The following is a 576,716-nucleotide window of genomic DNA, read 5'->3' as shown; positions in this document are numbered from 1 at the left end:
TGTCAGCTATGTGTGTTCGAAATGGGCCATCCTCAAGCAGTGTGGGGTTAAGTCTCCAGGTAGGGACTGGTGAGGGTACCTTTCCCCAGTGTAGGTCAAGTGTTAGTGGTCGATGGTCTGAAAATGTTTTAGCAAGGTAATCCGATGTGACACATTTAGCTGTGACGGAGTTGGAGCATACAAACCTATCTAATCGGGTATGCAGGTTGTGTACAGGGGAGTAGCATGAGTATTCTTTGTGTGTTGGATGCAGTGCGCGCCAGATGTCAATCAACCTCCAACCCTGGAGCCATGTCCCAAACGATTCTGACAATTTGTGTATCCCAGTCGCCTGAAGGGGGGGGTGTGATCTGTCTAGTGCCACATCTAGTATCATGTTCCAGTCACCACCCAATATCCAGGGGACATCTACCCAGTCCGCCAATGCCCGGCCCACTGCAGCAAGAAATCTATCTTGGTCGAAATTCGGGGCATAGATGCTGCCCAGGACTACCACCTCCCCGTCCAGGGTGCCCCTCACCAATATATAGCGCCCCTCGTCGGTTCGTCTCTCTAGTTCCACAAATGGAGTGCCGTCACCGTGGCGTACCCATATCGTGGCTCCTCTGGAGAAGGCAGAGTATGTTGTGGAGAATATAGTACCCCTCTATTTCTTCTGTAGTAGGAGTGCCTCGGAGTGTGTTGTGTGTGACTCCTGTAGGAACACTATGTGTGCCTTTTGTCTAAGCAAGAAAGCATGTACTCTGTGTCTCTTCTGAACCGCCCCCAGCCCTCGCACATTCCAGGTGACCAGCCTATACTTTCCTCTTTCGTCAGCCATATCCCTCTGTAGGTGTCGCAAGGAGTGTTCCCATATGTCTTAGCAAGTGATTCTTCTGTGTCAACCAGGAGACGGTTCCCTCCCTATCCCAAACCCCAACTTTGGAGACGCAGCCTCTAAACCCTGCTGTGCCGAACCATAAACTTTGAAACGCAAGTAAACAGGTTACGGTGCATACGCTAGTGGGGGGTCGACCAAGCATGTGCCGTGTCCATAGAGCCATACTCGGTCAAGCCGCCGGCTCAACGGCGCCGCCGGGAGAGTTCTCTTGAATTTGCTTAGTATATGTGGCCACGTCTTGTGGAGGGGGGGGAAACAGAGGGATAGGGGAGGGGGGATAAGGGTGGCCACTTCCTAACACAGTCAACAAGCTGCAGCCATCTGTCTTAGGAGTACAGGAGGTGTATGAACCTCATCCTACAAGCCATGTACATAAAAGTCCCCTTCCCCTTCCGAGTCCAAGCCACATAGTGTTCGCCAGCAAAATAAGGACCACATACATACTCCATGCAAGCATAATCTCTCCCCTCCCCCAACTCCGCCGCCCCCCTAGTTTATACAGAAAAGGATATCATGTTGTACTTAAGCCTCAGGTCTTGTCCATAGAAGGTATTATTCTTGGGCATTGTCTATAAGTTCGTCCGCCGCTCTCGGTGTCACAGTCGGGAACAGCACCATACTGTTGTCCGAGTCCAAGTGTATAGTGCTATCCTCAGTGTCCGTGTTAATTGTCTCTCGGTCTCCTCTGAAGGAGCCCACCGCTGCCACTGCATCATCTTGTCCTTGCTTCTGTTGGTGGGCAGTAGGTTTGCGCTGCTTCGGGTGATTGCGTCCGGCGCCGTTCCTGGTCTCCTCCTGAGTCGAGCTTTCTTTAGACCCATTGTCCGGAGAGTCCAGCGTCGGGTCCAGATGCTCCTCAATCTCCATCACTTCCATCCATTCCTCCACGTCGGTGGGGCTTTCAAAAAAGTGAGTTTTTTTGTCGTGGATCACCTTCAGGCGCGCAGGGAACAATAAGGCGTAGCGCAGTTTTGCCCTCTGGAGTCTCTTTTTGACTTCATAGTAGGAGGACCGTTGTTTCTGCACCTGAGTGGTGTAGTCCGGATAAAGTGATATTCGTTTGTTCTCCCATTGTATGACCGATTTTATTCTGGCCTGGCTTAGTAGTATGTCTCTGTCCCGGTAATTTAGGATCTTGACAATAAGTGGCCGTGGTGGTTGTCCCGGTTTTGGTTGGCCAGTTGGGATCCTATGAGCTCTCTCCACACAGAAGAACGGTGACAGTCCCTCAGAGGCGACGTTATCTCGGAACCACTGTTCCATGAATTCCGTTGCACGGGACCCCTCGCTTCTTTCCGGCAGGCCAATAACGCTGATGTTATTGCGTCGATTACGCCCTTCTGCATCCTCCACGCGTTCCATCAGGGATTTTACTTGATGTTGGATCAAGTGGATGGAGTCCGTGTGTTCCGCCACCGCCGGGGCAAGATCAGCTATCGTCAGACCCTGATCTTTGACTTTATCCGCTAGTTTCTCATGATCTGCCTTAAGCAAGGAAAGGTTGGTGGTGAGGGTGCCCATCTGCATCTCCATTACAGCCCTGGAGTCCCTGATCTCTTTAAGTATGAGATCTAGTTTGTCGCCTTGCTGGCTCTCCGAGACGGTGGAGGTCAGTGTCAGCGGCGCAGAGCCCCACGGGTCCGCATCCAGAGTGGGTCCCGTGAGCGCTCCCTCCTTGCCCTCCACATTTTTCACGCCTTTTCGCACCATGGCAGACGTCAGATGTCCGCTTGGCGTCAGGGGTGCGTCTTAGGGCAAGTTTCAGCCGTTCGTTATGTACCTTACTCCCTAGTAGTCGCTCCGCAAGCCTCCCGTAGCACACACACCCGGGAGCAGCCGCTTACAGGTTCACAGTGATTCCGCGGGGGGCCGTCTCCCCCCTTTTCCAGGTTATAGGGGCGTCGAAGCCTTCCACAGTATCGTCCACCGCTAGGTGATATGTCGCTCCCCCCAACAGTCTGATTCCGGCGGTCAAAGGCCGGCAGCAGGATCGATTGGTCACCGCCTCGTGTGTCCTCCTAGTCGTGAATAAACGAGGTGGCAGACGTAGGAGGGCTGGCCGGTGGTTCACTATTCGTGGTGCTTCGGGGGTGTCATCCGTGTTATCTCAGGTTCCGCCGACACCCTAGGCCCCGGCTCACCGCGTGGAGACAGGCCCTGTACCACCCCAGCTCTGCCGCTTCTCAGTCGTGCGATCGGGAATCCGTAGCAGGGTCCGGCCCCGAGCCCATGGGTCCCCGCTCACCACAGTCCGCCTCCTCCTACATTCTGGGCATTAGTTGCATCCGAGGCCCCGGCTCACTGCGCAGCGCAAGGCCTCAGGGGCTCTCCCCTCTCTCCCTCGGGCTTCTCACCTCCAGTCTCGGCGGATGTTCAGTGGGGCAGGCAGGGGGAACTCCAGTCGGCAGGTACTGTCGGCGGTGTGTTTAGGCGGCCCCCTGTGCCTGTGTCCTGAAGCCCCAGCCCGCAGCACAGGACCGTCTATAGGCTCCTTCTCCTTTCCCGGCACCAGGCTCCTCAAGTCACCGTCCGTACCTCTCTATATCTGCAGGGGTAGGATCTCCATTGCAGGGGTCCGTCTCCGGTCCGGGAGGTTCCGCCGTACCGCCGTCCTTTTTTTTTAGCTTTCCGGGCACACTCCCTACTCGAGGCCCCGGCTTGCGGCGTGGTGCTAGGCCTCAGAATCGAGCACGGTGTAGCTCGGGAGCCCCTGCCGCCAGACCTCCAGGATGATCAGCGGGGCAGGCGGGGGTCTTATCTTCAGGATACAGCCGTCCTCGGGTGAGAACGGCCCCTCTGCGTGGGCTGCAGGATGTTTACTCTCCCGGCGGGACCGGAGCTCTAACAGACTCCGTCCGCCATGATGGCCTGCTAGCCACGCCCCCCCATGCAGCCACTTATACACAAAGTGAGACACTGATACAGATATTTATATATTTAAACATTACTCGCTAATACATGTATTCAGTAAGATACACTTAATAAGTCAGTTATATAATCAATTTTACAAAAAAAACTATCATTTAGACACTTATTTACCCATTTATTCTTCCATCGACCTTTAGATATACATGTATAAAAAATATTTATTTATCAGAAAGACACACATTCACTAGATGATGTCATCATTGATGTCATCAGTGATGTCATTTGAGATGTCATCAGTGATGTCATGAGTGATGTCAGTGACCATGTCATGAGTGATGTAATAAGTGACATCATCAGTAGTTCATTGCGGGCGCGCGAGTTATAGTTAGCTGAACTAACTATAACAGAGGAATTTCAATGGTTTTGTATGAGAGAAATGTCCAGCTAACTATAACATGGGTGAAACCTATAGTTTTTTCAGTGAATTTCTAAGGTTTTTTAAATGCTAATTCCTAACTATAACATGGCTGGAACATATGTTTTTTTCAGTGAATATATATATATATATATATATATATATATTCACTGAAAAAACCATAGGTTATAGACCATATATAGTTAGGAATTAGCATTTACAAAACCTTGAAAATTCACTGAAAAAACCATAGGTTATAGACCATATATAGTTAGGAATTCGCATTTACAAAACCTTATTTTACTCACACAAAACCATTGAAATTCCATATATAGTTAGTTGCACTAACTATATATCGCGCACCCGCAATCCACTGCTGATGATGTCACATATTACATCATTCATGACATGGTCAGTGACATCACTGATGACATCACTGATGACATCTCAAATGACATCACTGATGACATCTCAAATGACATCACTGATGACATCACTGATGACATCTCATTTGACATTACTGATCACATCACTGATGATATCATTCATGTGATAATACGATGAACCTCTTCAGACTCTAATATAACCTTAGATACAATCAGTGTAAACAGACACTCACAGACTGTCACTCATCCATGGAGTTACTCACACACCTAGTCAGTCAATCAAAGAATCAATCACACCTCCATTTCCCCAACTATACAGTTATACAAACTTTACTTATTCAAACATATACTAACACATATTAACTCTCTTATACAATCCCTGATACAAGTTCACAATGATCCATACAGCCACTCACACATTCACTGGCTCTTATGCACAGTTATTTATATATGTCAACTCTCACATGTACTGTGTTTTACATATGTACTTACTTTGACATGTAGCACTGAGATATCCATTCACTCACCAATACACTCATGCACACAGTCAACCGCCCATACAGCTGTTTCCACATGCACTTTTGAAACCATACATCTAGTGAATCAACTGCTCACACATCTATGCACAGAGTCATACACCTCCCAGCCACCCACACACACACTCAGTCTCCCATACGAATACTTGGGCAACCAATCAATAACCCATATAGTTACTCATATAGCTACTTATCAACACATGCAACAGTTTACAGAACAACAGACATAATGATGCACAAATTAAGACAGTTTAGTCACTAACCCATGCACTCAGTGAGACACATTTAATCACTCACTCATACAGTCAGTCATGCACCGACTAAATCCTTCATCCAGACACTTATACATCCACTCATTCTTCAATATGTAAGACATATTTTAACTTTACAGAAACATACAGTCACTGGATGTTGTCATCAGTGATGTCATCAGTGATGTCATCAGTGATGTCATCAGTGATGTCACTGACCATGTCATGAATGATGTAATATGTGACATCATCAGCAGTGGATTGCGGGTGCGCGATATATAGTTAGTGCAACTAACTATATATGGAATTTCAATGGTTTTGTGTGAGTAAAATAAGGTTTTGTAAATGCGAATTCCTAACTATATATGGTCTATAACCTATGGTTTTTTCAGTGAATTTTCAAGGTTTTGTAAATGCTAATTCCTAACTATATATGGTCTATAACCTATGGTTTTTTCAGTGAATTTTCAAGGTTTTGTAAATGCTAATTCCTAACTATATATGGTCTATAGCCTATGGTTTTTTCAGTGAATATATATATATACATACATATATAAACATATATCATCTGTATATCTATATAAATACAAACATAAATGCATGCATACATATACTTATATGCATTTTAGGGTTGTTAGGGCGTTTTCGTGTGTATTATGTTGCTTTTTTAGGGCTTTTGGGTCAATTAAGTAGGGTTCCCGGAGCCTAGGGCTGAGGGGCCGGTTCAGTTTCGTGCGTATTGGTGTTGGCAAGGTTTTGAGGGATTTTGGCGGTTTTTGGTCGAGATTTGGCCGTTTTATGGCTTTTTTTGTGTTTGCGGGGGGCGCGTATTCGGGTTGAAATTCGTCCCCGTTCCAGTGGATGGATTGGGCTGATTTTTGGTGAGATGTTAGGGAATCGCTGGAACTAGTGTCCAGCCAAGTTTGAAGCGGATCGGAGCAGTGGAAGTGCTTTAAAGAGCAATTTTTGTGCGGAGTAGCGAATTGTCATGTTATTCAATGGGAGTTTTTGGTGCGCATGGAGAAGGTGAATTTGGGGTGTTCCAGTTGCGCTAGAGGGACGGGGCTTGGGTGAGCTGTAGGGAGAGTGGATCGGCAGGTGTGCCGAATTTTTGGGATTTGTTGGCCGAAGGGAAGGGTGTGCTTGGGCAAAGTCGATTTGGTGAAAACGGTGCGTTATTTACATGAAAGTTGAAAAAACACTAATAAAAGCAAAGCTAAAAAGCCACCTCATTACAAACAGAATGGCTTTAACTTAAACGAGGGCGAGATCTATTGCATTTTCAATGCTTGTTTACTTTGGTTCCATCAAGAAGGCATTCAGATGTGTCACACATTTGCCATAAATTCTGAATGTTAGCACTCTAGTTGCACATTAGATCACTGTAGTAAAGCTACTGCTCACCAGGGACGTCTGCTGCTGGTATTCAAAGTGCATGTTTCAGTCTGCATGTCAGAATTTTTTTAATGAAATAGAAGAGGATTTGAGAAGTCACTCAAAATGATCCCTAATTTTTCTTTCTGAAGCACTAATCATACTTTCTATGGCAAAATTAACCCCCTCATGTTGTTCCTTTTTAAATTGAGTGTTTTCAGACTTACCACTTCATTCCAATCAAGATGGCTTCTGGTGTGCCATACTTTTGTCATAAGTAAGACTGTTAGCGCTCTAGTTGTTCTTTAGAACACTCTGGGACATTCTGTCATTGGGCTATACTTGGGGTACATCTGGGTGATATTTGGGCTACATTTAGGCTCTTTTGTCTCTGGTGGCCATCTTGCGAGACTATGTCAGAATTTTTTAATGAAATTGAAGAGGGTTTGAGAAGTCACTCAAAATGTGCCCTAATTTTTCTTTCTGCAGCACTAATCATAATTCATCTGGCAAAATATACCCCCTCATTTTGTTCCTTTTTAAATTAAATGTTTTAAGAGTTACCACTTTATTCCAATCAAGATGGCTTCAGGTGTGCCATACCTTTGTAATAAGTAGGACTGTTAGCGCTCTAGTTGTTCTTTAGAACACTCTGGGACATTCTGTCATTGGGCTATACTTGGGCTACATCTGGGTGATATTTGGGCTACATTTGGGCTCTTTTGTCTCTGGTGGCCATTTTGGGAGACTGCATGTCAGAATTTTTTAATGAAATAGAAGAGGATTTGAAAAGTCACTCAAAATGTGCCCTAATTTTTCTTTCTGCAGCACTAATAATACCTTCTATTGCATAATATACCCCCTCATTTTGTTCCTTTTTAAATTAAATGTCTTAAGAGTTACCACTTTATTCCCATCACGATGGCTCCAGGTGTGCTATACCTTTGTAATAAGTAGGACTGTGAGCGCTCTAGTTGTTCTTTAGAACACTCTGGGACATTCTGTCATTGGGCTATACTTGGGCTACATCTGGGTGATATTTGGGCTACATTTGGGCTCTTTTGTCTCTGGTGGCCATTTTGGGAGACTGCATGTCAGAATGTTTTAATGAAATAGAAAAGGATTTGAGAAGTCACTCAAAATGTGCCCTAATTTTTCATTCTGCAGCACTAATCATACTTTCTATGGCAAAATATACCCCCTCATGTTGTTTCTTTTTAAATTAAATGTTTTAAGAGTTACCACTTTATTCCAATCAAGATGGCTTCAGGTGTGCCATACCTTTGTAATAAGTAGGACTGTTAGCGCTCTAGTTGTTCTTTAGAACACTCTGGGACATTCTGTCATTGGGCTATACTTGGGCTACATCTGGGTGATATTTGGGCTACATTTGGGCTCTTTTGTCTCTGGTGGCCATTTTGGGAGACTGCATGTCAGAATGTTTTAATGAAATAGAAAAGGATTTGAGAAGTCACTCAAAATGTGCCCTAATTTTTCATTCTGCAGCACTAATCATACTTTCTATGGCAAAATATACTCCCTCATGTTGTTTCTTTTTAAATTAAATGTTTTAAGAGTTACCACTTTATTCCAATCAAGATGGCTTCAGGTGTGCCATACCTTTGTAATAAGTAGGACTGTTAGTGCTCTAGTTGTTCTTTAGAACACTCTAGGAGGCTGCAGTAGAACACAAAGGAATCAACTGACAGTCTCTGTCCTTGTTGGATGTACATGTTTTACTGAGAATGTCAGACTTCATTTTCACATGACTGAGAAAGATAATGTGAATTTACAGAAAATATGCTTTCAGTTTAGCTTATAGATCCCCTTCCAAACCACTGTGGGAAAATCATGAGATATTAGTTTTCTTTCAAACAATATTTATGATATCACAGCAGAAGGTTTTTTCACATGGTAAAATCACCTTAGAACCCACCACAATTCCTAAAACGAGTATGGTACCATCAACAAATGATTTATAATGTAACTAAAGTCCTAAAACCCTCTATTAACTACAATGCTTTTTAATGAGGTGCTATCATGTATATTGGTCCCAAGATGGCTGCCAACACTTCTTGGATGAAGTGCTGACAGCCAATCAGATCAGATGTGTGGTTAGGCTCCGCCCAGATATATATATTTTTTTGAACCTAAATTACTCAAAATCCACTGGAGCACATATATTGAGACCTAGCAAAGGCACATCAGGCTAACAGTCCCTACAATTTTGCCAAGTTTCGTGCAAATCCATTCAGCCGTTCGAGCTAAAAGTGAGGCCAACCGCCCTATGGAAATTAACATGGGAAAAATGCGTTTTGGGACCCCCCTTTTTTCTCGGCCCCCCCTTGATGAAACCCCCCCAAATTGTCAGGGGCTGCTCAGAAACAAAATGTTCCATTTTCCTGAAAATTTCAGCCAATTCCGTCCACAAACGCCAAAGTTATTAGACATAGAATTTTCAAAAATCCCATAGAGAAAAAATCCTAACTATATATACCTACTGGCGACCGCCAGTAGGTAATATATATATATATATATATATATATATATATTTATATATATATATATATATATATATATTTATATATATATATTTATATATATATACATATATACATATATATATTTATAGATAGATAGATAGATAGATAGATAGATAGATAGATAGATAGATAGATAGATAGATAGACAGACAGACAGATAGGGATAGATAGATAGATAGATAGATAGATAGATAGATAGATAGATAGATAGATAGATAGACAGATAGACAGACAGATAGACAGATAGACAGATAGACAGATAGATAGATAGATAGATAGATAGATAGATAGATAGATAGATAGATAGATAGATAGATAGATAGATAGATAGATAGATAGATAGATAGACAGACAGACAGATAGGGATAGATAGATAGATAGATAGATAGATAGATAGATAGATAGATAGATAGATAGATAGATAGATAGATAGATAGATAGACAGATAGACAGACAGATAGACAGACAGATAGACAGATAGATAGACAGACAGACAGACAGATAGATAGATAGATAGATAGATAGATAGATAGATAGATAGATAGATAGATAGATAGATAGATAGATAGATAGATAGATAGATAGATAGATATAGAGAAAGAGAGAGAGTCAGACAGACAGAGAGAGAGAGATACAGAGAGAGGATTCATGTTGTTTTCACATTCAGTTCAAAAAACCTAAAAGTGCACAAGCATATACACATACAACACACCTCACATCTGCATAAAGTGAAATGAAAAAAAGAGACACAAAATTAAAAAGAAAAAAGTAATTTTAAAATGTTAATTTAAAATTCCGAAACAATGGCACAGATATATATTAGGCTAAAAGTGCTGCAACCCAACATAAAAACTCAGAAATTATAGTAGGAGAAACTGTGACATACAACCAAAAAAGTCTATATAGTACTTGCATTGCCTCAACATCCTTGCATGAATACTATATATGAGTCATAATGCACTACCCGGATAGTGATTCAATTCTACCAAAAGTTAAGAGCAGAGCACCCAGAATGAAAACATCGCCTTTCATAGTTATGATACCCCCTTAAAATCCTTTCCCCTTTGTGAATGGAAAAAAAAGTTTGTTGAAGAGTAGGAAGTGGTCCACAGGACCACTGCCCTCTTCCAACTCTTAACAAACAAAAACAAACATGAAAGCTTAACTTTTAGGTGCAGTTCCATTTCCTTGAAGAAAAGAGAGCTGCATTACAAAAAAGGTTTACTTTATTACAAGGCCTGCTGATCCCTGCAGACCACCATCCCTGGGATGGCCTGGATAGTGAGCCACAGTTTGCAACCTACCTCATTAATATTCATGTGGTTGGATTTCAACCTACTACAATTAGGATTTTTACGAACAAGTCACAAAAATAATAGTCACAATTTGTGACCAGTGTTTTGTGGTCAGATATATGTACATCTGGCCTTTAGTAAAGGTTGGAGCCTGTGGGGTGAAGTACTTTATGCGCTTTCCTGCAATAACATTTGCTGCAATGAAGCCTTGTTAAAAAAACATTTCAGGCTTTATGTATCATCTCTGGTTCTAAATACTTTTAATTCCCTCACCCTCTTTACCCTTGTAAGCTAAACGCAGATTATTGTTACCACTGAGATTTACTTCATTGAACATTCCTCCAGTACCCATAATCAATATGTCTACAATGGAGGAAGGCCATTCTAACACGTTCCTAACTTATGGAACAGACTTCCTAAACTTTCAAAAAACAAAAATGAACACCTCTCCTTCAGGAAGAAACTTAAAACATTTTTTTTTGTAATCAGGTCTAAATCTCTTCTTTTATGGCACTCTGCAGCTAGCTGAGCTTGCTGTATTGTTTTATTCCATAGCACTGGAAAACCCCTCGCTGTACAATTGTGCTTTATAAAAGAAATGAACTCTAGCTCTGGGATGGAGGATGCAGCATGTCCTTTGCCCCTGCTAGGAGCTGTTTAACCCACGGAAGACTGTGCCATTAGCTGGACTCAGTGCATGCTGCCTCGGTAAATGAAATTCTAAATTAGTGACTAGTCTTCCAAACAACACAGGAGAGTTTGCTTCCTGCATTGGGGGAGGACATCCTGGTACCTCTAGTAGTTAGAACAAGAGTCAAAAATGGAAATATATGAATGCCATTATGTCTTTATGCCTACCCAAGTAGGTAATGATACCATGTTATATTTATAAGCTGTCTCTTCCTCAAACATGTCTTAGATATTGCACTCACACACTGCCATTATGTCTTTATGCCTACCCGAATATGTACTGTATGAGGCATTGCTAAAATAATTTCTATATTGATAAGCAATGCCTGCCTCAAAAAATATCAGCTACTTATCCCAACACTCTCATATGTTTCGCTTTTGTACGTACCTTCTTTTTGCCTGTATGCCTACCCCATATGTATTATGTAAACCAAATAATGTCTACTATGTAAACACTGTGAAGGTCTCTGATGCCTGTGGGTCAAGTCTGAGCTACATAAAACTCTACAATTAATATAAATAAATGTGATACACGGTATAGTTCCCTTTCACTGGTGCAGTTAGAGGTGTGCAGCCGTCATGCCTAATATGTGGTGTCTAGCTGGTGAAACATGCTAATATGGCATCTGCCCTTTTCATTAGTGGCAGTTTTAAAAATAGAAGTTAATTTCTTAACAGAAACTATTTTAGGGCCGTGTGTTCCCTTGGCCAATATGAGTACCAAAGTATTGCCTGACTGGAACAAATAACCAGTTTCAAATCGGCTCAATTAGTCATATCTACTTGAAATTCCTTTAACATGAGTTATTGCCTGTGATCTATTGTCTGCCCAGATACGTAGGTATGAGCTAATAAAAATGTTTGTGAGATAAGCACACTAAAACTAAAGAGTTTCAGTGGAGGGTTTCGTTCGTTCAAATAACTTTATTAAATTCAGTTGAATCATAAAAGTTTGCATACATACATTAAATGGTAAGAATAAATAATCATAATAAAAATAAAACTTTGTACAGAGATTAAACATACAGTACACATATTATCTTTCCTAAGTCATTTTACCCCAGCACAGGTTCTATCGATTTTAAAAACCTCCTATCGTTCTACAACACATTTATACGAGATAAAAACAAAAACTGAAATCACTTAAAACTTGAATTCATTTTAAAGTTCATAGCGTTTCCTGATTGAAAAAGCAATTCTAAAGAAGTTAAGCTTAGCCCTGCAAAAAGCAGAAGTAGATAGTGGCCGCAAGTAATTAAAACCCTCCTGACAAGAACAGGGACGGATTTCCTTTAAAACGGGCTTGGTGAAACTGGGTCTTTATAAAGTGTGCAAAACAGCATAAAGTGCATTGTGGGGCTAAGTTATTACAGGAGTTAATCAGAGTTAGATAGGACACTTGTAACCACGTTGCCAGGAGATCTGTTGAAAAACCCTCATAAACGCTGTGTATTCGAAAAGCAGTTTATCTTGATTCTCCGCCCCACACTAGCGTTATAGCATTATTCATAGGGTTCGACAACATGCACCATGCCAGCCTCACCCGAGGCAGTCTCTGGTATAACGTGGCAGTCTCCAGAGATCTCCAATTGTAACCCCACAAACAGGTTTTCAATGATTAAAATTAGTCTCCAGACAACATCCGTAATTTATTTTGTTGTTGGACAACTAACTAAAAAGAAAAATAAATGGGTATGCTATGCGGACCGGGTAAATGAGTCTCAAGCATATCACTTTTTATTCACAAACGTCGACATGTTTCAGCTCTCTTGGCCCTTAGGTCTATGGAACCTTCGTGATATTAGTCACATATCAGAAACAGAAGCCCCTAGTTCTTTATGATGAACACTATGACATAACACTTGATTACCGCTGTATGAATTCCATTGAAATATCGATCAGTAATAATTAAGCTTAGGAGACACATGCTAAGCTGAGTTAATCTGTTTTAAATGCAATCCGAATGAACTACCAGACCTATCAGTGAGAAGCGAGTTACCTAAACATTAGTCCGTTTTCTATCTCTATCACTGACTTTCCTCCACTTTCCATAATGTTATGTATAAAATTGAGATGGTTACTATTTCACCACAACGCTTATGCAAAATCACTAAGGGATCAGCGTTGAACGAATTTGATCATGCGATCATAGTAGATATTTAATTTTTTTCTAAAAAAATTTCTATAATTGATTATTTTATTACATGATAATTACGCATTTCTGGAACTGTGTTAAAATAATTTGACTGATGTAAAAAAGCACACTAAATAATAGTCAGTAACCGCATCCAAGTTTCCGAGTTCTGGTGAGTCCTTTTTCGATGACCACACACACAACTGTAGAAAACCCCGTCGGAAGCATGGTTTCCGCGTCCAGAGGGCAGAGCCAGCACAAGACGCGGAACCTGCTTCCTACGCGGGTGAGAACAGCGAGATATGCTCGTTTTCCGAACAGAATTCAGAATTCACACCGGGTACAGTAACTCGATTCCCCCTTTTTTCCATACATCTAGCCTGGGACTAATAAGTTCGTTCCCTCTGAGGGAGAATACCGACCTCGTCCTGTAGGTAAGAATACATCTCGTGTAAACAAGCGCGTCCCAATACAAATACCAGCCTTAGTTCACGTATACAATAATGCGGTCTTGTGTCTCTGTGCCTGTTTTCCTTTTTTCTTTTTCTTTTTACCTATAGGTTCATTGAGAATCCACCTATATTTGCAGGTAACAGAATACATGCCCAGATTTAACGTTAGAATCATGACCTGCACAGTGTATTACAATGGACTTTGTATTAACTTTGAGAAATAGTACACGAAGTAGTTATTAGAGCCACCAGTATTGTGATGATATATCAGAAGGGCATTTGTTATAATATGCACAAGTGCAAGTGAGACGCTAACAAAGACTGTGTGTACTTGTTGAATACCACCTCCTATTGAACACCATTGCTTCTCCTATCTAGCACCTAATGTTGGGAGTGCGATTCCCTGACATGGAAATCTGTCATTATATTAAGAAGTCATAAAACATTAGCACTTCCATCCACTACCTTAGACATCTACATCCAGGTAATATCGTTCTCTTCTTTAATTCGCCATGAATACCTCCTTGAGCAGTATGTGAATGTTATACTATGCATGTAAAATTACATATGCATCTACCACAAAAGAATGAAGCCACCCCACAATTATTCTTTTCTGTTTTAGGTGGAAATAATTGAACCACAGAGGGTAAGACAAATGTTAGAAACCCGCTTAATACTACACAAATTGTGCTAGTATTTTTAACACTTTATGTTAATTGTTGTTTTGTTTTTTTTTCCTGGCGAAGGCTCCATAGACCTAAGGGCCAAGCGAGCTGAAACATGTCGACGTTTGTGAATAAAAAGTGATATGCTTGAGACTCATTTACCCGGTCCACATAGCATACCCATTTGTTTTTCTTTTTAGTTAGTTGTCCAACAACAAAATAAATTACAGATGTTGTCTGGAGACTAATTTTAATCATTGAAAACCTGTTTGTTGGGTTACAATTGGAGATCTCTGGAGACTGCCACGTTATACCAGAGACTGCCTCGGGTGAGGCTGGCATGGTGCACGTTGTCGAACCCTATGAATAATGCTACAACGCTAGTGTGGGGCGGAGAATCAAGATAAACCGCTTTTCGAATACACAGCGTTTATGAGGGTTTTTCAACAGATCTCCTGGCAACATGGTTACAAGTGTCCTATCTAACTCTGATTAACTCTAGATGACTAGGGGAATTGATAGGACAATCATTCCTCCTCCCTCTCTTTGATAATCACGATAAGTTATTACAGGGACAGGGGGTTAGTCTCTCACACCAACCTGCCTGTTTGGGAAAAGCCACAAGAAAGTGCAATGTGCAAAGACGGAATCTAGTCATAAGGAAACACGATTGAACATGCGTAGTAAAAGACAAATAAAATTGCTGATGGCTTAGAAATGCACAATCTGGTATTCCACAACCCTGATTAGACATACTTAATTCAGTGCGATATGCATTTTTTATAACCAGTTTCATGTTAGATTGGATACTATCGGGATAAGCGTAGTATTTTTCTAAGCCTATTTTATAAAAAGTTTCTTTGACATAATGAAGCCAAGGGAGTAACATTGTGTCATCAAGATTCATACAGTCTCTAAGGATACTCCTTGAAAATAATAGGTCCTCTGAAGTCCAGATTTTATGGCATGACACGGAGGCCAAAAGTATGCAAATTCTCCTTTATTGCCACAGCTCAGCAGTAACAATGAGAGAACATAGAAGATATGAGCATTCTAGAAGATGTATAGCGCTCATGAGCACACAGCCATCATCCTTCTTTGTTGCTGCTTCTCATACAGATAAGTATTCGCTAGTGTCTTCAACGACATCATGATCCCGTTTCAGTTGATCTAGTTCAGGTGTTTAATTTCCTTTCTGAGCTTTTCGCTTCTGGATCAGTTATAGGACCGTTAATGTCTATAGGTCAGCAATAGCTGCGGGTCACTCCTTAGTCGAAGGTGTATCTGTTGGTCAAAGCCTCTTAACCAAAAAGATTATGAGAAGCATGTGTGTTCTCAATCCTCCAACTCCTAAGTACTCAGCCTTGTGGGACGTAAGAAACATTTTGTATCTTATCTCTTCATGGGGAGAGAACGGTGTCCTCTCGCTCAAGTGTATTTCTTATAAACTTACCATCTTGCTTTGTCTAGTCTCTTTTAGGCGAACTTCGGATGTTAAGGCCTGAGGGAGTTTGTTTTTATCTTAAAAAAGGACCAAGACAATGTCTTCTATCTTCTATCCTTTCTTTGCAGAGAATGAAAGTTTGTGTGTTGTCAAATGTCTTAAAGAATATGAAAAAAGGACTATCAATTTAAGAGGTACTGAGACACAACTCCTTATCTCCCATAGATCTCCCCATAAACCAGTTTCTTCTCCCACTCTCGCAAGATGGGTGAAAGAAGTGATGAGTGAATGTGTTGTTGACATTTCGATTTTTGGTGCACACTCTCTTAGAGGTGCATCAGCTTCTAAAGCCTTTATGCTTGGTGGTGGGCTTCAAGATATATTAAGATCCGCAGACTGGTCTAATGAAACTATGTTTAAAAAATATTATTTTAGACCTATTTATAATGTGATTGACAATGTTCTCAATTCCCTTTGAACTTGCATAATGTTGGCCTCCGTGTCATGCCATAAAATTTAGATTTTTCACAGCCTGCTGGGCAGAAAATCTGGATTTTATTAAACACACAGAGGCCAATATTATCCCTCCACTATTCGCCCCTCCCTAGGGGTTATATCTTTTAACATTTTTTATGTCTTCTTTTTTTCAGAATAAGAATTTCCTACATTTGTTTTATGGAGATGTTTCGCTGGACGTATTGCTTCAAGTTAAATGTTGTTGACCTTATTCTTTTGATTCGCAGCATTGGACAAAGAAGGATGATGGCTGTGTGTTCATGAGCTATATACATCTTCTAAAATGTTCATATCTTCTATGTTCTCTCATTGTTACTGCTGAGCTTTGGCAATAAAGGAGAATTTGCATAATATTAGCCTCCGTGTCTTTAATAAAATCCAGATTTTCTGCCCAGCAGGCTGTGAAAATCAAAATTTTCCCAATAAAATCAATGGGGCAATATTTATTCTATCTTTTACATAATGCAGGCCCACTTAAGAATGACAGAAAAGTGTTGAAGAACTGCTAGGAATCATCAACAATCTTTTTAAAAATGTGTTCTCTAAAATCTGAATTTGGGAACTTTTATGGTATCCCCATACTCCTGCCCCAAATGTAGCTACTGACAAACATTTTGATTTGTATAAAGTTATCATTTCTGCTACCGGCTTATGTCCAAGCTTGCAAGCAAAGAGAAACAGCCCCTCTATTAGTCTGTTAGTTTGTTGGACCCTAGTCACAATTAGATGGTCCCAATTCAATTTATTATTAAAAACATTCCCCAGATAGGTAAAATTTGGCACCTTATCAATGATTTTTTCCTTCACTATAAATTTTCTTTTTTTAGTAAATGATTTGCTAAAATGTACTTTTAGGTCCAATGCCATCATAAATTCAGCAAAAGCATTTAAACATTTTTGAAGGCTATTGGTCGTTAAAGTCATCAAGACTGTATCATTAGCATATGACAACAATGGAACCCGTTTGCCTCCTATACTTGAGAATTCCAAATATTCCAATCCATTTGTATATATATTGAATAAAAAATTGGCCAAAATGCAACCCTGGCGTACCCCCTCAGTAGAAGCGATGGGCCTAGTCTTCTCTCCGCCAGGACCAAAACTAATAGCTAAAGTGGTAGACACATGTAGTCTGTGCAACAGGGCAATGAGGGGTTCTTTGAAACTCATATTTTCCATCAGTGTCCACAACTTCCCCTGGCTTATTGTGTTGAAAGCACTGGACAAGTCCATGAAGGCCAGGTGGATAGATTCCCCGGCCCTCAGGTACTTGCCCATAATCATGGACAGGTTGCGGCACTGTTCGTTTGTTCCCATCCCCCTCCTGAAGCCATATTGAGTATTCGATATGAGTCCAGAGGCATTGGCCCAGGACTCCAAATGAGAAAGGATTACCCTCCCCATAACCTTGCAGTGGAGGGTTTACTTTTTACATCGAGGCTATCACAAAATGCCATTTAAAGTGAAAACAGTGGAGCAGTGAAAAGTAAAAAAGTAAAGAAATACATATACTAACTTAGTGTGAGCGGAAAATCCGTTACGCTCGCGGATTTTGCGGATTTTTGGGAAATCCGCAATCCGCGAATTTTGCGGATTTCCCGCAAAATCCGCAAAAAAAAATCCGCGAACGTAACGGGTTCAAAAGTTGAACCCCCACTCATGCAACTATTTTACAATGGCGCCAGCAAGCTGCCAGCGCCGATGTAAAATAGTTACAAAGTTAGCTTGCACAGGAACCACTATATAAAACGAAGCAGGTGCTGCTTTATTTTATCTAAGTGCTTCCTGTGCAAGCTAACTTTGTAACTATTTTACAACGGCGCTGGCAGCTTGCTGGCGCCATTGTAAAATAGTTGCATGACTGGGCACAGGTCTGCAGCTCACTCAAGGGACCCCTGCGCCCTTCGGGGCGATTGCATAGTAACACACACATGGTCGCTCGAACTAGTTGATGCTCAAATTCAGTGACTCATTCATTAGCCCAAAAACAATCGTGAGCGTCGTCGAGGCTGGACAGGTGTGCCTTCTTCCCAAATCTACCGTGGAAAATCAGCTGTGATGCTGGATAGCGTTTTGTACAATTTCGCAATTTGCGAAATTGTACAAAACCCTCGCGAACTTGCAGAAACCCGTGCGAACATAAAAAAAAAAAAATCCGCAAATTCGCGGGAATTCGCGGATTTTGCGGATTGCGAGTTCGCAAATCCGCAAAATTCGCGAACGCGAGATTCGCAAAATTCGCCCATACTTAATACTAACATCATAAAAAAACAACTTTGTTTTGTGTAGAAAATATAACGACTTAAGTCAATGCAGGTTTGACAGAATACTCCATATATTCCAAGCCCAATTTAGTTAATTTTCCACCTTCACTTCACATATCAATGCATATTAGCATTTGTGTGCCTGAATCGAACCAGTGTCAGTGATTTGTTAAATGAAGCCCAGAACTCTGTGCACAGTATTAGATCTACTCTGGGGCAGTCCCCTTCACCCTGTCGGTGGCTACTGATTGTAGGCTTTTTCTGGGCAATAAGATTCACCTTGGCAAACGGTTCTTCTTTGACTCTCCCGTTCTTTCAGGAAAATACACATGGAGCCTTCTGCTGTCGGACAAAAGTCCACAGGTGTCAGCATCTGTTGTGCACCCTGTCGATTACCACTTCCAATCGGTTAATGTTGTTTTGGAGCATAATGTGGACCTGCACAGTGGTCAAGATCTGCCGACCCCACTGGTTAGTTGATCTTGTTTCAGATTGATGTAACTGAAGTGACCCTTAGGGCTTACTATACCGGAACCAGGTTGGTGGAAACAGGATTGACAATGGATGGCTCCTGCCTGAGACAGTGTGGGCAGAGATGCCTTAAGACCTTTAGAGGCCCAAAGCATGTAAAAGATTTTGGTGCCCCCATATATATCTAATTCAAAATATAAACAATAATAAACCATGAAATATAAATGTATTTTCCAAAATGAAACTAAACGTACAGTAAGATGGGAAATAATGTTTAATTTTGTTAACTTTATCTGTAGGTTCAGCTGCACCATTTGCAGTTTTGCACCATATGATCCATTGTAAATCTGGCAATGGAAAATTTCTGTGCTGCCCCCTTCCCTTGATGCCCTAAGCACGTGCTTATTTTGCTTAATGAGTAATCCAGCCCTGGGTGTGGGGAGGAAGGCACTCTCCTCTATACCATCGGAGACGCATCCAGTGATTCGAGTATTCTTGAATGAGGTCCTTTCCTGGCTCAATACCAAGCGATGCAGGAGTGTTCTGGGTCCAAATGCAAGCAATCATAATGCCCCCACACCTCCTAGGTCGGTATTAAAAGACAGACATAATACGGGTGCAATCAGCAGCTCTCAACCCTGAGCACCGGTGTTACTACACCTACTACACCAATGTTAGTTATATTACTACTTACAGATGTCTGAGCTCCTCATTCTACCCGTCTTTTCCCTTCTCATCTCTATCTTCGTCCACTCTTCCCTTTTCACTGTCTCCTCCTTACCCCTTCCGCTTGCTCTCTTTATCTCACACTCTCACTCTACTTTTCCCTATTTCTCCTCTGATTTCTCTTATACAACTATATATATATATTCTTCTTGTACCACTTTCCTCCTTCCTTCTCTCCTCCTTCTAACTACCTCTCTCTACTATATCCTACCCCTCTCTCTCTTTGCCCAGTTTCCATTTCAATTCCCTATCAAGTCTCTATACCCTGACTTCCTTTCACATCATATCTTGTATTCGCTTCTCTTTCGCTCTTCATACCATTCTCTTGGAAACCCTCCCTTCTACCTCTTACTTTTTTCCCTATTCCCTCATGCTTGTTCTTAATTTATTTCTCTGTCAATCTTACTTCCTTCGTCCTTCTCCCGCCTTTTCCTATCCTTATTTCATTTGACATTTTCCTTTTTTACCCTCATAGCCTCCTTTTTGTCCCCCCCCAATAAGTCATCTTCTCTTTTCCTTTTCTCTCTGCCCTCTCAATTTCTATCTTCCCTGTCACTTTCTCTACAACCCATCTTCACTTTCCCTTTATACTCCATATCTACTTTCCCACTCTCCCCTCCTTTGTTTTTGCTTCATTTTAGTTTTTTGTATCTAGTCTCATTTCCTCTTCCATAATTTCTTTTTCTTCCCAACCTGTACCATTTCTGCCTTCTTTGTCATTTTCTTTCTTCCTGGCTCAATCTTTGCTTTACTGCACCTCCCCCACCAGAGACCCTCTTAGCTTCCTGGGAAAGAGTACACACAGCTGCAGGCCCCATTAAGGTAGTGGCATAGAAAATACTGAGTGGGCCTGTTAAATGAACTGCAGTTGATTCATAGTATGCTGTCCCCGCTCACACCTCAGGACCCCATTGTACTGCACTGACTGCCTCATTGATGTATGCCTCAGTGGCTTAATACTGTCATGGAAACTCTTCACAAGCTACTGAATGAATTGTAATTACATTTATATATGGCTTACTACCCCTGACAAGGTGTCGAAGTGCATTTTCGGCGAGTAGCACTCTACTCCGTAACCATAAAGGATTAGTGTTGAATTAGTATAGTGAAATATGAAAGTAATTTGAGTGGTGGATAGGTTAGTCAGTTATTTAGATTTAGAACAATAGCAAAGGGAGATGGATATTAGTCGGTTCTTTGGATTGAGAAGGATAGCAGTGGGATAGAAGAGGGAAAAAGGTTTGTATTTATTTAGCGCTTGTTACCCCTGATTGGGTATTAAAGCGCTTTTTTTGGCGAGTAGCACCCTACTCCGGTTCCCACAAAAGGATTAGTGTTGAATTAGTAGAGTGAAATATGAAAGTAATTTGAGTGGTGGATATGTTATTCAGTTATTTGGATAAAAAAAGGGTAGCTGCGGGATAGAAGAGGGAAAAGGTTTGCATTTATATTGTGCTTGCTACCCCTGATGAGGTGTTTAAGAGCTTTCTTTGTGAGTAGTCTGTTATTTTGATTGAAAAGGATAGTGAAGGATAGAAGAGTGAAGGATTTAGACTTTTTTTGAACGTCATAGCAGTAGGTGGAGGCTAGGGATGAGTAAAAAGGGGTGTGGAGTGGAAGAGCCAGATGGAAGAGTTTAGAAAGGCTTGTTTTGAGGAATCGGTATAGTAAAAGAGGTGTCAGATGATGCAAGGAGTGGTAGAGTAGGGTAGAGTCTAGAAAGGGTTATTTTGGGGATCATAGTAGTGTTACGGGGGTTAGTATGAATGAGAGTGGATGTAGAGGATATTTTGCTAGCGGTATAGGGAGACAAATAGGGAAGCACATTGGAAAGAGTAGTAAAAAAGAGATGAGTCTGAGATTTGAGGTAGAAGATATTATTGAGAGAGGCGTAGGGTGAGAAATAGGGTAGTGCATTGGATATGCTGAAGTAGAAGAAAGTAATAAATATATAGACCCAGAAGTACATGGAAAATATATAGATGCATGAAGTAAGTATGTGTAGATTAAAGATATTGATAGAGGTATAGGGTAGTGCATTGAATATCCTTTTTATGAGAAAAGTAATAACTATATAGATTTATAAGTACATGGAACGTATATACATATATGCATAAAGGAAGTAAGTATATGTAGATTAAAAATTCATTAGATGACCTCTGGTTTTCAAGTGCTGTACTTTAAAACTTTATTTTTTTTAAACATACTTATTCTACCTTTTTATACAAATCAATACACATATATAGGCACATATCTATGGTACAAATAAATGCTTATCTAGAGAGGGATATGCTGTATATTTATGCTTGCTTATGGTGCTTACATGGGGAAGAAACAATTCTTGAGTAGTTTTCTGAAGATAAGGTTGTTGTCCGTGGATCTTATGTTGGGGGGTAAAGAGTTCCATAGTTTGGCTGCTTGAACAGAGAATGATATGCCACCAATGTTTTTTTTCCTGTATCCTGGGATTTTGAGGCGAGGTGCCACTCTAGAGCAAAGGCTCCTTTGTTGAAGGTGTTTGGTGATTTTATATCGACTTATCAGTGGCCCATTCCATGTATCGCTTGTGGGTGATACTAAGCAGTTTGAACGTGGATCTTCTGGCAACCGGAACCAAAGCAGGGCTTTCAAGGCAGGGGAGATGTTGTCTCGCAGGTGGATATGCAAGAATAGTCGGGCAGCAGAGTTCTAAATCCTTTGTAGTCTTTTCATGGTCGTTAAAGCTGATCTGTTGTAGAGGCTATTGGCAGAATAGAGTTTGGACAGAACAAGGGAGATGGTAGCTTGGACCTTGTGTGGAAATCCCAAATGGGGAAGATTTGCTGCAGAGTTTTTATAGTAACAAAGCTTGATCTTGCTAGTTTGTCCACTTGGGCATTTATCAATAGATTGGCGTCCATGGTCATTCAGAGGTTTCTTACTTTCTTCAATACTTTACTTGGTGATCCCAGTTCATCATGCCAGGTGGCAAGCGGCTAATAATGTTTCCAATTGCCACACATGAGTATTTCTGTTTTGGAAGCATTCAATTTGAGATGACTCATCCATTGATCCACGGCTATGAGACAACTGCAAATTGGCGACTTTCCAATGTCTTTGGGGCATTCCAGTTGAAAGTATTTGTGTGTCATCTGCATCGTTATAGCACCTGAGGTGAAATTGATTGATCAGTACTGGTAATGACTTCATGTAGATGTTGAAAAGCATGGGCGAGATGATAGAGCCTTGAGGGGCCCCATAAGAATGTTTTCAGCTCCTTTTTGAATTACCTTCTTCATGTATCTAGCCAAGGTAATCCAGCAGTTTATTCCACAAATTAGCTGCTTTAACAGTAAAGGAGGAGCCACTCCTCCGCTGTTTCTAAAAGCCAGGAGCTAGAGCTACAACAGCCTCCCAGGGCAGTATGCCTTTATGCAGTTAAGGTACCTGGGTCCCCTATTGTAGAGGGCTTGGTGTGTTAGGGTTAGTGCTTTATACCTAATACGCAGATTAACTGGCAGCTAGTGAAGTTTACCCCGCAAAAAATTACACTGAAGTGTATTTCGGAATTTTGTATATTAAGCAGACTGCCATATTCTGCACGACCTGTAAATGCTGGATCAGTTACTCCGGGCAGCCAAAGTACAGGACCTTAGCGTAGTCCAATCTGGATAAAATCAGTGAACTGAGCACTGTAATTTGAGCCCTGTGAGGAAGCAGGCGAAGAAACTTCCTGAACATACGAAAGAGCTAAAACCAGGATTTCAGCACTGTTGACACCTGCGCTCCAAATGAAAGCTGGGTATCAGACAGCACTCCCAGGTTTCTAGCCACCGCCGTTGGAAGGGGCAGCGGGGGAACAGTGTAGAGCCAGGCCCCAACCCAACCAGGAAGGGGATCCTGCCCAAATAATAAGACTTCTGTCTTACCAGGGTTGCACTGCAGTCTATTGGTCTTCAGCCAATCTAGCAATGCCACCAGACAGTTGGCGATTGCTGCCCTCGCCCTCTCCGGTTCCCCACCATACGTGAGCAGGAGTTAGGTATCATCAGCAAACGAGATGACCTTGATATTAAAGGATTCCACCAAATCTGTCAAAGGAGACATATAAATGTTAAAGAGTGTAGGACTAAAAGATGAACCTTGCAGCACCCCCCATTCCAGCTCTTAACATCCCAAAGCATGGTATTTCATCCAAACCACCTGCTCGTGACCTTCAAGGAAAGAGCCAAGCCAACTCAGCGCCTTTTTGGAAAGAGCTGTGCCTGAAGATGGTGGATATGTGCACGCTTCCTTCATTGTTGCTGTCTTGGGTGAATCCGCAAATCTCCTCGCCCAGGTAGCCCCAGACAGCTTCTCTAAACAAGGGAACATGAAACCTGCTCAGCATGCTGGGAGCACAGCAAGCCTCGGCTTGCCCTGCAAAAAAGGAGCTGCACTCAGTGTGGTTCTGGAGTACCCGTCTATGCTGGAAGGAAGCCTGCAAAGACTGCTGCCAAATATATGAACCCTGCATCAACTCTAATTGGCAGTTTGGAGCTGGCCCAGCAATAGAGCCTATGGGATGGAGCTCCATGCCAGCAATTAGAAGCGCTGCACCTGAAACAAGTCGATCAGAAACCTGTTGTGGCTCTCTCTCTACGGAAGCTGCACACCACAGGTACCTTCCAGGGTGCTAAGAAAGTGTTCCTGCTGCCTGCAAACTGTGGAATTGAAATTGAAATTGAATTGAAATTGAAATAGCATTTGTATATTGCATGGCTACCCGAAGGCATCCCAGCGCTAGCAGTCGCAGCAATGAGGTGTTCAGCCATTTAGGGAAAAAGTAATGTTTTTAGGGATCTGCGAAAAGAGAGATGGTTGGGTTCTGTTCGCAGGTGGGGGGAAGGGAATTCCAGAGTCTGGCGGCATTAAACGAGAATTGCCGACCTCCACTTCTGGCCTTCCTAATCCTAGGGATAATGGCCAGGTTCATGGTTTTGGAGCAAAAGCTTCTATTGGGCTGATAAGACTGGATGATACTATGAACAATGGGGGGTTCCTGTTTTGAATAGAGATGTATGGACAATACACAGGGACTTGAACTTAACTCTCTCCTGGACTGGCAGCCAGTGGAGTGATTTCAGGGCAGGTTTGGCTGAATGATGTTTAGGGATGCCCAGTCAGAGTCTTGCAGCCCAATTTTGCATGGTCTGTAGTTTGGAAAGGGTGGCAACGGGGGCACCCATATAGAGAGCATTCACATAGTCCAGACGGGATAAGACAAGGGCCTGGACCATAATTGTCTTGCCTGAAAAGGCAGGCGAGGAGGAACCTTACGAATCATTTTAAGGACACCATAGCATGAGGCGGCCGTCTTCCGTGCTGAGTTTTAAATGTGAGTTCTTGGTCGATCCATGCACCCAGACTCTTTAGCTGGGTCCTGGGAATGGGGCTGAATCTAGGGAGGTAGGCCATATTTCCTTTAGGTCAAGAGAGAGAGCGATTGCCCAGGATCATGATTTCACTCTTTTCCCCATTCAACTTAAGAAAGGAGTTGCTCATCCAGCTCGCGATTTCTTCCAAGCAAGAGCGAAGGCAGGGAGGAGAGCTTTCCGCTCTATTAATCCCAATCACCAATTGCATGTCATCTGCCTAAGAAGAATGCACCTCAGCATCACTGAGTAGCCCTTGTGACCTTCAGGATCTCTCCTGCACATGACTAACTTCTGGCTTTCCCTACTTTTATAATTACAAAATTGCCTAATCTTGTATTTTTCCGCTGTGCCTAACTTGCTTTCTTGCCCAGACTTGTTTTTGTCCCCTGTGCCTATACTTGCTTTCTTGCCCAGACTTTTTTTTATTCCCCTGTGCCTGTTCTTGCTTTCTTGCCCAGATGTGTTTTTATTCTTGTGCCTGTACTTGCTTTCCTGCCCAGACTTGTTTTTATTCCCCTGTGCCTAGACTTACTTTCTTACCCAGACTTGTTTTTATTCCCCAGTGACGGTATTTGCTCTGTGCCTGTACTTGCTCTCTTGCCCAGACTTGTTTTTATTCCCCTGTGCCTGTACTTGCTTCTTGCCCAGACTTGTTTTTATTCCTCTGTGCCTGTACTTTTTTTTCTTGCCTAAACCTGTTTTTCCTTCCTGTGCCCAGTTCTCCTGCGGCCCCTGCCCATTTTTCCCGCCGCTGCGTCCCTGTGATACCGCCCCCTGCAATCCCATTCGACGCCCGCTCCCGCCTCCCAGCTGCTCCTCCCTCCCACATCCCCTCATATGGAGGCTGCGCGCAGTGGCCGCGCCGCTGGCGTGCCGAAGGCGCACCTAAAGGCAAGCCTATCTGCACCCGTCCGCACCTGGACCATGCTCAGCGCCAGGACCCCTGGACCTCACGAATGCCACGATGCCCGACACAGCTACCATGCCAGAACCCTTACGCACTCAACACAGGACGATCACACACCTGCTTCCTGGCCACCCCGAAGCGAACCCACAGAGCTTTCACCTGCCGAAACTGCAGCTTCACAAGCATCCGCCCCACCATGCTGCCGACCAGGAAAGAACCCAACAACCTCAGATGCATCCTTCTCAACACCCGCTACGCCCGCAAACACGCCGTTGAACTCTGGGACCTACTCGACTCAACCTCCCGAGACGTCGCCTTTCTTACGGAGACCTGGCTGAACCCCGCCTCGGCACCCGACATAGCCATACCCGTCCCAAAAGGCTACAAGATCACCCGCAGGGACCGCACCAACGGAGCAGGAGGAGGAATTGCCATTATCCACAGGCACACTCTCAGAGTCTCGACCAACACCGACGACACCCTCAGCACCGCCGAACACCTGCACTTCCAGATCCACACCGACCCCAATAACACCCTCAGAGGAACCCTCATCTACATACACCCGGACCCCGACCACTGTTCAGCGACTCCATCGCCGACTTCGTCAGCACACACGCCCTCGCCTCCACATCCTCCTCGGGGACCTGAACTTCCACCTCAAGAACAACAACAACACCACCTCCACCACCCTGATCCACAACCTAGCCAACCTCGGACTCAGACAACTCGTCACAACACCCACCCACTCTGCCGGTCACACTCTTGACCCCATCTTCTCCGCAAGCCCCCACGTCTCCTTCAAACACCCCCGAACTCCACTGGACCAACCATTGCTGCATCCACTTTACCTTCAAGAAACCCATTACGCACCACCACACCCAACAGATGCCTCGCCACTGCTGGAGCAAACTCACCGAAGACCAGCTAACCACCACCCTCGCCCAGAGCCTACCCGCCGACCACTCCAACCGCAACCTCTGACAGTGGATCAACGACTGCACCAACAGTGGAGAAGTGTGGCTCACTGGTTAGAGCAGGCAGACCCTGAAGCACAGGTCAGACCCAGGACCAGGGTTCGATTCCCGACGCTGCAGGGTGTTGAGCTCAAATGTCCACGGACTCGATAATTCTCGCTTCGGTGCCTGACCTAATCAGGGGTTCACACTCTGCAACTCTGGGCATTAAGCTTGCTTAATCTCTACAACGGCCCCCCGCGGCGGGATGCCTGGCTTTCACCTTGGGGATGCCCTGTAGGGGCTATCTCACAGGGAAAAACCAGGACGGGTTCCCAAGGCAAGCGCGGAGATACCCTTTCGGGGGTCGATTCTGGCGCTATATAAGAAATGTAATAATAATAATAATAACACCCTCACCCCGATCAAGAAACCTTCCAACAGTCACACCAACAAGAAATCTAGCTGGTTCACTGAAGACCTCCGGGCCTCCAAGCAAACCTTGCCGAAAGCTGGAGAAGATTTGGCTCCGTGAACGAACACCATCACCTCATCAGATCCGCCAAAAGGGCCTCCTTCAAAAACCGCCTAGACAACAACGCGCACAACAGCAAAGAACTCTTAAACATCGTGAAGGAACTCTCCAACCCCAGCTCCAACACCAACGACGTCCCACCCTCGCAAGACCTGTGCGACTCGCTGGCCACCTTCTTCCACCACAAGATCGCAGACATCCACGACAGCTTCAACGCCTCGACTGCCCCGACAACCACTGAGACCTCCGCCCCCATGACCACCATCCGCACCAACCGCCTGCTCTCCTGGACCAACCTCAATGACGATGACACCATCAAGATCATGAACGCCATCCACTCCGGATCTCCGTCAAACCCATGCCCACACCACATCTTCAACAAAGCCAGCACATCCATCGCACCACATCTCCGGAAAGTCATCAACACCTCCTTCGTGACAGCAACCTTCCCGGAGAGTTGGAAGCATGCCGAGATCAACGCCTTACTCAAGAAACCCAAGGCGGACCCCAAGGACCTCAAGAACTTCTGGCTCATCTGCCTGCTCCCGTTCCCGGCAAAGGTCATCGAGAAGACCGTCAATGAACAACTGACCCGCTACCTTGAGGAGAACAACAACCTGGACCCTTCCCAGTCCGGGCTCCACAGCAACCACAGCACCAAAACTGCCCTCATCGCCGCCACCGATGACATCAAGTCCCTGCTGGACAACGGAGAAACGGTGGCCCTCATCCTCCTGCACCTGTCAGCCGCCTTCGACACGGTCTACCAGCACACACTACGAACACGCCTCCACAATGCTGGGATCCAAGAGAAGGCCCTGGACTGGACCACCTCCTTCCTCTCCGGCAGAACACAGAGCGCCCGCCCCCTTCCGCTCTGAAGCCACAAGATCATCTGCCGCGTACCCCAAGGCTCATCCCTCAGCCCAACTCTGTTTAACATCTACATGGCACCGCTCGCCCACGTGGCACGTCGGCACAACCTCAACATCATCTCCTACGCCGATGACACCCAGCTGATACTCTCCCTCACCAAGGACCCCCACACCGCCAAAACCAACCTTCACGAAGGAATGAAGGCCGTCGCTGAGTGGACGAGGAAGAGCCGGCTGAAGCTGAACTCGGACAAGATGGAGGTCCTCATCCTCGGATCCACCCCTTTGGCCTGGGACGACTCCTGGTGGCCGATCACACTGGGAACCGCTCCAACACCCACCTACCACGCACTCAACCTACGGGTCATCCTCGACTCCACCCTCTCCATGACTAAACAGGTCAATGCCGTCTCCTCCTCCTCCTGCTTCAACACCCTCCAATGCTCCGCAGGATCTACAAGTGGATCCCCACTGAAATGAGAAGAACGGTCACTCAGGCCCTCGTCAGCAGTAGGTTGGACTACGGAAATGCCCTCTAAGCAGGTGCCTTGGCCAAACTCCTCAGACGGCTCCAGCGCATCCAGAACGCCTCTGCACGCCTGATCCTCGACATCCCTCGCTGCAGCCACATCCCACCCCACCTGAGAGACCTGCACTGGCTCCCGGTCAACAAGAGGATAATCTTCAAGCTCCTCACCCACGCACACAAGGTACTCCACAACACCGGACCAACGTACCCCAACAGACGACTCAGCTTCTACACCCCCACCCGCCAGCTCTGCTCTGCCGACCTCGCCCTCTCCACTGTCCCCCGCTTCTGAAGAGCAACCTCCAGGGGAAGATCGTTCTCCCACCTCGCCGCCTAGACCTGGAACGCCCTCCCCATCCACCTACGGCAGACCCAAGACCTACTGACCTTCAGAAAACTCCTCAAGACCTGGCTTTTCGAGCAGTATCAGCATTCCCCACCCCAGCGCCATGAGACCCTCATGGGTGAGTAGTGCGCTTTACAAATGATATGATTGATTTTATGTTTGCATGTTTTCTTCAATCCTCTGAAATAAACATATTGAATGCTTGATTGACTAGCACCTCTAGTATAGATCAGGCATGGTGTGAGCCTGCGCCCCCACCAGACATGGGCCTGGTCTCATAGAGTGCTCCAGGGCCACAATAGGGATTCACACTAAATCTGGCAGGCTGTGGAAAGTTTCGGCAAACAGCAGTTCCTGAACCCAGGATCACAAACGTATGTTTTTTGCAGAACATTGTGTGAACTTTTGGCCCCTCTGAGCTGAGAATACCAAATTGTTACAGTCGGCCCAAACTCTTGTCCTCTTCTGAGAAATTTTTCCCGAGTCATGTCAGTTGCCCAAAGGCTGACTCTAAAAGCCCAGAGTCATACCTCCTGAAAGTCCAGAGAGATGACAACACGAGCAGGGAGAAAGGCAGGCCTCACTGTAGCCATCCAGTCGCTTCATGTCACTGGATTCCTTCTGTCTAACAGGTGGCTGGGCCAAGGGTACTGGAAGCTTTTTGACCAAAAGCTACCTCGAAATCGGTCCTGATGACACCCCCCAAAATTGTGAGGCACTAGAAGGACTTTTATAGCTTCGAAGAACCATAAATTACATCCACTACATCCAGTGGAAACTCTGTTACCAGCATTTATACAACTTTTATTAGCTTTGATGTGAAATAGATTCGAATTTGGTGTTGTTTTGGAAAAATAAGAGAATAGGAGTTAAGACCTTTTAATGCTCAGTACTATGGAGCATATTTACAATGAAATGTCAGAGCACAGAGCTGCGCTGAAAGTGGAAGTGCCGCACTCCGACATTTCCAAAACGCAGGGATGCCCCGTATTTACAACAATACGGCGCACCTCTGTGTTTACGCTAGTGCTAAAATTAACTACCTATCACCAACACAGGTACTCATGCACCATAATTATTTATGTGCAGGAAAGTGTAAAGGTGTCCCTTCCTGCACATAAACAAACAATGGTGGTTTATTACTTCTATGTGTGCAGCATTCTGCAGCACACATATAAGTTTCAAACTGTCCTTATTTAATTATTTTTTATGTACAGGAAGGGACACTTCCTCCACATATACAGTCATTCATGGCAGAATGCAGCACACATAGAAAAAACAAATACGAGGAGCACACATAGAAATAAAATTATTTCTCTTCGTATCGCCATTCTAACACCTGCTCTTGCACGGCGTTAGTTTTTGGCGCTGCCTCAGATTTACACCTCCTTGTAAATCTGTTACAGGGTCAAAAAGCAATGGGTGTTGAGGAGGAACGCTCACAGCAACACTCATTGCATGCCCCTTTCACACAGATACCTGCGTGAAAGGGTCCCATATTTACAAAGCGGTATTTAGCCACAAAAAGTGGCTTAACGCCCCTTTGTAAATATGGAGAAGGGCATTGCGCCACAAGAACATAGTAGATAGTGCCATCCGGTACCCCTGCCTTCTAACGGTCAGTCATGAGCTTTATTTTATTGCATTTTAAAATATTCTATCACTATTAACTTTTATTTTTAACTTACCCGCTCTTTCCTGGCAATCTCGGTCTCTTGGACATTTCCTGCTTCCCTGGCCCGCCATGCACAGATTGGCTCTATTGTTGTGAAGGGAAGCAGGCACTGGGAGCATTTTGGGGAGGGGGAGAGGGAGAACTCTGGCAGTCAGCACTCTAGTGTCTCAATTAGACACTCCTACAAAAGCGCCATCAGTTCACGGACGCGCCGCTGACAAGCCCGTCTGCGCCTGTCCGCATCCGAACTATGCCCGGCGCCCAGATCCCTGGCCCTCATTAGAGGGAAAAGGTAATAAGGATTAGCTACCCCAAAGAGTCACTATTAAAGCTAAGAAAGAGCCAGAAGGCCCCCTCCTGCATCACATTCCCGTTTCTGGACCTTCATGAGTAGCAGAAATATTTGTGCCTCATGTGGCTTTTGTATGTCCCACTGCCAAAGCAATCCTCGGGCTCATATAACCCCTACACCTATTTCTGATTTAAGACATACCGGCCTCACCTTGGAAGAGAGATATAAAGGCTTCCTTGTAAGCGCACGCAAATTGGGCCCCCTTTAAGGCAGTCTCACAAAAAAGACTCTCACCATCAGCCCCTTGGTACAACGACAGGCTTAGGTCACTTAAGCAGGCGTGTAGCCACAAAGCGGTCATGGAGGAAAAACCAAGAAGAACAAGAAAAAATGTCATACAGAAAAATCATAAAAAAATACAAGCTGGCTCTAATTAAGGAAAAATCCACATATTGCACTCATAAAATCGTAAATGCCTCATCTGCCAGAGAACTCTTCAGGATAGTGCAGCAGTTCCTTACCCCGCAGTCCAGAGATGAGCCATAGGGCTCTCAACTATTTTGCAATCAGTTAGCAACTTCCTTTCATTCTAAGATTATAGGCATCCATGCTGGGTTCCAACTAACCCCTAATTTGTCCACGCAGTTAAGTTCTACCAGACAGCCTCAACTGACACCTCAAGGGATGTCAGCACAAATAGTTCAAGAGACCAAAGCTTTATCTCCTTTTCCAACTCTCTCCCAACTCTCTCCCCTCTCTCCCCTAAGATGGTGGAACACTATCTTCTTAATACAAACTTAGGGTCACCTCTGGAAGCCTGCCCAACAGCAGTTCTTCACCTGGCTGCCAGCACTGTGGCTAATTCACTTTTCAACCTAATGAATTAAAGAATAAATTGATCATATCCGGGTCTTTTTTGAAGGAGGCAATTATAAGGCCCCTCCTAAAAAAATCGAACCTGGATAGCACAGACTGCAAACATTATCGTCCAATCTCTCTACTTCCTTGTCCAGCAAAGATTCTTGAGAAGCACCTTAATATCCATCTGATGGACATTGCAGAACAGCAGCATTGGCTGAATGACTCCCAGTTCGGCTTTAGGAAACATCATGGGATAGAAACTGCACTGATCTCAGCCACAGACTGCATCATGCGGTTAGTGGATGTAGGACTGGGTGTGGCTCTGATACTGTTGGATCTATCAGCGGCATCTGATACCATCTCGCCTATGTTGCTATTGGATCAACTTCAAGGCCTGGGTACCTCTCACCAAGTCCTAGCCCTTCTGTCTTCATTCCTTAGGGATAGATCTCAAAAGGTGAAGGTACAGCACTTTTACTCAGACGTCTGCTCCCTGCGTTGTGGAGTGTCGCACGGCTCATCACTGAGCACCACACTTTTTATTAATCTTTATGTGCCCCTCCCCCCCCCCCAGTTGTTTCAGGCATTCGGGATGAAGGTAGTGTCATATGCTGATGGCACTCAAATTACTGTGTCAGTTCCCAAGAATGCATGCTCGTTAGCAGAGAGTGTTTCACGATGCTTTTCGGCAGTGGCAGAATGAATGTCCTGTAATTTCTTAAAACTTAATGGGCAAAGACCGAAGAGCTGATTTCTGGTGCAGGATTGTCCATCTAGAATAGTAGCTTCTGGCCATAATCTTTAGAAACCTGCCCAACCCCGGGAAAGAAAGCTAAGAACCTTGGAGTTCTGATACATACCAAAATCACAATACCAAATCAGGGGTAACTGTTCCAGGGGTGGAGGTGCTGCCAGTCACCTACACACAAGGAGGAGAAGAAAAACTGCAGCACCTCCACCCCTGGAACAGTTACCCCTGATTTGGTATCGTGATTAGCATTAGGAGCACGGGCACTGGACCACAATCTGCTCCTAGTCTTCACCCCCTTACTTGTTGAGACATACCGAAATCAACCTCAATGCACAGTCGAATCATACAGTAGCAACGTGCATCTGAATTATAAGGATGCTTAAGAAAATCTTTCCGCTTATTCAGCAGTAAGCGCGTAAGCAGGTCGCTCTTGCCCTAGTCATGTCCAGACTGGATTACTGCAATTCACTATATCAGGACTCTAATAAAAACATGCAGCACAGACTCCAGGTGGTACAAAATGCGTTGGCCAGACTAATACTAGCTATCCCTAGGTGCCAGTCTGCCGTCATGGGACTGGAGGCCTTACTCTGGCTGCTGATTAGAAAGTGCATTATGTTTAAATCTCTCTGCATTGAGCTCAAGGTTCTTTATCTCCCTTGCCCAATGAGATTAAAAGCTATGTTTAGATGGTACACCCCAGGTAGAAACCTGTGGTCATCGCATCACTACCAGCTCATAGTGCAGAGACCTTAAAGAAATACATTCGGTGACAGAGCATTCTCAACGGCGGGCGGCGAGTAGACTCTGGAACTTCTTCCACAAAGCCTTAGGGCTATTTGTTATATTCTTGTTCATTACTTTTCTTTTGTTATATTCTTGTTCATTACTTTTCTTTTAAGTCTACTGCTATGGTCGCATGCCAGTGCATGAGACATGTTTATCTTGAGAATGTTCTTAGTTCTAGAGTTTGTTAGCTAGTACTGGTGTCTGTTGGAGCTCAGTACAGGCTGAACTTGGATATTGATGGATGTCATTCGTGCTGCTAATAAATCAAGACTCTTTTACCTTAAATTTGACTGGATTATTACTACACTAGTCCTCAGTTGATGCCCTTTAGGTTAGGCAATCAAGACCTGGCTATACCCTCTTTCGACTATTACTTTACATCTAGAGGTCTAGGAGGCCTCCTCCGGACAGTTGTCTACAGCACCTTAATGCCTTTGGGTCAATATTTGCACTCAACAAATTTCAAATCAAATCAAACGTCACGCCACTAAGTTTCACAAAGAGTACCTTTTGTATTTAAACAAATGTATTCTTTTCTCAGCACCCCTAGGGCATCTACACATACTTCAGCTTCAACAATACAGACTTTCAAAACAATAACCAGCTATAGAGCTATCCGTGTTGCTGAACTCCCAAACAGCACTAGCCTGCTGTTTCCTCTGATAGGTGTTCTGCAGAACTGGACCTGGAATGGTATCCCCATCCAGCTATTTAATTGAACAAACTTTGAGAGGTCATATTTCTCTTGAAGCATTTGGATGACAATGAAGAATATACCACCATTCTTATCCATTTCACTGTACTTTATCTGTTACGATGTATACTAAATCATCTATTTTCCGCTAATAACCATAAATGGTTATTCTTATTTATTTTTTGCATAATAATTGTGTTAATGAAGAAGAAAAAACACCTATGACTCTCTCCAATGCACTACTCTGTCTCACCCTATATATCTCTCAGTATTTCCTCTTCCTCCACTCTCTGACTCATCCCAAACCTTATTCTACTACTATGATCTCCAGAAATAAACCTTTCTATACTCTTCCACCCTCTATCCCTCCTTGGCTCACCCGAAACCTCATTTTACGACTATAATCTCTCAAGCAAAGCTTTCATAATTCATCCCTCATGTATACCTCCTTTGACTCATCCCAAACTTTATTTAACTACAAGGATTTCCCTAATCCCTTTCTAAGACTTTTCCCTCCTCCATCTCTCCTTTTACTCATCCCAAGCCTCATCTTACTACTATGATTTCCCAAATAACACTTTCTAGACTATTACCTCTTCTATCCCTCCTTTATCCTATTCAATCCATCTAACAGACCTACATGTCCACCACTCGGATCAACATATATTTCCCTATACTAATCCACCACTAATCCTTTTTGGGTTCCAGAGTAGCGTACTACTCACTGAAAGGTTTCAATGCCTCATCAAAGGTAGTAAGCGTTATATAAATACAATTACAATTACACTGCATCTAACACCCTCTCCTGGGAGCTAGGCCTTGTTTGTTTGACCCAGCTAACCAATGAGGCTTTGGAAGCTCAAGCTTTTGTCTCCCAGTCAGTATCCTGTTCATTAGGGTACACATGAAGCCTCATCTTTGATCCTGTTAGGGGGACTTTTAGGGGTCCCTTGAACTTCAGGATTTGATAAAAACCACAATTTCTTGTGAAAATGGAGTTCAATAATTTTCTGACCCGCGCTCCAACTGCATAAAAAAATCAAACCTATGGCAATTTGCAGCGCAAGGCACCATTGTGGTTCCAATAGCCTCTTAAACTACATCAGGTTCATTACAAGTTGTTTATGCTGAAGTTATGAGCAGAGTTTTGCTGCAATAGTGTGTGATGTCCTTAGGAAAACAGTAGGAGCTCCGACAGTACCCTGGTATCTTAAGACCAATGCACATTAAAATCTGTGACAAGACATCTCCATCCTGACTTTCACAATACACTGATATTCAAGTAATAACATCCCCAAGCTCCCATGGGGTACTTGTGTCCTGGCCTGCTGTGTGTACTGTTTACAACACCCTAAGGCACCCACAGAGCTCTCACAACACCCAAGTGATGTAAATTGTACAGTGCCTTGATATCCCTTTGGAACATTATCGACACAATTACAATGCACCCTGATTTCCACTTTCATTTTGACTTATTATACATGTACTGCACAATATAGAGACAAGCATTCAGCAATGTGAGTTGAAGGGCCTTCTATTAATAATCAATACAGTGGTTGCTTTTCAGTACCCATTAAGCAGGGCCACTGCAATTTTGTGGCACGGTAGGAAAAAATTATGTAGGAGGGTTGATTAAATTATGCGCAAAAAACAGCAAATTATGAAATGTAATGAGAACCAATTTGAAGTAATATTACTTCACTATTTTGTCATTTTTACACATGTTAACACTGATGGGCAAAGGTTTAATCTCATTAATATCAGTTTAACACCTAAGTACAGCAAACTTGATGGTGACCTGCCTGTGCGTGACAAAAGGCCTGCCACATGTTTGGTACAATTTGTAGTAACCTTTGATCCATTTGAGCTAGAATTTTTTTTGTGTTAGAAACAGCAAATTATGCAGAAGATGATAAATTATGTGGAAAGTGTTAAAAATCCATAAATATGCGGGAAATGCCATGGTTGAAGGATTGCATAAATCCAATGGCCCTGTCAGTAAGTAAGCAATCAGAAAGGGTTTTATGGAAGCAATTGTTTCCTTCATGTTTCACTGACTTGCTGGAGCTCAAGGTCAAAGGTTTGAAAGGGGAGGTGGAGCTGGAGCAAAGAGAACCTTTCACAGTTTCAGCTGGACACGCCCCTTCAACTTTCCTGCCAAGGACAGTGCAGGAAAGACATACATCTTTCACTGCATGACAGAGGAAAAATTATTACATATGTATTTGTTCTGCTCTGGCATCCCTTTCTACGAGGGCCCCCTTTAGAGTATCCCGAGCGGAGACCTTTATTTGATTATTTATCATGGCCCAATACTGTCCTTCTACATGATCTCATGATAGGGGACAAACTTCATGTCTATCAGGCAGTGGTGACTGGTGAAATTTGACAGTGGAGGGGCGTAAAAATTGTTCTTGACTTTCACAGAGCAAATGAGTATTACTGAATATAGCCTTATAGCCGACGTAGCAGTCTCTAGCAATTAAAGGCCCGCACCGAAGGCAAGGGCCTTTAACAATGGAGCAGGCCTTTTATAGACAGTAGAGCCCGCTACGGAGGGCTCTACGGCTTTTAGAACATTCCGCCCATAGAGGTCAGAATGTTCTAATTTGTAAAACAAGCCATTGGGGATTGAAATTCCCTTGAACTCTGTTAGGCCTTTGTTCACAGCAACAGCTGTGAACAAACATTGGAATGTGGATGCTCCGGGCTTCTACCAGCCATAAGAAGCCGAGAGCACTCCATTATCTTCAATGGAGCGCTCAACATGCCAATGCTTCTAATATAAATTTCTGATGGCTACCTAGTGGCACATCATGGGTGCCTTTGGCATAGGTCAGTCCAGGAAGATGGGGCCCTTCCATCACTTGTTTCTTTGTATAAAAAAAACACCCACAGTTTGGGGTGCAGAATGGCCCTCAAAAACGTGGAGTCAATGCCACTGCATCAGCTGCACTGTTTACAACTACGCCCTTGTGGCTGCTGACTCCAGCGTGGCTAGACAGAGTCTTCGGCGTGAACTGGCATAAATCTTGCATTTAGGAAGGGCTGTAGATCTAAGTTCTATTAGAACATTGGAATGTTGGGAGCTCCATTGAAGACAATGGAGTGCTCCCTGCTTCTAAGAGCTGGTAAAGGCCCGCAGAGCAACATTCCAATGTTTTACAAAGGCATCTCGGAGCTCGAGGGGATATAAATCTCCACGGGCTTCTAGAGTCCTTTGTTTTCTTTGTTAGAACATTCTGCCCCCTAGTGGCAGAATGCTCTAATAGCCTTATAGTCCTTCGTAGCAGGGCTATACTGGCTATTACCGCGGGAGTGGGCCTTTAATAGCCGGTATAGCCCGCTACGGGCTATAAGGCTATATTAAAGTCCCGCTCCCTTGTTGAAGTCCATCGCCTTCGGCTTGGGCCTTTAACGCTGGAGCAGGCCTTTTACAGCCGATATACCCAGCTACGGCGGGCCATAAGACTATACTATATTATTGGTTTTTACATTATAAGTAGTGCCAATGGAGTTATGCGCAGGGGACGAGCAAATTATGAGAGAAGAAAAGGTAGCTTATGTGACATAATGCTGAACTTTTTGTGATAGTATTACCTCATTGTTTTGTTTTATTTTTACATATTAACAATATTTGGGCAGAGAATTTACCTCATTAGTACCGGCCTGACATCCAAACACAGCGATAAGCTAATAAATCAAGGAACTCTCATGTCCATTTCATTTTACAAAAAATCCCTAGAACAAATTAAATGTTTACATGTACCAAATGCCATCAGCAATTAACAACCAAGAGTAGAGGTATACATCCATCACCATTTTTTTACAGAAACATTTCAATTCAATTCAGTAAACTTTATTTGGTCGTCAGACCATAAAAGTACAAAATGCATATGTACATCCCAATAAAAATGTTAATATGAAGACATTCATAAGACACAAATACACAACAAATTATCTTTAAAAACATAGTCCTTCACATAAGTCTAAATCTGTACAATAAATGCTTTTAGAAGCTACTAGCTAGCCAATTTGAGATACCCAATACATAAGTGCACTAGATTATTTAAACTGTATTGCTAGGAATGATATGCATAGACTGTTACAGTAGTACTTCCACTAGCACAAGGCACGTAAAAATCAAGATCTGAGTAATTTCTCAGTGGCTGACCTGCATGATAATTGGGCTTGAGTTCCACCACCAGCAAACCTGCGGGGATATATCAGATTATAGGCCTGTTAATGTAGTGGCAAAATTAAACTCTGGACCTTCCTTCTGATTCCCCACATGTGGCCCAGGAACTTTGCAACTGCGCACACAAATAATGCTCTGGTGTCTGATTTGAATAGGAAGACAGAGGTCAGCGTTGCAACCAAGTACTTTATTTCAGGTACAGGTTGGAGTGAACCCGACCAGCGCAGCCAGGGGAAACCGTCTCTCTCACAACGGCTGAGGCCAGAACGCTGGGCTCGAGAACGCTGCCAGGGTCGGATTGGGATCACAATTTGGCCCGGGCACTGACGAAAAAAGTGGCCCACATTCAAGGGGCGTGGCCCACAATTAAGGGGCGTGACCCACATTCAAGGGGCGTGCCCTTTCATGAAATACCATTTGGTTACACACGTCAATGTCCTTGAATATTAGATGTAAATACATTAGGAATTTGGACAAGTATGGTAGTGCACTGTCCAGTGTCCAGCTGATAGAGGGCATCAAAGATCAGAAATTGTATTATAATTCAAATCTGTTCCGAACAGGGGTCCAAAAATATGTTTGGCCCAGGGCCCCCAAAATCCTTAAGATGTTTGGCACAGAAATGAATTAAAGTGATCAATCAATCAATCAATCAATCAATCAGTGACACTTATAAAGCGCGCTACATACCCGTGGGGTCTCAAGGCGCTGGGGGGGGGGGGGAGCCGCTACTGCTCGAACAGCCAGGTCTTCAGCTTCTTCCTGAAGGAGAGGTGGTCTTGGGACAGGCGCAGGTCGGTCGGGAGGGAGTTCCAGGTCTTGGCGGCCAGGTGGGAGAAGGACCTTCCTCCTGTAGTCGCTCTTCGGATGCGGGGGACGGCATTCTTGTACAGGAGACACGGGTGGGAAAGGTGATAATGGCGCCATGCTGAGCAACTAAAAAAACAGCAAGGCCCCTGTCTGTCACAAAATTATTCGAGCCCTTCAGGGAAGGAGCACCTAATAAGCAGCGAAGCCCCTGCTATTACTAACCTACTCAGCCCTCCCCAGACCTTCAGCTCAGGAGCACATGAACAGCAGGGAGGCCCCTGCAATTAGTAAATTAATCAGGCCTCAGGGCAATGTCCTGGCAGGGGAGCACAAAACACAGCTGCTGGGTCATCCATGGTAGCCAGGGGGAGGCTGAGGTGAAGATGGTGCAAGTTGCAAAGTTCACCTGGGCCCCACAGCAAGACCCATTCTTCCTCGCCCACTATTCCCTCTGCCGTTTTTCTCTAGACCCCGACCCGCCATCTTGTCCATTCCCTCGTCTTGTACCCTTCTCCCTCATTTCTCCCTTGACGATCCTCAAATGTTTCTTCCCTTTTCTGATCTGCCTTTTCTCCATACCCTTGTATCCCTCCCACCCTCCCTTGGTGCTGTGACTGCATCCCCCCTCCAACCCCACTTAATGGAACTCTGTCTGAGAAAATCTACTATGTGTGTATATATATATATGTATATAGAGAACTCTAATCACTAGTATATGCAGTAGACCTTTGTACTCTCTACCATTCCTACGTGACTCTTAGATTATATCCATTTGTTTCTCTTCCTTGAGTGACTTTACTACTTGTACATTTCCAATTTTTCTTTCTGTTTGTATCTCTTCCTTGTGTGACTTTAAATCTTGTACATTTCCAATTTTTTCTGCTTGTATCTTTTATGTAATGCATGTAATCCTAAATCCTTATGTTTCGCAACTGATTCTTATGTAAAGCGCTCTGACACCTTCTGGTAAAGTTTGCGCTATATATAATCGCATTAAATTAAAAACAAACAACAACAAAATAAAAAACTAACACTGTTTATGTGCTGCGTGGGCCCCAAGGGGGCCGAGCTGAAAATGGCTCAAAGACCTGAGCAACACCTGGCCCCAAGGGAGGCCGATTTTTGCAAACAATCACCCCTCCCCAGCTACCCTCAGCCTAATTGCTTTGCTGGGCAGGGGGTGAAGGAGAGACCACAGCGGATAATCACTGCACAGTGAAGCTGCATTCATTTCTCTGTCTCTGTCTCCGTGCCCTCTGTGGGCCGTTTTTTTTCCTCCCCTTTCCTAGTCTACAGAGATCACGGAGACAGAGAAATTAATGCAGCTTCACTGTGCGGCTGGGAAAGGGGAGAAAAAAAACCGGCCCACAGAGGGCACGGAGATACCGGCCCTTCGGCCGATGCCCAAATGCCCGCATTGCCAATCCGCCCCTGAACACTGCGCATGGTCTGTCCACGAGCCCAGATAGCCCCGCGAGCCACAGCAGAGAGAGTACGGAGGCACGCAAGTATTACAGAGAGCCAAGGCCTGCGCACCTGCTCAAGGGCCTACAGCAGACTGAGTCACTCAAGTACAGCCCGGAGCTCCTCACAGCTATGTGTCCCTTTAGAAATCCATCTGCAGGAAGGAGCATGCAGGACAGGTCCCTGAGCTGTTGTGCTCCATTGGGCGTAGATTTACTGCCACAATAGAACGTAACCCAGCCAACCCCGATGCCACTCTCATTATGTTTACTACAGTAGAGAGCATAAGAAAAGCTTCGGGATTGGCCAGGGCAGGATTACCAAACGCTCCTCTGGAGACGGAGTGGCTGCGATCTCTGCACTCCACAAGGCTTCCATTCAGCTAGCTTCTGAGGTGTAAAGTACGCATGTCAGGCTGCCCGTTAAAAAGGAATCAGTCAGATTAGCATGCGCACTACAATTATACGGCAGAAACAGCCTTCCCTCGTTGCCATAACAATGACGCCATATCCATGCCTCTTTTCCTATTACACAATGGCCTGGTCCACACACTATATCAATTAAACAAAGGTGAATGAAGGTAATTTGAAATAGTGGGGCACTGCTCTTACACCGCTATAGGCAAGCCACCCCTTCTATCAGGTATTGCCAGATTCTGCACAGCAATGGCATTTTATTTTAAAGGTATGATGAATGCTGTTGTTATCCATGCCATTCTGTTGGCGTGCAAATGCATCGTCATGCGGGTACAATACCTGTACCGAAAGAGTAATAATATTTAAACAGCAAAGTCATACATTTTTTTCTTCCTTATTAATGACTCCAGCTGCAATCTTCTTCCTACAAACTATTTTTGTATAACTACAGCAGTGCCGACGTATAAGGATTAACATCCCAAACTCTTCTTCAGAGACCGAAACGTACTGCCATTCATAGAAAAGGCCTGGATTAGCGTCTGAAATCACTATCTTGCAAACTTGGCAGCACTGCATATGAACACTAGATTATTTAGGTTCCAAAGGTCATCCATTTACCAACAAAAACACGGACGCAGCGTATACATAATTGTAAAACATTAATACATTAGAAAAATCCTGATAAAGCAAATAATTTTGAAATCCTTTTCCCTTATTGCGCAAATTCAACTTTCCCTGAACTATGTTCTAGATCAGCAAATGCCAGTAAAATACAAATCGTCATTCCTTAGCGTGGCATGATTTTGCTACATGAACTATGCAACTAATGGAATGTCTCCACATAGAGCAGGAAATGGGTGGTAGCTGTTGGAAGGGGTCAGCGAGGGGTGGGGGAGAAAAGTGCGAGAATTAGAGCTAGAAGTCACTGTCCCTCCAACTGATGGACCTGGCAAGGTGTGCGAGCACAAGCTACTGATTTTGGAAGGTTTCAGGTAAAAAAAATCTAAATCAGATTGATGTGCTTCTAGAGACATCCACATCAGCAAACCTTTCATTGATGGGGAAGGAATGGAAAGAGAGAGAGATTGGGAGAAATGGGTGGGCTGGTAAATTAAGAGCGAAAGAGGGAGGATGGTAGAGCGAGATTTGGAAAGAGAGAGGCACTGGGAAAGAGAGCACGAGAAAGTGAGTGGGGGGCATTGCTGACCGGCTGAGAGCCATTGCTGTGAGGGGAACGGCCAACACAACATCGAGGAACCAAGAGCTGTGAGGAGAACGGCTTGAGCGCCAGTACCGCGAGGGCAGGGACTACAATCCCCAGGTGCCCCGGCGGTTGTGGCGCATCAGTGACGCCAGCGCTACGCCTGGAGGCGCGTGAAAAGGCCGGAGCGGCGAGCACAGAACGGGGGCATTTTTGACCGGCTGAGAGCCATTGCCGTGAGGGGAACGGCCAACGCAACATTGAGGAACCAAGCGCTGTGAGGAGAACGGCTTGAGCGCCAGTACCGTGAGGGCAGGGACTACAATCCCCAGGTGCCCTGGAGGTTGTGGCGCGTCAGTGACGCCAGCGCTGCGCCTGGAGGCGGGTGAAAAGGCCGGAGCGGCGAGCACAGAACGGGGGCATTGCTGACCGGCTGAGAGCCATTGCCGTGAGGGGAACGGCCAACGCAACATCGAGGAACCAAGCGCTGTGAGGAGAACGGCTTGAGCGCCAGTACCGCGAGGGCAGGGACTACAAACCCCAGGTGCCCCGGCGGTTGTGGTGCGTCAGTGACGCCAGCGCTGCGCCTGGAGGAGCGTGAAAAGGCCGGAGCAGCGAGCACAGAACGGGAGCATTTCTGACCGGCTGAGAGCCATTGCCGTGAGGGGAACGGCCAACGCAACATCGAGTAACCAAGTGCTGTGAGGAGAACGGCTTGAGCGTCAATACCGCGAGGGCAGGGACTACAAACCCCAGGTGCCCCGGCGGTTGTGGTGCGTCAGTGACGCCAGCGCTGCGCCTGGAGGAGCGTGAAAAGGCCGGAGCGGCGAGCACAGAACGGGGGCATTGCTGACCGGCTGAGAGCCATTGCCGTGAGGGGAACGGCCAACGCAACATCGAGGAACCAAGCGCTGTGAGGAGAACGGCTTGAGCGCCAGTACCGCGAGGGCAGGGACTACAATCCCCAGGTGCCCCTGGCGGTTGTGGCGCGTCAGTGACGCCAGCGCTGCGCCTGGAGGCGCGTGAAAAGGCCGTAACGCCTCTGGCCACGCGAGTCGCGAGAAGCCCGGGACAAGGGCGGGGCAGTCTGTGCAGTCCGGGCAGAACGAGGCAGGGCTGGGCCATCCCCCTAAGAAGTAAGATCCACAAACTTTTATATTATATTGTTCATGTCATTTCGGTTTTAAAGTTAAATACGGAAGTACATAGAAGTTATAAACTATTGTTACTGTTTTCCTGCCTAATACCAGCGGGTGTCCAAAAGATATTGTTAACGAAGGGGACAGCACTCCGTTACTAGCAATGGCTAAAAGTAAAACAACCATGGGCAATTACCTAGTGAAAATTGTGAGCAAAATCAACAATGATAGAAGGAAGTCGCTGGGGCGGGACAATCTACCTGAGACAATAACGGCTGTATCAGATGCCAGTGGCGGATCGGACTTAGTCCCACCTTCCACTACTGACGTCATCTCCAGTACTCTTATAGTGGAACCCCAGGAGGCAAACATGATAGACCAGAATACTTTGGATGATGACGCACCTGATGACCCTATGGATCCTATAGATGTTTCCACTCACTGCTCACCGGCCAAGAGAGCAGTAAGAAAATGTAGGAAAACAGCGTCCAAACGGGGAGGTACACACCTTAAGAGAAAGCCGGATACAGCCAGGAGGAGTACTCCCAGCCATAAGGGAACTATGACCACTGACATTGGCATTAACATAAACTCCGATCTTCTAGATCATATTTCTAAGTTGCTGGAAGTCAAACTAGAAGTAATTGTTAAGCCCCTAGTGGCAAAAATTGATGCCCTTACTACTGAAGTCTCTAGACTGGGGGAGCTTTTAAACCAGACAACTAATGGTGAGAACCCTATAACGAGGGACAGGAATGTTTCAACTGACAATGCTGTACAGCAATTAACGGTGGGGGAGTCAAATATGGCTACAGCTAAGGTGACAAGTGTATTGGATGGTCAATCTACCCAGTCCAAAGTGACCTCAACAAGTATGGAGGGGCCCTCTATCCCAGTAAGGAGAATACGACCAGTCAACCTCCCACCAGCTTGTGAACCGTACGTAGTTGTACTTTCAAATGTTCCATTTGTACACCCAACCGAGTCTAATTTCCGCCAGGAGTCACACGACTCACTGAAACATAAAACTGTTTCCTGGCTGAACAAAAACGGTGGGTTCCCGATACATTTCTCCGACCAGATACTATCAACTAGACGAGCACCGTGGATTGGAAATGCCAGGAAAACTTGCAGGGGTGATTGTGTTATCGTTAATTTTAGACACCCCCAGCATGTCGCGACTGTATTGCTTAAAGCTGCCTCCTTGAAGCAGGGTGAGAATAGTGTGGGTGTACACCCCTTGGGATATTTCTATAGCCATTTAGACAAGGCCCCCCAGCGTAATAATCCACCAAGGCCCCTTAATTCTTATAGGAGTCCAATCTTTGAGATCACAACGCACAACAGATATCAGCCACTGAGTGCGATGGATCAGAATGATTGACTCCCATTGACTGACAGAGTTTGTTTGGGGACAACTTTAAGCAATGAAGTAGGCAAACCTACTATTAAACTCATTCTTAGATACTTTAGGACCAAATGCCCAAGTAATAGTAGGAGGGGATTTTAATTGTAAATATGAACTGGTACTGGGCCTGGACAACTTACTTGAAGAGCAGGACACTGCAAATGATATTCCAAACTTGGATGTTAACGGGCCAGTTAAATGCACTGTAGCAGTAACCCAAATCTTTCAGTTAACTGTAGGTCATGAATTAAGAGCTTGTAATGGCCGCCTGCAGTCGGATAGACCAGCAGCCCCAACTTTCTGCAAAGCCGATTGCAAGACACATATAGACTTTATATTGTTCTCCTTGAGCTTATGGTAGTTACTCATTGATCTAAAAATAGATGCCAGAACCGAGAGTGACCACCTCCCGCTCCAATTATGGTTAAATTCATAACCCTTTATATCCAATCGAGATGAGGAGGTTGCACGAAATAGTTCCTCAGGGGAGCCACAGATATCTAATAATAGACGTGCACTAAGATGGCCCAATATCCTGGCTAAAGAAGATGTAATGATAAATATCTATAATACCTTTTCTGATACTGTCACATCTTGCAAGGAACACTTATTGGGTAGCCAGGATGTCTTAGATCTACACTATAAACTGGTTGATGCTCTAGGCCCCCTCTTGAGTAAAGCTTGCAAAAGGGAAAAGACCCCAAATCACTTAGAGTTGGTCAACCCCTGGTACAATAAAGAATGTCGCACAGCAAAGTCCCATCTCATTCAGGCTGTTAAAACTAAAAACTCCCATTCTATAAGAGAATGTAGACATGCTTATAATAAAATTTTGACCCAAACGAAAAAAACTTGGGATGTTGCATTGTGGGAAGACTTACTAACAGCAGCCAAATTAAGAGATCAAGGCACCTTTTGGAGCTTAATATCCAAAGGGAACAGAAAGGGTAGATCACCCAAGGACGTTTATTTAGATGAAAAAACTTGGTGCAACCATTTTGCTAAACTTTACTCAGAAGATGAAGAGGGGTTGCCCACACAAAATCCAGAGTACAATTTAGAGCTGAGCATAGTGCCATTAAGTTTTAGTATAGAGGAGACTATGCAGGCACTATGGGCTATCAAAGAGGGCAAAGCTCCAGGACCGGATAGGATTCCTGGAGACCTATTAAAACACGATGTGGAAGTATGGGGGCCATATATTAACTTTTTATGTAACTCTATAGTGGCTGGAACGCCAATCCCTGAAAGTTGGAAAGGGGCAGAAATTGTAACAATATTTAAAAAAGGGGATCGTTATGATCCTGGCAATTACCGCCCACTTAGTTTAATTGACCTTTTACAGAAGGGTTTTGCCAGGCATATTTTAAACCGACTCATAGAATGGATAGATGAGACTCAAATATTATCCAAATACCAGGCAGGGTTCAGACCAAAAGTTAGTACAGTAGATCAAGTGTTCAGGTTCACGTGCATCTGCTGGAAGTACATTAACATAAGGAAGGGCAGTTTGTATGTGGCATTTATAGACTTGTGGGCCGCCTTCGACCTCGTCCCACGGAATCTTCTGTGGATTACATTACGAGACATGGGGGTCCCAGGCGAGCTACTTAATGAACTCATTCGATTACACACAGAGAACTATGCAAAAGTTAGATGGGGAAAGGGTGGTGAATTATCAAAGCCCATACCTGTAAGCCGTGGTGTGCGCCAAGGATGTGTATTGGCACCTACGCTATTTTCATTGTACGTTAATGATATACCCGCGTATCTAAGTGACTGCGACCACGACTCTCCTAGGTTAGGAGATGAGGCAATCACGGCATTACTCTTTGCCGATGATACAATCCTCATCTCACAGACCCCAAAGGGCCTTCAAAATCTGGTGAATTCCTTTAATGGTTACTGCGAAAAGAAGGGGTTGGAAATAAACTCATCTAAAACAAAATACATGTCAATAAATCCACAAAAGTCTTTCAGGAAGAATTTGGCCTTAAACAATCAAAAATTGGAATATGTGGGGAGTTTTAACTACCTAGGTATTACACTGGACAGCAACAGTTCATGGAAGGGACACCTGACAAATAGTAGGTTGGCTTTCAAGCAAAACTCTATGCCCATTCTAAAAGTGCACGGAGCTAGTGACTCTAAAGCCATCACACTGGCACTGGAAGTCTTAAAAGCAAAGGCCCAATCGGCTGCACTTTACGGTGCTGAGGTCTGGCGGCATTGCTGTAAACACAATTTTGAACGGGAAGAAAACCACTTTGTGCGCAGGCTACTAAAAATACCGACTAGAACCCCCCTAGTTCCAATAGTTTTAGGTTTGGATCTTAAACGGACAGATCATCAAGCAGCTCTTAGGCCACTGTTGTATTGGGTAAGGGTATGGACAACCCAGGAGTTGTGTAACTATAAAAATGGATTGATAGAAATTACCCAGATTGATGAGTACAAGAAAATTGCATGGTTAAAACACATTGAACTTTGGTGTATCAGGCTAGGGCTGTCTCATTTTTGGGACGAACCGCAGAATATGACTTCTGTGTGTAAAAAGATTTTAAAAACCACCTATTGGTCTTATGTTAATGACGAGCCATCTCACTGTCCATCTACTGGTATACTGACTCAGAAATGTATGTCCATAAAAGACAATGCTGCATTCGAATCGTTCATGGATGAGATAAACCCACCACTAGCAAAAACCTCATATTTGCAATTCAGATATGGGGTATTAAAGACCAATGCTCATACATGTAAATGGGGAGGTAGCAATGAGGATGGTATCTGTACCCTTTGCCCACTAAAGGCCAAGGAAGTTGATGCCCATCTATTGTTTTTCTGTTCCGCTTATGCGTCACCTAGACAGCGCTGGATAAAACCCTTGTGAAAAAATGTGGGTGTCAGGACGTACAAAAAGTCTGAGCGTATTATAAGGTCTAATACCTCACAACTGGTGATTTTTTGCATAAGCAGGTTCTTATTCAATGTGTTCCTTATTAGGAAACGTCTTGGACATAAACTATAATGTAATATTGAAATCTGCAGTCTTCTCCCACAATGCTAAATAACGCAGAATGCACTGAGTTCACTTTTTGTATAAATTGTGTGGTTTTAAAGATTTTAATCTAGGCTTTTAATCTGGCTTTTTATAAGGAATTAACCTTTTTTATGGTTTCTATTAGATTTTATGGAATATGCATAATTAATTGCAAAGAATTAATTGTTACTCTGTCCCACTATATTAATTGTAATGTGTTATGTGATCAATTGTTGTTAAAGGCATTTTTTATTTTTTGTTTGTAAATGGTTTTTCTTGTCTGTACTTCCTGCTTTTATGGCTATATTAGCCGAAATAAAGTTGAACTGACTGACTGAGTGAGGGACAACGAAACAGACTGTACTGAGAGATAGAGACACCGATCTGCTAGAATAAAATGTCTGCACAGCGCATGGGAGGTAGGGTGGAGACTCGAACGAGGCGTGGCAGGTGAGAGTAAAAGACCCAAATCCACTGCATGTTTCTTCCAAATAATGCATTGCGGCAGGATCTGAGTTTACGCCAGGGTTGTTATTTCTCTTATAGGTCTTTAACAGGCACGTACAGTCAACGAGACAGAAGTCACTGCCTGTCTACGGGAGGGAATCTATTGAAACTAATTGGTGCCTTGCATTTTATCGAAACAGTTCTCTGGTGGGATTTCCCGCCCTTGTAGAAGGACTCTCAGTCATCATTCCATGCACTCAGAAAACGATAACAGCACATACGGACGCACACCAAGAAGATACACACATAAGCACCTCACTCACAGCGCAAATGCAAGCACAGTCAGGCATCACCCGCGCACACCACGCTCAGACCCGTGCACGCACACACATGCAGAGGCGCACTCACATAACCCAAAAAGACACACTGAATGAGGACAATAATAGACGCGCTCACACAGAGAAGTCAATAGATGCACACATGCACTCGTGCAGACTCACAAATATACGCAAATCACGAACAGACATGAACACTATGCAATATACACAAACACATTCCCTGTTGAGACAACAATAATCTCCCTTTCTCTCTCTCTCTGCGCCCACCCCTCACCCCACAAATTCCTCTGGGACTTTGCACCGCAGACCTAGAATTTTCTCCATGAAGGCTGCATGCAGCAGCCTACACAGAAAAAAGGGGGAGTGTGCATGACTGCTTTGTTCGGCCCTGGAGCTGACCAAACAGTCAGTACCCACAACAGTGGGTAAGCCACTCCTCCCTGCCCTCGAGAAGGATCACCCACCCGCCCTCCCCCAATCAGGTACTCCAGGCACTTCTGCTTGCTCGCAGTGCGAGAAGCAGAAACATAAAATGGTAGTTTTACCATTATATGTTTATGCTTCTCGCATTGTGTGAAAGCAGTGGGGCGATGCCCCGACGCCCCTATGGAGGAGCTGCCACTGCACATTCACCAGTTTGGTGCTACTGTCAGGGCCGAAGACAGTTTAAAATTATATACATGTATAACATCACAGTTGGTAAAACAATATGCAACCCCTCTTAATAGTTTTAACAAGGATTCTCAAATGTAAACCTTGTTACCACAGGACTTGTCAAATGGAGGTAGCAAATACCAAAATCCTTGCCAACTACATTAATCTGTCAGATTCCATGTTACTATGGGCCAGATGTAGGTAAAATAGATTTACCTATTTTTAATTACCAAATTTTACCGATTCGGTAATTAAAAATCGGTAAATCTAAGGGGTGGATATGTAGGTATTCCAGATGTGCTGGAATACCGATTCAGAAGAATTCGGTATTTACCGATTTGGTAAATACCGAATCGGTAATGCCCATTTATTCCTATGGGCTTTGAAGCCCATAGGAATGAATGGGCATTACCGATTCGGTATTTACCGAATCGGTAAATACCGATTTTCACAAGGGTGCAGGGGGTGTCACTTTGACACCCTCAGGCACCCCCAAAACAGGCTTGGGCGCCATGTGGCAGGCATACATGCTCTAAGGGCAGGTCTGCCTGTCACATGGCATAGGTGTGCATGCACACATGTGCATGCACACCGGAATCGGTGTTTTACCATCAAATTGGATTTGATGGTAAAATACCGATTCAGTAAGGCCTCTGGGACTCTGAAGAGCCCCACCTACATCTAAGTCCCTCAGAATCGGTAAATTTACCGAATTTTTATTTTACCGAATCGGTAAAATTACCGATTCGGTAATTTTACCGATTCTGTAAAATAATGCCCCCTACATACCTGTCACCCATTTACCGATCGGTAACGGCCAAAATCGGCCGTTACCGCTCGGTAAATGGCCTCAAACGGCCACCTACATCTGGCCCAAAATTCCTGTGTACAGGTTTTAACACAGTGTAATAACAATACACCATACTTATGTCTTTCACCACAAATAACTCAGCCTTGCAGCCTTCGTCAAGTATTTTTTGTAATAAGCAGAACAGACAAGGGTTCTGATAGAAATGATTCTAATTTACCAAATAGCCTGTAGCCTAGCAGTAGGCAACTTTTTGCTAGCCGAGGAATACAAAGATCCCAATATAACTTAAATCAAAGGGTATATGGAAGAGACTTCTAGGCTGGAACAGGCTTCTATCCGCAGAGAAGAAGGTTCTCAAGGAGTAGAGGAGTACGAGGACGAGTTAAAGCAGGTATGGATTTCTAGGGTGAGTACACGGACTACTGGTCATTTGAAGCAATTCATACACATGTGGAAGAAGATTTTGTGAGACCCTTGAATACTGGAAAAAATCCAGTGGTTCAAAATATATTTTATGGAGGTACCTCAGCAGAAGAGAGAGCCAAGAGAATTTGTGTTGAGCCAAGATCAACAGTTGATTGTAGATTGGGAGATAAAGTTGATGATGGAGAAGGAAGCAGTTTTTCCGGTTTGGGAGGAAAGCAAAGGTTTTGTGAGGACTTTGTTCCTGGTAGAGAAAAACAATAAAGGCTGGAGACTGGTGATAAATCTGAGGGAGTTGAACAAATTCTATGTTTAGAGAATTTCAAGATGTAGGGACTCCATCTTTTACAAGATATGCTATTGAGGGACTATTGGCTGGTGAAATTGGATCTAAAAGATGCAAATTTTAACAATTTCAATGGAGAGTTTCTGTCTGTCTTTTCTATAGTTCAGATGGAGAAATCAACTATATCAGTTTCTGTGTTTACCCTTTTGCCTACCTTCTGCACCAAGGTGATGAGGGCAGTAGTGTCCTTTTTGAGATACAGAGGTATTCAGATGATAATTTATTTGGGCAACATTTTGCTGATGTTGCAGTTTGGAGGAGTTGCCAAAAGAGTTGCCTATGGTGAGGAATATATTGAGGAACGTAGGGTTTCTTATAAACAAGGAGAAATCAGCTATGCTTCCAGATAGCTTAACAGTTGGAATTTCTAGGTTTCAGAATAGATATGGTTCAGGTGATGCTTCCAGGGAACAAGGAGAAAATAATAAAGAAAGAAAATGCTATTGTTACAAGTAAGGAATGTCACGAAAAAGGATGAGTTCCAAGCACTGCTTTATTGGCCATCCACTCTCCTCACAGTCTGGCGAAACACACCAACATTCTAAGATGAGCTCTAAGGGGAAGAGACCAAGGGAAGTGGGAAAGGAGCGGTGGAAGGAACGTACCAAAAGAGAAAAGAGGAAACAGAGGATATAACACACCTCCATTATTTATCTACTGAAAAACATTGTTAGATTTGGCAACCTTGTCACAACTCCACAAATGTCCATTCTCGAGAAGAACCACATTGTTGAACGTTTTAGTCACTCGACAATGAGGGTAGAGTTTGCTTTGGCTGTGCAAATCCTTCAGGCTCCTCTTAATCTGTACCACATCACCTACTCTACACTTAGGAGGTTTTACTTTTTGTCGTATCAGTCTTTATACTTGTCTTGGTGAAGTTCAACCTTTTTACCAACTTCTTCAGGGTTGTGATTCACCACTTTACCCCTACGCAACCAACTAGGGTTAAGCTTTGTACAAGGTTCTCTCCTCCTGAGGGAAATATAAGGAGACACCCCTGATACCAGATTGAGCGAGGTGTGATATGCCCACAAACAGTCACACACGGATGTTTCTATGTCATGACCATTTGTAGTGGCTAATTGTAAGTGTTCCTTAATAAGTCTATTGGTCCTCTCGATCAGGCCATTTGCCTTGGGGCAATACAGAGCAGTCTTCTCATGTTTTTTGTTCAGATTGGTTAAAAAGTCCTTCATTGGATGCGGTGTAAACTGTACCCCACTGTTTAGACCTTAATCTTTTTTCATGCCCTTTTCCCATTCTTCTTCCCTTAGGGCGGGGTCATTCACCACCATTATAAGACTGTATAACATTTCTTCGGGCTGTTCTGTTTGTAAGAGTGCTCTTGACAGGAAATCAGCAATATTGTTGTCCTCACCAGGGACATATTCCACTTTGAAATTGAAATTTTCCAGGCCCAGAATCCATTTTCCTATGCGGGGAGCACCGTTTTCCATCCCTTTAACAGTAAAGATGAAAGTAAGTCTCGTGTGGTCCGTCCCAATGGTGAAATTCAACCCCCAAAGGAAAAACTTGAAATGCTTTACTGCCCAGAAACATGCCAGGGCCTCCTTTTCGATGACTGAGTAATTACTCTCAGCCCTAGAAAGGCACCGGGAGGCAAAAGCAATGATCTTTTCAACCTTCCCGTCTCTTTGTGAAAGGGTGGCTCCAGCCCCTTGTTGGATGCATCTGTGGTAAGAATTGTCTTTTTATTGAGCTAAAAAGTTCCTAGCGCTGGTGAATTTATGATCACTTATGTTGGACCTGCCATTCATATTCCTTGTTTTTTTAATAGTTCCCGCAAAGTTTCACACTTTGAAGCTAAGTTCTTAATGTATTTGGCCATGTATTCCATTACACTGAGGAATGATTTAAGTTCATCCTTATTTTTAGGGTATGGAGCTTTCCTCACAGCACTTAGAAGGTGGTTTTTCGGTCTAAACCCCTGCTCAGAAATGGAATGTCCAAGGTAGTCGACTGAAGTCACTCGTATTTGACACTTGGATTTATGCACAGTCTACCCCGCATCCATCAATTTAGTGAAAACGTCCTCGAGGGTACGGTTGTGGTCTTCGACTATACGTCCATACACCAGGATATCATCCTTGAAGCTCATAGAATGGTCCACATCCTTAAGGATTTGGTACATGATCTTCTGGAAGATCGCCGCTGTGGATGCCAACGCAAAAGGCATCTTTTTGAACATGTATGCACCTTGAGGGGTTATGAAAGCAATGAGGGGACTAGAATCAGGGTGCATATCTATTTGGTGGTAGGCCTTGGACAAGTCAATAACACTAAAGTATTTTGGCTGACCCATGCTACTGAGCATCTCATTTATGTTTGGAAGTGTGTACCTGTCGACCCAAATGTTTTCATTGAAGCTCCGTAAGTCTGCACACAAACGGATGCCTTCTCGATTAGCCTTGGCTGCGATTACGATGGGTCCCAACCATTCTGACATGTCAATGGGTTGAATGATACCCAAGCTACACAGCTTGCTCAACTCTTTCTCTAAAGGCTCCCTCAGTGGGTATGGCATTGGCCTTGAGTTTTATCTTTTGTTGGAAGTCATGGAGAAGACCCAACCTTTCCTCGAACAGTTTAGGGAAATCCTCACATAAGTTGTTACTTGGCAGGCTCTCAACAGTCAGCAATACTTGATCTTCATTGTTTGGATCCAGGATGATGCCAAGCTGTTTTTGGTGCTGCCACTCTAGCAGGTTAGATCCTTATTCTCTGATGTAAGCCTTGCCCAAAATATTCCTCCCTTCGAACTCAATCTGCATCTCTTTCATTACTAGGTGGAGTATGGGCTCTTTGCTGTAGCTTGTAGGGGATATGTCTGGTTTCTGCAGTGTGCTACTTTTCTGGTTGTCTATGCACTCAAAATCGCTGCAGTTAAACAGTGTAAATGGGGAACATTAGTCAGCGAACATGGTAACAGATTTACTATTTACATAACATCACATTTGGGATAAATTACATTAACACTTCCTGTGTTATCTTTTATCTCTAAAACGTACTTCTTCTCACTGGGCATGACACATTTTATTTATTTTCCTAAGGTACCTTCTATACCCTGCCCTCCCTGTTGTGGGGGTCACCTTTTCTGCACACCCTTGCAAAATGTCCCCTTCTATTGCACTTCTTGCAAGTAACACTTTTGGCTGGGCAATGAATGTTATTTGCTAAGTGATTACTGCTACCACACATGAAGCATCTGAGATTTCTTTCACTACTAGGAGTTTAGTTGTGCAAATTTTCCCTCCCTTTTACTTTGAAAATCTCACTTTTCTCTTTGTCTTCCTGAATATTAGCTACTATATCAGCTGTGAACTTCATTTCTTTAATGCACCTTGCTGTATGTTCCACTGATTGCGCAATGGCAACTGCCTCTCTAAGACTTGGGTTCCTGGCTAACAGTTTCTCTTGAATACGCAAATTGTTGGTGCACCGCACAAGTTGGGCTCAATTAGAGAGTCTGTGAGGTTGCCAAATTCGCACAATTGGGTGAGGCCCCTCAAGGCTGCAATGTAATTGGTTACTGACTCTTGTTTTCCTTGGGACCTGCTGAAAAACTACATTCAGTTTGTCCCCAAAATGTGCCTCCAATTTGACCATAGTGCTAGCAAAAATGTCCATACCCTCGACTGCTTCTCCTCCTTCATTCTCAGGTTCAAGCAAAGTCTCATAAACTTTGCGCCTATACACTCCCAAATTGTGAAGAAGGATGTGCTGTTTGCGCATTGAACTAAAACGTTCCCCACCAATTGCAATAAGGTATGATTCAAACAATTTGACCCACTCCTTCCAGCATATTTCTGGCTCTTCGATCTCATTTACAAAGGATGGGGGTAGGCTCATGTTCGCTGCAGCCATTATGCTTGTGGCAAGAACTGCCAATAAAATCCAGGAAAGTATGAAGAAGAAAGTCTTAGCATACAGTGTCTAAAAGCGTTAAATAGAAAAAAACTAGGCAAACTAAAACTTCAAAGTTCGTACTATGATCCAGGTGGAAGATGCAGAGAAGGAAATATGCACAAAATAGGTAAAAACCACAGTTTCTATGCTAGTGCAGCGTTGCAAAAACTATAGGTAGGAAAGAGAAGGCCACAAACATCACTTAAAGGTTAATAAGTCCCCTACGTGTCACAAAAACTAGGGGAACAAACGACAATAAAAATTGCCAGTAGAAGCCTTGCTGGGCTGGTGCAGGCAAAAAAAAAAGTACTTACAACCTTATGGGGGGGTGTATGTTATTTGAAATCCTGCATTAGCAAAAGGCTTCCTTTTTCCCTTTGATAAAGAAACGCCCACCTTGTAAAATACGGGTGAAAGCAAAGGAAGTGCACTGCACCAGCGCTGACAGGATTTTTGGTAAGCACGCACCAGGGAGCAGTGTATTCAATGAGTCGATCCGGAACTCGCTGACGAGAAGGGGAAGTTACAAGCAATGTACGCACACTGTTGACAGGAAACGCTCCGTTGGAGTTAAAAAACGAAGTCAATGGCTCACTGCAACCCCGCACGCCGATCAACAACCATCACCCCTCTTAGCGTCAAACCGATGGGCAGCACACAGGCTCGCTATGTCGCCACGTCAACAAGGCTCCTCGACTCCTCAGGGCTTCAGTCACTCATGATGAGGATGCAAATTTCTCTGCGATCCTCTCAGCTCCAAAAATCGCCTCACCTTCTGCATGGACCCAGCGACCATCCACAGTCACGTCAGCTGATCGTACACCATTGCCTGCTGTAATGGCAAAATGAGGGGCAGTACATAGGCTCGCTTGCACAAAGCGTTGACAAGAATGCCAGGTCAGATAAATTCTACTCTACTCTCCTCACAAGACATAAGATCCCTCACAATTTGATGAGGAGGCACTCAAGGAATGTTGCTTTCCCAATCTGCTGCCGAACAGCTAGGCACTTCCACAGTTTGCAACCCAAAATGAAGGGATATGGAGGACAAAACAGAAGGATGTCCTCTCACAATGCTGCATTGATCACCAAACCGCAAACCATCAGCAACACAGCTTCATCACTCTGCTAAATCCTAGCAAGGATTGACAGCATTGCCACAATAACACAGGCTAGTTCTTTAAACTTCTTTCTTTAGTTATTCTTCTTCCCCTGTAGTATTAGCATTTGGAGAGATCACACAGAGGGCAAATTGCCCAAACTGCCCCCTTCGCAGTAAATCATCGCAAGTGTAAAAAGTAGGGAGAGCAAGGAAACAGGATGAGTTCCAAGCACTGCTTTATTGGCCATCCACGCTCCTCACAGTCTGGTGAAACACACCAACATTCTAAGATGAGCTCCAAGGGGAAGAGACCAAGGGAAGGAGGGGAGGAAGGAACGTACCAAAAGGGAAAAAAGGAAGCAGAGGTTATAACAGGTATGTATTGGGAAAGGTGTTTCTATCTTTATGGGATCTGGCAAGGATGATAGGTTTCAGGAGAACCAAGACTATGTCGGATTCAGGCTTTTTTTTATCGAAAGTTTGATCAACGTAATAAACTTTGTGTAGTGGATTGCGTGCAGGAGTAGGAGAGCAAAGTTTTGGAGTACTGACCAGAAGGAGTGAGTGAGCATTATCCCAACCACTCTTTCAATAATATAAAAAAAAGTTTGTAATATGTAGTTGGTTCTAGAGATATTTATTAATGTTGTTTGGTTACAGGATATTGTTATTGTGATTTGTGTAAGTTTTTGCTTGAATTGTCTATTGTTTATTTTAGACAATGCTCATTGAAGTGCTGGGGATGAAGAGATGGATTTGGGTTCTGAGTTTGGAAGAAGAGAAGACGGGAATCTCTCTGATGGTCCTCACATTTAAAACAGGGAGAACTTTCTGAGTGGAGTTTATTTATGGGTTAAGGAGATTCTAGTTCTGATTTGTTAAATTGTAGAATGTAATGCAGTTCTTTAAAGTGCTGCAGGAGTGGCATTAAAATGTGTTACTCTATAATGCTAGCCTCCGCGTCTTTAATGAAACCTCAATTCTCTCCTCATTCAGTTGTAGAATTGCCATTCTCACAGCGCATATCTGCTCAAGGGTTTGTCAGAGAGAATAACCAGCACCAAAATCCTTGCCTATTTTGTTACATGGAATATCCAACATTCCACGTAACAATAGACCAGAGTAGAGGTTTTACTACAATAAAATACTATATGTTACACAGGCCTATTTATTTTAACACATGCTTTTCACAATTAATAAGTCAGGTTTACCGTCTTGTATATAACTTTTCTTAACAGATCATACTTATGGTAACTGACAAATGGCATCATTGGCTTGTCACCGTAAGGGATTCATGCCTATTCTATTGAGTATAAGCTTTATAACATGGCATAAACCCCCAGATGCATCAAGCACCCACTCTGCGAATTCCAATTTGCGAAAAATACAAAATCGCTAATTGGAATTCGCCGAATTGGAAGCATAAAAATGCGATTCACAATCGGCCGCAATCGCCGTATGCGAATATAAAAAAATCGCAAAAAAATCGCTGAATCGGCTGTTTTCCCAACCCGAAATTGCGATCACAAAAACGGGAAGTCGCATTTTGAGCACAATGATGACATCACAACCAGGAAGTAGGCAGTTCCCTTACTCATTTGGAACACAGAGCTGGAGAGAGGAGTAGGCACAGCACTGAGCTCTAGGAGACACACCCTGCAGCCCCACAACAGGACATACATTGAACCCACAATGTCCCAGGATGCAGCAGGATGCAGCAGGATCCAGTGAAACTGGCCGGAAGAGGAAAATCAAGTTCTCTAAACAGGAGCTGGTCCTGGAGTACCTGATTGAGGGAGTCAGCAGGGACCATGACAAGCTTTTTGGGAAGCTTTCCAGGAAGGTGCCCGAGGCTGACAAAAGGCGCATTTGGCTGCGCATCAGGGCGAAGGTCAACGCCGTAGGAGTAACACAGCGGTCAATAGATGACCTTAAGAAGAGGTGGTATGACCTCAGAGGCAGTGCTAAGGAGCACATAGCAGAGAGGCTGGGGGAGAGACTGGCCACGGGAGGAGGAGACTCCACAGTTGCCGCCAACACACCACTGGATGACTTGGTTGAGGACACCATCAACCCTGCAGCCTGCGTGGGGGTCACTCAGCTGGACACCTCCAGACCCACACAGCAATCACAAGGTAAGAGCCATACAGTTGCGACCCCGTCCCCTAACAATGCCCATGCCAGCAGAGCTAGCCATTTGATAACCCCAGTAATGCAGTCCCTGCACATCAGAAACACCCCATTGCGTTGTGGGACCTGTAGTGTGACAATGTTCCCTGATAGCCACACACAGCCAGAACTGTCAAGTGAAACATATCCCTAAAGCCAGTCAGGGAATGCAAGCCTGCATGCATGTTGCAACATACCATGTGCAAGATTCATATCATTAATCATGCACCCATTCACATCACAGGTGCTGCAGATGCTGAGACCTCAGATAGCGAGGCACTCCATATCGAGGAGACTCCAGATGAGACGGAAGGAGAGAGCCATTCAGCCCCACAAACTGGACCGTCACATACACCTGCACCTGCACCAGTACAACCACCTTCCCAAACGGACAGGGCCACCCCTGCAGCAACAGGAGGAGTGCAACTACCCCAGGCGTCGCGCATGGCAGTGGAACAGGCCCCACCACCACCCAGGAGGCTGATACGCCACACAGCCACTGTGCGGTTGCAGGCAAGCGGCCGGTTGAGGCAGCAGCGCACCGTGGCCACACAAGCAGACAGGGAGCAACAGGCCCAAGAACTAGGGCTAGGAATTGAAGCCCGGATGCTAGCTGTGCACCACAAGCAGGCACAGCACATGGCAGCCATGCAGCTGCAGCTGTACAAGACTGCAAGCAATATAAATCAGCTGACAGAAAGTGTGCAGGAGCTAACGGCTGCAGTGAAGGAGAACAACCAACTGATGGTGGCGCAGCAGGACATCACCCGCAGACGCCACCGCCAGCTGCTGGGCCGCCTATCTGCATACACCCGGTCAAACCACCTGATAGGGAACGCAACATCCCAACTGTCGCTCAGGTCACTGGCAATGCAAATTCAAATGGTACAATGCTGCCAAGATGTAGCAAGGGCCCTGGAGCAGGTCACCACCGCAGTTCAAAACCAACAGGTGTGTGGCCATGGCCATGCAAGGGGAGGGTGATGATGCCAGTGAGGGCACTTCAAGCCTGAGCAGCCTGTCTGTGCCAGTGCTACCAGAAAGGCACCGCAGTACCGGGGCCAGTGCAGCATCACGGTCGGACACTCCTAACGTGGACTTGGAGAGGCGACAGGGTGCGTCCGGCAGGAGGCGCCAGTGACTGACTGAACATTAGCAGCAGTGCAATGCTGATGTACCAAGCATGCCTGCTCTGCATACAAGAGGCTGTGTGACGCAATACAGTTGTTATGTTTTTTTAAAAATCAAAAAACATCTAGATCTTGTTCAACATAGGAATAAGAATTTATTTTGAACACAAATCGTCCTCATGTCATTATTTCATATGGCATGCATGAGTGCGTGTTGTGTAAGGGGTATGGGTTAAGTATGAGCGGAAAATCCGTTCCGCTCGCGGATTTTGCGAATTTTCGGTAAATTCGCGATCCGCGAACTCCCGCGAATTTACAGAGAATTCGCAAATCCGCGAGCGGCGGATTTTTCCGGGGGCAAAAGTTGAAGCCTGGCCTTTTGTAACTATTTTACGATGGCGCCCGCAAGCTGCCAGCGCCATCCTAAAATAGTTACTAAGTTAGCTTCAACTGGAAGCTCTAATAGATAAAATAAAGCAGGTGCTCGTTTTTATCTATTAGAGCTTCCTGTTGAAGCTAATTTAGTAAGTATTTTAGGATGGCGCTGGCAGCTTGCCGGCGCCATCCTAAAATATTTACCATGCCCTTCCTGTGACTCATTCATCAGCCCAAAAACAATCGTGAGCGTCGTCGAGGCAGGTGTGCCTTCTTCACAAATCTACCGTGGAAAATCAGCTGTGATGCTGGATAGAGGCTTTTGCATCCGTGACTTTCACGAGCGCAATACCCGTGCTGTTTCTGTGACCAGGAGCTTATTTCTCTTCATCTGCTAAACTGATCTTTCTCTGACCTTTTATACACACTAGAAGCATGTGTGAACTCGCATGGTAGCCCTGCCCGTTTGGCCCCGCCCACACACTCGCGGTTTGCACCGTCTTCCCGCCATTCACCCACTATGATGGACAGCTCACTCAGGGACCTCATGGTTTTATTTGTGTATTATGTTTCTCTCCCGCCGAAATAAATAAATAAATAAATAAAACATATATTTAGTTGCAATTCTGAGAAAGTCTCCCATAGCATAGTATACCCCCTCAGCATTACAAGGCCCGTAGAGGCCCAAGTTCCACCCTGTGCATCGATCGTAGAATCATTCATGTATTTCTAGGCACCAAGCTCCTCGCTGCAGTGAAGCGTCCTTCTAGAAGCTTGGCCAAAGCTTCAACACGTCTCAAAAATAAAATTTAAAATAAACCGTGACAGCCGCTTGTCTGTGAATAAGTGAAGCCGCAGCAGATGGGGAAGGAAAGGTGTGTGGGGCGCTTGCTTTTGCATTCGGTTTCTTAGGCTGGCTGTTCTTTCTTGTGGCGAGGTCAGTCACGAGTACACGTCAAGCGCTGCGCGCCTCTGCCGCGCGCTGTCTGAAGGAAGTCTCCCTGCAACCGTACCTATCCGCGTGCCTATTCCCTCGGCAGCACTGGCGAGCTGAGATTCCAGCTGTAAATTATTAATCTGTGTATTGCAGCTATTTTATCTGGGGCTGGATACGAAGAACTCTGTTTGACTACATCACCTGGGAGCTGAAAACTGTGCTTGTTTTCATTGCTCTGCAGCGCCACAGCTAGAGTACAGGATGTCTGCCCTGGAGATACCGAAATACCAACTTGGAAAGACATACATATTAATAGCTTGGATATAAATGCACTGAAACTGGCAAACAAAGTCTTGTTAATGAGTAAAACAAGGTATAACAACTGGGAAATAAATCGGGGCGATTGCATAACACACATGGTCGCTCGAACTAGTTGATGCTCAAATTCAGTGACTCATTCATTAGCCCAAAAACAATCGTGAGCGTCGTCGAGGCAGGTGTGCCTTCTTCCCAACTCTACCGTGGAAAATCAGCTGTGATGCTGGATAGAGGCTTTTGCATCCGTGACTTTCACGAGCGCAATACCCGTGTGTTTCTGTGACCAGGAGCTTATTTCTCTTCATCTGCTGAACTGATCTTTCTCTGACCTTTTATACACACAAGAAGCATGTGCACTCGCATGGAAGCCCCGCCCCAAATCCGCGGATCCGCAAATCCGCGGATTTTGCGGATCCACGATCTGCAAATCCGCAAAATCCGCGGATCGTGGATCCGCAAAATCCGCCCATGTCTAGTATGGGTGCACTAGAAATAGTTCAGTGTGATGTTGTTACGGCGCCTGTGTCCTTCTGCAGATTCTCCCCGCGTGCATGATGCCCATGTGCAGGTGGCAGGTTGTCCCCCTCCGACTCACTACCAGACACCTCCACAGGTATCCTCCGCTTGGTGGCAATATTGTGGAGTATGGCACACACGGCCACAATGCGGCAGCAGACCTCTAGCTGGTATTTGAGGGGCCCACCAGTCTTGTGTAGGATGCGGAATAGGCTCTTTAACATCCTAAATGTCCGCTCAATGACATTTCTTGTGTGAATGTACGCAGCATTGTAACGCCGATCCTGTGGTGTAGCAGGGTTCAGGTATGGGGTGAGGAGGTACTCACGGAGGCCGTAGGCGCTGTCACCTGAAGGATAGGAGCAGAGGGTCAGTGCCTGTTATGCGCAGCTACATGGTCTTGACATACTGTATGTGGGCATGTGTACTTACCTAGGAGATGTCCTTCGCCAAAGTCACCCCTGGCCAAGCGGGTGTATGCCGCTGTGCCGGAAGATGAACGAATCATGCGTGCTCCCCGGGTATTGGGCCACAATGTCGGTGATGATGGTCTTCGCATTGCAGACCATCTGGAGGTTGAGTGAGTGGTAGGACTTGCGGTTCCGGTACATGTATTCTGTATCTGCGGGTGGACAGATGTGGATGTGGGTACAGTCAATGCAGCCAATTACGTGGGGAAATTGGGCGGTGTTATAGAAGTCCAGTTTTGTTTGGGTTAAGTCCTGTTGGGTTATTTGGAAGGTTATGTAGTGGTGTATCCGGCTCAGCATGGCGTCCACGAAACTCCCTAGGCAGCGTGACAGTGTGCTCTGGGATATCCCCCCTGCATATGCAACTATCCCCTGGAAGCTACCGGAGGCCGGGAGGTGCAGGCAGCACAGGACCTGGACATGGGTGGGCATTCATTGGTTCTCCTTGTTGGGTGCTGCATCAGGGGGTCAAGGTCTCTGATAAGCTTAGTTATCATTGGCCCATTCAGCCTGTATTTGGAGTAGATCTCCTCTTCAGTCTGGCCCAGGAGTGTTATCCGCAGCCGGAAGATGCGCTGCTGGATCCTGCGTCGTTTCCAGGCTGCAGCCTAGAGCCTCAGCCGCCTTGCAACGATGTAGAGACCTGGCATTGTGAGTGTCCTCATGCTCCTACTGTGTCTCCTTAAGTGTGTTTGATTTACCCCGCACCTGTTTCTTGTTTGAAATTTTTTTCCCCAATTGTACTTCATGGTTACCACCTGGTTTGACTTGTCCTTAAATTGCAACTCGCATTTTGCGATTTTGGTGTTTTTCACAATTTGGGATTTTTGATGCATTGGATTTGCGATTTATTTGCGAATTCAGAAAATCATTCGCAGAAAATGTGGGTAATCGCTGTTACAGTTTCGCAAGGGGGGTTCCATATTGATTCTGCAAATTTATGTTTGCGAATTCGCAATTTGATGGTTTTTTGGTTAATGAATTGCGGGAGCTGAAATAGCGATCGCAATAGCTGTTTCGCAGCTATTGCGATCGCAATTTCGGTTGATGAATCTATGCCAAAGTGCAATACAAGCACTCTTTTTTCAGTGGAAGCACAAAACACCTGCTTAAACAAATTCTGTACTTCTAGTGAATCAATATGTATGAGGAGACAAAGCCCATCTCTAGAAGTGTTTCTTAAAGCTTTTTTACTGTGGATTACACAAAGTCAACGACATATACACTATCAAGCCAGACCTAAAAAGGAGGCAAATCAAACAAACACTGGCGAAGCAAAAGAAGGTCTCGTCTTTATGACCTATTGGCTTTGATTTTGATGTCTTAGGTTGGTTCTGTGCAGCATCAGCAAAAATCACAATGCTTTTTAGCGATACTATAAAGTCTCATACAACAACAAAAAGATGCTAAGACTAGCTTTGGTGGGTGGGCGATTAAAAATAACAAAAAAAGCTGGGGTAGAGCCAGAGGTGACCCGTGCCAGAGAACAGAAAAGCAGCACACGAGCGAGAGAACAAATGGAGAGACGGTTTTGGAACACAGAGTGCATGGGCGTGTATTTGGAGGGGGGTGGGGGCTTTAAATACAACTGAGAGAGCTTGATACTGTGTGCACACTTCTTTACTGTTGAAAGATTAAGAAACCAGTAACTCGCTAAATATGGAAAGTGGAAGAATACAAGTCAGCCAATTATAGGAGATATTAATGAGGCTATGTTTCATGGGAGGCATACATAAAAGATGAAGGCAAGGGATTTAATAATAACCAAACTACCGAGGGTGACAACAACGTCAACCAATGGTAAGCAATGGGTGGACAAAAAGCTGTCTGTGTCCTTTAGCTGGTAGGTGAGAGCTAAAAAGGAATGGAATCCCCATTGAGCAATCTCTTTCATGACATAATGAAGAGTTCAACTCTACATTTGCAACATATTAAATTGCTCTTTGTGCTTGAAAGTCCACGTTTAAATTTCAGTTCAAGAAAATGTGCAGTGAGAATAGAAGCGCAATAAAAACAAGAAACAATGAGTCATTATTCAGCTTCACGCGTGCGAGGCCTCACCCTGCTCATCCTGCCATTATTGAAACATTTTCCCACTCGGTTACTGCCCTCTCTGGGGCTGGGATTGCACCGGATATTCATTTGCAGTGAAGTATGTTTTACTATCTTTGGGTGTTGAAAGAGTGCAAGGGTTGTCATTCAGAAGCTCTCAGGGTGAAGTTAGGCGCGGCTAAAAACAGGTGGATAAACAGGAACTGTCAGAGATTAGCATGTCACACACCTGAACAATGGCAGATGCTCCTTCACGCCAGCACAACTACCTGTAACCGCACCTCCCAGGCCTACCTCCGAGGCCGCTGCCTCAATGCTTTTACCATTTCTCCCATAACATCATCAGTCTATTTTAAAATTAGGAGTACTATTAGCTCGCCACCATCTCTTCATTTTGACCATTACACACCACTTGAGAAAAATAGTAATCATATGTCTTACTAAATAATGTTCAGGTATTATAGTATTACATAGTTTTTAGATAAAATAATTATATACTTTTGCGACAGGAATTCCCCCTGCACGTATGCAGGTGTGTTCTCCTGCCCAACTGACTGAATGCACGTGTATCTGATATATTGACTATGATTTTGGCCCTAGTGTCACACTAATCTAGCCAGTGCACAGGGGCCTAGGCTTGTTCTGCTTCCCCTCCAGGTCACAGAACAGATTAGGGACCGCTTCTATGACTGGGAGGGGCATGCCAAGCAAGCTCTCATAGTGGGCAGAGGATTGCCGTTTCTATCCAAGGTGGAACACATAAAGGGGTGGTGGCAGTGTACTGTGTTTTGAGATTGACAGTGTCTCGGGCCCTTTTTATCCGAGTCAGTGAGAGAGTGGCCTACTGGTCTCTTGTGACTGGTTCTGCTGTTATGTGAATACCCAGAAGTTTCCTCTGACAAAAATATGTAGGCCAACTTCCTCGGCAGCAAATGAAGAAGGCATATCTGATAACTATGATCCTCTGCCTGTGGTGGACCCATCAAGTGAGCGTGCCCTAAACAAGAAGGTCTAAAGACCAGTTTCCTACCTGCTCTTAAACGGAGGTAAGAACCTAAGTAAACAGTTACTGATCAAGCATTTAACTTGTGGGGAAACGTAATCTGTACCCGAGTCCTATTAATGCCTCTACCATAGTTTTGATGGAGGATAGCTCCAAAGAGGGTCACACAGGTGGGATAGAGCACAATAAGGCTAAGGTATATAAAGCACACAAGAGAATTTAGATATGGTGTACCATCCTGTTTGTAGGATTGAATTGTTTAGTAGTGGGTACTGCTGTTTTATTAACAAGTACTTTCTTTTTCCAAAAGGCAAGCACTGGGCTGGACATTAAAGTTATTGTGTCTGTTGATTGTTGAGTTCTAAGCTCGACCCCCCCCCTCCCCCCCCAAACTACCGCCCTTAGGAGCCTGTGACCACTCGCCTTCACTGCCCGGAGAGTCCACTATGGAAAGGATTCTACTTGGCCCAGGTTGCAGTGCCATAGTAGAACTCTGGCCATGCTGAACAACATTTATGTTTACACCTCTGATCTGAAATTTCAAGCTTGAGAACTTTGCATCAATAGGACTAAAGGAGCTGGAACATAAGAATACATCATTGATACTTATTTCAGTATCGTGGTTATTGTTTGTCTTTCAGCATCTTCAGACAATTGACCCACGTTAGTCCTGTCTATAACTTAGGGGCAGATTTACTAACACTTAGTTCCAGGTTTGTGCTGGAAAGCAGCCCTAAATCTAAGCTCTACTTTGCATCAAGGGGCATATCATGGGTGGTGCAACAAAGTTCCCATGCAACCACCTATGGATTTTGATGCAAATCTCTATCAACATTGGTAGACAATGATTTTTGTCAAATAATGACAGCTCTTTGAAGCAAAGGTAACTTTGAGAAAAGTTCTTTTCCTCCAAAAAATTTCCCAACTTTGCATGTGTGTACAGCACATATATAAAGTGGGGAAAGTGTTAAACTTTGTGAAAGCAAAATATTTTGTATTGGTAGGATACTATTCCGGTACAAAATCGGTTCCATGTTTAAATATCGATAACAAAAATATAGTTAACAAAAATATAGATGTAAAAATATCGACTACAAAAATATCGAATCCCTATACTTAAACAGGTAAGTACAACAATATCGACTCCAAAATATAGATGTAAAAAATATTGGGCCATATGCATCAACACATTTCCTCATAGACACAGAATAGGCAAAATCCTTTGATGCATCTGGCCCATAGATGTAAAAAATATCGACTTTAAAAAATAATGTAACTTAAATTAAATAATTAAATAATATTAATATTATTAACAAAATAAATTAAATTACATTTATATTTTAACTAATTATAACAAATAAACTTAATTTAATGAATATAAACACAATAAATGTGTACATATACATATATTTTCTTAATTACATTTTCTTATTATCTTTATTTAATTTATAAACTTTAATGAATATATAAAAATAAAATAAACACATATATAAAACATTTTGAATAAAAAATAATATTCTATATTTAATTAACACATTAAAGTATTAAAAATAATAATACATACATTTAATAACAAAATACAAACATTAGTAGTGAAAACATTTGATAGCGAAGAGGTAAAAATTACTGTTCGCACTCCAGTGAGTGCACCAGTAGGGAAAGTGTTGGATAGCGAAGGAGTAAAAATTACTATTCCCACTCCAGAGAGTGCAACAGTAGGGAAAACGTTGGATAGCGTAGGGGTAAAAATTACTATTCCCACTCCAGAGAGTACAACAGTAGGGAAAGCGTTGGATAGCGTATGGGTAAAAATTACTATTCCCACTCCAGAGGGTGCAACAGTAGGGAAAGCGTTGGATAGCGTAGGGGTAACAATTACTATACCCACTTCAGTGAGTGCAACAGTAGGGAAAGCGTTGGATAGCGTAGGGGTAAAAATTACTATTCCCACTCCAGACAGTGCAACAGTAGGGAAAGAGCTGGATAGCGTAGGGGTAAAAATTACTATTCCCACTCCAGAGGGTGCAACAGTAGAGAAAGCGTTGGATAGCGTCGGGGTAAAAAATAGTATTCCCACTCCAAAGGGTGCAACAGTAGGGAAAGCGTAGGGGTAAAAATTACTATTCCCACTCCAGTGAGTGCACCAGTAGGAGGGAAAGCGTTGGATAGCGTAGGAGTAAAAATTACTATTCCCACTCCAGAAAGTGCAACAGTAGGGAAAACGTTGGATAGCGTAGGGGTAAAAATTACTATTCCCACTCCAGAGAGTGCAACAGTAGGGAAAGCGTTGGATAGCGTATGGGTAAAAATTACTATTCCCACTCCAGAGGGGGTAACAGTAGGGAAAGCGTTGGATAGCGTAGGGGTAAAAATCACTATTCCCACTCCAAAGGGTGCAACAGTAGGAAAAGCGCTGGATAGCGTAATGGTAAAAATGACTATTCCCACTCCAGAAAGTGCAACAGTAGGAAAAGCGCTGGATAGCGTAGGGGTAAAAATTACTATTCCCACTTCAGAAAGTGCAACAGTAGGGAAAGTGTTGGATAGCGTAGGGGTGAAAATTACTATTCCCACTCAAGAGAGTGCAACAGTAGGGAAAGCGTTGGATAGCATGGGGGTAAAAATGACTATTCCCACTCCAGTGAGTACAATAGTAAGGAAAGCGCTGGAACACAAAACAATAAAAAAAACTATCAATTTTTTTTTAAATGTAATTTCCAATATAAACATAATTAATATATACATTTAAATATATTATTATTAACAAAGATAATACAATTAATTAATTACACATTATTTAAAACTATAACATCCACCACACACACCTAAAATTAATTGCACAATTACATTTAATATTTACTAATTAATTAATGAAAATGAATGTATTTTTATTTTATTAATTAATTAATTACCAGCTTTCACACCATATACACTTAAAAACACCACAACATACACCTACATTTAACAACACATTTACAATTAATAATTACTAATTAATTAATGGTAATTAATGAAAAAATTATTTATTAATTAATCAATAATAAATTAACTAATTACCACCCTTCGCACCATTTACACGTATGAACTCCCCAACACACACCTAAAATTAATTAAACAATTAACATAATTAATTATTAATTGACTAATTGAAATTTATTAACTAATTATTACACTATTATTAAATAATTAACACATTAATTAATCAATTAATTTTATATAATTAAATTACTTCCCACCCTATTCCCCTATAAACCCACAACCCGCTACGGAAGTAATAACACAAAATTAAACATAAAAAACATTAATGACTAATACAATTCCAAAACATAATAAAATAACAAACAATTCCCATTTAAAACACTAAAATACATAACATTATTAATAAATCGATATTTTTGTAAACTATATTTTTGTAAACAAATTTATTACAACTATATCATTGTTATCGATATTACTTACCTGTCAGTCGATATTCTGGTCAAACTATATTTTTGTTGTCGATATTTGTTCCACTCGATATTTCTGCGGAGATATTAATGTCAGACGATATTTCTACGTCGATATTACTACTCTGCACCGGGATGAACAGCACCTCACATTTCTCCATGGGAGCATGTATTATGGCATGTTTACGGATGTAAATATAGAATGCGACCAAACAGTGTTCGGTCGCATCCTGACCAGAGGCCGGTTGGTTCCAAGACGGAGACAGTGTTGGGCCAACTAAAGCCACCCGACATCGTAATTCGGCCCTTAGTGTACGTAGGGCATGTTCTGGCCAACTAGAAATCTCTAACAGGGATACTCCTGATTGAGAGGAAGGACAAGTGTCTACATGCAAATATAGGGAATTATCATTGGTGACCAGTAGAATATTTCCCTTGGGTACAGAGGATTCCCCTATCAATTATAACTTATTAAAATCAAACCCAAATCTTTGTTTTAAAGCAAGTTCAGTGGAATCATTATCACATGAAGTATGCTGCAGGGCTTCACAAGGATAATGTATGTCCTGCCTGCTCTTCAACATCTATCTGCGCTCTTTAAACACACACCCTGGAAAACAGATCTACAAGTCGGGTCAACATCACCCTGTCCCTGAATAACATGTTGAATTGGATAGAGGGTTTCCTTGGTCTATCTGGAACTAAATCAGTGGTTTTTAGTACTGGGCAAAACAGAAATCCAGGCTCCAATATTTGAATGACCTTCCAGCTTAGACACACCAACTAGCATTGTCCTGCAAGTAAGAAACCTGAGTCATTTTTGATTCAGAGTTCTCCATCATGCCCCAAATAAAAGTTAAAGTCACAGGTTTCAACCCCAATTCTCAGCTACTCTAGAGAATCCATCCATTTATTTAACCAGACCACTGGATGGAGTCAGCAAGCGCCATAGCTCAAGTAAAACTAACTATTAGACCATTGAATTCACGGGGCTAAAGAAAAAACTGGCACTGGTTAGACAAATTGCAAGCATGCCTTTCATTGCATTTTGTGTGTTTCATGTACCACCCTAAGTGGGAACGGTATGCCCAAACATGGATCCTGTGCTAACTGTGCCACTGAAACCAAGCTACACCTGACTGAAGAGCCCAGAGCAGGGTGAAACCATCTTGGGTTGCTTGTGCTAGGTGAGGACCTAGCCTGGCAGTTCAAGCTTGCCTGTTCCTACTGGTACAGGGTCACAACTGATTTACATATGGCGGGGTCCAAACTGAGGTCAACATAAGAACGAATGGTTGGTATGTTACCCCAAGCAATAGCCAGTAGTTAGACAAATTGCAAGCATGGCTCTCATCACCCTTTGTGTGTTCAACATTCAAATTAACATAACAGATTCTAAAAGAGAGTTTCTCCTGCCATGAACTTGTCTTAGCACTGATATCAATACAGTCAAACAGAAGTAGTCTCTCGAGGTAATGGCACAAAGCTTGCTTACTTTTTATTCTGCTTTTCACACTGCTAGGGAACCTGAATATGCACCTTGAGGATTTGTGAGCCTGGGTGAGGAGCTTGAAGGTGATCCTCTTGTTGATGGGAAGCCAGTGCAGGTCCCACAGGTGGACAGTGATGTGGCTGTGGCGGGGGATGTCAAGAATGAGGCGTGCGGAGGAGTTCTGTATGCGTTGAAGTCTTTTCTGGAGTTTGGCCATGATTCCTGCGTAGAGGGCATTGCCGTAGTCCAGCCTTCTTGTAACGAGGGCCTGTGTGACCGTCCTTTTGGTGCCGGTGGGATCCATCTGTAGATCTTGTGAAGCATGCAGATGGTGTAGAAGCAGCAGGAGACGACAGCGATGACACCTGCAAACTGATCTTTAAAAAGCTCTGAAAAAATATCAGCATGCTGTCAGTACGACCCGGAAGGATGACCTTGCAGATAAGATTAGTCAGTCCTCAAATTCCTCCAAGTAACTCTATACCACCATAATGTCCTTTTAAAAACTCGACACTTCAGGAGCAGGCCCTCCTCCCTCAGAGGCTCGCTGTGAGCTACTTTTCAATTATTTCCTTTGAAAAATTAGGTTTATCTACTACGCTTCATCAGGAACATCAGATCACACCAACAGGGCCAACGTAAAGACCATAGCTGACAGCACCAAGGTCGAGCTTCCTACTTTTCCACAATTGGGTAAAGAGGAAATTCTATCCATAGCAAGCTTGGTGAAATCAGGCTCCCCTTTCAACCTTACTACCCTAGAGATCCTCCTGGAGGGGTTTGCAGGGGTGCCATTCTCTCAGCCATCTATAGCTCATCCCTGAACGCTGGAGCATACCAGATGCATGAAAACATGCTATTATACAACCCTTAATAAAGAAATCGTCGCTGGACCCGGAGCTGGTCAAAAATTAAAGGTCTATCTCCTACTCCCTGGTGTCGGCAAAATCCTAGAAAAAAAGATTAATAGCCACAGCTCGGAGAGCCACAGAGAGGCATAGAGTGGTGTGGAGTCCTGGGAATCTAACAACAAACTACACCCCACCCAAACAGGCTGTTGGCCAGGTTGCAGCACTGAAACAGCGCTCTTGATGGCCAAGTAGAAACTCAAAAAGGGCCTTCATTGATGCATATCAGCTGCATTTATTCTTATAGATTTAAGCACAGCATTCGATATGGTATCCTATCCCACTGTACTTTGTTCACTTGAAGAAGCTGGAAACACAAGTAGTGCATTAAAATCTGGGCCAGACTGGTGATGCCGGGCACTGGGCAATCCCTTGGGAGGCTGGAAGGGTAGGGGCCGGTTTTGTCCCACAGTGGCTGATTTTTTTTGTGTGCAAAATTGGCCCCCAGTAACAAAATCAGAAGACCACCATGACAGTCTGCACTCTGCACCAAGCCCAAGCTCATTATGCTGCCAGCCTCGCATTCTCCTTCCGGGATGGGGCCAGCAGCAAGTACACTGTAGCAGCGCAGCCCCAGCACTAAGCATGGGCGGAAAATCCGTTCCGCTCGCGGATTTCGCGGATTGTCGGTAAATTCGCAATCCGCGAGATTCGCGAATTTCCCGCAAAATCCGCAAACGGAAAACCGTGAACGGGGATTGGGTCAAAAGTTCAAGCTGACTTTTGTAACTCTTTTAGAATGGCGCCAGCAAGCTGCCAGAGCCATTCTAAAATAGTTACAAAAGTCAGCTTCAACAGGAAGCTCTAATAGATAAAGTAAAGCAGGTGCTGCTCAAATTCAGTTACACAATCATTAATCACCCCCAAACTTGGGGTGATTAATGATTGTGTAACTTAATTTGACCTTCAACTGGAGCACCTGCTTTACTTTATCTATTAGTGCTTCCTGTTGAAGCTATTTCTAGCTATTTTAGAATGGTGCTGGCAGCTTGCCGGCGCCATTCTAAGTGGGGCTGAGGGCAGAAGGGCACAAAAGTGGGACAGAGGGCAGAAGGGGACAAAAAATGAGTGGGGCAGAAGGGCACAGAAACAAGTGGTACAGAGGGCAGATGGGCATAAAAAACAAGAGGGTGGCAGTGATTAAGCAGGCAAAAAAAAAAAAACTGCGAAATTGCAAAGCGCCTCGCGAACACCCGCGAACACGCAAAGTGCCTCGCGAACACGCAAAAATAAAAAAATTCACGCGAATTCGCGAATTTTGCGGATTGCCAATTCGCGAATTTGCGAATTGCCAATTTGCAAAATTCGCCATGCTTACCCAGCTCGTTCAAGCGTCACACTTGCTGAAGAAGCCTGCACTGCTTTTATAAAAAAAAATATTAACTCCACCCCACCCCCTGCGCCATCATTCAATCTAGTAGTGCGAAGGCACTACAAATTTGACAGCCCTGGTGGTGGTTGGTCTGCCCTGCCCCAATGCTCCCTGCTCTCGCTGTCACCGGCATGCATTTGCATATTATTTAATGCTTATGCTCCGTGCAGCACACATAAGCATTAAATAATATGCAACTGCATGCTCCGACTCCCCAGTGGTTCTGCTACAATGTGCAGGTGCCCCTCCCTCCCATCCCCTCTGTACCCTCTTCCCCAACGCCTCCTCGAGTTTTGGACCGTCACTGTGTTTTACCTTTCTTAAGGCTTCTGTGCCGTGACAGACAGACTGTGGGGGGGGATTTCTCCATTGTCACGCCAGGAGGATAGAAGGCGGCACAAGCAGAGCGGACTGGTGGTGAGTATGACCCCAGCTGCTAAGCTTGCATTGTCTGACTTTAATCCAACCACTGTTGCGGTCCCGCCCACTTTCCCTTTATCTGGAAGTGCGCCGAGCGGACGCGCGCAGTTGAAAACCTCTCAAGAAACGCTACAGGCACTGGCAAATCGCTCGTGTTTTTAACTTGCTATTTTAACTTTGCTAAATTTGCACAATTTAAATTGTACTGTATTACCTGTTTCTTGGTGTCCCTGTTCCGTCGAGGCTTGTGCCGTTTGAGCGGAGGGCTAACACCACCCCCTACGAGCGACTCACTTCCTGGAGTTAGCAGGGTCAGCGCTCTAGGGTCATCCGACCACTGTTGCGGTCCCGCCCACTTTCCCTTTATCTGGAAGTGCGCCGAGCGGACGCGCGCAGCGGCTCGCCAGCGGAGCGCCGAAGGCAAGCCCGTCTGCGTCCGTCCGCTCCCGGCCGACTGCAGACACCAGGTACCCTGCACCTTTTTCTCCCCATTGTAAGTTACTCTCCTTTCCGGCCCTCTACTCCCCTGGACTAGCTATCCACAATGGGCATTATCCGTTACACAAACCAGGAGCTCCACTCCTTAAATACAGACAGGCTGACCTCCACTGCTGCCCACTTTGTTAGTAACAACGTAAGAGATAGGAAAACCAAGGCAGCAATGAAACGCCCCACCCCACGGCCTCACATATCTTGCATGTACTGCAATGCTAGATCGATGCCTAAACATGCCTTAGAAATAATGGCACTCTTGGACTCAGACAGTCCTGATGTACTGTTCATTACAGAAACCTGGTTACAGGAGTCTTCCTCACCAGACATCTCAATTGCCCTCCCACTCCCCTATAAAATACATAGGCTTGACCGCCTGGGCAAGCAGGGAGGAGGAACGGCAATAATCTACAAATCCAATATTGAGCTTCACATCAATGACTCCTATTTAGAATGCTGGGGTGAAATGTGTATCGTCACCTTGACAATAGGAAATCAAGAGTCATGGAAAGTGGCCCTCATTTATAGACCCCCAAACGCCAAAACTCAATTTGTAGAGAAGCTCATTGAAGCTATTGCACCTTTTGCTTTGGCCACAGAGAACTTTCTCCTGTTGGGAGACATAAATTATCATCTGGACCAAACGCACAATCCCCATACTGTGGACCTCACTACCAACCTTGATGCCTTACAGCTGAGCATACTCCTGACAGGCCCAACGCACATAGCGGGACATACACTGGACTTTATATGCACAAATTCCCCGAAAGTTAAAATTATACAAATTGATCCAGTCCTGTGGACCGACCATTATGTTATTAAATTTTACATTGTGTGCCCTCAGCTCGAACTTCGGAAAACCACCCAAGTAAAACTGAGTAGACCGTGGAACAAAATCACCCTAGAATCCTTCTCTGCACATTTTTCACCTCCAGTCATTTCCGACAAGACTGACCCCAATACAGCTGCCAGAGAGCTGGAATGTGCAATAGTCTCGGCATTAGATCACAGCGCCCCTGCCCGAGCATCAAAACCTTCTACAAAAAACTCACCTTGGTTTACGCCAGATCTGGAACGAATTAAGCACACAGCTAGAGTAGCTGAAAGGAAATAATGCCAAACTAAAGACTCTAATGACAGGGTTTAATACAAAACCGCCCACAGACAATATATGAAAGGAATCGCTGAGGCGAAGAAGGCATATCTTGGCAACAGGATATCTCTGGCATCCAACTCACAGAGAGAGCTATACAACATAGTGAAAGATTTCACCAACCCCACTGCTAGCCAACAGCCACTCGATGAATCTAAAGAATGGGTAGAGTCTGTGGCAGCATATTTTCATGACAAAATTAATGAAATTCATAAACGCTTTCCTCAGTTACCCCCAACCTGTCAGGCAATCTCGTCCACCAGCAACTGCAGTGACCTCAACAAATCTACTCCCACACTCAGGGAATTTCCATCTTTCACTGACGCACAGGTGGAGGCAACTTTACTACATATGAAGTCGGGATCCCCTGGAGACCCGGCCTCTCCACAAATCTTATCTAAAGTGGCTCCTGCTCTGATCCCAGCTTTAACGAAAACGCTAAATCAGTCCCTACTTCACTCTTCTGTTCCACAACATTGGAAGGAAGCAGTAATCAGACCAATCTTAAAAAAACCCTCTGCAGATCCAAATTACTCCCTAATTATCGGCCCATCTCGCTCCTCCCCCTGTTTGGTAAGATCATGGAATCCTTAATAAACAAACACCTCATATCACATCTGGAGACAAACAAACTCCTGGACCCTTCACAATCAGGTTTTAGGGCGTTCCACAGCACCGAGACTGCCCTCCTTGAAGTTGTGGATAACATAAGATTGACACTAGACTCCAACCAGTCAGCCATACTGGTCTTGCTTGACCTATCTGCGGCCTTTGACACCATCTCGCACCACATTCTTTTAGAACGTCTGGCTGAGATTGGTGTTGAAGGCTCCGCACTTTGCTGGATAAAAAACTACTTGACCAACAGACGGTCCATGGTCCATATTGGTGCCCACTCCTCCAACTATTATGACAACGATAAGGGCGTCCCACAGGGATCCATATTGAGCCCTACGCTCTTTAACCTGTATGTATCCCCTCTTGCTAAGGTCATTCGAGCACACGGCTTTGGAACCGGGTCCTAAGCGGATGATACGCAAATACTGATCACTATCAAACAGAATCCGGACGTAACCAAAACAAGCTTTAAAAACTGCATGGTAGACATTGATTGGATGACCAGAAACTTTTTAATGATGAATGCAGGAAAGACGGAGGTTCTGCTGTTTGGAAAGGCAGATAAATTCTGGTCCGATGATTGGTGGCCAACTTCCCTTGGCCCATGCCCCACGCCCAAATCGTCAGTAAGAAATCTAGGGGTAACAATAGACAATAAACTATCAATGTCTGAACATATTAACAAAGTAGTAGGCACCAGCTACGGCCTCATGCGTAGCCTGAGAAAAATCTTTAAATGGCTCCCCCTCTCAGCTTGTATGCCTCTAGTTCAGGGACTTATTGTTAGTAGAATTGATTACAGGAACGCACTCCTGGCTTCAACAAATACGACCTTGCTGGCCGGCCTATAGGTCCTACAAAACACCGCTGCCAGATTAGTGCTTGACCTTCCTTCCCGCACCCCCTCATTACCCTGCTTAAAAACCTTGCACTGGCTCCCAATACAAAAACGAATTAAATTCAAACTATGCTGCCTGGTCCACAAATCCATCAATGGGCATGGCCCAGCTTACCTAGAACAAAAACTTAAGGTCTACCACCTGGCGAGATCACTAAGATCATCCACCAAGTTCCTCCTAAGTGTCCCCAGAGTGCGTACCACCAGAAATGGTGACAGAGCCTTCAGTAAAACAGCTCCTGAAGCATGGAACTCCCTGCCCCTCCAGATTAGGATGGAACCTGACTATCTGAGATTCCGCAAACAGTTAAAAACATGGCTCTTTTAGATCTGCCTATGCCTTGTCTGGGTTTCTATAGGACTTTCCTCTGCAAGCGCTCTGAGACCTTCAGGTGATTTATGCGCTATACAAATGAAAAAAAAAAACAACAACAATTAATGTGTGCCATTGCTATGCTTTCTGGCCAGGGTCATAGGAGCTGGATGTAGGGATGCAGGGGCCACTGCACTACCCCCAAAATAATCAGGGCAGGAGTTCAAAAGGTTAATGGGCAATAAAGATGCCTTTACTTTTTTGTTTTAATCTTGTCACATTTGCTGTGCATTCAAAGACCGGTCAAATGTCAGGCTAGTTCATCTGAGGAATTGCTATTTATTCTTTTTAAATGGGGAGTGGTTTACTTTTATTTCTGTGACCGCAAAGTTAGAGGATATTGTATAATAAAATATCTGTAAAGGAACTGCTCAAATATTTCAAAGTATATCAGCATTTAGAAAAGTGAAGCATATTATTTTGTTATTCTGAAGTGTGATGAAAACAATGGATCAAAATAAATCAAGACACTTACTTGTTGGTGTGCAATTATAAATATTTTCTGAAACCCAATTTCCACACATTATCGATTGAATGTTACATAGTTTTATCAGTAAAAATGCACGTCAGTGTTTCTTTTGGCAATTTCAATGGAACATGGGCTGTCTGTAAATGTCAGTGGTACCATAGCATGTTTTAGTAATATATTTGTAACAGTGGTCTTCAAAATGCTCTACTGCCTACATTCCACACCCTCACCATCTCCGCAAAGGATGGGCAAGGCTCATTTGCTATGCTTGTTCTTTGTGTGATGCTTGGACTTTTCACAACGTGATGTAACATTGATGGGAGCACCCAAACTCTGAACATTGTTCCGGCACCACTGGCCTGGGTGCCTTTTTGTGACATTGTCATGCTTTCTAGCCTGGGTGAGATGTGACATTTCCATGCTTTCTGGCCTGATTGCCATGTGTGATATTTCCATGCTCTCTGGCCTGGGTGCTTTTGTGTAACATTACCATGACTTCTGGTTTGGGCCCTTATGTATGACATTTCCATGCCTTCTGACCTTGGTGCTTCCCTGTGATATTTTTGCATTTTCTGCCCTGGTTGCTTATGTGTGACATTTCCATGCTTTCTGGCCTGGGTGCTTATGTGAGACATTTCCACGGTTTCTGGCCTGGGTCCTTATGTGTGACATCTCCATTCTTACTGGCCGGGGTGCTTATGTGTGACATTTCCACAGTTTCTAGCCTGGGTGCTTATGGTTGATACTTTCATGCTTTCTAGCCTGGGTGCTTATGTGTGACATTTCCACACTTATAGGCTTTGGTGCGTATGTGTGCCTTTTCACAGTTTCTGGCTTCAGTGGCTTGGGGGTTTATGTGTAAATGTCCATGCTTTCTGGCCTGGGTATGCACTGTACAGGGGCTAGTCTGACTTTTACTATGTGTTCTCTGATTCACTACTCTAGTCTGTCTATTTTTGGTGTTCTTTGTAAGAATATCTATGGGTATGTATTACTGGGTATCCTGGTGCTCTTTAAGGTCATCATTTATTATGCTTTGAAAGTTAATACAATTAAATATGTAATGAAAAATTTGTTGTAAGATGCACCATTTTGGCCTTTTTCTCCAAAACTTTCTTGGGGGTAGAACCTCCCCAAATCACCTCAGCAGTGGTCAGGCTCGCTCAATGCGCTCACTATGCACCGTACAGGCGACTGGTTTGAGAAAAGTTGCCAGGGCTGCTTTGGGTTCAAAGTCCATTTAAAATGTAGGGTGGCTGAGGGCTCCTCCCTCAGCCCTACGCTTTTTAATTTGTACGTCCGCCCCTTGTCTGATAACTTAACCGGTCCTCATCGCTGGGTGATTGTCCACAGCCCAAACAGAAGTGAAAAGTCTGGGTGTCAAACTAGATGGCAATCTTACCATGATCTCCCGTGCAAGGAAGCTGGCAGCTAGCTGTTTCGTCCTCCTTAGAGCACTGAGGGAGACTCTAAAATGGCTTCCAATGGGCCTCTTGCAGAAAAGTGGCCAAAGGCCTACTACTATCCTGCCTTGACTACGGCAATTCCCCCTATTTACGCAGCTCACTCTCTGTTGTCAAAAAACTGCAAGTCATTTGGAGCGCTTCTGCCTGAATGCTACTGAGTATCCCTAAAACTCAATCAGCTCGCCCAGCTCTTGCCACACTTCACTGGCTGCCAACAAGCAAAAGGTTCCAATTCAAAGTGTTTTGCACTGCTCACTGTGCAAGGCACAAAGTAGGCCCTCTCCAGAATTAGAAGAGCCCAATGATGGGACCGCTCACTCGCTTATCTTACCCCCAAACTTTGAAACACATTACTGCTAAGTCTCAGACAAAATGATAATCTACTGAGCTTCAGACAACAACTTAAAACCCATCCATTTGCCTAAACGCTCAACAGTCAAGTAAAGTGCCCATAGCACTGGGAAGCCTGTTCCGGGTGGCCATGTGTTCAATAAAAACCAGTGAATAGAAAGGAATAGAATTTTATACAAAGTTTGCTCCGAAGGTGATAGATTTGTTTAAAAAAAAGGCAAAAAAAATGGTTCAAATAGGAATTTCAAATTAATTTTGGGAATAGTGAAGAATAAGTACACAGTACCTACCCCTTTGCCTCTTTGAAATACCATATTAGAGGGAGGCCAAATGGGGGGTTATTAGAATGAATGTTGCCTTTGATATTGCGTTCCCATATCATATGGGGAATCAGAGTAAAGGCATAACAACATGTCCAACACCAAAGAGTCCACAGAGTATTCTACAGAGATTCCGCCAACAGGACCCTAGATGTGACCACAGGCACCTTTCAATTTCTGCTGTGTCAAAATAAGTCCGCTTCTGGAGCAACGCGAAGAGTTTAAGACTGGAACACAGAGGCTGACAACTGTGGGGTGTTTTCAGGGAGAAATCTTTTTTTTTTTACAGAAAGGACACTCTAACCCCCCATCACAGCTTCTTGCTGCCAGTGATCCTCCAGGCACTACTGTAATACCTCCCTTGGAGTACCAGACAATGTCTTGCAGGAAAGTCTCAGATTGACAGAAGAAACCCTCAGATTTCCCATTTGTGGGTCCAGGCAGCAAGGTCCCAAGAAACAATACTTTTCTGGATGGTCCAGGAGCCAGCTGTGCCAATTAATAGAAATGACCAGATGATGTAGCGGAGATGATGTGTCTGTCAGTGAGTGGCAGCTTCCCTCTCTCTTATCAGCTGTATTTTATCTGCCAATCTTCGATGTAGGGACGCACAAAATCCCATTTCATCACGAATCCCAGCCATACACTTAGAGAACATTCCCGAAGCGGACTTCGGCAAGAATGTAAGACAACTTTGAGACAGCCTTAACTGGACCAAAAAAGTGACTCCCAGTCCCAGGAGATCTGTTGCGCAGAGTGTAATGACCTGCCTGTCAGGGTGTTCTGTGCTCCACTCTCAGAGTAATGACCTGCACGTTATCATGTCCTGTGTACCACACACAAAATGGGTGTTGGAAAGTGGGTTATTGGTAGGGGCAAATGTAGGTCCGCCACTGGCAATAAGGCCATTAACACATGGTAGGACTCAGCATAGGTTTTAGAAAATTATTCCTATGCTCAACCCTTGGTAGCCTGGCTGCGAGCAGACAGGCTTAACTTCAAAGACAGGTATGTAAAGCATTTAAAACACCATTTCAGTAAATAATAAAGACACAACACAAAATAAAAATCCAACAGCAATTGATAAAAATAGGTTTAGGTAAGATTAGTCACTTTCTAGTGCTTAGAAACCAACAGTGCCCCTTTTAGTCATTTTGTTTTCTCTGACAGGGACAAACCTTCAGAAATTGTTCTGGAGAATCTCACCACTGTGTTGTGCCGCCTTCTCCAGCCTGTAGAGTGTTGCATTATTTTGTCCCAGAGTGCATCAAATCTTCCAAATCCATTATGACAGATTTTTCCAGCAAGGAGATAAGAGCAGGCTAAACACACCCCTAGGGTGACTAATTTACTCACACCCCCCCCCTGCATTTTTTTAAACATATTTTATTAAGTTTTTTATCACCATACAATCCAAAATACAATCCTCATCCTTGTAGTCCTCAAATATGACTCCATATTATCCCCAACTAACCCCAAATCCCTCCCGCTCCTGGCTGTTGGTGTGGGCACATGCCAAATGTATATATCACTGCATAATATTAGTCATTCAGGTAATGTTCAGAATACAATTCACATATTAAGTATCACATGTACTGTCCGCATACATTAATCCTCATCATTCACCTGCGAATCCTGCAGAGCCTGCACTAATGCCTCCCATGCCCTAGCCATTTCCAGAGCTTTCTCATTACCAGTTCGTTTGGCCTGTCGCAATCTAATGAAGCTCTCACTGCTTTCCCATTTACATAGTTCAGTTCTACACCTCTTGCTCAACGGCCCATCTCTTGATTTCCAGTGCCAGGTGATTTCCCGCTTAGCCAATAATAGCCCCAGGTCAATGAATTTACCAGTTATTTTGGTTTTGGTTGTGTGTGGGAACCAGTGTAGCAGGCATACTGCCATATCATAAACGAATTGTCTGTCAGTTATGTCGTTTAGGAGTTCTCCAACCTCAGCCCAATATTGCCCCAAAAATGGGCAGTTCCAGAGCATGTGCTCCAGTTCCACACCCGGTTCCAAGCATCTAGGGCAAGCCACTTCCTGGACCCGGAAGTATTTCCGAATCTTCCCTGGGGTCAAGTAAGCTCGGTGCAATATAAAAAATTGCACCTGCTGGAAACGTGCATTCCTGCTCCCTTTCCATGTCCTTTCAAGAATGTGGGCCCATGCTGTATCTGGTATTGATCTGCCTATTTGCGCCTCCCATTTTAATTTCAAACCATCTAGCGGTCATAGTCCCTCATGCAACATACGAGAGTGAAGGCAAGTGATCGCCTTAAAGGTTCCTGCAGCCATTGCAACATATTGACAAGCCATGGTGGTCACTGGTTCCACCTGCCCCCCCCTCCCCCTTCCAGTGCTTCCGAATTGCTGCTGTTATCGCTGCATAAATCAGGAAGCTACCATCCGGGAGGCCGTACCTCTCCTGCACCGCCTGGAAGGGCAGCAGCCTCCCATCCTCGTAGAAGTCTCCCACCACTTGAAGTCTCAGCTGTTCCCATTCCATAAGGGAGGACCTGTCCCCACCGTGCGGCAGTGCCGTCAACATCCCCAATGGAATTTCCGGCGCATATGGATGTGCCACCCTCGCTTTATGCTGACTCATACGCGGATGACACGCAGCTTATCCTGCTGTTGGATAGGGAGCTGCCCGGAGCAGAGGAAAATCTGAAAAACTGCCTTACGGCCACATTTGAGTGGATGAATAGCAATCACCTCAAGTGTAACTCCGGGAAGACGGAAATCTTGCCCTTCGGTCCTCAAAACGTGTTTTCCCCCAAACAATGGTGGCCCGAGGATGCTGAAGCTCTTCCCAACACTATCTCTTCTGCTCGTAATCTGGGCATCAAGTTTGATGACCAACTGTCATTTAAGCAGCATGCGGTAGGTGTGGCTAGCACGTGTTTCCATATTATTAGATCGCTTAGGAAGTTCTTTGATCTTCTTCCTTTGGCAGCAAGGAAAACAGTGGCAGTAGCATTGATAACATCGAGACTGGACTACTGCAATAGTCTGTATGCGGGAACTAATAAAGCCGTGCTCCACAGGCTGCAGTTGGTCCTGCATGCTACTGCCCATTTGGTACTTCGCTGGCCTAGAAAGTCATCTGCCTCGGCCGCGCTTAAGACTCTCCATTGGTTAGCAATGCACAAGCGTATTTTATTTAAGATCCTTGTTATCACCTTTAGAGCTTTTCAGCTACAAGGGCCCAGGTACTTGTCCAATGGCTTCAAACGTTATCAGCCAGCTCGCTGCCTGAGGTCTGCTAATCAAAATCTATCTTTAGAAGTTTGATGTAATTTTTTTACTATGCACTTTTTATGATTGTAAAAACACAATCGAAATAAAGACTTTTGAATTGAATTGAAAATCTATTGGTAACCCCCAGATTCAGACTTGTCACTAAAGGTGGGAAATCTCTTTTTGTCCTGGGCTCCAGGGCTAGGAACAAACTGCCACCCCAGCTTCGGCTAATGTCTAATGAGAGCCACTTCAGGAAGTCCCTGAAGACCTGGGTGTTCTCCCTCACTGACGCTGCCTGTAGGGCACTGGTGTAAAGTGTGTAGTATGTACTGAGCTGCCTCTAGTCCACCAACCTATTCCAGCTGGGTTGGTCCCACGCGCCAAGATGCTCCATGGAGTGGTAGTAGTGCTATACAAATGTGACGTTACATTCCATTACACCTGTTCCAGCACAGCCTCAGAGTTTTCTCCTCCGATGTTAAATCCCTTAAGTGCAGTGTCTGTTGCACGACTATGTAAGAAAGGATATGCCTTTGTATCCCTGTGCCTCGCAGTTGTTCAGGGCCTCAGAATTCTGCTGCTACGTTTTGCGTGAGCACCTGCAGCTGGGCTGCTAAATAATAGAGCTCGAAGTCAGGGACTGCCATCCCTCCCTCAGCCTTAGGCCTCATCAATGTAGTTAACGCTACTCTCCTCCTTCCATTACCCCACAAAAAACCAACGGTCAATGATCGTAGTTCTTTAAACATGCGCGGAGGGATCCAAATAGGCAGAGTCCGGAAATAGTAAAGCAGTCTGGGCAAGGCCACCATTTTAAGGAGGGCTACTCTCCCTACTACCGAAAGAGGGAGCGAGGACCAGAACGCCATGCTTCCCTTCAAGGCTCTAATACAATGCCCCACATTCCCTTCTAGCATATCTGTGGCGTCATGATAGATTCGAACCCCCAGATATGTGAGACATGTTGGCTCCCATTTCATCTCCTAAAACAACGACGGCAGTTGCGCATGTGGCTGCATCGGGAAGAGGCAAGTCTTACGCCAATTCACCTTAAGACCCGATAGCTCTCCAAATCGTGACAGCAGGGACATTGCTCCCTGCAACGCGTCCTCTGTGTTTTCCAAAAATAGGAGCAGGTCATCTGCATATAACGATATGTATTGTGGTACGTCCCTTAACCGTAGGCCATGGTAGTACTGCCCTGATCTAGCTTGCACTGCAAGTGGTTCTATCGCCAAAGCGAATAATAGTGGGGACACGGAGCATCCCTGTCTCGTCCCCCTCAGGACTGGATATTGGATGGATATCATCGCTCCCAACCGCACCCTAGCCGTTGCCGAGGTATACAATACCATCATCCAGTCCCCAAGGTGCTCCCCCAGACCGAATCGCTCCAGCACTCTTTAAAGGAATGCCCATTCCAGACTATCAAAAGCCTTTTCTATATCTACTGACAGGGCTACCGGTAGTCGCTCTTCTTGCTGGCTTTCTCCCATAATCCGTACTAATCTCCGAATATTCGAAGATGTATTTCTAGTGGGAATGAATCCCGCCTGGTCAGCGTGCACTAGCGAGGTCATATACGGCAATAATCGGGTTGCTAATACTCGGCTCAGGATTTTATAGTCCGCCGTCAGCATAGACAACGGTCTATAAGAGGTCACATTCGCATCCTCCCTCCCTGGTTTTAAAAGGGGGATAATCAGTGCCTCCCGCATGGACGTGGGTAACCGGCCTAATACCTTGGCCTCGGTGTATACCTCCAGTAAACGGAGTGCCAGCAATCCACATACTGTGCATAAAATTCTATGGGCAGGCCGTCTGCACCCGGTGTCTTATTACGAGCCATGTGCTTGATCGCGCACCGGATTTCAGGCAGAGTAATATCCTTCCCCAATAGCTCCGCCTGTTCTTCATCTAGTCGCAGAAGTGGAATACCCTCCAGGTATTCATCTATGTCAGATTCATCCACTCTCAAATTACATTTGTACAGGGATTCATAGTAGGCTAGAAACCTTGACAGCCCCTCCTTCTGTGAGTAAACCATGACCCCCTCGGCCGTCTCTATCCTCAAGACCGGGGCCCCCCCTCGGGACTGGGTTCCCCAGCCGTGCTAGCAGCGTTCCTACTTTGTCCCGTTCCGCGTGGGCCTTTACCATGTAATTTTTGTAATCAAAACATCGCAAGCGCTCTATTTCGACGGCCGCTGCTTCCTTCGCTTCCATAAGCCTCGCCTGCAGTGTCGGAGTGAGGAAAATGGCTGTGAATGGATCAGGTTACTCCCATATGCAAATGCCAGGAGAGGGCCATTGAGACCTGAAAAATGTAGTGAGTGCAGATCAGGAAGCACCAGGCCTGCACCGTCTTGTTGCAGTGACCCTGTATGCTTGAGGGCGCCACTGTTGAATTTAATATTGTCAGAGCGTCGAGACTTGTGTCCGCCTTAATCGGCGGCCCTGTATGCCAGGAGAGGTCACTGTGGTTTGGGCAATTGCACCGGAGTCTGCACCCATGCCCCTCTGCTCTCTGTTCACCTCCCAGTGTCTGTGCTTCAGGGACATCGTGGAAATGACCAGAGAGCCCAGGGACTGAGTGCAGATGAACAGAGAGCCCAGGGACAGAGTGGAGATGAACAGAGAGCCCAGGGACAGAGTGGAGATGAACAGAGAGCCCAGGGACAGAGTGGAGATAACACAGAGCCCAGGGACAGAGTGAAGATGAACAGAGAGCCCAGGGACAGAGTGGAGATGAACAGAGAGCCCAGGGACAGAGTGGAGATGAACAGAGAGCCCAGGGACAGAGTGGAGATAACACAGAGCCCAGGGACAGAGTGAAGATGAACAGAGAGCCCAGGGACAGAGTGAAGATGAACAGAGGCACCAGGGAGTGAGTGGAGATGAACAGAGAGCCCAACGACTGACTGGAGATTAACAGAGAGCCCGGGGACTGAATAGAGATTAACAGAGCCCAGGGTCAGAGTGCAGATGAACAGAGCCCTCAGGTACAGATTGCAGATGAACAGAGCCCCCAGGGACAGAGAGGAGATGAACAGAGAGCTCAGGAACAGAGTGCAGATGAACAGAGCCCCCAGGGACAGAGAGGAGATGAACAGAGAGCTCAGGGACAGAGTGCAGATGAACAGAGCCCCCAGGGACAGAGAGGAGATGAACAGAGAGCTCAGGGACAGAGTGGAGATGGACAGAGTGCAGATGAACAGAGAGCCCAGGGACAGAGTGGAGATGAACAGAGAGCCCAGGGACTGAGTGGAGATGAGAAGTGCGCACATACATTGGGAGGGGGAACAGGATGACATCGGGGAGTGAAGCTGAGATAACTGGCACTGGGTGGAGAGCAGCAGAGACCAGGCAAGCACTAGGGGAGATGAACAGGAAGCACAGACACTGGGAGGTGAAGAGAGAAGCAGGGAAGCACTGAATGAAGTAGAGCACAGACACCAGGCGCGTGGTGCAGAGTGCAGAAACCGCCGGATGCATTAACAACATTATGTGAGACATTAGAGAACGGAAGTTCATGGCGTGGGGAAGTGCAGGGTGTGAGGGACGGCGAGGCGTGCGTCGGTTCAGTGTGGCTGCTGCAGCACGCCACGAAACTCCATGGTATGTGATTTAAGAGAGCACGCAGGGGAACAGTTAACTTGTCGCCGCCAATTCAGACGGATTAAAAAACAAGAAAATCTGTCTTCCACCATGAAATATTATTCCTCCCATGCAGTAAAATTAGAAATGAAAATAAGACCCCATTGACTCCCCTGAAAGGGACAAGGACCGGGAATATAGTTACTTTACTGTTTCCCACAGCAAGGGGCCAGCCGTTCGCGCTTTTTGGATCAGCAGATCACGGTCTTTGTGGTGGAGTAGTCTAGCCACAACGGGTCTGGGAGGGCGGCCCTGCAATGGAGGTCGCGCCGGGACCCTATGCGCCCTTTCTAGTGTGAAAAGGGTGGTCAGTCCCTCTGGCGCAACCACTGTCTTGAGCCAGTTCTATAAGTAGGCAATCATGTCGGCCCCTTCCGTTTTTTCTGGAAGACCCACCACGCGTATATTATAGCGTTTGTTCCGACTTTCGTAGTCCTCCGCTTTCTTCTCCAAGACCACCACGCGGTCCAGAGCGTCCGCCATATTGGATGCCAAGGCAGCGTGAGCCGGGATCAACTCCCGGAGGGCGTCCTCATTCGTCTTCACCTTATCTGCCAATTTCGAGGGGTCTGCCCGCAACAGTCTTAGCCCAGTCGCCACCTGCGTAATATCTTGCTGAAGGACTTCCTTTGATGCAGCTATGGCGTCTAGAATCTTGTCCAGCTGTTGCTGGATTCCTGATTCCGGTCGTGCGTCCGCCGCCCCCTGCCCTGCCGTGGTTATGTCATCCATTTCCACTGTCTCATCCATCTTGCCTTTAGGCTTCATCCCGGCCAGCCAGCCACTCCCCTGCTCTATACAGAGCTCCAACGTCACCTAGGATCTCAATGTATAGGTGAGGCCCTACTTAATGCGTTGTAGCAGTCTGCGGGGGGCCCAGCCAGGAGCGTGAAACAGTACCAGTCCCCACCGGAGTGATCTCTAATTGCGTTGCTGCCCCAGTATGCCACTGATGCCACCAGTCCCAGTGGGAGGCATGATTGCGTGTGTCCCCTGTATTGCGGTTCTACTAGCAGGCTCAGGTCACACTATACCAGTAGCCCAATCCGGCAGTTTAACGCCACCTTGTTCTAATCTCTGTGTTCGTGCTGGTCGCTGCTCAATCACTCACGAGGCCCCGGTGTGAGGTAAGCCCGGAGAACTCACGGGTCAGCTCGGGACGTCTCCTCCCTGTGCAAAGTTTCGCAAAGGGCCGCCGCACGGCCCCGGATAGCGAGTTTTGGATGACGCAGGATGTCTTTTCCTCACCCCTAACATGCAGCTCACAGGGGGGGGGGATGTTCATACCGCTCTTACTCCTGCACAGTGCCAATGCTGAGCCACACTCGGGGGACCGCTACATATGCCGTGCTCCCCTTCCCAGGTGCATGTAGCGCCGTGCGCCCGATTCCTGCCCCACCTCTGCAGCACAGGATACAGGCACACCACACCCCACTCACCCAGGCTCAATCGGGGACCCCTCAGTGGCAGCACCTCCTCTCGGGCGCTGGCTGTCTCTTTGTCGCTCCGCACTGCGGTGCCCCCAGCGACCTCAGGACGTACTCAGCTCCCGGCAGCTCCACCACCAAGCGGTACTGCGGGCCCCCCCGGGCCCCTGGAGGCACGATCTCACCACAGCTGCACTCTGACGGTGCCCCAAGCACACTGCTCTGCGATGTGCCCCGCTATGGCTCCGTTTCAGCCGCCGGTCCTTCGCTCCGCCGCCATTTTCAGAGTTCAATTTCGGGTTTGGGTTCTATTTCGGGTTGATGCGGGTCCCAGACCTCAAATCACGGGGCACACCGCTACCACCCGTCGCCTCTCCTCACAACCGGAGCAGGTCCCCAGCGCACTCTCATGCTCAAAGTCAAGTTATGACCGCTGCGGGCCCCCAATGAGCTCCTTACTACAGCTATTTAGCACCATCGAGGCTCCGCCGCCATTTTGGCAGTCCTGGTCAGTCGGCTCCGGATAATCAATTCGCTCCTCGGGCCGTGCAGAAGGCTCCCCCTGCTCCGCTCCTAAGGCTCCGGATGTCGTGAGCACTTCAGGTACCCGATTTACTGGATCTTATATGCGGTGGTGAGGGATAAACAGGATTTTTGTAGAGATCAGGCACGGAGCTCCGGGCCCACGCCGCCTTTCCCATCGGCGTCCAAGCCATGCCCCCACTCCCCCCCTGCATCTGCTCATACCTTCCTTAATCCTACCTAAGGTGGGAAGTTCATAGCTGTAAATGACAATGGCCTCTGCTCTCCCCTTTAAAGTGCATAGTTTATCACCCCTCCCCCTGGCCTGGCATTACTATGTAACAGCACACTGCCCTGCCAGCAGAGCTGGTTAACCCCGGGGGCTCTTTATCACCTCTTCAAGGCAGCCTGGCTAATCCACTTAACTCTGACCAATCAGGGCAGACCACTGGAAGGCTGCATTTGGACCTACAAACAAGAAAGTCTTATAACTTCTTGTATGTACACTTTAGGAAAAATTTAACAGTATGATATTGTTGGATTTATTAATACCATTCTGGGAAGTCTTGGAATGGCATTTCTATCCCTCTCCTATCAATAGTTATTAATCAATAATTTTCTACCATGTTAACCTATGTAACAGGTGATTTGCAATGGGAAAAATGACTTGGGTCATTTTTCAAGCACCAGGACTTACAAAAACATATTTTATAAGTGCTTGCCCTATATCTACAGGAACGCCACCCCATGTGTAACTAAAGGAGACTTTAGGGGTTCTGAATCTGTAGAAATGTTGCAGATTCTAACTCTACAGTGCTCCTAGCATCAAAGTCGAATTTGAGCAGCACTTTAGCACAATGTGGGGAGTACAATGTGAAATTTCACTTTATCCAGGCATATAAAATCACATTTTATAAGGATGTACCTTATAAATACCTGACCCCCACCCCTGGGATACCTAGGGGAGATCCTGGGGGTCCCTAAGATGCCAAAACATTGTAGGTTATCCATTTTTCAAGTTCCCCAAACCCCAAAGTCGAGTTTGGACACAATTTACTTTTTATTAAAAGCAGTCCTGGCACCCAGTGCTGCTTTGAAACTGACCTCAGGCTTCAGCAGTGCACACATGCAAGTGCAGAAAAAGGCTGATGGCCTCTAAACAGCCATGCCCCAGGATCCAGGGGAAATCTAGGTAGTTTCAATTCCCCTGCCCCAATATATACTAGGGCTTATAGGGTAGGTCATGCCAATTACAGGGGTACCCCACCATACCATTGTGTACCTTAGTGTATGTAAGTGTTTAACCGTATTCTAATGTGTTTCTTCAGCATAGCATTGGCCCTGGACCTGGTTAAGCAGAGCCCAGAGTCAGTCAGAGCCAGTTACCACCAGCATCAGTCAGCAAAAAGTTGGGGGGTGCCCAGGGCACAGGATGACTTTGCAACAATGGGGTTCCCCATTATAAAGCCTTGATCGAGTTTGAGTATCATTAGAACTTCCACTGCGCTGAGATGCCCAAGGGTAGTCACAGGGCTCTATAAATCCCATTAACATAAACATAAACACTGGTCAGCTCCTGCTGGCGCTGTGTCGGTAGGACGTTACCTCTGTAGATTCTTGCTCCTCCTTCAATAAATCAACTTCTGCTAACACTATCCAGTGTACCAGCTTTATTACACTGGCGACGATCTTGAAACAGTTCCACTGCCATCTTCTCTGCTGACCTGCTTAACACACTACATTAACCTCAGCTTACTGCAAGACCACTCTTCATCTGATCTGCCTCATCTTCAAGGTACTGTGATTGTGAGCGCTCCCTGCCGGCCTGCGTCCTTCGCTCACTAAAACGCATGTTGATGGCCACCTTGCAGTCAAAACTGTTGAAGGGTGAATTAAACTCTGCTGTGGTGGTCTCTAGCCGCTTAAACACAGGTTGTCTAAAAATAATGAACACGGGTGTGAAACAAAGGTCTTGGTTGAAGTGGCACTTCATTAACACAGCAAAAATATATTCATTAATTTAGAGAGAATAATGAAATCCCAATTTCAATCAGGCAGAAATAGCAACACAAAATACGTATTCATAAGTGTTCACGTGCCAAGAAGGCAAACCTGAAATGAGAAAACTAACCATTGAATAATTAAAATTTTTAAAGTACATTATATGCAATGAATTGGGAGAGGATAAGAAACCGAGAATGAGAGAAAGACTAAAAAAAGGAAAAATGTTTATCTAGCTTGGGTTCTACCACCTGAGAGTAGGCTTTGAGGTCCAATGCAGATATACGGCCGGCCGGGTACCCATGTCGTGCATGGCACTGCAGAAGAGTTCTGTGCTCAAACTAGGGTGCAGGCCTTTTATACCTGTTTAATGCAAAACTGTTAAACCACATTGACACAGGTACCTGACCGCAAGCCTACATTTATGCTGCCAAAATCCTGAGAACACAGAAGTGGTATCATAAGAATACAGAAGTGTTATCACAGTGGACAGGTGTGTGCTCGAGTGGTCAGCAATGGTTGACTGCAAGGAGCATTTTTAACGTACGTTTCTCTGAAAATAGATAAGAAAGCGGAACTATGAAACAGGTGTTGTCATGCCAAGGTGTGTCTTAGTTTAGTTTGAGCAAGCTTGGAAAGTTTTCATAATATAAAAATAAAGCAAACAATACTTATGAAATAACGAAAATGTACCAGCTGGCCCGGTCTTGTAACTGTGGAAAGTTTCTGTGGTTGGCCAGGCTGCCTCGCAGTGCTGGGCTCAAGAGAAATGCATGTATTGAGATTAGTGGGGCCTACTAGATTTTACTATTGAAGAGGATAAAATGAGGCAGCGGCCTTGGGCCTATATGCAGATGTATCAAGAGAGGTGTGAGCTACTATGGCACTTAGTGACTGTGTAAGGTAAAAATTGTCATGATAACACATCTCCCAGGTTTTAACTGGTGGGGCCTATATAGGGGGCTTCATGCTGCAAGGGTAGAGCAGAATGAAATGTTGGGATTTTATATGGTAAAACGTGACCCTTCTTTATTTCCCTCCTCTTGTTAATTTTTTAACAAATTTCTCACAGAGTATCTTGATGACCCTTCCCCTAGCTGTGTCATTAACACAGCACTTGTATTTGCCCTGTTGTTGTTCCCTTATTTTGATATAATTTCCATCTGACCTGTTAACTATTTCGGGATATTCTCCATCTGACCTGTTAACCAGACATTCATATCGAGCAGCTGTGTGGCCCTCCCTCTTGGTGTATCTACCTGGGGGAAGTGGGGGAGCTGTGGGTATGTCATAATGAGCGTCAGGTGCTGTGAGCTCACCCATTTCTAATTGAGTCCCATTCCCGTCCCCTGGAGCATTGTCCATGTCCTCATACTGTGTTTTCTGGTAAACCCCTGTGCTAACGTCGTTCATACCTACTACCTTGGTGCCGAATTTTTTGACACACTTAATTATGACCTGTACACCGCAACAGACCAGCATCAACACGCAGCAAATAGGTAGCCACATTTTCAAGATAGCAGACAGCCATGAAGGCATCCAGTCAAAGTTAACCCAATTACTAAAAACGTCTGCTTCGGCACCTCCCTCCTCACGCATATTTTTCCCAAAATTGTCCAAGTCCTCAATAGCCTTTGTGAGCGTTCCGTTGTCTGCTTTTTTAGATGTAATGAAAGTGCAGCAGGATTTTCCTATTTTAGCACCGTCCATAGCGGTCAGTTGGTCTAGAACATAGTGATGCTCTAGAACCATGAGTCTCAATAGTCGTAGTTCTTCTTTTATGGTGTTGAATCCGTCTCGGGTGCTGTTAACGAGCTTCATAAGCTCGTAGCGGGTCATCTGCAGCCACCGGGCATTAGCTGATGTTTGCCATATCGGCCACAGGACCCCGAAAAATTCCTGGGCGTTGTTGAAAAGGCGGAATTCCTGAGGAACTTCGCAAAAGGCGTAGTTAGCAAAATCTTGAGTACTCCTTCGGTTCCGGTGGAGCAGGGTGACATCACCCGTCATTGGATGGGTCTGTACGTGGGAAATATTGGATGCCAGGACAACCAGATGCAATTCATGCACAGTGACCATGGTGCATAGGTTGTTCCACTGAAGAGGTAACTGGAGATAAAGGTGTTCTCCGCATGCCCAATAGATGTCCATGAGGCTGGAGGTGCCGTCTTGGAGGTCAAAATTAAAGATAGTGTTGTTGCATCCGGTGTTGCGACCCACAGGAATTGTGCCATTGTCTAGGAAGCAAAGGAGAGGAGATTTTAGCTTGTATGCTCTTTTCCATTTGTATGTTGTGCCCTTACCAAAGGTATACCTTCTAGTTTCTTGTGCCCAAACCTCTTGGCACTCAGTGTCAACATCCCAATCCGTATCCCCATCCCAGTCTGTCACTACAAAAGGTGCTCCTAAAGAAGGTGCCTTACAGGTCAGGTTGTGTGGACCCTGCCATTTGCTGTTAAAATAAATATGGGCCCCAAAATGTAGCACAGTCCTGTGCTGACAAGGGCGTTGAGCAGTGTGTGAGCCTTTGCTGTCTATTCTTGGATCACATGTTGCTGTGGGTGATGGAAAGGTGAAATATCCTAATTTCTCAAAGCTACGCTCCCAATGCTGTATTATTGGGTTAGGTATTTTCATCCTATACGTAATCTCCATGTCCCTCTCAAATTGTCGTTCGTCAGTCACAACTCTGAACGTGAGATAATTATGATCTCATGCCGTGGTGTTTACAAACACAGTATCAAGATCTGCTGACAGGAGCTGGATCTGACCATGTGTATCGCAGAGAAATAAGTGGAGGAGACATTTGGCAGTCGGTGGTGGGATTTCTTGGGGAAAAAACAATGTGTCCGCGCCTACAGCATGTGGTATGTGCACACACTTAACACGACTCCTGTGTGACCTTCTTCCCTACTGTGGTCATGTCTTGGTACCAAATGTTATTTAACTGCATGAGTGCTGCAGCTTTTCCCGCTGTGTGCTGAAAATTAAAAAAAAACGCGTTACATCACAAAGCCAGCTCGTCATGCGCGCAGCGCAGGTAACGCCCATGACGAGCTGGCTTTCTCATGAGCACTGAAGGGGTTAACAAAGCGTTATGGGCCCCATGGCCGCTTGCTGTGTGGTCAGAATTTGGGGAATGGAGGGCAGGCATGGGATGCTGGACGGCACTGTGGACAACCGTGTCGTGAAGAGCGGTGGCCCAACTTGTTGCCGTCTATTTAGATCCTGTAGGGGTGCGCCGTTTTAGCAGATAGACCCGGGGGACTGCAAAAGCAAATCTACATGTTCTGTGCTGGTCTATTTATGTCTGCCGGAGTTGTGGGAGTTGCGGTAGCGGGTGTTGTGTTGGTGGCCTGAGAGCGGGGGGCCTACTGTTGGGTCCAGGGTACTGTCCCATGTAGTATCCATGCCACACGGGACGGAAGTTGAGGGTCCGGGTTGCCTATAATGTGTGTGTATTGCTGGTGTTACTGTCAGGGTGTGTTGGACCTGGTGTGTTGTTTTGTGCATCGTGTCGGCTATGGGTGACCGCGGATACAGGGGGTGGTGTTGTAGATACCAAAGCATTGTTGCTAGCTGCATTTTGAGGAAATTAAACCTTTACAGTGATGAAAAAAAATGTACCAATTAAATGTTGCTAGAGCCACTCCAACAATGATACACAATAGTAATACAGAAAAAAAACATATCTTTGCATCGCTGCTGCTGTACTCATCGTCCTCATTGACAGTAGAAGGGAAGCTGCTGTCCTCATTCAGTGGGACCAAGGGCATGTGTTTTTCTTTGTTTAGTCCATTGTCTGGTGCTGCTGAGGTGCAGGGTCGAGTCTGATATCGCGGCGATGGATGCATGCCTTCTTTTCAGCTATCCGAACGGCAGTTGGTGAGGAATCTGTCATAGCTTAAAGACCTTAAAATGTTGGGTCCTTCCAGCGTCAGACATGGTTCCGGACAAATATCAAAGTTCCAGGACGGATTGGTGGGAGCTCAGGATCAATAGGGCCCTTCTCCTTCCGCTTGGATACCTGGGTAGAAAGGAACTGCGCAGTGCGGGTTAGTGCACACAAGTAATTATAGAGCTCTGCTTTAACAATCTCAGAGGATGACTCACTATCTGTTTTGGGCCTAGTAGAAGGGACAGTTACATTTGTGGATCGTCCGGTGACAAGCTGATGTGGCATGAGGTGTTGATCTGAACTTGGGGAATTTCTTACTGCAGAGAGGGCAATTGGGAGGCAGTAGAGTCATTTCTCACCAGTTGTGGTGCTTATTTTGCTTATTTTAATTTTGAGCAAGCCGTTGAGGCGTTCACAAATGCCATTGTCATAGACGGTGATGCGGTCGTCAGCCCTATGGTTGAGAGCGGCAATGAGTGCCACTAACTCGGCTGCTTGGGCTGAATAATGTGGAGGTAATGCAATCTGCTGTACAATGTCTAGGGAATTAGAGGACTCATGCTGTTGGGCCTTAACCACTGCAGCTCCTGTGTACCTGACCCCTGTTTCTTGATCAATGGTGGAGGACCCGTCGACAAAATATATGGTGCTGTGTGGCAAGGGGTTCTCTTTTGCTGGTCCTGACTCATCTGGAGAATATGTGGCACAATCATGAGTGTCATCATCCGAGGCTGCAATGGGATGGGCAAAGAACGTGGCAGGATTGACTGTGTGACATTTGACAATTTTGACAGAAGGCAATGATAGTATGACTTCGTAACCGGACACTCTTTGCGTTGTCAATATTGTCTTGGCTTCTGAATTATGGCAAAGACGGCATGTTCAGTGTACAGTGTTAATGGGGATCCCATGACAAAGGAAATGCTTTTCTCTACAGCGAGAGCTTGCTCACATGGACAATGGCCTCTCATGACAGAATCCAACATGCTGCTGAAGTGGGCTTATGGCCCATGGGATATTTTTGCATGAGCACTGCAGTCATGACTTGGCCGTCACAGTGAGTGAATAGGTAGAATTCTTTTGTGTAGTCAGATGAGCCTAACACTGGTGCGTTTATTTCATCTTTTAACTGCATAAAGGATGCCCTCATCTCAGGTGTCCAGTCTACTTTGTTGTGTCTGTCTTTGGCCATTTTAACTGCTTTCAACAAAAGGGCTGTTATTGTTGAGAAATCAAAGACCCATTGGAGGACATAATTCACTAGCCCTAGGAATTTCTGCATGTCCTTGACTGTTTGTGGCGCAGAGGTGCATTTTATTGCCTCAAATCTGTCTGGCGTGACTCGTCTTCCTGATGCTGACAGTAATTGGCCCAGATAGTGAGCCTCTTTTTGGCAGTACTGAAGTTTATTTTTGTCCACTTTGTAACCTCTTTGTGCTACGGTAGTAAGTAGAGAAATGGTGTCCTTCCTGCATTGTTGTTCTGTGGGACTGCAGAGCAAGATGTCGTCGACATATTGCAGCAATGTGCTGTCACATTGGAAGTTGGGTAAATCTGTTTTGCTAACCCTGTTAAAGTCGCTGGGAGACTCACGATAACCTTGTGCTTACCTTCTAAACGTAATTTTCACATTTCTGAATATTAAGGCCAGTAGGTACTGGTTGTCTGGGTGTAGGGGGACACTTAAAAATGCATTTTTAAGGTCAATGACGGAAAAGTACTGTGCATCCGGGGGGACATTTGTGAGGATGACAGAGGGGTCTGGGACAATGGGAAACTCTGGTACGACTATGTTGTTACCAGCTGGAAGATCATGAACTAGCCTCCATTGGTTGGTCTTGCCCTTGCGCACCGGGAAAAGACAGTTGTTACAAGTAGAAATTCAAGGATATATGACTCCCTGATCCAGCAAGGCTTGTATGGTGGGGGCAATACCTTCCTCTACTTCTTTAGATAACGGATATTGTCTAATTCTGGGTAGGATGGCACCTGGTTTCAGTGTTATTTTGAATGGTGGGGCAGAGTGAATAAGGCCTATGTCATTTGGGCTTGTAGTCCACAGGTGTGCCGGGACTTGAGCCAAATCTGCTTTACGTACAGAGTCATATTTTGTTATGGCAGTGGGTGTTCTCATTTCCACCGTCACTGAGAGGGGCACTTCATTCATATAGACGATCTCACTTTGTGAATAGTGGTCCGGGGATCCAAAGAGTTGGTCATCTGAGATATCCCTGACTAAGCCTCCTGGCTCAATGAAGATGCCACAAGCCCAAGTACGAGCATGATCATCACATGCTTGAAATGCTCCATATGTAGGTGTTATATCAAGGGCGCAAATGTCGAAGATCAGGTGCTTGTCAGATATTTGCAAGCTTGACACTTGGGACCTGAAAAGGAACTCTTTCAGTAGCTGAACAGTGCAACCTTTTAGTTCTGGAGTGGTGGCAACGATTGTGTGGACTGCCACAGAAAAGGCGTGCTCATCCACTGGCCGTGCTCTAGCCTGACTGCTCAAGGAGGAGTCTACAGTGACTGCCATCATTCTAGCCAGTGGTGTACCTGGTATTAAACAGATCATTGTTTCGTTCTCATCGTAGTGGATGACCATGTTTAATTTTGCCATGAGGTCACGTCCTAAGAGATTCACTGGAGACCGTGGTGAATAGAGCAGTCGTTGTTCCACCACATGGCCTCCTATCTCTATGGGCAGTGGTCCGCCTGAAATGCAGGAGTACGTGGCGCCTGTGTCAATGAGAAAGCTGTATGTTTTATTGTTTATTGTGACCAAGATGGTGGGGTCGTCTTAACCGTTCATAGTGCATGATAAAACTGGGCACACAAGAGTTGTCTGTGGGCTATCCTAACCAGTGTATCCTCCTGCTTGGTATTCCTGGATGGTGCCTTGTGTGAACATATTATTTGGGGTGCTCACCATGCCTCCTTGGGGCACAGCATTTTGCGTTTGGGGTACCACCTGATATGTAGGTGCCTGCTGTTGCTGTTGCATTGGAACTTGCATCTGCAGGAGTGGTTGCTGGGTTTGGGCCATCATGGGTGTTTGGAGCTGCGCTTGCTGCATGTTTTGCTGCTGGACTGGTTGGGCGTATTAGTATAGCATTTAGGGCTGGAGGGGCTGTGGATGCATCTGCTGTTGCTGGAATCGTGGCAGTGCTAGTTGGGTGGGACTCATGGACTGTTGATTTTGATCCCGAATTCTAGTACGGCACTCTCTTTGCATTTGCATATTTTCTGGCAACAGAAACAGGTATCTCAGCCTTTTTTCCAACCCTATATGCCACAATATGGTGGTTGGATCAATCCTTATAACCAAGGTATGCAGCAGCCACACCAAATGGGCAATCAACACATGCCAGACAGGAGAAATCAACACCAACCACAACAGCCTTTTTTATCGAGAGGCCAGAACCAATCACTCGGACGAAAGAAAAATCTAACTTGGAAAGACCAACAGCCCAACGTACAAACGCGCAGCATGTCATCAGCCCAGTCAGGCACGAACAAGAAGAATCACTGATCGTTAATCTATCAGAGATGACCCTGTCTAAAGACCAAACCAATGTCCTTAACAAAGGATTAGGCTTTGTCCCCACTCCACCTGTAGACAGCTTCAAACTGAAATGTGAAATATCAGAGTTTTGCAGGACATTGAAACTGAAGGCCTTCTTTTCGGACATGGAACTAAAACAGAATGAAGGAGATACAACATTGAGGAAAAAATCTACATTCAATCCACCAATTGGCTGTGTCCCAATCGAAATACAGACATTCGAACAAGCCTTTTTGAAAGGGATAGACAATTTTGAAAACAAAAAGAGAAAGACCTTCCAAAACTTAAGTAAAAGAGAACGCCTAGCACTGGAGGAATTACAACACAACGAAACCATAATTATCAATCCGGCGGACAAGGGGGGGAGGAGTAGTGATTCTAACAAAAGAAAGTTATGACCAACAATGTCTCGCCCTATTATCAGATACGAAATTTACAAGAGACTAGACACAGATCCTACGGACAGATTGCTTAATACTGTTGCTATAATGATCCACGAAGCAGAAGTCAATATGTGGATTTCCAAAAAAGAAGCAGACTTTTTAACACCTAAAGAACTAAGAACACCAGTCTTTTATTCACTACCCAAGACCCACAAGAAACAGTCACCACCTCCGGGGCGCCCGATAGTCTCGGGTATCGGCTCTATATTAGAGCCTCTATCGAAGTTTGCGTGTGAATACTTAAAACCACTTGTGCAAAAAAACCCTACTTATCTAAAAGATACTCGTGACCTTTTGATTCAGATTGCTGGAAGAAACTTGGACCCAGACACTATGTTACTTGTAGGGTTAGATGTAAAATCATTATACACTAGCCTCCCTCAAGATGATACACTACAGATGCTAGAAGATCTCCTATTTATGGAAAATTGGACACACAATACCCCCAGACACTTTGTATTGGAGTGCTGTCGCCTAGCTCTAAAGGAGAACTATTTCGAATACAATGGAGACCTTTTCTTTCAATGTCATGGCACTTCCATGGGCAGTGCTTTCGCCCCTTCAGTAGCTGGACTGTACGTGAGCCAATTTGAAAGCCAGTATGTACTCAATGACAACAACCCTTACATTTCCAGTATTATATACTGGAAACGTTATATTGATGATATTCTACTGATTTGGCAGACTGGCAAAGACCTGAACTTATTTATGGAATGGCTGAAAGGTCGAGACCGATGGATAAAGTTCACCTTCACCTCAAGTAACCAAAGAATAGATTTCCTGGATCTTACCATATTTACCCATAACGGAAAATTGGAGACAAAAACGTTTACAAAACCAACTGCAAAAAACAGTCTCTTGTCTTACAAGAGTTATCACCCCAAACCTTTGCGGGATAATCTTCCCTATAGCCAATTTCTTAGGCTAAAACGCAATTGCAGCAAAAACAGCGATTACATGCAACAAGCACAAGAATTAAGTCAAAAAATAAGAGCTAGAGAATATACATCTTCGACCATTTCCAAGTGCCGGAAGCGAGCCAGTAATCAACCAAGAGAGTGCTTCCTACAAACAAATCACAAAGAACCAACTCAGGATTTAGTTACTTGTGTAACTACATACTGTCCAGCAACCTATGAGGTCCAAAAACTGATCAGAAAAAATTGGCGCATTATCTAATCTGGCAAATACAACTGGCCAAAACCAAGGTTCGCAAATAAACGCACGAAGAACCTAAAAGACGTGCTGGTACATACACGCCCAGTCAACAAGAAGACCATGTCACAGATCAGAGATATCAACATGACGCCCATCACTGGACATTACCCTTGCGGAACTTGTTTGGTGTGTAAACTCACAAACACGACAAAAACACTACAACTCACAGAAACCCTAGTATGGACCCAAAGACAACATACAAATTGCAACTCCACACATGTGGTATATCTGGTGACATGTCCATGTCAGAAAAAATACTTGGGCATGACCTGTAGAAATGTTAAGGTGAGACCAGCAGAGCACAAGAGCAATATTAGGTTGAAGAAAAACACCACCAAACTGTGCTCACATTTTGTAGAAGCCGGCCACACCTGTGAAGAACTGAAATGGACAGTTTTAGAAATGCTAAAAGACAAAATTATCAATGCAGAAAAAATATTGTTTGAGAAAGAACAAAGGTGGGTGAACCGTCTCCAAACACACCTTACAGGTCTTAATGACAATATACCCTGGCACCAATTCACATAAAATCCCTGTTAATACGGTTCTCTTAGCAGTTATCCCTACCATACAGTCAGTCTATTAGGCCATGACACCAGAAGGCAGGCTTAGTTCCCTCTATTAACATCTAGAAATTTCAAATGACGAATATTAAACCTATACTCATACCTCTCCTCCTTTTCACGCAACGCTCTGATTTTGTTGGGTAGGACCTTATATTTAACCTTCTTTGGGTCCGTATTATCACCTATTCAATAGGAGAATATAAAGAGACTAACGCTCCCTGCGATTTGTCACATCTCAAACTATTTGGCCATCCCACACGACATCATTACAAGTTAAACACCATCCGGAAGTGTCGTAATTTACAAACGCACATATTCAGTGATTTATAACGTTCAATATAATCAAACAACTAGTTCTGCCATCGCAAACAAAACATTGATCATTACCACATCAAACGTCAATTGTTCTCAATGTTATACATTCATATATTATCCTATGACAGACTGAGTATATTTCTGATGTAACACATAAAGTTTGAGGAATTTGAATGCGCGGCAAGACACAGTCCTATCTCTATTGAGATGCCGTATAAAATATGCAGTGGGAGCGACTGCCCCTGATCCAGGGGCAGAGCCAGCACAGGATGAGGAAACCGCTCCAACCCGCGGGTAAGAATGGCGGCGCTGTAATATCAACGCAACAAGGTATGTCGACAACGCTCGGCAATTTGTTAATCGAGGTCCCTCTCTTTATCCACTACAGCTCGGGTTTAATTCACCCTGGCACCCTGATGACGATTGTTTTCTCCCAAATGAAGGTATTTCCTCCTTTTCTGAGATTAGCGTGTATGTCATGTTCACTCTTTTTTTTATGTGCCACACGTTTATATACACTAACTACTGATACGCTATTGATCGCATAACGAAGCTTTATGAAGTGGTCACTTTTCTACTCTCGACCCGACCGACAGAGTCTGTCTTCTCAGTCTATTTAGTTTATTGGGCGTCAAAACAGTTACATCGATTGGGAGAGATATTAATATCGCCTAACATATAACGACTAATGACCACGCCTACATTGCCGGTGAGGTCCTAGTAAATTACCTCACATTTTGAATTAGTTGAAGGAACTATCGACATGGTCTTCAGGCCGTGTTTGGCACTTTCACAGCTGCCAGTCTTTGTCCGCCTTTGAGACACTTTGACTCATAGCAAACTGATGAGTACATTAACTATCTATCAAGTAACGATTTCATGTGCCAAAACAATCTGATAGTATAACTATTATCTTCAACTTTCTTTCATACAAAGAGCTCCAAGTGATACCGATTAGGCACAGCTGCCCCTCCCATTGGTCCCACCCTTCCTTTGTTTGTAGTGCTTGAAATACAAAGCAGTTATACAAGTTCAATGCTCTGTAATAAGAGAATACCAACAGTGCTATATTATACAACCCTTACATTCAAAATGTGGATGTTTGTTCTATTGTTTCTTCTTCCTTTTTTGTTTCTCTACTTTAGGAATTAAATATATATGAAATCAAGTGCTGAAAATTACATACACTTTTTTGAATACTACACAATTGGTGTAAGTATTATTCTTGTTGTCTTGTATGTCCTGACGAATGCTCTATAGACCCGGCTGGGCCAGAAAGAGCAGAAACATGTCGACCAGAGATATAAGGTGATCCAGTAACTTGATTGACCACTATATCAATTTTTTTTTAACAACACTACCTCTCCTTGTCACATTAAAGTTTTTCACTGGAGAATCATTGTTTTTTAAGTAAAACATTCTCTTTCTTCTTTTTTCACCGTCACCTCTGGGGGTGTCTCACATTCTCTCAACACTGCTACCCAGACCAGAGGTTGCCTCAGGATGAGGCTGGCATATAGCACGATAATTGGACACCCGATGACTATGCCATAACGCTGAATGTGGGGCGGATAACAGATATATACCGCATTCAACATCATAGCGTTTATGAGGGTGTTCCATTATAACCAATGGTTATGAAGCTACAAGTGCCCATTCTCCTTTTTGATTAACTCAGCACTTACCCTTTGTGTCTGTGCACTGCGCAGTTAAAAAAGATGACTGTCAGGGAAGGAGACGACATTTACAGACAAAGCGCAGTTTCATGGAAGAAAATAATACTACACCCAATCCATGCAGAATGAAGTCGTGAAGAGAAGACTAAGATGTGAACTGGCAGAATTCTGTAGGAAGATCAAGCTCAAAGCCTTTTTTATGAACAAAGAGAACCATACCCCAGAAAGTGACACCAATCTCAGGCCCAAATCGACATTCCGCCCACCAACCCACATGGTCCCCGTAGAAATACTGGCATTTGAACAAGCAATCGTGAGAGAGGTGGAAAACATGAGACCCGCCGCAAAACCATTTTGTTAACATCACGAAACAAGAACAAAGAGCAATTAATGAATTACGGAAAAATGGGGACTTGATAACCAAACCAGCCTACAAAGGGGGAGCTATTGTCCTCCTGAGCAAGCAAGGATATAAAAATCAGTGCTTGGAGCTCCTCTCAGACAAGAAATTCTACAAAAATATTACAATTGACCTCACAAAGAGACTACAAAGAACTGTCGAACTGATGGTTGAAGAGGCTGAAACCAACCAATGGATCTCGAAACACGAGGCAAACTTTCTCAGGACAAAATCACACAGAACACCCTATTTTTATTCGCTACCCAAGACTCATAAGATCAAGGTTCCGCCACCTGGATGCCCGATAGTTTCGGAGATTGGATCTGTCCTCTAGCCCCTATCTCAATTTGCAGACCAATTCCTAAGACCAATAGTGCAAAGAACACCCACTTACCTGAAAGACACAAGAGATCTCCTTAACTTACTGGAAGGCCAAACATATGATGAAAGAACAATGCTATTGGTAGGACTCGATTTAGAGAGTCTCTACACAAGCCTACTCCAACAGAAAACCTTAGATCCTTTGGAGGACATTGTCAGAGAACTGGAACCAAAGGACCCCCAGACACTTTGTGCTGGATTGCTGCAGGATGGCTCTCACTGAGAACTATTTTGAATATGAGAGAACTCTGTTTGAACAATGCCCTAGCACTTCAATGGGCAGCACATTCACCCCGAGTGTGGCCGGGCTGTATGTGAGCAGCTTTGAACAACAACACATACAGAACCCAAACAACCCCACCCTCACACAAATGAAATTTTTGCGTTGATACATAGACAACGTCATTATGATCTGGAAAGACTCTCAAGAAGCACTACAGAAGGTCCTGAAATGAATAAACACCAGGGATGAGTGTCTGAGATTTGCATGTTCATCAGATAAAAGACAAATAGACTTTATGGACATCACAATTTATACTGAAAACAGCACACTTCAAACAAAAACTTTCTATAAGCCCACAGCAAAGAACAGCATACTGTCTTACAACAGTTTTCACCCCGCCCACTGAGGTATTACTTACCTTACAGTAAATGTTTGCACCTTAAATGGAACTGCAGCAAACTGAAGGATTACAAAATACAAGCCAAAGAATTGGAACATAAGCTTTCAAAGAGAAACTATTCTGTCAAAACAGTAAGAAAGTGCCAGAAAAAAGCAAGGAACTAGCCCAGGGAAGACCTACTGGAGACCATCCCATTGGAAGCACCAGTGGATCTACTAACCTGTGTAACAACATACAGTACATCCACGAACACCGTGAAGAAAATAATCAACAAAAACTGGAGGATTCTCACATCAAACACCCTAAAGTGGCCCAAACCTCGATTCGCGAACAAAAGAACGCGGAGCATCAAGTGCTTTCTTGTACACACAAGACCAGCACCCACTACAAAAAGAGAAACCTTAACAGCAGCATGGAACCTAAGCCCAATAGTTGTACACTACCCTTGTGGCTCCTGCTCAGTCTGTAAACTTACCAAAATAAGCAAGACTCTACAACTTTTACCTAATCTCACATGGCCGTTGCGTAACCTCACAAACTGCAACACAACACACGTGATTTACATTATTGTGTGCCCCTGTGGATGAAAATACATAAGGGATGACGTGCCACAAAATCAAACAACATATTTGAGGGCATAGAAGCAACGTGGCATGCAAAAGAGCAGCCGCCATGGTGAGCAAGCATTATATTGAGAGCAACCACGACACTGATGATCTGAATTGGGTTGTCCTAGAGACACTATAGATGAAGTCACACAATGCCGAAAGGATCCTCTTTGAAAAAGAGCAGCGTTGGATCCATCGCCTTAAGACAGATATAGAGGGATTGAACGATAATATCCAGTGGCACTCATTCAAGCGAACACATACGACACGAACGCTAGTCAAATCCCCAATACAAGACAAAACGGAATGACACCGTCACCCCTAACACATCACACTTGAATACTGAAGCAGGGCGTTCCCAAGTGCATGAAACAATGACCATGCCCCTATTAAGAAATAAACTTATAAATTGTTACACTATATACTAGCACCTTATCCATCTATGTGCCCTTAAAATGTTGGACTTATCAATCTTGATGTATGTTTCCCCCAATAACAACAAAAAGAACATTTTGGCTAAATTAATATTGGTGTAATCCCCAATACGGAATGACACAGCCGCCCCTAACCCTTCACACTTGAATACTGAAGCAGCGCGTTCCCGAATGCAGTATACAATGACCATGCCCCTTATAAGAAATAAACTCATGAACTGTGACTAGATGCACGAGCACCTTATCCACATATGTGCTCTTTCACTGACCCTCAGATATTGGACTTTTTTCTTTCTTGACGTATGTTTCCCTCAATAACAAGAAAAGAACGTTTTGGATACATTAATTCTGAAATCCATTTGACTAATATTGAACTAAACCTAACTAACTAACGGTGATCGTCAATGACAGTCTTTCTACTATTGCCTCAACAGAGAGTGCCAACCAACTATGCCAACCGCTGCTGCTGTAAAGAATCCTACTTCGATTTTTACTCTCACTGCGGGTAAAAACGAGCTCTGGACGGACCCGCGTCACCCGGGGCACCGCGTACAGAGCCAGTACAAGCAAATGACTTGCAGGAACCAGTGAGAAACCACGAGGAGACTCTGCCGGCGTTGCAGGCATTATCAGTAAGACGTAATTAACCATCCCTTTTCATCCTTACAGAATTGGTTTCCTTAGCTCACCGGCACCCCAAGGAGGCCCGGCACTACGCTTACAAGGTAATGGGGGCACTTATGATGTGTAAACAATTAGCCACTGTAACGGTCCCGAGCGCACCAGTTCCCTCATTTAACATGCATTGACAGTAAGTTTACCGATTATATGTACCAATGCAAAGTAAGCCTAGACAGGAACTCCACATGTGTAGGGGCACTAATGTTTGATGAATATGGCAACAACCATGCACCGATTCCTCTCTGATAAACCTGCCCACTACCACCCCCTTGGTATACCCGTCCAATGCGCAATTTAGACACAATTAATCTCAACCCGAATATGGTGGTTTGAGTTTTTTTGACGCCACTGTCTTCAGCAGATTCTAACATGATAATACCATTATGTAAGATATCAATATGCAACTGCATCTTTCTTTTTCCGTTTAGGTGCAGATGCTACAGGTCTGACCACATACTGCAAGAGTGGTGAGTACACCTCTCTGTTAGGAGCCATAATGGGCTCTTATTGATACACCTCGGTCCAGACGAAAGCCTCTAGAGTTTCCAAGGGGCTGAAACATGTTGACCCTTACAGTGCGGTAGATTAGTACCTAGATCTAAAAACGCACCACTATTGTTTTTAATTTTCCACATCACTACTTCTCGAATAAAATACCTATGATAAAAGTGATGTAGGGAATTTTAAATCAAGACACGAGAGCACGAGCACACCCTCTTTTCTCATTCCTGACCACTACTGACAAACCAGTAGGTCTTCCTCCAGGTGGAGGTCAGCATATTTACAAAGGAAAAGACCCACTGATGATGCGGAAACAGTACAAGTAAGCGGAGAATCAATATATACTGCCAACGGCCTGTGTACTTGTATGAGGGTTTTTATGACGGTTCCAACACGAACAAACACCCTGGTGGTCCATTCTCCACCCTCTTTGATTGGTTTACTAACCATTGGAAGCCGAAAGGCTCACAGCTTCTCTTTCCCTTCTCATTGATTACTATAAAGGCAATAGCACCACAACTAATTATGAAACCAATACAAACCCAACCAGGACTCGAACCTGGAAACACGTAAATGTAACTTGAACGCACTTGGACTCAAACCATGAATGTCTTCGGACTCAAACCGGGATACCCACAATACAAAAAAGGTAACCACAAGAAGTATTCAACGAAAACCATGTAACCACAAGAAGTATTCAAAGAAAAGCGACTAAAATCTAAAGCAAAAGGTGAGCACCATGACCACACACAGACATAGAGGGCGGTGATCGTGGCAGGACAGAATGCTACAGGGGACCAAGGAGCAGGCAGAGGTACCCCGGAGGGCTCAACCCTCCCGACCACACACCAGAGACTGGAGTAAACACAAGGGAAAAAAATAAAAAGGTCCCTGACTTACCCAGCAGCTGGTGGTGAGGAGAGGCGGGGAGAGGCCGGGGACAATATGCCAGAGTGTGATTTGTCCACTCCGCAGGCAAAAGCAGTCCGCACGTGTTTTCGTGGTCGCCAGCTGCTGAAGGGTGAATTAGACCCTCCTGTGGTGGTCTCTAGCCGCTTAAACACAGTTTGTCTAAAAATAATGAACACAGGTGTGAAACAAAGGTCTTGCGTTGAAGTGGCACTTTTATTCATTAAGTCATTAACACAGCCAAAATGTATTAATCAATTCATTAGTTTAGAGAAAATAATGAAATCCCAATTTCAATCAGGTAGAAATAGCAACACAAAACACGTATTCATAAACGTGCAAGTGCCTAGAAGGCAAACCTGAAATGAGAAAACTAACCATCCAATAATTACAATTTTTAAAAGTACATTAAATGCAATGAATTGGGTGAGGATAAGAAACCGATAATGAGAGAAGAGACAAAAAAAGAAAAATGTTAATCTAGATTGGGTTCTACCACCTGAGAGTAGGCTTTGTAGGCCCAATGCAGATATAATTCCGGCTGGGAACCCATGTTGTGCATGGCACTGTTGAAGAGTTCTGTGCTCAAACTAGGGTGCAGGTCTTTTATACCTGTTTAATTCAGAACTGTTAAACCACATTGACACCAGTGTCTGACCTCAAGCCTACAGTTATGTTGCTAAAATCCTGAGAACACAAAAGTTATGTTATAGTAAACTTGTAGCACGCACTAATACTCAAGAGTGTCCTGGCGCGAAGTAGAACAGTGAACTGATGGAATGGAGCCTGTTAACAAAGTTGCTTGTAGAGGAAGGTTTTCAGTTGCTTTTTAAACAGGGTGAGGCTTTGAATCTGCCGTAAAGGCAAAGGCAGAGAGTTCCAGAAGGTAGATGCCTTAACAGACAAGCACTGGCCCCCCAGCTGCATTCTGCGGAAACGTTGGATCGCCATCCGTCTAAGGGAAGCAGAGCGCAGCGGTCTGTTGGGGATATAAAAGGAGAAACGCTTTCTGATGTACAGTGGTCCCAGCTCATGCAGCACTCTATGAGCCAGAAAGAAAGCCTTGAATTGTACTCTCTGGGCCACAGGAAGCAAACGCAGGTTGCATAATTGCTGTTTAATGCAAGACCTTCCCGAGATGTTAAACAGGAGTCTCGCCGCAGCATTCTGTATGATCTGAAGCTTATGTAGTAGGTACCCAGGGATACCAACATACAGAGCATTGGTGTAGTCTAAGCGGGAAAGGATAAGAGCCCGCAGGACCATCTCCTTGGCTGACCTTGGAAGCAGAGGAAACAACCCTCTCAGTGCTTTAAGGGTGCCAAAGCAGACCCCAGAGAGTTTCTTGATTTGCAACCCAAATCACGAATCTTCCTCGAACCAGATCCCCAGATTTTTTGCTGGGGCACCCACCGAGTTAGGATAAGGATAGTCAGAGGGCCATAACAACTCCCTGAAGGAGGGCGGAAACTGGCCGAATAAGAGAATCTCGGACTTGTCCTTGTTGCACTTGAGTTGTGCCTGCACCAACCACCTAAATACAGCAGAGAGACAGTTCCGAGCAAGGTCTGTGAATGAGTCAGAAACCTCCCACATGAATAGAAGCGGAGTATCGTCTGCATATGCATTTATTTTTGCACCCAATTCCTCCGCCAGCGTAATCAAAGGGGTCAAGTAGATATTAAAAAGCAGCGGGTTCAGGGTGGAGCCTTGTGGGACCCCCGTAAGCATTTTCTTGGCCGTAGAGGAAAAGGGGGGCATCGATACATGTTGGGAACCATCTTCCAAAAATGATTTAACCCAATCCCAGGCGGCGCCAACTACGCCTATGTTAGAGAGGCGGGCAAGGAGTAGATGGTGGGGCAGAAGTACCGAAGGCGGCAGAGAGGTCCAATAAAATCAGGGGCGCTCTGCCGCCCGCATCCAGGCACTGCCTAATCGCCTCGGCCACCTCCACTAGCGCAGTCTCAGTACTATATGTTGCCCGAAAATCGGATTGCGCAGGATGGAGAAGGCCAGACGTCTCCATATAGGCATCCAGCTGACGAAACATCACTTTCTCACAGACCTTTGCCAGAGCCGGCAAAAGAGAGAAGGGGCGATAGCTGACAAGTTTGGCTGGGTCAAGAGAAGGTTTCTTCAGAAGAGGTAGAAGCGCCTTGAGACCCTACGGGTATGTAGCGCGCTCTATAAGTGTCACTGATTGATTGATTGAACCTGCTTCCAACTCCCAGGGACCATGGCAGCCTGTATAGATAAATTGATAATCATACTGACCTCCAGATAGACCATTTCTGCAACCTCTGCCAGCACTCTGGCTGGACACAGGTCAGATGGAGACCCTGATTTGAGGGATTTAAGAATGGCTAGAATATCCGGTCCTCTAGCCCCTATCACAATTCGCATACCAATTCCTAAGACCAATAGTGCAAAGAACACCCACTTACCTGAAAGACACAAGAGATCTCCTTAACTTACTGGAAGGCCAAACATATGATGAAAGAACAATGCTATAAATAACCCTCACCCACCAAAAGGTCCCTTGGTGGCATGCTTCATCATCAGGTTCTTTCTGCCCCGCTGTGGGACAGACAGGGCGTGCTACAACCTACGGAGACGTGGGAGCACTTACAAGTGAAGTGAACTATACGTGTTTGATGTGAGAGTGGAAGGGTCAGTAAATAAGTGAGTTTAAAAATACCTGGCTGCGTGGAATACTAAACTTTAATACTCCCAATAGCTGGTATTAATAAAAGTAGGGGGGAAAGGAGGAAAAAGTGCTATAATTGGCAGTTTCCTTACAGGTCCACACGTTTTGAAGCCTACCCCTAAGCTTCTCTTCAGGACCGAGTATAATGATCCCTTGTGCCACTCTTTCTGTTCCCTAGTGAGATAAGCCTGATCAATCTCAATGGCTAATATGCATCTAGGTCAGCATGCATTCATCAAAATACCTACTTGGTATTCTTAAAAACGGGAAGGATAGAGGAACATAGTTATTGAACATAGTATATATTTTAACATACTAGAGACATCCCTTCACCCCGCTTGTGAAAGGTCTAGTAGTGATATATTTTTCATTTGATATTATTTGATATTTGATATTTGTGGGTATTGGTAAAGCGCAAACTTTCGCTCCGGAAGGAGCATCTTGGCGCTGAGCATGCGTGTGGGAGATAAGTGGTGAAAGATCTAAATAGCTGCCAATACATAGGTATCTGATTGCTGATATACCCATGTCTTCAGCTGTTTCCTGAAGAGACTCTCAGTGTCGATCAGTCTGAGATTTACGGGCAAGTTGTTCCAAGCCCTTGCTGCCAGGACTGTGAAGGTTTTTCCACCCCTGGTTTTGTACTTGAACCTCGGGATCTTCGTGAGGTTGGCCCCTGAGGATCTCAGACATCGTACGGGGTTGTAATGTGTGAAACGATTGACAAGGTAATGAGGACCTGTATTTTTCAGGGATTTGAACACTAAGTAAAAGTTTAAAAATAATTCTCTTATGAAGTGGCAACCAGTGGAGGGAGCTCAATGCTGCTGAGGCCGAAGATTTTCTGGGGAGTTTCAACACTAATCTTGCAGCCGCGTGCTGTATACTTTGCAACTTCTTAAGGCTGGACTTTTTCACTCCTGCCATTAATCCATTGCAGTAATCGAGTCGGGAGAGTATTAGTGCTACCACAACCGATTTCCTAGCGGTGATGGGGAGGAAGTCAAAGAATTTCTTTAGAGATTTAATTAGTCCAAAGCAGCAACCAGCCGTAATCTTGACGTGATCGTCAAAGGAAAGGGATGCATCAAATTGCACGCCCAGGTTGCGCGCAGATGACACCGCACTAGGCGGGGCCTCTGAGTCTTTGGGCCACCAATCTTTCGGGCAGAAGGATACATTTTTACCCAATGGTATGATTTTGGTTTTCCCACTGTTGCATCTCAAGTGGTTTTTATTCAGCCACTGGAATACCTCGGTGAGACAATTCCGAAATCTCAGCTCTGTATCCATGCAGTTTTTGTCAATGGAGACGACAAGTTGGGTGTCGTCAGCATATGACGTGACAAGGATCCCATGGGACTCTATCACAGCGAGGAGGGGTGCCATATAGATGTTAAAAAGAAGTGGGCTTAATATGGACCCCTGCGGTACACCCGATGTAATGGGTTTTTCGCTGGATAGGTAGGGACCCAAGGACACCGATTGGGACCTATTGGACAAGAAAGATTTTACCCATGCCAAAGCTGTGTCTGTCACGCCAATCTCTCGCATTCTATCAATCAGGTTGACATGAGAGATAGTGTCGAACGCTGCTGTTAGGTCAAGCAGGATGAGGACGGCTTGCCTTCCCTCATCCTGCAGGAACTTGATGGAATCAGAGAGTTCTATCAGAGCCGTTTCAGTGGAATGACCGGGGCGAAACCCAGATTGCTGGGGATGCAGGATGTTATGATTCTCCACAAATGTTTTTAGCTCCCAATGTACTATCTGTTCAGTGATTTTTCCTAGAACAGGCAAGAGTGAGATGGGGCGCATGTTGGTAAGATCTGTTGGAGATTTATTCTGCTTCTTCATCAGGGGTTTCACGATAGCCTTTTTCCATTCATTAGGCACTACTCCTGAATCAAGGGATGTGTTAATGATCGCGTTGATGTTAGGGTTTACTACCTCGATTAGATGGTGCAGAATGCGAGGAGGACAGGAGTCGGTTGGTGCTCCTGATTTGCAGGCCAAAATTGCCTTGAGGGTCTGCTGGAGGGAGACAGGTTGGAAGCTGCAAAGGGAAGGATGGTTGTCAGCTACCTGATGAGGAATAATCAAGGGGGGCAGAAAGTCCTTTTGAATATTGGCGATTTTTTCCACAAAGAAATCTGCAATTTGGTTACACAGAGTTTGAGGGAGGAATTTCGGGCAGAAGAGCTTTAGGGTGGGTGAAGGATTTAACTATGGAGAAGACGGTTTTTTGCTTCTGGTGGGCTTCATTGATGGCCTTTGTGTAGTACTCCTTTTTAGCCGCCTTTATACTAGAAAGGTATGATTTCCTCTGCTGAACATAGAGGGCTCTTGAAGCCTCGTCATATGTTTTCCTCCACTTCCTTTCTTTTATTCTACATAGTAGATGACTCTCAGTTACGGCCTGGGTGTACCATGGTGCATTTAGTTTCCTTTTAGGACACTTCACGCGGTCCCCTTTTGGATCAGATTTTTCCGAGATAATTTGATCCATCCAAATGTGAAAGTTGCGAGAATCGACCGATACATCTCCTATCAATTTAGGGGCCTGTGCCAGTGGTTGGGAGTCCAGCTTAATACGGTCGGTCACCTTTCTCCAATTTATCGTGAAGGAAGGTTGAGGACGCTTAGTTATGAGTGAGGCATGAGCTTGTTTCTCGATGTCAAAGGGAATGAAACTATGGTCAGTCCAAATTTGTGGGATGGGGGGCGGGGGGGGGACGTAATCATAGTGGTTAAGTTGGAGCAAATACCGTCAAGATTATGGCCAGCTAGATGGGTGGGTGCGGTAACTAGTTGAGCCAGTCCAAAGATATTTAGAGTGTGTTGGAAACAGGTGGCGTGAGGGTCAACGCACGATTCCAGTTGCAAGTTCATGTCTCCTAATAGGGTGAAGTTGGGGTAATGTAACATAAGTGACCCAAGAGCTTCATCTAGGGAGTCTAGAAACGGGGTGGCATTGCCTGGAGGGCGATAGATTAGTCCTCCCGAGAAAGAGGTGGAGGCGTTAATTTTAATCGAGAAGCCGATGCTCTTACTTTCTTTAAGGTGGCCTAGATCAAATGTATGGCATAAGAAGGACTTTTTAATAATGAATGCAACCCCACCTCCTCGCCCAATTGGCCTGTCCCGCCTGAAGATAGTAAAATCCGGAGGGAGGGCAGTAGCCAAGTCAGGATTGGAAGAGTCGTTGAGCCATGTTTCGGTTATAAAAAGGACGTCCAGGTCGTGACACGTTATTAAATCGTGTATGTCTTGGCAATGGCAGGACAAGGACCGGGCATTAATAAGTCCTCCCTTAAAGTTATTAGAGCTGTGCCTTGGGGGGGCAGAAATATTATGCGTCTCTGTAGGTATTTCAGGGGACATCCATTTACAGTGTAAACATGAAAAGGGGCCCCAGAGAAGGTCAATAAGGGGACATCCCTTACACGGTTCACCGACTTTAGATCGTAGTGCCAGTAATTCCTTACTGTCGTACCTGATGGTCAGTGGATGTTGGCCGGCGTGCCCTGCGCCCGACGCGATCCTGGCGCGGACGGGCGCAGACGGGCTTGGCTTAGGCGCGGCTTCGGCACGCGTCCGGCGCGCCCGCTGCGCCAGCCCGCTGCGCCGTCTGGCCGGCCTACACATTATATAGGGAGAAAGGAGGTGGGAGGACGGCGCGACTAGAGCGCTCTCCCCGCCTCACCAAAGATGGCGCCCACCGCCGCCGAGTGTCGGCTGGAAAGCGGCTGGGCAAAGTGAAGGGAAGTCAAAAAATGGTCAGAGTGTCAGTGTCAGCTGCGCAGGGCTGCCAGAGCGTAAGTGATTAAAATGCAAGTGTCCAGGAGGGGAAGTGAGTAGTTAAAATACAAGAAATACAATGAATATTAAAACAAAATACAGTTTGCGCTTACTCTCGGCTTCCGCCTCAGGAGTTCAATGTGTCTCTGTCTCGCGCTCGCATTCAGCGCGATTTAAAGACTCGCATTCAGCGCGATTTAAAGACTTCGGCGGTGGGCGTGGCCTGTAGGATGGGGGCGTGGCCAGTGAGCTCTGTGGAATGGCGGCAAGATGCTATGGCCCGCTGCAGCTCTGAGATCAGCTGCGCAGGGCTGCCAGAGTGTAAGTGATTAAAATGCAAGTGCCCAGGAGGGGAAGTGAGTAGTTAAAATACAAGAAATACAATGAATATTAAAACAAAATACAGTTTGCGCTTACTCCCGGCTTCCGCCTCAGGAGTTCAATGTGTCTCATGCACAACAGTTCATAGTCATTGTCACATGTGTTGTGCTGCCCTTTATATTGTTCTGGTTGCGACGTACAAGACAATACAATACATATAACAAAAGACACACACTCGAAGTGAGTTTTCATATGCCAAAGATCGGTGCTGTTTTTCAATCCATAGGTGCTGTGTACCAATAATTAGCTATATAGGGGAGAAAACATGCAGTAATAATGTCTCAACATATTATAGAAGATTAATAGGTAACATACATTTAGGTCACCTAATTAGGGCCCCAAGAGCTTCAAAACGGGAGAGGAGGAGTGCTTGTAGTCAAACACTGTGGCTAAAGGAACGATTCAGTCAAGGTAAAAGAATATATATATATATATCTCCAAGCTCGTAAAGTGTCAGGATCTGCTGCTCAGGGTATCGGTTATGCCGTACTCACTTCGTCAAAGTTGCTCTCTCACCCAAAGGAACACTGCCTGCCTAACTTGGGTCTTCCGACTTGGCACACAAACTAGAGGCTTTAATGATGAGATTCCAAGGGGTCAAATCTAATAGTCTACTTCCATTTAGCTATTACGAGTGAAAAGCATTCTTATAATGCATTCCTTTACCCACAGTGTTTGAATACAAGAGCTCCTCCCTTCCTGTGTTGAAGCTCACTGGGCCCTAATTAGGTGATATGATTGGGGCCCTGAGTAACCAAACAGGAACCAGCAGAAAGACCACTTAGTGGTGAATCTTACCGACCAAGACCTCACCATAGTACAAAAAGAAATCCTGGAGAAAGGATTGGGTTTCGTACCCACGGAGAAACTAGATCAGTTCAAACTTCTCAAGGAGATCAATGAATTCATAAGGAAGTTGAAACTGAAGATCTACTTCAAAGACTAGGAACCACAAACAAAAGGAGATGACGAGACAGGTTGAGGGTAAAATCCACATTCAGCCCCATGACAGTCTGTTACCAGTGGAGTTACTGGCATTTGAGAAGGCAGTCATGAAGGAGATTGACGAAATGGATCCAGATGAACACCTAATTTTTCACAATACCACCAAAGAACAAAAATAAGACATTAGAGAATTGGCAAATAACAACAACAGTCATTAAGCTGGCCGATAAAGGAGGACCAATAGTGATCCAATCCTCAAGCATATGACCAGGTATGTCAACACCTCCTACAGGACCAAAGGAACTACGAGAGTCAATTTGGATCGAAATCACGAGTATGGTGGAGGAAGCCGTCTCCCACAATTGGGTATCGACTAAAGAAAGGGAATACCTCATTGCAAAGTCACCAACTATCCCCTATTTTTATACAATACCCAAAATCCACAAGAACCTATCCCAACCTCCAGGACGACCCATTGTATCAGGTATTTGGTCTTTCTTAGAACCATTGTCTAAGTTTGCCAATGCTTTCCTGTGTCCACTGGTACAACAAACCGATACCTATTTCAAGGGCACAAAATATGTCTTGAAGCTCTTACATGACATGAGCTTTGACCCAACGAAGGAATTGCTAAAGGGCCTGGATGTAGAGAACCTCTACACTAGCCTATCTAATGATGAGACTTTACGCATCAAAGAAGATATCCTCTTTGAGATTGATTGGGAGTACCAGACCCCACGGAACATAGTCATGGACTGCTGTAAAATGGCTCTTACTGAAAACTTTTTTCGATATAGAAACACACTCTGCCTCCAGAAACACGGGACTAGCATGGGCAGTACTTTCGCCCCCAGTATAGCCGGTCTATATGTCCATCACCTTGACTCGCACAAAATTCTCACTCCTGACAATCCTTTCCAACAACACATCAGGGTATGGAAACGTTACATAGATGACATCCTTGTCAACTGGCATGGCGATAAAGAAACGGCCAACAGATTCAAGACTTTATTAAATCATCAGAATCTGTTCCTTAAATTCACCAACACCATCACGTACAATGAACTTGTATTTCTGGATCCCAACATCTTCCCTAAAGATGGGGGCTTAAAAACTACCACACAATCTAAAGCAACAGCCAAAAACTGCCTTCTCCTTTATGACAGCTTTCATCCCGACACTTACGGGATAATCTTCTCTACGGCCAGTTCTTAAGACTGGGGAGGAACTGTTCTGACATTAAGGATTTCAAAACCCAAGCTGAAGAACTGCAGAAGACATTAGTGAAAAGGAACTATCCTACGAAAGTGGTGGAGAAAGCACTGAAACGCGCCAAGAACAACAATAGGGACAACCTACTTGAACCCACACCACAAAAAAGTTAGGGAAGGCAGACCTATTTGCATTACAACTTTCAATACTTGTTCCAATCATGTAACCAAAATAATAAACAAACACTGGCGAACACTCAACTGTGGATATTTGATCTTCCAGAAACTGATGTACTCGCACAGAGAAGGGAAAAGTGTATGTGACTTAGTTGTTTATACAAGACCGCGAAAATTGACAGGTAGTGGAGTGCCCAACACTCTGCTTCCACCACTCAAGGGTCATCACCCCTGCGGTCAATGTAGCATTTGCCATATAACTAGAATGACTAACAACATTACCTTTAACAATGACACCAAATGGGAAAAATGTATGCCTTTAACAATGACACCAAATAGGAAAAATGTAGATCTACCACATGCAATAGCAAAAATGTGATCTACATGATTACATGCCCTTGCGGCCTACAGTATATCGGGATGACCACACACCCTGTGAAAGTCTGCATCTGTGAACACAAGAGTAATGTGAAATGCAAAAAAGCCACAACAAAAATGTCAACTCACTACCTAGAAACCAACCATACCACACTAGACCTACAGTGGACAGTCATCGAACTGGACTCAGAAGCCACTTTTCAAAAAGGAACAACGTTAGGTCTTCCGCCTTGGCACACACACCAGGGGCCCTACTGATGAGATTCCATGGGGTCAAATCAAATTATCTCCTTCCATTTAGCTATTATGAGTGAAAAGCATTGTTATATGCATTCTGTTTCTCACGAACAGCAAAGGGCTCCATACATGATCTATCCGTTAACACTGGTTTCAGACACTGTCCTATTTCTCTGCTTATGTTTGGTAATGAGGTAATTCAACAAAGCACATCCAAGCATAGAAACTTTCAATCATAAACCAACACAAGAACCTTGTGAGACTCAATCTGTTTAAATGTCAATACCTGCTGCGCCAGGAGTGCGGCCTCATCTCTGGGGAACTAGTATGCAAATACTATCACGGCGCTTCCAGGCTGTGGAGGCTACGCACCGCCCGTTTACTGTTTCAGGGTCTGCGCGGAGAAAACATGTCTTCATGCCTGGCGCAGCAGGTATTGACATTTAAACAGACTGAGTCTCACAAGGTTCTTGTGGAGGACAACAAACAGGCCCCCGAAATGCGACACAAGCACCTAACCCACTGGAGGGACAGTATCGGTGCAACATGAAACTACAGGTCCCAGCAGGCAATATCAAACGGAAGTAAACGGACTATTAAAGCGGCACACCTGAGGCCACTTATTCAGCATGCAGGGGACAATGTAGCAGGCACACAACAAGCTGCTTGTGCCGGCCTCTGAAGAAAGGAATGGAATTCCTGAAACGCGTCAAGCCAGGGGGCTTCAATGAGGTGTGACGCAATCTGTTTCAAGAATAAAAGTGGTGACACCTACCTGCAGAGGAGTGCGGCCTCGTCTCTGGGGAACTAGTATGCAAATATATATATATATTTTCTTTTACCTTGACTGAATCCTTCCTCCTTTACCTACAGTGTTTGACTACAAGCGCTCCTCCCCCCCCTTGTTGAAGCTCAAGGGGCCCTTATTAGGGGACCTAAATGTATGATACCTATTAATCTTCTATAATATGTTGAGAAAGTATTGCATCATGTTTTCTCCCCTATATAGATAATTATTGGTACACAGCATATGTGGATTGAAAAACAGCACTGATCTTTGGCATGTGAAGACTCACTTAGAGTGTGTGTTTTTTGTTGTATGTATTGTATTGTCTTGTATGTCTAAACCAAAACAATATGAAGGGCAGCATGAGACACACGTGAGAATGACAATGAAATGTCATGCATTAAATATATCACTACTAGACCTTTCACGTACAGGGTTAAGGGATGCCTCCAGTATATTAAAATATATATTATGTTCAATATCTATGTTCCGCTATCCCTCGACTGGATCCGCTCCTTCCTCTCCGGCAGAACGCAGTGGGTCAGACTCCCCCCTTTCCACTCGGACCCTACACCAACCACCTGCGGAGTCCCCCAGGGGTCATCCCTCAGCCCTACGCTCTTCAACGTCTACATGGCTCCGCTCGCCACCATCGTCAGCACCCACGGACTCAACATTGAGTCATACGCAGACGACACTCAACTCATCCTCTCCCTACCCACTAAACTCAACACCACCAGAAACAATTTTCGAGAAGGCATGGAAGCCGTCACCAAATGGATGAAAAAAAGCTGCCTTCAACTAAACACCAACAAAACAGAAGTACTCACACCCCGATGCCTGGAACAACACCTGGTGGCCCCCGCCCTCGGAAGTCCGTCCACCCCCATGGACCATCCACGCAACCTGGGAATCATCCTGGACTCCGAACTCAAAATGGACCACCAGATCAACGCCGTCTCATACTCCTGCTTCCACACCCTCCGCAAGACCTTCAAATGGATCCCCCTCGAACACAGAAAGACCGTCACTCACGCACTGGTCACTAGCAGACTCAACTACGGCAACGCACTCTATGGCGGAATAAAGAAAAACCTCACACGCTAGCTACCGAACATCCAGAACTCCGCCGCAAGACTGGTCCTCAACCTGCCAAGACACTGCCACATCTCTCAGCATCTGCGCACACTCCATTGGCTCCCCACCGAAGCTAGAGTCACCTTCACGATCCTCACCCACGCTCACAAGGCCTTCCAGGACACCGGACCAGCATACCTGAACAGCGGACTCAAATTCTATGCACCACAAAGGACCCTACGATCAGCCCAGCTCTCCTACGCCATGGTACCCCGCACCAGAAAGACCTGATCAGGCAGGCGCTCCTTCTACCTCCTTGTGGCCAGAGCCTGGAACGCCCTCCCTCTGCACCTCAGACAGACATCTCTCCCCATCTTCATAAGAAACCTCAAAAGCTTGCTCTTCGACAGACCCCCTCCTTGATGGACTGGAACCTGCTAAACCCCCCTCCCCAGCGCCTTCACGGGTGAGTAGCAGCGCTTAACAAACGTGTGATTGATTGATCCTTCCAGGTGGTTTTTAAGAAGAATATCAAGTAGGTATTTTGATGAATGCATGTTGACCTAGATGCATATTAGCCTTTGAGATTGATCAGGCTTATCTCACTAGGGAACAGAGTGGCACAAGGGATCATTATACTTGGTCCTGAAGAGAAGCTTAGGGGTAGGCTTCGAAACATGTAGACCTGTGAGAAAACTGCCCACTGTAGCACTTTTTCCTCCTCTTTTCCCCCACTTTTATTAATACCAGCTATAGGGAGTATTAAAGTTTAGTTTTCCACACAACCAGGTATTTTTCAACTCACTTATTTACTGACCCTTCCACTCTCACATCAAACATGTATAGTTCACCTCACTCGTAAGTGCTCCCACGTCTCCGTAGGTCGTAGCACTCCCCGTCCAGCAGCGGGGCAGGAAGAACCCGGTGATGAACAATGCCACCAAGGGGCCTTTTGGTGGGTTAGGGTTATTTTAAAAACATGTGGTTTTCCCATGCAAGAAACCGAGTATTTCTCTTGGGCTTAGTCATTTTCTAGTAAGGGTAGCACAGTTCTTTGGATTTGAGAGTGGACTCTAGTTGTTTTTTTAATACCTTGCAGAGGAGGCTGAGTCCATGACTTATTGTACCTCTTCACTCCCCTCTTTGTTTTTTGGCACCTTCCTGAATTGCGTCAGGGAGAGTAATTTCCAGAGGTGGATGAGCAGAATGTTCCATGTCTTTGAGGTGAGGTAGGAGAAGAACATTCCTCTGGTTCTGGTCTTGTGGATTCGTCGGACAGTAGCCAGGGAAAGCTGGGCGGAGCAGAGGTGTCGGTTGGGTAAGTGGAATGTGAGGCGGTGATTCAGGTATGTGGGTACAGCATTGTAAAGGGCCTTGTATGTGTGGGTGAGGAGTTTGAAGGTTATTCTTCTGTTGACTGGAAGGCAGTGGACATTGCGGAGGTGTTGAGTGATGTGGCTGTGAGAGGGCAGTACCATCCCCGGAAGGCCAGGAAAAGGAGACCAGTGTCCTTTGACAACTCAAAAGTTATGCTCTTTCCAGACTATCCAGCGGTCATAAAATATCAGCATAATTCTTTCTGTGTGGTTAAAGCAAGGCTCTGAGAGCTTAAAGTTCCACACATGTTGCTGTTCACTGCGCCACTCAAAACTGATGGTGACTGGTCAGTCCATGTTCGTCAGTGATCCCAGAGGCCTGAACACGGGGAAAAATTAGGGAGGCTGCCACAGTCAGAAATCCAGCCAGACTCCAAGAACAAGATGTCTGCCTAGGAAGAATAGAGTGAGACAAGAGGTCCTGGGTGGTCCTATCCAGGTGCAAACAACAGAAAAATGCAATGACGCACTGGCAACATTGATTAAGGCAAACTTCTCTCAGACACAGAGAAGCAGTCTGCCCCTCCAGCAACTTTGAAGCGATTCGTGACAGCGGATTTATAGTTTCTGCAGATGAGCTTTACCACATCAAGCCAGGACAGGCGAATGACTTAAGGTCGTCATATATAGTTGATCGGCTTGTTGAGGCCTGGAGATATAGTAATTTCTTCTTTCATGCGATAGACCGGGCATATGCAAAAGACTTGTACACTTGCAGCTCCCACTGATGTTCAGGGTGGCCAGCAGGGAGGGAGGGCTGCTGTGGGCTGGTAACCCCTCCCAATTCACTCCCCTAAGACTGGCTATGTGCTGCAATGGCTGTGTTTGTTAACTTCCTATTTACTGGGCAAGAGCTGCATGTCTGTTTGAGATGCAGGGAGACTAGTTTTTGTTAGCATTGTGGGGCATCATACAGTTCTAGGCTTGGCCTTGGAAGGAGTGTTCATGAAGGGGTTTCAACCACCCAGCTGCAGGCTATAGGGTTTTTATAAACAGCAACATTTGGGGCTTAGGGAACACATCTAAGACACATGCTATAACAACATACCTGAGAAGATGGAGGATACATGTAGCACTGCTACAGGAGACAACTCACGCTGCAATAAGGGGCAAAACAACAACAGAAATGAAGAGGACAAGTTCATGTCACTGCAATATCCGCTGAAGCCAGGCGAGTCATGATATTGGTGCCAGGGGTTCCAGTTACAGAATGTAACGTCCACCAGGAGAAGTTGCTTGTTTGCCTATAAGGCAGGCTGGATGGTAGAGCAGTGCATATAATAAGTGCATATAATAAGCCTATATGCTCCCAACACAGGTCAGTCTGCACATTTGGAGAATCTGTGCACAGTCCTAGCCAGATAGCCACAAGACCCTTTCCTTATCAGAGGCGATTTTAACTCTGTCCTGAACACCGAACTGAATAGGCAGCACCCACTGGTGCATGGAGCACCAGTGGGTGCTTTCACAGTCTGTTGGAAAGAGAGATCTATTAGAATGAAAATAGTTCTACTAATCCCCCATAAATGCACTCCCCCACACACAGATTTCTTTGCTACACCCACCCTGGTACCCTATATTGATTGGGGATGGAATATCTGCCTAAAACACCTTTGGATCATCATCCACTGTTGTTGATCTTACAGTAGGGTGTTTGACTTAGATACCAACATGGCGATGGTGAATGTCCATTTTGGACGATGCACTCTTTAGAAATAGGGATACCTTCAAATCATATATGAGGGGGATGTGCTTGAAATTCAAGGTCGTATTACACAGGGCCCTGTATAGCTCATGATCGTAGAAAATGAATGGAAAAACAGAAGAGAAGCTTCTGGCCCGCCTTACCTTTTGTTCAGTTTAGTGTAGTAGCAGCATGAAACTCTAAGGCTTTCAGGAATATCTAGGCCGCAGCCAGTCAGAGGGCAACAATACTGGTAGAGTACTGGTACACCTGGTCCAGATCACATGCCCACATAACATTTTAGGTGTGCTCCGTAAAAGGGGTCAGATCACACGTTTGACGACATAAATTACACTTTTTCTACTTACTACTGAGTTTTATACATAATGCATGCATCTTGGATTGATGCACAGATATACATAAGGCAGGTGGGACCAGTCTGTCCAGGAAAGCAAGTGTGGAGCTGGACTCGCCCATTCAGTCAGAGGAGATTGCACAAGCATTGATGCAGTTACACACAGGCAAGATCCCAGGTGGGGATGGACTGCCCCTGAAATTCTATAAAATGTTTCAAGGACAATTGAAGCCTACACGGGGATAGATGCCGCCGACTCCTTGGGGAGTGGTGGAGGTGCTCCCAAAAGCAGACCAGCGCCGGTTCGAGGTTAGTTTCTACCACCCAGTCTCACTTCTCAACTTTGATTGTAAAATCCTAAGGAAGATCCCGGGCAACAAGATGCTTTGTGCACTAGCCCTCTAGATACATCAAGATCAATGTGGGTTTTTTCTCCCAACTGCTGTACTGTCCCCAATGTAAAGCGGCTATTTCGCATCCTTAGCAGCATCAAACATAGACCCACTGAAGCTGCGGTGACCTCCACAGATATGGAGAAAGCTTTTGATTCCCTTGAGTCCAACGTCCTTTGGTTGGTTCTGCACCATATGGTGTTTGGCAGTAGTATCATTAAGTGGTTGCAACCTCTTTATGTAGCTCCATGGAATGGTGAGAGTAAAAACTGGAGCATAGCCTATGATGTATGGGTGTGGTAGCGTGGAACACAACAGGGGTGCCCTCTCTCTCCACTGCAGTTCATGCTGGCTATAATGATCTTAATATGCCACGTCCAGTGTTGGCGGACAGACTGGGGTCCTCATTCGTGGACACACACACATCTTACTATATGTGGATGACATTATATAATTCATGCAAGATATCTTAAAATATGTGGATGACATTATATAATTCATGTGAGAACGCTACAGGCTTGCCGGTGCCACTTGAGGAGCTCCAAAGGTTTGGGGCATACTCGGGCATCCACACAAATGCTGCTAAGTCCTGCCAATTCCTGCTGACAGAGTTGCACACTGGGATGTTGACTTTGATGGAAGTACTTTGAACTCCCTGTGCATCACAAAAAATTTAGGTACATGGGAGCCACAAATGCAGTAAAGTCTTGTCTCTTCCTGCTGACAGGGTAACACACTGGGGTGTTGACTACGCTGGAGGCCCTTGGGCTACCTGTGGAACACATCATTTAAGCACAAGTAGGCCAGTGTATTACTCAGTTAGCAAGAAGGGCAGGCATGTCTCTGATCTCATGTGAGGAAACAGTTTCAGGCAAAATATATGACTCCAGTCACCTTATTGCAATTGTATTTATATAGTGCATACTACCCCAGATGAGGTGTCGAAGTGCTTTTCTGCAAGTGGTACACTACTCCAAAACCCAGAAAGAATACGTGATGGATTAGTATAGGGAAATATGAGCTATTTGAAAGGTGGACATGAGAGTCTCAGTTGGATTAAATAGGATGAGGCAGAGAAGAGTATAGAAAGTTATTTGGGAGGTTACAGTAGTAAGAGGAGGCTTGGGATGATCCAAAGGAGGAATACATGATGCCTTTTGCAGAAATGTCACAGGCATTCCTAACTCATCCTGCACTGACTAAGGTCGCTGCACTCATGTTGGATGGGGGGGCGGGATGTAGCGGCCAAAGGTTGCACAAATACAAACCCTGGGGGCAATGAGGAATGGCGGACGTTTGATTACATTGGCTTAGACAGCCACAAGGACTGCCAGATCCAAACATTTTGCCCTCCTTGATGGCTAAAGAGGACGACGAATTGGGTGAAGTATTCACTGATTCAGACTTGAACCAAGCACTACAGCTGGTATGCCACATCCCAATTAATGCTCATGTCTCAATTTTACCCTATTCAGTTTTATACACAAAACGTATTTGACTCCTGCACGGCTGCAGGCCATTTATCCAGCGACAACTCTGACATGACCCAGGTGTGACTAAGAGGGGCCTGCATTTTTCAAATGGTGTGGTCTAAACAGGTGCTAGGGCGTTGGTTGAAGGAAGTTACTACTTAACGGAGTGGAGGGGGAAGAAGGATGTAGGTTCACCAAAGATTTGTCTACAAGGTCTCATGACCAGAACCAAAGGTAACAGGTCTAACACTAAGTTTATAGACCTGACCCTCTCCCTCCTAAACGCCAGACAGCTATGAAATAGAGGATCACCTAGGGCTCCAGAGTTGGTGAAATTGAAGGCATACCGATATTGTATAGATGTGTATTTTAGATGTCAGACAGCATATACAAAAAACAAATGGATGCTCAATTGAGAACCACTACTCAGGGCTATGAGAGCAAACCAACAAATTTTACAGACCTTTATTTCAAGGCTCAACCGCTTGCACAATGAGTAGCATGAAGACACAATTTTTGTAAATGGTCTTGTTAATTCTCTGTTGAGTGCTCATAAATTTCGACTCGCACCAAATGTTCCACAAATATGCCAGACCATAACAAGTGTGCTAGCTGGATGCTGTCAGAGGCGAGTAGGGACCAGGTTTCGGCAGGGGGAGGAGAGTAGTTTGACAAGTTGCTAGGTGTCACTGGGCTCTGTAGGAGTGCAGTAATAATGTAACAGTTCACTGTCTAGATCATAACCTGTGACTGATGTATCGTTGTTGGACTTGGCCCTTGCTGCAGGGTCATCCCAAAATCTTTTCCCTACATTATTCCTTTTTTTTGTGCTGAATTTGTTTTTGTTGGCAGTAGGACACTGTGCACTTTGCCACCACGTACCAGTGCTAAAAGTGCTTGGGCTCTCGCCTTAAAACATTGCAAAACTGGCTTACACCCAATTGACACTTTTAATTTACTTTTAAGTCCCTAGTAAAGTGGCACCTATGCCCAGCGAATTAATGCTAGTTGGACTACAGCATATATGACCACTGACTTAAGTAGCACTTTAAACATGTTTCAGGTCTGCCATTGCAGCCTGGGTGTGTGCATTTTTAAACTGCCATTTCGACCTGGCAAATTAAACCTTTTTACCAGGTCTAAACCTTCCTTTTTAATACATATAAGCCACCCCTAGGGTAGGCCAGTTTTTTGTTTCCCAATTATAGGGTCTGAATTCGTTCCTGATCCCCTCCTGGGTTATGCTAAGGACATACAAAAGGGAGTTTACAAGTGCACTGCTATTGCTTTACTACTGGCCTAGCAAGAGATTGCACTTAATTGGGACAGTCAACGCTGCCCAAATTTTGCGGTCTGATTAAGCAACCTGATATATTGCGATTCCACCAGCGAATTTTATGCCATGTTATAGCCTCCTTCAGCCCAGCCTAAAGGTATCTGGCAGCATCCGGAAATATCTGCTGTCCCTGGAGCCCACGGACCCAGACCAACCTGTGTTGCTCGGTAACTATGTGCGTGCCCTGGCTGTATCCCACTATATAACTATATACCTGCTGTAACCATCCTCACCCATGTTAAGGCTGCCATTCCCCCCCTCACCACTACTCCCTTTACTACGTTGATTCATCACTGTAGGAGTGCTGTGTTTATGGCCACTGCCGGCCCTTCTGGATATATTGATGCATTATTACTTTTCAGTCACCCATGACGTGGGTTATTCATTTGTATGTGTTTGTGGCTTAACAAAACTGATAACGTTTAAAAGAAAGTTTGCAATTCTGGGAATACCACTTTTAAAATAATGCCATTTTCATGCCCAAGTCATTTAGTGCCTGTAGCATGTCTCTGGTCACATGACTGGGTGTAACTGACAGCTGAGATTTCTTTATTCCGCCTAGACAGCCACACACAATAGGGAGCTTAGGTGTGCTGGATATGCCATCTTTGTCAGGATGGGAGGGAGGAGTTGGGCACAGCCTTACTTACACATCAATAGACCATGTCCTGCCTCAACATATAGGGCTGCACATCCACTATAGGGCTGCACATCCCCTTTAGTTAGTTTGGAGTCAGGACAGTGATGGCAGGATGCCTGAAGACTTCAAAGGAAAACGTCTAGAACCTTGTCCCCTCTTCAAAGGCACATCTGTGTATAAAAACTGGAACCTCAGACACCATTTCAGTACACTTTTGGACCTGTGGATAATCGGTCAGGAAGAAAGACTATTGTGCTGTTAAAAGGACTGCCAATCAGCTGGACTGCTGCCCTCTTGCCTGGGCTTCCTGGTCTGTTCGCTGCTTTATCTGAGCCTCAGTGACACAAAAGGCTCCCCAACCAGCTCCTTGACCCAGTTGCAGAGAGTTCCTAACACCCAAAGTTGTGCCCGTGAAGTCCTGGACTCTTGGTGTGGCTCATAAGCTCTTAAAATCAAGCATTTGGACTCTTCACAACTGCACCTCTCACACTAAAATTCAGCGCGAGCCGCCACCCGCCTCTTTGCACAGCAAACATCGATATCCTGTGGAGGACTGGTAACGTGAAGCCCCAGCCCTCAAGTCCACAATGCTCAGCCTGCTCTGTGTGCCAAACCGACGCCCACACACGCTTTTCCCCTTGCTCCCCACAAGTCTCTCCAACAGGAGTGAAACTCTTGGCACAAAACCTGATGAGGGAAATGTTTAGCGGGGCTTATCTCGGACTGTATTCAACCTGTGCTCCATTGCAGTCGGCTTCCGGTGTCTACTGATATGAATTTTGTAGTTTTGGTCTTGTTTTATTTAATTAACCTCTTTTCTTGAAATATGGTGTGGGATCTTTTTGTGTGGTGTTGTCACTGTTTTACTGTTTGAAGTGTGGCACAAATACTTTATACATTGCCTCGGAGTTAAGCCTGGCTGTTCTGTGCCAAGGGTTTGAGCACAGGTTAATTTGGGGTTTGCTTGAGCCTTACTCCGGCAAGGATTGTGGTTGCTGTTGGACTACGAGTCATACCCCAGTCAATCACTAACCCAATTTCTTACAATTGTCAATTATATTTTAATATTATGACTGCATACTTTTTGTAATGTGAAGCACAAATATAAAAATCTCGAAGATCAATAGGGGAAAAAATAAATAAGAAAAGAAGCCATATAAGGGGCTTGAAATGTCTTACTAAAGTTGAATGCCACAACCTTTTACATTTCTGCAAGGGATTCTATTCTAGCCTTTTCTTGTATTAGAAATAATCTACCCTTACAGCACGCACAAGTCCTCGACCTGGAGATAAACATCTGGAAAATCTTAGTTAAGTATCTCATGGTCCTGATACTGGCTGAAGTCACAATTCTTGTGGTGGTCTTCATGTGAAACAACTGCCCACAATGACTACAAGATGTGAAGAGACCTTTCTTTTGTTTGTTCTTTTTCCCTAGAACTGTGCTGGTTGGCAAATAATTTTTGACTCTAGAGTGACTGCTATGTTTTTCTTTAAATTGGTGCTCTGGGTGGTTAAATGACCCTGAATGGGTATCACATTGCAGCGGATGCTGAAACATAAGGCTAGCTGTTCAGTTCTATTAGAGTTTTAAGTAAGTCCCCAACACTCTTGAATTAATGGCAGGAAAAATGGGTTGCTCTCCTTGCTATTGGTTTTGAATTTTGGAGAGGGCGTTGACTGTCATTAGCATAGGATTGGAAGGACTTGGCATTCAGGATGGAGGTAGGAAATAACCGCTAGTAAGAGAAAGGGCAACCCTTGTGGAGGACGAGGAAGATATCCATTACATGCTACCACTGGAAGGCAATGGAAGAAGATTACTGTAATGTAGGCCATGTCAATGTCTAGAAGGAAAAGCAGGTAGTTATGATGGGTTATCGAGCCCACCTAATCGCGCACTGTTCACTTAGCGCTCCGCGCTTTAATTATTTATCACACACATTTTCATTGACTTATGATTATTTTTATTCTTGTTTTCAGATTATTGATCTTGTGAATCTACTTGTTTGTTATTTTCATTTTTTCATAACACAAGCATATAATACTTTTACTCAATTCACATTATTATTAGTACATTTTTACATTTTCAGTACTTTCGCTTTACATATATTTACAATCAACATGAATAAACAGTGAGCCCAATGCATTTCGGCACCTCTGTGGTGCCTTCATCAGGGGCGGGTCTGAAATGACAAACATGTGAAAAGTTTATCTGAGATTCTTATGAGAAGGAGTTCATGGGGGTGCGAAACTAAATTCTATAGCAATGTCATACCTGGTTGCTGTGTTAGCTGATGTGTATTGATGTTCGCCTCACTCAATGTGAATCAAAGAAGATTTCTAGAAATGATGAAAAATAGCCTATATAGGTTATAGGTATATGCCTCTAAGTGTGCTTTGTAATAAATATGAAATGGTCCGTTGGAATCATACCTGGACTTGATAATCAGAGCTCTTGTGGGGACAAGAAATGGATAAAGTTGTGTAAGTGGGCACAAATACTAGTTTGTCATGTGTTTTTTTCTCACTTGGCTTTAATAGATCCTCTCTGTGCATTGTTTGTACTTTGCAAAGTTGTTTGTCGAGTACGTCTGCAACTTTATCCACCAAGATCAGAGATATAATCAACAAGAGATGGGAATTGTTAGCAGTCGAACCTGATTTTCATGGGATTTTCAAAGAACTGCCTGTACATGCATATACAAGAGGACCAAACTTGAGGACAAGGTTAAAATATAAACAACCTCCTATATGTCCAGTCACATACAAGGGGACCACAAGATGCTCAAATTGCATTAATTGCAACAATGTGATCACAGGAAGCAGTTTCACCCATCCAACCACAGGCAAATCGATACAGTTGAAACACACCAGTGATTGCAACTCCAACAACGTAGTATATGCCATCAAGTGCCCTTGCGGCAAAATGTGCATAGGCAAAACGGAACGTAAAGTAAAAATACGTATCACTGAGCACAAAAGCAGGATTCGCAACCAGAATCTGACGTCACCACTAGTACTACATTGGAGAGATGAAAAACACACGATTTCACAATTAAGATTTTTCGTCATTGAAAAAGTACAAATGAGGGAGGGGATTGATAACCACCAGAGATTAATGCAACGCGAGCTATTTTGGATCAAACAATTAAAAACCTTAGCCCCTACAGGGCTTAATGACAAATATGATCTCTCATGTTATCTGTAAAAGCTCCAATATAAAGCTAAAAACTATGTCCCAACAACAGTCAGCATAACTTAGTCCCTCGTAAATATCCTTTTATACAATAACAGTGGAAAGCCACTAAGAATATCCACTGGTGGATAGATAGTGAATAAATCATCGACTATATGTAAAATAACTGCATCTCATGATAAATGACTGTGTTTATTGCACTTTCTCTGGTTATTCAATGTGAAGCATATCAGGGATGCATTTAATCATTGAACAGTCCATTCCACCATAGAGTACACTGACGGTCACATAGGTAAACTACACACATCATAGAATACCGCATACTGAATGTTTCAGAGAACATCAAGTTTTTTCTAATACTGTCTGGATCGCGAAGCATCTTTCACCTTTTATTAATACCCGCCGTTTCTTGCACTAGATCCTCATTAACATTTATTATAATCCGGGGACTATACTCGAGGGTCGATCGCCCGCTCTTAAATTAGAGTTCGCATAATACGTTATCACAATTTACATTGTTTCTTTACATCCAGTAATATTTGATTATTGGTTTATAGTTACAGGAATACGCTTTTGATTAACGTATAGAGTTAACGGACAAGGGTGTTACATTAGACGCTTATCCATACTAACATGGCGCCCGCTATCACTAACATTCAGGCTTTAGACATTGCTTCTAGTCCGTCGTTGATGTTCCCAACTCCGCTCCTGCGCGGAGCTCGCGGTGTTTTAATGGCATTTCCCCGTCATTCGGATACTCAAGACAACCGAGAGGCTGCGGCACATTTTATAGGAAATAACTTTCGCAATACAGGTACGGATTTTTTGAAAAACTTAGCGTATTACCACGACCGTATGAGGTCCCCTACAACGTAGTAACATAGTCTTTTTTCACCTCTCAGATTATCAACACGGGTGAAGATAAGGTAAGAACCGATTGGTCCGACGCTTGAGTATTTGTTTCTTGCATAGTGACATATTCATTTCTGACAGAGACCATTTCTTGTCCCCACAGAGAGCTCTGATTATCAAGTCCAGGTATGATTCCAATGGACCATTTCATATTTATTACAAAGCACACTTAGAGGCATATACCTATAACCTATATAGGCTATTTTTCATCATTTCTAGAAATCTTCTTTGATTCACATTGAGTGAGGCGAACATCAATACACATCAGCTAACACAGCAACCAGGTATGACATTGCTATAGAATTTAGTTTCGCACCCCCATGAACTCCTTCTCATAAGAATCTCACATAAACTTTTCACATGTTTGTCATTTCAGACCCGCCCCTGATGAAGGCACCACAGAGGTGCCGAAATGCATTGGGCTCACTGTTTATTCATGTTGATTGTAAATATATGTAAAGCGAAAGTACTGAAAATGTAAAAATGTACTAATAATAATGTGAATTGAGTAAAAGTATTATATGCTTGTGTTATGAAAAAATGAAAATAACAAACAAGTAGATTCACAAGATCAATAATCTGAAAACAAGAATAAAAATAATCATAAGTCAATGAAAATGTGTGAGATAAATAATTAAAGCGCGGAGCGCTAAGTGAACAGTGCACGATTAGGTGGGCTCGATAACCCATCATAACTACCAGTTCATAGCACAGGAGTGACTACCCTGATTAATCGTTGCACCAGTGGATAAATTGAATAGTTGCAAAATACAACGGAGTGCTCCCCACGCTCTTCATCTCTTTAGAAGGAAAAGCAGACATCTCCTCTGTCAGCAACTTTATTGGTGTTATTTACATTTTAAGAAGGGCTGTTTTTGGGCCATATCAACCACAAAAACTGGACAGTGTGAGGTCAAGTAGGTCATTGCCAAAGTTGGAATAAGCTTGACCTCAATCCTGAATGTAATGGAGAGATCTGAAACGCGCCTGTGGTTGATGGTGATTTGGGTGTGGGTAGTAGGGTCAAGGCTGTCTTAGCTGCATTTCCAGATTTATTTATTGCAGGAAGGATTTTACAAAAATCATCAGTAGTTTAGGGAAAGATTAGCAAGACAAATAGATGATAAAAGTGAAAGACTCTGATCGCCGAGAACTTTGTGCTGCTGCCATCCTCGCCCTAACCTCGTGGATCGCAGACTGCCGAGGCACTACATCCACCAGAAGGCAGTGCGGTCTCGCGAGAAGAGCAGCGAGAGGACCCGCGCCAGCAGATAAAATCGTCAGGGAGCCCCTGCGGCGCTGGATGCGCCTGCCAGTTTCTGGAATCCTGTTACCTCCTGTTGTGCCTCCATTGCCTTGTTGCCATGCTGCCCAGAGACCCTCGTGGAGAACTTTGTGTTTCTGCCATCCTCGCGCTATCCTCGCGGACCGCAGACTGCTGAGGCACTACATCCCCCAGAAGGCAGTGCGGTCTGGCTAAAAGGAGAGCTGCGAGACGACCCGCAGCTCTCCTTTAAAATAGTCAGGGAGCCCCCCGCGGCACGGGCTCGCCATGGCCCGTCCTTGGCCGCCATCGGCCAGAAGAGGCTGGGATGGGACATGGCTTTTGGTTCCTTGGCGGAAATATTTATGCCTTTCTGTTTGCGGTAAATAGTAATACCATCGCCTGACTATATATCCGGCTCCTCGTTTTTTATCAGAACTACCAATGCCGGCTTATTGACATTGTTATTGATCGACTGGTGTGGGGGGTTTTAGGGCTTCTTGAGATTGTGGCCAGCTGAACTCTTATTTCCTTTTCTTTTTTTTTGAATACTGTTTATTCTTGTTATATTTATCATTAGTGGAGGACTTCCTATTCGTTTTATTTTTTATCAAACGATTATTGTGCAGGAGACTTACGTGGGATTAAGACCGTTTTGTCATTAGGACAGGTGGTGCATTTTTGGATTTAACATGGGGAAAAGAAAATTACAGTGTTCAAATAAAGGCCAAAAATCAAAACAGGCTAAGGTAAATAGTATGTCCCTAATGAAATACTTGTCATGGGCAGTGGGCGTTCTAGAAAAGCAAATTTTGAATGTAAATGAAGCTTTGAACAAAGAGCCATATAGCACGATCGACACTAGTAAAGCTCACTCTTCCAACCATAGCCCGTCTGAGGGGCCCTTAAAACCTAATTCAACAAAGACCCCTGTGGAATTACAGAACGGTTGTGTATATTCATCCTTACCACCATAGATTCATGAGGCCCCCCACCCCAAAAATTACAAAACCTTATTCGAAGGTTAAGTCTACACACGCAAAGGATAATCCACCCATTAATATAGTTAAAGAACGTGCAAGCCCTGTTAAAATCAAAAGTAAAAATAAAGGCCAAGCAGAAAATAATATGACTGGAATCACAAACGTATTATTAGATTTAACCACTTTTATTAAAGAGTCCATTGGTACCCTGGCAAAAAGACTCGAAACTATCTAGTTCGACCTGGCACTAATTATAGGGCAACTAAAGGACGTACAAGAAGAGCCAGAAAGGGGTGGGGCCTAGTTAAAAACTATAATCAGTCAACAGTTGATTGTGCCCCCAGTTGTGGTATAGAGTCTAGGGATATGGAGATATCTAGTTGTTCTGCAGGTCCTAGTAGATACTTACACCAGCCCAGGAACACGAAGGACTCGCAAACAAGTGTCCACACTAAACTACGTTAATTTAAATCTTCCACCGGCTGCGGCTCCCTTTACAGTGGTTTTGACAAATGTGCCTCTGTTAAATGATGCAGATAAAGAAAATTGGATGACGTTGAGGAATAAATATTTACATTACTTAGGGACAAAAAGTGGTTTGACTCAAGATAGGTTTGATTCTTTCAAAATGATAAGACGGGTTCAATGGGTGGGCCCCACCAGAAAGTCTTTTAAAGGGGATTGCGTAGTACTATCTTTAGGCTCCCCTGTGCTAGTGCAAGAAATGTTACACCGAGCGGGCACAAATAGATCCTTGATCGAGGGTATCAATGTGCTACCATTGGGCTTTTTTTACATTTGTATTCTCTTTTAATTTTATTAATTTTTAAAATCGAATAAAGCATTTTCTGATCTGATTATGCTAAGCTTTTTAAAGAGGACCCAGGTCGCAATCTCACCATTAATGTGCTAATGATCGATTTTATTTTCAATCATTTCTTTCATCCGTCAGTAGGGGTATCTGAGCTGTTAAACATGCAGAAAAAAATGAACCTTTTCTGGTGAAACTATTGTATTATGGAGCACATGAACCTGAAAGATAACCAGTAGAAAAACAAACAGTCAAAGAAAAAGAAAGAACACAAATATTAACCACAATGCTGTTAAAAGGATTATCCAAGTAGCTTTTATTTTATTGCTACTTATATCTTCAGCGGCTGAAAACAAAAAAATATATTCAGCTGCTAACCATCTGACTAAGAAGAAACAAATGCAGTCCCTTCTGAATTTATTCCAGAACACACTGCAACTAATCGAGGGAGCGAAAGGAAGACTTAAAGATCATAACTTTAAAACTTAAATATTTATAATTTTGTTTACACTGAGTCTAGCTCAGAATGGTAGGTTTTAGGGATTACAAAACATTGTTCTTTTCCCCCCCATCAAGTATAACTGGGAGCCAAGGAGCAGCACAACATAAACCATCTTTCTGCTTCCATGATGCCTCCAAACCAGATTTGGTTGAGCAGAATCAGGCGCAATCAATGAGACTATTGCCAGTTTTTCCATAGGTCATTAAAAATAGTTTGATTATGTCAAGTAGATTCCACACAAGACTGACAGCTTGAAAAAACAACATTCAGTTAGTTCTCAAATGTCCTAGGGCGTTAAACTGTGTTGCCATCTACAGTTTATTTGATTGTATTTTATTGGTGAAATACATTTAGACAAGGGCATCTTTAGTTGTCAAATGTTAAATACCGTTAAAGAGACCATCTGGCAGCAAAGAGGATGGAACTAAATATCTTTCTAGTCCATCACTATGGGAAATATCTACCCTTAACAAGGATCCTACATCTCTCATTCAATAGTGACCAAAAACTACACTGACCTTGGCTGGAGAAGGCTTTAGCAGGAACGATGTCACCAAACACACACTCCCCATGGTAAACTACACTGTCTTGCTGCCTGTATGAAGAGCTGAGAATTAACCTTCCAAATGAAATACTACAGCGGTAAAGCAAAAGTTCAAATGCTGCCCATATTTCCAGTATCTGATAGATCTGCCTAACAAACAACATAAACCTGGACAGGCAAACAAAAGTAGTGCTAATTCTCTCTATCAACCAAGAAGCAACAGAGAAAGTTTAAGTTTAGAGCGGCTGCATTCTTTAAAGTCATTAGTATCCAATTCAGGTTCAAAAACAGCACCTGATCATCAGCTTAAGAGACGGTCACTATAATGATTTACAAAGCAAGGCATTGTAAGGTGACCTTTGTGCCAGCTTTCCACTCAGTCAAACATTGCTTAGTATGGTGGAGTTACGCTCCCAAAGAGCTACAAAGGGATGAATTACAATACATTAACATCAGTTGCCAGGCATGTGAGATCTAAGATCAGGAACAACACATAATGCTGCTCAGAAAGCCGTGTAGTGATTAATGCAGCGAAAACTCTCGGCTGTGTACCAGTGAGAACGTGCAGGCGGGAGAGAATCATGGGTTCCTCTATATCTGAAGACTAACTGATGATATTTCTGTGCCAATATACTGTTAAGACTGAGGATTTAAATGCATAAACATAAAACATTTATGATAATTTAAGCTGGCCCTACACTTCAAAGCGATATACCTATTCCTCACCTGGAAAAAAAGGCTGTTTCCTATTTATGCAAGCACAAGCAATCCTATGTCAGCAAAGTGCCCGGATACGATTTTTTCGGGTTGTAAGAACATCTTCTACAGTATAATAAGTCTGCTCCAACTAGAGAAGCCGATAAAGTTCCTTGGCCTGATCCTCTTCTAAGCAGACGTCTGGTTGAGGAGGTTTGGTATGAACAAGGTGATTTGCTAAGGTATCCACATCACCCTTATCACCATCATTTAGAGGCATTTACACTCAATCATGGCATGATAAAAACCGTCCGGAGGGAGACTGTTGGAATGCCTTTTGTATATCAAGGCACACTTAACAGTAGCCTTCACGCTGGAATAGTTTGCTTTAAATGCCAAATACAACCCCATTTAAAGTCTTTTATCAAACAAAAACATATTAGCAGCTATCGCCAACAAATGATTCTGTGCACTGTGATTGATTGCGATGTAAGCATAGCTTAATCTGGTTCAGTGAGCTAAAGAGAAAACCCAGAAGCGTGCACACAGCATCATTGCAGTGATATAAGCATAGTAAGGCAGATGTCAACATATGCCCAGAGTAGAACAGAGCTATAGTCTTTTTGAAAAGCCAAGTTGTAAAAACAAAGGCATGTCCCAGTAGTTCAATAGTGGAATTTTAACGAAGTGTTCTTTCTGGGGGAAAAAGTAATAACCACTTTATTATAAGGCTGTAGTCTCTCCAGGTGTAAAATCTCCCTCCCACCCCTGTTTCTTCCTCTCCTCCGGAGAGGGCTAGAGTTAGCTTCGGAATCCAAAGATGCCCTTAATGTAGCCTGTCAAGCCACTCTTGGCCTTCTGTTCCACTCTGTCCTCCAGGGGCGGTAGTGCCACATGGTTCAGGGCCAAGTCGAAGAATAAAGGCTTGCAGGGAATGGGCTGGAAATCCGGGGGGAAGTGCACCAACTTTGCTTGCTTGCCAACTAGAGTACTGTCCAGCACAAAGTTTTCTAAACGTTCGGCCAGAGGCTGCACAGGGGGAGAAAAAGAGAAAAGTATTTCAGCACACAGTAAAGAAAACACAGGTAAGCCAGTGCCAAATGAAGGAAATAATAAATTAACCTGTAAACCTATAAAGCAGCACCTTGAACTGAATGCTGCTAAGATATGGCTATGCAACTGTTATTTTAGTTTTTCTGGCTAAGTTCACTATTTTCACCGTCTGCAAAGTTTCCATACAGCAAGATCACCGTCAATATAATCAAATACATCAAATCTGGGAACTGTAGGCAGAAAATGTCACTACAAATGTACCATTGTCACTGGAGCAAAACATTTTCTGCAAAGCGTATCTTCTACATAACCATTTTTTGGTGTGACATATAGACACTTGAGAAATAAATTGTCAAAGTGAAATGTTTCATATGGATGCAGCAAAACAAAACACATTTTAGCTTTATGAATTTGCCTAGGAGTTCACTATAAACCTTTGTGAAGGATATACATTAAAAACAAAAAAATCACAGAAGGTCAATAAGAGCTGGTTGTATATTGATCATTCGGGCAGGTGCGACTTCCCTAGGAAAATACTACTAAAGACCAGAAGCAACATGAAGGAACTCAAGCAACACACATAAGGGTCGTACAAGGACTAACTGCCAACAAATATACCAGCATAACAAGGGAATTGGATACACATAGTAACACAGTACATGACGGATAGAAGACACTGGTCGGCTTCGGTAAGCTTAGTAACATGCAGTGCAAGTCATACAGGGAGAGGATGAGTACTGTTACATATAGCTGTGCTGCAGTTTAAAAAAGAATCAATGATTGGTAGAAAGACAGTTGCAGCGTTTACTCCACTTTAGGTGACTGGGCAAAACTAGCAAGCACTGTGGTGGTATAAAAAACCTGGAGTTTTGATAAGTCTGCTCATTCAGGATCAGTTGTCACTGACATAGACCATAGGAACTGCCCATTTCTATCTATAGTGGTAGAAGTGAGCAAGTGGACAGATGCACTTTAAAATGAGGCAATGCTATACAAGTCAATTCAAGTAATCTCTTTACTCAAAAATAAGTTCAGACCAACTTTGAGCAACGCATATAATTACAAAATGATATTGTAATGAAAAAATAAATTAGCGACAGTCTACCCTAAAAGAAAGGTTCACGGTTCAGAAACACATTTATTTAGACAATTGTCCATAAAACATTCTAAAAACACACTTAACAATTAAAACCTTTGAATGACCCCCCTCGCTGCCCCGGCCCCCAACCCATTACATTTTTAAAATTCAGTTTGACAGATCGTAAAAACCGAGCAATCCCAACTGCCACATCTAGATGTCGCATCTCAGACAATAACTCCACCGCTTTGTTCCTATGAAGAGCATCATATTTAGAAAACAGGTCTTAAAAACTTGATTTGATTTGCGAGATAAAAGTCGCAGTCCATAAGAAAATGTATAAGGGTATATTTAACTTTCAAAGGGCAGGGACAGAGACCACTATTATTCTGCACCCTAGTCCTAGGTAGGTGTGATGAGTAGATTGGATTACATCCCACCCGAACCTTTAAAAAAAGACAGCCTGACCAGAGTCATGGCTGTCTTTGAAGCACTCTGATACAGAAAAAAAGCTTTGATCCATTATGTGGCATTTCCTTAACGGAGGCCTGCACATCACCAGAAAAACCTGCGACGAGTGTCGATGCATACCGTTAGACCATTACACTGGTGTCAATGGCATGGCCCACACAGCCTGTTGTGTCCAGACCAGCTTTCATCGTGTACTTAAGTCTTGTCCTGTCCATTATGGATCATTTGTGCAAACGAATTCCTGAATTTCTTAGGAATGGTGGGCGAAATTTCTCTGGATTATCCCAGAAGAAGTGTGTATACTGCCTCAGGAGACAGATTGTTCAGAGTCCTCAATGCTAAATTGGCAGATGAAGAAACTATCTTGCAAAACATATGAATGCGCTTAGATTCACCGTCTGGCAGGGCAGTGAGGGAAGGCATTAGGATTGACCTGGCTAGAGGAAAGTTAAACCCCCAAGGTCTCAGGAATTGGATGCTGGGTCCCCAGGAGCAAGCCTAGGATTCCTAGGTACAGTGCAACTCACTAGCAGAGCAGAGAACAGCTTAGATCAGTCAATTCCTCTGTCAGAGCCTCATTAAAGAACAGAAAGGTCTCTAAAGTCGCAGGACAAGGCAATTAGTAGATTTATCTTGGTTTCTACAATCGGAAACGGAAGGTTCATCACTTATGCACCTTTATGGAAGGTGCGGATCACCACCCTAAAAAAGATGCTCTGTAAGATGGCCATATTGGGGAGTGCAACTCGGTCACAGACAACAATCCAGGCCACTAGCATTTTTCGCAAGTCTAAACATATAACTGTATCCGCAGTGCAACGAGGAAGAAGTACATTTTCAATTTCCTCATCATCATCATGAGACACATTTTGAAGGCCCTGGGTGGTGTCAGAATACATTCCAAATAACACTGTTAGCCTTCGGTTGTAATGGTGTCAGAGTAGCGGCATTGTCCTAGAGTCTTCCCAGACCAGGCCTGCTCCTTAATTATTTCAAGCTAAAGTCGTCTCTCGATCTGAAATATGGATCAGAGTTGAAACCTCTGGAGCACAGAGTAGCATCAGAGCAGTCAGAATCAAAGTGGCCTTTGGCTCAAGTGTAGAGGTGTGGGCTGGTGCATGCTGGGAGGGGAGCAGCGAGGCCAATCTGCGCCAGGGCAGGTCTTTGGGGTCTGGAGGTGCTCTAGATAAGCCCGAAATTATCTAAAGTAGTTGCATCATAACCTCCTTGAAGGCCTCGACCTGCTGCAGTGTCAACAATTTCCAGAGAAACTCAGGGTGTGTCAGGACCAGCCTTGGGATAGGCTCAGAGTAAGAAAGGGGGGCAGTCACAGATCCTTCAAGTGCCCTCTTTGCGATCTCTCCCTGGAGCGAGAGACTATGCTTATGTTAAGACTGGACTAGGGGGGGGAGAGAGGGGGGGGGATAACAGGGAAGGAAAGAGGAAGAGAAAAATGTGAGGGTGAGTGAATGCACCAAAACAAAGGGGGGGGGGGGGGTGTATTGAGCAGATTCCCAATGGAAAGGGCAAGGCTTAGATGAATAAAAAGGACCTGCGACAAATACCAGACGTGAAAATCAATTCTTGTTAAGAAATGCAGTATTAAAACCAAATTAATTAACTTGGTGAATGTCATTCATATGTAAAACACATAGAAATTTACTTTGTCAGGAATATTTGTCAAGTCTTCTTTTAGTAAGGATCACCCTTCCCCGCTGCAATAGGAGGCGGATGCTGGGTGCGTTTGGGACTAAGGCATTCAGGATCATTGCTGTGCTTTTTTAATCATTCGTTACTTGCGCTGACCGATAGTGCTTTTTAAACTTTATTTTTAATTTCATCCTGTGTGCCTGCATTAGTGCTATCGCGTGCTGACTGCGAGCGCGTTTGGATAGTGCTGCTTTGTTCCAGTTAGCGCGCTGACTGCTAGCGCTGTGTTTCTCTCGTCTCTGCCTTACCTGACGGCATACCTCCCTTCTCCCTGCTCTCTTCTTTTTTTCCCACCTGAGGCGAATTAGCCGGGTGGTCTCCTGCCCCTGACTTTTGCACCTTTCTCACCGCACTTCCTCGCCTTGCTGGGTGGCAACAGCATCGCGGTGGAATTTCACTATCACCTTTCCCCATACCTTGCTGGGCTGACTAGGGACCGCAAGGCATGCTGGGACTGGTAGGCTGGGAGGCTGCAGCGGCCATCTTAGGAAGGATTGCTGACACGCTGGTCGGTCGACCAGTGGGGCGGTCTTCTTACCTGTAGCCTGGTTGGTATAAAACTAGAGGCGCCTTTTTCCGCACAGCAGACGCGCGGTGCGGGCGCGCCTACTATCGCACCAAAGGAGCGCCTAAGGAAAGCCCGTCTGCGCCCGTCAGCGTCTCGGAAGCGGACGGTGCTCTTTTACCACTCTCTATTCGGTCGTTCTTGCAAAGTATAAGTACCTACACCTCTGCGGAGCTTCTTTCCCTACGAGGAAATGCAGGCAACTGTCATAAAAACTTTCCTGGGAAGTATGCCTGTAAAAAACGCTGCTCTGCTTGTGGATGGGGCCTGGCTGGACCGCCAGCTCTGTCTTCCCGCGAACCGCCCAAATCTCTATCCTGCCTTCTGCTTAATACGATCTCAGCAAACACTCTCAGGATATCTATAATCTTCTAGTTGACTCTAAACCTTTATGTCTTTTCCTCACCGAGACTTGGCTCGGGCCTGTTCGGGACCTGACCTTGCGGCAGCCATCCCCCCAAATTATGTCATCTTCAGGAAAGACAGGTTTCAGGGCAGAGGAGGTGGGATAGCCCCGATAGTTGACAAAAGCTTCCCTTGTGTTTTAGTTCCCACCGACGACATCTCGGGATGTGAATCTTTGGGGTTTTCTCTATCCATATCCCCACATCAGACCTGTGCAGGGCTCTTAGTCTACAGACCCCCAGGACCCTTAAGTTCATTTTATGGAGACCTTTACCCTGCGGCTATATGTCTAAAAACAGATCAGTGCCTGTTGTTGGGGGATTTCAACATTCACATGGACACAAGTTCTGATGCAGACACCGTCAAGCTAATGGATGCAACTGCCCCTCTAGACCTTATTCCCTTTATTACCACGCCCACACACAATAAAGGGCATACCCTGGACCAGGTGTTTTCTACAACTCCTATTGTTGTATCTCCCCCTGAACCAGTTTTATGCTCAGATCATTATCTTATCAAATTCCAGTTTCCCTTGACTAACAAGTCCACTTCTCGACCCTCAGAGTGTCTTCGTCAAACGTCGAGAGCTTTCAGTCGAGTATCGCCGGACATGCTGGCTCAAGCTCTCACTTTACATCCCTGCCAGGTGTCAGGCAGTCTTGAGGTTGATATAGACCGCCTGCAGAGCTGGCTGACCGAGCGTTTTGACGAACTAGCCCCTGTCACTATTGTCCGCAAAAATTGTATTCGGACATCTGCCCCTTGGTTTTCAGCTTCCCTGGCTGTTTTGCACTGTAGCTGTAAGAAAGCGGAAAGAGCCTGGCGCCGCCATTACGACCCCTTGGATAAGATCGTTTATAGGGAGGCCATCAAGGGATATCATGGTAGTATTTTGGTGGAGAAGAAAGCTTATCTGGCTCGCAGAATAGAGGCTGCTGCTATTGCCAGTAAGGACATTTTCCTTATTGTCAAGGAATTCATCTCTCCCAGCTCGGCTCTGCCCACACATCATCACTCCGAACCCTGGGTGTCTCTTATGGCCACTTTCTTCACGTCCAAAACTATCCAAGATTCATTTCCCCTTTCCACTCTGGTGATCCCCTCAGATATATATGCCCCTATCTCTGCATCACTCCCGGGTGATGGTCCTGTCCTGACTACTTTCCCCTCTCTCTCTCTTTTGCCTCCTCTCTGGATCTGATCTCTAAACTCAAATCCGGCTCTCCGCAGGATCCTTGTCCAGCGAAGGTTCTCGCCCCCGATGTCTGTTTCTTAGTTTCTATTAAAGCGCCAGGACACTCTCCGTGTGCGCTATATAAAACTATTTTAACATAACATAACATATAACCAAAGACGCTAGAGAATTGTAGAGCTGATCCAATAGAAGGCCGCACTTTAGGAGGTAATGGCCACATATAATGACCCATGGACTGCAACTGTGCTCACAAGAACAGACGTTCTGCATCAGCAGCTCCTTTTCTCAGAGTAGCTGTGTATTGGACATTGTTCCCTTGTAAGCCCTTCTGGCAACTTTTTTTGCCAATAAAATCATGGAGATCTAAAAAAGGCTTGCAAGAGACAGGGCTGCAGAAACATCCAACGTGACTGATTAAATTCTGGTGGAAGTTTTGGTCACACCTGCAACTGCAGGACTTGCCTACCAGCCTAAGATCTTGCAAGTACGACTTTGATGTTGCTTTATGTCAACTAGTTTTGAGAAAATGATCTTTAGCATTGTTGACTCTCTCTTTGAAAACTCTTTTCAAAATTGAAAACTTTCTCTTTTTCCCTGTTTTGTTCTTCATACAGGCGCATGATTGTTTTTACCAGGCATACTTAAATTGTACAGTCCTAATGATGATCCCCTTGTACCCTTGAGCGCGGGATCGAAACGTCGACTTTTAACAGTAGTTATACAGTAAAACCATTGTGTATCTAATTCCTGTATGTACTACTCTGGCAAAACACTTGTAACTTCAATCCAAAAGTGTCCAGATTGCTCACTCCTCTCTTGCCTGCGATATCTTCCTCTCCTTATAACTATTCTTTATTCTTCACCTTCTCTGTTCTGTGGTAAAAGCACAGGATTGTGCTCTCGAAATGTCTTTTATGTATTATACTATTCCACTATTGTTATGAAAATAAAATCCATGTCTGGCTGGACTTGGATAGAAATATAAGCAGCTCATCACAGCTTGTCTTATTATCTTTACTGTATTTTTGAAAGTGCTTTGCACCGTTGTCCTTTTGAAACTGACTCAAACCCTTGGTCCACAGCCACTTATAGGGTCCCCCTTGTTTTTCTCAGAGAATTATATTAACAGCTTCATGAGTAAGATCGAAGAAAACTAGCTGCCCCTGCTTATTCTCCATGCATAGGTGGCGCAGAGTACAGAGGGCTAAGCACAAGAACCAGTCCTGTTAATGTGAAAGTAGATCTTCCTGAAGCAGCACCTTAATTGGAGAAAAGTTGCTCATGCTCAGAAACCCTGGATACCAAACCTTCCTGCCCCAATCCGGAGCCACGAGGATGAATCAGTCTTGATTGTCTTCAGAACTTGAGCCAACAGGGGAAGAAGCAGAAACACATACAGGAATCAAGTGCTCCACTCTAGGTTTGCAGTCTTCTGCAAGTGGTCTACAACTGCCTGGGGCAAGCCCACTTTTAACGGCCAGTCGTCAAGGTATTGAATACAGTACAACAGACATCCAAATGGGCACGGAGATCACTGTCCTCACTATCATTAACGCCTGGGTTGTCCAGTGTGGGGTCTACACATGTTCTGCCCCACCCCCCCACTTTTCTCAATCGCCTTGGGGTCTCTTTCTCGCCTGCAGTCTATTAGTTTGAAGTCTATTGGATCTGCCTCAGTCTATAGGTCCCTTACAGGGAATACAACGTCCTTTTCTGGTGCCAACTTGTGCTGGATTGTCATTGCTTCACAGTTGTATATTGTGGATGCAGACTTTGTCTGCCATGATGTTTTTCACATGTTTTGCCTCCGGGGAGGGTTTAGCCTTGCGGGGTTGATTCTCAGAACAGTGCTCTGCTCTTTCCCTTCACTCTTTTTCAGTATACAGTTTTTGGCACTGTGCTTTATGGTGCTGTTTTTCACCATTCAATTTCTTTTTCTTTATCATCTTTTTCGCACACTGTTCCCATACTCTGTTTTTTTGCGGTCGCTCCGCGTTGTGGCACGGAAAAGTTTCTCCAACGAAAACTGACGTCAGCGCGCCGGGAGGGGCTTATATGGCTCCGCTGACATCACGTTCGTGAGCGACGTCAGGGCGGGGGAGTGCGGCACCAACCCCCTTCCCGGCGCGCAGAGGTGCTGCTGCGGAAAGTTTTCCAGATCCAGTAGGTCGCCTGGGGATATTCTAAGTTAAGGAATCTGCGGCTAGATGTCTCCATCAGATCAATATGTTAGGGCTGACTCTATTGGTGCAGACACCTGGATCACTAAACTCTCAGGCATATGGTGTTGATTTAAGAAGTCGGGATCGCCTAGTGCTGGGCTGTGAAGGTAAGCTACCTGCCTGTTGACTGGGTACCCAGGACATGGTTTGCCCAAGTGCCCAAGATGGTATCCATTATGATCTCATGGAATTGCAAGAGAGATTCAGCAGGTGTCTGGCCAGGCACATGGAAGTAGTGAGAGAAACCTCCTAGTTCCTATTTTTGCAACCAGAATACCATCTATGGTCCCTTTGGACAAAAGGGCCTGCACTTCCTGCTGCAAAGTGGACATGAAATAAATGGGAGAGTGCTGCCTCGCTAGACAAGTTGCGAGACCCATGCTTCCGAAGTGATCTCTTGCCACACTTGGAGGAAATGTCTGATCTTGCATCATACAAAGTTGAACCTGCATCTGAACGTTAGTTTTAGCCTTCATTGTAGGGAACTGCAGGACAAGGACTTCTGCAACTCGCCTTATGACCAAAGTAAAAGAGGCACTCACCTCTGTGGCAAGATCTGGCATGAGAGACTATTTCGGTGTTTTGGGAGGTTTCCAGATCACTGGCGTCCAGCAATTCAGCAAACTAATTATCTTCATTGTAATGTGAGGGGTTAATTCATCCATCTCATCATAGTCATCATCATCAGAATCAGAGTCAAAGAGCTAATATAAAGTATGAGCTCTGCCGCATTGCAAAGGTAAGGTACCAGGCTCAGAATGACTGGCTGTAGGCTGCACTCCAGTGGTAGTCGGAGCATGGCCTCAGTTGAGATGAAACCAGCTCGAAGTCGGAGACCACTAGAGGTAATGGCTCCTCTTCCAGCACCGGAGAAGTCTGCTGTGGCATCGATATGAATGGAACCAGTGCAGGGAGTAGCAGCAGAACCACCGCTGGCACCAGAGCTGACCCCCCCCCCCCCTTTTATTTCCTGTGCTTCTTATTGGATTTCCCAAAGATTTTGACTGTGACAAGAAGCTGCTGTGGGAATGACTTTAGAAGCAGAACAGTGCCTTCCTTTTGACTTTTGGCATAGTTTCAACTTCCGGTCGCGTATGGACTTTTGATTCATCTGGGCAAAGTCGCAACCGGCCATGAAGATGTTCTCCGACCCCAGATATACCTTGTGGGGGTCCGTCACAGACATTCGTGACAGTCTGGACATGGTTTAAACTCTTGTTATTTTGGGGTGTTATCTAAAGGGTTTTCTTTTGCACACTGGTAAAAACTAGAATTTGGGTGAAAATACTTGTGAAAGACGAGAGCTACAGTTCCTCGAATTAAGGCACTCAAAAGAAAGGATCTGAAGTCAATGTGCTTGGGTGGTTCTTGAATGCAGTCACTTCTGGAGTAGAACGAAGTTGGTGTGGAACCACAGGACGTCACCTACCAGCAAGCAGGAGTTCTGCTTTTGAGTTTCCGGATCCAGTCTATCAGAACCTGGTTTACTTCTGCTTGAGGTTCTGCTCTTACAAAACTCATTCCTTCCAGGTCCATTCACAGAGATTTTTGATAAGATTCATTGATAATAATCTGGACCATGTTTGGGATCTTGTTCCTTTCTGTATATTACATCCCCCAGATATGTTGTTCTCACTGCTGGATGCATAGATGACTGCCCTTGATTAAAGTGAGGATCAAATCCTTAAACAGTTTTGCGAGAGCTTTGTCTGCGGTTTTGGTAGACCTTTAATCAACAAGTTGGTCTGCTACTGATGCCATGCACTTGGTAAAAAGTATGGGAGCTGATTTAAGCCTGATGGGAACACCTCAGATAGGAGAGGCAACTGAGTACTTCGAATCTCAGGTATTTGAGGTGTATGGGATGAAAGGGTATAAGAATATTAGCATCTTTTAAATATAGTGAAGCCAAATAGTTGTTCTAGATAAGACACCAACACTTCCAGTAAGGTGGGCGCTCTGAACGACTTGTTTTCTCTAGAAAATATTTAGTTGTCTCATATCCAGAACCAGTCTTCAGTACATTGCTGTTTTCATTTTTATGAGGGAAAATATTAATAAAACTCTGTATTTATGATGTTTTGAGAGTGGCTTGGATGATCCTTTGTTTAGCACGTCGAGATTCACTGCCGACAGGCAAGGGAGATAGATTCCTGTGTTTGACTTTGGGTAGTGGTGTAATCTGATGTTTTTAGGTGAGTTCCAACCTATGTTTGTATTGAATTAAGGCAAAACCAAATCGCCCCTGGTGATCTTTTTCCCACTGTTTGCTGAAGGCAGATATTTTCCCACCTATAGGATCCAAACTGTGGGGTAGCTGGTGCCAATAATCCATCAGTGGCGGTTGTTTGTGTCCTGATTTGTTTGCTGTCCACTACATTTGGAAGGGGATTTTGAATCTCTTCATTGATGGTATTCTGTAAGTGGCCTGCTGTTTCCCATGGTGTTGGTGATATTGAAGCTGAGGGTGATTAGAGGGGTATCTTTATGCTGGTACTTAGTCGTAGAAAGATCTGACTTTTGGTCCTTGAAAAGGTTGAAAATGGTGTTACTGTTAAGGTCTTAAGAGATCTGGCAGTACTTGCATTAGATTTGATACTCTATAGTGCGTCACAAACATGTCTGTGAAAGGATGTTTCCCCATCGAAGGGCAAGTCCATGATCCAATTCTGTACTTTAGGTCAAAAGGAAGTTGCACACAGTCAACCCTGCCTGCTGAGTACTGCTACTCCAGCACAATGGCAAAATCCCAGACTCAAGGTATTATTTTACTAGATGTTCTCTTACCTTCATGGAGGATAGGCATCGGCTTCTGCTTTTTCTTTTCTGGAAAAAGAATCCAGGTATGGGGCAATGTCTGACCACATTTGCAGATCATAGCAACCTAATATTTCAATTGCATTAGATGTTGTGATGAACATGCCGCCATTGAATGGTAGCATTTTCCAGAAAGAATCTATTCTGCAGACACAGGTCCCGGGCCGGCCGTCCATGGTGTTCCAGGGTTTTAGATCTCATTTGTGCTGCTTACATCACTAACAAGTTTGCTTTTGCAGGTGCTTTGTATTTTTGTCCATTTTGGACACCACAGCAGCCACCACTGCAGGAGTTTGCATCAATTGTATTCCTTTCTGTCACAGTTTGACTACACATTTCTTGTGACTATCCCTCTAGATAGCTCTCTGAAATCATATAAAAAGCTATCTATTTCTTTGGATGTCACTGTGAGGTTGAATCTCAGATGCTTTTCTGACTAAAGTATGGAAGCTCAAAATATTGTCTGGCGGTAAGTCTACTGGTAAAGGCGTGGAGGGTTCAGCTATTGGCAATATGTAATCATCTCATTCATCACCTCTTGCCCTTCACATTGTGGGAGCTCACCTTCTATGCCTGTGTACTGATCATCACCTAAAGTAACCACTTTTGCCGGCTGTAATAGTATTTCGTGTTGGGTCTTATGGGCAAGCTTCTGAGGAAGCTGCGAGGTTGGTTTAAAAGAAGCAGAAAGTTTAAGATTTCGTGCTTGGTAATCTTTCTGTGGCTCCTGAATGTTCAAAAGTGGAGTCCGCTGAGCAGATGATGGTTGTTAACTGTGTTCTGATAGGAACTGTTCTAGTAGTGGTTTATTAATTTGAGGTCTCTGATCAGGTCAACGTAAGGAATTACCCTTTCCTAGTATTGTGCATACTGTCTTTCCTAAAGATCATATGTACGATTGTAGCATACGTGTTCTGCAGGCCAATCTTGTTCCTGCTACCTATAGTAGTTGGGATGATGAGAGTTATCAGACTGTTCTCTATGCAGGAAAAATCCTCAGTAGGATGCTTCATAAAGATCATCTGTATTCTAATCTTTATTTTCTTCACCCGCAGTAATTTTTGTGGAGGTAGTGGTGGCATTTTACTGGGTGATGTATGTTGTGGTAAGAGGTCTGCTGACTTAAGTGTTGTACTAGCCGGAACTCTTGTTGACTGAAAACATTGAGGAGGAATTGTCAACTAGAGCTTGCTTTACAGTGAGTCCATTGACAGCACAGGCATAGATAGGATCATTAAGATTACCCCGACAGTAATGACTAGTTATGCCAACGTTGGGTCAGCCATTAAAAGGGGTGGTTGTTGGTGGTGGAGATACAGCGCTGGTTTTGCAGACTGGAGATGGTTGTCACAATTTCTCTTTTGTGGAGCAGTCATCAATGGATGTGTCAAGAGTTGTCTATAGTGGTACCATCGGTGGTGTGACAGAGTTTGTTTTCTTTTTAGGAGATGCTGGTGGCACCATTTCTGGTGACCTTTCCTTTTCCTTTTGTCCGCGTTCTAGTGATCAGGAAGGTGGTGAAAGTTTCTAGATGCTTTTTACATTTCCCCCCTCCCCCCAAACCGTTTTAAAGAGGAGGGAATGCCTCTGTATTAGAGGTTTCCATATGTCTTTTTTGCAGTTCTTTCTCCTTCAAGGGCTAAAGTGGTGAGCCAGATTCATCCTTAACAAAGAGTTATTATTTACCTATGAGGTGAGTGCGTTTCTAAAGTGACGCTTATCTAGGGTCTTTTTGCTGCTAGTGTAAAGTTGCCATGGGGCCCCCACCTATACACCTTGAATGATTCAAGCATGATAATCTATGGAAGATACAATACTGAAACAAAATGGTATTTAAACGTGATTAGAGCAAATCAGTATACAATGAAGGTTCATAAATCCTAACTTCTATTTGGTTTATTTTTACTAAGTGTTCCAGACTAGCCTTTTAAGCATGCCTAACAAAAAGACATAGCTACACAACAGAAATACCAAGGTGTGCACCACACACAAAAGGGAGAATGCCCTAACCTACTATCCATTACACTTAAAGAGCCAAGAGTATTTTAGAATTTTACGCAGTTTTTTTTATTTCCTAAGAAACTGGCCTTGCTATGCAAATCTTGATTACACCTACCACTTGTAGGGAAGCTGCAACCCCTATGAGAGTCTGGCATATCTTAGCTGGTTACGTAAAAGAAGGCATCCTTAAATGGTTTATATTTTTCGTTTGAGTTGCCTCCAAAAGTACACTATGAATAATTTATTTTCCAGCTCCTCTGAGATAATAAGGAAAAGAAGTCTTTTACTAATCCTTTTTCAATCACATTAGATATTTGGACACCGTTTTCAAAATACCCTGCTACTTCCAAAAATTGACATTACGCTGAAGTAGAGGTAGTGGTTTTGCTTACAGAGTGAGGCATTCAATTGACACTGTCGTCAGTACCATTCAATTTCTCCTTTTCACTATCATACCCATCCGGATCCAGGTTGCCCCTCCTTTTCTGACTGAACTTACAAGATAAACTTAAATAGCTCTCTTTAGATCCCCTCTAGGTCTAGCAGGAGAAAACCATGATACCTTCACTTGTTTGGGTGTATGTGGGGTAGCTGAGTCCCTCCACTGATTGGCTCCTTAGAGTGGTAGTGGTGAGGGTGGAGTAAATGAGGAGAGTTGCACTTTGAAAACAGGAGAACCAATCAATACTGGATGTTCGTGGTGAAGTACTTTTTGTTACACTGTCAAAACGTGTCTGCTTGTGTACACATACTTCAGAATGTATTTAGTCATAACCAAAAGTTTATCCATTTCTTCTATAGGGTCTTGTCAATGTCCATCAGTACCTCTCATACAGGTTCTCTTCAAAGATATTTGTCTGGAGCTTTTCTACGAAATCTAATACCAAAAACAGACTCCCCTCTTAGTGGATACAGATATTGAGAGAACCAGATTTCTAGTCAATAAGATTGTTGTAGACTGTATTAACATTTAAGTCTCATGTTTGGTCTCTTCAGAATGGGGCCATCAAAAGTGAGCCTTGAGGACTAAGACTTTATGGATGATAATCGTCAGAAGAACACAGCATTGATGGAGTTTATCCTAGAGTTAAAGCTGGAATGTACACTCCTCTGAAATCTATATATGCTTGTGCAGCCCAGGTGAATACTCAAGGGAAAGGACAACACACTTAGACAGGAAGAGGATCCCCCATAGTAAAATGATTCCTTGCCCCCAGGAAATATTGTACTTTTGTATCCTTTGTGCATGAAATTTACCAGAGAAATTCTTTTAGATTTGACAATCCTCTACCATTTGCTCTAGGTAAAAGCTAGATAAAACTTCCATGTGGGTACTCCTAAAAGATTGTGTTCCAGCCCTAGCAGAGGCTTTCCCATGTTACAGGCATGTTACATTGTGTTCCTTTCAGGACCATGGACAGAAAATTACTTAAGTTAAAATTGCCTCAGCAGTTCGTTAGAGACATAAAGAACGCCTTAAAATTCACACTCACTGAAAAAAATAAAAATCTACAATGTATTACTATAACAAAATTGTATTAAGTGGTCCTAGTCTGAGGACTACAAATATTTTGTAATAATACAGGTCTATGAGGAATTGACCCAATGCAGTAGAATATGGAGTTACTTGAGATGTTAGTTATATTTTCCAACCCTTGGGTTTTAAGAAGATCTCTCTGGAACTTTCTTTCTTGCACTAGTAAAATAATCATACACAAATCTTATTTTCTGCTAATGCTCTCCATTTTTACCATGAGCTATCTAGGGTATTCCTGCCCTCTGACTAAACTTTGAATAATTGAGCAATATGCCTATCTTACTTTGAACGTCCATTAAACTTGAAGTTATTCTGACTCTCCTATGATCCCGCTTAAACCTCTAAAAGAACTCCACTGCTGTTCTGCATCAATGCTCTACCCCACAATATATGGAAGATCTTCACTGTCTGCTCAAACTGACCCTCTCCTCCACTTATTACACTACTGAGAGCACAGGATTACCGCGCATGACAATAATCATCCCTTGGCAGCTCTTACCTTGCCGTCCTTCACCTGAGATGGAGAAACTGTCTCAAAAGAATTGTTTGTATCTGAAACAGAAGCAGAAACACTAAGCACTTACAAAGTAAAACGGTAATGCATTTATTTGTATTCAATAACACATCCACATTATCCACAGCTGCTCATGACAAGGTTCTGCAAAAGGTTGATTATACAAGATCTGCTTTTATTTTGCTCCCATTCATTTTTATTTTCATTGCTCCACCTATCATCTAGCAACTGCTCTGGCAACCTGCTAATAGGGCTATCCTAGTAGCATGATGTTTTGTCAGGGATTAGAAACTACAATATGATTGACTCACCTAAGATAGCCGCAGCCTGGAGGTTGTATTTCTCAGCATTCACCTGTACAATCAACTCCCCAACATCAGGCAGGTCCTAGAGTAAAAAGAGTGTGTCATTCCTGGAAGATTTTTTTCAAAAGAGCTTGGAGACATTAGACCAAACAAGAAAGAAGACAGTCTGCAGACCAGTGACATTTATTTAGTCTCCCCCTTGCACCCCATGTACTTTTTATGTTTCAGGTAATTCGTATTTTCCTTTTTGTACTGTATTAATGCTGTTACTTCATGCCAACGTTTGTTCCTTTGTACAGCGCTCTGTAACCCGTTTGGGTCTTGTTGGCGCTCTATAAAACTTTTCAAATAAAGCTGCATTCTCACAGATGGTGACTGATCTCTACTGACACCGGGCATAGATCGACAAATGCCTCAGTCTGGAAACCGACATCTTCCACATTGATCCAAAGCAACCAACATATGTGCTTACCTCTGAGCAAATAATATGGACCCATGTTCCCTTGGGTATGTGGAGCACCATTGTGGAGATTTAAACTTCTATTAGACTGATAGTTACAAAATTCATGCAAATGTCTTACTTTACCAGAAAGCTGAAATTGGGGCTCAAACAGGTTTTGGGGTTGAAAGGGAACAAGGATGAGGATGGTTGCCATTTTCCTCTGTGGAGCTTCTTCAACTAAAAATCTCCTGGAGTGGAGGGCGAGTTTGCTGTTAGCTATATTCCACAACCTTCAGTATACTGGTGGTTTAAGTCAGACCTAGGACTAGGAGATGCATTATTTGATTTTAAAGTTTTGAGCAACTAGGGAGCTTTTTCTTTAAACAGGCTTTTACCATCAAAGGACATGTCTCGCAGTTGAGCTTCAACATCCCAGAAGGTCACAGAGATCTCACCCATGCATATCTCCAGAGCACCTAATCATGTGCCCATGAATAGTACCACATTATTTTTTTTTGCTGTATCTATCTCATCTAGTATCAAGGAAATAAAAGAGTCCCTCACTGGCCCAGGCAAACTGGGAACAAAAGATGCCACCATCATCCACAAAACCTCTTCTCTGGAGACTTACTCAAAGAAAGCGAGTGTGCGCAGACCACCAATAATTTCGGGGGACCTTCACCTCCCCATGGCCAACTAGTTTTAAAACAATGGGAGCGGGGCAGCGTAGCCTCTCCTCCATGGACACATAGGGCCCCGGGAACCACAATCTCCCCGGGGTATGGCTGCTGCTATGTTCCTGGGTGCCCATCCCCAGGACATGCCTGTTTGCTTTTGCTTGGCAGGAACCAACACATCCTGTTAAGCAAAAAAAAGAAAAGAAAAAAAAAAGCACACTCCAGATCCATGTGGGCAGTGACAGATGAAACTATTGCCCTTGCACACAGGGAGCTGCCTTTCTAGCAGCTCCCTGTGCGCAAGAGCAACGTCCGGGGGCCTTAAGGCTCCCCCCGCCATCCCCGTGCTGCACACAGAGTGTTCTGGATGAGCTCCAGGGCACCCACGAGACATGGATTCATGCACTCATTCATACAGGGATCTGCATTTCTAGCAGCTCCCTGTGTGCAAGAGCAACGGCCAGGGGACTTGAGGCTCCCCTGCCATCCCCATGCTACACACGGTGTGTGTCCTGGGTGAGCTCCAGGGCACCCACGAGACATGGATTCATGCACTCATTCACATACACATTCAGAGATTCATCACATACCCATTTAGACTCATTCACCCACTTAAAAACTCACACCACCATTCACAGACTCATGCACGCACTCACTCACTCACAAACACACTCTGAGACTCCTGCAGGCACTCCCAAACCCACTCAGAATCATGCACACACTCTCAAACCTATTCAGACTCATGCACTCACTCAGACTGACACACTCTAATGCAGGCATTTGCAAACCCACTGAGACACTCCGACACCCACTCCCAGACCCAGTGAGACACCCACACACCCAGTGAGACACTTATACAGCCACTCCCAGACCACTCGGAAACTCACACACCCACTCACAGACCTACTGAAACACTCATGCACTCACTCACATGCTCACTGATAAAGGTTACTGGTTGCAGAAATTGCATTTGACACCTATGCATTGGGGCAAAGGGTGGGCCCATTGACTGTGTAAGTACTATGTTGAGATTCCACACTGGTGGAAGTCTTGGTGGATTTACCCTTTTTAATCCTTCCATAAAGGTTTTAATAACTGGTACTCTGAATGGAGGCAAGTGTTGTCTATATTTGTAAGTACACAGCTATTGCAGTTAGATGTAAGCAGATGGATGTGTAGGATAGTCCAGATTGCTGTATGTGTAACAAGTAACAGATGATGTTCTGTATGGAAGCATCTAGTGGATTGATAGTGCTATTATTACAACATAACAAATCTTTTCCATTTAGCTGCATAACATACTCTTGTAGTAGGTCTTCTGGCCTCTTTCAGGATATTCATACAGTCTGGAGGAAGATTTAAATAACAAAACTCTATAACCTCAGGAGCCATATCGCCAGGTTGAGTTCTTTGGGGTCTGAGTGTCAGATTTCTCCATGGCTCTGTGTGGAGACTGGAGGTGAGATGTAGCTTTTGGTGTGGAACTACTTACAGCTCCAACAGGGTTGTGAACCATGGTTGACAAGCCCATGTGGGAGCTATTATGATCAGTGTGAGGGATGTTTGCCTAAGCCTCCGAACTACTAGTGGAACGAGTGGGAGAGGCGGAAAAGCGTGGAAAAATGTGCCTGACCAGTTCATCAATAGTGCATTGCCCTGGGATATTGGGTGTAGTAACCCGGAGGCAAAGCTTTGGCATTTTGCATTTTCTGATGTTGCAAATAGATCTATGTGAGGGAATCCCAATTGTTGAAAATACCGTAGGAGAACTTGGTAATGATGTTCCCACTAGTGGATTTGCTATCTCTGTCTGCTTAGATCGGCGTTCTGACTGTTTACCCCTGAAAGGTGTTTGGCTAGGAGATACATACTGTGGTGTACTGCCCATTTTCAAACGTTTGTGTAACGTTACAGTTGGAGAGAATGTGTCCCCCCTTGTTTTTGTTTAGAATACATTGCTGTCGTGTTATCTGTGCGAACAGGGACAGCTTCACCTAGTAGGTGAATTTGGAAGGCGTTGAGAGCTAGAAAGACTGCTAGTAGCTCTAATTTGTTTATGTGGAGATCTTATTGCTGTTGACTCCATAAGCCTTGTAATGTGTGATATCTGAGGGGGGAGCAGCTCCAGAGGTTTGTGAATTAGCCCTTTTACAAGTGTTTGAAACCACTAGGGAGTCTAAAGGCAAATGTCCTTTAATGTATACTGGATCAGATGGAGCAGGTTTGTACTCTTGTCTATTCTTAGAGTGAGAATTCGAGCTCTGAGAGGGTCTTTAAATATATCATCTACATGTCTCATCATGCCCTTTAGCATGGGGAGGGACTGGGTAGACCTGTGTGTGCTGCCTAATGTTTCAAATAAGAAATCTTCCTCAAGTGATTCTTTGTGTAATTGTACTTCATGGTACTGTGCAAATCTAGCCAACAGTTCTAAATACAATACATTAGCATCAGGAGAGGAAGGCTTTGCAGGGTAAAGATCTGGGTCATTATCTGCCGGCTGATCAAAACGTAATCTCTCCAGGGGTCTACTGGTAATGGATTATCTTCCTCATCTAAATTATCTTCGTGATATTCAACAGGCTGTGAGGGTGGAGATTCCTGCGGTGTAGTAGACAGTGGCTCTAGTTTAGGAGAAGGTGGTGGTGTAGGGGAACGTATTGGAGGAGGAGAAGGATTAGTCCCAGTATTCTTCTTCAGTGGAATTGTATATGGAATAACCTCAGACTGTGGTTTATGCTTTTGAGGCAGTTTAGTGAGCACACGTCTGCATCTGGATTGTCTAGGATCTGTTTTAGGAGGTAGAAAGTCAAAAATCTGATCCTGTGTTCTAAGAGGAACGTCTTTCGATTTCGGCAGCGACGACTTGGGTACCAGAATATATTGCCCTTTCGGTGCGGAGGTTTTCGGCTCTAAAGACACTTTGGATTTGGAAAGGGTGTTTTGGCTTCGAGCTCCCTGGTTTCGACTCCAACCACGTAGATTCGGTCCCCAGCCGGAAGGCTTGACTACTTGTTTCGGCGCCGGACCAGAAGGGGGGGCGTTCGAAAAATAGTCTTGATGCGGACCGTGACTGGAAGGTAGGGGTGGAACTGAAAATATTCAAGCAGATGCACCTGTCAGACCTAAATTCTTTTACTAGTGGCCTACTAAAGGCTCAACACCTGGCCTGTTCCACAAAAATCAGTCTTTCCATTTAGAATTATCAAAAAATCATTAATGTTTATTACTTTTTTTTCCATTTTGTGAATATTCATCATTTTCTCATATTTGTTTCTTCATAGAAAAACAGTTTTTTTTTCAAGATCTCAATCAGGTCAAGCTTGTACAATTCTATTTTCAACTCTCAATGTGTGTAAATACAATCAAGTTCATAGGAAACATTTCTTTGTAAACATATGCAAAAATTATTATTTACAGGTAAAATACACGGAAAGACATGTGAACATTATATTAATACATGTGACCCCAAAGCAAACCATCAAACAGTCAGTCTCATCAACCAAACCACTCTCTCACATTCAACACACTCACACAGACAAAAAATCCTAGGGAAACTTCTACCTGTTTGTATAACATACACTAACGATGATCAAGTGGACTGACTAAATCTCAAAGTTTTCCCAGGTGTTGAGCCTCTAGTAGGCCACTAGTAAAAGGATATAGGTCTGACAGTAGCACCCGTTTTGAGTTTTTTTGCTTCTTTCTCCCCCTGGCTCTTAGACCTAAAAGTACCCCTAGGGGGTACCTTTCCTCAGTATTTAGGGGTAGAACCGAAGCCTAATGTTTGATAGGATTTGGATTTTAGGGCAAGGGGTGTTCTGTACTCAGGCAACCTTGACCATGGCCCAATGGTAAGTCATCTTCTGTCTCAGAGTCAATTTCAGGCACACAGATGGGCTGCTCCTGCATCTCCTCTTCGGTACCTTGTACGTCAAAATCCTCCTGCTTAGAACCTTCACCGAAGATGTCCGGCGTATATTAGACGCTCTGGCTCAGCATTTCACGACGTCAAGTAAGATGATCACGTAGAGTCCTTTTGGATCTAAGCGATCTGCATGCGTCACAATCCTGTTTGTTGTGCTCGGGGGACAAGCACAAGTTGCACACTTTGTGGCAGTCGGTGCGGGGGTACTTTGCGTGGCACAGAGGAGAATTTGAATGGAGTCAGTTCCATCAACTGCGAGGTGGGCCGACCCGGTTAGGCCTGACGGTCTTCCATGAGTTTCCCAATCGAAATTGAAGTTTTTTTTAGATCGATAAGATACGCGGAGAAGTGAGCTACGCGTACGAAAACAATACTGTCGAGGGTAGAGTGGACTGCGCACGTTGGGGAACTCGAAGAACGGCTTTGAACCGGAGCAGGGCAATTCACGTTCGAATCCAATGGCGGAACAAAACAATCTAATAATGGAGTAAATGCCCATGTGCGTTGTTACCAAAAGGAGGAGTCACCTTACCTCGTGACTGGAAGGACTTCATCTAAGAAAAACAACTTGCAAACATCTGGACCCAACACTAGATGGCAGGAGTATGCAAAGCATGTGATCTACAGCACACATACCTCGAACATACATTTTTATTTTTAAAGTAGAAATTCACCCAAAAAACAAATGTTACAGGGACGTTATAGTTAGGAAATAGAATTTAAAGGTTATAAGGACAATATAGTTAGGCTCAAAATCCACTCTTACAAAACCATAGAAATTCAGCACTTACCTGAGCTAACTATAGCTGATGTCCCCGTAATGCACTGCTTATGATGTTACATATTACATCATTCATGACATGGTCAGTGACATCACTATTGACTTCTCAAATGACATCACTGACTACAGCATCCACAGACCCACTCACACCTCTATACAACCTCATATACACCCACTCGCACACCGATGCAGCCATTCACATAGCCACACACCCACATATTTACCTGTACAGCAACCGATACACTCACTCACTCATACAAGCGCACACACACTGGCTCACACACCCACACAACCCATTACATACCCATTCACACATTGTAGGAAGCTTGCTCTGTATATAGTATTGCCAATAGGTGGTTACACCATGCACAGAGTCCAAGAGTTTTTCCAAAAGTGTACAGAGATCAATGTAAAACCCCAAAGTGCTCTATTAGTTATTGTGTGGGCAAGCAGCCTTAGGCCTAACGCAGAGGAGTGTAAGGCAAGTATTGCACAACATTTAACAACAATGGACACACGACTCAAATAGGAGATCCACACCAATTTTAGAAAACTATACTTTGTTTGTATTTTATTTTAAGACCAAGATCTCCGCAATAGTGTCAGTACATTTTAAAATACCTTTACTTTTAAAAATCGACACAGAATATTTTCAGAACAGTTCAATGCTATCCTATGGGAAAACAATATTGTGGTTAAACAGGCAAGTAACACACTTACAAAGCCAGTCACAGCAAGGGTCAGGTGAGTACCAAAGTTGCACCACGAGAGGCACAGGGGTGGTCGGATGCAAAGGTCAAACAAGCATTTGCAATACAATAGGTCTTGCATTTACGATAGTTTGAGCTATTGGCAGTGTAAATGACAAAGTGGGCATCGTGATTTAAGAAAATAGTGCTTTGAGGCTATAATTAAGGCCAACCATGTAACAACAAACATAACAGGGGTGTCCTTATGGGAGGTTACAAAATAAGACAAAGCGGTACTAAGGAGGGACTACTAAGCTTATTGACCAGGAGTCAACCCTTCCACTAGACAAAACTCTGATCTTTCTCCAGAAAGAACATTAATCACCGAAGTTATCATGACATTTTTATTGTTGCTGAAAATTGCTGGAGGCCAGGAAGGAAGCAAGCAGCAAGTTTTTTTAAACCATAATATACTTGCAAACACTACGCACCCACCTGAAATAGGTGCCCAGTGCGGTCACACCATTACCACCGCCCTAACCTGCTCAAGGTTCATGTGACCTCAGTGACATAGTCACAGTGACTGGATCACTGTTGCTCTAGGGTGTGCTGCTTCGTAGGCCTGCCCACAATACTGGAGGTGAACTTCAGTATGGATCGTGGTGGACAGGCCTTAAAGGTTAACCCACAATGGACATCAATAGGGTACACCTGCTTGAGCTAAGACATCAGGCCTTCTAAGGTCTTTCGGGGCCTTCAAAGGTCAAGCATGGGAATATGCTCCCTCAGTAGAGTGGTCTGGTGGACTCGTCATGAAGGCTGAACCCGGTTGACCAGTTCCAAATTCGACAGCTCTGGCCATAGTGCCACATTCTCTACCCCACTGAACACCATACTGCCCCACTGAACACCATACTGCCCAACTGAGAGAAACTCGCACTGCCTTCAGCTACAACCAAATTGTGCCCGCTATAAACACTTGGATGTGGCTCAATTCAAATTATGCACTTGAGAAGAGTAATATCCTGTCTAAAAAAAAAGTCAAAGCTAACACTCATAGGGATTGCAAGATTAAGTAAAGCATGTGAAATGTAAGCAGAAACAACATGGTTACCTTAACAATCTCTCACTCACTATTCAGATATAAGCGAGTGGTTTTACCTGAAAAGTTAAGGACATGACTACAGGGCCCTGAAGGGAACCTTTTCAATGTCCATTGCTTATAGCCTTACAAAAAGTAAGCAGTATGGTTTAAAAAGACCACATCCATAAACACAAAGCCATGGTACACATTTTGTTTCCCAATCCACCTATCAACCAGGTATTGCAATATACATCCAGGAATGGTACACTTCCCCACCTGGGGACAACAATGCTGTTCAAAGAAAGATGAGAAAACAAAAGTAGCGCTTCACTGCAAAGTCTGTAAAATGAGGCTGATGTGTTTGGATCTGAATAAAACCAATCTGGCCACTTTGAAACCACTCTGTCTTGCTTTATTTAGTTATGTATTTATTTTTCATATTTAAAACCTTTCATTTCTCTCCATCCTGAGGCTACACTTTGGAATAGAAGAATTTCTGAAAAGAGCATTTCCCGCAAGTGTTTTTTTCATTTTTGGATCCTTTTCACAGGGAAGCAACTAAATGAAAGAAGGTTGTGAACCGTTCCTCAAGTCAAGTTTTTCAGTAAGCAACAAGCGCGTTTCTGCCTTGTAGTGAGAGCACGGGGTGGAAGCGTGTGAGGCAGAGGTGACACCATGCGTGCGCATATCGCCTGTCCATGCACATGGTTTATCTCCCTTCTATCACCACAGCCACAAAAATAGAGACTCACCAAGCTAAGCAGTGCATGCTCTGAGTTTGCTAGACGAGACCTAAAAAGGAGTTTAGTTCAATGCGTTTCAATGGAGACTGGTTGAGCCTTGAGCCGCGCTGCTTGTAATACACCCAAAGGAGGGAAACTGACAGAAGTTCTAAGTAGATCTCAAAATACACACAAGAGGCATGGTAAAAACAACTGATGTCTGTGTGAAGGGTTAGTGTTCATTCACTGCTCTGATTTGTCAATTCTAGGGTGGCATTAAACCAACGAGAGCTACACAAGGCCACCTAGTCAGATGCTCTGCTATGAAAACATTTCCAGATCAGTCAGATGTGGGGTGGATGATTTGCAAAGGAGAGCCTGGGGCACAAAGATACGGCACCCAACACATACGTGGGTAAATTATTACTCAAAACATAGTGGTGCTAGAGTCTTAAAGACCAGCCGCCTTAGTCTTCAAAACCAGGAGAAACACTCCATCAGCCTAAAAATAACATGACTGCACTGACATAAGATCAATATTTTCAGTAATGGAGACAGTATGGATTAGTAATGCTACAAGATGCACAGACTCTCACAGATTCTTTATTCAAGATTTTTTCTTTTAAAACATTTATTTCCTTCTCTAATTTTGTCGTAGCCAACGCATTTCACCCAAAAGGACTTCTTCAAAGGCTCGAAAACACCTGGTGACACATGGTGACAATGTAGGACATACCATATCCAGGATGCAATTCTGTTGGCCTTTAGATTTTTTTTACTACTATACTGACCATCACGAGCCTGGCTTTTTTTCCACACACTTACTAATGGGGCGTCACTAATTTTTTCATATCAATACTTTTACTGCTTGAGGGTGGATCTTCTTTTCTCTGGGCATGTCTGTTTTGCTGTTTACAGATGGTGCCAAGGTTTACATACTTGGATTGACTGGTGTTAGCTCTTCACTTTTATGCAATTTTATTTTTGTTGGGATTTAAGCATTCAGCTATGTTTTCAAATGAGCAGTGGACCTGTATGACAAATTAGGACCCACTATGAAGGGGCCTCATATCCCTCCTTTTTTCACCATGGAGGGTGGGGTTGGTCTGTTTCGTTGTTACAAGATGGTGCTTATTTTTCACATCGACTTGGAACTGGTACTTGGAACTACCAGCATACAATCAATAAATCAATCAAACAGATTTGTATAGAGCCCTACTCACCCACTAGGGTTTTAAGGCACTGGGAGGAGGGGGGGAGTCGCTACTGCTCGAATAGCCAGGTCTTGAGTTGTTTCCTGAAGGAGAAATAGTCCTGGGTCAGCCGTAGGTGGGTGGGGAGGGAGTTCCATGTCTTGGCCACCAGGTGGGAGAAGGATCTTCCTCCGGCGGTGGCTTTGCGAATTCGTGGAACAGTGGCGAGGGCGAGGCTGGCGGATCGGAGCTGGCGGGTGGGTGTGTAGAATGTGAGGCGGCTGTTGAGGTATTTGGGGCCCATGTCGTGGAGAGCTTTGTGTGCGTGGGTGAGGAGTCTGAACGTGATCCTCTTGCTTACGGGGAGCCAGTGCAGGTCTTTCAGATGGCGGAGATGTGGCTGTAACGGGGGATGTCCAGGATGAGTCGTGCAGAAGCGTTCTGTATGCGCTAGCGTCTTTTCTGGAGTTTGGCTGTGGTTCCAGCATAGAGGGTGTTCCCGTAGTCCAGTCGGCTGGTGATGAGGGCCTTGGTGACAGTCATCCTGGTTTCGTTAGGGATCCACCGGAAGATCTGTCAGAGCATGCGCAGGGTGTTGAAACAGCATGACGAGACAGCGTTGACTTGCTTGGTCATCGTGAGGGAGGAGTCCAGGATGAAGCCCAGGTTACGTGCATGGTCCGTTGGCTTGGGGGTGGTGCCCAGGGCAGGGGGCCACCAGGAGTCGTCCCAGGCAGAGGGGGATAGTCCCAGGATGAGGACTTCCGTCTTGTCTGAGTTCAGTTTCAGACGGCTGAGCTTCATCCATTCCGCAACGCCTTTCATTCCTTCCTGGAGGCTGGCTCTGGCGGGGACGTTGGTGAGGGAGAGGATCAGCTGGGTGTCGTCGGCGTAGGAGATGATGTTTAGGTTGTGTTGGCGTGCGATGGTCGCGAGGGGGGGCTCATGTAGACGTTGAAGAGGGTGGGGCTGAGCGAGGATACTTGCGGAACGCCGCAGATTACTTGGGTGGCAGCGGATTGGAACGGGGGTGGCGGACTCTCTGCGTTCTTCCGGCGAGGAACGAGATGATCCACTCCAAGGCCGTTCCTTGGATTCCGGTGTTGCTGAGGCGCTGTATCAGGGTGCGGTAGCATACGGTGTCGAAGGCTGCTGAGAGGTCCAGGAGGATGAGGGGAGCTGTTTCCCCATTGTCGACCAGGGACCTGATGTCGTCGGTAGCTGCGATGAGGGCGGTCTCGGTGCTTTTGTTTGCTCGGAAACCAGACTGCGAGGGGTCGAGGGATCTGTTTGTCTCGAGGAAGGCTGAGAGTTGTTTGTTGACTGTCTTCTCGATGACTTTGGCAGGAAAAGGGAGGAGCGAGATGGGGCGGAAGTTCTTGAGTTCAATGGGGTCCGCAGTGGGTTTCTTCAGGAGGGCGTTGAGCTAGGCATGTTTCCAGCTCTTCGGGAAGGTGGCGGATGCGAAGGAGCGGTCAATGATGTCCCGGAGTTGGGGTGCGATGGTGGAGTCGGCTTTGTTGAAGATGTGGTGTGGACAGGGGTCGGTTGGGGAGCCTGAGTGGAAGGTGTTCATCGTGCAGGTGGTGTCTTCGGTGCTGACCGAGGTCCAGGTGCAGAGGGTGGTGGTGGGGGGCGCTGGTTTGGTATTTGGGTGCGTGGTCTGTGCGGCGAAGCTGTTGTGTATGTCGGCGATCTTGCGGTGAAAGAACAAGGCGAGTGAGTCGCAGAGGTCTTGCGAGGGTGTGATGTCGTTGTTGCAGGCGCTGGGGTTGGAGAGCTCTTTAATGATGCTGAAGAGTTCCTTGCTGTTGTGGGTGTTGTTGTCCAGTCGTTCTTTGTATGTTGTCCTTTTGGTGGTGCGGATCAGCTGGTGGTGTTTGCGGGTGGCGTTCTTGAGGGCCGTCATGTTTTCTGTTGTCTGGTCGTGGCGCCAGGCTTTCTCGAGGGAGGGGCAAGTTTTCTTGGAGCTTTTGAGGTCGTTGGTGAACCACAAGGCTTTCTTGCTGCCGGGTCTGCTGGGAGGGTTCTTCAGTGGTGCGCGGTCATCAGCGCAGTTGGTGAGCCACTGTGCGGGTTGCTTCGTTGAGGTCCGTCGTGTTGGTGGGAGGGTTCTGGCTGAGGGAGGTGGTGAGCTGGTCGGCGGTGATCTTGCTCCAGCTTCTGCGGGGAGCCTGTTGCGGGTGGTGGTGGGTCGTGGTTCTCTTGAAGTGGACGCACCTGTGATCTGTCCAGTGTAGTCCGGTGGAGTGGCTGAAGGAGATGTGCATGCTGGAGGAGAAGATGGGGTCAAGCGTGTGGCCGGCGTAGTGGGTGGGGGTGTTCACCAGTTGCTTGAGTCAGAGGTTGGCGAGGTTGTCCAGCAGGGCGGTGGTGTTGCTGTCATTGTTATTCTCCAGGTGGAAGTTGAGGTCCCCTAGGAGGATGTAGTCTGAAGAGGTTAGGGCGTGCGGGCTGACGAAGTCTGCGATGGCTTCGCTGAATTGTGTGCGTGGTCCCGGGGGTCAGTAGATGAGAGTGCCTCTGAGGGTGGTCTTGGGGTCGGTGTGTATCTGAAAGTGAATGTGCTCGGCAGCGGTGAGGGTGTCGTCTGAGTTGGTCGTGATTCGGATGGTGTTTCTGTGAACGATGGCGATGCCTCCTCCGGTTTGGTTGACGCGGTCCCTCCAGGTGATCTTGTAGCCATCCGGGATGGCTATGGCGATGTCGGGGCTGAGGAGGCCTTCATCCAGGTTTCTGTGAGGAAGGAGACGTCTGGTGATGTTGTGTCGAGGAGGTTCCAGAGTTCAACGGCGTGCCTGTGGACGGAGCGGGTGTTGAGCAGGAAGCACTTGAGGTGATTGTTGCTGGTGCCTGGCTTGGCGGGTGCGGTGCAGTTTCGGAGGCAGGTGAATTTGCAGGCTTGGCAGGTGAAGGGTCCGTGGGTGCGTTTCAGGATGGCTTGGTAGCAGGCGGGGTTCCGGCCGGCGTAGAGTGCGTGGAGGGTGGCGGCATCCTAAGTCCGTCGTGTGGGCTGGCATCGTCGAAGGCCAGGGGTCTTGGCGATGGGCGCGGTCCAGGTGCGGACGGGCGCAGACTGGCTTGCCTTTGGCGCACCCGCTGCGTGCGTCCGCTGCGTGGCCCACAGCGGCTGCCATAAGAGGGTAGGAGGGGTCAGCTGGGAGGCGGGAGGGTAGGTAGCCAATGGGTGCAGGGGGGCGGTGCCACACGGGAGGCAGCGGCGGGAAAAACGGGGCTGAGGAGCCCGCAGAGGATCGCGGCGATCCAAGGAAATGGCAAAAAGCACAATAAATCACTCACTCACTCACTCAGGGTACATGAGAGAAGGGGGGTGGGCAGGCACACAGGGGCACAAAAATCAAGGGGCACAGGCAGTCCAGGCGGTGATCGCGCGGGTAGGCGTTCAGCGCCGATCTGAAGAGAGAAGCAATGCAGGAACAGCGGTCAGGTCAGGCGGAGCTGCAGCGGTGGGGAAGCGACCTACCCAAGGATTAAGAGTTGCTGTCTCCTTTGGATACGTTACTTACCTGTAATCTGTAATCCTAGTTCTCTTCCAGGGGTATCCTCATCAAAGTCATAAGCACTGAATATTCCCGCCCATGTGCGGGACCCAGGAAACAATATAAAAGTATATATGTAAAAAACACATATCTAGCTCCAAATATATGTGCATACATATATAATTTTTCTCACACCAATGCAGCCCGAAAACCAAAGCTAGACAATGTAAACACTTGCATATGCACAGCAATTCGGAAGGAAACAAAAAACACATTAGGTCAAATAGTCCTTCAACGTTGTGTTTTAATGAGTAAAAACACTCATAAATCCTGAAAACTGCTTATAAAAGACATTGTCAGCCATAAGCTGCATTGAAAAGTAACACAGAGACTGAAAGCATTTTCAGCTAGAAAACTGGCACCATGCCTTTAAGGCAGCCATGACCCCAGGCTTCCCATCATGCCTCAGGGGTGACAGTTAGGTCAGTTGGTCTTTCCGGCTCCTTCTGTCAGGACCCTGGTTTAACAGCTCCCACCTTTTTTTGACTTTCTGTCAAAAATACTTGGTGATTTACAAGTAGTGAAGCTTCTTGAATCGAGGGAAGGAACGCTTTGAGAGCTAGGTGGACTGCTCTCAACTCCAGCATGTTGATGTGGTAGGTACTTTCTTTGTGAGACCACAGACCTTGCACCTGTAGTTGACCCATGTGCGCTCCCCAGCCCAGAAGGGGAGCGTCCATGATCAGTGTCTGTACAGGGGGAGGCTGATGGAACAGGACTCCCACCTGCATATTTTGCTTTTTGGTCCACCATGGAATGGAAGCTCGAGCTGCGTCTGAGATAGTGATGTGATCATCCCAGCGAGCCGATTGTTGGTCCCACTTGTCCACCAGATCCTGCTGAAGAGGATGCATTCGAAGTCTGGCATTCGGGACCAGGAAGATGCATGACGCCATCGACCCCTGCAGGGAGGCAATCCTGCTCACTTTCGGAGCCTTGTTGCGAAGAACCAGCTGACATTTCTGGGTTATCGAAAACTGTCTCTCCTCCGAATGAAACACTTTTCCTACCTCGGAGTCTAGCAGAGCTCCTAGGAAGTGAATCCTCTAGGTGGGCTTAGAGACTGATTTTCCGAAGTTGACACGTAGCCCTAGTCGCTGGCAGAGCTCTATGCAAGTCTGGAATTGACTGTATGTGGGGCTTGATGGGAGCAGGGTCCCCCTGGAGGCCTTAAAGGCAAAGTGTTCAGATTCCCTGATGCCTTCAAGCCGAGGTGTCAGTCTGATTTTCTGTACAGGGATATTATTTCTTTATGCAGCCTACATAGGCTAATTGCCTTTTATTACAGGTTCTTTGATGAAAATAAAAGGTTTTTCTGTCTATGGAATGCATTTTAGGCTCCTGCCTTTTTCTTGCATTGTTTTCTATAGTTTATTTTCATTATGCAGAAAGTATGTAATTATGGCCTTATTAGCCTATAGGTATGGTTGGGCTGCATATTATTAGTTTATACATGTATATGTGTATAATTGGTTTAGTACTATGTACTCTATTTATATAGTTACACATATATATGTATTTGGTTATGTGTTCCGGGTTCCCGCTCATGGGCGGAGATTATTCGGTGCTTATGACTATTAATGAGTATCCCCTAGAAGAGAAGCCCGAGTCTCATATACATCTCTTTCTTCATCATGGAGGATGGGTCAAGATGGCACTTATCTTTCACAAAGTCTTGGAACGTCTAGCATTTCCACGTGATCTCCGGTCCTATGTAATGTTTTTTTGGAACCTCATGTCATAACATATTTGTTGGGCAGTTTTTGCCTCTTGCGACATTATTTCCTTGTATTATTATTGAATATACAAGTAATCACTGATGACCCAAATGAGACTAATTATGCATTTTCTGTCCTTAGGGGGCTGGCAGTGATTGTACAATGTCGTGATTAGATTGTAAGGCACCTCTCTTATGTGATTTTATTTACTATAGGGCCCCACCTGGGATTACCATTGTGGTGTTAGGAATTTCACAGACAGCACCAACGAAAGGACCTTAAAACATTTTCGGGATTTGCTATAAATATTTTATTGCTACATGTATTTTACTATGTCATTTTGAGCATATATTGATTTTTTTCAAAGGTAGCTTTCATTGCCCTTAGCCCTGGTCCTATAAGCATTTATATCTTATATCCTCCTTAAAAAGTCTTCAAATCTTAAAATTCAGTTTATTATTTGTTACAGGATTATTTATTGAGTACACTTACCTTTGAATCAGTTTTTACTGCTGTACACTTTTCCATTTGATGATGGAGGACCAATAGCGTACTATATTCTGGCCATTTTTTGCAGAAACTCATGAAATAAGGTACATAACTATTTTGTGTTGTGGATGACTTACTTAGTAGCAGTCAGACTCTTTCTCACACCACGTTCTAAATCACATTAAATCAAGGAGTGTGGATTTACTGAGTAGCAGTTTGACCATCCTTTTCCCACTTCATTACAAATTATATTTAATGATGTAGTATTCCCCCATGTAATTTTGTTTGATCCTTTATATCCACATGAAGTGTAACTTGCAAAAACCCATATACATGTGGTGTTCCTGTCCTTGGCCTCACTCCGATATACCATGCAACATAGCTATACAATATTTGCAGCTGTGATACTACCAATATATATGAATTTCACAAGTTTGGCACAGCGAATTTAAGGAAATAGTGGAACAATCTTATCCAGTAGTGAGGAGACATTGATAACAGCATGTATCTCTTTTTGCTTGAATGTACGAAGTATCATGAGTACTTTTGTAATGTTTTTGATCTACAACTTGGAGTGTTTATGATTTTAAAATGTGTTTTGTAGGCCTGAAGAAGTCCTTTTGGACGAAATGCGTTGGCTACTGCTAAATCAGAGAATCACAAGTAAAGAATATATTTTATCAAGAAAAAGATTCTAGAAACCTGTGCATCTTGTAGCTTAATAACAATTCATACCATTACTAAAAATATTTATCTTATGTGGGTGCAGAGTCATTTTTTAAATGTGTGGGGGATGTTTCATGGTGAAGAATCTGCAGTAAGAATGATGCATCAGAAACAAGTGTTGTAATGGTCACGCTCCAGATCCCACGCCCATGGTAGATGTAAAGAATTTTATGTCAGGACTGGCAATTAACAATGATAGAAACATTTTTCCATATCCAGCCTGGCACCTTAGAAAGGCAAAAGCGAGGAATTCCCAGGACTGAGCTTCCCTTGCAAGGATTAAAATATAACACAAACAGTGCAAAAGTTTAGTCTCCGTAAGATAGGAAAAAGGTTGTACCTTCAAACTGATACTGTTGGTTCCAGCTTTAGCCTGCACCTCCTTGGCATACTTCAGAACTCGGTCATACAGGACGAGGGCTTCACTCCACTTCTTCACAAGCACATAAGACTGAGCAATGAAGAAACACCTACAGGTGAAAGACAATGAGCAAATTAAATCTTTTGAAATCACAAAGTTTGATATAGGATTAGCATAATAGGTATTTCTGTTCCACATGGAATTACGAGTGCAGTGCCCAACATTTAAAGCACATTCAAACTTTTAGCGGAAAGTAACTTATTTTGTGGAAGATGAGTAAACACTTAGTTTGGCTCAGTTTATAGTTAAGCTAGCAACAGTTAGAGATAATGTGTAAGCTTTTACGAGTGCTTATGCCCCCAATGAAAAAACTATGGTCTTAACATTGACTGTATAGTCTCTTATTATTAAGATGTAGACTGAAATTCTCATTTTATCCATCTGCAAGTCTTTCAAGTTCCAACACCTATGGATTTTAACTAGACTGCCTTGCACAGAGGCTAAGGCATACACTGTTCACCAAGAAGGACCATAAGTATTTAGACATGCCTGATGGCTCCATCTAAACTGCTCTGTTCCCTAGATAACTGTGATAAGGAAAAAAAGAGATCTTTCTGGTAACATGATCTGGAACGACCTACCGGAGAAGCTGCAAAAGGAATCAGTTCTGCTTTCCTTTAGAAAGCTTTTTAAGACCCACTTGTTTAGAGCGACATTGACATCTGTCTAGGTTCCGCCCCGCAGTCACTAGACCTGCCTACGCTAACGACCTGTTCTTTCTCTAGAAGCGCTTAGAGACCAGTGGTGATTTGCGCTATATAAAAATAAAATAACATAACATGTTTATTTTGTTGCATGCTTTAGGTAATAGTCAGTTCGAACGGAAAATGCTACTTACCAGTATGCATCTGTTCTTGGCATGTAGAGCTGTAGAGTTACACACGCCCACCTGCCTCCCCGGCTACCTTGATCAATTCCACTATTATCTTAATTAGATACAGCTTACCTGGATATCCTTCCTGTTTTCTTACAAAGCTCCATCATTTCCCTGCTGGCGAAAAACAATCTAAGGATGGAGCCGATGCCCATGGGCAATGTGAAACCAAAGGAGGAGTCACCTATCTTGTGACTTCCAAAGACTTTCCAGGACAAAAACAAGTGCAAACATCCGGGCCCAACACTAGACGGCGATCCTTGCAACAGTTTGTAATCAGCAGCTCATATGCCTCGAACATATGAGCGTTCCCAGGTGCTTGAAAAGGTTACATAGGATAGCAGTTTACCCTTGGTTTCCTGGTCAGCGCAGATAAGCTGTGACATTATTGTTCAAACAACTAAGCTCAACATAAAAAATTATTCATAAGAGTTATTAGGTGTAGCTTTGCGCACTTAAAGAAATAAGATACTTACCTGTAACTGGAGTTCTCCAGTATTGGAAGCTTTCATAGATTCACATGCTTGAATCTCTCCCCATCATGATGGGAGTCACCGGTAGTTTAAATAGTAAGAGTAGACTGATAGGTGTAGACTAGAAAAGGCATAGGCCTCACAGTTTATTAACCTATCATAGTCATTAATAAAAAAAAGAGACCAAAATGTTGTATTACCCAATCAGCATCTACCAGCCTAGGAGAAGCTCAGAACCTCAGATTTTCGAGCACTAGTGCTAGTGTTCATATGGAGAAAAGGAGGAAGGTGAGCTATACCCTCAGGAAGGAGGGTGGGTCGCATGTAAATCTATGAAAGCTTCCAATACTAGAGAACTACATTTACAGGTAAGTAACTTATTTCTTACTCAAGTATTGGAGCTTTCATAGATTCACATGCTTGAATCAGAGTAGCTAGCAGTTGAGAAGCATATTTATAATGGCCTTCAACAGGACGATGTGACAACAGACCTTTAAGTAAACACAAAGCCACATGTTAATCATAATTATAGGAATAACAGTTAAGAAATAGATTCCTTTAACCATTAAACAATGCAAATAATCTAGAATACAGAAATGTGATACAGCAACAAAAGGCAGGAGGGTAGACTGGGATGGCTCACCTTAATGAAATATATTGTGAAGTATCGCTTGTACCACCGAGGTTTCATTTAGGACGGTTGAATCCAAGCAGTAGTGCTCAGTAAATGTGTGCCTATTCTTCCAAATTGCTGCACGGCAAATTTCAAGAAGTGACACTCCCTCAAATAATGCTATAGACCTAGACACAACCCTCGTTGAGTGAGCTCTTACTCTTGAGGACAGTGGTCTGCCGGCTTTACGATGGCAAAAGAGTATGGCACTGGAGATCCATCTAGAAATACTCTGCTTAATGAGCTGGAAACCTTTCCTTGGAGCACTGTACGCGACAAATAGTTGAGAAGTCTTGTGAAAAGATTTTGTCTTTTGCAGATAGAACTTAAGGCAACGCCTGAAGTCTAGCAAATGAAGGGCCCTCTCCGCAGTAGTCAATGGATTCGGGAAGAAAGTCTTTAGTAGCACAGGCTCATTCAAATGGAAATCAGATGGAACCTTTGGTATACATTTTGGAACTGTGCGGAGGAGCAGACCGGCAGACTTTAATTGTAAAAATGGTTCTTCTATAACAAATGCCTGCATTTCAGGGAATCGTCTGGAAGACGTCAGGTAAAGAAGTAAAGCTAATTTCCACGACAGGAACTTGATCTCTACCCTTTGAATCGTCTCGAAAGAACCGTATTTAACTGCCATGCTGGAGGCGGAGGCCTTACAGGAGGATAGGCACAAAACAAACCTTTGAGGAATTCTTTGATTATTCTGGAAGACCACAATGGTGAAGAGGAGTGTGTCCTTCTGTAGCAAGAATTGGCTGCTAGATGGACCTTTATAGAACTATGTGCCAAGCCTGATTGATTGAGTTGTTCTGGAGAAGAGGAAAACAAATGTATTCCTGCTTAGCGGCACCAGATGCAGAAACGCTTCCACTGGAAGCAGTAAGTTTTGTTGGTACTATCTGCCCTGGCTAAGATAGCTCTACAGTCGTCGGAAATGTTCATATGTTGGAACTCATTAAATTAAGGAGCCATGCCAATGAGTGGAGGTGTCTGGGATCCGGATGTAGGATCTCTCCCTGGTTCATTGTGAATAGGTTGGAGAACACTGGTAGTCAGATGTGCAGAACCTGAGAGAGGAGAAGCAGTTCTGTGTACCATTGCCGATGTGGCCATGCTGGAGCAATGAGAATCAGCCAGCAGGGTTCGGTCTTCATCTTCCATTTAACTCTTTGGAGAAGAGGAATGGGAGGAAAAGCATAGGCAAATATGCTGGACAATGCAATTCAAAAGGCATTCCACCATGACCCCCGTTGGGGATGCCAGCTTGCATAGTACCGGCATTTGCAGTTCTGGGGAGTTGCAATAGATCTAACTCTGGGGTGCCCTAGCAGATGAAGATGTTGTGCAGGGTCTGTGGCACGATGTTGAGAGCCTGCTCAGTGTCCGCATTCGGGTTTCGTGTTCCCAGAACTTGCTATGCTCGGAGGCAGATTTTGTGAATTATTGCCCATTCCCATAACCTCTGTGCCGTCCTGGAAATCTGGCGAGATCATGTGCCGCCCTGCTGGTTTATATAATGCATCGTTGTGGTAATGTCTGCTACACTGATAAACCTTGTATTCTGGGAAGAATGCAGGGCTAGATGGACTGCTTTTAATTCCAGCATATTTATGTCGGATTGACTTTGAGTCCGATACCACTTGCTGCTTACGTGTAGGTCTTTGAAGTACGAACCCCAGCATCTGTGGTGATTACAAAGGGTGCCAGAGTGTGCTTGAGAGAAAGCCCTACTGAAAGATTGTTCTTGTCTACCCACCACTCCAAGGCCTTTAGCATTTGTGGGACAATCTTGACAATGTCATCGATTGAGCTTTTGGATTCTGTCTACTACTTGTCCAGCTCCTCTTGGATGGGTCACATTTTGAGGTGACCGAATGGGATTACAGGTATGCATGATGACATAATTCCCAAGAATGACTTGTATAGTGGGCTGAAAAAGACCTTCTTTTTCATATCTATGTATAGGCATTTATATAGCGCACTACTTACCCGTAGGGTCCCAAGGCGCTTCGACCGCTGCGAAACCCTTCCTGGCTTCCCTGAGAGATGGTCCCTTAATGGGTATCTCCAGGGTGAGACCAGGCATCCCCGGCGGTCTGGTGGGGCCGTTAGTGAAGATGAGGCAAGCTAATGCCCAGAGTTGCCGAGTGTGATCGCTGATCAGAGTGGACACCGAGGCGAGAGAATTATCGAGTCCGCTGACCCTGGTCCAGAAACTTGCCGCGCCGGGAATCGAACCCTGGTCCCGGGCCGTCCTCTGCTCTCGGGTCTGCCGCCTCTAACCAGTGAGCCACACTACTTCACAACATATGGATGCAGATAGCATGAGAAGCCATTGTCATTCTTCCGCAGGATACTCTTTTAAGCACACCGTGTCTAGCTTGGCTCCTAGAAAGACAATCTTTTGCATTGGGATCTTTTCCAGAATGAGGGTGAGACCCATCCAACAGAAACTATCTTTGCAGGCTTCTATTGATGCTTGGGCTGATGACTCAGAATGTGCCTTTATCAGCCAGTCGTCCAAATACAGAAAGACCTGATGCTGATTTTGCCTGAGAAAAGGCATTTTGTGAAAATTCTGGATGCTGATTTGAGACCAAACCGGAGCACTTTGAATTTAAAATGGCGTCAGACAACCAAAAACCTCAGATATTTCCAGTGCTTTGGATGAATTAGTATGTGGAAATATGCGTCTTCAAGGTCTAATGAGGTCATGTACTCTGATTGATTTAAAAGCCTCAGAACCTCCTGCAGAGTATCTTTCATAGATTCACATGCCTGAATCATTCCCCGTCGCCGTGGCGGGAGTCCCACAGTAAAATACAAAAGCAGTGCCTAAGTAAATAACAGTAGTAGGCTAAAAGAAAGGCAATAGGCCTAAAGCTTAGTAGCCTATCTACATCATATGAAAAGAACCAACAAATGGTTCCAACCAATCAGCTACCAGCACCCTCTAGAACCTTCCTGGCAGAGGCAGTTCTCCTCAGATTTTCTTAGCACAAGTGGGTAGTAAGTGTGAGAAGGTGGCCTGATATGCAGTGCTCACTATTCTAGTGAACACTATGTATCAGTCCAGCAACCCTTATTGAGGATTGGTTGTAAGTCAACCTTATAGACCAGCTATCCTAGTAGCGTGGATACGAGCAGTCTAAGGCTAAAGACTCGAGAGGGCGTGTTAAGCCAGCTGTTATACTACACATATACCCCTTGAATACCAAGTGAAAGGACACCACACAAGTGTTATGAAAATAAACAAGATATTTATTAAGAATCACAACAGCCCTGTACTCTTTATGAGGACAGGGTACTAAGCACAAAACAAAACTCTTACGAAAATACTTAAGTTAGCACAGTATATACAAATGCCCGAGGGGCACGGAAAACCATATACTCTGAAAGTGGAATGCGAAATTACTAGCAGGTAAGTACAGTACTAATAGGCTTTGGAATCGCTAGATCTTGACTATAGAATCTTCAGATTACTTCTAGGAGACCCAGGGGACTCGGGTGCAGAGTGTGCACTCTCACGCGGGATGCGGGACAAAGTCTATGGTAGCTAGATTTCACAGAGTTAGTGTTCTCGGGCGAACCCGACCTGGTAGGAGGAAAACGAAAGTGGATTCTGACCCTTGGATAGTGAGGCTATGCTGGGGCACCGAAATGCCGAAGTTACCTAGCCCAGGGGCTGCAGCTGCATAGGTCTCAAAAGACGTCGGGAATCCTCGTAGACGGACCAGGAGCCTGGAAGAAAGAAGTTGCTGGCAGGCGACCAGTGAAGAAAGTTCGATGGATCCAAGCCTGGATCGAAGGAAGATGACACCTGAAAGCAGAGGGGACCAAGTTCGAGACTACTAGCCAGTAGTCAGGTGGCACCAGGAGGGCACCGGATGGTAGTCACCTCGACTAGGTGAGTGGGTGACGCTGTGCTCGCAGATCTCACGGACCAGGAGGCGTTGTCGGCGACCAGGATGGAGGAGCGAGCTGTCCCACGAAGATTGAAGCTGTCGGCGTCGCTGGACCCAGGATTGGGCAACAAAGCCTTGGCAAATTCAAGCCCACGCGGTGGACTCAAAATGGCGTCTGGAGTGGACCAGGAGGGTCCGGAGTGCCTCTCTTGAAGAAGGAAGCAAGGGCCAGTCTGGAGCAACCAGACCAGCAGCAGTGATGTCGTCGGCGTCGTGTAGAAGGCCACAAGCCAGCTGGCTAGTAGCCACACAGCGCGGTGAGCACGCAAAAGCAGAAGGGCCCCACGCAGATCGTGGAGATGCTGGAGGGCTGATCTTCGGTGCTGGAGCTGCTCAGGGTTGGGGCTTCTCGGACCCCAAAGCACTCACCAGTGGAGCACACGGTGGGCTTGTTGAAAAGAAGTCGTGCAGTCTTGGCGATCGTCGGTCCCTCGAGGTCTTGTCGCACTCACAGTTCTCAGCTTTGCTGTAGAGGTGAGTAGAGGTCAGAGGTGCCAGGGAAGCCGGGTCTCGTCGAGCTGGGTCGTCGGATTCGTGAAGAAGGACTTGCAGCAGACCGCAGTGTTCTTAGGATGGTGCCCGCTTGATGCAGGGTGACTACTCCTTAGCCACAAGGGAGAATCTTGAAGAAGGAAATCTTGATGTCTTTCGCAGAAAGTCGTGTCTTGATTACAAAGATGATCTAATTTTAACAGGGGGCCCGCTCCTATCTTTATACTAAAAAAGGGGGCTGACCCGGTGACTAGGTCCTGCCTATGGGTGGGACTAGGAGGGGGGTGGTTACACCCCTCTCCCACGCCGGACTTCCCCAGGCCAGGGGCTGGTGTGCCCCTGGAACTGGTTCAGACTGGCCTATGCGTAGTGAGCACCGGGGTGCCACTCAGCAGTCACCTTCCTGTAAAGCCCTGCCTACCCAGGATACACAAAACCATGTCTGGGACGGTGCTAGCACCGCCCCTGACAGGAAACCCTTTGTCCAGGCTCCCCTCGCTGGAAGGACTCCCAGCTGCAGGGGGTCAGACTCGTGTCTGTGGTGGCAGCATCCATTTTGTGGAGCTGAGGCTTCGTTTAACTTTAACCGGGGTTCACAGTTACATACATGTTGTGTCCCTCTAGAAGAGTGGAATGCTAACCCCGTCGCCAGAATTGGCGAGGGGTTAGTATTCCAATTCGTATGACACCTTACTCGACATGTTTTGATAAAGCAATACCAAAGTTAGCATTTAACCGCGAGGATTATAATGCACTTAAGAGTATATGGTATGCGATATCATGGAACAGCTATTAGGACTTGATTCCGCAAGCTGCAGACAGGCTCAGCTCATGCCAGAGCACCATCTCACACGATTCCAAGCACTCTGCCTTCAGGATTGTTAAGGCCTGCCATAGGAGTGACTGATAGGAATCTGTGTGTCCATTTTAGGGTTAGATATAGGTATACTATATCTACAGCAAAGGGTGATTACACGACTTTGCCCCAGCTGTCATGCAGCCAGTTGTGTCAAATTTAGGAGGCCAGCCAGGGGTGGCATAATACATGCTTCAGCCCCTGGTAGGCCCTGGGTACACCTATGCCCTGAGTTACAGGGTCTGATAAGGTGGCCCAGTACCAATTGGTAAATGCACCTGGGGTACATGTTGTAATTTAGAGAGAGAACAGCCAGGCTGTGGGTCTGATTGGCAGGCCCACAGCCAGAGAAAGTCGTAAACCAGTGAAACAAAAGCAAAAAATCTGGGTGATCATAGGATTGCAGACCCTACTCTCCTACAGTAAGTTTCCCAAATAAAGAACTGTCTCGCCGGGCAGGAGGGTGGGTGCATGTGAATCTATGAAAGATACCAATACTGGATAACTGTAGTTACAGGTAAGCAACTTGTTTTCTTACCCAGTATTGGGGTATCTTTCATAGATTCACATGCCAGAATTAGAATAGCAAGCAGTAAGCCAAACAGTGTCGTTTGCGGATGATGGGAGGCAGGGTTTCTAAACTCTCCACAGAACACATTCATAAAGGTTGGAACATTAAAAACCTGAACCACCTTCAAATACATATAACATATTTTAAGAAACATTACCTATAGAAGGCAAGATTAAATACATGTATAAGGAACATGCATATATTGAAAGTAATAATTATATAACAGATATATCTATGTATATCCTATGAAAGCATTGTAGTATATCATGATAAATACCTGAATCTGACCTTATTGAAAAAAGATGTCGAAGAACGGCTTGTCCTACAGCTGCATCATCCTGCTGTGCAGACTGCAGACAGTAGTGTCTCGTGAACGTGTGGACATTCTTCCATGTCGCAGCACAACAGATATTTTCTAAAGTTACTCCAGCAAACAGCGCAGTAGGAGTTGCCATAGTCCTGGTTGAATGCGCTTTGACCTTTCTTTGTAAAGATTTGTTGGCTTTGTCATGGCAGAAATGAATAGTAGAAGCCAGCCATCTGGCTATAGTTGCCTTCGTTACTGCAGTCCCAAGTGTGGCTTGACCATAGGCTACAAACAATTGGTTGGATCGCCTGATGTCCTTAGTTTTCTGTAGATAGAACTTTAAACAACGTTCAACGTCGAGTGAGTGTAATGCTCTCTCGGCTGGCGTGGATGGGATAAGCTTTACCGGTTCATTTAAGTGAAATTGAGATGGTACTTTAGGGATGAATTTGGGATTTGTTCGAAGAGTCACATAGTCCTTAGAGAAATGAAGAAAAGGTTCTGTGATAGTGAAAGCTTGAATTTCACTAACCTTTCGAGCCGATGTAAGAGCCAGCAAAATAGCAACCTTCCATGTGAGAAACGAGGTCAGCCTTGTGTATGGACTCAAATGGTCTTCTCATCAATTAAGCTAGTACAATATTTAGCTCCCACTCCGGAGGAGGTGCACGTATTGGCTGAAAAACTCATAAGAGTCCTTTCATAAATTGCTTGACAAGCGAAGAGGAACAGAGTGAAGGTTTATTGGAACTCTTCCTGAATCAGGAGAGTGCAGCCAGATGAACTTTAAACGATGAAAACACAAGCCCAGTTTTAGCCAGAGATAATAAATAAGGAAGAATATGTTCGACTGGAGCTTGAATAGGATGGACATCATTCACCTCACACCAATGATAAAAATGTTTCCAATTTAAGTGAGATGTTTTGACTGTGCTCTGCGCACAAGACTTAGCCAATATTTCACGACAGTCCTGAGAGATGTTCCAATCCTTGAATTCTAGGAAATCAGGAACCATGCGTGCAAGCGCAGCGACTGTGCATCTGGATGAAGTATTTGACCCCTCTCCCTTAACAACATTGTGAGTGTTGGTAGGAGACAGATGGGATTGTCCTGATAATGAAGAAGCAGCTCCTGGAACCAATATTGCCTTGGCCACCGGGTTGCAATTAAGATGAGACGGCAACCTTCCCTCTTCATCTTGTGTAGCACCCTCTGAATCAGCGGGAGAAGCGTACGCACAAATCCCTGACCATCGTATGGACAGGGCATTTCCCCTTGATCCCTGTTGAGGGAACCTGCTGGCGTAATATTGGCATTTCCTGTTCTGCCTTGTCGCACAAAAGTCCAGAGCTGGTCTGCCCCAAATTTGGAAGATTCTGTTGACTTGCTTCTGCTCCAATTCCCATTCGCGACAGCCTGAGAGAGACCTGCTCAGGTTGTCTGCCAAAGTGTTTTGAAGTCCCTGGACGGATTCTGCTCTAGAATTATCCTGTGGACTGTAACACACTCCCACATTTCCTGAGCTTCCTCCGAAAGAGACAGTGACCTTGTTCCTCCCCGTTTGTTGATGTGATACATGCTGGTCGTATTGTCGGTACGGACCAGCACGGAGGAGCCCGCAATCCTCGGGAGAAAAGCCTGCAGAGAGAGAAAGATGGCGCGAAGCTCCAATCTGTTGATATGTTGTTGACTGTATTCTTGGGACCATCTTCCTTGAATCTGCAAGTCTTGAAGATGGCCTCCCCATCCCTCCATGGAAGCGTCTGTTGTTGGAACGTATTCTGGAGGAGTTGGGAGAAACGTAAGACCCGGACACAAGTTCGCTGTCTAAGACCACCAATGCAGAGAGTCTATAATGCACGAAATGACTCTGATGGAGTCGTCGAATGACCCTGAGCTTGCTGCCATTGCAGATGCAATTCCTCTTGCAGAGGTCTCATTCTGAGCCGTGCCAACGGTACAAGGTTGATCGCAGATGGGCAGATCCCCAGAAGAGAAGCGAACATCCAGACAGAAACTGACTTTCTTTTTGAGATTGATATTGCAAGACGTAACTGTCGGTCTTTTGACAAGAATGCTTTGCACTGTATGGTGTCTAACATTGCTCCCAGAAAAGGAATCACTTGGAGAGGATATAACTGTGACTTGCTTTAGTTGAGAGTGAGGCCTAACGTTGAGAAGAGGTGCAGGCATGTTGAAATAGCGTCTTCGGTTGCCTGCTCTGAAGGACCTTTGAGCAACCAATCATCGAGATAAGGAAACACTTGTATTCCTCGAGATCTCAGAGACACTGTCACAGGTGTGAGACATTTCATGAAGATCCTTGGTGCCGATTTCAGTCCGAACCGAAGCACCATGAACTGTGAATCGAAGGTACTTGCAATGTTTGGGATGCATAGGGATGTGAAAGTATGCGTCCTCCAAATACAAAGAAGCCATAAAATCCCCTTTGTTTAGGCAGCTCAAAACTTCGCCAAGCGTAACTGTAGGAGAGCAGGGTCTGCAATCCTATGGTCACCCCAGATTTTTGCTTTTTCCTTCACGGCTTTCCCTGCCTGTGGGCCTGCTAATCAGACCCAAAGCCTAGCTGCTCTCTCTCTAAATTGACATCCATGTACTTTATGTGCATTTACCAATTGGTATTGGGTCACTCTTGTAAGTCCTTGTACAGTGTACCATAGGTACCCAGGGCATAAGTGCACCCAAGGCCTACCAGGAGCTGCAGCATGTATTGTGCCACTCCTGGCTGGCCATCTATACAGACACAACTTGCTGGTAACACAGCTGGGGCAAGGTGGTGTAATCACGCTTTGCTTTAGATATAGTATACCTATATCTAACCTAAAATGGACACATATCCTCCTATAAGTCACTCCTATGGCAGGCCTTAACAATCCTGGAGGCAGAGTGCTAGGAATTATGTGAGATGGTGCTCTAGCATGAGCTGAGCCTGTCTGCAGCTTTCGGAACCAAGTCCTTTAGCTGTTTCCATGAAAACGCTATACCATATATTCTTAAGTGCATTATAATCCTCGCGGTTATTGCTAACTTTGGCATAGCATTATCAAAACATGTCGAGTAAGGTGTCATACGAATTGGAATACTACGCCCTCGCCAGTTCTGGCGACGGGGGTAGCATTCCACCCTTTTAGAGGGAGACAACATGTATGTAACTGTGAACCCCGGTTAAAGTTAACTCGAGCCTCAGCATCACAAAATGGATGCTGCCACCACAGACACAAGTCTGACCTCATGCCGCTGGGAGTCCTTCCAGCGAGGGAGGCTTGGACAAAGGGTTTCCTGCCTAGGGAGGTGCTAGCACCACCCCAGACAGGATTTTGTGTATTAGGTAGGACAGGCTGAAAGGAATGAAACATGCCTGGGGCACACAAGGTGTCCCTGTGCATACCCCGGTTCAAACCAGTTGCTGGGGCACTCCACCCCCCTTCCTGGTCCCACCCACAGGAGGGACTAAGTCACAGTACAGCCCCCTTTAGGAGAATAAAGGTAGGAGATGGTCCCATTCCAAATTAGATTAATCCTGATTTGAAACTCTACAAGAAGAAATTCTGGACTTCGACGTTCTGCTCCACAGAAGACTGAAGAAATCTCCCTTGTGGCCAAGGAGTGACCACCCTGCAGCAGCAGGCACCATGAAGCGTCCTAGCGGTTCACTTTGTCGTCCTTCCTGCCGGAACCAGACTTCAGAGCCCGACGAGATCCGGACTTCCAGACCTCTCCGACCTCTACCTACATCTGCAGCACAGCTGAGATCCGTGGGTGCGACGAGACACGTGGGACCGGCCATCTTGAAGAATCTGCACTTCGCTTCCAGCACAACTTCAGAGGCATCCTCGAGAAAGTGCTTTGGGCATTGAGAAGCCCCAGCCCCGAGCAGCTCCTGCACAGAAGATCAGCCCTCCAGCATCCACGAGATCTGCGTGGGGCCCTTTTGCTTGATTGCTGCTCGAGGCGTTGTCTGGTCACTTGCCGGCTGGCTAGTGGCCTCCTAGACGACGATCCACGAAATCTACACCGCTGGTCTGGTTGCTCCAGACTGACCCTTGCTTCCCTGCAAAGGAGAAGCACCCCGGACCCTCCTGGTCCGCACCAGACGCCTTTTCCACTCACCGCGTGGGTTGCCTTTGCCAAGGCCTGTTGACGCTGAATCCGGAACCAGCACCGCCGACAGCAAGAGCCTACGTGGGACAGCGAGTGCCTCCATCCTGGTCGTCGAAGACACCTCCTGGTCCACGTGGCTGCAGAGTCAACCGTCCACTCTTCACCTGATCGCGACGACAGCATCTGGTTCCTTCCTGGTTCCACTCCAGTCACTGGCTAGTGACTGTGAACATTGCCGCCTCTGCTTTCAGGTCTCCATCTTCCTTGATCCACCCTTGGATCACTCCGGACATCTTCCTCCTGGTCGACTGCAGCATCTTTTCTTCAAGGCTCCATTGACTTCAACGAGGAAACCAGACACTTTCACACCTATGCACCCGCAGCCCGTGGGTGAGGTAACAAGAGCATTTCGGTGCTCAAGGGTAGATTGACTCTCCTAGTGTCCAGGTATCCAGTCGTCTTAGTCCTAACTAGTCGGAACTGTCTATTACTTACCTTTTCGTAATTTGTACTGTCCATTGACTTTGTTACGCATCTCGCGTGTGAGTTCACACTCTGCACACGCGTCCCGTGGGCCTCCTGCCCTTACCTAAGGTTAGGGTAGTGTAGTCCCAGCGATTCTATAGCCTCTGGACAGCTCCATTCCTTATATCGATTTCCTTATACCATTTACTTAGTATATGGTTTGTCGTGCCCCTAGGGCACCATTGTAATTTGTGCAACTTAACATATCTTTCTTAAGAGTCTTGTCATGTGCTTAGCCCTCTGATCTCATAAAGGGTTCAGAGGTGTTTTGTTAGTAATAAATATCTTGTTTATTTTCATAACAACCTGTGTGGTGTTCTTTCATTTGGTATTCAAGGGGTTGTATGTGGTGAAACAGCTGGCTTCACATGCCAAAAGAGTTTAGCCTAAGACTGCTTTGTCCATGCTACCATTAGGATAGCTGGTCTATAAGGTTGACTTACAACCAATCACCATAAGGGTTGTTTGGACTGATACAAGGTGATCACTAGAACTAGTGAGCATCATAGATCAGGCCAACTTCTTACAGTAACCATCTGGAAATTGTTTCTTCAGAAATTTATTGACTTTGCGTAGGTCCAAAATCGGGCGCCAATCTCCTGATTTTTTCTTTATGAGGAAGAAACGAGAATAGAACCCGGTTTCCTTTTGAGACGATGGAACCTTCTCTATTGTATTCTTGCAGAGCATGTTTAAGGCTTCTTTGAACAGTAATTGAAGAGGGGGAGGGGGACCCCTGGGCGGGGTAGTAGGTGGTCATTTCATGAATTCCAGGGTGTGACCGTTGTGGACTAGGTCGAGAACCCATCGATCAAAATTGAATTGTTGCCACTTGTGAGCAAAAGCTGAAATGCTTATGCCCACTGGGAGGGAGGGATAGATCACTGGCATCCTGCATAACTCATTGTTTCCTGTTGGCATCGCGACCCTGATTGTTAGATCGCTTTCGTCCGCTCTGGCAAGAGAAACTAGTTGAGGATTGTAAGATGATTGGCCATAGGGCTGTCTGTACTGTGTCTGATATTGTCTATTCTGTTGATTTTGATAGCCTCCTCTTGATGCATAGCCCAGACCTCTTGCACCTCGGAAAGATCCAAACCTGTATTGAAGAGCGGACAACGATTTCGCCGTATCTGTGTCTTTCTTTATAGCAAGGAGGACTGCATCTATGTATTTTCCGAATAAGGAATCCCCAACATAGGCCATGTCTAAAATTTTTGTTTGTACCTCTGGTCTAAAAGATGTTGCTTTAAGCCATCCTTGGCGTCTAAGTACTGCAACACAAGCAAGTTGTCTAAAGTTGGTGTTAGCGATATCCAGAGCGCTCTCTATGATTTCAGATGCGGCTTGTTCTCCTTCCAAAAGTATCTTTCTTGAGACTTGCTTATGGTCCTCAGAGATGAGGTGCATAAATTCCGCCAAATCTGACCACATCTGGCGGTCATAACGACCAAGTATGGCTAAAGAACTTGCTGCTTTAATAGAGGCTGCTGCCACAGTGTACATTTTTTCCCTATAAGGTCTAACCTCCGCCCTTCCTTATCCGGGGGCGTTGATATTGGTGTAGTTGGATTTTTGGATCTTTGCTGGGCAGCTTGCGATGTTACTGAATCTGGTAGAGGATGACAAGAGGGCGTGTCCGGAGGAGCACAGTACTTTTTCTCGATGCGAGGGAGGACAGCCGGTATAGAGGCAGGCGTCTTCATAATGTTTATTCCTTCATTCCAAATATAATCAATGATGGGAATCGCTCTTATGACTTTCCTGTATTCTTCTTTAAAATCATGTAGGAAGCAATCAGAGTGATCTACCGTGACTGGTATCTGATATCTGGTTGCAGCACGTTGCATCAGATTATGAAAGCCGCAAATATCCTCAGGAGGAGAATCTGAAGGCTGAGGAATGGGTGGAGAAGGCATTGGTATGATATAATCATCCCAAGGATCCACACTAGTAGCCTTGTCAGGTAATTCACCCTCTTCGACTTCTTCCTCGTCCGAGGAAGAAGTATCATGGTGTGTTAGTGGTACTGAGCCAGAAGGGTGAGCCGGTGAAGTAGGAACCTCCATCTGTGGCAGAAGACTGGTACTTTAGTAGTTGAAGGCAGCATATCGGGAATAGGCTGTTGTGGGGGAAAACGTTGACTGAAATCCGCCAGCATGGCCTGGAGATCTTGAATGAGTGAAGGAGGAAGATGACTAGTTTCTCTATGATCCAACTCCCTTCTAGGAGGTCTGTGATGTGGTGTGGTGTAGAGAGGTCTTCCTGGTAATAGTGTGTAGGAAGGTGGATATCTGACTATATGGTTACCCCAACTTTTTGCCTAGTGTTTAGCTGGTTTTTGACTTAATTGGCCTGGGATTCTGCTATTCAGGGCCACAGGCTATCTGCTCTCCCTATAAAATGGACTCCATGTACTTTAGGTACATACCTGATTGGGTATTGTGTCACCTTTGTGAGCCCCTGTATAGTGTACCATAGGTACCCAGGGCATAGGTGCATCCTAGGCCTACCAGGGGCTGCAGCATGTATTATGCCACCCCTGGCTGGCCATCCAAACTGACACTACAGGCTGATCACTCAGCTTGGATAAGGTGGTGTAATCACCCCTTACTTAGATATAGTATACCTATATATACCTAAACCGAGAGGTAAGCTCCTGAGGCGGAAAGCCGGGAGCGAGGCACCATCTTTTTTTTTTTTAAATCACTTCACAGATTACTTGTGTTTTAGAATTTTATTGTGTCACGAACTACTTGTGTTTTTAGAAACAGACTGCTTGTAATTCTAAAAATCTTACCTTCCTAAAAGACACAGTCGGTGCACGCAGCGGAGCCAGCGCTGACGTCACACGCTGGTCGCATACTCCCCCTCGCGCCCTCCCGCCACGAGCGGGGGCCACGCCCCTTTCAGGCCACGCCCCCTCAATCCACAGCCCGGAGCAACATAAATTATGTGCATTTATCGATCGCGCAGCGGGCGAGCGCAGCGGGCGCGGCGATTGCACGCCGAAGGCGCGCCTAAGGCAAGCCCGTCTGCGCCCGTCCGTGATCGGACGCGGTCCAGGGCCATAACCGCTGCCCTCTCTCGTACTGACATGCTAACCTACAATAGACAGGCCCTATGGAACTTATGCCCGCCGATAAACGAGTGTTGCAGGCACAAAATGGAGGTTATATCCTCTATCAAATGCCGACATTGCCCATTTAGAACCAGTAAACAGATAGGTAATAAAGAACGGACAAGGAGCCTCAGAGGAGGCTTGTTAAATTGTCGATCCCTCCCGAGACACGCCCTGCTAATTTGGGACCTGCTCTTAGAGGAGAGCCTCGATATACTCTTTCTGACGGAGACATGGCTGGGGGTAGATTCCGACCCCGAGATTATCGAATCCCTTCCACCCGGCTTTAGTATAGCCAGGGTGGATCGACCGTCAGGCCGAGGAGGCGGGATTGCACTGATCAGCAAGGCCCCCCTGGTATGCTCCCTCAAACCTCTTGGAATAGAGAACTGCGAAGCCGGCAAATTTGCACTGAAACTTGGCCCTCAGGACCAAATCTCGGGTGTCCTCCTTTATAGACCACCTGGGACCCTGGGAAATTTTAGGCCGAGTCTGAAAGAACACCTTGCTCACCTAGCGCTCAGACACAGGAAGGTCCTCCTTCTGGGTGATCTAAATATTCATTTTGATGATATCCAGCTAAAGGAAGCCACGGAGATGAGGCAGGAATTACGAAATACGAATCTGATACTAATAAATCAAACACCCACACATACTCATGGCCACTTATTGGACCCGGTGTTTGCCAATTGGGAGGGCATAACTACGACTACTCCTAACCCACTTCCCTGGACAGACCATTTTCTAGTCCCTTTTGAAATTTGCACTTTAGGTAAGCCTGCCCCCAAGTTGAGTGGCAACAATAGCTACCCATACCGCAAATGGAAACATTTTTCTCAACCCATCTTTAGCGAGATGCTAAGCCTAGGGGGGATGCCGGGAGGCACAGATAGTGAAAGTGCCAATCAAAACTTAGAAACCCGGATCCTTGATGCCTTGAATAAGGTAGCTCCTCTATCCACGGCCAAACAGGAAAACAGAGTTAGGAAATCGGACCCATGGTACAATATAGATCTGCAGTCAACCAGATCAGAATGTAAAAAGCTAGAAAGACTTTGGCGCAGGAATATGAATGAGGGCACTAAACTTCAATATAGAACAGCCCAGAGAAGCTACCAAAAGCAGATCAGAGCTGCAAAAGCCACTTTTTACGGAAACAGAATTAGTGAGGCGGACTGTTCATCTAGAAAACTCTTTAAAATCTATAAAGAAATCTCAGTCGTCTCAATCTCCAATGTCCCGGAAACTGATTCCATCATGGAATTTAATAAGGTAGCTGAATATTTTGCCAATAAGGTCAAAAAAATATACAGCTCTTTCTCCAGATGTCCTGCGGATGGAGAAACCTTCTTAGAACTGAAGGAATTGGTGCTGCTGAATTCGAAGCCGAGGTTGGAATGTTTTACCGTACCACCCAGTACAGAACTTGAAACCATCTGTACTAGTATAAAATCGGGTTCTCCTCGAGATCCCGCTCCTCCGAGGATCTTGGGTGCAAGTATAGTGGCTTTAGAACCTTACATCCGCCACGTCCTTGTAACATCCTTTGACTCCCAGACCCTTCCGATAAACTGGAAAAAGGCAATTGTGTTACCTATCAGAAAAAAACCTAATGTAAGCCATGATGTCCTGGAGAACTTACGACCCATCTCTCTGCTACCCTATACTGCGAAAATTGCAGAGAAAATTGCAAATGGGCAATTGATGGCATTTGCGGAGAAGAATAATCTCCTGCACCCATCCCAATCGGGTTTCCGAAGAGGCTTCTCTACTGAGACGGCCTTATTACGAGCCACCGAAACTCTACGTCAAGGAGCTGACGCAGGCCTAACCATGGCAATGGTCATGCTAGATCTTAGTGCAGCGTTCGACACTGTAGCACACATCACCTTGCTACAGTGTCTGAACAGAGGAGGTGTGACTGATAAAGCACTCGGTTGGCTAAAATCGTTTCTGACGGGCAGAAGTTTTCAGGTTCAACGGGGTTCATTCAAGTCTGAGGAGAGGGTATTGGAACAGGGGGTGCCACAGGGCTCTGCTTTAAGTCCTACCCTTTTTAACTTATATATGGCCCCTCTGGCTGAGTTAGTTCAATTGTTCGGCGTAGAGATTGTCTCCTACGCCGACGATACGCAGCTCTTACTCACCCTCACCCAAACTCCTGCTGCTGGAGCCAATAACTTCCGAGCCTGTATGCAAGCATTGGCCACTTGGATGGATAATCACTGCCTAAAATTGAACGGCTCCAAGACAGAAGTCTTGGTGGTTGGTGGTGATCAACGGCTTTGGACATGTGACTGGTGGCCAAGTTGTTTAGGCGCTATGCCTACACCTTGTCCCGAAGCTAAGAACTTAGGGATATGGATGGATCCCACACTCTCTTACGAGACTCATATCAACCGCTTAGTAGGCAAGTGCTTTGGAGTCCTAAAGACTCTCAATAAAACCCTGGACCTCCTTCCTTTGGAGGCTCGGCGAACTATGACCCAGGCACTGAGCACGTCACGCCTCGACTATGGGAATGTCCTCTTCCTGGGAGCTTCCAGTAAAAGCATAGGACGACTCCAGATACTGCAAAATGCTGCAGCCCGCCTAGTGCTTAGACTCCCTAGAAGAGCCAACTCCAGAACCGCTCTGGAAGCCCTCCATTGGCTCCCTGTGAAAAAAAGAATAATGTACAAAGCCCTCCTAATATGTCATCGGATCCTGTGGCAGAAAGCTCCCGGCTATCTGGCAGGTCTGGTTACCTGGTATGAACCACGCAGATCGCTTAGATCGGGCGGCATGGGCACACTTGTGACCCACCGCTATAGGAGAGAAAAAATGGGAGGTCGTCCTTTAGAGGGGCGGCTGCCATAGGATGGAACAAACTTCCCATCAGTCTCCGCCTGGAGCCTTCGGGAACTATTTTCCGACGTCAATTGAAAACTCATCTATTCTCCTCATAGTCTACTTTACTGTCCTCTGCCTCGCTCGATCTTCTCCCCTGGAGAGTCTTTCTTTCTCTCTTTTAGCGCGGGGACACGCCGGGATGGCGTAATCCATGCGCTCTATAAGTGTCTTTATTATTATTATTATTATTATATCTACCCTTATTTATAGACACATAGGTACCTATAAGTCACTCCTATGGCAGGCCTTGACAATCCTGAAGGCAGAGTGCTTGGTTTTATGTGAGAGGGTTGTAGGAAGGTGGATACCGGACTATGGTTACCCCAGATTTTTTTGCCTAGTGTTTAGCTGCTTTTTGACTTAGTTGGCCTGGGATCCTGCTAATCAGGGCCCCAGGCTATCTGCTCTCACTGTAAAATGGACTCCATGTACTTTAGGTACATCTCCAATTGGATGTTGGGTCACCTTATAAGCCCCTGTACAGTGTGCTATAGGTACCCAGGGCATAGGTGCATCCAAGGCCTACCAGGGGCTGCAGCATGTGTTATGCCACCCCTGGCTGGTCATCCAAATTGACACAACTGGCTGATCACTCAGCTGGGGCAAGGTGGTGTAATCACCCTTTGCTTTAGATATAGTATACCTATATCTAACCTTATATATAGACACATATACACCTATAAGTCACTCCTATGGCAGGCCTTAACAATCCTGGAGGCAGAGTGCTTGGTTTTATGTGAGATGGTGCTCTATCATGAGCTGAGCCTGTCTGCAGCTTTCGGAACCATGTCCTTATAGCTGTTCTATGATATAGCCATACCATATACTCTTAAGTGCATTATCATCCTCGCGGTTGAATGCTAACTTTGGTTTGGCTTTATCAAAACATGTCGTGTAAGGTGTCATACGCTTTGGAATACTACCCCCTCGCCAGTTCCGGCGCCGGGGGTAGCATTCCACCCTTTTAGAGGGAGAAGACATGTTGTTCCTAGTAATCCCGGCTAAAGTTAACCAGAGCCTCAGCATCACAAAATGGATGGTGCTGCCACAGACACAAGTCTGACCTCCTGCTGCTGGGAGTCCTTCCAGCGAGGGAGGCTTGGACAATAGGTTTCCTGTCTTGGTAGGTGCTAGCACCACCCCAGACAGGCCATAGGAGACGTGGGACCAGCCATCTTGAAAAACCTGCACCTTGCTACTTGTGCAGCTCCCGAGGCACCCTCAAAGCTGTGCATTGGGGATTGAGAAGCCCAAGCCCCGAGCACCTTTTACACCGACGCACAGCCCTCCCCACTCCATGAGTGCCGCGGGGGGCCTGCTAGTGTTTTTGGGCTCGACGTGTCAGTCCGGTCACTTGCCCGTTGGCTAGTGGCCTCTGTGACGACAAACCTACGAATCTACACCGCTGGCCTGGTTGCTCCAGGCTGGCCCTTGCTTCCCTGAAAAGGAGAAGCCCTGCAGATCTTGCTGGTCTGCACCAGAAGCCATCTTCGATTCCTGTGTGGGTTGCCTTTGCCAAGGCTTGACTACTCCAATCCGGAAGCAGACACCGCCGACAGCGAGATCCTTTGTGGGACAGTCCGTGCCCAGCTCCGGGTCATCGTCGACACCTCCTGGTCCACGTGGCTGCAGAGACAAGCTTCACGACATCACCTGATTGCTTCACGACACCGCCTGGTTCCTTCCTGGTTCAATCTTGGTCACTGGCTAATGACCCAGACTATGTGCCCTCTGCTTTCAGGTACTCTTCATCCTCGTTCCGCCCTTGGCTCCAACCTGACACTTCTCTCCTGATCGCCTGCAGCATCTTTCTCCAAGACTCCATCGGATTCAGCAACGAAACCTGACACACTGACACCTATGCACCCGGCTCCTATGGCTGAGGTAACGAGAGTACTCCGGTGCTCCTGTGGGTATTAACTATCCTAGTGTCCTAGTTTTCAGTAGCTTTCTCCTAGTCCATCCGGAAGTGTCCTAAAAGAACTGGTTTCCAATTCTTTTGTTCCCATTGTATCCCTATGGTAACTTGCGTGTGTCTTAAGACACTGCACACGCTTCCCGTGGGCCTCCTGCTGCCTAACCTTTGGTAGTACAGCGCAGCCCCAGCGATTCCCTAGGCCTATTCCTTGTTCGTGACGTGGTTCTTATACCACTATTTTAGTATATGGTTTTACGTGCCCCTAGGGCTCTACTGTATATTGTGCGACTTATTGTATGATAATTAAGTATCTTGTTATGTGCTTGTGCCTCTGACTTCATAAAGAATTCAGAGGGGTTGTGTTAGTAATAAATACATATATATATATATATAACCTCTCATATATAAATAACCTGTCCTTTCATTTGGTATTAAAGGGGTTACATATGGTAAAACAGCTGGCTTCACATGCCCTCTTGAGTTTAGCCTAAGTCTGCTTTGTCCATCCTACCACTAGGATAGCTGATCTATAAGGTTGACTGATCTATAAGGCAGACTCTTCGCCGACGGGGTCGGCGTCGACAGACTTCGTCGACGGGGGTCGGCGTCGACAGGCTCTTCGTCAAAGGGGTCGGCGTCGACAGGCAGTTCGTCAAAGGGGTCGGCGTCGACAGGCTCTTCGTCGACAGGGTCGGCGTCGACCGGCTCTTCGTCGACAGGGTCGGCGTCGACCGGCTCTTCGTCGACAGGGTCGGCGTCGACCGGCTCTTCGTCGACAGGGTCGGCGTCGACAGGCTCTTCGTCGACAGGCTCTTCGTCGACAGGGTCGGCGTCGACGGGGTCGGCGTCGACAGGGTCGGGGTCGACAGGGTCGGGGTCGACAGGGTCGGGGTCGACAGGGTCGGGGTCGACAGGGTCGGGGTCGACAGGGTCGGGGTCGACAGGGTCGGGGTCGACAGGGTCGGGGTCGACAGGGTCGGGGTCGACAGGGTCGGGGTCGACAGGGTCGGGGTCGACAGGGTCGGGGTCGACAGGGTCGGGGTCGACAGGGTCGGGGTCGACAGGGTCGGGGTCGACAGGGTCGGGGTCGACAGACTCTTCATCAACGGGGTTGGCGTTGACAGACTCTTCGTCGACGGGATAGTCATTGGCGGACTCGTCGTCGACGGGATCACAGAAGGAGTCCTCGATGGGGTCGTTACCTTCGTCGTCGATGGAATCTTCGACGCCGAGCTCGACGTCGATGGAGACTTAGAAGATGAACTCTTCGTCGACGAATCTTTAGAAACAGGCTTCTTGGAAGACACAATAGGTGAAGAGATGGCCGTAGTGGAGACTGTAGCTGTCGACAATGGGGCAGCAGAAGTCACACAGACCGTATGAGAGGAAACCAGAGTAAGAGTTTTAACCTGGGTTTTACTCACTGTTTTGGAAGTTGAAGGTCTTTTAGATACCACAGAGGGCGTAGACAGCCTTGACCCAGAGGATAATTTCGGTAACCTCTGTGAATGGTCAGAAACTTCAGTAGAAGCCTTGTGATGTTTTCTCCCCTCACTGGAAGAGCTGTCATGAGATTTAGCTCTCTAGCTAGACATCGAGGCCTTGTCATCTTCCTCAGCTGAGGAAGATTTCAGCCATAAAAGAAGCCTTGCCTGCCTGTCCCTAAGAGTCTTAGCAGGGAAGGTCCGGCAAATTTCTAAATCCTTGACTACATGTTTAGGATGTAGACAGTAGATACAATCTTTATTGACCCTCTTCTTACAGGTCCTGCAAGGTCTAAAAAGAGCCTTCTTGTCATACATTCTGATGAGAGAAGTGAAGAAACTGAGTAGGCACTCAGGGAGACTCCCTTCCACACGACATGCAGTGAAAATCTGAGGAGAACTGCCTCTGCTAAGAAGGTTCTAAAGGGTGCTGGTGGCTGATTGGTTGGAACCATTTGTTGGTTCTTTTCATATAATTATGTAGATAGGCTACTAAGTTTTAAGACTATTGGCTTTCTTTTAGCCCACTACTGTTATTTACTTAGGCACTGCTTTTGTATTTTACTGTGGGACTCCCGCCTCGGCCACGGGGAATGATTCAGGCATGTGAATCTATGAAACATACCCCAATACTGGATAACTAGCCTTTGGCTGTGCATCATGGGATACAGAGCGTTTCTGGAACGATTCTTAAAGGCACAGTATCCATTTACAGACACATAATGGCAGCCAATGGGGCTTGTCTGTCCAACCCTTCATCTCTATCATGAAAAAAGATCTTTGTGAAGGGGAGTTTCTCTATGTGTGAAACACAGTAAAATAGTTAAATTTAACTATTATCTGGTTATCTTTTTCACTTCATGATGAAGTAATGGCCAACGTAAGCCTAGTTGTTTTTAGGCTGCATTATTGTTATTTTTTATTATCTCTTTAGTGTCTATGCAGGACTGCAGAAGAAGACAACTTAAGAGAACATAATATACGGGGTCCTCGTATATGGGCGGGACTAGTCACATGATTATGACTATACACAGAGATTCCCCTACTACAGAAATATGGTGCAACAATAAACTTCCTCTCCCTCTCACTGCGGATTTGTAAGCTCACCTTTACTTAAGGTCCTTATCCATAGCAGGTCTGTAAGTACCCAGGAGAATTGCTTGCTCAGTTTCTCTAAATTGTTATCTTTATACCCCCCATTCTCATCTGCTATGATTCATCCAATGACAACTACAAACGTTTGACAATCACCAGTTGCTCTCCTCCCCAACTTCCAAACTTCAAGCTATTCCAATACCCAAAAAGAGACAGTGAGTTCCTCGCCAAACCTGATAGCCAAAAGGTGGTTTGGTTCACACCCGATCACTTGTTATAAAAAACTCAAATTCAAACTCAACCAATAACCTAATCCTTATTGATAGCCACTTGCAAGCCATGTACACTTTCCAGTTACTAGGGAACTCCGTCCACAAATAAAGTAATATATATTACACACAGCCATTACTAGTAGTCCTCACACACCTGCACATTCCCGGGCTTTCTACCCTGAGTGATACTCACCTGTAAGCCTTGTAAACTAGTGTTTTAAGCCCAATCTCATTCTGGAAGCTCTTATCCTCTTCCAGCCCCGGTAACTGCAGGAGCTCCACCAGGTTCTGTTGAAAAAGAATGTTAGATTTTGGTTTTATCTAGCTTAGGGACATTAACTTTAACACATCCATGTATGGTTCTGAAATCATTTACCATTCAGCAACACTAAAGAAAAATATGTTGAGGTATTGCTAGGCCTTACGATATACAGAACAGGCAAAACACCCTTTAATTCTAGTTCTCTCTCAAGGATCTCAATTTTATAGTGAGGATTCAAAAATTGTTTTTAGAAGGACCAGTAACTTTTCCAAAACTGTATATTAACGACGGGCTTTTAAAAATCAATCTGGTCCAATAAAATGTTATTGTTAACAATTGTACAAATAAAACCTCACACATGTATTACCAAAGTACTATGTGAAAAATCCACAAGGGAGTGGAGATCATGACCCAATTTATGCCCTGGCACTTGTGAGTCATGTTACCACACTTAATGATGATAAATACCACATTATACATGACACAAATGCATGTATAAACAGAGACTCCCACCCAGGTAACATTGTCTCGAAATGAGAGGCTTACACAAGCGGTTTTACTGACACTAATTTATCAGATTAAGGTACTGTAATGTGACATTTGTACTGCACTTTCTTACTTCTTTATACAGCCACAAAGCACTTTCTGGGTTTTGATCAAGTAGATACTCAATGTGTTATGCACAGCAGTCAGAAAGTCAGTTTAATAGCATTGTCTATGTGGGTAGTCTACTCTAGACGTGGTGCAGCAAAAATGCGGCAGTGCTTAGCATGTCAAAATCCAAAATATGTATGACAAATGGAGTCATCTTTGCACATACTTATATTTTCCAATGTCGGCATTGAGTAAGAGCTATTCATGCGATTGTGTTTGGTGAGAGATGAGGCGATTGAGGCCTAGTGTGTGAACTGAAGAAAACAACAGATCTTGCTTACATGGGTCCCTGGGTGCACCCAGGTGCACAGCGGCACCAGTGCTTAGATTGACACTGTTGTACACCTCTACCAAGATCATAATAGGTCAAAAAGAATCAATTTAGGTACCCCAAGTTCCCAAGTCACATGGCCTCAGGTTAGATGACTTGTGATCCAAGTTACCTGTAGGATGATGTCATAAAGCCGGATGAGGTCCTGCGGTCTAGTGGCACGACGATTATCATCCTCGGACTGTGGCTGCTGCAGCAGGGCTTTCTGCAAGGCCTTGGCCATGCTTTCATTGCGTTTGATGGCTGTTGAGAGCTTAATGAAGGACAGGTAGCTAGAAGGTAAGGAAAAGGCAAGTTAGATCAAAGTCAGAGGGCATCCAATCGCCATTGCGTGAAGCCCTTTATTTCCTTTTCTCATGAGAAAAGATCATCAGAAAAACAGTGCTAATAAAACTCCATATGGGGCAGTGTTCGGTTAATCGGACACCTTCCAGATTTAGATGCCTTGACAGTAACAAAAAGCTAAATCTTATTATCAAACAAGTTCGTTGTACAAGTGGGTTAATCCAAAACCACACTTCCTGTCAAGGTCCAGGTGCCTCCTGGGTGAAAGTGTGCAAAACTATTTGCATCTCACTACTCCTCAATCTGCACTGTCTTCCCTTACCATTTGTTTTATTTTTAATAAATTGTTAAGTGCCTCAGTGCACATTTTATCCGCCACTATATCTAGAGAAAACTAAATGATCCTATGTTGGAAAATGATTATATAGTTATACAGTTAGTGATCTATTTACTGTATTTACCTGTGCAGATATTGCAGATTGGTTACTCTTCCAGAATCCCCGTCAACGGGATGGTCACGTTGCTTCTGTAAATTAAACAAGCATTTGTAAAGCAAATAGGCTTGACCTTGACAAACTAATGCGATCTTTAATTTTGTTTTATTAGCTATGTTTTAAAGAATAAGCATTTCAGTTTTGCTATGTATTTTATAATTATCATATTAGTGAAGTAGACAAGAAGAATAAGTCACAAGCTAACCAAGCACTGAAATTGCTGGCAGTTACAATGTCTCTTTAACACTTTATACCAGAAAATTTTAAAAGGAAATTGAAAATAAATCACTGTCTAACCAGTGTATACCAAAGTACAGGCAAAATAGCTATTATTTTAAATGAATACAAAATGTGTAAACTCTGAATCAGCTTTGGGTGGATATGAACAGTGTGCACAGGCTTTGTGCAGTCACTCAAGGTGAAGAAAGCCAGTGGATAAAGAAGGTGGACCCACTGCCACAGTCTGCATGCTGTGGTGGGCAGAAATAAAATGTTGGAGAATTTACCAGCTGAAGGTCGGTGACAAACTCCCTCTTTCTATTAATATTATGTATAATTTTTTCCAAAGGGAACCACAATAGTCAGGTGGGACAACTAAAGGCCAGACCTAAAAAGCAAGAGTGCGATTGAAGGGTACTTTTTTTTTTTTCCTCAGTGAAGGCTGAGTGTGGCTTGGTACTTTCCAAGAATGTAGAGGAGTACACTGGCCATTGGAAACCATGAAATAATGAGCTGTGCAATATCTCAAATGACATTGGATTGCTGATGCATTTTGTGCAGTAGTCTCATAGAAGCAATAGTTTATAGGCTATATATACTGTAGGAGTCTTGAATACTAGTATGTACAGCATCTCTCACTAGTTCAGACTGAATCTTCAGCACAGAGAGGTTGAGGTAGACTATGTGGATGTTAAAGCTGCACATATGCAAGGAACTTCTCTCACCCAACGGTATGGGAGCACTGTCAATTGCTTTTGCAAAATTCAGGACACTTTGTGGTTCACCACAGAATTTTGAGAGGGAGGAATAAAATGTTCAGTAGCTTCAGATGGATATTTATATAAAACAAATCTCTCTTTAATACTTACCTGCTCTAATTTTATCTCCTCGCGGACCGCCTGGATTGTGTCCCGACACTCACTGAGCAAAGTCTCAAAAAGACGCTCCTTCGTCTCTTCATTCTCTGCCTAAACCAACAACAAATCACAAAGTTACCACAGTGCCAATAAATCATCACTCGTATAATCTGGCATTCTATATGATCCACTTCGGGCAAAACGCTGCATTCTTGGCCTTAGACCACCGAATTTGTACCGCCTGAAGCACACAAAGAAATCCCTTTCCCTGGAATCTCTAAATTCAGCTAATCCTAAAGTCCAGTAATTATGCAAATCCATTGTATGGACCACATTAGGTACATGTTGCTGATATTACTCTGCCAAAACGACATGCAGCCAGTGATGTGAAAAGGCAGAGCACCAGGTCAGCGTAGTTCTATGGGTAGAGGTTTTTGACTCGGGTTGAGAGAGGGCAGTGGTGCTGTGCATGGATAAGTATCTGTTATGAAGGGCAACAAACAAGTCACTGCACATCCCTAGAAGAGACAAGTAAGTTAGCCTATCCACCATCACTCACAAGCAATAGTGCCTTCCATAAGTGAGGCCCTTCTTACAAACTAATATATTAACAGTGATATATGAGTATAGTTGCATGCTTTTTTATGTCCATATCTAGGCGTAAAATATATATGCATCTGCATGCATGTATCGATAAGGCTATGTACGTACATATATAAATATATAAGCAAATCTATGTAAAGCTTTACATATTCTTGTTCCACTCTATCATGTTTTGTCCCAACCCATTCTCTTCTAGAGGTACTTAATGGTTTTCTGCTTCCGACCAGCTTAACTAGCCATTTCACCACTGTGTGTATGGTCACCCAAAACTGTCATACTGTTCAAGAACAAGCAACATCTGTTACAGATGCGGTTTTCTCTTTCCCTAGTGTTCTAGCCCACATCTACACCTTTCCAGCAAAACACAACAAGATTAGGTAATCTCAAAGATTTAGTGACTGATGCCACCTCACCTCCTTATTGCTCATTCCCTCCACAATCAGGGCTGAGTCCCCTATATACTCGCAGGCATGTCTTTTAGTGACTACATCAGCAAAGAATGACATAGATCAGCTGCTGCCTTCAGTGTGACAGTCAAAGCTCCACCGGAGACCCCAATGCCCATGCAACTACCCAATCCAGCTGAAATCTATTTTCTCCATGTCCCATTCATCTGGTCTCTCTTATTGTGAAAATGCACTTCCCTCCGATACCCTTGTGGGACAAGCAGAACATTTCTGCACCTCCCTCTGGACACATCTATACCCCTACCTGGTTTATCTACACAGCACCCTCTTTTCCTACCTAAACTGTGGCAGCAGATCATACCCCTCCCATATCATGCACAATGTTGTGATCCTTACCCCAAACCAGTCAAATAGTAATCTTTGCTGGCTCTCTGGCCCAAGCTAGACCATGAAGACTTCCAAAATCTTTTCACTACATAACATTACTCCTCTTAACCACTCCCCTTGCCACTCACTCCATCATCCCTTTCTTTTATCAATGCCCTCAACCATATGCTTTTTCTGCCATCTCTTACTTCTTGCCTGGCAGCTGTCCATCTCAGTGTTTTCCCTCCATCTCTGATGAACAACGATCTAGCTAATACATTTCACCAATCTGACCCTTGCCATCTCATAAACCACACCATGAAACACTGACAGTGTGGACTAACCTGTTCCCAAAAGCAGGCAGAAATTCTACTGCTGTCCCTTCATCCAGCCACATTTCACAACTTCTGGCTACCTTTCTAACCCTGTCTCCTACCCCTCTCCTCTCCTTTATGTTCCCCCAATTTTCCATCAATGTTTTCATACCTTGCCTTCCAGGGCATTTGTAACAATATTGGGCTTGCGCTCGAGATTTATGTATGCAGTTTAACTTGCTATTGATTATTCAGATTTGATCTAAAACCCCTCTGAAGGAAACAATTTCAACAATTAGTACTATGAACACAAATGCACTGAAATTCTATTTTTGTTCCTTTGCTTCAGGACAGATATGGTTCAGATCCCACGAGGCTCAGCAATCAATTTCTTTTGATTTTTTTTGGGTTTGGCACACTTACGTTAACATAAATCAAAGAATAACATGAATATTGCTTTCTTTAATGTTATCGTATTTTCAGTTTAGATCAGAAACTAATATCAGACTGCCCTGTTTCGATGTGGGAGCCAAGCCTGTATAATGTGTAGATAAAAGCAATTAGACTCAAACTGTAAAACCCCGGGATTCAGCCAACACAAGTTTTGCTCTGGAATAATGCGGACTACAAGAGATTACTTAAGGCTTTACAAATATACTGCCAACATCTCAAAACAGGTGCATCTTTTTTACTTAAGTAGCTTATCTTCTGAAGGGGCCCATCTACTAGTGCTTAAGTTAATTGTGAACAGGCTCATATTTTTATGGTGCACTTCATTCCTCTTTCGTATATGGTTTACAATGTGAACATTATAACTTGGTCTGAAGTGGTACCATCCGCTTGATTGGGACTACCATTCAGAATAGATCAACTGAAATGATGGAGCATTCAACTTAATCAAAATACTTTTAGATCCTACATTGGTGAAAGCTGTCTAGAAAGTGTGATCTTTTAACCCTCCATATTATAACCAAGGCAATGTGTTATCAGCTCAGCTGTAGGGATCCAAAACTTTCAAGTGCGCCTGTAATGACCCATAAAGCAATCCCTGTTTTTTTCCCACAACAGCGGTGCATAAGTCATTTTCTGTAGAACACTCCTGTGGTACAGAGCTTAGTTGTTTTTTGACTGTCAAAAAACCTGTAGCAGCAAGTTTACATACACAAAGTTTTCAGACATTGAGCCATAAGTACAGTGAAATGGGTTCTGGATGAAATACTGCTCATTGTCAGAAAACCTGGCTTCCGGACTCTATAATGGCCATAGCAGTTGGATCACGAGAGGTCTTGTATGTTAGCAGGTGGCAAAGAGTTACCTACTTCTTCTTTGAAACTGGCACTTTTGACAGATGGTTGGGAATACATCATAGTAGGACCAGAAAAAGCATCTCCCACAAAGGGATCCCACACGCTAGCTCAGCCCCCCAACTGCGCCTCACAACTAACTTCTGGGCACACATGCTTTTTCTGTCATGTATGTTTGTAGCAGGCATATGCTTCGCAACGGAATGGCTAGGTATTTTCTGCTTGGTGGAAAATAAAAACTAAGTCATTTACTTACTGTCCTTCTTGCCCCATCTGTTTCACATTTGGTTGTGGGGAATTATTTCACAGCTTGCTAGAAAGTTCTGAAGAAATTAATGACCAAAACCAACATCCAGTGAGTAATGCATACAAAAAAGCAGGAAAGCCATTGATGCTTTGTTAGCTCCAGTGGGATACGTGTGAAAGGTAAAAGAACCTCTTTTTAAGTAATATGCCTTTAATGCTTTTAATATGAACAATTATCTACCTTGCAATAGTAGCCTGTAGGGCAGTGTTGAACACCATTTGTAATAAACAAATGGTGTTGGCACAGGAATTGCCTTGCCTGGTGTACAATCCTGTTCCCCTGCAGTGGGTGCCTGACTGCATGTATCTGATTACCTGGTTTTTCATTATGGCCCTAGCCTCACACTAATTTCAAGTGTGTGCAGAGACATAGGTCTGTCTCTTGACATGAGTGGTCCTGGACATGTCCTGTGACCTGGAGGGGCATAACGGGTGTGGCCTCATTGCACTGATGGCATACCAGCATCCCTGTTCAGAATTTAAGTACACAAACTGTTAGTGGCAACATACCGTTCATCCAGTTCTGACCAGCCCTTTTGATCTGTTTCACTGGAGCAGAGGCTTTCATGTAAAGGACTGTTTCTAGGTACTAAACCAGAGTCTAGTGCTAAAACCATAAGTGTATGTTGTAAGTATTTGTGTACTTGACCTGCATTGTACATGCATTGCAGGTATGAATGAACAAGAGATGTTATGTCCCTCTCAGTTTAACTTACCTTCCACCATTATGCTGCTGAGGGCTGGTCTCTTAGGTCAGCAATCTGGCGGTCTGAGATAGGTAGCCTTGGTGAGTAGGTGGCAGATTATCTAAGTAATTGCAATTGAAAGTGGCTGCCCTCCTTTTTTCGCCTCTGTACTTAATAAATACTACATTGTTTTCAGATGTTTGCCTGCACAGTGTTTCTACTTCTTTACAGGAGGAGTGTGGGATTAATTTTGGGACACCTCTCGACTGGTCTTGTGCGCAAGATAAAGGGGAGGTTCTTTCCTAGACGGTGCTATCATTCCTGAAGCTGAATGGAGGAGACCTAGAGACTAAAGTGGTGAGAGAGGAGACAAGGCTCTTTTAGAAATTAGATTAGACCTTTGACAGAGAAGAGCTGCTGAATAGTCTACTTGTAACAATGACAAAGCATGGAACTGCAGCCTCTGTTAACGGCGAAAAGGGCCACTTAAGCAAGCCAGTCTTTTGTCTTTACCCTGGTGACTCTTCAGAGTGGCCGATGACAGCCGGATGCAGAAAGCCTGTGCGCCTCATGTGTGGGTCCTCCAGGCTGGAGACTACTGTGCTGTGAGGAGCATCACTCCACACAAAAGCTGTTTCTTGAGAGCAGCATGGAGACAACCCAAAACCTGTTTCTAATGTGCCGACACTGGGTTCACATTTTCTTTCTGCTTTTTCTGTAAAAATGTGAGACCCACTTATTATTCCAGGTGCATGTCCCCTCTGACCAAAGAAGGAAATGCTCCACAGAGTATTCAGAGGACTGCTGTGCATCGTCTGAGTGCATCTCCTGCTGTTCACCTGACGAGTCTAAAGTACCGAAAAGCTAGTCGGTCTGCTGAGATAGGGAAGGAGACCATCAACCCTGCAGAAGGAGTGACTGTCTAGGAGGAGCCAGATGCAGCATGACCCCAATGCTGGTGAGATTTGCCAGTGGGACAATGGAGGAGAGCGATCTGTGCAACTTGGGTGTTGTCGGGTATCAGACTCCAATCACAGGCTTCAAGTGGGATCCGTGGAGGCGCTGCATGGCCTCAGCTGTTGTGGCCAGAATAAAAACAGGGCTTGATCTGCTCTAATGTGACCAGAGAAAATTTTGGCCCAGCCCGTAATCTTGAAGTGGGGCCTGTGCGTGGATAAATCAAAAGCGGCTATTGTGGTGATGCCGCAAACACAAAACACTTGCCCACCTGTAACAAGGTTGACAGGGCATCTGCCACAGACTGTCACTTCTGCTAGCAAGGTTGCCACCTGCCAGCAGCAACCAAGCAAAAATGCGACTGACTGCAGCACAATTGTCTTAAGCCCATGAGGAGCTTTGCTAGAGCGGAGGTTCACACGTCCTCCCAGTAGCAGGAGAGGGCCTGCTCAGAGATGAAGATGGGAAGCTACCAAAGAAACTGTGGACTGAACAACAAAAGCTCACTTAATGACAGCAAACCTGAACTAGTAGAATCTAAGTGCATTTGGACTATAAAAGGGGTAATTCGCCTCAAGGCCTAAACAGGCTATAACTTTATTCCCGAGGGCTGTGATGTGGCACCCAGTGGAAAGTAGCAGGTAGAGGAACAACCACCCCAGTGCCCTGGACACTAAATTACAGCCTGCCAATATAATGTGTGTAGTATTTAGTTCTCGTGAGCATTAAATAACTTTTCCCCTTTGCACTGCGTTGGACAATGAATTATTGTGCTGCTCTGTGATGGCAAAACCTTGCCCTTGAGTACACCCTACACTATATTCCTGAGAAGTCCGAGACTATTACCACAGTCTCATATGCTGAAAAAGGTTGTTTCTGGCCCAGTTTCAGAGCACTGTCTGATAGACTCTGGGACAATGACCTCAACCTTTACTGTTGAGTCCCAGTAGCCCCTTCTTGCTCTTTATCCCCTCGGAATGGGATCGGACTGATGCTTATGAAAGGTAGTTGTTTTTCCCTAAATTAACTCAAGGGCCACAGAAACACCTGAAGTGTTCTCTGTTGAGAAAGCATCCAGTGCAGGATGTTTTCTGCTGAGGAAACATCAAATCCTGATTGAAAGGAGGAGGGAAATGATTTTCTTGTTAAAAATAAATTCGTTCAAAATCATACAAATCAAAGAGGGGGCTGTTCCAGGAAACATGGATTCAACCAGTAGTGTAAGTAGGATGGAGGCTATCACCCTTAACATTCCAAACTATAACAAATAAAAGAGCTCCCTTTTTCAAAAACTAGGAGATTAAGCACAAAGCCTCGATTCCAAAATCAGAACATCAGGATTGCGTCAAGAAAAAACTCTAATGTAAATGCTGAAGGGAAGAGAGGTCTTATAACATGCTTATAGGATTTAAGACATTTATTTTTTAAATAAGACTCTTTTAGCTATAGTTGATCCCCAGATCATCATGGACTGACACTAACTTAATGATGCTTGAGAAGGTACAGGTGTGGAGACCTACTAACTCCATACATTCTCTCACCACCAATACAGGATAAATATATTCCCTTTCACGGAGGCTCATCACCGCAAATGTGGGTTCTTTCATTGACTTCGGTACAGCAAGTGTTTGCATTATTTCACATTGTAATACAGATGGTATGAAATATCCCCATATTAACTAGGGTGGTCTTAAATCTTTCAGTGGGAGAACGCTCCAACACGTCTTGAGAACCAAAGGGAAAATTTGGCTGGTTGACAAGAGAAGCGAAGGGCCTCTGCTCCCGATGACTAAGCTTTCTGCAGTGGTTCTACCAGTAATGCAAGGAGTGCTGCAATGAGTCAGGTCGATACTGGAACTGTTTAGCGCAGCGAGCCTCAGCGTGCACCGCCCAGAAGTTGAACAAAATCACAAGTCACATTTGAACCACACATTTAATCAACTAGGTGATGTGTGTAAGCAACACCCAACAACCAATGCATTTTTACCAGGAATACAGTAAAGAATAACAAATGGTGCATAAGGACAATTTTAATTTGGGTCGATACATTTAGTAAAAGGTGGTCCAGAGCATGCGGTGAAACAGGCAAAATAAGGAAAAAATACTTGTAACCCGAGTTATCTGTCGTGGAAACCTTCAACTGACGTTATAAACAATGAATAGCTTTGAATACTAAAATGTTGCCAAACTAAGTGTTTCCATGACAAATGAGGCAGCAGCACTTGTACTCTGAATTGCTTTAAAAAAAAAAAAAAATTAAAAATTAAGTAAGCCGGCAGACAGATAGCACACCCTTAAAATGAGGAGAAAAAAACTGCAGCATGCCTCTAGGCAATCTAACAAAACATATCACAGAAAACACTGATTTGGCATTTGACTGGCAGTTTATTTAAAGGCTTGCAAGGAATTACGATCTTATACAATACTGCCCATACATCACATTTAATATTTCAATAATCGTGCATTACCGATTCCACATTTTTTCATTAATTCCTATACGACACCACACATCACCCCCTCACAAACACAAAACCCTCTAAATACCCTATATAATTCAGTCCACAACCAAATTACTCCCACTCTACAACTCACACACCCCATACTACTAAAAAGACTAGTTGACCAAATTAAAAGAAAATCTTCCATCTACCTGAATTACTGCGTTTAAAACATTCCCGAACACACCAGGAGTCACTACACCTGCTTGATCTCGGACCAGACCATTAGCAACCACACTGATCTTCTCCTACACATCCCAAAACGTTATTACTCAATGCATTCCCTCCTTTTGTATGGTACCAACATTATCATCACCAAAGTACTCCAAATCAAATTCCTTCCACTCTCCAGTCCATATGCCACCTTTAATACCTGCACTGCTGTCTGTGGATCTTCCCAACAAGCAGACTGATTACACATCGAACAATGTTTCTTAACTCTCACAGTTGGCATCTTAAGCGCAGGGACAACTCTTCTCCTACTCATGTATTGCCTCAACTTCTGATAAACGTTCTCTTTTTTTCACAGAACCTTAAAAGGGGACTTCACCATGGCCGTACAGGATGATAGCATAGCCCATAATATCCTCCTTCATCAAATCCTGAACTTTATGGATATATATAGAAGTACACACACACCACTCCTAACATTCAGATAACAATCGCATATCATCCATTCCAGAACCCAATTTCAAATTCAAAGAACCCCTATTTAAGACAATCACATTCCACCGAAATTCATTCCTCATAGCTCCCAGGGAAGCAGGTGCATAGGTTCAGTGAACAAACTCCGGACAGCCACGCAGCACACAAGCACGCCGTCTGCAACCACCACCACCTTCTCAGGGCTGCCAAGAAGACCTCCTTCAAAGACTGCCTCGACAACAACGCACACGACAGCAAGGAGCTCTTCAACATCGTGAAGGAACTCTCCAACCCCAGCTCAACACCAACGATATCCCGCCGTTGCAAACCCTGTGCGACTCCCTCGCCACATTCCACCGCAAGATAGACATCGACGACAGCTTCAACACCCAGACAGCCCCAACAGACAGCAACACAACAGACCCTCCGGACACCATCAACCACATCCCCTTGCTAGCCTGGACCAGCGTGAGCGTCGATGACACCATCAAGACCATGAGCACAATCCACTCCGGCTCCCCGTCAGACCCATTCCCGCACCACGTCTTCAACAAAGCAAGCAGCTCCATCGCACCCCACCTACGCAACGTCATCAATCTCTCCCTTGAGACCGCAACCTTCCCAGAGAGCTGGAAACATGCCGAGATCAACGCCCTACTCAAAAAACCCAAGGCAGACCCAAGAGACCTCAAGAACTTCCGACCCATCTCTCTGTTCCCCTTCCCGGCCAAGGTCATCAAGAAAATCATTAACAGACAGCTAACCCGATACCTCGAAGAGAACAGAATCCTGGACCCTTCCCAGTCAGGGTTCCGCAGCAACCACAGCACCGAGACCGCCCTAATCGCCGCCACCGACGACATCAGGACCCTGCTAGATAACGGAGAGACTGCAGCACTCATTCTCCGAGACCTCTCCGCTGCCTTCGACACAGTCTGCCACCGAACACTACGCGCACACCTCCATGCCGCATGGATCCGAGACAAGGCTCTGGAATGGACCACCTCCTTCCTCTCCGGCAGAACCCAGAGCATCCGCCTCCCCCGTTCCGAAGCCTCCGAGATCATCTGCGGTGTACCTCAAGGATCCTCACTCAGCCTGACACTGTTTACATTTCCATGGCCCCGCTCGCACACGTCGCCCGACAGCACGACTCAACATAATCTCCAATCAAGAACAACACTCAACTGATCTCTCCCTCACCAAGGACCCCATCACCGCCAAAGCTAACCTCCATGAAGGAATGAAGGCCGTTGCCGACTGGATGAAGATCAGCCGTCTGAAGCTGAACTCAGACAAGACAGAGGTCCTCATCCACGGCTCCAACCCGTCAGCCTGGGATGACTCCTGGTGGCCAACGGCACTGGGGGCATCCCCGAACCCCCCCCCCCCCCCCCCCCCCCCCCAGCACCTTGAGACCCTCGCGGGTACGTAGTGCACTTAACAAATGACTGATTGATTGATTGTAAGTGCAGTAATGCCATTAAGAGCATATGGTGCTGGGAGTTTGTCTTTATGAACTCTATAGCATCATAATGGCTTTACTGAAAACAGTATGGTATCACACTTTTCAGCACATTAAACCCACACTGATGCCAGTGTGGGATTTAATGAAAAATACACACAGAGGGCATCTTAGAGATGCCCCAAGACAAAAAAGACCTAACACTAGTGTCCAGGCTGAGACGCTGTTCACCAGCTGCCACCACAAGACATGTTTCTAGACTGGGGTCTGAAACAATGCACATCCTGGGACGAGTTGCCAAGCCTCTTCCCCCCAGGTTGGGCAGGGTCCACGAAGGGGAAGCTTCAAAGGGTTGCTGCCTTTGTGAGCTTCCCCAGGCCTTGGCTGCTTCCAGCAACTGCCCCCTACCAGTTCCGACCCCCACTTTGGGTGGGAAAATAGGCAGGGAAACCAAGTGAGGAAGGGAGGTGTGCCCACCTTTGCTAACCCCACCCCTCAGGTGGGGGAGGCGAGGTGAAGCACAACTCTCAGCCCTCACCATCTTGCAGATGTGGGGGACCCAGCCAACCAGAGAGTGGCATATGCCCCCCTCATGCCGCGGAGGGGGTGTCAAAAGTGCATCTTTGAGCCTGGGGGAACCCTGGTGCTAACTCCAGAATACAAACTCCCACAAACAAGTACTTAACATGCAAACCGTTAACTTCATTTTTCTCCATAGGAATAGATGGACTGTTTTTCCTTGAAAATTGTTTTAAGTGTGGAGTTGGTTTGTATGAAAACTTTAAAAACTGCAACTGTACAAAAACTGACGTACATACCTTTTGTCTAGGAGCAGTCTCAGTGTGATATCTAGGCATATCACACTGATTAGCAAAAGTAACGTACAAAGTAATCTGAAAAGTAATTTTGACATATTGACTTACCTGTATTTCAACCAACTGCATTTGAACCTGCATTCAATTGTAAAACACTGCATAAGATTTTGCAACTCACTTACCTGTGCCAGGCTTGATTGGTTGGTTCAGGAAAATAAATACAACTAAATCATATTTTTATACAATGCAAATTGTTCTGAGTTCAGTCTTTGAGTGAATGACATTTGCTGATTGAGTGTGTACAACAAATGCTACCACTACCATTTGATAAAGCCTTACTGCTTGCCCACACTACCACAAATAAAGAGTAAGGTGCTATCTACGTTTACGTCTGCCGATCTTTGGGGTTCCACTGGACTATGTGCACACTATACCTCATTTTGGTATATTATATACAGAGCCAGCTTCCTACACTGAGCACAAAGCAAAGCTGGTAGAGGAAACACATGCTTGCCTAATGTTTAGATTCACATTCTGGAAGAGTACAAAAAACATTGAAATTGACTTTGCTGGTGGATACGTGGACCACCAAACCTTCTAGTGTCCGGTGTTGCATCAGAAATACAGAGTCACCCAGAGCTGGGGGATGCAGTCAAGCTTTGTCTGTTCTTCCAAGTAGGGTATCAGTCAAAGCCTCACTGAAAGGCACAAGAGGCTCTGTATTTGTATGCATAGGCAGGAGGACCTAAGTGAGGGCATTGTAGTTTTTACTACTATAGTGGGCAATTGGAGGTCTTGCACTTCAGCTGCCCTCCGCATCATCACTGCGAAGGGGGCGTTGTTCTCAATGGAAGGGAAGTGGTGGGTGTCGAGGGAACAGAAACTAGACTACTGTCTAGAGAGGTTTCAAGGCCTCTGTCATCTTGTAGCTCCTCATACCAGTTGTCATTGTAGGAAACTGGGCTTTTGTTGCAGCAGTCCCCCCACTTTTTGCCTGGTATTAGATGCAACATTGACTGGAGTGCACTGGTTCCCTGCTAACCAGGTCCCCAATGACAGTGTTCTTTCCCTAAAACAAGACAACTTGTCACTTGATCGATCCCCAAGTGACTAGGCCTTTAGCACCTCTGTAAGTATCTACTAAGTGGTACCTCTGGAACCTAAGGCATAGGTACTAAAGAGGGTCACTACAAGCTGCAGCACATCATGTGCCACACTCTGTTGCCTTTTATATGCGAAATAAGGCTTCGCCAGACAGGTGAAATGCCACTTCCTGCCCTGGGCCCATCTGGCACCAGGCAAAGTGGGAAAATTAGCCATGCAGGAAGCCTGTTACACTCCCAGGCTGGGCACACCTCTATGGTGACCAGTTTGAAGTGAAGAGTAAATTAGGAAGTCACCATTTTATGTATGGTGGAATTTGGATTGCGGGGAACAGGGTGAGGTCTACTCCCCAAAGGAAGTGGTAATCTAGGGTGTGTAGTGACCTCAAGGGGTCCGTAGGTCATTGGCTACTACCATTTGCTGACCCCCAGATACCAGGACATCAGATTTCAACACACACAAAAGGAGCGGACAAAGAAGAGTGCTGACCAGAGAATCGAGGATCATGACTGACTTGGCACCAACCCTGCCAGCCTGCCTGCTGCACTTGACCCTCATGGACTACCCGACTCGTCCTGCCACTGTGCATACTCCGGAAAACCCGGAGGGCTGCCAATGCTTCACCAATTGCCAAAGAAACCCCTGTGGAGTAGATTAGCTACTCCCCTGCAGCTACAGGCACCAAAGAAGCAATATCCAGTTCACCGCCCTGCTGCTCACTGGGACTACCGACACAGCAGAGGTCCAGGTAGAGTAGCAGTGTTCCTACAGGCCAGATCCATCCTTCCTCCAAGTGTGGGGATGCTAGGACCGACCAGAGCAGCATAACACCAATACCTAGGGTACTGGACCCCTTGCAGCAACCAAGGCTTGTTGTCCAGTCCGGACAACACAGAGGAAAACCAACCTGCACATCGAGGGACTTCAGGGACAGTGAGACCACATCGAGAGTGGCCCAGCTGTCCTGTATGCCCCTCTACAGCAGAAATAAAGACAAAGAGTAAGTCTGCGACCGCCGCCACCCAACACACCAAAGCACCTCTGCACCGCGCCAGAGTCCAAGTCCAAGCGAGGTGACTGTGCCAACAGGAGCCCCAGACCCCCAAGAGCAGAGCCCATCATTGGGCCTGGCCAGACTGGACTTTCAGTTGCTGTAGCAGCCTCTTTCTGCAGGGCCCCTCCAACCGCTAGTGGCTCCAGCACCGAACTAGATGCTAAAAGACACCACTGCACCTAAGCCCCACAGCCCAAGGAGAAGTGGACCAAAGGTTTCCCCATGCGTCCAAGCTTCTCAAGAGTTGATCCCCCCCCCCCCCCCCCGGTGGGTTCCCCCGTGCTGGTCTCCCAGTCCCAGCTTGCAGCCTCTTTCCAACTGGACTGTTCCCTCTTGAAGTGAATGGGACACCCAAATTGACACACCTTTGCAGCCGGACGCCCTAGAGCCTCCCAAGTTGATCTTTTGGTCCGACATTAGACCTTGCCCCATACTCCCCTTAAGTCCTGAAGAACAGTCAGTAAGTAGTAGTTAAGTGCCCAAATACAGTACATGTTACCCCCAACCACCATTACTGTTCTGAAAAACTGCAGAGTCAACTTTTGAAAACTGTAAAAATTCATAACTTGAGAAGTACCTGATTCCAAAGATCCTGGAATCTAAATTCCTATAGAAGTATGTGTTATTTTTATAAATGGGTGTCGTATTTCTTTATCAGGCCTCAAAAAATCTACTCGTCCACTCGCTATGGCGAGACAGATTTGACCAGGTCGAGCTATTTTTTAGCACCTACTCATCTGTTCTGGCAAGTGAACTTAAGCTAGAAGGAACAGGTGTTCTGTTCATTCAGAAAGTGAATGAGCAATGTCAGTTTGCCTTTTTACCAACTACTTATCTTATACTGGAAAATGGTGTTTACTTTTCTTTCTCTTATTACAGTTACTGTCTGAGAATATTGTGAAACAAAAGTTTGTAAGCACGCCGAACTCAGCGCCCTACTAAAGAAACCTACAGCGGACCCCACCGAACTCAAGAATTACCGCCCCATCTCGCTCCTCCCGTTCCCAGCCAAAGTCATCGAGAAGACCGTCAACAAGCAGCTGGCCGCCTTCCTCGAGACGTATGGATCCCTCGACCCCTCACAGTCTGGCTTCAGAGCCAACCACAGCACCGAGACCGCCCTCATCGCTGCCACCGATGACATCCGAGCCCTGATGGACAACGGAGAAACAGCGGCCCTCATCCTCCTAGACCTCTCCGCGGCTTTCGACACTGTCTGCCACCGCACCCTAGTGCAGCGTCTCAACAACGTCGGAATCCAGGAGAAGGCACTGGAATGGATCATCTCCTTCCTCGACGGAAGAACACAGAGAGTCCGCCTACCACCGTACAAGTCAGAGGCCACCAAAGTCATCTGCGGCGTCCCTCAAGGATCCTCGCTGAGCCCCACCCTCTTCAACGTATACATGAGCCCCCTCGCAGCCATCGCACGCCAACGCAACCTCAACATCATCTCCTACGCTGACGACACCCAGCTGATCCTCTCCCTGACCAACGACCCCGCCGCCGCCAGAGCCAACCTTCACGAAGGGATGAAAGACGTAGCCGAGTAGATGACGACCAGCCGCCTGAAACTGAACTCAGACAAGACGGAAGTCCTCATCCTGGGTTCCTCGCCCTCCGCCTGGGACGACTCCTGGTGGCCCCCCGCCCTGGGCAGCGCACCCAAACCGACAGACCACGCACGCAACCTGGGCTTCATCTTGGACTCCTCCCTCACCATGACCAGACAGGTCAACGCCGTCTCCTCGTCATGCTTCAACATCCTGTGCATGCTACGGAAGATCTTACGGTGGATCCCCACCGAGACAAGGAAGACGGTCACCCAGGCCCTCGTCACCAGCCGACTGGACTACGGCAACGCCCTCTACACCGCAACCACCGCCAAGCTCCAGAAGAGACTCCAGCGGATCCAGAACGCCTCAGCCAGACTCATCCTCGACATCCCACGACACAGCCACATCTCCGGACATCTGAGAGACCTGCATTGGCTCCCCGTCAACAAAAGAATCACCTTCCGCCTCCTCACCCACGCACACAAAGCCCTACACGATCAAGGACCTAGCTACCTCAACAACCGCATCAACTTCCACGTTCCCAAACGACATCTCCGATCAGCCAGCCACGTCCTCGCCACCGTCCCCCGCATCCGGAGAATGACAACAGGAGGAAGGGCCTTCTCCTACCTGGCCGCCAAGACCTGGAACACCCTACCGACCGACCTGCGCCTGACCCAAGACCACCTCTCCTTCAGGAAGAAGCTCAAGACCTGGCTATTCGAGCAGTAGCAGCACCCCCCCCCCCCCCTAGCGCCTTGAGACCCTCCGGGTAAGTAGTGCGCTATATAAATGTCTTTGATTGATTGATTGATTGATTGATTGAAGTGTAAATGACAAATGTTTGCAGAAACTCGATTTCCTAACATTATATATTTTATAGTTTTATCAGTAAAACCACATGTCAGAGAGGGAAATGTTGGGGCCATTTCAAAGGCAAATCGGATTGCAAATAAGTGTGCTGCCAGTTCATGCTTCAGGTTTGTCGTTATTAAAAGTGATAGTTTTTAAACATGATTTGAGAAACATTCCTGCCCCCGCCCTAATGACAATGCGGTTAATGAACTAAAAGGCAAGTCATTGCTCATGTGTATCCTATATGTGGCTAGATTTGTATTATATATGGAGCAAATATTTAGTCTATGAAATCAAACAAAAGTGTGTTTCTACAGTAGACATGCTGAAATCGTATATTTGAAGGTGCTCTCATATGTGATAAAGAAGAAAATGACAGCAGGTCTAGTAACATTTGTATGATTTTTCAAGGCCTGTTTATTGAGAGTGTGTCTCATATACTTCCTTCGTATATAAAAATGTATGCTTATCACCACCTTCTGATATGCCTAAGTGCTCGCCCACACTACCACAAAGGAGAGCATTTGGGGTGCCACTGTAATTCCTTTGGGGGTTGCCTGAACTCTTTAAGCACTGTCCTTGTTTTTTGGTCCATTACGTAAAGAGCCAGCTTCCTACAGTCATTGTGTACTGGAGCAGAATCCCCCTCGTCAAAATGATAGGAGACCGACATATGGTGTGCATCGTCGTCTGGATTTCCAATGGTCTGACAGGGATCTTGGCTCCAAGGTCAATGACAGCCCCGAAGTTGGTGCAGGGCCTGTATTGGGGCAAAAGGTTTCAGCTGGTGCCGAGGACAAACCCACCGGCAGGGTTCCAGGTGAACGCCCTTGCGGTTCCTTGGGGCTCGGCGGTGCATCAGAGGGAACCAGCAGCATGCCATAAAGAGACATAGCATGGTCTTAAGAAATTCTTTTATTTACTGTAGCTTCGCAGATAGACCCAGAAAAGCGATGTGTGTCAGGAGAAGATTCTGAATCAGCCCTCAAGGGGATGAAGTTCAGGAGCGAGACAGAAAAGCACGTTTAGCGAGCACGAGAGGCTTCCTCTAGAGTCAGAGAGTGGCGGGTAGGAGTCTGGTCCCGCTTAGCCTTCTTTAGACTTCAAATTTCACTGTAAAAGAAGGGGTGGAGGCTACAATAAGAGACTCGACAAGCAAAGGGAGATTACATGCGCTTTAGTTAACATGCGCTCCCTGATTAAACAAACTATAAGTCTACGATTTGATTCAATCTCTGCGAATAGACTGCCTATTTGTTACATAACCCTTGGCAAAAGAGGACTCTGGGCCAGATTTGGAGGCAGTGGTCCCTCCAGGCTACGTTATTTCTAGGCTAAACGGGCTCATTAGAAGGGGTTGCAGATTAGCATTAATATCAAGAGACTTGATTAATTGTACTTTAGAACCGGTGATCATAAGCCAGCAAGACTCCTGCAAGGAGGCACGATTCCATTTAAAAACCTCCACGAAAACCATTTGTTTCGGGCTTATAGTTAATCCTCTAGGTCCTCTAACCAATTTTTCTGATTTTTGGGGTCAAGTCTTGGAACTTTTTCCGGTTAACACTAATTTCCTTATACTGGGTAATTTTAATTTTGAACTCCTGTAGTGACTCGAACGCCGTTCTTGAGTTTATGGCTAATATCCGATTCGCTCAGATGGTCAAATCTCCCACTCACCGTGCTGGCCACACCTTGGATGTGGTCTTTGCCAACTATACTGGCTTGGTTGTTGGGGATATCCTACCTTCGAGTTGGGCTTATCATCGGGCAGTGACTTTTTGGATCACAGTGCCTTCCTCTCATGTTAGTGTGGCACATGTTCAGCGGAAATCTATATTCTACAGAAATCAGAGCAGGATTACACCGGCAGACATGGATCTGGCGCTCAATCTCATTTTGGGGAATGATCATCTGTAGGACTCTATTGCGGAACGTTTTGGAGGATGGGTCAAGACAGGGGTTGATAAAGTGACACCTTTAACCCCTTCGCTGCTGATGACTAGCTCAGCTCGTCATCAGCTACGGCGCTCGTATGCGGATGACGAGCTGAGCTCGTCATGTAACATGGGTTTTTGAAATCTGCAGCACACCACTGTAAATCGTACCGCGGTTAAGGTGTTAAAAGATAAGATTTGCACAAGGATTAAATCCTCTACCGTATGTTTCTCTGATTAATTTAAAGACCTCTGGCAGCAATGTCACAGGCAGGAACTAAAATAGAGATCACATTTTGCCCCTGCTGATCAAGAGAAGCATAAAGATCTGTTACTCTATTATAAGACCTCTATTTGTGAAGCAAAATCCTTTTTCGATGTTACTAAAATTAAATCAGATTGTAATTCTTCTAAAGAACTCTTTAAGGTAGCGAAGGGGCTCACCAACCCTCCTGTCTGATAAAGTAGCTGTATATTTTAGAGATAAAATCCTCAGGATATATTCCAAATTCAACATCCATGCAGCTGGGGTTGTCCCCTCAGAAGCCTTTTCTGATCTCACTCATTCCACCTTACTCTCGGTTTCCCCTATACTAACTTTGCAAGTCAAAGATTATCTCATGAATATGAAACTGAGGTCTACGGCTGATCCCTGCCCCACTAGAATTCTGCAACTTGCTCCTGACCACATTCTATATTTCTGCAAAAAGGTTTCAACCTTATACAGGAAACAGGAGTGTATCCCAGTTTATTAAAGGAAGCCATAGTCATGCCTTTGCAGAAAAAACCTAATGTGGACCCAGAGGACTTAAAGAAACTTTGTCCCATTTCATTGTTGCCTACACCAGCAAAATGGTAGAAAAAGACATCAATCAGGAGAAAGTTTCATTTATTAATACTCATGAGCTCCTGGATCCCTCCCAGAATGGTTTAGAAGCAGTACTGAGTCTGTGCTTACACCTGCAGCTGATTGCATCCACTGTCAGGTAGACCAGGGTGGTGCCGCCATCCTAGTGATGCTTGATTTATCAACGGAGTTCGATACAATATCACCTTTTCGCCTGGCCTAATGTCTCCAGCAGGTCGGGTGAGTGTGGCTGCAGTGGACCTCCCTCCACTCCTTCCTAACTGACAGGGTCCAAACAGTAAGCTGAGGAGATCTCAGCACGAAGGCCATTAAGCTCCGCTGTGGTGTGCCTGCAGGGTCTTCCCTCAGCACGACTCTTTTTAATCTTTACGGCTCTCCCACCTTGCTGAGCGGGTGCAATCTTTTGGTTTCCAAGTGCCATCCTATGCGGACAACACAAAAATTACTGTGTGTATCTCGGAGAACCTGCAGCTAGTAGCTGATAAATGCAAACAGTTTTCGGAAGACATTAGACTATGGATGAAAGATAACTGTCTAAAACCGAATGCAGAAAAAACAGAGGTCCTTGTATTCAGGGTTCAGCAGTCGGTTTGTTCTGAGTTATGGTGGACTGAGACCTGTGGGCTTTTACCCGAACCAGCGGAATTAGCCAAAAATGTGGGGGCCATTTTTGACGGTTTGCTCAATTTTGACTCGCATGTCAGTCGTACCATCAGTGCGTGTTTTTTTTATCATCAGGATTCTGAAGAAAATCTTCTCATTTTTATCCCCCACAACTTCGAGTATCAGTAATCTCTGCCCTTATAACATCACATTTAGATTATTGCAGTGCTCTATATCTGAATATTAACAATGCCACCCTGAATAAACTTCAGGTGATTCAGGGTGCAGCATCCTTTCAGTGGTATATTCCTAATAGACTGCTCAGATCATCCTTTAACAGGAGAATGATTGTTCCTAGGTTTCGTAAAACCAGATAGGGCGCGGTTTCTTCTTTGTCCTCGCACATAAATTGTGCCTGCTCACATTGGAGTCCTTCCCTCTGTTCTGCAAACATCTTAAAACCTGGATCTTCATTCTCTGGTGAGAATCTCTCGGTTTTTGAGTCAGTGTTTCCCTGTTTAGATTAGCACTTTGACACCCATTGGGTTTATTGCACAATATAAATTAATTTAATTTACATTTCGCTGACCTTCTTTTCCACCAGGACCAATATCGATGTGGAGACTTCCGGTCTTTAGTGACGTATACCTTCGCCTCACTGTCCCAGATAGCCTTCAAATTCATCCAAGCGCATTACTGGCAGACCTTTGCTTGTGACAGTCCCTACAAGGTTTGAACCCTGTAGTTTTAGGGGGTGCCATTTGACTAGGGTAACAAGAAAACTTCTGTTATTCAGTGCCAAGATACCCTTGGGTGAACGTGTGTTTTACAAATACACGTTATGTTATGTTACATATGACTTACACACTGGTATTTTAGAGTTAGTTTGAAGGGAGGGTTCTTGTAAACAGAGAGGGTTAGTTCCAGACACGCATCTGCTGGCATGAACTGAAAGAACTGACAACAGCATGAATATGTGGCCATTATATACAGCTCTGCATATCACTTCCAGAGCAAAACAATAATAGAGCAGACGTGCAAGACTTAGTCTTCTGGCGCACAGGGATACTGCTTGCCAGTCTGATGCCTGCGGAATGTTCCATAGCTGAGGAACTGCAGTTAGAAGTATGCATCAGAAATATCGTTTTAGCTGCGTCACGCTGAGTGGTCCTCCATTTCCTTTCTAGTTATTGGCAGTGCAGTTTTGCATTGTTCACTCTAAGTTGGCAGGGTATGACAGACGTGGGTCCGATGCTCATTTTGCCACTGGATTAAAGATAGCCTGGCTGATGAGGGGTTTTGCCCCAAAACTGATCCCAGAATGCTTGGTTCCGGTCCAGGGAAGACCTGGCTTGACAGTGCGGTCTGGACTGTTCCCATGAGGCACAGGGTAAAGACTGATTTGCATATGGGGGTGTCTGAACTGGGGTGGCGAAGTGAGATAATGAACGATGATGGATTCAACCCAGATCTGCGACTGGGGGTGAGTGTCTGAAATGTTTCAGCGCTCCGTCCATCATCTCCTTGTGTTTGCTTAGTGATGTTTCATAGAGCTGAGTTCCTGAGTGAACCAAGATGTAGGACTACTGCAAGAATTGCAGATGTGCTTTTTTTTACTGGTGTGACTAAGTTTTCAAGGACAATAAAAAAATCCAATTGTTATAACTCAGCACGTCAGTTTCCATGACACCGAATAATGTGGGCAAATTAAGTGCCAAAACAGTTAAATATGGGTCTTTAACTTTGTATCGATGTCCTTCTAAAGGTTAAAAAAAAGTTCATCAATTTGTCTGAGGTGAACTTAGGAATAGTAAAAGGCACCGCAAAGTGGTCTGAGCAGGGCAGGTGGAGGGGAATTTTACAAGGGAGATCACCAAGGTTGGAGAATATCAAATCTAATGTGTGGAAGGGGATAAGATAATGCACAGTTATACCATACACTTGCAGATGAATCAGGCAACCTCCATAACTTCTCAGTTCTTTTTGAGATCGGCCCATGGATGCAAAATAACTGGCTCAGCCTTTAATGGAAAAAAACCTGAAATGCTCAAAGCACTTAAGATGCTGCCATTAGATGCTTAGCACAACTTTATAATAACCATGAACAGAACTAATACAGAACTTGCATAAGTGTGTGGTTCTGAGATGCAGAGTTCAACGTTTGGAATTTCAGGAAGGGATAAGTTCTTGGTCCTGTTGGAGGTAGATGCAGTAACACCCTGAAACTAATCCTCACCCAAGACAAAAGCTTTGTACTCTTGCTCCTAAGTTGAATATTTCACGAAAACATGTCTTTGAAAAAGGTGTTGCACTGGGTGCACTTGCAATGGAAAGCACTCCCTCGTGCTCCAACTAGTGATACACAGCTCTGCAAGGTGGCGCAAGCAAGTTTTTCCACTCAAACCACCCCTCCCCTCCCCCAGTTTGAAGTGGAACTCAACTGCATGAGTTACTATTTGTTTTTGGGAGTAACTGTCAGAGAAAAACTGGTCCAGCAGCATTTTTTACCCTCTTCCACACACAATGAGAGATGGAGCACAAATACATAAGCCTACTGTCAGTCACACGAACACTGCCTATTTTCTCTCAAACACACTTCAGGTGCTGCCCATCTTTTATTCATAAAACACAGTTGATGGACAGAATGCAGAACAATGTCTTACATTCACCCCAGTACAAAGATCTGGGCCTATATCCATCGTTTTTTTGCACTCCACACCACCCTAGGACAGACACTGGCTATATGCAAATCAGCCTTGACCCTGTGCCTCATGGGAACAGTCCAGCCCGAGCTACCAAGCCAAGCTCTCCAACAAGGAAGCATACCTGACTCCCTCAAAGTTCGTCAGGCCACACCTCTACTAAAGAAACCTACAGCCGACCCCTCTGATCTCAACAATTACCGTCCCATCACCAATATCCCCACTCTCGCCAAACTGCTGGAAAAATGCGCACAACTACAATTGACTAAACACATTGAGCAATTTGATCTCCTCAACCCTCACCAGTCAGGCTTCCGAGCAGGACACAGCACATAAACTGCTATGACTCACATAATTGACGACGCACTTCAAATGCTAGACCAAAACGACACCTGCCTCCTCATCCTTCTTGATCTCTCTTCAGCATTCGACACCGTTAAACATGAGAATCTACTAGAACTACTAAACACAAGAATGGGCTTATCTGGAAATGTTCTCAAGTGGTTCACTTCCTTTCTTCACAACAGGTCGCAGAAATTCAAGAGCAACAACCGGATGTCCTTGCCAATACCGGTAACGATAGGCGTCCCCCAAGGATCCTCTCTATCCCCAACTTTGTTCAACCTAGTCATGGAACCTCTCACCACCTTGCTACAAGCATCCAATGTACACTTTCACATGTACGCCGATGACACCCAACTTTACCTCAAATTATAATCCCCCAATGACATCCTGCTCCTGAACTCAACGATCAGATGCACCCAATCCTGGCTTGCCGATAATCACCTCAAACTCAATGCCTTGAAAACAGAGTTCCTTCTGATCTCACCTCCAGCGAAGATATCCACCACTCAAACTTGGCTTAACCTCCTAACCGCACTCAATGTCCAACCCACCATCGTGGACTCAGCAAAATCTTTAGGCATACCGCTCGACACCAATCTCAACATGCAGCAACATATTAGCAAGGCAACAAAGGGAGCGAACTTCCAGATCAATACTCTGAGGAAACTTAAACCCTACCTCCCAGCCAAAGACTTCCAAACCGCAGTACAAGCACTAGTCATTCCACGAATTGAATACGGCAGCACCGCCCTGTGCGGACTCCCCCTAACTACAACTGCACCACTAAAAGCTTCTCTAAATGCTGCAGCGAGACTCATCACTGGGTCAAAAAAGCACTCCCACATTACCCCTGACTTGAAATCCCTGAATTGGCTGCCTTTTGAAGCCAGAAAACATCTGAAAATCGCCTGCATGACACACAAGGCGGTACACCTAAACTCACATGGCTACCTCGCTCACAAATTGACAATCTCTGGGGGAATTAGAAACACGAGAGGCACAAACAATCTTCTGCTGAAACCTCGAAGATTCCGGAAGGAAAAAACATACAAGCGCTCCTTCTCAGGAATGGCGCCTAGGATTTGGAACTCACTCCCTCCCGAAACCAGGCTTATCTCTTCCACTATACTCTTTAAAAAAGAAGTAAAAGCTATCCTCATGGCTAAATACACTTGAACTACTATCTCGAACTCTGCTAACACCCTGCACCGATCTGTACTACATGTTTGACCCCTTTACTTATTTGTATGAGTTGTCTTATTACTCACAGGATTGGCTTTGCAGCCACCTATTTGTACTGTGTGATCTATTGATTTACTTGTTTGACCATGTTCCCTCATGTACCCCTCTATGTAAAGCGCTCTGATATCTGCGAAGATCTTGTTCGCGCTATATAAAACTTTGAAAATAAATAAATAAATAAAATGTCTTTCCTAGACCGGAATCAAGCATCCAAGGACCTGCTTGGCCCCCTTGTTCATGTTTTTCATATCATTCTCCTCCTTATGCTGTCTCACTTTCTTCTTTCCTCTCTGGATTTGGTAGGAGCTCTAACCCCCTCGTTGCCCCCCTCACCCCCCACCCACCTCATCCTCCTCTGCCTCCTGTCCCCACCATCGTCTCCACCAGTGTTTTGGGAGCTCAGCTTCAGTAGAAAGCTCTCGGTGGCGCGAGTGAAGAGCTTTTGGTTGTTGTGTTTTATCTGTTGAGGCCTGAAGCCTTGATTGGGAACGGTCTGACTTTGCTCTAGTAGAATGTGCATTTTTGACCCCAGTTGGGAGTGGTTGTTGGTCTGGGGGCAAGGTTGGCCCTTTAGTCTTTGCCTCTAGGCGCTTCTAGTAGTTTGCCCTCTGGGAGCTGGCAGAGGCTGGCATTGGGCACAGAATCCGCTCCCTGGTAGCTGCGTTTATGTTGTGACCAGTATTATGTGTTCTTATCATTGTTTACATGGCCCCTGATTGCACTCGTTTTTCTTGCCTCTGCTCCCCAGATTGTGCCATTTTTCTTGTCTTTGCTCCCCTAAATCTGCCATTTTTCTTGCCTCTGCCCCCGATTGTGCCATTTTTCTTGCCTCTGCTCCCCTGTTTGTGCCGTTTTTCGTGCCTTCTGTCCCCTGATTGTGCCGTTTTTCGTGACCCTGCCCCCCTGATTGTGCTAGTTTTCTTGCCTTCTGCCCCTGACTGCACTCATTTTTCTTGCCTTCTGCCCCGATTGCACTAGTTTTTCTTGCCTTCTGCTCCCCTGATTGTGCTAGTTTTTTTCTTGCCTTGTGCCCCCTGATTGCACTCGTTTTTCTTGCCTCTGCTCCCCTAATTGTGCCATTTTTCTCGCCTCTGCCCCCCTGATTGTGCTATTGGCAATGTAAATGACAATGCCATTTATTTTTTTTGTAGGTGGCTCTATGGGTGGGTGGCTCTGTCTGTGTGAAGGGGGCTCTGTGTAGGGTGTAGCTATTGGCATTGTAAGTGACAATGCCATTTATCTAACGATTAAGCTATTGGCAATGTAAATGACAATGCCATTTATTGATGATTTAAAAAAAAAATAGTCATGAGCAATGCCAATAGCTCTACCTTTAATGATGCAGAGACCATTGCATTGTAAATGCTTGTTGAACTGGGAGATCAAGTTACATCATACGGAAAGCACACCGTCAGAAAACAATCAGAGTATATCTTTACTGACAAGATGGGCAAATAAAGAGCCCCACCTACAGGGCACAGTGTGTACCACACCCACATAAATGTAAGTAGTTACATTCACAGTTTCTGCCCATGAAACTTCTCTATCTAGTACGACAATTGTGAGCCTCAATGAATTAATTACTGAGGAATAGGTTAGTCACAGACAATGCACTATTTGTTTAATGACTCCGTTATGAAGGATTTGTTTCCTAAGTGACAGCCATGGCCCTGCCTCTGCTCTTGGGTAAAAATCTGCTACAAAACTGATGATCGGCACCCGGTTTTCACCCTCGCTACTTGTAAGATTCAAGATATTTTGTGGAAGCCTAGAGCCCTCAACACTTTCCACTGGTCAGTCTCTGGATGAATCATTTACCTGTGCGATGGCTGTCTCATTATCTGCCAGCCCCAGGAGGAATATCCTGACTTTGTCAATCCGGACAGGCACCGTCCGGCCTCGCCATTCCACTTCACCCATGGTGGCCGCCTGTTTTGCTCGCGTCTGGGTGATCAGTGACTAGAAGTGAAGAGAGATTTTTATTTTTCTACTTCATACCTTCCAACAAGCATTTATTCCCAAACACTCAGGTACATGTATTAACTACTGCAATAACAGAGTGGAAACTAAGTTGAATATGATGAATAGCTCACTAAAGAATAGGATCAGGACGTGGCTTTTGGCAGAGTTCAGAAATAACATTTGATATCACTATAAATAAGTGAAATTCCTAGCAACAAATTCCCATTACAACACATTTTGTGCAATATTTTTATGCTATGGAATTCGAAAACAGAAATACAGCACATATGATATGTTGCTAGTGGCACTCATGTTTCTAACATATTGTAAATGCAACAAGAGTTGAAGCACGCAATAGCACAAGGTATCCAGTATGGCCCAAATTAAAGTGCCACTGCAAAGGCCCAACTCCCCAGCGTTGGGCCTTTCTGCTCTTTGGCCTCCTTATGCCCTTATCACTTCTCCATTATCAGCACCATCCACTCCCCAGTAGTTCACTGGGTATTGTGCCAGACAATACATACATTTAGATAATACTTTCATTGTACTACAAAAGAACTGGGATGTTTTCAGGAATATCCTCATAAAATGCATGTGCAATGCAATCATATTTATACATACAAGAAGCAGAGGATGACTGCTCACTTTAGTGAGCACACTCACAGAACACCACTGCAAAATATTTCTGCCAACACCTCCAAAAGCCCATGTCTTGGTGGTTAGAAAAAAAGGTAATGCTTTAGTGTGCTTATAAATGAATCATTTACCCCTACTTTGGGCCTTAACTCCTTTTATCCTCTACGACCACAACACCACCACATAGTTTGCTTCCTCCCTCTCCCTTCTCTCCCCACCACAGCCATGCTGGCTACATCTCTGGCCAAGGAGCTGGGGGAGAGGATAAGACCTAAAAGGAACTAACAATACAGAATGACAATGGTCAGCAACTTTCAATAATTATGACATCCCGGGCCCGTTAAGTCAACACAACAAAAATACCAAACATTAAGTACAAAAAATCCAAAAGCAAAAACAATATTTACCTTTAAGAGTAGGTTTCCTTGAAGACACTAAATGACAGGGCTCAACTGCGGCGGGAAGACGATCAGGGGCAAGACATAGGATGGTCACATGATGCGTAAAAGCATAATGTCGGAGTGAGTACAGGAGGGACAACGGTGGGGGGAATAGGAATAATAGGCGCCTTGATACCTTCGGGTTTAGTCTGCGCGATACAAATTGCTTAATAAATAAATAAATAAATAGTTGATGTTTGGGTTGTTTTGTATGTATTTCGTCTGTCCAGCACTGCAGTCAGTGGGGTAGGCTGCATACGGTCTTTCTGTATTTTGCAAATAAAATAAATTTGAACCATAAGACCAGTTTTACACTTTGCATCCATTACAGATTTATATCCTGTGCATAAATCAGCCATTTAGTGGTTGTGTTCGGAATATTGTCTTGTTTTTCTCAAAAGAAAAAAGTGAGCATTGACCATAGTTGTGTTGAGAAGGGCTTACTATGACGCACAAACAGAGTTATTCGAAACCTGATGGTGGCGGATATCAGCTGATGCCGGTTTAGCACTTCTAATTTTAATAAGAGACCTGCATTGGAACTAATTAGGCTCATCAAACCCCACCTAATGCAACATCAGTCTAATGCCCGGGAATCCCTCGAAAGAGTCACCATTTTCAGATTTTTATTTATTTCTCCTTTGGTTTGTCAGTATTCTCTTGAGTTGAGTTTGTAAATAAACGTCTGCTGGTGGAGGTGGGTCGCTTGTGAATCCAAAATATTCTTCAAGCTGCAAAACTACACCTACTGGAACATATCCATTTTGTTTAGCAGCGTGAATATTTTCTGGAATCACATGCTAGGCATCAATTACATAGCACTTTTCGTTGGGTTCTTTAAAGTGCGTGGTTACAAACAAATGCTTCAGTACTATTTGTCCCACTTTTGCTTCCCAGTTGATCTGAATGTTCAGGAAGAAGCGTTTTGTGAAGGTATGAACCAACGATCATGTAGCAGCTGCGCAAATGTCTGCTAAAGCTATGATGTCTAACAAGGCAAGTGTTGCTCCTTTTTTCCTCCTTGAATGCACTTTTGGTTTTTCTGTAAGGGTTGCTTCTCCTATCTTCTACATCTTGCAATAGTTCTTTTGATTACTGGAAGTCTCTTCTTGTGTGTGTAAAAGATGAAGAGCTTTCCTGATGTTCTTTGTTCTTTATAAATACTACATAACTGCTCTTCGGATATCTAACATGTGCAATGCGCTCTCCACCTGTGTTTTAAACTTTTGAAAAAAAGATGGTAGGTGGATAACTTGGTTAACGTGGAAGATTAACATCTTTGGTATGAATCTTGGGTTCATACCAATTCCCATTCTTGCTAAAATCCTCCGATTCTTCCTTCTGGTGACTTGTGTAAGAGGGTTTTTTGTGGGACGTCACTTGGTAATGGAGTTCAGTCTTTTCCATGGACGCGATACGGCTGGTTGGAGCTTGAGCAGCACTGCCATTGTGGGGTGGTGGTAGGCTGCCTTTCTCTACACCATGCCTCCTCAGAAGGAGGCATGGTGTAGGGTCCCCTGTATTGTAGGGCCCCCATTGCCTTGGTTGTCACGTAGCCCCTTTTGATGCGCTGAAGCGCTGCACCTACCGCCTTTCCAAATAGGCGGTCTCCTGTGAAGGGCATATTGATTATGGCACATTGGACCTCCAGCTTGAAACCGGGGATTGTCAGCCCAGCGTGCCTGCGAAAGGTAGAAGCTGTGCAAAGTCTACTAGCAGGGGCGGGCTATTTATATCGCTCGTCACCCAAGACAAGTTGCCTTCAGTTCAGGACAAGATGATTTAATGTGTTTTTTGTCCCACAGACAACTAGACATTAAATCATAGTAAACTGACTGAGCTGTTGAACTTTAGTGCTCTCAGGCAATCAGGATACATTTCACTTCACACCTTTCACGCTGGCCTTTCCATTTGCATTCACACTTCTTGTGTTGTTTCAGAAGGCAGATTATGGCAACGCTCAAACTAGAGGGAAAGAAGCAGAGGCCTTTAATGCAGCTCGGTTTAAATCACGTTAATACTCAGTTCGGACACCAGAGTAGAACTCTACTGTAAGGTCATATAAACCCATCACTTTAAAACATGCTTTTTGCCAACCTGCCATGATAATGCAACTCTTTAAATTGATGCAAGCTGCAATTTGTCACTCCTTCCCCATGTCCCAAAACACTAAAAATTGTAAAAACTCTCCTCTTTGGCAACCTCAGTTAGCTGTGGCTTTCAAGCAGCGCATGTGATTAAATGCACAGACATTTACAGTTGATAGTTTGTTGCTCTCCAGATCAGTATTTGCCCAAACTGAATTGAAACAGAGCTGGTGCTGTGTTACAAGAAAACTTAGCCCATGTCGATGGGGACTACAGCGGTGTTTAGAAAATATCAGATAATTGCCCATGTTTTTGGGCTCTCTTCCTTTTTGCTCTCTGGTCTGTGTATGTCCCAAGGCAGTCAGTGTTGTGCACTACAGTGGAGACTTCATCTTTGTCCAACATCTCATGGAGGATGTCACACAGGTGATTTTGGCTCTTTCTGCTTGGGCTTGGCTCCACTCCATGCCAAGAGCGGAGATAGATAAATATCACCCAGATTAAACAAAATAAAGGAGTAGTTTCTGTCCTGTAACTCAGTTCCGTAGTAGGGGTATCTCTGTTATAGTCATAATCTAGTGAATAGTCCCGCCCATGTGCGTGGACCCCGGAGCAATCAAAAATAATCTCTTAAGTTGTCAAAAAATGCAGAACTGCACAGACACTTAAGAGGGAATTTAAAGACAGATAATGCAGCCTATATCCACAGGCTACACTGTCAAGTACTTCTACTAGAAATTCCACCAAAAACCCACAACAGCACAGCCTGTCCAGATTTCTCCACAGAGAAAAACTTTCCTTATTCAGCAAAACCCTCTGGAATGATAGAGAGGAAGGACTGGACAGACAAGCCCCATAGGCTGCCATTATGTGGCTCAAAACAGGATACTGTGCCTTTAAGAGAACCTTCCAGAACACTCAGTGTCCCAGAATGCACAGCAGGTCCCACTTACTTTCAGTTCTTTTTGAAGGCGTAACACACCAGACCTGTAGCATTCCGTACATAATATCTTTCTCCACCGGGGAGGAGGGCGGGTGTGAGAAGTTGGCCTGGTATATGATGCTCACTAGTTCTAGTGATCACCTTGTACCATGCCAAGCAACCCTTATGATGATTGGTTGTAAGTCAACCTTATAGACCAGCTATCCTAGTGGTAGTGGACAAAGCAGTCTTAGGCTAAACTCTGAAAGGCATGTGAAGCAAGCTGTTTTACCATCCACAACCCCCTTGAATACCAAATGAAAGGACACCACACAGATATATATTGAAAATATATATATATTTATTAACTACAAATATCCCCTATACTCTTTATGAGCACAAGCGTTAAAACAAAACACAGTTAAAATACACAAAAGTTGCACAATCTGGATGAGCCCTAGGGGCCACCTAAACCATATACTAAGAAAGTGGTATAAGAGATACCAATCGAAAAGGAAACAGGCCTAGGGCCTTGGGAATCGCTGGAGCTGATCTGAACTAGCAGTGACTAAGTCGGGAAAGGCTCGCGGGACTCGGGTGCAGTGTTTAAAGTGCACGCACTCACCAATGCATTGTCTATGGTGCGTAAAAGTTACAAAGTGAGTTATTTAGGAACCTTCCGAGTGACCTAGAGGAGTGAAACTTAAGACACAGACACTAGAGGTGTGTACCAGTGTGGGAACACCGGCGTTGCTGAGTTACCTCGCCCACAGGACGCGGGTGCATAGGGTCGAAGTAGTGTCGGGTTTCGTCACGCTGGTCGATGGTGCTTGGAGCTGAAGATGCTGCAGGCGGCTCAATGTGAAGAGTTCCGGTGGATCCAAGGGTGGATCTGAAGTTGTGAAGACCTGAAAGCAGAGGGGACAATGTTCAAAGTCACTAGCTAGTGACTACCGTGGAACCAGATTGGAACCAGGTGATGTCGGGTGCAAACAGGCGATGAGGTGTAGCTTCTCTCTGCAGCCATGTGGACACGAAGAGGTCGAGGACGTCCAGGAGTCGATCACGAGCTGTCCCACGCAGGCTTCTCGCTGTTGGCGGTGTCGGCAACTTGATTGGAGCAAACAGGCCTTGGCTAATGCAAGCCACGCAGGAATCGAAAAAGGCTTATCACTCGGACCAGCAAGGTCAGAGCGGGTGTTCCTTTTTACAGGAGCGAGGGCAAGTCTGGAGCACCCAGACCCGCAGTGTAAATTGTAGGTTTCGTCGCCAAGATGGCCGCTGACCGCGTGGCAAGTGGCCGGAATGGCGCATCGAGTGGCACAATGCAAAAGGGCCCCACGCAGATTGTGGAGATGCTGGGGGCTGATCTTCGGTGCAAGGGCTGCTCGGTTGTGGGGCTTCTCAAACCCCAAAGCACAGCATCGAGGGCGCCTCGAGTGCTGCGCAGTCAGCTTCTCGGGGGTCTTTCGAGATGTCCAATCCCACGTCTCTCGGTGCCTCCACGGGTCCCTCCTTTGCAGGGACTGTGGATCAGGCTGTGAGAAGTCTGAGAGTCTGGGTCTCGTCAGGCTCTGGGCTCGGGCTCCGGCAGGAGGCGGCGGCAAAGCAGACGTCGAGTTGCTGGATGGTGCCTGTATTCACTGGGTGGCCACTCCTAGGCCACAAGGGAGACGCTCTTCAGTCTTTTGTGCAGCAGAATGTTGAAGTCCAGTCGTCTTCTTAGATTCAAGTTGATTCAGGATGATCTGAGGTGCTATGGCACTGCTCCCACTCTTATTCCCAATCTGAGGGGTGGATCACCTGCTTGGTCCCTCATCTGGGTGGGACCAGGAAGGGGGGCGGTTACACCCCCTTTCCTTTGTCCAGCTCCTCGCTAGGTTTGGACTAGCTTATGCACGAGGACACCTTGTGTGCCCCGGGCATGTCTGATTCTATTCAGCCCTGTCCTACCCAATACACAAAATCCTGTGTGGGGTGGTGCTCGCACCTCCCAAGGCAGGAAACCCTTTGTCCAAGCCTCCCTCGCTGGAAGGACTCCCAGCAGCAGGAGGTCAGACTTGTGTCTGTGGTGGCAGCATCCATTTTGTGATGCTGAGGCTCTGGTTAACTTTAACCGGGGTTAAGGCTATGTACATGTCGTGTCCCTCTAGAAGGGTGGAATGCTATCCCCGTCGACAGAACTGTCGAGGGGATAGTATTCCAAACCGTATGACACCTTACTCGACATATTTTGATAAAGCGAGGATTATAATGCACTTAAGAGTATATGGTATGGCAATATCCCGGAACAGCTAAGGGAGTGGTTCCCGACAGCTGCAGACAGGCTCCGATCATGCTAGAGCACCATCTCACATATTTCCAAGCACTCTGCCTCCAGGATTGATGAGGCCTTCCATAGGAGTGGCTGATAGGAACATATGTGTCCAGTTAAGGTTAGATATAGGGATACTATATCTAAGCAAGAGGTGATTACACCAACTTACCCCAGCTGAGTGATCAGCCAGTTGTGTCAAATATGGAGGCCAGGCCAGGGGTGGCACAATACATGCTGCAGCCCCTGGTAGGCCTTGGAAACACCTATGCCCTGGGTACCTAGGGTACCCTGTTACAGGGGCCAATAAGGTGAACCAGTTCCAATTCGTAATGCACCTAGAGTGCATTGACAGCAATTTAGAGAGAGAACAGCAGGCTGTGGGTCTGATTCACAGGCCCACAGCCACATTAAGTCATAAACCAGTGAAGCAAAAAGCAAAAATTTGGGGTGACCATAGGATAGAAGACCCTACTCTCCTACAGCGGGCGCTTATGACTATAACAGAGATACCCCTACTACAGAACAGGAGTTTCAGGACAGAAACTACTCCTTCTGTAGTAGGGGATCTCGGTGTATAGTCAATCTAGTGAATAGAATGGCAAGCCCATCCCCACATCAAAGCGGCGGTGGAGGGAATAGAATTAACACCACTACTGTGCGAACAGATTTCGCAGCGAAGCCTGCCCAACCTGAGCGCCTGTCCTGGCATCAGTGACCAGACAGTAATGCTTATCAAGGTATGGACCGACTTCCAAGTGGCCGCCTTGCAGATTTCTGCAATAGGAACATTACGAAGCAAAGCAGAAGTGGCAGCTTTGCCCCTGGTGGAATGAGCCTTAGGTTTACCCCCTTAGGTCTTATTAGCCTTCTGGTAACACAATTGTATACAGGACACAATCCACCTCGAGATGGACTGTTATGAGGTAGCAAGACCGGTCCGGACTGATCCATAATTAATAAACAATTGGTCTGACCTACGAATATCTTTGGTTCTATCCAGATAAAATTTCAGCACCCTCCTAACATCCAGGGAATGTGGAGACCTTTCCGCTGGAGATGAAGGATTCTGAAAAAAACGTATGCAAAGTTATGGTCTGGTTGACATGAAAATCAGAAATCACCTTGGGAAGAAATTTAGGGTGAGTACGCATAACAACCTTAGCAGCATGAAATACAGTATAAGGTTCTTGGCAACACAACGCCTGAATTTCACTCACCCCGCGGTCCTCCAGGACAGGTGCTGCAACAAAGCTTTATGAATAGGTTCAAAAGGCTCCTTCATCAATCTGGACAGCACCACATGCAATTCCCATGAAGGCGAAGGAAGCCTGACAGGAGGGAACACTTTCTTCAAGCCTTCCAAAAAATCTTTGATCACAGGGATCTGGAAGAAGGAAGTCTGTGAAGGGCATTTCCTGTAGGCAGTCAATGCAGCGAGATGAACCTTAATGGAATGAACATTAACTCCAGAATGCGCCAAATGTAGAAGGTAAGGAAGGATGACGTCTTCCTTGCACGTCGTCGGGTCATAGATCTTGGACTTGCACCAGATACAGAACCTCTTCCACTTGTAAGCATAGGATGTCCGAGTGGAAAGTCGCTTAGCCTCCTTCAGTATGTCCATACAATCACATGGTAGATTGAAATGGCCATACTGCACTCTCTCAGGAGCCAAACTCAACGACGAGAGGTTGGGGTGCAACATCTGCCCCCGAACTGCGTGAGAAGGTCCGGCCTGCACGGCAGCCGTATGTGCGGAAGGAGAGACCGGTGAAGCAGGTCCGTGAACCACCACTGCCTGGACCATTCCGGGGCCAACAGGATCATCCGTGCCCTGGACTGGGACAGCTTGATGAGCACCGCCGGAATCAGGGGAATGGGTGGAAAAACGCACAGAAAGCTGTTTGACCAGTCGATCCATAGCGCATTCCCCAGCGTCCCCTGCTGGCAGTACCTGGAGGCGAAGTCTCAGCATTTGCGGAGTCTTCTCCTAGTACTTTGTCGTTCATGACCCATTTGTGGTTTTTCTGAATAGATCTGCTCAGCGCGTCCGCCTGAACATTCTGCACACCTGGCAGATGAGACTCCGTTATCGTCACCCCTCTGGCTAATAGCCAGTGCCAGATCGCCTGCGCTTCCTGTGACAGTGTGCGTGATCTCCCGCCCCCCTGCTTGTCGAGGTAAAACATTGTGGTCGTATTGTCCGACCGCACAAGCAAGGAGTCAGTCTGGAAGGACAGATGAAAGGCCTTCCGTGCCAAGTGAATAGCTCTGAATTCCAGGAAACTGATGTGAGACGTGGACTCTGTCGGAGACCACGCTCCCTGGATCTGTAGATGGTCTGAATGCGCTCCCCAGCCCAGGAGAGATGCATCCGTAAAGATAGTCCGAGTCGGGAAGTCCCTGTGGAAAGGAACCCTTCTGAGGATATTCTCTGCTGAGCACCACCATCTCAGGGACAGTTGGGTGTGAAGAAATAACTGAATCCGGTCGTCCCAACACCCTTACTTCTGGTTCCAGTGGTCCACCAAACCGTCCTGTAGCAGCCACATGTGTAGGCGCGCATGCGGAGTGAGGAATGTACAAGAGGCCATCGATCCCCGTAGAGAAGACCTCGTCCTCACTGTTGTAGATGGATCAGCTAAGAGAGCCTGAGCCTTCCAAAGGATGGATAAGCGTCTCTCTTCCGAGGGAGAAACGCTAGCCGACATCGTATTGGAGGCTCCCGAGTACTGCAGGCACTGTACCGGGATCGGGACAGACTTGAACAGATCTATGTGCAACCCCAGATGGTCCAGCAGGACAGTCATCCTGTTGAAGTACAATCGTGCTTCCTGGAAGTTGGAGGCTTAGAGCAACTAATCGTCCAGGTATGGGTAGACAAACACCTTGTTCTGTCTCAGGTTGGCTGCTATCACAGCCATGCATGTCGAAAAAGTCCTGGGTGCAGACTTCAATCCACACGACAGTACGGTGTACTAATAGTGATTAGTGCCGACGAGGAAGCGCAGGAATTTCCGATGTTTCCAAGGAATGGGCACCTGGAGGTACGCATCCTGCAGGCCTATAGTGTATGTATGTATTTGAGCTTATATAGCGCACAGCTACCCACAAAGGGTTTCCCGGCGCTTGCTTAGGGAACCCGTCCTGGTATTCCCCTGTGAGATAACCCCGACAGGATATCCACAAGGTGAAAGCCAGGCATCCCGCCGTGAGGGGCCGTTGTGGAGATTAAGCAAGCTATTGCCCAGAGTCGCAGAGTGTGAACCCGTGAGTTGAGAAGGCACCGGAGCGAGAATTATCGAGTCCGTGGAATTTTTGAGCCCAAGACCCGCCGAGGTGGGGAATTGAACCCTGGTCCAGGGCCGATCTCAGCTTCCGGGTCTGCCGCCTCTAACCCCTGAGCCACACTTCTCCAAGTGCACAGCCATCCTCCTCTTTGTAGCTTAGGATACATATGGCACAAAGACCGCAACCCTCCGTTTGCTTAACGCAAAACCAGAATGGGCCTGAACTCGATCTGGTCCTTCTCTCGCCCCGATAGCACCATGACTACAGACCTTCTCTTAGAGACTGAAGGACGTATTGTCTCTCTGCTTCCCAACAGGGTAACGGCCTCTGCTCGGAACTCGCGCAGCTGGAACTGTGAGTGAACCGGTGAAATTGCTGAAGGAGGGCTGACAACGAAGACCGTCTAGACCCGGCCGGCCTTTGTTCGCCGAGGAGCATCAAGCTCTCCCACATATGCGTACAATATACTTATGAATTATTAAATGGCGGCTCGGGACCACAGACAAATTCTGGGAGAAAAAGACGCCGCTAGAAAGGGCGGAAGGCCTTAAGCCGTTCTCCACGCCCCAAACCTACAGCCTTCAAAAATCTCCAATTTTCATGCGGGCCACTCACTACCCTCATGGCCGCCCAAGGGGTGCCCAAAGAACGGGAGAGTAGAAGCACACCGCTGAGCCGCAGGCTGCAGAGACGTCAGACGAATACAAGTATGGCAACGTAGGACTAATCAACCATACCTGGGGGTCGGCAGGAGAGAAAAAACTCCGCTCCGACACCGATGTTTAGATCTGAAACTATCAGGCCCTTTAGACTATCTCTTGTAAGGCCTCCCTCCTGTCTCTCGGCAGGGGAACCACAAATCGGTGGAGAAACAGCCCCACACAGGGGTCTTACCACAACGGCCCAGCAACAGCGGGCCACAGCATGCTGTCTGCATGCCGTCACCCCTGTGACCAAGTCAGGAGTACGGTCGAAGCCAGAACCTCCTGGCAGGTGGTAGTGGACGAAACTTAAGTACCGCCAACCAGTTAAGAGGAGGAGAGAGCCTCCCCGTACTCCTGGAAGAAGCCTCCCTGGCATCAAAGCACGGGGGTTCGAGACCGAGGGGTCAAAGGCCCCTGGGGTGGTGGGTGGGAGAGGGAATCGAGAGAATTCCGATGCAACCCCGGTGGTCACACCAGTGGTGGCAGAGCAGGAGACGACCCACGATGAGTAGGTATGCGAATACTCAAAACTAAGCAAAAGGACCAACGTCCCCCGCTTACATGTGGTAAGTAGCCACAGACTCCCCATCAGAAGGGTTCCTCGACGCTGATCAACTGAACGGCCTCGTGAGTGGACGTTGCCGAGAACACAAAGTCCCCTCCTACGAAGAGAGGATCACCATTGAGCGAGGCCTGGAACAAGACCCAGGCGTCAAGCGCCGGCAAGTATTCCGCGGCTGTAACCCATGACGTCGACCTCACTACAACGTCACCATCACTAAGACAGTGAATGTCTCTACGACATTGCTGTACATCGACATTAAGCAGCGCTGCACCGAGACGCCGAGCCATCCATAACGGTGACATCTGGCCTAACGGAAGATAGCGGAGCCAAAGCGACCAACGCCCCAAAAGGAGCATCACTGCTCCTCTACGTCGAGCATCACTGCTCCTCTACGTCGAGCATCACTGCTCCTCTACGTCGAGCATCACTGCTCTGTGACGTCGAGCATCACTGCTCCGTGACGTCGAGCATCACTGCTCCGTGACGTCGGTAGTTTGGTTTGCCCTGTTCCCATCATGCACTGGGACAGGAACAGACTAATTTGCATGTAGCCAGGTTCTGAGCTGGGATGGTGCAGTGAGCTAAAAAACGGTGATGGATCAAGCCCTGATCTTTGGAATGGGTAAGAGTGGTCTGCTTAATTCAGACACTCTGTTCATCACCACCCCCTTTTCTGAATCATTTTGTCCACCATAAGCGTGGAAGGGTATACTCAGATGTGAGTCCCTTGCTCATTGCACCATCAGGATTCAAGCAAGCCGGGCCGACGACGGCTGAAATGCCAGAAACCGGTCCCTGGTAGCTTGTTTCCTTCCCAGTATAAGAATTGGCTTGGTAGTTTGGTTTGCCCTGTTCCCATCATGCACTGGGACAGGAACAGACTAATTTGCATGCCGCCAGGTTCTGAGCTGGGATGGTGCAGTGAGCTAAAAAACGGTGATGGATCAAGCCCTGATCTTTGGACTGGGTAAGAGTGGTCTGCTTAATTCAGACACTCTGTTCATCACCACCCCCTTTTCTGAATCGTACATCGACATTAAGCAGCGCTGCACCGAGACGCCGAGCCATCTATAACGGTGACGTCTGGCCTAACGGAAGATAGCGGAGCCAAAGCGACCAACGCCCCAAAAGGAGCATCACTGCTCCTCTACGTCGAGCATCACTGCTCCATGACGTCGAGCATCACTGCTCCATGACGTCGAGCATCACTGCTCCATTACGTCGAGCATCACTGCTCCAGGACGTCGAGCATCACTGCTCCAGGACGTCGAGCATCACTGCTCCAGGACGTCGAGCATCACTGCTCCAGGACGTCGAGCATCACTGCTCCAGGACGTCGAGCATCACTGCTCCAGGACGTCGAGCATCACTGCTCCAGGACGTCGAGCATCCCTGCTCCAGGACGTCGAGCATCACTGCTCCATGACGTCGAGGCACTCCATGACGTCGAGGCACTCCATGACGTTGAGGCACTGACCGGAACCGCGTCATAGCTCAGACGTGCTCCTACTGGGGAGGACCCCAGAGGTCACAGCATGGGGACCGGTAGAGGACCTACCCTCTCCTTACCCAGAGGCTGAAGATGCCTTCAAAATCCCCTGCTCCAAACCTGGGAGCTGAAGCCTCCTAGAAAAGAAATTACAGAGAAGACAGGTGTCAAAAGACACAGGCAAACACAGAATATAAACCCTGTGAGCTTCGGCTTTGGTCCTTAATTCCGCTACAGACAAAGCACTTGTCAGACAGAAATAGTACCAAGACAAGAAGACTGCAGAAATTCTGCCAAAAAAACACAGCAGAATGTAGCTAAAGACCAAAGACGTCGAGTGAAGCTGCAAAAACACAAACTAATCACAAAAATTGAATAAAACAAGCTAAAAAAAGAAGAGCTAATGCTCCAGGGTCCTGCTAGAAGGAGCCGGAAAAAAGAACTGAAAGTAAGAGGGACCTGCTGTGCATTCTGGGATACTGAGAAAGTTCTGGAAGGTTTTCTTAAAGGCACAGTATCCTGTTTTGAGCCACATAATAGCAGCCTATGGGGCTTGTCTGTCCATTCCTTCCTCTCGATCATTCCAGAGGGTTTTGCTGAAAAAAGAAAGTTTTTCTTTGTGGAGAAATCTGGACAGGCTGTGCTGTTGTGGGTTTTTGGTGGAATTTCTAGTAGAAGTACTGGACAGTGTAGCCTGTGGATATAGGCTGCATTATCTGTCTTTAAATGCTCTCTTAAGTGTCTGTGCAGTTCTGCATTTCTTGACAACTTAAGAGTTTGTTTTTGATTGCTCCAGGGTCCGCGAACATTGGCGGGACTATTCACTAGATTATGACTATACACAGAGATCCCCTACTACAGAATTATAATATCCAAATTGAAAGAGCAGAGGCTGCAATTAAGGTAAACACCACCAACTACTCTGAGGCAGGCAGACATGACAATTTGTAGAACACTGCTGTAATAAAGAAAAGAGAGCTTTAGACAACCCAGCTTATGAGGGTGTCCAAAGGCGCTTTTAAAGGTTGTACAGGAACTTTCGGACGCATCATGTCGGCCCAAAGCGCCTTGTCTAGACGTTACACAATGCAATTCTTTGGCAGAATTTGTTATCTCCAAAATCGACGCTATTTACACTGACTTTGGAAAATCGATCCCCTCCACCTTCCCTCTAAACTACCTGATCCAGTTACTTTCTGTGAACCTGAGACATCAGAGGATATGCACTCCTTACCCTCACAGCAGATCAGCCTCCCTAAGGCACTTGATCCGCTGCGAACCTGAGGTCTCAGAGGAGACAAAACCCGCACCCTCACAGCAGATCTGTACTTGGGACCCCCTTAACAGCACCACACTTCATGACCTCATCAGTAATATCAAATCTGGCTCCCCACTAGATCCACTCCCCCCACAAATTTTAAAAATCCTGGATACTTTCTCTCTTAATCTAATCCTGGATTTACTTAACACCTCCCTCAGAGAAGCCAAGATACCTTCTACATGGAAACATGCAATGATAGTGCCCTTACTAAAAAAAGGCGAATGCTGACTCCAATAACCCATCCAATTTCCGCCCCATTTCACTCCTCCCGTTTTTTTTCAAAAATTCTGGAAAAACACATTAATACACAACTCACCCGGCTTGTTGAATCAAGGAACATCCTACATCCATCTCAATCAGGTTTCAGGTCCGGCTTCTCAACGGAATCTACTCTGCTGGGGGTTTCGGAAACCATTCGATGCCGAGTGGACAAAGGGGAATCCGTGGCACTCATTTTGCTCGACTTAAGCGCTGCATTCGACACGGTTTCCCATCCCATCCTTCTTAATGCCCTTAAGTCATCTGGAATCACCGGCTCAGTCCTCAACTGGCTTGCTAGTTTTCTCTCAGACCGTACTTTTCAAGTATTCTCCTCCTCATCAGCCTCTCAAATCTATAAATCTGCTTACGGTGTCCCTCAGGGCTCCATTATGAGCCCCTTACTTTTTAACTTATATGTTAGATCTTTAGCTACTATTGCGGAGCAAGCTGGGCTCACCATTTATTCATATGCCGATGATACTCAGATCATCTACTCTCTCTCGATGGGACATCACTCCTCCCCTTCCTCTCTCTGCGTAGGGCTTAGTAACATCGCCGCGTGGATGCGCGAAAACAAACTAAAATTGAACGGGGGAAAACAGAGCTCCTTTTGTTTGGCCATAATACTACCTTATGGGGGCCTCAACATTGGCCGACGCAAATGGGCTCCCTCCCCGTTCCTTCTAGAACAGCACGAAATCTTGGCATCATTTTTGATGACCAGTTATCTATGAAGCACCACGTGGTTAAAACCTCCTCTACCTGCATCACCATCATCAAGTGGCTTAGAAAGATAATTTGGATGCTTCCGCAAGAGACACAGAAAACCGTAGTCCAGGCCTTAATTACCTCTAGACTGGACTACGGCAACATTCTTCTCCTGGGGGCATGCAAAGAGGTGACTCTTAAATTACAGACAGTCCAGAATATGGCGGTCCGGCTGCTCTGTAAACTTCCTAATAAATCCTACAATTCTAATTCTCTACGTAACCTGCACTGGCTCTGTATTGAAAGCCGCACGAAATTCAAGTCCCTCTGCTTTATGCACAGAATCAATGCAGGTCGGGCCCCACTCTACCATAGCACTTTAGTTCACCAGTACTGTCCACCTTATACTCTTCGTTCATCCAATCAGCATAGGTTCCAGGTTCCCAGGGTTAAAAGAGCCAGAATGGGTGGTCGCTCTTTCTCTTGTCTGGCTCCCTCCCTCTGGAACTCTCTTCCCTTATCTCTGCGTACTAAATCTTGTTATCTCAAGTTCCGCAGAGAGGTTAAAACTTGGTTATTTAACCAATAACTGCCTTCCCGTATTCTTCAGTTGGTTCTCCCCCTTAATCTGGTCCTTAGCGCCGGGAAACCTCCGGGTAGCTGTGCGCTCTATGAACTTAAATATAATAATAATAATAACACCATGTAACGTAAATGTACATACAGGTAATCTCATTCTAACTGATATACATAGTCTGGGATTATCCTGAAAGTCTGGCATGGATCCTGACCTGTCTTCATGAACGTCTCTGCAAAAATTCTCTTGTTACTCTTTTCCTCCTGAAAGCTCCTTATATGGCAGTTTTCTCAACATATGTTTGCAAAATGGCCTCTCAGACTGGAATATGCGTGGCTTCGTCTGTGACATTTTGGTATTCTGCGGATTTATTGCAGGCAACTGTCTACACTCCAATTATTCTAACGTAGACATGTTATGCAGACTTTTCAGAGTCAGTCAGTGTTATCATGTTAGGCTCTACATGACACCTGAATGACTTTCCCCATTTTGGGATAGGGAGCTCCAGCCATTTCTCGGTGCAAGTGACCACTGGCTACTTCGGTTTAAAATGGCATCAGGAAGTGGCTGTGGCAGCCTGTAAAGCCTCAAGCGGGCAGGGTGAGATGTCCTCCATAACACTAAGCTCCATGGAAGAAAAAGATGTGCAAACAAATTGCATCACTGAATACTGACCTCCCATCCCCAATAATATTGTGGTACAAGACTATTGAGGACAGAATATAGGGCAAAATATTGAAAGGTAAGGCGTTGCCTATCCGCCCCTGCGTGTGCCCCCTCTGCCCCCCGACAGGCTGGGGACGACAGCTGCTTGGGCCGGTATCGCCATTGCGGACATCGAGGAGTGGTTGCTGTGGATGCACCCTTGCTGGCGGATCGGGGGCTGCGACTGGTCGCTTTCTGACATCCCAGTGTGAAACTGAGAGTGGGAAGCATATTGCGGCCAAGGCCCCTGCGATACTACCGGCAGGCTGTGGAGATCTGCGGGGCCTGCGGCCCTCTGGACTTCCACTATGGCATGGGTGAGAGGACGTTGTGAGGCAGCACCGCCAGGGCCGCCACTACATCTGCAGTGTGGCCCACTGTCAGGGGCGCACGGTCCTCGGGAGTTTGCCTGCTCAGCGCTTTCACCCTGCGCTTACCCGGGTATACATCGCCATATATTGACACGGTGGGTGGCACTCCTCTTTTCGCCTCCTAAGGAGCTGTGCTCTATTACCTTGGCGTCGTCCTACTTTGCTGTGTTGGCTGCAGTGAAACAACAAAGCTGATACCCCTCCAGGGTCATCGTTGTGCAGGAGCTGGGACGTGACCTTAAAGCCTGGACTATCATCACCTGGCACAACAGCAAGTTTTATTCCATCGTCCAGACGATCGCTGCCCGGCTGGTGCAGGTACATCGCTGCACAGTCAAGCCATGCCCGACAGGTCCCGCACGCTCTACCTGGGTGACCCCCTGATGAGGGAGTTTGTTATTGCCCATTGCTGGATGCGCCACCAACCCTGGCCTAGCTTGATTTCCTGTTAAAAGACACACTGTAGTACTATTGCCTGCTGAGACCTAGACGACTGAGTGCTCCAGCTGACGCCTGAGTTGTGGGAAGGATTTAGAAGGGTGGAGAGCGAGACCCCACCACCTTGGCCGAGAACCGTTGGATTTCCGCTGGTTGCGGCCTGTTGGCGCTGAGGAGGGAACCATAGAGCCTCCCGGATCCTGGTAACACTACGCTGGGCTCTCCCTGGGCGCGAGACCAGACTAGGCGAACAGACTCTGCACCCGATGTCGGGCGGTACCCGAGTGCGGACCGGAACGGGGGAGCGCAAGCCTTACTGCTGCCGTCCAAACCCAAATTGGACAAAATGGCGAAGCAGGGGTTGGCAGATCAGACCTCAAGCAAACTGGATGCGGTACTTGACGCAATGGAGAGTCTGGAGGGAACCATCAATCAAACCCGTACTTCGCTGGAATCCAAAATAGACAAGGTAGCTATCGACCTCACTCATCCACATGCAGATCACCGGTAATTAACTGACCGTACTACTGCTTTGGAATCTACGCTTGCTGACATCAAACCGCAAGTGACACAAACAGAAAAACACGTACAAGACTTGCTAAACCATGTGGAGTTCCTAGAGGATAGAGCCGAGGACGCCGAAGGCAGGGTGAGATGCAATAATGTCCACATAGTGGGTGTACCGGAAAAAGGGAAAGAGCCTGCCCTGCACATTGAGACCTGGCTTAAGGATCTACTGCCGGAGGGGTCCCTCTCACAGCACTTTGTCATAGAGGTTGCCCACAGGGTCTCGGCGAGGTCACCCCTACAGGACCGAATCCGCTGCCCCTGCTCCTTCGGATTCTTAATTACCGGGATCGAGATACCATTTTGCAGGAGACCAGGAAGCTCCAGGTTATCCACATAGACAACTACATAGTAATGTTCTTTCCGGACTACACCATCCAGGTACAGCGCCAGAGATTTTCGTTCATGGCAGTAAAGAAGCGTCTGCGGCAAAATTAACTGAAATATTCTCTGCTGTTCCCTGCGCGACTACGTGTGGTTGCCAGCGATAAAAGGAACTTCTTTAACACATCGGAGGAGGCGGAAGACTGGCTGGATACCTTCAACAATGCGTGACCTCGAGAGAAAACTGGAACTGCAACACTACCGAAGCTGAAAGGTCCTTTTCGGCGTCGGCAGAGAGAGCGCAGTACTACGAGAATGGGGACACCACCTTCGCCGCCGATGGGCCCACGCTCGGAGCTGATCCTCAGCGGACAACGAGACGCCCTACAGGCAGTAGCAGAGATCAGCAGATCACCGAGGAGGCATCTAACTTCAGCCAATGAAACTTGTCTAGTGATGATGAACAGATATATGGCCTGCAGAATTCTCAGGACTCGAATGACCAACCGGATGTCACCCCGCAGATGGCAGACCGGATAGAATGAACACAGCAAGCTGCTGTATTTGTATAGACTACAGATTGAGGTATTGGGGTGTATGTGTGGGGACATGCCTTGTTGGACAGTTAGAGATCTGGGATGCAAACTGATATGATACTACACTATCTACTTACTGCTGGGATTGTCGTCAAACTTCATGAGGGAGGTGGTGGGACTCAAACGTATATATTGTTGCTGTTTTATGGATACCTAGGCATGTGACCCGCCTTCTACATGAACCTGAGTCAACATATGCAGTTTGCCCTATTTATATTATATTCTGCCTGTTGAATGGGGAGCCCCCGAGACGCTAGGCATGTAGATTGTAAACTAACGTTGTAAGAAACCGGCATTCTCTGACGACCAATGCAGAAAACTCGCTTCGTGACACAAGTTGCACTGAGTAACATCTTTGTATAGATTACAGAGTAAGCGAATGCCTCGTGACACAAGTTGCACTGAGGAACTCTATTTGTAGATCAACAGAAAAGCAAAAAGGTTTATTTTATTTTTAAGACTTGAAAGCGCAGTGACTGAAGCCTGTTTTCCCCATGAGAACCAGTGGGTCAAGTTACACATCCTTGATAAGGTGTTAACATTAGCTCTGAAACAACGAGTGAAGATACGCCACTTGGTCCCTCATTTTAGGGGTCATCAATATCCTTGGGTTGCCCTCTGTTTTAGTCCTGATGAAGACTCACATGGCCCAGGTCCAACTTACCTATAGGCCCTAAGTCGAAACGTCGACGCTCCTTCCTTTAAACCTGGATCCTGTGACACTATTTCATGTGCAAATAATTTTTGGAAGCCATGTTCTCCCCTTTTTGAAAAATGTGTATAGAATTGATACTGGAGGCCAGGTTATTGTAGGACGGTGAACTGTGTAACCGATCCTTTGTACAGTAATCTTGTGAATAATGTTATGTCCTTATCTGAACTTTTCCTTCCTTAATCACCCTACACTGTCCCAATCACTTTTTGCACGCTCTCCTTGGGCAACCTATAAGCTTCTATCCTTGGATAGTTGTGATTCTTTGTATTTAATGGAGATACAATGAATTAAAATTGTCCTTGATTTTGTAATTATCGCTGTTGCATTTTTCTCTTTTTGTGAATTTTGTGCATTTATTGATTAGGGTTGATCTAAGAGACATACCCTGGAATGGTATAGAAATATTTATCATGTACCGATTGATTCAGTTTAATGAAAAAAAGGGTCACAGACCAATGTTTTTCAATACTATGTTATTTTTGGGATTTGTTAATAAGACATCATCTGTTACGAGTGGACTGATGCAATGTCATGTGCTGCGAGTCAGAGTGCTAGGCAGGATGTATAATGTTAAGTTGCATTCAATATCAGGTCTATTCATACCTCAAACGACATCATATACAAATAGCTCTGCTACAAGAGACCCATGTGGCCAAATCAGAGATGAACATAAGTTACTTACCTGTAAACTGTGGTTCTCCAGTATTGGTGTCTTTCATAGATTCACATGCTTGAATATTCCCCGTCGTCGAAGTGGGAGTCCCACGGTACATAAAATAGCAGTAATATATGCATATACAAGTAAAATTATTATAATTATAAAAATACATATACATATATATAAAATACAGTAAACTCAAAAGTACCATAGAACTGAATAGGCCCATAGAAAGCCTAAGGGAGAAAACTCAACTTGGTAACATATCAGTGTCATTATGTTTTGGTCCAAATTCCAGCCAATCAGGCTGTAGTTCCCTCTAGAACCTTCTCCTCAAAAGCCCAAGACCTCAGATTTTCGTAGCACAGAGTAACCAAAGTGCCTGAGGAGAAGAGAGCCTCTGAGGGGAGGATGGGAGGGTCGAATGTGAATCTATGAAAGACACCAATACTGGAGAACCACAGTTTACAGGTAAGTAACTTATGTTCTTCTCCAGTATTAGGGGTGTCTTTCATAGATTCACATGCTTGAATAAGAGTAGAAAGCAGTAATCATATAGAAGTCATAAAGGTAACAGTAATTTCAAGCATATAATAGACATATCATATTAAAGAGAGATAACCTTTATGACAGGAGGCGGGTAGCAACAGAGGCTCACCTTTAATGGAAAAGATTCTGCAGCACCGCTTGTCCTACTGCTGCATCTGCGGCATCGGTTGACTGCAGACAGTAGTGCTTCGTAAAAGTATGGCTGCTCGACCACGTAGCAGCTCTGCAGATGTGTCGCAGAGGTACACCAGCAAAAAGGGCAGTAGAAGCTGACACAGCTCTAGTTGAATGAGCACGTTCTGGAGCTGGAAGAGGCTTGCCAGCTCGCTGATGACAAAAGGCAATAGTGGAAGAAATCCACCTAGTAATAGTTTGTTTGGTAACAGGTTGTCCTTTAGAGACCGGGCCATAGGCCATGAACAGTTGATCAGATTTCCTGTAGGATGCAGTGCGCTGAATATAAAACTTGAGGCAACGTTTTATATCCAGGGAATGTAATGAACGTTTCGCAGGAGTTTGTGGATCCGTAAAGAAGGTCTTTAAAATGACCGGTTCATTGAGATGAAAATCACTGGGAACTTTCGGAATAAATGTAGGATTAGTAAGTAGTGTAACAGCCTCTTTTGAGAACTGGAGAAAAGGAGGTTGAATTGTGAGTGCCTGAATGTCACGGACACGCCTAGATGACGTCAAGGCGAGCAATAGGGCAACTTTAAGCTTGCTGAATGGATGGGTTCAATAGGAGGTAGGAGGAGCCGAGACAAGACCAGGTTTAAGCGCCAAGTAGGCGGAGGACGTCGAATGGGTGGAAACATTCGGAAGAGACCTTTGAAAAACTGTTTAATAATTCTAGACGAATATAGTGAGGAAGAGCCATCATGACGGAAGCGGGATAGAGCCGCTAGAAAGACCTTCAGAGTGGAGTGGGAAAGTCCTGACTTCGCAAGGGATAAGAAGAAAGGCAGAATCTGTTCTGGTTTAGCGGTCATCGGATCCAAGGCCTTGGTGTGGCACCAAACACAGAAACGCTTCCACTTCAACTGATAGGTTTTAATGGTGGAAGGAGCACGGGCGTGCGCTAACACCTTTCTACAGTCTCCGTCGATGGTCAGACGCGCAAATTCATGGTGCTGCTCAGGTTCCAGGCATGAAGTTGGAGGTATGCTGGATCCAGATGGCAAATCCGCCCCTGCTGCATCGTGAGGAGGTGAGGCAATGGATGAAGCGGAATTGGCTCGCTCTGGGAGAACAAGAGAAGGTACGGGAACCATGGGCGCCTCTGCCACTTGGGTGCGATCAAGATGACTTGACAGGGTTGAAGCCTCATCCTGCGCAACAAGTTTGGAATCAGAGGAAGCGGAGGAAAAGCGTAGTTGAATGCGTTCAACCAGCTGATCGAAAATGCATTTCCGCTCGACTCTCTGTGGGGATGAAGACTTGCAAAGCGTTGGCATTTCATGTTGGTGATAGTCGCACAAAGATCTATCTGCGGATGGCCCCACTGGCGGAAAATGACCTCCAGAGTTGGTTGATTGAGTTTCCACTCGTGGTTGTCCGAGAAAGACCTGCTGAGTGTGTCCGCCAGAACATTGGAAACACCCGGCACATGTATGGCAGTGAGATGAATCTGGTGATGAATTGCCCAATTCCACATCTCCTGTGCTTGTTGGGAAAGCAAAAGGGACCTGGTGCCACCCTGCTTGTTCAGGTAATGCATGCTGGTGGTGTTGTCTGTTCTCACCAGCAGAGATTGACCTTGAACGATCCGTTGAAAAGACTTCAGGGCCAGGAGGATCGCCAGACGTTCCAGGCGATTTATATGCCAAGTGCGTTGGACCGCAGTCCATTTTCCTTGTACTGACAGGCCTTCGAGATGTGCTCCCCAGCCCTCCAGGGATGCATCGGTTGTAAGCGTCAGAGTTGGAGTAGTGTCTTGAAAAGACCGACCTTTTGAAATGTTTAAAGGGTGAGCCCACCACTCCAGAGCCTTTTGGATGCGGGGCGTAAGAAGGATCTGGTCGTTGAACGATCCTGAAATCTGCTTCCACTGCTTGTCTAACTCCTCTTGGATGACCCTCATATGTAGTCTGCAGTGGGGAATCAACTGTATGGCAGAAGAAGCCATGCCGAGGAATGATTTCAACATCCGGACTGAAACGTACAGTTTTGACTGGAGGGATCGTACCATCTGGAGCATGCTGTCTTGTCGTTCCTGGGAGACAAAAACCATGGCCAGATGAGAATCTAGAGAGGCTCCTAGAAAATCTCGCCGTTGAGATGGGCGAAAGTGTGACTTCTGGCAATTGATGGAAAGGCCCAAGTCTTGAAACAGGGAGAGGCAAGACTGTGTATGCTGGATTGCCAGTTGAAGATTCGGAGCCTTTATGAGACAATCGTCCAGGTAAGGATAAAATTGTATGCCTCGTAGGCGTAGAAAGGCAGCTACCGGGGCCATGATCTTGGTAAAGACCCTCGGTGCTGAACGGAGGCCGAATGGTAGGACCTTGAATTGGAAGTGCAGATGTCCGACTGCGAAGCGCAGATTCTTCCTGTGTCTGGGGTGAATTGGCACATGGAAATATGCGTCCTGGAGGTCGATCGTTGAGAAGAATTCCCCTGGATTGAGGTAATTCAGGATTTGAAGCAGAGTTAACATCTGAAAGGTTTTGCAAATGATGAATTTGTTCAGGGCCCGTAAATCCAAAATTGGACGCCATTCTCCCGACTTTTTCCTGACTAAGAAAAACCGGGAATAGAATCCCTTGCCGCGTTGACCTAGCGGCACTACCTCGATGGCCCCTTTTTGGATCATTAATTTTACCTAGGCCAAAACTTCTTTGAGGTGGGGGGAGGGTGGTCCCGAAGGTGGACGAGTGGGAGGGAATTTTGTGAACTCCTGGGTATGGCCTTTGGAGATAACGTCCAGGAACCATTGGTTGGAGGTGATTTCGGACCATTTGCAAAAGTACTTTAAGATGCTACCTCCAAGATGCACAGTTGGCAGACGAAAGGAACTGAGACTGTCACTGTTTTGTTGTTTGCGCCCCTCTATAAGTTGTTTTCCGTTGGTATGGTCTGGAGGAAGACTGACAATTTTGGTTTTGTTAAGAACCTCTCTGCCGGTTATCGCCGTAGGTATTGTATGAGCGATACTGGCCTGATCCACGAAAAGTAGAGGAGCCACCGCCTCTACCTCGTGCCCCCCGAAAGGGCCGCTTTTTATATTAGAGAGTAGCTAAGGACTTTGCGGTGTCAGTGTCCTTTTTGATCGCCTCAAGAGCATCGTCCACATGCTTGCCAAATAAAGACTCTCCATTGTACGGCAAGTCGAGGACTTGTGCTTGTACTTCTGGGCGAAATGTTGTAGATTTCAGCCAGCCTTGACGCCTCAAGGCTGCAGCCCCAGCTAATTGGCGAAAGCCCGTGGATGAAATGTAGAGCGCACATTCGATAATTTCAGACAAAATGACCTCTGCCTCTTGGATAATAGCCTGCGCTTCTGCACGGATGGCCTCAGGCATTTGAGGAATCAGTGCGGCAATCTCGGACCACATTTGGCGGTCGTAACGGCCCAGAATTGCCAAGGTATTTACCGCTCTGACAGTAGTGGCCGCCATTGTAGTAAACTTTTTTTTTCCTATAGAGTCCAACTTGCGGCCTTCCTGATCAGGAGGAGACGCGAGTGGTGTAGCCGGATTACGAGATCTTTTCTGTGCTGCTTGAGTAATAACTGACCCTGCTTTTGGTTGTGACAAACAGGCTGGAGCGGACGCTGGAGCCTTATATTTTTTGTCTAATCTGGGCAAGACTGCAGGTACTGAGTTAGGATGTTCCATGAGTTTAAGTCCCTCTGACCAAACAAAGTCAATAATTGGAATTGTGTGGGATTGTCTTTGTGAAACGTCCTTAAAATCATACAGGAAGCATTCACTTTCATGTTGCTGTTTTACGACAGTGAGATGAAAGCGTTTCGCTGCACGGACCATTAAATTATGGAAGTTTGCAATGTCCACTGGAGTCTATGCAAGAGGTGAGGTGGGCGGAGTGGAAGGTGTTTGAGCCCTGTAATTGTCCCACTCATTCATATCGACGTCATCGTCGTCATCAGTATCGTGAGGAGCAGGATCCTCATTGTCAGGTCGAGTTCCTTCCGGTGACGCAGGTGGAACCGGAGCAGGTGCTTGTAGGGGTTGAGGTTGAGGCTGGGGAGGAGGTTGTGATGCTGACTGGGGAGGCAGGTGTAGGTGGAGGGAACCTGAGGTTATAGTCATCAAGCATGTGCTGCAAATTTGTGACTAAAGATAAAGGTATTTGTGTAACAGGTTCTGAAGTTACTGTCTCTACTTCGTCAACAGGAAATAAATCATTCCCACTTTCGAAGTATTCCTCTTAGTCACCCTCATCACTGTACTCCTGGCACTTAATGTGCAAGTCAGATGGACTAGATGCCTGTCCGAACAGTTGTTCCACCTCCGATTCATGGTCGGATTCTTCTCCACCTGATTGAAACAATTTTTCAGGAAGACGTGCTCCACTCCTTATTGGACTTATTTGAATGAGAGGCACAGTCTTCAAGGTAGAAGCAGTAACCACTGTAAAAGTGGTAGCTGAGGCCAGAGGAGGATGAGATGCCGACGAGCCCGTTGATGTAACAGCAGTAGTCGTACGGCCAACCTGAGGCGCAGAAATTGAAGATTTTTTCGTCGTCGACGAAGATTTCTTGTCCGTCGACGGAGCCGTCGACGATATTGAAGGTTTGGTCATCGATGACGAAGTAACCGTCGACGAGCTAGCTGTAGACGGAGTCGTCGTCGCTGATGCGATGGCCGTCGACGAGGATGTCGTCTACGCTGATGGACCCGTCGACGAGCTTCTTTTAGATGATTTGGTCTTCGTCGTCGGTATTTGCTTCGACGACGGAACCGTCGGCGGTGTTCGCGTCGACGATGGGAGCGTCGACGATGATTTCTTAGTCGACGGCATCGACTTGACACTCGTCGACGAGATCTTAACAATCGACGTAATGGGTCTTGTCTCCTGGGCTGTCGTCGACGAGGTGATCGTCGCCGAAGCAGCAGTGGATGACATAGAACATGTCGTCGTCGACATAGAGGTTACAGACTTAGTCGTCGCTGAAGACATCGACGGGCGCGTCGACAAGCCCATCGACAAGCCAATGCCGGATTTCTGAGAGGAAGGCAAGGCTTTGGGCACAGACGTCAGAGAACCAGGTCCCGTAGACGTGCCCTGAAGCAAATCCTGTGGGGAAACAATCCTGGAGGATTCCAACAGTCTACTCTTCTTAAGAAAAGGAGATGGAACCTCAGTTTCAGACCCACGCTTCTGAGAGGATCTGAAAATGCCTGAAGAAAAACTTTCCACATCAGAAACCACAGACTCTGAAGTCTTCAACTTCTGTAGCCACAGAAGGAGACGGGCCTCTCTATCCCTCAGAGTCTTGGGAGGAAAAGTATGACAGTACTTACAGTTCTTAACCTCGTGGTCTGGGTAGAGACAATAAATGCATTTACTGTGAGGATCCTCATGGAAAAGGCGCAGTTTACCACAGGAAGGGCAGGCTTTAAACAAAGATTTCTTATTTGAAGACATTTTTGAAGAAATAACAGCTAAAGTTGAAGAAAAAACTGAGCAGAGCTCAGGGAGACTCCCTTCAAACTCGGTAGAAAATCTAAGGTCTAGGGCTTCTGAGAAGGCTCTAGAGGGAACTACAGCCTGATTGGCTGGAATTTGGACCAAAACATAATGACACTGATATGTTACCAAGTTGAGTTTTCTCCCTTAGGCTTTCTATGGGCCTATTCAGTTCTATGGTACTTTTGAGTTTACTATATTTTATATATATGTATATGTATTTTTATAATTATAATAATTTTACTTGTATATGCATATATTACTGCTATTTTATGTACCGTGGGACTCCTACTTCGACAACGGGGAATATTCAAGCATGTGAATCTATGAAAGACACCCCTAATACTGGAGAAACAGCGCTTACACCGTTGCTGGGGCGGCCAACTGTTCGCCACAGGGTATTCAGCTTTTGCACAAGGTGGGCTAATATGGGTGAGGGCGGGTGTTCCACTCAGTCACAGTTGCTGGTAGACGCAGAGGGAAGTATGTAATAGGGGCGCCCTGGATGGCCGACAAATAGTACTTGCATCACTATGCGCTTCAAATACAGAACAGGCTGCATTCCTCAACAAGGTATCACACACTCTTGCGCCATGGCACGACATCCCCATGATACTAGGGGGCGACTAGAATCGCTTCCTTGACACGCCACTAGATCGATCCTTTCCGCCCCTTCCAGGTACAAGCACACACCATGCTATGAAGGCTTTAGAATTGGGCTACACAATGGCACTTGAGGGATGCCTGGAGGCATTGTCATCCCCACGACAGGGTATGTTCTTATTACTCACGGGCTCATGACCTGCACGTGCGGTTAGACCGTTATATGCTCTTGGATGCACTGCTCCCCCATGTGTCGGCAGTTTACTATTTAGGCAGAATGCACTCTGACCATAACCCACATGTTTTGGAGGTGTCATGGAAGCGCCCCTGCCCGCCAAATCCAGGCCTGGCGGCTACAACCAGATCTTTTACTGGATGCGCCCTTCCGGGACCTACTGGCTGCTGATGTCACCAGGTGGAACGCGTTGAAAGTCGTGATTAGGGGAGGCTGCCTAGGTGCGCAGGCAGGCATGGGGCGGCAGCTGGAAGCAGACCTCACGCGCCTCGAAACTGACCTGCTTCACAGGGAGGGAGAGGCGTTGGAAGGTAACACTGGTCCTTCAGAACACCTTAGGGAAGCACGTTCTAGATTACTGGACCGACTCCGTAATTTAAACTATGCAGCACACTAAGCGCGCACCCATCATATGGGAGACAAACCCGGCAGGTTGCTGTTGTGGCTGATACAGCAAGACATGACTACTGCACCTGTGACAGCAATACAGAATATACAAGGAGCCATGGTGCACACCCAAACTGACATCCACCACACTTTTGAGGAACACTACTCCACAATATATAGATCTTATCTGATAGCTACGGATATAGACGTACAGAATTTCCTGTCCACACTAACGTTGTTGCAGCTTACGGACTTGTCAGCAGGGAGAAGGAGGCGCTCCTCTGTTGCCGGAGGAAATCAGGGATAGTATCTACTTTCTATCGAATGGCACGACGCCGGGTCCGGATGGGCTGCTGGCTGAATTTTATAAGGCATACTCAGATGTACACGTACCAGAGCTGTTGCGAGTATATGCGGCAGCGCTGGAATACTCAACGCTCACCCCCACACAAAACGAGGCAACACTCAATCAATCAATCAGGAGTTTGTTAAAGCGCAACTATTCACCCGTAAGGGTCTCAAGGCGCTAGGGGTGGGGGGGGTGCAGGTTCCATTCCATCAAGGAGGGGGTCTGTCGAAGAGCCAGGTTTTGAGGTTTCTTGCGAAGATGGGGAGCGATGTTGTCTGTCTGAGGTGGAGCGGAAGGGTGTTCCATGCTTTGGCCGCGAGGAAGGAGACGGAGCGACCTCCCGATCTGGTCTTTCTGGTGCGGGGGACCTCAGCGTAGGAGAGCTGAGCTGATCGTAGGGTCCTTTGGGGTGCTTGGAATTTGAGCGGCTGTTCAGGTATGCTGGTCCATTGCCGTGGAGGGCCTTGTGTGCGTGGGTGAGCATCTTAAAGGTGATTCACGCCTCGACGGGGAGCCAGTGGAGTGTGCGCAGGTGTTGGGAGATGTGGCAGTGTTTTGGCAGGTTGAGGACCAGTCTTGCGGCGGCGTTCTGGATGTTCTGTAGCTTGCGGATGAGGTTTTTGTTTATTCCGGCATAGAGTGCGTTGCCGTAGTCGAGTCTGCTGGTGACCAGAGCGTGAGTGACTGTCTTTCGGTGTTCGAGGGGGATCCATTTGAAGGTCTTACGAAGGAGGCGGAGGGTGTGGAAGCAGGAAGATGAGACAGAGTTGATCTGGCGGGCCATTTTGAGCTCGGAGTCCAGGATGATTCCCAGGTTGCGTGCGTGGTCTGTGGGGGTTGGCGGGTTTCCGAGGGCGGTGGGACACCAGGTGTCGCTCCAGGCGTCGGGGTTTGGGCCCATGATGAGTACTTCTGTTTTGTTGGTGTTTAGTTGTAGGCAGCTGTTTTTCATCCATTTGGCGACGGCTTCCATGCCTTCTCGAAAGTTGCGTCTGGCGGTGTTGGGCTCGTTGGATAGGGAGAGGATGAGCTGGGTGTCGTCTGCGTAGGACACGATGTTGAGTCCGTAGGTTCTGACGATGGGGGCAAGTGGAGCCATGTAGACGTTGAAGAGCGTCGGGCTGAGGGAGGAGCCCTGGGGGACTCCGCAGGTGGTAGGTGTGGGGTCTGAGAGGAAAGGGGGGAGTCTGACCCGTTGCGTCCTGCAGATCCAGTCGAGGGCCTTGTCCTGGATTCCTGCGTCGTAGAGTCTGCGTATTAGGGTGCGGTGGGAGACTGTCGAACGCCGCTGATAGGTCTAGGAGGATGAGGGCTACTGTTTCTCCTTTGTCCAGTAGGGTGCGGATGTCATCTGTTGCGGCGAGGAGGGCGGTTTCCGTACTGTGTTTTTTTCTGAAGCCGGATTGGGAAGAGTCGAGGAGGTTGTGTTCTTCAATGAATGTGGCGAGTTGGCTGTTGATGGCTTTCTCGATGACTTTCGCTGGGAAAGGGAGCAGGGAGATGGGTCTGTAGTTTTTGAGGTCGGTGGGGTCTGCTGAGGGTTTCTTCAGGAGGGGGTTGACCTCGGCTTGTTTCCAGTCGTCGGGGAACGAGGCGGTCGCCAGGGAGCGGTTGATGGTGTGGCAGAGCATGGATGCAATGGTGTCAGCGGCTCCGTTGAAGATGTGGTGGGGGCAGGGGTCCGTGGGGGCCCCTGAGTAGATTGACTTCATTGTCTTCAGTGTGTCTTTGGTGGTGAGGGCTGTCCAGTAATCAATCTCTGGTTTCCGGGTGTCGGGGGTGGTTGGTGAGGGTTCAGTGTGTTGGTTGTCTTCGTCGAAGTTGTCGTAGATGCTCTTGATTTTGTGGAGGAAAAAAGGTGCTGAGTTTGTCGCAGAGGTCTTGTGAGGGAGGGATGTTGGTAGACTCGCTGGTGGGTTGGGCGAACTCCTTAATGATGCTGAAGAGTTCCTTGCTGTTGTGTGCGTGGGTGGAGATTGTCTTCAATAGCTTTTTTTCTCGTTTCTCTGATGAGTTGATGGTGAGTGTTGGTGGCGGCTCTGAAGTTGTTGTGGGCTTCTGTGGATTTGGTGTTTCTCCAGGCCTTTTCGAGGCGGCGGCATGTGCGCCTGGACTCTCGAAGTTCGGTGGTAAACCATCTGGCTTTCTTGGCACGGGTATTGTTGTTTTTCTTGAGGGGGCTATGGTGTTGGTGCTGTCCGAGATCCATCTATGCAGGGTTCGGGCTGCGGTGTTGGGGTCGTCGTTTTCCGCGATGGTTGGGGTGGAGTTGTTGAGTGAGGAGATGAGCTGGTCGTCGGTGATTTTGGTCCAGTTTCTTTGTGGAAGCAGGTGCTGGTGTCTGTGGATGGTGGGTGTTCTGAAGGTGAAGTGGACGCAACGATGGTCGGTCCATGGGAGTTCGGTGGTGTGGCTGAAGGCGATGGAGTTTCCTGTAGTGAAGAGGGGGTCGAGGGTGTGTCCTGCTGAGTGCATGGGCTCGGTCACGATCTGGCAGAGTCCAATGTTGTGGAGGTTGTCCAGGAGGCATGTGGTGTTGGGATCCAGTTGATTGTCGAGGTGTAAGTTGAGGTCTCCCAGCAGGGTGTAGTTGGTGGATGCGATGGCCGGCGGGGAGATAATGTCCGTGCTGGAGTTGGCGAAGGGTCCGCGGGGTCCAGGGGGTCGGTAGATGAGGGTTCCTCGAAGGGCGGCAGTGGGGCTGCCCAGTATCATGAAGTGAAGGTGTTCCATCAGTTCTGTGGACTCGTCAGGGAGTGTGCTCAGGCGGAGGCTGGATTTGTGGACAATGGAGATTCCTCCTCCTGGGTGGGTGTTGCGGTCCTTCCTGTAGATCTTGTATCCTTGGGGGATGGCGATGTTCGGTCCTGAGGTGGCGTTGGTCCAGGTTTCGGTGAAGAATGCTACGTCCGGGGTGGTGCTGTCGAGGAGGTCCCAGATTTCTGTGGCGTGCTTGTGGAGGGATCGGACGCTGAGGAGGATGCATTGCAGGGTCTTCGGTTCGGTTGTGTTTTTGTGGGCGGGTTGTGCTGGAACCGTGTTCTTGGCGGCGCTGCCGGTGTGCCGGCAGCGGTGACAGCTGAAGGGTCCATGAGTGTCGGCTGGTTTCTCTTTTGAAACCGGGCAAGAACCTTGAACTCCTGGGCTGTTACCATCCATTGGCCCTGTTGAATACGGATTATAAAATTCTTGCCTCAGCCCTGGTCAAAGGCATTGCCCTATTTGTGCCAACTCTGGTATATGCTGACCAGAACGGATTTGTACCCACCAGAAGCACATCCCTAAATATTCGAAGACTATTTTAAATTCAACAATATGCCACGGAAAACTGGCCCATATCTGGCTGCCTAGTGTTCGACCTGGAGAAGGCTTTTGATTAGTTGGAGTGGCCTTACCTTGCAGCGGTCTAACGTAAATACGAGTTGGGGGACGATTATCTACAGCTGGTGCAATTGCTGTACCAGCGCCCCACAGTGCGGGCACGTAAGGCATGCTACTATCAGACGAGATCAGGGTGAGACGAGGAAATAGACAGGGATGCCCCCTGTCTCCGTTACTCTTTTCCCTAGCTAAGGAACCATTGGCGGCTCTCCTCAAGAGGGTGGAGTGGAATGGGGCATCCCTTTGAGCGATGGCCTACATACGGTATCCCTATATGCGGAAAACCTGTTATTGTATATACGATATCTTAATGTGTGCCGCCGGAGATATCCGCATTATTCTGCAGGTTTGAGGCGGTATCGGGCTTCAGGGTAAACTGGGCCAAGTCAGGCGCTTACTCTTTCCGTGAAGATGTAGCTGTAGCCGATATAATCGTTAATGGAACTGCACTAAATTGGCATCCGACTACGCTCAGGTACCTAGGAATATATATTTACAGGCCCCGGCCGATATACTGGAGGGAAATCCAATTCGCGCCATCTCCTCAATAAGGGCACAGATGCAATTCTGGAAGTCCTTACCGCTCAATGTGATGAGCCCTGCTACCTTAGCCAAAATGATAGTACTGTCCAGGTTATTATATTATTTTGCGAATCTTCCAGTATATGTCCCAGTGAAGCTTTTTAGAGAATTGGAGGGGTTATCCGTGGCTTGACTGGAATGCGGGGCGGCCCAGGATAGCACTGCAGAAATTATATGTTCCCCCCGGAGTGTGGCGGCTTAGCAATTCCTCATTGGGAACAATATTACTTAGCTGCACAATTACAGTGGATCACAAAGTGGCTAAGCGGCAACAATCTGGCGGACAAGGCAACCAAAAGGAATATGCTACTTACCAGTAAGCATCTGTTCTTGGCATGTAGGGCTGCTGACATTCATATCTGTGCATAGATCGCCGCCTAATGTTGGGTCCGGATGATTGCATGTTGTCCTGGAAGAGGCTTCAAAGTATCACGAGATAGGTGGCTCCTGCCTTGGACTACAGTGCGCATGGGCATTCTCTCCATCCTCAGATTGTTTTTCGCCATTGTGGCAGAGATGGAGTATAGTACAGTAAGAGATGTCCATGTGAAGCGTGAATGCTGCGGCTGCAACAGGCACCGGGGAGGTGGGTGGGCGATATGAATGTCAGCAGCCCTACATGCCAAGAACAGATGCATACTGGTAAGTAGCATATTCCGTTCGAGGAATGTGGGCTGCTGAATTCATATCTGTGCATAGAATGTATAGCAGTATCTCCCTTAGCGGTGGCTACCTGTGTCAGTCGCAGCAGTCTGGAAAAGAGTTTTGAGAACAGCCTCTCCTACAGCAGCTTGCTGTTTTGAATGTACATCTACACAGTAGTGATTGGTAGATGTATGTATGGTTGACCATGTGGCTGCTCTTCAAATTTCGTGTAAAGGAATATTTCCTAGGAAAGCCATGGATGCCCCTAGTTTGCGTGTAGAATGCGCCCTAGGGGGAACTGTTAAGGTGCGTTTTGCTTTTAAATAACATATCTGAATGCACTTAACAATCCATCTGGCTATACCTGATTTTGAAATGGGATTACCTTTGTGTTGCGGTGCGAAAGCAACAAACAATTGTTTCGTTTTTCGAAATGCCTTAGTTATGTCTATATAGTATAGGAGAGCTCTCTTGACATCTATGTCAAGAGAGTATGCAAGGCCATTTCAGCTACTGTTTGTGGATTCTGAAAAGAACACTGGCAGTTCGATGATTTGATTTAGGTGGAAATGTGATACCACCTTTGGCATGAATTTAGGGTTTGTTCTGAGGACTACCCTATTTGCATGAATTTGGATGAATGGCTCTTGAATAGTTAGGGCTTGAAGCTCGCTAACTCTTCGAAGCAAAGTGATGGCAATAAGGAAAGCCACCTTCCAAATAAGAAATTGTATTTCGCATGAGTGTAGTGGTTCAAAAGGTGGTCCCATAAGTCTGGTTAGAACAATGTTTAGATTCCAGACTGGTGAAGGTGGGTGTTTTGGAGGAATTACGTGTTTGAGTCCCTCCATAAACGCCTTAATTGCTGGCACCCTAAAAAATGAAAGGTGTTGCCTGTTTTGAAGATCTGCAGCTAACGCAGCTAAATGTATCCTGATGGATGAATAGGCTAAATTGCAGCGTTGTAGGTGCAATAGATAGCAGATGATGTTTTGAGAAGAAGCATCAAGTGGGTTTATATCATTGTTTCTGCAGTAAATGACGAAACGTTTCCACTTAGCTGCATAACATGCCCTGTTAGTGGGTTTTCTTGCCTCCTTGATAATGTTCATAAAGTCTGGAGGCAAGTTCAGGTATCCAAACTCTAGGATCTCAGGAGCCAGATCGCCAGGCTCAGCTAGTGCGGATCTGGATGTTGGATTTCTCCATGGCTCTGAGTTAGTAGATTGTGTGTGAGTCTCAGTCTTTGATGAGGCACCACTGACAGTTCTAGGAACGTTGTATACCATGGTTGCCTCGCCCCTGTGGGAGCAACTAGGATTAGCGTTAGTGAGTGTTGGTGTAGTTTGCGCGCCACTAGCGGTATTGATGGAGCTGGGGGAAAAGCATATGCAAATTTGCCTGACCAGTTCATCCATATCGCATTGCCTTGCGACTGTGGATGTGGGAAAATGGTGGCAAAGTACTGGCATTTCGCATTTTCGCTTGTGGCAAACAGGTCTATCTCCGGATGTCCCCACTTCCGGAAGAATGGCTGGAGCACTTTGGGGTGAATCTCCCATTCGTGCATTTGTTGACTGTGCCTGCTGAGCAGGTCGGCTACTTGATTGTCCTTGCCTGGGAGGTGCTCTGCCATAAGAAATATGTTCCTTTGAATGGCCCACTTCCACATTGCTTGAGCTAAGTGCGACAGCTGTGGAGAGTGTGTTCCTCCCGGTTTCTGAATGTAATACATAGCCGTCATGTTGTCCGCCCGGATCAACACGGTTTTGTTGCATAAGTGTCTTGAATGCTTTCAGAGCTAGAAAGATAGCCATCAGCTCCAAAAGGTTGATGTGCATCTTCTTCTGTTGTACAGTCCAGAGTCCCTGTACTGTGTAGTGTAGGGCATGGGCTCCCCATCCTAGTAGGGATGTTTCCATGGTTAACACTATTTGTGGGACAGGCTCTTGGAACAGTCGTCCCTTGCAAAGGTTTTGTGGATTCCACCAATGCAGAGAGTTGTATGCACGACTGGTCACCAACACTAGGTCTTTTAATTGTCCCTGAGCCTGGTTCCACTGCCTTGCTAGGCACTCCTGTAGCGACGCATGTGTAGTCTGGCATGAGGGACTATGTATATGCACGAGGCCATCATGCCTATTAGTTGCATGAACCCTAGAAGCCTAAACTGTGCAGGAGATGGATGGTTTTTGACATGTGGTTGGCACACTGCTGGGCCGATGGCGCTTGTATTAGCCAATCGTCCAGATATGGGTACACATGGATGTGATGCCTCCTGAGATGTGCCGCCACTGTAGCTAGAAATTTGGTGAAGACGCGTGGAGCTGTTGTGACACCAAATGGTAGTACTTTGAACTGGTAGTGCTGACCTTGTATGGTGAACCTGAGATACTTTCTGTGAGCAGGGTGTATTGGTATATGAAAGTATGCGTCTTTGAGGTCTAGAGTTGCTAGGAAGTCTCCCTTGCAGAGCAATGGTAAGACTTGCTGGATAATGAGCATATGAAAATGCTCCGACAAAATGTACAGATTGAGGGGCCTGAGGTCCAATATTGGTCTGAGAGACCAGTCCTTCTTTGGAATTAGGAAGTATAGGAAGTATACTCCTGTTCCCTGATGTTGTAGTGGGACTGGTTCTATGGCCCCCTTTTGCAGCATACTGATGACCTCTTGCTGCAGTAGTGTTATATGTTCCTGTGACATAGGACGGTGCACGGGTGGTATGTTGGGTGGGGTTGAGGTGAGTTCTAGGCAATAGCCATGTTGGATAATTTGCCTGACCCACTTGTCTGTTGTGATATTTAACCAGATTGGCAGAAACTGTTGTAGTCTTCCCCCGACCGGTGTTATATGTTCTGGGGGTAGTGCCAAGAAGTCACTGTTTGGTGCCAGTGGAGGATCTACTTGCATTGCCTCGACGACCCCTTCCTTTGGTGTTATTGCTCCTGTATCCACCCCTGTTGGTGTTTTTGTTGTACGTGGATTGCGTGTTTGTTTTGTGGGTGGAGGATTGCTGTGAGGTATTACTTCTGGCTCCTCCTCTATAATTGGAGCGACGAAAGGAGCTCCGGTGTTGATGGGACTGGAGAGATCCCATGGACTTTGCTGTTTCCGCATCCTTTTTCATTTTGTCCAGAATTGAGTCAACTGCTGGACCAAATAAAAAGTCTGGGTTGATAGGCTGATTAAGAATAGTAGATTGGACTTCATTCTTAAAACCTGATATGCGGAGCCATGCGTGGCACCTTAGCAGTACGCTTGCATTGATGGATCTGGCAGCTATATCAGCCGCGTCTAGGGCACATTCAATTGAGGCATTGGTGATGAGCTTCCCTTCTTGTATTCGTTCATCTGCCTGCTGTTTATAAGGATCAGGTAAGTGTTGGAGAATTTCTTCTAAGCTGTTATAATGCGCCCCGTCATATCTGGCCAGCAAGGCTTGTGTATTGGCAATTCTCCAAGAGTTTGCTGCTTGAGACGCTACTCTATTGCCTGATGCCTCAAAGATTTTTGACTCTGTCTGGAGGAGCAGCTTCTCCGGTAGTCTGGAAGTTAGCCCTTTTATGTGCGTTGGACACCACTAGGGAGTCCAGGGGCAGCTGCCCTTTTATGTATGTAGGGTAGACAGGTGCAGCCCTATATTTCTTTTCAATTCTAGGGTTAATGACCCGTGCCCTGGCAGTGTCTTAAAAAATATCATGCGCATGTTTCAAGACGCCCTTTGACATGGGGAGTGTTTTTACATGTCTCTCAGATGTTGTGAGTGTATCAAAGAGAAAGCCTTCTTCAATAGCATCAGAATGCATATCTATGTTATGGTAGGTAGCTGCTCTATCCAGTAAAGAATTAAAAGCCACAGTATCTTCAGTGGGTGATGGCTTAGTTGGGTAAACTGCTGGTTCTGTAAGGGCATTATCTGGTTCTCCTCCTGCACCCCATGGCTGTATGTTTGGGTCCTCAGTTGGGGTTTGTGGATACCCAAACCCCACATCTGCATCCTGATCTTTATCAGGGTTGTATTCAGGTGATGTTGGGGCATCTGGGGTTGTAGGCAACAGGCCCTATCGTGGTATATCGTCACTGGATAAAGGAACGCATGCCAGTGGGGGCTCATCTGTGAGCTTTTAATGTACCAACAGTCTATTGAAGCACTTACAGGCATTCAAATTTCTGCCCAAGACTGCAACTCCCATGATGCCCAGCGCAGCATCATGCAGATCAGCCCATCAGAGGGCGCGCCATGGCGCATAAATGGAGACTTTACCTGGGCGGTGCTGATTTCCTGCCATCATTAGCCTTTGAAGAAGAGTGTTATCTCGAAACGCGTCGGCGAAAATGTTGTCAGGAGTGTGAAAGGGGATCGACTGGAAGGCGTTCCTGTACTGTTTATTGGGGCAATGCTTGAAGCCCTGTGCTGGTGTGTGAGTGCTCTTCAAACTGACCGAACCAAGCAGGAGCTTTGATGTATTGGCGGAGTTCGTGCCTCCGAGGGGCACCATCCCATGAACCTGGGGGCCACAGGGGTGTGTATACAACAGCCCCTATCGTGGTACATCGTCACTGGATAAAGGAACGCATGCCAGCGGGGGCTCATCTGTGAGCTTTTAATGTACCAACAGTCTATTGAAGCACTTGCAGGCATTCAAATTTCTGCCGAAGACTGCAACTCCCATGATGCCCAGCGCAGCATCATACAGATCAGCCCATCAGAGGGCGCGCCATGGCGCATAAATGGAGACTTTATCTGGGCGGTGCCGATTTCCTGCCATCATTAGCCTTTGAAGAAGAGTGTTATCTCGAAACGCGTCGGTGAAAATGTTGTCAGGAGTGTGAAAGGGGATCGACTGGAAGGCGTTCCTGTACTGTTTATTGGGGCTATGCTTGAAGCCCTGTGCCGGTGTGTGAGTGCTCCTCAAACTGACCGAACCAAGCAGGAGCTTTGATAGATATATATATATATATATATAGAGAGAGAGAGAAATATTTATTTTGTACGACAGAATTAGTCCATGTGCAAATACAGAGTAACAGATTCCAATCATCCTACTCCCAACACCACGTCCTTTTCAAGCCCCTTGCTTTACCTCCAGCTTTTCAGCTAAAAGCCCCTCAGTGCCACCAGACCTCAGTCTCATCTGCATTAACTCATCAATTGCGCACTGGTCCCCTAGAAGGAAATAAACAGAATGTAAAAGGAAGGACAGGTAGAGCTCAGCACTTTAAACATTTTTAATTGTCATTTCAAATTCTACTTAACCAGAATTGCAATGCTTAATATACATTAATGAATGTCAGCTGTCCAGTTTCCTATTTGAAAGGAGTAGACGGAAAATGCATTTAACTGTAATTTTAGCTCTTCATCACAGATATTCTCTCTGACTCCATAGCAGCAGAATAGTTATATAGATGTGTGGGATCCTCTGCACGTATATTGAGAAAAAAAAACACTAAACTAGAACACATGTTCTTAATAGACTTTTTCCAGTTTTGAAAAATGCAACCAATAAGCCAAATCAGTTCAAGTGCATATGACTGCAACACAGGTTTTCCATCTTTTCAACAAAAAAAAAGGGAAAATGAAGCTTCAAATATAAACAAAGTACAAATCTAACACTATCTTTTAAGAATTCTCGAAGCTGCATCTTCCCATCATGCTCAGCAGGGTCAGTAGCAGAATCAATTTTGAAGGTAAGGCAGTAAAAGGATCTGCCTTAAATAATTCTCTCCGAGTTTTGATTGGAGGGCAGGGAGGATATTTATGTTTTCATAAAGAATTCCTATTATGGGTTACATGTAAGTCGTTTTTCATTCATCATGGGATTCTCTCTGATATCACAGCCTTCAATCAGATCAGCAAATCTTTGATAGCAGGTCAATCAAAAAGATGCCACTTCTGTCAGCAAACATGGCTTTCAAGTGCACTTAAATAGTCAAAAATATGAAGGCCAGATTTGGACCAGTAAGAAAGATACAACAGTAAATTTTGGTTTTCAAAAGTGGCCAGGTCCACGCATTTACCTAGGTACCAGAAGCTGAATATCTGCCACTTAAATGCAAATGAAGATGTAATGGAAGAGCCAGTTGAACTGTTTATTATCTGTTAGATTTAGGTAGCTAGCCCAATAACCCGATTTCCCGATTGCACATAGAGTCTTTGTTAGACATGGGGGTCTCTAGTTGGCAGGTTGTTACCTTGTCCAAGTAGGGACCCTTCTTCGTAGTCAGGATAAGGAAGTTACACTTCTAAAAAAATAAAATAATAAACTGCTCACCCCCTTGGTAGCTTGGCACAAGCCGTCCGTCTTATCTCAGAAGCAGTGTGTAAAGCAATTGCACATAACCAACAGTAATACAGTGAAAACACTACTGAAAAACATCACACCAGTTTTAGAAAAATTGCCAATATTTATCTGTGCAAACCAGAACAAACGATAAAAATCTAATGTACAGTTTTATATAGTCCTAAAGCAAAAATAGGATTTAACAATAGTCCCTTGAAATCGATAGCTCCATCCGGGGCTATCACGGTGTCATGAACAAACACATACAACACTTCTGGCTATCTGCGGCGGCGCGGGCCAGCTACGATGTCGGGAAGACCCCAAACAGTACCGTTAGCTATGCAGTGTTTCGGTGACCTCGCGATAAGCTCTGAAGAACTGGCGTCGGCAGTCGCCAGTTCCAGAGGACGATGCAGGAGCAGTTGGGTCCTTGAAGTCACACATGTTGCAGGTCGAACTCCGTGCAGTTGAAGTCGGGAGCGCGGATGTAGCAGTATGGCGTGCGGTGCTCTCAGGTCGTGTTGCAGTCAGTGGCGCAGTGACGGTTGATAAGCAGCGTCGGTGAGACCAGGGCTGCAGTGCTAAGTGGGGCATGCTTGTCACGGTCTGTGTAGGTCCCGGTGCAGGCAGCGGAATCGTTGCTGGGGCGCTGTCATCGGGAGACCTAAGGTTGCGGTGTGAAATGGGGCAATGAGGAGTGTGGGGCGCACAGGTTGCAGGGCAAGCAGCAGCACCAGTGAACAATCTGGAGTCGATAGCGCTAGTGCCGGTGGTCCAAGGCTGTGGTGGGGGACAAGGCAGTGCTTTGTTTAACTTTACAAGCGGTGCCCCCAAACCACAGTAAACACGGCTGCGTCGGGGTCAGCTTTGAGGATCATCGTCTGTGAAACCAGGGCTACAGTGCGAAGCGGTTCGGTGCTCTGTGTTCTCCACCAGCGGTGTCGACAGGTCTTGGTGCAGGCAGGGGCATAGATGACTGTGTACTGGCATCGTCAGGGAAGAGAAGCAGTGTGGAGTGCGTCACCCACAGGTCCTGGTGCAAGCAGGGGCTCCATGGTGTCGGTGAGACCAGGCCTGCGGTGCGAGATGCGGCGGTGCCATATGTGGTGCCCTCTGCTGTGCCTTCAGGTCAGGGAGCAGACAGTGGCATTGTGGATGGCGTCTGTTAGCTTATTCTTCTGATGCAGCACAAAACAAACGGTTCCCAGTGCTGCTAGCAGATGAACTTGAAGTTTTTGTTGTCCTTTAGACTTCTTGAACAGGGGGAAAGCTCTACCTCAAGCTCTTGAAGACACTCCAAAAGAAGATTGCAGAAAGTTCAGTCCAGTCCTTTTTCTGCCCAAGATAGAAGCAGCTACTGCAGGCCAACATAGCAAAGCACACAGCAAAGTGGTAGTCTCTCCTCACAGCTTCTCCAGCTCCTCTTCTTGGCAGGTTCCTTGTTCCAAAAGAGTTCTCAAGTTCTGGGGTCAGAGACCCAATATTTATACCACATTTCCCTTTGAAGTTGGTACAGACAAAGAGCCACTGGCATACATAAACCAGTTGAGCCTGGCTCAGGCAGGTTCACCACAGGAGGTGGAGACAACTTTGTGTTATGTAGACAAAGTCCATTCAGGTGCAATCGACAACTCCTACCACTACTCTAAATGCAGTCAGGTCTATTCATCCAGGCTATGAGTCACTCAGGAAAGGCAGGACACACCTACCCCTTCCCCCTTAGTGTGAATGCACATCCCCTGCCGTGTCACTCCAAACCCAGACAGTGAATACACGAATGAGAGGCACACAGGATGATTAAGCAAGAAAATGCCCACTTTCTAAAAGTGGCATTTTTCAAACACACAATATAAAAATCATGTACTAAAAGATGTATTTTTAAATTATGAGTCCAGGAAGCCTAACCTCCATTTCTATATCTTATCCCTATGGAAAGTTATGCTTGTAAGATGGAAAAAAGCAACTCCCACAACCAGTGCTGCAAGCCCCACAGTAGCATTTGATTTACAGGCCCTGGGCACACACAGTGCACTGTACTAAGGACTTACCAGTAAATCACAATAGTCCAATCATGGAAAACCAATCATAACACACTTTATAGCAGGAGCACTTGCACTTTAACATTGAACAGCAGTAAGAAAGTACGCAGAGACACTAAAACGTGCAAAAACCAGGTTAAAAACAACAGGCTAATAAGCAAAAAGTCTGAGGGTAAACTATCTGAAAATGCCAAGTTTAACAGTCTGGAGTTTTAACAGCCAATCGTCTATGTATTGACAATTGTGTACACAAGATGCGACCCCCCTGCCCCCCACACTGTGCATTTAGAACATGCATGCAGAGCAGGCTGAACGGTGGAACATGTATTAACAGAGACAGCTACCTATCTAGAATCAAGAATAATCTGTGCTGCACGCATGTAGGCATCTTGCATGTGAACTGAACCCATCCAATCTCTCTGGTGTGGATGCAGGAAGAGTTGATGCAGGATATTATCCTGAATGTCTTGGTATTTGGTTAGTTTCAAACTAAATTACCACACATGCTTGGGGTTGTATTTCTTCACCACAGAACACCCAAGGAGTCTGGTAGGAGTGTAAGCCTAAATCAATGGGAAAAGATAACCAGGGCCCTTATGAACAAGTATCCAATGCACAAAGCACAGTGACTTGAAAGAGATTCTGTGCCCTACGGGGAGCCAATAAAGTTCAGCAAGTTCTGTGTTTAGAGAGGATCGTTTTGGCATGTTCAGGAGGAGCCGAGCTGCAGCGTTCTGTACTCTTTGAAGCCTGACTTTGGAGACAGTACAATAAATAGTCCAGGCAGGATACCAGCAAAGCCAGGATAACCGCTTTCTTGGAGAGTCCGGTAATAGTCCGAAGACTTTTTGTTCTATTTTTAACACCTTGCGTGCGGTACGATTTACCGCCGGGTGCTAAGCCCTAACGGAAACGGGCGTGGTCATGACGGAACCGTTCCGTCATGAGCATCGAAAGGGTTAACACACCAAAACAAGAACATATTGTAGTCTAGATCTGCTTGTCGAAGATAGTGCTGCATCAAAAGTGACACCCAAGTTCTTCACTTTGAGTTTGGGGATCGGAGTAGAACTTAGCTCAGAGGGCCACCAAGCAGAAGACCAGATTGAGGGATGCTTTCCGACTATTAGGACCTCTGTCTTGTATGCATTCAGCCTAAGTTAACTTGCGTCCATCCATTCCACCAGGCCCACCAGATCAGATTTAAAATGATCTGCGGTCCTGTCATCTTGCACCAGTGTAATGATCAACTGCATATCGTCAGCATAGGACACAATCCTCACACCATTGCGTTCTATCACATTGGCCACAGGACGGATATACAGGTTGATCAAGGTCGAGTTTAGAGCTGATCCTTGTGGCATGCCATATTGTAGGGGGATAATCTCAGAGGTGTAAGGTTACTGAAGCACATGTAACGAGCAATTGTTTAGAAAATCGGCAAGCCATTTATAGGATCGTCCCCTTATGCCTTGTAGCCACATCTGTTCCAGGAGCAAACTGTGTGACACAGTATTGAAAGCAGCACTTAGGTCTAACAAGATTAGTGAAGCAGTCTTGCCTTCGTCAGCCAGTGTGCGCAGCATTTGAGGCTAAAAAGGGGGTCAGATTCAGTGCTATACTGTGGCCTGAAACCCGATTGCATCTCATGAAGAAGGTCATTTTCTTTAATGAACTTCATTAGTTGAGAGTTTAGATGTTTCTCTGCAATTTTCGCAAAATAAGGAAGCATCGAAATTCGTCAAGAGTTTTCAGGCTTGGACGGATCCAAAGCGGGTTTTATTAAGGAGAGGGACCATCATAGCGTGTTTCCACTCAGAAGGAAGTTGTCCAGCTTCGAAGGATAGGTTGAGCACAATGCATAAAGTTGGGGCGAGAGTTGCGAGCCCACGTTCCAGAATGGCCGGAGAGGCCATGTCTTTCGGCAAGCCAGACTAAACCTTTACAGCAAGAGAGCAAATATTTTCTACAGAAATGTTTGATGCCAAAGGGACATTCTGTTAATGAGCCAGATAATACTCTGGGGGAGAGAAGCTGTAGCGTTTTAAAACCTTTTTCTGGGAGGAGGGTTACAAAGAGGCAGTTTTATCTGAGAAAAAATGAGCAATCTAGTTACAGTTGTTGAGAGTAGGGGCCCTGGCCGCTGCCACCGGGTCAAGTGACGTAAGGGATTTAACTATTCTAAAAATCTTGCAAGGAGAATTTTTAGCTTTGTCTATCTTTTGCGCAGTAAATTGGGTCTTAGAGAGCCTGCTCCGCCTGTGATACTCCCTGATTGCCTGTAGATATGTGGCTCTATCTGAGATATTTGCCTCCAATGCAGAAACACACTAAGTTCAAATTAACTCCTGTGTTGAGGTTGTGCAAGATCTTAAAAGAGTGTCAGGATCATGGCTAGCACCCATTACCTTAAAGGTTGGTAACTAAGAGTAATTTACTATTGTAAGCCAACAAACCTTGCTCCAAAATCCTTCCTTCTGTTCTGTATCGGAAAGGTCCTCCAGGAATAAATAGATATATACATACATATATAATCCCATCTTCAAACTACTGCAGCAAACTACAGCTCCACTTTGACTATTGGCACCTAAATACTCCGGCCTAGAAAGCCTTTTGAAAAGGCAGTAGCAATTTGGGTCCTTCTCTCTACGAGTAGTAAAAAAACTTGCCACACTGACTTCCTGCATGATGGGAGAGGGGAACTATATGTGGGAGAAGGGTTTGTTTTCCACTTACATACTGTCCAAGTATTAGAGCACCATTTTCACTTAATTTTAGAACCCTTTGCTAGTTTCTTTCATATTAGATGAAGTATGATGTGTTTTTATGTCAAGGCTGTTTTATATTCCTATGATCTGTTTATATGGTATGCCTATTTTATATTATTGTATGTTTTTATGAAAGTATTTTGTGTATCTTTATTGTGAATGATCATTAATTGGTTAAATAAAGTTACTAAAACTACTATTAATATATGCACCTAGAGGGCACCTAAGAGGCGCCCCCAGAAATCTACTAGCCTCTAGTGTGCTGGCTGACTGGTGTCGACCAGCCTGCCACCACAGACAGGTTTCTGACCCTCTGCAGGTGAGAGTGTATGCTCTCTGGGGGAAGAAACAATGCCTGCTCTGGCCAGAGGTGTTGTCACCTCCTCCAAGCAGGATGGCTAAGTAATAAGCATATGAAGGCAGGCAGCTTCAAAGGAATTTGCTACCTTTGATATGTGATTACGGCTTCCCCACACAGGGAAAGCCCACCCCCTGCCCTGGGCCCATTTGACACCAGGCTAAGCGGGAAATTAGATATGCAACGAGGCGTGGTGCACTACCAGTCCAGTCACACCCCTAAGACTAGCTCCCTGATGTGCCCCCCTTTAGGAAAAAAACACCATCTTGCTAATGGCAGAATTAGAAACTCTGGTAAAGGGATATGCCCACTTCCCACAGGAAGTGGTCATATAGGGGGTGTAGTGACTTCATGGGTAAGGAGCCTATTGGCCACTACCCTTAACTCCCCTTAACAGCCATGATTCGAATATTTAGTGGTGCCCCTGGCACCAGGAAACCAGATTCTACCCACCTAAGAAGGACATTGACGAGCTGCGAAAAGTGAGAACTGACTGAGGAGCAGTAACTGATCTGGTGCCAACCCTTTCGGCCTGAGTGCTGGCAAAGACAACTTGTCCTGCAGCAGTTCTGCTTTCAAAAGCCTGGAAGAATCACCAGCATTTTAAGAGGCAACCAGTATCTCCATTGAAGTAGCAGAGCTGCTCCCCTGCAGGCACCCAAGAAGAACTGCGAGGACTTCGTCTCTCTCAAAACCAGACACCGGAAAGCACCACTGCACCCATGTATTCCAGCCTGAGTTGAAGTTGAAATACGGTGCCAGTGAGGTCCTGAGACCCTCCAGAGTCAAACCACAGCTTGGGAATGCCCGGACTGGTCTCCCAGCCACCAACTGCAGCCTCTTTGTGCAGGCCCCCTTTACTGCAAGTGTCTACCGAAGTGAAAACCAAACCCCCACTGTACCCAAGCCCCTACAGCCCGAGGAGAAGTGAACCAAAGACGCCTCTAAGTGCCCAAGCATCGTGAGACTGGAGCCAGTCTGTTGGTTCAGTTGGACTGGCCCCCTAGTCTCTATGTGCAGCCTCTTTGCCCTAGAACTAGGGCACCAAATGCTGAAAAGCACCTCTGTAACTAGATGACCGAGAGCCTCTCGAGGTGACCTGTTGGAGCTGGGTCAAACAAGTAGGGAATTATCCTTACTCGCCCATCATACTTCCATTAATACCATGCACACATGTTCTGCATAGTCCCGACTGGCTATAAATACAGTGGGCATTGAAATATTTAGCTCTTCACTCCTTTCCTCTCTTGATGAGGTAGGGTCAACATTCCTATAGTCACACTTTCGTCAAAGAAACGTAGGGCCAGCCAGTGAGGACACTTAGGTGATTGAACCCAACAGGATCTTTGAAATACTGGTCCTGATTAAATCCTCAGCATCTTCTAGGAAGGCTGAAACATGTAGACTGGGAGAAACAGTGTTCACACTTGATTTAACACTGCAAAGGCAATATTCTGACAATAAAGTTTGTTGCAGCTATACTTTAGCCTTTTTAAATATTTTTTTTATTTCTTTATTGAACATTTCAAACCATCATGTCAAGACAGTACAATAAATGGACACTTTGCCGCTTTCATTACAGAACATTTTCCATAATTGCCAATAGTTCTACTATTCAAGATTACACAATGTAATAATCAAGTAGGTAGGGAGGTACATCAATGCGAGATAATCACTAGCTTTACCACTATCGAGGCGCTAGGCAAAAATTATACCCCAAATATAGATCATCACTAAAAAAAAAAACGTAGGGAACCACCCCGCTTCCCACCCTAAGACACAATGCAGGTAGTCCCTCCATGTGGCAGTCGTTCAGTCAGGGCTAAGTTTCGGTGCAACCTAACCACCAATTTGTTTGAGCTCAGTGCAAGTCTCATTCCCCCATAGTTTCGTCACCACCCCCTATGGCAGCAGTATACACACTATACAGCGCCCAAAAGTTCTTAGGTCTATTACGGGGAGGTAGGAGCTCACTGAAATTTTCAGTTTGGGTGCAGCAATACAGCATATCTGATGTCCATTGCACTTTGTAGGAAGCAATTTTTTGGACCATCAGATCGCCACTCTGCGTTTGGCAAGTAGCAACCTCATGTCCACTAACCTATGTAACTCTGCAGGTAAAGGTTTAGAGAGACCTAGCAATGCCAGGGCTGGCTTTGGCTCAAGCACACTCCCTGTAATCTCAGACATCACTAAAAACACACTCTCCCAAAATGTTGCTACTCCTTCAGTTTACAATGGTCTCTAATAGTCTCAGCATTGACTTTCTGGATATCTCCATCATAGTCAATGAGGAGAAAACCCTATATACTACTCTGTTCACAAAACCCACCGCCAAAAATACCCTTCTAAAATACAACAGCTGTCATCCTCAAGCCTTACGCGATGGTTTACCCTTTGGTCAATTTCTACGCTTGCGTAGAAATTGTTCCAGGCGAGTTGATTACTTTAGAGAAGCACAACAACTTAAACTGAAATTACTCGCACGGGGTTATCCTAACAGGTTATTGAAACGTTCATTAAAGCGGGCATGATATAATGGCTGTGAATCGCTTCTCCAAGTCAAGGTCAAAAGTAATTCCATCAAGAAATTGATCTCCAAACACTGGTCTCTTCTTTCAGACCTACCAGAACTGGTCGACAAACCGATGTTTGCCTTCAAAAGAGGAAGACACCTTAGGGATAGGCTGGTACATGCCTATAAGAACAAAGAAACCCATTTAGTTGACAATATGAGACAACTGAGTCCATTACAAATCCAATCATTGTACAGCCTGTGCCACCACGGCGAACATTAAACAATTCAGTCTAAACAACAACACCTTTCTGTTAAAGAACTTATCAAACTGTAATACAACTAATGTTGTTTATTGCATAGAATGCCCTTGTGGACTCAACTACTTTGGCAAGACGACTCAGCCAATTAAAAAAAGAATTCTACAACACCAATCTAGAATTCGTTGCCACACCGAGAATGCTCCGCTTGTGGGCCATTATTCGGCCAAGAAACATAGTGAAAATGAGCTATACTGATGGGTGGTAGAGGTTGTCAAACCCACGATCAGACAACCTAATGTAGAGCATTTGCTGACACTGAAAGAACAACGCTGGATCTGTTTGGCAGACTCAGTTAAATCCGGGCTGAATTCTTGTACAGAATGGCATGCACTGGCCTGTCTTGCCTAAATTAAAAAGCCACCTCTGAACCGATGATTAATAACTCCATTAACTTTTCCACCTCAATACATATACACTAGCATGCTCATTTTAGATACTACCCCCGTCTTTTTCATGTTGAACATAGTAATATATGAATATCATTGATTTATTGATGTTTTGTCCAATTTGAGTTACAACTGGTTGATTTGTCATTTGAAATTTCGCAACTGTGTTAACTAATACTCACTGCAATCAACATGCACACGAATCTTCTACGAGATTTTTGTGGACATACAGTTAATATACCAATTCCTTATTGTTTTATTCGATACCTGTATAGTAACATATCAGGTCATGAAATTAAGCAACATCCCTCCATGAGCCCTTACGCGATAGTGATATCCTCATCCAATATGGCGACTGCCGCTGGATATATTGGATTGACAGGAAAGTTCCGAGCTAGTCCGTCAGAAACTTTTTCACTTCCGGGTCGTTCGGTTTAAATTCCAAACCCCGGGTTACTTGTGGCTATTGACGAACCTGCAAGCAGACGTAGGACGCTACCCGAGTGGTCGCTTTAAAGTAAGTGTATTCTGCCAGTCACTTCCCGTGTCCCGTCTCCGCGCTTTTAGTCTTTCCAGATTCGAAGCCACTTATACAATTGGTTATTTTTTCAAAATCCCCAAGTTCACTGTTGTGTCTATGTTCAAACCGGCAATTGTAAATGATGTTGCTAAACCCCCAACACCCCCCCCCTTTTTTTGCCAAAATACAATTTATAGCATACCAGTTGAGCGATGTTTGAGTATAGACATTATTCAGGCGTTAACATCGCTCTTCACTGGCTTCGACGCTTTTCTACCTTCGTTGCAATTTGGTCTATTCACCAGCGGCACGACAGCAATATTCAACCGCTTTTCTTAGATGCTGTCGTTAAAAACATTTCTCCGTCATGACAATAGACAATCAAGCTAGAATGCTTGTCATGCTGTTTTGTATGATAGACTATAACGGAGACATAAAGATCAGCCTCCCGAAATGATATGTCTATCTTTTACAGAACGACTTGGTTACGCTGTTCAATTGCCTGTTACCCGAAAATCGGTCAACTGAAGTGGCCCTAACAATCTACACTTAAGGTAGGCCTTCTAACACACCAATCCAATTAGGCCACCTTATCCCCGGTTTTATCTTGTACTAATAGGAATTCTGTACCCTTTCAGATTCCATTTTAGTGGATACCGTGCTCCACATCCTTTGCCGTTTACTGCCATCTAAATACGGTTCCTTCAGAAATTTCAGGTGACAAATTGACTGCCTTATTAACTGTTTGATGTGACAACATGATTATATTGAAATCTAACGAGATTAGTTCTCTGATTTCTTTTTCAATGTTTTTTTGAATGTTGTACAAAAGTAAATATTCTACTCTTTGGCAATAATGTTTCCAAGACAAGAAATGTACTATGTCTCTTTTGCCATTTTTTAACACATTGAGCATCCTTATATTGACTTTATGATACTCGATGACAGTTGATTGAGTTAAATCTATTATCGACTGTCTAATGATTGTTTTTCCAAACATTACCAGGAAGGGGTATTTTGTTTGGTATTGGTTAGACATGAAGTTTTTGCCTGACACATGGAGTTTTTTATGTATGTATGATTTTAGTGACTTTTAACATGCTTTGTTAGTAATCTGAATTCATTGTTTTAATATAGGGAGTATTTTCAGCAATGAAATATTCTGTCCTGATGATGGTCTACATGGCGATTGCCCTCTAGACCGAAACGTCGACACTTAGACACTTCCATCATCTCCAGAAACGTTGCATTGGCACAAACACACGACCATTTTCTATTAATTAATTTTGGTTGTCTGTTAAATCCTCCAGGAGTTGATGTTTTTGGTTGTGAACTGTAGAGAAATTATTGCCTATCTCTGTTCATGACTATTGCTTTACTTCACTTTTCTGTATTTGTCTCCCCAAATTTATGTTCCATCAGTAAATATAAATTTTCTGAATATATTTTCCTTCTCTGTGTGTTCTCTTTTTACCTTCCACTGATTTATCTCAACTGTGTACTAAGTATGATATCCTGTGGATACATTTGAGTGTGTTACACATGTACAACTCACAACTAAGATTGACTACCTTCTTAAATAAGTCCCTTGTAGCATACTTTGACCTTAACTACTCCTGGACAGATTCATGCCAAATGCATGAAGTCCACCACATGCTCACTGCAACGCTCGCACTTTGATTGTTCCCTCAAGCCGTACCTACAAAGTCACTACGGAATGTTATAAACTCTATTGAGATATTTAAAATGTATCAATCGATGTCTACCATTGAGGGAGACTTTTTTTGTGTTAGTGCAATAGTATGACCACATAGCGCCATCTATATCCTTATTCAAATCTCTTTGCCATGCCAAACTGGCCTCTGTATAATCATTCTCCTTGTAGCCCATAATGTGGTTATAAATTTTGGAGACCAGTCTAGCAGGTACATTTGTTTTTTTCACTAATGAAAGTGCTGTTAGTTCCGGCGGTTCTGCCAAATCAGTCCCCAATAGTTGAATCCGAGCATGCCGGGCCCTATGGAATTGAAATCTGGTTAGGAGAGTGGGCGCATCTGCCCCTAAAGCTACGGTGTCCCAAGTTTTAACTGTCCAGTTTTAACTGTTCCGCCCTCAAATAAGTCTCCTACCGTATGGATCTTAAGGGATGCAAGCACACTCACAACACCCCTGTCTTTACATGGAGGTAACCACAGACACCATTCCAGCGGGGTCAGAGGCGAAAACAAGATTGCCCCGGCTTGCAACTTTAGGAGGTGATGCCAGGCATGGGTGGTCGCATTAATCGAATTCAACATTCCAGTTCTACGGTCAGGGGAAGTAAAAAGCTTCGTAGGCAGGGGAAGGAGGGAAGTAACCTCCCTTTCAATGCGTAAGTGAGGGATGTCTGTCGTGCCATGCATCCAGAGGGAGGCATGCACACACTGCGCCGCTCTATATTAAAGATCAAAATCCGGCGCCCTTAAGCCCCCATGTGGTAAGGTAACGTAAGGATTTGCCACTTAACTCTCGGTTGTTTGCCCGCCCAAGCTAGCTTGACCATAATGGTATTGAGTCGCTTAAAAAACACCCCAGCAATATTCGCAGGGAATATTCGCAAATAAAAACAGAAACCTAGGGAGAACTACCATTTTCATAATAGAGATTCTACCAAGGAGTGATAACGGCAGACTAATCAAATTGTCTACTTCATCTTCCAGTTTATTGATCAACACGCAGTAATTTTCCCTAACAACTATCTCAGAGTCAGAGTGTACCGGATCCCAAGGTACCGCACCGAGTCATTTGACCATTGTAACAGATAATAAGGTTCAAACTGAACAGTGGCCTAGGTCAGAGGTAAAATTATAGACTTAGACCAGTTGACACAGAGCCCTGAAACTCCCCCAAAGCAAACTATTTCTCGTAGCACCGAGGCGAGGTGCTTTGCGGGATCTCGGATAAAGAGAAGCATGTCATCCGCGTATGTCGACACTATAAGTTCATATCCCAGAATACATATGCCTTTATATTTATGGTATTCTTGGAGGGCACAGGCCATAGGCTCAGCCACCATCGGGTAAAGAATTGGGGAAAGCAGGCAGCCCTGACATGTGACTATAGAAATACTGATAGAGTCCGTGACCAGGTTGCCGATTTTAATTCTAGATGTAGGTGCATAGTACAGCACCCCTAGCAACTGCAAGAAGACCTCCCCATGTCCCATCCAAAGTACGACCTGCCTCATTAAGGGCCATTCTACAGAATAGAAGGACTTCTCCATATCTAGAAACACCACTACCGCTGAGGTGTCTGGTCTAGTGTGTTGGATGGCGCCAAATACCGTACGCAAGTTATAAGTAAGACTGTGACCCAGTACAAATCCTGCTTGTTCCCGGGCTCCCAGCAGCAGAACCAAGATACCAACCTATTCGCCAGGATCTTGGCAAAAAAGTTAGTGTCAACATTAAGCAGGGAGAGTCGCCGGTATGACGAGCACTCCTCGGGGGCTTTATCTGGCTTGAGTATAGCTACTATTATTGCCTCTCACATTGTAGGCGGCATGGTGCCCAACACACATATCGTTGAATAGTGTAATTAAGTGCGGTAACAACAAGTTTAGGAATGCCTTGTAGAAGGCTAGTCAGGCCATCGATCCCTGGTGCAGCACCAGACTTCATATTTGACAAAGCCAGGAGAACACATCTTTTTCCAATGGGCCCATCAAGAACTCACGATGTGTGTTAGTTAGCCAGGGCAGCTTGATGTAGGTTAGGTATTCTAAAATGTCCCCCTCCGTGCCTGAACTACGAGTAGAGTATAGATTCGAATAGAACAGTCTGAATCTCTCCGCTATAGCCTTATCCCTTATCGTCTGTAAGAAGATTACCGTCCGCAAACTTAATTTCCATCACTCACAGCAGCATGTTAAAGGCGTTTCTTTAATAACTGGGCCAGCAGCCTGCCTGGGCGCTCTCCCTCCCCATAAGTGCGTGCAGTGGCATATTTCCCAAGATGCCTAATTTCAGCATCCGCCGTGTCATGGAATGCCTCCAGTTGGGTCTTGAATGTATTCCGTACCGCATCACTGGCTCCCTGTTGCAGTTGTGCCTCTAGATTTGAGAGAGTAGCCTCTAAGTCTGTAAGCCTCTAACAGCCTTTAGAACCCCTGAATGCTTAGACATGGTAACTCTGCATATATACACCTTGAATGCTTCTCACACCACCTGAAAGCGGTCAACGGAGCCCACATTTTTGTCAAAGTAAGTTTCAATCGCTTCAGCTAGCTCCGCCCTAAAAGCTTCACCCAACAGCAAGTATGGGGGGAACCTCCAAGTGAAAAGGGGAATCGTTTTCTGGAGGATTTCCTATATCATCATTACAGGGGAGTGGTCAGAATGCGTACTGGGCAACACCTCACACGTCCTCGTACGGTCACACAACTGTCCTATGGCCAACCAGTAGTCTATATGTGTATGCAGATTGTGATATGCTGAACAATGTGTAAACCCCCCTTTATCAGGGAACCATTGCCTTCAAACATCATGCAGGTCCATTTGTATCATAAAACCTTCAAGCCCCCTAGCTGCTGCAGTGACATGTCTGTGCGGCCCCCCCAGATCGGTCTCTAGCAGGGTTTAAAACTAGATTGAGATCACTGCCCCACAGTTTTTGTGCCACCCCAATCCACTCGCCCTCTCAGCCAGTGCCTTGTAAAAATCCGGAGAATCATAATTGAGACCGTAGACATTTACAATACGTATGCCCATTCCCCTCCCCCGACATCTAGAAATCACAAATATACCATCAACATCTGAAACTAAGGGTTCAAGCGCGAGCAGTGACTTAGGGCGGACCCATGTAAGTACCCCCCGGGCATGCAAGGTGAAGCCCGCAGCATGGGAACTGCCCTGAATACCTCTACACTTGAGCATGGGGCTAGTAATTGGTAGATGTGTTTCTTGCAATAAAGCAACGTCAATTTTGTGTATCGTCAAGTAAGCCATCACCTTCCTAAATTTCCTGTGGTCATTTAATACCCTCAAATTCCAAGTAAGGTCTTGTATGCAGCCTTGTGCAATCCCACTGTGGGAAGAGTCGCTAACCGCACCAATTTCGTGCAATATTAATCTGTCATTGTTAGCCATAAGCCCCTACCACAGATGCTGGTATAGAAAAACATGAGTAGCGTCCATAAACAGTGTCCTGAACTATGAAAAATACCCACCTCCTCTTGCACCCACCTCCCACGCTAGGCAAATCCCCAACTGAGCCTAGACTAAAAGTTAGAAGTCTGACCTTCCAAGCCATCCCTAACTCATAGTAACACATAGTTGTGCGCAACTCAACAAGGCCAAACAAGCCCCCCCCCCCCCCCCCCCCCTCCACACTAAATTCCCCCTAATGTGCGCAACACTCGCAGGCAGAGGTAGTTCGTAGTTTGCTTAGAGTATCTCAGAAAAGTCTAGTCCAAGCCTCCGCCCCGCAAGCCATCCAAGAATATGAAGCATCTGACATTTACATATAATCACCAAACATCTCCCCAAACGCGTGTTACATGGCAATAACAATTACAAAAGATAGCCCCTTTCCGGCAGTCTTTTAGCACCAATCACCACCTATCTCTGTATATCTCTGAAATAATAAAAGAAAAAAGGAGAGAGAAAAAGATATAAGGTCATGTCGGTGAGAACAGTTCCCTCGCAGGTCAAACAAAGTCCTTAGCAACAGCCCATGAGGTAGGAATCTTATTTGTTCATAGGGCAGCGCACGTATCAGTCCTGTTCTTCCAAGCTGCCGCCCTCCGCACCCTCCGATGAGGCCTTCTCCGGGCTGCGACGTACGTCTTTGGAACATTCTTTCATAGCCTTCTGTAATGCTTTCGGGTCGGTGAAGATGCGTGACTGTCCCTGGCGATTAACCCGGAGTCTGGCTGGATATAGCATGGCGTAGTCCACATTAGTCTCCCTAAGTAGGTTCTTCAAAGGGGCAAATTGTTGGTGTGCCTCCTGAACGTTCATTGTAAAATCGGGAAACAACGATATGATAGAGACTTCATATTGCAGTGGTTGTCTGTCTCTAGCGACCTCCAGTGTAGAGTCTCTGTCGCGATAGTTAAGGAGCTTCGCTATGATGGGTCTCGGTGGTGCGCCAGGCGGTGACCCAGGGAGTGGTGCACCCTTTGAACAACAAACATGGGTGAGAAGGTCTTGTTTCCCAGTAGTGTGACAAGCAGTTTTTCAACAAATTGTTCCATATTGCCAGTTGGGGTCGACTCTGGAAGGCCCGTAATTCTGAGGTTGCAAAGCTGGGACCACGCTTCCAGGTCCTCCATTTTATCCTGCAGAACCTGCATCACTCTACCCAGTTGCTTGTGGCTAGTGTCCAGAGAGGTCTGTGCCTCCTCAACCTCTGAGACACGGCGCTCCGTCACATCTAACCACTGTGCGTGTATCTATTCTCTCTGACATTCTGTCCATATGATAGGAAAGAGAGTATATCTTAGAGCCAAGATCCGAAAGGCTACTGTGCAATCCTTTTTCCATTGCCGCCAGCATAGAACGTATATCCCTCTCTGTAACCTCCGGGAGCGGTTCAGGGGTATTTTCACCATCGTCCGCTGCCGTGTTGCGGGCATTAGATTTTTTTTTCATCGAACGTGAGCTTGGGCTGCGTTCGGTCCACCTTGCCCATCGTCAGGATAGTGCAGTATAGGACCAGGCCCAGAAGCTAACTTTCTATGTACCACACCAGTGTCAGACTGCTCTGCTTTGTCAGCAGCACATGCAGCAACCACAGGGCACCAGGGTCTAATACTCCCCAACTTCACAGGTCTCGACTTGCTGTGACCTGGACGGTCAGCAAGGCTACTCTCCTCCGGGCCCCTGAGAGTGTCACATCTAGCGCGTGAGGCAAATCATGAGAGCATAGGTTCAGGGGACCGCCTCCGCCACCATGTGTATTAGTTCACAAAGCTTGGGACACACGCACCTCCTCAAAACACTAGCACACCAGCGCTGCAGTGCCTCTTGTATTTTACTCACTGTAAGCAGCCACTTCACAATCTCTTGCAGCTGGATATGCCCCAAATCCGTTCCTCGCTGCAATGGGGAGTGCACTTAGTGAACACAATAATGACCCATCCAGATTGATCACCGTATCATCGCTGCACTCGCCTCCACCATAAATCCTCTGTCTGAGGCGCCGAGCCCAACAATCCACAAGCGGCCCTAAGCACACTGGGGAATAGCTCGTAGGCTGCGCAGCGGGCGCAATCATCAAAGCAGGCTCTTCAGCATCGCATCGTATCGTGTCCGGGCAGCAGCTGCGTCGGTCTACCCCCCGGACCCACCAGGACCACATCGCTCGGGGGGCACGTTCCTGATGGCTATTTAAGGTGAGCAAATAGCCTTCTACTGTTAAGCCGCGGCGGAACAGCCGTTCGGAGCACCTCCTGCGCAACTTCCAAAATGGCAGCCCTCAGTGCCGCAACATTTTCCCTATTGCCGCTGTACCGCCCCATGGCTCACCAGCAAATAAAATCAGCAGTGCAGGCAGGTACTGCAGGCCGGCTAAGCTCAGCATGGCAACTCGGGGCTTCAGGCCTACCCCTTGCGAAGCCTCTGGCAGCTCTCACCACGTTGTCCGGACCAGCAGCGGCGTCAGGTTCGGCTATTTTGCCACTGTAGTTCTTTAATGAACTTTAGCAGCCAAGCAGGAGATGCAAAAGTGCTTCAAATGACGGATAGTGACCGGATAGCGAGATGGACTTTCGCAGCAACTCGCTCAAGCGGCCATCTTAGTCGCGAGCAAGCTCTGCCCTCCATACAGCAGCCTTTTAACCAGATCGTGACAGGATACCTTGAAATTTTCAGTAGTGGGCCATAAAAGAGATCAGGTTGAAGCCCGCAATAGAAGTATTAGACTTAATCGTGAAAATTCTATGATGAAGCATACCTAGATGATTTCCTGAAGGCTGAGTGTTTCATGGTAAAAATCACTCGCATGCTAGTACCATCCAGATGGACAGGACTCGTAGGGGACCCCTTGTTTTGATTAATACATGGTCATTTAAGGGCCATTGGGGGATCCCAATTGGTCTTCTCTCCTCCTCCCTTTGATTATTTACAATGAAATCGCTCTGCCCAGCGAGTCATTTGCGTCAAGCACACATTTCGTGGTGAACTTTGCTGCATCTGGCCCCATCAGTACTTGCATTCAACCCTACTGGGAAGACTGAAACACACTGGCGTACACGGCGCGTCACATGATTGGATCCGGTCTTATCTTGAACATTGCGGTCAACAGGTTTTTTGCGCCCTTTTTCATCTCCAGTCAAACAACTTGCATGCAGAGTGCCCCAGGGCTCTGCCTTAAGACCGCTGCTTTTTAATATCTACCTTGCCCTGCTGGCGGCTCTTATTTCCATGTGGGTGGTGAAGGTAGTTCAGGGGATGTGGAATTTAATAAAATATCTAATTGTCCATGGAACAGGATGCTTCATAAATCTACTTGTCCTGTAACAAAATCTACTTCTCCCCTTTGTGCCATGTAATGTGGCGACAAATTATGGTAGCAATCTCATAATATACGAGCTCTGATATAGCCTCCGATTATGCCAGGGCTCATACCATAGTAGGGTTTGAATACTAGCAATTCCATTAGGTTGCCACGTTTCCTAAGATCTACATACCGGGGCTGAAGGTAGTGGTAAGCAATAGTTCCAGGGTTGAAATGCCCATTTGAGTCTGTGCAAACCTACTAACTTGCATGTTTTAAGGGTTTTCACCAACTCTTCTTCAATCTTTTTGGAAATGTACTCCTGACAATGGCAGATGTTAAACTTCTTCCAGGGTTGGGAAAAAAGTGGTTGGAGGGAATGTGAACTTGCAAACACTCCGATTATCACATAAGGAAATCTACACATGCATATTTGCTCATGCAAAAATGCAGTTCACAAATATTTTCTAGGTGTTCCATTTCTTGGTCTACTTCTGTAAATTCTTGTGAATTCACGAAAGCTGCATATCTGCACTTAATGCAAGGACATATACCATAGGTGCACATTTGAGACTTTTTGGGCCCCAATTAGGTATGGCGCTTACAATAATCTTTTGTGTTTATTAAAATTTCTGTCTCTCTCTCGCTGGGTCATAGGCTGCCTTCACCATGAGTCACAGCATTCTGCTGTTTCACAAGGAGCATATCAGTGCGCAAAGTAGTTTTGTTCAGTGACAGGATATACTGTGGCAATGTGTGTTTTTCGAGACAAAAACTATTTTTGCTTTTGCCACTTTTTCTTAAAAAAACATTGCGAGGGCCCGACAGCTCCCACACCAATAAGGTTTTACAAAAAGCATGCCAAAACATATCATGCATTGACAAAACCAAAAGGCTGACAACCAATTTCAGTTCTACTGGTTGCATTGATTTTCCATTATTAATATTTTGGGAAATAATAGGATACATCAACACATTTACTAAATGATGCTGAAGAAAAGTACGTAAAATTTGACAGCAGTTTAGCTAATTGTTTTTTCCTACTTCCATTTTTGTGAACATTTTGTTTTGAACGCAAAGAATCAAATCTTGCTTTCAAGCTTCTGCAAATATTTGCATCTAATCAGAGAGCATTCTGGAAGCAATATACATAGCCTCATATTGGGAAACTTTGAATACGTGTGTACACATTTTTATAGTGGAACCACTGTTGGTAGGTGTAAGAAAGTGGCTCTATATATACTGGACCAAAGTAAGGTACAGTGTATTTAGAGTCCCTATAGGTTTGGCAGAGGCTAAAGTTAGATATAACCATACTCTCTAAAGTAGTAGCTTGGTCGAGCAGTAAGGCAGTATCAGAGGACAGTGTAAAGCATTTGTTGTATACCCTCAGTCAGCAAATGGTCACACACACTCAAGAACTGAACTCTAGGCCAATTGTTTTGTATCAAAAGATAGAGTTGTTTTAATTTTGAACCCACAAGGTATCAAAATATACTTTTCTCAATATAAGTGATTCTAGGAAATTACTTTGCAAAATAGGTAATAGAATTTGTAAGTACAATAGCTACAGAGTGGTTGCAATAGCCAACACAATTTCAAACACAATTTAACATTGAGCTCAATGGGTTTTTTCTAGATAAATGCAATTGATTACTTTTTGGATTACTTGTCTAATCACAGGACTGGATCCTAGATTTAGTCCCGGGACATAAGCTGTAAATAGTTAAGTAAAAGCGTTTTTCTTACAGTAGTGATTTTTAAGGAATATTATTGTATTTTTAAAAAGTTGACACTTTGAAACCTTTTCAGATGAAATTACCAAGGTTATCCTAAAGTATAGGTGAAGTATGTTCACGTTACTTTTGTAATCCAGTACTGGACTCCTAGGTTCAGCACTGGGACTTCTATTTAAGACAGGTAAGTAATCAAATTTTCGTAGTTGGTACGATTTTTAAAGAATATTTGTAGCTTGCAAAAATCGACACTTAGAAGAAATTTCACAGAAAAACAGTCAATGGTTTCCTATGGAAGAAAATTCAAGTTACTGGTAAGTACGGTAAAGATTACTTTGCAGCGTTTGTGCTGGGCTACAAGAGGCAAAACACACAATTGCAGGGTTAACTGGCATCAGATGGTGAGCAGCCTGAGTACCCACTCAGCACCTTGGGGTTTATGGCGCTGCTATCCTCACATGTCTTGGAGTCATGGTCACGCTCCAAGCACCAAAGGCAAACCAAATAAGGACCTGTCAAAGACAGCTACCTATGACAGGCACTACGTGGTTTAAAGCCTAGTGGCTTTTTAGGGAAGATCTAAATCTTGAAAAAAGCATTGACAAACATTGAGGGAAAAAAAGTCAGGCAGAAAATGACTAAGGGTGGCTCTCTACAGATCTGCGCTGACTGGCGTGGAATGAAAAGAGCTGAGGTCCATCTATTGGTGTGGCACCTATACATGCACAATGCATGCCAACTCCAGTGTATACTATGCTGATGCGGAGTCGTATGATGTCACCTACCACCAAGCAGCAGCACTGCTTGGAAATTATTGGATCCAGTCTGATGCCTGGGAAATATTCTGATATTCTCAGGTAAAGAATGTGCAGCTAGAAGTCCCTATCAGATGCTGGATATCATAGGATTGTCTACAATCCCTCTGTGTTTTTCTATATCTTGGTAGGTATGTGATAATACAGTAACCTTAAATAGGCTTCAAAGAATAGGTTAAAATATACATTAATAGAAACCAGCTAAGCTCAAGAGAAGCTCAGACAACTGATGAAAATGACAAGTAAAGGATAAGACTTTGGAAGAGCACACTGGGAAAAAAATCATATACCACACCGTCTGCCACAAAAGCAAAGTGACAATCAAATATAAAGACAACACCGAGTTAGTGCTGTAAATTTAAGTCATTGATGGCAGCACAGTACTTTCAATGTTCTATCTTAAAAGCCTACAGCTAAAAGCTAAAAAATATCATAAGGTAATACTGTACAAAATTAATTTGCTTAAAGACAAATCACATAAATCTCAGCTTTTTACACAACAGCACAGGACTATCTGCTTTTTTCCTCCAGCACTTGGTCCGAAGCAATGCTTGAAAGCAAGCTTTCTGCAGGCATAACAATGTACTGTCTATACATTTAGTCTCCATGTCGAAGTGACAAACTTTGGGCAATCAATTCAAAACAGAACTAAAATGTCCTCTGTTTTTAGTGTTTGAGATCTGCCTCAACACAGAATTTTCCTTACATCGTTTTATTCACAAAACTGTGGATCAAATTTACCACTTCTTAAACTTTGGACACCAATGGAATGCACGTCAGGCACTGTTAATTCATTTCATTTTTTTTCACTGCTGCTGATCTGAATGCAAAGAATCTTGTGGCTACACAAATAGTTGTATGGCAACTTTTTTTATGCCTCCTGAATAAGACTTCGGGCAGCTATCTAAAGGTAATTATTTTTTTATACCATTAGTACTTGATTTTTAATGGCTATGCTAATTTGTATCAACATCAAAATCTCAATTTTTGCTCCGGCTGACAAACAAATCTGCAAAACCATAATTGGCTTGGTATTTTTAAATGGCTTTATTTAAAGTACATATGATGATTACTTGAAGTTCCAACTGGTTGAGATAAGTCTTGATAACCTCTGCTCATCAAGTTCAATCAGCTCAAAAGCCTTGCTTCATACTCCTTGCAGCTTTCAGCCCTGGGTTTCACGACTTGAGAATTTATTTTCCCAGCCAAACTTAAGGCTTATAAGCAGGGCTGACTATTACCAAGATTAAGATTTCAGTTCGCTCAACATTCAGGCACTACCCATTTTGTTATGCAGTCAACGGGAGACATAGGATAGGAAGTGTGAAAAAACTCACAAAATTATCACGTTCCAATTTTTCTTCAAATGAAGGTGCTGTGGGTTACCCACATACTGGTGATATCCTATCTCAAGAGCAAACTAAGCTGTCGTCACAAGGGATCATATATAAATGTTGCGATAATGCAGGCACTCAAGTGATGTTGGTAGATTTAAAAAATGCTTCCAATCGGACTTTAAGAAGAAACACAATATGTTCCACTAATGCCTGTTGAATGTTTCAAGCTATTGATGAGTGGTCTGTGGTCAAATGGCACTAAGAGGTCCAAGAGAATCAGGGCACAGTGGTATACATTGGTCCCTGGTGCTGAATTATTCTTCTTTAATATATAGTCGCAGTGATTCTGCTCCTCCATGGGGCCTGAAAGTCTCCAAGGACTCCATCTGAATCTAGATGAGAGGAAAGTTGGCAGATGACAATAGTTTTTCACACATACCGACAAATGATAGGACAGTCAGGTCTATAGCTGGAAAGGTTATCAGGATCTGTAGAAGGTTTCTTCAAGACATACTTAAGAGATTGAAGGATGGATTCACTGGAGGCTGAGGTACTGACGAGCATGGAGTGGAGTGGAAGCAGTGCAAGAAGACCCAAACTGACAGGTTCAGAATTACATATACCTCTTAACAGGAGGATTTTGTTAAGGCATTAATACGCTCCCCATTTCATTCTCAGTGGTTAGTGCAAACTAGACAGAGTATGGGACAAAGGTAACGCTGGGAGGGCTTCTTTTGGCTGGCTTGGTGTTGATGGATCAGTGGTTGTTGTACAGATCACTAGTGGGCACCAGAAGGCTTTAAATTAGTGGGGGTGAGGTGTATTATTATCTTCATATACTTGGTTGAGGTGTTAGCCTGAACCAAGTAGCTTTAGAAGGATTTCTTTTTGTACCTGGTACACCTTAATTTATAGCCGCCTGTGATCACTCAACATGCAGTCTGGTCAGGAATTAGTTTTGTTGCAGAATTTTTCTAACGTGCCACCTTGACATTTAAAATTATGAAGGTCATCTGTGAAATGCTTGCTGATTTCCACTATTCTTTGCTTGCCTGGTGAGAGGAGAGAGAGGGTATCCAGAGCAATTATATTCTTTAACTCTAATATAATTGGTCAACACCAAGAAGTTGTCAAGGAGCAACTGGGTGAAATCATCAGATCGAAAGTTATTCAAGTTTCCAAAAGAGATGCTGCATTCAGGGACTCAGCAATTCCTTTCCTTTTTTTTTTTTTTTAACAGAGGTAGTTTTTGATGATGAAATCACGTGGTGGTCTAACCAGAATAGCTGATGGGCAACCAAAAGGTGGAGAACAATGCTTGTGGAGTACAGGAGGTTAATTCAGTGTCCTCCTATACAAGCTTTAATGTTGGCCCAGCAGAAAGAAGTCAACAGTCCACATTTTTTTAAATATGTTGCGGCTATATTATTCTGAACATCATCAACCCAGATATGGTCACTGCATCCAGTATTACATATACACAGCAGTGTGAGGAACTCGCGATCTTTTTTGTAGAAAAAATGCAAGAAATCTACAAATCATTTCCGCAGCGTTCCCCAGGTTTAGCTGTCCCTGCAAGTGCTAAGGTGAGGGGTCCCATCTTAGCAGCTATACCGGAGATTTTCAGTGAAGAGCTTGCCAGATTATGTGGCAAAGTTAAATCTGGGTCGCCCTCGGACCCTATGAGGCCGGCACAATTCATAGAGTCTCTGGCACTCTTTCAGCAGCCGCTAGGGCTTATACTCAACCTGTCTTTTTCTACAGGCAGAGTTTTTATGGCCTGGAAACAGGCTTGGGTTTCTCCCATCATTAAGAAACCCACGCTGGATCCTTCTAAATCGGAGAACTTTAGACCAATCTCCCTTCTCCCGTGGGTAGCTAAGATTGCAGAGGCCCATGTAAATAATGTTCTATCTCAATACATGAGCCACAATGACATTCTGGATCCGTCCCAAAACGGCTTTAGGCCGGGCCACAGTACCGAGTACGCCCTACTAGCCACGACTGAACATCTGCGGACGAACCTTGATGCCGGTCAGAGTGCAGCGCTGATCCTGTTGGATCTCAGCGCTGCCTTCGACACGGTGTCTCATGACATTCTCCTGTATCCTCTGGAGGCAGTAGGGATCAGGGGAACCGCCTTAGAGTGGTGCAGATTATTTCTGAAGGGTATCGGTGCCGCCGTTCCTCTCTCAATTCCATTCCATCGGTCAGGGGGTCCCTCAGGGCTCGGCATTAAGCCCGTCTCTGTTCAATCTATATGTTCAGCCACTTGTGGCAGTGGCAAAGGAGTGGGACCTAACAATTGTATCATATGCTGATGATACCCAGCTTGTCATCACCTTAGCTTAAGGGCCATCTACATCGGCCACTAGGTTCAGAGACGGGATGGCAGCAGTAGCCCAATGGATGGCAGACAACTGTCTACAGCTTAATGCGAGCAAATCTGAGGTCCTACTGGTACGAGCACTGGTGGCAGACCTCGCTGGGGATTTTGCCAACGCCAAAGACTCTAGTTAAGAACTTAGGAGTCTGGATGGACTTCGCGCTTGGCTTTCAGACCCACACCAAGAGAGTGGCAGCCACTTGTGTCGGCTTGTTAAGAGGTCTTAATCCTCTCCTGAAGTTCTTCGATCCAGCAGCTCATTGTCCAATCCACTATACTATCGTGCCTGGACAATGCCAGTGTGCTACTTTTAGGGGCTAACAAAGCTGAGATACAGCGACTCCAATGAGTCCAAAACTCGGCAGCAAGAACTCTGGTTGGACTTCTTCGTCGGTGCTCGGCTAGAGCTACGATCAGAAGGCTGCACTGGTTTCCGATCAATGCCCGGATCCAGTTCAAAGCTCTTTGTCTGGCGTTTAAGATTCTAAAATACAGGAGTCCGGAACTTTTGCGCCCACTTCTGATCCTGTATGTTCCTCAGCAAAGCTTGCGCTCACTGGGACAACACTTGGTGATCGTACCACGGACCAAACTCTGCCGAATCGGTGGTCGTTCTTTTCGACCAAGCAGTGGAATTCCTTGCCAGTTCATTCTCGCGGATTGGAGGATCTGCTTGCCTTCCGGAAATCCATTAAAACCTTCCTCTTTCCGTTAACATAGTGTTTGGGACCATGGTAGGCTAGTTTTCAGTTGATTCTGTACCATTTAGATTTAGCAGCGCCGGGACGCCTCTTTGCTGGGGCAGCTGTTGCGCTTTAGAAAACACTTAACATAACATAACATTCAGGCCACTAACTATGGTAGCCAAGTAGACATCAAGAGTATATGTTGAATTAGATCAAGGAAGCCACTCTAGGAAGATGGTAAACCATGAAAGATATGAAGGATGTGTTTAGGCTAGCAGGTACTGAAAGAAGCTAAATAAACTATCTTTTTTTACTAAAGGACATGTTATGGTAAAACATGGTAAACACCATAAACTCTATAATGCACTCTATTTTAGATTAGTAGGAGGAGACTGATTACATCAGGATGGCTAAACCACTGAACGAAGTCTTAGTAATAGCCAACAAATGATGAGAATTGCTTAAGACGAGATGATACATGTCCGAAGCATCCTTGACTGCTCATCTCCTGTGTTGAGGAAGGCACCCAACAAGGAAAAAAAACAGGTTTACCCCTGAGAACATCTCAGACATTCCTGAAATAAATAAGAGCAAAAAATCTCAACAAACTCTGCAACTCCCAAATAAAGAATGTATTAAGTTTTAGTTAGGAGCTCAGCAACAGTGTCATGTGTCTTCAAATAGGAGTTTTAATATGTGTATCTAACAGCCTGGCAATAGATCTACAAGTGGAAATAAGCTTTTAGTTTCGCTAAATAGCAGAGTTTAACCACTCCATGCCAAGCTTGATCATTAAGACAAAGTATAAGTAACTGAGCTGAATAGCAAGGTTGATCTAGTAATTAACCTTGCACTCTCATGGCTTAGTATGAAACCCCCCCCCCCCCCCAACAAAAAAAGCAATAGAACATCATACTAAGTCACCCCATGATCAATGGGACAAATGTTCATGAAGGATAAGTTACTTACCTGTAATCCTAGTTCTCTTCCAGGGGTATCCTCATCAAAGTCAAAGGAATATTCAGTGCTTATGACTAACTATTGATGAGGATCCCCTGGAAGAGAACATTTGTTTCCATTAAGCAGGATTTAGCTCCTTTACAGAACACCCCCCACCCAGGTAGTGATATTTCAAAGAATTTAAAGTACTATTTCATAGGGTCCGCAGACTAAATCAGTGTGCTGAATTACACACACAAAAGAAATGCATTTAACCTGCAGGTCACAAATGTCAATGCCTGAAAGTCCAACTCCCAGTGATTCATTATACACAATTTGCAGCTAATTGATCAAATGTATGTATTTTGATTTCCTGGGTGGCTATCATCCTGGTACTGAAAGTAGCGAGTGACAACCAAATACCCAGAGTACAGGAGGATTGAAAGGTAGCATGGGGTTGGAGGCAAAGTATCAAAAAAATGTGCTCTGGCACCATGTGCTTTAAAGGTCTTCATGAGAAACCACTTCCTTAAGAACCCTGGGGAGGCCATCATTCCAACTCTTACCGATCATGTAGGCACAGTAGCGCATGTTAGGTGCAATCTCCTCTGCACGCTGCGAGTACAGCACTGCCTGCTCCTCAGTAAAAGCATTGGCCAGTTTCTCATAAATAGTCCTAAGAAGAGAAGGAACACCATGCTTTAAAATTTACAAAAAGGTCATCAGTAAAACAATCAATTTGCCCTTTTTCCAATCTGCTTATCGCTTTCTAGGAATGTCAGCACCTGAACTGGCTTCACAATTTCCTTTTAAACACAACTTGACCTCCCTAACCTACAAGGCCCTCTTCTTTCACAGTTCACATTAGATTACTTTAGTTTCGAGGCTTCACATGGAAAATTGTACCTATGATTATCTTCATTTTATCCATTTTATCCATTAGTAACCAAGCTGCATGCATTCTGTGGTCTGTTTCTTTCCATCCTGATTACAGGGCTGAATAAAATAGCAGTACATGAGGTGTTATTCATTTTTAAAGGAAATGGCCTATGGAACTAGGAACTAGATGCTCCTTTCCATATCTATCATAATGTGTTTCAACCCTTGACAATTCATAGTATAGGAAGCATTTTCAGTAAATCTTGCATTCTTTACTCAATATATTCCCACTCCCTTACTCTGGGCTTCCCACCCAGTGTGACTGCGAATGAAGGACTGTTATGCAGAGGCACTAAAAAGTAGTTTTCTATCAAAGCCTTCACAGACTGGCTTACCTGTAGCCAAAGGAACAACATTTAAAAGCTAGTCAGCATATATCCAATTTGTATGGCGCAGTTGATCAGACAGTGCCTGTAATAAAGTGCCCCTTTTTGTCCTGGTCACCCACACCTTTTGTCACTGGTACTGATGTTTTTTCGACTGATGTGGACTAGGTCCCTGCTAACCAGAACCCAGTGGCTGTGCTCTTTCCCTAAAAACAAGGTCAAATGGCCTAATTGGTAAACACTTTAGCACCCCTGTAAGTCCCTAGAAAGTAGTACAGCTGATACCTAGAGCATGGGTACCAAAGAGGGTCCCAAAGGGCTGCAGTATGCATTATGCCACCCTAAGGGACCCCCAATCAAATTGCATGCAGTCTGCCACGGCAGACTCCGTGTCATGGTGCAAACTATGAGTGAAAACACAACATGGCACCTTCACTGTGTGCCATACCAAAGTCACTGCATGTAATATATACAAGTAGTTCCTACAGCAGGCCTTGTAGGCCTTAGGCAGGGTGCATTATATTACATTTGGCAGCATATCTGCATGAGAGGGTATGCCCCTGTGCGGTCTAGTTCAATTACCAGATAGTACAAGTGAACAGGGAAGCCATCTTAAGTATATGTACTAGGCGCATGTTATTACGAGTTCCCCAGCTACATGAGGAAACCTATGGTGTTTTGAGTAATGTTTCTCTTGTGTAAATATGTATTCTACTTTACTAAGGCAGTAGTACTGACAGTTTTTAAATGGTATATATATTTTTTTTTAAAACTCTTAATATTAGAAATTTCTTTTTTTAATATGTATTGTATTTTTAACATTGATGGAAAAAATGTACTGTACTGAAATTTGTTAGATTGTAACTTTTTGTATAATTGTACCATGTCTTTTATGATATTAATTTTATCGAATAAAGAATATTTGACTGACTGACTATGGTGTTTGGTATCAAACACCTTGTCTTAATAAATCTGTACTGTTGCCAGTACAAGATTTATTATGACATGCACCCAGAGGGTAACTTAGAGGTGCCCCCTGAAAAACATACCACTATTTAGTGAGGTGGCTAACTGGTATCATCCAGCCTGCCACAACAGACATGCTTTAGAGAGCCCATGCTCTCTAAAGCCAAAAACAATGCTTGCTCCGGAGGAAGGTGTTCCCATCTCCTCCAGTGGGATGGCTAGTGATTTAGCATAAGATGGCCAGGGGCTCCAAAGCCCCTGCTGCCTTTGGTATGCAACGCAGACCTGTGTGATGCCCCATCCTGAGGCCCTAGGACAGGTAGGAAATTAGCTATGCAAATAGGCATGTTGCACCACCAGGCTAGTCACACCCCTAAGGTGGTCTGCCTGATGAGCTCCACAAAAGAAGGATTTCACCACCTTGTTTTTGGTGGAATTAGGAACTTTAGATCAGGGTTATGCCCAATCCCCACAGGAAGTGGTCATAAAGGGTGTGCAATGACCCCAAGGGTAAGTAGCGTATTGACTACTACCTTTCACTCCTCTCAACGCCCCTAAATCGAGTATTTAGGTGGCCCATTGAGAACAGGAACTCAGATTCACTTGACTAAAGAAGAAGGACGAAGAATAAGCCAAAGAACACAAAAACTGTGGACTAGCGGTGGTGCCAAACCCTGCCTGCCTACTCCTGTCCTGACAATTGCAAAGACCCGACTCGTCCTGCAGCGGTGCATCCTCCAAAAGCCTCGGAGGACTGCCAGTACTTCTCAAATCGGCCAGCATCTCCCTTGAAGTGGAGGAGCCAGGGCCGTGCAGCCTGCAGGCACAGACCGCAAGGCTGTCCGTAAAAGAGACTGCCAGCTTTGCTTCTCATAAGCAAGGGCTATAAGTACAAAGTGCTTGTTTATGGACAGCTTGCAGGTTTTCAAACGCATAAAAGGCATTGTCATTTAAAATGCCAATAGCTCATACTCTTGCAAATGCAAGACCTACTGCATTGCAAATGCTTGTTTCCCTTTGTATCTACCCATTTTTTTTTCTCATCCTGACTTTTTCTGTCATATCTTTCTCTGTCATGCACATTGTTTTCCAATGTGTTCCTTTCGCTGCGTTTCTACTTTTTTAACTTGTTTATGAGACCCCAGTTCACTAGGTTATACCCAGTGGGAGTCCCTGATTAAGCTGCTAAAGTGTGCGTGTGTGTGTGTGTGTGTGATGGGGGGGGGGGGCGGGGGGTCCGTTTGCCCCTGGAATACGAGGTGAAATTTTTGGAGACAGCAACGTGAAACACAGGGAGAAAGGGTAGGAGAGTGAGATAGTGTGAGAGGAATATGTAGTGTAAAACATACTGGGAACAATATATTAAAGGAAGCAACTGCCTGCTTCTTTGGGTGTAGCAAAATGAGTTGCATTCGTAGTGGTATTGTACTGTATTTTACTTTTTACAGCTGGCTAAATAATGCTTACACAACCTTATTTATATACAGCATAGTTCCTTTGACCCGATTTGCTGTGGTGTTATTCGTTATTCGTTAGGCTTATACAAAAATGTCCCAACATTCCAGCGGGGCACCTTTAACAGTTAAGATGAAGTGTACAGCTAAGAACTGCTGCTCCAGAGGCCAAACAATAAATACTGATTGACCTTTCACCTAGGTGTCAAGGAAAAGAAGTAAATTACGTATCTGTTTTCCTGAAAAGCGTCAGAGCGCAACTTACATTTAAGCATTCACCACTCACCTGCAGCAGACCGGAATCAGAAATATGTGCCCTGCACCCCGTATCACTTGTGCTTATGAAAGGAGCCCAGGGAGTTGCAGTCTTAAACAGGCTTCTCACAATAACAGTTAACGACAATATGCCTGTCTACTACAGCCCCAAGGTGCAACTGGGCATCCTGAAAAGCAGTTAAGAGAGAACACAGACAGGCCTGTATGTCAGACTCACCTTTAACAAGCATTTGCAATGCAATAGGTCTCGCATTAGGAAAGTTTGAGCTATTGGTATTGTAAATGACAAATTTTTTATTTATGTTTGGTTTTGAAAATAGCTAAATTAATAGCTTTGTCATTTACAATGCCAATAGGTATAACTTTCGCAAATGTGACACCAGTCTGTAGAATTTGGCTTAACAGACAACTGCGTTGGGTCTGACAATTGTAGTCTAGAGATCTGTGGATGGCGGTGCAGAAATTCTGGCTGGTAAGGTCTGTGGATGGTGGTCCAGTCTTCCTGCTGTGAGTGGGTCTGTGGGTGGTGTACTGGGGTGTTTTCACACCCCTTAATAGATGTTGGCAGTTCAAAGCCTCCGAAAACGAGCTGGAAAACAACTATTTTCAGAGGTTTCAGCTTGTTTTCCGTGCCACCGCATGCCTGTGCTATTCGGAATGGCTCAAGCTGACGCATGTGTGAAAGGCCAGGATACATGCATACCTGCCAACCCACACGGTGCCACCGTGCTCCTCACCGGGAGACCGTGTGATGTGAGCCGGTATTGTGTGTCACACGGTGGCACCGTGTGAGTTGGCACGTATGCATGTATCCTTGCCGTTCACACATGCATCAACTTGCTCCATTCCAAATAGCACAGCGCACAATTCATGAAGCAATGCAAGTGAGAACTAAGAAGAAAACAATAATGGCGGCCCACAGAGAGTTTGAGTATTGTTAACCGCTGTCTAATATTAAACCATTATAACGGGACTGAACAGTTTGGCTCTACTAGTCTTCGTGAATGAACCATGAAAGACCTGCAGAGTTTATTAATCACAACAGCTATTCTATTTAATGCGAGGAGGAAATATTAATTTGCCCTCTGAACATCCGACTGGTGAAGGAACAATCTAGACCTCGTGGTAAGTTATCTCCTGGCGGAAATGTCCGCTTTACCCTTCCATCGTCTCTTCTGGAGACCTTGACTTTTAAGCTGGGCTTCTTTGGGGGAAGGAGGGCCCTTAAAGTGTTCGTACACGGTACAAGAGCCAAGGCATTTATACAAACTTTTCTTCCTTTCTCGTAATTTTTTTTTAGCAAATTTCGCACACCCCTTGAATCTAACCATTCAAATGCTGAGCTTCACACAAAGGTAAATACATTTTAAAAAAAGCCTACTGAAAGGGGCCGGGAGAACGGTCTTCGGAGGGAATAGTAGACGGAGGTGAAGGTAGCATGGGACGGAGTGCACCTGGGAGGGAAGCGAGCGGCCGCAGCTTGGGAGCCTGGGCCAGCCAGCGAGGCTTTTAGAGCTCTAAAGCCGTAGTGTCGGATCACTCAAGCAACCCCGTGGAGGTTCCGTTCCCTGCACAGGGCTAAGAGGGCTATTAAAGATGCATGGGTCCGCAGAGACCACCGCTTCCCCTCACAAGAGCTTGGTGTGCAGGTAAGAGCTGCCAGTGGATGTCGATTGTACAGCATATGCTGGGCCAACAAGCCCACGCAGCTCTGCTGATGTCCGGCCAAGAAACGAAACAATGATGGAGTACACAGACCCTAAAAATGCCTGTGATAAAAGTGCTGACGCATCCTCGGGAGGTCGTGGGGCGCAGCAGGCGTGCGAGGGCTGCCAGTGGCAGAAGGCAAATGATAGAGGACTGCTCAATTAAGAGATAAATCGTTTCAAGGAAGGGACACAAGCGACAGCGTTGCTTCAATGTGGCACACCCACAAGATGGCGTCTCTTACTCAAACATTCTCTAATTACACAATCTGATAGGCTCCCACTGGGGTTAATGTAGACGTCACGCGCATCACGCGAAGGCAAGGAGAGATCTTGCTGCCAGGCCAGGCACTGTGCGGGCCCTCTCGACTTACCAGGTGTAGATATAATTGAAAATAATTAAGTACCTCTCCAACGACAACATTACTTATATAAAAAGTAATGTGCTAGCCTAAAGCGGACTGGCTCAGCCAAACTAGATAAAAGCAGCCAAGCATTGGACAAGTTAAAGGCATGGGGCAGGCCGAAGAGACAGACGATGCTCTGATTATCTAATTACGCAGATTGTGTTGAGGGGCGTGAAGTCGCCCATATCACAGATATTAAATGACCATAGACTGGATGTTTTGTTACAGCCATTTGTATAGCACACTAATCGTCAGCTGTTAAACACATGGAAGATGCGAGATTGAAAGAAAACAACTGAATTAAAAAAAGCAAAACGAGTCCATACAAAGATCTGGAAAACACCAGCAAAGAAGCACTTATTTGTTTAAAATTAAAGAATGTATTAACTCTTCTATTGACGGGGTCTTACACTCTCAATGCCCCACTTAACGACCGTAAAGGACCAACCCTCAGCTAACAACTCACAACAATAGAAAACAAGCACTAAGGGGTGTAAAAAATCCCATGGGAGGCAGGCGCCGCCGCGCTGCCCGCAGCGACCCGGAAGCTCTTGGCCGGCCGGCCAATCCGCTCGCGGCCGACCGGAAGTCCCGCCTCCCGAGGTCCGCGAGCTGCCGGCGCATGGAGCGCCCTGCCGTCCGGTGTAGCCCGGGTCCCCAGGAGGGGGCCGGGGAGAAGGAGGACTGTGCCGCCTGTTGCGGGGCTCCTCTGACCTGAGGGAGCCCCGATTTAGATGAGGACGGAGACGCCGCGCCGTGAGGAGCCCCGCCGGAAGAGCGCAGTTGGTGAGTGGGGCCCAGGGCTGATGTAAAGTGCGTGCGTGCCTGTGTGTATGCCTGGGGGGGGGGGGGGGTGGGGGGGGGAGTGTGTGCGCGCGTGTGTGCATGTGTGCGCGAGGGAACGTGTGTGCGCATGCGTGACTGTGTGTGATTGAGAGAGAATGCGACCTGCGTGTGCATGCGCGCGCCTGTGTGTGTGTGTGTGTGCGTGCGTGCATGCATGCATGCATGCAGAGGGGTGGGGGCTGCCTGTGTCTGTGTGTGAGAAAGGGCTTTGCGCATGCGCAGCTACCAGACGCTCGCTCCCGAGGTGAAATCTGACCTCGTCAAAGCGCGCGTCTGGTAGCTGTCCACATTCCTAAATACGGGCCACAAAAGGTCTGAAGCAGACACCTTCAATGCTCACGCAATGAGGGTTAGGTCTGCTCGACCTAAAAAGGACTGGTGAGTTCGACGCTGTGTGTGAATAAATGTATTTTGCCTAATAGGACCCCCACCAACACCATCCCTGCTGACAAAGCGGGGGTACGCGCAGCGTGCCAGGCCGGATCCTTTACAGAACCTGAATGTACCGTTGTGTCACGGTTTTAACGCCCCTTTCATTGCCCCAGGCCCAAGAAACCCTTGGCAGACATTTGCAACCCACGGCTCTGCTTTGGACGAAGGCGGGCAGCAGGACTGGCATTGGAGTGCAGCAATCAGATGGTGGGCTCCTGGGCCTCGGGTCTGCCAGATAATCACGCGTGCCACGTGCACAGCTGGTCGCTGCGCTGCACGATGCCCCCGCGCCGCGGGGAAGGGCCGAGGGAGCCCAGGGCCTCCTCATCATAGTCAGGTGCAGCCCGCGGGCTCTCGGGCGGAGGGTTGGCCAAGTTCAAGCGCAGCATCCAGAACAGGAAAAGCGAAAGCACGCCATAGGGAGAGAAAGCGAAAGCACGCCGTCCCGAGCTGAGCATGTGTGCTGGCAACCTTGCCTGTGTCATGGGCGGGGCATGGATCGCGCGGCAAGATGTGTCCGGGGCTCCTGTGAGGTGAGAGATCCCAGCGTGTTACAACTGGCGTGAAGGAGCCCACCCCCCAGAGGGAAGTCCAGCAAGAGCCATGATAAGCCAGCCACGGAGCAGCGTAGAGTCCCCCGGGGAGGGAGGTTAAAAGGGAGGCATGCAGCAGTACGACGTCAACGAAGCACGAGGAGCCGTACGACGACGCCCATCAACGCGCAGGGGTACTGCTGACGAAAGCTTTTCGGATCCGGTCTGATGCCTGGGGATATTCTAAAGTAAGGAATCTATCCTTAATGGGTCTCTTTCAGATACAAATACATATCAGTAATATGGTCAACATTTAAAATAAGCACAATAATACAACAATACTGATCAATTTCAGCTCTACTATGAGAAAAGATATAAATGTTTGCACTATAAAATTAAAAATTAAAAATACTCTCTGAACGTATTTTGATACACTGGATGGGCATGAAATACGAAAAACTAGTTACAACCCCACTTCTCACCACTCGCCATACCAAATAAAAAATCCATATACTTACAATTTCCCACAAGAAATTCATACTTTTAAAAAAAATCGTCATTAAACAATAATAGTCCGTCTTCTCACTAATAGAGACGATACATAGGGGAGAACTGGCCTCACCTTTTCTTCTAGTTATTGCATAGGAAGGTCAAGACTTCTCCTGGTAGCAAAGACAGTCACCTGGTTTCTTATGCCCAGGTGACACAATTCATTTCATCATCTAACGAGAGATTAAGGATTGTCCGCCTCCCTTTTTTTTTTTTTTTTTTTTTTTTTTTTAAGGAGGGCAAGGTGGCGGATGTCCCATATGAAAAGGTGTTACTATGGGCAGAAAAGAAGGCCTAGTGCAGAGCACTACTTTGCCCGGAAAGCTGGTCAGGTAAGGAGGCTGGGATCACAGAGCCAGCAGTTCGCTCTCCCTCCTGGCAGAAGATATTGCGACTAAAAAGGCTGTTGTGCAATGGTTAAAATGGTTCCAGTGGAGAAGCCTCCCCTGCTGCTGTGACAGATGATCCTCCCGAAGGGGTAGCCTAACCGGCGGATCTATGCTCATTTGCAGAACGTCTGGATACCACACTCTCTGTGCCCAGTCCGGAACCACAAGGATGACTTGGGCTCAGTCTCTCCTGATCTTATTAAGCACTCTGGGAAGGAGTGGTATGGGTGGAAAGGCGTAAAGAAGGCCTCTGCTAAGCTCGCGATGAAAAGCATTGCAGAGCGAGAGCCACATTTGAAACTCCAATGCCCAAAACTGCTGACATTGCGCGTGCTCTTCACAGGCAAACAGGTCTAACCAAGGCTTTCCCCACTGTTGAAAGAGACCTTGCACCACCTGCGGAAGGGAGACACCACTTGTGATCTGCAAGGCAAAATGGCTGAGTTTGATTGCTCTGGGGTTCAGAGAACCAGCCAGATGTTAAACCACCAGGGAAATGCCCTGTACTAGAGTCCAGAGACGCAGGGCTTCTTGACAGAGGGTGCACAATCCCACTGCACCCTGTTTTTTGCAGTACCACATGGCAATAGTGTTGTTTGAACACTTGAACTAGCCTTCAATTGAGAAAGGCTTTTTAGTACCAACTGGATAGCTCGAAGCTCCAGGAGGCTAATATATAGCCTGGCTTTCGCCGGAGACCAGAGTATTTTGATCACCACCTCTCCCAGATGGCCACCCCATCCCAGAAGTGAAGCGTCTGTCACTTCTGTGAGATCTGGATGGGGAATGGAGAGGGTTCTGCCTCTGACCCAATCGCAGTTTGCCAGCCACCACTGCAGGTTGTTCTCGGTGCCCGCCGATATCTGAACCAGGTCAGTGAGATTTCCCCAATGCTGTGCCCATTGGAACTACAAGTCCCGCTGCAGAGCTGGCATGGTCCACAAGCAGGATGCCGCTGGCCATGAGGCTCACAGCCTCAGTCATTCTCTCCGAAATACAGAATAGAGACAGAAATATCGGTAGCCTGAATATCCTGCGCTCGCTGCTCGTAAGGATATGCCCGTAACTGCACCCTGTCCAGAACTGCACCAATGAAAGGGAGCGTCCGAAAGGGAGTCAGGTGTGACTTCGGCACGTTGATAGCAAACCCCAGTGAATGCATGAGGTTTGCTATTGTCTAGAGGTGGGAGACAAATGCTTGGGACGAGCACGCCTTCAACAACTAGTTGTCGAGATAGGGGAAGACTGGAATCCCTGATCTCTGCAGATGGGCTGCTACCACCGCCATCACCTCTGAACATCCGAGGGGCACTGTTGAGGCCGAAGGGGAGCACGGTAAACTGAAAGTGCGCTAGGCCCACTATAAACCGCACGTAGTGGTGATGGGCAGGCAGGACAGTATATGGAAATAGGTGTCCTGCAAGTCCAACGCTACCATCCCATTTTCCTGGTCCAGTGCAGACAGGATCCTTGCAAGGGTGAGCCTTTTGAACGTATCCTTTTTGAGGAAGTAGTTGAGGGCTCGGAGGTCGAGGATAGGACAAAAGCCTCTGTCCATCTTTGGAACCATGAAATTGCAAAAAACGCAACCACAGACTATTTCTGGCCGGGGACCCCTCTCTATAGCTTTCCTGGCAGGGCAAGGTGATCTTCCATGAGCCAATCGTAATTTCGGAGGCATGGAGGGAGGAGTAGTCTTAATGGGGAGGTAGTAGCCCCTTCAGACTATTTGCAACACCCACCTGCCTGAGGTGATAGCCCGCCAGTGGTGGAGGAGCTGACGGGTCCTGCCACCAACTGGACAACATGATCCTGAGGTATCCCGACTAGGAAGTTTTGTGATGAAGGGATTTGTGCCTTGACCAGACTTCTGGCTACCTGACATATGAGGTCGGGGTGAACCGCGTCCACGGCCCCACCAAGTTTGTTGGATTGCAGGGTCCATTGGCTGGAATTGGGTAGGCGTAGTTGGAAGCTCCTTCCGTAGCCTCGAAAGGATGAAGTGGATAGGCCCAGGGACTTGGCCTTAGCCCGCAAGTCCTTGAAGCACTCATTCGCTGCATTTAGTTGTCCCCAAAGAGATGGGAGCCATCAAAGCCCATGAGGTTAGCTTTGCCATCCCCCGAAAAGCCAGACTTCCTCAGCCAGGCGGAAATCACTCTGCCTACCGAGTCTGTTGTGCTTAAGGCACATCATATGACAAACTTTGCTGCATCTCTCCCATCTGTAACAGCTGGGGAGAAGAGAACTCGGCCCTCCTCGGAGACACTGGGCAGCACTTGCGCAACTGTATCCCATAGCGATTAGGAGTAACGGCCCAAGAGGCATGCTGTGTTTACTACCGCAATGCTAGGCTAGTGGAGGAAAAGATCTTCTTCCCAATGCTGTCCAGCCTTTTGGATTCCCTGTCTGAGGCTGTGGAAGGGAACACGCCATGAGCAGTTGAGGCTTGGACCATCAAGCTTGGAGGGAAAAGTTCTATTCAAAGAAGCCCCTGTGCTGGGCTTTGACCAAGTGCCAAGTAGAATGTCGGTCAAGGCCTCGTTGAAACGCAGCAAGGGTTCCGACACCAGACTGCAAGACCTCCATCAAGATATTAGTCTGGACTGCCACTGTAGGAAGCTGCAGATCCAAGACCTCCGCAGCCCTATGCAACACCACTGCAAAAGAAACCCCCTCCTCCGTAGCTAGGTTAGGAGGAGACAGCATGCCAGAATCTGGGGAGGTGTCCAGGCTGCTAGCATCACTCAGGTCCTCATACCAGTCCAGTTCTTGATTTGGTTGCGGGATTCTGCTACGCCTCCCAAATCATCATACATCCCTAGCCCTTACCATCAGAATTGGGCAGAGTGTACGACTCCATCAACGCCAGTCTCAGCGGATGCCCAACCGGCACTATGTCATTTGGAATGACAGTGGGGGAGCGCCGGCGACGTGGACAGTCTCGACGTTGGATGCTGCACCAGTGATGTTCGACGTGGTGCAACCGGTGCCTGTTCGGATCCAGGAATGGATCCAAGAGGAGGCGCAGAACACATAGGGTCTCCTTTTGCTGGGCCTGTGGGGCCCGAAGGCGTGCCCGCAGAGTCAGGCCGCAAAAATATGGTGCACATGGCGTACTAGAATTCTTATTCGTTGGGCAGGGGTCGCACCCGGCCCCGGGAAGTGAGGGAAACGCAGAACTGACACAGGCACCCACTCTGCCGAACAGGGCCTCAAAAGTCGAGTCACCTCTGTTTTGTCGTGCAATGGATGTGTCAAAGTAGAAGAATGCTTTGAGTTCTTGTGGATCTTAAGGTGCTTCTTACCTGACTGCGTGGACTTCGACCTCCACGGAGCAGTGCTCGAACTTTTCTCTCGACTGGGAGCGAGATCGACATGGCTACCACCGTGGCACCGTACGCCGGGCTGCATTTTAGCTTTAGGGGCCACCTCCTCAAAGCCTTCGGCGCCATGGCCTGGGAGTCGGAGAACGACTTTGGGTTGGGGTCACGCTCCAGGCACCAAAGAAACACCGGATGGGGGTCCGTGACCAACATGGCGCGGTGATTGGCGCCACACAGTTTGGATCGCAAGGTTTTCTTGCTGGACACCCAACACACCAAAAGGACTCGAAAAAAGATTTAAAAAAAAAAGCCTGTCCAAAAGTGACAGGAGGTAGCACTATTTGATGGCACTGCACTCGCTGCCGTGAAAAGAACTGACGTAAGAGCGCTGAGGAGATGCTTAAATAACTGACGTGGATGACTATGATCCAGACACCTACAACAACACGCGGAGTCGAACCAACACTGCCTATTGGTGTGCAGGGATATTGCTATCAAAAATCTCCCAGATCTAGTCTGATGGCTGAAGTTCAAAGGTAAGGAATCTGCGGCTAGATGTCTCCATCAGATGTGGGGCAGAAGTACATGATCTTTCAGAGCCACTTCAATACTCTGAAATAGGTGACTGCCATCCTGCTAATCCAGGGCTCGAAAAATCAAAAAATTGTTACTTGACCTGCAGGTCTAGTAATGTAAAAAATGGACTTGACCTAACTTTAATGCACTTGGTCTCTGTATGCACTTGGTCTCTGTGAGCAAATGTGACGAGTTAACAAGATTTAAAGGCATTTTTATTGTTCATTTACTTCATGAGCAATAAAGATGCCTTTAAATCTTGCTATTTCGTCAAATTTTCTCTGCTTTCAGAGACAGCGGTCAAAAGTCAGTGTGGGGCGAGAAGGACCTAAAAATAGCTCCCCCTAATTGAATCTGGCTCGCAAATGCGAGCAAATTATTCGAGCGATGTAATCTGCTGGCTCATAGTAAGTTTGTCATCCAACAAAAAACCACAAGGTTCTTTACAACTGCCACTGAGCTAGGGAGAGTACCCATAATCACAGACGGAAACCCCAAAGGGGGGAGGGAATACCTACCAACAAGACTTCCGTCTTGTCTCTATCAACCTTCCAAAGTTGAATATTCATCCAAGATTAAACTTGGGTAAGACAAGTGCAAAGCCATCGTATTCTGGTTATTCTTTGAGGACAGAGATACCACAATTTGTGTATTGTCTGCATATGAGAAGAGTGTAAGGCCACAGTTCTGCACTAGCTCTGCCAATGGCTTAACATACAGATTGAATAGCAGAGGACTCAAGGTGAACCCTTGAGGCACACCTAAAAGTTAAACGATGTGGTTTTGACCTATGCTGGTTTTAACCAAGATAAGACCGTATTCTGTAATCTAATTCCCTCTAGCCTTTGTGTGAGCATAGAATGATAAACAGTATCAAATGCTGCACTGAGATGTCACAAGATCAGTACAGCAGATCTGCCTTCATCTAACTGGAGCTTCAATAATTCAGTGACACAGAGAAGTGACGATTCTGTGCTATGTTCTGAACAAAACCCAGACTGTGAGGGGTGTAATAAGTCATTGAGTTCTGTGTGCCTAATAAGTTGTCGATTTACATATTTCTCTAACACTTTGGTTAGAGTTGGTAGCAGCAATATGTGTCTATAATTCGACCAAGTGCGGTGGTCCAAAGCTCTTTCCGGATTTAAGGGACCAAAGATCAATTTAACGCCAACATTGTCCTAAACAATGTAATATACCAAGACTGAAACTCGTGCATCACACAGTTTACCTTGGGGGCACGAGTTAAAAGACACATCAGTAGTACTGGAAAAGGTCGCCTGGATATCTGCCACTTTTTATGAAAGACATCAGCTAGTTCCATGCATTGTGTTTGAGAAAGGGGGTGACAGGTGCAGTATTAGTTTGGTCAGAAAGGGCTTTCATGCCCTGAAAGAAAGCGTTCTTAGGGTAGTTCTGAGTTGAAGTAATTTTAATCGTACAGAATGCAGCTTTAGCCTTACCACAAGTTTTTTGGTATGATTTTAATGCATTTTTCTTGCCATACATTTTGTGCCACATACTCTCAAGATGTTTGCATGCTTTCTTATGTTCGTAAAAGGAGCCATTGTACCAAGGATCCATTGTACCAAGGAGCCGGGGGAAGGGTTCTGTAGTGCTTTTTGATGGAGACCGGTAATAGGGTGCCCAAAGAGAACTGGAGCCATTCATCCACCGTGGATGCATCCAGCTCCACTGAGTTATACCGCAGTGGGGCATAAGCCTCTAGGATAGCATTCTATTTAGCACAGCTCCTACTGGAGACTAAATGTTTAACCCGAATCAGTACACTTCAATCTATACGGTTGTCAAAGGGAGCAGCAAAATGGTCAGTCCTCTTGGGAGCAACCTCCTCTTAATGAAAGCAATGGGTTGGTGATGGGCATCATCTGTGGTTTGGGCTAGGACTGCTCCTATCCCATGTTCAGAGGCATCTGTCTGCACTATGAACTTTCTTAGAATAATCTGGAGCTTTCAGGATGGGTGCTGAGCACATTGCTTCCTTCAGAGTGTCAAAAGCCTTGTGACCGCTCACTGTCCGGTTTCCTTCCTTTGGCATTTTCTTGGAGGTCAGTTCTGTGAGAGGTGCCATAATAGTATCATACCCCTTCACAAACCTCATGAAGTACCCAGCCAAGCCAAAGATTGCCCTTATTTGAGTCTGAGTGGTTCAGGCTACCCAGTTCACAATTGTCAGGATCTTGGATTGTAAGAGTTGAGCTTGACTTCCACATAAAAGGTAGCACAAGTATACAATAGAGCCCTGTCCTATCTGGCAATTGCTTGCCTTGATAGCAAGGCCTGCACTCTGCAGAGCCTCAAGGACCGTTCCAAAGTGGATCAGGTGATCCTGCCAAGTGGAGCTAAAGACATCAATATCGTCAAGATATGCTGCACTAAAGGTCTCCAACCCAGCAAGGACTGTATTCCCCAACCTTTGGAAGGTGGTAGGGTCATTCTTTAGTCCAAAGGGCATAACAGTGAACTGATAATGCACATCTGGGGTTGAGAATGTAGATATTTCTTTTGCTCCTGGAGTCAGACCAAACTGCCAGTACCCTGATGTAAAAATCACATCTACTGAGAAATGTGTTTACCTTTAACCTGTCAATTCGTTAGCCCTGGGAATTGGGTGTGCATGTCTTGCTTACTGCATTGGGGTCCCTATAGTCCACACAAAACCTCAGCTCTGTTTTCCACTCTTGGTATGAGGTTTTGGGACTAAGACAACTCCCGGTGGGTTCAGTGACTCCCAATTCCAGCTTTGATTCTTTCTTTGACTTGATCAGACCACCTGTTGATTTAATTTTGACAGGCAGGCTGTCCCCAGTGTCCACATCTTGTGTACACCAGCTTGTCTGACCTGGCGTCAAAGAGAAGAGCTCAGCATACTGTTGCAGGTCTTGCCTGCAGTCCGCGTGCTGTTGTGTAGAGAGGGTGTCTGAAAAGACAACTCCCTCCACTGACCGATCTTTAGGGATGTGAGAAGTGGTCAGGGAGATGTTCACTCTCTTCCTCATCAGTGGCCATCAGCATGGTGGCCATCAGCATGGTCACCTCAGCCATGTCATGATAGGGTTTAAGACACTTTACATGGAAGACCCTCTTGGGGGTCCTGCAAATGCCATGGGCCAACAGATAGGTGACCCCCCCTTTTCCTTCTGGGGGAGTCCAGGGTCCACTCCATTTGTCCTGGAAGACACTTTCTGTCCTGGTTGATAGTCCATTGTTGCAGTCTTTTGGTCATACCAGAGCTTCTGGAAGTTTTTGGATGCTATTTCCATGTATTCAGCTATTCTCGAATGAAGGCCAAGTACATAGTCCACTAAGACTTGCTTAAGCTCTTTGAAAGGTCTCTCCCAGCATTTCTTCACTAGACACAATAGTCCCCTTGCATGATGACCAGACAGAAGTTCAAAGGGGAAAATACATGCTCCATTCCGTGGTACTTCTCTATAGGCAAAAGGTATGCATGGCAGTAAGACATCCCATCTCCTCCTGGGTTTTTCAGGGAGTTCACCAATCATACCTTTCATGGTGTTGTTGAATCTCCCAACTAAACCATTTGTTTGTGGGTGACAGGAGTGATAAACTTGTATGCCACCCCACAGTAAGCCCACATGGATTTCAGGTATCCACACATTAAGTTACTAGCTCTCTCTGACACTACATCCTTAGGAAAATCCACTCTAGTAAAAATACTAACAAGGGCTCTGGCAACTGCAGGTGCAGTGACAGTCCTTAGGGGATTCACGTCAGGGTACCTTATGGCATGATCCAATACCACCAGTATAAATGTGTTCCCTGGTGCTGTTGAGGGGTCTAGGGGGCCAACAAAAACAACCCCATCTCTGTCAAAGGGAACCCCAACCACAGGAAGTGGAATTAAGGGGGCCTTCGACTTGCCACCAGCTTTGCCACTGATTTGGCAGATGGCACAGGAGTTGCAAAACTCTTTTACCTTCTGAGACATACCTGGCCAGTAGAAGTAGATGACTAACCTACTCCAGGTTTTGGCCATACCAAGATGTCCAGCCAAGGGAATGTCATGAGCAAAAGTTAGAAGGAACTCTGTACATCTAAGGCACTACCACTCTCATGGTGGCACCAGGTTTGGGGTCTCTGGCCTCAGTATGAAGGAGTCCTTCCTCCCAATAGGTTGTGTGCGAGCCACTGACATCTCCCCTTTTCTGATCAGCAGCTTCCTGTCTCAGGCTTTCAAGAGTGGGACAGGCCGTCTCTCCCTAGCACAGCTCTTCCCTACAGGGTCCCCCTGAACCAAAGGAGCTCTGCCATTTACGACCCAATTTCCCGGGGTTGAGTTCCCTCTGGGGCTGACAGGTATTCTCCCTTAGGATAGGGGAACTCAGCTTGTGGCGTGGCTGATTCAAAGCCGGTTTCCAAGAGTTCTAGACTTTTCTCTTAGAGGGTTGGGCCATTATCTCAGGATCCAAAACCTCTTTTTCAAACTGGGTTTTTCATTATACTCTGGTCTCCCCCCCATGCCCCCCCCCCCCATTCAGGTATACCCCCGGCATAGCTGTGTGTGTCTTTCTTTCTACCACAGGCTACCAAAATGTGATAACATTATTTTTATTATGTAGATATTATTGCAGCAGTCCACCTAGATGGAAGGATAATTGCCACAGAATACAAAAGGACCAACCTTATTTGACAGCAAGGAAACTGAACGCAGTGTAGTGGAACAAGATAGGAAAAATTATCACATTGAAAATTATCACATTGAAAAGCTATCTTGAAACAGCCCCAGTTTGTGAATATGCTTACATCCTTTTATTGTGTATTTATTATCTGTGACTGCTTGAATAAAGTAGATCACGACAAAACTAATTTGCATAGACTTCGCAACCAAGTAAGTTGGGGGGTCATACTACTCTAAATCTCAATAGAAGGGACTCAAATATGATATATTCACAGGCGCCCGAAAGTTGCCTGAAACCTGTAGAGGAAATATCAATGGCGCAATCGATAATTTCCGATGAAATCTTTTCACCCTCTTGCAGAATTTTTTGTGCCTCCGCTCAGGAATGAGATCAATGAAGGCTGAGATCTCGGCCCACATTTGTCGGTCGTATCGCCCTAGGATGGCCAGCTAATTTGCCGCCCTGACTGTAGTGGCGGCCATGGTTGAAAATTTCTTGCCGATGGCGTCTAAGCGTCGACCTTCCTGGTCAGGCGGGGATGTCAATGGAGAAGACTGATTACGTGATCTCTTCTGGGCCGCCTATGTAATTCTGGCTTTGGTTGGGAGACAAGGCGGGCAGGTGAATTTGCAGGCGCATTGTACTTTTTGTCAATTCGTGGAAGTACGGCCGGAACTGAATTAGGCTGCTGCATGAGTTTAAGGCCTTCCTGCCATAGGAAGTCAATAATTGGAATGGCATGTACTTGCATTAAAGGCTGATCTTTAAAATGATAGAGGAAACAGTCCTCTTACCTGGTGGTTAAAGGCAAGTGAAAGCGATTTGCCGCCCGTACCATCAGAAGATTAAATCCTCCTATGTCCACAGGAGGGGACGCCAGAGGGGAACCAGGAGGAGGGGACAGATTCGTCCCAATCCGTTAGAAGAGTGTCAACATCCTGGTCTGTATTATTGCCATCATCATCATCGTCATCTTGAGAAACTGGTGACTGAGGTGGCACTAACGGAACTGACGCCTGAAATGGAGGCGGCGGAGGAGAGGCCTGTGAAGATGGTGGGAAACGACGATTATAGTCCTCCAGCACATGTTGAAGGTTTGTAACCAATGACATTGGTATATGAGCCAGTGGAACCCCAGGATCATCATCGTTAGCGTCATCTCCAATGGAGATATGAGACTCCCGATCGTCATCGTCATAGTTTTGCTATTTAATATTCAACTCAGATGGGCTACTTGCGGCACGAAAGTTGTCATCCGCATATGGACCCTCAGAGGAATCTTCACCAGTTGGAGCGAACAGTTGAGTTGGCGGGCCCGCGGAATGTTGTAGAGGGCTCAAAACCAATGGCGAGGGACACTTTCTTGGAATCCGCGTTCGTAGCTGTAGCTACTGTGAAGGTGGTTGCAGTCGCCAATGAAAACTGAGCCGTCGGCGTCGACGAAGCTGGAGTTGACGAAGACGTTGCTGCCGTCGACAGAGCCACCGTCGACGGATCCACCGCCGACGAGACTGGCGTTGACGAGACTGGCGTCGACGATACTGGCGTCGACGAGACCTTCGTCGATGAAGATGGAAGCGTCGACGAAGCCATCGTCGACGAGTGACGCTTAGGAGGAGCCATCGTCGAGCTGGACTTCTGGTCTGTCGCCGAGATTTTAATCGTGGACGATATAGGTCGAATTTCCAGGACCATCGTCGACGAGGTAGAAGATGTCGTCGTCGACAGAGTGCTGGTCGTCGTCGATGTAGTGATAATGTCGACGGATCTCGTCATCGTCGACGGGTGTGTCGACGAGCTGGCACCCGTTTTGGAAGACGAGGGCACAGCAGGGGACTGCGACGCCAGAGAACAAGGCCCCGCAGGCTTAGAGGCTGGCAGATCCCTCGGGGAGACTGGTTTAGGAGTGACCACAAGCAGCTTCTTCTTTAGAAAAGGAGAAGGAAACTCAGTCTCAGACCCACCTTCAGAGAGGTCTTAGAATGGTGGGAAGACACACTCTCAATGTCCGACATCGGGCTGTCTGAGGTCTTCAACTTCTGTAGCCACAGAAGGAGATGGGCCTCTCTATCTTTCAGTCTTTGAAGAAAAAGTTCTGCAAATTTTGCAGCTCCTCATCTCATGGTCCGGATATAAGCAGTAGATGCATTTTTTATGAGGGTCCTCAAAGAAAAGGCGAAGTTTTCCACAGGCAGAACACGGTCTAAACAAAGAGTTTTCAGAAGACATATTCTTGAAGTTCTGTAGATTTAAAGAAGAAGAAGAAGAAACTGAGCAGAGCTCAGGGAGACTCTCTTCACATGACGTGCGGTAGAAAATCTGATGGCTTGAGCTTCTGAGGAGAAGGTTCTAGAGGGTGCTACAGCCTAATTGGCTGGAATGTGGACCATTATAATGACATGGATATGTTGCTAAAGTGAGCTTTCCCTCAATGCTTCCTATGGGCCAATGCTGTTCTATGGTACTTTTAAGAACATTTTACCTTTCAATATGCATAGTATTTTATAGTTTTTATATTATACCTATGTGTGTATATATATATATATATATATATATATATATATATATATATATATAGATATATATATATATATATATATATATATATGTCTTACTACTATTTTATGTGCCGTGGGACTCCCACTTCGACAACGGGGAATTATTGAAGCATGTGAATCTATGAAAGACACCCCTAATACTGGAGAATGTGACTTCCCCAACTGCAAGTATGTGCATTTCTCATGGAAATGTAAATGTTTTTGTGTACAGATCTGGGCCTGTTTTTATTGATATACACACATACATTAACATTTTTCAACACCTACAGCTCTCAGATTACCAAGACCTATCGGCTTTGCCAATGCTTGTTAAAATAACAGTTTTGAAGAAAACAGGTACGCACACTTGCATTGTCCCTAATGTGGTAATGTTATCCTATGGGGAAAACACATACTGTACACGGTTACTTACCAGCGTCTTACAGGACTAGTCTTCTAGAGTTAAAGTAAGTACGGGGCAAGGTCCAAGGCAGCACCAAAAGGTCACCTCGGTAGGCTATGGGGCGTCCAGGTGCAGAGGTGATTTTCAGCGTTGGGTGCCTCATTGATTTTAGTGAGAAATGGTCCGGGAACAAAGAGGCCAGTCCGATTGAACCAACAAGGGGACTCCGGTCTCTCGATGCTCAGGCACATAGGGACACCTTCAGTCCACTTCTCTTTGGACCTTAGGGGTCGGGTGCAGTGGTGTTTTGAGGTGTCGTGTTTTCACTGTGGGGGACACTCTAGGTAGAGGGGGCACTGCACAAAGAGGCTACAGGCAGTGATTGGGAATCCAGTCCAGGCAAATCCAAGCTGGAGTTTGACTCTGGAGGGTCCCTGGACCTCCCTGGCACCATTGACCCACTTTGACTCTGGATGGGGGGGGCACGGTGCAGTGGTGTTTCTGGTGTTGTGTTTTTAGAAATCCGGAGTCCGTGCGGTACCTGCAGGTTGCAGGGGAGCAGCTCAGCTACTCCATTGAAAATCATGGTTGCTTCTTGAGGTGCTGGCAGTCCTTCCGGGCATTTGGAGGCAGAACAGCAGCAGTCGTCTTTGGCACAACTGTCAGGGACAGCAGGCAGGCAGGGTTGACACCAGGTCAGATATTGTTCCTCAGTTCTTGCTTTTTGCAGCTCTTCAGTGTCCTCCATCTGTTGTCAGGGGCTACCCTAAATAATACATTTAGGGGCATTAATATGAGTGAAGGACGGTAGCCAATGGGCTACTTTCCCTTAGGGTCACTACACCCTATGTGACCACTTCCGGCGGGAGTGGACATAACCCTGTTACTAATTATGTCATCATCAAAATGACAGAATTTTCCTAAAGGGGGCACATCTGGCAGCTCACCTTAGGGCTGTGACCGGCCTGGTGGTGCACCATACCTCCCTGCATAGCTAATTTCCTGGCTGTCCTGTAGCCAAATGGGCTCTAGGGAGAGGGTAGGCATTTCCCCTGTCTGGGGAAGCCATAATCACACATCAAAGGCGGCAGAGGCCTTTGAAGCCTCATCCCTTGATATGATGTTTACTGAGCCATCCTGTTTTGAAGAGGTGACAACTTCTGCCAGAGCAGGCATTGTTTCTGCCCTCAGAGTGCGTAGGCTCTCGCCTATGGGGGGGGGGTGTCATAAACCAGTCTTTGGTGGCAGGCTGGTCAACACCAGTCATCCAGCACTTAAGAGGCTGGTAGGTGCCCAATGGTTGTATGTATTAGTAAATCCACCACTGGAATCAATGTGAGTTTATTAATACGAGGTGTTTGATAACAAAACACCATAGATTTCAGTGAAGACATCATGTACCTGGGGAACTCATTTTAACCAGTGTCCAGCACATGGACTTGGACATCACAGTGGCCTATCTCCACATGCAGATAGTCCCACCCATGTAGTATACAGCACCCTACCTTAGGGCTCTAAGGCCTGCTGTAGGAGTGGCTTTCCTATACTGCACACATTGTCTGTAGGCATGGCATACAGTAATGTGTTTAAACAGGATGAGATGCACACCATCGTTCTCCAAGTTCATCCGTATTATCCATTTTTCTAACATTCCACTTTTAAAGGAGTGCAATACCTGCTCCGCGCATCGGCTCATTGCGCTAACAATATCCCGAAATGCATTGGGTTATTTTAAATAAATCATGGCATGTGGAACCCATCTTTGACCTCCTGAGTCTTTTTGATTACCAACGAAATACACACATGAAGAAATGATTGAATAAAATGATTGAATAAAATGAATTGTATCACCACAAGTAAAAGTATGGAAGAGAAGTTACGTTTAAAATTGGAGAAGAGTAAAGAGTGAAGCACATGAATTTGGTTCATTGGATTCAAATAGTGATGTGGCTGTGCAGCCTGATGGAATCAAAGCTGGTTCCTTTCGTGGATTTGATACAGTAATGTGTGCCAGGTCGTGTTTCCATTTTATCTGCACCAAGACACGCAGCCTGCAATGGCAGTCTGGATGAGTTAGAAGAAGGGTCACTTAGGATGGCACAATGCTTAATGCAGCACTTACTGACCCTCTTTAGCACCCGTGCCCTGGGTAATCGTAGTACCATTCACTAGGGACTTACAGGGGTGCTAAAGGTATAGCCAATTAAGGTAAAAAAGAGTATTAGCGAAAGAGATCTGCCACTCGCAACCTGGATAGCAGGAGCCCAGTAAACTTTGTCAAAATTGCATCAAATAAATACCACGCAAAAAGTAGGGGTAACCATGCCAAAATGGGGCACTTTCCTACACAACCCCTACCCCCAAAATGAGAATGAGACTAACCTTTCCGAAAAGAGTCTTCATCATCTAAGTGGAAAAACCCTGAAAGGCCATCTGGTTTGGTATCGTCAGCCCCAGGTCTTTGCTCCACTGTAAAGTCCATACTCTATAGGGAGATGGATCACCTCAACTGATTGGGGTTTTCACCTTTCATTTGCATCAGCCATCTGAGAGGCCTGTGATCAGTTTGAACAAGTGAGAACCAAACAAGTATGGTCTCAATCTCTTCAGGGAGCAAACCACAGCAAAAACTTTCCTCTCAATGGCACTTCAATGCCACTCTCTGGGGATTAACCTGCAAATGCAAGAAAAAGGCTGGTCATGGCCATCATCATTAGTCTGGGATAGGATGCTCCTATCCCATGTTCAGAGGCATCTCCCCCGCACTATGAACTGCTTAGAATAATCTGGAGCTTTCAGAATGGGTGCGGAGCACATTGCTTCCGTAGTATCAAGATCCTTTCGAGAGTTCACTGTCCAGTTTACCTTCTTTGGCATTTTCTTGAAGGTCAATTCTGCGAGTGGTTCCACAATGTTACCATACCCCTTCACTAACCTCCTGTATACCCACTTAAGACAGGGAATGCCCCAACTTGAGTCTGGGTGGTTGGAGCTACCCATTCCACAACGGTCTGGATCTTGGGGTGTAAAGGTTGAACTTGGCCTCCACCTACAAGGTCTGCCCTTTGGATAGGGTGTGCTTCTGTCTTAGTGACACACAAAACCAAGGCTCTAGTTTACCACCCCTGGAATGAGGTTTGAGGACTAGACTATTGGGCTGGCCTAGGGACTTTCAGAGGGCTCAATCACCCCTAACTCTAGCATCTTGCTTACTTCAGTCCGGATGCTCTACTTCACTTGGTCAGATCGACTGTATATTTTACTTTCGATAGGCGCACTGTCACTAGTGTCCACATCATGGGTACACCTGTCTGACAAGTGGTGAGGGAGAATTCAACATACTTCTCCAGGACTTTCCAGAGGTCAGCATGCTGTTGGGCAGAGAGAAGGTCTCAAAAGACCACTCTCAACTGAACCATCTTTAGGACTGTGGGAGAGGAGGTCAAGGAGAATGTTCACTCTTCTTCCTGATCCTCATCTGTGACATTCAGCATATCCACATCTGCCCCAATGTGGAATTTTTTTAGGCGGTTCACATTGATGACCCTGTGAGGGTTCCTGCTAGTGCCTAAGCCACCCAGGTAGGTTCACCTCACCTTTCCTTACCAGGATAGGGTAAGGGCCCCTCCATTTGTCCTAGAGTGGCCTGGAAGACACATGCTCTAGTACCCACATCTTCTGCCTCGGTTAGAACTCCATCAGTGCATCCTTTTGGTCATAACAGGACTTCTGAAGCTCTTGGCTGGCCTCAAAGTGTTTTGATGCTTTCTTAAGGTACTAAGCTATCATTGAATGTTGGCCAAGTACATAGTCCCCAATGTCTTGTTTAGGCTCTTTGAGAGGCTACACTGAAAGACACTGACATCTCCCTTTTCCTGGTCAGCAGCTTGCTGCCTCGGGCTCCCACGAGTGGGACAGGCCCCCTGTGCTTGGCACAGATCTTCCACAGAGGGACCTCTTATGCCTAGGAGCTCTGCCATGAAAAGAGGCGATGGTCCTGGGGCTCATAGTCCCCTCTGGCGGACAGGTCTTCTCCCTGAGGTGAGGGGACCGGAGCTTGTGTCTGATTTGAAGTTGCTTTTCCAGACTTCTTCCCTTTTCTCTTGGAGGATTGGGCCCTTATTCCCGGATCCAACACCTCTTTTTCACACTGGGTTTTGCATTATACACTGGTTGTCTTACACCCCCATTCAGGTATACCCAGCATAGCTGCATAGGTCTTTCTTTCTACCTCCGCCCAGGCGGAGGACTCCAGATCCTTTCCTAGCAGACAGGCTACAGGAATAGCAGAGGATACCACTACCTTCTTTAGGCCAGTAACCCCTTCCCATTCTAAGAAAATCATTGATATGGGATGGCCCTTAGTCTGGTTGTCAGCATTGAGGACTGAATGTCCCATCAGTCAGATACTGTTCAAGGGAAATCAGTTTATCAGTCACCATAGTGGCACTTGCACCTGTATCTCTCAGTGCTTCACTCTGATGCCATTTATAAGAGGGTGTGGTCTGTAGTTGTTCAACTGACGGGGCCAGACAGCCAGGGCAGCTACATCCACCCCTCCCTCCGACACTAGAGTTGCTTCAGTGTGTATTCTGACCTGGCCAGGGCACACCAAGGATCCCATCTGGAGAATTATCACTGCATTAGGGGCCACAGGTGCAATAGGCTTAGCCCATTGGCTTTGCAATTAAAGCACCAAGCCTTCTTGGTATACCAATTCTTACCCTGGTACCTAACCCTTGGCCTGTGTATTGTCTCAGGGCCCACCTTCCGGAACAGGTTTTGGGGGCCTTTCGAAGACTCTTTAGTATTATATTTACAATGTTCATCATTCCCGGGGTCTGAGGGGGGGAGGGGTGGGGGGGTTAAGCAACCCCTTTGTTTTGGTCACTCCCACCATGAGTTGTCTTGGTTACCCTAGTCTTGACGCAGTGGTCAGCATTCTCTCCCAATTCTTTGAGAGAGGATGGATCTAGGTCCACCAAGCACTGATGTAATTTTCAGGAAACACAGTCAGTCACTTAACTGAAACTCTTTCATAATAATATTATGAAACCCATCATAGTCTTGCACATTGTTACCTTATAACCAGCCACCTATTGTTTTGACTGAGAAGTCAACAAAATCTACTCAGGTCTGACTCGAGGTTTTAAGAGTGTCTCTGAATCTGATCCTGTACGCCTCAGTGGCGTGTCAAAAGCCCTTTATCAGGGTATTCTTCATGGGTTGTTAGAACTAGGCATCTGTCTCGTCCAGTGTCAGGAGCCCATCCCTACACTTTCCTGAAAAATAGCTCCCAGAGCAGAGAGCCCCAATACTTCTGGTTGAGCTTCCTCATATTACTGGCCCTCTCAAACACTAAAAACTATTTGGTGATCTCATCACCATCTACATATTTGGGGATAAACCCTTTGGAAATCTGAGGGTCAAAAGCTTAATTTTTCTATTTACAATTTTGCTGCCACCAGAGATGGGTCCTAGGCCCATCTCAGCACTTTCCTTTTCAATGGCCAAGAGTTTGGCCTCAAGGACTATTCTTTTAGCTCAGCACCCCCCTCCTCAACTTCATCTGGGGTACTATTAGCAGTAGTCCTAAGTACAGGTGCTGCTCGTGGGAGGATCCGCAGACTCATCGTCACTGACATCTGAATCCTCTGGGTCCTTTGAATTTCCTTCCATTGCCATGGCTCTATCATGCTCATGAAGTAGAGTCTGGAGAGGAGCCTTACTCCCCATGCCAAGGTTCAATGCTGTACAGAGGCCCTTAAGTTGGGTCAAATTACGTTTCTTGTAGGTGGCCAGGTTGAGCGCTTGGTTAGTACCCTCTGATATCAGACATATTAGAGTAGTTGGGAACTTTTTAGAAATTTACAAAAGAAATTATAAGTAGACTCTAAGGCCTAATTGACTAAAATGCTTTAAAAATTTAAAACAGTTAGGGCTGGGGAGGCTCAACAGGAGGCCCAAACAATTATTTTAAACAATCTAGAAAAAAAGTTGAATTTCAAAAAAAATTGTTTTTAGCGAAAGACAATTTTGGATTCCTTAGTGGAATCATCTATTAACAGAGTGGTACAGGAAATGTCAAGTCTTGTACCCTACCAAAGCACCATCAATGTAGGAAGGTGGCCCTTTATATAGTATAATAAAAAGAGGTATATTGTGTAGAGTTCAGGTATCCCTTATTAGTTGACAGGGCTTGCTTTAACAATCTCAAGGTGCTCTTTTTGTGGTAGTGCGGTCGAGCAGATTTAGGCTTATTAAGGAGGAGAATTAGACCTTTGTTGCAAACACAGTCAAAGGATAAAAACGCACTCAATAAAGAGATCCACACCAATGTAGAAAAGTAAGTAATTTTAATATATTTTTAGACGCCAAGAACTTAGTTATTGGATAAATATGGTTTAAAATAACAGTTTAGAAGAAAACAGGTAAGCACACTTTTATTGCCTCTAATGCTGTAATGTTATCCTATGGGGAAAACAAATATAAAGCATATGGGTACTTAGCAGTGATTTAAAGGACCAATCTTCTGTAGTTAAGGTAAGTAAGGGGCAAGGTCCAAGGCAGTATCAGCACCAACAGGTCACTTTGGGAGGCTCTGGGGTTTCCTGTTGCAGAGGTACATTTCGGTGTCAGGTACCCTGTGGACTTCAATGGGACAGTCCTAGAACAAAGAGGCTGCATGTAGAGACTGGGGGAATCAGTTCGATTAAACCAACAGGGAGCATTGTGAGACCCGAAAAATGCTAATCTTCGATCCACTTCTACTCTGGCTGTAGGGCTCGGGTGCAGTGATGTTTTGAAGCATCAGGTATTCACAGCAGGAGACACTTGACGTAGAGGGGGCCTGCACAAAAAGGCGGCAGGTGGCGACTGGGAGTTCAGTTCAGGCAAACTCAAGCTGTGGTTTCACTCTGGAGGCTCTCAGGACCTCGCTGACACCCTTGGCCTACTTTGACTCAGGTTGAGCAGTACAGGTGAAGTGGTGTCGAGTTTTTGGAGATCTGGAGTCCTAGCAGTTCTTGGATGCCTGCAGGGGAGCAGCTCTGCTACGCCATAGGAGATCCTAGTTTCTTCTTGAAGTGCTGGCAGTCCTCCCAGGCTTTTGGAGGCAAAGCAGCAGCAGGACAAGTTGTCTTAGTTGCAACTGTTGGGGACAGCAGGCAGGCTTGGCGCCAGATCAGTTGCTGCTCCTCAGTTCTTGCTTTTCACGGCTCTCCGGTGTCCTCTTCTTTCTTAGGTCGGTAAAATCTGCTTTCCTGGTGCCAGAGGCTCACCTAAATAGTAAATTGAGGGGCGTTAATGGGAGTGAAAGATGGTAGCCAATGGGGTCACTAAACCTCCTATATCCTATATGACCACTTACTGTGGAAAGTGGGCATAACCCCGTCCCAGAGTTCCTAATTATGCCATCTTCAGGAAGGCAAAATTTTACTCAAGGGTGCACATCAGGCAGCTCATCTTCAGGGGTGTGACTGGCCTGGTAGAGCACCACCCCTCCCTGCATACCTACATTCTCGCATGGCATGGTGTCAAATGGGCCCACAGCAGGGGGTTGGCATTTCCCCAGTCTGGGTAAGCCATAATTACATATCAAAGGCAGCAGAGGCATTTGAAGCCACCTGCCTTGATATGCTGAAATACTGAAGCATCCTGCTTGGAGGAGGTGACAACACCTTTGGCCAAAGCAATCACTGTTTCAGCCCTCAGAGAGCGTAGTCTCTCACCTGTAGGGCTCAGAAACCGGTCTGTGGTGGCAGGCTGGTCTTCAATAGTCAGTCAGCACACTAGAGGCTGGTATGTTTTCAGGGGGCACCTCTTAATTGCCCTCTGGGTGTATGTATTAATAAATCCAACTGGAATCAGTGTGGGTTTATTAATATAAGGTATTTGATACCGAACACCTTAGATTTCAGTGAAGCCATCATGTAGCTGGGGAACTCGTTTTTACCAGTGTCCAGCACATGTACATAAAATGGCTTAGCAGTTCGCTTGTAACCTCTAAGAATTGATTTACACATCACAGGAGCATAAAAGCTCATGCAGATATGTCCACCCATGTAGTATAGAGCACACTGCCTTAGGGTTGAAAGGCCTGCTGTAGGAGTGGCTTACCTACATTGCATGCAGAGATTGTAGGCATGTCACACAGGGATGTTTGCCATGTCATGTGTTCACTTTTAAGTGCACCAAGACATGCAGCCAGCAATGGCAGTCAGCATGAGTTCGGTGAGGAGTTCCTTATGGTGGCACTATACATGCTGCAGCCCTTAGGGAGTCTTTAGTACTCATGCACTGGGTAATCATGGTACCATTTACTAGGGACTTACAGGGGTGTTAAATGTATGGCCAATTAGGGGAACACTTGTACAGTTTTAGGGAACTAGGCCTGGCACTGGGGACCTGGATACCAGGAACCCAATGCACTTTGTCAAAATTGCATTAAATCCAAGGCAAAACGTGCGGGGTGACCATGTCAAAAAGAGGCACGTAGCTAAAGCACCCATGTGCACCTTGGGTCTTATCCTATGGGACATCATTGTCCTTACTCTGCATGCACTGCAGATTGTTTAGGCAGGACATCATACAGATGGCAGGGCACACAGAGCAGGTGTGCACTAGGTGGACGTTACTCACACAGGGGTTGCAGAGTTTATGTCCATCAGCTACTGCTGAAAACAAGCTGAAAGCCCATAGTTTAAAGTCAGAATGTTCCATTATAAGCTACTCAAACTGACCATTGAGTGAGAACTACAAAAATGAGGAAACTGCACCAGAGCACCCCAAAGGCAGTTGATGACCACAACAGTAATAGATTCCAATCCACAAGGAAGGGAAAGAGAAAAAGGTGTTCACATGAAGAACGCATTCCTCAAGTGTGTGGTAATGCGTGCGCTGAGCACTATTAACAGATACTGAAGCAGTTTCAAGTCCCACCGCTAGATGGCACCATAATCCCGCATGTTGTGCACAGCAAAGAGTCATAACATAGGCGTACCATAAAGTTATATTTCTTTTATGAATGCTGTTAATCACTTCTCTCACCATTGATGGACACCTCAGTCAATCCTTTACCATTTATCATTTCACAGTATCTTAGAATAAAGTAGTATAAAATAGTAAATCACAGAATTGTGTACTGGTGGATTAAAATACAGAACTTTTGCATTTGGCTAATCGAAAATCAAATCTTCAAAAATCAAAACTGTGGGTTTCAGAACAGCACTGTAGTGTGTGAATATATCATATTTGGGTCCATTCTATTGAGATTTAGAGTAGTATGACCCCCAACCTACTTGGTTGCGAAGTATATGCAAATTAGTTTTGTCGTGATCTACTTGATTCAAGCAGTCACAGATAATAAATACACAATAAAAGGATGTAAGCATATTCACAAACTGGGGCTGTTTGAAGATAGCTTTTTAATGTGATCATTCATTTTTTCTATCTTGTCCACTACACTGCGTTCAGTTTCCCTGCTGTCAAATAAGGTTGGTCCTTTTCTATTCTGTGGCAATTATCCTTCCATCTAGGTGGACTGCTGCAATAATATCTACATAATAAAAATAAGGTTATCAAACGTTGGTAGCCTGATGGCATCAAAGTACATATAGCACCAATATCAATCAATTTGCCCTATTTAGCTCTGAGGAAATCTGAAATTATTTTTGAGCCAGTATCTTGATAGCATATCCGTGTACAGAATATAGAAGCATATATCGAAGTCTCTCAAGGGCACCTCGGATCTGTACTTGACTGAATTTTTTCAAGCCAGGCCTTTATTTTGGCTTGAAATCTAGCCGTCTCTAAGTTACAATATCACTGATGCTATTGTTCTATGAGTCATTAAGTCATTAAAGTAAATGGGGTTACCCAGTATCCCTCAGAGCCTGGGAGTAAGCAGAAAAAACTACAAGTGGTTCCACACCCGCACACAGCATCCTCCCCTCGCACGGCGCTAGGACTCGAGGCGCGTGGAGGGAGATTAGGACACGCCGGAGGCCACAGCAACCACTCACGGGGCCTACCCGAAACGCCGGCGAGATTGTGAACTATTGCCAGTCCCCCATCAGGTGGCGCACCTAGCACCAATCCGCACCCGAACACAGCGTCCTCCCCCAGCACGGCGCTGGGATTCGAGGCGCGCGGCGGGAGGTTAGAACACGCAGGAGGCCGCAGTGACCACTAACGGGGTCTACCCAAAGCAGCGGTGAGATTGTGAACTGTTGCCGGCCCCCCCACCATGAGGTGCTGCACCTAACGCCACTCTGCATCCAAACACAGTGTCCTCCACCCAGCACGGCACTGGGACACTAGGCGCGCAGCAGGAGGTTAGAACACGCCGGAGGTGATTGAAGACCGCATCGCAGCTCCGCAGCCATAAGCCAGCATCTAACACTTGCCCACCATCGGGACACAACCAGCAGCCGTAGGCATTCAGGCATTCAGGCAGCGTGAATTGAGGCCTCTCCCATCAGTGGCCTCCTACTGCACTTTACAAGCTCCGGTCCTCCCTCTGGGCCCCGTTAGCACGGCATCAGGCCATGGGGTGGTCACAGAGGCCTCCCCCCCACACGGCACTGGGACGTGAGACCGGGGATCTAGGAAAACAGAAGATACCCCAATAGACAGATCGCCTGTCTCGGTAGCTACGGAAGGAATAGTTGACCACACCTCCCCCGGGCTTGATACCATTGTGCACAGCAGCCCAGGGTCAGATCCGACTCTATCCCCTTGGACAAGTGAGCCCCCACCGGCCAGCACGGGCACCAACCGTCGGGACGGCCTATAAGTACACACCGTCAGTCAACCACAAGCCGACCGGGTACAACTAGTGGGCCTCCCTGCGTACAGCAACAGGATATAAAAAAAACATGGGATGCCAAAGCATAACAGGGACACCACAAGTACCGGCGAATCAGAGGCAGGCCTCCCCAGACCCTACGATCACCCACTCCGAGGAGGAGCCCTCCCGGGCAGAATTCACGTCAGACAAGTTGGACAAGGTCCTCAATCAGACATTCACGGGAGACCATGGAAAACAGATTCGGAGAATTAGCCACGGACCTTAACCTCCTTCGAGATGATCATAGGAAATTGGCGGACAAAGTCAAACGGGGAGAGAAGACACTCCAACCCATAGAGCCGAAAGTGCAGATGCACCAGGATGCCATAAAATACCTGCAGTTACAAGTAAAGTCCCTGGAAAACAAGACAGACGATCAGGAAGGTCGCTCTTGCAGATGTAATATCCGCATCCTGAATCTGCCGGAGGGGTCCGAAGGATCCAACCCCCTTAGATACATTGAGACATGGATTAAAACATTCACTCAGACAAACGACCTGACCCCGTTTTTCCCCATAGAGAGGGCGCACCGGGTTCCGGCCTGCAGACCACCAACGGGATCGCCACCCAGACCGTTCCTGCTGAAATTGCTCCACTACCAGGACAGAGACACTATTCTACGAGCTGCTAGACAGAAAGGACCGCTTCGAGTGGAAGACAAGCAAGTCATGTTGTTACCGGATTACTCTCGGGCTGTCCAGCAACAAAGAGCCACTTTCCTGGCAGTAAAACAAACACTGCGACAAAAGAACATACAATATGCTGTCCTTTTCCCTGCCCGTCTCAAAATCTTGCATGACGGAAGCACACATTTCTACACTGACCCTGCAGAGGCGAGTGACTGGGTGGAGCAACGGCTGTCAGGACTGGAAGGCCACAGAAACACACAAAGCCATCGGCCCACTGGCCGTCAAAGACGACAACACAAAAGAATCACCCCCAAGCAACTGAGCCTGCGCTCAGATTCTCTCGCGGAACACTCCCCCGGAGCGCAGAAGAGCACTGCAAGCCGCAGCGATAGTGAGATCGACAGGGGCCAACTCGGATGGCGAGAAGGCCCCACATCTGTTCACTTCAGAAGAGCAAGTCAGTGATGCACACACCTCCCGAGATTGCTCAGTCACTCCAATAGTGACCCCTCAAACGGCAGACACGCTGATATAAGATCCGCTTGACTGCGAGGCGACCATGGGGTGCACTGTTCACGACTGAATCGGCTCCCGAACAGAGGACACTACTATGAGTACATACTCAGGGGTGTGGAATTTATTAAAATATCTACTTGTCCATGGGGCAGGTTGTTTCATAATTCTACTTGTCCTGTAACAAAATCCACTTGTCCCTTTGGTGCCATGTAGTGCGGCTACAAATTATAGCAGCAATCTCATTATAAAAGAACGCTGATATACCCTCTCTGATTATGCCAGGGCTCTTACCGTAGTAGTTTTTGAATACCTGCAATCCCCTTATGTTGCCACGTTTCCGCAGATCTACATATGGGGCTGAAAGTAGTGGTAATCAATAGTTCTAGGGTTAGAATGCCCTTTTGAGTCTATGCAAACATACTAACTTGGATGTTTTAAGGGGTTTCAACAACTTTTCTCTTATCTTTTCCCATACTGAGAAATGTTGGAATTTACTCCTGACAATGGCAGACGTAAAACTACTTCCAGAGTTGGGAAAAAAAGTGGTTGGTGGGAAAGTGAATTTGCAAACACACTGATTTTCGCATGAGCAGATCGACACATGCACATTTGCTAATGCTAAAATGCAGTTCACAAATATTTTCTAGGAGTACTACTTCTTGTCCTACTTCTGTACATGTTTGGGAATTCACAAAAACCTTATAGCTGCACTTAATGCAAGGACATATACCATGGGTGCACTTTTGAGAATTTCTTTAATAATTGGGCCTCTCATATGTTCTGGTGTGGACCATGATCTTTTGTGTTTATTAAAATCCTGTCCGTCTCTCTCTCTCTCTGTCTGTCTGTCTGTAGCTGCTGGCTTCACTGTGTTTGACAGCATTCTGCTCTTTCACTAGGAGCACATAAGCACACAAAGTAGTTGTATTCAGTGCCAGTAACTACTGTGGCAGTGTGTGCTTTTTAAGACCAAAAATGTTTTGCTTTTGCCAATGTTTGTTATAATGGTGAGGGTCCGGCAGCTCCCACACCAATAAGGTTTTACAAAAACCATGCCAAAATAATTCACACATTGACAAAACTAAAAAGTTTACCACCAATTTCAGACCTACTGCTTTGCCAATGCTTGTTTATTTTTGTTTACCATAATCTTATTGAAACTGATTTTCCATTATGAATATTTTTGGGAAATAGTAGCAAACATCCACGCATGTTACTAAATGATGCTGCAAAGAAATGGTTCCTGTAATTTTACAATAGTTTAGTGAAAGGTTTTCTTTTTCCTGCTTTCATTTTTTGTGAACATTTTATTTTGAAAGCAAAAAATCATCAATCTTGCTTTCAAGCTTCTTCACATATTTGCATCAGAACAGAGAGCATTCTGGGAGCATTATACATAGCCTCCTCATATTGCTAAACCTTGAAAATGTTGTACAAATGTTTATACTGGAACCACTGTCAGTAGTGTAGTAAGAGCCTTACAAATAATGAACCATAAATACAAGTTTGAACAGTATTAAAATTTGGACAAAAATATTACCTTAACTGCAGACAGTGCCCTTCCCTGATCCATAATGTGGTACTGCAAACTGGCAGCCAAAGGGTTTGTGCTGCAGGGGGTTGGGCCTACTTGTCCCAAGGACAAAATACACATGAACACTTGTTGCCCGGGGGGGGCGGAGCTAGCCGGCGTCAATGGCGGACGCGTAAGAGCGAAGCTCCGAGCCAGCGCCGATACCTATCCGGCATAGATCCTCTAAAAGCAGTGCCACACACAAATAATCAGCGGACGTCGTCCCCACTATCCCTAACGGATCTCCGGCTGCAATTTGGGCGGAATTCGGGCCAGGGAAGCCCTACTTTGCCCGGCTACCCTACTGACGCCGGACCAGGCCCGAATCCCCGGCCTTTCCTAACTGGCGAAGCCGAGCGACGTCACCCGACGTGCGGCAGAGGCGAGCGGACGGCTGGGGGTCGGACGACGCTTACCGGAGGCTGGCCCACCGGCTGCCCCACGCTTCGGAACCACGCACCGGAGGTGCTGACTCACACCCGTGAGCCGGTGGGAGCGACGAGGGAGGCACCGGTGCGACTGCAGGGCCGGTTGCGGACCACGTGGTGACCACGGAGCACCCCAGACGTAGGATCGGCCCGGGCCCCAGACAGACTTCCATCCCCACAGCCGAGGTGAGCTGGGCTTTGTTGAGGGAGCGAGCAGCCTCCAGAGAGCTGAGGACTCCCCCCACGAGAACGGACTTCTGTTACTGCCCTGGGCCATACTGGAGGTACTGGAGGGCGACCTACCGGCCATACTTGAGGACATCCACGAGCATCAGTGGCAACACCGGGCCCCAGCAGGCTGCACTCCATACGCGGCCCTGCCTACAGCACCACTGCAGCCTCTCACTGCCATCGAGGGTGCACGCACGGAGCTCTGGCATACAGTGATGCCCCTGTCAGAGAGGGCCACTGCTTCCCCGAAAACTTCGCGATGGTCAAGGGAGACCGGACGCAAACGAAGCTGACGTTCGAGCAGCGTAGGCGGAAGGAACCAGAACAACCGGCTGCCCAGTCTCCGAACGCGGCTAGTGACCAGAGTCCCTCACTGTGCGCAGAGATAAAAGAGATGCTTACCACTATGGAGAAGGGGCTGCAGGAGGGTATGCCGGCCATTGGGAGCAAGATTGATGCGCTGGCATATCGGATGGACCGGATGACAGAAAGAGTGGACAAGCACGCGGAGAGGCTGGACATGGCAGAGCGCCGACTCACTGAGGCGGAGGAGGCGCAAACCGAGTGGGACTCTGACCGTAAACAATTTGGTAGATTACTTCAGGTCATCCAGGAGAAGTCGGAGGACTTGGAGGCGCGTTCCCGGCGCTCCAACATCCGCGTCACGGGTGTGGCCGAGTCGACCCAAACGGGCAAAATGGAACTGTTTATTGAAAAGCTCCTGAAGACGATGCTAGGGGACGACACCTTCTCGCCAATGTTTATAGTGGAACGCGCCCATCGCACCCTCGGCCCGAGGCCTCCCCCGGGCGCCAACCCGAGGCCGATTATAGCGAAATTGTTAAATTACAGGGATAGAGACGCTGCCCTCAGAGCGGCCCGTGAAAAGGGCAAACTACAGTACGAGGGAATGGACATATCGCTATACCCTGACTTCACTTCGAAGGTCCAGGAGGAGAGACGGAGATTTGTTCCATACAAACAGCAACTCAGAGACCTGGGCCTGGACTACGCCATGCTCTACCCCGCGAGACTACGCATCAACAGGCAGGGGCACTCGCATTTCTTCACGGATCCCAAAGAACTGCAAAAATCCTTGAAGGTTTGGATGAAAGATACCCGGGGGAGTCCGAGTCCACACACGGCGGAGCGGAACAGTAATGGGGACCTCGAGGAACAAGACTGAGGAACAGTGGGCGGCATGCAGTGCAATGAGTTTCACCGGTTGCTTCAGCACCCCCGATTCCCCTCGTTGGACTGCAGGGAGATAGCCGCTCGGAGCGCACTGCCGCAGGCCCTGGACTATTACACGTTGACCTGTGGGTGAGATTTGTGTGTTTTGTACTGGGGCCTCCGGGGGGCTGCGCTTGCACTACTGGAACTCCCCTAGGCGGGACTTGGCGCCCAAATGCGAGACACAGGAGGGTACTGGAGAATCTGGGTGTGGGGGGGTGGAGGGGTGAAAACTCGCACACATTGGTGAAATGTGGAGCTTCGAAGACACTGCTAAATCTTGTTAACGGGGCGCTGGCGAAGGGGCAAGCGGAAGGACACTGTTTGATAGTCCTAGTAGGGAAGAGGACGACAAAAGGACTACACAGGCTACCTCTGCCCCAGCGCATACTGCGGTTACGGCTCGGATCGAGCTGGTATGGGGAATTGTTGCATGGGCTGGAATGTGGGGGGGGGGAGGGGCACTGGCACTTCGGTCACACCAGGTTGGGGGTTGGGTGACTGTGGGAGGCGGGGGGAAGCGAGAGTTGGAGGACTCGGTCACACCAGGTTGGGGTTGGTTGACTGTGGGTGGGGGGGGAGATGGGGGTTATGGGTTCAGAACTGTTCGGGGGGGGGGTCCAAACTGTGCTCTGAAATGTTGTGCACCTCGGAGGGCGTAGGCGGATGCTGCGGACGGAGGGGGGTGATGTATGGTAGGGCTTTGACATTGATATGCTTCTTTAAGGACAATGGCTGATGCATCACATGATGACTTACTGAGTGACACAGAGACTCTCAAGGCTGTTACATGGAACGTTAGGGGGCTAAATGATTACCGAAAACTCCGCAAGGTGCTGCAGTACCTACTCCGACACCACATAGACCTGGCGCTTTTGCAGGAAACTCACTTGCCCGACACCAGCAAGATGCTCACGCACAGGGGGCTTCAGGGTAACGCCACTTACGCGGGCTTCACCACACACGCAAGGGGGGTTCTTACATGGGTCAACCCGAAATCCAAGTTGTCTCTCACACTACTGAAAGCAGACCCGGAGGGAAGGTTTGTGTTGAGCAGGTGCGTAGGCAAGGGCCACGACATGCTAATCATGAATATCTATGGCCCGAACTACGACTCCCCTGACTTCTATGCGGCAGTGGCGGGCCACTGCGCTGCATGCCCCGCTGATAGAATGCTTTGGGGGGGGGACTTCAACTTCACATTTAATGCAGAGATGGATAGGTCGGCGGGCCCCCCCCGGCGCCCGGCGGCGGCCGCTCTGCAGATGCAGGCTGAAATGTTGCGCCTAGGGCTGGTGGACGTTTGGAGAGATAGGCACAACGACAAGGGGGGATACACACACTACTCCGCGTACCATAACATCCATACCAGGATAGATTACTGGCTGTCCACACACACGCTGCTCCCCATGGTTAGGGGCTGCAGGGTGCTCCCCCGCACCCTGTCGGACCACTCCCCAGTAGTTCTAGTACTGACCACTCCCAAGCAGAGGATCCCTCCGTTCACGTGGCGCTTCCCGCCATACTCACTACTAGATGAGGCGTTTAGGGCTGACCTGGGGGAGGACATAGATACCTATTTCGCCACTAACGTAGGCTCAGTGGACAGTTTTGGTACAGTCTGGGAGGCATTCAAAGTGTACGTCAGGGGGGTAGTCATGGCAAAACACTCCAGTGTCCTCAAGGCGATTAGGAACAGGCTTAAGTATCTTGAGGGGCAGATCGCGGACTGTGAACGCCGCCAGCTACTGGACCCGACGCCACTCGGGAATGAGTCCTTGCAGGGCCTACTGAAAGAGTTTCAGGAGGAGGCGGATAGAGAGGTTAGACATCTAGGAAAGTACGCGACAGCGCGCTCTTATGGAGAAGGAGAACGGCCTGGAGCACTGCTGGCTAGGATAATGAAGGGCACTAGGCGCAGGCAGACAATCCCGGAACTGCAAACCCCGGGGGGGGAGAGAGTCAATACGGAGGATGACATTCTAGCGGAATTTCGGATTCTATGAGGACCTATATACTACCAAGATCACTGGGGTGGAAGACCAAATTGACAACTATTTAGACTACATTAAGATGCCGTTCCTCGAGAACTGGCAGAGGGAATTCCTGATGTCCCCTATACTCCGTGAGGAGATATCGGACGCGCTAGACACCATGAGGTCCGAAAGTGCGCCCGGGATTGACGGGCTGACGGTGGCATTCTATAAGGCATACAAGGACAAGCTGTTGCCTTACCTCTCCACCCTCTTTGACGAGATATGCGAGTACGGCGCTATGCCGCCCTCGATGAGAGAGGCGCTCATCGTCACAATATTGAAGCCGGGCAAGCCTCCTGATCTTCCAGGTTCATACCGCCCCCTTTCCCTTCTGAATGTGGACGCTAAGCTTTATGCTAAGGTCCTGGCGACCAGACTGGCACTGGTAGCACCGGAGTTGGTAGCCCCGGAACAGGCAGGGTTTATCCCAGCTAGGAACCTCACTTACAACATCCGCACTGTCATGGGGGCCATGCAGCACACTAGGCATGATACTAAAGCCATGGCGGTCTTCCTCGATATGGAGAAGGCCTTTGACTCTGTGGAGTGGCCCTTCATGCGTAAGGTGCTGAAGAGGCTGGGACTGGGGGAGCTATTCCTCCAACTCCTGGGCGCGCTCTACCATATGCCCACGGCGAGGATCAGGCTGGGGGACGCGGTCTCGGAGTCGATCGCCATTAGCAGAGGCACGAGACAGGGGTGCCCCCTCTCCCCGCTACTATATGCACTGGTGGCGGAACCACTGGCGTGCGCAATGCGGGAATACCACTCCTATGAAGCCATCAGCTACCCTACTTACAAGATTGGCATATCCACGTATGCGGATGACACTCTGTTGTACATCAGAGACCCGGCCAATAACTTGTCTTCGGTCTTGAGGGAAGTGGTGAGGTTTGGCGCACTCTCGGGACTAAAGGTCAACTGGCCAAAATCAGTGGCCTTCCCGCTGACCCCTATCACCGAGCCTTTCGAGATGGATTACCCGCTCCAATGGTCCACAGAACCGGTGAGGTATTTGGGCATCATGCTCCATACAGATCCTGATGTGATGATAAGGGAGAACTACGGGGTTGCCTACAGTAAACTTGTGGACGACGTGGAGCTTTGGATCAAGCTTCCGCTGTCACTGATGGGCAGAATAGCTATGATGAAAATGGTAATCCTCCCGAGATTTCTGTTTCTCTTCAATAACCTCCCGATGGTCCTTTCGAAGGCTTTCTTTGAGACCATGAACAAATTACTGGTGAGACTGGCGTGGGCTGGAAAGCAACCTAGAGTGCAATGGAAGGTGTTACAATTGCCATACGAGCAGGGAGGTCTGGCTGCTCCAGACCTGGAGCGCTACTACAAGATTGCGCAGGCCTCCCATCTCCACACCTGGATTCATGGAGACCGGGACATCCCGCATGTGATCCTGGAGCGACTGTTCGCGGATCCCACCCCACTTCCGGCGACCATATGCGGACCCAAGGACCGCAGGGTGGGAGTACTGGACTCTCTCCTGTCCACTAACCATGCCTGGCATTCTATATTGCAGCGACAGGACAAAGTACTGATGTACGCATCCAACATGCCGATACAATGGGCGCTATGGCTCCCAACATTGGCGGAACCTGGTGTGTACAAGGCCCTCAACGACTTAGGCGCACGCACCATGGGTGACCTCTTTGTGCAAGGGAAGGTGAAGACGTGGGAACAGCTCGCGCACGGGGGGGAGCGTGCCTCATTGCTTCAACGTTTCCAGTATCATAGGGCGAGAAGTGCGCTGCTGGATCTATTGGGCCCCGACCTGGAAGAACCCCCTGAAGTCCCGGAACTAGTGTACATCATAGATACTGAGAACCCGAAGAAACTGATTTCGAGGCTTTATAGGATAGGTCATGAGCACACTGCACTACACTACACTAGGGCGCGACTAGCCTGGCAGACTGATCTAGGGACTCCAATTGACGACGGCATGTGGGGGTACTGCTGCGCGGCCTCCAGGCGCATTTCCCTGAACGGGCGGCACCGTTTGATCCACTTTAAATTCTTGCAGCGGGTGTACCACACGCCGGAGCGATTGCACAGATACGGCCTACGGGACACGCCACGCTGTGAGAGATGTCATGCTCCAGTGGCGGACTTCCTGCATTTAGCCTGGTGGTGCCCAGGAGTTCAGAAGTTCTGGGCCTGCGTATTTGCAGAACTTAGCAATATAGTGGAGCTGGACTTGACACTTAACCCGGCCCTCGCGCTGATGGGATACACAAAGGAGATGCCCGTCACGGTGAGGAAGCTGGTGAGCATGGGCATGCTCCTTGCGAAAAGAGTAGTGGCACTGTGCTGGATGAGGGGGCCCCTTCCTACACTGAAGAGGTGGTCTAGCGACATGAAATACTGCAACACTCAGGCAGACGCATACAGCGAGCTCCTCCCGCCCCGAAGCCGCCCCAAAAACTTCTGGGGGCTATACCAGACATACCTAACCTCCAGAATGGACGAGGATGCATCCACTGAGGGGGAGGGGGAAGACCAAGACAGTGACCCGCACATAGAGCCCGGATAGAGCCGCGCACTGCACTATAGTATGCCAATGGGTGGGAGACGCTATCACACCCCTGCCTGTGCGAGACATTGGGAGGCCCCCTCTAGGTTGCTGGGAGGCTGCGAGTGGCGCGAGCCATAGCCTATCACCGGGACGCGCACTACCAAACACGAGAAGCACAAACATGGGACCAGTTGCGGGGTGGGGGGGTTCATGGGAGGGGGTTTTGGTTGGGAGAAAATGATAAAAATGTACAGTTTTGTTTGTATACATGCAGTGCACACCGTAACGCAGACAGGACTAGCGGGCGGGGGTAGCCCTGCTTGATCCGTATTGCTACTGAGACCTAAACCTTGATCTATAGGTCCTGCTGCTTGCTATATGTAAGTGCCATGATTGTGGCGAGGCAGACCACTGCCGGCCCGTGAAGGGTTGTAGGCGAAGGGCTCCTCGTACATTGTAATGTGCTGTTATTTTTGCATGATAAACAAATAAAAAAAAATAAAAAAACACTTGTTGCCCTTGACCCCAAACAATATGTCCTGGGCGTCGGGCTATAGGAATTCTACATCCCATGTCATGGGACACAGTGATCAAATATCCAGAACAGGCACAACATGACCTACCAGAGTGGAACGTCGCAGATGGAAAATGAGGATGGGGAAACCTTAGGCATCTCTGATTCAACGTCACAGAGCGGGCGGCCGAGACGCCAGTGACTAGAGGAGCTGTGCAACCACCCCCTTCAAACAACGAACTAAAGACAATACATGAAGTACAGTCTGGACATATCGTCCGCAACGACATGTCCTTTAAGTTGGGAATGCTCCCCATTGTTCAGGTTTAGTTTTCCCCTGTCTCAAGTTTCCCTAATTTCCCTCAGCGGAGCAAACTAGCGAATTTGTAAGATGTAAGTGGGCGGTTGACATTCGGAGGGGAGAGGCCGGGAGGGGTTAATGGGCATCGCGAATACACAACCTCCTCGTAGACACTACACGACATGACCACCAAGATCCCCAACACGGATATAAAAATTATTACGATAAACGTCAGGGGCATATACATAGCAAATAAGCGATACGCTGTCTCTGCATATATAAAGAGACAACAAGCACAGATAGCTCTCCTACAGGAGATGCACCTGTCAGCGATCGAGGTGGATCGATTACATTGGAAATGGTGGGGTATTATCTGCCCCACCACATACTCAGCATTCGCCAGGCGTGCCCTAATATGGATACGGCCTGGGACCCCCTTCGGGGAGCAGTCGCGTACCATAAATAAAGAGGGTCGATATTCCATGATAGAAGGACTGTTGGAGGGTTAGTCAGTACTGTTGGGTAGCATATAGGCTCCAAATGTAGACCAGGATCAGTTTTGGAGACGTCTTACAGGGGTACTAACCCAATGCACCTCGGACCCGTGGCTCTTAGCGGGTGATTACAACTGTGTTCTGGACACCCGACTCGGTAGATCCCATCCCCCGGCGCACTCAGCATCACACAAGGTATACGCATAGCGGGAGCGGAATCCAGACACTAGATATTACTCCATCCCAAAAATCTACGAGTGTGGCTCGACAGATTCCTTTGCTCCACAACACTGCTCCCGGGGGTACAACACACAAGTCAAGTCAAGTCAAGTCAAGAAATTTATATAGCGCGCTACATACCCATAGGGTCTCAAGGCGCTAGAGGGAGGGTGGGGAGTTACTTGTCGAATATCCAAGTTTTAAGTTGCTTTCTGAATGCTAGGTGGTTCTGAGTAAGGCGAAGGTGAGTGGGAAGTGAGTTCCAGGTTTTAGCTGCCAGGTAGGAGAAGGATCTACCTCCCATAGTGGTTTTGTTGATGCGAGGAACCGTGGCAAGGGCTTGGTTGGAGGATCGCAGCTGACGGGAGGGGGTGTAGAAGGACAATCGTGTGTTGAGGCATTCGGGCCCAAGATCGTAAAGTGCTTTGTGTGCGTGGGTTAGGAGGCGGAAAGTAATCCTCTTATTTACGGGGAGCCAGTGGAGGTTTTTCAGGTGATCAGAGATGTGTTCTTTACGCGGGATGTCTAGTATGAGCCTGGCTGAAGCGTTCTGGATGCGTTGGAGTTTTTTCTGGAGTTTTGCGGTGGTACCGGCGTATAGTGTGTTTCCGTAGTCCAGGTGGCTCGTGACCAGTGCGTGGGTGACCGTTTTTCTAGTTTCGGTGGGGATCCAGCGAAATGTTTTTTTGAGCATGCGAAGTATGTTGAAGCAAGATGATGAAACGGCGTTGACTTGTCTGGTCATCGAGAGTGAGGAGTCCAGGATGACGCCCAGGTTCCGTGCGTGGTCCGTCGGGATGGGGGCTTTTCCAAGGGCTTCTGGCCACCAAGAGTCATCCCAGGCGGAGGGGGAGGTGCCTAAGATGAGGACTTCTGTTTTCTCTGAGTTCAGTTTCAGACGGCTGTGCTTCATCCACTCGGCTACTTCTTTCATTCCTTCGTGTAAGTTGGTGTTGGCGGTGTTAGGGTCTTTGGTGAGTGATAGGATCACTTGAGTGTCATCCGCGTAGGAGATGATGTTGAGATTGTGTTGGCGAGCGATGGCCGCAAGGGGGCTCATGTATACGTTGAAGAGGGTGGGGCTGAGTGACGATCCTTGTGGTACGCCGCAGATGACTTCAGAGGCCTTTGACTTGAATTGTGGGAGGCGGACTCTCTGTGTTCTTCCGGTGAGGAACGAAGTGATCCATTCCAGTGCTTTTCCTTGGATTCCTACGTCTCTGAGGAGCTGTAGAAGGGTGCTGTGACAGACTGTGTCGAAGGCAGCGGAGAGGTCGAGGAGGATGAGGGCGACTGTGTCTCCATTGTCCAGTAGAGTTCGAATGTCGTCTGTTGCTGCAATGAGGGCGGTCTCAGTGCTGTGTTTGGCTCGGAAGCCGGACTGTGAGGAGTCGAGGGATTTGTTGGTTTCGAGGAAGGCAGCGAGCTGGTTGTTGACAGCTTTCTCAATGACTTTGGCCGGGAATGGAAGAAGCGAGATGGGGCGGTAGTTTTTGAGTTCGGTGGGGTCAGCTGTGGGTTTTTTCAGAAGGGCGCTGAGTTCTGCGTGTTTCCAGCTTTCCGGGAAGGTGGCGGAGTTGAGGGAGCAGTTGATGACATCTCGGAGGTGTGGTGCTATGATGGAGTCTGCTTTGTTGAAGATGTGGTGAGGGCATGGGTCAGTTGGGGATCCTGAGTGGATGGAGTTCATCAGGTTGATGGTGTCCTCAGTGGAGATTGGGTTCCAGTCGTTAAGGATGTTCAAGGGGGGTGAGGGTCCTGCAGAAGATTGGGTGGGTTGGTCTTCGGGTCGGTTGTCGAAGCTGTTGTGGATGTCTGCGATTTTGTTGTGGAAGAAGGAAGCTAGGGAGTCGCAGAGGGCTTGGGAGGGGGTGATGTCGTTGGAGTTGGCTGATGGGTTGGTAAATTCTTTGACGATGTTGAATAATTCCTTGCTGTTGTGGGCGTTGTTATCTAGACGGTCTTTGAATGCGGCTTTCTTGGCAGACCGGATTAGTTGGTGGTGTAAGCGGGTGGCGTTTTTGAAGGCGTCCCTGGTGCTGGTGTTAGGATCTTTTTTCCAGGCCTTTTCGAGGGAGCGACAGTGTTTCTTCGATTTCTTAAGATCATCGTTGAACCAGGATGCGTTTTTGCTGCCTAGCTTGATTAGGCGTTTTTTCAACGGTGCTAGGATGTCGGCGCTGTTGGATAGCCATTGGGTGAGGTTAATGGCTGCTTGGTCGGGGTTTGAGGAGTGGGCGGGGGGGTTTAGAAGAAGCGATGAGGAGATCTGGTCGCTGGTGATTTTGTTCCAGTTTCTTCGCAGGGTGGGTTGAGGATGGTTGTGGATTGTGGTCTTATTGTAGGTAAAGTGAACGCAGCTGTGGTCCGTCCAGTGAAGAGCTGTGGTGTGACTGAATGAGACATGTTTGCTGGAGGTGAAGATAGGGTCGAGAGTGTGACCTGCAATGTGGGTGGGGGTAGTGACGAGTTGTTTGAGTCCGAGGTTGGCGAGATTGTCCAGAAGGGTGGTGGCGTTGCTGTCGTTGCTCTTTTCCAGGTGAAAGTTGAGGTCTCCCAATAGAATGTATTCCTTGGAGGGGAGGGCGTGTGGGGTGATGAAGTCAGTGATGTTGTCCCCGAATTGTGCACGGGGTCCTGGAGGCCGGTAGAGGAGGGTGCCTCCGAGTGTGGTCTTGGGGTCGGTGTGGATCTGGAAGTGAAGGTGTTCGGCGCTAGCCAGGTTGACGTCTGAGCTGGTTGAGATGCGGATGGAGTTCTTATGGACGATAGCGATGCCTCCTCCTGTATGCTTGATGCGGTCCTTTCGGATGATCTTGTATCCTTCCGGAATGGCGATGGTGATGTCTGGGGCTGAAGAAGCATTCATCCATGTTTCTGTTAGGAAGGCGACGTCCGGTGAAAAGGTGTCTAGTAGATTCCAGAGGTCGATGGCGTGCCTGTGGACCGAGCGGGTGTTGAGCAGAATGCATTTAAGGTGGTTGGTGTCAGATCTCTGGTTGGTGTTAGTGGATGAAGAGTTGTTCTTGGTGCCGTCGAACTTGCAGGAGTTGCAAGAGAAGGGTCCATGGGTGTGTCCAGGAGCGGCTTGGACGCAGTTGGGGGAGCGGCCGGGGTTAAGGGCTAGGAGGGTGGTGGCATCGTAAGTGAAGCGAGTGGGCTGGGCATTACGGGGACCATGGGGTCTGGCGCTGGGCGCGGTCCAGGCGCGGACGGGCGTAGACGGGCTTACCTTTGGCGCACCTTCGGCGCGGCCGTAGCGCGTGGACGCTGCGCGTGGGTTCATCTATCTTAAATGGATAGTGGGGGGGGCGGAGCGTGGGAGGGTCAGCTGGGAGGCGGTAGCAGGGAGGCGGGCCAGGGGAAAGCACAACAACAAAATGGTGGGAGGGATTGAAAGCGAAACCCAGCGCAATGGCCTCAACGAAGGAGGGCTTCTCAAAAATCAATATTGCACAAGCGCTAATTTCAAACAGCAATTCAGTCACCAGAGCTACGATAACACAAGCGCTCTAAGGTACGACGCCCAAGCTCTAACACAAGTGCTATGAACTGCGATGCAAATGCGCTCTAAATTAACACAGCAATTCAGTCAATTCTTTCAGCAGAGCTACAATACCAGACACGAGTGCAGAGACACGAGTGCTCAGTGAAGGTGCTTCAGCTGTGGGAGCGAGGGGGAGCGACCATTCGGGACGAGGTCCAGGTGGTCACAGTCTTGCCTGGGGGGTGGAGATCCCTCTGTACGTGAGTGGGAGGGTCAGCTGGGAGGCGGTAGCAGGGAGGCGGGCCAGGGGAAAGCACAACAACAAAATGCTGGGGGGACATCCAGACTAATAGAATGGAATGCATTCAAAGTCGCAGCTAGGGGCATTGTATACAGCAAATAGTGGGAGTGCGTAGGACACTCCAAAGATCACTGCAACATGCGGAGATGGAACTAGCGGCAATAACGCAACAAACAGATGCTGATGGCGCCACTCCCGACCAAATAGCAGTGGCTAAAACATCCTATGCAGAAGCAATGACGGACTTACGCAAATACAACTTCCAGGCATACGCCTCCTGAGTGCACAGAGAGGGCAATAGAGTGGGGACACTCCTGGCTTGGCTAGCCAAGCAAGACACGGATGTGAAACCGATTACGGAAATACTTGATAAGGCTGGGGACCCTTTGACACTCGCAAATAGATATTTTACGCACTTTTCACGACTGTTACTCGTGTCTATCAAGCCCCTACACACGCACACCAACACAAGATTACCCAGTTCCTTCACCCATTGCCTATTCCCCGCATAACACCAGCAGACAAAAAAGCATTCGACGTAAAGATCAAATCCCCAGACATCACCCACGCAATCAGAACACTGGCACGTAACCAAGCTCCAGGAAAGGACGGCTTCCTGCTTGAATACTACAATACATTTGCAGCCCAAATGATCCCCCGGCAGGAGCCATGTACGAGGACGCATTGGGCAGGGGTGAGCTCCCAGGCTCGCTCAGGGAATCTATTCTAGTTACATTTCCCAAACCACACAGGCTCCCCGCCTCGTACAGACTAATAACGCTGTTAAATGCAGACTGTAAAATATTAGGCAAAATCCTAGCAGATCCTTGTGCCGTTGATCCACCCCGACCAACGCGGCTTCGTTCCAAGGCGCAACACCTGGCAGAACATACGAAGATTGTTTCATGTCCAGGACAGGGCACAACTGCAATTTCCTAACGCGGCATGTCTGATCTTGGACCTCGAAAAGGCCTTTGATACCTTGCTATGGGCGTACTTATTCGCCATCCTTCGTAGAATAAAGTAGGGCCTACCCTGATTAAGTATACACAACTCCTCTACAAAGGCCTAACGTCACGAGTGAGAATTGGTAAATATACTTCCGCTTCCTTCCCGGTCGAAAGAGGGACTAGACAAGGGTGCCCCTTGTCCCCCTCCTATTCGCCCTGGCATTAGAACCCCTAGCAATAAGGCTACATCAGTAGGGCGGCACTTGGGGTATTCAGATAGCAGACAAGGTGCATTGCGCATCATTGTATGCAGATGATCTTTTGATATATGTCAGAGACGTCACAAGTAACCTCACTCCAATATGGGCCTTGCTACGAGACTTGGCGGATGTCTCTGGCCTCAAAGTCAATTGGGCCAAGTCCACGATCTATCCACTGAGCCCACATCTAGCCCCGCTCGACACATATGCTGGAGCTCACACACTTGCCTGGAGCACTGGTGCACCTAGATATATTTGGGGGATACGGTTGTTTAATTCACCCGAGGACCTGTACGAAGGGAACCACTGCAAGGTACTAGCGAAAATTTGCGCAGCGGTGGGCTTCTGGAAGATACTACCTCTCGCCTCCATTGGGCGAGAAGCCCTAGCAAAAATGATCATGGTCCCCAGACTCCACTATCACTTCACCAACCTCCCTGTGATACCGCCACACCCCTTCATTCGGGAGTAAGGCACACTACTAACCGCACTGATCTGGGGAAGAGGTAGACATAGGGTGGCCTTAACCACAAATCAGGGAGGGCTTGGAGCACCATCCTTTGAAGCATATTTTCTGGCGGCTCAACTCCAATGGTTGCCACACTGGATAGCGGAGCGCCACATAGGAGAAACAATCACGGAGGAGGGTCGGATACCCCTCCCAGCAATCCAGAGGTTACTAATGCCAGGTATGAAGCCTCTTCGCACTTACCCCATCCAAGTATCCATACCCCAAAGTGCATGCTAAAAATCCATCGTCTGTCCAGGGGGAAATCCCCTTACTCACCTCTGCTTCCACTGTAAGGTTCCCCCAAAATGATAAATTCTATACCACTCGAACCCTTCAGGTTTGGACTGATCATTCAGTCACAGAGATGGAATCCCTGTTTGAAGACGGACAGCTAAGGACATATGCACAAATGGCCGCTCACTATGACCTACCCCCGGGCCAGCTCCTACTTCACAGGCAACTACTAGACAGTAGTCGACCCGACTGGGACCTCAATGAGAGGGAGCCCCCGACACACCCGGTAATACACACTATACTGCATATGGGGGCAGGCAGACAGTTACCTGGCTATTAAAAGCCGCTCGGGAACTGATCCTCCGCTCATTAGACTCACTACGGCAGACATAGGAAGACGAAGCGGGACGGGTATTTAACGATAAAGAGTGGGAAAAAGCCCTAGAATATCCCCAAAAGATCTCCAGGAATGCGACTTTTAGAAACATTCAATTTAATTTCCTACACAGGGCGTACATCACCCCACACCACCTTCACCGTTTTTATGCTGACACACACTTCGCCTGCCCCCGCGCTGCCAGACTCCTGAGGCGGACTTCAAACATATGTTCTGGGACTGCCCCGCCGCCCAGTAATATTGGGACAGAATACATCAAACCTTCCAAGAGACGACCAACATTCTGACTATGTCATCATGGGAAGCCAGTGCCCTCGGAATTTTCCGCAGGCGGAAAACCGAAAAGGTTCTGTACAGCTTCGCCTCATTAGACATGACATCTCACCAGTGCATACCATAGGGTAGAAACGTCGACAGTTATCCCTGCTCATGCCCCACAACCCACTGTGGCTTAAGAAAAACAGGAAATAGAAGGACTGAGCTAATTTGTAAAAACTGGGGCAGATATTTCTTTTTAAGTCCTGCATTCTGTATATTATATGCACACTTTATGTAATATATCACATGGTGACGGATATCACTTTGTTCATGTATTTCCCCTTAATTACATGTCACCTGGTTGAAAATCGAAATTATTCATAAATGACAGCCAGGAAATGAATTAGTAAATATCACGTATGGAAATAACTCGCTTTTATGTTTCATTTTTCAAAGTCTTGAAAGCATTTTATTAGACTTCTACTTTTCTTTCCATAAGTCATCCGTAATTTTAAGAACATCTTTCCATTTAATAATTACATTCTAGTAGATGTCTTTTCCTTCATTTCACAAAACACTGATTGGGAGCCATTATATATTTTGTATTCTGTCAAGAAGTGCTCTGAAAATTAGGCGGAGAAAGCCAATCATTTCATAAAGTGTGTACGTCTTTATGAATTTCTTGGGGTTGACAGGAGGATGTCATGGATTCACCTTGTGAGGTTTGCAAAAACAAAATCAATCAGCTATTACCTTCCGCAGTACTGGAAATGAAAGTTTGAGACAGACCAGCTTAACTTATGCAGATTTCTCCTGGTATTTAAAAATAGAACCTTGACCCTCGTCCTTCCAAGCTTGATTCCTCAAATAGTAAGCGAGTGGTAAGGGAGCAGTGGGACTAAATGGAAAAAACTGCATAAAATAACTGAGGTGGGGCAAACTATTCTTCCTGCCAATAATCATGTCAGGAGGGAAAGTTCCAAGTAAACAAAATGACGAGTGACATTAGATGAATTTCGAGATCTTTCAGACATAGCGCTACAAACTATGCTCATAAGCTCTCTGCTACATACAGGATGTTGGCTGTTTTCTTCATGGTTTATTTCTGTCAACTGGACTTTTCCTAGGCTAGCAGTTCAACCCAGATTCTGATAATTTTTTTAAACTAAGATTTTTCTGTGATTATGTAGGAATATGTATGGTGATTATTACATAAGCATTTTAATAGACTTTCAATTACATCAAAACAAGGCAACTATTTCAAATCTTATAAAAACAATTTCACTCAAATCTGTATTCCTAAACTCAACTAATTTTACCTCCGATAGCACTCTCCCCGACATGCTACTAAAGCAAAAACTATGCTTTCTGTTTTCAAATGGTATTCACACTCTTCCTTATATCTCACCCCTCTTAGACAATGCTAATAAAGCATTTTGTACTGCACTTCTGCTATTTTAAATGCTGTACGTAACAGGTGTTACTTTCAGATACTTCCCAGGTGGATCTACTGAGGGTATGAATCTAATGCAGTATCATCTGCCAGAGCAGCTGCAATACTGCCAAACCAGGTGGCCCACCCTACTGGGCAGAAACAATGTACTACAAACCACCACCATGCAGGTTAAGAAAGGAAAAAACTAATAATCGAGGCAATCCACCTCTGATCATTCATTTAAAAGGAGCCTTACAGCTCAAATCTTCCATTAAAGCCAAACAAGCAAGAGACTCCCCAATCCACACTTCCTTCTCACTTACAAATCAATCTCAATTTAGTCTTCCAAACCACCCTTTATGTACAACAGTATACTGCTCCCCAGACAGGGTTACACTACATAAATACCAACATGTAATCATATAGGAAGCACCCTACAAAGGCCCATTTTATTTGGACAGGTGGGGCATATGTCGTATTACTGTGAAACATCATCCCCGCTATGATCCTAGTCTATTTCAGCCATCTACAAAGAGGGGTTGTCTGAGCAGCAGGGACACTCACTTGCACTGCTTGAAGGACTCCATGGCTTCCTTCCAATCCTGCTGCTCAAAGTACAGCATTCCACGGTGGTAAGCCCTGTATGCCTGCAGTGACATGAACAAGATTAAACAGAGGGGTTACATAGGAAGAGGACCGAAGTGACTTTAAATGCTTCAGAAAACAAATTCAGTTAATGCTATCTTTCATATATTAGGTTTGTAATTGTCCTGCCTCAGCCCCAGGAACACTGGAGAAAAGTAAACACAGGCTAAAGCAAGTGAAAGATATTGTGAGGAGAGCGGGACAATGAAACATGATGCCCAATGATCCAAGACGGTTGCACATGTTTTAGATCAGTGCATCAGAATACTGAAATGGCTCGTTCACTTAAAATAAAAACAATAGACCTACTCAATTTTTGCTGATGAATTCATACAAAATGACACATCTAGACATTGCCCCGGTGTCGATAACAATAAAGGAAACAGAAATCCCACCTGAGCCTCCAATTTGGTCTTCGCATCCACCCGCTCACTTTCACACAGCATCTCTAGCTCTTCAGCACGCTTCACTGCTTTGCGTAGACGCGACAAAAGATGGAAGCGCTTTCGAGGTTCGGTGTTGGACTCTTGCTTCAACTGCATGGCGTAGCTCCATGCCCGCTCAGCATCCATAAGGATAAGCAGCAAGTACCTGATAAAGAATAGTAAGTAGCAGACCCTTTACTAAAAAAGAGAAAGACCACAAAGCCATGTACTCTGCCTATTCCATGTATACGCTAACTATGCATATTTTGTTTGCTAACAGTCATCAATACAAAATGTTGTCCTAAAGCTTTTGTAATGTGTAAAATGTGCTTTTACCACCATAGGCAAGAACTACAGCATGGACGTTTTCGTGACAGATGATGCAGACACTCACACAACCAGAATGGCGTGTTAAGTGTCCCAGGTCAGTTCACGTCTATTCCCAGCTCACTGAAAGAAACTTTGCGGTATTCTCTCAGCCTGCCCACGATCTCCTTGTTGCCCAAGTGCAATCTAAATTAACAGTGCCTGGAGCACAACTTATAGGTGTGGCTATTAAAGAAGGGACCAGGGTTTGCACCAGGCAAGAATGAGTGATGTGGATAGCTGCACAATGTTGCAACAGCTATTGCAGTTGTGGTTACCTGTAGGAGTACAGCAGCTGTTGACCAGTAGTAGTGGATAGTTATCTTTCACAAGAATTTAAAGAAAACTGGGCAATAGCTGTGCATGGTGATGCCCAGAAAGCATGAATTTTATTGCTGTGATGCACATAACAGGGCAGCAAATATTACAGTGTTGAAGAACAGTCACAGAGCAGCACCTATTGTAGCACTACTATTTAGCAAAGAACAATTTAGAAGCAGTAGTGCAAATGTTCAGCACATAATCAAGGCAACAGACACTGCATTACAGTGTAGAACATTAACATGGCAAGAGTCACTGTACAATTGTAAATGCTTCTATATAGTGCATACTACCCCTAGCAAGGCTTTGAAGCGCTTTATGGTTGTACACATGTATTATCCCCATCAGGGCGTTTGTTTTTCTGTTGGTTCGGGATATCACAGCAGTGAGCAATGAAAAACATCTTTTCAAAGAAACAGCCTTTCATTCAACCAACATCTGCATATTGCCAGCTTCCACAATCAAGCATTTGCAATGCAATAGGTTTCGCATTAACGAGAGTTTAAGTTAGTGGCATTGTTAATGACAATACCTTTTATTTTTCTGTTTTGATAATTAACACATAAATAAAGGCATTATCATTTAGAATGGCAATAGCTCAAACTCTTGTAAATGCGAGACCTATTTTATTTCAAAGACGCGGACACCATGGTTCCGGGCTGCTTGGAAAGGGAAAGCGTGCAGGACACGCTGAATGTTGCAGGAAAGCATGTAGTGACTGCAGGAGGAGAAAATAGTACTTACAGACTAAAAAAGACATACTGTTTTTGAAGAAAAGAGCAAATATCACTACAGGGAGCGCTTTATAGACAATTTAACTTCCTTATTAAAAATTAGAAGGTGCATCCCTGATTACTTTAGCGCCCAATTTCCAAACTGACTATTTTGAATCATTTGTTTTCCCTCTAGATCTAGTCAATGAAATAATAAACATTTAATATAAAAAAAATTGTAAACATGTTCTCTAAATAATTACTTGGGAGACGTAGTAAAACGGAGTCGCCAATAACTTCCACCGTTGACAATTTACCGCTCAAAGTTGTTTTGAAACTGTTAGTTGCCCTTCCCCTACCTACGCCACAGCTTCATGGGACTGCAAGATGCTCAAGATTGTTGTTTATCCATATGGAGACTTCCTGGACCGATCTTATTTATTTCCGGGAAAACAAGAAGTGCTCTGGGGCTCCGAAAGACACAGCCTGGTTTTCAACCTCGAGTCTCCAAGAAGAGGGGGATAAATTGGTTTTTCTAGGGAGATGCAAACGAAAACTACGGAGGCAAACTAAGTATTAGAGGGCGAGGAAGATGTAAGGTGAATTAGAGTCAAAAGGAGAGTGACAACTTGCAGATAAGGGGCAGATTAAGAAACGTGTATCGGAGGTCAAGAGCACTTACAAACAGAACAAGCATTTGCAATGCAATTGATCTCACATTTACATACGTTTGAGCTATTGGCATTGTAAATGACAATGCCTTTCTTTATGATTTGGTTTTTAAATCATAAATAAAAAGGCATTGCCATTTACAATGCTGATAGCTTAAACTCTCGTAAATGAGAGACCTATTGTATTGCAAATGCTTGTTTTCAATGGGTGCATGGTAGAGCTCCTTGTTGGGGTGATTGGTGGGGGGCGGGGGGAATTGAAGGGGGATATCGTGCAAACAGCACGTCCTTGCCAATGTCACTCATTATTACCACCCTGAGGTGTGCACTCCGCTCCCACAAAGAGCACTGCATTTTTAGGTGTGCCTTTTGGTTTCTTGGCCCTCGCTGGAGTGTTATACATTATTTTCAAGCATTGTACATATCTAGCACAAAAGCAGTAAGTCAAATTAAGAATTTTTCACAAATGCATACCAATTTTATCTAATATTAAATGAGAAAGCGCTATAAACAAAATCCAATTTCACTATTATATTTCCACCCTAGTAAGAAATAACAGAGAACACTGGTTTGGTCTTGAGCATCAATGCATCTCAATACTTTGGATTGTTTGTTACTTTTTACAACAAGGGAAGTGACCTTTATAATATATTTGATGGCTTGAATCCTTCTTTAAGCGAAAAAGGTTTTTAGTCACAACACAGCCGAAGGATAATGCAGAACAAATATATCCACGGCCATCATTTCCTAGCCTTTTGTGCTCTGTAAGGAGAAAACTTAAACAAAAAAAAACTGTCGCAAACTTCATGGAGCACAGTTGACACACCCGGTAGTGGGAATGTGCCTGCCTCATCTGCCAGTATATTAAGAGCACGAGGGGCATGTAATTAAAGTATTGTCTTATATCTCTTCTCTAGCATGACTTTTTTTGCCCATCACCTTTATTTGGCTGCTCACACAACACCACATTTGTGGATGATTTGCCCTTTGCGCTTTCCATTCACAAGCATCGTTCTCCTTGCATTGAAAGTGCCTTGTTACGCAAAGAGGCGTATTTGATCATGAAATTTGACAGCATAAATAGAGGACTGAATTGTATGAGTGAACTAAATAGAGTCTAATTCAGTTACAAATTTCATTCTTCTTGAGGTCGTGGTCTCAAAATACCGGTACTCAATAGTTTTGTACCTTTCATTGCACTGACACTCCGTTTGCGTGCATCCTGGAGTGATATCTTCATTCAGGCAAAATTCACTTTCCACCGAAATACAATCCCAAAATATACTGCCCCTTGGTTGCAGGCAGGCCCCACCTCTCGGGCCAACTCACTCGCGGTCACGTGATCACATGACCCGGTAAAGTAGTTGAGAGAATGGCTGATGGCTCTTCCTCCTACGCGGTATGAGTGAATATTGGAAATTAGGACGAATTTTCCCAAAAGGTGAGCCGCTTGTTTGATTTGCAGAGAGTAACCTTTCCCTGCAATTGCAAAAGACGCAAGCTGCTCGGTACACTCTCAATATTATCAACCTCCCTATCCTCCACAGATCGTAATCAGAACAGACTCACTTAAACTAAACTCGAGGCTGCGCTCCTGATGTGTAACCAGCCCACGAGTAAGTACACCCGAACACGATCGCTTCCATAAATTGTTCGGTTAAATGTTTGATATTTGGCTAAATTGTTGCCCCCCCCCCCCGTTTGTTTAGATTTTGAGACCCTAGTACCCTGACCCGAGAAGTAGCGAACGCCAGTGCAACATACCACGCCACACGAGAGCAAGACAAAGGTAATTCTCGTTAATGCGAGACACAAACACAACACGGCACAAACCATGTTTACAAAATCATTGAGACTCAGATATTTTGTTGCAGGGTGGCCCTCACTGCATGAATATACAACACGAGTTTACAAACCACGTCCGGCATTGGCCAGGTATGTGGTTAGCCCTTTAGCTAATGATAAAAAGAGCATTGTAGATATAGTGAGAAGCGCACTACAATTTATTTCCGTATGTTTGTTTTTTGTCACAAACAGTTGGTTTTTAAGAAAGGATTCATCCAGCCCTGATGAGAGTTCGGCAATTCAAAAAACCGGGACTCGAAACGCGTCGGCTACTATAAAAGTGCCAGTTAGATCTTTGGACATTTAGAGTATTGCAAATATTCACCCTCCCAAAATGGAAACATCATGTGTTTCTTAAATGTGTAAATGTGATTTGAAGTTACACATTTCAACTGTTTGACCGATTTATTGTCATCACAATTTGTGTATTTTTCATTTATGTAAATGGATTTCTTCACATATTTATGTCAAGTTCTAATGTATTGTTACATGGTGTAATAATGAGATTGTCTGTTTAGTAGATTATGTGTCCCCATCTGTGATTTGATTTGAACATGACGAATAATTAAAAGTAAAATAGGGAAAATTGATGGCCAAGATAAACGTATTAACTTTCGTTTATTGTTTTGTAGAATTAACATAACAAATTGATTGGAGGCTCAGGTAAATATCCAGTTTTCTCATTCACAAGCTGGCATATGGAAGCAGCTGACGTAAGCGTGCCGTGCACTCACACAATAAGCGTGGACATCTCCTGTCCGGGCATGGAAGCAGCTAACTTAAGCGCGCCGTGCCCGCACACCATACATGTGCACATCTCCTGTCCGGGCGCGTGCACATCTCCTGTCCCCCTTAGGAAGCAAAATTGACGACAATAGACCTCGCCAAGCGAGCAGCGCAAGTGCTGTTTCGCTAGGCGAGACCTAAAAAATGGACCGCCTGTGACAGGGCAGAAAACAGAGCCCGATAGGGACCTGTTTCGAGGCCTCCTTTAAAAAACTGCTGTTTCTTAGCACCGGTAAGACCCAGCCCACTGAAAGCCAAGGCGAATGCATCAGGAATGGAAGTATAATTTTTCTGGAATGGATGGTGAATGTCCCTGGAACTGAAGATGAATGCCTCAGGAATGGAGGGTCCTCAGGAATGGAGGGTGATTGCCTCAGGAATGGAGGGTGAATGCCTCAGGAATGGAGGGTGAATGCCTCAGGAATGCACTGTGAATGCCTCCGGAATGCACGGTGAATGCCTTAGGAATGGAAGGTGAATGTCCTAAGAAATAAAGGTGATTGTCCTAGGAATAGAAGATGGATGCATCAGGAATGGAAGGCAAATGCCTCAGGAAAAGAAGATGAATGTTTCTGGAATAGAAGGAGAATGCTTCAGGAATCGAATGGTCAATACCCTAGGGATGGAAGGTGAACGCCTCAGGAATGGGAAGCGAACGCATCAGAGATGGATTTTAAATCAGCAGATACAGAAGGTGAACAACTACAGTATTGAATTGTGAAATTATCAGGTATTGAAGCTAAGACAGTGTTAGATGCACCTTGGGTAGCCTTTAGATAAAGTAGGTGAAATGCTCAAACAGCCGGTGAAATCGTAACATGTTATAAGCGACATTGTCGAAACCCAGTTACCTGAAAAAACGTTGAGCTACAGAAAACATGACAGCTTTCAGGGAAGAGGCACCAGATTGATCTTAAACTCCTCAAAAGCTCTATTAAGACCTTGACGTTTGCTTTTCCGAAATCAATTACATCTTCGTGTTATTGCAGCACATGAAGCAATGCAAGAGGAAAGGAGGACAGGGTGGTCAAGCAGCAGCTCATCCGAGGTTAAACCAACAACAAAGTACATCTCCAGCAATGAGCTTCCTAAACTCGGGTTTCAATTAAATGTGCAACACTTTGTAATGGACTGACAAAAAGGAATTACAAATGTTTGCAATCTTATAGATGAATTTGCAGCTGCACTCCAAGTGTTGGCGGCTTAATAACAAAGCCCGGTCAGGACTCTGAGCCAGAGGAGCTTGGCCGCCATTAGCTGATGACTTGCGGAATGGAGACCCCCCCACGGAGGGCAAGTGAGAGGGTAAGAGAGACTGCTGAGATGACAGCCAGAGTGGTGTCTGCAGACAGGAGGCGGGCTGCGTTACAGAACGCTGTAGGGGTACATGCCAAAAACGGGTTTCTCTGCCCCGCCAGAGCGCCCGGAGACGCTGTGCAGCCACCGTGGGTGCATTTTCGACCCAGAGACTTTTTTCCAGGAGACGAGACGTGCCCATCGCAGATTGAGGAGGTGCGTGCGTCTCCCACAGACGGATACGTGCTTAAAGGTGAACAAGGAAGGGCCAAGGAAGAATGTTCACATAAAAGGAACAGTCAAGGGCCGGAGAGTAATACCATATCAGCACAGGGTCAGATGAGAGTTTCAAAAGAGGAGGGAAACTGGTCCAGCGAGGGAAAATGGGACGAGAAATATGGGGTTACATGAAGGGAAACACAAGTGAAGACTAAAGAATTATTAAAAGATTACGCAGATTCTCAGAGGACTAGTTGGGAGTTAGTATTGTGGTCATGTGAGACAGATAAGGGTGCTGAGTTGCTAAGAAACTGTCCACAGGGGCACGGTTGAGGAACTACTCTAGACAGTCCTGGGAGATGGGGGGGGGGCTCTCAAACCTGCTTATTAAACAAGCAATGCTCGTGGGAAGCCTTGCTCCAGCCCCTGGGGTCGAGCAGTGGCTGCGCGCACCGTGGCAGATTCCTCAGCACAGCCGCCGGGCCCTTCGGCCTGTCTGGGAAAGCGAAAGCACGTCGCCACGCACGCTTAGGGACTAAAAAATGCGAGCGCGTGTGCACAAAGATGGAGTCGGGCTGTCCACATGCGCGTGCATTTTTTTTGTCCCCTTGTGTTCATGTTTAGATTTGCGGATGGCGAGCCATCTTTGTCCATTTCGACGCGCGTGCATTCAGCTTTGGCTGAATCGCTTCCAAAAGGTCCTCCCCGTGGCGAGAGCAACACATGCACTGCTTTCGCCAGGCTAGAACTAATGTGGTCAATTACATTTATCTGCCACCAAATCCCACGTTTCTGTAAAATAATGGACAGAGGCAGACGGGGTAAACAACTAGGTTTGAGCCTCGGCGACTGGTCAACATCCGGTGATTCTGGGCAAATCACTTAATCTCCTGTGTCTACCAAATAATGAATGTTTCCTTGTGTAACGTAACTGGTGGCCTTCGGGTGCGGTTCGTGCTATATAAACCTACAGAAAAACCAACGCCTGACCTGCAATAGCCAGATGGGAGGAAGGAAGAGAGGCCATCACACGCTGTACTGTGTGATGGATGAGCAAAATGCTCTCCGAGAGAAATTTCTGGAAAGAGAGCTAAACACACAAAGAATGAACTTTTTGAAATGTACCAATAAGAAGCCACCATTTCTGACTGCCACAGATAGTAACCAATGGCAACCCCCACAGAAGAGATAATTGGTCAATCGAAGCTCGACCTAAAAATGAGAGCGCCCCAGACATGGTTACAAACCACAACATAAATTATACATGTAGAGTAGTTACTTAAGTCACAAATTGCTTCATGACTAACATGGTGGGAGTAAAGCTCTACATAAATACAATGCAATTCTGATTTACAATGTCCTAACTTAAAAACAGACCTGGAAAAAAATACTAAGGGACAATGCCAACGGAAAAGGCAACGGAAAACACTTACTCTACTTCTCATGTGCTCATCATTTGATGATGCACCTAAACAGAGCAATCCAATTCACACTTTCTACACATATAGGTTTGGTACAGGTTGATGAGCTAAGGGCATTCACGATACTCGTACTGCAAGAACAAAATCTACCCACAGGTGTCAGGAACTTGCTTAACAGCATAAGCCGCTAATATGCTGGCAGCAGTTATTACTGGTTGGATTGAAGAGGCATCTGGCAGTGGAATATTGTCTCTAGCAGATGAGAGAGATGCAGAATGGTCCATGCTAGGGTTCGAACTCTAAACTGTTTACCAACAAGCTGTGCTTATGTGAATCATGCTTCTGAAGATTCTCGTGATGCCTTGCTATCCTGGGAGAAGTTCTGTCTTCTCAAACAAATGCGAGGACGGATCAGAAACTACAGCATAGGGACATCCCTTTCAATATGAAACAGGATTCCACATTGGACTTAATTTGCTTAGTATTCCTAAAATAAGATACAATCTCTAGTTACAGAATTCACATAGTCACATGTTTTCCTCAAGATCTATAGTACTTTGGCACCCCAAAGGAACGCCCATATCTATTATGTACTTTCATGTGTCTCCACCTAACTTCCCAGTCACGTACAGGCAACCTACTTAACATTGCTTCGAGATCCGCATTATGTTCAATTATTCGCTTTCCAATACTTGAATATTACTAAGGTGAGGTCTGCTTGGCTATATTGTAAGCCATTTCCTGACTAGGTTTTTGAAGCACCAATTTAACTCCTTCAGCACCGTACAGATCTCAAGCTACTAATAAAAGTTGTCCATATTACCACAATATATTGTTGCTTGAACAACTGCTTGCTTTTTCAGTCACTTCACTCTATAAGTGGGTACGCATACCTGTTTGTGTATCATTCAACTATATGCATACCAACACTATTTTATACAAGACGGAGAGTGGTTGTGTGCTGAAAACTGGTAGTCAATTCAAGCTAGATGAGAAGTGCAGCCTGCATGGCTTAAATTGTATACAGTCCAAAAACGACACCTAGTTTCAATTAATCCGCAGTTCGTATTCTCCCACATATTAAACACGCCTACACTTCAAAATATTCCATTATAATGTACCATCTCATAACCCCCCTATGCCGAGTAATGAAACTTCTGTCGCAACTGAACGGTCAATCATCAGAAAGACGACAAACAAAGATAACCACGTTTTCTTTCAGTGCAGTGTTTCAAATTGTGATCACTGCTGCAACACTAGCAGCTTCAGCACTCTACCCTTCCTAAAATATATATACAGCAGAAAAGGAAATGAGAATAATAAGCAGTCATACAACTCATACATACTCATGGTCTATGGCCCGACTCCAACCCCATTGCCAGCACCATTGGCCAGCGCCGCAGTGGAGTTTTCTGTGTGGATGATGCCCTCATAAAGAATCTCGGCCTTGGAGATCAGACTGATCTTGCTGCCAATGTAAGTGTCCCTCCACTCACGGCTGCTACCGGGTTGGGAACGCTCCCCCGGTCCGGCATCAGAGGCTGCACAATGGACGGGCAGTGTCTTGATTGACTGCCATGTTGCTTCAGGTCGAAAGCTAGGTATTATGCCGATAGGAATGAGCTCCGTCTCCATGCTATGTCCTACTCTCAACTGTTCTTAGTTTTGCCTGGAAATAACAAGGCCGTCTATGAGAACGGCCGCGCACTGTGACATTTAATTCATGGTCTCATTAGGAGGAGCGCACTATTTTGACTACCATTGTGTCATTTACATAAACATGTTCAAATCGGCAAGGGCTTTAGAGAAGTACTGAAAAAATCTTTATCTTCCTGGGCCACTTACTTTCACTTTCCTCTCGTAGAGCAACAAGTGTGGAAAGTGACGGGTGGGAGAGAGGCCGAAGAGGCATGGAGCTAATGGGATGGGAAGTTAAATAGAACAATTAACAAGCATTTACAATGTAATGGTCTCGGCATTATTAAAGGTAGAGCTATTGGCATTGCTTATGACTTTTTTAATCATAAATAAATAGCATTGTCATTTACAATGCCAATAGCTTAAATCACTCGCATATGCATGACCTATTGCATTTATACACACAGAGCCACCCACACAAAAAGCTATCTACACAGGAGGAAAAAGTGAGATGGGCAGAAAGAAAGACAAGAATAGAAGGGGAAAAGAAGAGTGAAAGAAGGAAGGAAACTTCGAAACAAAGAAGGAAGAAATCGTGAAGGGTGGAAGGATGGATGGACTTTAGAATGAACCAATTGGAGTAATGGATGGAGCAATGAGTAGCAGAGTGAATTGAGGATTGGTGGAAGGATAGGTGATGGGCTAGTGACTGGATCAATGGCTAAAAAGATAAATGGATGCATGCATATACCGACGAGTGGATGGACAATGAAGGAAGCATGCAAATGTGGATGAATAAAGGGTGAAAGTGAGAACCGATGTGTGGATGGATAAGTGAAAGGAAGGATGACAAAAGGGTATAGGAAACTGTTCTAGGGAGTATGGGCAGTGTCCCTTGGTGCTATTTAAGATATGGTTCAAGGTGGGAGCTATTTTACGGTTATTACTACTCAGTTGTTCAAAGTCTATGAAATGCTGCAATTCATTCCGCAATTGGGATAGATAATCACATATGTCAAATGCTCGAAATCCACATCCTCCACCCCACCCACCCCCCGCCACTCTCTCTCTATAAAAGCCTCACTGCGTGTTTGCTCATTCATTTTACCTTACTGACTCGGGCCTCCAAATCTGTGATCCCAATGGGGAAAGAGAAGCCGAGTTTCTGTCTGAAAGGACACCATGCAGGGTCTTAAAATAAGTCATGATCTAGTCAAGGGTGCATACAGAATACATAATATACGCGCACACACACAAAATCCGCCCATCTGTCTCCCCCCACCCCCATCTCTTGCATGTCACCTATCTGCAAAGATGGACACATACTGTGGGTGCAAAAGCTTCCTTTACTCTGGCCCGGGCGATGGCCACTCTGGCATCGTCTCATTAGGACAAAGGCTAGAGAGTGGCATTACACAGTACAAGTTTTGTAAATAATCAAGCAGAAGCCGCTCAGTTAACCCGCATCTAAATTTCTCAATGAAAACTAATTTTAATCCAGATGATTTGCACTGAACCATATGTCAGCACTTCAAACCTGCTAATGTGGATGGGCTGATGAGACAGCAGGCTGTGATGTCACAGAGCTGTGTGGCAATCACAAAGACAGCACATTCTGAAACAGGGAAGATGAAACAGGGAAGATAAAATGCCTATAAAATACAGAACAGAAATAGCAACTTGCTCGGCACATTAGCGATTTACAGGCATTACCAGCCAGCTAGGAGATACACGCACTGCAAGTGGTTTGGAAACTAGCACGAGGCACACTAAGTGCTAGCCACATGCGTACACCTGGCAGGTTCACACAGCATCTGCTAGGACATACCTGAGTGGTAGAGTGAGTGCCAGGCATCAACAGGTGCCTGGAGTTTGCTGCACACAACTGGAGGTAGAGGACTCAAGTCTCTTACACAGATATTACTAGCAGCATGCGCATACTTGTGAGGTGCAGGAACATTAACCACATGTACCTCACGATACACACATGTGCTGCTGGCCTCCATGCACCTAAAGGGACATGCCATCTGTCTCTGACTTGTGAGACAAACTGTACTAAACCAAACACATGCAAACAAATGGGTGGAAAAAGCAGTCAGCCGCCTGCACATCGGAGTGCTACAGACGGTACCTGCTTTCAGCAAGCACCTGGAGGTAAGGTTACTATAGGTAGTGAAGACAATACTAAACACAAGCCCATATCGTGCAATCTAGGATGGTGCCAGAATCCTCACAACTGAAAGAGCCAAGTACATGATGTCACGCGTCCAAACCTCGGAAATGCAGGCATTGCCTAAAGCGATATCGGCAATACAATGCACCAGCGGGGAGTGGGAGGAACAGATGCACAGAATTGTAAAGTGCAAGATTATGCCAAGGAATCCAGGAAACAACAGGTAGTTGAAAGCATACTTTATTTTGTTCCTTTGAGATTCAGTTACATTCCCATGAATACCCGTAACCGTAAATTTCCCTCTTAAGTATCCAACACGGTCCCTTCAAACCCATACAATCACACGCGACCTCCAACCAATCAGTATACACACTCGCGACATTCAAACATAGAAACGCCTTCACAACATGCATCCACACACACGCGCAACCATTTAAACACAAACACACATTCATCCGCTCACTCACGCGCCTAAACACACACGCTCTCATTGTTGTTAAAGTTCCATGCGCGCTCAAACGCTCGTGTAACTTGAACAACAACATACACAACACACAGGCCTTCTGCAAAGCACACACCAGAGATGCACAGTCCCAGGCACCCGCACACTCACTTTGGAACGAACAGTATGAGGCATCCGCACACAATTAGGGGGCACACAGTAACCACCTGCACACGCCTGGAAGGTACACAAAAAGTCACCTGCGCATACACTGCTTCGTAACTCGCTACAGAAGCAAAAATGCCCAAGACCCACCTCCGCTTCAATTTACACTGGTTTCTTTAGCTCTAATCTGCCACTTTACGGTCGCTTCAAAGTGCTTTCCCCCCTGTGAGCCCCCGTACCTTCAGCCTCTCGCCTGTCCCCTCACTAGACACCCTGATGCTAATTCAATGATTGCAATGAGTTATGAGCCTGACGTGGCTCGCGCTGCCAGTAATTAATGCGGCCTGCGCTCCGGAGGATTTTCTTATGCTAGAACTCGCCGCCGGCAAGACGGGTGGGGGATGTTTTCGCGGATCGGTGGGATCCAGGGCTCATACGGTATCCGAGGTCTTCTAGGGTCAATGGGTACGGGAGGGTAGAGGGAGGAGGGAGACTGGATGGAGGCGAGCTGGGAGTGAGAGTGCAGGGAGGTGGGAGGTTACAGGGCAGAGGAGCGCGCAGGACGAGAAGCGCAGAGAGGGAGCCTGCCAGAGCAGGGAGCTACGGACTGGGAGGACGGGTGAGAGCGAAAGGGAGTAGGGAGGTGGGAGTCTGCAGGGGCTGAGAGGGAGGCTGCAAGGCGACTGAAGAGGCGACTTCACAGGGGACGGGTTGGTGCAGGCTAGACGGCGGGAAAAATGGCGGACTCGAGCTTCCGATTTTCTTCGGATTTGGGGGCGTGGTTTTGCTGTCCTGAGTGACGGACTACGTCACGAGCTAAAGAACAGCAAAAATGACGCCCCCAAATCCGAAAAAGACGGAGCCTATTCGGAGGGACGGCTCTCTCCTCCAATGGCTGGCCTCCGTTTAGGAAGCCAGCCAATGGGAGAGAGCCAAAATTAGAGGCGAGAATAAGAGCCCCTCTAAGAAACATAAGATCTCGCTACTTCCGGTTCTGACAAACCGGATAGTACCTCGACCTAAAAACCACTGTCAGAGTAAAGTGTGCGTCCTGCCTCACAGCTGCCACCGTGCGCGCAGCTGGAGAACCAATACTCCATGGGAGTGAACGTTTGAAAAAAGGTGGAACATACACCCACCATTAGCAGGCTCCAATTTTTACAGGACACACAAAAAAGCCAATCCAAAAGCATGGGAGGAGTTAGACATCACAAGTACATACATCAGATTGCCACAGCGCAAGCGTGTAAGCTCGACCAGATAAAATGAGGAAAAGTGTGCAAAAGAGGCCAAAACTTATTCCCATAGTATTTTCTCAAGCACAACCCCTTCCCTTAGCAAAGCTGATCAACACAGACAAAACAAAGGATAGGTTCTATCAGCTACACTGTCAATTCCTTATTTCAGTTTTGTTTTGACTCAGTTTTTGCTGCTTCTTCTGCCACCTTCCCAGTTCCTTAAAAACAAAATTAAAAAGTCAAGATACTTTTAAATAGGTGGATATATTAAAGTGCTATAATCTTAAAATTATTTTTTTACTTACTTTTCTCTAACTTTAAAAAAATAAAACCTGCTGCTAATACCTATCAAAAACTCCCTGCATAAATATTACCAAATGGAATTGCTCTATTCTAACTACCATCATGTCAATTGTACCGTAAATTTGACAATAGTGTGTTTATTACACTTTGTGGTTTCATAAATGATATGTGTTATGCCAGGTATGTAGCGTAAAAGTGTGGTCTTTACAGGAGATCACAATGAAAGTATATACAGACTGCAGCCTCAGGCTACACCATAGCTTCCAAGGTTTCATATTGCTATGTGTGACCTTTTCGTAATTTCATTGTAATTATGAGTGACATTTCAACGACTATGAATTACACTTTTTCGTGAGCAAAATCAAGCAAATGAAGATGAGGGAACCATAGAAATCTGGAATTGCCCCCTTTTGACCAATGAGAAACTAAGATCTTAAAATTGCAGCAATGCTATAGAAATGGAAGGGTACGAACATAGTAAAAAGCAGTAACTGACAGCTAATAGTCAAGGATGCTACGATTCTAGTCACCTCTTCTCAGCAAACTGGGCAGTATGTCCCTTTCTGCTGACCTTCAAAAGGTAGTTTACAGCTGATGCGGGGAAAGACAAAAAAAATGGAGAAGCAGAAAGGGAGATGCATACAGTGGGCCACAGTTGTATTTTTTCGTAAGAGTTGGCAGAGTAGCAGTCCTTTAAAGATTCTGTGTGCAGAGATTAGGCTATGTATTATAATTATTTGTAATATGTTTACTCTGTCTGATTCTTTTGTTTTTAACACAGAAGAAATACCATTTCTTTCTATCACAATTTAAAAGGTAAATGTTTTTGTGACTATTTTCTGAAATAAGTATGACAGTTCACCACAATAATAGGTAAAAATCAAGGGTCTGATTCGCAAAGCCATTTGCACTTTGAAGTTAGATTAACGTGTGCAAAGTAGTAGTAGTGTATTTTGTAAAGCGCACAGCTGCCCCAACGGGGCGTCTCGGCGCTGTATAACACTGTGGAACCCTTCCTGGATCTCCCTGTGAGATGCCCCTCCTGGGCACCCCCAAGGTGAAGCCAGGCATCCCAGTGTTGTAGGGGCCGTTGTGTAGATTAAGCAAGCAATTGCCCAGAGTTGCAGCATGGGACCCATGATTAGAGTAGGCGCTGAGGCGAGAATTATCGAGTCCGCGGACATTGAGCCCAAGACCCTGCCGCGTCGGGACTTGAACCCTGGTCCGGGGCCGATCTCTGCTTCAGAGTCTGCCGCTCTAACCAGTGAGCCACACTTCTCCACCAAATGGCTTGTGCTGTACGGATGTGAGCTCTAGTTTTGTGTTCCCAAAATGTTAGTTAACATTCACAAAATAATTTAATCAGAAGGAAAATTACCTGTGCACAAATCTTTTCTCGGGATAGGGTATGGACATTTCCGAGACAGCAATGCCTTGCGAAGTCCATGTACACCCACAAAACTGCAAGTTCGTTTTTAAAAACCTAGGTACAGTCTGAGATTATCTCTTGTCCAGGGAAAAAATAATCTGCATCCATGGTTGAAATGCCGACAAAGATGGGGGGTGAAAATTAAGGGGTTTCTAAACGAGGGAAAATCTCAACATTTTAAATTGCAATTGCAATTTTGTATTACGTGTAAACATGTCTAAAGATACAATGCATATATTTACACATGCATAAATGGAAACCCGTGAAAGCAACACTGAAGTTATAAAATAATTGAACTTCCAATCCTGGGAATTTGCAACCTGTTTGCCAGAGATGTACTCCAAACGTAGACAGAAACAAACTTTAGAACATTTCCACCTGTGTTTGCCTGAAGAACAGAAGAGTGAGAGTTGCCGGGTGAGCATGTGCACATTCCCTGTGTGATTTTCGTTCCCCAAGAATTGCTATGCAGACACAGTCAACTGCTAGTCACTCACTTCCTACCTGCGGAAGGCAGCCTGAAGCATGACACACAACGGTCAAGCTGAAGACTGTTGCCCGTGCGCAATTTGAAAGGGGACGGGTGAAATGTGCACAGTGACATATGGGAAGCTTGCACATTCACTGTTGAGGAATGAAAGTTCAGTGAGAGCAGTCAATGCGCAGAGGGAAGCCCCAAAGCAGGATGTGAATGGACTGTTTGCAGGTCTGCGGGCACTGCCCACACCAGCTCCTGCACCTGTGAAAGCAGAAGCTGCAGCAATCAGTGCAGGCTTCAGCAGCTCTGCTTTCACCTGCGCATAGATCTCAATGCAGAACCATCCCTTCCTCGAACACCACTCCCTCTGTCACACCATAGGCCAATACGCGGAGCTCGCACCCCTGGTTAATTCAGCCTACAGTGTCGCAGGAAATGGGAAGAGACCCACGGCTTACCGTGCCAGGGTCCGACGGGAAACAACTAGTATTGAGTGTCACGTCTATGAGACCAGGCCAGCTGAAGGGAACACAATAGGATGGGCATGTGTCCATGACCAAGTGATGGCATCACATTCTGGTCCATGCACGGATTATGGTCCAGTCCAGTTACTGCCTGCCAGCACAATTTGAAAGGCGGCGGGAGAGGGGTGATACACCGCTGGTGAAATGTGCATGGTCTGAGGCAGGGGCAAGAGTGCGAAGCTAGACGGCTCAAAAGGCAACGGCAACGCCTCCTCCTGCTGACTTTGCCTCAGGAGCTAGTGGAAGAGAGTAAGTACAGTGTGGTCGTCATGGAGGCAGAGGGCGCAGAGCATCAAGAGGGGCAAGCTAGACAGTGAACACTTGCATTACCATCACGATGCAGAACTTAGGACGGCGCGCGTCACGTGACAATCCAGGATGCACATTTATACAGCCCAGTCTTGTAATAAAATGCGTGATAAGTATTTATAATGCTGTGATGCTGGCACTTGTCAGCGCTGCTATACGTAGGCCCACTGCCACTCCTCCTTGTTGTGGTCCATAGTAGGTTGCACGGAGTACCTCGCCTACAATCTAGATTGTGATCACATCTTTCTCACATTCCATGAACCTCGGCATCGTTCTCGATTTATCCCTCACCATGAACCGCCAGATTAACACCGTCACCTCCAGCTGCTTCAACACCCTCCGCAAGACCTTCAAGTGGATCCCCCGAGTCAAGGAAGACAGTCACCCAGGCACTCATCACCAGCAGACTGGACTACGGAAACGCACTTTACGCCAGCATTAACAAATCCCTACTCCTCAAACTCCAGACAATACAGAACACCGCCGCCAGACTCGACCTCGGAATCCCCCAGCACAAACATCACCCAGCACCTACGAAGACTCCATTGGCTCCCCGTGGAGAAAAGAGTCGCCTTCAAAATCCTCACTCACACCTACAAATGCCTACACAACAACAGACTCAAATACCTTAACAGAATCAACTTCCACGTACCCCAAAGAAACCTCCGATCCTCAAACCTCTTACTGGACGAATCCCTCGCAACCACAGAGCCACAACAGGTAAAAGATCCTTTATCCCACAATGAGGCCAAGACCTGGAACGAGCTATCGGCAGTCATCAGATGAGCACCCTCCCTGAATTCCTTCAGGAAGACCCTCAATATCTGGCTCTTCGGCTAGACTGATCTACGGATAATTACCCTCCAACCCCCTCAGCGCCTTGAGACAATCAAGGGTTATTAGCGCGCTTACAATTCCCCGATTGATGTATAACCGTTCTTTAAATATGAAGCAGAGTGCAAGCACCGACAACTTACAAAAAGTTTGCGACTCCTGTGCATGAGGTGCATACTCACGCCCTAGTGTGGTGTGTGAGAAGGACCCTTTGCAGTGTTTCTCACTATTGGTGCAAGCTGCGTGTGTGTTCCTGTGACAAACGCAACCAAGCAACGCGCAGCCATAATACATCAATCAATCAAGCCATTTGTAGAGCGCGCTTCTCAAGGCGCTACGGGATAGAGGAAGCAGCTACTGGTCGAACAGCAAAGTCTTGAAGAGTCTCCTGAAGGTCAGCAGGTCCTGGGTCTGCCGTAGGTGGGCGGGGAGGGTGTTCAACGTCTTGGCGGCGAGGTGGGAGAATGATCTGCCGCCGGTGGTCGTTCAGCAGATGCGTGGGATGGTGGCGAGGTCGGCGGAGTGGAACTGGCGGTTCGGGGTGTAGAAGGATAGTCACTTGTTAAGGTATGCTGAACCGGTGTTGTGGAGTGCTTTGTGGGTGAGGAGCTTTAAGGTGATCCTCTCGTTGACCGGGAGCCAGTGCAGGACTCTCAGGTGTGTGGTGATGTGGCCGTGGCGAGGGAGTCCGAGGATGAGGCGTGCGGAGGCGTTTTGTATGCGTTGGAGTCTCTTCTAGAGTGTGGCTGTGGTTCCTGCGTAGAAGGCGTTGCCGTAATCCAGCCTGCTGCTGAGTGCTTGGATGACCGTTCTTCTGGTTTTGGTGGGGATCCATCTGTAGATCTTTCAGAGCATGCGGAGGGTGTTGAAGCAGGAGGAGGAAACTGCGTTGACTTGCCGGGTCATAGACAGCAAGCAGAAGCAATACTTCCCGTTTGACTCGCCCAGCTGCTCTGAAAGGAAATGACATTTTCGAGTCTGCGGCTGTTCGGAATGGCCGGAAATTAGTAGTACGAGCTTCGTCACATCAAAAGAAAAAAAGTAGAGGTGCAAAGTATATATATATATGAACAAGGGCTGCAAGGCCGAAACGTGTCATGGTTGGTTGTACCATGAAAAACTGCAAATAAACTTACCTGAAAGAAACTTGTGGTCTGTCTCCTGCTTCGCCGGTCCTGTGGGATCGGAGGTGGGAATGCGATATATATATATATATATATATATATATATATATATATTCACAGAAAAAACCATAGGTTATAGACCATATATAGTTAGGAATTTGCATTTACAAAACCTTGAAAATTCACTGAAAAAACCATAGGTTATAGACCATATATAGTTAGGGATTAGCATTTAAAAAACCTTATTTTATTTGCACAAAACCATTGAAATTCCATATATAGTTAGTTGCACTAACTATATATCGCGGATCCGCAATCCACTGCTAATGATGTCACATATTACATCATTCATGACATGGTCAGTGACATCACTCATGACATCTCAAATGACATCACTGATGACATCATCCAGTGAATGTGTATCTTTCTGAAAAATAAATATTTTTTATATATGTATATCTAAAGGTTGATGGAAGAATAAATGGGTAAATAAATGAGCTTGTATTTAAAACTGTTCCTGATTTGACACAGGTTAAACGTGTGACCAAGGCACTTTTGTGCTGAAACGCGTAGCGTTACCTTGGAAATAAACGCCCACTAGCTGTACTTTCTCTGAGTGCGTGTATTGCTGATCGTGGCAAAACCTTTGAACTATTGACATTACTCAGCGGCGGGGTTGGCCGAGTGGAACACGCCACCTGACTACGGGAACCGGATCCCGGAGACTAACCCTCTTGCAAAGTGATTTGATATATATATATATATATTTTCTATGGAAAAATGAAACCCCTCATTTTGTTCCTTTTCAAATTAAATGTATTAAGTGTTACCACTTTATTCCAATCAAGATGACTTCAGGTGTGCCATACTTTTGTCATAAGTAAGACTGTTAGCGTTCGAGTTGTTCTTTAGAACACTCTGGGACATTCTGTCATTGGGCTATAGTTGGGCTACATCTGGCTGATATTTGGGCTACATTTGGATTTTTTTGTCTCTGGTAGCCATCTTTAGGCTACACTGGGCTACATTTGGGATCTAACATATATATAGCCCAATGTAGCCCAATATATAATTTTTCAAAGTTAATTTTCGTAAAAACCACTGGACCACATATCTTGAGACATAGCAAAGGCACATCGGGCTACCAGTCCCTACAATTTTGCCAAGTTTGGTGGAAATCCATTCAGCCATTCGGGCTAAAAGTGAGGTAAATTTGAGGAAATGTTCAGGCAGATTCGTCAACCGGCACCAAAGTTATTCACAATAGAATTTTGAGTTTTTGCATTGAAAAAAATCCTAACTATAACTACCTACTGGCGACCGCCAGTAGGTAATATATATAAATAAAAAACACTGAGCAAAGCGTGTGTCCTGCCTCCACAGTGCGCAGCGCTGTGCGCTCCTGAGGCAATACACCATGGGAGTGAACTTTTGATAAAAGATGGGAGATACGCTCACCATTAGCCACTTGCAGGCTCCAATTTTTACATGACACATACAAAAGCCAATCTAAAAGCGTGGGAGGCGGTAGATCCCACAAGTACATTCAACAGATCGCTACAGCACAGACACTAACCTCGACCTAAAAAGTTGTGTGAGCAGCTTTGATCCAACAACAATAGTGGGGAAATGCGCCAAGAACAAGAATATTTTGTGCACAACTGGTGGCAAACCCGCCTAATGGAGCTAAAAATGGGCTGCAAAATCATAGCATGCTCCATCTGTTGTCCACACTGCACGACATGGGAAGCCACAATACAGGCAGGGCAGACAATTGGCAGGAAAAATTTAAATAAACATGCAGGTCTTTCTGTACTTATCCTGGCGTTCCCCCATTAGACTGCACTGACCCTTCCGTGCTATATCATGAACGGGGAATCCTGCCTCTTGTTTACTACACTGGATATGCAATTAGCATCAGTTACTGAATTTTTCAGAACCTGAATGGGGCTATTTTCTGTAGCAGTATTTCCCAAACTTTGAGTCGCAAGACGATTTTTGGTGGATTATAAAAGTCCAAGCAATGAAGAGGTTTTTAAATTCTGTATACGTTTGGTCGCATTTACTACGCTTCAAAAGGTCAAATGTCAGGCTATATCGGCTGATAAATTGCTTTATTTTTTTTTCATGTGGATTGGTGTTTACAAAGTCTTCTCACTTTGCAGTAATCGACAGAAAAGTGATTTATGTGACAATCTTGCTAGGTCCAAGAATTGTTAAAGGAAAAGCTGTAGAATGTCATTTTTTGCATCACAACAAAAAGTAATCACATGTAAATGAACTGTACACATTCTGCAGTTTGGAAAGCACCAATGAAGCACTTTTTTGTAATTCTTAAATATGAAGGAAAGAAAGATTTTAGTAGGATCAAACAAATCAAGATACTTTGCTTTGCAATGCACAACTGATAAATATTCAGTGAAACTATTTCCACACATATTTTGTGTGCAATCATTTTATCAATAAAACCGTATGTCTGTACAAATGTAGTGGCCATTTTAATGGAAAATGTGGTCTGCAAATGGCAGTGCACTACCACACGATGCTTTAGTTACATTAAAAAAAATGCCCACCTCATGTCCATTAAAGGGTAGGTGGGTCACAAGCGTTTGCGGTTATAAAAATTAAATCATGGTTCTAAAGCTTATAGAAAGCTCTGTTCCATAGCATGCTAGGGTTCAACAAAGGACCTTTCAAAGTAACTGTGTACCAAGTTGTTGGCCTGGGACACATTTGGTTCCATATTTTATTCAGATATGAAGCCACATACAGTACAGCCTTCAGAATTACTGTCCGAGACCAGTGAGGAAGGCACTGCTACCACTAGTGTCTATATCAGACGGAATCAGATACTCACAGTAACACTGAAGTTATTTTGTATAGAGTAGGAACAAAATGATTTGATTCTAAGTGGGAGACTATTGGACAGCCCGTTCTAAATTATACTTTTATGAAGTACACCGTTGACTTCAGCCGCTGACTTCGAGCCGCTAAGGAGTAACTGTGAATCCTGGACACACTAACCAACGCAATGGCGCCATTCCCACCTGGAAGTGCTTTTGCACAGCGTCAAGATCAGCAGGAGCTATATTGATACTGATTCCATACCTCATCACCAAGGGCTCATCAAAGCCCTTGTATGAAAGTAGCTTCACCAGTGACAATAGAATGAAGGGGTACAGATATACCAACTATGCAGGTGGTGGAAGAGTAAGAGAAGACACTGTGATCTCTGGACCCACGTTGGCTTCTGTTTTACTGCCTCATGAAATAAAGCAGTGCCTGGTGCTCACTCACCTGCATGTGTGACCCTGGTATGGCTCCAGACCAACCGTATGCACAAATTCTCTCTGTGCTGCTGCAACCCTTGGTTAGCAGGGTAGCAGACTTTGCATAGTCAACATATAATAGCACTTCTGCACCACTGTAGTTGTAAAGTGCAGTAATAGGGCAATAGACAGATGCTGCTGAAGGTCAGTGAAATGGCAGCATATATTGCAGGAGTGTATGACCGTAATATGACAACCACTAATGCATCACTACAACTTGACCAGGCAAGAAATCGTTCCAGAAAACTTTTCGAACTCATCAAAACCCAATCCATGGAGGCACCTCATCGTCCACAAGACATAACGTGCCCACAGCCAAACGGTGAAGAGTTCTCCACCTTCTTCACTAGGAAGACCGACACCATCAAGAACGACTTCCTAATTGATCTAGCCGTACATGCAAGACCGCACCCACAAACCCCCCCTCCTCAGCACTCCCTACTGCATCATGCCAACTCACTTCAAAGCCCAACCGAAAAAACGATGCAGCCTGGTCTTCATTTACCACCTACTTAGAAGAAAACATTGGCAATATCCTCGGTGCCCTGAACCCGGCCAATCACTTCGTTGACCCGCTTCCTGCAAATGCAGTCAAAGACCTAACCCCTCTGCTTCTACCTCTCTGGGCCAAGATCATAATCAGTTCACTTCAACAAGGTTGCATCCCAGATTGCCTCAAATTAGGCCAAGTATCACCCATACTAAAGAAGCCCATGGCCGGCCCAACGGACCTAAACAACTATCGCCCTATTTTCAATATCCCCACCTTGGCCAAGCTCCTGGAAAAATGTGTGCATCTACAATTAACAAAGCATATCGATCACTTCGACCTCCTAACAAACACCAATCAGACTTCCGGGCAGGTCATAGCACCGATTCAGCCATGACACACATAATTGACGACGCACTGCAAATCCTCGATCAAAATGGTTCCTGTTTGCTCATCCTTCTAGACCTCTCCTCAGCCTTCGATACCATCAAACATGAGAACCTGTTAAACCTCCTGGTACACAGAATGGGTCTATCAAGGGCAGTACTAAGTTGGTTTACCTCATTTCTATAAAATCGGACAAAACAATTCAAAGTCAATAAATCCCTGTCCAAGCCAGTCCCAGTGACTTTGGGAGTCCCACAAGGGTCCTCACTATCCCGACACGGTTTAATCTTTGCATGGAACCACTCACCAAAATTCTACAAGTCTCCAACGTGCAATATCACGAGTACACAGACGACACACAACTATACCTTAAGATCCACACCCTAGAGGACATCAAATTGCTTAATACAACGCTCAGAAATTACCAATCCTGGCGAGCAGAAAATCATCTCAAACTGAATGCCCTAAAAACAGAATTCCTTCTAATATCCCCACCTGCACAAATCCCCAAAATACAAGATGGGATCAAACACATTACGGCACTCAACGTTTAACCCACCATTGTGGACTCAGCGAAGTCACTGGGAATAACATTGGACAGCAACCTTAACATGCAAAAACATATCAGCAGTGCTACAAGGGGAGCAAACTTCCAGATTCACACACTGCGGAAACTGAAACCCTTCCTACCACACAATGACTTCAAGCAAGCAGTACAAGCTCTAACTATTCCTAGAGTAGAATACGGATGGGTCTCTGTGCGGCCTACCCAAAGCTTCGACGGCTCCATTACGAGCCTCAATCAATGCAGCAGCAAGACTCATAACTGGTTCTAAACGAAGCTCCCACATTTCCCCGGATCTACAATCCCTGAACTGGCTACCCTTGGAAGCAAGAATTCATCTGAAAATAGCTTGCATGACGCACAAAGCCATGCATCACAATGCCCCCAGCTACTTGGCACAGAAGCTATCTCGGGTGAGATCAGACCCTCAAGAAATGCTGAAAAACGACTTCTGAAACCACAAAAATTCAATAAGAAATAAACATAACCGATCCTTCTCTGGGATGGCACCTAGAATTTGGAATGCCTTACCCCCAGAAACCAGACTCAATCCTTCCCCTGCCTCATTTAAAAAGGAAGTAAAAGCCATCCTCAGTTCCATCCTCTAACCAGTGAGCCTCATGGCTCACTGGTTAGAGGCGGCAGACCCGAGAGCAGAGGACAGCCCGGGACCAGGGTTCGATTCCCGGCGCGGCAGGTTTCTGGACCAGGGTCAGCGGACTCGATAATTCTCTCGTCTCGGTGCCCACTCTGATCAGCGATCACACTCGGCAACTCTGGGCATTAGCTTGCCTCATCTTCACTAACGGCCCCACCAGACCGCTGGGGATGCCTGGCCTCCCCCTGGAGATACCCATTAAGGGACCATCTCTCAGGGAAGCCAGGAAGGGTTTCGCAGCGGTCGAAGCGCCTTGGGACCCTATGGGTAAGTAGTGCGCTATATAAATGCCTATACATTTACATTTACATGAATATGGTCCATAGAAATCCTCAAACTGTACGGGATAAAGACCCTTGTACGCAATCTTTGCATTATACCGTCCCTCGGTCTCACACTACAAGACAGACTGTATATCGCTTCTTACTTTGTTTATTACAATACGCCCCTGTACATATGTTTTGATTCGCTCTTCTTTTTTTAATGTATAAGTAACATTTATTGATTGTATAGCGCTCTGATATCCGCCAGGATATTGTTCGCGCTCTATAAAACTTTCAAAAATAAATAAATCATGGCAACTAATTATGAAACATGGCACTGCACAGTAACAGGGCAGTGGTTTGTGCAGTCACTACACAATAACTAGGAGTCTGCATTCCAGTCATGCAGTACAATAAAAGGCAGATTTGTTTCACAGTGGTAGGAGACAGTTGAAATGTAATCTCGGGCAGACTCCCAAGAGTTCTGTCTCTTTCAGAATACTCAGTGTGGGAATTGAAGTTCAACAGGAAACAGACAAATTATATTTTTTACTTAAACTCCTATTGGCTTTTTACCAAGTCTTATAACTCATGAGATGTGCAAGCCTCCAAACTGTGCACTATGTAGGGCCATATACCATTAGTAACACCTTAGATGCGGCGCAAATATCCCTCCCCAGTGCTGCGCGGTCCATTGGAACTAGTGCTGAATGGACGTCCAATGGTCGTGCGCAGCACTGGGGAGGTAGTGCTGCCGTCGGCCAACGCCCCGACGCAGCACTTAAGAGGTTAAGCATCAAATATTTAGGCATGCAGCACAGCAAACCCAGCTGGTGATTGCAGAATTCTGATATTTGAACTGAAGAGTGCACATTCTTTAAAGATGGTAACCTGTGCCACAAACATGAGCTAATGGATGGTAGTGACAAAGCTGGAAAAAAGTGTCGGACAAAAGAAACGTGGAGGGCAAAACAAATATTATGCTTGCTTGTAAATTTGCAGGGTCCAATGCAAACATTCTGCACCCTAAGTGCTGAACGTAGGACAGACAGGAAGGAAGCAGAGTGGCCATATAAGAGGCAGGGCCTCTTCGCTAGTCTGTCCGCGCTTTTAAACTGTATTTTATTGTTGTGTAAATACCCAAAATGTTTATACTTTTGGGTTGCTAGCCAATGTTTCCCGAGAAAGTGGAGGAGAGGATCTGGTAGGACAAAGCCTTGCCTGCTCTGTCTAGGATCTCTGACAATGCCATGTGTAAAACATTAAACGTGTCAATAGCACCAACAAACTGGCGACTCCATACAGATCTTCTGCCAAGGTCATACTCTTACATACTAGGTAGGAGTACTAAACTAACATTTTGCTCTGTTCCTTAAACCATCAACCCACTCCGTACCTGCGGTACAAGTAGCTAGCAGAAATACCACATTCACCAGCTCCAGAAGACAGATGATTTTAGATCACCACCACTGCATTGGAGAAAATAGCAATACAATGGCAGTACATGGAATATAATCTAAAAAAAAAATATTCAGAAACTGACCACGTAGTGTACTCATCTTTGGCACTGAACTATGAAGTTCACACTGGTCTGAATTATGTGAATCAGGAAGAATGCAAAAAAGCATATAATATTAGACACTGTCTGATTCACCAAAAAATGTAGTAAATCTGCACTAGAAGGAGTACCGCTAAATAAACAAAATGCAACAATTTACTATGTGCAATTCGCATAGCACTTCCAGTAGTTAGCCTGGAAAGATCTGCTAGATGCAGGTTTTCAGGTGGACGACGGTGTAGTGTAACGAGACATTTTTACCCTCCCTACCAGTGTAGAAATGTACAGAGTGCAATGTCACACCAAGGAAATTCTGCCACATTCTGACATTTGGTTCCATATGAAGTAAAACATTTTTTTGCAAAAAGCAAAGCATTTTTCCTTATAGAGAAATCCCTTGCTTTAAATCACCACTAAACTGTGGGGGAGTTTGCCCCGCTTCCCACCCTGGAAAGGGTTAACTGCAGCCCTTTGCTTCTGACCATTTTCATGGTGGGAAGGAGTCTGTCAAGAGTTTGTGAATGCCCACAACCTCATGTTTGTGGGCACTCACATTCTTAAAGCATACACCATATTTGTCTTACTACACCAGACCTACTGAAAGAGTTTACTACCTCATAATTGTATGCATGTGTCGTACAATTGGCAGCAGTAAATGCATTTATGCCTGTGAAGTGGTGTTTTGCGAATACCTGAGAAATCGAAATACAGCCATTTCTGTATATTTAACAGACATAAATGGGTTTCTAAGAAGAGTAATACGCGTGAAGAGAGAAATTAACATTCTACACCAATACTTAAGATTCAGTTATATTCGATTACCATGGTAGGAAAACAAATGCATGCATTCAACATTGAGAAGTCACACTTTAAAAATACAGTATAAAATAAACTTTAGCCATCACTGGTGACCACACAAGGATGGTACAGTGAGAGATCACATGAAGTTCGGGTCTACAAATCTCTCTTCCAATCCAATCATACATCCTTCATCAGCCCCCACGCACCACATACCTGTTGTCTGTCAGCAGCTCTTCTGTCACCTTCTTTCCTGTGAACTTGTGTCTGTTCCCCATCTTAAAATTTAGAGTCTTCCGCAGACGCCTCAGCCTGCGAGAGCAATAGCCCCTAGAACAGAACACCAGTCTTAATATTTTCATCCAATGTTTTAGAAAATGGTCAAAGATGCTTCTAAGATGGATGAGATCGCAGAAGACTTAAGCCATTGATGTCACATACCCACCTATATCTCTGGAAATCGCCATGTCGTAAGCCGTGCTGCTGCTGGGATTCTTTAATAATCTGCAGAACTGAAGTTTGTGTTAAGGAAAGCACTTATGCTTGTATGGAAAGATCAACACACATGATGCTAAACACATTAGTGATTCAGATACATTCCTCAGTAACCTGACATATAAGCTACCTAAATAGACTGCAGTTTTACTTATATATTGCTAGCTAGATTCAGGAAAGAAAGTCATAATAAATGGAGTGAGCTTTGCATAGAACAGAGAAACGGCCACAGAGAAGTGATCTTGATTAACTCATAACTAAAGAAAGTAAACGATCCATTGCCCTTGTGCAGCAGCCTTGATAATCCCTACCTAGTATCCAACTATACTAAAACTGTCCCAAATTTTCTTGACATTTTTTTCTAAAGGTCTTTACATTTACTTTTTTTTGGGGGGGGGTGTAAAAAAAAGGGGATCTCAGCAGACAGTGCACTTGGTCTTCCCGAGCTGATATCTGCATATGGAAGGCAGTGGGCTGCCATGCTAGGGGACTATTGGCTCATTAAGGAACCCAATCTAGCCTTGCTGCTGACAGTCCAAGCTTGCAGAAGTGACTACCTGCTATTTCAGTTGTGTCAGCGCCAAAAGCACATCCGTCTGCACCTGGCTAGATGAGGTGCCAGACACAATGCTGGTTTTCTAATATGTTCTGCTAAAAAAAACGCCTGGCTTCACAATTCAATGTAGTCTCCATTTCTTCTGGCCAATAGGTGGCTAGTAGAGATGCAGGAATTCTTGCAAACATAACAGTAGAAACCTATTCATAAAAATCCCTATGGCCCTCACTTCTGGCCCAAGGAATTGGGTCAACCTCCCTCCCCCTCCAGCTTGGCCAAGAGCCTTGGGATAACAGTGATTACCACCAGTTTCTTCCATATGAGGAAAATAAAATAAAATAGATCTGAAGATTATTCACCCAGGAAGCTCTGATTCAGGTGACTCGCCATGGGTATGTCCCATATTGACTATGCCAATTCGCTGTACTTTGGCATCCCCTTATAATCGATCAAAACGTCTGAAGCTGGTACGGAACCAAGCTGCGCGCTTGATTTTCCATCAACACAGGAACCACCATGTCACTCCGTTCCTGAGGAAGCTACATTGGCTCCAGATTACTCAACAATGTGCCTTCAAGGTTTGCTGTCACATTTTTAAATCTCTAAATGGAAGAAGTCCTAAATTTTTGAACAGCTTGATTAAAAGGAACGCACCTACACGCAATCTGCGCTTTGGCCACAAGCAATTCTCGTCAACTCCCTCATTTAAATTGAAGCGTGAAGGCGGTGTGAGGTTTGCTATCCTAGTCCCTAAACTCTGGAACTCCCTTGCTTCTGAAATTCATTTTTGCACCGATCTCCTAGGTTTTAGGAGACTCTTTAAAACGTGGCTGTTTTGACAGGCTTAGGAGTAATTCCTTAGGGTACAGGTATCTATCAGAGTAGCGCCATGAAACCATCCTGGTATACGTGCGCTATACAAATCCTTTTAACAGAACATACCCCAACTACCAGATCTACAGCCTCACCGGTGTCTGGTGTATCCAATTCTGCCACACCAACTTAAAGCAACTTATTTAAATACTCACTCAATCATTAAACAGAAGACCTCATTTTATGAGTTTAAAGTTCCATGTGCTGTTTTTAACTGAATCCATGTTAACAGCTATTCAAGATAGTCTTAAAACAATTCCTGATGGATTTCCCTCGTATTTTAATCCCTTACATGCGGGGCTCATTCCCCAGCTGTGCTGGGGGGAGGGGGGCTCGCACCGCGCCCCGGTGCTCATGAAGAGCTCAGCATGAGCCAGGGTGCTCGTATGCTCATGACTAGCTGAGCTAGTCATGACCACACCCGTTTCTGTCGAACGTTCGCACAGGAGGGGAATTAGGCCAGTGTGCGAGCGTTCCAACGGTCATGACGAGCTCAGCTCGTCATGAGCACACGAGCACCGTGGCTCATGTCGAGCTGAGCTCGTCATGAGCGTTCAAGGGGTTAAAAGAAGTAACTAGAATATCCATGCAAGAGTTGTCTTTATTAAAAACCATTGGCAATGCCAAAAGGACTTGATTGAAAGGAATGCTGTATGATAATGTGAAGCATTACAATTAATTAGCATGGGAATGGATATGTATTTGTGTAGAAGTAAAGAACCATAGATTAATATTGGTGTAGTTTAAAAGGTCGGGTGGCAGTTGCACAGTCAAAACAGATCTAAAAATCTATGTTAGTTAAACCGCCACCCCGCTGCCAAAGAAAAACAACAAATTATCTAGTTCTCTAAGACGTTGTAGTAGCAATGCAATGTCATGTGGGTGACTGACAGTCATAGCTCAAGCAGCTGGATAAATAAACAAAGTGATCACAGCAGTGTGGAGGACACACATTTTGTTTTGTTTGGGCAGGAGTTGGGCACTTCCACAAAATTTACTCCTGCCAAAGCCCCTCTCCTGGTGATACTCACATAATTGTCTGGCAACAGCCGTTCCGTCATGACAGACGATGAAAAAGGAGTTTGGTCCAGCCATTCGACTGATGTTTTCCATTAACAATACAGAAAAGCTTGTAGTTGAATTAAAATTTGGCAACATTTCTTAGACATTTCTGTCACGTACAGACACCCTTTATACATGGTCTAATTTCTAATGTAGTTCAATGATTTATTACATTTGCTTCTCATTAATAGTTGCAGCTTGATAGTATTTGGAGATTTCACCTATTGGGAGGTGAATGCTCAAGCAAGGATCAAAGATAAGGAATTTTATGAATTAATCGCCAAATCGCTCTCAAAACATTCTCCAAACTATTTATTTCAAGGGACAAATTCTAAATCACGTCTGGACCTATAACGTATCTCTAAATACTATGCTGGCCCTTCCATGTGTACGTTCTGAATATCACTTTTTTTCCCCAAATTTGTTTTTACTAATTTTACAGAAAAGTGAGCCAGACATCGTAAAGCAGTATATAAGGACATATAAACACACGGCATGCTAGGATATGGCAACAATCAGTATGGGATAATATACCTCAACAATGTCAGATACCCATAATCGTCTTCAAGAAGCACCATACAATGAGCTGGTGTTGTGATAAATGCACTAACAGTATAGTGAAACACATAATTCTCAGTATTTCCGTGTATACCAAAGTTGTGGCGAAACAGACGGCTAATTGTCAAATCTATCTGGATGTAATATAGATAAAAACATCTTAAAACCAAAAAAACAAAAAAAACAATTGACCCCCTGTAACATCCCCAACACATCCTAATAGGACAAAATATCTATTGCAGTGTATTCTTACAGCATTGCATGCCAGCTCAGTGAAATCTGTGTTTTCCTTAGACCTCTATATTCCTCCCTTTTCAATTCAGTCCCCTCCGTCCTGCCCCATTTCAATATTTCAGTATGCCATTCTTGTAAGGGCGGGGCTCTAGTGGACTTCCATCATGTGGTTATGGCTCTTTTGGCTAGGAGGAGCGCAAGATTAGCAAAACGAGAGGCAGGGTTGCCCTTTTTTCACAGGGTTCTAGGCCCAGTATGCAATATTCCAAAGTGTCATTCCGGCGCACCGGGCCACCGCCGTCAGTATTTTGCACACCGTCACCCAGTAGTGACCTAGTCTAGGGCAAGCCCATACCATGTGTACCAATCCCGCATTGGGCGCGTGCCAGCGCAGGCAGTCATCGTTCGTCCCTGTAAACATAACACTCAACCTGCGTGGGGTCAAGTACTCTCTGTGTAACAGCATCAATTGAATACATTTAAATTTGGGATTACGGGAGACCTTCTTGGGGAACCCCAGTATAGTGTCCCACTCTTTGACCGCAAACGTACGGCCCACGTCCCCCTCCCATTTTTTTGCGCAGCGGCTGTAATGAGATCGCCCTCTCGACTCTAATCCCGTGAGTTAGCCATTTTGTCAGTCGGGCCCGTTACCCATCAGGTACTGCATAGTAAGCAGTGTATTCGTAGGTGGTTCAACGTCTTCAGGCGACCATGTGGTGCATAGATACCTGGAGATATGTGCGTGTAATAGGAAAAGTATCCGGGGCACCATGAACACGTATAAATGTTTCATGGGTTATTAGTACCCCCTCCATAAAGAAGTCTCCTAGTGTAGTGATGCCCGCTTACGTCCATGTCTTCAGGCTCCTGTTGTGGTACTGCAAAATTTGGACCCCGCTGTTTTACAGATATCGAGGTCCAACACTCGCATCATAAAACATCATCGTACCATGACGATTTTGGTATCTACGAACCGGTAATGATCAAGACATTATCCCTATGTATTTGCGTCACGATTGAGTGATGCTAAAACCCCTAAATCGTAGTTTCCGTCCCGAACCCTCGAACTCCATTTTGTAAACGGCATCCATCTTAGGACTTGCCCTCATATAAGTCAATTGATTAAAGCCGATCTAAAGGACACGTCCTCTGTAGCTGACTTCCCCGTGACCTGGCCGAAGCTGCCTCCACTGCCTCCAGCCAAGCCTGCTCGGGCAGCTCCTCGCCCAGTGGCCGAGCAAGATATCAAGGCACAACATGTCATAAACCATTCACTACATACAGACTATGTTTTTCATACACACACACACCTGTCCATGATTCCTGTTTATGACCCGTTTTATGATGGGAGGGTGCTCGACCTTATTGCATTTCATCGATATCTGATGGGAGTTCTGGATCTGGCGGGGTAATCCATCACCAACTGGACATCTGAAGTATGTGCTGACCAGCATGACTTCGCTCTTTGTATTGTTACGAAAATATGTGTATAGCCATATCATAAACTCAAGAATTCTTGCCTACAGCTATTATTTATGTATATAAGGAGAAGGCTGGTTCTGTAAAAACGAACAGTCTCCTGAGAACTTACGGCCCGTGTTGTCGTACTTCTAGGACGCATGTTACTTGGTTGCAGCCAATAAAACTCGATCATTGACTTCACCTAGAAGACTCTGTGTTTCTGTAAGTCCAGAACAGGGAGAACTCAGAGGTCTTTGGGTGTGATCCCCTGGCACCACCGGGTCTCTAAAAACCTGGCACCTCACTGTTAGAGGTGATTCCCGAACGTGTGGAAATACCCAGCAGGGGAATGGTGGGGGCATACGGCGCTTTCCGACCAGTATATCTCACCACACTCCGCCAATAAGTAATAGCCAATTTCAATAAGTGGGGCACTGACGTTGACAGGGGAGCTTGTGGTAGTAAGTGCTTGTGGATGATCCCCTTGTCCCTATCTCGTGATGACATATCCAGCTCATGCAGATTGCGAACAGTAAGCCAGTATGCCAGCCATTGCAGCTGGCTGGCATAACAATAAGCACGCAGGTCCGGTACTCCCATCCCGCTGTGTTTCGTGTGAAGTTGCAACTTCGCCAGGCTAATACATCTACGCCCTGTGCCCCATATTAAATCTATCACCAGAGAGTTCAACACTTTAAAGGTGCTCGTGGGGACAAGTAACGGCAGGTTGGTAAAGAAGTAAAGGAGCCGCGGCAATAATACAATTTTTGTGATGGCCACTCTGCCTGCCACCGACAGGGGCAGCGAGACCCAGTACTGAATTTTGGATTTGAGAGCGATAATCGCACGCCCCAGATTGCCATCTAGAAGGTCTGAGTTGTTGCGATAAATTTGTATCCCAAGATATTTAAAGGTGTCTGGGGCTATGTGGAAGGCCCAGGGACCGAACTGAAAAAATGTGCTCCTCTCATTGCCGTCAAAGAAATACGCGCATGACTTAGCGGCATTGATTGCCAGACCAGAGACACCCTGGAACGACTCAAATATGGAGGCCATGGAATGAGGGTCAGCACCCATATCCTTGATGTAAAGAATGAGATCATCCGCATACGCCGAGACAGTGTGGAATGTACGACCACGCGTTATACCCAGACAGCCTGCGAAAGCGCGGAGTCTGTGTAGAAGTGGTTCCAACGCCAGGATGAACAACAACGGTGACATGGGGCAACCTTGTCTTGTCCCCCGGGCCACTATATATTGTCCTGAGAGGTGCCGCCCCGTGGGGTTTGTATACAGTAAGTGCACCCATGCAATGTATTCCTCAGGAATGCCAAAGCATGCGAGGGCATAGAACATATAGTCCCACCGAAGGGAGTCAAACCCCTGGCTCAGGTCAAGGGATATGCAGCCTTCTGTAGTTCCCGTACCGGGTGTGCCTAACATAACTTCGTGCAGCCGTCTAATGTTGATTGCTGTGTTCCTACCAGGTACAAACCAACACTGATCAGGATGTATCAGTGCGGAAATAAACTGATTAAGGTGAGTGGCCAATATCTTACAAAGGATTTTATAGTCCGTGTTGAGGAGTGATAATGGTCTATAACTTGAAATAAACAAAGCATCCCTCCCAGGCTTTAAAAGCGAAACCACTAACGCCTGCAAAGTAGTAGCAGGGAGCCCGCCTTCCTCCAGCGATTCGTGATAAAGACATTGGTAATGAGGAGTTAGAAAGTCGTCATATACTGCGTAAAATTCGGCCGGGAGGCCATCATTCCCTGGGGTCTTATTACGTGGTAATGCCTTAATCGCCTGCCTTATTTCTGCCCCTGTTAATGGTCGTATTAGGTCATCACGCTGGAGCTGTGTAAGTTGGGGGACATATAAACCATCAAAGAACGATGCAAAGTCAGTGTCAGCAAGACCGGCCAATGGGCTGTAGAGTTGTTCATAATAGTTGTTAAACGGGGTATTAATGTCTAATTGCGTGTTTATCACCACACCCATGTTGTTCAGGATTTCCAACACAGGTGTGGGAAAGGGGGCGTTCCGGACCAGCCGTGCCAGCAGTGGCCCCGACCTGTCAGCTAGTGTGTGTTGTTTTTGCATGTATAACCTGTAATCCACAACACGTAACTTTTCAAGTAGCTCCGCGTATTGGATGTTAGTCTCTCCCAGTTGTGTCAATTGGTCGTTCGTCCCTGCAGCCTCCCCCTCCAGCGCGGCCAACCTGCCCTCCGTCTCTGTAAGTCGCTCTACAAGGGCGAGTCACACTCCTGTCTTAGTGCTATTTGCCACTCCCCTGATGACAGTTTTGAAAGCGTCCCATTCTACTTGACGGGAGCTAGCAGACTCCGTATTCACCGATAAATAATTTACTATCGCTTCTGAGAGAGCGGTGTGGAAGACCTGATCCTCCAGTATCTCAGGATGTAGTTTCCAAGTCGGTATCCGTGTTGGAATCCTGCCCCACTGCATAGTTAATTCCACAAGGTTATGATCCGACAGAGTTTTTCCCAAATGGAGCACTGAGGTAATGGACCCCAGTAGGGTGCCGGAACATAGGAATCTATCAATCCGAGTGTGTACACTGTGTTGTGGCGAATAAAAGGAGTATTCCCTATGAGCTGTGTGCCTTGCTCACCATGCATCATGCAGGTCCCAGCCTTCTGTCCAGCCCCTAAGCGCCTCCGCTTGTTTTTTGCTTTCAGTGGCATGTAGCGGGGGATGGGACCTGTCTAAGTCATTATCTAACACTAAGTTAAAATCGCCACCTATCACCCCGGGATATGCAGCACAATCCATCAAGGCTGCGTCCAGTGTAGCTAGAAATGTATCCGATCAACGTTCGGTGCATATATAGAGCCCATGACCACGTGTCCCATCCAATAAGTCATGTAGTAGCACATATCTACCGTTGATGTGAATATCACATTATTGCATTTAAATTGTCTTACCCAATAGCAAGACTCCAGCCAAAAATAAATTTGGGAGTCATGCCATAAATGGGACAATGTATAAGAACAACAGGAGAAAACCCATAAACCTCGTTGGGATGGGTGTATCATGTAAGCAAAAACAATTCCCAACAGGTATTATGTAAAGACAGTTTTAGAAATGTATGCAACATGCATTACAAAGAAAGGAGAACCAAGGAGTCAGAATGTTTTTCAAAAAGGGTAGTCTTATTTACCAGAAAACAAAGGAGAGATCTTTCATGGGTCAATACAGTTAGGACAGCTCTGTACAGAGCGGATCTTGTGACAACCCAGTGACACTTGGTGCAAAGTGCTATATACAATCAGTGATAGTGAGTGTGCAAGTGTTAAAAACAACAGCATTGGCGACGCATTGACCAGAGTATAAACATCAAATAATGGCTCCAACAGAAACAAGTTATAATCACTTGAAACACAATTATTTATATAAGAGCACAAGACGTGATATGCGTCGTAAAATTCAAGCTGTTTAGTCGACGGCGTTTCGATCCCCTTTAGTCGGGATCGTCATCAGGACAGGGTTGTCGATGAGAACAGTGCTGTGGACAGAAAGGGCAATTTGAGCGTGGGATCTCGGGTTGGCGCACGGCTAGGGGAAGGAAAGTGAACAGGTGCGTGATCCGGTTTATATTACGGACTAAGTTGTGCAAGGATGTGGAGGGGTGAGGGCCGGAACGGGGGAAGGGAGGAGTGACATAAGGGGTGGCTAAGGTAATTCAGGGGATGGGGAGGTAGCCGCTATATCTATGTCAGCCAGGTTGGCAAATAAGCAAGTGACTGGGACCGCCGAATGTGAAACGGACAGAAAGAGACTCACGCTTAAGCTCAGGCAAGAGAGCGTAATTGAAGTCCGATTGGTAACTCAATGGTCCGAGACTGCTGGGGAGCAAGGGATAGACAGTTTTTCAGAAAATGGCTAAAATCTCTTGCTAAGACTAGAAACCACGGTAAATAGAATTACCTGATTGTTGCTTCCGTCTGGGCAGCGAGTGCTATTTGCTGTGCCTACGGGGGGGGGGGAGAAAAAAGGAAAGTACTCGAAGTGAGCACGATTCGATACCGAGAGAGAGCAAAGAGTGTCTCGGGATAAGGTAGCGCTCGACGCGCGTTAAAAGTTTTTACCTGACTTAATCAGGACTGTAGGCGGTAACCGGGGCTCTGCTGACAAGCGGGCTGCAGGCAATGAATGCGGGAGCTACCTGAGACTGTATTGTGCCTGCATATAAGTCAGGAAGTAAAAGACTAGGGGCGGAGTCCGGTGACTGCCAGGGGCGGGAAAAGGGGAGTGTGTGGCAGGAATACCGGAGTAGCATTGGCTAATGGGAGGGCTGGGGGCTGAGTCCGAACGTCACTAGAGGTGGAATCTAGGGCGTGTAGAAAGGTTGCCTGGGTGACAATGGCAAACAGGAAGTGGTTGGATCGGCATTAAGTCAGGTCAGTTCTAACAGGCATGACGCGATGGGGGCGTGTTAGGCGGACGTGAGCTACGCTCAGGGTGAGAAGCGGAATCGGGCAAGCCGCGAACACAGGTGCAATGTCACAATTAAAGGTACATCATAAGTCATGGCAGGAGCATAATTCAATTTACAAATGTATACACTGTATATTTCTTACAAAGTATTTTAGGAGGACGGGAATATCCTGGATGTCAAACTATGTTATGACAACATTTATGGAACTATACAAGACATAGGGGTTCGAGTCCGGTATAAAAACATATGGTTGAATACATAGGGGTTCGAGTCTGGTATAAAACCGGATTGTTAAATACATGGCAATTGTCTATATAGATGGACAATAGACTGGGACCTCACTCGAGGCTAGATAGTAAGGACATTTGCAGTGGAACTAGAAGCATAATATGCGGTACAGAATACATCAACCATACACTTCTTTTCTGATTATAGAGAGGTAGTCAGAAGAGGGATAGATATAAAAGATAGGTGGACAGTGGAATTAGATGGAGATGGTGTTTGTCCAGTCATCAAGGGTATTTAACCCATGGTTGACGGAGTCAACTCGTGCAATCCATTTACATTCTGCTCTGTTGAGTAGAGTTGCCATATTCCCCCCCTCTGATAGGTAGTGTTGGTTTTTCGATGACCAACCACCTTAGGTCAGTGTCCGTATGTGATTTTTCCAAGAAATGTGCGACCAGTGGAGCAGTGAGTACTTTGCAATTAATTCTGCTTTTGTGCTGTATTATCTGTTGTTTGACCATTTGGGTGGTCTGGCCAATATAGATTAGTTCGCATGGACAACGGATGGCGTAGATGACGTTTTGGGTCTTGCAGTTTGAGTGGTGGGAAAGTTGATGGGTCTGTCCATTGTAAACAAATTCCTTGGTGTTGTAGGTTAGCTCACAGACGCTGCACGATTGACATTTGAAGTGTCCAATTACTGGGGTCATTCCCCACGCCGCTGTGATGGTGTGTTTATCAGTTGTGGCAGTTGGCCATGTGATGGCTCGTACAAGATGATTGGCAATGTTATTGCCTCTTTGGTATGAGAAAAGCGGTGGTGCATGGAATTGTTCATCAAAGCGTAGCACTGCCCAGTTTTTCTTGATTATTTTAGCTACTTTGTTGCTGTCTGGGCTAAAAACAGAGACAAACGGGATTCTGTTCATGGATTTTCTGTTTTGGTTCGGCACTAGTAAATCCTCGCGGTGGTTGTACCATGCGCGTTTTTTCGCTTGGTTAACCAGACGTCGTGGGTATCCCCTGTTGACAAGTTTCATGACCAGGATGTCTGCCTCTCTGAAATAGTCTTAGCGCCACTTACAATTGCGCCGAATTCGGAGGAATTGGCCGAATGGGAGTCCATCTCGTAGGCCCCTTGGGTGGTTGCTAGAGTAGTGTAGCAAGGTGTTTTGTTCTGTGGGCTTACGGAAGAGCGATGTTCCAAGTTTGCCCTCTTCTGCGTGTATGATGACATCAAGGAATGGTAAGTCATTTGATTTGGTCTCACTTGTGAATTTGAGATGTTCTTGTGAAGAATTTAGCCAGGCCATGAAGGGTTGTAAAGAGTCGGCTGTTCCATTCCAAATCAGTAAAATGTCATCTATATAACAACACCACAGATGGATTTGGGGTCGATATGGGTTGATGGAGTTCAGAATCAGTGATTTTTCCAGATTATGTACATATAGGATAGCAAAGTTTGGAGCAAAACAAGCGCCCATTGAAACTCCCTTCATTTGGAGGTAGTATATGTTTTTATACATGAAATAGTTGTTTTGCAACGCCACTCTCAGAAGGTCCATAATAAAATCAGTAGGAATTTTTGAGGGTTGAGGTCTGGAACTTAGTAGATTTTTGATTACTTCGAGTCCTTCGTGATGAGGGATGTTAGTATAAAGGGACTCGATGTCCAGGCTAGCCATGGTTTGAATGTCCAGTTCGAAGGGTTGGTCTTCTATGGTATTGATCAAATCCATGGTATCACGTATATAGGCATCGGTGATGGGCACAAATTCCTTAATGACTGAATCCAGATACTTCCCCAGAGGTTATAGGATTGAACCACAACCTGATACGATGGGACGTCCAGGTGGGTTACTGGCATCTTTATGAATCTTGGGGAGAACATATAAGACCGGGGTCCTAGGATGTGGGTTATTCAAGAACTCGAATTCCTTCTTGGTGATATTATTGTCTCTGGCTGTAGTAGTGATACAGAGAATCTTCTGTCCGATATCTGCCAGGGGGTCTTTAGAGAGAACTCGATAGTGTTCGTGGTTGGTAAGTTGTCGTTCAACTTCTTTGTCATACTGTGTATTGTTTAGAACGACAATTCCACCGCCCTTGTCTGCGGGCTTGATGACAATCTCCGAATTGTTTTGCAGGGTATTTAGGGCTTCTTTCTCTGTAAAGGGTAGATTGTAAGGAATGAATCGTGGGGTAGTTTTGAGATCCATTACTTCCTTTAGGACGAGCCGTTCAAACGCCAGGATTTCAGGTGTCATTTGACTGGATGGGGGGTTGAAGGTAGAGGGAAGCCGAAATGGAGAGATTTGATTCGTTTCGGTGTCTGGTTTATCAGCAAAGAAGTATTTTAACCGGATCCTTCTGAAGAACTTAAGAAGGTTAGATTGTAATTCCAGGAAGTTGGTTCTGACCGTTGGCACAAATGAAAGACCACGTGAAAGAAGTCCAGTTTCTTCTGGGGTCAGAGTGTGGTCTGATAGATTGAAAATTGGGGTCTCCTTTCTTTGTAATGCATGTTGCATACATTTCTAAAACTGTCTTAACATAATACCTGTTGGGAATTGTTTTTGCTTACATAAATGGGACAAAGCATAATTGTTGGCCATGGCCAAATCCCTTGAGGAATCCATTCAGCCCAGTCAAAACTCAGACGAAGATCTCTTTAACTGTATAAGAAGCAGCAGATATACAGGCCACTTTAACTTCAAGATGGATTACCACACCACCCAATCCAGCTCCTAGTTCAAACAGGAACTTAAGTCAACTAAGACTAAGCACTGCCATCTAGCGGCAATATATTAAAAAAATGATGAGGGCATCAATAAAGAAGAATTCAGAAAAGTTTTAACTTTTTACAACAACGTTTTCAATAGGTGCAAGCCTACTATTCCACAAAAATAAATTTCCACTAATGCATTTTATGGATAAAATCTCCCTAATCAAACCAGAAATTGATAAAGGAAACTGCTCTCCTGCTGTTGTAGGTATGGAGGCTAATCCCATGATGCTCTGTCATAATCTGGCAAAAATATACGTGTTGGTGTGCTTTTACAGACAAGCTGCAAAGGGGGGAGGAGGGGGGCAAAAAAAAGAGCACAGAGAAGGTATTTGGTGGAGTGGACCACCACAGGAGGGAGATAACAAGAAAACACATGCATTCTTCCAAAGTGTTGAATGAAGAAGAAAGAAAGTAGTCCCCTAAACTGATAAGTGGAAGGATACAAGTCAACCAAAGAAATGGATGGTTACGCTATTGGGGAGATGCAAACGAGGAGAGGAAGGCAAGCCACCAAATACAAAACACGCAAATGAAAGTGACAATAAGGTAAATAAATAGCAAGCACAGGTTTTTGGTATGGTCCACTAGAGCTTTGGTCCACTAGAGCTTTCGCCTAGTGACAGCTAAAAGCGGTCTGTAGGTGAGACTTAAATAGCACTTTCCCTCATGTGGACCTGTCCACTACAAACTGAAAAAACAGCTGTGAATCAAACCAACACGAACAAGAAGTGGAGATGAAGACTGAGAAAGAGCAAAACACAGTGATGTAAATACTAAAGTCATATGGAGCAACATTATAGGTACCATACAGCACAGGCTCAGCGGGGAAGAACAATTGTTACTTACCTGTAAACAGGTGGTTCTCCAGTATTGGTGTCTTTCATAGATTCACATGCTTGAATATTCCCCGTCGTCGAAGTGGGAGTCCCACGGTAAATAAAATAGCAATAATGCTAATATATATATACATATAGTATCATAATAAGTAGTAAAAACAGATAAAATATATACTGAAAACCTTCACAAAGGTTGCTACATAGGAATGCATTAGAGAGAAAAAACTCATTTGCAACATATCAATGTCATTATGTTAGTCCAAACTGCAGCCAATAAGGCTCAAGCACCCTCTAGAACCTTCTCCTCAGAAGCTCAAGCCCTCAGATTTTCGTAGCACTAGTAATAATAGCGCATGAGGAGAAGAAGAAGAGCCTCTGAGGGGAGGATGGGTGGGTCGCATGTGAATCTATGAAAGACACCAATACTGGAGAACCACCTGTTTACAGGTAAGTAACAATTGTTCTTCTCCAGTATTAGGGGTGTCTTTCATAGATTCACATGCTTGAATAGAATAGATAGCAGTAACCTCCTAGAGCTGAGATTGCAACATTTCCAAACAATTGAAGTACAACATATAGCTTAAAAGTAAGGCAATCTCAAGAATGGAGGAGGGAACAGAGGCTCACCTTATTTGAAAAGATGACGAAGCACTGCTTGCCCCACTGCGGTATCCGCCTCGTTGACAGCTTCCAAACAATAATGTCTGGTAAAGGTGTGCCTGCTGGACCATGTCGCTGCTCGACAAATCTGGTGTAGAGGCACTCCGGCAAACAACGCGGTGGACGATGCCATCGCTCTTGTAGAATGTGCCTTCACTGGAGTAGGTAAAGGCCTGCCAGCCTGCTGATGGCAAAAATGATATGGCTGAAGAGAGCCATCGTGCTACTGTTTGTTTAGTCACTGAATGCCCTTTTCGCAGTAGTCCATATGCTATAAATAGCTGATCGGATTTACGGAAAGGGGCTGTTCTTGAAATGTAGAATTTTAGATAACGTTTTATGTCTAAAGAATGTAGTCGCTGTTCTGCAGGAGATTTAGGATCCGGGAAAAACGTCTTTAAGAAGACAGGCTCGTTCAAATGGAAGTCAGTAGGTACTTTTGGTAGAAAAGAAGGATTGGTACGGAGTGACACTCCATCGGGCTTGAACTGTAAATACGGAGGTTTGATGGTAAAAGCGTGCAAGTCACTTACACGACGAGACGATGTCAAAGAAAAAAGCAAAGCAACTTTCCAGGTAAGAAACTTGAGGTGTGATTGATGAATTGGCTCAAATGGAGGTTTCATAAGTTGTGATAATACCACGTTGAGGTGCCATGCTGGAGGAGGGCGCATTAATGGAGGGAACTTCCTGAAAAGTCCTTTAAAGAACTGTCGGATGATTCTGGATGAACAGAGAGACGTAGAGCCATCATGGCGGTAGCGCGAAATGGCCGCCAAAAAGACTCTCAATGTGGCATGTGAAAGACCAGACTGAGCAAGACTTAGAAAGAACGGTAAAAGTTGGTCTGGAGTGGAATTGATTGGGTGCACGTTGGATGCTGCGCACCAATGACAGAAACGTTTCCACTTTAACCTATATGTTTTGATGGTTGATGGAGCTCTAGCAGACGCTAGGATGTCTCTACATTCTTGGGGCATACTTAAAGAGGCAAATTCAACGTATTCAGGTTCCATGCCGACAATTGAAGCGTTGACGGGTCTGGATGGCAAATTTGTCCGCCGTCCATCGTCAGGAGGTCCGGACGTGGATGTAGACGAATGGGCTTGCATTGTGACATTAGAAGGAGTTCTGAAAACCAAGCCTGCCTGGGCCAACGTGGGGCGATTAGAATCAAGCGGCAGGGTTGCCTGCGCATCTTCCACAACGTTCTTGGCACCAATGGGATCGGTGGGAACGCATAAGCAAACAGGCCGCTCCAATCCATGAGTAGGGCATTGCCGCTGGATTCTGGATGAGGATGCCAACTGGCGAAAGTCTGGCACTTCCGATTCACTGAAGTTGCAAAGAGGTCCATCTTGGGATGACCCCATTGATGGAACACTAGGTCCAGAGTCGGCTGGTGTAACTCCCATTCGTGAGTGGATGACGCAGACCTGCTCAGGGAATCTGCCAGTATGTTTGATGCTCCCGGCAGATGGACTGCTGTCAAAGAAATGTGGTGACGAAGTGCCCATTCCCAAATTCTTTGAGCAAGACGAGACAGAGGCTGAGATTTTGTGCCGCCCGGTTTGTTCATGTAGTGCATGCTGGTGGTGTTGTGTGTTTGAACCAGCACCGATTCTCCGTGCACCACAGGTAAGAAAGCCTTGAGCGCTAGGAAGATTGCCAGCAACTCTAGCCTGTTGATATGCCAGGCTCTCTGAATCGCCGTCCATTTTCCCTTGATGGAAAGGTCCAGGAGATGGGCTCCCCATCCGTCCATGGACGCATCCGTGGTCAATGTCAGATCTGGAGGCTGGGCAAGGAAGGAGACCCCTTCGATCAGATTGGTTCGTTGCTCCCACCAGAGCAGACTGCTCTTCATGCAGGGTGTGACTGTCACCTGTCGCCATTGTAGGTCTAATTCCTCCTGTATAGGACGGGTACGTAACCTGCAATTCGGGATCAGTGCGATACAAGATGATGCCATCCCCAGAAATGATTTTAACATTCGCACTGAAACTGACTTTTTTGATCTGATGGTGGAGACCAGATGAACTATCTTCTGTCTCCGTTCGGCGGAGATGAACGCTTTTGACACGTCCGTGTCTATGACAGCTCCGAGGAATGTCCTGTTTCGCAAAGGTGTGAAGTGTGACTTCTCCACATTGATGGTCAACCCTAGAGACTTGAACAGGGTTTGGCACAAACGTGTGTCGTGATCCAACTGGATTGAGGATTGGGATTTTAGAAGACAATCGTCCAGGTAAGGAAATATCTGGACTCCCTGAAGACGCAGATAAGCCATGACCGGGGCCAGAACCTTCGTGAACACACGAGGAGCTGATCTGAGGCCAAAAGGTAGGACTTTGAACTGATAGTGATTGTGTCCCACTTTGAATCTCAAGTACTGCCGATGTTGAGGGATAATTGGTACATGAAAATAGGCGTCTTGCAGGTCTATTGTCGTTAAAAAATCGCCGCTGCAGAGAAGTCGCAAGACTTCCGACAACGTCAACATGCGGAAGGATTGTTGTTTTAGGAATAGATTGAGTGACCTCAAGTCCATAATGGGACGCCACTCCCCCGTCTTCTTTAGAATGAGTAAAAACCTCGAATAGAAACCTTTCCCTCGCTGAGATACAGGAACCACTTCGACTGCACCCTTTGTTAACAAAAGTAGAACTTGATGTTGTAGATCTTCTAGATGGGGAGGTGGCGGACCCGAAGGCGGAGAATGAGGAGGAAACTCTGTAAACTCCAAGGCGTGACCCTTGCGCACAATGTCCAAAACCCATTGGTCTGATGTTATTTGAGACCACTGAGAGTAAAACTGCGAGATTCGACCTCCAACATCCTGTTGAACTGGCAAGTCATTGCCGTTTGTTGGCGTTGTTGGAACCTCTATAATTGGACTTTCCTCTATAGGACCTGGAGTGTTGTTGACGAGAAGACTGCGGATTTGAGTACCGTTGGTTTCCTGGATTGTACTGGCGGTACTGTGACTGTCCTCCTCGTGAAAAATTGGACGAGGTGCCCCGAACCCGCGCTCCACGAAAGGGCTGTTTCTTGAATTGTAAGGATCCAAGCGACTTTGCCGTGTCGGTATCCTTCTTTATGGTCTCCAAAGAGGCATCGATTTGAGAACCAAACAAAGATTCGCCATCATACGGCATGTCAATTATTTTTGACTGGACCTCTTGCCTGAATGACGTAGATTTTAACCATCCTTGGCGTCGGAGCGCCGCAGCACTGGCAAGGATACGGAATGCAGTATTTGCCACGTCCACAGCACAGTCAATTATTTCCTCTGAAGCTCTTTGTCCATCCTGAAGGACCTGGAGCGCTTCCGCTTTGGATGTCTCCGGAAGCTGTGCAAGCAAGACGGAAATGTCTGACCACATTTGTCGGTCAAAACGACCCAAAATAGCGAGAGCATTTGCGGCACGGGCTGAAGTTGACGCCATGGATGAAAATTTCTTTCCAATTGCATCCTATCGTCGACTCTCTCTATCGGGAGGGGAAGTGACAGGTGCTGCAGGGTTGCGCGCACGACGTTGTGCTGCCTGAGTCACCACGGAGTCTGGCTTCGGATGAGAGAGCAGACATGCAGGCGAGCCCGTTGGGGCCTTATACTTTTTCTCCAATCTAGGTATTTGGGCAGGCAAGGAGTTAGGAGCCTGCATAATCTTTTGCCCTTCTTTCCAAATAAATTCTATAATTGGTATGGTATGAACATGCTTATAAGGCTGATTCTTAAAATCATAAAGGAAACAGTCTTCATCTCGCTGGACCCTTGTCAACTTAAAGCGGTCCGCCGCTTTGTCCATTAGTTTATGAAAACTAGCGATGTCCACCGGAGGTGAATCACTTGAAGCGCCCTGTTGTGGCGAGGGCGTCTGAACCCGATAGTCATCGAATTCCGCCATATAAGGATCCTGTTCATCCTCCGTATCCTGATTAACCTCTCCTTCCTCTCTCTCTGGCTCTGAGTCATCATCCATATGTGATTGTGGATTAGAGGAGAGAGGTGCACGCAAATGTTCTGAAGGAGCAGACTGCCTAGGAGGTGTTTGCTGAGGCTGAAATGAAACTGCTACGTCAGAGGATCCATGTACCGGAGTACCCTGGGAGGTAGGCGGAAATCGTCTATTGTAATCGTCCAACATATGTTGGAGGTTGGAAAATAGCGTCATTGGAATAGACGTCATGGGAACCTGCACGCATTGGTCTTCGTGCTGGTCTACCGGCTCATCTTCATCTTCTTCAGAAGTAGTGTCCTGGCATTTAATTATTAAATCCGATGGACTCTGGGCGTCACCATAAACAGTTTCATCCGGAACTGATTCCGTCTCATGGTCTGACACGAACAACTGAGATGGTGGCTGTAGAGCAGGTGATTGTAGGTGGAGAGTGGAATCTTCCACAATGCTGACTGAAGACTTCATTGCCGAAACTGAAGTGTCCAAGGGCACTAAAGGCATGTTGGCGAAGGATAGAGAACTTGAAGCCGTTGTTAATGCAGATCCCTGCGTAGACGATGAAGACTTGGAAACAGTCGTCGTAGACGGCGATGCTGTAGGTGTCTCCGTAGACCTAGAAGGCTTCGACACTATCGTCGATGATGTGCTCGTCGACGAGCTGGTCGACGTGGTTCTCGACGTCGACTGTGTATTCGACGTCGACTGGGTCGTCGACAGTGTTTGACGTCGATTGGGTTGTGGACGGCATCTTCGACGTCGACGGTGCCTTCGTCGACGGTGCCTTCGTCGACGGAATCTTCGTCGTCGACGGAATCCTCGTCGTCGACGGGAGCTTTGTCGTCGACGGGAGCTTAGCCGTCGACAAGATCTTAGACGTCGACGGAATCGAAGACGATGGCTTCTTCGTCGACGTTGGCTTTTTCGTCGACGATATAATAGGGATCGTCGACGGGACTGAAGAGAAAGAGGCTTTTGTAGACGTGAAAGCCGTCGACGAGAATCTCGACGACGACGCCGACGTCGTCGTGACCGTAGTCGTAGACGAAGCCACAGTAGCCAATCTCGTCGTCGGAATGGTCGTCGACGAGCCCGTCGACGACCGCGCTGTCATAAGTGTAACCACACTTATAGAGGCTGGAAAAGACGCCTGAGAGCCAGGTCTCGTGGGCGTAGTCACAGCAGCAGTAGGTGGCACTGTAGCCACAGTCAAAGCCAGCTTTCTTTTCTTCAGAAAAGGAGATGGTAACTCCTGAACACTGCCACGCTTTGAAGCCACAGAAGAAGGAGCTGACTGAAGGCTTTCTGCGTCAGAAATAACTGTGTCTTTATCTTGAAGGCGCTTAAGCCATAAAAGAAGATGACCCTCCCTGTCCTTGAGGGTTTTAGGATTGAAAGTTCTACAGAACCTACAGTCAGCCACCTTGTGTTCAGGATACAGGCAGTAAATACACTTTTCGTGAGGGTCCTTCTCAAATAAACACAATTTCCCACAGGAAGAACAAGGTCTAAATAAAGACTTCTTACTTGACATCTTGTGAAAACTGAGAGAAGAGTAGATATGAAGAAAAAAAAACTGAGCAGAGCTCAGGGAGACTCCCTTCACACGACGTGCGGTAGAAAATCTGAGGGCTTGAGCTTCTGAGGAGAAGGTTCTAGAGGGTGCTTGAGCCTTATTGGCTGCAGTTTGGACTAACATAATGACACTGATATGTTGCAAATGAGTTTTTTCTCTCTAATGCATTCCTATGTAGCAACCTTTGTGAAGGTTTTCAGTATATATTTTATCTGTTTTTACTACTTATTATGATACTATATGTATATATATATTAGCATTATTGCGATTTTATTTACCGTGGGACTCCCACTTCGACGACGGGGAATATTCAAGCATGTGAATCTATGAAAGACATCCCTAATACTGGAGAATGCAGGAGCGCCAAACAAGGGTGAGAGGCAAATGAGCAATACATTTGTACACAGGAGGTAAACCACAGGTGAAATCTTGTGTGTTGGAGGTACTGTTTCTTAAACATGCATGTCTTCAGCATCTTCCTGAAATGTAGGTTTCTAAGTCTGGCAATATGCTGGTACCTGATATGATGCAGTCTGTCAATTGACCATTTTCTTAGTCAGGAATGTTGGGAGATTATTCCTTATGGACTTTATAGGTAAAGCAACTGGTCTTGAAAGTGATATCAACTTAAAGGGAATTGTGTGGAGTGATCTGCTTGAAGTGGTTACTTTCCTGGCAAGTTATATTGGGTGATTATTTTGGATAGCACTGAGGGGGCACAGTTGATTTTGATGATAACACAAGCACGGAGAAGAAAGCCACTGTAGTTCCTTCATTGTTGGGGTGATATCAAATTTCTTTAGACACTTAATGAGACACGCTACTGTGTAGATGTTGCCTTTCAGGGGGGCTAAAGTGATGCCTAGTATTTCCTTACATAGCAGGGACAGAACCGAGGCTTGAATTGTTTTTCAGGCCGCTTATCTGAGAAAAGGTTTACATTTCCTAGGAGGGAGATTTGATACCATGTTGTCTTAGTCTTCCTGATGTGTTCTTTGAATCGGAGTTCAATGTCAATGCAGAATTCCCTAGGGTTTTGCACTGTGTCGCCTGAGAGATGAAATCTGATGGGTTTGTGTTAGAGAGCCAAGCAGGACTCTGTGACCGTTTGGTGCTGCTGGTGCACTGGAAGAACCCGGTATTTGTCAAGATGAACTTCAGATTTGACACCAGGTCTGAATTAGTTTGATACAGGATTCAAGAGGCTGCATGTTTTAGGTTGAGGTGATTTTAAGGTACAGTTGAGTGTTGTCGGAATATTGGAAAATCTTGATAATGTTAGTATGGACTCAAAGGGGTCCATAAATAGTTTAAAGATGACAGGAGAGATCCTAAAACCTCCAGGCACTCTGCAATAGGCAGGGAGTACCGGAGGTGGTGCAGTATTAAATCTGAAAGCATTGTTGGTGGTATAACCTGTGTAGCAATTTCATACACACTGAATGCCAGCACCAAATTCCCCTGGTAATCTGTGTGTTCGCGATGCTGCTAATGTATTAAACTTCTCGTTCTTTTTTCAATGCATATTCTAACATACTGAAAGCTGCCCGACCCAAGTAGTGTGTGGTTGCATTGTTGAAAGCTTGCATAAGACAAGTAAGTGAACATCTTGCAATACACTGACAGCACATGAAACCTTCAAATGCACAAACCAACTACTAAGTCATAATTAACGAAGCGAACCTATCGTAACAGCACAGTCTCTCTCTTCACAGGCCACCTCGTTTAATACGTAGACATTCTTCTCACAGGACACAGCAACATTCAACAAAACAAAAAAACAAACATCCCAGCACCTTCTTGTACACAACATGTGCGAAGTTTCACTCGCAGATCTAAGGAAATACCTTGGTCAGCTCACGTCGCACCATCATAAGCACACCACCTCACCAAACCAGCAGATACCACAGTAGCAAAGTGCACACTCCGTGCATGATAATTTGCATACTGACTTACTGATAACAAAACGCATTTCCACATAGCACAATAGTCTCATTTTACATCAACAAAAAATAAAAAGTTTACATTTGCAAAGGATCTCCTAAGGCCTACCCGTCTGTGCCTGGACCACGCCCAACACCATGAATCCTGGTTCTTCCCCTACCCACTGCTACCCTGCCATGCTCCTTCGTGCCCTCAACCCCAGACCCTGCTCATCGCACAGCTGCCACACTGCACCAGACAACTCAAAAGGAGAATTCACATACCTCTCCTGTAAGTTCTCATGCACTCTCCTAAATCCACCACTTCCACACCAACAGCACCCCACTCGCTCACACTCACAAAACCAGCCACCTGCTCATGCTCACAGGGACCAAACACAATACACACAACACGCCACAAATGTGCATGCTCCTCAATACCCGCTCACTCACCAAACACCCCACTGAGTTATGGGACCTACTGCAGGACCACACTCAAGAACTGCTCTTCTTGCTGAAACATGGCTAAACCAACCTTAACTGCAGAGGACACTACAGCCATCCTAGTCGGCTAAAAAATTGTCAAGCAAGATCATCAGCACAAACCCAGAGTTGGAATCGCCATCATGTTCAAAGATACCATCAGCTGCACCAGCTACACGAACACTCCCACCAGATAAATGGAACCCCTCATGGTCAAGATAAACATCACAGTCAACTTCTCACTGTATGTGGCCCACATTTAAAGACCAACACCCCGCACCAATTTTGCCAACAAATAAACGTCATCGCAACCCTAAACACCAGCACCTTCATCCTTCTCGAACACCTTAACTTTCACCTAGAACACTGCACTAACCTAAACTCTGCGGCCCTTCTAGAAAACACTGCAAAATTTGATCTGATTCAGCATATTACCGAAGCCACCCACACCACTGGACCAGATTTTCTCCTCAAACAGCAACACCACTGTTGATAAACCAGAAACCATACCCTGGCAGAACATACCCTTGTCAGTTTCAGTATACCCATGCTGCAACACCACCACAGACCCACCACCACAAGGAACCACCCACAGCAGCTGAAAAAGCATCAAAGAAGGAGTGAGCTTCCACCCTCTCAGACTGCCAGCCCAAGCACACCAGCAACTTGCCAAAAGTCATCAAGAACATCAAAGTTGGACTATTGCATGTGCCGACATTCTGGGTCCCCCTAATACGCAATCCAATGGCAAGAGCCCAACCACAGGTCAGTTGATACAAAGAGGAAATCAGGCTGACGAAAAGCTACAGCAAGCAACTGTAGCACAAATAGAGAACAAGTCAAGAAACTGCAGATAATGAAATCTTCAAATCAGCCCTACAACGCTACCAACGCATAAGGAGTACTAAGTGCACAGCACTTGCAGATCGCATCAATGCTGGCACTAACAGCATCAAGGAAAAATTCACCATTAAAGATTTCACCACACATCCAGCAAGATCACATACTCACAAAACCTTTGCACTAATTTCTCGTAATTCTTCTGTAACAAACTCGGGGGCGCTAGGTGGCACACTGGTGAATGGCCGCCACTACGTTAGGCTCTCACCGCCCGGCGTTCGAAATCCTCCATTTATCCTGCTAAGTCAGCTTCCCAGAGGCCCCCCCAACAGCAGCGATCCCCGTCGTGGGCCCCCAGTACATAGTGTGCAAGTTTCAGGGAGATCGGTGCAGCGGAGCCCCTGCTGTCTCTTTGGTACGTTGGATGGCGGCTGGTCGCGGAGCGGGGCCTGAGAGCCGGCCCGCCCTGACGATTACGTGAGAGTGCGGCGAGGAGCGGAAACACAGGCCGCGCAGAAAAAGAAACTGCAGTACGGAGCGTCCTGCCGACCTCAGGTGTCCAGTGGGTGGCAAGCGGCTGGTGCCGCGTACACGGAGGAACCCCCCCCCCCCCCCCCCCCCCGGACCCGGATCAGGAGTGGAGGTCGAAGGGAACCGCACGAGCAACAGCGGTAGGGGGGGGGGGGGGGGGGTTGGGGGGGGGGGTGACCACGCCCCCCGCGTGGCCCAGATAACAGCGCAGGCTTTGGTCGTGCGGACGGCTGCACTCCCCCCTCCTTGATTCCAGACTCTGCGGCGTCATTACAGTGCAGGGAGCCGCAGGAAGCGGCCGTATGGAGCTGATCCTGCTGATTTACTGGGGGATGCCCCTGCTTTGAGCCTAAATAGAAACTATAAGGGACTGCACGCGTGGCCCAAACGCTTCCTACACGCGACACCTGTCTGCTACCCTGCTTGCCCTACAGTGCCCTGACTACCAGATCACGTTAGCCTGAGGGGGACTTCCTGGAAAGTGGCGATACTGTTGATCTCGGCCTGACCCCCAACCTTGCACCAGTAGTGCCTCTTGAGCGACCCAGTGGCAGGTGGCCTCACGGACTGTTTGACAAGGGACAGGGCTGCAGGGACTCGGAACCCACGTCTTTGCGCTGGAGTTGACACCCCCCCAGAGTTGCAGGTTGCCACCTCATTGCGGAGAATATAAGCATTTGTCTGTCACTACCTGGACTGGGCACACAGGACTACCTATACGGCATCATGGGCAAGAATGATGCAAATCAGCCTAAGCTCAGCTTTGAGGCGCCCCGGCGTACCGCCCGGACGGGGCAAGAACAGCCTACGGCCCTGGCCACCAGCAAATCAGCCGATACCACTGTGGTACAACCCACAGAAATGCAGGGCATCCTACGAGAAGTGCGCCAGGGGTTTGCAGCAATTGTGGACAATTGCTGACAATTCTCGCCTCGGTGCCTACTCTAATCATGGGCCCCACGCTGCAACTCTGGGCAATAGCTTGCTTAACCTCCACACCGGCCCCAACAGCGCTAGGATGCCTGGCTTCACCCTGGGGGTGCCCAGGAGTGGACACATCACAGGGAAAGCCAGGAAGGGTTCCACAGTGGTATGAGTAATAGCGCCAGGAAACCGCTTGGTGGCAGTGCGCTCTACAAATACCTTGACAAGGTATGCAGGCTATCCTCTCGCATGGATGCTATCATCCACAAAATGGATGTCCACGAGGAGCGCATAACAGAAACGGAGCGGCGCATATCAGATTCGGACGATGTGGTGGCAAGGCATACCTCGCAGCTTTCTAGAATGGATACCTTACTCCGCATCATAGCTGCCAAGAATGAGGATTTGGAGGCGAGGAGTTGAAGGAACAACATACATATTTTAGGGATTCCGGAATCCACGAACACTGGTCGAATGGAAGAGTATGTTGAGAGGCTTCTGCTGGCTGCGGTGGGTACCAAGGCCTTCTCCTCCCAATTCATTGTGGAGCGGGCACAGAGGTCGTTGGGACCTAGACCCAAGCCTGGTGCGACCCAGAGGCCCATAATTGCCAAGCTGCTAAATTACAGGGACCGAGATGTTGCATTAAGGGCAGCCCGTGGCAAGCAGGCACTATCTTATGAAGTTAACTCCTTCACGATGTTCCCAGACTTCACACTAATAGTACAGGAGGAACGGAGGAAATTCCTAGACTTCAAAGCAAAATTGCGGAAAGCCCAAATTGATTATGCCCTCCTGTACCCAGCAAGGCTGCGAGTGACCCATCAGGGTCGCCAACATTTCTTTACCAAGCCACAGCAGGTGGACGAGTTTCTCAAGCACCTTCGGCGCACAGCCCGATCGACGGATGGAGAAGATGAAGGTCGACAGTCGCCGATGGAGGGGGCAGAGGCAGAGGCACAGTAAGATACCCTACACTATGCTAGATTTCACATATGCAGCGTTCCTGTAAGTACGATTGACTCAGATTGGGATAAAGACTGTGAACTGTGTACTAGTAAAGACGGGGTCCCCTCTGGACTGCTGGTAGATGCCCCCACTTACTCGTAGGAGTTGTAGTGTGTCTTAACACGGGCTCCGGGGTTGTGGGGTGGTTCGTGTTGCTGCCTAGATGACCTCCATAGGGTGTTCCCCTTTCAACACCTGGCCACAAGAGCTGGTGGGAATTTTTCTTTGTATTGGTTTGGTAGGGAGGGGTGGGATGGATCACTATGCTGGCGAGTTCGGGTTGCTTCAGTGGGAGGGGGGAGGGTTGGGGGGAGCAAAGGAAAGCAGTAACTAGTTCTGGTTTCACTGTTAGGTTCATGGTAGGTACACACAGCGTACGGCTAGTAAATGGTGATTTAAAGTTGAAGGCTCAACATGCACTGTCTGCTCAGCGATTTATAGAGTGTGCTTATTTTGTTAAACTGGGGAGATGTGCAGAGGCAGGATTTTTTTCCCTTTTTTTGATTATTGTTAATGTTAATGTTATTGCCATTTATAGAGCGCACTGTTACCCAATGGGTGTCCTGGCGCTTAAAGATTAGTGTCCAAACCGAGGCATGACCAAGTGAGAGATAACCATGTTTACAAGGATTGGAACAGCCATGTTTTTACTGTTTTCCTGAATTCCAGATGGTTTGAGATGTGTCTAATAGTCAGTGGTAACTCATTCCATGCCTTAGATGCTCCAAGCATAAAGCGTCTGCCTCCCCAGTTAGCTCTTCTAACCGGGGAACCTGGACCAATTTTGCTTCTGATGAACGCAAGGCTCTCCTCTGCACATACCAGTGAAGGTTTTGTCTAAGATATTGAGGGCTCAGCCCATAAAGAGATTTATGAACTATGTATAGAGCCATAAAGCAGACCCGCTTTTTGACAGGCAGCCAGTGAAGCTTCTTTATTGACGAAAACACCTAAATGTGCGTCAATCTCAGAGCTAGTCGGGCTGCCGCGTTCTGCAGGACCTGAAGTTTTCTTAAAAGGCCCTCTTGCACGTTCAAATACAGGCCATTGCAATAGTCCAATTTTGACATAACAAGTGCAGTGACAATGGTTTTTCGACTGGCCGAAGGAAGAAGAGGAAGGATTTTTTTACAGGACCTTATGATAAAGTAGGTAGAGGACATCACAGCATTCACCTGGTCCTTAAGGCAAAGTTTCTTGTCTATATAAACTCCCAGAGTTTTTACTTTTGACACTGGTTGAGGGAGAGGACACAGTTCTGCCGGCCACCAACTGGGTGACCAGAAATTTGCATTGTTGCCGAAGAGGAACACCTCCGTTTTACTTGAAATAAGTTTCAAGCAACTTTGATTCATCCACCCACCTTCGGCTGATAAGCAGTCCTGAAAACGAGAAGCTATCCCGGAAGCAGCGACACCACAATTTGTGTGTCGTCTGCGTATGACGTCAAATTGAATCCGAACAGTTCGATCAGAGGAGCCAATTGAGCTACATATACATTAAATAAAGTCGGACTGATTGAGGATCCCTGAGGGACCCCACAGAGTAGCGAGAAGGGTTTGGAAGTATAGCTTCCCAATGTCACCATTTGAACCCTATCGGAGAGAAAGGATTTAAGCAGCCTCCAGGCTGCCCCTTCAACTCCGATCTGATGCAGCCTGTCCATCAAACGACTGTGATGGACCGTGTCGAAATCCGCAGAGAGATCCAACATTATCAGTGCAGCATGTCCTCCCTGATCTATACTAACTCTAATCTCATCTGTGCCCACCCCGGAACCCGTATTAAGTGTGATTAAGGCTATGTGAGGCTTCTAGGAAAGCACTAAGTTGGGTGTTCATGACTTTTTCCACTATTTTGACCGGTACCGGAAGTCTGGAGATAGGTCTAAAATTATTACAGTCCTTTGGATCTAAACTCTGCATCTTAAGTAGGGGCAGTAAGGAGGCGTTTTTCCAGATCTTAGGGAAATAACCTACCTCAAACATTGCGTTAAATGTAGAAGTTAAATAAGAGGCAATAGGATGCGCCGCTAATTTAAGGGTGGATAAAGGAACAGGGTCCAACGATAGCCAGATTTGGCCGACATGATCATTTTGGAGGTTTCGAAGACTGAAACTGGAAGGAATTTATAAAAACTGATAGTCTCGCAAGCTGGTGAAGAAATACAGGAACTATCCAGAGGCTGGTGCTGTGTTATAGCACTTTCCAGCGAAACAAAGATAGTGTTCACTTTGTTATAAAAAAAATCTGCGATGTCATCGCTCAGCTCTTGACTGGCCTCAATAAGCAGGGGGGCCGGAGAGGCCAATTTAGTTACCATCTTAAGTAATTCCTTTGTCGAGTTTTTAGCCTCCTTGATTTGATCTGCAAAATTTTCCTGTTTAGTTTTCTCTAGTAGTAATTTATATTTTGCCAGGGTCTGCTTATATTCTACTCGAGCTGAAGCTAAATAATTCTGTCTCCACAATCTTTCTGCTTTTTTGCAGACCGATTTTATGTCCCTGAGCTCTTGGGAATACCACGGGGCCGAAAAACGCCGTCTAGTAAAGTGTCTAAGTTTATATGGAGCTAGACTGTCCCCAGCGGACGTCAGCCAGTTATTGTATTTTAAAGTTGCCTGGTCTAAATCGAAGGACTGTTCAGGTACTGAGGAGGACAAAAGGTCCACCAGGTCCTTTAGAATTATCTTGTTCCAGGTTTTACAAAGAGAGGACTTCGCCACTGGTTTCTTCATATCCCTATTGGGTACCGCTACATTGAACAGTACCACCTTATGATCTGACCAAGCCAGGTGGAGCATATTCACAAAGTCAAGCTTGATGTTGTTACAAAAAATACCATCCAGCAGATGACCTGCTGTGTGCGTGGCCCCCCTGACTTTCTAAGGAATACACTATTCATAAAATCTAATAGGCCACAGGTGTCAGGATCATCCACCTTTTCCAAATGAAAATTAAAATTGCCTAGCAGAGTGTAGGCCTCAGAGCAGAGTTTGCTTTCAAGTAAATTATAAACTTGAGCCATGAATCTATTCCTTGGACCAGGCGGCCTATAGATCAGCGTCCCTTTAAAGGAATGCGGATGCGAAAGCTGGAAACAGAATTCAAGTGCTTCACAGTCTTCCCAGGTAGAATTAGCAAAAGACGCACCAATCCACCTATGACAGATTATAGCTAAACCGCCTCCCTTTTTATGGGACCTGTATAATTATTGGGGGTGGGGGGGGAACTGCTTTTACCAGATCTGGGCCAGAAGCTTGGTCGGTCCAGGACTCTGTAATAAAAGCAATACTAATAAGTTCATCTCCAATTAAGGTGGCACATTCAGTGCTATGCTTTACTAAAGATCTCGCGTTTATTAAGGCACATTTAAACAGCTTGGTATCCACAGGCGAATGACTTCTAACATTGTTATGATTCAGAAAAGGGGGTGGTGATGAACAGAGTGTCTGAATTAAGCAGACCACTCTTACCCAGTCCAAAGATCAGGGCTTGATCCATCACCGTTTTTTAGCTCACTGCACCATCCCAGCTCAGAACTTGGCTATATGCAAATTAGTCCAACCCTGGCCCAGTGCATCATGGGAACAGGGCAGACCAAACTACCAAGCCAATTCTTATACTGGGAAGGAAACAAGCTACCGGGGACCGGTTTCTGGCATTTCAGCCGTCTTCGGCCCGGCTTGCTTGAATCCTGATGGTGCAATGAGCTAGGGACTCACATCTGAGTATACCCTTCCACGCTTATGGTGGACAAAAATGATTCAGAAAAGGGGGTGGTGATGAACAGAGTGTCTGAATTAAGCAGACCACTCTTACCCAGTCCAAAGATCAGGGCTTGATCCATCACCGTTTTTTAGCTCACTGCACCATCCCAGCTCAGAACTTGGCTATATGCAAATTAGTCCGACCCTGGCCCAGTGCATCATGGGAACAGGGCAGACCAAACTACCAAGCCAATTCTTATACTGGGAAGTAAACAAGCTACCGGGGACCGGTTTCTGGCATTTCAGCCGTCTTCGGCCCGGCTTGCTTGAATCCTGATGGTGCAATGAGCTAGGGACTCACATCTGAGTATACCCTTCCACGCTTATGGTGGACAAAAATGATTCAGAAAAGGGGGTGGTGATGAACAGAGTGTCTGAATTAAGCAGACCACTCTTACCCAGTCCAAAGATCAGGGCTTGATCCATCACCGTTTTTTAGCTCACTGCACCATCCCAGCTCAGAACTTGGCTATATGCAAATTAGTCCCACCCTGGCCCAGTGCATCATGGGAACAGGGCAGACCAAACTACCAAGCCAATTCTTATACTGGGAAGGAAACAAGCTACCGGGGACCGGTTTCTGGCATTTTAGCCGTCTTTGGCCCGGCTTGCTTGAATCCTGATGGTGCAATGAGCTAGGGACTCACATCTGAGTATACCCTTCCACGCTTATGGTGGACAAAAATGATTCAGAAAAGGGTTCTGAGCTGGGATGGTGCAGTGAGATAAATAACGGTGATGGATCAAGCCCTGATCTTTGGACTGGGTAAGAGTGGTCTGCTTAATTCAGACACTCTGTTCATCACCACCCCCTTTTCTGAATCGTTTTTGGCCACTATAGGTGTGGCAGGGTATACTCAGACATGAGTCCCTTTCTCACTGCACCATCAGGATTCAAGCAAGCCGGGCCGAAGACGGCTGAAATGCCAGAAACCGGTCCCCGGTAGCTTGTCTCCTTTCTGGTGAAGAATTGGCTTGCTAGTTTAGTCGGCCCTGTTCCCATGATGCAATGGGCCAGGGACAGACTGATTTGCATATAGCCAGGTTCTGAGCTGGGATGGTGCAGTGAGATAAATAACGGTGATGGATCAAGCCCTGATCTTTGGACTGGGTAAGAGTGGTCTGCTTAATTCAGACACTCTGTTCATCACCACCCCCTTTTCTGAATCGTTCTAACATTGTTAGCCAGTTCTACCCTACTTAGAAAAAGAATTTCTGGTAGGCGGGTATTACATTCCTGACATACCAAACCGCTATGTTGAACCTCTAAGCTGGGGATAATGCAGGTACAATTCGGTTGTGGAGTACACGTATTAAGGCTAAGGAGCTTACCGCTCAAATAAGGCTCCAGCCTGACCATTTCTCCAGCCGAACAAACAGGGGAGCTGGCGCTGAACGCGTGCGAGGCGCAGACGGGCTTGCCTTTGGCACAGCTTCGGCGCGCCCGCTGCGCACTCGCACCAGTGCCGTTTTTATGAGCAATAAAATTGCGCAACTAGTGCGCTAACCTGGCCTCCTCCCAAGATGGTGGGCGTCGGTAAAAATACCCTGCCCCTCGGCGAGTGCTGCACCGAGCCCGGACAGAGGCTCCCAGTGACAGGTGAGGTGCAAATTTAAAAACGAGATTGGTCCAAAACAGTGCCCAACACATAAAATAGCCGCAGTAGTGGCAGCAAATACTAGGTTTAAAAACACTGTAATTTTTTTAAAAAGACAGGACATCAATTCATGCGGTGGTCTCTCCCGGCTGAGCCTCAGGAGGACTACAATCTAGCATGGCAAATGATGGTACGGCACAACTGAACATTGCTACATGGAATGTAAGGGGGCTGGGTGATCCTTGCAAGAAGCGTCAAGTGCTGGCATACTTAGATAGACATAATACGCATATAGCTATGCTGCAGGAAACTCACTTTTCGCCCCAGCAGACTGCTGCGTTCGCCTCAAGATGGGCTCTGCACAGGGCTTTCTCCTCGTACTCCAGCTATGCTAGGGGCACGGCCATATTGATTAAGAAACAGGTGCCTTTCCATTTGGTGGGATCGTCCAGTGATGATCAGGGAAGATATTGCATGATGTGGGGAAGATTGGGTGTTGAATCGATCACACTGATTTGTTGTTACGAGCCTAATGTCGATGACCCAGAGTTTTTCTTTCGGTTGTGGGAAGCAGTGAGAGCTATTGGGTCGAACCACATTGTATGGGGTGGGGATTTTAATGTCACATATGCGCACACCTGGGACAGATCTCACCCTGCCCAGCGACACCAGACTAAGGCAGGTAGTTTACTCAAAGATATCATCTCGGAACATCAACTGCTAGACGCATGGAGGCACTTACACCCCTCGCTGAGGGAGGGCACGCATTTTACAGCACATGCGGCCACTTGGGCGAGGCTTGACTATTGTTTTGTCACTCGAGGGCTTGGACCTGCCATATGTGCGGTAAAGCACTTGGCCCGGACTTATTCGGATCATGCCCCTGTTAAGCTAACGCTCTCATCTGCGGACTTCAGCTCTCCACGCAGTGCTTGGCGAATGAATCCCCACATGCTGATGGATGCAGTCTTCCAGAAAGAACTGCGTGGGGAGATACTTGATTTTTTTGCACGCAACAGGGGTTCAGTGCAAATTGTAGAAACAACATGGGAGGCCTTTAAGGTAACACTGAGAGGATTCTGTATCTCTAACTGTTCTGGGGTGCTTTGGGACATACTGGACACTTGAAAATGCACTGCATCACGCACCCGATACAGACACACGGGGGAAAATCAGGTCTAAACTCATACAATACACTGAGGAGGCGCTCAGAGAATCCAACTTCCGGGGGAAGCATTGGCAAGCTAATCGATATGGTGAGGGAGAACGCCCTGGGAAAACTCTAGCGGACGTGGTCCGCAAACCACAATACTCCAGCTATATTGTAGAACTAGGCAGGGGGGATGGAACGCGCTGTTGCGACACGGCAAGCATATTGGCCGAATTCACACAGCATTATGAAATGCTATATACCACTTCAGGTCCTCCGAATATAAACTTGGATGACTTTCTGGGAGATGTGGCTCTTGGCTGGTTAAGCGATGTAAATGGTAAATTCCTATGGGCTCCGTTCGAATTAGAGGAGGTCCGCGAGGCCATAATGGGGATGCAGTCTGGGAAGGCCACGGGCATGGACGGTATCCCCGTGGAATTCTACAAGACTTATATTGATGTCATGGCCCCGATCCATCGCGAAGTCTATGAAGAGTCACTAGAGGTGGGAACACTGGTTCCCACCCCCCCACTCCCCCCCCATCTATGAGAGAAGTTTTGATAATATACTTGTTGAAACCAGAAAAGCCGGCCCACCAGTGAGAGTCGTACCGGCCACTTTCCTTGATTAATTCCGATGCCAAAATTCTAGCGAAACTCATAGCCAAGCGGCTGAACCTTTTACTGGAACACCTCATCCTTCCGGATCAGTCTGAGTTTGTCCCCGGGAGGGCCACCTCTCATAATTTGAGAACCCTATTCACCCTGCTGAATAATGTCGCCCCTGACTTGCCTTTTGCTGCGATATTTTTAGACGCCACCAAGGCTTTTGATTCTATTGAATGGCACTACATATTTGCGGTAATGAGCCGGATGGGTTTTCCACCGCTTTTTTTATCATGGATTAGTCTCCTGTATCACAGGCCGGGAGCCAAAGTGCTAATCAACGGCCAAGTGTCCCCAACGTTCTCGATTACTAGAGGTACGCGCCAGGGCTTGTCCTCTGTCCCCCTTACTCTTTGCCCTGGCCACGGAACCTCTTGCAGCACGATTGCGACAACATAACAATCCTATGGCTCTGCAATGCAACATGAGACCAATATTAATCTCTATGTATGCAGATGGCATCACTTTATATGTGAAAGACCCACAGCACAATTTAAATACGCTCCAGCGAGAATTCATTGTTTTCGGGCAATTCTCTGGCGTCAGGATCCATTGGGGAAAGTTGTGCCTCTTCCCTTTCACTTACTCAGTGGCACGCTTTCCTTTAGACTACCCGCTGGAGTGGTGCGAGGACGAGCTCCGCTATTTGGGGATTCGGATCAGTAGAAATAAGGAAGAACTCACGAGGCTCAATTATGGAGTGGCCATCACTCTTATAACAGATAAGGTTGATCGCTGGGTGAAGCTCCCGCTGTCTATGGCAGGAAGGGCATCATTGATTTAAAATGGTGATCCTACCCCAGTTACTGTATCTTTTTTGAATATTCCTTTTTTTCCGGGAAGACAATTTTGTTTAAAATGCTCAGATCTGAGATGATTCAGTTGGTATGGGGGAGTAAGCAAGCTAGACTACAGTGGACTTTACTGACTAGGCCTTACTCGATCGGAGGTTTTGATATACCGGATTTCGAACAATATTACTTCAGCGCTCAGGCACACTATTTATATTTTTGTATTCATCAACCTAAATATATGCCACAGCTGGCAGCGGAGCATTGGTTAGCACACCCTATACCCATAGAGGGCGCTATATATATACATCTGTGCTGGCCCTGGAACGCACTCAAACTACTGTAAATGCCACGATCACGGCATGGCAGCAGACGGCACGTCGATTTGAGAACCCAATGCCTTACTCACCACTCTTGCCATTAGTTTATCATCCAGATATGCCCCTTCTACAGGAAGCACTCTTTCATAAACTACGAGTCCGCCTATCCCTAAAAACTTGGTGAGATCTGTACGAGAATGGGAAGTTCCGGGAGTCAGCTGCCATGTTTCAGGGAGCGCAGGGCACTCCAATGGATGTGTTCCTGTACCTTCGCCTGCGGCAAGGTATCAGATCTCTACACGCAGATTTCCCATGCAAGCCCAGACTAGTATCCTTGCTTTATCGCACAACGCGTGCTCAACATACTGCCGGAGTCACACCATCTCACTACAAATGGGAAGAGGATCTAGGACAACCCATAACGGAGGAGCAATGGGAGTACTGTTGCTCGCAAACGGAACGAATCTCGGCCAGTAGCAGATTGAGGATAATACACTACAAAGATCTTCATAGACTATACCGCACTCCGGTTAGCATGCATAAGCATAAACTCTGAGAGACTGATAGATTGATCCATCCCTTAACTAGCGCCGAGACGCCCACGGGTATTCGCCGCGCTCTACAAATGTCAATAAATAAATAAATAAATAAATAGATGTAAGGCACCGCAAGCTGATTTTTTACACCTGGCCTGGAACTGTCCGGCAGTACACGATTATTGGGGTAAGGTTTTTACAGCATTGAATCATATGACTAATGTATGTATAGAAGCCGCACCACTGATGGCTTTGCTGAGCTATGTGAATCATGTCCGATTGGCATACCGTCGATATACGGCACTGGCACTTTTGATGGCTAAAAGACGAATAGCTTGCAGATGGAGCAGTTTAAAGAGTGGCTTAGTGATATGATATTCTGCCCGGAACAATCTGCACTGAATACTGAACTCTTACCCATTGCATCTCAACCCAGGGATATATGGTCGCCATTATTATCTTACTTGCAGGATGAGGCTCGGGGAGAGGATGCGTAGTGTTACCAATAAGTACCGTGTTCACTGTCCACTATATTTACCTCCACCCACGGGCTAGGGGCCCAGAACATTGATCGACTGGCAGATTATGCGGTACGACTTGACTAAGACACCTTAGATGCCTTTTCCCACGCACTGTCTTCTTAAGAGACTAATATGTTGATGTATGATGTTCTATGGTATTTATTGCCTGTTATTATTGCCCTGACTTATGGTCCAACACAGATTTTATATTATTTATGTTCCTCATTATTACGCGGCCGGCCCGCTGTGGTTGTAGGCGGCTTGCTGTGTTAATTTCATCTTTTACTGTCCTCGTTGTTTGATTCTTATGCTTGAGAGATAATCGTGCTGCCGGCCACAAACTGGTTGTAGGCACGACGCTGTGTAACCGTAAGACCTACCAATAAAGGTTTTTGAAAATCCCCCTCCAAAAAAAAATTCTTCTGTAACAAACTCACCTATCTATACAGCATCTTCGACCCTCAACCAGAACCCATCACTGTTGCAACTCAACCTCCCATCACAGTCAAAGAACGAACACTGACTTTATGGTCCAGATTCACCACCATCTAAATCACTGCTACAATGAAGATCTCCTACTTGGAGGCTCCATTTGGCCCATGCACCCGCCACACCTTCACCAAAGGGCTACTACAATCTGTAAAACAATTACAACCCTCCTCAACGCCTCCATCAACTCAGCCACATTTCTGGACACCTGGAAACATGCTATTGTCATGCCCTGTTTAAGAAACCATGCTCTAAACCAGCCACGCTTTCCAACTACAGACCCATCATACCATACCATAATGGTCCTAGAAAAACAAATCAACCAACGCCTCCCCGATCACCACAACAACCACCTGCTCCTCAACCCCAAGCTGTCCGGATTCAGGCCGAACCACAGTAGAGAAATAGCACTCATCAATGCCAAAGACGGCATCCATGTGATCCTTATCAGAGGAGACATGCCAGCCCACTTTCTTCTAGACCCTCTCCGCAGCACGGTCTGACACTCTATCCTCATCAAGCGTCTGTACGAGATTGGCACCCAAAGACCCACTCTGCACTGCATCTGCTCCTTCTTAACAGATACAACGCAAGCTGACAGCCTGGCACCTTATTTCTCTGAAGCCTGCAAACTCATCTTTGGGGCACCTCAAGTTAAATCGCTTAGCCCCACCCTCTTCAAAGCATATATGGTCCCTCTGGTCAACATCATCCGCTTACATGACATCCACATCCTCTCCTATACAGGTGACACTCAACTTTTATTCTACCTCTTGGATAGCACCTCCAGCATAAGAAACCAGTTCACTGCCTGAATAACCGAAGTCGCTAACTGAATAAAAGCCAACTGTCTCAAACTCAACACTGCCAAGAGAGAAGTAGTGATCTTCTACAAGAACACCTCCTCATGGGACTCCAACTGGTGGCCAGTGAATTCAGAACCATACCAACACCCAGTACCCAGGCCAGGTACTTCAGAATAATCACCGACAGCAAACTGGACATAATGGCACAAGTCAACACCGTCACTGCATCCTGCTTCCACATCACAATGACGCTGATGAAGAGCATCAAATGGCATCCAAGCAATATTAGAACAAGCATTGGCATAGCCAATATATCTTAAATACACAAACAAGAAACTCTACCTATATCAATTTAAAGTATGCTAAACGTCATATTTTTATTGGCCACTCATGCAGGACCATTGATCATAAATATTAACGTCATTCAAAAAAGTGTAATCATTGCTTAGTTTATTTTTTACTTTTCAATACAAAAAAATATTGATACATTAATAAATACATATAAATCCTCACTGCAAAAATGTATATAGGAAAACTCAGATCCCATTGCACAACTTCCACTCAAAAGCAATCACCTTCATACTCAATCAACCTCACCAGAACTACAAATACAAATATAACACAAATACAAGGAAAGCACAATATGCACCAAGTTCCCTCACAGTAAAACCCAACGCACAATGAAGATTTTTTTCTCAACTAGAAAATACAATAAACCGCAGGTTTGTTTTACAATTAATGTAGCATCATTACAAGAGAGCCTTCAGAATAAATATAGTCAAACAGATATGTTTCGAAAGCAATGGTAGATTTTTCAACATAAATAACCAGTTTTCAAAACAAGTAAACCTGGTATGTTCATGGAGGGTACTAATTCACAGCCCGGATGCGCGTTTCAGTGAAACACCCATTCTTTAGGGTATCACCATCTTCAGGGCGCATACGATGTATTCAACCGAAAAGGCAATGGGACCTATCCTGCTTTAATGGGATGCTGATAAAAATACAACTCTCCTAGGAGCAGAAAAACCACGGGCCACTACTAGTTTTTCAAAGGACATTGCCTGAAAATATGCAAAAGGCTCTATAAATTGCAGCTCGTCAGATTGTGGAGAAACACGCTGGAAGGCAAGATCAATTTGTGATGACAGTTACTTAAAGTCGAGCTACGATATGCAGTGGTTAGTCTTCAGAATTTAAAAAAGCGAACTCCCGTCAAGGTTCTCCTTTCAGTCGCGTGGTGAAGGAGGATAATTGCAGATTCGGGCCGTCAAGGGCGTTTTTGTGCCCAATACTCTTTAAGGCGGCTTCGCAACAATGTGTCTAGCTCCATGCTGTTTATGTTAGAAGCGTGGCTGTAAAGGATTCTCTGGATATGGGGAAATAAGCTGCATGCGGCTGCAATGCGGTATAGCGTCCAGCTGGCAGAGAAATAGCCAATAGGTCTTGCCTTTGGGACCTTACAAAGTGTTTAGCCAGAGCTATTGTCTTTAAAGCATGTTGTAGGGCATTGTGACTGCTGTGCAGCATGTTGAAAAATTATAATAAAAAAGTGTTATAAGTATTTTTGTTACCTTATATATAACCAAGAAGACATTATGTACAACTGAACGACCCAATAAAAATAAAATTAAAAAAAAGAACATAAAAATGTCTTCTAGTTTTTTTGTCCTTGCAATGCGGACAACTTCTTCCTGCCTGTTCTAGTGCTTGTTTGCTTTTTTTTTTATGGGGGAGGGGCTTAAACGGAAGAGTGGAGGTTGGTCAACAGTACCTGAATTACAACAGAAGCAGTGGGTGGACACTAGGAGAGAATCAACAGATGCCAGATTCCGAGGGTAGACTGAGGTGGTGCCGAGCAATGCTGAGGTGTCGTCAGACGATGCTGAGGTGCCGCCTGATGATGCTGTGGTGCTAAGTCAAGGTGAGGTGGTACTGTTGTACTGATGCTCAGGTGGTGCTCAGCAAGTGCGCATATCGTGCTGAGTGATGCGGAGTTGGTGCTGTGCTGAGGTGATACGCTGATGTTGCGTTGGTGCTGTATTGATGCTAAGGTTGCTGTGTAGGGTAGGGCGGCCAATCGCTACTCACGACGCTGGGAGGGTGGAGTCAGGGGTCAGCGCGTCAGCCACTTAAGGCAAGGCTGCAACCTGTTTGCTGTGGACGCGCGCTAGAACTATGTTGCGCTAGCTGCTACAGGTTGTGTTTCTTTTGACTCTTGCAAACACAAAAAATCAAGGAGGGGGGGGGGGGAAGTAGAGTTTTGATCCTTTCAGTCTCCTAGGTTTATACTAACAATCAAAAATGGAAAGGATCACTAGTCCTGCAGAACCCAAGTGTGCAGGATGTACAGGGTGTCTCCCAAATGTTAACCCTCATGCACGTGTCTTTTCGTTGTTCTATTGTTCTGATCTCATGGCGGTATATACTGGGTACCCGCTTTTTAAAGTACACGTAAGTGCATAATCATTGGGTTATTTTTTGTAAAATGCACCCTCCACCAGGAGGTTCTTTCTTGGGTTGTGACAGTAGTGATCGTGGAAGTGGTTGGTGAGTGAGTAAGGTGATTTTAGGAAGTCCAAACGCAATTATTCAGTACCTCTCCCCCCATTTTTTTGCACTGAATAATTGCGTTTGGACTTCCTAAAATCAATCCAATAAACGCACTTACCTTTTATATTAGAGCTCATTGAAGCTACCCGAATCCAGCCCAATTAAAATAAACAATCTGGCTGTACGGGTATTTTAACTATATACCTCACCTTTCTCACTCACCAACCACTTCCACGATCTTTTTACTCTTGCCCTGATACTTTTAAAATTGCTTTGAGTGCAAATACCTTTTGTGTGCCTGATCTCCTCTGCTCACTCGTAACTCCAGCTACTTCCGCCCCTACCCCGGTCCACCACGGGCTTGCCCGTTTGCTGTGGAGGGTATGGCGGCCAATCGCTACTCATGATGCTGGAAGGGTGGAGTCAGGGGTCAGTGCGTCAGCCACTTAAGGCAAGGCTGCTACCTGTTTGCTGTGGACGGCCGCTAGAACTATGTTGTGCTAGCTGCTACAGGTTGTGTTTCTTTTTACTCTCGCCCTGATACTTTTAAAATTGCTTTTAGTGTAAATACCTTTTGAGTGCCTGATCTCCTCTGCTCACTCGCAACTCCAGCTACTTCCACCCCTGCCCCTACCTTTTGTGTGCCTGATCTCCTCTGCTCACTCGTAACTCCAGCTACTTCCGCCCCTACCCCGGTCCACCACGGGCTTGCCCGTTTGCTGTGGAGGGTAGGGCGGCCAATCGCTACTCACGATGCTGGGAGGGTGGAGTTAGGGGTCAGCGCGTCAGCCACTTAAGGAGAAGCACTTTCGACGGGCGCGCCAAAGGCAAGCCGGTCTGCGCCCGCCTGTGCCGCGACCAGAGCCAGGCTTGCTGCCGGTGGCCCTCCAACTTGGCGAACCTGCTGGTCGAGGTCTCAATTATTAGCTTGAGGCCTGAGACCGGTTGTGGCAACACCAAGTGCAGCCCTTCCCGGCTGCTTACCAAGCACTTTGTGTGCAATGACTGCTCCTTCTCTCTCGCCCTAGAGAATGTAGCAATGAGGAGCCACACCGAGAACCGCCTAGAGAGATAAAAGCCTGTCTCCTTAACTGCGGGTCTCTCCCACGGCACGTGGGCGACATTTGGCTTTCCCCAACTTCTCATTCCTGGGACATGATGTTCCTGACCGAGACCTGGATTAAAGATACTTCCAACCCAGAAATTACCCTGGCGATTGGCCCGGACTACCACTTTGTCATGCCAGACACAAAAGTGGGAGGAGGGATCGCCATAATATTGCGGCCACAATGGAAGATAACTTCTAGGAAACTAGCAAACACTGGCCCTATCGAAGCAATGTACTTCAGTATTTCAGACTCAATGCATCTGATCCTTGCAGGAGCACGGATTTACAACCCTCCAGGCACACAGCCTTCTTATCTCACAGAGTTATTAGTGACCCTAGCAGACTTATCCTTGAAACACTCCCATTTTACCATCTTAGGCGATTTCAACCTACATGTTGATGACATGTCTTGTTCAAAAGCGAGGTCCCTGGTGGAAACTCTGGCTGGCATAAACCTGGACCAGAGAGTACACAGTCCCACTCAATGCGGGTCACACCCTGGACCTTGTATTCACGAATCTGCCTGTCCTCACTATCTTGCCGCTGCTTCCCCTGACCTGGTCGGACCACTTTTTAATCCCTTTTAACCTGACTACTACCCCCCCCCCCCGGCTACTAACCGTAGGACAGAGAACCTTGGGAGAAAGTGGTATAAAGTTACCTGTGACACGCTCGAACCCACACTGGCCAACCTGAATTGGCAACCTTTGGACGACTTGAACGCCGATGTTAAGAAGTTTAAAATTTTCCCTTTCCACAGCTATAGACACCATTGCCCGCTTACAACCCCTTTCATCGGCCCGAACAAAACCCTCCGCCCCCTGGTTCTCTCCGACCCTGGTGAAGAAAGAGGCAAACGTAAGAAGCTCGAACGTCTATGGCGACTCACCTATGACCCTCCTGCTAAGGTCATATACAGAGCTGCCTTAAAAAATTCCACAAACTCAAACAGGCCACCATGAAAGAATATTTTGCCAACAAAATTAACGCTGCGGACAATTCGGCCAAAACACTATATCAAATTGTGAAGGACTTCACTAAACCAACAGCCCTTACTCGCCTTACAAAACCCAGTCAAGAACTCTGTGACGGCCTCTCTGACCTTTTCCACAATAAAATTATTGACATTTTCTCCTCCTTTAATCCTATTGAGAGGTCCGGTGAGGGGACCCTACCCCAGTACTCTGCCCTACTGAAAATGCAGTAGTGCAAATCATGTTCACCTCTTCACCCGGTTCCCGCCCAGGTGTTTACTACCCTGGAGTGGAGAAGTGTGGCTCAATGGTTAGAGCGACAGACCCTGATGCAGAGGTCTAGCCCGGGACCAGGGTTCAATTCCCAGCCTCGGTGGGTCTTGTGCTCAAAATTCCACGGACCTGATAATTCTCGCCTCGGTGCCTATTCCAATCATAGAGTCCCACTCTGCAACTCTGGGCAATAGCTTGCTTAATCTCCACAATGGCCCCCACAACGCTAAGGATGCCTGGCCTCCACCCTGGGGGTGCCCAGGAGTGGATGCCTCACAGGGAAAGCCAGGACGGGTTCCACAGCGGTATTCCTACAAGCGCCTTGAGACCCTTGCGGGTGAGTAGTGCGCTATACAAGTATCAATTTACCCTGGCTCCAGTTATCATTCAACCGCTAATTGCAATCTGGAATTCCTCCCTTTCCTCTGGCCACTTCCCTACAGTTTGGAAACAGGCCATGCTGATCCCATTCTAAAACAAGCATTTACAATGCAATGGTTTTGCCTTTGTTAAAGTTAGAGCTATTGGCATTGCTCTTGACATTATTTTTATTTATGTTTTTTTAACATAAATAAATGGCATTGTCATTTACAATGCCACTAGCTTTATCTCTCGCAAATGACACACACAAACACACACAGAGCCCCCCACACACACAGCCCCCCACACACACAGCCACAAAGAGCCCCCCCACACACACACAGCCACACAAAGCCCCTCACACACACAGCCACACAAAGCCCCCCACACACCCACACAGAGCCTTCCACACACACCCACACAGCACAAGCAGGCAACAGGGGCACACAGAGACACAAGCAGGCAACAGGGGCACACGGAAGCACAAGCAGGCAACAGGGGCACAAAAACGGAGGCACAAGCAGGCAACAGGGGCACACGGAGGCACAAGCAGGCAACAGGGGCACACGGAGGCACAAGCAGGCAACAGGGGCACGAAAACTGAGGCACAAGCAGGCAACAGGGGCACGAAAACTGAGGCACAAGCAGGCAACAGGGGCACAAGAACTGAGGCACAAGCAGGCAACAGGGGCACAAAAACTGAGGCACAAGCAGGCAACAGGGGCACGAAAACTGAGGCACAAGCAGGCGCAGGGGCACCAAAACGGAGGCACAAGCAGGCAACAGGGGCACACGGAGGCACAAGCAGGCAACAGGGGCACACGGAGGCACAAGCAGGCAACAGGGGCACACAGAGGTACAAGCAGGCAACAGGGGCACGAAAACTGAGGCACAAGCAGGCAACAGGGGCACGAAAACTGAGGCACAAGCAGGCAACAGGGGCACAAAAACTGAGGCACAAGCAGGCAACAGGGGCACGAAAACTGAGGCACAAGCAGGCGACAGGGGCACGAAAACTGAGGCACAAGCAGGCAACAGGGGCACGAAAACGGAGGCACAAGCAGGCAACAGGGGCACACGGAGGCACAAGCAGGCAACAGGGGCACACGGAGGCACAAGCAGGCAACAGGGGCACACAGAGGTACAAGCAGGCAACAGGGGCACACAGAGGTACAAGCAGGCAACAGGGGCACACAGAGGTACAAGCAGGCAACAGGGGCACAAAAACTGAGGCACAAGCAGGCAACAGGGGCACGAAAACTGAGGCACAAGCAGGCAACAGGGGCACAAAAACTGAGGCACAAGCAGGCAACAGGGGCACGAAAACTGAGGCACAAGCAGGCGACAGGGGCACGAAAACGGAGGCACAAGCAGGCAACAGTGGCACGAAAACGGAGGCACAAGCAGGCAACAGGGGCACACGGAGGCACAAGCAGGCAACAGGGGCACACGGAGGCGCAAGCAGGCAACAGGGGCACACAGAGGCGCAAGCAGGCAACAGGGGCACACGGAGGCGCAAGCAGGCAACAGGGTCACGAAAACAAGCACAAGCAGGCAAAAGGGTCACAAGCAGGAATTGTAATTTAGACGGGGCTGAAGTGGAGAACGGTCAGTAGGGAAGTAGTGCGGCTGGTTCAGTGGTACCAGGCCGAAAGGTGAGAGGGGCTGTCTGCACCCCAGTTTGGACAGTTTCCACTACCTAACAGGGATTGGTGGGAGGGGGGCGTACTTCTTGCTTGCTTTGGGGCTGTTACTCCGGGGACGCAGTGCACGCTCTTGCCTGCTGCCTGCTGCCACCGGGACACGACAACAGGCAGGGAGAGGACAGAGAAGCCAGAGGAACATGTGTAGCCTCAAAAAACAATGCACCAGGCTTATAAGACGGCAGAGCAGCATGTGTGGCATCAAAAAACAATGCAGCAGTCTTACAAGACAGCAGAGCAGGCAGAGGAACACGAGTAGCCTCTAAAAGAATGCACCAGAGCAGCCACAGGAACATGTGTGCCTCAAACACAAAGGGCTTATTGCCACTAATTACAAACATTTTAACCTCATAGCTGCTATTAAACATTCCTCCCCAGTGCTGCGCTGTCCATTGGAACTAGTGCTGAATGGACGTCCAATGGTCGTGCGCAGCACTGGGGAGGTAGTGCTGCCGTCGGCCAATGCACCGAGGCAGCACTTAAGGGGTTAATGAAAGATTTTGGCAGTATGGATGCAACAAATAAATAAACAAAAACTTCGTTTTAGACAGACATCAGATCAAGCAGTGGGTCAAAGAATTTGCTTTACAAACTACTATTGTACAGTAGGATCCGCAGGTCTGCGCACATTCACTACAATTATCACGTAGTCCAAGTGGCCCTGACCCGGAGTCAACTGAATTTCTTGAAGTTAAAAAAAATCTCAAAACTTGAATCACCCACTATTGGAATGTACAAATAACTGTTTACTTTTGTGCAACAATATATTCAATGCAACTCAAAGATCACCATATTTGCAGCATCTATTGTATTTTTAACTCTTGATAATCACTTAAGCTAGTACATAATGTATATTTGCAGCTCTTAAGCACTGGCAAAATCAATATGCCTCGGCTCTGTGACTGAGATCCATCAGCTTGGTCACTGGCTTTTTGTAATGCCGTACAGTGGTGTAATTTCCCCTCAATGCTGTGCAATATGGTTACAAAACAATAAGTGTGATGACACGACTGACATGTCATTCTGGTGATATGTGTATCACGACCCATGCAGGTACCTTGTCAAAGCATAGAGATTCGGCTTTAGGCAGACTCCTATTGTTGTGTTCTATGTCTGGAAGGAATAACAGGAAACGCACACAGGTACCTAAATACTGGTCAGGTCATGTCACATGATGGGTGAGGCCTACAATATTAGTTTACATGTTTTAAGCCACCCTTAATTACATAGGCCATGCCTCTTGGATAGGATTCCTTGCAGGTCACCCAAAGCACTGCTCCAAAGAGTGACCGAGGGCTTACCTGACCAGGCCTCCATGTTGCTGCATGTTGATGCTTTCCTTGCCTTCACCAGCACAGATCTCCGAAGCAGAGGTATCCACAGTGCAAAGAACCAGACGCAAGTCTGAGGAGGTTGATGGCACCGGATCCACACCATAAATGTACACACAACCTCTCCCGACGTCCTCCAGTAGCCAGTCTCCGGCCGACCTAATCAGCGGGAGGAGGGCGGGAACAAACACGGACAGCGGGAGGGGGGCGGGAAAAAGACCACGGCAGGGAAAGAATACACCGGCCGACCTAATCAGCGGGAGGAGGGCGGAAACAGAGACGGACAGCGGGAGGGGGGCGGGAAAAAGACAGCGGGAAAGTATTTACCTACATTCCACATTAAAGCTCTGTCGGGGCTGTCTTTGTATGATTAAGGTAGACGGCGAACAGCATAATGTACACCTCTGCCAGCAAAGGGAACGCGATGCCCTGCTCCTGAAAGTGGTTCTGCCCTAGCCTGAAAAAACCCTCAATCTTCATCCGTCAGCGAAAACCATCAACAACCTCCCTCACTCTACAGCCCGCTAATGCCCTCATTTCCGTGGGTACTGAAGGGGCCATGAAGCTGCCTTCTGTGCTTACCACCGCTTGGAAAAAAGTTTTAAAAAACCAGCCACATATACACAACTACGCAGACACAAAAACTACTCGCCGAATCAACATACATGCACCTACAGAACTATACGAACACAACTACGTAGGTGCAAAACCTACACACGGGAATCAAGTCAACATACATACATGCACCTATACACACACGCACAACTATACACTCACAACTACGAAGACACGAAAACCACACGCGGAATCAACATACATGCACCTACACAACTATACAACTATACACACACAACTACGCAAGTACGCATGCACAAAACTACACACGGGAATCAAAACCCACACACTTGAATCAACATACATACACCTATACAACTACGCATACACACACAATTACGAACATTCACATACACGGGAACACAGACACTTACACAAACGCACAATACTACAGCCGGTTCAGAAGGCACCGATACTTCGAGGGGTAGTGAACCAGCTGCACTCCATATCACTACAGATTAGTCAGGTTGTAATGCAGGGCTGTCTTTGGACAGCGTATGTTGTACAACTCGCCCGTTTGTTTCTGTGCATTAATCCAACTAGGATTTCTTGTGTGACTAACTGCAAACGCAGTGATGGGGCCTGCAAGGGACCACATACCTGCCTGTGTAAACGCAGTGTGCCAGTACTGTAAAGGCAGTTAACACCTTGGAAAAATTACATGGGGGTAGCAATCAGCATCCATGGGATGGCTGCCTTCTCCCGGTCATGCCGAGAGAGCGGTCATTCAATGCCTCGCAACCAGCGAAGTGGTGGAAACCCACTGAGATAGCGGCCCCTCGCATGAGCACCGCTCCGAGGCAAGGGCCTTGGGTAATTCTCAGGAGGCGCCGAGGCGGTGAACCTACTCTCCTATAACCACAAATCAAGTTCTGACTGAGCAGCCCTCGGTGGCCGCGTGCAAGGGCTTACAGGGAGCCAGCACCGGCTCTCAGATGCAAATATGCGGCGGAGAGGAAGGAAGCCGTCGCACCTCTAACAGACTGAACGCACTCGCCGCATTACTCAGTTTGTGATTTACTCCTCGGGCCGTCTGGCTTCCAGGGTGGGGTGAGGGATGCCTGCCAGTCACACCTCGGATGCCCTACCTTCGGCACACTGGATTACAGCGAGCGCTATCACTCCGGCCGTGCCTGGTTCAGTGAGGCGGTCTGACTCAGCGTGAGGCGGGAAGGGCGCAGAGCCCAGCGGAGCCGGCGGCCCCCTCTGAGTCAGGGGCACCTGTATAAGAGCGGGGCTCGGGGCGCAGGGACGAGGTTTGAGAATATTCAAGCTGTCAGAGGTGAGGATGGGGATCCCAAGGCCGGTGCACGTCAGGATCTACGCGGCATGTCTTTTGCTTTTTCTGGCCCTAGGGCAGAGCGTGGCCCTGGAGGACATGCAGCAGAGACTGGCATTCCCACGGCTGCTGGGGCAGCCGAACAACCTGGACTTCAGCCTCAACCAGGTAACGCTATCACGCTTCGCCTCGCCTGCTCCTATTATGTGCGGCTTTAGCAGTGCTGCATAGACAACGCTGTCACTGTTACTTCACTCTGAACACCCACCTGCTGCAGCGCGCCGCTGTCCTCTGCAGTGACTGATGCAAGGCACACTCAGCCTTCCATCCCTCCAAGGACGGTAAAGTGAGAGACCACATTGCATTGGACAATAGTAACATGAGGTTAGAGTTAGCTATATTGGTGCCGCCTAAAAGTTGCTATGTAAAGCGCGTTGGAGCACCTGGAGCAGGATTTGAAGCGCTAATAACTGAACATAATATAGTACTAAAATTAATGTGCTGCAATGTCCGTGCTTTTGCGGTCAGACGAACGCCATTACTTCCGCTTTGATATTAGCTATTCTGGGCGTGGTGTCGCTTGGTGGTGGGGGGGGGGGGGGGGGGCCGGAAAAAGACCACAACGGCCGACCTAATCAGCGAGAGGAGGGCGGGAACAAACACGGAGAGTGGGAGGGGGGGGGGGGGGGAAAGACACGGCAGGGAAAGAAAACGGCCAACCTAATCAGCGGGAGGAGGGCGGGAGCAAACACGGAGAGTGGGAGGGGGGCGGGGAAAAAGACCACGGCAGGGAAAGAAAACGGCCAACCTAATCAGCGGGAGGAGGGCGGGAACAAACACGGAGAGTGGGAGGGGGGGGGGAAAGACACGGCAGGGAAAGAAAACGGCCAACCTAATCAGCGGGAGGAGGGCGGGAACAAACACGGAGAGTGGGAGGGGGGCGGGAAAAAGACCACGGCAGGGAAAGAAAACGGCCAACCTAATCAGCGGGAGGAGGGCGGGAACAAACACGGAGAGTGGGAGGGGGGCGGGAAAAAGACCACGGCAGGGAAAGAAAACGGCCAACCTAATCAGCGGGAGGAGGGCAGGAACAAACACGGACAGTGGGAGGGGGGTGGGAAAAAGACCACGGCAGGGAAAGAAAACAACGGCTGACCTAATCCTAACCGGATGACGTGGCGGAGGCTCGGCCGGCTGGGCCAATCCCAGCGCGGCCCTGGCTGGAGGCACACGGCTGCTTCCTTCGGGCCGGATCTCGCTGCGGGCAGCATCTCCGGTCTCCCTCACAACACGGGAGACCGGCAAGGCAGGAAATGGCTTCCCCAAGGAAGGGGGAAGCGAAACCACGTCCTCCCGGCCCCGCCCACAACCAGGCGGCGGGCCGGACATCTTTTTCCGGTGTTTCTAATGCCGGACCAGATTCGGGGGCGTTCCAGAGGACAGGCTTTCGGCTGACGTCGCCAAAAGCCAGAAATTCTCGGGAACGCCCCCGAATCTGGTCCGGGATTGACGGACAGAGAAGTCTTTCAATGGCTAGCCTCCATTTATGGAGCTAGCCAATGAAAGACGGGGGCGGATTCCCAGGCCCCATACCATATTCATTAGGTTTTTTCCTAGCACATGCGTACTTCGTACGCATGCATCGCTAGTCAAAACCTAAAAAAGGCAGAGGCTGATCCGTCAGTATACAGTAATTATCAGCCCATATCGCTCCTCCCAAAACCAGCCAAGATATTGGAAAAAGTTGTGCAAGAACAGCTGGCCGACTATTTGGAGTCCAGAAATCTCCTCCATGATTCGCAATCCGGATTTAGATCCGGGTATAGTACGGAGACAGCGCTATTAGAGGTTACAGAGACAATTAGGGAGAGCGTGGACAGAGGCGAGGTAGCCATGTTGGTGCGCCTCGATCTGTCCGCGGCTTACGATACCATCTCTCACTCCATACTGCTGGATAGACTCCATAATATAGGGATACGAGACACTCCATTGGCCTGGATAAAATCATTCCTAACTGAAAGGGTCGACACCACACCTGTTGCGTTCTATCTGTCCAAAGATAAAAAAAAAAAACTTAGTTGTGGAGTCCCTCAGGGGTCGGCTCTCAGCCCCCTTTTCTTTAATGTTTATCTGTCACCTTTGGCGAAGGTAGTAGAGGTCTATGGAGTCAGAGTGGTTTACTATGCTGATGATACACAGCTAATGTTTTCTTTCAGAGACCACTCTGACAATGGACTCTCTAATCTCAAAGCTTGCCTCTCTAACATTGTATCATGGATGACTTCTAATACCCTGAAGTTAAACACCGACAAAACCAAGGTGCTGTTCTTGTAATGTAATGTAATGTATGTGGTCTTGTAAAGCGCACTGCTGCCCTGAGGCGTCGTGGCGCTGTAGACCGCTGGCAACCCGTCCTGGCTATGCCTGTGATATGGTCCCTACTGGGTATCTCCAAGGTGAAACCAGGCATCCCCGGCGAATGTGTGGGGCCGTTGTAGAGATGAGGCAAGCTTATGCCCAGAGTTGCAGAGTGTGATCCCTGGATAGAGTAGGCACCGAGGCGAGAATTATCGAGTCCGCTGACCTTGGTCCACGACCCAGCCGCGTCCGGAATTGAACCCTGGTCCCAGGCCGTTTTCTGCTTCCGGGTCTGCCGCCTCTAACCAGTGAGCCACGCCACTCCACGTTCTTCAACCAAAAATCTCCATTGCTGCCATCTATGTGGTGGCCATCCGAGCTGAACCCTCCACGTCTCCTGTTAAAGCTGCTCGAAATCTGCGCTTTCAAATTGACGAGTTTTCATGCAAAACCCAAATCCATAAAGTCACCTCTGCCTGCTTTGGCAAATTGCACATGATAAAAAAAAGATTTTCCCTTCCTGCCCATGGATTCTATGAAGACATGCCCTCATTACCTCCCATCTGGACTATTTTAATAGCCTATACGTGGGAGCTCCAGCGTACCTCCTACACCGGTTGCTACCCCCCCCCTGCTTCCATCGATCAAGAAAAGGAGGCAGAGCTTTTGCGGTGGTCACTGCAAAGCTATGGAATTCCCTTCGATTAAACCTCCGACTGATTGAATCAGAATCTCAGTTCAGATGCAAACTGAAGACATGGCTGTTCTCCAGCTACTATCTACTTATAGTCTCTGACGTTGCTGTCCTCAGCGCGCTTAATAAATTTCATAAATAAGAAGGTGAGGTGGGGCTGTGATGATGAAGATGCACTGATGCGTAGGTAGTGGTGATCTGATGCGGAGGTAGTACCGAGTGTTGCTGAGGTGGTGGTGTTGTATTGGTGCACAGAGGGTGCTAAGCAAGCGCTCAGATGGTGCTGAATGATGCTGAGTTGGTGCTATGCTGAGGTGATGTACCGATGCTGCGTTTGTGCTGTATTGCTGCTAAGGTGAAGGTACGCTGACGGAGCCGAGATGGTGCCGGGCTGACGGAGCCGAGGTGGTGCCGGGCTGCCCTGATGCGAAAGTGGCGCTGCCCTGATGCGAAAGTGGCGCTGTGCTGATGTTGAGGTGGTGCTACGTTGATGCGCTTCTGCACTGGTGGAAGTGCACTGAAGAGGTGGTGCTGCAATGGTGCTGTGCTGATGCTTAGTGATGCTGTGTGGTGAGATACTTAGGTGATCATGCTGCGCTGGTGCTAAGCTGGTGGTGGTACACTGATGAGGAGGCGATGCTGTGCTGGTGCGGCGCTGATGCCAAAGTGGTGATGCACTGATGAAGAGGGGGTGCTATGCTGAGATGGTGCTGTTCTAATGCTTAGGTGGTGCTGTGATAAGGAGTTGCTGTACTGATGCTCAAGGGTTGCTGTGTTGATACTCAGGTGGAGCTGCATTGGTGCTACGGTGTTGGTGTGCTTTGCGGAGGTGGTGCTCAGGTGGTGCTGAGTGATGTTGAGATGGTGCTGAGGGATGCTGAGGTGGTGCTGAGTTGGTGCTGCACTGGTTCTGAGGTGGTGCTGCACTAATGCTGAAGTGGTTCTGTGTTGATGACGAGGTGGTGCTGCGCTAGTGCTGAGTACTACTGTGCTGATGCTGTGGTGGGGCTGCGTTGGTGATCGGCTCTTGGTGGTACACGGACGCAGACCTGGTGCTGTGTTGAGGAGACGCTGCGCTTGTGAGGCAGTGGTGGTGCTGAGTGATGTTGGTGCTCAGGTGGTACTGAGCTGGTGCTGCGCTGATGTGTAACCTGTAACACACTGATCCTCATGTAAAGCGCTCTGATACCTCCGGGTCTAGCCAGCACTATATAAAATTCTTCAAATAAATAAATGAATAAATGCTGAGGTAGAACAGCATTGGTGCTGAGGCGGTGCTGCGCTGGTGCTGCACTGATGAGGTGGTACTGTGCTGATGCTGAAATGGTGCTGATGCGGACGTGGTGCTCAGGTGGTGCGGAAGTGATGCTGAGGTGGTGCTGAAGTGGTGGCGTGGTGCTCAGATGGCGTTGAGTGATGCTGTGTAGTGATGCAGAGGTGGTGCTGTGCTGATGCCAAGGTGGGGCAGCACTGGTGGTGCACTAGTAAGGAGGTGGCGCAGTGATCTGATACAGAGATGGTGCTGTGCGGATGTTGAGCTGCGCTGGTGCTGAGGTGGTAGGGCACTGGCGGTGGCGCACTGATGAGGAGGTGGTGCGGTTCTGATGCTGAGATGGTACTGAGTGATACTGAAGGGGGCTTAGTTGCTGTGGAGATGGGGCTGCGTTGGTGCACTAATGCAGAGGTGGTGCTGTGCTGATCTGATGCAGAGATGGTGCTGCACTGATGTTGAGCGGCTGTTGGGCGCTGGTGGCTGTGCACTGATGAGGTGTTGGTGCTGTGCTGGTGTTGAGTGATGCTGTGATGGTGCTGCACTGATGTTGAGCGGCGTTTGGGCGCTGGTGGCTGTGCACTGATGAGGTGTTGGTGCTGTGCTGGTGTTGAGTGATGCTGTGATGGTGATGCGCTGATGCTGAGGTGGTGCTGTGCTGGGGCGGTGCAATGGGGCTGAGGTGGTGCTGCGATGAGGCTGAGGTGGTGCTGCGATGGGGCTGAGGTGGTGGTGCGATGGGGCTGAGGTGGTGCTGCTGAACGGTGGCGAGTGACATTGACTGGCGGCGAAGTGGTGGTGCATAGGCGTTGCTGATGTGGTGTTGCACTGTTTACTTGCAGGATATATTGTTAAGTAACCTCACATTCCATGCCGCGTTTGGAGAGCAAGAAGAGAAAGCCCTTGATATTTTTTTATTTCACCAATGATTGAAACCTTAAAAATGCATCAAAAGTTGAAAGTATGCAACTTAAAGCTGCTTCCATTTTCATAAAATGGAGCAACAACAGCACGTTTACCTCTTTAATCATTCATATCTAAATAATCACTGCCAAAAGTACAATCTAAATAGATTGATCCTACTGTAGATCTTCTTCTTGAAGAATACTTCCATTAAGTTATTATTTAATGTTTGGACATTTGAGCTAATGAAACCAAAAATGTTATAGGATGAAAAACATAGCCTCGGGCTGAAAACGTGCTTGTGAAATCAAAGACTGTGGTAAATAAGGACATGATTTGCAGCCCTTGGCTGAGCATGTTTAGAAAGCCAAACAAGCCAAGACAAGAGAAAACGTTGTGCGCCGAAACTACCATAAATGGCAGATAGTGAAGTGATCCATGTAACAGGGCCAGACTCAAGGGTGTGACCAAAGCAGCAAAAAGAGGGACAAATGTAAACTATTCCAAAACTAAAACAAAGGAATTTCAAAAGGTACATGAAGGAACGGAAGAAAAAGGTTGGGCGTGCTAAAAGCCCATACAGTAGAGTAGGTACAGCATGTCTCAAGAGAGACCGCATGGACAGTCAAAGAAAGACCTAAAAACTGTCACTCATGTTCTAATCACCAGTAAGTTGGACTATGGGAACACCCTCTATGCCGGGATCATCAAGCAACTCACTAAAAGACTACACACCATCCAGAACTCTGCAGCCTGACTCATCCTCAACCGCCCATACAGAACTCACTCGATTCAGAAAAGGGGGGTGGTGATGATCAGTGTCTGAATTAGGCAGACCACTCTTACCCAGTCCAAAGATCAGGGCTTGATCCATCACCGTTATTTATCTCACTGCACCATCCCAGCTCTGAACCTGGCTATATGCAAATCAGTCTAGCCCTGATCTCTTGACTGGGTGAGAGTATTCTACTTAATTCAGAAACTCTGTCCATCACCACCCCTTGTTGTTAAACATACAGAACTCACATCACACCTAAAGGAGAGCGCCACTGGCTTCTGATACGCAAACATGCTCATTTCAAACTCCTCACACACATTCAAGGCACTACACAACTTAGACCCCAACTTAGACCCCACCAACCAAAACAGTCTAGCTCCTTACACCAACCACCCAGACACACCCCCCTGCAAGACTCCTACTCGCACATATTCTCTTACATCACTTCTAAAGCATGGAACAGCTTCTGAATCAACAACAGAGGCTTCTCTCCTCTTCTTGAATTACGCAAGAAACTGAAGACCTGTTTTTTTTTCAATTTAATAGTGAACCATAGAGGGCTAGACACACACACACACACACCTGCATTACACATACACAACATTGGAAGGTACTAATTTCCAAGAGGTGCGTCATAACAAACGTTAAACCTGGAGCCTGCCGAAGTATGCAAACGTCAAAGATGTGGAGGACATCTGCCTAAGGAACACAGCATCAGACTGTATTTACAGACAGAAAAACACAAAAGCAATACACAGCCAAGTATTTGGCATTCAGTTTGGAATAAGATGTACTAGAGCAGATATCCGTTATAAATGATTGCTACCGACATAAGGCCGCCCAAATTGCTCCATGCACCCCTCCCAAAACAGTTAAATGTCGTGCGTCAAGACCAGTACAAAAGAATGCAGGAGGTTACAAAGATAATCCTTTCCTGAAAATAAAAAAACAATACCCCACTGAAAAGTCGTTCCATTTTGTGACCAGGCAAATGAAACAGTTAACTCTAAGATCCCAAACGAAAAGCACGGTTTAAAGACATCACCTGATGTTACAAGTGACTGTTACATGATTGAGTGTAGATGTAGGGCACTAAGTAATGTTTCACTCTGGTGTGTCAGCACGGTCTTACCAGTGTGTCCGTTTCAAACGATAATGCTGAGTCCCTTAAAAAAACAAAGGCGAAGGGGTAAGCCATTAGGCACAATGCCCGACAGGTTCAGGCATCAACGCAGGGAATACAATTACTCTGTTTTACTCAAGGGGGACCACCGGCGTGACAGCTTTAACCAAGCGGAGCAGTGGATTCTCCGATTAGGCATTACTAGCTCATACCCAGCGGGCACGGTGATAAAAGAATTCTCCTGAGTGGATGAGTTAAACAAGCCACAGCGCCTCGTTAGCGATCACAGCTACCTAAAGAAATCACTTATCAATGTCTACCCACACGAGCACCCGCTTGAGTATGAAAACTTCTTACCAGTGGATGCGTTCACTGGTGACAACCGCCCCAGTACGACTATCCACCAGTGGCAATTCTAAAATATTGGGTACCTTTGGCAATTATAGTATCTCACTAGTACATCGTTTTAACAGTGACACCCACTTTTCAAAAGATCAACCGGTTAGTGGAAGCCTGTTGTCAGTGGATGCCTGTTGTCAGTGAAAGCTGACAGCCGAATCTCCCACTCCACAGAGGGTGAATCACTCGGCCAGCGACAGCTCCTCAACATAATACAAACTTTCACAAGTGACCACCTTTGCCTCCAAATGGATCCCATCACATCTGACAGCGCCTCAGAAATGGTCTTGTGACAAACTTTTCCCACAAGTATCAGATGTCTCCTAAACAGCATGACAACAGCTTGCCAGAAAGCACCGGTATTCGAGCCGCCGTGTCCTGTCCCTAACACTATGGCTTCTGTAAGGTTCACCGGTGACAACCTTACTGCTCCACCATCTCTTGTTATGTGCTTCCCGTGGTAGCCTCCTCGCCACCATATGCTTCATTTTTTGGCACCCAGGGCGGCAGTTTATCATTCTGCCTTGGTTTCTTTGCTCCCAGATTACGCTCTCCTGCTCTTTCCAACACCAGCACATCCATACAGCACGCCTCTGCAGGGTTTTAACTCGCGGCTTTAACTTAGAAATACGAAGTCTACCCTTCAGGATACTCTCCAGCCCCAGTCCGTCCCGGGGAGCCCCTTTCCCGGACCCTTGGGGCCCCGCCGGCCGCTCGTTCTCCTTATTCTCCTCCATGAGCCCAAGCCGCTGCTCCGTCAGCTTCCGCTCTGCGCGCTGCATCTCGGGATTGACAATAGAGACACGTGGGCAGAGAAGCACCGGAAGCACATTCCCAATAAGGTGGTGACGGGTTATTGAGAGTAGACATGGCGGCCACCATGGAGGATGCACGGACGCGGTTTGTTGTGACTTGTAAGGTTAACCGTGCAGTACAATACAGCAATGCTTTAGAGAGGTGACTTTGTTTATTATCAAAGTGTGAGTTTTTATTTGTACACTTCTTAGTGTATACTTATAGATGAAAGAGAAGCACCGATCTGTTTATTTTGAATGTTTGCCAATGTTTGGCACTATACTTAAGAGAGGCATTTAGGAAAAGTGAATTTATTTTTATGCCAAGATCAGGAGATCCTATTGTGATTCTTTCCTGCTTTTTCAGTAGCAACCATACTAGCAAAAACATGCATTTGCAATGCAATAGGTCTCGTATTAGAAAAGCTAGAGCTATTGGTATTGTAAATGACACATTTTTTATTTAGGTTTTGTTTTTGAAAATTGCGAAATTAATAGCTTTGTCATTTACAATGCCAATAGTTATAACTCTCGCAAATGTGACACCTATAGCATTTGTAATGCAATATGTGTTGTATTTACGTGACTTACATGTATTGATATTACAAATAACAATGTTTTTTAATAATTAATACTTAAATAAAAGTTATTGTAATTTATAATGGCAATAGCTTAAACTTTTGTAAATAACATTTGTGAAGATTATGTTCAGTGTATTTTATTGTGACGAAAATCCAAGAACATATGTCAAATATTAACATCTTTTTGTTACATTTGTAATAAAGCTTGAAACATTGAGATAACATATTTGAACCAGTTGTTGTTGAATGGTTGCACAGCTTGATGCTGTAGTGGAGCTCAGTGATGTTGTGGTGGTGCTGAGTGATGCTGTATGCTATTCTATGTTTTGTTTTGCTATCCTATGTTTTGTTTTGTTATGCTATGCTGTTTTGGTATGCTATGCTATGGTTTGCTATGCTATGCTATGTTTTGCTCTGCTTTGTTATGCTATGCTATGTTTTGTTGTGTTTTATTATGCTATGCTTTGTTTTGCTATGCTATGCTATGTTTTGTTGTGTTGGTATGCTACGTTGTGTTTTTCTATGTTATTATGTTTTGTTCAGCCATGCTATGTTTTGTTTTGTTAAGCTATGCTGTTTTGTTGTGTTTTGTTATGCTATGTTTTGTTATGTTATGTTTTATGTTATGCTATGTTTTGTTATTCTATGCTATGTTTTGTTTTGCTATCCTATGCTTTGTGTTTTGCCTTGTTATTATGTGTTTTGTTATGCTTTGTTGTGTTTTGTTATGCTATGCTATGCTATGTTTTGTTATGTATGCTATGGTTTGTTTTGTTATGCTATGTTTTGTTATGCTATGTTTTGTTATGCTATGTTTTGTTATGCTATGTTTTGTTATGTTTTGTTTTGCTATGCTATGCTTTGTAATACTATTCTATGTTTTGTTTTGCTACGCTTTGTTTTGTTATGCTATGTTTTGTTATGCTATGGTATGTTTGTTGTGTTTTGTTATGTTATGCTTTGTTATGCTATGCTATGTTTTCCTATCCTATGCTTTGTTTTGTTATGCTATGCTATGTTTTGTTATGCTATGCTGGTGAGGGTGGGTGAGTGAGGGTGGGTGGGTGAGGGTGGGTGGGTGGGTGAGTGAGGGTGAGTGTGTTAGGGTGAGAGGGTTGTGTATCCTATGCTTTTTTTGTTATGCCATGCTATGTTTTGTTATGCTATGCTGATGAGGGTGTATGAGGGTGAGTGAGTGAGGGTGAGTGTGGGGGTGTGAGGGTGAGGGCGAGATGGTGTGTGAGGGTGAGAGGGTTGGGAGGGTGAGGGGGTGTGAGGGTGACCTAAAAACGAAGGAGGAGGATTTACAGATTGCATGTTCCTTAATAACACCTAATAAAAACAAGTTTTTAACCCAGAGAAATATATGCAAACCCCAGCAAAATGAAATGAACAGGTAGATGTGAATAAAGATGAGAATAAATGTGCAATGCACACGAATATTAAGAAAGCCAAGCTAATTGGATAAAATTTAAATAAATTAGTGCTACGAAAAAAAATAATAAAGCTGTGCGCTTCCGCGAGATGGAGAAAGTTTGTTTGAAGCACTCTTTACATTGTGAAAAGTGCAATAAACATCGTTGCCACGTGGGATGATAAAGCCGCGTGCATCGGCGAAATAATACAAAACTGCGAATACGACAAGGAACAGTGTAAAAAATAAAATAGACATTGTCAGCACAATCATGTAAAACCATATGATGCGCCACTTTAAAGTGTACATAAATCGTGCGCATCAGCTGAACACTAATCAAGGAAATCCCACCATGGAGTAATGGTTGTGATCAACAACAGATGGGTCGATAAAGCCACATGCATCGGCGAAATCATGTAGAATTGCACAATGAGCCCTTTAAATTGCAAATAAGATGTGCGCATCAGCGTAAAACTAAACAGGAAAAGCCAGCAACGAGTAATGGTTGCGAGGGACGTTGCTATATAAACGGTAAACACAACCAATGGCCCGAAGTTATGAAATGTGACATGGCACGTAGTGGATTCGCTGGAGGCAGCGTGAAAAGTCATAGTGCGAGAGCCGTGAAATGGCCTCCTGTCGTGACACACACGAGAACCGCAAATGTTATAACACAGTAACAGAGCGATCCCAAAGAAGAAAAGGCAGAACTTCCGTCCGACTACGGGAAACTCCACCTAGAGGTAAGGATGATGTTATCAAACATTACTTGTGGTTATGGATGTTTGGTTGCTGACACCAGCACATCTGCACAAAAAGGGTCCTAAGGCAGCAAATAAAAACAAGTTTTTAAACCAGAAAAATATATGCAAACCCCAGCAAAATGAAATGAACAGGTAGATGTGAATAAAGATGAGAATAAATGTGCAATGCACACGAATATTAAGAAAGCCGAGCTAATAGGACGAAATTTAAATACATTAGTGCTACGAAAAAAAATAATAAAGCTGTGCGCTTCGGCGAGATGGAGAAAGTTTGTATGAAGCACTCTTTATATTGTGAAAAGCGCAATAAACATCGTTGCCACGTGGGATGATAAAGCCGTGTGCATCGGCGAAATAATACAAAACTGCACAATACGACAAGGAACAGTGTAAACAAGCATTAGCAAAGCAACCAATCAAGCGGAAAACGAAAGCCGTGGAAAACTAGATGTGCCGGCCGGCTAGCAGTGAATAATTAGGGGAGGTGCTGGGGAACAGATGGCCGTGAAGCAGGGGGCAGGGCAGCGGAACCCTTTGAAGTAACGGCCTGCGGCCGTGAATAAGTGACGGCGGGGGGCGTGGCAGCGGAACCCTTTGATGTGGCAAATGCTGCTGGCAGGGGGAAGCCTGTGTGGAAATGCAAGCTCGTGCACGAAGGAGCTTGTGGTCACGTGATTTCACGTGAACTTTCGAAAATCCGCTCGTAAAAAGTCAGCTTTTGGGTTGACAACAATAGGTTCGAGTCGAGTAAACTCGACCTAAAAACTGCAACTCCGAGAATGCAGCTGCCCGAGGCCATGCAGTGGCCATCAGGAGAGCGGTACCCTAGACCTGGAGGGCTTCCCCCCCGCCTCTCTCTAACACCCTCTCCTCTCTGGGCAGGAGGAGTTCCGAGGGGAGCGAGAAGGAGCTGTGTGGGCACGTCTGGTGCGGCAGGCAGGGCGAGGGGTACTTAAGCCCCCCTCGCCATCTTCTCTGCCTCTTAGCCGGCCCGGACGCGTTGTGATGACCTCGCTAGCGGGTACACACATTTTCCCCTCACCATGATGCAGTTTGGTGTGCCCGCTGGAGGTCGTCCAGAGGCCTGGTCTAGCGTCGGGTGCTGGGCTTTCCGGCGGCTTGTTTTCGTTGCGGTGAGACGGGTTATTAGGGGGTGTCTCGGCGCTTTCATGCAAAGGGGCAGCGGGGGTGCATATGCCTCTGCGCCGGTCGTGTGCGCAAGCCACTGCCCCGCACCCCTGGAGGTTCTCCGTGATACAGCCTCGGTATTTGCGAGGGCTGGGAGCGTGTGTGTTTTGCCCGAGTTTCTTTGTCTTTGGGCATTGGTGCGGGGTACCTTGAGAGGTCCTTGTGTGTGAGTTGGTGCTTGCCTCTAATTTTGAAAGAGCGTTCGCATGTCCTTGAGATGCCTGGGGGCAAGTGGGGTAGCATTTTTGGGCCCGCTGATGTGGGTCCACCGTTAGCAATGCTTTTAGGTCAGCCCGCGCCGCCAGGGTAGGCAAGGAGGCTTTGGAGGCCCACGGTTCAAGGGCAGAGGGCAGCGGTCAAGAGAGCTTGTTGTTGAGCGGGCGCAAGAGTCACGGGACACTCTGAGCAACAGAGTTTTCCGCACCATGAGATAAGGAGTCGTCCATTGGTTGGTTAGCATATTGTGCCTTGGAGCAGGAAGTCTCGGCCCCTTCCAAGGGAGGTGGACATAGGAATCAGTGTGTGTATGGTGTTATTGCCCCTATGGCTCGGCTTCTTTATTTCGCGGGTGCAGTGAGGTATTTCGCCACAGGGTGGCTGCCCCCCCTGTTATGAACCTTCGTGCCTGCTTCCCCCATAATGGGAGAGGAGCTGGGCCGGGCGGCCTGCATAGGAGCAGGCCGCTGAAGCTGGGGCATTTGTAATGTAACGTCTATGTGGAATTTGTGTATTCATCTGTGTTTTCGGTGTTATTTGTCTGGACACGGTGCTGGGTACTAAAACCCCCCCGGTGTCTAGCGGGGCAAACTCCTGGTCCTCTGCTCGTGTGCACTTAGCGTTGGATGTCTAATGGAATATAGGGGTGGGGGTATTTGTTTTCCTTCTTCTACCGGCACGGACCTCCTCGGCACAGAGGAGTAGGGGGTATTCATGGCAACAGGTCTTGCACGGTTTTTCCCCCCTCCCTTGACTAGGTATCACAGCGGGTAGGGCAGCGGGGTATCGGTTTCACTTGCCGCTACCCAGGCAGTAAGGAAGGACCTCCCGCTTCTCTGGTGTTTCTTTTGCCGGTGCACCCACATGATCACTAGGGCTCCCCAATGGTGGCGGTGGCAGGGGGCACCTAGTTCCCTGGGTTAGCTGGCCATTTTCATGGGCAGTATGTGTTACATTGTCCGGCGCACGTGGCTAATGGCGTCTGTTTGCGGCCATTTTCATGGGCATTATGTTTTACTATGTCCGGCGCACGTGGGTAATGGCGTCCGTGTGCTGCCATTTCCAAGGGCAATATTTTGCAAGATGTCCGGCGCATGTGGGTAATGGCACCCGGTGCAGCCATTCTGCTTCGTTTTCTATTTATTTGTGGGGGACATGTATGTTGGCATTATATATATATATGAGACAGGGCCGGTCCTAGGGTTCATGGGGCCCTGGGCAGAATAGGAAAATGCGAGGCCCCTATCATTTGCACGCGATTTAACTTAACAGGTAGTGACATCATAGGAAGTCATTTCAATTGGCCATTATTTATATTGATATGGATATTGTTTATAGAGCATGCCAATGTGGCCCTGCCATCTGCAGCTGTAACCGTAAATAAAGCTAATTGGGCAACGTAGTTGACAAAAGCCAGGTTTTAAGTTTTTTTCTAAAACAGAATTGGACTGGGCTTTGAAATGCAAATACATTTTGTTTCAGAGTTTGCAAGGAATGAGAAAAAGCTTTTACCACTCCAGGACTCTTTGTTTATTTTAGGTGTTTCCACTGTTCCCGAGGGGGTTGATCGAAGAGCTCGCCTAGGTGTGTACCATATGAATTTTCTCCAAGGTACTCAGGACCTATGTTATGAGCAGTATACAGTGTCGTGATGAAGGCTACTTCCTTTCTAATGGGAAACTAGTGTAGCTCCAACAATACATGTGAGAAAGATTTGAACTTTGGAATTCTCATTAAGAGAGATGAGCTGCTGCGTTTTATAAAATGTGCAGTTTATTTAGAGATCACAGATTATAGGGCATTGTTGAAGCCTTTTTGCAAGAAGCTACTTACTGAGTTTGGATTTGAGTATAATGGTTACAAATTAATAATACTTAGAAAATGTGTACCTATATTTTACATCTGTATTAAATAGGAATACATTAAATGATTTAAAATTTGTTATTGTTCTATCGAATGGGATAAATGAATTTGATATGCTAACCGGGGATCCTGGCACTAAGAGAGCTCCAAAGGAGAGTTGCAGACTTTACTAATGTGGAGAAAGGACAGTTTTATTGTTTTTGCAAAAGATTGGAGTTACACCATAGTTCAAGAGGGAGAGAGTTCCAGTCTTGCACATCTAAAAAGGAGAAGGATCTGCCTCCTGCAAGACCAAACATATTCTTGGGCAGATTGCCACTGAGGGAAATTCATGTTTGGGTACCAATATGCGCAAGACATCAACAAGAAACCAAAGGACTGAATGAGTAAGGCTAATTGGGAATGATAAAGATTAAACAGCGGAGGCCCAATAAATTCCACAAGTCTGAGGTTTAGTACATAACAGAAACAAGTGATGAGTGGCTTGATTCAGATTGCCCAAATAGGATAGCGGTTAGCCACACCAGGGGAATACCTTAATTTCTAAGTTGTACTAGTTGATTTATAAGCACTGGCTGGAAAACTGTGTCAAATGTGGCACTAATGTTTAGTAATACTTAGGCTGTGCTAACTCCGTGAACAAGAGTGGTAAAGATCCTTTACGCCACAGTCAATACCACGATGTGCCTTTACACCGCAGTCACTACCCTGCGACATTACCGTGCATTCCTTTACCACACAAGTTATTAAAATGACTTGCTTTAGGGGATGTTTTTTTGGACTACAGTTGGAACAATAATTTATACTATTCCAAACTCTAGCAACCCCCTAAGGCAAGTCATTATAGTGACTTGCTTGGTAAAGGGATGCATGGTAATGTCGCTGTTGAGATACTGACTGTAAAGGTATGTGTGGTAAATGCTGACGGGGTTCTGTCATAAAAACCTCAAGGGTCAGCCACAAATCATCTGAATCAGTAGGAAATGCTACTTAAAACTTCCACTGCTCGTTGTTTCTCCTGTCCGTTTTGCTCCCCACAATCCAGGTTGTGTTTCCACACTTAAGCCTTAGCATGCTGTGCAGGTGGTCACACATTGGGTCAGTTTTCTTAGCCTATGATCACACTGTGAAAAATCTTTGAGCTGGGAATCACCTATGATCATACAGTAACATCTACCTGAGAAGACTGTCACAGCATGCTGACTTTTTGAGTGTCCAGTAACAGCCTTATTGCATGTGTAAATAAAGATGGATTCCCTAAGTAGTAACCCTAATTGTACATTGGACAATGGATCAACATCTCATGTATCTCCTGTGTTGCAGTATTTCCTATTTCCGAGTTTGAACAGAAGCATATTTTTTGTGAAAACATTGAGAGTCCTTGGTATAAATCAGACAAATATTAATTTGATTGAAATATTTTAGACTGGCAATGTCTACCATTGAGTAGGAACACATTTCAAGAGGTGGAAATGCTTCAATTGCAAAGCAAAGTGAATAGAACACTAACTCTTTTAGAAATCGTTTACTTTAACACATTTGCCGCTCTGTAAATATGTTTTATTAATAGCCAATTCAAACTTGTGACCTGCTGACCATTGCAATTATGGCCCAAATAGTTGTAAAAAGAATTTTCACCTCATTTAGCACCTGTTTTGTCCACTAGGAAGAGAGGAGACAACACAGGCACAGTACACATGGAATTATAATGGTGTTCGAAAGAGGAAGGAGCTTAGAGAGCAAAATGTTGAGCACTAGAGAACATGACACTATAAAGAGAGGTGATTAATGGGGATGAATGGTGCGGACAGGAAAGTGTTTTGATTGAGAGGGTAAAATGGAGCATATGGGAAAGTGGGGATTACAGAAGGGAAAAGACATGAGTGCAGTTCTTACATGCAAATGAGGCACAAGAAAGTGGTGCAAACTGGTAAGAATGGGTCACACATGACCTGTGGACTACTTTTTATGGAAAATGGGCCAAAAATACTATCTTCTGGCATTTTTCAAAGTATTCTTGATGAGGGTGAAACCCCCAAACCACTAGGAAGTGTGAGGCATGCCTGACAAACAACAAATTATTAAATGCTTCATTAGTAACCTCTGCATTTCAAAGTTCACCAGTAACCCAGCCTCCTACCATTTTGCCTGGATTCTACCCCTCTTACATCCTTGTCTTTTGAATGTAATGCCCCTCACCTCTGCTCTTAATCTCTCTACCAGACAGTTTGCATGGATTCTGCCCATTACATCCATCTCTCCTCTTCCCTGTCTCCCTTTCTGCCAGCCCAGGCCTTTAAGCTGGCTGAAAAAAATGAGTGGGTCTCTAAAAGGGGCGTGGTCTACGTAATTAAGGGTGTAGCTTAAACAGGTAATCTACATTTCTGTGATTCCACAAAGAGTTCAATCTGACCAGTACTTTGTTTCCTCTCTGGGCTTTCCGTGATTGAAAACAGAAATATGACAAAACAACTGACCTACACCTAAAAACAGCCAGGAGTATTGATTTTGTCAATGGTTGTTAGCTGTTTTGGGTAAATGAGTAACAACAACAAATTATTTTACTTTTACCTTGTCACTGATTTGACCAAAGAGTGCCTCCTTCACACACATTTGCATAGAATCACACATGCAATTTAAATACTGTATTGTTGCTCGGTGCTCTCTGCAGAGAGGCCATGTATTGGATGATCATGCAATCTGAACACCTTTTTGATCCCCAGGTAGGCACAGTGAGAAAGTTATACTGTGAAACGAATTACAGAAACACACATCTTGGAAATACCTAAGATTTTTAAGGAATGCAAAATTAAGTGAAGCATGTGAACTACAAACAAGAAATAATTTACTACCATGCATTACCCTAACATACGTTGTCAGACTGAGACAGGAAATAGGCCCCAGCACCGAAATAAAAGTGGCACCCATTAGTGAATTAGGCAGCTAGAAAAATGTCTGTATTTGCAAATTATATCAGTTTTTAATTTGTAAAGACATGCTGTACACGATTGTGTAAGGTATGGAAGACTGCATATAGTTGGGTTTGCTGGAAGCAATGTTTGTTTTAAAATATCAAGAAAATCAACAGGTAAAAAACGGCTCATATGACGATAAAGCAGACCTATAAACATCCTAAAAAACAACCTATATTCTGACCTGACAGATTGGGCACAGTCTGATTTGATTGCCCTATAGGTCCGACCCTGCAAACGTGCCATACCTCATTGTGCAGACACTAGACCAGTTTCTTTGCAGGTCAAGTTAGTACATGAATATAGGAAAATATATGGGACCCGTTTCAATGCCCGTTCTAATTTATTGCTGGCTTTTGTTAATGCCATGTCTGCTCCTCTGCCTGCACCCCTTGTCTCGCTGTCATACTCACACCTATCTGCCCCCCCCCCCCACCCCTTTTTTCTCACCTCTATGCTTCCTTTCCCAGTGTTCCCTCATCCTAGGTGAGCAGTTGTCACGTGACAGGACGTCATTCTATCCTTTGTTGTGCGCCCTACAGGATATCCTGCTTTTCATTCATACATGGCAGGGCGCACTTCACACATAAGGGCAGTTTAAGTACCTACAAATCGCTGCCATCATCATGCAGCTGCAGCGATTAGGCCCTGCGAGAGGGGCCAGCAGGGGAAATGGGTAAAAAAAAAGAAAACCTTTAAACTCTTAGGGGGTCCCCTGGGCCTCGAAACACCGAAGTCAAGGTGCGAGGCCCCGCCTCCAGCGACCAGACCGGAGGCCCTGGGCGGCCGCCCATGCCTAGCGCCGGCCCTGATATGAGATTTTGCATGCACGTTTTCAGGCTGCAGACTTGCGGAGTCGCCTTTTGCCCCTTTTGTCAGACTGGTGTATGCCTGGTTCCATATGTGTGGCCGCCCTCTAGGACACTGTACACTGATCTAGGGTGCACTGACCTGCCTTTGGGCCGCGCAACTCGGACAACACCGGGAGTGGAGAGAGACGCTTTTGCTCTCGACATTATTTGCCGGCCTTAGTTTACTGGGTTTTTTGGTTTTCGTGCCGCTTTCTGCGGCTTCGTCCTTTGCCATTTTTTCCGGGCATAAATTGTTCAATGATGTTTTAGCAAACATTTCGCTCGTGTTCATACTCTGGCAGTGAGGTGTTTTGGCCACCGGGTGGCACTGTCCCTCGGTTTCACAGTTTCTCCGTACACGCCGGAGTTTTGCATGTCCATTCAATGGTTTTTCTCCTGCAATTTCATTAAATAGCACAGTATGATATTATTGAACTTGCTCTCAGAGTAGTGTTTTGTACTCGGGCATGTTTAACTGTATGTACTATTTTGTACATCTCGATTTCCGGTTCAAGCCATAAAGTTTTTCACAGTGCTGGCTCGTGCGCGACCTTGTCCCATGAGAGCTTAGCCGCGCTCGTTAGGTGAAGGCATTATGGCCCCACTCGAGGCCAGTGTATCAGTTACGGTGCCTTTTGAACAAGGTGTGGGAAGGACAAGGTCGGTCTTCTGAACGAGGTATTACTTTGCTGGGGTTATGCTGACTGGGCGCGGCGTTTGATCGGCATTCGGTGAAGGTGTGCGTTTTAGGTTCGTTGCCCTGGCCAGTGAGGAGACTCGAGTATTGCAGGCAGTATGACCAGTAATGAGGAGGAACTTTGCGTCTTCATTGCAGTAGCTCCAGGAGGTTATTGGGAATTATTTTCGAACCGGTGTTTACTTCATGCCGTGCTACCTTTCCCCAGCTTAGAAAGTGCTCTGGGGTAATCCACATTAGAATTCGTTAGCATGTCTCACTAATTAGGGCTACGGGTGACAGACTGGCTTCCAGTGTGGCGGTCAATATTGCTGAACTAGCACGCACATGGATGCCGTACTCTGCAAAATTCCAAAATAAGAAGATTCATATCCCCGAGTATTATAAAAGTCTATAGTGAACTTATGTCACCTGCCTTCAGAATGTAGTACCTGGTGAGGTACTAGGATGACGTTGGCTTTAATTTATTTATGCTACACTAGAAGTAGTTAAAGGGCATTAACTGGAAGAAAAGTGACTTGGGGTATGCAGCTAATTGGTAGAGCACTTTCTTTGTGTGTACGAGGCCCCGGGTTCCATCCCCGGCATCTCCAGAGCTTCTAATGCAAGCTACAAAAGCTTTCAATGTTCTAGTAGAGGTTATTTCAGGAATGCATGGCAGGCAGTCAAAGACATGTTCAAAAGATTCCGTAGGCAATGGTGGCACGTGTGCAAGTACTGGAAGCTAAGTCTATGTTAAGAGGTAGCAATATTTAGGTTATAAGCGATACGTGACGTGTGAATGTTACATAAGAGTACCAACCGCAGGTAGTAGGTTACCTCTGCACTCATTGGCAGACACCTAAGCACAAGAACACACTGGTAAGACACTTCCATAGTCAAGGGAAATATCTCTAGCTATATTTAGGGTTTCTCTTTAGTCATTAGAGGGCATTAATTGTATTCGGTTGAGGTCGGTTTGTAGGCCCGGGATGAGGTGTTCTGGGTAGTTTGGTATGGGGACGAGTTAAGATGTGAGTATCTTTCACACTCTCCTAAGTGCACCGGGCATTCCCTGACTGCGAATTCCATTGTGCAAGTTTGCATGTCCTCATCATTCTCCATGCAAGGGGCAGCTTCTGGCTTGCTCCTTGCTGTGTCAGCATGCAAACACAATGCATGTTTATGGACGGGCAGGGTACATCATCACAAGTTCATACTACACACGTACTCCAGTACCTCCAAGTTCCAGGCATACCCACTTTTTTTTAACACTACGGAAGGGTTAGCACTTCCGGGGGCTACTATTGAACCAGGACTCGCTGGTCTGACAACAAGGGTCACTCTTGGACAGCAGGTAGGGTCACCTGGGTTAGGACTACAGCAAGTAAGCTTTAGGGGATTTGTACGGGTGACCCCACATGGGAGACAGTGGTTGCCTCTGTCTTTTGCAACGGGATTGCAACAGGTTTTTGTACTTGTCAGGGGGAGCCTAAAATATACTTTTCCACTTTCTTTTCAGACCAAGCAACACACTCATGGTTAATTGGAGCATGCTTGGAGTAACTGCCTCCCGGATAACAATATATGTTATTCCTGGGCCCGGCTGCACCAGGGAGCATCGCAACGATGGTGGGATATAGCTTAGCACACTGTAGTTTTATGGAGCAAGTCCCTTTGACTTGTACTAAGAGTAGTTTTATGCATACAAGCTAATTATCTCAAGCGCATGTACTGGCAGGCTCCACTTGTGCATCCACGGCATTACGGCTACTTTTCTCTCCTCACGTCACCAGCCAATAAGTAGTGCTTTGGTTTTCTCCTATGTGTCTGCCCCTATGAGCTTTAAAAAGTTGATAGGTATCAAACATTTCCTAATGATGAGCCCAGTGAGAACAGCCTTTTGCTGTTTTATATGTAGTTGTTGGCCGGGAATGTGGGCCACTTCTCCAAGGGGTTCCTGGGCCGCATGGTGGTCCCAATCCTCCCTGCTGGCAGACAGGCACACCCAGGAACGAAGGTTACGCAGGCGTTCGTGACACTGGTGCTTTACAGGTAACCATCTCATTGCATAGGTAGCATACAGCGTGTTACAAGAGAATAGTAATAGGTGCATGTTACTACGAGTTCTTAACACTGGTAGAAGATTATTACTGCAAGTTGACAGACTCTCTTACAACAAGAACTCACTGGGAAGACACTTCCACACTCAAAGCAAGTAGAATTTTCTAGAATGTAAGGTCTGCCATCATATATTGGAGAGGGCATGTAGTATCATTGGAAGTGTCTCTTTAGGGGGAGATCTTTTAGGTCAGTTTGAAGGCCCACGCCTTTACCTTTCTTCTGCATCAGGCGCTGGAGGCACGCAAGCATTTGCCCACTTATCTCCTTTCGGGAGGGTAAGGTGGACGTACTAGTACTTGTAACTGACAATCAGGCTTGGCCTGGGTAGCGTGGGGGCATCTACGGCCCCCTTATAATTGCTGTGATACAGATTAGTATATGAGGGGGGGGGGGGGCAGGGCTTCTAATGGATGTTTTTCTCTCCAATACAGGAACAAAGATGGAGAACTGCCCTACCCTTGGGGGGCCAACGGAACTACCATCCGGTATAAGGGATAGCTCATTGGGGGCAGTCTGCTAGGGTCTGGGTCCCCCTTTAGTTCCCCCCAGGTGTCATTATGCCATGTTGTAGGGTAAACAGGTTACACCCCTTGGAAGTATTACAGTAGTAGTCAACTGGGGCCTCGGAGCTTAGCAGGTAGCTCCTGTACTATAATCAGATGTTTACTCTTTAGAACATTGTTTGAGTCGGGGTTTTTGTTGCTTTACTGGGCAATATTTGGGTGTGTTGTCGGTAAGCAGCGGCAGTCTGGGGCCAATCATGCAGACTCTGGCGGCCTCATTATTAGTAACGGAGTGTGAGGCGTCCTTGCCCTCGAGCATACTAGAGTACCGGCCTGGACCTGTAAAATTCTTTGTGGGAGGTGCAAGGGGGGAACTCATGAGTAGTTGCCTGGCCTATCAGCACGTAAGCGGGAAACCCGGATCTATAACACCTTCGGGGGTCGGCAGCAGCCCTGGCCAGGGTTGGACGACAGTCCCTGCAGTCCTGTGTTTGCCTCCAGCTATGCTAGTGGGGTGCGGTACCCATGCCTATACCTGGTGAGCTACGCACTCCCATCAGTGTGCCCGGACCCGGTGTCTATCCCTAGCTACACCATGGGGTCTCCTCCTAGGTGTACAGAAGAGGTTCATTGTATTTGCTGGATACTCCCACCGCCGGTGAGTGCCGAACTGCCGGCATCTCACTCTCCTGGCATGCCGTCCCTTGTTTCACCTTGCTATTGTACTCCCATCGACACAGCTGATGCCTTTCAGACAGATGGAGGTTTCGGTAATTAGGAAGTTCGCGGGACGAGCAGCTTACACCAATTTTACAGGAGTGGCCGGCCACCGCCAGCTTCACCCGGAAGCAGTTGTGACTTGGCCTTGGCCGGCAATAATGTTTTTTGTAACTGGAATCAAGCTAGGCAGTTGTATGTGTAACTAGGCACAAGTGAAGCAATATTACATGATGCCACCGGCTCTCAGTGGATTGACAAATGTATTGAGCTTTCAAAATGCTGATTGCCCAGAAATAGGTAATAGATGAAAGTACAGGCATTAACGTTAAAAATGTAGGTTATTGCCGCTTAAACACAGAAATGTTAGAGATGACAGGGTGGGCAATAAAGCTGTTAAACGAGGGTCAGAGTTTGACCAATGAGAGACTCAGCTGCATAACTTCATAGCGCAGAAGGAAAGCAAAAACCCTACCGTCTTGGTGTAAATAAAGTGTTCACAGTGTAGGATCTGTAAAGTCCTTCTATGATCAGCTTGATTGGCCTTGGCTGGCAATACTGTTTATGTAACAGCTTAGGCCTCCTTGTGGGGATCCGTTTTCACCCCTCACTGCAGGGGGGACCTTTTTTCTAGACTGGCAGGAAGCATTCCAGTTATAAGGATGCAGGTAGGAAGGAAGCTAGGTAGTGGGGGGCCCGGACGGCGACGGTTGCCGCCGGCCGGGCTGTGGCGGAGTTACAGGGCGATCCGGAAGCAGAGAGGTGCAGCACTGTACTTCAGCGGGCACATAGGTGTGCCAGAGGCTAAGACCTGGGGCCTCATGGGAGGTTCCGGGAGCACGTGTCGGAGCCCCATTAGTCCTTCGGGCGGTGTTGGGCCTGTGCAACCGGGGGTTTGCCTAGCTACGCCCCGCAAGGGGCGTGAGTATAATCTTTACCATAAGGGGCAGCACATGGTGGTTCGCCACGGTGCTGCCTGGCTCATCAGGCGGGCAGGTGGGGAGAATGCGGCCTGCCCTTGGATCGCCCGTAAGATAACCCACTATGTTTACATAACGTTGTATGTAATAAACCTGCAGCAGTTTCTTCCCAATCTAACACTGGTGTCTAGTGTGTTATTTGCGGGATGCATGCTTATGTTGTGGGGTGAGGCGTCCTGTTACCATGATGTGACTATGCGGCTGCCTGAGGCCACGCAGTGGCCATCAGGAGGGTGGCCCCCTAGACACAGAGGGCTTCCCCCACCTCTCTCTAGCACCCTCTCCTCCCTGGGCAGGAGGAGTCCCGAGGGGAGCGAGGAGGAGCTGTGTGGGCACGTCCGGTGCGGCAGGCAGGGCGAGGGGTACTTAAGCCCCCCTCGCCATCTTCTCTGCCTCTTTGCCGCACCGGACGCGTCGTGATGACCTCGCTAGCGGGGACACACATTTTCCCTCCCGACCTCTCAGCCTGTGTGTCAGCTTGAGAGGGACAGTTTGAACGTTTTAATGTTTTATTTTTCGTTGCAGGCGGAGTTACAGGGCGATCCGGAAGCAGAGAGGTGCAGCACTGTACCTCAGCTGGCACATAGGGGTGCCAGAGCCTAAGACCTGGGGCCTCATGGGAGGTTCCGGGAACTCGTGTTGGCGCCCAATTAGTCCTTCAGGCGGTTGTGGACCTGTGCAACCGGGGGTTTGCCTAGCTACGGCCCGCAAGGGGCGTGAGTATAATCTTTACCATAAGGGGCAGCACATGGTGGTTCGCCATGGTGCTGCCTGGCTCATCAGGCGGGCAGGTGGCGGGAATGAGGCCTGCTCTTGGATCGCCCGTAAGATAACCCACTATGTTTACATAACGTTGTATGTATTAAACCTGCAGCAGTTTCTTCCCAATCTAGCACTGGTGTCTAGTGTGTTATTTGCGGGATGCATGCTTATGTCGTGGGGTGGGGGGTCCTGTTGCCATGATGTGACTATGCCAAAGTATAAGCAAAATTGCACATCAGTAAAAGTATAGACAACTGGAGTACACAAGCTTTCTTATTGCTCCGCCCAAGGACACAACTAGATCTACATTACGGTGGGATAGCGGTCTACTAAAGGTTTAGTTTATTGTATGATTAGTTAAAATCTTCACAATATGATTACAACTCCTTAAAGTATTTCTAGTAGATCTCGTTAGAACAAATTTTAAGAGAGCCAACCGTGATGCGAAGCATTCAAGTGCAGTTTTACTGCGAGAGCAGTGCCGTTTCACATTAAAAAAATGTGCAATGTGCAGTACCAACATATTTAGCATTCGTCCCACGTCGGCATTTTCAAGCAATTTATATATCTGTGGCATGCCTGCCCGGGCGTTCCATGTCAGAGCAGTCAATACTCTTTAAGTCCGACAGAAGCACCTACCAACTCTTTACATGCATTAAAAAGTGTCATGGCTGGAAATTAATGTTTTAAAATCAAGGCAAATATAAAAAGAATCAACCATGATACAGATTATTCAAAAGCAATTACACTGAACAGAGTTTCGTAAAAAGTGCAATGTGTAATACAGAAGCCCCAGAAGGATTATTACATGGAGAAAAGAAGATCACAAGGCGGCTTCTACAGGTATTTGGAGTTTATTCCGAATTTAGTAGAATACAAACGCACAGCCGCTCATCAACACCTCCGGCTTGCAGGGAGCACCAACCGTCCGCTCGCACAGCACAGGATAAAATCCTTGAGCGTGACAACAGAATGAAGCACCACGAGCCGGACCGAGCACTAGCCCCTGCCCTCAGTAATGGCAACTACTGACTTAACACGCCTTCCCTTTTTACAATACAATAAAATGGATGCAATAACTTACCACTCCAGAAAAAGCGGATAAGAAAACATTTTGAACACTAAAACACATTAAAAAATATCTTTAAGACATTACAAAATCCTTGAATCTTTCAGGAACTTTGAACACCTGTTTCCCTAATACAGATGAAGTAGAATGATGAAACACCTTCTTTTTCCACAGGTTTCAGGCGCGCTGTCTCAAGCCCCTTTACTTTGACAACTCTGGCACAATTCCACCGTTGGCCATTTTGCAACTTCACAGTACACCTGTCTTTGCTCACTTCTTCCACACAAAGTGCAGGACCAAATCTCAGTCTTCCCTTAACCCCTTCCATGCTCATGACGAGCTCAGCTCGTCATGCAGTATACTGCTTGTGTGCTCATGACGAGCTAAGCTCGTCATGAACAATGGGATTCAGAAATCATCAGCACAGAGGGGGAATTGCTGTAGCAGCCATAACGTTAACACTCTTTGCTTCCGGTAGTTTTACCCGCACATAATCACCTTTCTCTAAAACCACACTCTTTGTCCATTTTATGACATTGTAACATTCCTTACTCTTAATTTCACTATTCTTAATCCTGCTCCTCGCCAATTCAATGGCATGTGCCCGAGTTCCGCGATTTTACTCTGGGCAAGTTGTTCAACCAGGCAGACCTCAACAAATCCTGAGGACCTCTGCCTCTCAGTGCGGTAAAAGGTGACATCCTAGTCAAACTATGGGAAGTATTACGATATTTTCAAAGCATAGCTCGCACAGCATCGCCCACAGGAATACTTTGGAGTACAGCCCCTCTCACACAATCCGAAATCATTCTATTAGCTCTCTCAACTTGACCATTTTCCTAGGGTTGGTAAATACTACATCTTTGGTGTTTTCCTTGAAAACATTCGTACATTTCTAGTGAAACCAACTGTGCTCCATTGTCGCACAACAGTTCTGAAGGAAATCCTTCCCTTGCAAAAACAACCATAAGAAAACTGAACACATTCTTAGTATTAGGTTCACGAATAAACTTCACTTCAAGCCATTTAGATAAATGATCGATCAAGTCAAGAAAAACTTTATTTCGGCTGTGCAGCCATAAAAGCACAAGGTATATTACATTTCGTAATATTTGATTGTTAGTTATTACATACATGTGAAAGAATGTCAGTGAATTGATGGGAAATAGTATGATACATTCTTATTGTAATATTGTCTTTCACCGGCTAACTACCCGACCCCACCAAGATTAGCATACATGAGCAACAGTACGAAACAGGTCTCCCCTCTGGAGATTGTAAAAACTGTTAAAACCTAGATCCAATTTTCCCTTAAGTTAAAAAAATAAAAGAAAAAGCATTAAAATTGCTATATCCAAACAAGAATGTTGTTACAGTTCTCTAAGTGATACTAGTTATACATCATAGGACAGATACATAGTTTATGGGTGCGCAGCATATAATTTGAACCCCGGTGTTTCCCTTTTAAAATGCCCCCCACGGATGCATTGAAGATTGCGGCGTGAGCGGACGGAAAACTCCGTAGCTCCCGCTGGCGGCCGTAATAGCACCGGCTTTCGGGACGTTTTCGCCTGCACTGGCAACAGCAGGAGTGATGATCTGGCCTGGGGGACTGCTGGGCTCACGGTGGAGGCAGCGGTGGTCGTTGGGGCCCAAGTAGCACCCAGTCGCGGGAAGTGCCCGACCCGCGGTTCTGAGGCAGAGGCCGGGACCTGAGAGAAGTGACGGTGACAGGAGCGGAGAGCAGTGACGGTGACCGGCTCTAGGCGGGGGCAGCTGGCGACCCGGCACCGGAGGAGATGGCTTGGCGGGTCGCGGCATATTGGGTTTCGCCGCTGGGACCCTGATTCCTGGGCGGCTTATCGCCAAAGCCGCCATCTTGGGACCTTCGTGGCCTGTGCCGCCGGGACGTCGTGTGAGCCGCAGAGCCCCCTCATACGCTGTGCAGCAGGCGGCGGCTGGCACCGGAGCATACCGGGAGACCCGCTGACCCCAGATCGGGAGAGAGGCAGCAAGTAGGTAGCGGTGTGGCGGGGTCCCTGCCTGGGCCCGCGGAGGGCCTGTGGTGCGGAGGCCATGAGAGGCAATGGCCGGTACAGAGCGAGGTGGGCCTGGGAGACCTGCAGCACGGCGTGGGTATGGAGGGCTACTGGTCTGGAGACGGCGAATAAGCGGCAGAGTGAAGGTGAGGCCCCATGAGAGTAGTGTGGATGGCCAGGAGCTGCGGCTGCTTTTCCCTGTGGAGTGTGCACCTCGGTGCTCTGAACTGAGATCCCCCAGGCTTCGCTGAGACTGGTGTGACACATGGGAGCGGAGCTGTGGGTCGGCTGAGTGTAGCAGTGAGCCAGGGAGCGTGGGCATAGACAGCGGCGGCCGTGTGGCCTGAAGATTGGCGCTTTCACCTGGGTGAGGCCTATGGTGGACTGTGAATCTCACATAGGCTAGCGCCTGGAGGCAAGGTGTGGCGGGCCTGAAGTACTGCGCCTGGGAGATACGGTGTTGAGGTGCATTGGAGGAGGCCCTGTGGTCAGCGGTGCAGATTTGGCCATCAGGTTGTCGTGTGGGAACTGTGTGCTGGAGGGACGTTGTGGCGGGCCCCGTGACTTGCTCTGCCGACACTGCAGGGCGTCCAACGGACGAGAAGACGTTGGCCCGTGGCACGGAGGGAGGTTTGGGACAGGTGGCCGGCCGGGCTCACCATCAACGGGCTGACACGTGCTGGATGGAAGGCCGCAGTTCTGGCTGGGAGTTGTAGTGGAAAGCCTGCGGGGCTGGCATAGTGTGTGAGGTGTTTTGGACTACGGTTCATGGCAGCATCCGGAGCGGGCGATGTCTACTTCCAGGGGGCGCAGAGATAAAACGGTAAAAGACTTATTTGCTAATGCCCAGGAGAACCAACAACGGGACGCCATGGCAGCGGCCCAGAAACAAGCGACAGCGGGGCTCGAGTCAGACTCCGAACCTATCACAAAATCCTTTCTGGAGTCTCTGTTCACGAACCTGCGTGAAGATATTCACACCTTGAAGAAGGAGTTCATGAGCGAGATCCGTGAAGTTCGTAGAGAGATGGACGGAATTGGGGAAAGAGTGGCGGATCTGGAGTACAAGAGTGACAATAAAGACTCTGAACTTGCCATGCTCCAGCAAGAAATTGTGCGACTCCATGACCAACAGGTTGACCTGCAGACACATATGGAGGATTTGGAGAGCCGTTCGCGACGGCACAATGTCAGAATCCGCAACGTGACCCTTACTGATGAGACAAAGGATATCTTTCAATTTGCAACGGCTCTCTTCAATCATATCTTTTGCTTGGTCTTCAGGCTGGACAACAAACTGCACCAATTGCGATCAGTCTCAGAGGCCTGCCGATTGCTGAGTATCGACCCACCGCAGGAAGTTTGGGAGATGGCGAGCCCGGTTGCGGGGACGGATGACTCTAAGCCCAGATGGCGTTTGCAGGGTCGACGACGGAGAGTGAAGAATGAAATGAAATGAAATGAAAGCAAATTTGTAACGCGCAGACTAAGCCCAATGGGCATCAAGGCGCCTAGCTCAGAATTATTTACATGTCCCAAGAGTTGATTACTGGTAAGCTTTCTTAAAACACCATGTTTTCAGGGCCTTTTTAAAGAGGGGCAGTGAGGATAAGGACTTAAGTTCCAATGGAAGTGCATTCCAAAGACGAGGGGCAACTGTAGAGAAGGCTCTTCCTCCCCATCTGGTCTTCTTAGTCCGAGGGATAACCAGAAAGTTCTGTTGTAATGAGCGTAAACATCTGCTGGGGACATAGCCGGAGAGAAGTGATCCCAGCCCAACAGATGTTCCAGCTTTCAGAGCCCTTTGCACTAAACAGATGATTTTAAAGGAGATACGGTGCTCTATAGGAAGCCAGTGTAGGCTCTTTCTGGCTAGTGTCGCAGAGGAGGAGCGGGGAATATCCAGGACAAATCTTGCTGCCGCATTCTGTACTATTTGGAGGCGCTGGATTAGTCCCTTATTGATCCCTGCATACAGTGAGTTGCAGTAGTCCAATCTTGAACCAACCAATGCAACCACTGTCTGTTTCCTAGCTTGCGGGGAGAGGTAGTGCACTATTCGTCGGAGAATGTTGATAATTCCCCAGCAAGTAGCCACCGTTCTATTAACCTGAAGGGTCATTGCCAACAAAGTATCGAAGATGACCCCTAGGTTCCTAGCTGAATGAGAGGGTAAACAGACATAATATCGAAACCAAAATATAGACTGGACATAATATCGAGGAAAAAATATAGACTAGACAAAATATCGACCAGACATAATATCGACTACAAAAATATCGAGTTATATCGATATTAATAGCCAAAATATTGAATCAAAAATATAGACTAGACATAATATCGACTAGATAGAATATAGAGAAAAGAAAATGGAAAATAAGGTAAGTTTTTACTAATTTTTAATAATTGTGTAATATAAATCTGTAGCGGGTTTATGGGAGAATAGGGTGGGAAGTAATTTAAATAGAATTCATTAATTATGTATTTATTAATAATAATTGTCAAATAATTAATAATTGGTAATTAAATAAAAAAATATTGGTAATTAATAATTGATTAATTGATAAATAATTAATTTATAGTAAATTAGTTTCAGTAGCGGGTAGTGGGTTTATAGGGGAATAGGGTGGGTAGTAATTTAAATATAATTAATTATGTAAATTAATATTAATTGTAAAATAATTATTAATAGGTAATTAAATAAAAATTAATTGGTAATTAATAATAATTGTTTAATTGATAAATAATTAATTTATAGTAAATTAGTTTCAGTAGTGGGTTGTGGGTTTATAGGGGTATAGGGTGGGAAGTAAATCAATAATTAATTAATTAATTTAATTAATTAAATTGTTTAATTAATTAATAATTGTCCATGAAAATAAAAATAATTGGTAAATAAAAGTTATTGGTATAGGAAATTAAATTTACTTGGTACTAAATTTTCTATAAATTATAATTAATTATGAAGTTTTGCCTTTTTATACTGTTGCACTCACTGGAGTGGAAATAGTAGTTTTAACCCCTACGCTATCCAACGCTTTCCCTACTGTTGCACCCACTGGAGTGGGAATAGTAATTTTAACCCCTACGCTATCCAATGTTTTCCCTACTGTAGCACCCACTGGAGTGGGAATAGTAATTTTAACCCCTACGCTATCCAACGCTTTCCCTACTGTTGCACCCACTGGAGTGGGAATAGTAATCTTTACCCCTATGCTATCCAGCGCTTTCCCTACTGTTGCACCCACTGGAGTGGGAATAGTAATTTTAACCCCTACTCTATCCAACGCTTTCCCTACTGTTGCACCCACTGGAGTGGGAATAGTAATTTTAACCCCTACGCTATCCAACGCTTTCCCTACTGTAGCACCCACTGGAGTGGGAATAGTAATTGTAACCCCTACGCTATACAACGCTTTCCCTACTGTAGCACCCACTGGAGTGGGAATAGTAATTATAACCCCCTATGCTATCCAACGCTTTCCCTACTGTAGCACCCTCTGGAGTGGGAATAGTAATTGTAACCCCTACGCTATCCAACGTTTTCCCTACTGTTGCACCCACTGGAGTGGGAATAGTAATATTTACCCCTACGCTATCCAGCGCTTTCCCTACTGTTGCACCCACTGGAGTGGGAATAGTAAATTTTACCCCTATGCTATCCAACTCTTTCCCTACTGTTGCACCCACTGGAGTGGGAATAGTAAATTTTACCCCTACGCTATCCAACGCTTTAGCTATTGTAGAATTCACTACAGTTGTTACAATAAATGTTAACTATTTTGCTATGCTACGGTAAAATTATTATATATGTTTATTTATTTAAAAAAATTATACAAATATATATGTATTATTTTTTTAATATTTTTATTTAATTTAAAATAAATATTTAATAATATAACATTAATTTAATAATTTTAAGTAAGTTTATAATAAATATATTTATTACTACATTAGTTTTAACTTAATTTAAAGACATTTAAAAAAACGATATTTTTTACAGTCTATATTTTAGTAACTCGATATTTTAGAGTCGATATTTTAGTACTTACCTGTTTAAAGATAGCCAGTCGTTATTTTGTCCATCGATATTTTGTCAACGATATTATGGCAACTCGATATTTTTGGGGTCGATATAATTTCAGTGATCCGAATGAGAGGGGACCGGGCAGGTTCCCAGGGATTGCGGCCACCATTCGTTTGACCACACATCCTGGTCCCTTCCAAAGATCAGCACCTCGGTCTTATCGCCATTTAGCCTCAGGGAGTTGACTTTCATCCAGTCAGAGACTGATTGCATACAACTCCTGAAGCTGGACGCGGAGGTGCTGACCGGTTGGGCTAGTGACACCATGATCTGAGTGTCATCTGCGTATGGCACTACTTCCATTCCCTGTGCTTTTACTAATCTCGCTAGGGGGGGCCACGTAAATGTTAAATAGGGTCGGGCTTAAGGTCGACCCTTGTGGTACCCCACATTGCAGAGATGTAGCAGGGGAGAGGTATTCTCCTAGTTTGTTCCTCTGTTCTCTAAGATCTAAAAAAGAGGACAGAAGGCCCAGGACTGGCCCCTCCACTCCTATCTCCCTCAAACGAGATGTTAGAATCGAGGGAGATAGGGTGCCGAATGCTGCGGTCAGATCGAGTAAGACCAGCAGCGTTGTCTGTCCCTGATCTACTTTCATTCTGATGTTATTTGTAACCATAGTGAGTGCAGACTCCGTACTATGGAGTTTCCTGAACCCATGCTGGGTTTGATCTAGAAACCCAGAGGAGTCCAGGAAGGCAGACAAATGCAGATTCAGGTGGGTCTCAAGCATTTTGGCGAGGGCAGGAAGTAAAGATATGGGCCTAAAGTTTTTCAAGATTGTGGGGTCAAGGGAGGGTTTTTTAAGTAGCGGCCTGACAATCGCTTTCTTCCAGACCCTTGTGGTACCCCACATTGCAGAGATGTAGCAGGGGAGAGGTATTCTCCTAGTTTGTATAAGGGTTGGGGAGATCGAAGGATGTAAACATTGTCCATTCCATTTTAGTACCATGCTTGCTGACTCCAGGGCTAGCGCCTCCTTGTTGTCCTGCGGCCTGATCAATGCCAGATCGCTAAGCTGCCATAAACACGATGTATATGACCTTCTCACTGATAAACATCCCGATCTGTTGTTCATCACTGAAACTTGGCTAGAGGCCAATTCTGATCCTGATGTTGTCCAGGCCTTACCAGACGACTATCAAATGGTGCGCCTGGACAGACCCGTAGGCAGAGGAGGGGGAATTGCGATCGCCTATAAACAGCAATGGGTCTGTAAACTCGAACGAGTCAATTTGGCAGGTTGCGAGGCAGGTGTCTTTAGCATAAACATTGATGGGAGCACGACGATTAAGGGTCTGCTAGTTTATCGCCCTCCAGGACCTATGTCCAGATTCAAAGGCAACCTTTTAGAGTGTGTTACTGAATCAGCAATCAGGAGGGATAAGTTTCTATTGTTAGGAGACTTAAACACACACCTTGACGACTCCTCAGATAAAGGAGCGGTGGAGTTCCGGGATGAACTTCACACCCTACAGCTGGAACTAAAGGGGCTGCTTCCTACACACAATCATGGGCACCTGCTTGACCCAATATTTGCTAACTGGGAGGATGTCTCAGTTGCTCCCCCAGTGCCCCTGCCTTGGACAGACCATTTTTTGGTCCCATTTGCCATCTTCCTGCCTAAATATAAAGCCAACGCCCCCACCCCACTCAATTATCCTCAGCGCAGGTGGGCAAGATTCTCCCTGCAAAAGTTTAATACGGCCCTCACTGCGGAAGGTCCCCCAGGAGGCAATGATGTGAATACAGCGAATAGGTTGCTCAATGACCGTATTACTGCTGCTCTGGACTGCACAGCCCCGCTGGGACGACCTACGAAAGGGGCTCAGAGACAAAGAACGGCTCCCTGGTTTGGCGAGGCGTTGCGTTGCGCCAAAAGGGACTGCAAACGTGCAGAAAGGCAGTGGAGAGTGGCATACGACGACCGGATGAAAGAGGCCTATCTTGCGAAGAGACGCGCCTATCACAACAAGATCCGGATAGAGAAGGCCACATACTATGCTGACAGAATCCACGAGGCAGAGAACTCGTCTAGGGAACTGTTCAGCATATATAAAACTCTGGCTACCCCAAAAACCTCTACTTTAGAGGAAGATCACTCAGTAGCAGCATGCAATCGCATTGCGAACTACTTTGGAGATAAAGTGTCTAAGATTTACTCTGCTTTTCCCCACATACCTCCTGCAGCGGAAATGTCAGCAGACTTATTGAGTGATGAAGCCGATCAAAATCTGCTACTTAATTTCACCACCCCCTTCACCGGTGGATTTAGTTAAAATTTGCAGATCTGTTAAATCTGGCTCCCCTCGGGATCCCGCCTCCCCAAAAAGGCTGGGAGACAGTCTGGAAACACTAGAACCCTATATCAGACACTTGCTAGATATCTCCTTCCTATCCAGCTCCATACCAGAGGACTGGAAACAGGCTGTGGTGCTCCCCCTACGTAAGAAGCCCAACATTAGCTTTGAGAAGTTAGATAATCTTCGCCCCATCTCCTTGCTGCCTTACTTTTCTAAGGTAGCGGAGAAGGTGGTAAATAAGCAGCTAATGAAATTTGTGGAAGAAAGCAACCTCTTTCACCCTACGCAATTCGGGTTTCGGCCGCGTCACTCTACGGAGTCTGCCCTCCTTAGGGCTACCGAAACCCTCAGGCAAGGCGCTGATGAGGGACAAACCATGGCCTTAATCCTCCTGGACCTCAGTGCGGCGTTCAACACTGTAGCACACTCCATCTTGCTACAGTGTCTGAGCAAAGGCGGGGTGAGAGGGGCAGCACTGAAATGGATTTACTCATTTCTTGCAGGCCGAGGCTTCCAAGTAAGGCAGGGCGACCATTACTCTGAGCGCATCTCTTTGGATCAAGGGGTGCCGCAGGGCTCGTCCCTGAGCCCAACTCTTTTTAATCTTTATGTTGCCCCGATCGCTTCCTTGGTAGAGAGTTACGGCCTCCAAATGGTGTCATATGCCGACGACACGCAGTTGGTCATCTCCCTATCACATACGCCCGGTCCCTCGGCGGACATCTTCAGAGCTTGCATGCAAGACCTCGCGGCCTGGATGTCCGCCAATTGCCTCAAGCTCAACAGAGGCAAGACCGAGGTACTGGTGGTGGGGGGAGGCCAATCGGCGTGGACGTCGGCGTGGTGGCCGTCGTGCTTGGGTCCAGCACCCACCCCTTGCCAGAAAGCAAAGAACTTGGGCATTTGGTTTGATTCCGACCTTACCTTTGGTCCCCAGATCAATCAGGTGGTTGGATCATGCTTTGGGACCTTCAAAAGTCTCAGGAAGGTATTAAAATTCTTACCTATCACAGCCCGCCAAACCCTGGTGCATGCACTAGTCGCGTCTAAGATGGATTACGGCAATCTTCTCTACTTGGGAACTCTGGAGAAGAATCTGAGCCGTCTTCAGGTTCTCCAGAATGCCGCGGCCAGACTAGTGCTTAGACTACCCAGAAGAGCAGGCTCCACAACGGCCCTCCGGGCTCTGCACTGGCTCCCGATCCGTAGCAGGGTGAAATTCAAAGCCCTGTGCACGTGCCACCGGATTATCAATGGGAGAGCTCCGCTCCCTTTGAAAGGATTGCTGACACCCTATGGGCCGTCTCGCTCTCTGAGATCTTCCGGCTCAGGACTCCTGGCAATTCCTAAGGTGTCCAAAGCCCGGATGGGTGGAAGATCTTTAGGCACCTCGCAGCATCCAGATGGAACAAGCTACCTATGGCGCTGCGATTAGAACCTTCAGAAACAATCTTTAGAGCCAAGCTGAAGACTGCCTTATTCACACAGTAGTTTTTCTGCATTTGTAAGTTCTGGTAGGTATTAGCTCTTTAGCGCGGGGACACGCCGCTGTGCGTCACCAAGCGCTCTATAAAACCCCCGAAATAGACTGAAGGAAAAACCCTGTATAACAGGGCACTATTCATTACTTCCAGTAAAGGAGGAAGTAGTGTATTCCTACACTCCTTCATCACTTTGAGAGGACATGGATCCAGAGGGGAGGAAGATTTAGTCCTATTCAGCAATGAATTAAGATTGTCAAGTGTAATCAGTGGGAAATTAGAGAAACCTCCAGCAGCCGTGATTGAAGAAGGCCAACTGGCCGCGGTAAAAGCGGTTGCTCCGGAGGGTACCCCGCCAGAGACAGGATGATGCCGATATCATGTTTCACCTGATTGTATGCCACTTGAGCTTTACTATATAGGCCGGGTCGTCGGCGAAAGGGGGGTCTTATGGAAGAGTGCTGACCTACCCAGATATACCTACTTTCCGATCGTCAACGGATGATGGACAATTTGGACATATGTTTCTTGTTTCCTTAATGGGTTTGTTTTGGGGTGGGGTGGTTAGGGTGAGGGTAGGGTTGTTCCAAGTCCACAGAGTCCTGCTAGGGGGGTACAGAGTCCTGGGTGTGTCGGTCTGGAGCAGTAGGGAGTACTCCACCCATTTCCTTCCTGGATGAGGTGGTTCCATGGCTCTGGATGTTGTCAAGTGTATAAATGCCAAATACAGATATTAAAGTCCTTATGTTAAATGTGAGGGGGTTGAACAACCCAGTAAAGTGCAAGGCAGTCCTTTTCTTATTAGAGAATTCTCAGGGGGACATCTGTCTCTTGCAGGAGACTCGCCTACTACAGAAAGACTGTCACCGTCTTAGATCTAGCTGTTTCCCACTACAGTTTTTCTCCTCCCCTGCCACAAACTGCTGGGGTCGCTATCTTGGTGAGTCGGAGGTTTCGAGCAATGATCTACATATAGAAGTGGAAATTAAAGGGATGTTGTTGACATACAGGTTTGCTTTGGGCACTGCACTAATTACTATAGGCTCTGTGTACGCACCCACTGAGGGCCAAGAGAAATTTCTTCATCTTGCAATCAGCGAAGTTTTACAGTGGATCGTCATGTCCTGCTGGGAGGGTATCTTAATCTTGTTTTTGATAACGCATTGGACAGGTCATGTCAGCGGGCTTTCCAATCTGGTGCACTCACAGCGGAAGGGCTAGCACACTTACGGGAGGTGGGTTTGGTGGTTTCGAGGCGTAGTTTTCATCCTGGGAGCATGGAATACACCTACTATTCAAATGCGCACAAAACTTATGCCCGTTTAGATTATCTGCTTGCGCCTCCTCTCTCAAGGCACTTGCGACTACAGTAGAAATAGGGACCGCTTCTCTTTCGGATTATGCCCCAGTGACCGGGGTGTTTTACTTTCCGCCTGATCCACACACGACACGACACTGGCGACTGTAGGAAACGCTGTTACACCGCAAGGAGGTGGTTGCGCCACATCAGAGGGTTATGGCTGATTATCTCATGCACAATAGTAATGGTGATACTGCGATGGCGACACAATGGGCTGCATTGAAGGCGATACTGAGGGGCGAGCTCATTGTGATCTCTGCGGCGGATAACGTTGAGCGCACGCAAGAGGGAGGATCTCACGCAGCAGACGCAGGAACTGGAGCAAATGCACCAACGTACAGGGGCACCTAGGGTCTGGAGGCAATTAAAGGCGGTGCGACAGCAGCTGGCAGCATTGGATCAGGACCGGGCGGAATTTGCGGCCCTCCGACTGAAACATGCTTTTTATACCGGTGGGGAGCGTTGTGGACGCCTGCTGCGTCATAAGCTGCGCGAAGGACGGGAATGTCAAACTGTGCAAGAAATTGTTTCGCAATGGAGTGGGCACGCCACAGAGGATTCTGCCATTGCCGCTGCCTTTAGTGATTTTTATGCCACTTTGTATGTGGGGTCTAATACTGAGGCATCTGCGGGGGAGGCGTTTCTCACCTCCATTCCCCTCCCTACTCTTACGAAAGAGCAAGCGGACCTTTTAGACAGGGATATCAGGCCGGCGGAGGTTATAGTCGCTATCTCCCGCCTTAAGCTGGCGAAGGCGCCGGGGCCCGATGGCTTCCCAGCGAGCTTCTATAAAACTTTCTGTGTGCAGGTGGCCCCCTTATTGAGGGCCCTTTTTAACTCTTTTTCAGAACTGGGTGCAATTCCTGGGGACCTTTTGGATGCTACTATCACAGTCATTCCCAAGCCGGGGAAAGATCGTTCCCAATGTGGTTCTTACTGCCCTATATCCCTGCTCAACGTCGACCTTAAATTATATACAGGCATTCTCGCTGCATGGCTTGCGCCTTTTATGAACAGCTTGATTGATCCGGATCAAGCCGGGTTAATCCCGGAACGCCAAACCTCAGATAATACCAAGAGGGCCTTACATCTGGTGGAGAAAGCCACGCGAACGACTGGGGAATTTATGTTGTTGGCCATTGATGCCGAAAAGGCATTCGATCGGGTCCACTGGCCAAACTTAGAACAGGCAGTGTAAAAAACATGGCATAATATTGACAAATAAACTTGGGAGAAAATGCACGAAGGAACCACAGAAACCAATAAGTTATAAAAAACTATAGTTCATTTAATAGGTATACAAATCTTCATATTAAAAACAATAGATAAAAAACAAATTCAGACGAATTATTTGGAGAACAAACATACAATTATCATACAATACATAAAAAATATATAAAAAGAATTTATACAGTGGCAATCAATATTGTTCGCGCGTTTCGGCGTTATGGAAAACCCTTCCTCAGGAGCCACAAATAGAATCTGAAAAACATAGTTAATTTACAATTAATCAAAACACATATATAATCATGTTATTCCAAAGACACAATCCAATACACAACGATATTTAAAAACAGGAGAATAACCACAAAAAAGGTACCTCAGTCACATTTACTCCCTACTTGTAAAGCCAACTGAATATAGCTAAACAAGGTACAAACTAACATTCCTATATTTGAGCAGTTGTAATTGTAAGACTGGGCAAATCCTATAGAGCGAGGAATTGATAAAGGCTATAGGATTACTCACTTTTTTCTGAGAAAACATGATGAAAGCCTTATTGCGATGGATAAACAATTGCTGTCATGGTTGGTATCTCGATTTTAGGGTGTACCTCTTGTATCAGTTTCTACCCGAAATTTAGAGATACTGTATAGTCTACTTGGATAGGTAGATGTCTATGCATAGAGTGACAAGTAGTAAGCCTATCTTGCTAGCAGCTGTTATCTAACTTATTTCTTATATTATCTGCTGCTGTGGCTTATATATTTTCAGATACGTCTACCTGTTTCAGATAGAAATTATTATTAACCCCCAAGAAACAAGGCCAGAATAACTGTTTGACCTGAATTCTAATCGTTAAGCATCACTTACCTAATTAACGATCATTAGGATGGTGTATCAAAGATAGTATTTCCTTTCCCCTTTTATATGTATGTCCTGTAGTATAGGTCTAAAACAGGGTATAGCAATGAGGAAAAAAGGAAAAAACTATCAGTAGAAATTACCGTAATACATGATGAGTTATTTAGAAAAACACTAAATTCGGATGAATAACGTTATTAATGATGGGGTATAACTGTAATTTATTTTAAATTTGTCAGGCATACTTATTATGCTATATGGTCCGGTGCCTGCAAAAGGTTACTATTCAAAGTGAGGATTCCATGATTCTATCACCAAGTTATTAATAATCTGTAGGGAGGTCCCTCGATAGGGACGGTTACTCATTGCAATAAAAAACAGATAATTGCTGTTCTGTGGGGGGTTCTTGGGAGGAAGCATGTGTTCATTACAAAATAAACCGTTATATAGACTAGTGCTTACTATGGCACACTATTGCTAATGGCTCACAATGGGATAACTCATCACAATATAAAAACGTTTTGTAGCTTTTAAGGATGAGGATCTAGGAAGGGCGCATATGTTCATTGCAGTATATGACGTTTAGTTGACTAGAGCTTACCGTGGCACAATATCGCTAGTTGTTCACAAAGGGGTAACACCACTTCGAAGGATCGTTACTGTATCTTTTAGGCCATATAACCGACCTTCATATTGATTTTCGACAGAACTCAGATCTGAATATGAAAGGCAAGGTATGGCGATTTTTAGAAAAGAGAAAGATGGGGCAAGGAAACATTCTATATACTGTGCCTTAATTCTATTACTATTATTTGGTGGACTCGGTGATTGATAATATAACTAGGTACTTTAGTCGATGGGACAACAAAGTATTCGGTTAATTCTCTAGAGCGACTATACCGCTTTTACAAAATGAACTTAGGGGTACCTTACCGATAGGTCAAATATTTGGTGTATCCCTTTTATCACGAAGCGACCACACTTGTTGACGTCCTGAACCCGCAAATGTTTACGTGTCCCTTTGAACAGGAGTTATAATTTTGCGAAGGAAAGCTGAATATATAGAAATATAAACAAAACGTATAGAAGTCAATGACCTGAACTCTCTAAATGTTTACAATTCATCATGAACTTGATAATTCCAAGTCAGCCGCATCGCCTTACCAAAAGGAGGGGTTGTATTTTGCTAACTTTTTGATTCCATCAAAGCCAAGCAGCTAATATCTGCCGACGTGTTCGTAGTCGTGGGAGAGTATATCACCACGCCAAACTAACAAATCTAATCAGGAGGTAGATATATAACCTGGCGTGCGCGGAATCGTCTCTTTATATACGAACCAATGGGTTCGACTTAGGAATGACGTGTATATCCTATAGTACCGCCTATTATTAAAGGGGAATGGTACTCACTTGAATTCCGATAGATCGTATGGGAAGGATATTTACATATGCCGATACAAGGTATTAAGGATGTCAAATGTAGAAATGCCACGCAATCTGTGTTATTATGGAAATAGCCAAGGATAATTATTTAAGGACTAATACGGATATCATCATTTATAATATTGAGAAAGAGGATTGTTATCTTATTTTAGGTCATTTATTAACATTAATCGCGATAATTATCGCAACGGTGGTCAAAATTTAGTCTCGCAATGAGTATTTCATCTTCTCAATTATCATGAATGTTGTTGAAAGATGATCGATCTAATGTGAAACAAAAATAAAAATAAAAAAAGCGACTTACCAATAAAAAGTATAAACAGCCGGAAGTACGTTAATGATAGTTATCATATGTTAACCACATTTGCCATTGAAAGCAATGATCTGACATGGTAACTTTTCTCCAGTATCTAATCTAATTAAATAATCTTATTCTAAATACAGAGCCACTGTGTGGTTACGAATAATTAAACAAAAAACTAATCCCTATAAGTCTCTGTAAATCTAGCTAATGAATCCTATCCTAAACAAGGACCAGATCTATGGAGGAAAACTATGAGTAGCTAAAATATAGCATTCTCCCAGGGAATTTCGCTGTTAAGTCCCCTTTTAAATGTGTCCAAGATAAAAATCCAGTATACCTCTCTTTTTTTCCTAATGGCGCATCCACCTTTGTTGTCTGATGTCTTTATTTTCTCATGGATATGCCAATGAAATTCATCTAATTTGTGGTTTTTATCGAGGAAGTGTTTTACTAAGGGAGCAGTTAGTTTCTTCGTCTTTATAGCTGATCTGTGTTCAGTAAGGCGTGTTTGAATGGATCTGCAGGTTTCCCCAACATAGCCTAAGCCACATGGGCAGCTATTAAAATAAACCACATTTGAGGTTTTGCAGTTCCATAATTCTTTTGCTTTAACCGCAAAGCCATTGTGAGTGAATTCTTCACCAGTTAAGATATTTTTACATGATTTGCAGGAGGAACAAGGAACTGTTCCTCGTACAGGGAGGTTGGTAATTAAGGATTGTTGCATCCGGTTGGCATCCGGATATTTAGCATTGAACCTGGAGTGGACTATCTTGTCTTTTAGATTTCTGTTCCTTCTGTGGGCAAAAAGGGGTTTAGGTAATACAGAATAAGAGGTGGGATTGCAGTTCAGGATGTGCCAGTTAGCATTGATGATCTGTCTTATGCGTTCGTTCATTGTAGAATGAGTAGTCACACACACAAGTTGATCTTTCACTGGTTGTTCCTTAGGGGCCAATAGGGCATCACAATCAAAAAATCGTGCTAGTTTATAAGAGTTTCTTATGAGTCTATGTGGATACCCCCGATGCAGAAATTTCTTACGCATAATTGCTGCTTGTTTATCGTAGTCCGATAAATTAGTGCAATTCCTGCGGACTCTTAAAAATTGAGAGAAGGGGATACTCTCACGTTGGCATTTGGGGTGGAAGCTGCTGAAATGTAATAGTGTGTTGCGTGCTGTTGATTTAACAAATAAATCCACCTCTAATTTATTGTTGTTTACTCGAATTAGTAAATCTAGAAACTCTACTTGGTTCTCACTATATTGTGCTGTAAATTTGAGATTGTCAGTCAAATTGATCCATTCAAGGAACTCCAATAAGGAGTATTTCCCATTGGTCCAGATAAAAAAGATATCGTCTATATATCTGGACCAATGGGAAATTGATTCGAAAAAGGGTGCCACTTCATTGTCTATGAATTTTTCCTCAAAACGGGACATATAGATATTGGCTACCGAAGGGGCAACCAATGCCCCCATACTAACTCCCCTGAGTTGACGGTATAGGTCCTCTCCAAATTCAAAGACGTCCTCGGTTAAAACAATGAATAAACAGTCAATGAGAAATTGTTTGGGGCACACTATTTGGTATTTATTTATAAACCAATCAGTAGCCCTAATAGCTTCATCCAAAGGGATGTTGCTATAAAGGGATTCAATGTCCATGGTGACTAATATATCCCTGTCAGGTATAAATTCAAGGTTCTCCACTATATTAATCATATGACAAGTATCTTTCACATACGATTTGATCTTCGGTATATAAGGTCTTAGAAAATGGTCTACAAATTTCGATAAAGGTTCTGTGGGAGTGCCAATAGTAGACACAATGGGTCTGTATGGTGGATTTTCTAAATTTTTATGTATTTTGGGGAGACCATAAATACAAGCAGTTTTACTTTTATTATTGTTCAAAAAATCATGATCTTTTATGTCAATATCGCCATTCAATAGGGCTACATTAGTGAGGGTACTGATCTTTTTGGTGATGTTGTTGACAGGGTTGGAATTAATTTTCAAATCGGTTGAGCTATCATTTAACATTGTGATCATATTATGTTCGTAATCCGTGGAATTAAGAATTACAATGCCTCCGCCCTTGTCAGCTCCCTTAACAATCAATTTTTTTTTTTCAGATAGCTCTTTTAAAGCTAATGATTCACTTTTGCTCAAATTATACACTGGTTTTGGGATACATTTTAGAGTCCTTTCTAATTTCTTAATGACTACTAACTCGAAGACTGCTACTTCTGGGCCTAATTGGTCTAAACCCGGGGTAAAAGAAGAGGGTAGTGATATTTCATTATGACTCTGTTTCGTTAGATTATACATAGTATCCTCTTTGTCTTGGAAAAACTTTCTGAGTCTGATTTTCCTAAAAAACGCTACCACATCCTTATAGAGTTCAAAGGTATTGACTTGTGTATGTGGTACGAAGGAAAGACCTTTAGATAGCAGGGCTTCACTATGTTTATCAAGTTCTACCGAGGACAGGTTGAAGATAGGAATTACATTCCTTGCCCCCAATACTGTCTGTTTCGGGTCTCCCTTATGAATTGGGGTTCTTGTTGTTGGTGTTGTTGTTGCTGATGTTGTTGCTGATGTTGTTGGTGTTGGGCTTGATGTAGATGTTGATTCATTTGGAAGTTCCCTCTGGTCTGTCCCTGGCTCTGAAATCTCACTCTGGGGCGACCTCGTCGAGGCCCCCTGTTGGACAAAAATGGGCGTCGTTGGGGTCTTGAATTTGTATAGGAATTAAACCCTCCATCTGATTCATAATAAGTACCATTGGAGCCTTCTCCTTCTGAATCTGATGAGTCAGTAAAGTTATTTACTCTCTGTTGTACATTTCTAGATTCGTCTGTGTATTGGTTATGTTGGTAAAAGTCTTTATTTAGATAGGGATAAGCTGCTTCCTCTGTGTAAAATCTTCTGTCTTTGTTGAGTTTGTCAGTTTTCCGTTTATTCAAGTAGTTGCTAAAGGATTCTAATTCTCTGTTGTATTCTTCTATCTTTCTTATCGCTTCATCTACTCCAGTCAGTTGTTTAAGTTTTTCCTCTAGTTCATCTATTTCTTTCTTTATATCTAAGGCTAGTTCTTTTGATGTTTCAACGATGAGAATCATAAGATCGCGGGAACACCTATTGGCTATAAAGCTCCATCTTTCTAGGAATGGTCTATGATGTACAAAGAGGCCCGGTACATTCCGTACTCGTAGTCCATTGGGAATGATGCCTGTTTTGAGGTAAGATAACATGAACTCACCATGGGCTTCCATACGGATGAGTTTCTTTTTTAATTCTAGTAATTTCTTACCTTCATTATTGCTTCTTACATTCAGACTGGTATTACTAACCGCAGTTGTCGCGCCAACTAGGGTGGCAAACTCTTCGTCTGTAAACCCAAACGTTTTCATGTTGGCCATGACTGAAGAGGTTTAAGGAAGATAATAAAGCAACTAATTACTAACAGCTCAAATATTTGACAATCAATGAGTTACACAATTGTAAGAGAAAAAGCCCTGCACAGACAAGCTGTGGGATTAACAGTGTAAATAACAAGGACCCCCTTTTTGGAATATTAATTCAAAATTCAGGGAAATAGACAGTGTAAAAAACATGGCATAATATTGACAAATAAACTTGGGAGAAAATGCACGAAGGAACTACAGAAACCAATAAGTTACATAAAACTATAGTTCATTTAATAGGTATACAAATCTTCATATTAAAAACATTAGATAAAAAACATAAATTCAGACAAATTATATGGAGAACAAACATACAATTATCATACAATACATAAAAAATATATAAAAAGAATTTATAACCGTGGCAATCAATATTGTTCGACGCGCGTTTCGGCGTTCTGGAAAACGCCTTCCTCAGGAGCCACAAATAGAATCTGAAAAACATAGTTAATTTACAATTAATCAAAACACATATATAATCATTTTATTCCAAAGACACAATCCAATACACAACGATATTTAAAAACAGGAGAATAACCACAAAAAAAGGTACCTTGGTAACATTTACTCCCTACTTGTAAAGCCAACTGAATATAGCTAAACAAGGTACAAACTAACATTCCTATATTTGAGCAGTTGTAATTGTAAGACTGGGCAAATCCTATAGAGCGAGGAATTGATAAAGGCTATAGGATTACTCACTTTTTTCTGAGAAAACATGATGAAAGCCTTATCACGATGGATAAACAATTGCTGTCATGGTTGGTATCTTGATTTCAGGGTGTACCTCTTGTATCAGTTTCTACCCGAAATTTAGAGATACTGTATAGTCAACTTGGATAGGTAGATGTCTATGCATAGAGTGACAAGTAGTAAGCCTATCTTGCTAGCAGCTGTTATCTAACTTATTTCTTATATTATCTGCTGCTGTGGCTTATGTATTTTCAGATACGTCTACCTGTTTCAGATAGAAATTATTATTAACCCCCAAGAAACAAGGCCAGAATAACTGTTTGACCTGAATTCAAATCGTTAAGCATCACTTACCTAATTACTGATCATTAGGATGGTGTATCAAAGATACTATTTCCTTTCCCCTTTTATATGTATGTCCTGTAGTATAGGTCTAAAACAGGGTATAGCAATGAGGAAAAAAGGAAAAAACTATCAGTAGAAATTACCGTAATACATGATGAGTTATTTAGAAAAACACTAAATTCGGATGAATAACGTTATTAATGATGGGGTATAACTGGAATTTATTTTAAATTTGTCAGGCATACTTATTATGCTATATGGTCCGGTGCCTGCAAAAGGTTACTATTCAAAGTGAGGATTCCATGATTCTATCACCAAGTTATTAATAATCTGTAGGGAGGTCCCTCGATAGGGACGGTTACTCATTGCAATAAAAAACAGATAATTGCTGTTCTGTGGGGGGTTCTTGGGAGGAAGCATGTGTTCATTACAAAATAAACCGTTATATAGACTAGTGCTTACTATGGCACACTATCGCTAATGGCTCACAATGGGATAACTCATCACAATATAAAAACGTTTTGTAGCTGTAAAGGATGAGGATCTAGGAAGGGGAGGGGCGCATATGTTCATTGCAGTATATTACGTTTAGTTGACTAGAGCTTACCGTGGCACAATATCGCTAGTTGTTCACAACGGGGTAACACCACTTCGAAGGATCGTTACTGTATCTTTTAGTCCGTATAACCGACCTTCATATTGATTTTCGACAGAACTCAGATCTGAATATGAAAGGCAAGGTATGGCGATTTTTAGAAAAGAGAAGGATGGGGCAAGGAAACATTCTATATACTGTGCCTTAATTCTATTACTATTATTTGGTGGACTTGATGATTGATAATATAACTAGGTACTTTAATCGATGGGACAACAAAGTATTCGGTTAATTCTCTAGAGCGACTATACCGCTTTTAAAAAATGAACTTAGGGGTACCTTACCGATAGGTCAAATATTTGGTGTATTCCTTTTATCACGAAGCGACCACACTTGTTGACGTCCTGGACCCGCAAATGTTTACGTGTCCCTTTGAACAGGAGTTATAATAGCTGAATATATAGAAATATAAACAAAACGTATAGAAGTCAATGACCTGAACTCTCTAAATGTTTACAATTCATCATGAACTTGATAATTCCAAGTCAGCCGCATCGCCTTACCAAAAGAAGGGGTTGTATTTTGCTAACTTTTTTGATTTCGTCAAAGCCAAGCAGCTGATATCTGCCGACGTGTTCGTAGTTGTGGGAGAGTATATCACCACGCCACACTAACAAATCTAATCAGGAGGTAGATAAAAATAGTAAAACCATTTTTTAGTGGAAGACCCATCTTAATTCTAGATAAGATATAGTTATCCAATGCTTATAAGGGATAAAGAGGGTAGCCTAGTGTAGGTCAGCGTTCTTACCGGTAAAGGGAATTCCGTCCTGCAATTGTCAACCCGCGGGAGCCGCAAAAGATGGCTGCTGGCGTCCCGCAGCCGTTGGAAAGATATATAACCTGGCGTGCGCGGAATCGTCTCTTTATATACGAACCAATGGGTTCGACTTAGGAATGACGTGTATATCCTATAGTACCGCCTATTATTAAAGGGGAATGGTACTCACTTGAATTCCGATAAATCGTATGGGAAGGATATTTACATATGCCGATACAAGGTATTAAGGATGTCAAATGTAGAAATGCCACGCAATCTGTGTTATTATGGAAATAGCCAAGGATAATTATTTAAGGACTAATACGGATATCATCATTTATAATATTGAGAAAGAGGATTGTTATCTTATTTCAGGTCATTTATTAACATTAATCGCGATAATTATCGCAACGGTGGTCAAAATTTAGTCTCGCAATGAGTATTTCATCTTCTCAATTATCATGAATGTTGTTGAAAGATGATCGATCTAATGTGAAACAAAAAAAAAATAAAAAAAGCGACTTACCAATAAAAATTAAACAGAAAACTAATCCCTATAAGTCTCTGTAAATCTAGCTTGTTCCTCCTGCAAATCATGTAAAAATAGCTTAACTGGTGAAGAATTCACTCACAATGGCTTTGCGGTCAAAGCAAAAGAATTATGGAACTGCAAAACCTCAAATGTGGTTTATTTTATTAGCTGCCCATGTGGCTTAGGCTATGTTGGGGAAACCTGCAGATCCATTCAAACACGCCTTACTGAACACAGATCAGCTATAAAGACGAAGAAACTAACTGCTCCCTTAGTAAAACACTTCCTCGATAAAAACCACAAATTAGATGAATTTCATTGGCGCATCCTTGACAAAATAAAGACATCAGACAACAAAGGTGGATGCGCCATTAGGAAAAAAAGAGAGGTATACTGGATTTTTATCTTGGACACATTTAAAAGGGGACTCAACAGCGAAATTCCCTGGGAGAATGCTATATTTTAGCTACTCCTAGTTTTCCTCCATAGATCTGGTCCTTGTTTAGGATAGAATTCATTAGCTAGATTTACAGAGACTTATAGGGATTAGTTTTTTGTTTAATTATTCGTAACCACACAGTGGCTCTGTATTTAGAATAAGATTATTTAATTAGATTAAATACTGGAGAAAAGTTACCACGTCGGATCATTGCTTTCAATGGCAAATGTGGTTAATATATGATAACTATCATTAACGTACTTTCGTCTGTTTATACTTTTTATTGGTAAGTCGCTTTTTTATTTTTATTTCACATTGGATCGATCATCTTTCAACAACATTCATGATAATTGAGAAGATGAAATACTCATTGCGAGACTAAATTTTGACCACCGTTGCGATAATTATCGCGATTAATGTTAATAAATGACCTGAAATAAGATAACAATCCTCTTTCTCAATATTATAAATGATGATATCCGTATTAGTCCTCAAATAATTATCCTTGGCTATTTCCATAATAACACAGATTGCTATTTCCATAATAACACAGATTGCGTGGCATTTCTACATTAAACATCCTTAATACCTTGTATCGGCATATGTAAATATCCTTCCCATACGATCTATCGGAATTCAAGTGAGCACCATTCCCCTTTAATAATAGGCGGTACTATAGGATATTCACGTCATTCCTAAGTCGAACCCATTGGTTCGTATGTAAAGAGACGATTCCGCGCACGCCAGGTTATATATCTTTCCAACGGCTGCGGGACGCCAGCAGCCATCTTTTGCGGCTCCCGCGGGTTGACAATTGCAGGACGGAATTCCCTTTCCCGGTAAGAACGCTGACCTACACTAGGCTACCCTCTTTATCCCTTATAAGCATTGGATAACTATATGTTATCTAGAATTAAGATGGGTCTTCCACTAAAAAGTGGTTTTACTATTTTTATCTACCTCCTGATTAGATTTGTTAGTTTGGCGTGGTGATGTACTCTCCCACGACTACGAACACGTCGGCAGATATCAGCTGCTTAGCTTTGACGGAATCAAAAAAGTTAGCAAAATACAACCCCTCCTTTTGGTAAGGCGATGCGGCTGACTTGGAATTATCAAGTTCATGATGAATTGTAAACATTTAGAGAGTTCAGGTCATTGACTTCTATACGTTTTGTTTATATTTCTATATATTCAGCTTTCCTTCGCAAAATTATAACTCCTGTTCAAAGGGACACGTAAACATTTGCGGGTCCAGGACGTCAACAAGTGTGGTCGCTTCGTGATAAAAGGAATACACCGAATATTTGACCTATCGGTAAGGTACCCCTAAGTTCATTTTGTAAAAGCGGTATAGTCGCTCTAGAGAATTAACTGAATACTTTGTTGTCCCATCGACTAAAGTACCTAGTTATATTATCAATCACCGAGTCCACATAATAATATTAATAGAATTAAGGCACAGTATATAGAATGTTTCCTTGCCCCATCCTTCTCTTTTCTAAAAATCGCCATACCTTGCCTTTCATATTCAGATCTGAGTTCTGTCGAAAATCAATATGAAGGTCGGCTATACGGACTAAAAGATACAGTAACGAACCTTCGAAGTGGTGTTACCCCGTTGTGAACAACTAGCGATATTGTGCCACGGTAAGCTCTAGTCAACTAAACGTCATATACTGCAATGAACATATGCGCCCCTCCCCTTCCTAGATACTCATCCTTAACCGCTACAAAACGTTTTTATATTGTGATGAGTTATCCCATTGTGCAGTGGCGTCACTAGGGTTGGTGTCACCCGGTGCGGATAACTCATGGTGTCACCCCCTCACAACTTACCGGATGGACCAACTCACCCTCTGCCTGCAGCATGTCCCCTCTGCCTGCACCATCTCTCCCTCTGTCTGCACCATCTCCCCTCCGCCTGCACCATTCACCCCCTGCCCGCACCATCTTTCCCTCAGCCTACACCGTCTCACCCTCTGCCTGCACCATCTCCCCTCTGGTTGCACCATCCCTCCCTGTGTCCACACCATCTCCCCTCTGCCTGCACCATCTCTCCCTTTTCCTGCACTATCTCTCCCTCTTCCTGCACCATCTCTCCCTTTGTCCACACTATCTCCCCTCCGCCTGCACCAACTCTCCCTCTGCCTGCACCATCTCTCCCTCTGCCTGCACCATCTCCCCTCTGCCTGCACCAGCTCCCTCTCTGTCTGCACCATCTCACCCTCTGCCTGCGCCATCTCACCCTCTGCCTGCGCCATCTCCCTCTCTGCCTGCGCCATCTCCCTCTCTGCCTGCGCCATCCCCCTCTCTGCCTGCGCCATCTCCCTCTCTGCCTGCACCGTCTCACCCTCTGCCTGCACCGTCTCACCCTCTGCCTGCACCATCTCACCCTCTGCCTGCACCATCTCACCCTCCGTCTGCACCATCTCACCCCTGCCTGCACCATCTCTCCCTCGGCCTGCACCATCTCCCTCAGCCTGCACCATCTCCCCCTCAGCCTGCACCATCTCCCCTCCGCCTGCACCATCTCCCCTCCGCCTGCACCATCTCACCCCCTGCCTGCACCATCTCCCCCTCAGCCTGCACCATCTCCCCTCAGCCTGCACCATCTCCCCTCCGCCTGCACCATCTCCCCTCCGCCTGCACCATCTCCCCTCCGCCAGCACCATCTCCCCTCCGCCTGCACCATCTCATTCCCTGCCTGCACCATCTCCCCCCTCAGCCTGCACCATCTCCCCCTCCGCCTGCACCATCTCCACCTCCGCCTGCACCATCTCACCCCCTGCCTGCACCATCTCCTCCTCAGCCGGCACCATCTGCCCTCCGCCTGCACCATCTCACCCCTGCCTGCACCATCTCCTCCTCAGCCGACACCATCTGCCCTCCGCCTGCACCATCTCTCCCTCTGCCTGCACGTCCCACATTTGTATAATAAGGATGGTGGCTTTGTTTTTGAACCACTCATGAGACAAAAACGTGGAAAATACTATCGGAGGGTCTTTTTCTAATAATTCATAATAAAGGACAGGCTTTTAATTGAACATATTCACTGTCCCTATGAGCGCAATCTATAATTAATTCATGTAATACTCGATAAAAAGCCCATGTATTTGTCCAGCATACTTCTCTATTTTTAACTATTAAACGTGATCATGGTTTCTTAATAAAATGTACAAAACTATTAGATTCACTCGGACGTAGTACTTCCTGGCACAGCAAACAGTAACCTCATTCCTCCCTAAAGGCTCGTATTTTCAATTAACATTCTTCACCCGACACTGGTTTCTTCAAAGCTTCCAAACTCACTGCAAGTGTTTACTGAGAACCGGACGCCTGTTCCCGCTTTTAACTTTCAGAGGGTGAAACCGTTCAGCCCCTTACGGGTCACTCTCGCTGTAACTCTTGAAGACCTAAACATTACAATGTTTTCTGTCTGTAACAGAAGAGCAGTCCGCTACCTTCCCTTGCCTCGAGATATTACTGCCATAAAGCCTCACGGCTGTTGTGGACGCGTACGTGCGTATGTTCAGTCCTTGCTACGTGACTGGGTCCCCTGAATCATTAAGCTCGTGCCAGCGGCCGTAGACTGAGCTGTGTTACATACACATCGCAACCAGGTGGATGGTGTCACCCCATCTGAGGGTGTCACCCGGTGCGGGCCGCACCCCCCTAGTGACGCCACTGCCATTGTGAACAAGAAAATGATGTTTGGATGGGTGCACAGCTTTTAGGTCATATTAATCAAGATTGGGTTCTCCATGGGTGGCGTTAATACCCCTAAAAACGCCTGTATAGAACACTGAAAGATGTGATACCAGTGAGTCACTGGGACCATCCCCTTGGGAACACCTTGTATTCCTCTTTTCAACAGAGGATTCCACACAATTTTATCGTTTCAAATTTCGTTTAATTGTCAATGTTCATTGAATATTGGTTCATAGCATATTCAATTGTTGGTAATTCCACATTTTTTTATAAACATGTGTCTATCATTTAACCATGAGGCATCATTGTTTTTCATGTGATCCAATGCATTTCGGGCTGTGGTATAAGCCCTTCATCAGGGAATAACGCTGTGGAAAGAAATTATAGTCTGTAACCTCTTTCCTTGTTTAACCATAAAACATACATTCATAGGACAATCTGACATGGTAAAGACCGTACGTTTATATTTGCAAAAGAACACTGTGAAAGTGGTAACTTACATGCCTGTTGCGTGTTTGTGGGTCATGTTCAAATAATGTGAAAAAGCTGATATTCAGCGGTTCGGATTTCAAAATTGACAAGAGCAGCCGCTCCCGAGAAGATGAAAGTCTGTTACAGTTACTGGTTGCAGTAACAGACTTTCATCTTCTCGGAAGCGGCTGCTCTCGTCAATTTTGAAATCCGAACCGCTGAATATCAGCTTTTTCACATTATTTGAACATGACCCACAAACACGCAACAGGCATGTAAGTTACCACTTTCACAGTTTTCTTTTGCCAATATAAACGTACGGTCTTTACCATGTCAGATTGTCCTATGAATGTATGTTTTATGGTTAAACAAGGAAAGAGGTTACAGACTATAATTTCTTTCCACGGCATTATTCCCTGATGAAGGGCTTATACCACAGCCCGAAATGCATTGGATCACATGAAAAACAATGATGCCTCATGGTTAAATGATAGACACATGTTTATAAAAAAATGTGGAATTACCAACAATTGAATATGCTATGAACCAATATTCAATGAACATTGACAATTAAACGAAATTTGAAACGATAAAATTGTGTGGAATCCTCTGTTGAAAAGAGGAATACAAGGTGTTCCCAAGGGGATGGTCCCAGTGACTCACTGGTATCACATCTTTCAGTTATCCCATTGTGAGCCATTAGCGATAGTGTGCCATAGTAAGCACTAGTCTATATAACGGTTTATTTTGTAATGAACACATGCTTCCTCCCAAGAACCCCCCACAAAACAGCAATTATCTGTTTTTTATTGCAATGAGTAACCGTCCCTATCGAGGGACCTCCCTACAGATTATTAATAACTTGGTGATAGAATCATGGAATCCTCACTTTGAATAGTAACCTTTTGCAGGCACCGGACCATATAGCATAATAAGTATGCCTGACAAATTTAAAATAAATTCCAGTTATACCCCATCATTAATAACGTTATTCATCCGACTTTAGTGTTTTTCTAAATAACTCATCATGTATTACGGTAATTTCTACTGATAGTTTTTTCCTTTTTTCCTCATTGCTATACCCTGTTTTAGACCTATACTACAGGACATACATATAAAAGGGGAAAGGAAATACTATCTTTGATACACCATCCTAATGATCGGTAATTAGGTAAGTGATGCTTAATGATTAGAATTCAGGTCAAACAGTTATTCTGGCCTTGTTTCTTGGGGGTTAATAATAATTTCTATCTGAAACAGGTAGACGTATCTGAAAATATATAAGCCACAGCAGCAGATAATATAAGAAATAAGTTAGATAACAGCTGCTAGCAAGATAGGCTTACTACTTGTCACTCTATGCATAGACATCTACCTATCCAAGTAGACTATACAGTATCTCTAAATTTCGGGTAGAAACTGATACAAGAGGTACACCCTGAAATCGAGATACCAACCATGACAGCAATTGTTTATCCATCGTGATAAGGCTTTCATCATGTTTTCTCAGAAAAAAGTGAGTAATCCTATAGCCTTTATCAATTCCTCGCTCTATAGGGTTTGCCCAGTCTTACAATTACAACTGCTCAAATATAGGAATGTTAGTTTGTACCTTGTTTAGCTATATTCAGTTGGCTTTACAAGTAGGGAGTAAATGTTACTAAGGTACCTTTTTTTGTGGTTATTCTCCTGTTTTTAAATATCGTTGTGTATTGGATTGTGTCTTTGGAATAAAATGATTATATATGTGTTTTGATTAATTGTAAATTAACTATGTTTTTCTGATTCTATTTGTGGCTCCTGAGGAAGGCGTTTTCCATAACGCCGAAACGCGCGTCGAACAATATTGATTGCCACTGTTATAAATTCTTTTTATATATTTTTTATGTATTGTATGATAATTGTATGTTTGTTCTCCAAATAATTCGTCTGAATTTATGTTTTTTATCTATTGTTTTTAATATGAAGATTTGTATACCTATTAAATGAACTATAGTTTTTTATAACTTATTGGTTTCTGTGGTTCCTTCGTGCATTTTCTCCCAAGTTTATTTGTCAATATTATGCCATGTTTTTTACACTGTCTATTTCCCTGAATTTTGAATTAATATTCCAAACAGGGGGTCCTTGTTATTTACACTGTCTTACTTAGAACAGGTACTGATGAAGGCAGGGATGGGGGAGCAATTCCACACCTACATCATGAACTGCTATAAATTCCCCACCGCGACGGTTCGTGTTAATGGATGCACTTCATCCCAGTTCGCTATCGGGCAGGGAACGAGGCAGGGGTGCCCCCTGTCTCCACTGCTTTTTGCCCTATATATGGAACCGTTGGCGCAGAGGCTGCGGCTTAATCCCGGAGGGCTGGGTATTAAGTTTGGAGGATACGTGCACACCATAAGTCTCTACACGGACGATGTGCTACTCTCCCTGTCGCATCCAAGGGTGTCGTTACCAGCTTGCCTCGATGATCTGGAAGCCTTTGCATTGCGTGCGAGCTTTAAGGTCAAAATGAGCAAGTCCATGGCTTTGTACTTGTCTTTAGCAAAGCCCACAAGAGAGTTCTTGCAGGGCTTGTTCCCTTTCCAGTGGACGAAGGAGGCGATCCTGTATCTGGGAATTCAACTGGCTCCTAAACTTTCAGACACGGTTCGAATCAACTACACCCGGTTGCGACAAAAGGTTTGGCAGGAATTGGGGAGGTGGCGACACTACCCCCTGTCATGTTTGGGGAAAGTGGCAGCGGTAAAGATGACGATTTTCCCCCAGATTCTTTATTTATTTCGGACCATTCCACTCCAACCCCCGGTGGGCAGGATACAACAGACTCAGTCTGAGCTAGCTCAATTTATTTGGAATGGAAAGAGACCACGGATGAAACTTCGACTCGCGACTCTGCCCCCGGAACAGGGTGGACTAGGTTTCCCAGATCTGCTTCTTTATTTTCAGGCTGCACAGTTGCGCACCCTTGTAGAGTGGAGTAGATTGGAGTCTGAGAAGCATTGGCTCTTTCAGGACCAGGCGGTAGCGGGACGCCCTCTACAGGAGGTACCTTTCCTCCGTAGGCTGTACAGACCTCCCAACTTATATGCCTCTTACATCGCCAGAGTCCCTATGGAGGTCTGGGATAGCACTAATGTCAAGCATGAGCTTACCTCATTCCCGTCGCCTCTCACGCCATTGATGGATAATCCCGATTTCACACCGGGCCAAGACACTGTGGCGTTTGCAAAATGGCGGCCTGCTGGGTGTCGGTTCTTATTTCATCTCTACGGTGAGGGGGGCATTTTACCTTTCCCTTCCTTTCGACAGGCGTATGAGCTGCCAGAGTCAGAGAGACTTAGGTATCTCCAGGATAGGCATTGGGCACTTAATGACCAGGTACGTCCTACAGCTGATTGACGCCTTCTGCCGTATGAGTACTGGTTGATCATGCGCACGTCTGATAAAAAATTGATCTCTGATTTGTATAGGATGTTGCAAGCTAGGTACACCCACTCATACAGTGCTGGGAGGGCTCGTGGGAGAGAGAGCTGGGGCGGACACTTGGTCATAAAGATTGGGAGGGCACTTACTATAGGGCCCGTCATTCAGCGTATCATATGGGCTTGACAGATACTCTTACTAAAGTGGCCACGTATTGCTATTATACGCCTGAGCGACTGCATGAGATGGATGGCACCAGAGATGCGACCTATTGGCGAGGGTGTGGAGAGACAGGCACGTTGGTTCACCTGCTTTGGGATTGTGTTCACCTGCAGGGGTATTGAAAGCAAGTCCTGGATGAGGTCAATGTACACTTTTAGACGGACATACCACGGTTCCCATCTTATGTCCTGTTGGGTCTGCCAAATCCACCTACATATCCGCTGCGCTCCCGTAGAGGTCAACTGATAGCTATTGCCCTGGGTTCTGCTATTCAGAATATCCTGATGCATTGGAGCTCTGCACATACCCTCGCATTTCAGGGCTGGCTATATGGCTTATGGCATGTATTAGGCATGGAGGAGCTCTCTTTGACTCGGGCGGGGGAGGGTGCTAAGTACTCGGAGTTGTGGAGGCCCTTTTTGTCCTTACTGGCTTTGGAGTTCCGGGAGGTGACCTGCCCTCGCTATTTACGTTTGCTACGCTTGTTTGATGTGGACCACGAAGGGAAGGATTAATGGAATGGGACATTTGAGTGATAGGTACAGTGGACTTGGAAAGAGGGAGGTGGTGGGAGAGGGGGGTTTGGGGGGATCTTTGGGGGTGGTGGTTGTTTTGGGGTTTTTTCAAACTTATTTCAGATTGTAGCTTTTGCAATGTACGCACCACTGGAACTCCGTCCATAGTAAGGCAAGGCTCTGCCTGTTTGCTTACCTTAACTTCATAGCTGGTACTGTAATGTGCACTCCAAACAAGATGATTATGCGTTACCTATGTATGTCCTATGATCTGTCAATAAAGAGATTTAATACTAAAAGCACCCACGTGTTCACCACATTGCAAATAAGAATTTCGAGGTGGTGACTACAAATAATGACAGCGTTTCATATTTGAGTATCCTAAAAACCTCAACATAGTTCCTAAGCCTCAAATTCCTAAAGAGTTGGAAGATCCACTTCGATCTAGGCCTACTGTAAGCAGGGCAGAAGAGCATTACATGGAGCTCTGTCTCTTCAGAGGCAGAACAACCAGGACAATCCGCTTTAGTTGCACCCTTCCATCTGTTCGTGAATGCACGAAGCGGTAACTTACTGTGCCTAAATTGTAAATACAGTTTTTTTGCTAAAAACGGTTGGATACTATCCAGAACCAATTCTAGTTTATACTGCTGCTTGACATCAAGAAACCTTGATGTCAGGCAGAAAAGAGTTCATACTCTGGGTCAGGAGAGCTAGTTTGTGTTCCCTATATGCATGGACTAGGGACTTTTTTGGAATACATATTGCTTCAGGATTAGACCAAATGTTTTCCCACCCCATTGAGTGACATTCGTTCCTTATGTTGGACAGTCATGGTAGATTGGCTGTTCCCCGTATGGACATAACATCCCTCAGTTCCTCCGGGTAAGTAGCCAACTCAGGCGTGCTCCATATGCGACGCCAGAAAAGGAGGGTACGAGAGGCAATCATGTCAGAAATAGGGCCAATACCCAGGTCCATCCTGAGAGGGGTTAAGGGCGTGCTTCTCGGAAGTCCCAGCAATTGCCAAATAAAAATATTCTCAGTAACCAACAGGGAGTGAGATGAACAATGTTCCCAGAGTTCTGCACCATATAAAGAAGCTCCCCTCGCTTGGGTTTTGTAAATTTCTGCCGGGGGGCCAACCACTTTTTGGGTGCAGTTTTTGTGGACTTTCAACACACCACCCATTGACTGTGTAAATATCAGGTTGGCTTTCTTAATTTGGGTACCCCAGTCCATCTTGTCATTGAGTGTAATACCAAGGTAATGAAATAATGAAACTCTTTCTAAGGACCTGCCCCCCTTTTGAGGATGTGGCCAATTAGTGGTTTTAGAGTGGAAGACCATATATTTAGTTTTCTGGACGTTTATCTCCAGATTCCTCTTCCTGCAAAATACACTAAACTCATCCAATACACGCTGCATACCCATCGATGATTTAGGCAAACATTAGGGCCAGTATTTTACGTTGTGCTAACCTTGGTGAGTCTATGTCCTTTACTGCCAAGAGGGTCTCAATTAAGCCATTTAAAAAAAGGGAAAAAAGGGTAGGTGCTAACACACATCCCTGCCTCACTCCTTTCTCCACAGGGAAAGGAGCAATCAATTCTCCTTTCTTACCTTGTCTCACCCTCGCGTAAGTATCTTCGTGTAGGCGCTTCAATAACTGGCGAAGATAAACCGGAGCTCCTATGTCATGGAGAAGGACCCATAACTGGTCATGCCGCACCATATCAAAGGCAGGACTTGAGGTCCACAAAGGTTAGATAGAAGCTACCCCTATCCAGAATTACTGTTTTCCAGTGGATTAACTGCAATCTAAAAATGTGGTTGATGGTCGAGGTTTTAGTCCCTGTCCATCCAAGATTGCAGTCTCTCCAGAAGAACACGTGCAAATATCTTTTGTGACACATCAATTATACTTATCAGCCTATAATTTGCTGGGCTAAGTGGGGAACCTTTTTTAAAGATTGGAATAATTTCCGCACCATCCCAAGTTGAAGGTAGTGCTATTCCCTGTATAATAGCGTTGAATAGTATCTGAAGATAAGTAGCCCACACCACCTGTTCATTTCTGAACAGGTCGCCAGGGATTCTGTCCAGACCTGGGGCCTTATTATGGAGTAATTTACCCAGTGCAGAGGTAACTTCCAGGATTGTGCAGGGTGGTGGATCCACAATTAGGGGAATTTGGTCTATGTCTACTGTCCCATGTACTGCGAGATCATCAAGTGGCATAGAATATAAAACTTTAAAATGTGATCTCCACACTACTTCCCCGAGGTTGGGTTCGATAGCTGAGTTGCCTTCGGAGTGGCCAGTTTTAACCAAATTCCAAAAGCCTGTCATGTCTCAGGTGTCCACAGCTACCTTAATGGCTTCCCATTTTTCTTTCTCCCAGATTGATTTTGCTTCAGCAATGGTGTTTTTTTAGTATGATCTGTCTATTCTGGTGCGCAAAGGGTCCTTATTCTTAACCCCTAGTACTAATGCACGTTTTGCTTCCCTAAAACTAGGGATGCTTGGGTTTGGGAGCGCGGTTATTAATATTTCCATTGTTGTAAAAGAACTCTGCCAACTTTGAAATCATATCCCGATAATTCGTATTTATCAGTGGCAAAGATTCCTGACCTTGGTGTTCTTCAGACACAGAGAAAGCTTTTTCTAAGTAAGGGATAATGTGTGTATACAAGGAGGCCATTTTTTCATTAGATACAGCAAAACTCCCCAAGCGTACTCTTCTGCCCCCTTCTGTTGCGATTAGATTTGGTGGGGGTAGTGTTAACAAACCCTGGTCTCCCTTGAGCTCTGGGTAGGTTATCACAAGTACCAGTGGGTTATGATCAGTGGGTTTCTAATCGAGGATGCACCTCGAAGTCCTTGATTCTAGACCATTTCTCTACATCTACCAAAATATAGTCAATTGTAGAGGCCTGCCCCGGTTTGTTAAAGGTTGGGTTTTCTGGGCTGTCTGAAGGGAATTCACCATTACAGGCCTTAACGAATAGGTGAGGGTTAGTGAGGTCACTTGAAGGACAAGGGGTCCACCCCCTTGTTGGATAGATATTACAATGCAGGATTGACCGCACAGAATCTTCTTCAATTGTAATATTATCATTTAGGCCATTAAGAGGTTCATTAATGACAATTGAAGTCCCCCCCCCCCCCCCCCCCCCCTTCCAACCCCCCAACTATTGTATGGACTGACTCCGGAAGGGTGAGAAGAAAAGAGGCCAATGAATCTACGGTCTGTGAGGTTTGCCCCACCCTCACTGGGCGGGAATAAACATTGATGACAGCCAGCTTAATTGCATCATCAAAGGAAAGAAGGATGCATAAAGTATCCACAGATTCAGTATCAAGGACTTTAATAGTACAACTTAGATGGGAGGCAACCCAGATGCAGAGTCCACCCGATGGACTCCCTCTAGGCTCCTGCAAAGCTGGAATGCAATATGCGGCATAACCTGTCCTGTATAGTGGTGCAATGGACCACGTCTCTTGGAAGAAACATAGCTCGTGGGTGTCCATGTATTCTCCCCAGTCAGTAAGATCCAGCTTGGAAGCAAGACCTGCTATGTTCCAGGATAAAACCCTTGTGTTCTGTGGGTCTTTTGTATTGTCAATCTGTGAATGCACGATTTCCAACTCCTGATGGGGCACTTGGCAAGATTTCCTCTCCCATTCCTGCTCATTACCCATGGCCTCCCCGGGTGTTTGACGGAGCGCCCAAATTTGCAGGGGCCTCTACAGCCTCAATAGTTTTCCGGAGAAGATGACCCCCAGCCTTAAGTCTATCACAATTTGGATGCACATCAAGCTGGGAAGCTATATCTCCCATTAGTACAGATTGGGTATCCAGTCAGTCGACTAGATCCAGACTACTATATCTGGTATTAACTGGAATGTTAAAAAAGCGGGATAGGTTCAGAGTCCCGGCCCATGTTTGGCAAATAACCAGTCTGGGTTCTCATTTCCCATTTCTTATATACATCTCCCATTCTTTCTATCAGGGGACTAGGGGGATAAAAATAACCCAGAGGGAGCGTCTGGATGCCGCTAATCATCCTGGATTGATCCCAATTCAGAATATGTTGGACCACCCTTGCGTCCCTAAAATTGATCATGACACAATCCCCTGGGATGTCTTTCTGCCTCTGTCCCAGCCAGCTAACTCGCCTAGCAAATAGAATTTCACACTGTGTTGAGGGTGGAAGTGGTCTGTTTATTTAGCCAGAAAGTGACTTTGTTTTTTTAATCTGGTTAGGTCCCCCCTCTACCTTTTTCTAGTTTGGGTACTCCAGATAGTATGACAGTATAGGGGATCGAAGCCGGGGGTAAGTCAATACATATTAGGCTAGATTTTGTTCTATTTCTGTTGGGTTGGCAATTGTTCCCAAGTTCTCTTCTACCTTTGCTAGAAGGATTTTGTTCCACTTGCGGATCCGAAACTGTTAACATAGTCATGGTGCAATGGGCAGTTTCCCCCTCATTAGTTACCCCACGTTATACCTCAATTGGATCTATAATTTGTTGTAGGGAAGGACTGGGCCCCGTTGGGTTTTTAGAAGCTGGAAAGGTAGTAGGGACAGGTACAATCGCCTGGATGCTTTGATGAGTGTGAGCCTGATCTAAGATATTGAGATTATTCAGGGTACTAGAGATGCTGACTAATTTACAACCCCATGTGTCAACCAGAGATGTAAGCTTCTCAATATGACTCTTGACGACCTCTAGCTCCGTTCGTACAATCATTTCAAAATGAGTTTTAAGTTCTTTAGCCATATTTGAATCCCAAAATGGGAGCTCTGCTCCAGCAAAACTGGTTCCAACAGTGGTATAGCAATCTGTCTGTGCTTTCGGGGCTATGCTCGAAGAGCTATTCACTTTCTTCCCCTCTTTAGAGGCTTTTTGTTTCCTCTGGCCACCTTTCCTGGTTATCCCCCCGTGTCACGTTTATTTAATTGTTCAGGAGTTACTTTTTCAGGTGAGGGTCTAATATCAGGAGTAGTCGAGAGATTTACTATTTGTGAGGAGTCAATGGCTTCGATTTCCAAGGGCATTGGGGAGTTTGGGATCTTAGGTGTAAGAGAGAGCCGTTTTTCGGTGAGTTCTATCTCACTTGCGACCGCCCTGATTGCCTGCCGTAGCATTTGATCAATGGCAGTCAGTTTCAGAATGGGCGTACGTGCAGAGGCTTTCTGGCGAGTATTAGGCCTTGTGGGTGGAGGAGTACTATCCCCCATAGTGAGTTGGAACTATAACTATACCTCCTCAATCTATGGGCACTGAAAGAACAATTATTCAAGATGGTCGAAATAGCAAACTTCCTGCAGTTTTTTTTGTATACAATACACCCAGGCCTTCCTTGCAAAAACTCCAAAGTTCAACAACCGTGACCCAGTGCCCAAACCATTAACATAGAAACCCATTTAGCCCAAGATGTCAGAAATATGGCCCAGCCCAGCCTCGATCAGTCTCGGACAGGCCCGCCCTTGGCCCGGGCTTCGCCTGGCACATCCCGCGCATATCCCGCTCTGCGGGGGTAGAGGCTGCCCTTTATGCGCTGAGGTGTGGCGGTGCCTCCCCCTCGTTAGCGGGTCCCGGAGCAGCTGTTGCAAAGCCGCGTTGAACCCTGGGAGTTGGAGTTTGTAAGGTGGCTTTGATGGTTGGGCAGCAAACAGCAGAAACTCGGGACCTCCAGCAGAAGCTTTGGCGGGTATCAGGACCCGCAGCCAGACTTAGTAAAATCGCCGGTAGGAAGGCAAACCGGCAATTACAGGGACCCACGTTGCCGGGGTAGAGGCTGCGCTTTATGTGCTGGGGTGTGGCGGTGCCTCCCCCTCGTTAGCGGGTCCCGGAGCAGCTGTTGCAAAGCCGCGTTGAACCCTGGGAGTTGGAGTTTGTAGGGTGGCTTGGATAATAGGGCAGCAAGCAGCAGAAACACGGCAGCTCCAGGAGAAGCGTTGGAGGGTATCAGGACCCGCAGCCAGACTCCGTAAAATCGCAGGTAGGAGGGCAAACAGGCAAGTACAGGGACCCACGCTGCCGGGGTAGAGGCTGCGCTTTATGCGCTGAGGTGTCGTGGTGCCTCCCCCTTGTTAGCGGGTCCCGGAGTAGCTGTTGCACCCTGGGAGTTGGAGTTTGTGGGGTGGCTTGGATGGTTGGGCAGCAAGCAGCAGAAACACGGCACCTCCAGGAGAAGCGTTGGCGGGTATCAGGACCCTCAGCCAGACTCCGTAAAATCGCAGTTAGGAGGGCAAACAGGCAAGTACAGGGACCCACGCTGCCCGGGTAGAGGCTGCGTTTTATGCGCTGAGGTGTGGCGGTGCCTCCCCCTCGTTAGCGGGTCCCGGAGCAGCAGTTGCAAAGCCGCGTTGCACCCTGGGAGTTGGAGTTTGTAGGGTGGCTTGGATGGTTGGGCAGCAAGCAGCAGAAACAAAGTACCTCCAGAAGCGTTGGCGGGTATCAGGACACGCAGCCAGACTCAGTAAAATCGCCGGTAGGAGGGCAAACAGGCAATTACAGGGACCTCGATTAACACAATGGCAAACCCCTGAGCCGTTGGGAGAACTTGAAAAGGTCCAAGGAAATCAATGCTCACCCTCTCCCACACCTTCAGACGAACCTCAGGAATGCTCATAGGCAGAGTAACATACTTTAACACTTGGTGGTTCTTCACACAATCAGAGCACTTCCAAATCCTGTGTTACACATCCTTGTCCATTCAGGGCCACCAGAAGATCTATCTTAACCTCTTTTTGGTCATTGTCATACCCAAATGACCTTCGTGACTAATATCAATAAACTTTTCTTTGACTGCACATGGGGGTATCAACTTGTCCATTCTGAACAGCAATTCATTCAAAGGCAAGCCCGTGTGCGCCCATCAGCGTGCCGGAGGTGGCCGGCGCTGGACATGCTTGCTGTTTGCCCTCGGGTAGGATTCGCACTATCCAGTATGGGCGTGATGAACTGCTTAACTTAGGCACCTTTCACTGCCGGGGTGCAGTGGCTAGTGTTGACAGTTAGGCCAACTTTCATTGCCCGATTTGCAAAGGATTCTTCCCCGGGTCACAGGAGGACAGCCCAAGGTGCCCGCCATAAGTAAAAAGGCTGATACCTCAGAAAGACAGGGGAAGCGCTATAGAGCAATGCTGCTCAACACACATTCCGTGCAAAAACATGAAGCACAAATCCATGACCTCCTGTCATATGTTTGCCTGGTTCTCCTGTTTCTCACAGAAACATGGTTGTCCGACTCCCCTAACCCCACTATTGCCTCTGCCATCCCATCAGGATATAAAATCCTGAAGAAAGATTGTCCCTTAGGGAAAGGAGACTGCTTCGCTATTATCTTTAACCCCTTCGATGCTCATCACGAGCTCAGCTCGTCATGAGGCACGGTTGAGCTGTGCTGATGACGAGCTGAGCTCGTCATGAACACACCCATAATCATTGACCCTCAGCACTGGAGGTGAATACCATCAGCAGCGATGGTGTTAAACAAGAATTTGACTGTTTCCCTATCATGTTAGACGGTGTTGAGGGCGCAGAATGCTTAGGCTTTCGCTGTATTTCATCTCTCTGCCAATGCATAGCGGGGAATTTGATCTACAGGCCACTGGAGACACCCGGCAGCTTCAATAAATCCCTGAATGAAGTCATTACCTCTCTTGCCCTCAGATACAACCAGCTTCTCCTCATGGGGGACTTCAATTTACATACAGATAAACCCTTGTATCCATATGTTATCTCTCTGTCCGAAATAATATCAGCATGCAGCCTTGCCTTTTCTATCCCACACATAACTTGGGCCATATTCTTGACCAGATTGTTTAAGTCTCGCCTAGGCCGGGCGCATGCACTGCTCTAGGAGGGCCTTTAGCCATAGGTCTACTCATTTTAAAGCACACTTGTGCTTGTTGCGGCATCCACCTTGCTGTAGCGATCAGTGGCGCGCGTGCTAATTGGCCGCTACTCACTCCCGCAAGGTGGATGCCGCCACAAGCATGAATGTGCTTCAAAACAGCTGCTGCTTGTTAAATTAGTGAGGTTGACAATCTGCTACTCGAAGGGGGTCACAAAAAAGATGAATGCCTCCTTAAAATGGAACCCCTTTCTTGGCTGCCATATGTTTTCTGCTTATATAGAATAGTAACAACTTTTTTATAAATTATTTAGCACCACGTACTACTGTTTCAAACCCCTGTAAGGAGGTGGTGTTGCCCAATTTAATGGATCTTAGAAGGATAGAAACCCAATTGGACTTACCAGATCCTAGCTGGTAACCCGCAGCACACAGCAGATGTCAGTGGCGAACATTAAACACAGTGTCACTCCCTTCATTCAACATGCCTTTCGGTCTACCCGTGCCATTTAGGCTGAAATATGTTCATTCTTTTCATACTAGCTCCACTTTCTGCGCAGTACACGACAGACGTCAGCTGTGAAGGTTTAACACCCAGAGCCTCACACCCTTCATCCATCTTGCCCTCAGGACTGAGGGAGATTTATTGATGCTTTGTTGAAACACTTCGATCAGCAGACCTTTGTGTGCGTGCTCTCGAGATGTCTTTCTCTGGTTGCGCTCTGGTTCAGGCTTAGATCTGTTCATTACTTTCACACAAGCCCCACTTCTTGCGTAGTAGTTAAATCGCGGTCGGGTTCCATGCTTTGTAACTGGATTCAGAGGGGGAAGTTTATTTAGACTAGTAACATTCCCCGTTGCAAACACGTGGTCTAGCTCATTAATTCTGTGCCCATGTGTTGGAACTTTGCAGCAGTCTCTTCTTCACTGCATTTTGTTCTGTAAATATTTTACATTGATTAGGAAGAAATACCTAGTTCCAATACTCAAAAGGTGGGGAGTCAGACAATGCAAACCAGCATTATTAATAATGCAAATCTTGGAAGATGATTTTACTATGTTTGCAATATCGCTGTTTTTAAAAAACATGTTAAGATATCGCGCATCAATGAATTAACTGTAGCTCCTTTTACCTGTAAATGACTGTATTTATATGTTTGCAATATCGACCATCTATAAATTGACTGTAGCCCCTTTTTAACTCCTAATGATTGTATTTATTCTTTGATTATATATTTGTGCTTTTATGGATTCTTATATATGAATTCGAACAAAGCTATTTTTGATTTGATTTGATTTGTAACTGGATTGGTGATTGAAGCCTCGGACGAGACTGCTTCCGCCACGCTCTGTCCGCGCACTGCGGCCCGTAACATCTGGATTACCTTCTACAAAGCTTTTCTCGTCAGGAGATCAATCATTTCACATGCGTTATGATCGTGGCTGTTGCGACATTAGATTAATAATGATGTATTTTGCAGTGTGCCCTTTCCTCAACAATTAATTGCCCCTTTGAGGCTTATGGTTGTCATTTGAAGCTGTGAGGCAGTTCTTTTTATGTGAAAATCAGCATTTGCCTCAGTTGCTGCTATGGAGGGCATGCTTTCCTACAGGTGAGGGCGCCTCCGTGTGTACTGCCCTCTTGTGAAGTGAAGCAACTGGCCCCATCCCCCATGCCCTTTCCCAGTTACAGTTTATTTGTGTCCACCTTAAATCACTGGGGTGACACCCCACCGCCCTTTGAAGGTGTAAACGTAGCTTTAATCTATGGGGAACCCTGAACGTGAATTGTCCCTGAATAAGGCGGCTAACGACTCTTTCGTTCTAGTCTGAGCCACGCACCACAGAGAGCCAAGCCCAGCAGCACATTAAACACATACATGAACGCAGCTACAGGACTGCCCCTGTTACCGTCACGTCTCGAGCTGCCAGTGAGGTCTCACCGCCCCTGGATGGACCTATTATGACCATCTCACATGTGAATTGCTCTCCATGGTCATACCTAGAGTGACCTCTGAAGGCATCATTACCCCTGGAATGACTCTGGGCAGACTTCTCTCCCCCTACGGTTACAGGCCCCATTGTCCTTGGGCTAACTCATGTTAAGGGCATGATCATATCGGTATAGCATTCAACATTTAACGGAATACCCACACAAACATACTTGTTTTCGTAAACTATCTCTCCTGGAATAACTTTTGCAGAGGGCATTGGCTCTTGCTTAATGCCCATTGCTGAGGTCACTAGCGTTCCAACAATTGCGTCTGTTTAGGGCATTTCTACACTTAGACTGTCCTCTGAGCACAGCATTTCCCTTGTAAGTGTTATGTCGAAGGCTACGGTTTTCTAAAACATCTTGGGGACATTCTAACAGCTTTCCTGGGAAAACATTCCACCCATTTGCTTACCATTGCCTTTGTGTTTTGGTACTCACATTTGCATGCTTTATAAATGTTACACTTTATTCTGCAAGACTCTATGCCACTTCACTCCACTATATGCCACTTCACGCTGTGCCTCTCCACTGTCACCACTACATTTCACTCTATTTCACTTTACTCCACTCTGGGTCACTCCACTTTACAACATTCCACTATACAACACTCCACTCTGACACTACTGCATTCCACTCCTCTCTATGACACTCCACTCTGCCACTCCACGCCACACCACTCCACTCCTTGACCCTCAATTCCTCTGAAACGATTCTCCACTCTGACACACTCCACGACTCCCTAAGACACTCTGCGCCAATTTACTCCACTCTGACACTTTACTCTACTCTATGCTATGCCACCATATGCCCCTCCACTCTATGACCCTCTACTCCATTCTATTTCACTATACGTCCCACCCCTCCATTCTGTGTCCATCTATGCCCCTTTACTCTCCTCTGATACCCCACTCATTGACAACACTTTACACCACTCTATGCTATGCTACTCTACACCCCTCTACTCTGACCCTCTGCTCCACTCTATTTCACTCTGCCCCCTCCACTCTGCCCCTCCACTCTGCCCCCCTCCACTCTGCCCCCTCCACTCTTCCCCCCTCCACTCTTCCCCCCTCCACTCTGCCCCCCTCCACTCTGCCCCCCTCCACTCTGCCCCTCTCCACTCTGCCCCCTCTCCACTCTGCCCCCTCTCCACTCTGCCCCCGCCCCCCCCACTCTGCGCCCCCCACTCTGCCCCCCCACTCTGCGAGCCTGTTATGACCAGATTCTCAGACCAGATAGAACCAGCTCACTGAGCAACACCAACCTGACCAAAATGTAGCCACCTCCCTCCTCAGGACCCATCTATCCAGGCACCTGGATACCTACCTGAGGATGGGGAACTCGCAATATACAAGCTCATATCATTAGAAACACCACTAAATCTATAGGGATTACTAGGAATACTCACTGATTATTAAGGACGTCCATGCCCTACACCACACTCGTACCTCACATGGGTCCAGACTAATCTACCCTGGGGCAGTTCTGATTATTTACCATTACACACTGATCACCATCAGCGCTCACTCGACACGCAATCCGGCGTGTCTACACACTAGGCTGCAGCCCTAGTGCTCTCTATATTTCATACATACACAATCCACAATCCTGTGGGTATACACACTGATCACAATCAGTGCTCTCATTAACGCCACTTTCCCTAGAGGCGATCTCATTACACACCGTATCCCCCCGGTGCTCTCTCAAGCCACAATCATGTGGGTATACACACTGACCACAATCAGTGCTCTCACTAACGCTGCTACACAACGACGATCACTTTCCTATGAATACCTTCAGCTCTCTCTCTCTATGTTGGGAAGTTTCTCTCACTATTCACTAAGGGTTCGCTACTACAATAATAGTATGGGATGGCCGAATCACTTAGTGTCTATCTATTTTCTTAGCTCAAGGGCTCCTCTCTCTCCCTAATTATTCAGTGGCTACTTACCGGATCAGGGGCAGCATCTGTTCTGGCTGTAACACCTGACTGGAAGGAAAGGTTACCTGTGCCTTAAGAACAAGAGACACACACTGTATGCAAGAGTTATTACCTGATTTAAACGCTCTCTATCATAAGAACAACACATGCACACTGGTTCACTAAGAACTGGGGTATCTTTATCACAATAACAATAGAAAAGGATTCATACACAGATCTGCGGGGTCTCTGTAACTAACAGGAACTGTAACACACCACTGAAAGGAAAAGGATTAGACATACAGTATAAGGACAAGGTTATCTGCGGGGTCTCTGTGACTAACAGGAACTGTAACACACCGCTGAAAGAAAAGGGATTAGACATATAGTATAAGGACAAGGTTAATATTTGAAAAGTAAGGAACCATATCATCTAGGGAGTATGAAGTCTTGCTCTAGCTGTCATCTGGGCTTCTCTCTCGTCTGTGCCTTAGCTCGTCTTAGATCCTCTCCTGCACTCTTGGACACACATCTGCGCTGATCACTCTGCACTGGACTCCTCTCCCCCACGAACTCTCTCCACCTTCCAACTTCAGTCTAATGGTTTCTGCCGCTCTGATAATCGTTCGCTCCACTAGCTTCTTCACTCTATCTGATTGTCTCCATGCCAATGTCCAATTCACTCCAGCTGCTCCCACAGATTAATCCACGATATAACTTCAGTCTCTTCTAAAAGGCAATACTTCAGACTCCAGCTATTCACAACTCCTCCTGATAAGTAACTGCTTCTGACTGCTTCCTTCAGTTCCAGCTCACTGACTGTCTGTCTGTCTTCTCTCTGTTCCAAGCATCTTCTGTCTCTTCTCCTCCTGCAACTCCACTCCTCTCCTCTGCTCCAATTCAACATAAACTCTTTCTGATTCTCCACTCCTTCTGCAACTCCAGCTCAACTCTCTCCGCTCCTCCAACTCAACTGCTTCTACCACTCCAGCTCAACTAACTGACTCCGCCTCTACACTTCACTAATATAGAATGCTGTTTCCTCATGGAAAGTTCCAGCCATCAGCCTCCTCCCACCAGATCCATGCACCAGGCCCCTTGCTCTAGACGCTCCCACAGTGATCAACTGCTTGTTTCGTCTAGAGACCTGAGCCCAGGGACACTTCTTGATTAGATTCAGCTCTGGCCGGTTCTCTCCGGTTCGCTTAGGACGAACAACAGCTCAAAACCAAAATATTACCTTTCCCCTTCAAGCATCTCAGCTCTGCAGGGACAGAAAGCAAAATGGAGTCTCTTTAGTTCTGGGCCTTGTAGGCCTGAGAAGGATCAAATAACCCTTAGCTCTGTCAGAGTACCTACACAAACCATAATATAAAGTCAGGACCACAGGATCCACCCTCTACTATAGGCAGGATAATGAAAGGACACATAATTATGTCAAAGCCAATAGGCAATAGATGGATTAGAGTTAAGAATAAGGGATCTATCATCATATAAAGCAGCTATCCTCTTCTAGGTCTGGAAAAAAGGGCTTAAAAGGGCCAACACAAGGTAAGAATACAGATGATGGATGTGAGCAAGCTTAAAGTCTTCATCACTCCGAAATAGAGCCAAAAAACCTGTCAAGACATTCCACCCTAGACTTTATCTTGCGAACATCTATAAAAAACAACAAACTAATAAACAAACATCAACATAATCTATCAACAAAACCAAAAACCAAAAGACTCTCTAAAATAAATGACAACTTAAGGAAATTCCACCTAAAACTTAATATAGGTAATACAAATCTAACAACCAACTGAAAACAAATCAAAGCACCCTTGACCTGAATGCTGAAACGTAACTAAGATTGATCTAACAACAACAGAAACCAACCAAAGCACCCTCGAACTAAATGTGCCTCAACTTCTAGTGATAACTGATAAAATCTATTGATGTAGGGACATGTTTGTAGAATGAAAACAGCAAGGGGCCTAAATGGGGCCTACCTACTACGGTCAACTTAAGAACTAAATGTACCTCAACTTCTAGCGAGAACTCATGAAATCTGTTGGTGTAGGGCCATGTGTGTGGAATAAAAATAACAATGGGCCTAAATGAGGCCTACCTACTTCGATCAACTTAAGAACTAAATGTGCCTCAACTCCTAGTGATAACTCATGAAATCTATTGGTAAAGGGCCATGTTCATGAAATAAAAACAACAAGGGGCCTAAATGAGGCCTACCTACTTTGGTAAACTTAAGAAAGAATTTGGTAAAATCTAACAAATAAACATGACAAAGGGTCCTCAAGGTCTGGGCAAACATTACTAATAGATGTAGGACATAACCTGACTAAAAGACACACCTCCCAGGACAACTTAAAGTCTAGGATGACCACCCTTGGAACTAATCCCACTGTTCTAATTAAGAGTTGATGAATCAAAGTGAAAGTGTAATAACAGGAAAATAAGGATAACCCCATTCCTACAAAATAGCTGGTGCAGCACTATGCATATCAAGCAATAAAATCAAAGAAAATTATCTAAATGTGGTGTATATATTGTCTAAAAGATAACCATGCCAAAGGCAATAGGTAAAGATCAAACAGTTTGCACCTAGTTCCTCACTGTATCACGCTGTGGAACACATGTGTGCACCATCATTTAAAACACTGCCATTGGCAAGACTGTTTTGCAGAAAACAAGAAAACTATGAAATAGGTGAAAGATAAACAAGTGTATCAATAATGAAATAGCATAGCATACTAAAAGCAAAATATATATGAACTATTTCATTCATGTGGCACTGCATAAACATCAAAACCATGAACAGGACTGTGAGACTCTTTTTTTTAAGTGGGGCCTGTATATGGTAACTGCAAAAGTGGCATAATATCCATCTGAAATAGAAACATGGGAAAAATGCAAGGCTCAAGAACGCAGGCCAAGAAATTACATGTCAGACTCCTTCTGTTGGAAACATAATTATATCCAAATAAAATGGGTTCTTTTAAATCAGTATTTCATCATTAGGGATCATAGCACATGACTCGTGCAATACTATAATTTAGGGTTCAAAAATAAATTTTTTGTTTTCAGAAATTCAGTTCATTTTTTTTTTAAAAGATATAACTTTTGGCTTTGTCAAAAAAGTTCAGGAAATCCAGATCATCGAAATTGTAATGAAGAGGTAAAGACAGTCTGTTGATTCATCATTGTAGGTCACCACCCTCCATCTTCATCTGTATCCTGTGCCAAGGAAGCACTTCCTCTGATCTGGTCATTAGTCACCAGCTTCCGCCGTTCATCCGCTACCATCCGGTCTGGTCTGGTTCCATATTCCAAAAACAACAAACTAACATAAAAAATAAAAACAATAGACTAAAATAACAAAGGGAGTGGGAGGAGGGTGGGCCGACGCACACACCAAACACCACATCCCAACAACCTGAAACGAAAAACAAGTATCATTAATCTAGCAAAAATACATTTTCCATTTAAAAAGCACCCCAAGTGCTTTTTATTTTCGAAAGAAACCTCCTAATTTATAAAAAGAATTCTTCTTAATTTAAACATTCTATATAAATCATATTCTTTAAGTTTGTTTGGGCAAAATCCAATCTTGTCATACACAGCCAGAAGGGCTGGGGCCTAGCTACTCCTTACTCATCTGAGAAACAGCCCCTCCCTTCAGAAAGATGTTCGCGCTCAGAGTTTTGAATCCGCTCCAATAATAATAAGCAGGAGCCGGGCTACAGTGCGATGTCATTTTGAATCACTGCCAAATGCTGATCTCATTGCAGGAGCAAGGCTACTGCCAACCATTCTGTCCAAGCATCTCTAATCTCTAGTCAGGGAAGCTCACTAGGTCTACTGTATTTATCTAACTCCAAGGGCCAAGCGTCTGCCAATTATTCTGCATGTGCAAGGATCCCTTATCTGAAGTCAATGAAGCTGTCTGCGCCGACAGCAAGGAAGAGCGACTTGACCCCCCCTTACATAAACATTTCTCCGCGGAAAGAAATTGTAATATAGCCAAGAATAACAAGCTGGCTCTCTCTGCTCTCAGAAGTTACCCGGCCTCCACCCTTTCAAAATTCAGAGCGCGAACAGATGCAGGGCTCATATCAGTCAAGGTCAAAGCAGATGCCTTGAAACTGAAAACATTACAGCCTTTCCCAGGGCAGAAGCACTGACCATTATTTTCTAACCAACTGAAGCAGATTTAAACGTGGTAAAAAGCAAAGTAATAAAGACATATTTTTTGTAACTAAGTCACACATGCTAGCATTTTAAAATAATTCTATCATGAAATAGTGCTACTAACTGCAAGGGAAAAAATATTAGAAGAACATTGCATGCAAACACATTACATTTTTTCAAATTAAACAAGGGGCAACATGTAGTTTTGCATTTCATAACCAAGAATTCATAATTTAGTGTGCAAGCTTTTCTACTCTACCTATAAAAAGGTGCCAGATTCATTTTCTGTTTAAATAGCCATTTTTTCTAACTGAGTGGGTTAACTTTCACACGCTATTCTAAAGGGCAGCTTGCATTGGAAAAATAATAATGTATATTTTCTAGAATACATTTTTTTTTAAAAACACACGGTTGCATTTCACTAATTAAAAGCACATTCCATGATGGGTCTGTTTTATATTTTCGTTCTTCACAACCGGTAACGCACTAATTCTAAAACACTGGTTCGTGTGCCATCCACAGATGAAAACACTTATCTCAATCCGACTGGTTGATTTATAACTTTCCGACCTCCAAGTCAGACACATTAAATCATGTGTTCCAAGGCAAACCCACACAAATTCGTGGACGCATTTCAAATAGAATGTTAAATGAACACTGCTTTTCTCTCCATGCAAGATGTTACCATTCTGTCAGCACGCTGAAAAAGCACATAGGCAGAACCCAGCAACCAATGAAAAAGTCAAATCAAACCATCATTCATCTAAACAATCACTGACTTTTAGTGTCAGCTCACATAACCATGCATGTTAAACAGCATGTTAAAATAAATACTGCCGTCTCAATCCAAGATATTAACCCTTTGGCAGCTCAAACACAATCATTCCCCAATGTCTGCAGTACATGGGAAATTCAAGAACTTATCACTCCACGTTTTCAAATAACACGCGCGCACATCTACAAAACAATTTCCCCAAGCATTTGAAAGAGATCCAGCTCTCTCCTGCCTAACGCAACAATAACATGCTCTATACAAGCCATATCCACATGGCGCTATTCACAAGCCATATTTACAAGAAAGTCAACAAGTCCAAAAAAATGACATGCTCTTCACAAGGAATATATTCAAGGCGCAATTCACAAGGAACACAGCAAGTCAAAATGAGAACATGCTCCTCACAAGCCACATTTACATGGCGCTATTTACAAGCCATATTTTAAAGAAACTCAACAAGTCCAAAAAATGACATGCTCTTCACAAGGAACATATTCAAGGCGCAATTCACAAGGAACTCAGCAAGTCAAAATGAGAACATGCTCCTCACAAGCCATATTTACAAGGCGCTATTCACAAGGAACTCCACAAGTCATAATACATTGAATACATTTCACATTGCACAGCATAAGCAAAAGCAGCAAGCAATTTAATGGGCAATTTAAAAGCATTTTTCACACACATTTGTACAATTGCATCATCACAAAGATGGAATTGGCTCCCTCATGTAATGTCACCCTTCAAGCCTGACAGTTCAAACACCAAGATGAAAAGCATTTCTTCCACCCTGCATAAGTCAAATGCCATAATGTACTGCAATCTCCTTACACTGCAACTGTTCAAGCCCATATGCCAATTTTCGTGCCACGTGCCAACCAAAAACAATACAGCGCACACAGGCTACGTAAACATTTTCGTGACGCCAGATGTAATGACCAGATTCTCAGACCAGATAGAACCAGCTCACTGAGCAACACCAACCTGGCCAAAACGTAACCACCTCCCTCCTCAGGACCCATCTATCCAGGCACCTGGGTACCTACCCGAGGATGAGGAACTCGCAATATACAAGCTCATATCATTAGAAACACCACTAAATCTATAGGGATTACTAAGAATACTCACTGATTACTAAGGACGTCCATGCCCTACACCACACTCATACCTCATAGTCTCGCGACCACATGGGTTCAGACTAATCTACCCTGGGGCAGTTCTGATTATTTACCATTACACACTGATCACCATTAGTGCTCACTCGACACGCAATCCGGCGTGTCTACACACTAGGCTGCAGCCCTAGTGCTCTCTTCCTCACAATCCGGTCCACAATCTGGCGGACCTACACACTGGTATCCTCCCCAGTGTTCTCTAACTCACAGCCCGGTCCACAATCCGGCGGACCTACACATCAGGCTTCCACCTGATGCTCTCTTTAACGCCGCTTTCCCTAGAGGCGATCTCATTACACACCGTATCCCCCCGGTGCTCTCTCAAGCCACAATCATGTGGGTATACACACTGACCACAATCAGTGCTCTCACTAACGCCGCTACACAACAACGATCACTTTCCTATGAATACCTTCAGCTCTCTCTCTCTCTATGTTGGGAAGTTTCTCTCACTATTCACTAAAGGTTCGCTACTACAATAATATTATGGGATGGCCGAATCACTTAGTGTCTGGATGTTCCTCTAGCCCAAGGGCTCCTCTCTCTCCCTAATTATTCAGTGGCTACTTACCGGATCAGGGGCAGCATCTGTTCTGGCTGTAACACCTGACTAGAAGGAAAGGTTACCTGTGCTTTAAGAACAATAGACACACACTGTATGCAAGAGTTATTACCTGATTTAAACGCTCTCTATTATAAGAACAACACATGCACACTGGTTCACTAAGAACTGGGGTATCTTTATTACAATAACAATAGAAAAGGATTCATACACAGATCTGCGGGGTCTCTATAACTAACAGGAACTTTAACACACCGCTGAAAGAAAAGGGATTAGACATATAACAGGGACAATGTTATCTGCGGGGTCTCTGTAACTAACAGGAACTGTAACACACCGCTGAAAGAAAAGGGATTAGACATACAATATAAGGACAAGGTTAATGTTTGGAAATACAGAAGGATATCACCTAGGGAGTGTGGGGTCTTGCTCTAGCTGTCATCTGGGCTCCTCTCTCGTCTGTGCCTTAGCTCGTCTTAGATCCTCTCCTGCACTCTTGGACACACATCTGCGCTGATCACTCTGCACTGGACTCCTCTCCCCCACAAACTCTCTCCACCTTCCAACTTCAGTCTAATGGTTTCTGCCGCTCTGATAATCGTTCGCTCCACTAGCTTCTTCACTCTATCTGATTGTCTCCATGCCAATGTCCAATTCACTCCAGCTGCTTCCACAGATTAATCCACAATATAACTTCAGTCTCTTCTAAAAGGCATTACTTCAGACTCCAGCTATTCACAACTCCTCCTGATAAGTAACTGCTTCCTTCAGTTCCAGCTCACTGACTGTCTGTCTGTCTTCTCTCTGTTCCAAGCATCTTCTGTCTCTTCTCCTCCTGCAACTCCACTCCTCTCCTCTGCTCCAATTCAACATAAACTCTTTCTGATTCTCCACTCCTTCTGCAACTCCAGCTCAACTCTCTCCGCTCCTCCAACTCAACTGCTTCTACCACTCCAGCTCAACTAACTGACTCCGCCTCTACACTTCACTAATATGGAATGCTGTTTCCTCATGGAAAGGTCCAGCCATCAGCCTCCTCCCACCAGGTCCATGCACCAGGCCCCTTGCTCTAGACGCTCCCACAGTGATCAACTGCTTGTTTCGTCTAGAGACCTGAGCCCAGGGACACTTCTTGATTAGATTCAGCTCTGGCCGGTTCTCTCCGGTTCGCTTAGGACGAACAACAGCTCAAAACCAAATTATTACCTTTCCCCTTCAAGCATCTCAGCTCTGCAGGGACAGAAAGCAAAATGGAGTCTCTCTAGTTCTGGGCCTTGTAGGCCTGAGAAGGATGAAATAACCCTTAGCTCTGTCAGAGTACCTACACAAACCATAATATAAAGTCAGGACCACAGGATCCACCCTCTACTATAGGCAGGATAATGAAAGGACACATAATTATGTCAAAGCCAATAGGCAATAGATGGATTAGAGTCAAGAATAAGGGATCTATCATCATATAAAGCAGCTATCCTCTTCTAGGTCTGGAAAAAAGGGCTTAAAAGGGCCATCACAAGGTAAGAATACAGATGATGGATGTGAGCAAGCTTAAAGTCTTCATCACTCCGAAATAGAGCCAAAAAACCTGTCAAGACAGCGCCCCACAGTTCCACACCACTCTACTACCCCCACTCTAAGCCACTCCTTGACCCTCCACTCTATGACACTCTGACAATCTACTATGCCTGGGCAGAGTTTGGGGAGTTCTGCAGTGCTACACGGAGTCCCGCAAGTGGCAGAGTGCGTTAGTTCGCTCTTATTTTTAGGGCCAGGTGTTTCTCCCGTGCTGGAAAATCAGTGCGAACTGTACCATGCGCAGCACAAGAGGGTTCTGCTTCTTTCTGCTGCTCAAGTGGATTTTCCTCGCTCGCCAATTTACTGTTGGCAAGTGCTCCATGCTGTCCATTTGAAAGCAGGCAAAGATTCTATCGCTCCTTAAAAAAAAGACTGCCGACCTAATGATCCCACGAACTATAGGCCTATCTCCCTCCTCTGGGCTCTCTCTAAGGTACTAGAGAAACATGTCAACAGAGTGATCTCGGATCACGCAGAAAGTCACAATCTGCTGCACATGACTCAATCTAGCTTTAGGGCCAATTACAGCACAGAGACCGCTCTGTTGGAAGTGGCAGAGCACTTAAAGGAAAAGCTTTACCAGGGAGGCAGAGCTGTTCTCATACTACTTGACCTGTTGGTGGCGTTCTGCTCAGTCCCCCATGATCTACTTCTCGATAGATTAAGGAACGTAGATATTGGTGGTGCAGCACAAGCATGGATAACATCTTTCCTGAAGGACAGAACCCAGGGAATATGGGTGCCCCCATTTTCATCCCCCATGCCCAGCATGAAAGTAGGAGTCACTCAGGGCTCCATCCTTAGCCCGACTCTTTTAAATTTAAACATGTCCCCCCCTTGCACCCTTGGCAGAGGCCAGTGGTGCTTAGATAATATCATATGCTGATGATACACAGCTGATCTTTACCTGCGACAAGGGTGCAGACTTTGTTGGGGATAAAATCAGATCCTGTCTTAAGATGCTGTTTTACTGGTTTAAGGCTAACCAGTTGAAATGCAACCCTGACAAATCAGAGATTTACTTTTTTGGCTTGCATTCTGTGAGCAATTGGAGACAATGGTGACTTGTGAAGTAGTGTGGCTCAAGTGAAGTAGTGTGGCTCACTGGTTAGAGGCGGCAGACCCGAGAGCAGAGGACGGCCCGGGACCAGGGTTCGATTCCCGGCGCGGCAGGTTTCTGGACCAGGGTCAGCGGACTCGATAATTCTCTCGCCTCGGTGCCCACTCTGATCAGCGATCACACTCGGCAACTCTGGGCATTAGCTTGCCTCATCTTCACTAACGGCCCCACCAGACCGCCGGGGATGCCTGGTCTCACCCTGGAGATACCCATTAAGGGACCATCTCTCAGGGAAGCCAGGAAGGGTTTCGCAGCGGTCGAAGCGCCTTGGGACCCTACGGGTAAGTAGTGCGCTATATAAATGCCTATACATTTACATTTACACTTGAGGAGTTGTCTCCCCACCCTCTTTATGAAATACCTAAAAACCTGGCTCTTTAAAACCTAGACATGCCTGTGGGTCCTGTCATGCGTGAACCTCTAGTGCTGGGGCACTCTGGTTGAGTAGCCATGCGCTTTATAAGATCCTTTCATTCATTCATCTTCAAAGAAAAGTTCAAACTGAACCTTACTAAAAAGCTAAAAAGTTGAATGTCAACAGTACGGCAACCTTCTCTCAGCCAACCATTTTTTGGTGTACTCCACAACTCTTAGTCTTTCTATGGTAGATCTCCACTTCCTTTCGCTAATACACCTTACTGGTAAAGAAAACACTTCGGCCACTAAACATTCAACATAATCTTTATCTTCCAGCCCTTCCTCCTCTCCTGCATGGGTATCCTAGATAAATAGTCCACTTTCATGTTCTTACCTTTCAGAATGTATTCACCAACAAAATCATACTCCAGCAGCTTGACACTTAACCCCTTGCATGCTTGTGACAGAACCGTTCCATCACAAGCCTCGGGTGAGCTGTGCTTGTGACGGAACGGTTCCGTCACGGCCCGCTCCCCGCGCCTGCTCGGCGTAAATTCCGCGCCTGTGCTGACGATTTAATTGGCGGGCGGGTTCGTGACGGAACCGTTCCGTCACAAGCACAGCTCACCCGTGAGCCGTGACAGAGCGGTTCCGTCACAAACACGGAACCGCCGCGCGGCCGCCCCACCCCCTTAGCGCTGCGGCGGAATAGCCGCCGCAGCGAAGGGGTTAAACTCACTAGCCTAGCTGTAGCCTTGGAAGAGTGAACATTCATACCATTAAAAATGGGTATCAGTGGTTTGTGATCCAACCTTAATTTAAATCTAGGGTCCCAAACATAAGCTTTAAACCGCTCAGCCGCCCAGACACAAGCAAGAACCCCATGCTCCCTCAATAACAGAGTACTGCTTTTCAGTGGGTTTGAGCATGTGAGATGCAAAAGCCACAGTACGGATAAGATCGCCTCCACCATGAGATAGCACAGCCCAAGGCCAATTGCACTTGCATCCATAATTATAGTTAGAATTTCACCAGGACTAAATGGAATCAACAAAGGAGCGTTGGCTAAACTTCCTTTGATCTTAAAAGTGAGTACTTGTGACCCACCCCACAAACACTTGGCATTTTTCTTTAACAAGGCCAGTAGGGGTTCGGCAATGGTTGAAATTGTTTTCACAAACTTCGCATGATACTCTCTCATTTCCAGAATCGCCCTCAACAGTTCTTTATCTACAGGAACATGTTCTTTTTCAATAGCTTACAACGATCGTGGCCTCGAACCAATACCATTGCCGGATATCACATGACCTAAGTATTCTACCTCACTCACACCAAACACACATTTATCCTTCCTAAGTTTAAGACCTCTTTCACTCTTGGCATATTCAACCTTTTGAGGTGTTCAGGACAATCCTTACCAAAAGCCAACACATCATCCTGAAACACCAGCACACCATCCAACCTCTTCACAACTTCATTCATAACTATTTGAAAAGCTGCAGCTGCGAAAGCAAGACCAAAAGGCATCCTGTAGAATTGGTACATACCTTAAGGGTTATAAACGCAGTAGGATGCCTTGACTGCTCCTCCAGGATAACCTGAAGGTAGGCTGAACGCAAGTCAAGTTTTGAAAACACATTGGCTCCTGATAATGTACATATAATTTCTTCAATTTTGTGTAGGGGATACCCATCCATCCAGATTGCCTGATGAAGGCTCCTTAGATCAATGCACATTCTGATTTTGTTATTCTTCTTCCTCGCCACCACAATAGGCAAAAGCCATAAAGAAGATTCAACCGGTTCAATAATACCATCTTTGTGTAAATGGTCCAGCACACTCTTCAGATTGTCCCTCACACTCAAAGGCACCCCTCTCAGTTTGTGCTTCACCGGAATACACCCATCCATTACCTTTATAACATGCTCAAACCATTTCAATATTCCCAATTATTCACCAAATGTGTTGTTATGACTCAAGTAAGGTGTGTATGTTATCTAAATGTCCATTTAACTGCCTGTTAACAATCAACAAAACGTAATGTACTCCACTAGGATTGAGGACAATACCCAAGCAGGCTTGGTTTCTATCTGGTCTACTATGTAACACATATACTTTCCATTGAACCTCCCAATCTTTGAAACAAATTGCAATCTGAAAAAAACCAACAAGGTCAACCCTGGTGCCATCAAACCCTTGAGGAAAAACATCTGGTGGCAATAATGTTTCCTCCACGTTATACTTAAAAACAGTATCCATGGATATGATGGTGATCTTAGAACCAGAATTTGTCAGTAAAGGTATCATTGACTTTCCCACTCTAAATATCTCTATAGGGTCTTTGGACCCAGGCTAATCATTTTCATGAATTATAACATAATGAATCTTATCATATGTAATATTGTTACTGTTTCCAGTTTCTCATGCTGGGTTTGTACTGGTATTATTAGCTCCAACCTGCTCATACATTGATACATACAGTAATACATTATTCATGTCATTGGTTAGGCTTTGCAGTGTACATAAACAAGGGCCCCCCTCTAATCAGTGTGAGTTCCTTTAGGCAGGGAGCAAAATATAAATGCAAAGACCTAAGGCAACTCAAACTACAATCAAGAACTGATAATAGTTCATAATAAACTGAAGGAACAAGACCTAAGAAAGTACAAAATATATTTGAATGAAGTAGTACAATAAATATGAAATATAAGTAAGTCCACATACTTACACCAGTCATATCAACATTCACTCAATCATTCTGTTAACTGAAGACACAAATATAAACACATGACACACAAAATGACAATAGTCAGAGAAATTAAGTAAATGTGATATGTATGATTAATTTTACAATAGCTGATCAGTCTACTTTGTATGGTTATCAATACTTAAGTAGCTAGGTTCAACACAGCAACAATGTATGGATTGAAGGACCATTCGTCTCAGTCAATAATCCATGGCTAGGAATCAGATGGTGTCTACGCATGTTTTGGCACAAGGAGTGCCTTCATCAGGAAAAGCTACAGAATACTATCTTGATACCCAAAAATTGCCGGAGTCTCTGAAACAAAATGCAGGGATTGAAGGAAAAAATCCTCTGAGGCACAATATACAAAGGGCAGTTTTTATATCTCAGCCCACCAAATGGGATAACTACAAGTCCAAATGTCAAGTTGTAGGGTGAGTCGAATAATGCCATACAGGGGGAGGGGAGGGCGTGGCCTGCCCCGTGAGCAATGGCCGCTTTCTAAGGCGGCGTAAGAGAGCTGGGTCAAAACTAACTTCGGCAGGCGGTTCCGGCGGTCGGCCGGCTGAAGTACTTCGTAGCAGAGTGACGAGGCTGCACACCACGACGACCGGAGAAGCCTGGGTCGAGGACTGGGGTTCTGGCCCAGCGGGACAGCGGCGTCTTTGCCCTTTTGGCGGTGCGCCATTAGCTCCACGGCGGATCAAGGGCCTGAGAGACTGACCGGAGCAAGGGGCTCGCTGCTGTGTGCCGCTAGTTGTGGGACTCCGTGGCTGCGGGGTCCCGGGGACATCTTGTGCGACCCGTCAGGCTCCGGCTGCGGGGGCGCCCTCGGCTACGGTGAAGAATCAGGGATTGTGGAGTGAAGCGGCGAACTACCTCGCAATGCTGTAGAGTGAGTTCAGATGCCGCCTGATGTGCCACCGGTGGAGATTGGGGCCTAAGACATACTGAGCTGAGCCGATCTGGATCTGGGCGTGCCCGCTGTTGGTGAAAAGGGACGGCTAAAGTGACGATGCCCCCCGGCTCCTTAACCACTATTCCCCGTACAACGCTTTCCCAGCCGGCCCTGACCGCTGGCCGTTAGATGACTCCAAGGCAGCAGTAGTGTATGGCAGGGGTTCAGACACCCCACAAATAGTTGGGGCAGGAGTCAGTAAGCGTCGCTGCCATCTTGGGTATGGGGCGGATTGCGACTGGTCGCTGAGGAGGGGGTGCTGGGCCTCATCGCCTCTGTAGAAATGTGGAGCGCCCGGTCACCTCAGTGGATCATCCTAGTTGGCCTGCGTACTAGCAGAGGGTCCGACACTCTGCCTCTAGAGGGGCAGCCGCCAGTCCTGTCACTGGTGCCCGAACAACATTATTATCAGGCCTGCAGCATTGCACCCGGCCCGCACAGATATAGCTCAGTCGACGACTTGAGATGGCCCCTGCCTGTGCAGAGCAGTCTTGCCCATTTCCCCTGGAGTTCGCACTGACGGAACTGTCTACGCCATGGCGGGGGGTCGCAGCTCTAAAGCGGCAGTCTGAGCCAAATTAAACAAATTTGCGTGGGACGGGGGGGCCGGGGCTAGCCCGAAGGGGGGTCCCACCACGCAAGAGAAGCAGCAGTCAGGTGAGAAGCAGAGGGAACTGATGTTGCAAGACATTCTCGAAGCCATCATGACTGTGCGCACGTCGCTGAAATCATGCATCGACTCTGTGACATGCACTCGATGAACACGCTCTTAAAGGATGTAGAGATCAAAGCGAGCTCCCTGGTTGAGGACACCTCTGAACTCCGCGCAGGATGCATGACATGCAGGCCCACACAGCCAAACTAGAAGCACAATTGGACGATTATGAAAGGCAGTCCAGGCGCAACAATGTCCGCATACTAGGGGTGCCGGAACTGGTGGAAGGGCCAACAGCGGACCTGTTTGTAGAGGACTTACTCACTACCTCTCTCAAACCGAAGGGACTCTCAAAACTTCTTTTCCATTGAAAAAGCGCAATGGGTGCCGGGTGGCTGGCCACGGCCTGGGGGCCTTGCAGGACTTGTTGGCTAGGATTTTTAACTTCCGGGACATGGATGTCATCCTGCAATCAGCTCGATCGGTGCCCCAGGTGGAATTTCCAGCCGCATTACCTTTATCCTGGATTTCACTCTCAAGGTGCAGCGACACAGTCGCAGCTTCCTGGATGTGAAAAAGGCAATTCGAGAAAAGGAGTTGAAATACGCCATGCTCTTCCCTTACAAGCTGAGGGTGGAGTCCGAAGGGAAAGCCTGGTTCTTTACCACCCCCGAAGAGGCTTAGGACTGGCTGGACGGTTGGCGCAGGGCAGGCCAGAAGAATAATCACGCCCGGAGAGCGAGAGTGGAGGAAGACGCCGGGGGCTCCGGCAGAGGTCTGCCACCAGATGAGCAAGAGGCAGCGACTGGAGGGTCCAAATAACTGGTCTGTATGTTTATCTTCTCATGGGTGGTGGACTTGTGTACTTGCTGGGGGTCTGGGTCGGTGTTCCCGCACCCCTCGGGGTGGCCGACCTCACAACTGCTCTGAGACTTGTTTTTGGGACTTTTTCACAGCGCACTACCTGTGATTTTCTATGATTCCCAGATTTCACTGTGATGGACACAATGTAGTTTGGTTTTAAATGGGGCTACCGGACTATCTTTATTTACAATGTGTGATTAACAGTTGCTTTTGTTTGAGGGACAGGTGCCTGGTTTGATTCACGCACCCATAGTTTGAGGGGTTTGCGATAGGCACTCAGCAAGTTTGGGTGGATCGGAGGTTCTGACACCGCCATGCAGGGAGGCAAGGAGGGGGGGTTTAGGGAGCGTTTTTCATGTTCTTGCGAGAGTTGGGGGGGGGTTTACTTTAATTGGATTTACTTTCTTTGTTGTTTAGGTATGGCTTATTTGACTGGGGTCATGTAATGGCAGATACAGGTTCCATGCTTCTGGTAAATATATTTGTGAAGGGACAAGGGTCTGCAGGAATGTCTCCTCCTGGGGGCCTCTCTGGGAGGGTCCCTTCGCGACTGGGGATACCCATGGGAAAGAGTGATGGACACGTCGATTAGACAGGAGCTTAAGTTGCTGTTGTGGAATGTCAATGGACTGGGAGATAGATCAAGCGAGGTGTGGTTCTCCAATTTTTAAAACGTCATCCCCCGGATATTGTTTCCCACTTGCTTGGGAATGCCTGCAAGGCCTTGTCATGATGGGGCTTCCAGCAGGTGGCGCACTCGGCTTCCGGTTCTGGCTCCTGGAGTGTGGGTATACTGGTCCGGTAGTCGTTCCCCATGACGGTCGACTCCGTTCGCACTGACGTCCTGGGTAGATTTGTGGCTGTCTCTGGGACCTGGGAGGGGCGCACACTCAATCTTGTCTATGTCTACATACCGCCGGAATTACACACTCAGGCCTTCCATGGATCTTGGGGATCTCCTTCTGGACTTACCAGATGACAGACTGGGGGGTGATTTCAGTTCTATTGTTACTGACTCCCTCGACCGATGGCCCCAGAGATCCCTGCCGCCCCCCGTAGGTGGATCCATTTCTTTCTGGGCGCGATGGACCTGGCGGATGTCTGAAGGAGCCTGCACCTGACTGACCACCTATACACCTTTCTCTCTGGGCCTCATGGCAGTATGTCCCGTATAGATTATGTGTTGGCACCGTCAGAGATATACAGCACCTGGCTAGGGGATCTCCGATCATTCGCCCATACAGTGTCGCCTAGAGGTTAGCGAGCCCACAGTCGGCCGTGTTGCCCCGATTAACTCCTGGTACCTCACAACTCCTCACATCAGGGACAAGGGCTTGAGTGAATCGGCTCTTTATTTTCAGGAAAACGAAGGGTTAGTTGACTCGGTAAATACACTTTGGGAGGCTTACAAGGTCGTTATACGGGGGTGGTCTTTGCCCAGGTCGCCGGACAGCGCAGGGAGAAGGGAGCTGACATGGCGCGTTTAGAGGGGGAAATCTTAGACCTAGTGAACGCTGTTCAGATACAAGACTCGGCGGAGGTGGGCCAAAAACTGCTCCTAAAAGTCAAGGAGTTTTTCGACCTAGGTACGGAGGCCACCAAGGCGCACTATGGGGCCACACTCCGCAGAATCTACGACGTAGGTGATAAGGCTGGCAAGTTACTGGCTTGGTTAGATTGCAGGGATAGTGCTCAGCGCATCGTGGTAGAAACAGACTCACATTCTCGCCTCACTGCACCACAAGACATAGCGGACGCGTTTGGCCAATACTACCAATCGCTTTACACAGCCTACATGGTACATACTGAGGAAGAGGCTTCCTCGCTTTTGCGGGTTATTTCGATGCCATCCCTTACCGAGGAGGAGTGCTTCGACGTAGTACTCGATATTATAGTTGCTGAGGTTGAAAAAGCTATTCACGATCAGCATGGAGGGAAGGCGTCGGGACCTAAAGGTTTGCCCATTGACTTGTTCAAACTCACAGCGAGCAAGACAGCGCCCTATCTCTTCGAAATGTACAGCGAAAGTAAAAAATGGGGTATTCTTCCTGAGGATCAGAGACTCGCCAACATTGTTGTCATCCATAAAGTGGGTAAGCCAGCCAACAAATGTTCATCATACAGGCCCATTTTGTTACTTAACTGTGAAGCGAAAATTCTAGCCAAGGTTCTTGCCACCTGCTTCCTCAGGGTCCTAGCCCGCCTGGTCCATCGGGTCCAGTCGGGATTTATGCCCGCTAGGAATACCTCCCTCAGTCTGCGCAAGCACCATGGAGTGCTGAGCCGGGTTGACACGATCAGGGAAGACGCTGTTGTGGTACCACTTGATGCCGCATCAGCATTTGACACCATTGAATGGCCCTACATGTTCACAGTGCTCCACAAACTGGGTTTTGGGCTGGAATGTATCAATGGGGTGTGGCTTTTATACTATCAACCACTTGCCCAAGTAGTCAACAATAGAAAATCTCCAGTTTTCAGTCTTGGCAGGGGCACCTGACAGGGTTGCCCCTTGTCACCGATTCTCTTCTCTTTGGCCCTAGAGCCGTTGGCGACATGGGTCCGTCAGGAACCCATCATCAGAGGCCTTAAATGGACATCAGGCTGGGATGACCGCATCTCGCTATATGCAGACGATATCTTGCTTTATACGTCCTCCCCGGCGGCATACCTCAATGTGGTTCTGGACATATTTCCTGTCTTTGGTGGGTTTGCGGGGTACGCGATAAACTGGTCTACATCAGTGCTCTATGTCCTCTATGGCAAACAGCCTTTGATTCCTCAGGGCTGCCAGTTAGCGGTGGCTGCCGATAGCTTCAAATATTTGGGGATCTGGGTCTCTACAGATCTATCTATACAGATATATCTAAATTCTACAATTATAATCTCCTCAGCCTCTAGAGCGTCTTAAATCAGACGTCCAACACTGGAAATCACTTCAGTTGACTCTTTTGAGACGCACAGCCCTGTTCAATATGATGTCCCTTCCCAGACTATGCACTACAAAACACCCCGCTCCCTGTTGCCACCTCCTATTTCAAGGAACTTGACTGTATCATTCGGGACTTGCTGTGGGAGGGCAAACCACCTCATATTGCAACACATAAACTCACTCTAGGATGGTTCAATGGGGGCATGGGGCTCCGGGACATCAAGCGGTACTATTGGGCTTCGCAACTCGCAGCAATCAACCAATGCATGTACAGACCACAGGGGGATCCGGCCTTTCAGATCGACAGGTGACTCCTTTCGGGGGGGCAGCTTCGAGGGTACGTTATACGTGCGATCTTTGAGGCCTGCTCAGACCAGCCATGGTGTGCACGTGTGGAGGGGGGTTACCAGGAGTCTGGGCTGTGAGGGCAAACTCAGACAACGCCGCTCTGGCACTGCCAACAATTAGGTAGGCTGATCCGCTCGAAGGGCTTTGATAGATGGGACCTCATAGGAATCTCCAAGGTGGGTGACTTATGAAAGTCGGGTGAGATGGTCCCCTTTCCCCGGTTGCAGCAAGAATACGAGCTAGCCCAGTCTGAATATTTCAGATATCTTCAAATTAGACATGCTTTGCTCGCTGTGCTTCTGAGGGGCAGTGGGCTCCCTGAACCCTCCCCACTCAAAGACAGGATCTTAGACGGCGACCTACCGGAGAAAGCCATATCACTAATTTATAAATAGCTCATCAATAACATGGCAGAATCCCTGACCCGCTTGAGAGAGAAGTGGGATCACGATGTGGCGGTCTTAGATGATGAAGAGTGGCAGGCGGCGGTGGCCTTCCCTTGGGAGGTGGCCATCTCCTCTCGGCTCCGCCTGGTGCGGTTCAAGATTCTTCACAGCTCTTACTTGTCGGGCCCCTGATGGTCACTGTTGGACTTGGCCTTGTTGGCTAAAGTTCACTTAAACTTTTTGCTTTTCCCTTAGACCGTTTTCCTGAGGGAGAGATGTGAAGTTAGATGCTGTAGGTAAAAGGTTGAATGTCAACAGTACGGCAACCTTCTCTCAGCCAACCATTTTTTGGTGTACTCCACAACTCTTAGTCTTTCTATGGTAGATCTCCACTTCCTTTCGCTAATACACCTTACTGGTAAAGAAAACACTTCGGCCACTAAACATTCAACATAATCTTTATCTTCCAGCCCTTCCTCCTCTCCTGCATGGGTATCCTAGATAAATAGTCCGCTTTCATGTTCTTACCTTTCAGAATGTATTCACCAACAAAATCATACTCCAGCAGCTTGACACTTAACCCCTTGCATGCTTGTGACAGAACCGTTCCATCACAAGCCTCGGGTGAGCTGTGCTTGTGACGGAACGGTTCCGTCACGGCCCGCTCCCGGCGCCTGCTCGGCGTAAATTCCGCGCCTGTGCTGACGATTTAATTGGCGGGCGGGTTCGTGACGGAACCGTTCCGTCACAAGCACAGCTCACCCGTGAGCCGTGACAGAGCGGTTCCGTCACAAACACAGAACCGCCGCGCGGCCGCCCCACCCCCTTAGCGCTGCGGCGGAATAGCCGCCGCAGCGAAGGGGTTAAACTCACTAGCCTAGCTGTAGCCTTGGAAGAGTGAACATTCATACCATTAAAAATGGGTATCAGTGGTTTGTGATCCAACCTTAATTTAAATCTAGGGTCCCAAACATAAGCTTTAAACCGCTCAACCGCCCAGACACAAGCAAGAACCCCATGCTCAATAGCAGAGTACTGCTTTTCAGTGGGTTTGAGCATGTGAGATGCAAAAGCCACAGTACGGATAAGATCGCCTCCACCATGAGATAGCACAGCCCAAGGCCAATTGCACTTGCATCCATAATTATAGTTAGAATTTCACCAGGACTAAATGGAATCAACAAAGGAGCGTTGGCTAAACTTCCTTTGATCTTAAAAGTGAGTACTTGTGACCCACCCCACAAACACTTGGCATTTTTCTTTAACAAGGCCAGTAGGGGTTCGGCAATGGTTGAAATTGTTTTCACAAACTTCGCATGATACTCTCTCATTTCCAGAATCGCCCTCAACAGTTCTTTATCTACAGGAACATGTTCTTTTTCAATAGCTTACAACGATCGTGGCCTCGAACCAATACCATTGCCGGATATCACATGACCTAAGTATTCTACCTCACTCACACCAAACACACATTTATCCTTCCTAAGTTTAAGACCTCTTTCACTCTTGGCATATTCAACCTTTTGAGGTGTTCAGGACAATCCTTACCAAAAGCCAACACATCATCCTGAAACACCAGCACACCATCCAACCTCTTCACAACTTCATTCATAACTATTTGAAAAGCTGCAGCTGCGAAAGCAAGACCAAAAGGCATCCTGTAGAATTGGTACATACCTTAAAGGGTTATAAACGCAGTAGGATGCCTTGACTGCTCCTCCAGGATAACCTGAAGGTAGGCTGAACGCAAGTCAAGTTTTGAAAACACATTGGCTCCTGATAATGTACATATAATTTCTTCAATTTTGTGTAGGGGATACCCATCCATCCAGATTGCCTGATGAAGGCTCCTTAGATCAATGCACATTCTGATTTTGTTATTCTTCTTCCTCGCCACCACAATAGGCAAAAGCCATAAAGAAGATTCAACCGGTTCAATAATACCATCTTTGTGTAAATGGTCCAGCACACTCTTCAGATTGTCCCTCACACTCAAAGGCACCCCTCTCAGTTTGTGCTTCACCGGAATACACCCATCCATTACCTTTATAACATGCTCAAACCATTTCAATATTCCCAATTATTCACCAAATGTGTTGTTATGACTCAAGTAAGGTGTGTATGTTATCTAAATGTCCATTTAACTGCCTGTTAACAATCAACAAAACGTAATGTACTCCACTAGGATTGAGGACAATACCCAAGCAGGCTTGGTTTTTCCACCCAAGAATATCTGGTCTACTATGTAACACATACACTTTCCATTGAACCTCCCAATCTTTGAAACAAATTGCAATCTGAAAAAAACCAACAAGGTCAACCCTGGTGCCATCAAACCCTTGAGGAAAAACATCTGGTGGCAATAATGTTTCCTCCACGTTATACTTAAAAACAGTATCCATGGAAATGATAGTGATCTTAGAACCAGAATTTGTCAGTAAAGGTATCATTGACTTTCCCACTCTAAATATCTCTATAGGGTCTTTGGACCCAGGCTAATCATTTTCATGAATTATAACATAATGAATCTTATCATATGTAATATTGTTACTGTTTCCAGTTTCTCATGCTGGGTTTGTACTGGTATTATTAGCTCCAACCTGCTCATGCATTGATACATACAGTAATACATTATTCATGTCATTGGTTAGGCTTTGCAGTGTACATAAACAAGGGCCCCCCTCTAATCAGTGTGAGTTCCTTTAGGCAGGGAGCAAAATATAAATGCAAAGACCTAAGGCAACTCAAACTACAATCAAGAACTGATAATAGTTCATAATAAACTGAAGGAACAAGACCTAAGAAAGTACAAAATATATTTGAATGAAGTAGTACAATAAATATGAAATATAAGTAAGTCCACATACTTACACCAGTCATATCAACATTCACTCAATCATTCTGTTAACTGAAGACACAAATATATACACATGACACACAAAATGACAATAGTCAGAGAAATTAAGTAAATGTGATATGTATGATTAATTTTACAATAGCTGATCAGTCTACTTTGTATGGTTATCAATACTTAAGTAGCTAGGTTCAACACAGCAACAATGTATGGATTGAAGGACCATTCGTCTCAGTCAATAATCCATGGCTAGGAATCAGATGGTGTCTACGCATGTTTTGGCACAAGGAGTGCCTTCATCAGGAAAAGCTACAGAATACTATCTTGATACCCAAAAATTGCCGGAGTCTCTGAAACAAAATGCAGGGATTGAAGGAAAAAATCCTCTGAGGCACAATATACAAAGGGCAGTTTTTATATCTCAGCCCACCAAATGGGATAACTACAAGTCCAAATGTCATGTTGTAGGGTGAGTCGAATAATGCCATACAGGGGGAGGGGAGGGCGTGGCCTGCCCCGTGAGCAATGGCCGCTTTCTAAGGCGGCGTAAGAGAGCTGGGTCAAAACTAACTTCGGCAGGCGGTTCCGGCGGTCGGCCGGCTGAAGTACTTCGTAGCAGAGTGAAGAGGCTGCACACCACGACGACCCGAGAAGCCTGGGTCGAGGACTGGGGTTCTGGCCCAGCGGGACAGCGGCGTCTTTGCCCTTTTGGCGGTGCGCCATTAGCTCCACGGCGGATCAAGGGCCTGAGAGACTGACCGGAGCACGGGGCTCGCTGCTGTGTGCCGCTAGTTGTGGGACTCCGTGGCTGCGGGGTCCCGGGGACATCTTGTGCGACCCGTCAGGCTCCGGCTGCGGGGGCGCCCTCGGCTACGGTGAAGAATCAGGGATTGTGGAGTGAAGCGGCGAACTACCTCGCAATGCTGTAGAGTGAGTTCAGATGCCGCCTGATGTGCCACCGGTGGAGATTGGGGCCTAAGACATACTGAGCTGAGCCGATCTGGATCTGGGCGTGCCCGCTGTTGGTGAAAAGGGACGGCTAAAGTGACGATGCCCCCCGGCTCCTTAACCACTATTCCCCGTACAACGCTTTCCCAGCTGGCCCTGACCGCTGGCCGTTAGATGACTCCAAGGCAGCAGTAGTGTATGGCAGGGGTTCAGACACCCCACAAATAGTTGGGGCAGGAGTCAGTAAGCGTCGCTGCCATCTTGGGTATGGGGCGGATTGCGACTGGTCGCTGAGGAGGGGGTGCTGGGCCTCATCGCCTCTGTAGAAATGTGGAGCGCCCGGTCACCTCAGTGGATCATCCTAGTTGGCCTGCGTACTAGCAGAGGGTCCGACACTCTGCCTCTAGAGGGGCAGCCGCCAGACCTGTCACTGGTGCCCGAACAACATTATTATCAGGCCTGCAGCATTGCACCCGGCCCGCACAGATATAGCTCAGTCGACGACTTGAGATGGCCCCTGCCTGTGCAGAGCAGTCTTGCCCATTTCCCCTGGAGTTCGCACTGACGGAACTGTCTACGCCATGGCGGGGGGTCGCAGCTCTAAAGCGGCAGTCTGAGCCAAATTAAACAAATTTGCGTGGGACGGGGGGGGGCCGGGGCTAGCCCGAAGGGGGGTCCCACCACGCAAGAGAAGCAGCAGTCAGGTGAGAAGCAGAGGGAACTGATGTTGCAAGACATTCTCGAAGCCATCATGACTGTGCGCACGTCGCTGAAATCATGCATCGACTCTGTGACATGCACTCGATGAACACGCTCTTAAAGGATGTAGAGATCAAAGCGAGCTCCCTGGTTCAGGACACCTCTGAACTCCGCGCAGGATGCATGACATGCAGGCCCACACAGCCAAACTAGAAGCACAATTGGACGATTATGAAAGGCAGTCCAGGCGCAACAATGTCCGCATACTAGGGGTGCCGGAACTGGTGGAAGGGCCAACAGCGGACCTGTTTGTAGAGGACTTACTCACTACCTCTCTCAAACCGAAGGGACTCTCAAACTTCTTTTCCATTGAAAAAGCGCAATGGGTGCCGGGTGGCCGGCCACGGCCTGGGGGCCTTGCAGGACTTGTTGGCTAGGATTTTTAACTTCCGGGACATGGATGTCATCCTGCAATCAGCACGATCGGTGCCCCAGGTGGAATTTCCAGCCGCATTACCTTTATCCTGGATTTCACTCTCAAGGTGCAGCGACACAGTCGCAGCTTCCTGGATGTGAAAAAGGCAATTCGAGAAAAGGAGTTGAAATACGCCATGCTCTTCCCTTACAAGCTGAGGGTGGAGTCCGAAGGGAAAGCCTGGTTCTTTACCACCCCCGAAGAGGCTTGGGACTGGCTGGACGGTTGGCGCAGGGCAGGCCAGAAGAATAATCACGCCCGGAGAGCGAGAGTGGAGGAAGACGCCGGGGGCTCCGGCAGAGGTCTGCCACCATATGAGCAAGAGGCAGCGACTGGAGGGTCCAAATAACTGGTCTGTATGTTTATCTTCTCATGGGTGGTGGACTTGTGTACTTGCTGGGGGTCTGGGTCGGTGTTCCGGCACCCCTCGGGGTGGCCGACCTCACAACTGCTCTGAGACTTGTTTTTGGGACTTTTTCACAGCGCACTACCTGTGATTTTCTATGATTCCCAGATTTCACTGTGATGGACACAATGTAGTTTGGTTTTAAATGGGGCTACCGGACTATCTTTATTTACAATGTGTGATTAACAGTTGCTTTTGTTTGAGGGACAGGTGCCTGGTTTGATTCACGCACCCATAGTTTGAGGGGTTTGCGATAGGCACTCAGCAAGTTTGGGTGGATCGGAGGTTCTGACACCGCCATGCAGGGAGGCAAGGAGGGGGGGTTTAGGGAGCGTTTTTCATGTTCTTGCGAGAGTTGGGGGGGTTTGCTTTAATTGGATTTACTTTCTTTGTTGTTTAGGTATGGCTTATTTGACTGGGGTCATGTAATGGCAGATACAGGTTCCATGCTTCTGGTAAATATATTTGTGAAGGGACAAGGGTCTGCAGGAATGTCTCCTCCTGGGGGCCTCTCTGGGAGGGTCCCTTCGCGACTGGGGATACCCATGGGAAAGAGTGATGGGCACGTCCATTAGACAGGAGCTTAAGTTGCTGTTGTGGAATGTCAATGGACTGGGAGATAGATCAAGCGAGGTGTGGTTCTCCAATTTTTAAAACGTCATCCCCCGGATATTGTTTCCCACTTGCTTGGGAATGCCTGCAAGGCCTTGTCATGATGGGGCTTCCAGCAGGTGGCGCACTCGGCTTCCGGTTCTGGCTCCTGGAGTGTGGGTATACTGGTCCGGTAGTCGTTCCCCATGACGGTCGACTCCGTTCGCACTGACGTCCTGGGTAGATTTGTGGCTGTCTCTGGGACCTGGGAGGGGCGCACACTCAATCTTGTCTATGTCTACATACCGCCGGAATTACACACTCAGGCCTTCCATGGATCTTGGGGATCTCCTTCTGGACTTACCAGATGACAGACTGGGGGGTGATTTCAGTTCTATTGTTACTGACTCCCTCGACCGATGGCCCCAGAGATCCCTGCCGCCCCCCGTAGGTGGATCCATTTCTTTCTGGGCGCGATGGACCTGGCGGATGTCTGAAGGAGCCTGCACCTGACTGACCACCTATACACCTTTCTCTCTGGGCCTCATGGCAGTATGTCCCGTATAGATTATGTGTTGGCGCTAGCGCATCACCTCCACACCGTCAGAGATATACAGCACCTGGCTAGGGGATCTCCGATCATTCGCCCATACAGTGTCGCCTAGAGGTTGGCGAGCCCACAGTCGGCCGTGTTGCCCCGATTAACTCCTGGTACCTCACAACTCCTCACATCAGGGACAAGGGCTTGAGTGAATCGGCTCTTTATTTTCAGGAAAACGAAGGGTTAGTTGACTCGGTAAATACACTTTGGGAGGCTTACAAGGTCGTTATACGGGGGGGGTCTTTGCCCAGGTCGCCGGACAGCGCAGGGAGAAGGGAGCTGACATGGCGCGTTTAGAGGGGGAAATCTTAGACCTAGTGAACGCTGTTCAGATACAAGACTCGGCGGAGGTGGGCCAAAAACTGCTCCTAAAAGTCAAGGAGTTTTTCGACCTAGGTACGGAGGCCACCAAGGCGCACTATGGGGCCACACTCCGCAGAATCTACGACGTAGGTGATAAGGCTGGCAAGTTACTGGCTTGGTTAGATTGCAGGGATAGTGCTCATCGCATCGTGGTAGAAACAGACTCACTTTCTCGCCTCACTGCACCACAAGACATAGCGGACGCGTTTGGCCAATACTACCAATCGCTTTACACAGCCTACATGGTACATACTGAGGAAGAGGCTTCCTCGCTTTTGCGGGTTATTTCGATGCCATCCCTTACCGAGGAGGAGTGCTTCGACGTAGTACTCGATATTATAGTTGCTGAGGTTGAAAAAGCTATTCACGATCAGCATGGAGGGAAGGCGTCGGGACCTAAAGGTTTGCCCATTGACTTGTTCAAACTCACAGCGAGCAAGACAGCGCCCTATCTCTTCGAAATGTACAGCGAAAGTAAAAAATGGGGTATTCTTCCTGAGGATCAGAGACTCGCCAACATTGTTGTCATCCATAAAGTGGGTAAGCCAGCCAACAAATGTTCATCATACAGGCCCATTTTGTTACTTAACTGTGAAGCGAAAATTCTAGCCAAGGTTCTTGCCACCTGCTTGCTCAGGGTCCTAGCCCGCCTGGTCCATCGGGTCCAGTCGGGATTTATGCCCGCTAGGAATACCTCCCTCAGTCTGCGCAAGCACCATGGAGTGCTGAGCCGGGTTGACACGATCAGGGAAGACGCTGTTGTGGTACCACTTGATGCCGCATCAGCATTTGACACCATTGAATGGCCCTACATGTTCACAGTGCTCCACAAACTGGGTTTTGGGCTGGAATGTATCAATGGGGTGTGGCTTTTATACTATCAACCACTTGCCCAAGTAGTCAACAATAGAAAATCTCCAGTTTTCAGTCTTGGCAGGGGCACCTGACAGGGTTGCCCCTTGTCACCGATTCTCTTCTCTTTGGCCCTAGAGCCGTTGGCAACATGGGTCCGTCAGGAACCCATCATCAGAGGCCTTAAATGGACATCAGGCTGGGATGACCGCATCTCGCTATATGCAGACGATATCTTGCTTTATACGTCCTCCCCGGCGGCATACCTCAATGTGGTTCTGGACATATTTCCTGTCTTTGGTGGGTTTGCAGGGTACGCGATAAACTGGTCTACATCAGTGCTCTATGTCCTCTATGGCAAACAGCCTTTGATCCCTCAGGGCTGCCAGTTAGCGGTGGCTGCCGATAGCTTCAAATATTTGGGGATCTGGGTCTCTACAGATCTATCTATACAGATATATCTAAATTCTACAATTATAATCTCCTCAGCCTCTAGAGCGTCTTAAATCAGACGTCCAACACTGGAAATCACTTCAGTTGACTCTTTTGAGACGCACAGCCCTGTTCAATATGATGTCCCTTCCCAGACTATGCACTACAAAACACCCCGCTCCCTGTTGCCACCTCCTATTTCAAGGAACTTGACTGTATCATTCGGGACTTGCTGTGGGAGGGCAAACCGCCTCATATTGCAACACATAAACTCACTCTAGGATGGTTCAATGGGGGCATCGGGCTCCGGGACATCAAGCGGTACTATTGGGCTTCGCAACTCGCAGCAATCAACCAATGCATGTACAGACCACAGGGGGATCCGGCCTTTCAGATCGACAGGTGACTCCTTTCGGGGGGGCAGCTTCGAGGGTACGTTATACGTGCGATCTTTGAGGCCTGCTCAGACCAGCCATGGTGTGCACGTGTGGAGGGTGGTTACCAGGAGTCTGGGCTGTGAGGGCAAAATCATACAACGCCGCTCTGGCACTGCGAACAATTAGGTAGGCTGATCCGCTCGAAGGGCTTTGATAGATGGGACCTCATAGGAATCTCCAAGGTGGGTGACTTATGAAAGTCGAGTGAGATGGTCCCCTTTCCCCGGTTGCAGCAAGAATACGAGCTAGCCCAGTCTGAATATTTCAGATATCTTCAAATTAGACATGCTTTGCTCGCTGTGCTTCCGAGGGGCAGTGGGCTCCCTGAACCCTCCCCACTCAAAGACAGGATCTTAGACGGCGACCTACCGGAGAAAGCCATATCACTTATTTATAAATAGCTATTCAATAACATGGCAGAATCCCCGAACCGCTTGAGAGAGAAGTGGGATCACGATGTGGCGGTCTTAGATGATGAAGAGTGGCAGGCGGCGGTGGCCTCCCCTTGGGAGGTGGCCATCTCCTCTCGGCTCCGCCTGGTGCGGTTCAAGATTCTTCACAGATCTTACTTGTCGGGCCCCTGATGGTCACTGTTGGACTTGGCCTTGTTGGCTAAAGTTCACTTAAACTTTTTGCTTTTCCCTTAGACCGTTTTCCTGAGGGAGAGATGTGAAGTTAGATGCTGTAGGTACTTGCCACTGCTAATCAGTGTGCAAGTACAGATGTTCCCTGTATAAATTGTAGTGGTGTTTGGTTGTCTCTTGGTATGTTTGCCTTACTCGCAAGACCCCTAAGTGATGTGTACTGTGGGTGCCACAGCTAATACTAAACAAATGTGCAGAGAGGGAACACAGGTCTTCAGTGGAGGGCCTGCACGCATTGTGCAAAATTAGAATGTTGTCCTGACAAGTGCTACCACTTGTCAGGCCTTACTTTCCCTTTTTCATACACATGGGACACCCCTGCAGGACGTCCTGGGTAACCCCTAGGCAGGGTGCAGTGTAGGTAAATGGCAGGAACTGTGCCAGTGTGGGTGCTAGGCCCTGACAGTGGAAAATATTCCATTTCATTTTTCCTGGTGAAAGGCAATCCTGCCCTGCGGACAGAATGGGGGAGGCTGGGTGTAGTATTGTTAGCCTAGTTTCCCAAGAATTGGAAATGCAACAGTGAAGTTTGGTATGTCTGAGCTCACAACGCATCTTTTTGGGTATATGGTTTTGATGCTGTGTTTCCAGGAACCGCTGTTTGAGAAAATGGGCAAGTGTGTGCATTAGACCTTTTTGTGTGTCTAAGCAGAATGTGAATTGCCTTCCTGGATCTGGGAGAGGTGAGAAAGGCTGAGGGAGGTGGTGCCCCAGTAGAGGGGTGGAGACGGCGCCATGCTGCCCTGCACCTGGAGCCGGGAGAAGGAGAGGTTTTGCGAGGTGAAGAGGCCTGGGTCAGAGCCATAAAACAATAGACGCATCTCTCTCTGAGTGATTAAATATCCAGGCCCCCCCGTATCAAAGAGAGGACGGTGACACTGGAGGGGAGATACTCAAGACTAATTTAGGGAGGAGTCTGGGACTCCTGAGCACAAGGAAACCTCAAAGACAATGAGGGGTGTAACTGGAAGAACTGTAACCCCAAGACTTTGATTATGTTGATGATGTCGTTGAGAACGGTCTCGGTATTGTTCAGAGAAGTGCTGGGAGCGCTTTGAAGACGCCGTGGACTGGTCGAGTGTCTGGCGGCTTTGACCTGTCCGCGATTGGGAAGAAAACCTCTGCCTCAGGAAGAGTTGCTGAATAGGCTGCGGGAGACACTTGACCCTTGCTTTGTGATCTGGGGCTTGTGGGCAGTTTGTAGATCTTGATCGAGGAGAGACTGAAGTGGCGCTGCTGTGGGTCGTGTTCCCCCTTCTTCCTGAGCAGGATTTTGCTGTGTGCTCCGACCTGTACCCCAAGGGCTAGAGGTGAGCTAGTTCCCTGTTCGGAAACACAGGAACATTAAAGATTTCAGGAAGTCTCAAGTGGCGCAGTGGTAGGACCGTATCGTGGCAACCTGAGACCTCCGAAGGGGTGCCTAAGGTGATCGTGGGCACCTGGAGCGAATCAAGACTCTGAGGCGCAGGGTGCGTGTCTTGGTGCAGCTACAGGTGTTGGAGCGCCTGTGAATTGGGGGCATCGTGGAAGAGAGCCAGGAATCGGTACGCGCAGGAGGTGCGTGTCGCAGTGCATTCCAGGCACTAGTGAAGAGTGCCGGGACATCGTGGGCACTAAGAAGGAGTGAGTCTCCGACACGCAGGTCAGCATGCGGTGGTGCAGCCAGGGCATTAGTGGAGAGCACCTGGTACCTCGTGTGCACCATGAGGAGAGGTGAGACTCAGACTTGCAGTGTGCGTGTCGTGGTGCGACCCAATCATTAGTGGAGAGCGCCTAAAGACCGTGTGCACCAGGAGAATGAGTGAGTCGCAACGCGCCGGGGGTTTGTGCCGACGGTGCCACCGGAGGTGCTGGTGAGGAGTACCGGCGAGCGGTGTGCACCAGGGAGGAAGAAGACCTAACAGCGCTGTAGAGGAGGGCCAAGTGATCGGACTCTCAAAGGCAACGTGAGGTAGCACCAGCGTCGTGTGGAAGGCTTCATGGAAGGAGTTTGTGCTGAACGTTGGCGGCCCGGACCAGCATTCCTGCATGATCTGAACTACCGGCCCGAGCGTGACTTGCCCGTGGTGACAAGGTTCTGGAGTGAGGCCAAGCTGCTGCAGCAAGAGAAGAGAGAGGGGTTGTGCCCCCACATGTAAAGTGGATCATCACCTGGGGCTGGGTGCGGGCCCAGAGGGACACTCTCTCGGCCTCTCGCTGCTGGCAGCTGCGTGCGCCTGTTGTTCAGGTCCAGATCTCGGTCTGTGCTGGTCCTGGACGGGGCCGTACAGGGGCCAGGGCTCGGAGTGGAATTTGGGTGTCATGGTTGATCCTTGTTGGGGGCAACCGGTCGCACAACTTCTAAAAACTGTTGTACAACACTTTGCATATTTGCTGCTAACAAACTATTGGACAACGTCTGACACTAGAGGTGCTTAGCGAACTCAGGGGTTAGTGTGCTACGCACTACGGTATGTTTCTCTTACAGGATACAGGATCATAGAGTAGTACACTGCATTGGTTGTTAACTGCACTGTACTGAATTGCACTGCGACGAATTACCTTACTCCTTCCTTGCACAGGGCATGCTGGTGGTGATACACATTACATTGTTTTCCTATCGCGCTGTACGTAATTGCAGCATGACTCATTGCTGTATTCCTTCTTTTAACAGGGCATGCTGGTAGCGAACTGAGTTGCATTATTTTATGTTGACTCTGTACATGATCTTGACGCTACACATTGCATTGTTTCACTGTGGCACTGTACAGGAACCCATTGTTAAGTAGTGCAGTATTCCTTGTATTTTGCACTTGTGTGAATTTAGTGATACGACGTACCTAACCTGTTGAGAACGGTTAGAAGTCTGCGTAGCTGTTGGTTAGAAGCGGTGGTTGGGGATTAGGACCGCCTAACCCACCGGAAACTATATTACCCAGTGTATATATGTGGGAGTTGTATTGTGTGGTCATTTTGTATATCTTTTTATATGAAGTGTACTCGTTTTATACAAACTCGTGTGGAGTCCATTTGTGGTGGCATCATTGGGATTGCTGTTGGCGTTTTTTCACATACTGAACACTCGTACCTTGGAGATAAGCCTGGCTGCTTGTGTCAAGCTACTAAGGGGGTGAGCAGGGCTGTTTCGGACAGTGTCATTTCTTGGCCTAACATGGGAGCTGGTGGGGATCAGGGGGTGGCGCACTTGACAACATCGGTGCGAGTGGGAACGCTGGCTTCTAACAGTCACCGTGGGTTACACTCTGGATGGTGGATGTGTTGGGGGATGTGGACAGGAGGGAACATTTATTCATATTCTTTTGGAGTGCGCTGCGATCCAGAGCGGAGGGAGTTGTGCGTCAGATGGAGGAGGCGCTGGGGCAACAGATACACTGTAATATTAAGTTGGCTTTGTTGAACATATGGGACCCTACCAAACTGAACTCTAGGGAACAAACGAGGGTCGTACTGGGGCTGATGGTTGCTAAAAGAAATATTGCCCGGTTGTGGAGGGCCCAGAACTCACCGAATTCAGCAGACTGGAGCAAAGACATGGATTGGTGTATGGTTACTAAAACATCCATTTACGAAGCCAGGGGAGGCCCGAACAAGTGGACCCAAATATGGGGGCAGTGGAATGTCCACATGGGAGAAATTTGTGAGCCTCCGAGATCCAGAGAGGATATTACCTGTGGGACTAAGTCTGTACAATTAGAACTGTCAACTTTATTTTGTGCTATGTATGTTTCAGGGAACCATTCAGTGTGTACCTTTATTGCCAGCTCGCTTGCAACAGTACTATACATGTACCATGCCTTTTTTTCAATAAAAAGAGTTATACAAGAAAAAAATAATGCCATGCAATTGTATGGGATGGCTCCTAAGTAATTACTCAGACGAAGGAGATCCAAATATACAAAGGAACTTAATATTCAGCGGTCAGTAAGACTGATGAAAACCAATCCGCCTGATGTGTTAAATAAACATAAGGAATCAATGATAGCCTCTCAGTGTAAACAACATGGTAGTCAGCAGCCGAACGCCATCTGGACGGGTTAGACTTTGGTCATAATCTTCTGCGCCAACATTCACCATCCCTCTTTTAGCTCTAAACATTGTTCCATAATGGCCGGTGGCACCACATTTATTGCATTCTCTAGAAAAAGCTGAACATTGCTTGTTGGAAGCTAAATGGAAATTGGATCCACTACGATTACAAACATTGCCAGCAGCTGGTGGCCTTCTCCATTCCATCTCTTTAAGTCTTTCAATTGTTTTGTTCACAGGAGATTTGGTACCCTTTACTAACAACACAGTATCATCAGTTTTGTTAAGTTCATTAACTGAATGCTTTGAATCTTGAATGGCATTGGCAATCTCTACAGCCTCATCTAAGGGTGGATTCTAGCATGTGAGCAACCCTTCTTGGATCTTCTTATTGAAAGACTTGGTAACTAGCTGTTTTCTGATTAATTTGTCTGTAAAATTGCCAAATTTACATTTAGCTGCAGTACATGTAAAGAGGCAACATTCATATCAACAGACTCGGTGGGCGTCTGCTCCCTCAATAAAAATGTGAGCCTCCTCACTAGTAATTTTGGTGGTTCGAAAAACTGCTTCTCCAATCTCTTAACAGCTTTATCGTACTCATACCGTTTTTCACCATCTTGAGGTGTGTAAACGGGTAACTGCGTGAATCCCGTGACCTTCCATACCCACTGAATGTTCTAAAATCCACATTCTCCTTTCAGGTTCAAATTTGAAACCATCAATTTCCCCCAGAAATGCGTTAAATGTTTGAAACCACTCCTTCCAAAGAACGGTGGGCTCTCCAGGTGACTGTAAAAATGGTGGGGGAGGGTTAAAAGACTGCATAATATAAATTATGGAATATCACTTTAAATAATGCACTGTAAATAGAAAGTTCACAACTGGCTTGTAAACTGACCAGGATAAGCTGATATATGTGTGGCTGTCACCTTAAAATATCAGGTTTCTTACTCTTGTAGATGACAGGCTGAATAGTAGGGGTGTTCCTGTCACCGTAAATTCATTGCCATGGAGATTTAAACATATAAACACCAAGTTGGACTAGAATTCTTTTGATGCAATACGGAACAAGTCAAAGTATTAATGAAAATGGCCAACGGGAACAAAACGCTCTATTTCCAAAGTAGGTAGGGCTTGTTCCAAATGCCTGACTTTATCACCAGTCAGATCAGGCACAGTAAGATGGCCATCGTGCATGCGCTTAACCAAATAGTTCCATTGGGATTGGAAATATCGGAAGCAGACTGCAGTTAATCCCATGTAAGAAAGCACCTACTTTCATGGGATTAACTGCTGTCTGCAGTTGCCCACATCACAGTCTGACCCGTAATCCGTTAACAGGAGCGTCCGTAGATCCGACGACCTACTGCAAAGTCTGTTGCACATGTAGGCTCTCCAGACGTCGTCGCCAATTACATGGAGAAAAGAAGATCAGAAAGCAGCTTGTTCAGTTATGTGGAGTTTATCCAAATTTAGTAGAATACCAGCGGGCAGGAGCTCATTGACACATCCGGCAACACCAACCGTCCCCCCGCTCAGCACAAGATAGAATACTCAAGCGTGACAACAGAAGGAAGCACCTCGAGCCAGATTGTCCATGAGCCCCTGCCCTCGGTGATGATAACTACCGACATAACAGGGAAATTTTGCTTTCGCACCATGCCGACATATTGATGAAATTTATATGTCTATGATGGCACCGGCCAGGATGTTCCATGCTTTAAGAGTGTCATATTTGCCTATCAAGTCCCTAAAGTCCAACGGAGGCATGCACCAAGTCAGTACATACATTAACAAGCATTGGCATAGTCAATAGGTCTCGCTTTTGGGACCTTATAAGTATTTAGTTATGTAGCACAATATCCTTGGTGCAATAACATCAACTGCTGCATGGCTAAAAACTTATAAGGTCCCAAAGGCGAGACTTATAAGCTATGCCAATGCTTGCTTTTAGAGGCCTGGCATGCAGTTTTAAATGTAGGTTGGTAAGAAAGGTGCCAACCCGAGGGGCAAGGTCTAGAGAGAAATAAGATAGGAAGACAGGTCAGTTATAATGAGATAGCACAAATAGAAAGGTGAAGCACAGAGTGACAGGTCAAGTAAACAAAGTAGTGAGGCAGGTAGAGCTGCTGATATGACAAATAGAAAGATCTGAGAAGTAGAGAGAAAAGAGATGCTGATGAGGTAGAGAGATGAGGCTAATACAGAGGAAGTGTGAGGGAGAAGTAGAGAATGGTGAAATAGGGAGAGAGAGAGACAGGTAAGACAGATGTATTAAACGAGCGAGACATTGGAAGCAGAGAGAGTGAACGGAAACAGTGAAGGAGATAGAAAGAGAGATGAAAGCAAAGGGAGTGATAGATGGAGTGGAAGAGGTAGGAGAGCATTGTAGAGAGAAAGAAATACAATAATGGGAAAGGCGAGGGAAAGAGGACATCAATAAAAAGAGAGACATAGAGGGCCAATAAGTGATGTAAATTGAGAGTCTAGATAGTGTATGAGAGGTGGGGAAGATGAGCTCTTTGAAAACAATGACATGTCCTCCGCTGGGTCTGTTAATTCTGTCCTGTTGTATAACCTTGTGCCAGGGGAATAAGTGTGGTAATGTCGATAGAATCAGCCAGGTTTCTGTGAGGAAGAGCAGTTTCAATGTGTGGTCGTGCAGCAGGTCCCATATTTCAGTAGCGTGTTTATTGAGGGAGGTGCTTTTGAGGAGAAGGCAGAACAGGGAGGGGTGGGGTGAGGTGTGTAGGTGTGTTGGCCGAGGGAGAGGTGAGTGTTGTGTGCGGTGCATGTGAGGGTGGTGTGAAGGTGTGGGGTGGTGCAGGAAAAGTGTCAGGTGGAAGAGGGGAAGGCACATTTGTAGTCGAGTACTGAGGAGTAGCAGCAGCACTGGAAGGTGCATTCAAGGTTCAGGATAAGGAGAGGTAAGCAGAGACGTAGCAGTGATGGGAGTGAAAGCAAGGGGTCTGGCGCTGGGTACGGGAAGGGCACATACAGGCTGTCCATCCAAGCTGCGGCGGACCTGAATTAGGAGCGGGTGTCTCTGGAGCAATGGGTTGGGCTAAGTTACTGGCAGAAACAGAGAAGGGAGTGTGGCGTGGGAGAGGAAGCAGGGAAGGTCTCAAATTCAGGAAAAGGGCAGGAAGAAGAGCAAAAGAGTGAGTAAAAAGAAGAAGAGGAGTTAAGAGAGCAATTGAGTTTGAAACTCGAAGAGAAGAGCTGAGACTAAAAGAAGCCAAAAGCAGCAAGGATTGAGTGAAATGGGAAGAGAAAAATGTTAAAGAATGAAAGGTAAAAGCACAGAAGATCAGCAAAGCATGAATGAGAAAGAGTGGCAGATGCCCAGCAGATCGGCACAGAATCAGTGTAAAAGTTCAAAAAGCAACAAAGAAAGATTGCAGAACAATGAAAAAAGCACATGAAAGTGGCAGAAAGAGAATGAGAAACACACAGAAAAGCAGCAGAGAAAGAATAAGAAGGAAGGAGTAATGCACAGCGAAGTAGCAAAGAAAGACTGAGAAATGCACATAAAAGTGACAAGTAATGAAAGAATGAGCAAAGCACAGAAAACAGCCAGGAAAAGGCGAGAAGTGTTCAAGCGCGCCCGCGCACATGCACTCAAGCTCTAGGCCGGCCATGGCAGCATCTGGTAGCACTTTTTCACCCCCTTACTAAAAGTCGAGCAAGCAGTGCATGCGCTGCTCTAGGCTCGACCTAAAATTGTCATGGATGAGAGTCAATGCTCTGAAGTTGAAGCATTTCGTCCTAAAATTAATAGGCATTATCATACTTTAACTGCAGCACACAAGAAGAAGCCAAGTTAAAGCATACAAGGGAACTGCTTCTGTCTAATATCATGTATAGAAGTTAGCCTTCTTATGTTAAGATATTACGTGCTATGGTCCCTTAGTAATTCTCACGTGTAAACATAGTACACAGCCTCCTTACAGGTTCAAAGGCCATTCTGCAGGAATATTGGCCTTAAAAAGAGACACCTTTAGGGCAACAATGTTGGGCAGCAACATAGTAAATGTACAACTGATTCTGAGGCGTAAGCACCCAGTCCACACTGCTGCAATTCCGGCAAATGTGTTTTCCAATGCACTCTAAATTCACATATTACCAACGTCAGGAGTATGGTGGGCAGGATATCCCTAAGGGCCATCCTCCCAAGGCGGCTTTCGTGTATGGCTGGAAGGCAACATCCACATGCGAATTATTGAGATCCAAGCACCCAGAATATGCCTGATCACGGACAAGTTTTGTTCTTTTGATAGATACTTTTGTTGCTTTTTTAACATGCAGAGTCAAGGCTTGGTGTTTCAGGTTTTCTGTGATAAGATTTAGCATTGTAGAGGCACTGTGAAAGAATCTTGCCCAAGAGCTTCCTTATTCATTAAAAATCTTTGCAAAGCAAATATCATTGAACCAGCTTTGCCCTAATTACTTGATGGTAATACATTATTATGTCCCTTTTATGGTCAACGTCCATGTTTACCAGCCCAAACTCAGACCGTATAAATGTGCACATTATTGTTTTGAGGAGCTCAACAAATTTCCTGTAGGCTGCAGTCTGACAACATTCCACTGTGTTTGTGAGCATTCCTGAATGGGTAAGGTGCCCATAGCTTATGGTGGGGAGGAATGTGGCATGGATTACTGCACATATCCCTTCTACTGTTGGGCTCTGTAGTCTGTAATGAAGTTTTGCTAAAGCAAATTCAGTTTTAGCTGCCTTCTCCACTATTGCCCTTTTATGTAGAAAAGCTTTGCTTGTATCCAACAGCCAGACTCCAAGGTAATTGTATTTGCCAGTCATGGTGATGGCCCAATGTTCCATGGCCCAATGTTCCATGCCAGCTGGTGTTTTTGAGCCCGCTTTCCAAATATTGGGACTTTTGTTTTTGCAGAATTTGCTTTTAATGAGTGTGTAGTGTTATAGTTATGTAATGTGCCCTAAGCCCTCTGCTTTCCAACACATGTGTGATATAGTATTACCAGATCATCTGCATATTGAATAATGGGTAGCTTCAGGGCATTGGGGGAAACAGGTTCCCCTTCGATAACTCCAAGCCTAAGTCTGCCTTCTACAAGTTGAACAGTATGGGAGTGATGGTACATCCCTGCTTCAATCCCTTGTTCATGTGTATCCTTATAGTGCTATGAGTTTGGGTTAGCTTGACTTGTACCCAGGTGTCTGTATATAGGGCAGACATGATTTCAGCTTCAGCCATTCCTACCCTGCTAGTATCTCCAGGATTGTGTTGAGGGTGTAGGTTTTCCGGCACTGTCTGCTTGGTAGACCGTTCGTCGGGGTTCCTCCCCGCCAGTTCCCTTGACAGAAAACAAAGAACCAGGGGTCCCGAGGAAGTTCTGCCACTTTCCACTGCTGACAAGGGGACTCCAGGTCCCAGAAACCAACGCTTATTGGGGGAGGAGCTGGTTTTGCCCCTCATGCTGAAAAGCGTGCAACGCCACCCGCGACATGGGTCCCGGGGAAGTTCTGCCGCTCTCCACTGCTGAAAAGGGGACTCCAGGACTCAGAAACCAACGCTGATTGGGGGAGGAGCTGGTTTTGCCGCTCGCGCTGAAAAGCGTGCAACGCCACCCACGACGCGGGTCCCGAGGAAGTTCTGCCGCTCTCCACTGCTGACAAGGGGACTCCAGGCCCCAGAAACCAACGCTGATTGGGGGTGGAGCTGGGTTTGCCGCTTGCGCTGAAAAGCGCGCAACGCCACCCGCAACGCGGGTCCCGAGGAAGTTCTGGCGCTGTCCACTGCTGACAAGGGGACTCCAGGCCCCAGAAACCAACGCTGATTGGGGGAGGAGCTGTTTTTGCCGCACATGGATAAAACACCCACCACTACCATTCCAGCGATGTTCCAGAGAACAAATGTAAGAAAGGTAGACAAAAGCTGTAAGAAGGGTCAATTAGCGATCTAAATGCTGGTGCATCCAATTTGCCCAATTCGCTTGATTGCAAATTACCAACCATCATACATAATACATTTTTTGGGCATTTGCGTAAGTACTTTGTACCAAATAGTAAACCCAAAAAGGTATCTACACCTAAAGTACATGAATGGTATAGTGCCAATTGTAAAAGGTTGCGTACAGAGTTGGGAGATGCGATAAAATTAGGGGACCCAGTACAGGTACGATTAGCAAGGGCAACCTATCGGGGGGCAATACTTAAAGCGAAAAGGAACTGGGACAGTAAAAGGTGGGATGATCTGAAGGAGGCCTGCGATAATAGGAATCCAAAGCAATTCTGGAATATCTATAAATGGAACAAAGGAGGGCAGGCTGCTGAGCCCAATAACCATGTCTCACATTTAGAGTGTGTTAACCACTTTAAACCCCAATATGAGGCTAGCGAGTATGATAGCGAAGTCAGTATTGCTATGCAGTTTTTTATCGAGGAAGCATTTAGAAGGGCGGATGTTGAGGTGGCCTTAAAATCTATCATGGTAGAAAAAGCCCCGGGATTGGATGGAATACTGGGGGATGTATTTCTTGCCAATAAGGTGAGGTGGGGCGAATATATTTTTTTGTTGTTAAATGCTATAGCTCAGGGGTCGCCGATTCCAGATTCCTGGAAAGGCGCAGAGATAATCCCTGTCTTTAAAAAAGGAGATAAAACGTGCCCAGGGAATCACAGGCCCATTAGCCTTATTGACTCGCTCCAGAAGGTAATGGGCAGGTTGGTTTTAAATAAAGTGCAGGATTGGATCGATGAAGACGGTATTTTATCCCCCTTCCAAGCAGGATTCCGTGCTTTTACTAGCACTATAGATCAAGTATTCAGGTTCACTTTATTGTACTGGAAAACGGTGACCCTGGGTAAGGGGAGTTTATACGCCGTTTTTGTTGACCTTCGGGCAGAATTTGATCTTGTTCCACGAGGGAAACTCTGGTTGACACTGAAAGATATGGGGCTACCTCTTGAATTGTTGTCTCTTATCATTAGACTGCACGAAAGTAACAAGGCCAGGATCCTCTGGGGCAAACAGGGGGAAGTAACAGAATTTTTTCCGGTAGATAAAGGAGTATGTCAGGGATGCGTGCTGGCCCGACCCTATTTTCATTGTACATAAATGGGATAGTGAACAGTATGAACTTAATAAACACCGATGCACCGACACTGGCAGGCAAAAAGGCCCCTATATTGATGTTTGCGGACGACACGTTGATCCTCTCCAAAACCCCAAGTGGGCTTCAGCGGGCCCTCTTAATCTTTGAAGAGTTTTGTTCTCTAAGGGGATTGGAGGTCAACGTGTCCAAAACAAAACTGATGACCTTTAACCCACATAGGGCGCTTAAAGGAGGCATCAGACTAAATAACATCAAGCTTGATCAGGTCAAGGAGTTCACATATCTGGGGGTTAATATTCAGGAGGGGCTAAGTTGATCACACCAAGTAGATCTAGCGTCTTTAAAACATAGGCAACTTTCAGGGGTGTTGTTAAAAGAATATAACTCCTCTTTTAATAAGATAATCAGCCCCGCCATGGAGATATATATACTATGATGGTAATCGGTTCTGCCTTATACGGTGCAGAACTTTGGGATGATGAGAACCTAGGCAAATTAACCATCTCGGAGAACAAGTGCCTAAGAAATATAGCGAGATTGCCCCAGAACACCCCTATGCGCCCATTGTTGAATGATCTGGGACGGAAGCCAATCGCAGAAATTGTACAATTGCGTCCTTTGTTGTACTGGAGGAGACTATGGTCTACCCCAGAGCTAGCAGAGTATGCGGCTGGTTTCCTAGATGTAATATGGGTGGACAGTTAACGCAAAATAAGATGGCTAAGACAGCTTAGGGCCACTCTAATCTGTATGGGCATGAGCTCGCTGTGGGATGATCCAGAGAAGGCTATCTTCCCCCCAAAGCAGATCTTGAAAGCTAAATACTGGGAAATGGCCCACACGGATCTTGTGAGGAACTGTGAGTCAGCTTCCCTTACTGGTTGTTTCTTATATGGCAAATTAGTACCTGAGTTAGATCGGTACTGGGACATCATCACAAAGCCCTTTGAGCGGAAATTATATTTCCAGTTCAGGGTTGGCACATTGCCCATAAGAGCTTTCACTAGTAAAGGGTCAATATCTTGCGATGACTTGTGCCTGGTGTGCCAGTCTAGAAATGAATCTCTAGCCCATGTACTATTTGAACGGATATAGAGCCCCAAGGCGCATCTGGTTGACCCCAATATGCAAACTCCTAGGAACAAGAAGGGGGCAGGAGGCAGAAAGAATCCTAAGAAGCGACACATCTGAAGTAATAGTTGTTTCCATGGCAAAATTCTTGGGCTGGGTATGGGTAATTAGAGCACAGACCCTTAAGGAGAGAATAGGCCACTAAATATACCTGTCTCGTGGCATCTCAACTGTTAAGTAGCCACTTGCCTTCCATTTAACTGGGTAGCTTGATTTAGTGAACTTATGTAATTTTACCTAACTCATCATAATAATATTTTATACTGTATAAAGTGTTTTTATGAGATTTTATAACTATCATCCGAGAACGTTTACATGGATTTTTAAATTATGTTTCTATGTTTTTTATGAATTCAAATTGGAAATTAGGTGTAATTTTTTTATACTAATATTGTGTGCTTTGATGACCTAATAAGTTGAATAAAGCTTTTTTGGATTGGTATATAGGGCTGTTATCGCCCCCAGTAGTTGTTTTGAAATCCCCCATGTGGTGAGTTGGGCGCATAGCATTGTTCAGTCGATTTTGCCGAATGCAACACTGTAGTCTATGAAACACACATATAGCGTACTCGATGTTTTTTTTACTGCCTTAATAACCAAGTATGAAAGGGCAATTGCATTATCTGTTGTAGAGGCCTTGAGGCTGAAGCGCGTTTGATAGTATGGCATAATGTTGTTGCCCGTTACCAAAGCCTCTAGTTCAAGCAGGAGCAGCTTTGTATAGACTTTCTCTTCCACACCCAATAAGGTGATTAATCTATAGTTCTCTGGTGTTGTATTATCACCATTTTTATGAATAGGATACAAGAGGGAAACCCTACACGAGTCTGCAATACTAGAATACAGAACACATTCATTGAAAAGAGTGTGCATGTAAGGTACGAAAAAATCAACATCTTCCCTGTACATACCACCATACAGGCCACTTGTCCCGGAGCCTCATTCTTACGAATTGATTTAAGGATTTTTGCTATGTCCACCTCTGTTACTTCAATTCAGTCATCTTTGAGTGTCTCTGTCAGCTCACTAAGCGATTTGTGCAGTGTGTCCGTTGGTGTCTCAGCATCGATGTATGTACAATGTACGTGGTCTATCAAATTCTCTGCGCAGAAGGCATTCTCTTTGCCAGTGGTTTTATTTACTAGGCCATTTACATATCCCTAGAATGTTCACGAGTTGCCTGGCGCAAGGAGGATGAACATATGCAACCACTCTTCCTCTATCTGTTTTTAGGTCTCACCTGAGACAGCACATGCACTGTCTCTTCGAGACATTTAGTAAGTGACTTTTAAAAGTGCTACCAGAGGCTTTTTCTGGCCTACAGCTTGCGTTCCTGAGCTTGTGCACATGCACAGCTGCCATCCGTGTTTTTATTGGTGTAATCAGGCTCCTATGCTTGCACTACCCCCTCCCTTTTCCCCCTCCCTCCTGATCAGCTTCATTTGTGTCTTCTAGCTGTGAATCACGCTCCTCTGCTCGCACTCCCCCCTTCCTTCTCCCCTCCCTCTTCGTCAGTTTCATTTGTGTCTTCTATCACTGTGAATGCTCCTGTGTCCGCCAGGCACACACACCACCAGCCATCAGTGCACGCTTCCACCAGGCACACACACCACCAGCCGTCAGTGCACGCTTCCACCAGGTAAACACACCACCAGCCGTCACTGCACGCTTCCACCAGGCACACACACCACCAGCCGTCAGTGCACGCTTCCACCAGGCACACACACCACCAGCTGTCAGTGCACGCTTCAACTAGGCACACACCACCTGCCGTCGGTGCACGCTTCCACCAGGCACACACAACACCAACCGTCAGTGCACTCTTCCACCAGGCACACACACCATCAGCCGTCAGTGCACGCTTCCACCGGGCACACACACTACCAGCCGTCAGTGCACGCTTTCACCGGGCACACACACCACCAGCCGTCAGTGCACGCTTTCGCCGGGCACACCCACCACCAGCCATCAGTGCACGCTTCGACCAGACACACACACCACCAGCCGTCAGTGCACGCTTCCACCAGGCACACACACCACCCGCCATCAGTGCACACTTTCACCCGGCACACACACTACCAGCCGTCACCCACTACCAGCCTTCGGTGCATGCTTCCACCAGGCACATACCACCAGCCGTCACTGCACGCTTTCACCAGGTACACACACATCACCTGCAGTCGGTGCCGCTTTCACTGGGCGCACACACCACCAGCCGTCAGTGCACGCTTCCACCAGGCACACACACCACCAGCGCACGCTTCCACCAGACACACACACCACCAGCCGTCAGTGCACACTTCCACCAGGCACACACACCACCAGCCGTCAGTGCACACTTTCACCAGGCACACACACTACCAGCCGACACACACCACCAGCCGTCGGTGCTTGCTTCCACCAGGTACACACCACCAGCCGTCTGCATGCTTCCACCAGGCACACACACCACCAGCCGCCAGTGCACGCTTTCACCAGGCATACACACCACCAGCCATCAGTTCACGCTTCCACCAGCACACACACCACCAGCCATCAGTGCACGCTTCCACCGGGCACACACACCACCAGCCATCAGTGCACGCTTTCACCAGGCACACACACCACCAGCCGTCAGTGCACGCTTTCACCAGGCACACACACCACCAGTCCTCAGTGCAGCAGCCAGGCTCTTCTCAGAGTTTCTTAGTAAATATGTGTTCGATGCCTGGGAGGGAGTGGGTCGAGTTTCCTTAAACCATGCTGAGTGTGCAGGTGCAGTGCATGAACTCCTGTGTGAGTGAGTCATGCTGCCTGGGGCTCACTCACTCCACACTTGTAAATTGTGCCTGCACCAGGCTTTTTCTCATTTGCAAAGTTCAGCGCATGCACACTGCTAGGCAGCCCCCACACCCCCGGGAATGACTGCTTCCTACAACCAGAATGGAAACAACATTCAGAGCAATGAAAACAAGTTCATTTGATGCAAAGAACTGTTAACAAAAACCATTGTCCAGCTATTGTAGACCTGGCAACTTAAACAAAACAGCAAAAAAAAACAAGCAAGCATTGGTATTGCCAATAGGTCTCGCTTTTTGGACCCTATAAGTATTTAGCTATGCAGCAGAATATCCTTGGTGCAACAACACCAACTGTTGCATGGCTAAACACTTAAGGTCCCAAATGCGAGACCTATTGGGTATGCCAATGCTTGTTGTTTTAGGGCCCATGGCTATCTTTTTGTGTTTTCTCCCTGCTGCTTTTAGCTCTCTTTCCGCTGCTGCTCCTTTCTGCTTTGTATTCGCAGTTTCAGCCAGCCAGCTCATCATTTTGGGTTGTTTGAATTTTCTTTCCTTAGTATATAAATTATGCATAGGTCTCATTGGCAGCCATGATTTTGTGCCAGGGTTATAAGTAGTTAATATGGCATGAAGACTCCTCATTAAAATCCCCCAGACAGTCCCCTCCAGGATATTGAGGCATTGATTTGCTAATTGTGCGGCACAAAAATGTAAATTTAGCGGCACAAACATTTTAATTTTGCAGCATTATTGCAGCTTTTTATTTCCTTCGTAATCATTCCTTTTCAGCCCTACATCAATGGAACCTGCTTTAGTATTTCTGCAGCACTGAGGAAGCAAAGCTCCAATCTACTAACCTTGTGGGAGGGGCTTTATTTCTCCCTGGGATGTTCTAGTGCCCATGTATGCACCCCTGCCCGGGGCATCACGTTCACCACTCCCTGGTTTCAGTCACACAGCTCGTTTCACTCTCTGGTTTAAGTCATGCAGCCCCTTTCTCTCTCTGGTTTCAGTCACACAGCTCCCTTCACCCTCTGGTTTAAGTCATGCAACACCTTTCTCTCTCTGGTTTCGGTCATGCAGCTCCCTTCACTCTCTGGTTTCAGTCACACAGCCCCCTTCACTCCCTCTGTCCAGTCAGACTGCCACCTCCGCTCTCTGGTTTCAGTCACAAAGCTCCCTTTGCTCCCTGGTTTCAGTCACACAGCCCCCCTTCGCTCGCTGGGTGTAGTCACACAGCCCAGTTTTACCCCTGGGTGCAGTCACACAGCCCCCTTCAATCCCTGGGCGCAGTCACACAGCCTCCTCTTGTGTGTCAAGCACTGACTCCCTTTTATAGGTAGTGCTGACAGGACAGACATCTCGCAATATTCATCCTTCAGAATGCACGTCTAAGACACCCCCATGCCTTCTCGAACTCGCTGCTCTTGTGCATACTGCACGAATAATCCCACCTTGTCTTGGCAGAGTGCAGAAACAGCTCCCCCGGGCCACTCTTTGACCTTTGGCAGCAGAGATGAACTTTTACATTTCGCAAACTAACTACTTTAAGAACCACTGACAGGAAAAGCAGGGGCGTAGCTTGCATTGGAGTAGCAGGTAGAGTGGCACCGTAGCCAAAGGCCAGATTATTGCTGTAATTTATCATTCAAACAACAACCGTAGTGACATTTCCTTTGTTGGGCTGAAGCCCAACGACACACTGGTTACGCTACTGACTAAAAAGAATGAAAAACATCAGGAAGTTAGACCGACGACGTTCACAATGTATTTGATTCTTTTACTACAACAAATCAAGGTTTGTACCCGAATGGCTGAAAGGGGCCTTCATTAAAGTGAGTTGAGGCCCATCAGTCCAAAATACTCTACACTTTAAAAAAGTGAACAAATATATATGTACGTCATATTTATGCGTCAAATTGAATTTACACACATATGAAACTAAAGTTAGCAGAAAGACAAAACACGCTTACCAACTGCAAAAAATGAAAGACACTAGCTCTTCTGTAGATGTGTTTCTCAGTGTGACCCTTCACACTAGCTCTTGGTCCAACCATGGGATTAACAGATGTTACAATACAAAAAGTGGTACTTTAATGGGATTAGCAGCTCCACAGGATATAGAGAAAAGCTTTTCCTGAAGTAGTCCAAATTTGATGCCTCCCGGGAAACCTTTTTTTGCGGCCGAAATAGTAGATATCGCAGCCATTGTGCTTGTCAGCTGATTTCGTGATTTTTTCGTGAATCGCAAAATAACGAAATGCTGGAGTGTCTACCCAGACTTTTTCTACTTAGATCGTATTCTGATTGAGCACAAGTGGTCTGTGTCATGCCTTTACTTTTGGTAGGATGGATTTAACCTAGACCCGGGACTGAGGGTGAATGTTTGATTTGTTCTGCATTCCGTCCATCAATTGTGTGTTTTTTTGCTCCACTTTTGTGACAGCAGCTTACTGCCAGGCCCCCACTTAACTCTCTTCTTTAGGGAACTGGGTTCAGTGATAGCAATTGCCCATCCGGTATGACGAGTGTGTGGGTGTTAAAGCTCAAATTGATCTTAAATGACCAGGGATGATAGTCCCTTTCAGTTTTAATTGTGACCTTATATTCGGCACAGCTCGTTTACAAGTGACCGCTCAAGAACATATAGTCCAGTGTTGAAAGGTTTCTAAATGTGTGCTGTCATCTGCTGTCCGGGCATCCTTGCTGATCACTTGTATGTAGATCAAGTTTTTTGATGCAAGCCTCTAAAAGATTTCAATTTACATCTTTTTGTCCCTTCTCTGTATGGCCTAAGTTGCGTGTATTAAAAGAGCCTGCCATGAGAGCTTCGTAGGCAGGGTGCTGATATCAGATTGCCCAAATCTGATCGAAAATGTCCAGGACAGGCACATTTTTTTCTTTCATTTCATGTATTGATGTATATACTTAACAGTATAACACAAATTGATTGGCCACCAATTTCTAGACCAACAAGTTCAAGTGCATGCAAGTCATCATTTACAGTTTTTAACTCTTTTACTCTTAGATGAAGGTCAGGCTTTACAAAGATAGATAACCCTCTGGCAAGTCTTCCAAAGAGGTCCTTCTTCTGTGTGGTTTTGTGGATAGCATTGTAGCTTGGGATTGAGGTAGCGGCAATGGCCCAAATTTCCTGTAGATGCAAAACATCACCAGTGCTCAATAGTCAAAAGTGCCTTTTTTTCTCTAAAAGAGTGGAGAATCCTGTGACATTCCAACTTATTACCCTTATGCTGTGTCTAGTCATGTTTGTATTTGCTTCCATATTAGTAACATAGTAACACTGTCAGTCCTTGGTTGTTCGGGCAGCCGTTAGCCATCCCCAGTTTGAATGCTCATCAGATGTGGAGTTATCGTTTGCACGGGTACCTTCTGTTGTGTTGCTCTGTTTGTTTGTCAATTTCCCATGGTTGGGCCAATACTTGCTTTGTGCCTGTCAATATATGCTCATCTGGGCTCCAGATTGACATTTTGTTTTTGTGTTAGAGGATACTGTCTACGTATTTTTCCTTATTAATCTGGACAGCAGTTCTTCCAATTTGTATTCCCTGAGATAGTGAAATCATAAACTTTGGTGCCTTTCTGTGTGTTTCAGGTCAGCATAAATAGACACGATTTTGATTGTGTTTTCTCTACACCTGTGTTGACCTGCCTCCTTTTTGCCCATCTAGGGATTAGCAATATCCACTTGTAATGTGTATACTGCTATTGTTCGATTGTCTGTCAATGTATGAGAAGGGACAAGCAATGTCTATATCTAATGTTTACACTTGTTTGTTCGATTGTCTGTCTAGGTATGCAAAGGAACTTGCAATGCCCACTTGTAACGTTTACTTTTGTTTGTATGATTGTCTATCAGGAACAAGTGATAGATTGTAATTTTCCTGTTACAGAATGTCCTAATGATGTTGTGAATATGTTAGCCTAATGCTTATTATTCATGTGCTGCAACCCACTGAGCTATTTTTGTAATATGCAAGCTTCAGTTGGATAGAATTGTTTCTGTAATGGTTAAGCTTTTGTCTTATTTTTGCCTTCTAAGTTGTTGTAGTACAATGCTTTCCCTTGGTTAGGTTCCCATTATTGATATTTCTGTATACTTTCCTATAAGAGAGAGAAGCTTGTCTAAGGCAGACAGACTTCTGATGCTGACATTTGCTCTGCAGCTCCAATGTCTCATGGTACAGTTTTCCCCCCTCCCTTATGAGCAGAAAATCCCTGTTTCAGCATTTCTTGCCTTGAGTTAGTTTTGCAGAAATGTTTCCATGCCCTGGAGTAGCAGAGCCTCGGCTCTGTGGCCTTGAGGGGAGAAAACAGTGTTGCCTTCGCAGGTGCAGATACCTCATGTATGAGTTCATTGTTCACCCTCTGCTGAGCCCAGTACTTTTCCAGTCTGGGTGTGGTTTTACTCTGCCATGCTATGTTATAATGTATTGCTGTGATGAGATGAGGCAGTCCTCTCGGTGCACTCCCTGGGGTGTTTATCTGACGGGGTCCATCTGCAGATGAATATTATGTCCTAATAAATATATTTCTAATTCTTCTCCACTGCCTGGCTGGCTTATTATATGAGAATGATAGATGAGTGAGGTAAGTCGCTCAGGTGGATTTGAGCCACGCTTTTCACAAGTCATTCCCTTGTTACCTAATCAAGGATTGTTTCTTCTGTAAATATCTTGCACCTCTTCAGACTGTGCTACCTGTATAAATAACCTTGCAGATCTTTGTACGATGTCCGCTCTGGTCATAGACTTCCTAGCGCTGTGATTATGTCCGCCTGCACAAATATTATTAAATATGAGTTACATTGTCAGACCTCCAACTACTGGCCTTTTTTTGGTAAAGTGGAGACTAAAGGAATTCAATTTCCCCAATTGGAGACCTTGAAGAGGACCTTGCCGCAAGACATCCAACAGACCTCAAAAACTCTAGTAATGGAGGTGCAACCTGGGACCGACTGATCGTGGTGCGCCCTGCAATTAAGGAGACAGAGTTTCTCCACCAGCTGCCATTTAAAGTCCTAAACAGGCCTCCTGACAACAGGATTTCACTGGCAGAGGTCCCCAGACTGATCCTTTTGGAGTAGGCATTTTGTTCAAAAGACCAGTGGCCGGACGTCATCAACAGATTGAAACAATTGGTCAGATTATTCTGTTGCATTGATTGATATCATGGAACAATTGATATTATTGATATTTGGTATAGACCGGTTTTATTGGTATAGGGATTGGTTGGTATTGTCGACAAATATTGGTACTCGTTGTAGTAAAATTAAGAATTGAAGATAGCCTAGTCGGGCTCTTAATGGTAAAGAAAGGAGTGTCTGTGAATTTATACATCAAATTATGGACTAAGTATACTAAAGAAAATTAGGAATGGCAGTTCCCTTGTAATGGAACTTCTGATCTTGCAAAACTGCAGTATTTACAAGAATGCTTAATGGAAAGAAAAATACATCCTGCAATGTTGGAATTTTTTTTAAAGTGGGAAAAGTATGCGCTCACACTAGTAATGAAGGAAAAACTAGATAGAGAGAAATATATGCTAGTAAAAAAAGCTAAAGCATCTGATTAAAATGCTAAAAGAATACAGGAAAACTTAGAACAAATAGATAAGGAATTCAAAATGAAAACAGGGAGGTGTTTTTTGTTTTTTTTTAAATATATTTTTATTGCAGGAATTGGCCAAAGTAACATGTCGGTCTGTTATTACATGATCAGTGGCAAATAAAAGAAATAAACCCCGGTAAAGAAGTACCACTATCACACAGCCATTCAGCCCACATCCCGGAGGCTGGGCGGCGTTTACGTTGAACCAATGTATGAAGGTCTAGTGGTCTTCCGGTGTTGACCAAAGATGAATGAACGGTCCTCTTCTGCTTTTCTAAATAACTTGAAAACACCCCACCCCTCCCACCTGACCCAACCCCCCCAGAGGGCTAAGTACCAAGCATTCAGTCAGAAAATCTTCGAAGTCGATGGAAGCTTACGTCGCTTCCCTTTCCCTCTATCCACCTCCCCCCTCCCACCCCGCCATCGGTGTGCTAGTGTGTATGTAAAGAGCTTGTGGTAGGAAACCTTTTCCTTCCTAATGGAAGTTCTGCCTCTATATACCTCTATGGGGACGGAGGCTGCTCGCCGTCATCACCTTCGGAGTCACTGGTTGTGCCGTGATCACGCAGGGCCGGTACCAGTGTCTCCCACTCCTGTGCTGCCTCTAACGCCTTCTCGTTCTGCTGTCGCCTCGCCAGTTGATACCTCAGGGTGCTCTCCCACGCCGCCCATTTCAGAAGTTCATTGCGCCATTTAATGCCTGTTGGACCAACCAGTGCCTTCCAGTGTCTGGTTATCTCCCGCTTCGCCAGTATTAGCCCCAGGTCGATAAATTTACTAGAGATTTTGTTTTTGGGAGTGTGGGGGAACCAATGCAGGATCCCCACCGCGGCGTCAAACTCCAGGGCTCTCCCAGTAATCCCGCTAAGGGTGTCCCCTATCATCGTCCAGTATAGGGACAACGCAGGGCAGGACCACAACATGTGCATAAGGTCAGCCCCGAGCGTCCGGCACCTGGGGCAAGCCGCCTCATCCGAAGCAAAATATTTCTGTATTTTCTCCGGGGTCAGGTAGGCCCGATGCAGGATAAAAAAGTGAACCAACTGAAATCGAGCGTGACGCGTACCCTTCCAGGCCCGGCGCATCAGCTGCGTCCACGTGGTCTACGGGATATCTTTCCCTATGTCAGCCCCCCATCGGGTCCTGAGTGTATCCAGTGGGGGTAGCCTTTCGTTGACCATCCTGGAGTACAGGCAAGTGACTGCTTAGTTCGTCCCTGATGACATCATGACAAATTGACACGCCGCTGACGTCTGTGGTTCCTCAAAACCCTTCAGCCAGTGCGCCTGGATTGCTCTCGTGACCGCTGCGTGAAGCAAGAAATCGCCCCGGGGGACGTCAAATCGGTCCAGAAGCGCCTGAAAGGGCAGCAACACTCCATCCTCATAAAGGTCGCCTACTAGTTGTAACCCCGCATCTTCCCAGTGCCGTAACCGCGACCAATCGCCACCATGCGGCAAGGCAGTGAGCATCCCCAACGGGATTTCCGGGGCATACGGGCGTTTCAGCCCCGCCCGGCATTGCACCCGGTTCCAGCACGACCGTATGGTGCGTTCTTCATGTGTGAGGTCCCTCAGGGCTAGCCTTTGTTGGAGTGCAATATAGGATAGTATGTGTCTAGGTATACCACGCCCTCGTCCCTCCTCCGGGCCTCGAAACTCTCGGACTACCTCATGGGTGTAAGTCTGCAGCTGGGCAGCCAAATAATACGTTTCAAAGTCGGGTACTGCCAGCCCCCCTTCTGCTTTGGGTCTCATCAGCGTCTTAAGCGCAACACGACGGCGGCCCGATCCCCAGAGGAACGCCACTAGCATTGAACTCAAGGTCCGGAAGGTGGTCGGTGGGACCCAGACCGGGAGCGCCCTAAAGTAATATAGGAGCCGAGGGAGCGCCACCATTTTCAGCAGTGCAATACGTCCTGCCACCGACAGCGGCAGGGTGGCCCAAAAGCTCATATTACCCCTCAGTGCCCGAATACAACGGGAAATGTTGCTGTCGAGGATATCAGCAGGGTCATGATAAACGTACACCCCTAGGTATTTAAGGCAGCTAGGCTCCCATCTGATCTCCCTGGTTGTGTTAGGTTGGAGCTCCCCCCTGCGGACCGGGAACAGGCAAGTTTTAGCCCAGTTCACCTTAAGGCCCGAAAGCTCTCCAAAGGCTGTAAGTGCTGCGTCGGCATCGCCAGCGTCCTCCAAAAAAAGCAGCAGGTCATCGGCATAGAGGGAGATATATTGCTGCCCCGTCAAGGCCTGCAGTCCCCTGTAGTAGGCCCCAGTTCGAATCGATAGCGCCAGGGGTCCCACTGCGAGCGCAAAGAGCAGTGGGGACAACGAGCATCCCTGCCTCGTGCCCCGTTCCACTGGGTATTGTTGGGAAATCAGTGGGCCCGATCGCACTCTGGCCACTGGCGAAGCATATAGTACCGCAGTCCATCGCAGGAACCCCTCCCCCAGACCAAAGTGACCAAGCACTCTGCAGAGGTATTCCCATTCTAAGCTGTCGAAAGCCTTCTCTAGGTCGATCGAGAGGATTAAGGGACGGGGTCTCAGCGTGGGCTTTCTCCAGCAGGCGGAGTAGGCGGCGGATATTCATCGTCGTGTTACGCTTGGGGATGAATCCCGCCTGGTCTTCATGCACTAGGGAGCTCATGTGATCCAGCAATCTCGATGCTAGTATGCTGCTCAAAATCTTGTAGTCAACCGTAAGCATCGAAAGCGGTCGGTAGGACGCCGGGTCATTGCCCTCCTTGCCAGGCTTGAGTAGGGGGACCATCAAGGCCTCGCGCATCGAGCTGGGCAGGTGCCCTAGGCGCTTCGCCTCTTTATACACTATCAATAACCGGGGGGCCAGGAGGTCCGCATAGGAGGAGTAGAACTCCACCGGGAGTCCGTCCAGGCCTGGGGTCTTGTTTCTCGCCATCCCTTTTATGGCGCTGCGGATTTCCCCCAGTTCCACGTCTCTCCCCAAGTCCTTCGCCTGCTCAGGTTCTAGAGCGGGGATTGGCAGACCGTGTAAGAATTCGCCAATCGGGGTAGTGTCCTGTGTTAGTCTACTGCGGTATAAACCTTCATAGTAGCGCCGATAGCAATCAAGGATCTCGGGTTGGGTGTAAACCTCGGTGCCCTCCGCAGTACGCATGGCCATCGTAGGGGCTGTACGCTTCGTGGGGTTGGCCAGCCAAGCTAGGAGCGCTCCTGATTTATCCCCCTCAGCTAGCGACCTGGTCAGGTAAGCCTTGTAGTCGAAGCAACACAGTCGTTCGACCTCCACAGCTACCGCTTCTCTCGCCGCCGAGGTCTGCCTCTGAAGTTCCGGGCGGCCGGGACGAAGAAGCTCCATCTCGCGGAGTTTCCGGTCAGCGTTAGCCAGGTCATCCAGAATGACCCGTCGCATTCCCACCTTCTTCGTTATGCAATACCCCCGAACCACCACTTAAAATGCATCCCATTCCGTGGCCCTCGTCCCAGCCGTGCCTTCGTTCAACAGGGAGGTGTTTTGTATCTGAATCAGAGAAAATGGGTCCCTGTTCACTGACCTTTTCACTAAGCCACCCCCTTATAATATGGCCCAACAACTTGCACCCCCATTACCTCAACAACAGATTCCTCCACCAGTGAGGAGCGCTCCAAACGCACCTCCGGCCCTTCCTTCACCAGTTTCCATAGTGCCAAACGTTATTCAGAATACACTGGGATTCCGGTGAGTCCCCAGACAGGGTCCAATGAGACGTTCCTCGTTAGATCAAGGCAAACCAATGAGTACACGTACACAATTAGATAAACAAGAAATTGTTCATTGATGAATGGAAAAAAGGGTAGTAATGAAGGCAAATGCATTTAATACATTCCACCCAATGCCTCCCAGAACTAAAAATTATGTTCTCCAATGTATGGCACATCGCCTAATTGATTTATTTAGAGAATTAGAGACACAACTGGGAGGTAGTGAAGTGATCCCACAGGAATTTATAAAACTATGGAGGAACAGTATTGTTTCCACTTTGAACAAGAATGTGAAGATTGGTTTGAGCAATGTTATGCGTGGAACGTACGTGCCTCCCGTCAACTTTTGGAAATTTCAGACTTTGACTATAGTAGTGAGGAGGAAGATGATAGTGCAGACAAAATGTTACCAATGAGGGAAATTCGTCCTCCCCTCCCCCCCCCCTCCCTCCAGCTGGACGAGTAAACCATGTACCACAGTCTGTTCATACCCCTTGGACAAAGACAGAATTAATGGCAATAAAAAAGGATCTCCCTGATCCTAGAAAAGACCCCAAAGGATTCTATGACAATTTGGAAAAAGCCACTAATATTGCCCCTATGACCCTCACAGATATTGGTATGTTGTTTGGCTATGTTGTGCCTCTAAATATGGGATGAGAATTATTAACTATGATGTGTTATTAAGCAAATAAAAGAAATGCTGAGAAGGGGAAAACAGATAAGTATATGGAAGAGCTAAAAATAAAAGCATTGAAGCCGCAGGCATATCCAGAAAGAGGTAGATTGCAGGGATGTGGAAGTAATGTGAAGAAAAGAGGAAATAGTAGAGAGAGAAACCGAGGGCATTTAAGCTCCACCGCCGCAAAGAACTGAAATAGGCTATAATACTTATGCCTATTGTTTTCAAGAAGGGCACTGGAAAAATTAATGTCCTCTTCAACGAAGAGGACAAGGGCTAAAAATAGAATTAATGAGAGGCAAAGGCAGAGGGCAGATAAGGACATGACGCAAGTGCAAATTGTTTTTATTGTCGTAATTATGCTTTTCAGGCACAAGATTACTCAGATGAGGAGGATTATTGTGACTGGATGCATTATGGAAGCCTGAGAGGGAAGCGGGTACCACTACCTGTAGACCAGACTGGGTCATATGCAAAGATCAACAGAATTGGTGCACGTGTGCGCGCCCCTCCCGTCGCACTGTGAGTGTGGGAAACCTTCCCTCCTTTTTAATCATATATTTCAACTTTATCCAAAGTAATCTTGTTTTTCCGTGAATATAAATAAAAATAAATATAAATAAAGATAAACCAACTTTCCTTCCGACAGTGCATGCCGTCTTTCGGTAAATTAACCAAACACCTGAATTCATATTCCTTTCCCAACCCGTGTACTCAACCAACCATGTGCCTGTGGCTCAAAAGCATTATTTATTACTGTTTCCCCTTCTGTAATGTTGCTTCGTTATGTAAATAATGACTCTGCAACGTTTTGTGGTAACAGCTCTTATTTATTTGTGAAGCGTCCCTAAAGAGCGCCGAGCCGATCTGTATCTCCTGTCGGCTTTCGCGCCTCTAACAAAGATGCGCGTGCAGCTGCCAACATGGCCGCCCGCACGTCACGTCATGACGTGACGTGCAACGACTAGTGCGCGACACTACACCTTCTCCCAGAGTAATTTTCAATACCTTGATAAAGACACGGACAGCGACCTGACCTCCGTTTTTTATTTATATTCTTAGAGGTCAGCACGGTAATTTGGTTTTATACAGGGGTGACTGGTTCAGTAATGAGGTGGGGATCACAGGAGTGTCGTAGGATAATACATTTTCTTTTTTCTGATTGTAAACTGCATTATGAAGGTTAACAGGATACAACTGTCTGAATCGTTTTTTATTGTTGTAGGAACCCCTGACGAAGAGCCCACGAGGCTCGAAATACATTGGGTAAAAAGACGATGAGCTCACTCAGTTTCACCTTTTATTGAGTATGTTGCTGCGAAAAAGCCTATGGCACTCAGTTTACATTGGAAGACGCTAAAAATTCAAAGGATAATAAAGATGGAAGGTGAAAGTATGCTGTCTCAGCGGTGTGGTAATGAACCATCTGAAGCAATCTTTTCCCTCCTGAGGCGGAAGCCGGGAGGTCTCGCTCTCTTCTTTGTACTTTTTAGCATTCTCCCCGTAATTTTATTTGTGTGCTTTTCTGCGCTTGATTAATAAGCGCCGGAGACTTGAGACTTCCTCAGCGCTTTGTTGTTCCTTCCCCCTCCCCTACCCCCGGACCGCCCTCGGCCGAGCATCGACGCCGAGGGCTGGGATCTCGCTCTTTGGCGGCCATATTGGGTGGGGGCCAGGCCGATCACGCGCTCTAGCAGCGCTATAAAAAGGAAATAGGAGCCTCTCCCAGGGATAACCATCTGAAGCAACCTTTTCCCTCCTGAGGCGGAAGCCGGGAGGTCTCACTCTCTTCTTTGTACTTTAAAGCATTCTCCCCGTAATTTTAATTGTGTGCTTTTCTGCACTTGATTAATAAGCGCCAGAGACTTGAGACTTCCTCAGCGCTCCTTAGCGCTTTGTTGTTCCTTCCCCCCTCCCTTACCCCCGGACCGCCCTCGGCCGAGCATCGACACTGAAGGCTGGGATCTCGCTCTTTGGCGGCCATATTGGGTGGGGGCCAGGCCGATCACGCGCTCTAGCAGCGCTATAAAAAGAACGATCACGACTCCGTGAAGCGGACGCGTACTGCGGACGTGCCGGACCTGCGCCGGAGTCGTGCCAGAATCCTGCCCGTCTGCGCCCGTCAGCGTTCCGGAGGTGATCGGAGTGGCGGGCGGGGCTGACTTTTTTGCAAATACTTTCCCCTGGCGCATTTATGATTTGCTATACGCCACTTGAGCTTCGGTCCCTGCAAAAGGCTTCCTGCGCCTGTCATAAAGTTTTCCCTGGTCGATATGCGGGCAAGAGGAAATGTCCGGGTTGTGGCTGGTTTCCGGCCAGTTCCTCGGCCACTATATCGATCAAGGAGGTGGACAGTGTGAAGCATCTCTGCTTGCTTTTAAACACCAGATCAGTTCGCAGACATGCCCAGGAGATCTTTGATCTCCTTGCCACTGAAAAAACTTTATGCCTGATGCTGACAGAGACATGGCTAGGAGAGTCGTCTAATCCCGACATTGCCACAGCAATCCCCCCAGAATATAATATTTTCAGGCAAGATAGATCGGAAGGGAGGGGTGGGGGTGTGGCACTCGTGGTGAACAAATCCGTCGCATGTTCTATTATCCCGATGGATGCCATCACAGGTTCTGAATCCCTTGCCTTCTCTATATCATTGGCGCATCAACAATCCTTTAAAGGGGAAGGAGGAGCTATGACACCAACCAAGATGGCCGCATAGTCTCCCGGCTCCGCTGACCTCCGTCCTACGCTCTACTATCCTGCCACCTATTCTGATTTCCTGCCCCGGATCCGTGTGTGTGACCCACTTTGCACTCCGATGACGTGATCCCGGAGTTTCTCCGACATCGTGGAGCGGAGTAACGTCGAGGACCGATTTGAGGCCTAACCCAGCCGAGAAGCCGGGGTCTCGAGTGCTGGACTAGCCGGGTCCGAGTTGAACAACAACGGACTGTTGAATGCGGTTGGGTCCGGTCTCTGGAACATTCGGAATTTTGGGATTGCTCTGCTACCGTCTGCTGCCTGGTGCACTATAGGAGGTGAGGTGACGAGTGACGCACGGTGCTGTGTTGCGGGGTTCCCGGACCGGGGGTCCGGCATCCATATCACCGGTGCCCCTTGGGTTGGAATCTCACTACGCGCTACTGCACGCTAACAGTCTGTCCCTCATGGCTCATTCCTGCTCCGCCTAATTTCCCCCGGAGAAGGCACCTCTCCGTGGGGACCACCATGCCTGAAGAAAACTGGAGGCTGACGGAGCAGGATCACAGTGGCCCTCAATTGCGGACGGTGCTGGAAGCCCTTGTGGCACTTCAGGAGACTGTTAAAGCTCAGACCTGCAGTCTGTTGTTGGCGGCGGATGGAATCAAAGGATTGAGACCGGATCCTGACTTGACGCCCGAGACACGACGGCCAGCGCCCCTTTCGATTGATGCCCCGGTGGCGTACTTAGACTCGGCGCTGGAAGCTGTATTTGCCCCTATCACAGTGGAGCTGCCCAAAAGTACTGTGCTTGGTGACTCAATTAATCCGTTGGAATCCCCGGTTTTGCAACTGTCGGAACATTTACATGCTGTCCCCACTTCGGTTCCTTTCAATCGGTACTGTGAACTGTTTTGGACTGTGTCGACCCCCCTCCCCAGTCGGTCTATCAAGATGGAGGATGGGATAAAGCCTGGCTTCGGAGACTGAGAGGGGCATCTTTGGTACCAGCCGACTAAATTGGGACCTGCCGTTCTTTTTTCATCTGTGGACCCCGGTTCTGCCAACTTCTGTGTACCATTTAACATTTTGAGGACAGGGCTTTCTTCCACTTACGGACTCAGCGAATTTCATCGACGGGGCCAAGGCTGAGATTGTTGTCTGGGTTGTTCATTGCGGTATTATGGTTAACGGGATTGTTTTATTGAACTAACGGAATCCGGGGAGGGGTTGGTTAGGACGGGGGCGAGAGACCGGGAGTGCGTTGATTAAAGCCCTCCTCCGTTTCCCCTCTTCGGTGGGGTTTAATTTCTTTCCCTTTTTTCCCTGTTTCTGCTATGTTTCGGGTTTCGGTTCTTGAGCGACAGGCACGCTGCTAGGGGGGTAGGCCGTAGTCATCTGCAGGGGTGCAGGGTGGGGGGCTGGGGGATGGGAGTTTTGTTTTTTCTTTGTTTCTATGGCCTTTTTTCTCTTCTTATCTTTCTTTGGCCTTTTCTTTTCTTTTTTCTTTTTTCCGGGTCAGTGTAGTGGGTTCATTGTTTGGTCCATCTCTGCTGTCAAATCTGTGCCTCAACTCTCGCGATGTTTCGGGCCCAGGGGCGGGCCTAAATGTTGGCACGAACCGTAATAGTATGCTTGTTTATCCGGGAGTCGTCTGCTCACACGCCACTGACCTACATGAAAACGAATTAACTGTGGACACACGGCTATTTCGCTCGCCCCCACTTCATAGCTTGAGATATTGTATGGCACCTGATCCTTCTATCTTATGTTATAAAATGAAACCTCTTGTATCCTGTTTTCAAATTGATATATCTTCCAACCAGTACGCATTGTGGATGTAACGACTATGCTCCCCGGGAGGCTGGGTCTGAAGTTTTGATCGTAGTATTGTGTTGCACTTGCTTAGCGGCCAGCCCTGGGGGTTGTAGGCCCGTGTTTGTATCTGGTTGAAAATGTCAAATAAAGGTTTTCCAAAAAAAAAAAAAAAAAATCCTTTAAAGGGCTCTTAGTCTATATGCCCCCTGGTCCGGCCGGATCCTTCTTTGAGGAGCTCCAGTCGGCAATGTCGGCGCTGGTCCTGAGAGCGGAGCATTGTGTACTGGCCGGGGATTTTAATTTCCATATGGATGAGAGATCTGACCCAGACACGATCAAACTGATGGACATCACGGCACCCCTAGGCTTTGTCCCTTACCTCTCTGGACCAACTCATGATAAGGGCCACACCCTGGATCAGGTCTTTTCCACGTCCCCTATAGAGGTGACGGCACTGCTGCCGGTGCTCTGGTCAGATCATCGGCTGGCCAACTTCTATGTCTTTATGGGGATAGTGAGTGTGTTAGCAGTAGTTCTTTATATCATTAGGCTGAATCCTTGCTCATATAATTAGAATCAAAAGTCCATTTTGTATAGAAAGATGCTCTTTATTAATTTAGGTAAAAGACATGAACAGCCGACACGTGTTTCGCCCCCTGTGGCGATTCGCGCCAGGGTTTTTTCAAGGCTATTTATATTACAATTTGTTCTTTTCAGTTCTTCATCATAATTTGTATTATTTTTCAGACAAAATCCGGTTTTTCAAAGTAAAAATCGTGGCACTGGTTATTTCAACCATTTAGCACTGCTCTTAGGCAACAGCGACTAGCATCTAGGGCGTATCACCGGGTGACTCCGGAGATGCTGGCCCAGGCATCTCTGGACCATCCCTGCCTTCTTACGGGTGATTTGGATAGGGATTTAGAGTCTCTGCAGACGTGGCTGACGGACAGGCTGAACGATCTAGCCCCTGTGATCGCCCCCCGATCAACATCTAAACGGGTTTCTGCCCCTTGGTTCACCGAAGCACTGTCGGACTCTCGAAGGCGGTGCAAGGTGGCTGAAAGGGCTTGGCGGTCACAGTATGACTCCGATGCCAGGCTTGTCTACAGGACAACGGTTAAAGCCTACCACCGGGAAATCCTCCTGGAGAAAAAAGGCTATTTTGCCAGGAGGATTGAGGCTGCATCCAATTCCTGTAAGGAGATTTTCACGATTGTCAGGGAATTTACGACCCCACGATCTAATTCGACTCAGGACGCCCCTTCCGAGTCATGGGTTTCTGCCCTTGCCAATTTCTTTACTACCAAGATAAAGCTGATCCAGGACTCGCTTCCCGTGAGGCTGGTCGATGTTTCTCCCAGCCTCAAGGATGGGCCAGCTCCATCGGCCCCTTCAGGTCCAGTCCTGGCAGACTTTCCGTCATTTTCAGTATCCTCGTCATTAGCATTTATGGCCAATCTCAAATCCGGGTCGCCTCTTGACCCATGCCCGGCCAAATTATTGGCGAAAATGGCGGCAGTCATAAATCCGTTGGCTAACCCGCTTTTGAATCTTTCCTTGAGTCAGGTGGTGGTCCCGCAGGCTGGGAAACAGGCGATGGTCATTCCCCTCCTTAAGAAGCCTGGCCTCGACCCTGAGGCTCTTCCCAACTATAGGCCCATCTCTCTCCTCCCTGCATTGGTTAAGATCTTGGAGAAACATGTGCATATCGTGCTTTCCAACTTTTTGGAATCCCACGATCGGCTACAATCCTCTCAATCTGGTTTCCGCCCCAATTTAAGCACCGAGATGGCGCTTTTGGAGGTGTCCGAAGCCATTAAAGAGTCGCTGGATTCGGGAGGCAAAGCTATGCTTGTCATGCTTGATTTGTCGGCGGCTTTTGACAGGGTCTCCTCGCCAGACTTCATGAGATCGGTCTGAGGGGGACGGTGCTCAGCTGGTTCAGATCTTTTTTGGCTGGCCGTCGACAAACGGTCTGAGCCTCTCCTAGCTCTGCCGTGATGCCGCCCCTGGGAGTCGGAGTCCCACAGGGCTCCGTGTTGAGCCCGACTCTCTTTAACATCTTTATGACCCCTCTGGTGGCATTGGTGGAGTCCTTTGGGGCCCAGATCGTATCTTATGCCGACGATACTTAGCTCCTCTTTACATGCAGGAAAGGAGAAGATTTCGACGGAGAGAGTATCCGCGAGTGCCTTGGAGCTGTTTTCAAAGGGTTCCAGCTTAACAGCCTCAAGTGCAACTCAGATAAATCTGAGATACTCTTCTTCGGCTGCCCACTTGATCCAGACTGGCATGAATGGTGGCCTGCCAACATGTTCCCTCCAGCGCGCTCGTCCCAGTTTGCAAAGAACTTGGGAATCAAGATTGATAACGGGCTGACGTTAAGATCCCAGGTTCTGGCTCCCACAGGAACTTACTTTGGCCTCCTCAGGATGCTCTGGAAGTTTCTCCCCCTGCTTTCTGAAGAGCATAGGAAGACTACGGTGCAGGCCTTAATTGGCTCAAGATTGGACTACTCCAACATTCTATATCTTGGCCTGCCGGAGTATCTCCTGCAACGTCTGCAGGTGGTCCAGAATACGGCCACGCGGGCCATTTTTGGCCTTCACAGGCGAGCCAGAGTCTCTGGCCTATTGCAGTCACTCCATTGGCTGCCTATCCGGAAGCGGATAGTGTTTAAGGCCTTGACCTTGGCGCACAAGGCTCTGTATGCCTCGGGAGCTAAATATCTCCAAAGGAGGCTTGCCTTTTACCATCCGGCCCGATCTCTGAGATCTGAGTCTTTGTTCCTGGCTGTGGTCCTCGAGTAAAAAAGGCCCGCATTGGAGGCCGCTCCTTCAGGTTGCAGGCACCGCAGCTTTGGAATTCTCTGCCCTTGGCACTACGCAGTACATCTAACGTACTGACTTTTAGGAAAGTCCTCAAAACATGGCTCTTTGCCCGTTAGTGCGCTCTCTTTCTACTGCTGGATTTGTTTTTATCCTTACTGTTGTCTTCTTTTTCACTGTGTTGTGTTTGTCTATTTCTGGTTGCCAATAAATGCGCCGGGACACTCTATCGGAGTAGCCGTGCGCTATAGAAGACCAATTTAACATAACATAACATAACATAACATAACATGGAAAATAATGTTTAAAAGTTTGGCTATCACGGAAAAACAAGATTACTTTGGATAAAGTTGAAATATATGATTAAAAAGGAGGGAAGGTTTCCCACACTCGCAGTGCGACGGGAGGGGCGCGCACACGTGCACCAATTCTGTTGATTTGATTCTAAGGCTGTGCTGTGGGACCGTATACAGCACCCGTTCGCACGCAAAACGAATGGAGGATACAACTCACAAATGAATTCACAAGGAAAGGAGTGCATTCTCGAACATTGACTTTCTTGCTATCTCATATGTCAAGATGACAGTTGATGGTGGAGAGCATACATTTTTAATAGATACAGGCACAACTAATACCTCTATTTTTCACTGCTCCCTCCCTCATGCATCTATCTTGGGAAAAGGAGATAAATCAGTGGGTTTCTGTAATATTGTTGTGTCCAGTCCCATTTAAAAACTGCTTGATTTAACTATTGGTCCTTTCAAATGCCAATCGTATTAACAGACAAATGCTCCCTAAATCTGCTAGGTTTAAATGCTTTAAAAATGATGTATGCCACCATGTATTATTCACCAAATGGCGTATACTAGACATGTAAAAAAGATGCACTAATTAAGAGACATATGATGACAGTGATAAATGGTCTTCCCCAAGAATTGTTGTCCATAGATCCAAAAATAAGGGCCCATGGAGCAAATGATACTGATTATATTCAAATGGACCCAGTCCATATACGACTGAACAAATGCTGTGCTGCCTCGCATACCTCAATACAAGATATAAGGAGGTGAACAAGGACTAAAAGAGGTTATACTGGACTTATTGGATAAGGGAATAAATTGAGATGTGTCTGGAAACATACTTAACAGCCCTATTTTACCTGTGGTCAAACAAGATGTTGGTACTGTCAAAAGTAAATATTGCATGGTAGCTGATTTACGGGCAATTAACAAAATAGTTCAGCCCCAGTACCCAGTGGTCGCAGATATCGCTGCTATGTTTTTCTTCTATCCCAACTAATGCAAAACGGTTTACAGTAATAGATCTCAAAAACCCGCTTTACAGCATTCCCATTCATGAAGATAACCAATATTTGGTTGGCTTCTGCTTTCAAGGTAAATTTTAGTTTTCTGTCTTGCACCACAAGTGTATACAGAAAGTCCTAGCATTTATTGTCAAGCACTTAAGAAATAGCTAGATACAATTTTATTACAGTAGGTAGATAATCTCTTAATCACAGCAGAATGTGAACAATATTGCAAGAACGCTTTGTGAGAAGTTGGCCTGATATATGATGCTCACTATTTCTAGTGATCACCTTGTATCAGTCCAAACAACCCTTATGGTGATTGGTTGTAAAGTCAATGGAGCTGTCCAGAGGCTGTAGGATCGCTGGGACCACGCTATACTAACTCTAGGTAAGTAATAGGAGGCCCAGGGGGCGCGTGTGCAGAGTGTGAACTCACACGCGAGATGCGTAACAGTGTCTATGGACAGTATAGTTCAAGTAAAAGGTGAGTACAGACAATCCTGACTATGTAGGGCTAAAATGACAATGGAACTGGACACTAGGAGAGTCAAGCTACCCTTGAGCATCGAAATGCTCTTGTTACCTGACCCACAGGCTGCGGGTGCATAGGTGCGAAGTCGTGTCGGGTTCCGGCGTTGAAGTCTATGGAGCCTGGAAGAAAAGAGGCTGCAGGCGATCAGGAGGAAGATGTCTGGTGTGATCCAAGGGTGGATCAGTGAAGAGGAGAACCTGAAAGCATAGGGGACAATGTTCACAGTCACTAGCCAGTGACTGGAGTGGAACCAGGAGTGGAACCAGATGTCATCGTCGCGATCAGGTGAGGGTGGACCCTTGTCTCTGCAGCCACGTGGACCAGGTGGTGTCTTCGATGACCAGGATGGAGGCACGAGCTGTCCCACGCAGGCTCTCGCTGTCGGCGGTGTCTGATCCGGATTTGGAGTCAACAGGCCTTGGCAAAGGCAACCCATGCGGTGAGTGGAAACGGCGTCTGGAGTGGACCAGGAGGGTCCGGGGTGCCCCTCTTTTGGAAGGGAGCAAGGGCCAGTCTGGAGCAACCAGACCAGCAGTGAAGATTTCAAGGTTCGTTGTCTAGGAGGCCACTAGCCAGCCGGCAAGTGACCAGACAACGTGTCGAGCAGCAAACAGGCAGAAGCGCCCCACGCAGATCTCGTGGATGCTGGAGGGCTGGTCTTCGGTGCAGGAGCTGCTCGGGGTCGGGGCTTCTCAGTCCCCAAAGCACTTGGATGAGGTTATCTCAGAAGTCGTGCTGAAGCGAAGTGCTGCTTCTTTCAAGATGGCCGGTCCCACGTGTCTCGTCGCACCCACGGATCTCAGCTGTGCTGCAGATGTAGGTAGAGGTCGGAGAGGTCTGGGAATCCGGGTCTTGTTGGGCTCTGAAGTCTGGATCCTCGAGGGAAGACGACAAAGGGAAGCCGCTGGACGCTGATGGTGCCTGCTTGTGCAGGGTGGACACTCCTTGCCACAAGGGAGATTTCTTCAGTCTTCTGTGGAGCAGAACGTCGAAGTCCAGAGTTTCTTCTTGTAAAGTTGTTCCGGATAATCTAATTTGGAATGGGACCAGCTCCTACCTTTATTCTGCTAAAGGGGGCTGTACTACGACTAGGTCCCTCCTCTGGGTGGGACCAGGAAGGGGGGTGGTTACACCCCCTATCCTTTGTCCGGTCTTGCGCCAGAGCTGGGGCTGGAGAGCCCCAGGAACTGGTTTAGACCGGTGTATGCACAGGGACACCTTGTGTGCCCCAGGCATGTCTCATTACTTTCAGCCCTGTCCTACCTAATACACAAAATCCTGTCTGGGGTGGTGCTAGCACCTCCCAAGGCAGGAAACCCTTTGTCCAAGCCTCCCTCGCTGGAAGGACTCCCGGCAGCAGGAGGTCAGACTTGTGTCTGTGGTGGCAGCATCCATTTTGTGATGCTGAGGCTCGAGTTAACTTTAACCGGGGTTCACAGTTACATACATGTCGTGTCCCTCTAGAAGGGTGGAATGCTACCCCTGTCGCCAGAATTGGCGAGGGGGTAGTATTCCAATTCGTATGACACCTTACTCGACATGTTTTGATAATGCTATGCCAAAGTTAGCAATAACCGCGAGGATTATAATGCACTTAAGAGTATATGGTATAGCGTTATCATGGAAACAGCTAAAGGACTTGGTTCCGAAAGCTGCAGACAGGCTCAGCTCATGCTAGAGCACCATCTCACATAATTCCAAGCACTCTGCCTTCAGGATTGATAAGGCCTGCCATAGGAGTGACTGATAGAAGGATATGTGTCCATTTTAGGGTTAGATATAGGGATACTATATCTAAAGCAAAGGGTGATTACACCACCTTGCCCCAGCTGATTGATCAGCCAGTTGTGTCAGATTTAGATGGCCAGCCAGGGGTGGCATAATACATGCTGCAGCCCCTGGTAGGCCCTGAGTGCACCTATGCCCTGGGTACCTAAGGTACACTGTACAGGGACTGATAAGGTGACTCAGTATCCAATTAGATATGTACCTAAGGTACATGGTTGTCAATTTAGAGAGAGACAGCTAGGCTGTGGGTCTGATTAGCAGGCCCACAGCCAGGGGAAGTCGTAAACCAGTGAAGCAAAATGCAAAAATCGGGGGTGACCATAGGATTGCAGACCCCACTCTCCTACACGCTTCACATAAAGTACTGTCATTTTTGGCTTCACACAGACCTCAAAATTACAATGTCAGCTGAAAGGCACCTACGTAGGTCACCTCCTGGCGAAAAGGGGCAGAAGACTGTCACTGGATCGCATTAAGGTAATTCAAAACATACCTCAACCTACCACACAAAAAGACTTATGTGCCTTTTTTAGGCGTTGTCTCCTTTTGTAGACAATGGAAACCAAACTGTTCCTTGAAAGCGAAGCCTTTACTGTCCTTAACACATAAAGACATATCTGACCCAGTTTCATGGTATGCTGAGCATCAACATAGCTTTATCACCTTGAAAGAAGCTCTTTGTAATGCACCTGCTTTGGGTACCCCTGATTATAGTAAACACTGCTATATTTTTGCATGAAAAAGATGGCTGTGCTTTGGCTGTACTAACACAAAAAAGGAGAAAAGAATAGACCCAATGCCTATTTTTCCTCAACATTGGATCTAGTTGCAAGAGGCCTACCAAACTGCCTCTGAAATATTGCTGCAGCTGCATTAAAATAGGCAGATTCAATTATTTTGGAACATAAGGTTACAGTATATGTAACTCATTCAGTTGACATACTATTGAATAAAACAAAAACACAACATTTAACTAATGCCAGATTGACACAATATGAACTAACACTGATGACCCCAAACGTTACTCTGGAACCATGTAACACATTAATACCCAGCCACTCTAATGCTGCTTCCTTTGGAACACGATAAAGTAAAACATGACCGTTTGATCATTACTGACACTGAGACAAAGGGTTGAGTGGATCTGGTGGATGTACCAATGCCAATTGTTGATGGCACTTTAATTGTAGATGGCCCCTTTCGAAAGAAGCCGGATGGGTCTATCCCAGCTGCCTATGCAGTCACCACCAAGTAAACTGTAGTTGAGACATGTATAATAGAACAAACATCAGCACAGTTTTCAGAGTTGATAGTCTTGACTTGAGCATGTGAATTGTCAGAAGGGTTAAATGTAAATATTTACACCGATAGCCAGTATGCCCTTGTAATGGCCTATAACTTCGGCCTCTTATGGGCAGAACGATGTTTTATTATGTCTAGTGGAGCTAAGATACATCATGGACATCTCCTTTCTCGATTTTTAATTGCTATCACTATCCCTGAAAAATTAGCTATCATTACATGCAGTGCAGGGGGCGTGGCCAAGCAGGCTACAATGGCGGCTGTGTCTGGCTGAGGCTCCGCGATCGGGCCAGAATACTGCCTGTTTCCCAGAGTGGCAAAGATAATATCCAGCTGTCGGAATCTGCCCTGCATATACGGAAGCCCTTACTTTGTAGAAATCAAGCTCTCAACCTGCAATTAACTTGAAAATGCCGGACTCGGATGCCCAGTGGCAAGATGGCGCCTACTCATCCCTGGTAGTACATCTAGGGGAACCGGATTGGCACTGTGAGACCAGTGCCTGGTAGCAGACACAACAAACTGCCCAAAGCGAAGCCGAGAACGAGGGGGCCTCACACCGTGGCACAGACTTCGAGATACTCCCGATATTTTGCAGAGTGTGGCATAGGAGGGAAGCGACGGGTGAGGACCCGCCATTTTGACCAGAGCGTACCTCCTCTCGGGAGAAGAACGTCCCGTTACAGTGCCCCAGCGTGCAGCGACCAGGGGTGGTGACCCCTTCCACCAGTAGCTGTGAACCGGCTGCAACCCCCGGCCCGACGGTGACTCCTTGGGTGGCCTCCCTGATCGGGCTGCCTGACCTCAAGATGGCAACCAGAGACTGCTGTGAGTGACGGGATTGACATCGAGGGCCCGAGGGGTGCATTCTGGCGGCAGTGCAGAGGTGAGCAGCGCTCCCCCCCCCTGCATGATGAGATCCCACCAGTGAGTCCTCCCCCCCCCGGTCTGCAGCTAAAGAGAAACTGAACACATCGACGCTAAAGTCTGCCTGACTTCACATGGAGGCAAAGTCACCTTGTTTGTCCGTGCACCAGGCCGCGTCCAACTGCATCTTAGAGGCGAGAGTCCCAGACCTTGAACTATACACGGCTTCCGCACAGGCTATCTCCCTGGGCAGCACGCAAATTCCATTTTAGCCGGGCAGCATTCAACTCCTGACACACCTTGGACACCAGAGCAAAACCTCCCTCCCCCCTGACCGGGTACACATGTAACTGCTTCGACCCCTTACCAGGTGGGTGTGGGACCACCACTTAGTCCGCTTGACCCGGAGTGGGGCCTATCCAGCAGCAGAATGTTCGGCAGCCCTCATGTCCTAAGAAATCGGCACCCAGCCTTAGAGAATCCTAAACGCACCGGGTGCTGGCGCGAGCAGTAAGATGGCGCCCGCACTTCCCCGATAGCGCACCTACGGGAGCCAGACTGACGCTGAGCGCTCGGCGCCCGACAGCAACCGCTACCCAGAGAGCAGGTGGGAACAAAGGGGCCATACATCGGGACGCGCTCCCACTGCAGCCCCCACCTTGCTGCGAAAGGTGACATCGGACAGGCGGACCCGCCATTTTACCCAGAACGGACCTTCACCCGCGAGGACGCCATCTCGCTCCGTCGGCCCGCAACACAGTGATCCAGGGTGACGGAACCTCCCCTCCCCCCTCCACCGGTACCTGAGAACTGGGGCTGCCGGTGCCCACCGGGCCGAACATGCCTCCCTGGGGGAGCCCCTCTGGATTGGACCGCCTGACCCTAGGATGGTGCCCAGAAATCACGGTGAGTGACAAGACTAACACTGAGGGCCCCCGGGAAGTGTATACGAGCGCAAAAATGGAGGTGAGCAGCGTTCTCCCACCCTTCCCTGGAGAGTTCCCTCAATTGAGCGCCCCATGCACTTTACGGCTGCTGTGACTCCGGACTCATAGACGAGAGGGACCGCCTGACTTTAACGTGAAGGCGCAACCGCATAACCTATTCCTGCACCAGACAGTGTCCGGCTCCATCTTAGGGGCACAAGACCCGGCCCCCTGAACTGCCTGCACTTTCCACACTATCTCCCTCCCCTTTCTGATGCACGAGGCTTCAGCAGGGCGGCACCCGACCACGGACATACCTCGGTCAGAGCGCAGCCATACCGCGCTTCTGCCTAGGTGCCCACAGGACTGATACGACTCCGTCTCCGGTGAGAGCCGACCCGCCACTCGATCCGTTTGCCTGGAGAGGGGTCTACCCAACGACGCACTCCTTGCTGAGCCCTGCACCTCAAGGCGGATCCGCGATCATCACCATGGGGAAACTGAGGACGATGCAGCAAACTTCAGTGTTGGAGACTGCCCAGGAGAACATGCCAAATTCTCGGGCATGGACACACGCTAACGCGTCACAGGCTGATCCATCAGAATCAGCTAAACTGGACCAAGTGTTGGCCGCCATCGAACTCTCCAGGCTGTCTCTGGAGGAGCGGCTGGGCACCCTGGTGACTGGCATCAGCCTAATCCGCGACGACCTTCGTAAACTGGCAGACAAAGTGAAAGATGGAGAGAAGAAACTTGCCGACCTACAACCCGCTGTCAAGACACACCAAAAAACGCTACAGGATGTCCTCCACCGTTTAACTATCATGGAGGAGCATGTGGATGATTTGGAGGGGCGGTCGAGATGCTGTAACATCCGCGTGCTGGAGGGGGAATTGAAGGCTCGAACCCCCTGGATTACATGGAAACGTGGGTGAAATCGTTTACCCCGACCACAGACCGGACTGCATTTTTTTCCATTGAACGCGCCCACAGGATCCCTGCCCGCAAACCGCCACCGGGGTCCGCCCCGAGACCGTTGCTGGCAAAGTTTCTGCATTTTCGCGAATGGGACGCGGTGTTGCGGCTTTCCGACTGGCTAGCCCCTTGCACGTAGAAAACAAGCAAATAATGATTTTTCCCGACTACGCACGAGCAGTACAACAACAAAGGTCCTCCTTCTTGGATGTGAAACGACGACTACGAACGAACAATATCCAATATTCCCTGCTCTACCCGGCTCGCCTCAAGGTTCTCCGCCATCTTCTTTACCACCACCGAAGAAGCACATGACTGGGCGGATCAACACTGCCCACTACAATCCACAGTTGAGACCATACGTAACCACAGCCCCAAACCACCACGATCCAAAAGACGCAGCCCGAAGCACCCCCGCGGTGGGCCCAATAGAGTGACCGGGTCCTTCTCCCAGGATTCCCAGACTTGACACAAATTGTGAAAGAACGCCGGGAGGCACTACAGGCAGTGATCGACCTACGGACATTCCCCCTAATGCAGGACATGGATCGAAACCCACACATATTAATATCAGAGGGAGAAAACGACAGCGATGGAACATTGGCTGGCGGGGACTCCATCACGCCCCCCCTAGTTACCCCACTGACGGCTGATGCTATCCTAGATGGACAAACGAGGACCTCCTCGACATGAGAAGATCTCACGGACGTCATCATGAGCACCGACACGAATTGGACTGGACTTACTTGCGCTACATATGTAACACAGCCATATTATGACAGCTCTAGTGCGACATTCACTGATCCTGCAAAGGCCCGATCAGCACGCTGCCTCGCGCACACACACGGCCACCCCTGCAGTATTTTGTCACACTCTCCCCCTCGTGGGGATTTAACTTGAACGTATCGTTTCCAACGATGGGTCCTTGGGATTGGGACTGTTTCCCGACCCCAGTTACACAGGTTCAGTTCCTTCCCACTCCCCTCATGGAATGGTATAAGTCAGGGTACTCGGTACACTTCAGAGAGCAACATTATGGGTCACGTGGGCGTCTCCCCCGGCTGGAGGGTTACTGGTTCAGAGGTTCCGGTAGATACATATCCCCTTCACATGCCTTGATGCTCATACATGACAATGGCAGCACAACATACTGACATTAGTATCCTCACGCTTAATGTCAGGGGTCTTCACACACAGAGAAAGCGCTATGCTGTATACTCATACATAAAACGTCATAACGCCAGGATCGCATTCCTCCAGGAGTCGCACCTCACAAGCACTGAGGTGGGCAAACTTAAAGCTAAATGGTGTGGCACCATCTGTGCCACGACTTACTCCGCATATGCACGTGGTGCCCTGATCTGGGTTATGCCGGGGACTACATTCCAGGAACTCAGACGGGTGGTGGACAAGGATGACAGATACGCCCTACTAGAAGGGATTCTAGATGGCCAAGCAGTTCTCTTAGGTAGCATTTACGCCCCCAACGTAGACCAGGACAAATTCTGGGACCGTATCACTGGGATCCTAGCACAATTCACTGCCATTCCATGGATTCTAGGTGGAGATTACAATTGCACACTGGACCTTACCCTGGACCGATCCCACCATCCCCCCCCCAAACATTCCCCTGCCCACAAACAAACTGAGAGATTTAGGGCCTGGGTCACACAATGGGCACTCACAGATGCATGGCGACTGAACCACCAACAAACCCGACTATATTAATTTCACTCCATTCCACATAACTTACGGGTACGTTTGGACAGATTCCTATTCTCCACGGCGATTCTCCCCAAAATGTTATACACAGACTATATGGGTAAGATTGTATCGGACCATGATGCTCATATACTGCTGTTAAGCTGGTGACCCTCACACCCCCAGTCCCCACATGGCGCCTACCCCGAGACTGTCTAACAGATCAGGTCTTTAAACATGACCAAGGGCAAAACATCCAAGCCTTCTTCACCCACAATGCAGGCACAGCTTCTTCTGTATTAGTGGAATGGGACACATTTACAGTAGTGGCCCGCGGAGAGTGTATTAAGCAAATAATAGGGGTCCGACGGACGCTAGAGTAGCCACTCACTAAAACTGAACAGCACCTCGCCACGGCCACTAAACAAGACGATTTGTCCGAGGAAAGGGTACCTCTTACGGCCAAGGCCAAAACAGACTACCAAGCGGTCTGTGCTGATCTCCGCTGGTATAATTTCAGAGCATATGCCATCCAGATGCATAAAGAGAGAGATAAAACAGGCACGCTACTAGCATGGCTGGCCAAACAGGACACAGACATGAAACCTATAACTGAAGTCATTGACCCTCGGGGAACTTTGGTGCGATCCCACGACGAGGTCCTTCTGGCGTTTCAAAAATACTATGAGGAGGTATATAGGAACCCGACCCCAACTGCACAGGCCATAATCGATCATTTCCTAGATCCCCTAACGATCCCCACAGTTACGAAGACAGATAGGATGGCACTAGACACGGAGATAGCATCCACTGACATTACCGAGGCTTTACATGCCCTAGCTCGTAACAAGGCACCGGGACTGGACGGGCTCCCACTGGAATGTTACAAGACTTTTTCCCCCCTGTTGGTCCCTCGGTTAGTACAGATGTTCGCCACTGTGCTCGAACAGGGGGAGCTACCAAAATCTCTCAGGGAATCGGTAATCGTTACCTTCCTAAAACCACATCGAGACCCGCAACTCCTGGCATCCTATCGTCCCATTACGCTCCTCTCCACCGACTGTAAAATACACACAAATTATATGCCCCTGATCCATCCGGATCAATGCGGGTTCGTCCCCGGTAGAAACACGTCCCAGAATATACATCACATTTTTCATGTTCAAGATCAGGTGAAAGACACATATCCAGGGGCAGCCTGTCTCATCCTAGACCTTGGGAAGGCCTTCGATACCCTCACTTGGCAGTATTTATTCTCAGTCCTACAACAAACAAATGTCGGCCCCATCCTCTTAGCGTATACACGACTTGTATACACCAAACTCACCACACGTGTCCGTAAAGGGAGACGCATTTCTACAGAATTCGCGGTACAAAAGGTCACAAGGCCTCTCCTTTTCGCCCTTGCGGTCGAACCACTAGCCATACGACTACGACAAGAGGGCACACACTGGAGCATCCCTATTGCAGACACCGTACATAGCGTCTCCGTGTACGCAGACGATCTTTTAATAAACATATGGGACATCACAGACAATCTGACACCTATTTGGGCGACACTCATGTAATTTGCGGAACCCTCCGGGCTAAAGGTAAACTGGTACAAATCCACAGTATACCCCTTCCATCCGAATCTGCCACCGAGAAATACAGATGGGCACTCAAAAGGTGTCCTGGAGTGCGGAAGCCCACCGATACCTTGGGATCCACCTATATCACTCCCCGACCGACATCTTTGAGGGTAACCACTCTAAGGCACTCGCTGGCATCAGATCGGCAATCGGATTCTGGAGCAGACTCCCGTTGGCCCCAATCGGCCGAGTGGCCTTGGCTAAAATGATAATGGTCCCCTGGCTGTTATACCACTTCACGAACTTACCAGTGATCCCACCCAGAACCTTCTTCCGTGACCTAAACTCCCTTCTTAGCACATTAATCTGGGGGTCTGGCAGGCATGGAATAGAACTGAAGACACTGCAGTTACCTACTACGCAGGGATGACTGGGGGCTCCTTCGTTTCAATCCTATTTTCTAGCGGCACAACTTCAATGGCTATCCTATTGGACGGCAGGCAGACACACCAACGAGACGTACACAACGACTGGTCGTATTTCTGTCCCAGAACTCACATGTCTTCTACTACCCGGTACCTACCCCCTACAAGTAGCAGTGGCACGCCAATGTATGCTAAGAGTGTATCGCATGTCGCCAGGGACATCCCCATACTCCCCAATGCTCCCGCTAGTCGGCTGGCCTAGATTCGAAAACTATTACACGGCTAACATGTTAACAGCATGGACGGAATGCGGGATTACCAATATGGAGTCCTTATTCGAGGACGGACAGATCAAATCATTCCAACGTCTTATGGATGAGTACGGTCTCCCAGTTCATACTGTATCGCCAACTCCTCGAGAGCTATTGCCCACATCACAATCTCCTGGCTGGGTAGCCGAACACACATCCAGTCATAAACACGGTCTTGCACATGGGAGTAGGGCGACACTTAGTCACATGGCTTTATAAAGCACTCCGAGAACTCGCAAACACACCCTTAACAACTTTACGCACCACCTGGGAGGATGAAATTGGGCGTCCATTGCATGAGAGAATTGGTCAGAGCCCTTGAATACCCGAAAAAGGTGCCCAGACATACACACTTTAAAAACATACAATTTTATATACTCCACCAAGTGTATCTCACACCTGCGCGCTTACAAAAATTCTACCCTGACACACAGATCCTTTGCCCCAGATGCCACTCTCCGGAAACAGACTTTCAGTATATGTTCTGGAGTTGCCCTACAATTCGGTCCTTCTGGCACAATATTCATGATACCCTAAGAGTCCTCATAGGGCTCACACTTCTAAACACTTGGGAGGCTAGTGCGCTAGGCATATTCAGAACGCAGAAACATCATAAAGTGCACCTTTGCTTCACCTCGCTAGCTGTTTTATTAGCCAAGAGGAGCACAGCCATGCACTGGCGATCCCCCACGGGCCCCCCACTTGCGGCATGGGTGGGAGCTGTACACAAGTGGGCGGCCGCAGAGGAATAGTTATTGCGCGAGGAAGAGGTCAAGGGGATACGCAAACACCCCATCTCCGTAGAGTGGGCCCTACTGTTACACCGCTTCAAGCAATCATCACATAGCGACGAGCCAGGTACCAGCACGCCATACCAACAGACCCTCAACCACCGACGCAAAACACAACTGCAAACATTGGACTCTCACCGTCGGCGCGTTCGTAACGCTGGCAGTCGCACCACGCACCCCATCACACTAGGCACTCAAGCTCTGATATCGGATCAACAGTAACCAGCCCCACGGTGCAACAGTACACCACTGCGCTGATTGAGGAGACTCACAACACCCAGACCCGCATCAGATACTTATACCTTGTAATTCCATACACCCTTTCCCAGTTCTTACAACCCTGTTCTATACGGCATTCACACTGCTCCAAATATCACAGTTGACACAAGGCCTGACAATGAGCTTCACATATAACTAACGCTATAATTGGCTATAATAGATGGAGTGTATTACTTGATAGTATGTCTTGTATTACAAATTGTTATGGTAAACTAAAAATGGCAATAAAAATATGTTTAAAAAAAATAATTAAATGCAGTGCAAACAAGAAAGTAATAAATGAGGTGTGACAAGGAAATGCTTTGCTAGATGAGATAGCGCAAACTAATGCTTTGGCAGAACAGTCAGTGATGTATGAAGGAGAGAGGTATGACCCTTATGCAGAGGTGAAGGAAGTACAACCTTTGTCAGATGAAGAAGAAAAGAAAAAGTGGCAGGAAAAAGGATATGTGTTTGACCAACACTTTCAGGCATGGTTGTAAGGTCCAAATGGAAATAGATGGATTCTACCAGACAGTTTTGTTTTGCCTATGGCCGAAATGGTAAGGGACTGGCACATATTGGAGCAGATGGGATAATAAACACAATTGCAAGAATATGGGAAAACAATGTGGTCAGAAAGGTGGCTATAATTTTTTGTAAAAATTGCATCATTTGTGCCCATCGTAATGTGGGAAAAGGAATTGTAGTACCAACAGGTCATTTTCATATGCCAGAATACCCCTTTGGATGCATGCAGATGGCGTATATCCAGATGCCTTTAAACTATAGGAATCGTTATGTGCTAGTTGTTATATGCAGTTTTAGCAATTGAGTTGATGTCATTTCCCTTAAAAGACAACACAGATTTGAGTACAGCAAAAGTATTATTGAAGGAATATTTTCCAAGATTTGGCTTGTAAAGGTGTAAGTATAATGCATAACTTCCATTCAGTTTATTACTCTACAGCTGCAGGATTGATATGAAGTGTAATGGAACACTGATGAACAAGTTGTTAAAAAATGTGCATCTAGTGAAACGAGTTGGGTAGATGCACTGCCTTTAGCCTTGTTCTCCATGAGGATGACAGTAACAGCTAAGAATAAATTGTCACCTTAAGAATTGGTGTTGGGTAGGGCGGCAAATGTCCATGGATTTGCATCTCCATCGAAATTACGTGAAATTCCACATCCTATATTGTTGGATTATTGTAAAGAACTAACTAACAAACTATCTGAAATTCACCAACAGGTCAGAGACGCCTGGTCCCCAACCCTGGAAGGACAAATGCATGACATCAAGCCTAGGGACTGGTTGCTGACTAAACATTTCTTGAGGAAAAAACAGTTTGCAACCACGGTAGAAAGGCACCATCCAGGTCTTGCTGACAACACAGACTGCTGTACCGTGCGATGCACATAAAGACTGTATCCATCTTTCTCATGTCAAAAGGGCATCACCATTCCGGCAGGACCTGGTTTTAGAAGAAGATGGTTTGAATCTCAGGAGATTGCTCATTCCTGGAATAACAGAGAACGCACCTACTGCACCACACTACAATCTGCGTCCAAGAAAACTGAAGGATTATATAGGAAAGTGCTTAGAACCGAACAAGCACCAAACTGCCAGGCGCCCAAAAGTGTCCTCTTTAAGAGACTAACTTGTGTAGTGAAGTTAGTAAAATAAGGACACTAAATTATGGTTCGCTTGGAGATGCATCCCTTTCGCCGACCAGTCACTAATGTTGGTCTAGAAAAAGAAAACCTGTTAGGAAGTACTGAATATGAAAATGTGAAGAAGAAAAAGAAATTGATCATTGTTTTTATAGCATTGATTATCTGCATTATGACATTTATTTTAGCTTCTTGTTTATGGGTTGCGCAGTGCCCTATGTTTTCAGTGTCATATGTGTGATTTTTATTAGGTCTCGCCTGTCAATGCGCATGCGCATTGAGCTTGTTAGGTCTCGCCTGTCAATGCGCATGCGCATTGAGCTTGCGAGACTTTAGGGGCTTAAACAGACTTTAACCAACTTGCGATTCTATGGCGATTCCTTGCAGTGCCCGTCAAATTTACGCTCAATGCGCAAGCGCATTGACATTAAAAGCGCGTGCACATGAAAGCGACAAGGCTTCCTCCCACGGCTATCCCTACCTCCAGCCGCCAGCACCTCCCCTCGCTCTCCCCGCACACAGACAGGCTCGCATTTCTCCTCCCCCTCCCCAGCCGCCAGCACCTCCCCTCTCTCTCCCTGCACACAGCCAGCCTTGCATTTCTCCTCCCCCTACCCAGCCTCCAGCACCTCCACTCTCTCTCCCTGCAGTTTCATGGCCGTGTCTCGTCTTAAACCCGCATTTGAGATCTTCGCATTGAATACTAAAACCACCGCCTCAGCCTGCACAACTCATTTAGCAGAAAGGAACGGGCTGCAACTTGCAAAACTCTACGACTCCAAGCGCCACCGCCTCAGCCTGCACAACTAATTTTTTTCCCAGTGAAACAGACTATTTTTTGTTTTTAAATTCGCCAGCCTTCGCCATCTGTTCCCCAGCCCCCAGCACCTCCCCTCTCTCTACCCGCACACAGCCAGGCTCGCATTTCTCCTCCCCCTCCCTAGCCGCCAGCACCTCCCCTCTCTCTCCCTGCACACAGCCAGGCTCGCATTTCTCCTCCCCCTCCCCAGCCGCCAGCACCTCCCCTCTCTCTCCCTGCAGTTTCACGGCCGTGTCTCGTCTTAAACCCGCATTTGTGATCTTCGCATTGAATACTAAAAGATGTTGGAAGCCTCATGTTCTTAAAAGAATTTGTAATAACTAACACACATTAATTAACCTTGTACCGAAATCAATAAATACACTACCCTAAATGTGTGGTAGTGAACTGCAGCGTTCCAATGCTGGTGAGCCCAACAAAATCAAAATAAAATGGCAGCATTCTATCTGTTTCGTGTGCCTTGATGGGGTGGGGGGCTGAGGGGGCTTTGAATGCGGCTTCCCTTTGCAGGCTCAGTTTGAAGCCCTGCTCTTAACAATGCAGCCTCGACACTCGGTACAAACGGAGTAGCAGCAGAAAGGAACGGGCTGCAACTTGCAAACCTCCACGACTCCAAGCGCCACCGCCTCAGCCTGCACAACTCAATTCGCCAGCCTTCGCCATCTGTTCCCCAGCCGCCAGCACCTCCCCTCTCTCTCCCCGCACACCGCCAGCACATCCCCTCTCTCTCCCTGCAGTTTCACGGCCGTGTCTCCTCTTAAACCCGCATTTGAGATCTTTGCATTGAATACTAAAAGATGTTGGAAGCCTCATGTTCTTAAAAGATTTTTGTAATAACTAACACACATTAATTAGCCTTGTACCGAAATCAATAAATACACTACCCTAAATGTGTGGTAGTGAACGGCAGCATTCCAATGCTGGTGAGCCCAACAAAATCAAAATAAAATGGCAGCCCTCTATCTGTTTCGTGTGCCTTGATGGGGTGGGGGGCTGAGGGAGCTTTGAATGTGACTTCCCTTTGCAGGCTCAGTTTGAAGCCCTGCTCTTAACTATGCAGCCTCGACACTCGGTACAAACGGAGTAGCAGCAGAAAGGAACGGGCTGCAACTTGTGAAACTCCACGACTCCAAGCTCGACCGCCTCAGCCTGCACAACTCAATTCGCCAGCCTTTGCCATCTGTTCCCCCCAGCCCCCAGCCGCCAGCACCTCCACTCTCTCTCCCCGCACACAGCCAGGCTCGCATTTCTCCTCCCCCTCCCCAGCCGCCCTCACACACTCTCACAACCTCACACACCCTCAATCACACTCACACCCTCACACACCATCACTCACCAACACACCCTCACCCACAACTTCAACACCCTCGCACACCCTCACTCACCCTCACCCACTCACCCTCACATTCCAGCACTCAACATCACCCCCTCACCCCTCACACACCCTCACCCTCACACACCCTCACCATCACCCACAGTCACACACTCAGCCTTCAAACTCGCACACCCTCACTCACCTTCACACCGTCACAACACTCACCCTCAAACTCTCACCCTCACTCACCCACACCTATCATCACACACTCTCACACCCCATTACCCTCACCCCCTCATCTTCACACACCCTCACCCCTCGCCCTCACAACCCTCACTCATACTCACACCCTCACCATCACACACCCTCACACCCCCTGACCCTCACATCCACTCACCCTCACATTCACACCGTCCAAGTCCACCCTCCAACTCCACCCTACAACACCACCCTAGAACTCCACCCTCCAACTACAACTCCACCCTCAAATTACTAATCCACCCTCCAACTCCACACGTAAATAGCTTTAGGCAACATTTATTTCAATAACTAAACATCGGATTACACACTTGTAGGCATTCAAAAATGAAAACTTAATGCATCGCGAGGACAGTGCACCAATTAATACATCAAAATGCAGAAAGGGATTGTAAAATAAAACTTTTTTTTAAAAAACAATAAATGCAAACAAAATAGGGAAACATCTGAATACACAGCGAGTAATACAACAATTTAAAAGGGGACAAAGCCATCTAAAGGACACGAATTCACAACATAAAGCAGTTACTAAAGTAAGGGAAAATAAATAAACCATTAAACAATGGCGGGAATAATCCACAAAACAAAGAAAGTGCGTAGTCACAAGAGCACCAGACTTCACAGCCTAATTGCAATTCTTCCAGAACTACAATAAAGTATTCCACTCAAACTAACCCAAAAAATCAAAACAATTAATAAAGGTGGCTTCATACGTATACTTTGCCACAATTAATACGCATCTGTGGTCGAAAATTTAAAAGGAGGTAAACATTGTCTGTAATGAGCAAACACAGACAAAATGACTGCGCATCTATGTTAATGCAAGCGAAGCTTTTGCAGTGCGAATTGATGTGTACCTTACAAAAAAAAATAACATTTTACATGCATAATATAAAAAAAGTTACTGATGTGTTTGTTTTTTGATTCAGCGCTAACACCAGCATCAATCAACATTGCATAGGTCTCTATTAGCTTCTGAAACAACGCTTTACAACATTAATACATTTGAAGTGTACAATATTCACGGAGAAAAAATGATCACTTATAGGCATCATCACAACAACTCACACTCACACCCACTCACACCCTCACCCACCCTCAGCCTCACACACTGACGTAAATAATTAATTTACTCTCTTAATTTCTATGCAGGTAAGTACTTAATCAATAATAACTCAGATCGGAAAGAAAAAAACAGAGTCCGTGGTGTTAGAGTTCTTAGGGGTTTTATTCCTTTAAAAAGGAATGGTCATGACCAGGATATCTGATTCTGACCACCACAGGGGTGTCAGAAGGGATAGAGCGCGCCACATTTTATTGACAATACATAGCTTATATACTTAATTCATATCATAAGCAACAGTGCAGGAGGCGTAACAGTTGAGAGAAGACAAGATAACAGTATACACGTGGTACTAGTACGTAATCAAGAGGCGTGAACTGGAGGTGTGTGCTAGAAACGTCACTGATAGGTGACGCAGGTGGGTGGCACCAAGCAGAAATGTGGCAATGTCAGCAGAAATCAGAAGCTTGGATGCGCGCGCAGCTGCATGACGTGTGATTGACGTGGAACTGGAGGGGTGCAGGGGACTTGACATTTACACTGACGGAAAGAGACAGAAGTCTGGCATGTCAGATCAACTTGTACTTCTATCATATCTGATATCTGATGTTTAGGAACCATATTATCTGGACGGAAAGGTCTCTAGGGCAGAAGCTATTCTATGCTGACTGTGGATGCGTGTATAAGCGCCTAAGTGTCTGCATGAGAAGCGTGGGGGCACGGGGCCTTCCATGGAAGCATGGTAACAGAAGCTATGAATTACTTGCACTGAGACGGGTCGGCCCTTTGGCTCTGCAGCTGGGGAGGATGTTTACTGAAGCTGGTAGGCAGGAATGCATTTTCGAGGAGCGGAACAGATAACTCGAAGGTTATAGTCAGTCTTGGCAGAAAGCAGGCTGAGCTGAGCGCGAGGGGCCGCGCTGGAAGTAAGTCAGAGTTCACGGGTACAGAGGCAGCCTGGGCAGAGGCTGTCAGAGTCAAAAGCCAGAAAATAGGCTCGATGGCAGAAATTCAGGGCCTACTTTGCCAGAGCAGAAAAAACATATAAAGTACACTTCAAAAAGACGGTGGCATAGCATACTTAGGAATGGACCATTTAATCCATTCAGGGTGGATCTGAAAGAGGACAAGTTAACGTTGGACGCAAATGTATTTGCGTCTTCATGGCTGACACAGGAGGGAAATTACATGCACTTTAAGCTGGTACATGGAGTCGGTGGGGTACGCGCTAGGGAACATAACATGACCAAAAATTTATATTTCCTCATTCCCTCCTTGTTCCCTACGGACCCTTCATGAAATCTCGATCCTCATGAATCGATCAGTTTGTTCTTGTAACATCATTTGTTCTTCTTTCTTTCGTTTACGTTTTGAGAAAAAACTGGAATGTTCAATACAAGAGGTGGCACATAGTCCACAAATCGCTGGCCCACACTGCAGGCACAGGCAGCAACTGAATACTAGGACTAGGCCAATGCCTAGGAAGGATAGGATCTTCCATCCCCAAGCGGTTAACGTTGTCCAGAACCAACCGGACCAAGTCCAGGTGCCTGGATTCTGATGTATCAGATTAGCAATTTTATGAAGACGTGTAATAGCTTGATATACAGATGGTGCGTTTTGTGGTATGAAAACACAGCAACTTGACCCGATGACCTTACAAGCTCCACCTCTATCTGCCAAGATGACGTCAATAACAAGACGGTTCTGAAGGACAACAACCCGCATGGCGGACTGTTCTTCTGTTAGGTTACCTAAGGCGGAGGCAGTTTCATTCACTACTGCTTCAAGCGTTCTAGTTAATCTACGTATTAATTTACTATTCTGAACAGGTCCTAAAAAGAAAAAGAATCCTTTATTAAAATCGGTGTACTGTTCCCATGCCGTTTCTGTGTAGTCGACAAGTGGGATATCTCTTCTGGATCTATTCTTTACTAGATTTGTATTTCTGTGGTAATCAGGAGGAGCTAGGAAAACAGGTGGCAGAAGGAATGCAATGTAACAGGTACCATCCCAATCTGGAGGTAGGCGTATGTATGCGGTATGACCACAAACAAAGTAAGAATGACTAATAGCTTTAAAGGACGATTTTCCATGATCGCTGAATTCGACCACAGTAGTGCATTTACTACGACCTAAGTGTACTGAACCTTTCTTCCTGATACATAATTCGCCAGTAACTGGCAATACTGACATAGTAGGTATAACAGGTGCGGCTTCGGATTCAACAGTAAGAATCATAAGGCTAATTGTATAGTTACCTAATCCATACACTTCATTTTCTAGATCAGTTCCTATTCTAGTGGGTAGTCCCTCCTTATCAGGGTAACAGACGTCGAGCAGGACTAAGTTCAGGTTTCCCCAAACCCAGCCCCCATCGAAAACAGCAATATCAGGATCTAAGGAATTAATTATTTTAAACCATGCACCGCAAGAGCCATTGTGAGTGAATGGGTACGGAAAGAGGGGCAGAACTCCCTTGTAATTCTGATAGGGAGGGAGTCGGCCACATATCCAGCAATCTGTAGCATTGTTAGTTTGATGAGAATGGTGTAGCATACTAATAAAAGTGTTGTTGCGCAGCGCTAGTCTGTAGGAAAGTTCGTGTGGAGGTAACTCACTAAAAGTGTGTTCAGCAGATACATTGTAGGCAGATTGTTCACGCTTGAAAATAGGGTAGTAGATAGGTAGTAAGATGCTAGCAACAATAGTTAAAATACTCAGAATAAACATGATTAATAGTGTCACTATACAGTGACTACGAAGTGATTTACAATATGTACGTTTCTTATATTCTCTCTCTCTATCTCGATCTAGGGGATACATGTCAGAAACTATTTAACCGATTCACCTAGGGGAGGACTTAAACAATTAAACTGTCTGACTTGCTAGATCGGAGTTTCATACGGTACTCTTCTTGGGGAGTTTCTTCTCGTTCAGATTCGGTAAAGTCTTTTGGCTCAACACAGTCTTTGGTGGGGGTGGACGAGTCTCGATCAGGTTTCAGTTCAAAAAAATTTTTCACATGACTCGTGTGAACCCACCCCTTTCTCCCTTCGATCTTCACGGCGGTCCTCGTGGTGAGAAGGACGGTCTTCGGCGATTTCCAGCGGGGCTCCAACGGACTCTTTCTATCAAAGTTGCGCACTAATACGAGGTCCCCAGGACGGACATCATGTGGCTTTACATCAGTGTTGTCAGGGAAGGCTGCGGCAACCTGTGAACGACATGATTGGAGTGCAGATATCAAGGAGGCAAGGTAATCTGTCAACATGTTACAATCAACATCAGTAATCTTTTTCGGAATGGGCGTCCCCCACATATTCGGTGGTCTGCCAAAGACCACCTCGTACGGGGATAGCCCTGATCTTGAATGGGCAACCATTCTCATGTAGAATAGTGCCACTGGCAGGGCGACTATCCAGTCGACCCCTTTCTCCTGACATATTTTTGCAAGGCGTATCTTTAGTGTCTGGTTATGCCTTTCTACCAGGCCTGCGGCTTCAGGATGTCGGACACAATGGAATTTCCACTGGTATCCCAGTAATAAAGAAACTTCTTTCATTAATGCAGATGAGAATGGCTGACCGTTATCTGAATACACGACACGAGGCAAGCCGTATCGTGGGAAGAATTCACGAACCAGCTGCTTGGCAGTGGTCGGAGCAGTGTAATCTGGGACTGGGTATGCTTCGGTCCAGCGGGACAGAGCACAGACAACTACGAGAACATATTTAAATCCTCGACAACGGTCCATCTGGATATAATCCATCTGGAGGACTTCAAAAGGGTGATCGGGAGGATGAAATCCACCTTGCTCTACAGGGACGCTTTTACCTGGATTGAACTGACAACAGATCATGCAAGTACGCACTTTCTGTTTCGCTGCTGCTCGTAAGTGTTTATTGTTCCAAAGATTTTGTAAACTGTCTAACATCGCTTTCTCTCCTAGGTGTGCTGGGCTATGTGCTGTATTTATCATGACTTGAACCATAGAGTCAGGGAGAAACCATGTAGATTTTCCCTTCGTCACCCAACCTTGATCTGTTTGGATCCCTCCTTGTTCAATCCATTTCTTTATTTCTTCTGGAGTAGCATGTGTCTGAATGTCGATAACATCTAGTGTGGGATCCCTGACTGTCATGCAGTGTGTCGGTCCTGTTGTCTTTGTCGTATCAATTGTCTGAGTGTGAGTCGATGCTGTATGTTTTGCTGTCTGGTCTGCCAGGTCGTTACCCTGGGAAACAGAACCTGTGACTTTAGTATGTGCTTTACACTTCATGACCGATATTCCTGAAGGCAGATGTATTGCTTCTAACAGTGCTTGAATGAGGGGACCATGTTGGATCTTGGCACCGTGAGAGGTCAGGAAACCTCGTTCTTGCCATAACATGCCGAAGTCGTGTACAACTCCGAACGCATAACGGGAATCAGTGTATATGTTGACATTTCTGTTCTTGGCTAGAATACAGGCTCGGGTCAGAGCGATGAGCTCTGCCGCTTGAGCAGACAGTGTATCAATACGATGTGTTTCTTTAACTTCAGTTTCAGTGGTCACTGCATACGCGGCCACTAACTCTCCTGTACTTGTTCTCATACATGAACCATCCACATAAAGTGTCAGGTCAGGATTTGTCAATGGAACATCAGTTAAGTCTCGTCGGGGCTTTGTTACTGCATTAATGATCTCTATGCAATCATGCGGAGCTGGATCTGTCATAATGGTAGGTAACAGTGTTGCTGGGTTCAGGATGCTGCAGCGTCTGATTTCTATGTGTGGCTGGAATAGTGTTAATTCGTAACCTGTCAGTCGTGCTATAGTCAGGTGCTGAGTTTGGGTCCTGTTTAAAAGAACCTCTACAGAGTGTGGTACTTGTACTGTTAACTGATGTCCTAAAACAATTGAATCACTTTGTCTTATTGCTAACGCTGTTGCAGCTACTGACTTTAAGCATGCAGGGAGTGCCTGGGCTACGGAATCCAATGTACTTGAAAAATAAGCGCAAGGCTTATGTGAACCTGCCTGATCTTGAGTGAGGACAGACAATGCTGTACCGTCACGTTCTGTAACAAAAAGTGTAAACGGTTTGTTGTAACATGGTGTCGCTAAAACTGGTGCTTGACATAGTGCTTTCTTTAATTCCTCAAAGGCTTGTGTGTGTTCCTGAGTCCAAGGGAGGGCAGTCGAAGTTGCTGCCTCCTGCGTCGTTAACTGGATGAGTGGTTTAGCTAGAAATGCATATTGAGGAATCCATTGTCTGCAGTACGAGGTGAGGCCTATGAAGGCCCGCACTTCCTTTTGTGTCTGGGGTCGTGGCATGTTTACAATTAACTGAATGCGATCGGGAGTGAGCTGTCTCCCCACTTTGGACAGCAAGTGACCCAAGTATACAACTTGCTGAACACAGAATTGTAGCTTCGAAGGAGACACCTTGTGTCCCTTGTCGGCCAGGAAATGTAAAACTGTCAGTGATGCTTGTTCACATTCGGGCTCACTTCGTGCGGTGATCAGTAGATCATCGACGTATTGCAGTAAAGCGGTGTTAGCTGGCATTCGAATACAATCTAGTTGTCTTTTCAGTGCTTGACTATAGATGCTGGGGCTTTCTGTGAATTCTTGAGGTGCGCGGGAAAATTTGAAACTTCGTCCATTTAAACTGAATCCGAAGAGATATTGGCTCTCCGGATCAATAGGTACACTGAAGAAAGCGTTCTTGAGATCAATTACAGTAAAGAACGTTGCTTCTGAATCAATAGCAGTCAATAGGGAAGAGATATCGGGGACCACAGGGTACTGTGGTACAATGCATTTGTTCAATTCTCGAAGATCAATCACCAGCCGATATACTGGCGGTGCATTGGGGTCAGTACGTTTAAGAATTGGGATGATAGGTGAATTACAGATATTGGAGTCGGTCTCTACGACCACTCCCTGGGCAATAAGCTCTTCAACAATTTTCAGTAAAGCCACTACAGCATCGGGTGGTAACTTGTATTGTCTGATTCTGGGTAGAACAACTCCTGTCTTGAGTGAAACACGGTATGGAGTGATATGCATACAACCTACGTCAGCTGGGCCTTTTGCCCATAGGTGATCTGGTACATTTTTCAATCTGACATCAAATTCTCGTAAAACATAATGACCCTTGAAATCCCGTAGAAAGAGTCTAACTCCCTCCGGGGAACAGCATATTATAGCTCCTAGAGCCTTCAGAGTTTTAATTCCTAACAGGTTTTCTGGGCATGAGTTCGTAAGTAACAAATCTGTAACTCGTGATAATGGACCCACAGCCAACGGTACTGGTTCCGATACTTCATTTACAATAGGCTGTCCTGAAAATCCAAGGGAAACATTCTGTGAGCCTGAGAGGGGTGCCCCTGGGACTTCATTATGACTGATTGTGGTGCGGCTTGCCCCTGTGTCAATTAAAAACTTTCTGTCTTTTCCCAATACGTGACTGTGTACATAAGGACCTTCTTGATCTACAGGAATTTCAATAAGAGGCAAACCACCTTCCCTCTCTAGGCTGTTTCATGTATATCGGGGGTAATCTGGATATGCAGATTGAGCATACTGGTATATCTGTTGCGAAACTTGCTGAGTCGCGGCAATGGGCTGTGGTCCTGCTACTGTCTGTGCTATATGAGATGGAGCATGCATAGGCTGTGTATTCTGCATTGGCTGTACATTTTGTGAGGTCTGTTGCTGGACCTGGTCTTGTCTAGGCGGATGCGGTCTTTCTTTAGTTTTACCTGTTGCTATGTTATGTTTCAGGACTGGGCATTCATGTACGTAATGACCTGGCTGTTTACAGTAATTACATGTCCCTTTAACGGGAGCTGTAGTGTGACTTGTCTGGGTCCCACCTTTTCTCTGACCGTCGGCTGGGACCGTCTGAGCTACTAACATTTTCATCTTGGTGTCTTTCATACGTTTCTGTTCCTGATCTTGTTCTTCTCTAATTCTGTTCTGATGATATTGTAACATTTGTAACATCTGGGATGGCGTATTTGCCTGCCAAGTACTTTCAACTTTGTACACTCTATTTTTAACTAATGGTAGGGAGTTCTCGACTAGTTTTGATACAAAAAGGTGTGGATATGATTCGCTGCTTGGTTGTAGGCCACTATTTATAATGAAACATTTCTCGAATCTTGAATAGAAGTCACTAGTATCTTCATCATGTTTCTGTTTACAGGACGAGATGGCGTCCCAATCTTCCTTTCTAGTTGTCAATAATCTTGGCAGAACCTGTACTATTAATCCGGGTAATGCTTTAGTCTTGTTCCCAAGGCCTACCCCTGGGACCCGTTTGCTTTCTTCGTCTTCTATTTCTGCCCATGCAATCTTTGTGTCCCCCACCTCCCATTCTTTTTCCTTTAATTTCTCGTAAATGCCCGTGGGCAACAGCACCTTCAACATTTTCATGATATCATCATACGTGTAATCCCCCATTAGTAACATGTCTTTAAGCTCTCTGTGAAAACCTGCAGGGTCTTTATCATGACACGGAACTAGTTTCTTCATTTCTAACAGTTCTAACTTAGTCAGTGGCGTGTGCACATATACACGTTTCAAAGCGTGATCCGCACCCATAACTGGGTGTACTTCTCGTAAGGGGTTCTGACTTTCAATGCCACTCCCGCATTGCATGTGGTACGTTTTCCTTTCTGGAGGTGGGGCGGGAACATATTCAGAGCTTATGAAGGTGTTATATTTATGTCGTTGTTCTAGAATTATTTGTATTAACTTGGTACTGAAACCTCTCCATCTATCCATGAGTAGTGCTTCTAATGTTTCGTGTAAGGGACCTGGATCGGAATGTTTATTTCTGTATTTCGTGAGGAGGTGCTGAATCATGTATACACCTGCTAATTTCTGTTCGTCTGGGGAAAGGTTTAGAAACGTCTGTGCTAAGGTATCATCATTATATATGTCCGGATTTTCGGCCCATAAGATGGCTGACCGGGCTAGTTCTTGTTCATCCATCGAATTGAGTACATGGTACCCCATTCTTTCTCGTAGTCTTTTATCAGTCTCCTGGAACTGGTGTTCAGAAGAATTCGGGTTTGTTAAAGCAGAGAGAAAAACTCTCTTGTTTTCCGGACGGATGCCCTTCCTAAGGTAAGTTCCCTTACCTACATATGCTATAGTATCTGTAGGTCGTTCTGGTTCTTCAAGTTCTTCTTCCTCCTCGGAGGAAGCTTTGTCTTTCCCTTTCTGGTGTACCGTTATCACTGCTTTTCTAATTTTCTTATACATACTGGCTATGCAAGTCCCCTTGTCATGTTTTCCATCGGCTATATTTTGACCCCACTTGTTTAGTGCATCTAATTCACTCTGATCTGTCCCAGGCCTGTCTCGTTCTCTTATTAGACAATTTATGAAAAATCGTAGTATCTGTGCTTGAATGTCAACCTTCTGTTTCTCCATGGCATCCTTGATACTGTCAGGGTCTTTCCCTGTCTGGACAAATTCATATATTCTATCTAGACGGTCCTTCATTCCTACATAGCAAGATATCAGTAGCAGATCTCAACCGTAGTGATGCCAATATCATTAGATCGTCTTTACCGGGTACTGGATCATATCTACAAACGGAAATGTTTTCTCTGAGTGCGTCAAGACGAGGAGACTTGAACGTGAGAGGGCTCTGCGTATCCCTGATATTGAATCTGCGTGTTAATGGCGGGGTCCGAAGACCCACGGTCGCACCTCCTGAAGCGGATGCTTGGGCATTATCTCCCTGCGGAGTCTGGATCTGAACTTGAATTTGTCGTTTAGTAGGATCAGGTAGGCCTTGCTTCGGTAGGTCAATTTTGGGTGCGGGAAGTGGCGGAGCTGGCGGAACGGGGGAGGTCTGTCGCGGTACCGGCGGAACATGATCTGGGGGCGGAGTGCCACCCCCGTCCCTGTCAGGAGGCAGGGCACGAACAGGCAAATTGGTGTAAGCTGGTGCTACATCCTCTAGATAAGAATTTAGGAATATGTCTTTAGTAGTTTTGTGCATTACTTTAGTTGGAACTAATGGTGGCGGTAAGTTTTTCGGTATTTCTGATAGGGCCTCAGATGTGCCTTCGGCCGCGAGATACATACCGTTTACGAGATTGTTTCGGGCACGGTCTATTTGTTCTGTTTTTACTCGGATCCCTTCAATAACTAATTCGTTTTCTTGGACTTTTTCTGATTCTTTAAGTCTGTCTTCTCTACGGAGTGCTTTCTCAGCACGCTTATGTGATTCCTTACGCCAAAATTCTATGGCGTCTTTCTGAGATTGTCTAGCTTTCTTTTTCCATAATACTTCTTCTACCTTCATGATGCACTCGGCATCCCATGTTCCGGTAACAGGCCATCTGTGTCTTTCGTCTAGGTGTTTAGTATAGTCGGCCCATAAATCTAGATATAATATGGCATCTATGCCGTGTTTGTGGTACATAAAGTTGCCTGGAGTGTCCCTAGGGGGGATAGGAATTTCTTCCTCCAGTATCCCTTTCCTAGTTCCTATCTGCTTTAACTTGTTGAAAAACGGCATCTTGTTTACTTATTACTGAATACTCAATCCTTACTCCTTAATACTGGTTACAGCTAGTTTATACAAGAAACACAATAATGCACATAAAAACGGTCACATTCATACCACAACATTAATCACATGAAAAGACATTTGAGACATAGATGACTACCCTCTATACTGGATGTACTGCTAAACAGTACAGATACACTGGTGTAACAGTGCAGGAATTCAGAAATTCAGAATACTAGATATACTGCTAAACAGTACAGATACACTGCCTAAAAACAGTGCAGACCGGACTTGTGTACCCAAACCCGTCTAGATACGTCCCAGCAATGGTACTCACCGGGAAGCACGGAAACAGAAGGCCTCGGAAAACTCGACTGGACTCGACTCGGTACTTCGGAAAACTTCGGAAAACTTCGGAAAACCTCGGAAACCTGGTGGGCCTCTTGACACCTCGGACCTTGCTTCTTTCGGCTAGGCTCTGGTCGGGATCCTCCGCACTCCTCACCGCCTCGTCTGGGCACTGATCGCAGTCTTCGTCACCTCCGTGGGTCAGAGGGAGATGCAGGAAATCCTGCCGGTACGCGTAGGTTCCATCTAACTGATGGCAGGGGACAGAGCTTGCAATGCAACCTCAAACTCTCACCCTCACTCACCCACACCTATCATCACACACTCTCACACCCCATTACCCTCACCCCCTCATCTTCACACACCCTCACCCCTCGCCCTCACAACCCTCACTCATACTCACACCCTCACCATCACACACCCTCACACCCCCTGACCCTCACATCCACTCACCCTCACATTCACACCGTCCAAGTCCACCCTCCAACTCCACCCTACAACACCACCCTAGAACTCCACCCTCCAACTACAACTCCACCCTCAAACTACTAATCCACCCTCCAACTCCACACGTAAATAGCGTTAGGCAACATTTATTTCAATAACTAAACATCGGATTACACACTTGTAGGTATTCAAAAATGAAAACTTAATGCATCGCGAGGACAGTGCACCAATTAATACATCAAAATGCAGAAAGGGATTGTAAAATAAAACTTTTTTTTAAAAAACAATAAATGCAAACAAAATAGGGAAACATCTGAATACACAGCGAGTAATACAACAATTTAAAAGGGGACAAAGCCATCTAAAGGACACGAATTCACAACATAAAGCAGTTACTAAAGTAAGGGAAAATAAATAAACCATTAAACAATGGCGGGAATAATCCACAAAACAAAGAAAGTGCGTAGTCACAAGAGCACCAGACTTCACAGCCTAATTGCAATTCTTCCAGAACTACAATAAAGTATTCCACTCAAACTAACCCAAAAAATCAAAACAATTAATAAAGGTGGCTTCATACGTATACTTTGCCACAATTAATACGCATCTGTGGTCGAAAATTTAAAAGGAGGTAAACATTGTCTGTAATGAGCAAACACAGACAAAATGACTGCGCATCTATGTTAATGCAAGCGAAGCTTTTGCAGTGCGAATTGATGTGTACCTTACAAAAAAAAATAACATTTTACATGCATAATATAAAAAAAGTTACTGATGTGTTTGTTTTTTGATTCAGCGCTAACACCAGCATCAATCAACATTGCATAGGTCTCTATTAGCTTCTGAAACAACGCTTTACAACATTAATACATTTGAAGTGTACAATATTCACGGAGAAAAAATGATCACTTATAGGCATCATCACAACAACTCACACTCACACCCACTCACACCCTCACCCACCCTCAGCCTCACACACCCTCACTCATCCTCACCCTCCCTCACACCCTCATACACTCTCACAACCTCACACACCCTCACACCCTCAATCACACTCACACCTCACACACCATCACTCACCAACACACCCTCACCCTCACTCACAACCTCAACACCCTCACCCTCACACACCCTCACTCACCCTCACCCACTCACCCTCACACACCATCAATCAACATCACCCCCTCACCCTCACACACCTTCACACACCCTCACCCACAGTCACACACTCAACCTTCAAACTCACATACCCTCACTCACCTTCACACCCTCACACCCTCACAACACTCACCCTCACTCACCCTCAAACTCTCACCCTCACTCACCCACACCTATCATCACACACTCTCACACCCCTTTACCCTCACCCCCTCATCCTCACACACCCTCACCCCCTCACCCTCACAACCCTCACACCCTCACTCATACTCAGACCATCACCCTCGATCACCCTCACACACCATCACACCCCCTGACCCTCACATCCACTCACACTCACACCGTCCAAGTCCACCCTCCAACTCCACCCTACAACTACAATACCACCCTACAACTCCACCCTCCAACTACAACTCCACCCTCAAACTACTAATCCACCCTCCAACTCCACACGTAAATAGCGTTAGGCAACATTTATTTCAATAACTAAACATCGGATTACACACTTGTAGGTATTCAAAAATGAAAACTTAATGCATCGCGAGGACAGTGCACCAATTAATACATCAAAATGCAGAAAGGGATTGTAAAATAAAACTTTTTAAAAAAAAACAATAAATGCAAACAAAATAGGGAAACATCTGAATACACAGCGAGTAATACAACAATTTAAAAGGGGACAAAGCCATCTAAAGGACACGAATTCACAACATAAAGCAGTTACTAAAGTAAGGGAAAATAAATAAACCATTAAACAATGGCGGGAATAATCCACAAAACAAAGAAAGTGCGTAATCACAAGAGCACCAGACTTCACAGCCTAATTGCAATTCTTCCAGAACTACAATAAAGTATTCCACTCAAACTAACCAAAAAAATCAAAACAATTAATAAAGGTGGCTTCATACGTATACTTTGCCACAATTAATACGCATCTGTGGTCGAAAATTTAAAAGGAGGTAAACATTGTCTGTAATGAGCAAACACAGACAAAGTGACTGCACATCTATGTTAATGCAAGCGAAGCTTTTGCAGTGCGAATTGATGTGTACCTTACAAAAAAAAAAATAACATTTTACATGCATAATATAAAAAAAGTTACTGATGTGTTTGTTTTTTGATTCAGCGCTAACACCAGCATCAGTCAACATTACATATGTCTCTATTAGCTTCTGAAACAACGCTTCACAACATTAATACATTTGAAGTGTGCAATATTCACGGAGAAAAAATGATCACTTATAGGCATCATCACAACAACTCACACTCACACCCACTCACACCCTCACTCACCCTCAGCCTCACACACCCTCACTCATCCTCACCCTCCCTCACACCCTCACACACTCTCACAACCTCACACACACTCACACCCTCACTCACACTCACACCCTCACACACCATCACTCACCAACACACCCTCACCCTCACACACCCTCACTACCCTCACACCCTCACCCTCACACACCATCACTCAACATCACCCCCTCACCCTCACACCCCCTCACACACCCTCACCCACCCTCACCCACAGTCACACACTCAACCTTCAAACTCGCACACCCTCACTCACCTTCACACCCTCACAACACTCACCCTCACCCCCCTCAAACTCTCACACTCACTCACCCTCACCCCCTCATCCTCACACACCCTCACCCCCTCACCCTCACAACCCTCACACCCTCACTCATCATCACACACTCTCACACCCCCTTACCTTCACCTCCTCATCCTCACACATCCTCACCCCCTCACCCTCACACACCATCACACCCCCTCACACCCCCTGACCCTCACATCCACTCACACTCACACCGTCCAAGTCCACCCTCCAACTCCACCCTACAACTACAATACCACCCTACAACTCCACCCTACAACTACAACTCAACCCTCAAACTACTAATCCACCCTCCAACTCCACACGTAAAGAGCGTTAGGCAACATTTATTTCAAACACTAAACATCGGATTACACACTTGTAGGTATTCAAAAATGAAAACTTAATGCATCGCGAGGACAGTGCAGCAATTAATACATCAAAATGCAGAAAGGGATTGTAAAATAAAACTTTTTTTTTTAAAAACAATAAATGCAAACAAAATAGGGAAACATCTAAATACACAGCGAGTAATACAACAATTTAAAAGGAGACAAAGCCATCTAAAGGACATGAATTCACAACATAAAGCAGTTACTAAAGTAAGGGAAAATAAATAAACCATTAAACAATGGCGGGAATTATCCACAAAACAAAGAAAGTGCGTAATCACAAGAGCACGCGACTTCACAGCCTAATTGCAATTCTTCCAGAACTACAATAAAGTATTCCACTCAAACTAACCAAAAAAATCAAAACAATTAATAAAGGTGGCTTCATACGTATACTTTGACATTAATTAACATACATACTACTTTATAGTCATTCAAATGGTATTGAAAACATAACATTTCTTTTTGATAAAAAATACATGTTTTGAAAAGTATAAGCTTACACTTCATTAGTATTGCTTTAAAATGTTATAGTACCTAAAAAAACATAGATAAGGAATTGCTGCTCATACGCATCAAAACATGTAGGTTTCAAACTATACAGCAAATATAGCTTCTACGTACCATTACAAGAAGTACTAATATTTAAAGGTCGTCGAAAATCACAATGTATACGGATAACAAAAAAAATAAAAACATAAATACAATTTAAGCAACACAAAAACACAAGGAAGAATAAAAGAAAGTACCGTCTAAATAACACATTGTCAACTAAACAAATATAGCAACATGTGGAAAGAGTACATCCAAAAACTTTTTCTTTATGACATACATTACATAAAAGTAAGCAAAAATACATTAAATAAGGAAAATTAGAAACATTCCATAAAAGTACAATAGGTACATACACAAGCCAAGTGCGATCGCAAACAAAATTCTTTAAAAAACATTACTAAACATTACAAAACTTACTAAATATATATATAGTAGAGAAACACTAGGTAAAGAACACAAAAAAAATGTTACATTGACACCTTACCTGTCAAACGACGCAGCTACAACGCGGGAAGATCTGGAAGTTTCCCAATTAACGTGACGCAATTGCAACGCTACGTATGAAAACGTTGCAATTTGATTGGACGGAATACACGTCAATCAAAATGCAAGGTAAATCAGGAAAATAAACTAGAACGCTAACCTAACAAACATAGGTAGCGTTATGGCACAGGGTAGCGTCCGCCATTTTTACGCTCAGAAAAAAAAGGGGAAAAGGGACTAATTCAAAGACTATGCCAAAATCCGTACTCAAAACGCACACACATACAAACTCACACAGCCACACACACACAAGCTCACAACAACACAACACACACACTTACAACACACTTACAGTCACCCCCACCCACTCACCCTCACACCCTCACTCACCCTCACACAATTACCCTCACACACCATCACTCACCATCACCCCATCACCCTCACACACCACTCACCCTCACACACCATCAATCACTCACACAATAACCCTCACACACTCTCACTTCCCTCACCCCATCACCCTCACACCCCATCACCCTCACACCCCATCACCCTCACAAACCTCACTCAATGACACAGCGTCACTCAACACCACAGCACCACTCAACACCACAGCAACACTCAACGTAACAGAACCACTAAATGCCACAGCATCACTCAGCGCCACAAAATGCCACAGCACCCCACAACGCCACTGCACCCCACAACACCACTGCACCACTCAACGCCACAGCACCACTCAGTGCACAGCATCCATCAACGCCAAAAAAAAACAATGCCACAGCATCACTCAACGACACAGAACCAACCAAAGCCACAGCATCACTCAACGCCACAGCATTACTCCACACCACAGCATCACTCAATGCCACTGCATCACTCAACAGCACAGCATCAATCAGCACCACCACAGCATCACTCGGCACCACCACAGCATCACTCAACACCACCAGAGCATCACTCAGCACCACCACTGCATCACTCAGCACCACCACAGCATCAAACAGCACCACCACAGCACCACTCAGCACCACCACAGCATCACTCAGCACAACAACAGCATCACTCAGCGCAACCACAGCATCACTCAGCGCAACAACAGCATCACTCAGCGCAACCACAGCATCACTCAGCGCAACCACACCATCACTCAGCGCAACCACACCATCACTCAGCGCAAATACAGCATCACTCAGCGCAACCACAGCATCACTCAGTGCAACCACAGCATCACTCAGCGCAAACTACAGCATCACTCAGCTCAACAACAGCATCACTCAGCGCAACCACACCATAACTCAGCATCACCACAGCGTCACTGGTTCAAATATGTTTTCTCAATGTTTCAATCTTTATTACAAATGTCAAAAAAAGTTAATATTTCACTTCTGTTCTTGGATTTTCGTCACAATAAAATACACTGAACATAATCTTCACTAAAGTTATTTACAAAAATTAAATCTATTGCCATTATAAATTACAATCACTTTTATTTAAGTATTAATTATTTAAAAAGGTTAAAATCCATTGTTATTTAAAATATCAATACATCTAAGTCACGTTAACACAAAACATCACTCACCATCACCCCATCGGCCTAACACCCCATCACACTCTCACACCATCACCCTCACACACCACTCACCCTCACACACCATCAATCACTCACACACGGTCAAACACTCACACACCTCACCCTCACATCCTCATAACACCTCAGCCTTACACCCTCACCCATTCTCACTCACCCTCACCCTCACACATCCTCACTCACCCTCACACACTAAAAACCCTCTAGCCCACTCACACTCACACATCCTAAACAACACAAACACTAATTTCCTCAAATCCTCACTCAAACACTCACACTCACCTACCCTCACACCCACAAACTCCCTCACACACATTCACACCCTCACACCTTCACACCTTCACACCCTCACACCCTCAACACCTCATCCTCACACACCCTCACTCACCATATACACTCACCCTCACCCTCACTCACCCTCAAACACACTAAAAACGCTCTAGCACACTCACCCTCACACATCCTAAACAACACAAACACTCATTTCCTCCACTCCCCTCCAACAACTACATCCTCCAACTCCACCCTCAAACACAACACCCTAACGCCACAGCACCACTCAATGCCACAGCACCTCTAAATGCCACAGCAACACTAAATAACACTGCACCACACAATACCACAGCATTACTCAATGCTACAACATCACTCAATGTCACAGCATCACTTAATACAACAGCATCACTCTAGGCCACAGCAACACTCAATAGCACAGCATCACTCAATGCCACAAAAAAACAACGCCACAGCATCACTCAGCACCACTCAACGCCACAGCAACAGTCAACTCAAAAAAACAATAAAATACCACAGCACCACTCAATACCACATCAACACTCAGTGTCACAGCATCACTCAGCGCCACAGCATCACTCAGCGCAACAGCATCACTCAGCGTCACAGTGTCACTCAGCGCCACAGAATGACTCAGTGCCACAGCGTCACTCAACTCCACAGCATCACTCAGCGCCACAGCATGACTCAGTGCCACAGCATCACTCAGCGCCACAGCATCACTCAGCGCCAATACAGCATCACTAGTTCAAATATGTTTTCTCAATGTTTCAAAATGTATTCAAAATGTCAAACAAAATCTTAAAATTTCACTTCTGTTCTTGAATTTTCGTTACAATAAAATACACAAAACATAATCTTCACTAAATATATTTAATAAAGTTTAAGCTATTAGCAATATAAAATAAAATCCATTTTATTTACGTATTAATTATTAAAAAAAATTTAAAGCCATTGCTTTTTTTTTATATCAATACATATAAGTCACTTAAATACAAAACATGTTGCTTTACTAATGCTAGAGGTGTCACATTTACAAAAGTTATAACTATTGGCTTTGTAAAGAAGAAAGCTATTAATTTAGCTATTTAGAAAAAACAACACATAAATAAAAATAAAAAAATATTTATAACACCAATAGCTCTAACTTTCCTATTGCGAGACCTATTGCATTTCCAATGCTTGTTTATTTTATGTCTTTCCATTGATTTCTGCATTTTTTTATTTTCCCTGCATCATAGGGGTCTGTGCAACTTATCCGCCTCTTGGTGGGGCTCCGTGTTCAGTGTTTGTGACTGGTTCTCCGTCACATTGATTGGGCAAAAGGGAGGGGGCACCATTCTGCTCGGCCTCACATGTTTCCTTTTGAGATTTGTTATATTTTTCTTCTGGTTGTTCCTGCTTGGCCGTTCGGAAGAATGTTTCATTCTGGCCGGCCTCACCTATTACAGTGTGCAACTGACACCTTCTGGGGCCTGCAGAAGTGTCTTGCCCACTTGCTTGAAGGTCTGCTCTGTTGTAAAATTAATCTAAAGGAAGTTATCCAGTCCTGGCCTAGAAGACCTAGAACCTGTGATTTTTAGATAATTCACTAGGGATGGAAGAAATTTGGGTAAGGTAGAGAGTTTGCCTGTTGTGGCATTATGGCTCGCTGCATCTTCTGCTTTACCACAGTACTTATGACTACACATACCGTTGACTAGTTTCTTGGCAAGCATGTCCATCTTCTTGTCAAACATTAGCATTCTTTGGGCAAGCATTTGTGTGAGATCCACCTGGACCTCTAGTTTATGCGACTGCCATGTTAGCCATGTTAAGGCTTTAATGGTATCTAGTAGGGAGGCGTTGATGGTATTGAGAATCATATTGGTGCCGTTGATTTTTCCATCTGTGTATATGTATTGGTTTGTACAGGGCTATCCCCAATGACGTGGCCCCTGACTCCCCCCTTATTGCACAGATCATACCTCCCTCAGCCCCTGGAATGTTGTCAGCTCTGGTTGGTTTATGTAAAAAGTTTTCAAATGTTCTGGGGCTTAAAGACTGAGAGGCCTCTTTAAGGGTCTCGTCGGAGAATTTGGGCAATGATCATCGCCTCTCCTTGCGGGTATGTATAGGAGTTCAACTTTCCAATTTATCTCTGTCCATGTCCATGGGCCATGATTTCTCCTGGTCAGATTTATGATTATTATGTGAATTTGGGTCACCATTTTACATCCCTTTGCTAGCCCATCAAGACCTCCCCAGTTTAATTCACCAGATTCATTGATATGGAGGTTTTTTTTTGGATGCCTTGGGTTCAGTATCCCCCTCTATTGTTGAGAAAAATTCTATAAACTTGATGGCCTCTTGTTCTGGACCTAGTTTTGGGCAAGATCTTGTGCACCTTTGGTTGCTTGAGTCCTTTAGACTGCTCAGTTTCCTTCGAGGCAAACCTGTGGATGGGAGTGGCCCCTGCAGTATTTTGTTCGGTTTGTCATATGTTGCTTGCTGAAGAATTTTGAGGGGCCGCCCTTGTAAAATATTTATGTATAGTATTAATGTTCCTTGAAGTGATGACTGTATGTCATTCCTTTCCACCGGCTAAGCTTATCCTCACCGCCTGGCCTGTCTCATGTATCTGTGGCAACAACTTCGGCAAAGACTCCTTTGCAGGAGCAATTTCATTGGAACTCAAAAAGCGCTGACCCTGCTCGTTTATTCTCTTCTTCATGGGCCCCAAACTCCGCTTGCCCAGCCCTCATCTAACCTTAGTACTGGATTTGCGTGACTCAAATACTCTGTGTGGGGAGCTTCCATTACAGGGTAGACACTGTTAGCCATCCTCTTTGACGCTGCTCCCAGTGCCATGATGTCAGCCTTGCCACTGCAATTGCTGTTAACGCTGTAGGCACCACCAGCTTTGTTGGGATTGCCGTTGGTATTCCTGTTTCCTGATATCCTTGATGTGGTCTATAGATCTATGCTCAGTGCAGGCAGTGCTAAATAATTCAGGATATGTGGCGAGATGTGGAGGGTATGTTCTGTGCTCCAGATGGACATTCAGAGTTACCTAGAATAGCTTAGACCAATTTTCTGTGGGTGGTCAGTTTATGTTCATTAGTTGGTTAGGTCCTGACAAGTTGGTGAGCGGGTACTCACTGGGGTGCCCCCAAGCCACATCCAGGCCAAGCTGAGCCGTTTCCACAGGCCCCCGGGCTCAGAGTTATAGGGACTGAGTACAGCCCTTAAGTTCACTCCCTTGCCTGTCAGTGGCACAAGAATGTACACAGCTGCTCTGGGTCCAGCTAGGGACCTGCAACGTACCTCGTGCCTTTGCAAGTGCCGCCGGCGGTGGTGAGGTTTTAATTTTGTAGCCCAGTTGAGCGGACAAAGAAACCCAGTTCCCAGATCTAAGTGGGTGCCTTAATGCTGTCCTTGCGCCACCTGAACTTAGTGTCAATATCAGCAACACTCCCCATTCACACAACACCTTGTTTGTGGAGAAAAAAATTGCTGCAGGTTTATTTGCATACCAAATATGCCAACATTGTGGGTTATCTTATGGGCGATCCAAGAGCAGGCAGCCCCTCCGCCGCCTGATGAGCCAAATTACACTGTGGCCGTCGCCAATTGGTGCTTACCAATTTTGGGGAAGGGGCTAACCCCTCCCACTGGTGGACTGCCAGTCCATCCCCTTACTCACGCCCTCAAAGGGGCGGAGCGTTCCAGGCAACCCCCGGTGTCTCAGGACTAACGGGGCGCTGTTGCTCCTCCAGGGTCAAATGCGAGGACTTGCTGGGGAATTTGGCCTTAGCACCCTTTGTGCTCCTGAAGAGGGTACCCCTGAGTACCTTTCCGCCTCTGGATCGCCCTGTAACTCCGCCACAGCTCTGGGTGTGGCCACTGCCACAACCAGGGCCCCCCACCATGGCCGGCATTCCTACCTACATCCTGCAGTTCACATGTCTCCAACTGACTGCTTAACCTACACATTGTGTCCTTCGTTTCTTGCAGCAGTGCCTTCCTCCCCAGAAGAATCAGATCACTTCCTCCCAAGTGTATGACCAGGACGCTGGGTGGAGAGATACCCCCCGCCCCCAGTCTCTGCTGCAGCTTCTTCAGCAAGAAGTTCCAGTGCATACCGGGTATCCCCGCCAAATTATCTTGGTGGCGGAGAAGCCATGCCTTCATTTCCTGCTCTCTGCCCACCGTGCCACTCTCACGATGCCCGAATGGCTAATCACCCAGACCTTTGTTCCTGGTACATAAAGAAATGTGAGGTTGCAAACCTTGTATTGCGTCACGACACACCAAACGCTAAAACACTACATTGCACGTCAGTACACACATCACTGCAAGTCACACTGCATCTGGTGCCACATCGGGTTCCCCCATGTACATTTAAACAATAGTCTGAATTGACAAGACTACACATGTTCTCAGGCCCCTTCCTTGTTTAGCTCATGAATGGATGTATCTCTTAAAGCATTGAGACTCCCACCGCCCCACCTGCATAATACGTTCTGCAGACATCCCTGCCCTGAAGGCGCTGCCCCTATCCCAAAAGAATGGCTGCAGAACCGCTTGCCCCGCCCCATGTTGCCTGACAACTTCAAACATGTCCGCATTATGTGCTCCACCTGAAACTTTGTGACGGGCGTTTCGTCTGCATGCATGAGTATATACCCTCCCACAGCCTGGTTCAGGGCCAGGTAGGCGGCGACCAGGGCCACTGGACAATATCTAGCATCGCCAAGTCGTTGCAACAAGACCACTCTCCCCTCCCCCGCCTGATCTGTTTTTGACTGCCTTACTAAGATTTTAAGTGAGGCCTCCGAGAATATTGCATCCTTCCCATTCAATGCCACCCCCAATGTGTAATGCTTGGACCTGGGCACTAACTCCCCAATCCTGAAGGCCCAGAAGAAAGCCAGGCTAAAGGTGGCTGCAAAGAGGGCCACTTCAAATGCTGAAGGGGTAGCCTTGGGCACACAATCCAGCATCCCCTGCTGAGTCTTGAAGTCGATGGGGGACCTATTGTCTGGTGCCCGCGGGTCGATTCTAGCCCAGTCTTGAGTGCTGCCCTGATCAGGAAAGATTTAGTGCGATCATTCTGGCCCCTCAATCTAGCGTGGTGACTGTTAGCCGACAGGTGGCCAGAAATCCAGGAGTGGCTCTTCCCATTATCCCTGGCCCATACTATGAAAGTCTGTACCCTGAGCTCCAATGGTGACCTCACTTCTTCCCATGCTCCCACCACCGCACAAAACCTGGCCACACAAGCCCTGTAGCGCTTTCTGGTCCTGGGTGCTAAGGACAGCTCGCCCAGCCCCCTAAATTGCTGTTTCACTTCAGAAGGAACCAGAGGTGTGGTGGGAAAGGGGTAATCTCCTCTCTCACTCTCGGCCATTCCTCCAGGAACTAGCGCCACTGAAAATGAGGGAGAGCGTCAGCTGCTGTGTTCTGCACCCCTTGAATGTGACAAGCCCTGCATTCTACACTGTTAAACAGGCAAGCCCGCACCATTTCCCTCAAAAGCCACAAAGCAAGGGGACAACTAGCCGACTGGGAGTTGATGGCCTGAACTACTGCCAGGTTGTCTGACCAGAAAAGGACTCTCTTTGCTGCCAGCACTGTAGGCCAAAGGTGGAAGGCTACCACTATTGGGAACAATTCTAACATTGTTATGTTGGATGTGATCTTCTTTTTGTGCCAAGAGTTGGGCCGTCTGTCAACACACCAGTCTCTGTCTAAGATTGCCCCGAAACCATCTCTGCCTGCCGTATCTGTGAAAAGTGCTAGTTCAGGACTGCTCCCCAGGGGGCCCTCCAAATGACAGAGCAGTTGAAATTAGCCGAGAAGTCCACCCACATGCTCAGGTACATCCTCATCCCCTTGCTCAATCTCACCATATGGTGCTTCCTCCTTATTTTGGCAGTGGCCCTGGCTAACCTTCGCGCAAAGACCCTCCCCGAAGGTATGACCCTGGCAGCAAAATTCAGCTTACCCAGGAGGCTCTGGATGAACCCAAGTGAGGCCTTTTCCTGACCTAACACTAACTTGATCTGCTGTGCCAAGTCCCGGACCTTGTCCTGTGGTAGCCTGGACTCTCCAGCAATGGTGTCCAGCTCAATCTCTAGGAAAGTTAAGACTTATGCCGGACCCTCCGTCTTTCCTTGCGTAGTGGGACCCCCAGATGAATGGCCTGCTTCTCAAAGTCCATGAGGGCCTTCTTGCAATCCTGTGTATCCTCCTGCCGGATGAAAAGGAAGTCGTCTAGGGAATGGGTCACCCCTTCCACCCCACAGGCTTCCTGGAGGGCCCACTGTAGGAAGCAACTAAAAGCCTCAAAATAGGCACAGGAGACCGTGCATCCCATGAGCATGCATCTGTCGTAAAAGTACCTGCCCTCCAGCCTGAAACCTAGCAGGTGTTGGCTGCTCGGGTGGACCGGTAGCAAGCGGAAAGCAGATTAGATGTCTGCTTTCGCTACCCAGGCCCCCTTGCCCGCCATCCTGACTAAGTCCAATGCCACTTCCAGGGTACAATACGTCACCGAGCATGAGCCCTCCTGCGCGTCGACCAAGTGCGAAGTCTCATACTGTGTCTTGAGACTTACCGATTGGCAGGGTGCCTCTGCCAATTTGGATCCAGTTTCCTTTTTTCAGATGTTGTTGTTATGAGTGTGGTGAGGGAATGAATGTGTGAGTATGTTGTGACAGACTGCTAGTTACCAGGGGTTTAACTAATTGTCCATGAATCAAATACCAAAAAAACCTTTAAAAAAAAAGAAATTTTCCATTTTGAGCAAGTATGAGAAAAGTTTAAAAGAAATGATAACTTGGAAACAATTAATAAAACTTTATACTTTTTTAAGAAAGTTAATAAGACTGTTGTGTATTTGTCACCCATATCAAGTTGAATATTGGATATATATTTGTACTGAAATATTGTGGCCATTGAGGGAAAATTGTTTTTTCTGCTGTGTATTTTCATTCCCCTCCTTTCCCTGGCCAAATTTAGTTTTGAGGGAGTCCCATTAAATTTGATATGAGCCCTCCTTCAGCCCATGAATAACCGATTTCCCATCCGGTTAAGACATGTGGTAAATCAACCGAAAGGACCCTGGTTTCTTCTTCGGCACCACCCCCAGGGGAGAGACTACAAAATTGTCCCAATAGGGTCACCAAAAAGAGCCTGCCACCCTCCCTAGAGCCCTCTACTTAGCTACCTTGGCTTGAACCACTGCTGGATGTTTACTTGCAGATTTAAGGTTGTCGGCCTCCCTGCTTACCAGGGGGCCCACATAAGGGATCTTGAAACCTTCACTAAAACCAACCAGCAGCAACAGACTATCCTCTTTGTTGGGGTACCGCCTGAGGAGGGGAGTGATGTTGGTCAGGTTCATTGGAGACAGGCCCTTGACTGCGCACATGAAAGCATAGGCACTGAGCATTAGGGGGGTACTGCTGACCCTGACTGGTATGGTCACAGGGACAGGGGGGGCGCTGTGCATGGTGGTCAGGGGAGGCTTGAGTTTTTGATACATCCCCGGACACCTTAGTTGTCTTGCCTGCCGTTGCCGGCAGGCTGACGCTCCTGCTTTGAGCAACAAGATACCACGGGTGGGGCCCACCCCATTTGCTGCAGGCATGCAAAAACGTGAACGTTTTTCCCAAGGTGCATGAACCGGTGTTGAACAGACCACAAGTCCCCGGGGCGACCTACTGAAGCCCCACCTCTTGCCTCCCCTGTGCACTCTCCGAAAAGGCTGTTTGAAGCCGTGTGTGCTTGACTGATAGGAACCTTTGCCTGTATCGGGCCCCACATGTGCTTTAGGCTGTGAAACTATGCTCTGTAGTGTGTAGGATGCCATATGGTCCATCCATAGCTGAACCTCTTTCTGGTCCCACCCCATCTCTGAGCACCTGGACATTTTCTTCCAGAAGTTCCGGTCGTAATGCAACCAAGCAACTCCCCCCCACTTCTTAGCTTCAGTGTGGATCAACCTAGAGTATTGCACCATCCCTGAACCCAACTCTGGGAACTTTTCTCTAATTGCTCTATAAATGTAGACTAGCACACCAAATTTTACATTAATAACTACTTTAATCTATTAGAATCAGTCTGTTAGTGAGCAACCTAATATAGGGAGTGCCCAACCCCCTTTAATGAAGTCACTGTCGAGGCCAGGTGTCACCTGGTCTATGAGATGCTCAACCTGTGTCCCTAAGGTTTCAAAATCTCAAAAACAAATATACCATGTACTCCTTAATTGTTTGACAAATGATAATAAATCAGAAATCGAATCAACATCAAACTGTGTGACTTTCAATATTGTATTTGAACCGCTTCAGTTCTTTTTTCTCCAAAGTTTAAACGCATGAAAACAAAATATATTTATGTACAGTTACACTGTCAAGATATTTCTTAAACAAGTGGCAATCACAAATTGAAATATTGTTAAAACATTGATAAACTCAAAAACACCCAATGCATTTCGGGTCTACTTTGACCCTTCTTCAGGGGTAACAAACAATCGTATTAACTTCAAACTGTTATCACAGTAGACAAAATTCCATTAGAGGCTCATTAAAGTTGTGTTTTGTTTGGTCCGTTTCCGCTGGCACTGCAAATACCATATCCCCAAAATAATGTATCAGAAAAAGATTGGGTCTGTGGGTTTCTATGTACATGTACTTAGAATCAATTGGGGTGTTTTGCACATGCGAGGGAGCCCTGTGTCCAGAGGTCAAACATCACCCTGTAAAAGTGTGATAAATCCCAAGTATGAGTGAATGGAGAAAAGCGGGAATATCCCTACATCACAATGGTTTCAACAAAACACTGCGCCAAGTTGCCTGGCTTCTATTCAAAGTTCGATTCCTCCTACCAATATAATGTATAGATGATTAAGGTTTTTGTTAATAGTCTGCTGTGTACTACCCGAGTGTATAATTCGAATAAACGTGTACCTTAAACTTTTCTATAATTACCGAGGACATGATAGAGAATGCCTCGAGCCAGTTATCAATGCTCTTTTTCGGCCATGCCTGATACTTGACCTTCTCGTCATCCTCTTTTCCCCCAAATTTTCTGGTGTCCAGGCCCTCCTGGCCTAGCATGAGCAGGGAAAAGATGGCTTAAGAATTTGTGCTTCCAGATTACTTCCTTGACTGCCTGCGGCACCTCCCACAATAGGGAGCAGCGCTCTGACAGCAGCGGTGCATTGGTGACAGGACGGGGGATGTTGACAGCATGTTCAGCTGCGAGGGGAACAATTATGGGCATCTGGGTTACTGGAGGTGGAGGCGGAACTGTCGGGGGATCCCCGACACGACCAGGGGGGCTGGTGGTAACATCGCTGGTGGCGCCCCTACCATGGCGGCTAGCGTGCCCCCAGGGGCGTAGGAGACACTAAATTTCTGGGGGGGACAGGGACAACATTGTGGACTTTCCAGCGTCCCTATACAAATCGCCCATTGCACGAGACCGTACGCCCCGTAAACAAATATAATCTGATAGTTTTGAAGAAAAATATTGAGAAAGGCAGGAATATAGTCACATTATGCATTATTGTTATTTGCATTTATAAAGTACTTAGACCAAATGTGGAAAAATCATGTCTATTGTTTATAGTGCTACTCATAGTTCACTCAGTTTTGTGATCTGCATGGTACATGTTCTTTGCAGCAGCCACATTAACCCTCTGCACTACTTTACGATCAGCCAAAACTTTCACTAGAAAACATATCGAACTCTCACTAGTAGGAACATTAATCACTAGAGTTATCTTGACATTTTATTGTTGCCTGAAAACTGCCTGATGCACAAGGAAGTTCATTTGCTTTTAAACCAAAAATTATTTTTAAACTCAGTGTCCCTCACCAAAGTCAACGCGAGGTGCGGCTGCAACAGGTCACACTGCCCTAAAGCCGGTCAAGCTCCCAGCAATGGGGCAGCACAAGCATTCCCTGAAACGGGGTCAGACCTACCCTTATAGCCATTATATGAGGAAAAACATTCATGAAATTGGTGGAGTGGGATACTTCCCCAGATTGCAGAAAGCAAAACAATTTACCAAGTTTCTTGTAGAAGATTTAAGGGAGAGTTGACTTCCTCCCTGACAATGTTTTGAAATTTGTGGGATCAAATTTATAAAATGTCGCAGACCCTTATGGGGCATTCATAAAATATTCCAGTACTTTCAAGGTGCACCAAGGAGGCCTGGCTTTTTTAGGAGTAAATCTGATTTTTTTCAAATGTCTTATGTCAGAAATAACTTCCACTATG

At 46.1% G+C, this 576,716-nt stretch overlaps 1 protein-coding gene across 2 annotated transcripts; it reads right to left on the bottom strand.

Annotated features, from left to right (window-relative positions):
- Positions 1-132,481: 132,481 nt before the first annotated feature.
- On the bottom strand, positions 132,482-412,978 carry SRP68 (signal recognition particle 68). 2 transcript variants are annotated; one of them, XM_086930712.1, is made up of 16 exons: positions 412,834-412,978; positions 358,790-358,856; positions 358,561-358,674; positions 331,972-332,167; positions 331,496-331,578; positions 281,783-281,892; positions 254,734-254,816; positions 217,428-217,568; positions 192,990-193,088; positions 191,869-191,933; positions 191,235-191,394; positions 190,069-190,163; positions 166,154-166,283; positions 149,811-149,886; positions 149,485-149,537; positions 132,482-134,960 (listed from the first exon to the last, which is right to left on the bottom strand). In XM_086930712.1, exons 1-16 carry the CDS (start codon positions 412,961-412,963, stop codon positions 134,733-134,735), a joined length of 1,830 nt encoding a protein of 609 aa, XP_086786838.1. In that variant the 5' UTR covers positions 412,964-412,978; the 3' UTR covers positions 132,482-134,732. The 2 variants fall into 2 exon arrangements, with proteins under 2 accessions (XP_086786838.1, XP_086786839.1); XM_086930713.1 differs by having other exon boundaries at positions 358,786-358,856; positions 412,834-412,949.
- Positions 412,979-576,716: the final 163,738 nt, after the last annotated feature.

Source organism: Lissotriton vulgaris, chromosome 7 (genome assembly GCF_964263255.1).
Source record: "Lissotriton vulgaris chromosome 7, aLisVul1.2, whole genome shotgun sequence".
Lineage (NCBI taxonomy): Eukaryota > Metazoa > Chordata > Amphibia > Caudata > Salamandridae > Lissotriton > Lissotriton vulgaris.
Note: the sequence above shows the minus strand (reverse complement) of the source record. Positions and strands in the feature narration are given on the sequence as shown.

What these genes read in the sequence shown, in the direction of transcription:
- SRP68 (XM_086930712.1), bottom strand. Translation starts at nt 412,963, where the DNA reads ATGCAGCGCGCAGAGCGGAAGCTGACGGAGCAGCGGCTTGGGCTCATG. An exon ending in CTACTGTGCCTACATGATCG is followed by an intron (nt 254,817 to 281,782) that starts GTAAGAGTTGGA and finishes ATTTCCTTCTAG; the next exon opens with GGGACCAGTGCGCAATTGAT. An exon ending in AGGAGATAAAATTAGAGCAG is followed by an intron (nt 191,934 to 192,989) that starts GTAAGTATTAAA and finishes TTTAATTTACAG; the next exon opens with AAGCAACGTGACCATCCCGT.